At 44.7% G+C, this 532,923-nt stretch overlaps 5 protein-coding genes and 6 pseudogenes across 40 annotated transcripts; 5 read left to right on the top strand and 6 right to left on the bottom strand.

Moving 5' to 3' along the window:
• Positions 1–5,454: 5,454 nt before the first annotated feature.
• On the bottom strand, positions 5,455–10,028 carry NPPC (natriuretic peptide C). The gene is made up of 3 exons (XM_050751199.1): positions 9,791–10,028; positions 9,032–9,342; positions 5,455–5,962 (listed from the first exon to the last, which is right to left on the bottom strand). Exons 1-2 carry the CDS (start codon positions 9,878–9,880, stop codon positions 9,052–9,054), a joined length of 381 nt encoding a protein of 126 aa, XP_050607156.1. The 5' UTR covers positions 9,881–10,028; the 3' UTR covers positions 5,455–5,962; positions 9,032–9,051.
• Positions 10,029–46,046: 36,018 nt separating this feature from the next.
• Positions 46,047–426,171, top strand: DIS3L2 (DIS3 like 3'-5' exoribonuclease 2). Of its 3 annotated transcripts, XM_050751080.1 has the most exons (24): positions 46,164–46,224; positions 98,273–98,365; positions 104,906–105,050; positions 105,585–105,742; positions 116,782–116,835; positions 122,464–122,565; positions 180,011–180,245; positions 223,325–223,425; positions 229,301–229,548; positions 249,725–249,898; positions 292,746–292,825; positions 325,894–326,006; positions 337,032–337,139; positions 351,507–351,740; positions 388,904–388,983; positions 418,027–418,210; positions 418,912–418,998; positions 419,029–419,058; positions 419,119–419,148; positions 423,003–423,150; positions 423,557–423,687; positions 423,819–423,923; positions 424,952–425,053; positions 425,658–426,171. In XM_050751080.1, exons 3-24 carry the CDS (start codon positions 104,999–105,001, stop codon positions 425,826–425,828), a joined length of 2,727 nt encoding a protein of 908 aa, XP_050607037.1. In that variant the 5' UTR covers positions 46,164–46,224; positions 98,273–98,365; positions 104,906–104,998; the 3' UTR covers positions 425,829–426,171. The 3 variants fall into 3 exon arrangements, with proteins under 3 accessions (XP_050607036.1, XP_050607038.1, XP_050607037.1); XM_050751079.1 differs by lacking the exon at positions 98,273–98,365 and having other exon boundaries at positions 46,047–46,224; XM_050751081.1 differs by lacking the exons at positions 98,273–98,365; positions 419,119–419,148 and having other exon boundaries at positions 46,047–46,224.
• Positions 107,803–109,296, bottom strand: LOC126932380 (protein GPR108-like; annotated as a pseudogene). Its single transcript, XR_007718166.1, has one exon. The product of XR_007718166.1 is annotated as a protein GPR108-like (transcript).
• On the top strand, positions 141,576–152,219 carry LOC126932379 (protein N-terminal asparagine amidohydrolase-like; annotated as a pseudogene). Its single transcript, XR_007718165.1, has one exon. The product of XR_007718165.1 is annotated as a protein N-terminal asparagine amidohydrolase-like (transcript).
• LOC126932393 (glutamic acid-rich protein-like) lies at positions 420,919–422,250 on the bottom strand. 31 transcript variants are annotated; one of them, XM_050751185.1, is made up of 5 exons: positions 422,188–422,231; positions 421,972–421,989; positions 421,765–421,899; positions 421,622–421,666; positions 420,919–421,570 (listed from the first exon to the last, which is right to left on the bottom strand). In XM_050751185.1, the coding sequence occupies exons 1-5, from the start codon at positions 422,212–422,214 to the stop codon at positions 421,301–421,303; spliced, it is 495 nt and encodes a 164-aa protein (XP_050607142.1). In that variant the 5' UTR covers positions 422,215–422,231; the 3' UTR covers positions 420,919–421,300. The 31 variants fall into 31 exon arrangements, with proteins under 31 accessions (XP_050607142.1, XP_050607148.1, XP_050607134.1 ...); XM_050751191.1 differs by having other exon boundaries at positions 420,919–421,522; XM_050751177.1 differs by having other exon boundaries at positions 420,919–421,666; positions 421,765–421,779; positions 421,825–421,899.
• A 1,508-nt stretch (positions 426,172–427,679) lies between the features above and the next one.
• On the top strand, positions 427,680–433,681 carry LOC126932387 (nuclear receptor-binding factor 2-like; annotated as a pseudogene). Its single transcript, XR_007718167.1, has one exon. The product of XR_007718167.1 is annotated as a nuclear receptor-binding factor 2-like (transcript).
• Positions 433,682–470,148: 36,467 nt separating this feature from the next.
• LOC126932369 (alkaline phosphatase, germ cell type) lies at positions 470,149–474,458 on the top strand. Its single transcript, XM_050751127.1, has 11 exons — positions 470,149–470,487; positions 470,577–470,693; positions 470,807–470,922; positions 471,113–471,287; positions 471,361–471,533; positions 471,777–471,911; positions 472,011–472,083; positions 472,214–472,348; positions 472,430–472,621; positions 472,841–472,957; positions 473,083–474,458. Exons 1-11 carry the CDS (start codon positions 470,418–470,420, stop codon positions 473,379–473,381), a joined length of 1,602 nt encoding a protein of 533 aa, XP_050607084.1. The 5' UTR covers positions 470,149–470,417; the 3' UTR covers positions 473,382–474,458.
• A 15-nt stretch (positions 474,459–474,473) lies between these two features.
• Positions 474,474–478,828, bottom strand: LOC126932286 (endothelin-converting enzyme-like 1; annotated as a pseudogene).
• A 17,919-nt stretch (positions 478,829–496,747) lies between these two features.
• On the bottom strand, positions 496,748–498,648 carry LOC126932284 (endothelin-converting enzyme-like 1; annotated as a pseudogene).
• An 11,535-nt stretch (positions 498,649–510,183) lies between these two features.
• LOC126932368 (alkaline phosphatase, germ cell type-like) lies at positions 510,184–513,741 on the top strand. Its single transcript, XM_050751126.1, has 10 exons — positions 510,184–510,253; positions 510,336–510,452; positions 510,566–510,681; positions 510,871–511,275; positions 511,520–511,654; positions 511,754–511,826; positions 511,957–512,091; positions 512,173–512,364; positions 512,584–512,700; positions 512,826–513,741. The coding sequence occupies exons 1-10, from the start codon at positions 510,184–510,186 to the stop codon at positions 513,119–513,121; spliced, it is 1,656 nt and encodes a 551-aa protein (XP_050607083.1). The 3' UTR covers positions 513,122–513,741.
• A 3,945-nt stretch (positions 513,742–517,686) lies between these two features.
• On the bottom strand, positions 517,687–523,990 carry LOC126932283 (endothelin-converting enzyme-like 1; annotated as a pseudogene).
• Positions 523,991–532,923: the final 8,933 nt, after the last annotated feature.

Here is a 532,923-nt window from a genome sequence, read left to right as displayed (position 1 = left end):
CAATTGCGGCTCACTGTAGCCTCAGGTTCCCAGGTTCAAGCAATTTTCCTGCCTCAGCCTCCTGAGTAGCTGAGCCACCCAGCTAATTTTTGTATTTTTAGTAGAGATGGGTTTGCACCATGTTGGCCAGGTTGGTCTCGAACTCCCGACCTCAAGTGATCCGCCTGCCTTGGCCTCCTGGAGTGCTGGCATTATAGGTGTGAGCCACTGCGCCCAGCCTCAAAGCTGTTTTTGGAGGAGGCTCCGTGCAGGGAGGCATCGATGTGGACCCAAACTCAAAACACTGCAAAGTGAGACCAACAGACAATGCCAAGTCAGGAAGAGGAGGGACTGAGACTAGAAGGAGCCAGAGAGGAACAGCTAACCCTGCCTTGGGTTTTGGTTCATGGACCAAATGCCGCAATGAGGAGTGAGTAAAAGCATTCACTTCTCCATTCTCGGGGTCTCCACTCAGAGCCCCAGGACTGGTGGGCTGCCAGCCGTTCCTCTGGTGCTCCCTGAGATGGGCAGGCTCTTTTCCTGCCATCTGATATTCTGCCATTTTCCCAACATCTTTCTCCAACTAAGCACAGATTGCAAATCACAAAAATGGCCAGGTGAGATGGGGTGCTCACACATGCCTTCAGGATACACAGAGAACAGATGTCTGAAATGTATCTGCAAAAGGATCTAGAAGAAAGTCTCACTAAACTGTGTTACATTCGATGTTGGATGCGGGAGGACGTGGTCTCTGTGAATCAGGAGCTAAAATGAAAAGGCAACAGAGTGAGATCAAAAGGGAACCAGCTAAGACAAAAGGCAAAAAGGATCAGATACAGAAAACTTACAAAGAGATAGAAAATGTAGTGGAAGATTGACTCAGAGGTGTGAAAAACAAACTGAAATTTTCGAACAGGACAGAGTAGACCGTGGGGATGGTGGGGATGAGGCGGGCTGCTCTATGGCTGGTCTGTCCCGGAGAGGAACTGACTGGAGCTTGCCAGGAAACATTTCTGCTACTGTCCCTTCACTGGACAACAAATGGCATCTGTCCAGGGCCTGGGCCAGGATCGTGTAGAGAACATCAGACACTCTGCCATCAGGGAGGGGACACTGTCAACTGGCACTCTCTGGGACAGGGAGGGAGGACCCACCAGGCAAGCCCATTACAGCTATATATGTGAGGTCACTCCCAGGGTCAGACCTAATAGTTACGCTGTGCCCACGCTTCTGATGCGGTCACTCCTGTCTTCTGCAACCAAGATAAGAAATTGCCTCTAGAGAGGTGGTATCCGCCCCTGCCCTGCTGTCTGGCCTCATCCCTGTGAGAGGGAGTGCTGGCTGACACCTCAACCAAGGCCCTCCTTTGCTGGTGGTTCACAGCCCTGCCCTGGCCCCTCCTGCTTGCTGCTTGGTTTCTAGCCAATTGGACACACCAGCAGGAGGCTGGAGGGGAGGGGAGAAAGAAGCTGAAGTCTTTCTCATTCCACATCCCTGCAGGAGCTCCTGCCCCGTGGCACAGCTCCTGCCGGACGACCCCGCACCCAGCTCAGCGCTGAGGATGGCTCCCTCCCTTCGGCCCCAGGGAAGAAACTGGCTTCCCATTAGGCACCTCCCTCTCAGCTGCCCCCTACTCTGGAAATTGTCACTTCCTTAAAGCTCTTCATGTGAACCATTGGAGTCAAATCTCGGTTGGTTTTTTTTTTTTTTTTTTTTGAGACAAGGTTTCACTGTCACTCAGGCTGGAGTGCAGTGGTGCAATCTGGGCTCAGGTGATCTTCCCACCTCAGCCTCCCAAGTAGCTGAGACTACAGATGGGGACCACCATGTCCAACTAATTTTTGTATTTTTTATAGAGACGGGCTTTTGCCCTGCTGCCCAGGCTAGTCTTGAACTCCTGGCCTCAAGTGATCCGCCCACCTCGGCCTCCCAAAGTGCTGGGATTACAGGCATGAGCCACTGTGCCGGGCCTCAAATTCCATTTCTGATGGGCTCCCCGACTGATAATTCCTCCCCACTTACCCTCCACAACTGAGGGTTGGGGCCGCTCAGCATTCCCCACTCCCCCTCCTCCTGACTGGGCTAAGGGCTCTTCCTAAGGCACTAAGAGGGTCTGGATATTGAGGCCTCTCTGATCACCCCCAGGGCGTCCCACTCGTGCAGAACCCTATCACCCACCACCCTTGCGGGGTGGTGACTGTCAGGGGAGACCCTCTTGCTTGTTTGGTGGGGAAGACAGGCTTCCAGACCACTTGCTGTAGGCCTAGTGGTACTGCCCCACCTGGCCAGGGCCCACACCGCCTCCATGGCAGGTGCACCACCTCTGCGTCACGGGTGCTGCCTCTCCACGTGATGTCCTCAGATGGGCTTCATAGACTGGGCCTTTCCTCCAGGCGAGTGTGGGGGCCCAAGGTGGGCTTCCTGGGCCTAGGGCTGTTGGGCCAGGGTTTCCACATGTCAACAGCTGCGGCACCAGGGACCAAGCAGGCGGGGCGACTCCTCCCCGTGGGCTCCCTGACTCCCCCAATGGCTGCGCTGCTGGAAAGGGAACAAGGTCCTCCAGCCCCCGAAACTCTTTTTGCCTCTGTTGCGCTCTGGCCTGCCCAGGCTCATGGCGTTTCCCAGGGACTCGCCTACAATTGATCTTTGCTAAAGGCCAAGAGGCAATCAAGGTGAGTCTTCCTGTACTGCAGAGGTGCCCGTTTTGAGAGGACCGGGACTCCAGGGAGCCCCGCCTGGGCGCTGTTTCTCCAAGCTGGCCCTGGCTGTTGTCACCTCAGGTGGGAGAGAAGCCACAGGTGCTCCAGGCAGCTTGGAGATTAGAGGCTCCCAAGAGGAAGGAGGCCAGGACAGAGGCCCAAGTCTGGCAGCTCTCAGGTAACAGCACCTGGGCCATCCCTGCAGGTGTCAAAACACTTCCTGTTAGTTACTGAATATTCGTCAATCCTTCCGGGCTTTCCCACAGAAATCTCTGGCTGGGACAACATATTCCAGTCGCTGCTGAGGAAGCAGTTGCAGGACTTCAGGTCTGGATGTAAAAGAGGAGGACTGGCTGTATGGCTGTATCCTAAAGCAACAGGCAGAGGGGCTGGCCTTGACAGCGGAGGGCTGTACTTTTTGTTTGCAGGCAAATACGCAGGACAAGAGCATTTAGGAGGACAGTGTGTGTAGCTTGGGCCCTAGAGGCCGTATTGACCCAGATTACTGGCAGCCCAGGCACTGTCCACAGGGAAAACCCTTTAGCTTCTAGTGGGGGATCCCTAGATCCCAGAATTCGCCATCCCTTCTGCCTCTGGGCCTTGGGAAGACGTGCCTGCCTCACCACCAGCAAAGCTGGCAGTGTCACCTCCTGACACCCCCTGCTCCCTCCCTGCTGTGTAAGGGGTCTGCAGACAGCACAGAGAGCTGGGGCACTCACTGGTGAGGCTCGGGTGCTGGAGCCCACAGCGTCAGTGATGCGGGCCCCTGATCTTCCAGCCACGGAGATGGGAGTGGGACAGAGGAAGGTAGCCATGCCCTGGGTGGCTTCCACAGGTGTCCCCAAGGAAGGAGGACTGGAAATGTCCTCTGGGGCTCCTGTGGAAGTTGAGAGAACTTGTGAGGGAAGTTGTAGAAGCTGGAACATGTCTTGTCTTTCGTGTGTGTGTGTGTGTGTGTGTGTGTGTGTGTGTATGTGACAGTCTTACTCTGTTGCCTAGGTTGGAGTGTAGAGGGGTGATCACAGTTCACTGCAGCCTTGGCCTCTGGGGCACAAGCAATCCTCCTACCTCAGCCTCCCCCTGAGTAGCTTGGACTACAAGTGGGCACTATCATGCCCAGCTAATTTTTTATTTTTTGTAAAGATGGGGGTCTTGATAAGTTGCCTTGGCTGGTCTCGAACTCCTGGGCTCAAGTGATCTGCCCACCTCGGCTTCCCAAACTGTTGGGATTACAGGTGTGGCCACCGTGCCCAGCCAGGAACATGTCTAAAAGGGGATTTCTCACCTGGGCAATGTCACTGTGTTGGCTACTCACACACTCGAGAGATTGCTGCTGGAGGCCTACCTGGAACAAAGGTCCCAGGGCTCAAACACCCACAGAAAGACCAGGTGCCACTGGCTACCTCCCCAGTGGGTTTTCCTCTGGTGTCTGCGGACCCATGTGCACAGGGCATCCCTGCTCCCAATTCCCCTGAGCAGGGTGCCCCCAGTCCACTGATGTTACTGGCCCAAGAGGGTATGTCCCCACCTTCCCCTAACAGGGGCAGATGACAGGGAAAGCTGCACAGGGCTGTCATCCAACCAAGCGTGTGGTGAGAGTACCTCGGAATTATTTCACAGTTTCCTGCTGGTTTTAGGAGAAGAGATTCTAATCTAAATTATGTTCATAAATTCTAAATTATATTCATAATTCCACACTTATCGCTCCATGGGGCATAAGAAATGTAATTGTTAGTGGCTTCAGGTGAAAAGAAAACCCACAACCCTCCCACAAAGCACAGCACACCACAGATGTGAAATTTGATAACGCTCTTTCCTTCTCTCCGAGGTCTTGGCTCCCAGCTGACCATGGCATTCATTACGAGGCAGAAACTACCTGTCCTTCTAGCAGGCAGAAACTACCATCCATTCCAGACTTTGTGAGCAAGTCTAGAAAACAGAGTTGCTGAGATTCGTAAGGTGATCTGGCCAATTCTGCAAGATATGCAGAAACCTTCTAAATCTCCCCTAAACAGAGAGGGAGTTAGCAGCTATTTCTTCCACTAATAGCAGAAGATGGAGTAGAATTTATAGGACCCTAAGTCAGCTGAATTCAAAATTAATTTTTTTTTGAGACAGAGTCTTGCTCTGTTGCCCAGGATTGGGGTACAGTCTGTGATCTTGGCTCACTGCCACCTCCGCCTCCCAGGTTCAAGCGATCCTCCTGCCTCAGCCTCCCGAGTAGCTGGGGTTATAGGCACCTGCCACCACACCCGGCAATTTTTGTATTTTTAGTAGAGATGGGGTTTCACCATATTGGCCAAGCTGGTCTTGAACTCCTGACCTCAGATGATCCACCCACCTCAGCCTCCCAAAGTGCTGGGATTATAGGTGTGAGCCCCCGCACCCGGCCGTTATTAATTTAATTCATAACATCTGACTTCCTAGCAGTCAGGTGTTTGAGCAGAGCTTCCTGACCTGGCTGAACTGGTCAGAATCACTTGGACAAAACTTACACAGCTAGTCCTGTCAGATTCGGTAGATCAGAGGGTGGAGGGAGCAGGAATCTGTATTTTTAGCAAGGCCTCCAGGGGATTCTGACACAGAGAAATCCAGAATTGGGTATCTGGCTGTCACATCTATCTGGAGGCAAACGCCTTTTCTTCACATTCTCCCTCTGCCTCAGCCTAAGTCCTAAAAAATAAAGGCAACAAGTAAATAAAGACAGTTTTCAAGATATTCATGGAATGACTTTTTTTTTTTTTTTACATTTTTTCAACTAGTTAGGACAAAAACATTACAACGATTGACTTCTTTCATTTAGTTACATAAATAAAATTTTTATAAATATCTCTTTATAAACAATATAAATAGCTTTACAACATAAATACATTTATGCATGACATGAATTTACAAACAGCAATGTTTTACAGCTGGTTCTGTCAGTCTCTTAAAAACTGTCCCTTGTCATCAAGTCGGTGTAGGTGTGTGTGTTTCATGTATATAATATATATATAATATATAACTTTTTATTTTTCATTAAAAAAAACAAATAATAAAATCACAACCCCCTCCCCAAATAATAATAAAACAGCTGGTGTTGTGTATTCCCAGTACCAGGAAAGAAAGAAAGAAAGAAAGAAAGAAAGAAAGAAAGAAAGAAAGAAAGAAAGAAAGAAAGAAAGAAAGAAAGAAAGAAAGAAAGAAAGAAAGAAATGTAAAAGCCACATTGCATTGGAGGTGTTTCCAGATGTTGGAGCTGATGACCAAAGGTGACCTCAGCACAACGGAGCCAGTTCCCAATCCTGAAACACAGAGTGAACACAGACACTCAGTTCTGGCCCCTTAGCTGAGAAATCCTAGCAGGCAGGGTGGTTCTAGAACCTTTCCTCCCCTTCCCCTAGCAGCTTGAGGGATGTCCCCTGACCTCCGCAACCCCCAACCCACCAGGCCTTCCTGCAGAGGGGAGGGGCCTCTCCCTACACACTCCCCAGGCCCCTTCTGCTTTGCTGCCCCAGCACAGGTGGAACCAGAGTGTCTGCAGCCCTCCTTTTTCTCCCAGTCTAACCACAGGCCTTGCCCTTGGCACTCAGGGAGGCGCAGTGAGAGAAAGAGAATGGAAAATCCCCCATCCTTTTTGCTACAACACAAACCCTCAGTCAGTGCTCGCCCTGGGTTCGTGTGTCTGAGTGACTGTGGATGGAAGGAGAAGGGAGACATCTCAGGATCAGGAATCCTGGGCTCAAATCTCTACTCTGACATTGACTCCCTGGATGACCCTGGATAGCTGGGAGTGTTCACCCATAAAATCGGATAATAGCCACCTCCCAGGGCTGGCTTTTGGATTCAACAGGGAGCCTCGGATTGGGCATCGGCAGTGTCTAGGTCTCAGCCACCACCCAGTAAAAAGCACCTCCTTCCTTAGCTGCTTGTGCAGAGGAAAGGGTGTGGGTCCAGGTCCCCTTCAGAAGCAGAGGAAATGGTGTCTCACACCAGCCTTGGGGAAATGCATAGTCATGGGCTCTGGGTTGAGCGTTGTCAGGGAAAACTCCCTGCTAATGGGTGTGTGGGTGCCCCGGGGCCCAAGGAAGGTGGCCTTCTGGGGCATTCAGTGCTCTCCCAAAGGACAGCATGCACAGAGGAGACCTGGGCCAGAATGGCTTGATGAACCCTCCCCCACTCCCTTCTCTGGCTCTGCCATGAGTTTACACAGATGACAGCTGTCTGTGATGTTGCTGGGCCCCAGGGGCAAAGTATTCATTCAGGTTTCACCCACAGCTGGTCTCTGTCATTAGCATTTTACAATCAACACCTAGAACCATCAGCGACCATCATTATGGTGGCTTAGAGCCCGAGTCACCCCCTGCGTGGAGAAACGGCCACAACCTCAAAGAGTTTTCATTAATGTGACAAATACAAGCTGTCTTTCCCTTTAACCCCAGTGATATATCCTGGGCATCACCACCAGGAGCCTGCTCTCTCACTGGGAGTGGGGGGCAGTGAGGGTAGGGTTTTTATTTTTCATTTAAAAAACCCAAATAATAAATCCACACCCCCCTTCCCAAATAATAATAAAACAGCTGGTGTTGGGCATAAGCCGGTGTTGAGGATGTTGATGATAAGTGTTCATCTATGCTAAGAGAGCTAGTAGGAGATTAATGAACCCCCCTGATCAAAGGGGTTGAGAATTCTTAGCAATGTGGATTCCTCCTACACAGCATCTTTCACTACCCGTCTGGTCATCACTTGGTGACCACAGACAGCCAGGCCCAAGACCAAGGCCCCTATGGGAATGCGCATTCCAGGTACGAACCCATGGAAGAGTCGCTAACATTTGTTCCGGTTCTAAAGTTTGAACTTGATGCTTAAATCAAACTGAAAATTTGAGGCCTCAGACTCCGTCTCTTTGTTGTTTAGACAGGAGAGAAGAGAGGAAAGGCATTCCAAGGGTAACTACTGAAGGCTGGTCCCCAAGTGTCAGAATCATTTTTCTCCCTGTGCAGGGGAGAGTCAAGATCACAGACAACTGCAGCCTTTGCAGAACTGGGGAGCAGCCCACAGCCGAGGGAGGTCTGGCTGCAAAGAGAGGAAGGGCACTGGTTAAAACCTAGGGCAGGTGGGAGTGGCCATGGGCTAGGGTGTGCTGGTTTCTCTGGTCATTGACAAATATTTCTGAGTCTGTACGGGGTGCAGTGGGTCCTAGAGTGCCTTAGGCCAGCACTTGGCCCTTAAGCTGTTCAATACGGGGAGGTGAATGGGTTCACAAACTGTGAAAAAGTGTTCTGTACTGTGAAAAAGAGACAGTGTGCTGGAGAGGCGCTCTTGTTTCCCTCCGGGGGAAGACCCAACACTGACAAGGGTTTCTGGGGTGGAGACAGCAGCTTTCCCATGGCCTGGGATGGGACAGTCAAAGTGTGGGACAGGCAGTGGCAGCTGCTGAGCTGGAGGCAAGAAAGGGAGAAAGCCGAGTGAGCCTGATCCTAATGCACATGACTGTCAATGTCAGAGGCTGGGATGCTGTTATTCAGTGGGCACAGGCAGGCGGCAGGAATAGGAAAGAGGAGAGGTGAGGCTCTCTGCAGCAGTAAATTACCACCATGCGGCACCCGGCAGGGGGTGACGGTAGGGCAGAGGTTTCCAGCCCTAGTGCGGGGTGAGATCCCACACCAGAAACGGAGCCCAGAGCACCGGTTGGGCGGGGGACAGGGTTGGTGAGGGACTCTGGGACATGTCGAGTTTGAGGGTGGGGCAAAAAATATTTACTTTAGTATCTTTCCTATTCCCTGAAATAGTGCCACAAGCACTGAGATTCACCCCTGAAGCCACCGGGCTGCAGCTCCCCGGACAGACCAGTTTGCCCACTGCCTGGGTTTAGAGAAGGGACAGGACCCTGGATAGACCAGTTTGCCCACTGCCTGGGTTTAGAGAAGGGACAGGAATCGGAGTGCTCCAGGCAGAAGGGCGCCCTGACGGTGCCAACAGAGGGCTACTCTCGCTACAGGGGACATGGTGGCCGGCAGATGATCAATGTCCCTTGGACTTGTGGGTGTAACCTTCCTTCTCTGCTCGCACAAACCCATGATCTCCCCTCAATTCCCCCACCAGCTGGCCAGCTGGGGCCAATGCTGCTAGTTCAGCTAAGGTGCAGGGGTGGGTGAGACGCCACCAAGCCTGTTTCTGCTTCTCTAGAAGAAGCCTGGTGGGTTCAACCAGGCTGAGCCATTTCTGACCTTGCCAAAGTTCCCCGATCACTTTATCCTTCGCTTTCTTTGTCTGTAAAGGGGGATAATAAAGGGGGTGGCCGGCAAACGCCTGGCACAACTTGAGCAAAGCCGGGCCGGGCTGGGGCTGGGCGCGGGGTCGGCGGTACTCACCGCCGCAAGGGGGCGCCGCACTAACATCCCAGGCCGCTCATGGAGCCGATTCGGTCCAGCTTGAGGCCGAAGCAGCCCTTGGACAAGCCCTTCTTGTTGGCTCCTTTGTATTTGCGCGCGTTGGGGTGCTCGTGCAGAAGGCGGGCCCACGCTGCCCGTGACTTGGTGTCCACGCGCAGGTCCCGGAGCAGTCGCGATCGGTCGCCCTTGAGGTTGGCGCCCCCGCCCCCGGGAGCCTTGTCGCCCTTCTTCTGACCGCCGCCCGCAGCCTGCGGCTCGGCCAGCTCCTCTCCCGGCGGGGTTCGCGGGACCTGTCCGAAGAAAGAGCGGGCAGGTGAAGGGACGCGCGGCTGCAGCACAGGGGACTTTGATGCTCCAGCCCCACGCGCCCGCCGGCGCGGGGTGTCCCTCCTAAGCCCAGAGCCGCCCCCACCGATGCCGGCCAGCTTGGCCCCGCATCCACCTGCCACGCGGCCGCCTTCTCCGCTCCCTCCGGAAGCCCCCTGCCCTCCCCTCCTTTGCTGCTCGCCCGGCAGGCCACGCTGGGGCAGGGGGCTGCGCATGGGCCGGCGTTCTCCGGAGGCTGGGGGAGTTGACCCCCGAGTCCGCGCTTCGAGGGCTCCCCGGGTCTCGCCCACGCGCATCTCGGAGGAGAGAGCCGCCTGCCTTCCCTCTCTCCTGGGTCCTGCGCGCCGCATTCTCCAAGCCCCCAGCCTCCCACGACTCTCTCAGGCTCGGCGTCCCCACGACAGCACCCACCTTCGGCGGCGCTCCGGGCTTGGCTTCGGAGGGCCGGAGTGAGAGCAGTGTGAGCAGCAGGGCGCAGGCCAGCAGCTGGGAGAGATGCATGGTGCCGCTGGGGTCTAGGGGCGCAGACGGGCGGCAGCGAGGGCGCGCGGGTCGGCGGGCAGACCAGCAGGCTGGTGCGGAGCAAGCTGGCTGGGCTGCAGGGCGAGCAGGCTCCCAGTGCTGCGCGGCGCCGGCTGGGTGCGCTCTGAGCCCGTGACTCCCCTCGCGCCTTTATAATCCAACCTGCCGCTGATGTCATCCTCCCGCCCACCGGGCTGCCCGGGCCAATGACACCACGCACGCGGCCGCGCCGAGGGCCGGGAGGGGGCCGCGGGGGCTCCCCTCCCTTATCCCACCCCGGAGGGATCCCGCGGTTCTGCCGGCTCGCTCCAGGCTGCACTTGGAGCTGCAGAGCGGCGCGCACAGGGGAACTCCATTTGCAGCGAGCGCGCGCCCTGGCCTGATGAGCATCCGTGCGCCTGGTGCCCTGTGCACCCACTGGGTCCTCAGCACACTCACTCTACCTAGAAGGGATCTATAGCTCTCTTTGCAGGTGCAAAGACAGGCTCAGAGGAATGAAATTACTTGCCCAAAGTCATACAGGCAGAAAGTTGGCGCTGCCCGAAATCCACGCAGCCCTGCTGGTCGCCAAACTCTTCCCTGGCACCTGACAGCCGCGGGATGGGCATTGCAGCTCCGCCTCTCACCTGCTCGCCAGGGCGGGAGCGCAGACCACAGAGATGTCGTTAGGTTGGGGAGGTAGAGGATGGGGTTGGAGGACTGGGGTGGGAGGCACAGGGAGAGCGGGGTTCGCCTGGGCCGCGGCGGGGAGCGCAAGTCTTCCGCACTGGAGAGTGCAAGCATGTCGCCAACCTGAGTGTTTGAGCGGGAGGCGGGAACGAGGGGACTGCGAGCGCGGAACCAAGATATTCATGTTCATGCGTGTGCTCGGCGGCATCGTGTGCTCGCCAGTTATGGCTCTAGGTTCACGTTCAGCCGGTTTCGGCTACACAGAACGTCCCCGGGTCCGACTCCGCTGGTGAACTCGGTCTGTGGGAACAATGCGCACCTGACCTTGCCTGCACCCACGCGAGGATCCGCTGCTGGGAGAAGCCCGCTCCAGTATCCTGTGCACTTTCACAGGCTGGGGAGGGAGCTTCCTAACCAGCGGCCCGGTCCAGCCTCTGCCAGCCGTGACAGGTGGTCAACTTCCCACTGTTGACTGTAGAAAGGTCCTCGTGGCTCTCGGGACACGGCCACATATCCCTACCACTCACAAACTTGCTCTCCTTGCACTGGGCTTCTTGGTCCCTTGGGCACTAAGGAGTGTGGTGGGCACTTGGGCACTGCTGTGTGGGCCGCAGAGGCGGAGAGCCCAGATCCCCCAAATTGAGTGAGGTGCACGAATCTATGACTGGCTGCTGCCGAGCAGGACGCAGGCTGGAGAGAGAACAAATGTTGCCGCAGGAGTGCAGTGGCTGTCCCCAGGCGTGAAGAGGATTCTGCGGAGACAGTAGCCCAGACGAGCTTTTCCAGGGAGAGGAAGCTGTGCCTGAGGCAGGAAGGCGGCTGGAGTGAAGAGGGGTTTTGAGCACCAGGTTCCTCCAAACCTCCCTCTTTCCTCCGTGGTAGTGAGCCTGGTCCCAGAGCTGCTAAGGCAGCGGCATCGTGGTCTGCTCTGTAGGCCCTTTGCTCAGGCTACCCCTTCCCACTCTCATACCCTGAGGCACAACATTGGAGCAACCACTCCACAGGTCCTTTTGCTTAGGAAACAGCTAACACCTGAGGTCTGAGTTTGGGGCAGCAAAGTTTCCTGATGTCCAGGAAGATCCAGACATCAACAGGGCACCTTTTGTGGGTTCTGGTGAGTTGACTCACCACCTCCACGCAGCCCCCCAATTCCTCTCTGGGCTAACACCCCCAGAGTGGCACCACTCTTTCATTTGAGGAGAAAGGAAGAGAGGAACGAGAAGGCGGAAAAGGGAGGGGTATCAGGTGGGCTGTGAAAGTTCCCTCTGCTTTTTGCCTGCTGTGAAAAGAAGGATGTTACTATTTGGAACTTCTCTGACACTTACTTTCTTTATACCTGTTTAAAGAGCCAGGCAGAGCCACACAGATTGACTCCAGAGTCAAGCACTGGGCTGGTTTCCAGGGGCCAGCAGTACATCCTCTAAGGCCTTATTAAGGGCATGTTGGAAGCTTCTGCTGTTCATGGCTGCTTCCTTCTGCCTGAACGTCCTTAGGCTGGTCCTTCCTGTCTTCTATGTACCTGGATACATTCTCATCCAGATGATTGCGCAGTGACTATCTAGGTCTCCTCTCTGTTTGAGCTTTGAGGCTAAATTAGTAAAACTGACACCCCCAACCTACTGTGGCAGAGCCGATTCCCTGGACTCACCTTCCCCTCTTTGGAAGGGAAATCTGGTGAGCTGCCACTCCTGACCACTGGGCGGTGGTCATCTGCAGAGGGAGGCTTCCCCAGTGCAGGCTGTGGATCAGCTTCTACTTAGCTGGGGCCTGGGAGGTGGGGTGGGTAAGAGTCAGAGGCCCGGGCTGGAGGGACTGCCGGGAGGTGCGTCATCAGCACATAACTGTCTTGGAGATGAAGATTTCCCCTCTCCTTTCGCTTTCCTTGCCTGGGGAACTGCAGAGGAGGCCTTCTCTTCCTCCCGAGCCTAGAGTTGGAACTCAGGCCCCTTCTTGCTGCTTTTCCCTCATGAAGTCTGCTGCTTCTGCCTCCAGGCCCCAGGGGCATGGCCTGGGAAAGTCGAGCTCACTGAGCAGCTGAATATGAGCTATTCAAATCATTTTATTGACTGCTCAATTTTAAATTTCCTCCTAATGGCAAAAGAGGGAGATAAGGTCCCAAGGCCCTGGTAATTCTGTAAGGAATCCTGTCATTTTCACTGATCTCGCTGATCTCCCGGTATCTCCTGAGCATCCCTGAAGCCTGCAGGGTTCCATCCCAGCCAGGAAGAACCCCCCAGGAGAGAGACATGAGCTTTGTAGGCTGAAAAGGACAGTGACAGGGAAGGGGACAGCTCAGGCTGAGGCCACCCAAGGAGGGCTCCTCCTCCAGGCTGGACTAGCAGGGTGGGCGTCCTGGAGAAGGAAAAGTCTGTGCTGAGCCCGGAAACACAGGAAGAGAAGGGAAGAGAAGAGGAAAACCTCGATAGAAAACCAGGCTAACAGTGGAATGTACTAGAGTCAGGCCTAGAGGGGTTCTGTTTGAGAAAAACAAAATGAGACACCTCACTAAAGGCAACGCAAAGGGCAGGGGAGGCCGGGGAGACTGCAGAACCCCACGTGCCCAGACCTCGGGAGGGTGGAGCGCTTCAGGCAGGGGTGCCCAGAGGCAGGCTGGGGAGAGGCAATTCTGAGGTCGGTGGTGTTCTGGAGGCAGGGGGTGTGATGGAGAGAGGGGAACCTGCTGAGCTCTTGGGGGTGGGAAGGGCAAGTGAGCTTATTGGGGGTGCCTGAAGATGAGGCAAGGGAAAGGGGGTCAGCTAGGTGTGGGGGGAGTGGGAGGGCGCAGGAAGTGGGAGACAGAGCCAGCCTGAAACATGCAGAACCTTCAGTGTCAGAGGGTTGCATGGGTGAGTCCAGGGTGTCGGCTCTGCCACAGTAGGCTGGGGGTATGCAAGGCCTTCAGCATCGGAGAGATGCATGGATGGGACCGTTTTCTCCCTTCTGGTCCTCTGAAGGGCGCGACCTCATTCTGTGGGTCCCTCTTCACTCTTTCTCTCCTCCCAGAAGGACAAGGTGCAACTCTCACACCTACTGGAGAGGGGCCCTTCCTTGGGACAGGTGATGTCTGGCCCGGAATCAGGACGTGATGGAAAATGAGAGTGGGCCCTGGTCAGGATGCCTGGTGGGAGAAAGGTGTGTGGAAGGGCTGCTGGGAGGCTGGGGAAGGAGCAGCTAAGACAGGACTGTCCAGCCTAGGTCCCCAGGAGGGAGGAACAGGAGCCCTGTGAAGCAGCGCTCCCTCCTGGCCCCAGGGCTGCAGGGGAGGGCGCTCAGTCACACTGGAGAGGAGGATTGCAGAGCCGCCCATCTGTTTCTCTGCAATTATTTATCCCAGGGCCTCCTTCCAGCTGCATAATTTCTCAGAGAAGACACTAAACAGGCAGTGAGCGGGTCTTGAGGCCAGGCAGGGAAATTGCTGCGGGACCCTGGCCAAGTCCTGTCTCTGCGTGGGGCCCTTAGTTTCATCACCTGTAATTAGAAAAACACCGTCTTTGCCTTCTAGACAGGGCAGAGTGAATCTGGGGCCTGATAAGAGGCTTCCAACCTCTCCCTGGCCAAACACAGCAGGAAGCAGCTGAGGCGGAAGAGAGATCTGAATGTCACTGCATGTATACTTGTACTTCTGGGTGGGAGGACCCCTGCAGTCTCCGAAATTCCCCAGGACTGTTTAGTGGTGCAGCCCCTCAGAGGACACAGAGGCTGGGCCATGGCCAGGTCTCCTTGAGCTTGGTACCTTCCTCCAGGAGTCCTGCACCCATGGGGCTGGACTGGAGTACCAGAGGAGCCAGAGGCCAAGGAAGCGTCATTCATCTTTCACGGGCCAGAGATTCCAGGAAAGCTTAACCTCGTTGTACCATGAGTCTTTGACCCCAAGACACCCCCATCTGATGAGCCAGCTGCCCTCCTTCCCTTTCCCAGGGGCCCTGCCAGCACCTGCTCCAGATGGCCTCCAACCCCACTGTCCTACGCAGTCCATGACGTCAGAGTTCATTCCTCCTTTCCCCTGCTTGCCAAAAAGAAAAGACAGGTCCTCCACAAATAGGCTCAGTTCCCTGGGGGAATCAACAGCTCTCCATCTGGCTGTCAACGGGCAGGTTGAGTGGGGCAGGGACTGAGGCCTCAGCCCTGAGAAAGTGAGCAGGGTAGTGAGCAAGAGGGCCTCCCCAGCAGAAAAGAGCTCAGCACCCCAACCTCAGCTCAGAGCCTGCACCAGATGTTTGCAGAGCAAACGGATCTGCTGCCAAATTCTTGCCCTGGGGACAAGAGATTGTCTTGGCTAGACTCTGGTAAAATGTTGGTCCTATGGAGCTTTTCCAAGCAGTGAGCCACTCTTTTCCTGCTCCGGGGGTCCCTGCAGTGAGCCCACCTTCTTGGTCTGTACCTGGAGGAGAATGTCTATTGTCTGGTCTTGAAGACCTTGTTTCAGATTTGAAAGTGGCCACAGTCTCCAAGGAGAAGGAGGCTTCTCCCTATGGATAGAAGGGACCCCTATGTATCTTACAGAAGCCCCCTAACTTGGCACCTTTCCAGAAGGGATCATAGAATGGACTTGCTAGGATCCAGGACCACCAGTCACCTCAAGGGAGCCATGTCTCTGGATTTTTCCAAGCCAGAAACTTCTCTGCAGACTTCTGCCCCATGAGTGTGTCATCACCCACTGCCTTCTGGTGAGCGGTCAATTTCTAAGATGTGAATGACCAGAAAACACTTGTAAGAAGTGGACCTGACCAAGCCAGATGCTGATGAGGGATGGAGGGAACAAACTTTTTGCAATCTGGGCTCCACAGGGATTGGAAAACACTTTTAAGCCCAAAGCCATAAATTGTTCAAAAAACCACCATTATGCTGGTGTGAATTGCCTCTGGGCCCAGTGTGTAACCTTACACAGCAGACGTTTCCCGAGGATTGCCCAAGAAGGTCCCTGATGTCCAGTGTACACTTGGCAAGGAGAAGAAAGGTCGTTCTCCTGAAATGATGGCCTGTTTTGCCTTGTGGGAGAAATAATTTACGAGATAAAGTCCCAGCTTAGAATTGTGGAGGGTTCAGAACTTCCCAGGAAGCAGCTGATTAAGGATGTTGATGTCCACAGAGGTGGTAAGGGGTAGAGGCGAGTGTCCATGTGACGTGGGCACGTGTCCATCCATGGTTGCTGCTGCCCAGCATCACAGCCCATTGGAGAAGCCGAACCATCATGTGCTTGCTTTCTTGGGCACCCTTGCAACCGGTGCCTGGGTATGTGACCTGGATTGCCCCAATTCCGTTGCACCAGCCCTGAGTTTTGAATTGGGTGCCATCATCTCAGAGAAGCCAGGTCTTCAGGGAATGCTCTGAATCATACTACAAGAGGATTTCCTGGGCAGGGTGATGGTGGCAGTAGCACCCACTGTTCTGTGACAGAGTTGTCATTGATAAAGGCTGGCACATAAAGGCTGGCCCCAATGGCTGCACTGAGGTCCTCCCTCCACCTGTTCTGCGGTTGATAGAGGAAACTGACCCTGGGTGAGTTATTCCCAAGCCTTCCTGACTGCCCAACGTAATGGTGCAATCTTCACTCATTGCAACCTCTGCTTCCCAGCTTCAGGCGATTCTCCTGCCTCAGCCTCCCGAGTAGCTGGGATTACAGGCTTGTGCCATCATGCACAGCTAATTTTTGTATTTTTAGTAAAGATGGGGTTTTGCCATGTTGGCTAGGCTGGTCTCGAATTCCTGACCTCAGGTGATCCACCCACCCACTTTGATCCCAAAGTGCTGGGATTACAGGAGTGTGCCACCACTGTGCTGGGCCTCCAGGGCTCTTTTAATGCGTTCCTTTTCACTTCCCTCAGCCAGAGTCGGCTTCTGTTGCTTACACATCAGCCGTAGGCATCTTCATGCCCTCGGTGCCCACTGCTTGGCCTCCCCCACACTCCGTTCTTGGAATAACCATTCTGCCAGAGCCCTACTGCCCTCACAGACAGCCCCTAATGTGAGAGTGAGGACATCTGGGGGTGTTCTTGCCTTCCTCCCTCAGGGATGGATAGAAGGGCAAAGGGGATAACATGTGGAGAGGCAAAATTAGGAGTCCCTGATTGTTCCCCTATGGAAATAGCAAAGCAAATCCTCAGGGCAGTGTTCAAGGACTGGGCCCAGGTTGACTGCTAGCACGGCTGTCTTTAAAAACCATATTCGCCGGGCGCGGTGGCTCAAGCCTGTAATCCCAGCACTTTGGGAGGCCGAGACGGGCGGGTCACGAGGTCAGGAGATCGAGACCATCCTGGCTAACACAGTGAAACCCCGTCTCTACTAAAAAATACAAAAAACTAGCCGGGCGAGGTGGTGGGCGCCTGTAGTCCCAGCTACTCGGGAGGCTGAGGCAGGAGAATGGTGTAAACCCGGGAGGCGGAGCTTGCAGTGAGCTGAGATCCGGCCACTGCACTCCAGCCTGGGCGACAGAGTAAGACTCCGTCTCAAAAAAAACAAAACAAAACAAAACAAAACAAAACAAAACAAAAAAAACCATATTCAAAATCATTTGATGGAGATGATTCTAATGATCACACTGCCTCTAAAGAATGAGTTGCTGACCACAGCTTGCAGCCTGAAGGGGGAGCGTTCATGTAGATAAAATGAATGAGACATAAGCTCATATGCATTACTAAATCAAGAAAATATTTCTAACTTCAGCACCTTCTTACCCATTAGATCTAAATGTGTTCCTCAAGCAGAACAGGCATCACTGAGCTCGCAGACACGGGGTGGCGAGTGAGGTGTTACAAGAAAATCCGGAAAGCTGGGGGGTGGCTGAGCCAGGGAGGGCGGGGGAAGGCCTGGAGTCTCCAGGGTGGGAGACAGGGCATCTGGCTTCAGAGGACAGAGCCCAGACGGTGGAGCCCTGTTCTTTCCTGTGACCCGAGGAAACTTTGCAGGGTCGGAGAAGTTGTGTCAGACTCTGGGCAGCCTGTCCCCAGACTCCAGATGCTAGACCCTGCCTGGACCCCAGGCATGCCACCTTCTCTCTGTCCCCTTGAGTTCCCTGGGCAGCAGAGCAGCTGGCAGATGGGGGGCCTGGGTTGCTCCCCGAGAACCTCCCAAAAGGTGAGGTTGCTGGAGGAGTGTGTGACCCTCAGGAGTGCTTCTGGCAGAAGGGCCTGGCCAGGACCTGAAGGGAAGTGAGAGAGCCCGGGAATCTTTTCCAGGGTGCGCCCACTCTGCTGAGCCCTGAGGCTTGCCCTCCCTGGGACTGGGCCCGTCGCTCCCACAGGCTGCTCCCCTGGCTCAGCACAGGCAGCCAGGATCCAGCCGCGGAGTCCCTCAGCTCCTGAGCATGTTGTTGTCACAGCCCCAGTGGTATCAAAGCTTCCTTCTCTCCCTCCACCAGCTTTTCCAGGGAACCCCTGTGTCCACCTCAGTAGCCCCAGCTCCCAGCCTACTGCCTGCTAAATTGGTAGGTGCCCAGTAAATGCACAGTGACTGACTCCCAGCACTGCACCGGGCCTCAGGCACAGCAGGGACAGGCTGCCTCTGCCGTCAGACAGAAGGTGCTGGCGAAGTGACCAGCCACCCCATTTTGCAGACGGGGCTGTGGAGGAGGCCCCCGCTGGCTTCATGGTCTGCCCTCAGCCACACGGGCTCAGCAGGCTGCTGCAGCCACATGAGTGAGTGGGCTGAAATCCAGCGAGCCACGGGGACCGGGCTGGGCAGCGAGCAACCCTGCTTCCCTGAGAGCACGTGTGCCGAGAGGAGCGGCTGTCTCCACCCCGCGCGCAGTGGGCTCCCACGCAGGAATGTGGTGTGTGGCTTGGCAGACAAACGGACACAGCTCCTCCACCACCTGTGGCCTTTTTCAGGGTCGGGGGCGGTTTAGAGCCCCGGGGCCTCTGTCATATCTGTTAGTGGCCATTTCTCTGGGTCCTCACTGTCCCTTTTCCCATTCTTTCCCTTTAAGTTCTGGGAAGTCTGGAAAGGACGAGGCCAGATCAATTGGGAATGTTGTGGCTGGAAGGTTTAGGAAGGCAAGAGCCCTAGTTTCAGAACACCAGCACTCTCTGTGGCCAATGTGCAGTGGTCTGAGGCCAGAGCATAGGAAGTGGGAGGGGTAGGGTTTGGAGGCCTAGACGAGGACCACCGCCCCCAGGAACAGAGCAGGGCCAGGCGGACATTCTCTCTCCAGTTGCCTGTGAGATCAGGACTGCTGGGACTCACCTGGGACTCCATTGCTGCAGGACCTGGCACACAATGGAGGCCCTCTTTTGTGAGACTGAATGAATGAACCAGCTCCGACCTTCTGGGAGAAACCTCACCCCATACCAGCCACCCAGGGTCCCTGAGGGCAGGGCCTCTATTTCTCCCCCCTCTCCCGTGCTCAATGACTCCTCTGGTTGACACCCACCTGGGAGATGGCCTCTGGGCTCAGGGTTGCTGCAGATTCTGGGACTGACACAGGAGAGACAGAAACAAGACAGCGGTTCAGCCTGGGCAGGGCCTGGAGGCCAGGCAGGGTCCACCTGGTCACAGACTAAGGCCAGGCCATCACTAGGGGGCAGGGCTGGAGTGAGAGAACTGGCTCAGCCCCCCAGGACGGAGGCTAAGCTCACACAAAGCTCTCTGTTCTGCCTGCAACCGCAGAGTGGGAATCAGGGCAGCCCTGTGTCTCCTGGGGGCACAGAGCAGGGGCTGGGGGTTGGGAAAGGAGCTGCCCCTGGCGGTTATCTGACCCCAGGAGGACTTGCCCAGCAGCAGTGAGCTCATAGGCACTGGAGCAGAGCTGGGCATTGACAGGAAAGGAACCGCATATGTTTGCTGGAGATCTGGAGGTGTGGGCCTTTCACATGAGCTCATGTGATAAGATGCTCCCAGGCCTCACCAGGCCAGGGGGCCACGGGCAGCTGCTTCTGTAGGAGGAGCCCCATCTGCTGGCCCCCCTGCTGGCCTCTGCCCTGCACACACCTTCTCTTGCTTTCTTGGAAACTGCAGGCTGAGCCCAAGGAAGATGACCTGGTGATGCTGAACTTATTCGGGTGGAATGATGAATGGCCCCTTAAAAATCAATGCTTCTTAGAAATTTGGTATAGAATATTTATACAGTGTTACAGTGCAACATAAACAGAAAAGTCAAACTAACCGCAAAATACGCACAGCTCCACCGATATCACATGGCTTGCCTACTACTTTCCTGGTTTTCAGATCCTCCAGGCAACTTTTGTGTCTAGTTGGATTGGAAGTACACGTAATATCTTGTGATCAACTTTTTCATGTAATATGATATGATTCCATGAACCTGCATAGTCTTCAGTATAATGGTTCACAGTCAGGATTTGGGCCGTTTTTAGTGTCATGTGCTTACAAATATCGCAGGTAAAAACATCTCTATATAAACAGAATTTTTCTCTTTTCTTTCTTTCTCTTTCTTTCTTTCTTTCTCTTTCTTTCTTTCTTTCCTTCCTTCCTTCCTTCCTTCCTTCCTTCCTTCCTTCCTTCTTTCTTTCTTTCTTTCTTTCTTTCTTTCTTTCTTTCTTTCTTTCTTTCTTTCTTTCTTTCTTTCTTTCTCCCTCCCTCCCTCCCTCCCTCCCTCCCTCCCTTCCTCTTTCCTTCTCTCCCCTTTTCCTTTCTACCTTTCTTTCTCTCTCCTCCTTCCCTCCCTCCCTCCCTTCCTTCCTTCCTTTTTTCCTTCCTTCCTTCCCTCCCTCCCTTCCTTCCTTCCTTCCTTCCTTCCTTCCTTCCTTCCTTCCATCCCTTCCTTCCTTTTTTCCTTCCTTCCTTCCTTCCTTCCTTCCTTCCTTCCTTCCTTCCTTCCTTCCTTCCTTCCTTCCTTCCTTCCTTCCTTCCTTTGTCTCTTTCTTTCTAATTGCTGGTTGAAAGGGTTTGATAGCATGAGCACTCTTTGTGGTTTGGTTGAATTTTGTCAGCCCTGTGCCAATGGACATGACCTGGTATATGGGCTTTCTTAAGTATTTTTATCAGAGTGTTAGATATATTGATATTATTATTTTCTTGTTTACTATGAAATGGCCTTTCACTGTATTGCTTTTCTATGCTCATGTACAGATGTTTACACATTTTTGAGATGTTTTGAGTGCTCATAGCCTCCTGCACTTTTCTTTGACTACATGCTTGTGTGGTCGCCTGGCTCAGGCCATTTCTCCCAGGGGCCATTTGTTCCTGGAGAGCAGGGATCTTGTTTGTTTTGCTCTCTGCTGCCCCAGCACCCAGCCTGGATGAGTCCACTATAGAGGCTGAAAGTGGGGACCACATAGTGGCTTTGATTCTTGCGAACTGGCTATTTTCACCTACATTGCATAGACAGGAGACTAAGTTCAGAAATGTTAAGTACTTGAGTAAGCACCATGGCTGGGACTGAAACTCGGAAGTCTGTCTGCCCTGAAACCCACACTTTGTCCTGACACAAATGTCTCCGTAGATAGGGGCAGCATATGCTTTTATATTCTTCTGTTGTGGTTTTAAAAAATGGTTGTGTGAGTGTGTATGTGTGTGTGTATTTAACTTTAACCTGTCTGGAATGTTCTGTGGTAAATGGTGAGTAAAGACCTGTTACTCACATGTCACTATCATCCATTTCCCATATGATGTAGTGATAATTGTTTCTTTCATCATTTTCTTTTCACTCGATTCATGATAAATATTCAACTCAGATAAATATGTTCTGTTCTTCCGTAAAGTTTTGAGAGCTACTGCATATGTTCTGTAGACTGGTAGGCATTTCCCCTGGTTTTGCCTTAAAATAAGAAAATTTCCCAAGCAGCTGATTTCTTATATAAATGTTATTTTTACTTTATAAACTTTTATAAAAGTAATTTTAACTTTAATTAGTTGCATTTCATTTTCATTAAACTTTCTTTCTTTTCTTTTTCTTTTTTTTTTTGAGATGGGGTCTCGTTCTGTTGCCCATGCTGGAGTGCAGTGGCTCGATCTTGGCTGACTGCAACCTCCACCTCCCAGTGATCAGCTCGCCTCGGCATCCCAAAATGCTGGGATTACAGGTATGAGCCAACGCGCCCGGCCTCATTAAACTCTAATTATGGGTTTTTAACTTTATTGTATTGTGATCAGATAATATAACTTCTTTTTTTTTTTTTTTTTTTTTTTTTGAGACGGAGTCTCGCTCTGTCGCCCAGGCTGGAGTGCAGTGGCGCTATCTCGGCTCACTGAAAGCTCCGCCTCCCGGGTTTACGCCATTCTCCTGCCTCAGCCTCCCGAGTAGCTGGGACTACAGGCGCCCGCCACCTCGCCCGGCTAATTTTTTTGTATTTTTAGTAGAGACGGGGTTTCATTGTGTTAGCCAGGATGGTCTCGATCTCCTGACCTCGTGATCCGCCCGTCTCGGCCTCCCAAAGTGCTGGGATTACAGGCTTGAGCCACCGCGCCTGGCCCAGATAATATAACTTCTACAGGTTGAATATCCCTTATCCCAAATGTTTTGGGCCAGAAATGTTTTAACTTTGGATTTTTTTGGATTTTGGAATATTTGCATTATACACTTACTAGCTGAGCATTCCTAATCCAAAACTCTGAAATTCAGCATGCTCCAATAAGCATTTCCTTTGAGCGTCATGTTGGTGCTCAGAAAGTTCTGGATTTTATGCATTTTGGATTTCCAAGTTTGGGATTAGGCATATTCAAACTGTAATATGTATAAGATTTGAACTTTCTTGAGATTTTCTTTTTCTTTTTTTTTAAGACAGGGTCTTACTCTGTCACCCAGGCTGAAATGCAGTGGTATGATCACGGCTCACCATAGCCTCGATCTCCAGGGCTCAAGTCCTCCCAGCTCAGCCTCCCAAGTAGTTGGGACTATACATGTGCACCTTTACACCCAGTTAATTTTTTTAAAAATTTACTTTTTGTTTTTGTTTTTGTTTTTGAGATGGAGTCTTGCTCTGTGGCCCAGGCTGCAGTGCAGTGGCGTGATCTCGACTCATTGCAATCTCCACCTCCCGGGTTCAAGTGATTCTCCTGCCTCAGCCTCCTGAATAGCTGGGACTACAGGCGCGTGCCAATACACCGGGCTAATTTTTTGTATTTTTAGTAGAGACAGGGTTTTGCCATGTTAGCCAGGATGGTCTCGATCTCCTGACTTCATGATCTGCCCGACTTGGCCTCCCAAAGTGCTGGAATTACAGGCGTGAGCCACCACGCCTGGCCTTAATTTAATTTTTTGTAGAGACAAGGATCTCACTCTGTTGCCCAAGCTGGTTTTGAACTCCTGGGCTCAAGCAATCCTTCTGTCTCGGCTTCCTGAAGTGTTAGGATTACAGGCTAACCATGAGCCACCATGCCTGGCCAGATTTTCTTCTGTGCCTGAATATTTGTTGTTTTTATAAATATCTCATGTGCATTAAAAATATGACTATTATGTGTAGGGCACAAAATTTAATATATACAACTTTCTTAACTATTTTCTGTATACTTATTTTTCAGCAATTAATTTGTAAAGGCTAATAGAACTGGATAAAACCCCCATATATTTGGAAACTGACTATTTCAATACTTGTCTGGACGTTATTGTTGCTTTCTCCTGTGCAGCACCAACTTCATTTGGGAACTCTCCCTCCACTCTAACCCTATTTTACTGTGGCCTACCAATCTCAATAACCCATCTCTTTTATTATAGACGCAAGCACATGACCCAGATCCAGCCAGACCCAAGCCCCCAATAGGTCAATGACAGAAACGTAACTCCAGCTATAAGGAACTTTATTGGTTGCATAACCAGGAAGCCCAGGGCAGGGGGCTATTCGCTGGCTCAGAGGCCACCAGATTCAGTGACTCAAGTGATGTTGAGCCTCTCCCTTTCTCCTGGTAACTTCTCTGTCTCCATGTGATGGCCTTACTGTCTCCTACGACACAGGTTCTTCCTCTGTGTGGTAGGGGATGCAGGCAGGGAGAGTGATGCCCTCAGATGTCTTCCTCTGATGTCTAGACAGAATCGTATGGAAGGACCAACTGGTGTTGTTGGCATTGTTTGACTTGTTTGACTTGGCCAGTCACTGTGGCCAGGGAGATGGTTTTTCATAGATTGGCTAGATTTAGCTCAAGCACCCATCTCTGGCGCCCCAGAGGTGAAATATGGAGATTGCCTGCCCCAGCAGAACCCTGGAGAATGAAGAAGGGATGAGTCTCTAAAGGAAAATGGATTACTGTTAACGAAAGGATCAGAGAAAAGGGTGTTAGGAAGGGAAGAACAGGTGTCTACAATGGGCTGCACCCCCTGGCTATACGATTGGTTCAGGGATGGGCATGTGACCCAAGCCAGCCAATTAAAGAACTTCTAGGGATTTGTTTTCTCTCCGTGGAGCTGGCAAGGTTGAAATCTCTTTCGTGTAATGCTAGGTGGTTGGCCTGGAGCTGCCTATGGGCATATTCAGTCTCTGAGTTCAGTCACACTCCTGTTGTGTGAATTTTTTGAGCCAAGGACCACTCTGTTCCCTTTGTGCTTAAGCAGATTGGAATTGGGTTTCTGTTGCTTGCAACCAGAGACCTGCCCAATGCAGTACTATTATGCTTTCCTTCCACAGTTTATACTTAATAATATAAAGTGACTTTCTGTGTCCTGTGTAACCTGCCCTAGATCGTAATTTATTAAGGGGCTGAGTCAGATGAAACCCAGGTGGGCTGAACCTAGGGCAGCACTTTGGGATAGCTGATCATTTCACAGAAAGCAATTTGGTCTCCTCACCAGGGGATGGTGGGGGATGACTTCTGAGGTTCCAGTCTACCATGCAGGCCTCAAGCATTGTAACTAGAGTTTTTAAAATATGAAAGGTTTTACTTTATTTTATTCTAATTAAAAAAATAAAAATCACTTTTTTTCCTATTATGTAACTTGGGCTGCGTTACCAAGTTCATGTGAAGATTTCTCATGTTAAGATAAGGTTGAGCAGAAAATTCTTAAAAATCTGTTTTCTTGACCATTTCCTGAATTATTTTTAAAAAGGTATCACATAGTCATTAGAATACAGATAATACAGGGCTGGGCATGGTGGCTCCCACCTGTAATCCCAGCACTTTGGGAGGCCAAGGTGAGCAGACTGCTGGAGCCTAGGAGTTTGAGACCAGGTTGGCCAACATGACGAAACCCTGTCTCTACCAAAAAAAAAAAAAAAAAATTACAAAAATTAGATTAGCTGGGCATGGTGGCGTGAAACTGTAGTCTCAGTTACTCAGGAGGCTGAGGTGGGAGGCTCTCTTGAGATTGGGAGGCAGAGGTTGTGATGAGTTGAGATTGTGCCATTGCACTCCAGCCTGGGCAACAGTGAGACCCTGTCTCAAAAAAAAAAAAAAAAAAAATACAGATAATGTAAATGATACAACTGAATGTGAAGGAGAATACCTCCAGGCCCCTCACCATGAAACAGTTGTTCATATTTTGGTCAATATCCTTCCAGAAATTTTTCTAGGTATATAAATACATAAAGGTGCATTTATTTTAATAATACTATTCAATTGCATTCTAATATGGTTTTGTAGCCTTTTTTTCTACTTACCCTCACTTCTGGAGCATTTCTTTGTGGCCCACACAATTGTAAGCACTTTACCTGAATTATTCATGGAATCCTCCCATCCGCTCCATTCCACATGACTATATCTAGGGTTCTGTCATCATTTTCCATGGCATTCTGTTGAATGGAGGTCTCGTAATTTAGTCACTTCCCTATTGATGAACTTGTAGGTTGTTTCCACATTTTTACTAAAATATAACAAACTGACCACAGATGGATGTGAATACCTTAGATCTTGTGCTATACTGTGATTACTTTAATGGGATCAGACAAGCCAACCCCATCCTGGTCCCGCATGACCCGGTTTTTCCACTGTCAGATAATGTCCTGGGGCAGGAAGAATAGGGTGGATGGGGCCTTTGATGAGGATGGCAGAAAAGGATCCTCTCTCTGGAGCTGAGGGTTGGGTCAATTGGGCCTGGCTTTGCCATAACAGGGGCACTGGGGCAGTTCCAGAGGCAGCAGTGAGCTGTCCCTGGCCACCAGGAAGCAGGTGCTTCCCTGTGAGCCGGCTGAGCTGGGTCTGGGCATGCGCAGTGACGTTGCTGCTTGTGCTGTGCTTCCCTGTGGTCTCAGACACCCATGAGAGCCTGGCCTTTGCTCTGCTGGTGGATTGAGAGGAGGGGCCAGTGCCAGGCTCTGAATGGAGTAGCCAAGGGAGCTTTAATCAAGGTGACAAATGGTCGTATGCATCTAAACTCTCTTCACGAAATGATGACGAATACACAAGGACTTCCAGTGGACAGGTGATAGGGAGCCCTATGGCACACAGGGGTCCATACTTGCATCACGGTATGGGTTTGCTCAGCAACACTAAGGCAAAAGAAATGTCAGCTTTAAAACTTTTTCCAAACCAGATTAAATATGGCTCAGCCTTCAGCTGTCCTAATGATAGAATAGTCAATTTCATCATTTTGGGGAGCTATTCTCTATCCTAGGATTCTCCAAGAGTCTTGGTGGGGAGAGGCGTTGGAGTCAGCATTGTGGCAAGTCAGAGGGTTTTACTTGGGGAGTTTCTTGACAGGACTATTCACATGATATGAAAACTAATAGGGGACTGTGGCAGAGAGCTGAGAGTATGATCGCGGAGCCTCCCCACCGGACCTTTATCCGCTGAAAGTAACCCCTCATGGAACCACGACCATGCAGCACAGAGAATAAAGAGAGAGAATGTGGGGGCTGAAGAGAGGTGTGGATAACAACCAGCACTGGTGTTTCTCTTTACCCTGGTCTAGGGAATCCGCTTCTCATGGGGAGGAGCCTATTCCCGTCTTGTGATCGCGGCTCCATGGGCAAGCCCTGGGTGCTGGGCCAAGTGTGAATGAGGAAGGCTGTGCTGCCCTGAGTTCCTGATGCTTTCCCAGGACACCTGGAAATGGCGGGAGGCTGCCTCTCTTCCCCTGTCACCTAAGGGACCACCAAGGGAGGGACTGGTCTCCAGGGCGGCAGCAGAGGCAGCGGAGAGCAGCACCAGAGCCGTAGGGACTGTTTCTGAGCCTCCCTGGGAGGTTTCACTGTGATTGGACCAGTAGCAGCACTGCAGCCAGCAGAGCTATGGGCTGGGGCCACCTCAGACATTGGGGCTGCAGGGCTGGAGGTACCAAAGCCAGCCATGAGTGCATGGAGGCTCACAGCGAAAATTCACTTTATCTGGTTGTGTGCTTGAGTTTCACAAGAAACTTTCTTCATAAGAAAATTCGGGTTTCCCTCAAGATTTTTATTGCAAGTCAGTGCCTTAGACAAGTTTATATCTCTGGAAAAGATAAAGTCACTTGAAAGATGGAAATATTTAGTCAACAAAGAACCAACTCTTCCAAATTTGTTGACTCTAGTTCAATAAATTGTTTCAGATCCCATATTAAAGGTCAGCATGAAAATAAACTTCAGTGTCATGATTTTGTAAGGATCAGTAAACACAATGGATTGAGGGTTAAAATAAATTAACTTAAATACACACACACACATTTCACCTGTTTTGAAACAAAGTAAATTTATTTTGTGATGGCTTTTTGAGGTATAATTCACATACTACACGATTCACCCACTTAAAATGCAGAATTCAAAGGTGTTTAGTTTAGCCACAGAGTTGGGCTACCATCACCATAATCAATTTTAGAACATTTTCATCACCCTGAAAAGGAACCCTGTACCCCTTAACCATCAACCTCCAATCCCCTCCTACCAGGCCTTGGTAACACCAATCTACTTTCTGTGTCAATAGATTTGCTTTTTCTGGGCCTTTTAGATACATGGAATCATACAGTAGATGTGGCCTTATGTGTCTGGCTTCTTTCAAGAGTTCTCCATGTTGTAGCATGGATCAGTCATTTGTTTCTTTTTATGGCCAGATAATATTCCACTGTATGAATAACACCACGTTTTGTTTATCTTTTCAGTAGTTGATGGACATTTGGGTTGTTTCTCCTTTTTGACTGTTATGAATAATGCTGCTATGAGCAGGTATGTCCTTTTTTTTTTTTTTTTTTTTTTTTTTTTTTTTTGAGACGGAGTCTCGCTCTGTACCCCAGGCTGGAGTGCGGTGGCGTGATCTTGTCTCACTGCAAGCTCTGCCTCCCAAGTTCATGCCATTCTCCTGCCTCAGCCTCCCGAGTAGCTGGGACTACAGGCACCCACCACCACGCCCGGCTAATTTTTGTATTTTTAGTAGAGACGGGGTTTCACCATGTTGGCCAGGATGGTCTCAATCTCCTGACCTCGTGATCCACCTATCTCGGCCTCCCAAAGTGCTGGAATTACAGACGTGAGCCACTGCCCCCGGCTGGTATGTACACATTTTTGTATGGGTGGATATATGTTTTTATTTTATTTTATTTTATTATTTTTTGAGACATATCACTTTGATGCCAGGCTGGAGTGCAGTGTCATGATTTCAGCTCACTGCAACCTTTGCTTCCTGGGTTCAAGCAATTCTTGTGCCTCAGCCTTCCGAGTAGCTGGGATTACAGCTGTGTGCCATGACCCCTGGGTAATTCTTTTTGTATTTTTAGTAGAGATGGGGTTTTGCCATGTTGGCCAGGCTGGTCTTGAACTCCTGACCTCAAGTGATCCACCCGCCTTGGCCTCCCAAAGTGCTGGGATTACAGGCATGAGCCATGTAATAAAAAACCCGCCTATATGTTTTTATTTTCTTGAGTATATATTTATGATTAAATTTGACAAATTATTCCTTCCCTTACTAGTGAAGAATAAAGTGTAGGGGAAAATCAGAAGGAACAATTTATCAAACCGGATGTGGAAAAAAAATACCCGTAGAGTGCTTACTGTATACTGGGTGCTATTCTAAGTGCTTGCTTAGCCACTAGCTATTAACTTATTTAATCCTAATGGCTATTTTCATTCCCATTTTATAGATGGGGAAACTGAGGCACATTGAAGTTGAATAACTTGCCCAACGTCACATAGCTGGGAATGGCAGAACCAGAATTCAAACCCGGGCAGTCCAGTTCTAGACTTTGTACTCAATAAAATGTCTGTGTCATACACACTGGGGAGGTTAACAAAGGCAAACCAAATGTGTCTGCTGTGCTGATTGAAACCACCTGGCCTACCAAACCCTTACATAAAGATGTGACAAGCGAGCCTCCAAGGATCACTGAAAACTGCTGAAATGCACACTGTGGATACCCAGGGGCCCAAATGGAGGTTTTCTCCCAGGACGGAGAAAGTAGTAATGAGTTTAGAGCAAGAGCCAGACAGCTTCCGAATTGTTTCATGTGCTCTTTCGTCTCTCACTAGAGTTTCTCACCTGGGCTGCCTAATAGCGTTTTCATGGGCAGATCTCATATTCAGAGCAAAGCGTGTTCAATTTACCGACCATCTGTTGACAAGAGGTGAGAGGAGAAAATACTTCCCTTGAGGTGTGTCTAGAAAGAGTTTTAAGAAATCTTTGTAGGCAAACACTTCCTAACAATTTAAATGTAGCTTGTCCATCTCGGTCTCCTCAAAACAGTCATCTCACTAGTTCTACCAAGCAAAGGGTGGTTTGTAGCCAGAATGGCTTTGCCATAGGTGAACACAGAGCTGTGTGTTTGGGGGAGGGGGCAAAGAACACGTGGGGAAGGAGAAGGATCCACCTAAAGATGGTGGGAAGCAGGCGCACCTGTGCATCAGAAATCCAAGGGCTCACCCTGGACTCGTACTACCACTTCATCATCAATTCTAGAACATTGTCATTACCACGAAATAGAAGGGAAATCTGCATTCCACCATAGCCTCATCTTATCCCCAGGTTTGTCTAACCATTACCCTTTAGCAATATCAGGTTATGTTTAAACAAAATGGTTTGCAAAATACTGTTAATTAAGTAGTCCGTCTCCTTTTTCTTTATTTCTGTTGAGACAGACTCTTGCTCTGCCATCCAGGCTGGAGTGCAGTGGTGTGATCTCCACCTCCTGGGTTCAAGCAATTCTCCTGCTTCAGCCTCCCTAGTAGCTGGCATTACAGGTGCCAGCCACCACGCCCAGCTAAGTTTCGTATTTTTAGTAGAGACGGGGTTTCACTATGTTGGCCAGGCTGGTCTTGAACTCCTGATCTCAAGTGATCTGCCTGCCTCAGCCTCCCAAAGTGCTGGGATTACAGGCATGAGCCACTGTGCCTGGCCTGTTGGGGGGCCTTTTTTTGATGCACAGTCAAATCATTGACTAATTAATAATGGTGATATGGCTTCCTATTTTCCAATTCTATAATTGGGTTTAATGAAATAGTCTTTTACAGAACATATACAAGTGGACCTATTTAAAAAACACTTATTTATTTATTTATTGAGACAGCGTCTCGCTCTGTTGGCTGGAGTGCAGTGAGGCGATCTTGGCTCACTGCAATCTCTGCCTGCCAGGTTCAAGTGACTCTCCTGTCTCAGCCTCTGAAGTGGCTGGGATTACAGGTGCACACCACTACACCCGGCTAATTTTTGTGTTTTTAGTAGAGACGACGTTTCGCCATGTTGGCCAAGCTGGTCTCAAGCTCCTGACCTCAAGTGATCACCTGCCTCAGCCTCCCAAAGTACTGGGATTAAGGGCGTGAGCCACTGCGCCCAACCTATTTTTAATTTTAAATAAAAATAAAAACATTTCCTACCTGACAACAATTACCCATTAGCAAATACATCTTTAAAATTCCATTACCAATAGCAATGTCAGAAATTAAACACCAAAGGGACAAAAAAGAACACTTAACTAAGTAGAGAACTGGAGCACGTGCCTGCATGGGAAGATGTACTATTATCAAGAAGTAATTCTCCCCAAAGTACTGCATAAATTTTACAGGATTCCAGACAAAATCTCAATGGCTTTGTGAATGCGGAAAATCTGATTCTAAATTTTCTCAGGAATAATAAATACATGCAAATAACCGAGAAGGTTTTTTAAAGTCTTAAGACATATTTATCCTCTTAGATTGAAAAAATGTTATAATACTAATTTAGGATGTGTTTCTGGTGAAGGAATAGATAAGGGGAAAGAAATAGGAGTTTCTGACAAAGGCCAGGTTGATAGAGTCAGTTCTCAGTGAACTGGACCTGATGACTAGATTTAAAATAATAATACCAGTGAGGGCTGGGCACAGAGGCTCACACCTGTAATCCTAGCACTTTGGGAGGCCGAGGCGGGGGTGGGGGTTGCCTGAGGTCAGGAGTTTGAGACCAGCCTGGGCAACGTGGCGAAACTCTGTCTCTACTAAAAATACAAAAAGCAAAATTAGTCAGGCATAGTGGCGTGGACCTGTAATCCCAGCTACTGGAGAGGCTGAAGCAGGAGAATCTCTTGAACCTGGGAGGTGGAGGTTGAGAATCTCTTGAACCTGGGAGCCGAGATTGCACCACTGCACTTCAGCCTGGGCAACAGAGGGAGACTCGGTCTCAAATAAATAAATAAATAAATAATACCAGTGCATTGTTAAAAAGTCCCATGCATGAATCAGAGCTAACATACACATACTCACAAGGCATCTTGTGAACAGAACAAGCAGGTCGCTGGTGGGTGCCTTGTGCTGCTGCACTGAGGACTCCCTGCTTACTGGCCAGAGTCAGATGGGTCACAGGCCAGGCTGTGAAGATGAAGAAGCTTCCCCTCTAGGAAGCACCCTCACAGCCAGTCCCAGAGAAAAACCTCAGGCTCAGGGAACCACTCTGGCGATGTCCTGGCGGTATACACAGGGTGATGGGCTTTGCAGCTGGGTTTCCACTAAGCTCCCAGTTCTTGGCATAGTTGTTCCCGAAGATCCTGCTGGTCCAATTCCTGTGACCTGGAGAAAGCTCGACTCTCCTGTGCCTGCAGAGGTTGAAGGTGGTCCCCTCCTTGGCCGGGCTGCCTGCGCTTCAGATATTGAATATGTGGGTAGAACAGACTTGGGGTTGAGGTGGGGAAAGCCCTCAGCCTCTTCTTGAGGCTGGGAAGTTTGGGGACAGCTTTGTCATCTCATACGTGGTAGCTCCCTGGTAGCAGAAGAAACCGAAGTCAGGAATAGAGGGAGAGACTGGCCTCCAGACTGCCCCTAAGTCAGGTGCACTAGCATCCCTTCCTCAGCCTCTTCCAAGAACCCTTCCAGCCTCAGAAGTCTCCCCTCCCTCAAGTTTCCTCACTGTATTCAGGAACACAATGAGAACATTTTGTTAAACAGTAAATGAGTGTTTGGATACAGGTATTTTCAGGCTGAAGATGCACTCTTGTCTGCAGAGAGAGGCACAGTTGGTGGGGAAGATGTCAGCCAGTTTTTTAAGAAGAGTTCAAGGAGAACACAAGCAGCACCTGAATAAGGCAAATGAGTTTGTTATTTATCTTATTTTCCCCCTGGCTGATCACTTGTCATCCATAAAGTTGAGACAAGAGTATAACTGTTTTTGTTGCATCTGACAAGATAAATCTGGTGAATATGAAGTCTGAGAAGTTGGTTTAAAACGTTCACGGCTAGGGCCGGGCACGGTGGCTCGTGCCTGTAATCTCAGCACTTTGGGAGGCTGAGGAGGGTGGATCACCTGAGGTCAGGGGTTCGAGACAAGCCTGGCCAACAGGGTGAAACCTCATCCCTACTAAAACTAACAAAAATTAGCCAGGTTTGGTGGTGCACGCGTGTGATCCCAGCTACTTGGGAGGCTGAGGAAGGAGAATTGCTTGAACCTGGGAGGCAGAGGTTGCAGTGAGCTGAGATCTTGCCACTGCACTCCAACCTGGGCGACAGAGCGAGACTCCGTCTCAAAAACAAAACAAAACAAATTTCACGGCCAGTATGAGGCAGCGGAAAGCTCCAGTCTTCTATCTCATAGGGGCCTGAGGGGCCTGGTCCTACCGCAGGAGGCAGTGACGTGGAGGATTCTAGGTCAGCAGCAAGAGAAGTAGCCTGATCCATAGTTGGGGACAAAAGAAGGGGCAACCAAGATGTAGACCTGAAAGCGACGCTTGAGCAGAGCTCTTGATGACAGGCCATGCCCAGTTTGTTCACAGAGGTACCATAGGACCTGGGTCTCTGCCAAGCACCTTATATACATCTTCTCAATCATTATGAGGTAACGATCACTGTCCCCATTTTGCAGATCAGAAAACCCAGGCTTGACCCAAGGACAAGCCTGTCAGGTGCTAGAGGTGGGTTTTCAACCTTTTTGAACCACAGGACCTATTACCTCTATAGAGTGGAAACCAAGAAAATGCCAGTTGGACAGATGGACGGACAGTGGATGCCAGGATGGGTGCTGCTGAATGGGAACGGGGACAGGTCTTTTTGCTGGATATCCTTTGGTGCCTTTTGAGTTCTGCACTGAGTGCTTCTTTCTAAAATAAATACAGAAAATGACAAAGAGGACTATTATCCTACAAGCAGAATAAAAGACAGCTTTTGAAGGATCTAAAATCAGCTTAGCTCCTGCTTTCATTTTTCCAAAAATAAACATTCTAAGCCTAGCACGATGCTCTGACTGCTGCTGCCCCATTCTTGTACATTACAAAGAAATGAGGCAAAAATTGGGCAGGAAATTGTTTGCAGTAAGAATGATAGGACGGGGCCGGGCGCGGTGGCTCAAGCCTGTAATCCCAGCACTTTGGGAGGCCGAGGCGGGTGGATCACGAGGTCAGGAGATCGAGACTATCCTGGCTAACATGGTGAAACCCCGTCTCTACTAAAAATACAAAAAAACTAGCCGGGCGTGGTGGCGGGCGCCTGTAGTCTCAGCTACTTGGGAGGCTGAGGCGGGAGAATGGCGTGAACCCGGGAGGCAGAGCTTGCAGTGAGCCGAGTTCACGCCACTGCACTCCAGCCTGGGAGACACAGCGAGACTCCGTCTCAAAAAAAAAAAAAAAAAAAAAGAATGATAGGACGTAGTATTACATGTTATTTCATTTTATTTTTATAATTTATTTAAATTTTAAATTTAAATTGACAAATAAAAATTATATGTATTTATGGTGTACAACATGATGTTTGATATATGTACACATTGTGGAATGACAAAATCAAGTTAATTAACATACTCATTACCTCACATACTTATTTTATTGTGAAGAGAACATGTTTAAAATCTACTCTTACAGCAATTTTCAAGTATACAATACATAGTAACTGTAGTTACCATGCTGTTCAATAGATCTCTAGAACTTATTCCTATCTGCAATTTTGTATTATTTAACTGACATCTCCCCAAGTCCCTCTCCAACCCCTACCTCAGGTAACCACCATTCTGCTCTCTACAACTATGAGTTCAATTTTTTTTAGATTACACATATAGGTAAGATCATGAAGTATTTGTCTTTTTGTGCCTGCTGTTTAAAACTCTATTATGTATTTATTTATTTTTTGAGACAGGGTCTCACTCTGTCACCCAGGCTGGGTACAGTGACACAAACATGGCTCACCACAGCCTCCACCTCCCAGGGTCAAGAGATCTTCCCGCTTCAGCCTCCTGAGTAGCTAGGACTACAGGCGTCCAACACCACACCTGGCTAATTTTTGAATTTTTTGTAGAGATGGGGTTTCACCATGTTGCCCAGGTTGGTCTCGAACTCCTGGGCTCAAGTGCTCCACCCGCCTTGGCCCCCCAAAGTATTGGGATTACAGGCATGAGCCACCGTGCCTGGCCCTTGCTTTATTTCACTCAGTATGACATCCTTTAGGCGCATTCATGTCGCAAATGACATGACTTCTTTCTTTTTTAAGGCGGAATAGTACTCTATTGGATATATATACCATTTTATTTATTTATTTATTTTTTAATTTTTTGAGATAGAGTTTCACTCTTGTCACCCAGGCTGGAGTGCAGTGGCATGATTCGGCTCACTGCAACCTCTGCTTCCCAGGTTCAAGTAATCCTCCTGCCTCAGCTGAGATTACAGGCATGTACTACCATGCCTGGCTAGTTTTGTATTTTTAGTAGAGATGGGGTTTCACCATATTGGCCAGGCTGATCTTGAACTCCTGACTTGAAGTGATCCGCCAGGCTTGGCCTCCCAAAGTGCTGGGATTACAGGTGTGAGCCACCACGCCAGGCCTCATTGTGGTTTTAATTTGCAACACTGCACTTTAATAAGAGACTTTACAAATTAGTTGAATTGAAGGCCTTAATAGAGAATTGGGTAAAAATCATGAAAAAACAATATACTCAGAAGAAAATATTTTTACAGCACCCAAGAGAAGTCAAACATCTGTAGAAATCATAGAAATGTAATTAAAATGTAAATGAGGCACTATTTTTAATCACTAGTTTTAAAAAAAAACTATACCCAATTCTGACAAAAGTGTGGTGTTTTGAGGCAGCATTAAATTGATACAATATGTATTTGAAATAGGTACTGATATATATCAATTGTCATTGATACCTTCATATCCTTTGATTGAGGAATCTCAAGCTTGTATAATATGTCTAAGGAAATTGTCCAAAAGAACCTGAACCAAATATACAAAAACCATTATTGCTCCATTATTTATAATGTTAAAAAATTGAATGTAACTACTGTAAGTAAACTTAATAGAATATAATAGTCTTTGAAAACAAAAATCATTTTTCTGAAGAAAATAATTTAATGCATGTGCAAAGATTTATCTGCATGAATATTCACTAAGCATTGTTTATGATTATAAAAGATTGGAAATAACCTATGTGTCCAACAATATAGTGTAATTTTTTCAAATAACTAATATAAATAATAAATAATGGAAATTCATAATGTGGGATACTATGTGTTTATTTAAATTGGTGCTATAGAATTACATTTGTTGATATGTAGATGCGACTAATTCTACATTTTTGGAGTGAAAAAGTTATAAAGGAGTATTAAAGTATATTCCATTGGAAGACTCACACTTCTCAATTTCAAAACTTAGTACAAAGCTATAGTAACCACAACAGTGTGATACTGTCATAAGGATAGATACATAGATCACTGTAATAGAATGAAGAGACAGAAATAAACCCATACATTGATTTCAAAAAGGATCTCAAGACCATTCAATGGGAAAGGAAGAGTCTTTTCAATAATTGGTACTGGGACAACTGGATATCCATATGCAAAAGAGTGAAGTTGAACTCTTATCTCACACCATACAAAAAAATGAACTCAAAATGGATCAAAGATCTAAATGTATGAGCTAAAATGATAAAACGCTTAGAAAGAAACAATTGTAAATCTTCATGACCTTGAATTAGGCAACAGTTTCTTAGATATAATACTTAAAGCAAAAGCAACCAAAAAAAAAATGAATAATTTGGACTTCATCAAAAGTAAAATGTTTGTTTGTTTCATCAAAGGACAGCATCAAGATAGATAATGAAAATGGAATGTAATTACTGTACATAACTGACAGAATGGGAGAAAAAATTCACAAATCTGATAAGGGTCTAGTATCCAGAATATATAAGCAACTCTTATAACTCAATAATAAAAAAGACAAATAACTCAACTGAAATATGAGAATATGAGGGAGAGACTTGAAGAGACATTTCTCCAAAAAAGTTATACAAATGGTCAATAAGTATATGAAACAACAGATGCTCCCTATCACTAGCCATTAGGGAGTCCAAATTAAAACTACAATGAAATACTACTTTACTAGATGATTTACATTTCACCAGAATGTCTGTAATAAAAAAATGAAACATAACAATTGTTGCCATTGTGGAGAAATTGGAACCCTTATACATTGCTGATGGGAATGTCAAATGGTGTGGTTACCATATGATCCAGTTATATGACCCAGCAATTCCACTCTTAGGTATGGAATGCATAAGAACTGAAAAAAACGCTCATGCAAAAACATGTATATGAATGTTCATAGCAGCATTATTTATAATAGCCAAAAAGTACAGAAAAATCCAAATGTCCATCAATTAATGAATGAATGAGCTAAATGTGGTATATCCATATAAAGGAATATTATTCAGCCATGAAAAGGAATAAAGCACTGATTCATGCTATAACATGATGAACTTTGAAAACATTATGCTAAGTGAAAAAAACAAGTCCAAGGGACCACATATTATATGATTCTATTTATATAAAACGTACAGGCTAAGGAAATTCACAGAAACAGAAAGTAGATTGGTGGTTGTCTAGGGCTGGGAGGACAGGAGGGAACTGAGGAGTGACTGGTGACTGCTAATAAGTGCAGGGTTTCTTTATGATGTGATTGAAAGTATTCTAAAATTGTGGTGATGATTGTATAACACTGTGACTATACTAAAAGGCACTGAATTGTGTACTTTAAAATGGTGAATTTTGGCCAGGCGCAGTGGTTTATGCCTGTAATCCCAGCACTTTGAGAGGCTGAGGTGGGTAGATCACTTGAGCTCAGGAGTTTGAGATCAGCCTGGGCAACATGATGAAACCTGTCTTTACCAAAAAAATACAAAAACTATTAGCCAGATGTAGTGGTACGCGTCTGTGATCCCAGCTACTCAGGAGGCTGAGGTGGGAGGATCGCTTGAGCCTGGGAGGCAGAGGTTGCAGGGAGCCGAGATCACACCACTTCACTCCAACCTGGATGACAGAGTGAGACCCTGCTTCTACCAAAATATAAAATAAAATAAAATAAAATAAAATAAAATAAAATGGTGAATTTTATGTTGTGTGAATTATATCTCAATTAAAAAATTTCAAGAAAGAATATTCCAATCCAAACGTATGTATGTGTATGTATGCATATCTGTCTATCTGCCTACTTATTTATCTGTCCACCTATCTCTGGGTGGTAAAATTACACATACATTTTTAGTTGCTTCTTCATAATTAAATGTATCATCTAAGTTATTTCGAATGAGTATTTATAATTTATAAAATAAAAAAGTTTTAAAAAGTCTAAAATTAACATGGAAGATACTGATTCATTTTCTAAAAGAAGGGATATAAAATAGCAGCGCATCCTGCAACTATGTAACATAAATATGTGGTACTAGTACTGGAAAATAGAATAAAATGAAAATAAGTATGCAAAAGTGGTGACTTTATGTATGAATTTAAAAATTAAAAAAATTTTTACTGTAATCTTTATGTTTACAAGTAGATAGAAAATGACCACATTTGCCTCAAAAATGAAATGGATCTTTGTTTATTTATTTAATATTGAAAATGTTAATGATAACATTATCATGTCTAGGCATCTTTTTCTGAAAAGCCACTCATTCATTCTATAAATATTCATAGCATAAATTTTCCGTTTCTTCCTTGAACTTTCCCTTTTACCAATTTTTCTGTTGTTCTACCTGAGTTTTCTTATTCTTCTTGGGTTACTTTTCATGGAAAATTGTTCACTTCCTTTAACATTTCAAACTCATTAAAGTTTAACTTTGAATAGAATTTCCCAATAATTATAATGATTATGTAGTTTTCAAATTTTGTTTCCCTTATATTCTTTTGGGCATGTAGTTGGTTTTACCTCAGTATTAGTGGTTTGTAAATATTATATTAATTAATTTTTATCTTAGTTTTGCATATTTGGCATATTTTCTAATTTCTATGATTTCATATTTATTACTGCCTTTTACAATTTGTTATATATATTTTAAAAATTTAGATGTAGATCTAGTTATTTTTCTCTCTCTTTCTTATTCTTATAGGAAGAAAAGATACAAAAGTTCCTCTGATACAGCTTTGACCATGTACCTGTTATCTTTTTCGGTTTTAATGTCTCTATATTTTGCACTGCCTTTTCAACTCAGTCGTTCTATCACGGAGTATTTCTTCTATTCTTATCTGGCCATGTGCAAAATGGTGGTATACTGCCTTTCTCTATAATTTATTGAATTGCAGTCTGAATCAATGTGTGAAATCTTTTCTAATAATACCTTTGTCTTCAAAATTGCAATTAATTTTTGTAAAAGCTTCAGGTACACTTGAGAAAGCTGTTTGTTTCCCAGTTTTTCCTCTTTGGAGCAGTTCGTCCAATCACATCCCTTTGTAGAAGAAAAAAATGGAGGCCTCTGAAGTGCAAGGACTTGCTGGTGATTCCTCAGTAGAGCTGGGGCAGAGCCTGTGGTTGGGGCCATTGAATGGAGTATTATTGAGAGTTTATGCCAACACGCTCCAACAGTACTCTCCCCTGCTAATGCTCCTTTCTGTTGAAAAGCTACAGAGCAGGGCTGCCTTAAGCCAAATATCCTGTTTTGGGGGCTCTCCCTCTCTGCAGCCTCCCTGCTTCACAAAGCATCATGCTGACCTGTTAACCTTGGTCTTCTGTTTGGCTTTGTCTGAAGAAGGAATTCTTTCCTAGTGGCCTGGCTCCTCATGCAAATAGACCTCCAGTGGGTCTTCCCACTGGTGTTTTGGGCTTGCCTAGGTATGCCGGACTCCTGGGATGAACATAATAACTTAATCAGTCAAGCTGAGACTCACCACACTTGCTTTGTGCAAACATGACTTATCTATGCTAGGCTTTTAAATTATTCTCTTTTTTCTGTAAGTGTTTGTGTGTTTTAAAATAAGATGCATGTGTGGATGTTGTCTTTTTAATCTAGTTTGTAATTCTATTTTTTAAATAGGAGAATTCAGTCCATTTACATGTAATCTTATAATTGTTGTAATTGTGTTTTCTGGTATTTTTCTCAGGTAATAAAATTATTTGTTTACTCTTTAACTTAACATAGGATTTCCATTTTAAAAATTCATTTAAGTGTTTTAAAAATTCATTTAAGTGAGATCGAATTTAACTTTTTTTTTCTTTTTCTTTTTTTTTCAGACAGAGTCTTTCTCTGTCGCCCAGGCTGGAGTAAGATGGTGAGGTCTTGGCTCACTGCAACCTCTACCTCCAGGGAGAATCAAATGATTCTCCTGCCTCAGCCTCCCGAGTAGCTGGGACTACAGGCACATGTCACCACACCCGACTAATTTTTGTATTTTTAGTAGAGAGGGGGTTTCACCATGTTGGCCAGGCTGGTCTTGAACTCCTGACCTTGTGATCCACCCGCCTCGACCTCCCAAAGTGCCGGGATTACAGGTGTGAGCCACCATGCCCAGCCGAATGTAACATTTTTTGAACAACTCAATTTCCTCATGTTTTTCTGTCTTCAATTACCTACCCCCAAACAGCCTGTGCTTCTTTCTTTCTCTCTTTCTCTCTCTTTCTCTCTCTCTCTCTCTCTCTCTCTCTCTGAGATAGAGTTTTGCTCTGTCACCCAGGATGGAATGCAATGACGCCATCTCAGCTCACTGCAACATCTGCCTCCCAGGTTGAAGTGATTCTCCTGCCTCAGCTGCCTGAGTAGCTGGGACTACAGGTGCCCCTCACCATGCCTGCCTAATTTTTGTATTTTTAGTAAAGATGGGATTTCACCATGTTGGCCAGGCTGGTCTTGAACTCCTGACCTCAGGTGATCTGGCCACCTTGGCCTCCCAAAGTGCTGGAATTATAGGCGTGAGTCACTGCACCCGCCCATTTTTCATATCTGCTCTAACTCAACACCATTTTCCTTTCTTATATAGAAATGCAGAATTTTGGGAGTAATTTACTCATCCTCTCTCTTCTTAACCAGGTCCTCTTGGTTTCATTTGGTTTTGTTTGGGTATTCCGAAAACTTTTCTCTCCAGTTAAATATTTTATTATTTTTCCTTTTTTTGTACACTAGCAAATTCAGCTTTAAATCCTGTTAAATATTTTAAAATATGATTGTTACATTTTATTACAACTATATATCCCTGCTTTCAGACTGGACTATGCATGTTTGTGGAGATATCAAGCTATGCTACATACAACTATTATTTCTCCCTGCCTACATGCCCTTCATTGAAATTGCTAACTCCCTCCAGATAAGTATACATACACACTCCCTAGTCCCTACAACCTGGGCAGTCATAATTCCCCTAAGTGAATCAGTTTCCTTGGCTCAACTGATTGGCTCCAGTGGACCCCTAATTCATATCAATAGGTCAATCGCTATGGATGGTCAATTCATAGTCCTGTTTTTTCTGAGACAGAGTCTCGCTTTGTCACCCAGGCTGGAGTGCAGTGGCGTGATCTTGGCTCACCACAACCTCTGCCTCCCAGGCTCAAGTGATCCACCCACTTCGGCCTCCCAAGTAGCTGGGACTACAGGTGTGCACCACCACGCCCAGTTAATTTTTGTATTTTTTTGGTAGTGACAGGGTTTTGCCATGTTGTCCAGGATGGTCTCGAACTCCTGGGCTTAAGCAATCCACCCACCTTGGCCTCCCAAAGTGCTGGCATTATAGGAGTGAGCCACTGTGCCTGGCCACACAGTCATTTTTCACTCCCAAGAGTGACCACTTCTTATTAAATGTCAATGTTAGCAAATATATATTCACAATGTGCTCAGGCATTGTTCTAAGTACTTTACATGCATTGACTCATTTAAATCTCATATCAACCTCATGAGGTGATATGACTATCATTATCTACATTCCACAGGCAAGGAAAACGGGCAGAGAGGTCGAGTAACTTGTCCAAGGTCACACACAGTGAGTAACTGGTTCAGTTAGATTTGAACCCAGCAGTTTGGCTCCCTCTGTCCTAACTGTTATGCCGAATTGCTGCTATATTGAATTTGCAACACAAGTAACCCCTTTTTGTTATACCAGCTACATATGAGGCTGGTCTCTGGCAGGCAGTAAGGTACAGAAGAAAGTAAAATCTTGTACCTCCCATTTCAGTGAATTCCCCAACAAAACAAAGGTACAAGCGTTCTGGGTTTTGTGAATTGAATGCCATTTTTTTTTCTCTTTTAAAGTGTAAAAGTTATTAGATGCCACTTGTAGCTGGTGAGATGTATCTGTGATTAAAAGAGAAAGTTTAAAACCAGAAAAAATATGCAAGATGGAAGACATGAGAAAGAAAAGATAAAATAGAATGATGACAGAGTATAAAAATTAAGACAGATTTAAAGCTAAAAACGTGTGAATAAAAACGTAGAAAGGACAACACTGTAAATCAGGGAATTTTCTAAAATCCACTTTAATTTATTATTTTTTTTTAGACAGAGCCTTGCTCTGTCTCCCAGGCTGAAGTGCAATGGCACAATCTCAGCTCACTGCAATCTCTGCCTCCTGGGTTCAAGCATAAAATCCACTTTTAAAGTAGTGTATATGAAATTAAAAAGAAAATAAAGAGGAAAGCACTAGAAAACAAACAAAAAATTAAACCTAAAAAGTTAAGCAAAATATGTTGATAACATCCACATAAAATAAAATTAATAGGTTAAAATATTTAAAAAGACGACATTTTAAATAGGAGCTAGAAGGTAAAAGAGAAATTAAGCTAAGATCTCAGAGGCCAAAGAAAAATAAATATTCTCATAGGATTTAGATTTTAAAAGTTAAGGCTGGGCACGGTGGCTCATGCCTGTAGTCCCAGTACTTTGGGAGGCTGGGGCAGGCGGATCACAAGATCAAGAGATCCAGACCATCCTGGCCAACATGGTGAAACCCTGTCTCTACTAAAAATACAAAAATTAGCTGGGCATGGTGGTACACATCTGTAGTCCCAGCTACTTGGGAGGCTGATGCAGGAGAATTGCTTGAACCCGGAAGGCAGAGGTTGCAGTGAGCCGAGATCACGCCACTGCACTCCAGCCTGGTGACAGGGCAAGACTCCGTCTCAAAAAAAAAAAAAAAAAAAGAAAAAATATTTTAAGAGAAAAAAAGAACACTATATAGAGAAAAAAGACAATGAATTTTTTAAAAAACATTACGTTTAAATTGAGAGAAGAGCAAAAATAGACTTTAATCAGACCAAAATTGTATGTTGGAATTAGTGGTCTGGGTGGGTGTAGTTGTTGTAATTGAGGACGCCAAAAACAAGTGGATATGGGAATGATGAGACACTTTTTCTATTCGCCATGGCACTCTCAGCCATGGTGAAGGCCAGGCTCCTGGCATTTTAACATATCCCTCAATAGAACTGGGGACTTGAAAAGGCCAGCATATCCTGCTTCACTTTGGTTCTTGGAATGTGTTTGATTCTTAGTTTTTCTTTAGCTTTTTTAATAGTCCTTTCATTATCTTTTGCTGCCTTTATGATAAAATTATCATGTGAAAGGCAACTAAAATATGTTGAATGAATGTATTCTATCTTATCTCCTTGGAGTTTTGGTGTTTGATTTGGTTATTACACTTTCACACACACACCCCCCCACCTTTATCACCTTGACTCATCTCTGACGTTGCAATACTTGTTATTGACCCTGAGTTACTTGGTTATTTGCTTCTTTCACCGTCCTTGGTGGCAGTGGAATTGGGTGGGGAGGAGACAATCCTCAGAACCTGCTCAGGGACTGGATTGTTAGGGTGTGGGCATGATGATGAGTGAAAGTGGAGTCAGGGGTGACCCCATGGTGTCTGCTTTTGTGACTGGGTAGATGTTAGTCCAGAAGGCTGGATTAGGGGTGGTGGTGGTTAGGAATTCAGGTCAGACTGGGACTGAGAGGTTCTGGGGCAACCATAACTGTGTATAAGCCCTAAACTTCCAGAAGCCTTGGACTTCATAACAGACTGTTATGGACTGTTATGGACTGAATGTCTGTGTTCTTTCAAAGTTCGTATGTTGAAACCCTAATCCCAGTGTGATGCTATTTGGAGGTGGGGACTTTGGGAAGTACTTGGGTCATGAGAGTGGAGCTTTTACTAATGGGATTAGTGCTCTTCTAAGAAGAGGCCTGTGAGAGACTAGCTAGCTAGCTAGCCTGTCATGTCACAACAGGCCAAGAAGGCCATCTATGAACCAGGAAATGGTTCACCAGAGATGGAATCAGCTAGTGTCTTGATCTTGGACTTCACAGCCTTCAGAACCACGATAAACAAATTTCTGTTGTTCATAAGCCACTCAATCCATGATATTGTGATATAGCACTCCCAAAGGACCAATATTTGGGTGTTTCTAAATTCTTCAGACATACATTTTGAATTTATCGGTTTGCTGCAAAAATTGGCTGGGTGTGGTGGCACGCGCCTGTAGTCCCAGCTGCTTGAGAGGCTGAGGCAGGAGAATCGCTTGAACCTGGGAGGCAAATGTTGCAGTGAGCCGAGATTGCACCACTGCACTCCAGCCTGGCGACAGAGTGAGACTTCGTACCCCCCAAAAAAAATGAGGGCACGGTGATATGTCCACCCTAGCCCTGTAGCCTATACACAGGCAGGCATCACACTTTGACAAACGACCAATCAAAATGAGATTTGTCCGTTGAACTTAAGTAAAATAATGGTCTCAGCCCTACTTCCTCTGCTCTTGTCCTTGCTCCTCTATTCCTACTTTTAATTATTTTTGGTTTCCTTGGCTTTACCTCCTATTTCTAGTCCTGAAATCTCAGATTTTCTTTTCATTTATTTTTTGAGACGGAGTCTTGCTCTGTCACCCAGGCTGGAGTGCAGTGGCCCAATCTAGGCTCACTGCAGTCTCCACCTCTCAGGTTCAAGCAATTCTCCTGCCTCAGCCTCCCGAGTAGCTGAGACTACAGGCATCCACCACCGTGCCTGGCTAATTTTTTGTATTTTTAGTAGAGACAGGGTTTCACCATGTTGGCCAGGCTGGTCTCGAACTCCTGATCTCAAGTGATCAGCCCACCTTGGCCTCCCAAAGTGCTGGGATTATAGGCGTGAGCCACTTTGTCCAGCCAGAGATTTTATTTCAATCCTTTGTTCTTTTCCTCTTCTGGGTCTTACCCTTCCTGTCCCCACTGGCCCCTCTCCTATCCACTGAATTCCTGGACCCCTGACACTCTCTGCCTCCTGTCCTTGCTGGGCTTCCTCTACCCTCTGCATTTCAAAGACAAGTTTTGCTGAAATCACAGTTTTCCTGAGGGCTCTAGAAAGATCTGTGTGAACATTAAAAAGCAAAGGTTCCTTGGGTTCATTTAGGCGTTAAGCAAACATTGATTGAGGCCTATGCGTGTGGCAGGTACTGCAGATGCAAAGTTTTCCACGTTCATGGAGCTCACAATTATTAAGGGGAACCCTGAATTTGCTTAGACTACGGCAACACATTGGCCGGGCACGGTGATTCACACCTGTAAATCCCAGCACTTTGGGACAACAAAGTGGGCGGGAGATTGAGACCATCCTGGCTAACTCAGTGAAACCCCTTCTCTACTAAAAATACAAAAATTAGCTGGGCGTGGTGGCAGGTGCCTGTAGTCCCAGCTACTCGGTGGGGCTGAGGCAGGATAATTGCTTGAACCCAGGAGGTGGAGGTTGCAGTGAGCTGAGATCGCACCATTGCACTCCAGCCTGGGCGACAGAGCAAGAGTCTGTCTCAAAAAAAAAAAAAAAAAAAAAAAAGGCAAGAAAAAGAAAAAAGAAATACAGGAACAATTTAATCTCTTTTCCTTGTTTCAATATGGAGCATATGGTGGTGGACTCCATACAGACTCAAGCATCTGTCCACATTCTATTTTCGAAGTTTGGTCTCTGCCCTGTCTGCCTTGCCCTCTCGTATCTCCTCCCCCAGCCAACCTTTTTTTTCTGTAGTGCAATTGTTCGCCAGACTGGTCTCGGAAGTTTGATTTTTCTTTTTTCTTTTTTTTTTTTTGAGACGGAGATTTCACTCTTGTTGCCCCGGTTGGAGTGCAATGGCGCGATCTCGGCTCACCGCAACCTCCGTCTCCCAGGTTCAAGCGATTCACCTGCCTCAGCTTCCCGAGTAGCTGGGATTGCAGGCTTGTGCCACCACGCCCGGCTAATTTTGCAATACAGACGGGGTTTCTCCATGTCAGGCTGGTCTTGAACTCCCGACCTCAGGTGATCCGCCCACCTCGGCCTCCCAAAGGGAAGTTTGATTTTTCTATGGTCACCAATGGACACTGGATCTCCATAGCTTGAGAATGGCGGCCATCCCCTCACTGGCATGCTTTCCTCTTGAGCTCTCCCGAACGTTCTGGCTGCTCTTTGGATTTCCCTTTCCTTTGCTCACATCTACAATATTGGTGTTTCCTAGGTCCCGTGCTTAGCGATTGTCTCCTCTCCACACTTCCCTGGGCGGGCCACACTGAACTGTCAGGGGCTTTCTCAACTGCGCTTCTTCTCTCACCTGAAACCCTCTTCCCTACCCTTTCTACTAGGTCGACGTCTCCATCATCAACTGCTCCCCACCCATGTCGGGGTGGGCCCCTTGGGCAGGCTCCCCTAGTCTCCTTTCCTCCGATCATCCCGGGGACGGCATCTGCTTGCTCTGCCATCAGCCTCGCATCCTGAGGGCAGGGACCACGCGGGGGTTGCCCATCTCTGTATCCACAGTGCCAGCACTGCACCTCGCCCCAAGCAGTTGTCCAATAAATAAGCAGTAAGTAAACGAAAGAATGAGCAAAGCCTTGTCACAGGAAAGGGGCCGGCGGCGTCTGCCGTGCAAGACCTGGCCCAGTGGAGCAGAGCCTGGAGGTTCAGGAGCCGGGTCTGGAAGGCTCCTGCCTGTGAGACAGGGGCGCGGAGCCAGCCCGCGCCTGGCACAAGGCGTCTCAGAGGCCGCCCACTGGGAGCCAACCGTTGCAGCCAGTTGTCCCCACGAGCGAGGCCGGAGAAGGCGCAGCGGCCCCTGGCCTGGCCATTTCGCTCTTGCGGCAGCTGAACCGCCGACTACCAGCTCCTCCACCGAGCACACGCCCCGCGCACTTCGCTCTCGGCCTCGCCCGGCCACCGTCGCTCTCTAGAACTCCGCGCCCGTGACCCGGAAGAGCATTCTCCTTAGCAATTGCGGGACTGCGGCGGCGCCGGCCTCCGGGGAGAAACGGTGAGGCCCTCACTCGCCTGCCCCCTACACCGCCTACTGCTGCACGACCCCTTCGGGACCGACCCGCGGTCTGGCCTCTGGGGGGCTCCGCGGCGCTTCGCCAGGCACCTGCGGTGGCGGCCCGAGAGGAGCGTCTTCCGCCTCTGGCGTTGCTCCCCGGCCCACGCGTCTTCCCTGTCCGGCATCTCCCTCAGTGTCCCCAGCTCCCCACTCTCCGCTCCTGACCGACCCGGCCTCCCAGGCCGCGCTTATAGCGCCGGGGCCTTTGTAGCCTAGGATGGGATGAGGGGAGCGAGACCAGAATTAGAGCCTGTTGCTGTAGAGAGGACGCTTCCCCAGTCTCGGGTCACCTGTGGATGCGTTCTCAAGGGTCTTGATCGAGATGTTTCAGGACTGGCAGGGATGGGGAGCCTTGGGAATCTTGAATGGCAGCCGCTTAATTATAACATGTTCTTGACGTTTGCGCTTTCCACAGTGATACACTTTATCTGCTTTATTGATCGTAGAGACTCTTTTAAAAAAATAATTTAAACTTTTATTTTAGATATGGGGGATACGCATGCAGGTTACTCACTTGGGTGTATTGCACCCAGGTATTGAGCATAGAACCCAGTAGGCAGTTTTTCAGCCCACATCCCCCATCTCTCCCCTCCTTCCAGTAGTCTACACTGTGTACCGTTACCATGTTTATGTCCATGGGCGCTCAATGTTTCTACTCCCACTTGTAAGTGCGCTCAATGTTTAGCTCCCACTTATAAGTAAGAACATATGGTATTTAGTTTTCTGTTCTTGTGCTAATTCGTTTAGGATTATGGCCTCCAGCTCCACCTGTGTTGCTGCAAAGGACGTGATTTTCTCCTTTTTTTTGTGGCTGCATAGTATTCCATAGGGTACATCCACATTTTTTTGTCCGGTCCACCATTGATGGTCACCTAGGTTGATTCCTTGTCTTTGCTGTTGTGAATAGCTCAGCCGTGAACATACAAGTGCATATGTCTTTTTGGTATAATGGTCTGTTTTCCTTTGGTTATATACTCAGCAATGGGATTGCTGGGTGAAATGGTGGCTCTTTAAGTTCTTTGAGAAATCTCTAAACTGCTTTCCACAGTGGCTGAACTAATTTACATTCCCACCAACAGTGTGTAAGTGTTCCCTTCTCAACGGAGCCTAACAGGGCTTGTTTTCTGACTTTTTGATAATAGCCATTCTGACTGGTATGAGATGGTGTTTCACTGTGGTTTTGATTGGCATTTCTCTGATAATTAGTCATGATCATGTTTTCCATATATTTGTTGGCTGCTTATATGTCGTGGTCTTTTTTTTTTTGTATTTCTTCTGAGAAGTGTTTGTTCATGTCCTTTGGCCATTTTTAAAAATGGGCTTGTTTTTTGCTTGTTGATTTAAGTTTCATAGGGATTCTGGATATTGGACCTTTGTCAGATGCATAGTTTGGGAATATTTTCTCCCATTTTGTATGTTGACTGTTTACTCTGTTGATAATTTCTTTTGCTGTGCGGATGCTCTAGTTTAATTAGTTCCAACTTGTCAATTTTTGTTTTTGCTGCAGTTGCTTATGGGGACTTAGCCAAAAATTTGCCAAGGTCAATGTCAAGAAGTGTATTTCCTGGGGTTTCTTCTAGGATTTTTATAGTTTGAGGTCTTTTATTTTATTTTGAGACAGGGCCTCACTGGCACCCAGGCTGGAGTGCAGTGGAGTGACTGCAGCTCACTGCAGCCTCGACTTCCCAGGCTCAAGTGATCCTCCCACCTCAGCCTTCGGAGTAGCTGAGACTACAGGTGTGCACTACCACGTTCGCCTAATTTTTGTATTTTTTGTGGAGATGTGGTTTTACCATGTTGTCCAGGCTGGTCTCTGGCTCCTAGGCTCAAGAGATCTGCCTTGAGTCACCCAAAGTGCTGGAATTACAGGCATGAGCTACTGTGCCTGACTGAGGTCTTTGCATTTAAATCTTTAACCCATTATGTATATTGTGAAATACAAGGATCCAGTTTTATTCTTCTGCGTATGGCCAGTGAGTTATCCCAGCACCATTTGTTGGAGAGGGAGTCCTTTCCCCATTGCTTGCTTTTTGCCAGCTTGTTGAAGATCAGATGGTTGTAGGTGTGTGGCATTATTTCTGAGTTTTCTATTCTGTTCCATGGTTCTATAGGTGTGAGACTCATTTAACTGTACATCTTGAACTGATCCTTTTCTGGGGAATTTGCTTCCCAGTTGTGAGTGAGGTATGGTTAGTATATTCTAGAGCTTAGACTTTGTGTCTTACAAGTTTTCTGCAGAAGGAAATCTTCCTAAGACTGACTAGGTTTGAGAAATATTTCAAGTGAAATTTGCTGCATTGAAGAAAGTAGGGGCAGGTGTTGTTAGTAGCCTGGACTTAGACTTCAAAAGACACTATGGCACTGGAAAACCTCCCCTGATTTGAGTTTGAATGAGTGATACTAAGAAAACTGTAAGCCTTATTTGATCGTGGTTGGATAACGACTTTATTTTTAATCTGATGATGATGGAGCTAAAACTGAGGCATGTGAACCGTTTTTGGAAATGATGTTATTTGGGAATAAAATGTGTGAGTATACCAAAATTCATTCAAAACTATAATTTCATTCCAATTTAATAAATATTTATTAAGCATCTACAGCATTATACACTTTAAAGGATATAAAAGAAATAAAAGACTGCACACATGAAATTATTAGGAAAGCAATAAAATGAACATTTGTTTAAATGCAAAATATGTGGTACAGATTTTAAGTGCTGTAGTAGGTCAGGGTGGAGAAGTCATTTATGGTTGAAATGGGACTTGATTTGTCTCTAAAGTACAGATATAATTTGTATTTGTATTGGAGGGGACAGGAAGTCCTAATTCCTTTCTTTATATTCTTAAGAGTTTGGGAAATAGTTCCATGTGGCATTTTGAAGTTCTTATTTAATGCTCTCAGGTCACTTGATTTGTGATCTATTTCTTTCAAATAGTCTTAGTACAAATCTATATGGCATTTTTCCTGTGTGAGATCTAAAATAGTGAAGCTACTAACTGAGGGCTTTGCCACTTAGAGATTCTTTGCTTCTGCATTTGGTGTTAGGTTTATATGAAACACCACAGTGTAAGTATAGTTACTGTTTCATTCATACTCAAGAGTCTTGTGAAGTGTTGCTCTTTTTTATTTGACTGGGGTATTTCCGAAGTGCTTCCTATGTAGCAGCAACAGTATCAGGAATACCAAAAACAACTGTTACTTAGCAACCAGTAGGTATGCTTTATATACAGAGGGTGTGTGTGTTTAGCCTATCAGCCTTTGATGCTCAGCATTTGCCTTGAGACATTGAAGGCCAGAGCAATTTATGTAGACATCTGAATTGACTTTTTTTTTTTTTTTTTTTTTTTTTAGTTTAATAAGGGGGCTCAGCTGCTTTGGGCATCCACCAAAGATACATTTGTGAAGATGATGCAACTCTTAAGTCCTCTTAAAAGATGTTTTGTTGCTTTCTTATAGACTAGTGTTCATTTATTCACTTAATCAACAAATATAATATTTGAGTACTTACTTGGTACTAGGCACTATGCTTGGCATTGGAGATGGGGGAGAGTGAGTGCACATATGATCCCTGTCCTCTGCAGATGATACTCAAATAATCACACAAATGCAAAACTGTGGCTGTGACAAGTGTTTTAGAGAAATCACCGAAATGACATTTTAACTGATATCTACAAGAAGCACAGGAAGAGAACAGTGCTCTAGTCAAAGCAGACCCTCTGATGCCATGTCCATGTTGCCCTGGCTGGAGTGCAGTGGTGAGATCATGGCTCACTGCGGCCTCGACCTTCTGGGCTCAAGCGATCCTCCTGCCTCAGCCTCCCAAAGTTCTGGGATTATAGATGTGAGCCACCATGCCCAGCCTGTCCTTTTATTTTATCCTTCAAAAAGTTTTTGTTTTACAGGAGGAGTTTCATGAAACAAAATACTATTGAGCATGAGTACAAGTAAAACTGGGCCTGGAATGAATGAATACATCCCTCTGAGGTCTGGCCATCTATGCCATTTTTGGTGATGTCAGGGAGGTGGAGACTTGACCAGAAGTCGTCTTCTTTATTTTTTTTTGAGACGGAGACTTACTCTGTTGCCCAGGCTGGAGTGCAGTGGCACAATCTCAGCTCAGTGCAACCTCTGCCTCCTGGGCTCGAGCAATCCTCCAGCCTCAACCTCCCGAGTAGCTGGGACTACAAGCTCACACCACCACGCCTGGCTAATTTTTTGTATTTTTAGTAGAGGTGGGGTTTCACCATGTTGGCCAGGCTGGTCTCAAACTCCTGACCTCAAGCAATCCACCCGCCTTGGCCTCCCCAAGTGCTGGGATTACAGACGTGAGCCACCGCACCTGGCTTTTTTGAGACAGATTCTCACTCTGCTGCCCAGGCTGGAGTGCAGTGGTGTGATCATAGCTCACTGTAACCTTGAACTCCCGGGCTTGAGTGATCTTCCCACCTGAGCCTCTTGAGTGGCTGGGTCTATAGGCATAAGCCACCATGCCCAGCTAGTTAAAAAACTTTTTTTTTTTTTTTTTTTGTGGAGACAGGGTCTTGCTGTGTTGCTCAGGCTTGTCTGAAACTCTTGGCCTCAAGTGATCCTCCTGCCTCAGCCTCTCAAATGTTGGAGTTACAGGCATGAACCACTGTGCCTGTCCTGGAATTCTTGTTGTCTTTATTAAACTGAGAGTGGTGGTAGAACAGCACAAGATGCTCCTTTTTGTCATGTAACATGAAGTAGAAGGATTTGATGGGTTTTTCATATAGAAGGTATTTTGTTTGAAACCATAGCAAGAACTTGATGCCTTAGAGTAGTTATTAAGTGACCAGTTATGTTGAGGCAAGACTTGATCAGGTTTAGTCAACTGTTAGTCCACCTACTTTTGATTCCTTTCTTGCCCCAATAACAGGCAGCCTTTGGGATGTACTGATAATGACAGATGAGACACTGGTCATACTGGTAGGATGTCACTTCATGTGGTGCAGAGTACCTTGAAATTATCTCTGATGAAATCAGGAGGGGAGAAGGGCTGATGAAGTACCCTACCCTCAGTAAAGTATTGGTGGAGTGTCTGGTAGACACTGAGAGGTTGTGTGACCCAAACCAGGAGGAGGCAGGGTTGTATAATGCTAATTGAAGAATCCTGCTTATACTTCCTTTTTGGTCCTCCTCTAATGAAATTGGATTGTTTCTATTTCTCATTAGGCTTTGATGAGGAAAAGTTTGTGGTGATTATCTAGGTGCTGACGGATTCAGAGAGAAGGCCCAAACATTTCTGTTTAACTTCATTTTTCTAGAGACCAGCTTTCCACATGGGAAGTAGTTGCCTCTTTCTCTGATGTCTGCCATGGTTATTTTTAATCACTTTTAAAAGGTTGAATGCAAAACTCTGGCAACAGTTATACCAAGAAGGAGCTATTATTATTTTTGTTTAATCCTTTTACTTATGGCACAGGATTAAACAAGGTCAGAAATTTACTTGTTTCTTTTTAATTTTAGTTAATTTTTGTAAATGAAAAAAATGAATTGTTCTGAGACTTTTTTGTTGAAATAATGCATTTATTTTCTTTATGTTTTATTGAATTTTTGCCAGTTCAAATCAGTCTTTCATAATAGTTTACAAGTAAGAATGCCTTATAAGTTTTATGACTGAAATATGTCTGATTTTTAATAAATGAATTAGGGCTCAATTTGTGTTGTTTAGGATTATTAATTATTGGTTAAGACCATATTTTTAAAGGTGATTTATTGAGATATAGTTGACAGGTTATAAACTCTAAAGTGTACAATTGGTTAAGTTTTGACATATGTGTGTACTTGTAAGACTATCATCACAAACAAGACAGTGACCATATCTATTATACCCAAAGCTGTTTTCATACCCCTGGCTTCCTGATCCCTATCCCAGATAACTGATTTTTTTTTTTTTTTTAGACAGACTCTCGCTCTGTCCCCCAGGCTGGAGTGCAGTGGCGTGATCTCAGCTCACTGCAAGCTCCGCCTCCCAGGTTCACTCTATTCTCCTGCCTCAGCCTCCCGAATAGCTGGGACTACAGGTGCCCGCCACCACGCCCGGCTAACTTTTTGTATTTTTAGTAGAAACGGGGTTTCATCGTATTAGCCAGGATGGTCTCGATCTCCTGACCTCATGATCCACCCACCTCAGCCTCCCAAAGTGTTGGGATTACAGGCGTGAGTCACTGCACCTGGCCTAACTGATGTTTTTATCATTGTACATTAACTTTCATTTCCTAAAATTTCCTCTTATTTTATATAAACGGAACCACACAATATGTGGTTATCCTTCTTTCACTCAGCATAATTGAGAGTCATCCTTGTTGTTAAGTGTATCAGTAGCTGATTCCTCTTTATTGCTGTGTAATAATGCATTGCATGGATATACCTCAGTTTATTAATACATTTACCTACCAATGGACATGTTGGTTGTTTCCAGTTTTAGTTATTAACAAGTAAGTCTTCTATAAAAATTTGTTTACAAGGCTTTGTATGGACCTATATTTTTATTCCTTTTGGTTAAATACCTAGGAGTAGAATGGCTAGATCATATAATAGGCATATGCTTAACCTTTAAGGAAACCGTCAATGTTTAGTTATCCCTAAGTATTTAATAGTTTTTGATGCTATTTGATATGGTTTGGTTTTAGGTCCTCACCCAAATTTCATGTTAGATTGTAATCCCCATGTGTCGAGGGAGGGAAGTGATTGGATTATGGGGCTGGTTTCCCCCATGCTGTTCTGGTAATAGTGAATTCTCACAAGATCTGATGGTTGTATAAACGTTAGTTTTTCCTGTGTTCTCACATGCTCTCTTACTTGCCTGCCGCTGCCGTATAAGACATGCCTGTTTCCTCTTTCATCGTGATTATAAGTTTCCTGAGTCTTTCCCAGCCATGTGGAACTGAGTCAACCCTCTTTCCTTTATAAATTACCCAGTCTTGGGTATTTCTTTGTATCAGTGTGAGAATGGACTAATACACTATTAAAATTATATTTTTAAAATTTATATTTCTGATTGCCACTAGTATATAGAAATATGATTGATCTTTTACATTAATCTTCTCTGTCAGTCTGGCTAAGCTCACTTAGTTCTTATTAGTCCTAGACCTTTTTTTTTTTTGAGATGGAGTCTTGCTCTGTTGCCCAGGTAGGAGTGCAGTGGCACAATCTTGGCTCACTGCAACCTCTACCTCTCAGGTTCAAGAAACTCTTATGCCTCAGCCTCCTGAGTAGCTGGGATTACAGGTGTGCGCCACCATGCCTGGCTAATTTTTGTATTTTCAGTAGAGACGGGGTTTCACCATGTTGGCCAGGCCAGCCTCAAACTCCTGATCTCAAGTGATCTGTCCGCCTCGGCCTCCCAAAGTGCTGGGATTACAGGCGTAAACCACTGTGCCTGGCGTCCTAGAGCTTTTTAGTAGATTCCATTAGATTTTCTATGTAAAGATTATGTCATCTGTGAATACAGTTTTAATTCTTCCCTTCCAGGCTTTACAGCACTGGCTACAATCCCCAAGTACAATGTTAAATGGAGATGGTGAGAGCAGATTACTTGTCTTGTTTCTTCTCTTAGGGAGAAAGCATTTAGTCTTCCATCATTTGTATATGCATTTTATCACTGGAGAAGTTTTCTTCTATTTCTAGTTTACTGAGTTTTTTTTTTTTTTTTTTCAAGAATGAACATTGAATTTTGGTAAGTGCTTTTTCTGAATCTACTGAGATGATCATATTTTTTTTTTTTCTGAGACAGGATATTGCTCTATCTTCTAGGCTGGAATGCAGTGGCATGACTGTGGTTCACAGCAGCATTGACCTTTGGAGCTCAAGTAGTCCTCCCACCTTAGCCTCCCAAGTAGCTGGGACCACAGACATACTACACTGGCTGATTTTTGTTTGTTTGTTTTTTTAGTAGAGATGAGGTCTCCTTATGTGGTCCAGGCTGGCCTTGAACTCCTGAGCACAAGCAATCCTCCCACCTTCATGTCTTAAAGTGTTGGGATTACAGGTGCGAGCCACTGCACCCAGCCTCTTTTCATTTGTTAATATGGTGAATTATTACATTGATTTACATGTTAGCCATTTGTTGCCTAACAATGGGGATGCATTCTGAGAAATGCATTGTTAGGTAATTTTGTTGTGCAAACCTCATAGAGTGTACTTTCACAAACCTAGATGTTGTAGTCTACTACACACCTAGGCTATATGGTATAGCCTATTGCGCCTAGGCTACAAACCTGTACAGCATGTAACTGTATTTAATACCATAGGCAATTGTAATATAATGCTAAGTATTTATGTATCTAGATGTATCTATACATCGAAAAGGTACAGTAAAAATGCAGTATAAAAGATAAAAAATGGTACACTGTGTAGGGCATTTACCATGAATGGAACTTGCAGGCTTGGAAGTTGCTCTGGGTGAGTCAGTGAGTGGTGAATGAGTGTGAAGGCCTAGGACATTACTGTGCACTACTGTCGACTTTATAAACACAGTATACTTAAGCTATGCTGAATTTATAGAAAACATTTTTCTTTCTTCAATAATAAATTAACCTTAGCTTACTGTGACGTTTTTTACTTTGTAAACTTTAATTTTTTATAATATTTTGATTCTTATAATAATATTTAGCTTAAAACACAAGCACACTGTGCAGCTGTACAAAAATACTCTTATGTCCTTATTCGGTAACGTTTTTTCTATTTTTTTCTTACTTTTTAAATTTTTTTTGTTAAAAACTAAGACACAAACACACACATTAGCCTAGGCCTACATAGAGTCAGGATCATCAGTATCACTCTCTTCCACCTCAACATCTTGTCCCACTGGAAGGTCTTCAGGGGCAATAACATGCGTGGAGCTGTCATCTCCAGTAACAATGCCTTCTTCTGGATACCTCCTGAGGGACATGCTTGAGGCTGTTTTGCAGTTAACATTTTCCAGTTAAATTATTTCCAAATTTTACTTTAGGTTTGGAGGTATGTGTACAAGTTTGTTACATGGGTAAATTGTGTGTTGTCGGGGTTTGGTGTACAGATTATTTTGTCCTTTTTTTTGTTTTTTTGAGATGGAGTCTCACTCTGTTGCCAGGCTGGAGTGCAGTGGTGCGATCTGGGCTCACTGCAGCCTCCACCTCCTGGGTTCAAGTGATTCTCCTGCCTCAGCCTCCCGAGTAGCTGGGACTACAGGCACATGCCACCATGCTCGGCTCATTTTTTGTATTTTTAGTAGAGACGGGGTTTCACCATGTTGGCCAGGGTGGTCTCAAACTCCAGACCTCGTTATCTGCCTGCCTCAGCCTCCCAAAGTGCTGGGATTACAGGTGTGAGCCACTGTGCCCAGCCCATCTTTTTAAAACAAGTAGGAGTGGCCAGACACGGTGGCTCACACCTGTAATCCCAGCACTTTGGGAGGCTGAGGCGGATGGATCACAAAGTCAAGAGATTGAGACCATCCTGGCCAACACGGTGAAACCCTGTCTCTACTAAAAATACAAAAATTAGCTGGGCATGGTGGTGCGCACCTGTAATCCCAGCTACTTGGGAGCCTGAGGCAGGAGAATTACTTGAACCTGGGAAGTGGAGGCTGCAGTGAGCCGAGATGTGCCACTGAACTCCAACTTGGCTACAGAGTGAGACTCAGTCTCAAAAAAAAAAAAAAAATAAATAAATTAAAAAAAAAAAAGTAGGGGTATACTCTAAAATAATGATGAAAGTATGGTGAGGCCGGGCGCGGTGGCTCACGCCTGTAATCCCAGCACTTTGGGAGGCCGAGGCGGGCGGATCACAAGGTCAGGAGATCGAGACCACGGGGAAACCCCGTCTCAACTAAAAATTACAAAAAATTAGCTGGGCGCGGTTGTGGGCGCCTGTAGTCCCAGCTACTCGGGAGGCTGAGGCAGGAGAATGGTGTGAACCCGGGAGGCGGAGCTTGCAGTGAGCCGAGATCGCGCCACTGCACTCCAGCCTGGGCTGGGCGACAGAGCGAGACTCCGTCTCAAAAAAAAAAAAAAAAAAAAAAAAAAAAAAAAAAAAAAAAAAAAAAAAAAGAAAGTATGGTGAATACATAAAGCAGTAACATAGTCACTTATTATCAAGTATTGTGTACTATATATAATTGTATGTGCTATACTTTTATATGACTGGCAGCACAGTAGACTTGTTTACATCAGCATCAACACAAACACATGAGTAGTGGGTTGTGCTACAATGTTGGGATGGCTGTACTGTCACTAGGTGATAGGAATTTTTCAGCTTCCCTATATTCTTATGGGACCACCATAGCATATATGTCTGTCATTGACTGAAATGTCATTATGGAATGCATGACTGTATTAAAAGTAACCTTTTTCCTTTTTGAGATGGAGTCTTGCTCTGTCACCCAGGCTGGAGTGCAGAGGCGCAATCTCAGCTCACTGCAACCTTTGCCTCCCGGGTTCAAGCGATTCTCCTACCTCAGCCTCCCGAGTAGCTGGAACTACAGGTGTGTGCCATCATGCCTGGCTAATTTTTCTATTTTTAGTAGAGACAAGGTTTTTACCATGTTGCCCAGGCTGGTCTCAAACTCCTGACCTCAGGAGTGATCCTTACCTTGGCCTCCCAAAGTGCTGGAATTACAGGTGTGCGCCACCATGCCTGCTCCTAAAAGTAACCTTTCATTCCTGAGATAAACCCCACTTGATTCTGCCATATTCTTATTCTATTTATATATTGTTGCAATTGATTTCCTAAAATCTTGTTTAAAAAATTTGCATTTCTGTTTATGAATGATACTGGTTTGAACTGAGTTTCGTAATATCTTTGTTTTTGATATCAGAGTAACACTGGAAACCTTGAATGAGTTGGAGAATGTTCCTTTTCTTCAGTTTTCTGGAACAGTTTGCATAGAACTGGTATAGTTTCCTTAAATGTTCAATGGAATTTACCAGTGAATCCATCTAGTCTCAAGTTTTCTTTGTCGAAAAGTTTTTAACTGCAAATTCAATTTCTTTATGCCATACAAGGCTATTAAAGTTATCTGTTACTTGAACGAGCTTCACACACTTTTCAGAAGATCCGTATATATATATTTACATGTTTATACACACACACATATATATTTTTGTAAAAGCTTTTAAAGAAAGAATCAAACAAAATACATAGAAACAAATGATCTGGACATACAGACAAAGCTGTGATTCACCCGGAACTTAAACAAATCACAAATTTCATAGTTTAACATTGGGGGGGGGAGCAAAACAACAAACAAATAATACATTTTCCACCTCACTAATAAAATATGGGAAGACCTGACTATGAGGGTAGAGATCAAGGCTAAATAAAGCTTTATTTACATTAAAATTTAATTTTTATAGAGACAGGGTCTCACTGTGTTGCCGAGGCTGGTTTCGAACTCCTAGAGTTCAAGGGATCCTCCTGCCTAGACCTCCCAAAGTGTTGGGATTACAGGCGTGAGCCACCATGCCCAGCCTAAAGCTTTAAATCATTGGTAATTATTACAACGTGCAGCCCGGGCTATACATGTTGCTGGGAGCTGATTACTCCTATATCTCACTGCAGCATAGAGTTTAGTTATGGCTTCTCCCCACAATATTGTGAGTTTAGTGTGGAGAACTGTAAAGAAAAACAAAAGAAACCCCAAATAATAATTACAACAAATATAACAACCACCACAATAATAATTATAATAATAAACCCCTAAGGGATGTGTGAGCTGGTTTTAATTAAGTAGACCAAGAGATATTGGTTCTGATTTGCATTCATCTCTACAGTAAATAAAACCTTGTTTTTAAAAAGGTTCACATGTTCCTAATGTTAAAACACATATATATACACTTTAACCTTTTTCCTTTCATATGCAAAGATGTTACTTTTCATTATCTCAAGAATATCTTCTTTGAAGTCTGTGAGGGTGAATTTCAGCCACCAGAAATTGGTGAAGTGGGGGACAAGGGGGTGTGCTTGTCTCTGTGGGTACAAGTCTAAGTAAAGGAGGAGCATATAGGGGCCAAAAAGGGACAGGGAAGGGAAGTTGGAGCAGAAGGATACCTCCCTAGGGGAAGGCAAGAGGCTCTAAGTGGTAGAGCAAAAACATGGGTCCCTGGCAGCAGGCTGGCTGGCATAGCCTTAAGGTCTCAGCTGTCAATTTTTTTTTTCAGTCTTTTTTCCTTCTTTGTTTCATTTTGGATAATTTCTCTTGCTACATCTGGAAGTTCACTAATTTTCTTTTCTGTAGTGTCTAATCTGCTGTTTGTCCCATCCAGTATATTTTTCATCTCAGTCGACATGGTTTTTATCTCTAGAAGTTTAATTTGGATCTTTTTTCTTTAATATCCCAGGTCTCTTAGCCAGTCTTTAGCTTCTTGGACATATGGAATACAATTCTTTAAAAAAAATTTTTTTTTACATAGCTATCTCCTCAAACATATAATACTCAAACATATGTATTTATTTACTTAGAAATGCTGGGGTTTGGAGATGTTAGAATCAATAATGCTTATTATTTCTTGATCCTAAATATTATCAGAACATAAAATAATTCAAATTATAAGTGATAAAAGGATGTATTATAATCTTCTGATCTCTTAGGCTAATAGAATAAACAAATCATCTCTTAAAATACAATCAAGTGATATAGTATTCAGAGAAGTAATTACTAATGTTATTTATTTAGAAAACATATATGCCTTTCAGACTATTGTATCCGTTTGGTTGCTTTCCTTTTATAAAGGAAAGTCTTCAATACACTACAATAATTATTGAAGAATGAGTAGTTTTATCATTTATCTCACCATAATTTAACAAATACTTGGGTATAGAGTTGAACTGGTTTATCTACTGTTTACACTTTTGAAAGGCATTCAATTAAGGTTAGTTTTAGTAAGGATTTTAGAATCTCAAATGGTACTTTTCAGCTTTAGGAAATTGGAATGTGTCACTGGGCTATGCCTCTGCCAGAGTGCCAAGCTGAAAGAATGTAGGAAACCTCTAACCAGGCCCTTCAGGGGACTCTGCAAAATAATGAGGTCACTAGCATGGAGAGCTCTGGACTGTGAGGCAGTCGGAACAGGATTCTATAACTTCTTTCCAATATTATTATTATATATTGTATCTCTTTGAGGCTGAGAATCCAGGGAAGGGAAAGCAGAAATGGGGTTGCTCAACTGAGAGGTTAAAAAAAAGATGAGGGGTGGGCTGGGCATGGTGGCTAACGCCTGTAATCCCAGCACTTTGGGAGGCTGAGGCGGGCAGATCACGAGGTCAGGAGATTGAGACCATCCTGGCTAATATGGTGAAACTCCATCTCTACGAAAAAAATGCAAAAAAATGAGTAGGGCGTGGTGGCGAGCGCCTGTAGTCCCAGCTACTCTGGAGACTGAGGCAGGAGAATGGTGGGAACCCAGGAGGTGGAGCTTGCAGCGAGCCAAGATTGTGCCACTGCACTCCAGCCTGGGCAACAGAGCGAGATGCTGTCAAAAAAAAAAAAAAAAAAAAAAAAAAATATATATATATATATATATATATATATGAGGGATGAAGGACCAGAAGTTAGAAGAAGGAAGAGCAGTCTTGCAAACTTGAGGGAGTGAGGAGAGGAGAGGGATGTGATTAGAGAAAGAAAGCTCCCTTAGAGGCCCTGGAGGTAATGCAGTTCTGGAATACAATTCTAATAACTACTACTTTCCCGTTCTTTATTCTCACATATTTCTGTGTTCTCATTCCCTGTCCTCCTTCCTCTCTCTCTCTTACTCTCTTTTTCTCTCTTCTTCTTCTCTTCTAGACACACACACACACACACACACACCCCCACACACCCACACCCACACCCACCCACACCCCTGTTTAAGAAGTGAATGTTAATATGGAAAGCAGATGACAAGGGAGGTTAGATTGAATTGTGGAGTATTTATTTTAGTTTTTATTTCTATAGTTTTAGGGGTAGCCAGGATGGTCTTAATCTCCTGACCTCGTGATCTGCCCGCCATGTAAAGAGACTTTCTTTACATGGATGAATTGTATAGTGGCGAAGTGTTGGCTTTTAGTGTACCCGTCACCCCAATAGTGTACATTACAACTCTTTTCTATTTAACTACTGTATGCTTCTGATCCAGGGAAGTTATCTTTTAAAATTTCCTTTAATTCCCTGGTACAGATCCTTCTTGCCTTCTGATGGCATTGTATTCCAATAAACCCATCATAAGTTGAAAATATCATACATTGGGCCAGGTGCGGTGGCTCACACCTGTAATCCTAACACTTTGGGAGGCTGAGGCAGGCAGATTGCTTGAGCTCAGGAGTTTGAGACCAACCTGGGTAACGTGAAACCTGTTTTCTGCCAAAAATACAAAAAATTAGCTGGGTATGGTGGTGCGTGCCTATGGTCCCAGCTACTTGGGGGGCTGAGGTGTGAGGATCGATAGAGCCTGGGAGGCGGGGGTTGTAGTGAGCTGAAATCGCACCCCTGTACTCCAGCCTGGGCGACAAAGCGAGACCCTCTCAAAAAAAAAAAAAAAATTACAAATTGAAAATGAATGTAATACACCTAACCTACTGAACGTCGTAGCTTAGCTTAGCCTACCTTAAATGTGTTCAGAACACTTATGTTAGCCTAAAGTTTGGCAAAATCATTTAACACAGAACGTTTTTTTTGAGATGGAGTCTTGCTCTGTCGCCCAGGCTGGAGGGCAGTGGTGCTATCTCAGCTCACTGCAAGCTCCGCCTCCCGGGTTCACGCCATTCTCCTGCCTCAGCCTTCCCAGTATTTGGGACTACAGGCGCCCACCACCACGCCTGGCTAAGTTTTTGTATTTTTAGTAGAGGCGGGGTTTCATCGTGTTAACCAGGATAATCTCGATCTCCTGACCTCATGATCCACCTGCCTCGGCCTCCCAAAGTGCTGGGATTACAGGTGTGAGCCACCGCACCCAGCCACGCAAAGCCTTTTATATAATAAAGTATTGAATACCTCATGTAACTTATTAAATACTGTACTGAAAGTGAAAAACAGAGGGGTCATATGGGTCCTTTAAGTACAATTTTACTGAGTGAGTATAGCTTTTGCACCATTGTAAAGTGGAAAAATTATAAGTTGAACCATCATAAGTTGGGGACCATCTGTCTGTACAATCTTATATATAATTAATTCAGAGGTTTATTGATTGATTGATAACATTTTCATGCTGTAGCACCCTTAGTTCTACTTTATTAGCACTTGTGATTGTATTGTTTATTGTATAAGAAGTCTTAAATCCTGTGTTCATAAAATTCCTTCCAAAGAAGTCAGCATACTTCATGCTAATTAATTTATTGATTGTCTCAGCCTTTGGCTTTTACCATACCCAAAGAGTATCCCACTTCCTCAGGCATCCAGGATCCTGCTTCAGCTTAAGGGTCATTGTGTGATCTTGTACTGTGCTAATGAAAGGAACGCTCAGATGATAGTGTTGTGGGCAGAGCCCAGGCCTGATTCTCGGGGACTTCGAAACTTCTGGCCAGTAGGAAGGAATACATGTGACACTGTCCTTGAACTCAAAACTACCCACCACATGTAGAATTTGCTCTGACACTGCAAATACTCAATTGGACTCAGTGTAATATTTGTATCTCAAAGGAATTGAAAGCTGAGATTTCAAATGGGTTTCATGGAATTTTGATCACTTAGAAAATAATTAATGGAAAAATATCTAGCTGTTAAAATTGCATCATTCTTCTTGCAATGCTTTTAATTTTGTTACACATGTTTTTTGTTTTTATTCTTGAGTTCTGGTCTGAAGGGATTGTCAGTGTTTTGTGTTTGATCAGAAGATCCATTGCCCTTTCTTGTATCCCTGCCCTACCTCCTTGTAATACAATTTCAGAAGAAAAGATGAAAATTGAGGTCTTTGTTAACTCCTAACAGGTGATAGAAGGACATGATAGAACCTGGCAGATTTTCAGTGGAAAAGATTGAGGCTAGAATTAAGAGACTATGTATGTGTTTGCATGCATTCTATAGTCTTATCTGTTGGTAATTGAAAAGTTACAAAGTAATGTATGCAAAATACATGTAAGGTATATAGAATAACAGGACAATGAATACCCAATGTACACAACCCTCAGATTAAGAAAAAAATTATCGTTGCCATTGAAGATCTCCGTGCCTTTCCCCTTTCTGAGGTAATCTGAATTTTGTGTTTTCTTTATACTTGAACCACATAGTTTGTATCCCTAAACTGTGGTTTAATTTTACATGTTTTTGACACTAATCAAATGGAATCACGGTGCAGATATTTTTCTGTGATTTGCTGTTTTCCCATAACGTCCTGTGTGTTTGCTTTGGTTAGATTTTGCACGTAATCATGGGCTGCTTGCACACAGATGTATAAGTTTATTTTGTAGTAATTTTCCTTATTCATCTCAGAGAATATGATTTTTATATTTCGGTCTTGTGAAAGTAAAAGAGAATGATTTACGACTGGATAAAAAAAAAAAAACCAGTCTTCTTTAAGGCATTCTGTCTCCATGCACTCCACCATCCTCACTCTGGAACCCATTGCAGAGGAGCTCTTCAAGGGGGTGTTAGATTTTTCCTCTTTTACCTCGCCTTGGGCGGGCTGAGACACCTGCTCTTCAAATAGTTGTGGCCTAGTGCTTCTTTACCCTGTATATAAGAATCACCAGGGGAGGGGAGCTTTAAGAATATTCACACCTGTGTGCAAACACTGACCAATTAAATTAGAATATCTCCTTTACCTACAATTAAGTTAGATTATTTCTTTTACCTGTTTTTAAATGAAAATTTCAATTTTGTTTTAATTGAGTTGCTTCTTTCATATTGATTGTAGGTCTTTACATATTCTGTATATTGATCCTTGGACTCTTACGTGTTATAAATATTTTCTCCTAGTCGATTGATTTGTCTTTATGATTCCTTGTGGCTTACAGAAGTTTTTGATTTTTAAAATTTGAGACTTCAGCATTATGACATCTGTATTTTGTGTCTTAACTAAGAAGACTTTCTTTACTCCTAAGTTTTAAGCAATTTTTCCTATATCTTACTGTATTTATAATATTACTTCCAACATTTAGCACTTTAAGCCACCTACAGTTTATTTTATTTATTTATTTTTTTATTTTGAAACAGGGTCTCACTCTGTCACCCAGTCTGGAGTGTAGTAGCATGATCTCAGCTCACTGCAGCCTTGACCTCCTGGGCTCAGGTGATCCTCCCACCTCAGCCTCCTAAGTAGCTAGGTCTACAGGCATTCACCACCATGCCCGGCTAATTTTTGTATTTTTTTGTAGAGATGGGGTTTCACCATCTTGCCCAGGCTGGTCTTGAATTCTTGGGCCCAAGCAGTCCACCTGCTTTGGCCTCCCAAGGCCACTGTGCCCAGCCTGCAGGTTATTTATTTATTTACTTAGGGATGGATTCTGTTTGTTTGTTTGTTCATTTACGGACAGAGTCTCGCCCTATTGCCAGGCTGGAGTGCAGTGGCGCGATCTCGGCTCACTGCAACCTCTGCCTCCCGGGTTCAAGTGATTCTCCTGCCTCAGCCTCCTGAGTAGCTGGGATTACAGGCACCTGCTACCATACCTGGCTAATTTTTGTATTTTTAGAAGAGACAGAGTTTCACCATGTTGGCCAGGATGGTCTCAATCTCCTGATCTCGTGATCCACCCACCTTGGCCTCCCACAGTGCTGGGATTACAGTCGTGAGCCACCGTGCCTGGCCTATTTTTTAATGTGTGGTAAGAATCTAACTTCTTCAAACAGATAGCCAGCTGTCCTATTATCATTTGAGTGGTTCTCCCTCCTAGTGATCTGAAATACTTTTTTTTTTTGAGACCTAGTCTCGCTCTGTCATCCAGGCTGGTGTGCAGTGGCGCGATCTTGGCTCACTGCAAGCTCCACCTCCTGGGTTCATGCCATTCTCCTGCCTCAGCCTCCCGAGTAGCTGGGACTACAGGCGCCCGCCACCACGCCCAGCTCATTTTTTGTATTTTTAGTAGAGATGGGGTTTCACCGTGTTAGCCAGGATGGTCTGGATCTCCTGACCTCGTGGTGATGTGAAATACTTTTAAAATAATTTCCCTAATGTCTGTTTCTAGACTGTTTCCTTCTAATGATATCTTTGCCAATTTCTAGTTGAATATCATCATCTTTTAATTACTAATGTGTCATAGGATTTTTTCAATTTGATAGAGCAAGTCTTTTCTCGTTACTCTTTTGCAAACATTTCTCATCTATTTTGGGCATTCTTAAAAATTACTTTTTATCAATGTGAAATTCATATCACAGAATGTTAGCCATTTTAAAGGGAACAGTTGTAGTGAGTATGACTAGTAGTACTTCTTGTGGTTTTGATTTACATTTTCCTAATGTCTGATGATGTTGAGCATCTTTCCATAAGCTTGTCGGCTGTAATTGTATCTTCTTTGGAGAAATGCCTATTCAAATCCTTAGCCCATTTTTTTTTTTCATTTGATTTTTAAGATAAGCTTGTTAGGCCGGGTGCAGTGGCTCATGCCTGTAATCCCAGTGCTTTGGGAGGCCGAGGTGGGTGGATAATGAGGTCCGGAGTTTGAGACCAGCCTGGCCAATATGATGAAACCCCGTCTCTACTAAAAATATGAAAAATTAGCTGGGCATGGTGGCGTGCATCTGTAATCCCAGCTACTTGGGAGGCTGAGGCAGGAGAATCACTTGAACCCAGGAGGCAGAGGTTGCACTAAGCTGAGATTGCGCCATTGCACTCCAACCTGTGTGACAGAGCAGGACTCCGTCTCGAGAGAAAAAAAAAAAAGATGAACTGGTTAATTTCTATTAAAAGGTCATGATTGTAATTTGTGATCGCATTGACTTTTTCAACTCATTTTTAATTGACATCTTTATATTATTGAGTCTTTTTTGATCAAAAGCAGGGTTTATTTGTTTAGGTCTCTTTTATGTTTTCAAGTGATCCTCATACTTCAGCCTCCTGAATAGCTGGGACCACAGGCATGTGCCACTATGCCTGGCTAATTTTTACATTTTATTTTTTGAACAAAGTCTCACTCTGTTGCTCAGGCTAGAGTGCAGTGGTGCGATCTCGGCTCACTGCAACCTCCGCCTCTCAAGTTCAAGTGATTCTTGTGTCTCAGCCTCCCCAGTAGCTGGAATTACAGGCATTCACCACCATGCCTGGCTAATTTTTGTATTTTTAATAGAGATGGGGTTTCACCATGTTGGGCAGGCTAGTCTTGAACTCCTGACCTCAAGTGATCCACCCACCTTGGCCTCCCAAAGAGCTGAGATTATAGGCATGAACCACCGTGGCCGGCCTTCCTTCATGTTTTTAAAAATAATTTTAAAATTCAAATTAGATTTCACACCCTACTAGCTTGTGCTTTTGGTTGCTACTTAGAATTGATCTTTTTTTCTCCTTGCATTTTCAAATTTATTATTGTTGGCATATAGGCATGTTATCAATAATATAATTTGTGAGTATGTCCTTTTAGATGTTCTAGATAGTCATTTTATTTGTAAATAATAAACACATAGTCTCTTTTCCAATATTTATTCCTCTTCCTTTTCTGATTTTGTTGGCTAGGGCTGCTCCAGCTTAGGGTTGAGTTGTAGGTGGTATCTCCTAACTGTAATGGGAATGCCAGTAATGTTATAGTGTTAAGTATGATATATATATAGACATATATTTACATATTATATATCATATATATAAATAAATTAACATATTATTTTAATTAAGTGCTTATTAAGTGTCCTTTTTTTTAGATGTTTAATACTAATTGGTGGCCAGGCGTGGTGGCTCACGTCTGTAATCCCAGCATTTTGGGAGGCTGAGGTGCATGGATCGCTTGAGTCCAGGAGTTCAAGACCAGCTTGGGCAACATGGAGAAACTCCGTCTCTATTAAAAACACAAAAATTAGCTGGGCATCATGGTGCAGGCCCGTAATCCCAGCTACTCGGGAGACTGAACCATGAGAATTGCTTGAACCTGGGAGGCTGAGGTTGTGGAGGTGAGATTGTACCACTTCACTCCAGTGTGGGTGATAGAAGTGAGGCTGTGTCTCAAAAAAAAAAAAAAAAAAAAGAAATACTAGTTGGTGGTACATTTTGTCATATTCTTTTTTGGACATTTGTTAAGTTCACCTCCCCCATTGCTATATAGTGAGTTATACTTAATAGACTCTCATAGGATATACTTGCTTGAATGTATAATCTTCAATATATTGTGGAGATTCATGTTAATATTTTATTTAGGATTTTTGCATCTATGTTCATTATTGAGATTGGCCTGTATTCTTTGCTTTCCTTACTTGGCTTTGCAGTCTAGAATACACTTACTTATAGCATGGTAGGGGGTTTTTCATCTTATTCTGTGCTTTGGAATAGTTTACCTAACATGGGAAGCAAGATATTACATTTGTCTTTACATTTGTTTATGATGTAGTATATATTCAGTACTTATGTATTTCATCTTTTTGCAGTTAAATCTATCAATCCTTTTTATGGTTTTGTATTTTATGATAACTTCTTTAATCTGTCAAGTTTAGTGTGAAGTAGATAAAGAATAATGTTTTAATTCATTTCTTTTCCCTGTATAGCTCCACTACTATATTACCATTTAGTGAGAAATCTTTTTTCTATTGATCTGAAATGCCTCCTTTATCATATATTAAATAATTTATACATTTGGATTTGTTTCTTAGTGTTTTATTCAAGCATCTTTTGTTTTTTTTTTGAAACAGTCTCACCCTGTTGCCCAGGCTGGAGGGTAGTGGTGGTATCACGTCTGACTGCAACCTCTGCCTCCTGGGTTCAAGCGATTCTCCTGCCTCAGCCTCCCAAGTAGCTGGGATTATAGGTGCCCACCACCACACCTGGCTAATTTTTGTATTTTTGGTAGAGACCAGGTTTCTCCATGTTGGCCAGGCTGGTCTCGAACTCTTGACCTCAGATGATCCACCCATCTTGGCCTCCCAAAGTGCTGGGATTACAGGTGTGAGCCACTGCACCCGGCCTCAAGCATCTTTTAAAGATAATTTTGGTAAACTCTTTTGAAAACTAGATTGAAAGACAAGTATATTTTTAAGCTGACTTTAATACATTTTAATTAATCAGACTTTGCTCTAGTTTCACTCTATGTATTTTACATTCCTCTGCCTTTTTTGGAACAGTTGTTTGAGATCAGTGGAGAGGAGTTTTCAGTGAATCTCCTAAGCTTGGTTTTTCTGGTGTATTGATTTACTGAGGCTGCCATAGGAAAGTATCACAAACTGAATGGCTTAAACAATAGAAATTTGTTATCTCACAGCTATGAAGGATAGAAGTGTGAGATCAAGGTGTTGGCAGGGCTGGTTCCTCCTAAAGGCTTTGAAGGAGAATCTGTTGCATGTCTCTCTTACCCTGTGTTGGTGGCTGGTAATCTTTGGCTTGTTAAACAGGGATCCCAATCCCCTGGTCTGTGGACTGGTACCATTCTGTGGCCTGTTAGGAACTGGGCCACAGCAGCAGGGGGTGAGTGGTGAACAAGCATTACTGTTTGAGCTCCGCCTCTGTCAGATCAGTGATGGCATTAGATTCTCATAGGAGTGCGAGCCCTGTTGTGAACTGCATGTGAGGGATGTAGGTTATGTGCTCTTTATTAGAATCTAATGCCTGATGATCGAGGGCCGGGCACATTGGCTCACGCCTGTAATCCCGGCACTTTGGGAGTCCAAGGTGGGCGGATCACGAGGTCAGGAGATCAAGACCATCCTGCCTAACATGGTGAAACACCGTCTCTGCTAAAAATACAAAAAATTAGCCGGGCGTGGTGGCACGCGCCTGTAGTCCCAGCTACTTGGGAGGCTGAGGCAGGAGAATCGCTTGAACCCAGGAGGTGGAGGTTGCAGTGAGTCGAGATCGCGCCACTGCACTGCAGCCTGGGTGAGGGAGTGAACCTCTATCTCAAAAAAAAAAGCAAAAAAACCCCAAAAAAACCAAGTATACAAATAAATGACCAAGATCGTTTCAAGGAGTGGCAAGTACTGTGAAGGAAATAGAACAGCGTGCTGGGCTAGAAAGAGACTGTAGGAGATTTAGATCTGGGTTTTTCCACCTCAGTACTGTTGACATTTTGGACTGGATAATTCTTTGTGGAAAAAGGACGGCTGTCCTGTGTACGGTAGGATGTTTAGCAGCATCCCTGGCCTTTACACTTTAGAGGCCAATGGTACTTTCCCCAGTGGTGACAGCCAAAGATGTCTCCAGACATGGCCAGATGTCCTGGGGTGGGAATGGGAAGGCAAAATACCCCAGTTAAGAACTGCATTGGTTTTTAGATTGAGTGGTCAGGGAAGGCTTTGTTTTAGTGTCTTTGCAGAAGAGAAACATTTCTTCTCAGTTCAGATAAGAATTTCATAGAACAATGTAATTCTGTGTTCTGTGAAACAGCCAGTTGGATCTTTTACCTGACAGGCTGAGATTACAAAATGAAGTAGATGTGTTTAGACATTAAAACAGTCCCTCCTTGTTTCATAATTTTCTGAGGTCACTTGCCAAAGTGACCCATACCAGTGTCTTTGTCAGTGAGGTTGTGGGTATTTGGAAAGCTGTCTCCTGGAAGTGTACATCTAAGGAATATTAAGAAGAAGTGGTCTGTTCAGTCCACTCCTGGAAGCTTAGTGCAGTGCTTCTCAGTCTTTAATGAACATCAGAGCTGCTGCTGGGAGAGCCTGTTAAAACACAGATTCCAGGACCCCTCTCTTAGAGACTCTGATTCAGTGGGTCTGTGGGGAGGCCTGGGAGTTTGCAGTTTGAACCATGCTCCAGAGTGCTGCTGATGCTGCTGTTCTCTGCGTTGAATAGCACTAACCGTAGAGCTCCATTTGGTTACGTTCAGGGAAGCCCTGACTTGGGCTGGTCATTGGGAGTATGGTTTTCGAGCTGCGTCTCTTCTCTGTTCTTTTCTTCTGTCCTTTTTACTTCATTTTAGTCAAACTCGGTAGCTTTCCCTACGTCATCTGTCATAGGAAAAGCCTTTTTTTTTTTTTTTTTTTTTTTTTGAGACGGAGTCTCGCTGTGTCACCCAGGCTGGAGTGCAGTGGCCAGATCTCAGCTCACTGCAAGCTCTGCCTCCTGGGTTCACGCCATTCTCCTGCCTCAGCCTCCCGAGTAGCTGGGACTACAGGCGCCCGCCACCTCGCCCGGCTAGTTTTTTGTATTTTTTAGTAGAGACGGGGTTTCACCGTGTTAGGCAGGATGGTCTCGATCTCCTGACGTTGTGATCCACCCGTCTCGGCCTCCCAAAGTGCTGGGATTACAGGCTTGAGCCACCGTGCCCGGCCGAAAAGCCTTTCAAGTGTTGATTGGGCGGGCTGTGATACAACTGAGGTGTCCTAAATTGCAATCATGTAAGTAATTTGAGATGTTTTCACCTATTATACTAAGAAATTCCATGAAGTGACACTTTTAATATGCTCAGCTTATTTTACACAGAGAAAAGAAATGAGCCATTGGCAGAATTTGTCATAACGGGAAGTCCTCTGGTATAGTTTTACCTGTTTATAGGGAGATAGTCACATTCAATTGTTGGGCCAGTAATTATTATGCAAAATGTGTATAACCCTGCAGGGGTAGGTTCTGGAGAAGGAGAATGGATGTTCGTAGGCCATACTGAAATCTTTTGCTCCTCTTAACCCATTGAACTAAATTTGTTTAAGAAGAAGTATAATTATTTTTATCAGTAAATCTAAATAGACCCTGCATTATTATTGCTGAATGGGGTTTAACAATGTATGTATATGTGTATATGTATATATTTTGTTGTTTGATTACAAAAATAATTCGAACACTTTTCAGAAACAAAAAATCAAACTTTACTTAATTGTATGTCTTAAAGTGAGAGTCCCCACTAATCCTATTTCTAGAGAATTAAAGTTGTGAATGTGGCATGTCTGGAGGTTTCATTTGTCCCACTTTGAGAGGCAGTGATTAAAGAGATGGTTCATTGTTATATCATTGCACTTTTTATTCTAAGACATTTTGTTACAGCAGATCATTCCATTTTTAAGATGGTGCATTATCCTCATCTATAGGCTAGTGCCATGATATTTCACTTGGGAATATAATCCTGTGCTGTGTTTGGAGTAAAGTGTTGTAAGAAGGTTGAACTTTTTGTTTGTTTGTTTGTTTTTTTTTTGAAATAGAGTTTCGCTTGTTTTCTTTTTTTGAGATGGAGTTTTACTCCTGTTGCCTAGGCTGGAGTGCAAGGGCACGATCTCAGCTCACTGCAACCTCTGCCTCCTGGGTTCAAGCGATTCTTGTGCCTCAGCCTCCTGAGTAGCTGTGATTACAGGCACGTGCCATCACGCCTGGCTAATTTTTGTATTTTTAGTAGAGGCGGGGTTTCACCACGTTGGCCAGGCTGGTCTCAAATTCCTGACCTCAGGTGATCCACCTGCCTCGACCTCCCAAAGCACTGGGATTACAAGCATGAGCCACTGTGCCCGGCCAAATTTTTTTTCTTTTTTCTTTTTTTAACATAGAAAATATAGATGAAATTCTTTCTTTAAAAATGTATATCCTTTCTTTCTCTAATATAATAGATTCTGTATTCTGTAAGCATTATGAAAATAATTTACTTTTTCTATCTTTGCTTCTTTACTGAGCATGTTTCTCATGTATGGAAGACCGGGGACATAGCAGACCTACTTCCGTGTAAGGAGTGCCAACTGTCCTGACTCTTCTGTAGGATGTGCTCTAAGCACATAGCACATCCACCTGGAGGAAATGGATTGGGCTGATAGTGGCTTAGAAGCAGCTCTAGTTTGAAACTAAAGTTAATGTGAGAGATTTGACTAGAAGTGGATGAATTGAATGTGATTCTGCTCTAGGGTGACTTTCACTGACTGAGAACTTGGAATTCATGGGAGAGAAAAGGCTTGTGAAGCTAGATGATCCCAAGGCCTGTAGAAGAACACACACTTACAGTCTCTCAGACCTGATTAAAGGGATGCTAGCTCCTGGCAAGATAGAGATTCTGAGCTGGAAGAAACTTTAGATTGTCATCTCATACAACTGATTTAGACTTTGTCAAAGTATTGAAGGGTTTGAGGGATTGGAAAACATTTTTTAATCTGCTTGCTGGAACCTTTGGCTTCTAAAGTGAAGGATGAACTAGAGGCTGAGAAACAGCAAATTTAAGAAGAACAAACGTGCTGCTCTGTCAGGGAGAACTGGAGGATATGTTGTTATGTAAAAGCTGCTTAAAGATAGTCATTGTATTCTGGGGAAATTAGAAAAAAAACACTGAAAAATAATCGTATATGGTTTATGTAAATAATTAAAAAGTAGGCCAGGCATGGTGGCTCACACCTGTAATCCTAGCTTTGGGAGGCTGAGGTGGGTGGATCACCTGAGGTCAGGAGTTCGAGACCAGCCTGGCCAACATGGTAAAACCCTGTCTCTATTATAAAAAAAAAAAAAAATACAAAAATTAGCTGAATGTGGTGGTACATGCCTGTAATCCCAGCTACTTGGGAGGCTGAGGCAGGAGAATTGCTTGAACCCAGGAGGCAGAGGTTGCAGTGAGCCGAGATCACGCCACTCCCCTCCAGCCTTGGCAACAGAGTGATACTCATCTCCAAAAAAAAAAAAAAAAGAATTAAAAAGTAATATAAGTGGAACAAAGTTCTTTATTGTAACAGAGTTTTTAAATTATTACTGGCATATAATAAGACTATTTTTATGTATTGTTTTTGGGCATTATTGAACTTCTAATCCTTTTTGAGTATCGGATTTTCTAGATAGTGATTTCCTTTATAACTGATAATTTTGTCTCATTTCTAATATTTTTAGCACCTTTTTTGTTATGTAGCAGACTATCTCTTTTAGAACTTTATTAAATAACAAATAGCAGGCTTTTCCTATTGTTAAGTTAATAGGAATGCCTCTGGTGCTTTATCATTATTCATGTTATTTTATGTTGCTAATTTTTGTTTAAACATTTTCCTTTTAGCTTTTATTTTTAAATTAAACTTTTAATTTTTATTTTATTTTTTGAGATGGAATCTCACTCTGTCACCCAGACTGGAGCAAGTAGTGTGATTTGGGCTCACTGCAACTTGCACCTCCCAGGTTCAAGCAAATCTCCTGGCTCAGCCTCTTGAGTAACTGGGATTACATGTGCATGCCTCCGCACCCAGCTAATTTTTTGTATTTTCAGTAGAGACAACGTTTCACCGTGTTGGCCAGGCTGGTCTTGAATTCCTGACCTCAAGTGATCTGGCTGCCTCAACCTCTTAAAGTGCTGGGATTACAGGCATGAGCCACTGTGCCCGGCACAAATATAAACTTTTTATTTTGAGCTACTTGTAGAATCACATGCAATTGTAAGAAATAATGTAGAGAAATCCCGTGTACCCTTCACCTAGTTTTTTCTTGTGTAAATAAGGTACAGTTATCACAATCAGGTAACTACACACACCTTGTTCACAGTCTACCATTTTCACTTGTACTCTGTATTCAGATTTTGCCAGTTTTACTTTTACTCATTTGTGTGTGTGTTCTGTCACATCTGTAGATTTGTGTGACCACCACCACAGTCAAGATAGAGTTCCATCACAAAGATCTCTTGTGCTGCATTTTCATAGCCACAGCTGTTGCCCTCCGTCTCTGCCTCCCTAACCCCATCCAACCACTAAACTCTATAATTTTGTCATTTCCAGAATGCTATATAAGCAGAATCATATAGTATGTAACCTTTGAGATCGACTTTTCTTTATTCAGTATAATTCTTTGAGATTCATTCAGATTGGTGCATGTATCAATAGTTTGTTTTTCTTCATTGCTGAGTAGTATTCCATGGCATGCATGCACCACAGCTTGCTTAACCATTCATCTGTTGAATGACAGTTGGTTGTTTTCAGGATTTGGCTATTATGAATCAAGCTGCCATCAACCATGTGCGGTGTTCATTTCTCTGGAATAAATGCTCATGAATGCATACACCCTTTACTTAGACTCATCTGTTGGTAACATTTTGTCCCATTTGCTTATTGTTTGCTTCCTTTCTTTCTCTCCACTTTTCCATACACACACAAATATAAACTAAAATTTTTCCTTAACTGCTTAAAATAAATTTGACTACATCATTACTCCCACATACTTCTGTATTTCCAAGAATTAAGATTATTTTCTTACATACTATGATGATTAATATTAGGTGTCAGCTTGATTGGATTGAGGCCTAGGTAGCTGGTAAAGTATTGTTTCTGGGTGTGTCTGTGAGAGTGTTGCCAGAGGAGATTGACATTTCAGTCAGTAGACTGGGAGAGGAAGACCCACCCTCAGTGTGGGCGGACACCATCCAATTGGCTGCCAGTGCGTCTAGAACAAGTGGGTTAAGCTGGCTTGCTGAATCATCTGACTTTTATTTTTCTCCCATGCTGGATGCTTCAGTCCACTGCTGCTGCCCTTGGACATCGACTCTGGGTTCTTCCGCCTTTGGACTCTTGGACTTACACCAGTGGTTTGCCCGGGGCTCTTGGGCTTTCAGCCACGGACTGAAGGCAGCACTTTTGGCTTCCCTACTTTTGAGGCTTTTGGACATGGACTGAGCCACTAATGGCTTCTTTCTTCCTCAGCTTGCACATGGCTTGTAGTGGGACTTTGCCTTGTGATTGTATGAGCCAATTTTCCTTAATAAACTCCCTTTCATATATGCATATAAACTATTAGTTCTGCCCCTCTGGAGAACCCTGACTAGCACACATACCCACAGGAAAGTTATCAACTTAATTTAACATAACTTTTGATATAGCTTTTATCAGACCTATCATGTATAACGATTTTGTCAATTCACCTAGCAACGTCCCGTTTAGCATCTTTTCCCCTTTCTAGTACAGGGACTGGTCTAGGTCCACATATTGTGTTTCATTTTTACGGTTCCTTTACCTCCTTTAATCTGGGAACAGCTCTTTACTTTGTCTTCTGTGACACTGGCATATTTGAAGAAGCAAAAATGAGAACTTTGCATGTATTATCTCCTTTAGTACTTAAGACAGCTCTACAAAGAAGCTTTTATTATTATTGCCTCTTTTAGATGATGAAACTGAGGGACAGAGAGATGAAATAATTTGCTCAAGTCACAAGTCTTAAATGGTAGAACCTGGATTCAAACCTGGGTGTTTTGACTTCAGAAGCCTGTTTAACCACTGAGCTCTACTGTCTTCTATTAATCTTTTAGCCTGTTTGTAGTAGCACTTGACCTTTCAGAAACTGAGAACCAGGGAAACTATTTTCTGTGTTAGCTGTCATCAACAGATATCTTATTTGTTTTACAGTAGATGATCCATTTTGTGATGACTTCAGATATTTCATCTGTTGCTTCGAGTTGGAATTAAAGTTAGGTCTGCATCTGATTAACATTTATGGTACTTTATGGAAGTACTAGTTTAGGCTGGGTGCGGTGGCTCACACCTGTAATCCCAGCACTGTGGGAGGCCGAGGCGGGCGGATCACGAGGTCAGGAGATCGAGACCATCCTGGCTAACACGGTGAAACCCCATCTCTACTAAAAATACAAAAAATTAGCCAGACGTGGTGGCGGGCGCCTGTAGTCCCAGCTACTTGGGAGGCTGAGGCAGGAGAATGGCGTGAGCCCAGGAGGCGGAGGTTGCAGTGAGCCGAGACCGTGCCACTGCACTCCAGCCGAGGCAACAGAGCGAGACTCTATTTCAAAAAAAAAAAAAAGTTTAAATGAAGTTTTAAGCATCAAGCAGCTGATTGTCTTGCATATTAGAAATGAGAGTTTATAGGAAACCCTAAGTTGTCTGGGCTGTGTCTTTCAGGCCAGGTAAGGGTAGTTCCTTCCAGGACATTCTTCAGGGCTTGGTCTAGTCTTTGTTAATTGTCTCAAAGAAAGAGCTCCACTATCTGTGGAGGAAGGCAGTTTTCTAATCTCTCATCTGTCCGGAAGTTTTTCTTTGTAATAAGATGTGGCAATTAAAATATGTGTTACTCTTTCTAAGTTTCTTTTGAGGTTACTACCATCTGAAGTAATACGAAATACATGTGTATGGGTTTGCCAAGATTGCAGTTTCTGTGGGAATCATAACATTGGATTTAATCAAATCTGCGTTAATGAAGTGTGCACAAAGGCTCTGCATGAATATAGGTTTTATATTTAATGTGCATCTGGAGGCAAGATCTTAGTGATGTAGTTTCCCTATAAGTGACAAGTTGAATACTTGCAAGTTGAAGGTTTAAGGTAATCCCCAAGATTAGGAACTTTGCCACGGAACTGAGGTCCTGCACCCTGACCCTCGGTTCAGAAGGGGTGCATAAACACTGGGAATCTGGAGCTCTGTAGTGGAACTGGAGGCCCAGCTTATTTCCCTGGGGTCTGTAGACTTTGGACTTGTTTTGTCTCCATGAGAAGCAGGGATTCCAGTGCTGCTGTTTTGACTTCTCTTTTTGAAGCAGTAGGTAGAAGAAATACACCAGGTCTGTCATAGTTGTACTTTGGTACTTTGGAAATGATTTTGGTCGTTTTTCTTTTTCTTTTTCTTCCTTTTTTTTTTTGTTTTTTTGAGACAGGGTTTTGCTCTGTTGCCCAGGCTGGAGAGCAGTGGAGCAGTCTCTGCTCACCACAACCTCTGCCTCCCGGGTTCAAGCGATTCTCCTGCCTTAGCCTCCCAAGTAGCTGGGATTAAAACATGTGCCACCATGCCCAGCTAGTTTTGTACTTTTAGTAGAGACAGGGTTTGTCCATTTTGGCCAGGCTGGTCTCGCACTCCCGACCTCGGATGATCCACCTGCCTCGGCCTGCCAAAGTGCTGGGATTACAGACGTGAGCCACCATGCCTGGCCTATTTTTCTTAGATCATTTTCTCTGCCGTCTACCTGAAGCTGTATAACTATTACGTTCATGGTGATGGTCCTTGAGAGTGGTAGTGGTTTTTACGTGGGAAATCTAGGATTTTGGAATACTCCAAACCCTAGAATCCCCATCTTTCACACTCACTCATATTGAAGGGCGTGAATGTGGAACATAATTTCTCCGCAGAAAGTGGAGCTCGAGTCAGGGGTGTCTTTGCAGGGCCTCTCCCAGGTCCACCAGCGCCAGGTCCTCAGCTGACAGACCAAAATCAGAAGGTTGACTTAGAGGTCATCAGGCTTTCCCTATCTATCTGTGGTCTGTTTTAGTATCTTAGTCATTTTGCTGTTTAGAATTTTGTGTCCTGCATTCCTCCGGATTCCTTGAATAACACTAGACTTCTCCGTGACTTTGAGGGTACATTACAACTGGTTGTGACTTTGTATGTCTTCTTACAGGAGTGTTCTCCAAGACATGACGTGGATCTTGTGTGTAGGCAGGAAGATGGTTCTTAGCAAGGCCTTACCATGCTTGGGGCTGAAAGTCTGTTGGTAGTAACTTCCAGATGTTTGCAGCCGCAGTCCTGAGAGTAGTAGGCATTGTTACAGCAATACTTTCCCAAGAATAAGGCCATGATATAACTGACATTTTTTTAAAAAATAAAGAACTAACACAGAAGCTAGATTGATATTAATCTCTTGTGTAAAATAAAAACAAGTTTTTATGAACACTGACATTTTATTTGAACTGATATGAACCTAGGGAAAATTACTTTCAATTCTTGTATGTTTTAGTCATTTTGTTCAGTTGATTATAGGTTCTGAAAGTCACATATTTTTCCAAATTGCCATGGTAAAATTGACCATGTGGATGAGCTTTGCAACTCTTTTTCCTTTGTCTTATTACTTTTGAGAATAGTATATGGAGATGTGATGGCTCGGATTACCATTGAAATTATGCACATAGATAGAGGATGAGTTATTTTTCAGCTTTATTTTTAAATAACTGCTTCTGTATCACAGCATGAAATTTGGATTGCGCTTGTGGTAACCTTGCTCCCTAAAATTTATGCCTTCTGCAAGTAAAGGCCCTAAGTGATAGTAGTTGTTGCTGAATTGTTTGCTAAATAGAATATTTTGCCAGTATGACCTGTAAAGGGGAGTTTTTAAAACATATGTGTCAGTATAATTTTGTGTGTGTTTGTGTGTGTGTTTGTATGGAGGGGTAGATGAAAAATCTTTGGCTATTAATTGAAAATTAATTAATTTGATGATGAATATATGGTAGTTTCTTACATTTTTTCTACTTCATAGATGTTTTAAAATTTCCAAAATAAAGAGTAAAAGAGTCTCCCCAAAAGGTAATTAAGAAAAATGACAAAGGACTGGGCACAGTGGCTCACACCTGTAATCTCTGCACTGAGGGAGGCTGAGGCAGGATTGCTTGAGCCCAGGAGTTTGAGGCCAGCCTGGGCAACATAGTGAGACCTTGTCTCTACAAAAAAGTAGAAAAAATTAGCGGGGTGTGGTGGTGTATGCCTATAGTCCCAGCTATGTGGGAGGCTGAAGTGGGAGGATTACTTGAGCCCGGGAGGTTGAGGCTACAGTGAGCTGTGATCGTGCCACTGCACTCCAGCCTGGGTGACAGAGTGACATAGTGAGATCTTGTCTCAAACAACAACAAAAAGACAAGATCTAGGTTTTATTTGATAGTAGGGACAAGGGTTAATGAAATAGATGTCATGATTTCTAAAACCTTCCGGGGTGGCTTTTTCAGTGGTGCTGAAGTACTGCTCTGAATTACTTCAGGAGAGAGAACAGAATTTTACCGTTATTGTCTAGGTTTACTGATCGTGGCAGAGGTATTCCAGTGTGCTGCCCATACATTATAAAAAGAAACTCTTTTTTTTTTTTCCAGAAGATCCTTTTATTTGATGTTTGGAGCCAAGCATGAATTCTGACACCAATGCCTTCATATGCTTCTTTAGGTTTTGATTTTTTTTTTTTTTTTTTTTTTTTTTTAAGATGAGGTTTTAAGATGAGGCTTTTAATTAGTCTCTATTGTTTTCAATTTTACAAGTGTTTCTCTCTGTTCCCTCCTCCACTGGATGGATGGAGAGCGGTTTCTTATTGTTTCTAAAGTACTTGTGTTTGACTTGCACTTTTTGCCACTCTGTCTAGAATTTGTCTCCAAAGTCTGCACATTTTTCCCATAAAGAAAGGTTAGAATAAATTTCAGGGGGTTGAAAATGCCAGGTTGGTACGAAAGTCTTTAAAGCATAGGAGGTACTCTTACTCATTTCAGTGTAATAATTCTGTAGATGACTTTAATCGTAGTAATAAAATGTGGGAGAGAAACATGAGGTTGAATTTATAATGTTATACTGTACAGAGTACATATGAGAAATGAAGCTATTTGTTGAAACAGTTTCCACCTTATAACATTTTTGGGCCTTATTTGGTAGCAAAGCTTGTATTTGAGATCTCTTTCAATTTTGGTTTTGTATGTTTTGTCATGGCAAATCTTAGATTTGTTATTGTGTGATTTATGACCAAAACTCTGGTACTTCAGTGGCATTAAGATGATTCTGTCTTTATTAGGCAAGTAGTGACACTATAGATCCACTCAAGCAATATCCTTCATGAACTTCCTGCCATTACCAGTGTCCTGTGTGTTACCAAGATGTGAATATACTAAACTCCAGCACTCCAATAAATCTTAAACAGATTCTGAGGTTTTAGAGTGCTATATGAATTTATAAGAGAATTTCAGAAGCGAGAGAAAGTTTAGTTGTCTTTAAGAGTTTTCTTTTTTTTTTTTTTTTTTTTTTTTTTTGAGCTCTGCCTCCCGGGCTCAAGCGATCCTCCTACCTCAGCCTCCCAAGAAACTGGGACCATAGACATGAGCCATTGTGCCCGGCTAATTTTTGTATTTTTTTGTAGAGATGGGGTTTTGCCATGTCGCCCAGGCTGGTATTGAACTCCTGGCCTCAAGTGATCCACCTGCCTTGGTCTCCCAAAGTGCTAGGATTACAGGCGTCAGCCCACCGTGCCCAGCCTAAGAGTTTTCTTAAATTCCGTAATACGGGAAATGTTTAATATTTTGATGGCAACTATTGTCTTTAAATTATTTTTATTTTTTTAGAGACAGGGTCTAGCCCATCTCCTAGGCTGGAGTGCAATGGCACTATCATAGCTTCCTGCAGTCTTGAACTCCTGGGTTCAAATGATCCTCCTCCTTCAGTTTTCTGAGTTGCTGGGAGTACAGCATGTGCCACCACCTGGCTGATATTTAGATTTTTGGTAGAGATGAATTCAGACTATGTTGCCCAGGCTGGTCTTAAACTCCTGGGCTCAAAGGATCCTTCCACCTCAGCCTCCGAAAGTGCTGGGATTACAAGCATGAGCCACCACGCCTGACCTTAATTGTCTTTTAAATTTAGAGTTGAAAAACATTACAGAGGCTTTTCATTATTTTCCATCAGGGTATATCATATTATTTGCATCAGGGTATATTGCCAAACTGTGCCTGTAATTCCTAATGTGACATTAGGCCCTAATAAATTATCCTGTCATCAAGAACATTTATTAGGTGTGTACTCTGTGGGCATAGTGTAGAAGTAGTCACAACACATGGTCCCTGCTCCTCAGTAATTTACAGGTTTTGAGGAGTACACAGGGCATCTCTTTTAATGACTTCATTCAGTAAACATTTCCTGGGTACCCACTGTGTGCCAGCGCTTCCAGGAACTGGGGATACAGTGATGAATGGGACATACAAGGCTCTGCACTCCTGGAATTTACATGCTGGAACCCTCAACATTTCATGTGCTAAATGACAAAATTGTTAAGGACCTTATGAGGGAAGGTATTACTTTGCTGTGGTATGGTTGGGAAGGCTGTATTGAGGGATGAGGACTGGAGCTGGACAGGCGTGAGAGTGTTCATTTCCCGGTGTGTATTCTGTGGAACCTGCTATCAGAGGTTTCATGGTCAAATAGATGGAAAACATGACCCACTTGGGATTGTGGAGAAGGCATCCCAAGAGCTGGAGAAATCAGGGGAGACAGTGAGGGAGAGGATATGGAATTTGAGCTGTTCTTTAATGGGTAAAATTTTAAGAGTGAGGTTGGAGTAGAGGGTGAGTGAACTGTGTGAGAATGTGGAGGGAGCTTGAAGAGTATCGGCCATGTTGGGGGACGCTACCCAAAATGCGCCTGTCCCCAGCCTCCCCTCCTACCCTCACAGAAGCTACCCATTGTCCTTGGCCCCACCGCATCACCTCTTCCATCCTTTCTGTGTTTTAACATGCTCAAGTTTCTCCTTTCATAAAAACACCAACAAAAAGGCAAACTGTCTTTTGCTTCCACCTCTCCTGCTTCCTGGCTAAATTTCACGAACAATCAACAGCTCACCAACTCCACATCCCCCCAGCCCATTCATGTCTCAGCTGATTTCTCTTTTGTGTTATCCCCGTTGCTTCCCCCTTGCAACTCTCACTGAGCCCCCTGTGATATCCATGCTGCTAAGTATAATGCCTTATTTCACTTCTCTTAGTGACATAGGACTTCATTGCCTCTGCCTTCTCGAAATCTTGATTTTCTTTCTCTTTTCCCCCGTGCCAAGCCTCCAGGAAGTACAGAAAAAACATTTTCTTGACATCACACTCTTCCAAGTTTTCTCTTATATCTCCCTCTGAGGAGGCCATTTTTCCTCAGTCTTTGCAATTTCTGTTCCCTTCTCCCTGGCTATTGAACTTTGAGGCTCCTCAGAGTCTTAATCCTAGGTCCCTTCCCTTTTTTCTCCATATTCTTCCTAGGCCAGTCGCATCTGTGTTCAACTTCAGTTGCTTTGGTTATGATTTGTTCTCTGGTGACTCCCAAATTTGCTCTCAGCCCGGATGTTCTTCAGAGCTCCTGACTTTTCTGTCCAACTGCCTGGTGTTGCAGTCACCTCAAACTCAATACGTCCAGTTCTGGGTTGATGCTCTCTACCCATCTATCCTCATTCAATAACCCTGTCCTGGTGCATGTAACTCCCATCCATCCAATCATGTAAGCTCGAAAATGTGAAGTTATTTTTATTTTTATTTTTTTTTTTGAGACAGAGTCTTGGAGTGCAGTGATATGATCTTGGCTTACTGCAACCCCTGCATCCGAGGTTCAAGCAAGTCTCCTGCCTCAGCCTCCCGAGTAGCTGGGATTGCAGGTGTGTGCCACCACATCTGGCTGATTTTTGTATTTTTAGTAGAGACAGGGTTTCACCATGTTGGCCTGGCTGACCTCAAACTCCTGATCTCAGGTGATCCACTTGCCTTGGCCTCCCAAATTGCTGGGATTACAGGCATGAGCCACTGCGCCTGGCTGAGATGGCTTTTTTTCTTTATCAGTAATCCTTGACTGAGGTCAGCAGTCCCCCAATTACCTCTGAGGGTCTGCATCACTTAAGTTTAATTACCTGGAGATTTCACACCGATCCTAAAATGATATATTGTAGGTAAATGGTGTCCAGCTGATGTCTTTCATTAAAATGAAATGATTATACACATTTAAGTCCCTCCCTCTCATCCACTTTAATACTTAAGGATAAAACAGGAGCTCATATTCTAACTGCATTTTTTTTTTTTTTGGTCTTCTTAGAAGAGCTCTAATGGTTAACATTGTTGAATAAGAATGTCATTGTTGAATAAGTTGTCATTCAGCTATGTCAATGACGGGTTCTACAAATGAAAAAAATAACAATTTACCTTTTTTTTTTTCTTTTGTGATCATGCTTTTCATGTTGTGACTAAGAACTTTTCACCTAATCCTAGGTCCTCCTGCTTTTCTCTTATGGTCTCCTCTAAGAGTTTTATAGTTTTTGTATTAGATCTGGCATCCATTTTGAGTTAATTTTTATATATGGTCTGAGGCAAAGGTCAAGATTTTTTGATAGTTTTTTTTTTTTTTTGGTCTATTGATGTCCAGTTGTTCCAGCACTGTTTGTTGAAAAGGCTGTCTTTCCTCCCTTGAATTGCATTTGCACTTCTGTCTGAAATCAGTTGGGCATATTTGCAAGGGGCTGTTTCTGGGATCTCTCTGTTGTTCCATTGGTCTAGGTGGCTGTCCCTCTGAAAATATCACAGTCTTAATTGCTATAGCTATATAGCTTAAAATCAGGTAGTATGATTCCTCCAACTTTATTTTTTTTTGGTTGTTCATTATTTTAGTTATTCTAGTTCCTTTTCATTTCTATATAAAATTTAAGATAAGCTTGTCTATATCTACAAAAGATCTTGGGACTTTGCTAAGAATTATGTTGAATGTATAAATCAGTTTGGGGAGAATTGATGTCTTTACTATGTCGTAGTCTACTAGTGTCAACAGCTTACCACTTCAGGTAGAACATAGGAAACTTACTGCGATTTAGGTCCCTTTACCCTCCCTGCTTTATAGTTAGTTGTCTTAAATATCTCCTTTACATACATTGAAAACCACATCAGACAATATTATACTTTTGCTTTTAATTACCTAATGTAATTTTAAAAACTTAAGAGGAGAAAGTCTAGTACTAGTACACTTAACTATAAAGTTACTCTCCAGCATTAGTTACTTTTTACTTATAAAAGTTCTATTTAATTCTTTCAAAATTTACATTTTAGTAAGTTTCTTTCACTTGTGTTTATTTTTTCTTTTCTTTTTTTCTTTTATTCATTTTTTTTGAGATAGGTTCTCACTCTGTCACCCAGGCTGGAGTGCAGTGGTGTGATCATGGCTCACTGTAACCTCGACCTTCTGGGCTCAGGTGATCCTCTCACCTCAGCCTTTCAAGTAACTGGGACTACAGGCACATGCCAACACATCTGGCTAACTTTTTGTAGAGAAGGGGTCTCACTATTTTGCCCAGGCTGGTCTCAAACTCCTGGGCTCAAGTGTTTTGCCCTCCTCAGTCTCCCAGGTGTGAGCCACTGGGCCCTTTTATTACTTTATGTACATAGTTTAAAAATATTCTGTATTTGTCTTTTTTTAAGACCAGAAGTTATTTTGTACTACATTTTGCTATTTTTTTTTGTTTTCTGACTGTCAGTCATGATGGCTCTTTCCTTATGTGTTTTGTAAGCATTTAGCAGGCTTTGGACTGTAGGCATATTCTGAAGCAAATAGTTCTGAGAGGACTTTTTGGTTCAGCAGTGGGTACTACCAATCTAGGATCACTTTAAGTTTGTTTCTATGCTTGGGGTTTGTTAGCTGGACCCTATTGTATGAATGCAATCTTGGGTTCTGAATGTTCAGAGGAGACTCTCCTGTGGAGCCTAGATCAAAACAGACACCTGTGATTTTTTTCCTTCACCAGCAGGTGTATTTTTTCTAGCCTATTTTCTCACTGAGATTGTTCGCCTTCAAGGGTCTGAGTTTTTTCCAAGGGGCTCACTTCAACCTCTCTACATTTTGTATCATCAAGGCCTGAGAATCTTCTGTCCCTCTGCAGCTTTAAACCACTCTTGATACTAACACCAGAAAGTGCTCCCAGGGTCTCTGTAGCCTCAGTTTTTACTTTTTCTGGTTTCTAGCTCCCACCTGATTTTTAGCTCCTGGTGATTTTCTTTTCTTTCTTGAGAACTCAACTGTGCATTTTAAAAGAAACTGGTAATATTTTGTTTAGCAGTTATAGTAATTCAGTATCAGAAGGTTTTTCAGATATTGACTCCACTGTGTTCCTAGAAATAGAAGAGTCTGACACACAGCTTCCAAACCATTCAATAAAGTATAGATTATTGGGTCCCATGAGGGACTCACTCTGGTTTCTTCAAAATTGGTCATTTGGGACAAAAGTTTCTTCCTGTCTCTCAGGAGGGGCTGTGGTAGAGACACTTGTCCTTAAAAGGAAGAAGCACGGGCATCTTCAGTACTGCCCTCACATCTGCCAGACAGAGAGGTTCAAGAAGGAAGGGAATGCTCAACTGTGTTGAGTGCGACAGCAAGGTCAAGTAAGATCAAGACTGAAAATTGACAGTGGGATTTCACAATTAGAATGTCTTTGCCAGAGTAATCCCCATGGAATTGGGAGGATGGTCTTTGGTCCAGGCAATTCCTGTTTTTCTCAGGAAGAATGACTTCTTGTTTATCAGTATGTGGTTTGTTTTATGCTCTCTTATTTTAATACTGTCTAGCTTCCAACCTTGCCTTAGATAGAGTAGCTATATCTGTCATAGAAACTGGATTCAGCTGTAGAGTGTAGGACCTATCTTGTATATACCTAGGTCCTTAAAGCTTTTGTTTATGTCTCAGGTGAGGTCATCAGAAGGAAGAACTGAAGAGGTAAGAGCCGAGCTGGGGTATTAAAGTAAAAGAAAGAATATAATGAAGTATCGTCAATTTTAACATGAAGCCTCTGTTTTGTGGAATTTCTAAAATTTATGAAAAATTTGAAACATACAAAAGTAGAGAATAGTGCATTGAGAGACTAGTGCATAACCCAAATTTAGTACTTTTTGTACATTTGCCATGTTTATCTTTCTTTTGCTGAAATATTTTAAAGAAATCCTGACATCATTTATGTACATATCTTAACTATGCAATATGAACATTTTCACATGTAGTCAAAGTACTGTTACCACACCTAATATAAAATTGATTATTCTTTACTACTATACATAGACTATGGAGGCTTTCTATTTTAAAGTTCTTTGAACATGCTGAGATTGTTCCTCCTTTTCTGTCTTTATACTTGTCATACTGTCTGTCTAGAAGGCTCTAGTCTGTGACCTCCACATGGTGGCCTTCGTGACAGTATTATTTCTCAATAAAGGCTTTCCTGATGACTGAACTAAAGTAGTGTCCATTTTCCCCACCCTGTTGGCCACTGCCTCCCCACTCTGTGTCATTGCCTGTGTACTTGTTTATTGTCCATCTCGTCCCCTAGATTGTAAGCGCCGTGAGAGTAGGGACCTGGTCTGTCATGGCTATTGTTCTATGGCCAGGGCCTGAAGCAAGCCTAGCATATTGTAAGGAAGCAAAGGTTTAGAAACAAGTCAGCTATTAGATTAATAAAGATTCCAAAATTTGCTTAATATTTTATAACCATTATCTCTTCCTACAACTGATTTCTATTCCAGAGCTTTTCTTTTCTCAAGAGCTTTAACCAACAGCTGTGTTTGCAAAAAGTGCTGGGCTGTTGTCCCTTTCAGGACATTTAATCTTTTAAATCCTCAAAATATTTTGTAAAATATAAGTGAGTAAAGTCACTGCTGACCTGTTAAGAGGCAGTGTTTTTACTGACATAACTCTCATTTGAGATCACTTTATTTGAGCTTGCAGCTAATAAATCTGTTTTGGCTCATATGAAACAGGATGGAATGATCCTGTAGTCCACATAGCCTTTAATTGATTATTTGAACTTCATTTATTTAGTGCGTCATTTGTATTCCATGTTGGGGTATGTTAAAATTGTTACATTGTCAGTTGTTGGGAATATTCTTTGGCATGAGAAAAAATGTAATTCAGTAAAACAGGTATGATTCTATGATTAGATTTGGGTTCTTTTGAAAAACATAATTTCAGACCTATAAAAGAGATGAGAGAATGGTACAAATAATTACTTTGTATTCTTTACAAGATTCCCCAGTGTTAATATTTTACCACATTTGCTTTAGTATCCCTCCCGACTTACCCTCTTTTTTTTTTTTTTTGTGAGTGGAGACACTCAAAACAAAGCCATCCTCTTATAACATTATGCAGTTATCAGAATCAGGGAATTAACACTGGTGTACCATTAACCAATAGATTTTATTCAAATTTCCCAGTCATGCCCTTTTCCTTTCTTATATGAAAAGAAAATTCTGGATCATGAGTGGCGTAGAGTTGCTATGTGTCTTTAGTCTCGTTTAATTTGGAACAGTTTTTCCTTTCATGATTTTAACGTTTTTGAAGATTATAGGCCAGTTATACAACAGGGTCAATTTTTAGCAGGTCCCTCAATTTGGGTTGAACTGACTGTCTTAATTTGATTTCTGTTGCTATAACAGAGTGCCACAAACTGGATAATTTATAAGAAAAGGAAATTTATTTTTCTCACAGTTCTGGAGTCTGGAAAGTCCAATAGTAAGGTGTTGACATCTGTTGAGAGCCTTCTGGCTGCATCATCCTGTGGTGGAGGGCATAAGGGCAAGAGAGCAAGAGCAGTGAGGGCCAAACTCACTTTTATCAGAAACTCATTTCTGTGATAATAGCATTAATTCATTCATGATGGTTGAGCCCTCATGGCCAAATTCCTTCTTAATGATCCCACCTGTTAATACCATCACACTGACAATTAAATTTCAACGTAAATTTTGGAGGGGACATTCAAACCATAGAACCGATGTTTCAAAACTGACATGTTTTTCTTAGTGCTTCATATCAGGAGAATATGATGTTGATTTGGCGCATTACACGTGTTTACTTTGATCACCTGGTTAAGGTGGGTCTGCCAGATATTTCCACTGTCAAGATAGATTTTCCTCTTTGTGTTTACATAATATCTTCGAGGATACTTTGAAACCATTTAAAATTCTGTTACTTCTTAAACTCTTAACCACTAGTTTTAGATTTCATTGATGATTACATATTAATTAGTATGGTGATGATTGCCAATGGTAATTTTCTAATTCCGTTGTTTTTTCTAAATTTATCAGTTGCGATACTGCTGTAAGGAATGGCTTCTCCCTTTCACTTATTTATTTATTTTTGTCTTTTTATCAGTAGGAACTTATGGATTCTTATTTTATTTAGTCAGTTATAAAATTTTGATATTTAAATGATCATATATTTGGCCAGTAGCAGACTTTTCAGAAGGTTCCTGTGAACTTTTGACATGTCCTCATCATTTTTTGAGTATTTTCTTACTTTCTGGAACAGCAAGATATTCTAGGCCAGGGCTTGGCAAACCTTTTCTGTAAGTGGCCAGATAGTAAATATTTTCAATTTTGTAGACCATACAGTCCCTCTTGCAACTGTTAAACTCTGCCCTTGCAGCATGAAAGCAGCTGTAGATAATTTGTAAACTAATGAGCTTGGCTATGTTTCAGTAAAAGTTTATTTACATAAACAGGTGGATGAACTATGCATAGTTTGCCAGCCCCTCTTCTGGGGTAGAAATGTACAAATATCTCAGAGTTGGGCATTTTTCCATTGGTTGCTTTTAGTGATGAATGGTGTTTAGAAACTGAGATCTAGACACTAAATATTCCCATTGCTACTGGAATGTGATTGATTCTAGGCCCTTTAAGTAGACAAAGCTAGGGAATATAAGAATATATCTTTACATGCTATGTACATCTGTGTGTGTATATAGATGCATCTGTATTTCTCTATTTATTGTAAACCATTGAGTTATACTGATATCTCCAGTTCCATTTCAATTCTAGCCTTTCCACTTTTCCATATTTGTAATTTTTTTTCTCCAACATTGACAAACTTGGCTCCTTATCCACAAGTATTTACTTATTTGTTCCATCTAGGATATATGGAAAACAGTTTTAGAATTGCTAACTCAGACTTCTATAAAAAACAACCTAATAACCAGAGTTTAATCTTTATTTACGCTTGTTTTTTGTTTTTAGCCACAGGATTTGGTTAAATACTGTACCCCACAGTTACTTGGGTTAGTGTGCCATTCCTTTTATACCCATTTCCTGCTGCCCTCTAATATATTGTGATTTATTTATTTTTAATTGACAAGCAAAAAAATTACATATTTTTATGGTGTGCAACATGATGTTTTGCTATATGTATACATTGTGGAATCACTAGATCAAGCTACTTAACATATCCATTACCTCATTTACTTATCATTTTTTTGGTGATGAGAACACTTAAAATACACTCTCTTAGCAATTTTCAAGTATACTTGGCTCCTGGATATCCACAGGGGATTGGTTCCAGGACCCCTACAGCTACCAAAAAATGTGGATCCTCAGGTCCCTCATATAAAATGGTAAGATATTTGCATATAACCTATGCTTATCTTTCTATAGACTTTAAATCCTCTCTAGGTTACTTGTAATACCTAATACAATATAAATGGTATGAAAATTGTTATACTGTATTTTAAAATTTAGATTCTTTTAAAAAAATTATTGTATTTTTATTTTTATTGTTGTTTCCCCAAATATTTTTGATCTGAAGTCACAGACACAGAACTCATGGATACAGAGGGATGACTGTATACAATATATTGTTATTAACTGTAGTTGCTGTGATGTACAATAGATCTCTTGAACTTATTCCTCCAGTCTTATTGAAATATTATGTCTTTTGGCACAGACATCTCTCCTCTCCCCTCAACCCCCAGCCTCTGGTAACCACCATTTTATTCTCTGTTCCCATCAGTTCAACTTTTTTACACAGCACATATAAATGAGATCATCTGGTATTTGTCTTTCTGAATGCCTGGCTTATTTCATTTAGCCTAATGTCCTCTAGGTTCATCCATGTTGTTGCAAATGAGAGGATTTCCTCTCCTCTCCTCTCCTTTCCTTTCTCTCTTTCTCTCTTTCCTTCTTTCTTTCTTCTTCTTCTTCTTCTTCTTTTTTTTTTTTTAAGAGACTGGTTTCACCATGTTGTTGCCCAGGCTGGTCTCAAACTTCTGAACTCAGGCAATTCTCCCACCTTGGCCTCCCAAAGTGCTGGGACTACAGGCATGAGCCACTGCACCTGGCTTCCTTTTTTTTTATTAAACCAAATGGTATTCCATTGTGTATATATACCACATTTTGAAAATCCATTCACCCTTGCTGAGCATTTAGGTTGATTCCGTATCTTGGCTATTGAGACTAATACTGTAATGAACGTGGGAGTGCAAATGTCTTTTTGATGTACTGATTTCATTTCCTTTGAATACATACCCAGAAGTGGAATTCCTGGATCATAGGGTAGTTCTGTTTTTAAATTTTTGAGAAACCTCCAAACTGTTTTCCCTAATGACTATAGTAATTTACATTTCCACCAACAGTGTACAAGGGTTCTCTTTCTCCACATCCTTGCTAACACTTGTTATCTTTTGTGTTTTCCATAGTAGCCATTCTAGCGGGTATTAGGTAGTATCTCACTGTGGTTTTAATTTGCATTCCCCTAATGATTAGTGACATTGAGCATTTTTTTCATATACCTGTTGGCCATTTATAGGTCTTTTGAGAATTGTCTACCTAGGTCCTTTTCCCATATTTAAATTAGGTTATTTGTTTTCTTACAATTGATCGTTCGAGTTCCTTGCATTTTGGATATTAACTCTTTATTAAATGTATGATTTGCAAATATATTCTCTCATTCATTAAGTTGTCTCTTTGCTCTGTTGATTTTTTGCCTAACAGAGTCTTCTTAGCTTAGTCGAATGCCATTTGTCTTTTTTTTTTTTTTTTTTGCTTTTGTTGCCTGTGCTTTTGTATTCTTAAAGAAAAAAATCTTTGCCCTGATCAATGTCATGGAACTTTATTTACCTCCATGTTTTTTCCCAGTAGTTTTCAGTGTCAGGCCTTACATTTAAATCTTTAATTTTTTTTTTTTTTTTTGAGATGGAGTTTTATTCTTGTCACCCAGACTGGAGTGCAGTGGCCCAATCTTGGGTCACTGCAACCTCCACCTCCCGGGTTCAAGCATTCTCCTGGCTCAGCCTCCTGAGTAGCTGGGATTACAGGCATGTGCTACTATGCCCAGCAAATTTTTGTATTTTTAGTAGACACAGGGTTTCACCATATTGGTCAGGCTGGTCCCGAACTCCTGACCTCAGGTGATCTACCCTCCTTGGCCTCCCAAAGTGCTGGGATTACAGGCTGAGCCACCGCTGCTGACTTCCTTTAATCTATTTTGACTTGGTTTTTGTGTATGTTGTGAGATGAGTGTCTAATTTCATTCTTCTGGACATAGAAATCCAGTTCTCTCAGTACCATTTATTGAAGAGATTGTCCTTTCCCCACTATGTATTCTTGGCATCTTTTTGAGGGCCAATTGATAGTAAATGTGTGTTTTCATTTCTGGGCTTTCTATTCTGTTCCATTGCTCTGTGTGTCTGCTTTGATGCCAGCCAGTACTGTGCTGTTTTGATTACTGTAGGCTATATTTTGAGATCAGGTAGTGTGATACCTTAGGCGTTATTTGTTTTGCTCAAGATTGCTTTGCCTATTTGGGGTCTTTTGTGATTCTATATGAATTTTAGGATTGCTTTTTCTATTTTTGTGAAAAATGTCCTGGAATTTTGGTAGAGATTATATTGAATCTGTAGAATGCTTTGGGTAGTAAGGACACTGTTACAATATTCTGCAATCCATGAACATGGGATATCTTTCCATTTTTTGGTGTCTTCTTCAGTTTATTTCATTAACATTTGTTGTGTTTTTCATTTTAAGTATAGTTAGCATAATTTCTTTCTATTTGAATTGCATTTTTAGGCCATTTCTCCCATTCTCTTTTATTTTATGTTGCTTTTTTTTTGAGATATGAAGCATCAATGTGGTTCCAAAAGTCAGAACATATAAAAAGGCATATTAAGTGAAGTGTTATTCCACATCTATTTCTTTTACCTAGTTATCACCTGCCTCCCTTTCACTGTTTCCATCTACTCACTGTAGGTAGCCAATCTCATTAGTTTCTAATTTACTGTGTTGTGTGTCTTTTTGCACAAATGAGCATATGTGTGTGTGTAACTCTTATTTTTTCTTTCTTTGTCATATAAAAGGAAGCATACTATAGATTATCTTTTAGTTAATTCAGAAGCTCAGGAGTTGGTCAAAGTAGAACACTTCTGTGTGGTGAAATGAGTGGCCTCAGCTAAATCAAGTTATTCAAGGGGAGAGTAGGAACTTCATCAGGTTATGGTCAAGTTAAGCCTAGAACAGGAAGCAAGCCAGGCTCACCCAGGTATTCTGCCTTGGATTAAAGAGACACTAAATTATTTGGTAGCAGGGATCTTGATGATAACAATTTCTCTTTCTTGACTCTGCTCTAATCTAGACCTTTGTCCTCCAATCTAGAGGACCCTCTATGCTTACTGCACATTGGCTATCCTGGGGTCTCTTTTTTCTCTGTTGCCTTAGAAAATTCCTGTGTACTTTTTTTGTGCTGAGTCTTCTCCTCATCGTACTCCGTATCATCCTCTGTCTCAGTTTATTCTGTCATTTTGGTAGAGCACATCCTTTAGTAGCTTCATGAGAAAAAATACAGGACATTTTTTTAGGCCTGCTATTTTGAAAATGTCTTTATTCTACCCCCATACTTGATTGTTAGTTTGACCGCTTATAGAATTGCAGATTAGAAATAATTTTCCTTAAAAGTTTTTACAACTTTACTCATGTGTAATTTACATACATTAAATATTTCCGATGCTTAACATTTATTCCTGAAAATCCAGTTTTGCTCTGGTATCATATCCCTTTAGCCTGAAGAACTCAATATGGTGTTTCTTGTAGTACAATCCTGCTGGTGATGGGTTTTCTCTTTTATCTGAAAAATGTCTTTGTTTTGCCTTCATTTACAGAAGGATATTTTTGCTGGAAATAGGATTCAGGGCTGACAGTTTTTTTCTTTTAGCCCTTTAAAGATAAATTATTCCATTGTCTTTGGATGGCAGGAAAGATGACGATAAAAAATAAGGAATCTGCTGCCGTTCAAAATGTTGTTCTGTTTGAGGTATTTCTTTTTATGTTGACTACTTTGGATTTTCCCTATATTTGTCTTCAGCAGTTTGATTATGATGATATAGATATAATTTAAAAACAAATTTTCCTTTTTGGGGTTCATTCAGCTTATGGAATCTATATATTTATGTTTTTCAGCAAATCTGGGATGTTTTTAGCCAATGTTTCTTCATTTTTTGGGGACCCATTCTCTTCTTCTGGGAAATCAATTCCATTTATTTATTTATTTATTTATTTATTTATTTATGGAGACAAGAGTCTTGCTCTGTTTCCTAGACTGGAGTGCGGTGGCATGATCTTGGCTCACTGCAGCCTCTGCCTCCCAGGTTCAAGCAATTCTCATGCCTCACCCTCCCAAGTAGCTGGGATTACAGGCTTGCACCACCACACCCAGCTAATTTTTGTATTTTTAGTAAAGACGGGGTTTCACCATGTCGTCCAAGCTAGTCTCGAATGGATGACTTCAGGTCATCCACCTGCCTTGGCCTCCCAAAGTGCTGGGATTACAGGCGTGACCCACCAGGCCAATTACCCTTATGTTTAACCTTTTGATATTGTCCTGTAAGTCCATAATACATTATCTTTTTGTTCAATCTTCTTTCTGTTTTTCAGGTTGTATAATTTCTGTTGATAAAGTTTAAGCTCCTTGAGTGTTTATTCTTTTACCTCTATTTTGCTATTGAGGTTATCCACTGAATTTTTTATTTCAGATATTGTATTTATTAGCTTAAAAATTTTTTTTTTTTCTTTTTGAGACTGGTTGTCACTCTGTTGCCTTTGCAGGAGTGCAGTGGTGTGATCTTGGCTCAGTGCAACCTCCACCTCCTGGGCTCTAGTGATCTGTACACCTCAGCCTCCCGAGTAGCTGGCATGTCCTTCCACACCCAGCTAATTTTTGTGTTTTTAGTAGAGACGGCGTTTCACCATGTTGGCCAGGCTGCTCTTGAATTCCTGGGCTCAAGTGATCTGCCTGTCTTAGTCTCCCAAAGTGGGAGGATTACAGGCATGAGCCACTGTACCTGGTCTAAAATTCTCATTTTTAAGTACGTTTTTATTTCTCTGTTGAGAGTTTCAATCTCTTCAGTCATTTCAAGTGTCTTTACATCAATGAGCATAGTTACCAGAGCTGATGTAAAGTTCTTGTCTGATGATTCTAACATCTGAGTCATTTTGAGGTTGAGATTTGTAGTTTTCCCTTTAGAATGGACTATGTTTTCTGGGTTCTTAGTCAAATACTTTTGGATTGTTTCTTGAATACTATTTTGTGTAGACTCTGAATTCTGTTAAATTCCTTTGAAGAATCTTGATTTTTTATTTTTATTTTTATTTCACTAGCACTTAGCTTCAGACCCTGTTAGGCTCAGATTGTGTCTTGTCTCCTGTAGGAGTTGGCTTAAATCTCATTTGAAATTTTTAGGCCTTTATGATGTTACATTGAGTCTGTCCTGCACGTCTACACGGCTAAGGGGTCAGCCTTAGACTTGAAGAGTCATAAGAATTAGGGGATTCCCTTCTTCAGCTCGCTCCTCTTTTAGATTGCTACTAACCTCCACCTGTGGTCACCCTCCACCTGTGGTCCTGTCTTCTAGCCAGGCGCAGCCTGTGGAATTTCTGTTGAAGATTTAGCTGCCTGCATTGCACCACCCCTGTGATGGTGGCCTGCCCTTGGGCCAAAACTTCTATTTCCCTCCCCACAAATTTTATAAAAACACATGAAATTCCCCCTACTATCAGTTACTTGTCCAGATTCCTACTCCTTCCAACAGCCTGCCTCCATTTGTTTACCCTTCAGAATCTATAGGTAGTTGTTTCTGATTTTTTTCCAGAGTTTATAATTGTTAACATGTTTGTTTTTAAGTCATTTTTCTGGCTTTGATGGCAATCATAGTCTTTCCCAACTTACTGTTTTCATCAGGGATTCACCTGGTGTGATATTGTAAAACTTCTAGTAAGAGATGTGCCTGGATGGGTGGGTAAGATTATAGAGCTGCAGTGAGCAACCCTGAAGGGTTTTGAAAAGGCACTTTATGTCTGGGTGCACTGGCTCACGCCTGTTATCCCAGCACTTTGGGGGGCCGAGGCGGTGGCTCACCTGAGGTCAGGAGTTCGAGACCAGCCTGGCCAACATGGCAAAACCCTGTCTCTACTAAAAATACAAAAATTAGCCGGGCTTGGTGGCACACACCTTTAGTTCCAGCTACTTGGAGGCTGAGGTGGAAGAATCGCTTGAACCTGGGAGGCAGAGGTTGCAGTGAGCCAAGATCATGCCACTACACTCCAGCTTGGGCGACAGAGCGAGACTCTGCCTTGAAAAAAAAAAAAAAAAAGAAAAAAGAAAAGGCATTTTATAAAATATCTTCTATGTTGTAGGTGAAACATGGAGTGAAGAAAAGAGATTTGTAGGTGAGAGACCTGCTAAGAAACTATTGCCATCTTTATGGTACATATACAGTTGTAACAACCTGAATTCAGACAGTGCTAATTAAGTTGGAAAGGAAGGAATCTACTTATGACTCATTTTGAAGGTAGAATAGACAGAATTTGGTAATAGAATACTGATGGAGAAAAAGAGAGTAGATGTCTACTGTTGCTGCCCAGGGATGATAATGATGTCATTAATCTGGATGTAGTATGCAGGTGGAAAATTTAGTTTGAGGAGAATAAATTGAATTAGAAACATGTGGCATTCAAAGTGCTTGCCAGTATTATTCAGCAGGATGTGGGAAAGTTAAAGAAGAGCTTTGAAGAGCAGAGCTGGAGATGAAAATTTAAAACTCTTTAAAAGAGAAGTGAGATGGGGTATAAGAGTAGAATCTTATAAATGGTAGAAACTGAAGAGGTTAGTGAATAAAAGAGGAGTCTGTAAGGAAATCTGTGAATTGTAGAGAGAGGAGGAGAAGAACCACGAGACTGTTGTGTTCTGGAGGCCAAGGGTGAAGAATTTGTATTACAAAGATATAGCTGGTCAGTGGCATCGTGCACAAAAAATAAGCAAACTGAGAGAATGCCATTATTTAAGTAGTGAGGATTTTTCTTCCTAGGAATACAGAAAGCTTTACTTCATTATAGAGAAGAGGATAGAAGTCATATTGCAAAAGAGATTAAAGAGTATGTAATGGGGGAAATAGAGGTTGTGAGTCTAGACCACATTTTTAAACTTTGGTAGGGATGGGAATGAGAGAAATGGAATGATAGCTGGTAGCTTGAGGTGGGCAGAAGGGGAGCAGGGCCAGGTTCTTACATTGGTTGTGTGCTGCTGGGAATACCCCAGTGGTGAGAATAATGGGTGTGTTAAAAGTTCTAGAGTAGATTAAAATAGGATGAAGAACACACATTAAGAGGGTTAGGTTATAAATATGTAGGGGCATTTTCCCCTCTAAAATAGAAAGCGAGGATAGGTGTAGGTATGGAGAAGTTTTGTTTGGGAGAAGAGTGAGTCCATATAGGAGAGAGTTGGGAATGAGAGAGTTAAGAGTGAGGTTGATACTTCGAGTCTCAGTTATGGCATAGAAAATGATTGGAAACCTGACTGGGCACAGTGATTCACGCCTGTAATCCTAGCACTTTGGGAGGCCGAGGTGGGTGGATCACTTGAGGCCAGGAGTTAAAGACCAGCCTAGTTACCATGGTAAAACCCTGTCTCTACTAAAAATACAAAGATTAGCCAAGCGAAGTGGCAGGCACACATAATCCCAGCTACTTGGGAGGCTGAGATAGGAGAATCACTTGAACCCAGAAAGCGGAGGTTGCAGTGAGCCAAGATTACGCCATTGCACTCCAGCCTGGGAGACAGAGCAAGACTCCATTTCAAACAAACAAACAAAGAAAATAATTGGAAGCCAATCTTCCATGAGACAACAACTAGAAACACCAACCAAATACAGCCCTTCCCCTCAAAGTATTGAGAAATACTTTGAAAGTATTTGAGAGGTAATAAGAGTATGTTTAGGAGAGAATAAAGGCTTAGAGACATAAGGTTAGTATTTGGGACTGTTTTTCTCCAGTGAATATTTGCTGAGTTTTTTTGAGGGATCAGCTGAAAAACTGAGCAGTACTTTTTTTTTTTTTTTTTTTTGAGATAGGGTTTCACTTCTGCCACCCAGACTGGAGCACAGTGACCCAATCTTGGCTCACTGCAACCTTTACCTCTCAGGCTCAAGTGATTGTCCTGTCTCAGCCTCCTGAGGAGCTAGGATTACAGGTGTGCACCACCGTGTCTGGCTAATTTTTGTATTTTTTGTAGAGACAAGATCTCGCTACATTGCCCGGGCTGGTCTCAAACTCCTGGCTTCAAGTGATCCACCCACCTTGGCCTCCCAAAGTGCTGGGATTACAGGTGTGAGCCACTGTGCCCAGCCTGAGTAGTAACTTTGATAGCCTTTTAAGGTTAGAGGGATAGGAATTGGAATTTAGGCCCTGCTAATGTGGGTTGTGAGTGATCTTGGTGAATCACTCTTATTTGGTGTTGGTACCCTGAAGGGCCACAGCCTAGAAGTAGGGGTGAATTGGATGTAGATAGGCCCTCAGAGGGACTGTTGCTCCACTTTGAATACCTTTAAACCCTGAAAATAGATTGAGGTAATTTATTGTCTCAGGTGCTTGGCAGAAGCAAATGTTGTAAATTCTGTTTGGAAGGTAATATTACTTGTGAATGTTACTGTAAACATTCTGTAAATATAATGTCCAGCTCATAATTTTAAAAAATCAAGCATGGCATGATCGAATAACATGAACAAAATTAAGTACAAGGAATAGAAGATAGTATTGATCCATAGGGGCTTCTCATATTGGAATTTTTAGGAGCAGATTTAAATATACCATGCTTACCTTGTTCAAATATAAAAGACAAGATTCAGCGTTCTTAGCAGAGAACTAGAAACTTGAAAAGATGAAAATTTTAGACTTGAAAACTAACTGAAATTGGGAACTTGATGGGCTTAAGAGAATTTGACAGAGCTGAAGGGAGAATTAGTGAAGTGGAAAAATTCAGAGAAAAAAAGATGGAAACTACTGAAGACATTGAGGGAGACATAGAGACATTGAGGAGATCAAAAGTGTGTAATTGGAATCCTGGCAAAGAGTTGAGAGAGAATGGGCAGAAACAATATTTGAATAGAGAATGGCTGAAAACCTTCATGAAAAACTTTCTAAAACTTATTAAAGTTATTAAGCAACAGATTCAAGAAACCTTACTAACACTAAGCAGGATAAAAAAGAAATCCGTACCTTGGTCTAGGGTAGTAAATCTGTAGAAAGCCAAAGCTAACGAGGAAAATTTCAAAATCTGCCAGGTTGGTGAGAAGAAATGTTATTCTTTCAAAGAATTGAAAATTAGATTAATGGCTGACTTCTCAATGAAACAATGGAGTCTGTAAGACAATGGAATGATACCTTCAGAGTATGAGAGTAAATAACAGTCTAGAATTTTACAACCTGAAAAAGGCTGGGTGTGGTGTCTCACATCTATCCCAGCACTTTAGAAGGCTGAGGTGGAAGGATTGCTTGAGCCTAGGAGTTCAAGATCAGCCTGGGCAACATAGTGAGACAACATCTCTTCAAAAAATAAAAAAATAAAAAATTAGTTGGATGTGGTGACATATGCCTATAATCCTAGCTACTCAGGAGGCTAAGGCAGGAGGATTGCTTGAACCTAGGAGTTTGAGGTTACAGCGCTGTGATCGTGCCACTGCAGTTCGGTCTGGGTGACGGAGCTCTCTCCAAAAGGAAACCCAACCTCTTCCCCAACAAACCTGAGAGAATATCCATTATGAATAAAGATGAAATACAAATGTTTCAAACTTGACAGTTTTTCAGTTGTGCTAGTCACTCTAAAATTGCTCCAAAGACATAGCTAGTGACTACCACATTGGCCAACAGAGATAAAGAACACTTTCACCATATTAGAAAGGACAGGTATTAAGAAAATACAAGAGGATATTTGGAACAACATTCTACTCCCACCATGAAATGTTAGATGAAATTGATAAATTCCTATAGAAATACAAATTAATAAAATTGATTCAAGAAGAAATTTTTAAGATATGAATTATCTTATCTGTTTACAAGTTTTAGTTTTTTTCTTCTGATGCCTTTCTTTGGCTATGGTATCAAGGGAATACTGTCATAACAGAATGAGTTCTCTGTTTTCTGGAAGAATTGTAAAGGATTTGATAATATTTTTTTCTTTCGATGTTTGGTAGAATACACCAGTGAAGACATTTGAGCCTGAAGTTTTCTTTATTGGAAGATTTTAATGTAATAATTCAATTTATTTACTTGTTATATGTCTATTCAGATTTTCTACTTTTTTTTTTTTTTTTGAGACAGGGTCTCACTCTGTCACTTGGGCTGGAGTTCAGTGGTGTAATCACAGCTCACCACAGCTTTGATCTCCCAGGCTTAGGTCATCCTCCCACCTCAGCCACCAGAGTAGCTGGGACTACAGGTGCATACCACCATACCCATCTAATTTTTTGTACTTTTTTTTTTTTAATAGGGTTGGAGTTTTGCCATATTGCTGCGGCTGTTCTCAAACTCCTGGGTTCAAGCAATCTGCCTGTCTGGGCCTCTGAAAGTGCTGGGATCACAGGTGTGAGCCACTGCACCTGGCCAAATTTTCCATTTCTTTTTGACTAAGTTTTAGTAATTTTTGTTTCTGGGAATTTGTCCATTTTTTCTAAGTTTATTGTATTCCTTTATAATCCTTTTAATTTCTGTAAGGTTTATAGAGATGTCCTCTCTTTCATTCCTATTCTGTGGTCACCCTGTGGAGGTAGAAAGTAACCCTCCCAATTAACAGGTAGGATGTCTATGCTGGAAGCACTTCACAAGCCAACAAAATTTGAGAGAAATTTTATTATTCACCCAAGAGACTTCTGGGGATGGTAGAGTTAGTACAAGTGGGTCTGGCCTGCCTTGGGTTAGACAGAGGGAGTGGGTTATGCCTTTATAATGCCTAGGGTGTTGGGGAGATCCCATGTGCAGGCTGAGGATCAGCAAAACTTGAATTTTCCATGGGGGCCAAAGGCAAGGCACATGTGGACTTTCTTATTAGCCTGCTCAGTTGTGGGTTCAAAAGGGGAAAAGTGAGGTGAGGCCTAACATAAGTCAGTGGTCAGACATCAAAAATTTAAAAAGTGGAGTGAGACTCCTTATTACAGTTCTTGACTTTGGAAGTAAAAGAAAATTTCCTTGTTCTTTCTTTTCTTCAGATTGTATAACCTTAATTGATCTACCTTCAAATTTATTGCTTATTTCTTCTGCCAGCTTAATTCTCCTCTTGAGCTTCTCTAGTGAATTTTTCATTTCAGTTGTTGTCTTTCCACTTGAAATTTCCATTTGGCTCTTTTTTATAATTTCTTAGTTAATATTCTCTGTTTGCTGAGTCATTGTCAACATAGTTTCCTTTATTTTAAAAGTATTTTCTTTTAGTTCTTTGAACATATTTATAATAGCTGCTTTGAAGTCTTTATTGGCTGACTTCAAAATCTAGGCTCCCCTGGAGAGAGTTTTTGTTGAAACTGTCCCCCTTCCATGTATGGGTCACGCTTTTCTGTTTCTTTGCATATCTTATGAAAACTGGGTATTTTTGATAATATATTCTGTATTTTGATTCCCTTCTCCCCAGAGTTAGAGGTGGTTGCTCTTTTTGTTTATTTAGTGACTTGGCTGAACTAATTAATTCCATGGAGTCTGTTTCTCCATGGAGTGCGTGTGTGACTGCTGACGTCTCTGCTTAGCTCATCCTTTCTTGTTTTTGTTTTTCAGTATGGCTGTCAAGTATTGGCCCCCTGGGTCAGCGTATCTTAGTGGCCAACCTATGATTGGTCAGAGGTCGTGTTTAAATTCCTTGAAACAATGAGCTTCCCTTTGTCATTGGTTTTTATGAGGCTTGGGGAATGCGTTCAAAGTTCAGAAAGTCTGCCTGGGTTTTACTTTCTCCATTTGCAAGGCCTCATCTTTTTCTAGGAATGAGCAGCTTGCTGTGGCCCTGTCATTTCTTTCTTCATGTTTGCAGTCTTGTGCATGTGCACAGTCTTCCAGACCAGCAGGAAAAAAGATTTTTATCAAGGCCCAGTTTGGCTGTCTCATTCCTTAGTTCTCCATGTTAAATTTCTGGTTGGTCTGCTGATCTGTTGCTTGCGCTAACTGGTATTGCAAACTCAAATTAGCTGTAATATTGGCTTTCCCTCCTTTTTTGCTGTTGAAATCACTTTTTGAGAATACCTATGGGCATGGAATTCTTCTCCAAATTAATTTAGCTCCCTCTGGCAGTGGAGCCTCCTGTCATCACAGCTTGTCCTACCCTGGTAGCTTCTGTACCAAGGAATTGGGAGCGAGTGTGGGATGATAGGAGCCCCAGGCTAAAACACCACACTCTTCACTGTTCTTACCAAGATTCAGTAGATTTTCTTGGACCAGCACTTCTCAAATTTGTTGTAATGTTTTTGATCAATATCAAGACTTTAAATAGTTTTAACAATGTTGTTAGTTTTATTGTTGCTTTAGGGGGTTAATATTTGTCAAACTCCTCATTCAGTAGTTCTGGATGTCCTTTCCCCTGCCCCCTCCCTTTCTCTCTGTCTTTCCTCTCTGGGTGTGTCTCCCTGTCTCTGTCTCTCATTTTTGAACATTTAAATTTCATTCAAACTGAAATCTATTTTGGAATATTTTATGAAGTAGGGATTTGTTGGTTATTTTTTAAAAATGGTGTTAAGTAGTGTCTTAATACTACTTGTTGATTAATCCATGTACTTCTTATTGATTTGTAATGTAAATGGTTTATTTTTCTAATCTCATTGAGATTTAATTTTGTCCTTTATTTTTTCTTAATCAATAGTCATCTTTTGCTTGCTTTTCCCATCTTTTGCTTTCCGTTGGCTCATCTTTTTCTGCCTTTAAACCTGTCTTTGGACTTTATATCTTTGAGTTTCCTTCGCTACTCAGCTTCATACATTCCATTTGCTCTGATACTCATAAGTACTAAGGCTGGGCTAAGACAAGTGAGATGCATAAGGCACAAAAGTTCTAGGAAGCTCTCACTCCTGGGTCCTGCAAGTGTGGGACTGGTACTCATAGAACTTTGCATTTTCAAATTTTGCACCCTAAGTGCCTGGCTTGCCCCATTGTAGTCCTGGCTCTGCTACTCATACTTCTCACTAGTATATAGTTGTTGTAACCTGATTTCTGTCCCAAATAGGCTTCATTTATTCAAATTGTTGCGCTTTTGCTATGTACTGTGCATTGTGCTAGGTTTTGGGGAATACAAAGGATCTCGAGACACCATTTATTTCACCCAGAAGCTTTCTTCAGATTTGCCCTTATGAGGTCTAGTGCCTTTTCCCCATTCCTCATCCTTCCTGCCTTCTTTTACTATGTGACATTATTGACCACTATTGCCTGTTCATGCTAATGCCAGCCCAGCTCTTAAGAATGTATGGCTATTTCCATGGTAGGACACCTTTTCTAGGGTCCAGTGGGCAGTTGGGCAGTGTATCAGTGGCCCTCATTCTGGAAGTTAGTAAGGGTTGGAAACTGGCCTGTGCTTTCAATGTGTCAGGGTAGGAGTGCCCAGGGACTTCTTCAGGCTTAATGGGCCTTCATAACTATGTCACAGGGAATAGAAGATTGCTTGTTTGTTCATTTTCTTTTCTTTCTTTCTTTTCTTTCTTTCTTTTTTTTTTTTGAGAAGGAATTTTGTTCTTGTTGCCCAGGCTGGAGTGCAATGGCGTGATCTTGGCTCACTGCAACCTCTGCCTCCCAAGTTCAAGCAATTCTCCTGCCTTAGCCTCCTGAGTAGCTAGGATTACAGACATGCGCCACCACGCACGCTAATTTTGTATTTTTTTTTTTAGTAGAGAGAGGTTTTCTCCATGTTGGTCAGGCTGGTCTCAAACTCCCTACCTCAGGTGATCTCCCCTCCGTGGCCTCCCCAAGTGCTAGGATTACAGGCGTGAGCCACTGCTCCTGGCCTGTTTGTTCATTTTTCTTTTTTGAGACAGAGTCTCACTCTGTCGCCCAGGCTGAAGTGCACACTCTCGGCTCACTGCAATCTCTGCCTCCTGGGTTCAAGCAATTCTTGTGCCTCAGCCTCGAGTAGCTGGGATTACAGGCGCATGCCACCTTGCCCAACTAATTTTTTGTATTTTTAGTAGACACGGGGTTTCGCCATGTTGCCCAGGCTGGTCTTGAACTGCTGAGCTCAGACAGTCTGCCCGCCTTGGCCTCCCAAAGTGTTAGGACTACAGGCGTCAGCCACCGCACCCAGCCATTGTTTGTTCATTTTCTACTTGGCATTTTATATACTCAGAATCTTTCCATCTGCTTCTAGTGCTTTGGTACCGAAATGTGGGCTTTGACTGCCTGCCTAGCTGTCTGGCTTATTCTTGCCAATTTTGTTTTCTGAGTCCTGCGTTCTTCCCCCATTCTTTGCTGACTTGTTTTTAATGTACTTTCCCGGTATGACCCTGCTCTGTTTGGTGTTCTCACTGCTTGTTCATGAAAACAAACTCATCCATTCATTTATGGAGTGGCTTTTGAGCACCTATTCTATCCTAGGTGCTGTGGGAGCCACCAGAGTTACAATGACAAACCCAACCAAACATTCCTTGTCTCCCTAAGCTAGAGAGACAAGTTAGGTATTAATCACACAAACTGGGATAGCTGCTGTGAAGGAAAGACACAGATGTAGCTGACCTAGGAACACTGGAATTGAAATCTGTCACCTCATCTCACTTACCTAGCAGTAGCTCCCCTTCATTTTGAACTTTTGCCTGAATCGGGATTGACATGTAGTGCCCCATTTTCAATTCCGGCTCTTGTTTTTGGGTTGTTGGCAGTTTGCTCCCGACCCCTTGCCCCAACCAAGGCTGCCATCTTTTGTATTCTTAGTCACTAGTGGGAGCATACCCTGATCATGGATCTGTCCTCATTTGGGAGCTCTTTTCTCTTTGTTTTCTGCCTCTGTTGGTTCTTTTCCTACATCTTCGTTAGCTTCTTTGTTATATTTTCTATTCTTTACATTTCCTAAAAGTTGCCCTAACCCAGATTTTGTCAGGGTAAGAGTGCCCAGAACTTCTATAGGGTTAATAGGCCTTCAAAATGATGTCACAGGGAAGGGAATGTTGCTTGTTCATTCCTTATCCTGTGCCCTCCTCTGTATCTGCGTACCCTTTCTTGGCAATCTCATCTATTCTTGAACTCTCTGTGTTACCATCTTTATGCAAATGACTGGCCGATTTCTCTCTTTTGCTCCCGTTTTCAAGTATTTGGTGGATCGCTCCTTGTGGAGGTATATAATACTCCAAGTAGAATTCATCATCTTCTCTAACTTTACCAACTCCCAGTCTCCTACCTAGAAATCTCACACAGCCACTCCCACCTTGCTGACTTCCAGACCTGCCTGGTTGCTAGGTGGTGCTGCTTTGTCCTGTGTAATACCATGGTAAGGGCCTCTTCTTTTCAGTGTCCTGAACTCAAGTTTGGGTCTTCCTTTCCTTTCACCTGTCTGTTCTGATTTTCTCCTAAGATACATCTGCTACTAGTATCTGTCCACTCCAGATGACTTTGAGTCCTGTACCAGGTTTCCTGAAACAATTCTAATACGTTGTTTTTCTCTTCTGCTCATTCATGCTTTGAAAACTCCCTAGTGCTTTTGAAAAACTGGCCTAGTTTTTTAGGCCTTCCAACTTGTTTTAATTTCCTTGCCACTGCCTCCCTTCATATAGGCTGGACTCTATCCAAATGGAATTAATTTTGTGAGAACTTGCTTGTATTTTCTGTTTGCGCCTCTATTTTTATTTCCTTTTGCCAACAGTATGCTTTCCTCACACTCTTAGTTCTTTAAAATCTTTCCTAAAGTACTCTCAGGTTTCCTGACTTGGAGACACTCTTTCTTTCCTATCATCTGTACATTTATCCACACTTTAAAAAACACAGTGCTTACCCCTTATCCTTCATTCTGTCTAGTGTAGTGCCTTGAAGAAATACGTGTGAAATTACTGAGTGCATAAATGCATTTCTGTATTAAACCCTCAGACAGTCTTGACTCCTCCATCTGCCTTTCCCATTCCCTTGCTGTTTATATAAGGCCATCTCTTTCTCTCCCTTCTTGCAACGGGATTGGCTTTATCTGTGAATCTCTTTATCTTGCCCTAAGTGGCCTGTTATCCTTTGTCTCCATTGCTTTTCTGCTGCTGAGTTAGTATTAATTTCAATTTAAAGAGAAATTACATCATTTTGGTGAAGGATGTGTGTGGGAAGTATAGAGGAAATAGAAGCTAGTGTTCAGAATGACATCTTGATTCGTTTTGTGGGAACTCAGGCTGCCCACAAAAATTTCAAATATAGACTTGACTCCTGGGCTGGTGGCCATCAGAGTCTAGAAAGTAGAAGTTGTGATGACATGTTCAGCATCCAGGTGGAAGGCTAGGGGCCAGCTGCGGGGACCCACATTCCAGCCTGCTGATCCTGGCAGCTGCTCTTATATTCCTTAGACACAGCTGTTTGAGCTTCTCATCAGACAACTGGTTTGAGGTGATGGCAGGTAAGAGTAGGGGAAGAAACGTCTAATTACAGTATTGCCATGTTTTGAAAGTGTGTGAATCATCTGGGGTTCCCTGCATAGTTTTGGACATCAAGTTGTGATAATGAATTAGGTTTTGCTGGTGGATTCTAAGGAATTAACTTGGTTTCATAGAGGTATATCATTTGTCCAGAGTTGGACTTAGTAAATGCCACATATTGAACCCCAGTTTAGTACCATTTCATTACAACTTTTAGATTCTAGATCTTTATATCACTTTTCAAAACTATATTTCTTTATATTTTTGTTCATTTCACAAGCTGAATAGAACTGCAGGATTCCTTATTTTTCACATCATTGCCCCATTTGTGGAGATGTTTAGTTGAAGTGGCCCAAAGAAGCAGTCTAGTGGTACTTGTGAGGGCGAAGGCCTTGAAAAGAAACTTGAGACAGATGGTGTGTTTGACTAACTGCCCTGGAGAATGTTATGCCAGAACCCAGGAGGGGCACCACGTTGCCTTTGCCATTGAAATACTAAATTTCTGAGAGGACAGAGGAGCCTACAACTTAATCGCTCTCCAATTACCAATCTCTTCTTGGTTTCAGTGAATGACAACAGAGCTGCTCAAGGCGGGAACTCTGAGCTGAGCAGTGGAGGTTTCTTTGGATCTGGAGAGAAGAGTGACCTTGGAGCCAATAATGAGCCATCCTGACTACAGAATGAACCTCCGGCCCCTGGGGACCCCCAGAGGTATAAAAGGAAAATGGAGTCTGTCTAAATAACTGGAGAACTGAAATAAAAGTGAAATGGGTGTGAAGTGGAGGGTGTCTTTTAGGACTAAGGGCTACTATAATTCTTTTAGTGACCTGTTAAGTATTCTCCTGTGTGATTTTTTCTAGAATTAGATGTGGTTTCTTGCTATCTTAATTTATTGTTGTATTAAGTACAACTGTTTAATTTCCTCTAGTAAAGTGGCAATCTTTTAGTAATTTCTATTTTCAAAAAGTTTGTGTATATAAATAGCAAAGAACACTGGACTCATCATTCACATTATGTTCCATCCATGTTGTTGTGCTGATTTAAAACTCAAGTCTCATCTGTGTATATTTTATTCATGTTTTCTTAGCCACTCTTTCCTTTTTGTTATTGTTCAAAATCACCATCAGGGAGTTTCAGTCTCTTGTTGGTCTCTTTAAATAATAATTGTAAAAAGGTATGATATCTCCAGTTTTAAAAATACACAGATGTTTGAGGAAAGAGTTGATTGCTGCCTCATGTTTCTAGGTGTGTCCACTGTGGCTGGCCCACATGACATTGGTGCTTCGCCAGGTGACAAAAAGTCAAAGAACAAGTCCACACGAGGGAAGAAAAAGAGCATATTTGAAACTTACATGTTCAAGGAGGATGTTTCGGAAGGCTTGAAGAGAGGAACACTCATCCAGGTGCTTAAAATCTACTGGAAGGCTATTGCCTGAATATGGAATCCAAAACAATCTATTAAACTATTTCCTGTTCTGTGCTATGTGCTTTCAGAGAGGTGATGATGTAACAGGTGCAGGGCTGTTATGATGGCATAACAGAGATGATGAAGTAACAGGTTCTTCTTAGAACTACAGTACATTTAGAGGTAATAAGCACCATAAGACAGGAACAGGCAAAGTGCTCTGAGATTTGAGAGGAGGGAGCTGCTATTTCGCATTAGGCTTGCCTAGAGATGCTTTATTGGAAGTGACATATTTGAGCCAGGCCATGGATTGGTGCAATTTGAATAAGTGAAGATAAAAGAGAGCTTTACAAATGGAGGGACCAGTGTGACCTACTACAATAGAAGTGAGAAATTGGGTTTGGATATACGAAACATTGAATATCAGTTTTTCTGGAGCCTGTGGATGCTGAATGATGGAGAAAAATGGATGAGGTTGGAAAGGAAGCAGTAAACAACAATAGACAGTATTTGTTGAGTGCTTTATAGTTTACAAACTGTGTTTACAAGCTAGTTCAGTGGTTTGGCTGAACAAATGTTTATTGAGCATCCATTGTGAGCCAGGAACAGTTATGGTTAGGAGTGTGCAGCATGGGTGCCTTTGAGATGGAGGTAGACAAGATTGCCTTGCCGTACTTCAGCTTGCAGCCCAGTGGTGGGAGGCAGTCATGTGAACAGATGATTTGGGGATAAAGTGGCAAGTGCTCAGATAAAAGGGTGACCAGGGTATATGGCAAAATATTGGGGGGAAAGCAGGAAACTGTGTAGGCTGAGGTTCTGGAGAGGCTTCCTGTAGTTGGTGACCCTTGTGGTAGGTATTGAGGGATGACTAGTTTGGGCCTATCAGGTGAGTGATATGTGTGTGGGAGGTATGGAGAGGCAGTGGTGCTAACAAAAATGTGAACTTGTGAAACAACATGGAGTATGGCAGCTTAGGCCTCCTTGGGCATAATCCGTCAGGCAGTTAGTAGGCTGGGGAGGGAGGCAGGGCCACATATTCTGTGAATTAAGTCTATTTCATAATACTTTCATTAGTATAGAAATATTGCCATGTGCTACCTGGCTCACTTGAAAATGCTGTGTTCCACTTTCTCTTATTCTGAGAGCACAGCTTCTGTATTTGTGTTTTTGGCTGAAGATCTAACCAATTTACGGATGCTATCATCTTCTCTTCCTTTTTGTCATTCATTTTCTCTCTCTCTCTCTCTCTTTCTTTCTTTTTTCTCTCTCTCTCTCTTTTCTCTCTCTCTTCCTCCCTCCCTCCCTCCCTCCCCCTCCCTCCCTCCCTCCCTCCCTCCCTCCTCCTTCCTTCCTTCCTTCCTTCCTTCCTTCCTTCCTTCCTTCCTTCCTTCCTTCCTTCCTTCCTTCCTTCCTTCCTTCCTTCCTTCTTTCCTTTACCTTTCTTTCTTTACCTTTCTTTACCTTTCTCTATTTATCTATGGTCAAGTGCACACATGATCGATGGAAAAAAGAAAAAAAATTGTCTTTTAACAAATGAGTTGGTTTATCTGATTCTTGGAGTACTCTTGGTGGTTATTTATTTATTTATTTATTTAGAAGGTCTCACTCTGTTGCCCAGGCTAGAGTGCAGTGGTGCAGTCTTGGCTCACTGCAGCCTCTGCATCCTGGGTTCAAGTGATTCTTGTACCTCAGCCTCCCAAGTAGCTAGGATTACAGAAGGTAAAAAATTAGTCATGCCATCATACCTGGCTAATTTTTGTGTGTGTATATATATATATATATATATATATATATATAATTTTAGCCAAACAGATTGGTCATTATTGTACATATAGCTGGAAGGGAGGGGTGGTCCTGGAGTGAGGACAGGGCTGCCCAATATTTGGGGGGAGGAAGGGACTCTTCTTCCAAATGGGCTTGTCCGGGAACCGGGGTCCCGGGGAGCTGGGCGCCTGGTCCACATGGACCCCCTCCACCTCCCCACATACGCTGTGGAAGAAGGGCAGGAGTGAGAAATGCTGGGGGAGAAGGATCCTTTGGTCTGAGATGTGGAGGTGATCATAACAGTTCCCGCCCGCTGGCTGTTTTGTTGACTTTGGAGAGGCCTTCCCCGAACCCAGAGTCGGTCATTACTTGTTCCATCTGAACAAACTCCTCGTCCTCCTGGGGCAGCTGCAGGTATGGGTTGTCCCTGTGGGCTGGAACTTGTAGCCCGTGAGCATGAAGAAGGCCAGGGTGGAGCCCTCCACCAAGAGCTGGTACAGCCACTGCCACTGAAGGGACAGCCACCTGCTACAGGATGGCGATGATGCGGGTGAAGTAGATGTAGCAGATGACCGTGACACAGTAATGCTGGAACAGCTTCAGCTTGGCCAGGTTCACCGCCACCTTCCCGTCTGTGCCAGACGTGTCCTGGAGATGCCAGATGGACCAGACTACGGGAAACAGGATGGCGCTGCAGCAGATGAGATCCATCAGGAACAAAATCTCCTTCCACAGCACATAGTCACTGGCGCCCTCCTCACGGGACTCGATGCCGATGTAGGCCACGTTGGCCAGGACCTGCATGGGGATCATGATCCTAAAGACCTTCTTCTCCTTATCCGACAGGACGTACTTGATGAAGGCCCAACCTGAGCCGATCAGGGCGACGGTGATGAAGAGAAGGGCACCCTTCAGCAGGTGTGTGATGTAGTACATGACGGCGAGGCCTTCGATGGGGTGGCTCTGGCTGTTGATGAAGTAGTAGTTGATACTATGGAAGAGGAGAGAGATGCTCTTGGTGAAGGCCAAGGCCGCCATGAGCCAGTGGATCTTGAAGACGCTGTACATGTTCCTGCAGAGGATGGACACCCAGAAGATGCCAGCGGCCAGGAAGCAGACGGACATGACTATGTAGAGCTTGAAAAGGGGCATCTCCGCCGCCGACAGGAAGCCATCGGGGTTCTTCTCCTGGATCATCACCGTGATGTCAAATGGATGCTCCTTTCCTGGCACTGAATTGTTGCAGTTGTGGAAGTTCAGGCTGTACTGGCCTTCTTCCGCCTGAGAGCCAATCACCACGTGGAAACTGAAGTTGTAGGAGTTGTTGAGGTGGCTCAGGCCCAACACCAGCTCTCGTCCTTCCCGCTAGGACCCTGAGGCACTGCGGGTGTTGACTTGGGCTTGCTGGCTGCAGAGGTCCCTCCGCCATCCACCTTGCAGGGGACTGTGGCCTGTGGCTTTGGGAGCCCTGGTTCGGAGGGCACTTCGGGGAGGAGCCTGGGAAAGATAAACAACTTCTGCTCTCCATACTTCGCACCTGGACCTTCAGATCCTTGGTGTTGATGAGGAACAGGACCAGGAAGCTGCTACTGTTTTTCTGGAGAGGGCAGTCCTGGAAATCCCGGGTTGAATAGGAGCGAACTCTGCCAGATTGAACCCGGCTGAGACTGAACCCCACCAGCAGGGACTTCTGCTTCCTGGAGGCCCAGCCGCAGGAGGCTCAACTCCACCACCAGGGAGCCGTTGGTGTAGAAACTGAAGCTGTTCAGCTGGATGTCTGCTCGCTTCTCCCCCTTGGAGGGCCTGGCCTTCACCTTCTGAAGGAACTTTTAGATTCCAGTTGAGCTCTCAGCAACATTTCAGTGGAACCCCCCAAATCCCATTAAGTGCCCGAGGACCCCACTCTATAGCTCCCCCAGGACCCCACTGTGTGGCTCCAGGGTCTTTAGCGCCCCAAAAGTGATTCCAAGAATTAAAAGGACTAAGACCCAACCGGGGGGGATGGGGTGTAGTCCCCCAATTTTTGTATTTTTAGTAGAGATGGGGTTTCACCGTGTTGGCTAGGCTGACCTGACCTCAAGTGATCCTCCTGCCTTAGCCTCCCAAAGTGCTGAGATTACAGTCATGAGCCACCACACCCAGCCCTATTGGAGTTTCTTTTTTTTAAAGCTTTCCCTGGATTTATTTGACATGGCCTCTCTTAGGAGAGATGAAGCTGCATTTGGATGTTAGTCCATTCATTAATCCATCATTTGCTCTTCATCGTTCAGCCCATATCCCGAACACCATTTTATCTGTAAGCTTCTTGGCCCTCCTCCTATTTCATGTAGGAGGACCCATTGTACCTCTCCATTCTCATCCTCTTGCACTCTCCTCCAGGAGCACTGTCCTCCATTCACCCTGAGCTTCCAGTCTTTTCCTCTAAAAACTGTGCTCCTTGATGTCTCTGTGACTTTGTGCGTGCTGGTCCTGGTGCTCGGAATGCTTTCTCCCGCTGTCTTGATGTAATGGTGCTTAGCTTTTAAGTCCCTGCCTAAATGTTACCCACTTTGAGAAGCCTCATTTTAATTCTCCAAGTAGAGTTGGCTGTTAGTGCTTTCCTGTAGTTGACTTTTTTGTTTTCCCTTTATTCTAAACTTACCACCATTTTTTTTCTTTTATGTTTCCCCCAAATAGACTGTTCATGTCCTTGATGGCAAGGTCATGTCTTATTCCAGAAGTTAGCTCAGTGCCTGACATTTGACTGATGCTTAATACATTTATATTGAGTAAATATTTACTTATTGACTGAATAAAGGATCCAGATACTGTCTTTTGAAGAAGAGTCGGGGGAACGTCAGTCATTAGAACTTGAAAGAAACTAGTCGCCTAGAATTTTGGCTACAGATTTATACCTATCTAGAGACAGCGTTCTGCAATGGTATTAGCTTCAGCTCCCTTTTAGTTTTCACTTTTGAAACCACTCGTTGCTGATACTCAAATAAAACAAAACAAAAATCTGATCAATATAACAACTCTAATTCCCAGTAGTTTGTAAGTGATTCCTTCTGGCCTGTGACATCATGGGACTCTGCAGCCAGGACCTCCCCCCCACATATGAGAACAGTTGTTCTTTGCAGATGGGGAAAGAAATGGGTTCCAGATATGAGGTCACCGTGTGAAATATACAACACTGTAAATAAGATTTTCATAGGCAGAGAAACAGAGTCCATCTGCTGCTTGATATAAACTTTATGTGTGCAGGCCTTGCTGGGTAAGGTAAAAGGCCAGACAAGAAAGGATGTTTTAATGCTGATGGAGAAAAATTAAGTGTATTAGAGATACTTGGAAACTTTTGTTAACTTTTGTATTCAAATTCATCTCTTTTGACCTCTTTTTTTTCCTCACCATCCAGAGAAGAAACTTTTATCGAGAGATAGTAGGGGGATTTAAAAAAAATAGGAGTAGAGTATTTTTATTTTGTTTTCAATACCTTAACCAATACTTTGATATTTCATTCGTATTTTTTCCTATGTGAGTTTCCAGTGTTTGAAGCGACAATAACAGTAACACATGATCATGTATGTGTAGTTTTGAAGTTGAAAAAAAATTCTCACATCAAAAAATGTATTTCATTTCTCTCTTCATAGGGGGGAGTACTGAGAGGTTTTTATAGGAGATGTTGGGAGAGATTAGAGTAGGGGATAGACAAGCCTGGAAGGGGCTCCAGTTTAGGGTGATGATCAAGGTGACATGGGTATGAAGATGGTAGAATTGGCTGTTTCAGATCCCAAAAGATGCTTTGGCTAAAGGAAGTTCAGGCTAAGCCCCCAGAGCTGCCTTAGTTATGATGTCGGAGTTCCTTTTAGAATAGAATATTGGTGTGAAGTTGTTATTGGCTCTCTAAAAAAATCCTAGTCCAAGAAGATAGAGGACAGGATGAACTAGTTTCTAGGACAAACAAACAAACATTTGTTTGTTTGTTAGTTTGGTTGTTAGTTTCTTAACAAACAAACAACCATTTGTTAAGAGTGAAATCAGGCAGGGTGTGGTGGCTCACGCCTGTAATCCCAGCACTTTGGAAGGCTGAGGTGGGAAGATTGCTTGAGGCCAAAAGTTTAAGACCAGCCTGGGCAACATAGTGAGCCTTCATCTGTACAAAATAAAAATCAGCCAGGCATGGTGATGTGCACCTGTATTCCTAGCTACTGGGGAGGCTGAGGCAGGAGGATCACTTGAGCCCTGGAGTTGGAGGCTGTGGTAAGTCATGATCATGCCATTGTGCTCCAGCCTGGGCAACAGAGTGAGACCCTGTCTCTCTCTCTCTCTCTCTTTTTTTTTAAGAAGAGTAAAGTCAGCTGGAGAATACTTGGGGATGAATTAAAGATGAGGGGGAATAGATGTGATGTTATAGCGGAATGCCCAGTCACTCAGAAGGGAGAGATGATATTCATAACATTAATACTTGGGGTGATGAAAGAACTTCAGCTCTGCAGGCATTAATTAATTAGTGCAACAAATGTTTCTTGACTTCTTACTCAGTGCCAAGCATATACCAGTGAGCAAGTTAGGCAAGTCACTGGGGAGGTAAGGAAAAACAACTAAAGAAAAAGAGAAGAAATTATAGACTGATCACTGCTAATAAGGAAATGGGAAAGGTGAGAGAGATTATAGAGAGAACCTCTTTAGTAGAGTTGTTAGGGAAAGCCTCTGTGAGATGATCTGTGGGTTGTCTGAGATGAGAATGAAACAGCCAATTGAAGAATTAGGAGAAGAACGTAGGTGGAGAGCTCAGCTAGTAGAACAGCAGCAAGCAGAGGAAGGCTTGGTGGTTCTGAGAAATGAGAAGGAAGCCTGTTGGAACATTGTGAGCAAAGGGAGTTATATGATGGGACAAGTGGAGAGTTAGGCATCAGCCAAGTCATGTAGGGTCTCTAGGCTATGCTGGAGAATTGGATTTTGTTTAAAGAGCAGCAGGAAGTCACTGAAGGCTGTTAAGCAGGAGAAGAAAATAATCTGTTTCATGCTTTGAACATATCTCTCTGGGAATTGTGAGATGAATAGACTAGAGTGGAAGCTGAGAGGCCACTCAGGAAGCTATCAAAGTAAACCAGGTCAGAAAACATGGAGATGGGAACAAGAAGGTGGCAGTGAAGATGGATGTGGGGCTAGAACTGATATGACATGCTGGTGGGTGAGATATGGAAGGTGAGGCAGAGGGAGGCATCCCTGACGCTTGCTGAGTTTTCGAATTGAGCGGCTGGCTGGTGTTGCCATTAACCAAGACGGAGAAAAGCAAGGGTTGGAATGAGTTTTTGGGTAAGAGGGACAGCTGGCATACATGAGTGAAGAGGCCCTGGTGGTGAGTGTGGCAAACAGAGAGAGAGGCTGTTCACAGTAGTGGAGAGCATGGACTCTGGAGCCAGACTGTCTGACCTTGAATGTGATGTGAAAGCGGGCAATTTTTTTAACCTCTCAGTGCCTCAGTTTCCTCCTCTGTAAAAACAAGGATAATAGTATCTACCTCATAGGGTTGTTGTGAGGGTTAAATTAGCTGATCGATATAAAGCTCTTCCAAGAGTGTGTGGCACGTCATATACCTGCATAAGTGGCACTTGAGTTTTGTTTTGATTACTATAAGAGGAGCGTCTGTTATTCAGGTTAGGTGGTTGCTGTCATTTGGAGAACCCTGTCCAAAGCTGTTAGATCTTACGATTTTTCAAGAATATCTGGAACTATGTATTTTATATGTGTGAAATTCCTCAGTTTTAAGGACTCTCAAGCCAAATACAGTATGTTTGTGATTGCCAGTTAGACTGATTTAGCCCAGTTGTGTGGTGTTTTTCTATGGTACTGTTTAGCTCCTTGGGTACAGGAAGTGAGAAAGCAGATAGCTGGGGTTAGTTGAGAGTAGAGAATCAAGGGTAAAATCTTCAAGGTCTTTTGCTGGTTGAATATCAGAGTAAGAGGTTTGTTTAGGATTTGCAAGGTTAAGTGATAATGACAGGCCATGGCAATTAGGTTGCTAGAGAAGGGAGTAAACAGTGGGAGGACAATGAATGGTGACACGTGGTCACAGCTTTGGGTTGGAGATCTTAGTGAAATTGAAGAGTTGTTGAAATGGGGTTTTTACCATAAGTAGACAAAAGACTGCCATCGGAAAGTGTGATATTTGAATTTTTTTTTTTTTAAGTGGTGTCATTAGTAGTGCTGACGGGATCCAGGCAGTGAACATGGGAGAGAGTAGGTGGGGTAGAAGAGCAAATGGTAGTTAGAGTGACAGGCTGGGGTTGCTTGATCTTCAACATGGATGTGAAGTCCCAAAAATATATATGGGAGTAAGGATAGAGAGGAAGGCAGTGAGCTGCTAGTCAAAATGTTAGTGAATTGGAGCTTTGACCCACCTGTAAGCTTGAGGATGACAGCACCAAGGAGGTGCTAATGATATGAACTGCAAAGGATCTGGGATTTTTGAAAGAGATTGGAGGAAAAAATACTTTTAAAGCCATGATGGGAAAGCAAAGGGCCCTTCCTCACCTGGTCCCTGAGATATATGCGTTATGAGAGATAAAATAGACACCCTTTGAGAGCACTCAGGGAAGCAATAACATCAGGGAACAGCCAGGTTTCGATTAAGGGGAAGAATCAGGAGCATCCGGAGAAGAGATGGAGGCTATGGGATTCTCACTGATCAAGTTCCAGGCCTAGGGAAGTGCTTTAGGAAGAAGATGGGAGATGGGCAATTGGGTCAGATTAGGGGATGGCTATAGACATGAAAGCCAGCCGGGCACGGTGGCTCACACCTGTAATCCCAGCACTTTGGGAGGCCAAGGTGGGCGGATCATGAGGTCAGGAGATTGAGACCATCCTGACTAACATGGTGAAACCCCGTCTCTACTAAAAATACAAAAAATTAGCCGGGCGAGGTGGCGGGCGCCTGTAGTCCCAGCTACTCGGGAGGCTGAGGCAGGAGAATGGCGTGAACCCAGGAGGCGGAGCTTGCAGTGAGCTGAGATCCGGCCACTGCACTCCAGCCTGGGAGACAGCGAGACTCCGTCTCAAAAAAAAAGAAATGAAAGCCTTGGACTTTTGTAGGTGAGTAAGACAAGACATCTGTGGGAAGTATCCTTTGGTTAAAAGACCATTGTTTTTGACAGACTTTACTGTCAGCTGCTTCTCTCAGGCTATAGGAACAACTCTGGTCTGCTGCGGAGCTCTGGGGAGTTTCTGCTTTCTTAGTGTGATCTGCATTCTCTCAAGGGCTGTGTTTCTGAGGTCCAGTTCTTCAGAGTTATGCTTCAGTCAAATTTACAAATGCTATGGTGGAACAAGGTTTCTCTTCTTCCTTGTGTCCTTTTGTATATATTGGGAAGTTTGGGATAGAGAATCAAGGGTAAAATCTTCAAGGCCTTTTTAATACCTTTTCTTTTGAATAGAGCCTGGATGCAGCCTTGAGCAACCTGTCTCTTTTCCCTGGGCCCAGCCTAACCTGTCTGAGTGCCGTGCAATTAAAGACATTTTCAAAGCTAGAGGCATTCTCATCTCCGTACTTCTTCATTTGCTAACCATTCACTGAGCTACAAGGGATGATAGAAGAATAGGAATTGAAAAAAAAACTTAGGCCAGAGAAAAGCATCTGGAATCAGCAAATGAAATTGTTAAACATTTAATTTCAATGAACTGACTTTCGTTTGTTTGGAGTCTCTTCCCCTCATGAGACTGTCAGCTGTGTGACGGTAGAGACTGTCTGTTGTTAGTCTCCCTTTTACCCCATCACTTGACATGGTGCCTGCCATGCTATTTGTTAGGAAATATTTGTTGAGTGAGTGGATGAATATTTAGGATAAATGTAAGTTTTTTCCCTCCTTCCCTCAACAAGAAACAGCTGTCTAGAACTGTGACACTCTTAACAAGGGACTGGCCTTGGGAAGCTTTGCCAACCTTATCTCCTGGTCCCTCCCTCTTCTGTGCTAGGCAGAGTTATTGCACAATGGAGAAGAGTTAGTGAGTGCCCTCTTAACCACTTTTGCTAACACAGTGTCCTCTACTATACTTCTCATCTGATTTATTTGCAAATTTTGCTCTTCTGTAAAGGACTAGGTCAGACACCATCTCTGAAGCCTCTTCTGGTGCCCTCGCTATGAAAGTAAGCTGTACCTCTGGTTTATGTTTTCATTTAAAATAGGGACTGAGCTTAATCATTATCTTCCCCATCAGTGTGTCTCAGGGTCTTGAATATAGTCAGTACTCAATAATTAATTGTTGAATTAAGGACTGAATGATCATTTGTAGTAGTCTATTTGAGTGTCTATTTGAGTAGTCTATTTGAATTACATTTGTAATTTAAACATGGTACAGCACAGAAGGAAATTATTTTCTGCTTTATTTTATGCCCTTGCCTGTTTTGTTAATTATGTATCTTTGAGTCTTTAAACGTTTTAGGGGGAAATGTTATTTAAAACACTTTCTCGAGATATCCTTTGAGTTTGGCTGTTAGAAAAATAACTGCTTCCATCCATGTGTTCCAGTGTCCTGAGACTACAGCTGGAACCTGGGGAGCATTACAGCTTCCTGCAAGAGCCTGAAATACTGAACTGCTATTGAAGAGGCCCCCACCTGCACCCCTGTGTGTAAATAGAAGCAGACCCTGATTTGGTGCTGGAATAACATGAAGTTGAAGGCAGACTGGGTGGCCTGGCTGTTGGAGCCAGGATTCCAGTTTGCATTAAGAGCTGGTTATGGCCATTTTGAATTATTGACTCATTCAGCTCTGCGGAGGGGCCACAGTAAAAAATATTGCATCCAGTTTCTTAAGGCTCAGTATCTAGGTTGGAAATCAACCTGTATCACTTTGAAAATTGTCACAGAAACAAGCAATTGTGGAAAGGTCTTGGAACTGGGAGGAAAAAAAAAAAGGCCTTTATATAGTGAGACACAATCCCCAGGTAATCTGGTTTGTAAAGTCAAGGTTTAAATTTGAAGACTAGCATATAGGGGCACCTAAAAGTCTAATAGTTGCCACTTTCCCACTCTATGCCAGGCTCTCTTGTTCCTTACCTTTGCTTGTTCACACCAAGGTGCCAGTCTAAGCTTTCTGTTTTTGATGGAACCCTCTATTTCAGATATCAACATAAATTGTGTTTCCTGCATTTAATGAACAGTTCTTATACATCTAACTTGTTTTCTCAATTGAACTGTTTAATTTTAAAACTTTTTATTGGAGAATAACATACATATGGAAAAATCATAAATATATAGCTAGATTTTCACAAGCTTTATTTTTTTGTTTTAAAGGGTGTATTGAGAATTAATCCAAAGAAGTTTCATGAAGCCTTCATTCCTTCCCCGGTAAGTTCAATAAATTTATAATAAACTTAATGTCACATTTCATTTTTTAGATGTGCTCTGAAACTGAAATCATATATTCTAACTAAAAAGCAGAGTAGTGAAGCAAAATTGAGGATGGGCAAAGATTTGTTTCAAATTTAAATAAACAAAATTTTCTTTTGGTTAAAAACCCCTTCTGCCAGTCTTAAAATCGCATGCCAAATGAAACGGATGGCATTTGTTACAAGGCTGCAAAGAGCAGCTGGACCCAGGCAGACTACCCACCAGTTTGTGTAATTGAACGCCCTTGGTTTATGGCTTAAAAGGATTTATGATTTTTTCCACTGATTTAAGTTAATCTTTCCTAAACAAATATGCTATCTACTATGGATCTATTGCATGAGCTAATCTGAACATTTGTCCAAAAATAATGTGTAATGCTTTTTTTTGCGGGGGGTCAGAGTTTCTCACTTCACTTTCGTGCAGGTGATAGAGCTTCATACAAGGCTCTTTACCGTTGGGTCCTTTAGATCCTTTCTTACATTTATGACTCATTTTAAGAGGCTCTTTCCACTTAAATCAAGTTCACACTGACATATAGTTAGCAGCAGTTCTCTAGAGAAGGTTTGATTGAGCAAAACTAGGAGAGCAATATTCTTAAATTCCTGACCTAACTTTTCCAGGATACCATAAATAGAATAGCTATAGAATCGTAGATTTTTCACAGTGAAAGAGACCAAACTTATGCTTATAGATGATGAAATGGAATACATATATTTTAATTAACATATTTTATTAGTTTAAATGACAGTAAGTTTAGTGAGAATATAGGTTCAGTCATGTACTTTATAAATGTTGTTATTACAGATTGAGCACCCCTTATTTGAAACACTTGGGACCAGAAGTATTTTGGATTTGGAATTTTTTTTTTTTTTTTTTGGAATATTTACATTACATACTTACACTGAAATCCAAAATGCTCCAGTGAGCATTTTCTTTGAGTGTCAGGTCAGTGCCCAAAAGTTTTATATTTTGGAACATTTCAGATTTTACATGCTCAAGTGATATTACTGTTTTTGTTACAATAACCTTATGACCTACTGTCAAGCTCAGTTTAGTCCTTTTCCCCTGCCTTTGAAATCCAGGGACTCGCATTGCATCCAAGTTCAAGTCTTACCCATTGAATCAGATAAAAGGTATCACTGGCATTCACATTACTCTTTCTCAGTCATATTCTGTTCCCGTGAGAGAAAATGGCATATGTCTTGACCCTGGAACTTGAGTTGTAAAATTGGGTTGTAGAATTGAGGGTCAGCTTTGAGGTGGTAACTTGGCTGCAAGAGCAGTTCTCGCATATACTAGAAGTGCAGTTTACATATGTATTAGTTTCCAGAGTTTGCTCATAAGGTTAAATTTACATCCAGGAATCATAAAAACTACCCATGAAAATCTCTTAGGAAGGTGCTATGTTGGAGACGGATAAACCGTCTCTCAGTATGCCCTGCATAACCAATGTTTTTTTCCCATAAAGAAAGCATAACTGTTTCTTCAAGAATATACCAGTTGAAGGAACTTGATTGTATTAGGAGCGCTCATGTATGAGAGACACAGATTTTTAAGCATGAAAATATCACTCGATGTAGTTAGTTCATCTTAAGAGGCAGCTGGGAACTGGTAGACTCAGACCTCTTGTCTCTTGTGCATGCTTAAGTTTGCTCTTGTTGATGGCAATGATAAGGGGAACTACAGCATTCTGAAAATTTTGCTGCTCCCTCTCTTGCCTGAATACACGGTATAGGATTTCCCTAAGTTAAATCCCTATTGGGCTGGCTCCTACCAAGTGTGGGACCTAGGACAGAAGTAGAAAAGAAGGCACACATACCTTAAATCAAATATTGATAAGTTAGACCTCACACCCACCATCAAGTAAAATATATTATTCTATATATTCCTTGCCAAATACACCTTCATATACCTGAGTTCAAATGTAGAATTCTCAGATTTCTTGCAGCTCCATGCTGAAGAATGTCTCCACCTCTAGCTTGCCCCTCTTCCCTTCTCGGTGCTAGCTGCCTGTCCCCTTGTGACTCCCTTGCATTCAGTGAGGGCCCTTTCATGCACAAACGTGGGCATCCTGTCCCACATATCTAAGCTATGTCCATACCCATTAGAAATACCTGTTCTTTAGCCAGCCGCCATGTTGAGGGGGTGCCTCCGGTGATGGGGGAGTGCCTGTATATGTCCTGGAGGTAGGCTTGGGGCTGCTTATTTTAGGGAAGCACATCCATTTGGCCCTGTGAACTCCTTGTCTGATGGGGAGGGGTGTGGCTGGAGCAGAGCCAGAGCAGAGTTGCTATGGTTCCTGCAAGCTAAATTCATGTAATTTACATCTGCAAATGATGTATCTCCATGGTTTAACCTGGCTTGTTAAAGAAAGCTAAGAAGCAAAAGCAAAAGGTGGTGATGTTTTAAAAGCTCATAGTTGCTCTCCTACTTAAAATTGTATTCTTGCTATGTCGTATTTAGAAATTTTTAGACAGTTGCGATATTAGGATTGGCTTATTTCTATGCTTCTTTTATTCTTTTACTTGGCTCCCGCTTGAGTAGTGATAGTGTCTCAGAGAGAGAAAAACAATTCACCTCTCGGTAATTAAGAATAGATCATAAGAGCTGCCAATCAAGGCCCGTTGCAAGTGATTGTAGACACTCTGGTTTTGGACACGGGAACAGTCCTACAGTCTTGCTTTGTGGGTTTCAGTTTTCAGGAGCATTATAGAAAGCAATTGAAAAGGGCAATAATAGAGGCAACAGATTACTCATATATAAAGCCCACAACCAACTGTGGTCTAGATTTCTGAGTATACATAGCTCATATCCATGTCAAATATGAACTTGTATTAACTGGAAACTTGACTTAGGTTCATTATAACTTCTACTGATAGAAAGTTGATTTTCGTTTTATGACAAATATAAAATATATGGGATGAAAAATGCCCACAGATAGACTGGGAAGTAGAATGTCAGAACCAGGGCCTAACTGTTACTGGCTTAAGCTAGGAGCATAAAGGCAGGAATGAATATGACAGAAGATGAGGCTTTTGCTCTGACAGTAGGACATACAGTGGCTTCCTCATTTGTAAAATGAGGGGATGGACTAAATGTTGTCGAATGTTCCTCACATTCTAAAGTTTTTAGAGAGACAAAAATAGAGATTTGATTAAATTATTTAGGTTTGCTCTTATTGACTCTAAAAGTGGTTGTGAATTTACACAATGTCATTTGCTATACTAAAATATCTCTCTGGGTCAACAGGTGAAGAACAGTGAATTAATCATCAGGTATAAAATAATACTTTGTTCTGGGGGAACTTGACTTAGGTTCATTATAATTTCTACTGACAGAAAGTTGGTTTTCAATTCATGACACATCTAAACTATACGAGATGAATAACTTACGTGTACTTGCTAGTTTTGTGAGGTTCTCAATAAAAATGAAATACAGAATGTGAGTAAAGTCGTGACTTTCAAGCAAACCAAGATAAAATGATATTATTGACAGGCCTTTTATCCTATTTGGGGATAGGATAAAGAGGAGAAAATTGATCAGATGGAAAAACCTGTCATTTTTAAAAAGCACAGTTTCTATTCTGAATTATGTAAATCTAAGAAGCTCTCTAACTTTTTAATGCATCTTGTCATAGAAGGCACCCTTTGTACAGCGATGGAATTTATTTTTGGTCCAAAGGGGACTGTTTCATCAATGAAGGATGCTATGACCATCGTGGCATACTTGTGTTGTCTTCCTTCCTACAGTCCCCTAAGTCTTTAGTCTGACTACCCATGCCCTTCTCCCAGTTCCTTTATTTTTCCTCCAGGGATGTTCATTATCTATTTTTCTTTCTTTTTTTTTCTATTACCTATTATTCTTTCTGATGGGTAGAACAAGACTTCTGGCGTTCAAACAAAGAGCTGAAATATTTGGCCTTAAAAAGTGGTTAAAAGAGATGACTCGAACTTTTACTATTGAGCAGTTCCCAAGCTTAGTATCTTTAAAATAAGAGATTCAGCGACAGATCAGTCTTCTGAATGAATCAAGGAAGAGCTGAGTAGTGATGCAGTAGCTATAGATTTTTGTGTTGTCTGAGGTTCAACTGAGCCCTGCTTTCCTTAGTTTCCTGGGATTGTAAGGTGATGGTACTGTCATCCCATCAATCTGAAATCTCTGCGCTGCCAAAGGGTGGTTGTAGCTGCTTATAATAGAGGCATTTCATTGCATATGTTTGACACATGAGTATGGGTTAGGGTGACCTCCAAACAGCCCACTTTTCATTCCAAGGAGGTCTGAGAGATCCTATTGCTTTTGGAATTGCAAAAGGCAGCAATAGATGGTGATGTGCCATATTTCAGTTGTTCACTCTCTGTTTACTGGCTGTCTCTTCCAGATCTCTCTGAGAAGCTTGTCAAGAGGTCAACTACAGTCATGTTTTGTGGCTAACACAGTAGCTTTTCCTCGGGGACTAGGGTGGGGTCGGTTTTGGCAGAGTGTGCAGGCCACAGCTGTCAGCCCATAGCTAAACTGGAAATTGAGCAGAAAAACTGTTCTAGAAGATCTCTAATGGTTTGTAAGTGGAAACTGTAAAAAATGCTGAGTGACTAAAATCTACCCCCCCCCCCGCCTTTTTGATTTGGTGATTTTGGGATATTAATTTTAACTTTAACTAAAGTTTCATAGTAATCACCTTCAGTCCATTGAGTGTTATGTTAAATCTTATCTATGTCAGGTGTCCCTATTAGAAAAATTTGAGTGATGGTTTTCCAGACCCTTTTGCTGTCATCTCCTGTAAGAAAAAGTATTTTACTTCTTTCTTATTCTCTGAAAAAGAGCACATCATATAAACTTGTAGAGAAAAGAAGGATAAGAGTACATGTTTGTTGGTGAAACATTTTGAAAATATTTCATTTTCTCAGGAACCCTGACTGCTGCAGAAGGCCTGCATTTCCTTAGCTATTTTGTTTATTTAAAATTACAAAGTAATTTGGATTACTAAGAAGACTCTGGCACCTATTTAAGCCAAGAAGTTGACACTTGGGGAGTTCACTGGGGAGCCACATTATTTAAAGTGGTTTGTTTCTGAGTGAGTGAGGATGAAAGTGTCTGTACCTTGTGTTCATTGTCTGGAGTTCACAGTGGTCCTAAGTTGGCACAGTCGGTAGAGTGTGAAGATCATGTGATGAACCTCATATTACATCTCTTTCTTTCTCTTCTTTGCCCTCTGCTTAGGTCTCCATAAAAACAACCACAACTTACACTCTCTGCCACTTTCTTGGGGGGCATTATGAATTTGCTGGTTTCCTCCTAGAGAGCCCAAATCTTAGAACCATTGCTGCTCCTGCCCTCAGTTTGTTTTCTTGCGGGAGATTCTATGTTGTTCCTCTTCTGTTCTCTTGCATACCTTCTATTTTTATACTTCCTTGATATGTTAAAAATTCATTTAGTATTAAAAAGGTATCAACATGCTTTATTTAATACAAAAAAGGATAGCCTAAGAATAACTTGCTGTTTTCTATTTCAGTTATGAAAGCATGCAATCTGTTTTTTGCTTTATGTGTTTTTAAGCTCACTATTGTCTTATTTCTTTTTCCAACCTAGGATGGTGATCGAGACATTTTTATTGATGGGGTTGTTGCTCGTAATAGAGCCTTAAATGGGGATCTGGTGGTCGTGAAACTACTTCCCGAGGAGCAGTGGAAGGTGAGTTAAATTTTCCCTTCCTAATTATAGATTTCTTAGGACCTTTCACATTCCATGGTGCACCAACAAGGCATCATAAACTGGAGGAGTCACAGACCCCTCAGGCGCTGTGGTAAGATTGGGTGTGATCTTGGAAGCATGCTACTGAATGCTTGGAACTTAGAAGCATCTGCTGGGCAGATTGTGAATCATCTGAGTTGTTCGCCCTGCTCCCTCTCTAGTGATCCATCCTCCCTGTCACATGCCTTGCACTGGTTTTTGGTATTCTTTTGAATAAATACTGAGGGCCCATTCAAACTTGGTATGTATTATTTTCCTACATCCTATGCAGGGAGAACTAGAAAGACAAAGCCATGGAGACAGTGGCAGTCCCCACGCATTTCTGCTGCCTCCAGTGGAAAACCCAGGCAATACATATGGAGTTCTGTTGGCCCAGTTTGATGACTGGGTGATTGGCAGATAAAAATAGTTTGTCTGTGTTTTTATGAATCAGGGATTTAGTGGCAGAAGAAAATGTTTTTAATATGAGAATATTTTGGGTTTCAGTCTCCATCTATGTCTGTTAATTCGAAAGGAAGATATGGTTTTAGTGTTGATGGCTGTTTTAAATAAAAGTAAGGATCAGACATTGGAATGATTTGTGGTGACTGTCTTTGAATTGTCATGTAGGATTGGAGACTTGTATATCTAAGTCTGAATTTGTCTTCATATCATTTGTTTTATTTGGCTACATTCGTTGGTACTCGAGAATTTGGTGTTCTTCAATAAGATGTGTTATAGAGTAGTGATTAAAAGTATGGGCTTTTAGGCTAGGCTACTTAGATTTGAATCTCATCTCTGCCATTCATCTCTATAACTTTGAGCGAATTGTACAACCTTTCTGCTTCAAAGGTCTCATCTGTAAAATGGGAATAATCATGGTACCTACTTCATAGGTTTGTCATGAGAATTAAATGAGAATACATGTAAAAATTTTAGAATAGTACCTAAAAATCTTAGAATGGCAGGAACTCAAGAAATGTTCTTATTAGCTTTTCCAGAAAAGATGTGATGTGCACCACTGCACTCCAGCCTGGGCGATGGAGCTAGACTCTGTCTCCAAAAAAAAAAAAAAAAAAAAAAAAAAAAATGTGATGTGAGGAGCACCATTTTATCTCAGAGCTTTGTTGAGGAATACATTATTTTTAATCTGATACAACTGAAGTAATTGAATTATAGCTGTATGCCAGGTATTCATAGGGTATAGGGAATTCAGTCATGATTAGGACTGACATAGTTCTTGCCCTCATGGAGCTTATAGTTTAATGGGGACTGCAGGTAGGAAAAGACAGATACTGATCACATTTATACAAATTTAAGTGTAATTTTAATTAATGCTGTGAAGTGCAGGGTTTTTTTTTTCTTTCTTTTTTTAAAATTATACTCAAGTTCTGAGATACATGTGCAGAATGAGCAGGTTTGTTACATGTGCCATGATGGTTTGATGCACCCATTAACCCATCATCTACATTAGGTATTTCTCCTAATGCTATCCCTCCCCTTGCCCCCACCCCCCGAAAGGCCCCCTTGTGTGTGATGTTCCCCTCACTGTGCCCATATGTTCTCATTGTTCAACTCCCACTTATGAGTGAGAACATGTGGTGTTTGGTTTTCTGTTCCTGTGTTAGTTTGCTGAGAATGATGGTTTCCAGCTTCATCCATGTCCCTGCAAAGGACATGAGCTCATTCTTTTTTATGGCTGCATAGTATTCCATGTGTATATGTGCCACATTTTCTTTATCCAGCCTAACATTGATAGGCATTTGGGTTGGTTCCAAGTCTTTGCTATTATGAATAGTGCTGCAATAAACATATGTGCACATGTATCTTTATAGTGCAATGATTTATAATCCTTTGGGTATATACCCCATAGTGGGATTGCTGGGTCAAATGGTATTTCTAGTTCTAGATCCTTGAGGAATCACCACACTGTCTTCCACAATGGTTGAACTAATTTATACTCCCACCAACAGTGTAAAAGCATTTCTATTTCTCCGTATCCTCTCCAGCATCAGTCGTTTCCTGACTTTTTAGTGATTGCCATTCTTTTTTTTTTGTTGAGACGGAGTCTGGCTCTGCCTCCCAGGCTGGAGTGCAGTGGCCGGATCTCAGCTCACTGCAAGCTCCGCCTCCCGGGTTCACGCCATTCTCCTGCCTCAGCCTCCCGAGTAGCTGGGACTACAGGCGCCCGCCACCGCGCCTGGCTAGTTTTTTGTATACTAACTGGTGTGAGATGGTTGCATTTCTCTAATGACCAGTGATGATGAGCTTTTTTTATATGTCTGTTGGCCACATAAATGTCTTCTTTTGAAAAGTATCTGTTCATATCCTTCGCCCACTTTTTGATGTTTTTTTTTTTTTTTTTTCTTGTAAATTTAAATTCCTTGTAGATTCTGGATATTAGCCCTTTGTCAGATGGATAGATTGCAAAAATTTTCTCCCATTCTGTAGGTTGCCTGTTCACTTTGATGATAGTTTCTTTTGCTGTGCAGAAGCTCTTTAGTTTAATTAAATCCCATTTGTCAATTTTAGCTTTTGTTGCAATTGCTTTTCGTGTTTTAGTCATAAAGTCTTTGCCCATACCTATGTCCTGAATGGTATTGCCTAGGTTTTCTTCTAGGATTTTTATGGGTTTAGGTCTTATATATAAACCTTTATGTCATCTTGAGTTAATTTTTGTATAAGGTGTAAGGAAGGGGTCCAGTTTTAGTTTTCTACATATGGCTAGCCAGTTTTCCCAGCACCACTTATTAAATAGGGAATCCTTTCCCCATTGCTTGTTTTTGTCAGGTTTGTCAAAGACCAGATGGTTGTAGATGTGTGATGTTATTTCTGAGACATGTATTCTGTCCCATTGGTCTATATATCTGTTTTGGTACCAGTAGCATGCTGTTTTCATTACTGTAGGCTTGTAGTATGGCTTGAAGTCAGGTAGCATGATGCCTCCAGCTTTGTTCTTTTTTCTTAGGATCATCTTGGCTATACAGGCTCTTTTTTGGTTCCATATGAAATTTAAAATAGTTTTTTTCTAATTCTGTGGAGAAGGTCATTGGTAGCTTGATGGGAATAGCATTGAATCTGTAAATTACTTTGGGCAGTATGACCATTTTCATGATATTGATTCTTCCTATCCATGAGCATGGAATATTTTTCCATTTGTGTCCTCTCTTTCCTTGAGCAGTCATTTGTAGTTCTCCTTGAAGAGGTCCTTCAGATCCCTTGTAAGTTGTATTCCTAGCTACTTTATTCTCTTTGTAGCAGTTGTGAACGGGAGTTTGCTCATGATTTGGTGCTCTATTATTGGTGTATAAGAATGCTTGTGATTTTTGCACATTAATTTTGTATCCTGAGACTTTGCTGAAGTTGCTTATCAACTTAAGGAGATTTTGGGCTGAGACGATGGGGTTTTCTAAATATACAATCCTGTCATCTGCAAACAGAGATATTTTGACTTCCTCTCTTCCTGTTTGGATACCCTTTATTTCTTTCACTTGCCTGATTGCCCTGGCCAGAACTTCCAATACTGTGTTGAATAGGAGTGGTGAGAGAGGGCATCCTTGTCTTGTGCCGGTTTTCAAAGTAAATGCTTCCAGTTTTTGCCCATTCAGTATGATATTGGATGTGGGTTTGTCATAAATAGCTCTTACTATTTTGAGATATGTTCCAATACCTAGTTTATTGAGTGTTTTTAGCATGAAGCGGTGTTGAATTTTGTTGAAGGCCTTTTCTGCATCTATTGAGATAATCATGTGGTTTTTGTCATTAGTTCTGTTTATGTGATGGATTACGTTTATTGATTTGTGTATATTGAACCAGCCTGGCATCCCAGGGATGAAGCCAACTTATCGTGGTGGATAAGCTTTTTGATGTGCTGCTGGATTCGGTTTGCTAGTGTTTTATTGAGGATTTTTGCATTGATGTTCATCAGGGATGTTGGCCTGAAATTTTCTTTTTTTGTTGTGTCTCTGCCAGGTTTTGGTATCAGGATGATGCTGGCCTCATAAAATGAGTTAGGGAGGAGTCTCTCTTTTTCTATTGTTTAGAATACTTTCAGAAGGAATGGTACCGCTCCTCTTTGTACCTCTGGTAGAATTCGGCTGTGAATCCATCTGGTCCTGGACTTTTTTTGGTTGATAGGCTATTAATTACTGGCTCAATTTCAGAACTTGTTATTGGTCTATTCAGGGATTTGACTTCTTCCTGGTTTAGTCTTGGGAGGGTGTATGTGTTCAGGAATTTATCCATTTCTTCTAGATTTTCTAGTTTATTTGTGTAGAGGTGTTTATAGTATTCTCTGATGTTAGTTTGTATTTCAGTGGGATCAGTGGTGATCTCCCCTTTATCATTTGTTTATTGTGTTTATTTGATTCTTCTCTCTTTTCTTCTTTATTATTCTGTCTTGTGGTCTATTTTGTTAATGTTTTCAAAAAACCAGCTCCTGGACTCATCGATTTTTTCGAATGGTTTTTCATGTCTCTATCTCCTTCAGTTCTGCTCTGATCTTAGTTATTTCTTGTCTTCTGCTAACTTTTGAATTAGTCTGCGCTTGCTTCTCTAGTTCGTTTAATTGTGATGTTAGGGTGTCGATTTTAAATCTTTCCCGCTTTCTCCTGTGGGCATTTAGTGCTATAAATTTCCTTCTGAAGACTGCTTTAGTTGTATGCCAGAGATTCTGGTACATTGTGTCTTTGTTCTCATTGGTTTCAAAGAACTTATTTATTTTTGCCTTTATTTCATTATTTACCCAGTAGTCATTCAGGAGCAGGTTGTTCAGTTTCCATGTAGTTGTGTGGTTTTGAGTGAATTTTTTTTTTTTGAGATGGAGTCTTGCTCTGTCACCCAGGCTGGAGTGCAGTGGTGCGATCTCAGCTCACTGCAAGCTCCGCCTCCCGGGTTCACGCCATTCTCCTGCCTCAGCCTCCCAAGTAGCTGGGACTACAGGCGCCTGCCTCCACGCCCGGCTAATTTTTTGTATTTTTAGTAGAGATGGGGTTTCACCGTGTTAGCCAAGATGGTCTCAATCTCCTGACCTCATGATCCGCCCACCTTGGACTCCCAAAGTGCTGGGATTACAGGCATGAGCCACCACACCCAGCCTCGAGTGAGTTTCTTAATGCTGAATTCTAATTTGATTGCACTGTGGTCTGAGAGACTGCTTGTTAAGATTTCTGTTGTTTTGCGTTTGCTGAGGAGTGTTTTACTTCCAATTATGTGGTCAGTTTTAGAATAAGTGTGATGTGGTACTGAGAAGAATGTATATTCTTTTGATTTGGGGTGAAGAGTTCTGTAAATGTCTATTAGGTCCTCTTGATCCCGAGCTGAGTTCAAGTCCTGAATATCCTTGTTAATTTTTTGTCTCATTGATCTATTATTGACAGTGGGGTGTTAAAGTCTCCCACTATTATTGTGTGGGAGTCTAAGTCTCTTTGTGGGTCTCTAAGAACTTGCTTTATGAATCTGGGTGCTCCTGTATTGGGTGCATATATATTTAGGATAGTTAGCTCTTCTTGTTGCATTGATCCCTTTACCATTATGTAATGCCCTTCTTTGTCTTTTTGATCTTTGTTTGTTTAAAGTCTGTTTTATCAGAGACTAGGATTGCAACCCCTGCTTTTTTTTGCTTTCCATTTGCTTGGTAAATATTCCTCCATCTCTTTATTTTGAGTCTATGTGTGTCTCTGCATGTGAGATGGGTCTCCTGAATACAGCACACCGATGGGTCTTGACTCTTTATCCAGTTTACCAGTCTATGCCTTTTAATTGGGGGATTTAGCCTGTTTACATTTAAGTTTAATATTGTTTTGTGTGAATTTGATTCTGTCATTATGATGCTAGCTGTTTATTTTTCCCATTAGTTGATGCAGTTTCTTCATAGTGTCAATGATCTTTATGTTTTGGTTTGGTTTTTTTGCAGTGGCTGGTACCAGTTTTTACTTTGTATATTTAGTGCTTCTTTCAGGAGCTCTTGTAAGGCAAGCCTCGTGGTGACAAAATCCCTCCGGATTTGCTTGTCTGTAAAGGATTTTATTTCTCCTTCACTTATGAAGCTTAGTTTGGCTGGATACGAATTCTGGGTTGAAAATTCTTTTCTTTAAGAATGTTGAGTATTGGCCCCCATTCTCTTCTGGCTTGTAGGGTTTCTGCAGAGAGATCCACTGTTAGTCTGACAGGCTTCCCTTTGTGGGACCTTTCTCTCTGGCTGCCCTTAATATTTTTTCCTTCATTTCAACATTTTTCCTTCATTTCAACTTTTCCTTCATTTGTGACAATTATGTGTCTTGGGGTTGCCCTTCTCGAGAAGTATCTTTGTGGTGTTCTCTGTATTTCCCAAATTTGAATGTTGGCCTGTCTTGCTAGGTTGGGGAAGTTCTTCTGGATGGTATCCTGAAGTATGTTTTCCAACTTGGTTCCATTCTCCCGGTAACTTTAAGGTACACCAATCAAACGTAGGTTTGGTCTTTTCATATAGTTCCATATTTCTTGGAGGCTTTGTTATTTCCTTTTCATTCTTTTTTCTCTAATCTTGTCGTCATGCTTTATTTTATTATGTTGATCTTCAGTCTTTGATACCCTTTCTTCTACTTGATCAATTCATCTCTTGATACTTGTATATGCTTCACGAAGTTCTCGTGCTGTGTTTTTTAGCTCCAACAAGTCATTTATGTTCTTCTCTAAACTGGTTATTCTAGTGAGCAATTCCTCTAACCTTTTATCAAGGTTCTTAGCTTTCTTGCATTGAGTTAGTACATGCTCATTTAGCTCGGAGGAGTTTGTTATTACCCACTTTCTGAAGCCTACTTCTATCAGTTCGTCAAACTCATTCTCCATCCAGTTTTGTTCTTTTGCTGGCAAGGAGTTGTGATCCTTTGGAGAGAAGAGGCATTCTGGTTTTTGGAATTTTCAGCCTTTTTGTGCTGGTTTTTCCTCATCTTTGTGGATTTATTTACCTTTGGTTTTTCCTGTTGGTGACCTTCGGATGGAGTTTTTGCATGGTGATCCTTTTTGTTGATGTTGATGCTATTGCTTTCTGTTTGTTAGTTCTCCTTCTAACAGTCAGGCCCCTCTTCTGCAGGTCTACTGGAGTTTGCTGGAGGTCCACTCCAGACCCTGTTTGCTTGGGTATTACCAGTGGAGGCTGCAGAACAACAAAGTTTGCTGTCTCCTCCTTCCTCTGGAAGCTTCATCCCAGAGGGGCACCCACCAGATGCCAGCTGGAGCTCTCCTGTGTGAGGTGTCTGTTGACCCCTGCTGGGAGGTGTCTCCGTATCAGGAGGCACAGGGGTCAGGGACCCACTTGAATAGGCTGTCTGTCCCTTATCAGAGCTTGAGTGCTGTGCTGGGAGATCTGCTGCTCTCTTCAGAGCTGGCAAGCAGGAACGTTTGTCTGCTGAAGCTGCACCCACAGCCGACCTTTCCCCCAGGTGTTCTGTCCCACGGAGGTGGGAGTTTTATCTATAAGCCCCTGACTGGGGCTGCTGCCTTTCTTTCAGAGATGCCCTGCCCAGAGAGGAGGACTCTAGAGAGGTAGTCTGGCTACAGGGGCTTTGCAGTGCTGCAGTGGGCTCTGCCTAGCTCGAACTTACTGGTGGCTTTGTTTACACTGCAAGGGGAAAACTGCCTACTCAAGCCTCAGTAATGGTGGACGCGCCTCCCCAACCAAGCTTAAGTGTCCCAGGTCGACTTCAGCCTGCTGTGCTGGCAGTGAGAATTTCAAGCCAGTGGATCTTAGCTTGCTGGGCTCCATGAGGGTGGAGTCTGCTGAGCTAGATCACTTTGCTCCCTGGCTTCAGCCCCCTTTCCAGGGGAGTGAACGGTTCTCTCTTACTGATGTTCCAGGTGTCACTGGGATATGAAAAAAAAAAAAAAAAACTGCAGCTAGCTTGCTGTCTGCCCCAACAACTGCCCAGTTTTGTGCTTGAAACCCAGGGCCCTTGTGGTATAGGCACCCAAGGGAATCTCCTGGTCTGAGGGTTGCAAAGACCGTGGGAAAAGCATAATATCTGGACCAGAGTACACTGTTCCTCACAGCACGGTCCCTCATGGCTTCCTTTGGCTAGCGGGGGGAGTTCCCTGACTCCTTGTGCTTCCTGGGTGAGGTAACACCTCGCCCTGCTTTGGCTTGCCCTCTGTGGGCTGCACCCACTGGCTAACCAGTCCCAGTGAGATGAACCAGGTGCCTCAGTTGGAAATGCAGAAATCACCCACCTTCTGCGTTGGTTTCACTGGGAGCTGCAGACAGGAACTGTTCCTATTTGGCCATCTTGTCTGGGAATCCTCTTTTTTCCTTTTGAATTACAGTGAACTTTCCTAGTTCAGATCCACCTCCCAGCTTCATCCCCAGTTGCTGCCAATTGTTGATATGGTATCCTCCCTGGATTCCTTGAAAGCATAGCTAAGGGCTGGCTTCAGAAGTTCTGGGTATATAGGTTGATTTAGGTCGCTTCGTGTTTTCTTGAATCTAGCCTAGTGATGACCAGGTCCAAGAAGACAAGAGAAGTGTGTTAGGGCCAGGTCAAACCAAAGGAAACATTCCTAGAGGTCATTTCAGGGAGTAAAGAGGCAGCATGGTAATGAAGAAGAGCCAAAGAAAGAACAGAGAGATGGTGGCATCTTTTGACCTAAGACATGAGAATGGTAGAATAGGGAGAAGCAGAAGAATGGTTAGCAAGCTGGGTGGGTCTAGACCAGACCAGAGCAGGTATAGGTGCTGACTGGTTGAACATTAGGCATGGAAAGCATACAGTAGAGCACTAGTAGAGCTCTACAAAAGTGGATGAGGTTGCTTAAAAGTTCTAGGCCAAGTTACCTGGCATCCTTTCTGCCTTTGGACCCAGGCAACAGATGGCCAAAATAAGGAAACATATGAATAAGTAAGTCTGTTGCATTGTTTTCCTTGGTTCTCACCCTCTTTATTGGTAAGACAGTCAGCACAGCCTTTCCTGTGCTGTTAGAAGTGCTCTTGCTTCAGGCAGGAAGTCTAAGAAGATGGGGTAGGTTGTTGACCAAAGCTTGGGGGTAGGTTGAGGATTAAAGCATTTGCTGTTGCTGAGGTCTGGAAGGAAAGGTTTGGGACTTGAGCATTCTTGTTTCTGCCTTGGTGCCTTTTTTTCTTGGACAAAAATCTGTACCTCTTTTAAAACCCAATACAATAAAGTTGTGTTTTTCCCTAGAGGCCTAATTTTATGAATTTCTAGGTCATAAAATTAGTTTAGTGTTATGTATTTCTATAAACTCTTATCTGTTTAACTAGCTCCTACAGAGGGGCTGCTGGCTGCCTCTGAAGCTTTCAGAAGATTTGAAATGTAGAGGGTAGCCCCGGGTTCCTTATTATTTTGTTTCTGTGGAGCTCCTGAGAGTCTTCACAGGGGCTGCCTGACAATTGCTTTTTGTATTAAAGTCAGCCCCATTAGGTATGTCTCTCAGGCCTCATTAGTTAGAACATTTCACAGCTTCTCATTCTGAAGTGGGGGAGTTCTGCTGGCCTTAGCCCACCTGTGATAGTTGTTGGTGACAGGGTCAAAGTAGGGAGAAGAGAATATTCAGACTGTCATCAAGAATCCCTGACGTCTAGAATATAAACATCTCCAAACATACTGGCCAATTGTCTTATAGGTTTGTTAGTACAAAAGCATATTGTTATCAAAGGAATCTGTAGTCACTAGCGTGAGCCAATGTGGATTAATTGGATTATTCATCTTTGCTTCTTTCTGCTTGTTATGCTCACTCCTCTTGGGTATGTAAACTACAGGGCTTTTGGGGTTTTAGAAAAAACAACAGTTCTTTTCGTTGTAGTAGTAAATAGTCAATTTATTTCACAGCATGATTTTTGGCAAAATAGATAGCTGTATGAGTATCAAGCTGTGAGGCAATAATGAAAAATAATTTACTCTTATATAACTCTTTGAAGTTCAGATTCTTCGACATTTTTACTGTTTCCTTATACTTTTTATTGCAGACATTTGATGAAAGATAGTTGAGGGGCAAATGATAGTTTCTTCCTTTGTCAGTTGGGATATTAAGGTACTGTGAGAGTAAGTGGCTGGTTTGAGGACTGAGAGTTTTTGGCAGAACCAGGGACAGAATCCAGATCTCTTGACTTTCGGCTTAATGTCCTTTTCCCCAGATTTTCGAAGTGGAGATCATGTCCCCAAATGGTTAGGAAGCATTGATCCTGACAATTCTGCCTGGAGCAGTTCAAGGTACCCAGTGGCTTCTCATCTGCCATTCATCCTGCCCTGTGCTAGATCCTAGAAATACAAAGTAGAATAGGTCAAAGGCTTTGCCCTTCAGGAGTTCATAGGCTGGTTGGGAAGAGAATGGAAACAATTATGGTAAGGTTTGCAGGATGGAAACAGAAATACCACATTGTTATGGGAGAAACAAACTCTATTTGAAAGAATTGGGGAAGATTTCATAGAGATTACATTAGAGTTAAGGTTTAAAGGATGGGAATAGAGAAAGAGAGAGGATTTATTTTATTTCAAGATGAGAATGATTTGGCAAGAGAGGATTGTGAAAATTTCAGGTTTCAGGGAGGCATGTATGGATCAAAGCTTTCTCTTCCTGCTATACTATTGGCTGAGTACGGCAGCCTCTCTACTAACTCTCCCAGACACTGGAAGAAGCAGGGGGCTCCTAACTCCTCTCAGGATCCTGCCCTCAAGGGAGACTGAAAGGGGGACCATGGCACCCTTTTACAGAGACTCTTGGAACATTGCTGCCTGCTCGGTAAACTCTTGTTTGCCATTTATTTGATCTTCGCCCTGCTTCTTCCATTCTCTTTCCTTTTCTTCATCAAGTTCACCTCCCATAACCATAGCCCATACTTGTCTTTCATCTTTTGGTTAACCGTAATGAGTTTATTCTATTATTTTCCTTCTTTTAATACCCCAATACAGTAAATTACAAATATGCATGTATAAACCCTGTGGGTGCTAATAACAACTGCTAACTTATTGGTGCTTACTGTGTACCAGGTGCTATATTTAGTGCCTTGTACTATTCTTTTGTATGTTGTTACCTCTATCCCAATTTTGTGAATGAGAAAACTGGGGCTTAGTTTAAACATCTTATTTAGGGAACATATAACTAAGGAGTAACAGAGTGGAATTCAGATTTATATCTCCTGGCTTCATGATCACATTGTTATTTGTTATTCCAGAGATATCAAGGAGAGAGTTATTTGATCTGTAGACAGATATTGTCAGGTGTCATAAAAATTAACACACATTTAGAAAATAACAATATATGCTTTAGCATTAGGTAATAGGTAATATCTTAAGTTGCCATCAAGAAGATGACTGTATCAGTTGATATAACTAAAAGTTTAGTGTTAGTCTCAGAAAATAAACAATTCAGAAAATATTAATTAGAATTCTAGTGGTTGTATCTTAGGACTGGAGAGGTATGATAGGACATTATGGAGACAGGTGTTGAGAATGAGGGAGAACCTTAACGGATACCTGCCCTAGACAGTGGAGCTGACCCAACAATAAAAGTCAAATCAGAGTTGCAGCTTGCTGTTCAAGGCGAAGAGTCAAAGGGGTTACAGACCCAGATGCCATTCCTGCAGATCCCAAATTCATAGTACTTGGATGCACAGGTATTCAAAAGGCAAGTAGGCAGTTGTCATTTAGGAGGAAGTGGGTCCTACTGGGGCTTTGGGACAGGGTGCTAAGTTCAGAAATGTGGGACTGTTTTCTTATAAGCAGAGTGGTAGAAGCAGCCACTGGGCTAGGAGTCAAGGATAGGATTTGATCCTTAAGCTAGGAGAATTGACTAGAGTCATATTGGGAGCAAGAACCAAAGCAGAGGACCAGCCTTGAGAGCCAGAATTCTGAGTCTTTCTTTGGTTGTACCAAAGGAGTCCTGGGAGCGCAGAATTCAGCTATGGTGTCTTAGTTGATGCAGCCGTAGTGATTGGCTCAGAGAAAATAAGAGTAAAAGAGGCTGACAGAGCATATCAAAATTACACTCAATCGGCAAAACAACGTGATACGGAACATAACTAGCAAAAGAGGTGGATTTCAAATGAATCTTTTACTCATTGGAACTTTGTTAAAAATATAGTAAGACAGGCAGGAATCTACTTGATACATTGATACCTGTTGGAAACCTAATAATGCTAGGGACTCATTTCTCCCACATGTATTTGTGCAGCACCTGCAGGGTACTGAGAGGATAGAGTGGGAATAAATCAGTCAAGTACTTTGTTAGCAAATCTAAATTTCTCTCAAGATGGGATTATTTCACTTAACTTACAGCAGAGCAAAGTCTATATATGATTTAAGGAGGTAGGGTTCAGCAAGGGAATAATAGATGTATAGTTATTTCGGAAGAGATTGGCACTGAAAGAAAGAAATAACTCGAGTTTGAAAGAATAAAGGAAGTGTTGATAGGAGTGACTACTGTTGTTCTAAATTAAACAAACGTAGAAATCAAAGTGCACATTTAATCCCTAATTTTCAATGGTTGTTTCAAACCTCCTTATGGTCACATGAAATTGGTCTAGTACAGTAAATTGTTTCCTTTGACAACTAAGTTTTCCTTCAAGTGATTGTTTTAAAGTTTTGTGTTCTAAGTTCTTTAAATATGCACCCATCATACTAGATTATATTTAATCCATTCTCTTACATAACCACTATCATTTTGGATTGCTCTCAATTCCAGTGGAATTAGAATTTCTTAGAACTGTTTGGTTTCTTGGCCTGCATGGCAGGCCTAAAAGAGGCTTGGAAGGTACTCAATGATGGGAGGGCAAGGTCTTTGGAGCCTCCATCAAGAGTAGTATGGTAGGTGAGGTATATCCACTAACATGATCAGATTTTCCCAAGATTGCTATATACAGACTATTTTTAACAGTCATCTTTTTTTCTTCATTACTGCCAGCTCTGGATCAAATACTTCAGGTTCTTGCCTGCTTTAAACATGCCCTCAGATCTCTGTAATTCAAGTTGAAATGTCTGAAATAAGGAAAGTATTGTTTAAGGATAGAGTAGCTTATTTATGCTGGGAAACTCCCAGTTAATATTTCAGGGTTATTTTCTAGAAAACTTATTTATCTCTCCTTAACCCCATGGAGATGTTTTGGTGAAAACCACATTTATTGTAACGCATGAGTTAATGTAGATAAAATACTTAAGGCAGTGATGGCACATTCTAAGTGCTCGAGAGATGTCAGGTATTACTACTATTAGTCTTAGAAATGAGGACCAAGAACATGGTTTAGCCACAACACATGATAACTCAGGTTTACTTTTTCTAGCTCTTGAATGTACCACATTTACTGAAAGAAGACAAAATATTCACGTAAAATGTTGGTGTCTTAGTACGTGTTTCTTTGAGTCATCTGCCTTGCTGAACAACTGTATGATAGGCAAGGTTATACTCTGGAATTATGTGGTTTATTTCTTACTCATGCTCACTGCCCATCAAGATCATCTAGGGGCTTTCCTTTGCATTATCTTTACTCCAGACCCCAGGATGGATGGAACATAGACCATCAGAAGTGCTCCCTTTCTCTGTGGCAGAAGGAAACAGAGCCAAGGAGGGCCACATTTAAAATGCCCCTGTCCAGAAGTGATGGAGTCACTTCTGCCAGTAGCTCATTGGCAAGAATGAGGCACGTGACACCACCCAACCACAAGAGGACCAAGAAGTGCAGTCCTACCAAATGTCTGCAAGTAGGGATATAACAGGACGTATCTGGTAAACTGTGCTAATGACTCTCACACTGGACTAATTAGATGCATTATGTATTGCATTCCTGGCTAGCTCATTGGCAAGAATGAGGCACGTGACACCACCCAACCACAAGAGGACCAAGAAGTGCAGTCCTACCAAATGTCTGCAAGTAGGGATATAACAGGACGTATCTGGTAAACTGTGCTAATGACTCTCACACTGGACTAATTAGATGCATTATGTATTGCATTCCTGGCTAGCCATCTGAAAAGCATATGACACTGGTCATGGCAAAAGCTTCAGTATTGCTTACTACAAATATATCCCCACTCTTGAAAGTAGAATTCAGAAGGAACCTGAAAATGTTCTGGTTGGTCTGTCTACAAGATCACCCTCAGTCATGTAATTATTGCTTTAAAGTACAGGGTATGATAACAAGTAAATTTGTTGATTTTGTAATTAAGTTAATGGTGTAGTGGTACAGTTTTTGTAAGTGAAAGGCAAGGAAGTTATACTTTAAGGAAACGTACTGACATTTACTTGGTAATATTTATAAACCATAAAGAGTTTATCATTAATAGTAGTATTGTGATATTGCTGCTTGCTACTGCTATTGTTCAAATTCTCATTTTTTATTAAAATTTTAGTAGACTTTTGTCTTATAGAAACTAGTAATGATTTAGGGCATATACATAACTGTCTTGTGAATTTAGGCAGTATTATGTACTGCATTGGAGACTTCTGAAAATATGGTAGATTTGGAAAACTACAGATACTATTTTATTTTTGAGCTTAAAATGCAAGCTAGGGATATAAAGTGGCAAGAGATGAGGCCAGGCTGGCAGATGGAGAGGCAGGGGTGGTGGTGGTGGTGTCATATTGTGAAAGGTCTAACTGTGTAAGAGAGTTCAGTTGTTATGTAGTCACTGGGGAGTCACTGAATGATTTTGAGGAAGGTGACATAGTCACATTGTATATTAAATATCATTGTGGTGGTAGGGTGTGAAGGACTTAAAGGAAAGGGGCGAAATTGGTGGGAGACTGAAAAGAAAATTATGTATTGAGAGTCCCAGTGAGAGATGAAGTCACAGTGCCCATGTGAAATACAAGGAGGAGATGAATTTAAGACTGTTTAATAAGCTAGAACATGGTGATGGATTATAGGAAGAAGCTGCGATGACTTCTACGTTAGGCTCAGGTAATTGAGGGAATGGTGACACCCTTTGCCAAGATAGAATTTAGGAAGGGGAACAAGGACAGAAGTTAGAGTAGGATGATAAACTTGTTTAGACATGTTGAGTTTGAGATGCCTGGGGACATACAAGTATATAAAGCTAGAAGGCATTTAGATATTAGGATTTAGAGTTCAGAAGTCAGAACTTGGCTAGAGGTAGAGATTTGGGTGTCGTCAATTGCACTTGAATAAATGGACATTTTATAGAGAAATAAAAGAAGACCTCTGAGGATAGAGCCTGAGGAATACCAAAACTTAGTGGGTATGCAGAAGAAGAGGATCTAGGAAAGAATGCTGAGGAGTGGTGGCCAGCAAGGAAGGAGGAACAGCAGCAGGGAATGATGTGCCAGAAACCAAGCTGATGAGCCTTGGAAGGAGGAGAAAGTGCCCTGTTGCTTATATGCCCAGTGAGAAGATCTCCTGAGAAGTTAGCTTTGACTAATGTGGAGCCATCTGTGACATTGATCAGAACATTTTTAATGGGAGTAGAGAAGGCAGAACCCAAACCACAGTGAGTGAAGGAGTGCATGAAGGAGACAGAGAAAGGGTAGTGATTTAAGAATAAGAGGCACAGAGATGCTGTTTTTTGTTCTGGTATGAGAGAAACTTGACTTAAATATGATATCCTAAGCCAGATTTCTTAAAGGCAGGGCTTCAGATGGAGATTTTCACTTAAGTAGTGTATATTTGTGAAAAATTTCTGATCTATACCAAATTACTTAACATTTAATTAGGAAAATCATGGCCCAGATCAAAAGTTAGAATTTGAGAACAGCACTGAGAATGAACTAGTTATAAAGCTAAAAGAAGTTGGGAATGGCTAGTAAGACAGTGAACTGACCATGCAGCACACAGCTGAGGGAGAAACATTTCAAAATAGGCCCCAGAGGAAGCCAGATCAGGTTTTAGGAGCAAATGTACTGGGGACGATTGGCCATAAGAAGGGATCTCCCTGTGGTGATTTTTGAGAGCATAGGAACCTTTCTAAAACAGGAGTTGGCAAACTTCCTCTGTAAAGGGCCAGATAGTAAATGTTTTAAGCTCTGTAGGCCATACAGTTCTGTCACAACTACTCAACTCTGCCATTGTAACAGGAAAGCAGCCACAGACTTTATGTAAATGAATAACCACAGCTAAGTTTCAATAAAACTTTGTTGACAAAAACAAATGGATTTGGCCTGTGAGTTATAGTTTACCAACCCCTGATCTAGAGGCATTATCACACTTCATGAAGGACTTCGTTCCTGCCCCAGTAAGGAACCCGGTGAGGCTAGACACAGACGCCTTATTCTCACCCCTAAAGGGCTTGCAAACTCTGCTGGGAAATGTCTCACTATTTAGGCTCCATCTCATAATTCAAGCTTGTAGTTCTTGAGTCTTTTGATTTTAAATCAGAAAATGTTAAGGAGTCTCTATCTCTGTGGGTGTTTGGGTAGTTGACTGGATTCTATATTTTGTTTTTTAGAGTTTTTTCTTTAATAATGTGTATGAATATTGAGCTTACAGCTTATTAATTCTATATGTATTTGCTTTAGATCCTTTTCAATCAGATTAGAAATGGATCCTGAAGATTAAGGTGTAAGTAATATTTGTGGAAATAGGAAATTGAATAGGGAGTACATTGTCCATCTTAACTTTCTGGCATGGCTCTCTCTCTTTACTGCTGCTTGTGCCTGCTTCTCATGTACTTCGTCATCCAGTGTCCTGGGGCCTCTACCCTTATGCTTCAGGCGTTTTTGCCATTCTCTTGAGCAGTGAGTAGCATGAATTCGTGTTTGCGGTGATCAGAGAAAAGATAAGTAGTTTTCCACATAGTCCTTTTTAGATGCCAAACTGGCACGATTTGTGTCACCAGAAAAATTTTCAGAGGTACAGGATATAGTAGTACAGACTAGTACCAAGTTAGCTAAAGGTCAGTGCTCTTAGGCAAGTGACAAAGGTTATTTCAAGAGTATAATGCTACAAGTAGGAAGTGAATTCAGAGTCAGGAACCTAAGAGGTTTCTAACAGATTGGAGCATAGAAAATGAGAGTGATTGAGATAAATGGTTTAGAATAGGGGTCCCTAACCACCAGACCATGGACTAGTATTTCGTCTGTTTACAGTCACTCCCCATTGCTCACATCACTCCCTGAGCTCCGCCTCCTGTTAGATCAGCAGCGGCATTAGATTCTCACAGGAACGCTAACCCTATTGTGAACTTCGCATATGAGGGATCTAGGTTGTGTGTTCCTTTTGAGAATCAAATGCTTGATGACCTGTCACTGTCTCCTGTCACCCCCAGATGGAACTGTCTAGTTGCAGGAAAACAAGCTCAGGGCTCCCACTGATTCTACATTATGGGCGAGTTGTATAATTATTTCATTATGTATTACAATGTAATAATAATAGAAATAAAGTGTACAATAAATGTAATGTGTGTGAATCATCCCAAAACCATGCCCCTGGTTTGTGGAAAAATTGTCTTCCATGAAACTGGTCCCTGGTGCCAAAAAGTTGCGGACCGCTGGTTTAGAATGTAGGCTGTCAGCAAGGAAGGGGCCTCATCCACTTATGCAGTGCCTCCTTCAGACTTAGACTGAGTGCCTATTATGAGTCAGGTATAGTCCTATATCTCAGGAATACAGTAAGGCATAAAATAGGGTCCTGATTGTATCTAAACCATGGAACATAGGAAATGACTGCTTGCTCAGTTCTCCCAATGATGGTACTTAAGTAGTGCCATTCCAGATGGAAAGTAGAGCCATAATTTATTATTTATTATTATTTTTTTGAGACAGTCTCACTCTGTCACCCAGGCTGGAGTGCAGTGGCGCGATCTCAGCTCACTGCAACCTCCGCCTCCTGGCTTCAAGCGATTCTCCTGCCTCAGCCTCCTGAGTAGCTGGGATTATAGGCATGTGCCACCACACCCGACTAATTTTTGTTTTTTTTTTTTGTTGTTGTTGTTAGTAGAGACAGGGTTTCACCATGCTGTTCAGGCTGGTCTTGACTCCTGACCTCGTGATCCACCTGCCTTGGCCTCTCAAGGTGCTGGGATTACAGGTGTGAGCCACTGCGCCCGGCCATGTAGTCGTTATTTATTACATGTAGTGGATGCCTTGGTGTATGGGGGCTTAATTCTCCTGGGAACTCAGGTTGAGAAAATCAGTCTAGTGGAGCAATAATAGAGTGGTAAGTGCAGTGATAGAGAAAAAGTCCTGGGTGTCATGGGAGTGTGCAATAGGGATACCCAGCTAGCTTACAGAGGGCCAGGGAATGCTTTCTGGAAAGGAATTTTGGGAAGAAATGAAGTCTGAATGGAAAACTGTAAACCATGTGGAGAATAGAGAAGGCTTGATGGAAAAGAGAGACTAACCTTCTCTAAGTCCAAAAAGTTTTAAAAATATAGCTAGAGGGGAGATTTTGAGAAGATTGGTGACCAGAGATAAGGTCTTATCAGCTTCTTACTGGGCACTGACAAAGCCAGATCGCAGACAGTCAGACCCAGTGTCTTACTGGTCTCAGTTTTGTGCTGCTGTAACAAAATACCTGAAACTGGGTGATTTATAAAGAATAGAATAGACATTTATTTTCTCATAGTTCTGGAGACTGGAAAGTCAAAGATGAAGGCACTGGCAGGTTCAACTACCTGGTGAAGGCAGCATCCTCCAGAGGGAAGGAAGGCTGTGTCCTCACATGGCAGAAAGCGGAACAGCAAGTGGGCCTACCACTCTGTGAAGCCTCTTTTATAAGGGCCTAACTCCCATTCATAAGGGAGGAGCCCTCATGATATCATCACCTTTTAAAGGCCTCATTTTTTTTTTTTTTTTTAAACAGAGTCTCGCTCTGTTGCCCAGGCTGGAGTACAGTGGTGCGATTTTGGCTCACTGCAACCTCCACTTCCTGGGTTCAAGCAATTCTCCTGCCTCAGCCTCCCGAGTAGCTGGGATTAGAAGCGCCCACCACCATGCCCAGCTAATTTTTGGAATTTTTTTTTTTTTTGGAGATGGAGTCTCGCTTTGTCACCCAGGCTGGAGTGCAGTGGCGCGATCTCGGCTCACTGCAAGCTCCGCCTCCCGGGTTCACGCCATTCTCCTGCCTCAGCCTCCGAGTAGCTGGGACTACAGGCACGCACCACCATGCCTGGCTAATTTTTTGTATTTTTAGTAGAGACGGGGTTTCACCATGTTAGCCAGGATGGTCTCGATCTCCTGACCTCGTGATCCGCCCGCCTCGGCCTCCCAAAGTGCTGGGATTACAGGCGTGAGCCACCGCGCATGGCCATTCACTTCTTAATACCATAACATTGGCGACACCTGAATTTTGGAGGGGACACATTCAAATCATGTTACTCAGTCTCACTGGATGAATGCTATCTAAGATGAGCTGGATACTGTCACGGCACTTGGTGCATGGTCATTTCTTTTCCTTGAAATTATGATGCGCTATCTTTAGTCTAAAAGCACTGCAGTCTCAGGTCCTTTGGGATAAGATATGGTGTCTTTTGAAAGTGAGGAGGTTGACCCTGGATATATTGGCTTTGGGCTTTCTGCCTGTCCTCTCTAATACATACTTGGTGTTGGGCGTGGTTTTCCTTTTGTGGTAATTTGGATTATTGCCACTCAAAGTGTGGTCCATGTACTAACAGGATGGAAGAATCTCAGGCCCAAGACCCACTGAATGAGAATCTGCATTTTAACAAGATCCCCAAGTGATTTGTATGAGCATTACATTTTGAGAAGCACTGATGTGGATGAGTAGGTCTTTTTTGCTCTTATGATAAAAATTAGTTTGTCACTATAGAGAAAGGAGAACTTGTATATGACATTATTATAGCTGGTCCTGGAGGAGAGTCATGGGTGCAGTGTAACTTGTTGGGGCTTCAGAGGTTTCAAGTAATGATAACGATTTCCTTGTTTTAGACTCGAGATCCCTCACTCTAACCCTTCACCCCCTTCTCCAGTTAGCTCTAGCAGTTGAAGGATATATTGTTCTTGTAGTTGGAAAAACCCACTGATTAGTTTATTAAAAAGAGATAGATTTTAGAATATCTTGAGTTATTTTTATCCCACTAAGTGTTCTGTAACCTACCTCCTTCCCATTTTGGGGAGATCATTTTATTTATTATTATTATTTTTAAGATGGGGTCTTGCTGTATTACCCAGGCTGGTCTCAAACCCCTAGGTTCAAGCTGTCCTCCTGCCTCGGCTTCCCAAAATGCTGGGATTACAGGCATGAGCCACCATGCTCAGCCTTGGAGTTCATCTTAATATTAAGTTCAGACAATCATGTCATTTCTGTCTTACTGGACTCCAGCTTCACTCTCTTTTTTCTGGAAGGGGATTACCTGTTACATTATGTTTAATACATGTTTGTCACAAACTTTCTATTTGAGACCCACTTTTAGTAGCTTTCAGCATAGTTTGAAGTCTTTTTGACAAGTACATTTACAGATTATGGTAGTTATTTCAATATACAGAATTTTTGTATCTTGAAACACTTGAAAGTGTAAAGCACCTCCTCATAACTTGAGTATTACTATTTTTCCATTTGGCCTGTGCTACTGCAAAATGATATGCTAGTGCATCAAGTGGGATTAGAAAGAAAAAGAAGATAGCTGCTCTTTCTATAGTTGATAGTGTAAAGAACTAGAAGAGGAAAATGTAAAGAAAAACAGTCTGAAACTTTAAATGACTATATTTGAGGTTTATCAAAAAGATAAACTGTTTTTTAATAAATGAGGCACCTGCATTATCAAAATGATTTATTATTTGTAATTGGAATTATCTTTTCATCCAGACTTTGGTAAGAGGTGGTTAGATTATGCCAAAAAATGATTAACATTTTAAAAAATTGAGATAAAATTCATATAACATAAAATTCACCATTTTAATAATTTTAAAGTATACGGTTTTGTGGTTTTAGTATATTTACAATGTTGTGCAAACCTCACCACCATCTAATTCCAGAACATTATTCACCCCCAAAAGAATCCCTGTGCCCATTAAGCAGTAGTCACTCTCTGTTCGCCTTCTTCCTAGATGCTGGTAACCACTAATCTGTTTTCTGTCTCTATGGATTTTCTTATTCTAGACATTTCATATAAATAGAATTGTACAATATTTGTCGTTTTGTGTTTGTGTTCCTTCACTTAGCATAATGTTTTCAGGGTTCTTCCGTGTTGTAGCATATATCAGTACTTCATTTCTTTTTGTGGCAGAATAACATTCCATGTGTGGGCATGCCACGTTTTGTTATCCTTTCATCAGTTGATGAACATTTGGGTTGTTTCTACTTTCTGGCTATTATGCTGTTGCGAACATTCATGCACAAGGTTTTATATAAGCACATGTTTTCACTTTTTTTGAGTATTTGCGTAGGAGTGGAGTTATTGGGTCACGTGGTGACTCCATGTTTAACAAAAATGATTTTTAAAATAAAGATGACTGAAAGATACTGTCCCCAAACTTTTCTGACCCCAAAGAAATTAGTCTTATGAATATATAAACAAGTTAAGCCCTAAAATTACTTGTTTTCTTTGGCATTTTGTCTACTATATGAGCTGCAGTTGTGTTGCTCCTGTTTCTTTTCACATGCAAGTCACCATTTTGGACATTTCAGAATGGAACCCCTCTATCTCCTAGACTGTGAATTTGATGGTCCTTTGCTGTATTATTTTATGAGTTACTTCTGGAGCATCAACAGTTCTCTCTTAAAAAAAAATCTTGTGGGCACTTAATAAGAGTTGTATATGCCCAAAATGTGTTTGCTCCTGTTGTTGAAGGAGGTTGTTTATTATCGTTGTTGTTATAGTGTGTTATTGAATATAGTTTAGGAACTCAACTAGCTTAGTTACCTAATATAAATACTATTGGTGGGGGCGGCGGGCGGCCCGGGGCTGCGCGGGGGCGGGGTGCCGCCTCCCTGGGCCTGCCTGGGCAACCGCCTCCGCGATGCCGCTGCTTGTCGAGGGGAGGCGAGCGCGGCTGTCGCAGTCCTCGCCCACGCTGCTGCGTCTGAGGCCACTCTCCTTTGGAGGAAAGAGCCAGACCTCTCAGAGGTCAGTCTGTTCAAGAAGTGGGACCCCAGGGCCTTCTGTGTGTTCAGCAAAGAGAGCTTGCAGTGACCTCCCCGAAGAATGGCTCCATCTCCATTCTGGGTTCTGATGATGCCACTACTTGTCACATTGTGGTCCTGAGGCAAACAGGTAATGGGGCCACGTGCTTGACACATTGTGACGGAACCGACACCAAAGCTGAATTCCCCTTGATCATGAACTCCATAAAATCCTTTTCCGACCACGTTCAATGTGGAAGGCTGAAAGTGCACTTCGTTGGAGGCTTCAGTGACGACAGGCAGTTGTCACAAAAACTCACTCATCAACTTCTTAGTGAATTTGACAGGCAAGAAGATGACATTCACTTAGTGACATTATGTGTGACAATTAAATGACCGGGAAGAAAACGAAAACCACTTTCCAATAATATATGGCATTGCGGTCAACATTAAGACTGCAGAGATTTACAGAGCCTCCTTTCAAGATCCAGGTCCGGAGGAGCAGCTGCGTGCGCGCGAACCTTAGCAGGAGGACCAATGATTAGCATTTACGATGCAGAGACAGAACAACTTCGCATAGGACCGTACTCCTGGACGCCATTTCCACATGTGGATTTCTGGTTGCAGCAAGATGACAAACAAATACTAGAGAATCTTTCTACTTCGCCTCTGGCTGAGCCGCCCCACTTTGTTGAATTTATTAGATCTACCTTGATGTTTTTTAAAAAAAAATACCCATCTCCAACGAACACACTGTTTCCTGGAAATAAAGCCCTACTCTACAAAAAAAAAAAAAAAAAAAAAAAAAAAAAAAAAAAAAAAAAGAATTACTAGGTCAAAAGATAAGAAATTATTCAAATGGATTCTGTGTGCTACCAGGTTGCTGTGGTCTGAATGTATCCCCAGAATTCATATGTTAGAAACATCATCTCAAACGCACCAGCGTTGGCAGATGTGGAGTCTTTTGGGAGGTGTTTAGGTCATGAGGGTAGAGCCCTATTGAATGGATTATAAATAAAAGGGCTTGCAGAATTGGATTTTCTTACTCTTGCCCTTCTGCCTTCCGGCTTCTGCCTTCTGTCCACATGATGACTCAGCAAGAAAGCCCTCACCAGATGCTGATGCCTTAATCTTGGACTTCCCAGCCTCCAGAACTGGGGAGACAGTCTGGACACAGGGAAAACCTGAGACCAGGTTTTTATCCATTCTTTAATTAAATAATTAAAAGAGATAAACAAATTTGCTTTTATTTCTTTAACTTTTACTTTTTGGCTTTCCATTCATCCTGTGACCTTGTTGATATTTTAAATGTTGGTTTTATCATCTTCAGTATTGTCTGTTTCTCATATGTGTTATTTCTGTGTTTGGCACTTTGCTTTGGGCACAGTGCCACTTGTGTGTGCCTAAGGCTGGATTTGTGTCCTCATGGTATTAACTCTCAAGTTAGGGACATAGACATATTTCTGTAAGCGTACACATCCTTGTTTTGTGCAGACTTTTCTTTCATGCTCATGTTTCTTTTCCTTTTGTTTGTAGCCAGACATTTTGGACCCAATTTCTCACTAGTGATGTGGATTCTGCAGTTTGTTTTCTACCCCAGCTTTCTACCAAAGTTGTTCTTTTCATGGTTGTCACTGATTTCCTACCTGTTTTCATTGGTGGTTTTCTTAGTTTTCATTTTCCTTGAGCTTTCTACAGTGATTTAAGACAATTGATTTCCATTTTCTTTGTAATAACCTCTCATTAGTTCCATGGCCTGGTTCTGTTTCTTCTATTCAGTGTGTTTGTTTTTTTTATTGATTTCTCTCTTTTCTCCACTTAGTTGTAGACACTTCTTTTTTCTTTTTTTGAGATGGAGTCTTGCTCTGTTGCCCAGGCTGTAGTACAATGGCATGATCTCGGCTCACTGCAACCTTTGCCTTCTGGGTTCAAGCAATTCTCCTGCCTCAGCCTCCTGAGTAGCTGGGATTACAGGTGCACCACCACGTCCAGCTAATCTTTTTTTTTCTTTTTCTTTTTTACTTTTTTTTTTTTTTAAGGAGAGATGGGGTTTTGCCACGTTGGCCAGGCTCTCAAAATCCTGACCTCAGGTTTTCCACCCACCTTGGCCTCCCAAAGTGTTGGGATTACAGGCATGAGTCACTGTGCCCAGCCAGTTGTAGACATTTCTTAAGCTTCTAGCCTATGTCTTCTTTTCTTTCTTTACATTCTTTTCCAGATAGGTCTTTATGTACTTTCCTAGTTTAAACTGACACTTCTATTTGAAGGATTTCCACCATCCATTTGTTTATTCGACATTTTTTGATTGGCAGCTTTGTACGTGGCACTGGCCTGGGTCCTGGAGATACAAAGATGAACACACTTTGACTACCCTCGATGAACTTGGAGACCATTGCAGAAATCAGATGTGTAGACAGAGAGCCACATTGCTGTGTGATACGTTTCTTAACCCTGATGTGAACACAGAGATGAAGGAAGTATATGGAGTGGGAGACAATGGCTCTAAGGAAACTTAAATTTCTTGTAAGAGTGACATTTGAATTGCAGTTGGAAAGGAGAGTTTGCAAAATGAAAACTAAGGGGAGAAGAGAATATTTTAGGAAAGGGAACTGTATGTTTAAAGGAAGAGAAGCATGCATGCCTCCCAAGTCTCAACTGGTGAGGGCAGGGGTTTTGTCTTATTTTATTTGTATTCATGGTATTAAGGTAACAACTGGCACCTTTCAAGTTAGATTGGGGTCTCCATTCTAGATCCTTTATTTACTGGCTCTGGGCTTTAGGGGCCTTACCTATAAATGGTGTAAGTTTTTGATAAGGGTGAATGAGCTGTAATCAACTAAAATAGTGTCTGACAAGTAGTAGGTGCTTTTAAAATGTGAGTTTTATTCTTTCATTTTCCTTCTCTATCTAGCCACCTGTTAACTGGCATACAGTAGGCAGGGAGTAGATACTTGTTGAACAATTTCAGTGTTTCCAAACACCAGAAAAAGATACAGGATTGTTTCTTGTGATGTAAACTTTTACGACTAGGAAGACCAAAAGCACAGGATGAATTCACTAAATTTAGTAATCTTACAAAGCAGAAACTTGTTTTCTTAAGAACTAGCTTTAACTGGAAGAGAAAACACAGCAATGAATCAAGTCAGGTCTGCTGGATGTTTGCACATGGGAGCTGGATAATTTTCCCCCCAAATATAAAAGATTGGATATGTTGTTTATAAATATCTTCTATAATATTTCTTCATTAATGTTTATAGTTGATTTTGGGTTTGTTTTCATCTTAGTTTCTTTTTTTTTTTTGAGATGGAGTCTTTTTCCGTCGCCCAGACTGGAGTGCAGTGGTGCGATCTTGGCTCACCACAACCTCCGTCTCCTGGTTCAAGCGATTCTCCTGCCTCAGCCTCCCAAGTAGCTGGGATTACAGGTGCCTGCCAGCATGCCTGGCTAATTTTTTGTATTTTTAGTAGAGACGGGGTTTTGCCACGTTGGTCAGGCTGGTCTTGAACTCCTGACCTCAGGTGATGCACCCGCCTCAGCCTCCCAAAGTTTTGGGATTACAGGCGTGAGCCATTGCACCCAGCCTCCATCTTAATTTCTTTTTGTTTACAGAGTTAAATAAGCTTGTTTGTAGATTTCAGTTGATCCGGGCTGGTCTGTTTTCTCCTTGGGGTCTCAAATACAGTAGTTTAACTATTTCTCAGTTAGTACCAGCTCAGACTAGAGTCTTTTAGGTTTTTATTACCAATGACATTCTTATTCCTTTGTATGACATAAAGGCCTTCCATGACCTGCCCTCTTCCTTCTTGGGCAACTGTATTTCCTTTAGCATACCTGTAATCTTGGGCACCACATACAGAAGGTCTTTGAACGCACCATGCAGCTGCATGCTTACATTTTCTTTTTATACACAGTTTCCTTTGCTTGCAGTTCTCTGCATGTGTCTCTTTCTCTTTCCCCTACTCATCTTTCTAGACTGGTTTCATAGGTTGTTGCCTCTGGGAAGCCTTTCCTTCATATCTTTACAATTGTTATCCAATGCTGCCGTTTTTTTGAATTGAAAAATCTTTAGATGTTTTTCACATATTATAGGGCCCTTTATATTGTCTCTGTTCACATTCCAGTGGCTTTTGATGTTTTCTTCTGGGTGGTATTTGCATCACTTACTATGAATGACTCCCACTATGTGATGATGTTAGAAATGGCAAGTGCCATGTGTTGTTGAGTACCTGTTCTGTGTTAGGCACTCTTCTAGGGCTTTGGTAACATTGCATATTGCAGACATAGATTTCTTTGTGAGATGGACTGAACTATAGTATTTCTTTTTCATTATTCATGTGCTCATTTCTAAATAGACCAGAGCATATTGATTTAATTCATGAGGAGACAATGTTCGGCAACAGATAAAAAGTCAGTTCCTAAATCCAAAGAAAATGAGTAAATTCTTGAATTTGGGTTTTTGTTTATACAACATCCCAACTTCATCTTCAAGGTACTTCTGTTAAGGCTATACAGAATTTAGAAAATATGTTGGTGTCAGTTTTATTATTATGTTAAAAGTAGTTTAAAAGTATACTTTTAAAAATAAAAGCAAGGAGGGTACTTACATGTCTAAAAGGAAACACTGTTTTTCTATACTACTCTCAACGCTTCTGACATAAACTGTGTGGATTTTCCACACCAACCAGTTCTCCTCAGACTCTAATTGGGTGTCCTACATTTTAACTCAGTCCTGACACTATGCAGAGTTAGCACAGACCCCACAGGTTAAGCGCTCATACCACAAGACTGCCCTCCACCCAGGTGCCAGTCACAGTCTGGGCTGCCTGTACTTCTGACTGGCTATTATTTGGGGATTCCCATAGCCCCCTCAGGTTCAGTAATTTGCTATAATGGTTTATAAAACTCAGGGAAACATTGACTTATGTTTACCAGTTTATTATAAAGGATATTGCAGGGAATATAGATGAATAGCCAGATGAAGAGGTACATAGTGCCTCTATGGAGGGGCATGGAGCTGCCACACCCTCTTAAAGTCCTCCACCCTACCAGCATCTCTCTGTGTTTACCAACCCCGAAGCTTTCTGAACTCATTTATGGTTTTTATGGAGGCCACATTACACAGGGGTGATAGATTAAATCATTGGTCATTGAACTCAATCTCCAGCCCCTTGTCCCTTTCTGGAGGTCAGGGGGTTGGGCTGAAAGTTCCAACCCTCTAATCACATGGTTCATTCTCTGGCAGCTGGCCCCATCCTCTAGGAGTCCCTCGTTAGCCTAATCTGAGGTATGTTCGAAAGGGACTTACTACCAATAACAAAAGATGCTCCTCTCACCCCATCACTAAGAAAATTCGTGCGGTTTTTAGGAGCTCTGTATTAGGAACTGGGGATGAAGAACAAGTTTATATTTTTTAATTATTTCATAACATCATAGTATCAGTTAGTGTTTCTTTTCTTCTTCAATGATGCAACAATTCATTCAACAAATATTATTTTGGACCTCTACTGTGTACCAGACAAGAGAACGTATCATTGAATATAACACAGTGTGCTGTCCTCATGGAACATGCAGAAAGTTTATATTGTCTGTTAGGCTAGAATGGATCCATGGAGGCTTATTTTCAAAACCTATTCTGTCTTTATTTAAGAACCATAGAAGATTTAAGTAATACTTTAACATTTGGAAACTATTTTAACAAATGGAAAAGCCAGAAGTGATTTTTACTTTTTTCTGATTTGAAAGGAAAATTCTTTTCTTTTAGCAGAGACCTCTAAATTCATTAGGGAAACAACAACCAACCAGTCATAGTATTATATGCTTAAAGTATGATTTTTGTCATAGAACCAGTAAGTTAAATGGCTTTCCTCAACTCATTCATTTTAGGCTTATTTGACACCTTTTGAGGTATGAAAACTCCAGTGTCAAATGGCTTTACCAGTGAATGCTTCCAAATGTTTAAAACAGGTAAATAACAAAATCTTACAAAACTATTCTGGAGAACAGAAAAATGTTTTATGAGGCCAGCATGCCCTTGATACCAAAACCTGACAAAGATAATACAATATAAGAAAATTGTAGGGAAAGCCCTCTTCTAAACACAGATACAAATGCCCTAAATAAAGTAACAGAAAATTGAATCCATAGATATGTAGTAGGTATAATACATTATGACCAGGTAAGGTTTATTCCACTAATGTAAGATTGGAGGATTACTGTTAAAAACTCAAATAATGTAATTCATCACGTTACCAGAAGAAAGGAAAAATCTTATGGTTACTCTAGTTTCTGTAGAAAGTGTTTGATGAAATTAAAGATCCATTCGTGATAAGTACTAGTAATAGAAGAAGACTCTTTCATCTGAAAAAGGCTCCTTACAAACGCCTGCAGTAAACATCATAGCTAGTGCTGAAACGGTGAAAGCTTTCCCCCTGATGATGGGAATGAAGCGAGGATGCTCACTATCATTACTTTTATTCCATGTTATATCATAGACTATAGTTAATGTAATAAAGCGAGAAAAAAGATAGGAGGATTGGGAAAGTAAGACAGTACTCATCATTTTCAGACTAGTTGATTGTATACATGGAGAATTAAAAGGGCTGCTACATACAAAGTCAGCCTACAAAAATTATTTGTATTTCTGTATATCAACAACAAAGAAAAAATGTTACCCTTTTGTTAGCATGTAAAAAAGAGTTTTCAAGACCTCAACATTGAAAACGACCCAATGTTTTTATCAAAAGATGCTAAAGATGCTCTAACTAAATGGTCATGGACTATAAAATTTATTATGGTAAAAATATTAATTCTTCCCAAATTGATCGCTGCATTTAACAGAGTCCAAGCCAGCATTCCAGCACTCATTGTTGTGTGTGTGTAGAAAGTAACAAGCTGATTTTAAAAATAGATGACAATGTAAAGGACTGAAATAACCGAGACAATTTTGAAGTACAAAGCTGGAGTTCTTAAACTGCCCAACATCAAGACTTATCATAAGTGAGCACAGTTAAAATGGTATGGTATTTAGTATAAGGAGAGATACATAAGCTGATGAATGGAATAGAAAGTCCAGTAATAGACTCATATATGGTCACTTGATTATGACAAAGGTGACAGTGCAATGCAGTGGAGGAAAGAATGCTCTTTTCAACAAGTGGTGCAAGGCTGATTGGTTATCCACTTGGAGAAAAAAGATGTTGACCTTTATTTTATACCATGCACAAAAATCAATTCTAGGTAGATTAAAAAACCTAAATGTGAAAGGTAGAACAGTAAAGCTTTTCAAGGAAAACATGGTACCATATTTTCATGACTTTAGGGGCACCAAAAATTTCTTATAAAAACAGGACACAAAAAATAGGACTGGCGTGGTGCCTCATACCTGTAATCCCAGCACTTTGGGAGGCTGAGGCGGGCAGATTACCTGAGGTCAGGAGTTGGAGACCAGCGTGGGCAACATGGTGAAACCCCGTTTCTACTAAAAATACAAAAATTAGCTTGGCCTGGTGGTGTGTGGCTGTAGGCACAGCTACTCAGGAGGCTGAGGCAGGACAGTCACTTGAACTCAGAAGGCAGAGGTGAGCTGAGATCGTGCCCCTGCACTCCGGACTGGGTGACAGAGCAAGACTCCATCTCAAAACAACAACAACAACAACAACAACAACAACAACAAACAAAAAACACCAACCATGAAGGAGAAAAATTAATAGATTGGAGTACATTAAAGAACTCTTCAAAAATACCACAAGGAAAGTAAATATTAATCTGCACAATGGGAAAAGATATATGCAACCAGATATATATTCAACAAAGGACTCCTAACTAGAATTTATAAATAATTCCCTGTTATAATTGAGAAAAAAAACAGACAACAGATAGAAAAATGGGCAAACAAGTGATGCAGGCCCTTCACAAAAAGCTATCCAAATGGCCAATGCACTTAGGAAAAGATGCTCAGCTTTATCAGTTATCAGGGAAACGCAAGTCAAAAGCAGTACTACTTCACTTCTGCCTGAAGGGCCAAAATAAATAGGTAAACAATACTAACAGTTGGTGAGGTGTAGAGTAACTGGAATTTTCATATACTGCTAGCGGGAATGTCAATAGCTTTGGAAAACTGCTTGGCATCATTTGCTAAAGTTGCTGATATCTTGTGGCCCAGAATTTTCATTCCCAGGTATACGGCCAACAGAAATGGGTACATTTGTACACAAAAAAATATGTCTAGGGATCTTCCTAGCAATATTATATAAAATAGCCCCAAACTGGAAACCACCCAAATCTCAATAGTAAAATGGATATATTGTATGTATATATAATAGAATACGGTCTAGCAGAGAGAATGGATGAACTACAGCAATGTGCAGCAGTTAAGTATGAATCTAATGGCCAAACGCAAAACTACTGATGATTCTACTTATAAGCATAAAACTATAGTTTTATCAGGATATTATTTGTCTTTGAAGGGGCAATAATTGAAAGGGGCAAGAGAAGAGCTTCTTGAGTATTGGTTCTGGCAGGCAGAATTATAAGGTGGCCCTCAAGATTCTCCTCCTTAAATATACACACCATGTATAATTCCCTCACCTTGAGTGTGGGTGGCACCTGTGAATATGATGGAATATCCTTCCTATGAGCAAGTCACAATTTTGGGCAGAGGCAAAGGGCTTTTGCAGATGTTATTGGAGTCCCTAATCAGCTGACTTTAAGTTAACTGTAAGAGAGATTATCCTTGTGGACCTGACCTCATCAGGTGAACCCTTTAAAATAGCAGCCAGGAGTTAGAGATTCTTTGCTGCCCTTGAAGAAACAAACTGCCAGGAGTTTTATAGCTTCAAGAAAACGAATTTTGCTGACAGCCACCCAGGCTTCTGTTAGGACCCTAATTGTTAAACCATAGATGAGACGGCAGCCCCAGCTGACCGACACCTTGATTACAGCCTTGAGATCTCCACTAGAGAGCCCAGCTAAGCCATACCGAGATACTCGACCCACAGAAGTCGTAGATAATAAATGTGTCTTGTTTTAAACTGCTAAGTTTGTGGTAAGTTTCTGTGTCGCATAGAAAACTAACATACTAGGTTAGTGTTGTATGTGGGCGTTGTTTATTTGTAAAAAGTCATCATATTATGCATTTATGATTTGTGTATTTTTCTATATGTAATTAAAAATGAGTTATATTACCCAAAAGTGTTTACTTTAAAACAAGAGAAAAATTAATGGCATTCCTCTGTATTCCCTTTAACCAGTACACAAATATAATCAAATAGTTATGTTGTAATTGCAATGGTCAGTTTGAACACAAGCAGATTTGGTCACAAAAAGTTAAATATTTCTTCCCATAAGTGAACTCACCCTCTGTCCTTGCTGTCATTGACATGTCACTTATATTTTACATCCCCCGCACCATGGTGTCACTATGAGAGTGGTAGAGTCTTGAAGCTGGAGATGTAATGATTTTTCACTTTTCTATTTCAAAGTTGATGAAACTGGGACGTGCCTCAAGTTAAGTATTGAGTAGCAAAGCTAGTACCTCGGTTCTTGAAAGCTCTAATTCTGTGGCCATTTCCTTGTATCATAGAGCTTCTGGAATCCAAAGGAAATACATGCATTTTGGTAGTGGTTTTGTCATAGATGCAGTTTGATCTGGGTAGAGGGTATTGAGTGGGGGAGTAACATTCTCTGTTTCTAATTAGAACTAGTAAACCAATTTTGCAGGTTGTGGAAGGTGTATGGGAAAGATTCATTTAGCCACAAATGTCTACTATGCCTAACCTTTATGCTATGCACTGGGATGTCATTGTCACCAATTATCTGTTTTGAGTTTCTGTTTACCACACATGGCTTCTAGCTCTTCCAAATTTTCCCAGACTCATACTGCTTTACAGCCTTCCTCCTTCTTGAGTCAATAAGAAGTTAGATAATGCCCCTACTTTTCCCAGTGTGGACACAGAACTGGACTCTGTATATGTGTGAGTGGATGTAAATCCAGATTTAAGTCAGTCACTGATCATGAAGAATCCTTGGGTTAAGGCTTCTAGCTGAAATCCTGACTCAGTGATTTAAGAAAGCATTGCAGAATTAAATGTAACAGTTATGGCATGTAGATGCATCTAAACATGTTTCATCCATAAAGCATGTTTTTATTTGTGCCCATTTTCTTAAATGGTTTTATAACTTATGACCTTTTTGTTTTTCCTTTTTTACATGCTGATCCTGAGTTCATAGTATTGTATTTTGGAAAAGCTAGAAATATTAAAATAGTGCTTCTGGGGTAAAGCATCTGTCAGTATTTCCATTATGAAATGCAATTTTAAAGGGTTTAGAAGTCAGCTGTAAAAATTTGTTCTTGGCTGATATTTTGTATACAAAAATCTCTGCCCAGGATAATTTTCAGAAGAATTCTTGCAACAGCATAAACTGTAAGGTTATATGGCAGAACCAGCTTACATTGAACTCATTTTTTATGCTTCTATCAAAGTAGGGAAAAGATGAAAGCCTTTAAAATGATTAAAATAAAAACAATATGAAATCTGTATTCTAGACCTACATGCTCGGAAAATTGTTCGTTTTAAAAGATAGTTATTCTACCACTCTACTATCACAAGGCTCGCCGTTGGCTTAACTATCAAAAATAATAGCACCACCAAACCCAGCATAAGCCCTGAATCTTAGGTGACTTCAGAACAACTCTTTTTACACATTTAAAAAAAAAATAATTTCAACTTTTATTTTAGATTCCAGGGGTACATGTGCAGGTTTGTTACCTGACTATATTGCGTGATGCTGAGGTATGGGGTATGATTGATCCTGTCACCCAGGTACTGAACATAGTACCCAATAGTTAGTTTTTCAACTCTTGCCCCATCCCTTCCTTCTCCCTCTGGAAGTCCCCACTGTCTATTGTTGCTGTCTTTATTTCCCTGAGTACCCATTGTTTAGCCTCCACTTTTAAGTGAGAACATGTGGTATTTGGTTTTTTGTTCTTGAGCTAATTCACTTAGGACAGTGGCCTCCAGCTTCATCCATGGTGCTGGAAAGGACATGATTTCATTCTTTTTTAATGGCTACATGGTATTCCATGGTGTATGTGTACCACATTTTCTTTATCCAGTCCAACATTGGACTGGGCACCTAGGTTGATTCGATGTCTTTCCTATTGTGTATAGTGCTGCAATGAACATATGAGTACACGTATCTTTTTGGTAGAACAATTTATTTTCTTTTGGATGTATACCCAGTAGTGGCATTGCTGAGATTTTTTTCTATAGAGTTGTTTGAACTCCTTATACATTCTGGTGGTTAATCCCTTGTCAGCCATCTGTAAAGGGATATGCAGATATTTTCTTCACTTTGTGGGTTGTCTCTTCACTTTCTCCATTTTGTGGGTTTTTTCCATTCTGTGGGTTGCCTCTTCATTTTGTTGATTGTTTCCTTTGCTGTGCAGACGCTTTTTAACTTGATGTGATCCCATTTGTCCATTTTTGCTTTGGTCGCCTGTGGTTGTAGGGTATCGCTCAAGAAGTCTTTTGACTTCTTGCCCACTCCAATGTCCTGGAGAGTTTCCTCAGTGTTTTCTTTTAGTAGTTTAATAGTTTGAGGTCTTAGACTTAAGTTTTTAATCTATTTTGATGTGATTTTTGTATATGGCGAAAGATCAGGCTCTAATTTTATTCTTCTGCATTTAGATAACCAGTTTTCCCAGCACCATTTATTGAAGAAACTAGGTTCTCTATTCTCTTCCATTGGTCTATGTGTCTTTTTTAATGCCAGTATCATACTGTTTTGGTTGCTATAGCTCTGTAGTGTAATTTGAAGTCTGGTAATGTGACTTTTCCAATTTCGTTCCTTTTACTTAGGATAGCTTTGGCTATTCTGGGTCTTTTATGGCTTCATATAAATTTGAAGATTTTTTTCTATTTATATGAAGAATATCATTGGTATTTTGTTAGGTATTGCATTGAATCTGTAGATTGCTTTGGGTAGTATGCACATTTTAACATTATTTATTCTTCCAACCAATGAACATGGAATATCTTCCCATATTTTGTGTGTCGTCTTCAATTTCTATCATCAGTGTTTTATAGTATTTATTGTAGTTGTCTTTTATTTCTTTGGTTAAGTTAATTTCAAGGTATTTAATTTTATGTGTATCTATTATAAATGCAATTACTTTCTTGATTTATTTTTCAGATTATTCTCTGTTGGCATAGAGAAATGCTGCTTATTTTTATATGTTGATTTGTATCTTGCAACTTTACTGAAATTGTTTATTAGCTCTAATAGTTTTTTGGTGGTCTTTAGGTTTTTCCAAATATAAGATCAGGTTATCTGCAAACAAGAATACTTTGACTTCTTCCTTTCCAATTTGGTGGGTACCCTTTCTTTCTTTCTCTTGTCTGATTGCTCTAGCTAGAACTTCCCAGAGCAACTTATTTAAGAACAGATTTTAGCAGCTCATTTTGAAAGCAGTATTTGGGGCTGCTCAGGGACTGTGTAACTCTAAAGAGACTCTTTTGTCTCTTTTTCCTAGTTGATGAAAAATAGCTTTCTGTTTGTTACCAGGCTTAGGTGTCCTCAAAGAAAGTAAGAAGGGAAAGCAAAGACATGTTTCTTGCATGATTGGAGACTTAGTCCATGAAGCTGGAGAGCTTCTTGTTAATGTAACTTTCTTCCCAAATCTTTGGGCAGGTCTTAGCTTGAAAAGATCAACTATAATGAAGATAAGCTCCTTGCTTTTGTGTTATTGTGAGCACACATACACATATAGTTCTGCTGCATTTTACAGCTCATGGCCAGGTTTTTTTTCTTATTCTTGTCTACTTTTTCTTCAACATTCAATCTCATAAGCAGATTGCCTCCAGGATAATTTTATATGTGGCAGCCAGTTTAGCCTCAGAATTGGCAATAGCTTCCTTTGTTGTATTACTTCTGAACCATAGAAGTGCAGTTCATGTGCAGAGAGCCTACAGGGAACATTTGAAGTCTTCTTGGTCTGAAATGAAACATGACTTTGTGTGAAATGTGAATTGGAAATGATGTTGGGTTATATACAGTTACTCAGAAATAAAGTCTGCATGGTGGAGAAGGAACTACCTCATTAAAGACATGCTTCTTTCCCTCACCACTCCTATTCTTCAAGGTACTGATGCTGTACCACACTTGGGCCCAAACAAGGTTAAAACAACAACAAGCCTTTGATTTATAAAGCTAAACAACTTTTCTTACTTTGTAAAAGAAAACAACTTCTTTAGACAAATAGGAAATTTGCTTCCAGAGTCATCCTGTTCAGCTATGGGGCGGGCTGGGTTGGGGGGCCGCTATGCTGAGGTGAAGGAAAGTCAGCCTTGGCTTCAGAGGTTACTTTCAGCATGTTACTTTCTCTGGAGTCATCTCAGCTGAGAGGCAACTTCTCCATCCTGCCTGGTCTGGTTTTAGTTGGCTTATTCTAGAGAGAGACAGGCATTCATGTTGTCATGATCCACTAGAAGCTCAAGGCTGGAATCTTAGGTGTGGAAGTGATAGTGGGCCTCTTGAAAGGAGAGAAGGCACTACCACACCACTGAGCGAATGTTTGAATTCACAGTTCCTGAAAAGTGGGTATGTTTAGTATAGAGATGCTCTTTGGGAAAGGGCAGATTATTTTGCTTCTCAGAGGGGTAATCTATCACTATAATTATTTATTGAAGAGTAATGTACTGCTATCATTATTGTTCAAACTGCCCCTGATTTGACCAGTGGTAGCCCCCCAAGTTGATCCCTGTGCCATTTGGACATGTCCTCATCATTCTTTGAACACTTGTTTCCTAGTGATGTTCTCTCCTCATCCTGTAACTTTCTCTTTGCTATCTCTCGAATCAGCCAGTTTTTCTAAGACTCCCTAGTTCCTTTTAATGGAGATATCCAGACTCTCCCAAGCCCTCTTAATGAACAGAAACTAGGAAAGACATGTATGTGTATATCTTCCCTCCTTCCCTCCTTTCTTCCTTCCTGCCTTCCTACCAGCCTGCCTGTGTGCCGGCCTTACCTACTTACCTATCTTACCTACCCTGTCTTCATCTCTCTCTCTCTCTCTCTCCTTTCCTTCCCTCCCTCCCTCCCTCCCTCCCTCCCTCCCTCCCTCCCTCCCTCCCTCCCTCCCCCTCCCTTCCTTCCTTCCTTCCTTCCTTCCTTCCTTCCTTCCTTCCTTCCTTCCTTCCTTCCTTCCTTCCTTCCTTTTCTTTCTTTTCTTTCTTTTCTTTCTTTACTATAGCTTTGTAGTGAGCCTTAATATCTAGTGGTATCTGTTTTTCAAAATTATTTTGGCTCTTTGGGCTCCTGTGTATATTGATGGCAAATTTAGAATTGGCTTATCTACTTCTGTGAGTAAAGCCTATTCGGATTGCATTGAGTCTGTAGATCAATTTGGGGTCCAAATGGCATAGATTGGAGTTGCCTAATCCATGAACAGATATTTATCTCCATTTATTTAGGTCTTCTTTAATTTCTTTTGACAGTATTTTGTAGTTTTTAGTGTATAAGTTTTGCATGTATTTTGTTAGATTTCTTACTAAATCATTCATGTTTTTGATACTATGATAACAAATTATCCCTTTAATTTTATTTTCCGGTTGTTCATAGCTAGTATACAGAAATTGACTTTTGTATATTTATAATGTCCTGCAACATAGTTATTAGTTTTAGTACATCTTTAAAGATTCTATAGGATTTTCTACATATATTGTCTGTGAATAAAGGGTGTTTTTTGTTTTCTGTTCCAATCTATATGCCTTTTAGTTTTTTCATGCTTTACAAGAAACCTTCACTATAATGTTGAACACAAGTAGTGAGATATTCTTGCCTTGTTCTTGATCTTATGAGGAAAGCCCTCCATCTTTCCCATTAATTATTATGTTAGTTTGAGGTTATTCATAGATGCCCTTTATCAAGCTGAGGAAATAACCTTATAGTCTTAGTGAAATTTTCATCGTGAATAGAAGTTGAATTGTGTCAGATGTGTGTATTGAGATGATTATCCAGATTCTTTTCTTTTTCCCGTTAACATGTTGAATTACAGGGATTGATTTTAAAATGTTAAATTAAGTTTTTATTCCTTCGTTTGGTTTGCAGTAATTTGTTGACAGATCTAACATGTGTCCTCATCAAGATATTAACATGTGACTTACTGGTATTATTATGTCTTTGGTTTTGGTATCAGGATAATACTGGTCTCATAAAGTGAGTTGGGAGATGTTTCCTCTTCCCCTATATTTTGAGAAAGTATGATAGGGTTGGTATTATTTCCTTTTTAAGAATTCGATAAAATTTACTAGTGAAGGCAGTGGGCTTGGAATATTCTTTTCTAGTAGGTTTTTAATTACAGTTTAAATTTCTTTATTGATGTAGAGTGTGATGGTTTTAAACATGACCCTACATTTTTTTTGACACTTCTATTATTGATAACAGATACTAAAGGCCTTTAAAATTTTCTGTTTTTTCTTGTGTCTGTCTTGGTAATTTGTTTCATTCAGGGGACTTATTCATTTCATCTGATTTGTAGACTGTATTGGCATAAAGCTGTTCATAATATTCCTTTACTGTCCTTTTAATGTCTGTAAGATTTTTAATGATTGCCCCTCTTTAGTTTCTGAAATATTATTGGTAATCGTGTGCCTTATTTTTCTTTTTTCTGTATCATTCTAGTGGAAGACTTTATCAGTCTTTTCATGTAATAACTTTTGGTTGCATTCATTTTATCTATTTTTTAGTCTGATTTTCTGTTTCATTGATTTTCTCTCTTAAATTTACTGTGTCTTTCCTTCCGCTTATTTTGGGTGAAATTAGCTTCTTATACTCCCCACCTCCAGACTTCTGAGGGTGAAGCTTGGCTAACTGATTTTAGTCCTTTTTTCCCATTATAAGCACTTAGAGCTATATCATTTTCTCTAGACGCTACTTTAGATGCATTGCACACATTTTAGCATGTTGTATTTTTATTATTCAGTTCAAAATAATTTAAAGTTTTCTTTGTATTTTTTTCTTTGACCCATTCTTTATTTTCAGGTATATGGGTGAATATTCAAATACTTAGGAACTTTTCTAGAATATCATACTACTATTCATTTCTAATTTAATTGTGTTATGGTCAGAGGGCATACTCTGCAAGATATCATGCTCTTGAAACCTATAGAAATTCATGTGGCTCAGCATATGGTCTATCGTGGTAAACGTTCTCTGTGCACTTGAACTTATATTCTGCAGTTGTTCAGTGTTAACGTTTTGTAAAGGCCACTTAGGTTATGGCTGCTTGTGTTGTTCAGGGCTTCTGTTTCCTTACTGGTTTTTGTCTTGTTTAATTGTGAAAATATGTATGATTGGGGATTTGTTTACATCTCCTTTTACTTTTGTCAGTTTTTTTTTTATGTGGTTTAAAGCTTTTTTATTAGGTGCATGTACATTTGTAATCATTATATTTTACTAATGCATTGGCGCTTATCAACATAAAGTATTCCTCTTTTTCCCTGGTAACGCCTTTTTTTCTTGAATCACTGTGTCTAATATTACTATGGGAATGTTTTCAAAGATGGGAGGTAATAGAGAACATTTGTGTGCTGATATGAGAAAGGTTTACTATAGAAAGGGAGAGGCAATGAGATCAGGAGAGAAGGTATTACCTAAGGAGCAAAACCCCCAGGGCAAGAAGTAGTATTCAGAGCAAGTGTTGGGATGGGTCCTTTGTGAAAGAAATGAATCACTTCATCTGTATTTGCACTGCAGAAGAAGGCAAGGATGATTATAGACATAAATAGATTTTTAGAGTTGGCTATACATGAAATCTATTTTTAAAATCTACCAATATGTACTTTACAGTGTGCCAGAAGCCACTGATCAAAGAAATGTGGTTTCAGTTTTTATCATCAATATAAGAGGGTGGGCCAAGTGCAGTGGCTCACACCTGTAACCCCAGCACTTTGGGAGGCCAAGGCGGGAGGATAGCTTGAGCCCGGGAGTTCCAGACCAGCCTGGGCAGCAAAGTTGAGACCCTACTGCTACTAAAAACAAAAACAAAAACAAAACAAAAATTAACTGGGCATGATGGCATGCAAGAGTCCCAGCTACTTGGGAAGCTGAGGCGGGAGGATCACTTGTACCTGGGAGGTTGAGGGTGCAATGAGCCATGATTGTATCACTGCACTCCATCCTGGGTGACAGAGTGAGACCCTGCCTCCAAACAAACAAAAAAAAGTTTTATATATATATATATATTTATATGAGGGTGGTAATTCAAGTGTTGGCTGATCTTTCAGATAATTGTGGTTAATTGATTAATACTAAATTGATCATATGGAATATCCTCAGGCTCTGGAATTATGGCTCTTGTATCACTGTCCTGAATCTCCTTTGTCCTGAAAATTTTTTATTATATACTGTTTGATTTTCTGAAATGGTCTGCAAATTGAGCTTATTTTTTATTTTTCATTTTTATTATTTTTTTTGAGACAGAGTCTCACTCTGTCACCCAGGCTGGAGTGCAGTGACACAATCTCGGCTCACTGCAACCTCTGCCTCCTGGGTTCAGGTGATTATCATGCCTCAGCCACTATGATTACAGGCATGGACCACCATGCCCAGCTAATTTTTGATTTTTATTAGGGACGGGGTTTCACCATATTGGCCAGGCTGGTCTCAATCTCCTGGCCTCAAGTGATCTGCCCGCCTTGGCCTCCCAAAGTGCTGGGATTACATGTGTGAGCCACTGAGTCTGGCCTGAGCTTATTTTTTAGTGAGGTCCAGGATATTTAAGTGTGTTTCTAAGATGAAATCTGAGGTAAGGGACTGCAGCTAAGTCTCTCCACACATAAAATCTTTAAATACAGATGATCTTTATTTGGCAAGTTGTTTAACCTTTACAGGTTATTTTCTTTCCTGAATGAGGTTATATCCCTGCTTTGATTCTCTATCAAAAATTGTTGTGATTCTAAAAGGGGAATAATCTTTCATTCTGGCAAGCAGTTGGAAATTGTATCCTTAGAAGTAGACTTCTATGTATTATTTTATCAGTGTAGTATTCTATGAATAAAAATACAGAGACTTGTCTTTTAAAATGATCCTACTTGAGCATTTCTAAGGAAACTTCAACTTTGTTCTTTACTTTTAACTTTGTTGAAAAATTGGCCACATTCCTCAGATACAGGGGATTATCAGTCTAGTTCACTTCCTTGCTATGGTGATAGATGCAGGAATGGGCATGTGACCCACATCAACCCCAGCAGACCCAGCCTTGGGACTTATTTGCAGAGTCTCTCATTAAGAGCTTATTGGTTTTTGTTTTTGTTTTAATTTTTTACTGGGATCTCTAAGAGGATGGAATGTAATTCTGGAGCTACTGGTATCCTTGCATCCTTCATCCTTCTCTATGAGGAGAGAAGCTGTCCTGATAATGGAGCTAATATTGAGGAAAGATGAGTTGAGACACAGGCACATACACACATGTGTGCACACACAGTCCCGCAGATATCATCTCAGCCTATTTGATCAGATTGTCTCAATTACATAAGCTAATAAGTTACTTTAAAAAAGACAGCCAGTTCAAGTTGTTTTTTCTGTCTCTAGTAGCTAATAGAGGCAGTACTAATACACTGACTATGTTTTAGAGACTTAAGTCAAAATACAGTAAAGAGTCAAAAGCAACCACCCATGTACAAGGTTTATCTAAATACATGTATATATGTTCATCCACTAAATTTCAATCATTATTCCTCCTGTGAACTCTGTTCAAGTAGAAATCCAGTCCTTCTATCTGTGTTAGAAATTCTTTCATGGGGCGGAGGTTGCAGTGAGCCAAGATGGTGCCACTGCACTCCAGCCTGGGCAACAGAGTGAGACTCCATTTCAAAAAAAGAAAAAAGAAAAATTCTTTCCTAGGGCTTGCTTTTCTAGTTTACCCAGATTTACTTCCTGCCTTTTTTTGTTGTTGTTGTTTGTTTTTTCCTGTTTCTGAGCTTTAGAACTTGGTGTGATATTCTGTCAAATTGCTTAATGCTCTCTGTTCATTTCCGGCATCAAAAATATTTATCACCTTGCTACTGAGAGAACTCTAGTTGGATCCTGCTGTGTTCTGTGAACTGGGTCTCCTCTGGGAAGTATGCCTGCTTCTCACTCTTGTTAGTGACTCAGTATGGAGGCTTGCTTGTACTGGAGTTAGGTTATAGTTTTTTTTTTTTTTTTTTTTTTTTTTTTTGAGATGGAGTCTCACTCTGTCACCCAGGCTGGAGTGCAGTGGCGTGATCTCCACTCACTGCAACCTTCGCCTCCCAGGTTCAAGTGATTCTCCTGCCTCAGCCTCCCGAGTAGCTGGGACTACAGGCGTGCACCACCACGCCCAGCTAACACTTGTATTTTTAGTAGAGATGGGGTTTCACCCTGTTGGCCAGGATGGTCTCTATCTCTTGACCTCATGATCTGCCCGCCTCGGCCTCTGAGAGTGCTGGGATTACAGGCGTGAGCCACCGCGCCCGGCCAGGTAATGGTTCTTTAGTTGATTGTGGTGGCCATGCAGGAGAGGAGAGAGGGCACATGTTACAGAACGCTTGTAATTCTGATATAAACATGGGAACAGTGTCCAGAGGCCCTATAGCCTGACCCTTAGACCTCTGAACTCTTCTTATCCTGCATTCCAAGCCAGGTCTGCATAGAGGAGGGCTCCTTGATGGGTGCTGATTATTTCTCCAAGATCTCTTTTTCTTTTTTTCTTAAAATAGTTAAAACAGAATTCAGCCATTTTTTAAGGGAGTTAATATAGTTTTCTATACTGCGTCACAAAGAACCAGAAAGAGAGAGACACATCCTGCTGGTCTGAGTTGTTAGAGACCTATTCTTGGCTGGGTGTGGTGGCTCTTGCCTATAATCCCAACACTTTGGGAGGCTGAGGCAGGAGGATCTTGAGAACCCAGAAGTTCTAGAGCAGCCTGGGCAACATAGTGACCCTGTCTCTACAAAAAATAAAGAAAAGTTAGCCAGGCATGTTGGCATACGCTGGTAGCCCCAGCTGTTCGGGAGGCTGAGGTGAGAGGATAGCTTAAGCCTGGGAGGTCGAGGCTGCAGTGAGCTGTGCTCACACTAGTGCGCTGTACCCTGGGCAACAGAGTGAGACCTTGTCTCAAAAAAAAGAAGAAAAAAGAAAGAAACCTGTTATTGAGCTGGTGGGATTTAACCCAAGACAGAGTTTGCAGTGGTCTGTGAATGGTGTATAATGGAAGGAAACGGCAGATAAGATTAAAATCACTGAAAGAGGTCAGTGGACGTTGAGAAAGTCAAGGTCTGGTAAGCCAAAGAATAGAGAAGTAGTTTATCTCTCTTTTTAAAATAGAGACGAGGTCTCACTATGTTGCACAGGTTGGTCTCAAACTCCTGGGCTCAAGCAGTCCTCCACCTTGGCCTCCCAAAATGCTGGGATTATAGACATGAGCCACTGTACCTGGCTGATAAGTAGTTTCTCTAGGAAAGAGAAACCCATGGGAATGTTTTTTAATAAGAGGATAATGTAATCAGAATTTTTATTTCTGGAGATTTGTAGGGTGGTGTCACTTAGAAGACCAGGGAATTTGTGGAGCTCTAAGATTGCTTATAAAAAGGTAAGTGAGGGATTTGGTGACTGGTATGTTAAGCAGTGGGAAGAGTCAAATGTGGTTGCAAGATTTTCAGCTTGAGTGGCCTGGAAGAAGAAGTAGTGGTGTTTGAAGACAGAGAACAGGAAAGGGAAATGCTTTGAGGGGAAGGACCAGAGTGCTTTTGATATTTTGAGTTGCAGGCGGCAGTGGCCTTCATGAAGTTTGTGTTGCACTGGGGAAGATATAATAGTATTAAATAAAATACTATATGTAGCACACTCAATGGTGATATGTGCTGAAGAGGGAAAAAATAAGGAAGGGAAATATGATTTTGGGGGATAAGGATTGAGATTTTAAATAGGGTAATGAAAGAAGACCTCATTGAGAGCATGACTTTGTGAAGAAACAAAGGAAGAGAGGAAGCTGTCTTTATGGAGATCTTGGGGAATGGCAGTACATTCCTGGTGTGCTCAAGGAATAGCAAAGGGGCTGAGGTAGAGATTGTCAGACATGAGGTCAGAGGGATCAGGGGTAGCGGTGTAGTCAGGTAGAGCCTGTGCATCATAGGTAGGATTTTGCTTCTGGCTCTCATTAAAGTGGTAAGGCTTAGAGGGTAGGAGTAGAGAACTGACATATCACTTATGTTTCATAGGCTCAGTCTATTGTGTTGGGAATAGACTGAAAGGAGGCAAGGGTAGAAGCAGGGAGACCCCTTACACGGCTATTGCTTACGTCCAGGATGGATATGATGGAGACTAAACCAGGGTGGTGGCAATGAAGGTAGAGGTGACAAGATTAGCTGACAGTTGGGATGTGGGGTGGGTGTGTATGTGTGCGTGTGTGTGTTGCTATGTGTTTGAGAGAGGGGGAGGTTGAGTTGGGGTGGGGAAGGGTATCGAATGATTGATTGATAAGGACTGCGCAGGGATTTTGGCCTGAGTAATTGGAAGAATGGAGAGAGATTGTTCATTCTTTGGCTGTTAACTAGATAAAAGGTACGTTTGGATTACCTACCCTAAGCAAACAAAGTTCCCAACAAATATGCCCTTGAAAATGTCTGTAAATATGTCTTTAAATGATAGCGCCCATAGTTAAATTTTATAATGAAAAGCTTATTGGCAAGCCTTGTCAAGAGCTCCCTGTGGAAATATCAATTGCTTTTCTTGGCTTCAAGGTGTTTCCTGAACAGTGTATTATCCTTTGTCCCGAGTGTGCCATTAAGGGATTTGAAAGTTTGTTAAAACATGTGTGGCAAGTGAGTGCTGTCATTTAAGCCTAGCCAGGGAAGCCAAGAAATGAAAAGCAGCTCTTTGCTGGACTTCCTGACATGCTTTAGCTCTGAATCTGAGACTCAGGTAGTGGGATGGACAGGGCATTATTTCCTGTGCACAAAGCGTCAGTGGACACAGTTCTCAAGCCATTTTAGCAGAAAGTGTCTATGGACATAGGTATATGTGAATCTTTTGGAAAAACTCTGTTATAATAAGATGATAGCAACCCCATGTGTAAGGAGAAGGTAATAGGGTTTATTTGCTGCAACAGAATTTTCCAGTGCTAATATAGACTTGCTCTTTTTATAAGATTTAAAACAGCACTCTTCAATGATGGTCTTTGTGCTCGAGGAAAGGTTTTTTCTGTATCAGTAAACAGGGAAGCTATGAAGTGGTTCATGTTTGGAGTTCGGGTGAGCCAGCATAATGGAAAGGTTACCTGGCATTTTTATTTAGGATTCCATTTGAATTTTTTGGTTACAGGGACTTTTTTTGTTTGCTCTTCAATTTTGAAATACAGTATATTGATTTTAAAAGGAAAGGAAGAAAAACCTAATGCACATCAAACAGTTTTGAAGTGACCAGTTTCTTCTCTAGATCCTGGTAGGTTTGAATTTCTGTTTGCAGTTGGTCTAACTTACTACACAGTATAAATGAGATTTCCTGCTTTCTGAGTGACAGATTGCTACTTCACAACTCTGGAAAGATCAGGAAATGTCCCTCTGAGGTGTTGCCAGATCTAGGCATTCTTTCCTTCGTCTGGACATTTGTGACTTTTCTTGCTAAGACACTTGTTTTCCAGTTGGGGAGCATATAACTTTATGGTTATATTTGCATTTATATGGAAAATTTGAGTTATAATTTAGATATGAAGGCATAGAATTATTCTGAAAAATGAATTTATTTCAGTGTCTCCCAATTTTATTCATTTGCGTTTATTTATCTTGTATCTCTTACGGTGATAAGTGTCAATTTTGATGAAATAATTGTTGTCTATTTCCTGGTTTCCAGACACATTGTGTTAATGGAGGACATTGCAGTATCATGAAGTATCTTATGGACATGCATTTTAATTTAGCTGGCTCTTGCCACTTAGTATTTATTTCTTGTTATTTTTTGCAAATGCTTCTTTTACAGCTGATTCGTCTTTCTCATTCTCTTCAGAAGAAGAGAAAAGAGAATCAGTATTTACTGAGCACATTCTATGTGCCAAGGATTGTGGGAGACTCTCAGAAATATAAAAATAAATGTAATGTGGTTTACTGTCTAGTGGAAGAAAAAATATGCAAACAAATAAATGGAATATAGCCCCATCAAGGAACATTTTTTTTTTTTTTTTTTTTTGCTTTTGAGAAAGGATCTTGCTCTGTCACCCAGGCTTACCCCGTGAGCAATGACGCAATCACAGCTCATTGCAGCCTTGACTTCCTGGGTCCCAGTGATCCTTCCTCCTCCGCCTCCCGAGTAGCTGGGACCATAGGTGCATGCCACCATGCCTGGCAATTTTTTTATTTTTGGTAGAGACGGAGTTTTGCCATGTTGCCCAGGCTGGTCTTGAATTCTTGAACTCAAGCGATCTCCCTGCCTGGGACTCCCAAAGTGCTGAGATTACAGCTTGAGCCACCACAACTGGCGGAGGAACCTTATAGTGAAAGAATGGCTAAGGATTAGCAGTGCTGCAGAGGAAGGCAACAACATTTATGCAGAGAGAGAGAAGTTAGCAGAGAAACATTCACAAAAGAGCTAGGTCTTGAATTTTGATTATTTGCTAGGCCAACAAAAGGTTCAGAGGCATTTCATGCAATGTGTGTCAGGGATGGGAGCTGTATGGGGGAGGTTCACTCTGAATCTATTTGTTTTCAGCTCCTGTGGGTGGTTTCCTCCAGTGTCCAGGACTAAGAGAATTGGATTTAGAGTCCTAGACCTGTATGCATGTTAAAACTCTGCCATTTAGTAGCTGTGAGATTGTGACATGTCTGAACTCATTTCCTTCTCTGTGAGATGGAGACCCTCATTCTCCTGTGCATCACCCAGCGTCATTGGGTGGAGCAAATCAGTTACTGTGTATAAAAGCACAGGGACGATTGTGCAATAGGATGTCAATATTCATAATAAAAACTTCAGTGTTTGTTGTGATTCCTGTGCCCATAGTTATGTTTAAATTCTCTCTACTTGGCTCACTCCTGTTCCTTGTTGAAACCTCTTTATTTGAGTCTTCCCCAAGGGCTTTATCCTCAGGTTCTCTTTTCAGTAGACACTTGGCCCTGAGTCACCTTTGCTTAACTGCCAACCCATATTATGGGTAACTCTCTAATCTGATTTCTGTCCTCCAAGACACTTCTAGTCTCCAGACCTACATTTCCAGCTGCCACCTTTGGATGTTCCTCATCATCTTGCGCTTCTCGAGTCATCTGAAGGCTGTATTTGTTTCCTTGTATGTAACTGCTCCTAACTTTTCTGTTTCTATTGTCTGAGTTCAGGGCCTTGCAATTATTTTTGACCCTTCCTTCCCCTTCCCCTTCCCCTTGCTTCAGGTTGCTCTTCAGGATTTAAAGGCTCCCAACTGAGTGTTTTGTTATTATTAAATCCTTCACTTTACTTAAGCTCCTACCATGTTCCAGGCACCTGTGCTAAGAGTTTTTCATTTATTATCTTGGTTCCCACAATAGTTGTATGATATTAGACACTCTCGTTCCCATTTTAAAGATAATGAAATTGAGATTCAAAGAAACTAAATAACTTTTCCAAGGTGACGTTGCGGGTAAGTGCAGAGCCATGACTCAAGCCAGTTGTATTGTCCTTAGAGATTGTGCTCTGAACCACTGCACTCTGCTTTCCCACTTCACTGACTTGACAGTAAAGGCCCAACTCATTAAGTTGGCACTTAGGGCTCTTGACATCTTGATCTTCCTTTCTCACTCTTATTGTATATTTTCATGATTATTTGCCATTCCTAAAGGAGAATTTGCATTTTCTGTTCTCTTTGCTTTTCCATATGTTCTTTCTCAGCTTAGATACCTCTTTTTCGTGTGCGCCTGTCAGAATCCTGAAGGAGACAGGGCAGTGTAGTGGAATAAGCCAGGGCTCCAGAATCCAGTAGATCTGCTTTCTACTTTCCCTCATAGTCCTGATCTCTTTTGCAAAGGGCTGGACCAGTTTACATTCACACTAGATATGTACTGCTATGTGTTCTTGCTAGCGTTTGGTATTATCAGGATTTTTGGGTTTTGCCCATCTGTGGGTTTGCAGTGATATCTCATTGTGGCTTTAATTTGCATTTCTCTGACTAATAAGGCAGAGCACCTTTTCATCTTTATTGCTTGACATCTCTATTTTGTGAAGTATTTTAAGCCTTTTCTTCCATTTTTCTATTGGATTATTTCTCTTTTATTGATCTATAGGAGTTCTTTATATATTCTGGGTATGAGCCCCTCTGTGGCTTGCCTTTTAAAATGTCTTTTATTATATCTTAGAATAAAAAGAAATTTTAATACAGTTGAGTTTATCATTATTTTTCTTTCATGGCAGTGTTTTTTATATATGTTTAAAACGTATTTCCCAACATATTTTCTCACATTTTCTAAAATTCTGCCAGCTTTTTAGGTTACATCTTCCTTAGCTATTTCCCACTCCCAGTATTGCATAGTGTCTCTGACCCGGCAAATGTTCTTCTCTTTGAAATAGGATGCTACAAGGCATTTTGCCATTCCTCTGCCAACACAAGGCCTGTGTTCCTTTTAAAGTGCTGACGTCATGCTACACCCAGGCTACTTTTCCAGAAGGATACCTCTTCTTCTCCTGTGTCTCTGAAATTAGGATTCTGGGCTTAGGTCTGTTCCTTTAAGTGGTGAGCCTCTCATAGCTGCCCCTCAGTTTCACCCATCCCTCATGGTATTTCTGGGTGCCCTCCACCCCTTCCCACTGCCCCACCATGGGTCCTGCTGTAGAGGCCAGGTTGCTGTTCTCTGTCTTCCAGAGCGTAGGGAATCCCGCCTGATGGAGACAGGCTTACTTTTTCCTTTCAGCACACTGCCATACCACTCTTAGCGCCCAATTTTACCTTCCAAAAGAAAACAGGAGGTAGATCACAGATCTGTCCTTGGTAAAACTAACTTCAGGGTGTATCTGACACAAGTTTCTCTGTGTGTGTTTGGGAGTTGGGGGTGGGGTCAAATAAAATAAGTATTGTATTGTACTATTTCTAGAGCATTTTTAGTGGCTGCAAATGCCATTTATTTCCTATCAATACTCCTCAGTTGATCTCTGTCTGTATTTTCACTGCTTATTTTTATCAGCAGGGTTTTATGTGATGCCCATCCCACCCTGTTCATGGAAAAAGACTGAGAGTGAAAAAGTTCTTTAGGATCTAGTGATTTGATTCTCTCACTCATCTGTTTCTGTCCTGTCCTCCAGAGATTAGACTAAATCTCCAAGGGAGAAATAATCCCATTTGTAGCATTCTCTCAGGTAATAAGTGCAGTCCGCTGCCCCACCGTCACAGGTCTATGGAGAAACCAGAGGAATTTAAAAAGTCCTCAGTTAACGATGTCAGTAATATATCCGCTATCCTCAGGGCCCCTTCTTTCACTCTGAGCCCAGAGTTCTCCAAAATATTGGTCAGCCTGAACTGGTATCCTTTAGCACCAGGCCCTTTACTGTACTTTCTTATAGAGCATCTCCTTCCTTCCTTCCTTCCTTCCTTCCTTCCTTCCTTCCTTCCTTCCTTCCTTCCTTCCTTCCTTCCTTCCTTCCTTCCTTCCTTCCTCCCTCCCTCCCTCCCTCCCTCCCTCCCTCCCTCCCTCCCTCCCTCCTCCCTCCCTTCCTCTCTCTCTCTTTCTTTCTCTCTCTCTCTCTCTCTCATTATTTTTTTGAGATGGAGTCTCGCTCTGTCACCCAGGCTGGAGTTCAGTGGTGTAATCTTGGCTCACTGGACCCTCCACCTCCTCGGTTCAAGTGATTCTCCTGCCTCAGCCTCCCGAGTAGCTGGGACTACAGGTGTGTGCCACCACGTCTGGCTAATTTTTTTATTTTTAATAGAGACGGGGTTTTGCTGTGTTGGCCAGGCTGGTCTCAAACTCCTGACCTCAGGTCATCCACCAGCTTTGGCCTTCCAAAGTGCTGGGATTATAGGTGTGAGCCACCGTGCCCAGCCTAGAGTATTTTCTGTCTGCTTGTAAATATGCCCTTTTTTTGTTTCCCCGCTGTGGAGGAAGGGTTTACTGCTTTCATCTGATTCTCAGAGGGATCTGCTAACTTTCAAAGTTGAGAACCACTGATTTAGACTTCTTAACTCTTTCAAAGACAACCCCATGGAAGAAAGCCTCTTACTTTACAGAGTCAAGGAAAATTAGGCTGCTAATTTCTAACCCACATACATTTGTGCTCGAGAACTTTTCTGAAAGCTCTTGCATCTTGATAATCTCCTATGTTCATTTTATTGTTCTTCTACCTGTTCATCCATTTATTCATCAAACATTGAGTACTTAGATTAATTATGTAACTTTCTGTAGAATACGCAAAAATGTGTAGTATATAATTAGTGACCAGATAGTCTGAGATAAATCGTATGCTTAGATAACACTAATATAGTAAAGAAATTGAGAAGTGGTGAAGAGGCACAGATAAATTGCTTTGGGACTATAAAGAAAGAGAAATTATTCTTGCCTGGGCAGGCAGGAGGATGGAGAGGAACTGGGAAGATTATATGGTGGATTTTGGATTATAGAAAATTCATGCTTTTTGGAGTAGGTCTTAAAAGATGGATAGATTTTAGATATGTGGAGATATTAGATACAGTGTACCATATCTGGCTCTTTATTTGAAAGACAATTGGGTCCAACTATGTGCCAGGCCTAGCCATGGGCACTTCATGGAGTTTATTAGGGAAGATAGACTCCGAACAAATCATTTTCTAATGAATTGTCATGTTTGTTGACTCTGTTAGCATATATTTGAGAGGCTATTAAATGCTGCTCTCAACTCAGAATACAGCAGTGCATAGAATAGATACCTCTATGTTCATGAAACCTATATTCTAGTTGGGGAAACAGAAAGTAAATAAGGAGATATATACTTTCTGATAGTGGTAAGTGCAAATGAAAATAAAGCTGGATAAGGGGATACACTCCAGCCTAGGTGACAGAGCAAGACTCTGTCTCAAAAAAAAAAAAAAATTATTGTTGAATATCACCTACTTATAAATGAGGGGTGTTTATTTCTGGACTCTTTTATTCTTTTTATCTGTATGTCTTTGACTCTTAAAAAGGTGATGGATGTTAGCAATACTGTTCAGTTGTTGTTTATTCAATGAGCAGTGTTAAGTTGGAAGTGACTGAAGAATTAGCTTCAAAGAGTAGTCTCTATGGAATGAGTACATGCGAGAATATTTTCAAAGAAGTTGAAATTCAGTACAACCTGAAGTGGAATCCACTAAGATGTGTTATAATTTATGGGGTTACCAATAGCAGAAATGATAGCAAGGTGGGGCTGTTTCAGTTACTGTGATCAGGGAAGCTTCTTTGACAGGCAGATATTTGAGCAGAGACTTGAACAAAATGAAAGGGCAGGCCCTATGAATAGCCAGGCAGAGAGCTTTCCAGATAGAAGGATAGCAAGTGAAAAAGCCCTACGATGGAAGGTTGTAGTATTCTAGGAATAGCAAGAAAGTCTCTGGAGTTGGAGTGTCATTTGCAAAAGAAGAAATTGTAGAACATGAGGATAGAAAAATGTCTTGATAAGGTCTTGTAGCATGGCAACAGAAGGAGGTTAGAAAGCTGTCAGGAGAATGACATGATCTGATTTGTGTTTTAAAAGAATCACTCTAACTTTATTGGTCCAAAATGGAAATCAAGAGACCAATTATTGCAGTAATTCAGCATGGCAATAAAGGTTGTTTGGGTTTATGTGGTAACAGTGGAAATAGCAAGAAGATCCATTTAAAGGAAGGGCCACTGGGTTCTTCTGATGGAGTGAATGTGGGGAATGAGAGGGAGAGAGTCAAGGGGTAGTGCTATGGTTTAGGGCTGGAGGAACTGGATGGAAGGTGATGTCATCTGCTGAGAGAGCTGTGCTGGGTGAGGAGCAGGTTCTAGTGGGGATCAAGGGTTCTCTAGTTTGAGATGTCTTCTAGGCAATTGAATATAAGTCTGAAGATGAGGGGAAAGATTGAGCTAGGCACTTAACTTTGGGAGTTAATAGCATGTAGAGAGAGATTTAAAGCCAAAAGACTGCATGAAATCACTTAAGAAGTGAGTATGGATGGATCTATCATTTCATCCCTAAATATTTCAGGTGTCTCCAAAAGGTAGAGATTTTTGAAAAACAGTCAGAATGAATTAATGATATTCATTGTCTAATCACTATTTATATTTCTCTGATTTTCTCTCTCCTCCTTTTTTTACCTTTCTTTTCTTTTTTAAAAATACAGGACTGGGCATGGTGGCTCACACCTGTAATTTCAGCACTTTGGGAGGCTAAGGTGGGTGGATTGCTCGAGCTCGGGAGTTCAAGACCAGCCTGGGCAACATGATGAAACCCCATCTCTACAGAAAATACGAAAATTAGCCGGGCATGGTGGCGTGTGCCTGTAGTCCCAACTACTTGGGAGGCTGAAGTGGGAGGATCTCTTGAGCTTGGGAGGCAGAGGTTGTAGTGAGCTGAGATAGTGCTGCTATACTTAAGTGTAGGTAATAAAGTGCAGCTCTGTCTCAAAAAAAAAAATATATATATATATATATATAAATAGCTGGTTGGTTAGAATCAGGATTCAAATAAAGCCTACACAATTGCCTTTTGTTGACATGTAACAAATATTTTAATCTATAGGCTTACCCTTTTTTCTTGCAATTTATTTGTTGACAAAACTGAGTTATTTGTCCTATAGATTTTCTCACATTCTGAATGTGATTGAGTGTGCATGGTAGTGTTGTTTAACATGTTCCTCTGTTCCATGTCCTATATTGGATCAGGTTTAATTTTGGGGAAAAGAAAATACTTTGTAGGTGGAGATGTGTACTTCCTGATATAGTGAATCAGGAAGCACTTTGGTTCTTTCTCTTTTTATAATATGCATATTTATCAGTAGGTTCAGGTATTGCCTCTGTGGTCCATCAATTATAAAACTCTGATCCACCCATTATAAAACATCCATCCGTTATTATTACCTCTCTGGTCCATCCATTATAAAACGTTCATCCGTTATAAAACTCCTTCTCCATCAGCTTATGACTTACTGGTTTTAGCAACCATTGATGAGCATTACCTGAATCTGTTATTCAGTAGGGATGGCAAAATGGCAGTACCGAAAAGCCTTTTTTTTCCTTCTTAATTTAATTAGCTGAAACACTTGTATAAAGAAAACCTTTACCTCATCAATTACTTGGTTACCTTGAGGTACAGTTTGTACAGGCCAGGGAGAATAAATGCGTAGAATTCTCCATAGTTAACCAGAGAAAGCCCCTTTATTATACTTCCTGTGTCTTTTAGACAAGACACTAGTAGCCATTGATTGCTGTCTTGTTTTCCCAGTATGACAGGAGGTTCCAGGGTTGTCTTGTCCATTTCCTGCTCCAGATTTGAATTAGCCATTTCTCTAAGGGGTCCCACACCCTTTTTTTTTTTTTTGAGATGGAGTCTTGCTTGCTCTGTTGCCCAGGCTGGAGTGCAGTGGCGCAGTCTTGGCTCACTGCAACCTTTGCCTCTGGATTCAAGTTATTCTCCTGCCTTAGCCTTCCCAAGTAGCTGGGACTACAGGCACATGCCACTATGCCTGGCTAATTTTTGTATTTTTAGTAGAGATAGGGTTTTGCCACATTGGCCAGGCTGGTCTCGAACTCTTGACCTCAGGTGATCCGCCCTCCTGATCCTCCCAAAATTCTGGGATTGCAAGCATGAGCCACCGCGCCTGGCCTCACACCCTTACTTTTAACCAGTATGCAATATGGAACGATTAGAGAGTACACAGGTTTTGAGTCCTGTGATCTCATGATGATCTTTTTCCCCCATACTTTTTGTTCTTTTCTTATGTGTCTTAGGATAATAACATAGAATAAAATGCTTTAAAGAAGTAACACATTAATTTATATTTTAATTGCACAGTTTTGAATGACTTAATTTATTAAGTCCTATTACCTCAGGGGTCTCCAACACCTGGGCCATGGACTGGTACTGATCTGTGGCCTATTAGGAACTGGACCACACAGCAGGAGGTGAGCAGTGGGCAAGCAAGCATTACTGCCTGAGCTCCGCTTCCTGTCAGATCAGCAGGGGCATTAGATTCTCATAGGAGCATGAACTCTATTGTGAACTGTGCATGTGAGAGATTTAGGTTGCATGCTACTTATGAGAATCTAATGCTTGCTGGTCTGAGATGGAGCAATTTCATCCTGTAACACCCCCCTACCTCTGGTCTGTGGAAAAATTGTCTTCCACAAAACCAGTCCCTGGCACTGAAAAGGTTGGGGACTGCTGCCTTATAGCATTTTTTGGTTTAGTAACTCATAAGTGAATTTAGTCCCTACAACACTAATTCTTCAGTATAAACCGTGAAGATTATCACAAAGTTGGATGTAGATTAGTTTTTGAATATGCTCTACAGTTAAGCTTGCTGTACTCTGGTTATTGCTTTCCACTGATCTTCTGTATTAGTCCATTTTCATGCTGTTGATAAAGACATACCCAAGACTGTACAATTTACAAAAGAAAGAGGTTAATTCCATGTGGCTGGGGAGGCCTTCCAGTCATGGCAGAAGGTAAAAGGCACGTTTCATATGGCGGTCTACAAGGGAAGAGAACTTGTTCAAGGAAACTCCCCTTTATAAAACCATCAGATCACGTGAGACTTATTCACTGTCATGAGAACAGCACAGGAAAGACCCACCCTCCATGATTCAATTACCTCCCATCTGGTGCCTCCCATGACATGTGGGAATTGTGGGAGCTACAATTCAAGATGAGATTTGGGTGGGGGCACAGCAAAACCCCTTCTCTTCCCATTCTCTTCTTTAACTTTGTATGCATGAGCCAAAACATAATTATTAAGTAGGCAGGCAGAATCATGCTGATTACAATTTATACCCTCCCACACATAATACATGCATGCAGAGAAAGACCTTTCACTGTGAGAAGCCTGCAGATTGTATAACAAAGTCAGTATTTTGGTACCTATGATATTTTCTCCATGGTTGATAGGAACCAAATCCTTTGTGGAACCATTAGTGGCAGAAATAAATACGTAATAGAAACTAAAGGCCTGAGCTCTTTGCATAATGTCTTCCTTTTTTTCTTTTTCTTGAGACAGAGTCTCACTCTGTTGCCCAGGCTGGAGTGCAGTGGTGTGATCTCAGCTCACTGCAACCTCTGCCCCCTGAGCTCAAGTGATACTCTTGCCTCAGACTCCTGAGTAGCTGGGATTACAGGTGTGTGCCACCACACACCCAGCTAATTTTTGTATTTTTAGTAGAGACAGGGTTTCACCATGTTGGCCAGGCTGATCTTGAACTCCTGACTTCAAGTGATCTGCCTGCCTTGTCCTCCCAAAGTGCTGGGACTACAGATATGAGCCACTGTGCCAGGCCCATAATGTCTTTCCAGGAGACTACCTTTTACCTGCTAGTCCAACTGTAGTATGACAGTTGTTTTCTTGCCCAGAACTCCTCTCTCTGAGGTGAAGTATGTATGGGGATGATACAGGAAAAACCATGAGACCCTAGATTGTTCTGTAGCCACCATGCTTTAGACGTAGGGTGTACACCTGTGCCTTCTGCCTGTGCTTGGGCTGCTGTGACAGTACCCAAGGTTGTATTACTTCTTTGAGGATGATCAGGGCAGATGTTCCTAAATATTTCTGAATTTGCCAGGCACTTATAAGGAAATTGAATGAATTTGTTGATTTGAGTGATATCAAATTCTTTTTCTGCCATAACTTGTCAGTAAATTTTCTTATTTTTGAATGATCTTCTTTGGGTCAGTTATGAAAACAAGGCTTATGTGGTAAAGCAGAGTGCAGATGGGAGAGCTGGTTTTTTAATTGTACAGGCTGTGTATTCCTTTTCCAGAATAAGAAATTCTTATCCAAAATAAGGTCCTTCTTGGGACCAGAAGTGTTTTTTTGTGTTTTGGATGTTTTTCAGATTTTGGAATATTTACATTATACCAGTTGAGCATCCTAAATCCTAAAATCTGAAATCTGAAATGCTCCACTGAGCATATCTTTTGAGTGTCATATTGATGCTCAAAAAGTTTCATATTTCGGACCATTTTGGATTTTCATATTAGGGATGTTCAACCTGTGTATCGGTGCCCTAGCTGTAGCTTCACTCACTTGAGCTCTTGCAGGAAGGGGCCTGAGGGAATCTTTTTGGAGATTGCTGGCCAGTAGAACTTTTTTGTAGTATTAAAGAGAGGGAGATGTGTCTGTTTCTAACTTCCCATGGACAGGTGAATGGACAAATGAATGTATGAATCCGACAAGAGTCAAAACACAGCAAAAAAGAAAATTTCATTAAATGTACTCAGGGATTGGGAAACAAGTTTTTTAAAAAGTTCATTAAACTTTTGCTCAAAAGTTTTGAGTGCAATTTTGCTCAAAAAATAAAGCGTTGTTTACAAGTTTTTCTATTACTATATTTTTATGGAGTCAATTTTTACAAACTGAGGATATATTCTTACCTTTAATTGTTAGTATATTTGTAATATTTTACTTTGGTTTTCTGAGTCGATATTATAATATTAATTGTCTAGGGATGGTTATGTTAATTGAACCTACTGGATTAAAATGTTTTAGGAAAGATTTAACAACTTGTTCTGCCTTATATAAGGTGAAGATCTTTTACTAAGCATAATCTTTGTGTTACTTTTAATTAGAACATCAGACCTATCAAATATAAACATGGTGAAACCGCTAGAGCTCTTTCACTTCATTCAGGTCTCTGCTCAAATGTTGCTTCCTCTAAGCAGTATTTCCTAATCACCCTACTGATAAACTAGCCACACCCTCTCCATTATTCTCTCATTTACTTAACCAGCTTTCTCATTCTTTCAATATATTTAATTGCGCTTCTCACTAGTCGACTTTTGATTGTGTTCACTGTTCTGCCCTTGACACCTAGAACAGTTTCTGGCACCATGAAAGGGACTCCATAATGATTTGTTGAATGAGTAAATTGTTCATCATTTGTCACCCCGCTAGGATGTAGGACTCATGATGGTGCCTGGCACGAGATGGGCATTCCAACATTTGTTTGAAAGAATAAAAGGAATGTTTACAAGTAGTGATCAAATTCATTTTTTTATTTGTATATATGTACATGTGAGCATTTAAGTTTTAATTATATGTTTAAATTGAACATAGATATTTCTCATCTAGAAATAGATTCTTAAAAAGGATGTGGTATTCAAGTAACATCCAGAACCTACAAAATCTGCTGCTTTTTTGCTAATGTGGATGGGCAGATTTGCCTGTAGGGTCACAGTTTTTTTCAGTGACTCAATAACACCTGGTGTATTTTAATATAGTGCCCATAGACATCAGAGTGCTGTATGTGACAAACTCATAAAATAGATTAGTATCTGGATTGGTTTTCTATTTTATTTTTTATTTTTTAAGAGCTAGAATATCCCTTTGTCGTCCAGGCTGGAGTGCTGTGGTGTGATCATAGCTTACTGTAACTCCTAGGCTCAAGTAATCTTCCCACTTCAGCCTCCCAAGTAGCTAGGACTACAGGCGCCCCCCCCGCCCCTCCCCCACCCCTTCCTCCACTATGCCTTGTTGATTTTTAAATTTTTAGTAGAGACATGGTCTCAATATGTTGCCCGGGCTGGTCTTAAAGTCCTCCTGCCTTGGCCTCCCATAGTTCTGAGATTACAGGTGTAAGTCACTGTGCCTGGCCTGGGGTTTTTTCCTCTACTTGCTTCATTAGTATTGTAATGTAAATGTCCATCAGTGTGTGTGCTTTATATATTGATTTCAGGCCACAAAATGGGGAATTAAAGCTTTATTTTTGGAGACAGGGTCTTGCTTTGTTGCCTGGGCAGTGGGCGCAATCTTGACTCACTGCAACCTGTGCCTCTCAGGCTCAAGTGATCCTCCCACCTTAGCCTCCCAAGTAAAGCTTTATGTTTTTATAAGAACATTTTATAAACTCTTGTTCACACTTAATTTTGTTTTTTTCCACTTCATCTTGTATTCTTGTGGTTTCCTTTGGGAACACTGTGGCATACTTTGTTGAGTTCTTTTATCATTCCCTAACTTACTGATTGTTGCTATATGGTGAGCCTTTATGAAGCAGCATGGTTACTTCTAGTATTCAGGGCCTTTGGGGAGAGATGATGAAAATGTAGATCAGAAACATGAGAAGTGGATAAGGCCTTAATTTGGGGCATCCTGAAGAACTGATTGTCAACCTGGCTTTGCTGGATTGATTATGTGCTTTAGGTGGTCTGTGCTTCTGGAAAGTAAAGATCCTTTTTCGAACTACGTGATTAGTGTCCAATATCATTAGCTTCTGTATATGCAGTTTCTTCCTTAGAAAAGAAAAATCTGCTCTTTTTTTTCTTCTCCCAGTGATTTAGCAGAATTTTTAAATTTTCTTCAGGTAGTTAAACCAGAGAACAATGACAAAGAAACAGAAGCTGCATATGAATCAGATATCCCCGAGGAGCTCTGTGGACGCCATCTCCCGCAACAGTCCCTGAAAAGCTATAATGACAGTCCTGATGTCATTATAGAGGCTCAGTTTGATGGCAGTGACTCAGAAGATGGACATGGCATCACACAAAATGTGCTGGTTGATGATGTTAAGAAACTCTCAGTTTGTGTTTCTGAAAAAGGTGAGTACTAGACTATTGTCTGACTTTTTTTTTTTTTTTTTAAATACACTGATTAAGTATTGGAATTCCCTCTCGGTTACAGAGTAGATAACACAATGCAATTGATATAGTCCTAATTTTTGACCTGTGGCAGCTTTTAGAAAAGGGGGAATCTTTGACAGATTTAGCTACTGGTTATGAAAGAGGGGATGAAAGTGCTACCAACGGTTTGTGTGGGCAGTAGTTGCAGTTGCCACATTCCTAATAGGCTTGAGCTGTGTTGCTGGGTAACGTTGACATCTCTTGTGAGAGGCCCAATCCTGTGGCTGATGTGAACACAATTAAACTGGTATGTAAAATTCTTATGAAAAATCACTTTATTTTACTCTCAATTTTACTTTAAATATCTTTTAAAAGTATTTTTGTCGGCCAGGTGCGGTGGCTCACGCCTGTAATCCCAGCACTTTGGGAGGCTGAGGAGGGCGGATCACGAGGTCAGGAGATCAAGACCATCCTGGCTAACACGGTGAAACCCCATCTCTACTAAAAATACAAAAAAAAAAAAAAAAAAAAATTAGCCAGGTGTTGTGGTGGGCGCCTGTAGTCCCAGCTACTCAGGAGGCTGAGGCAGGAGAATGGCATGAACTGGAGAGGCGGAGCTTGTAGTGAGCCGAGATCGCACCACTGCACTCCAGCCTGGGCAACAGAGCAAGACTCCGTCTCAAAAAAAAAAAAAAAGGTATTTTTGTCACTTCTGGTGGGCATGGATCACTCAAAATTTTATAAATAGATAACCTTAGAAAGTATTTTGATTCTAAGCCTTTAAAAAAGCCAGTCTTGTTTACTCTGATTGAAATCTAAGCCATGGGTCCTCTGGATGCAGAGAAAAAGCAGTTGTAAACACGAGAGCTGTGACCACGGACCCTACCCGACCACAAGCTAGGAGACTTAAGGAAAGTATTATGTACAATTTGAATATTTCAAGGTAGAGATTTTGAAGAGATTCTACATAGAAGGAGTATATTTTCTAGCCAAATTGAATTTTATGTATACTATTAATGGAAACCGACCAACTCTGACCTGGCCAGGCTGACTAGATAATGAGCTTTGTTATCAAGAAGTTTCTGGCACAGTTCCCACAAAAGGCTAGGAGGAATGCCAGAAGATTACTAAAGGAGGATGTTCAGCAGACAACTTGTTTAGGGACTGCTGAGCATATGTCCCCACAGCATAAAGAAAGCAGAATGTGTTTTCAGGACATGACTGCAGAAGGATGACTGCTTTTCTCCATTGCTGATGAGGTAGTGATCTGTGAAAGAAAGCATTTTTGGAAAGCATGTGGTCTTTATGGTGCCAAGTACTCCTCATTCAGAATGACTTTCCAATTCTGAAATTCTTCTTGACTGAAGAGGCTCCTACTTCCTGTGTCAGGTACTGCTATGGGCCCCGCCAGGTATCACTCACTTCAGGGTACCCAGGTTCCTTTTCTTTGGGGACATGTTTAGATAACTAGTGGGTTCCATGTTAAGAGCTCAGCCAGTTCCTTTTGGATGCTATTCCTTGACATTTCATTCTCGCGATTTTTCTACTTTCTTTTCTTTTAAAATAGTTGAATACTGTGACATTCTTCTTAAAGTAAATGTGCATTATCATAATCACATCAGTACTATGAGTCATGTATTTTCAGTGAGAAGAGTGGCAAATAACCAGGACTCTAAGTAGCGAAATCCTTCATTAACAAGATCAGCATGGAAGAGAGAGATTCACAGGATAAAGTCAGGCAAAGGAACACTTTAAAGCCTATTGTTGGCTTAAAACTACTTCGTGGAAACCCAGCTCTGGTGATAGGCTTGTCAGATCTCAGCAGCCTCTTTTCCTCTGGGCTCCAAGTGAAGGGATAGGACACATTGATCTCTCATTAGTGGTTGGTACAAATACAAGGACAAGGAAATACTGATGGATGGAAGTGACAGCAGAATTGATGCCTGGGTTGGATGCTAATAGTTCATTTTGTTAGCATCCAACCCAGAGTTTTGGGAAACTCTGATGCTATACCTCCTCTTGATTCACCCTCTATTATAATTCTCCCCCTACACTCCTTTTGAGACAAGGTCTCACTTTTTCACCCAGGCTAGAGTACAGTGGTGTGACCATAGCTCACTGCAGCCTTGACCTCCTGGACTCAGGCGATCTTCCTGCCTCAGCCTCCTGAGTAGCTGGGACTAAAGTGTGCACCACCACACCCAGGAATTTTTTTTTGTTGTTGTTTTTTAATAGAGACAGGGTCTTGCTGTGTTGCCAGGGCTAGTCTTGAACTCCTGGCCTCAAGCGATCCTCCTGCTTTGGCCTGCCAAAGCACTGGGATTACAGGTGTGAGCCATCGTACCTGGCCCCTCCCTCTTTCTTACATGTAAATATCACTGAGTACATTACAAGCCCACTGTATGCATGTTTCTTTCCTTATTCTTTTTGCATCTTTTCTAGCCTGTTGTTACTTATATTACTTCCTTAGTAGCCCTGACTGAGGGAACAACCTTAATCCTTCCCTCAGTATCTGGTACAGATTTCTCTTTTCTGCTAGCCTCTAAATAGAGAGTTTGTGAAACCACATGGCTGTTTCTCATTTCTTGCCCTCTTGATATTTAGGAAAATTGCAATTTGCTCTTTTAAAAATCACAGCATTTTTAAGGATATTTCAACCAACTTCTCTTACTTGGGATAATAAAAAAAATCTGGTTACCATTAGGATGTTAGTACTTTTTGCACTATTTAGGGTTTTGAAGTTTGTTATTGAAACAAACCATAACCTTAAGAATATCAAACTTTTCCTAAGACTTCTAGAAAGATTCTTTGCTTTGTGTTGTACTTACAAGTGGATTATTAATCCTGGTTCATGCTTGTGTTTAAAAGTGTTTTTTTTGGTTGTTTTTGCTGTAGTATTATGTTTCTTTGCCCAAAGCAAATGCTCCATATTGCATATGTATTTATTGCATATACCTATTTGCTGAGGAAATATTTATATCTTTGTGATAACTAACAGTTTCTCTGGTAAGAGAGCACATTGCTCCTGTTGTCTGTAGCAAGTGCCTATCATTGCATTAAGAGAAACATCTCAGCATCTCAGACATTCATACAGTAGTTTCTTTGAGGATGACAGCACAGGTCTGCATTATCGCCAGCCCCTGAGAGAGAGGGGGCCAAAGACCTGGGCCCCTTTTAGAGGTCCAGTCCCCAATCCCCACTCGAGATTGAACTTTTACCACTTTACAAGCAGTAGCTTTGTTGTTAGCATAGAAACCTGCCATCCGTATGGAGCTTAGGGACAACCAATTAAAATTTTCTTGGTATCAAATGCATAAATGACTTAAAAAAATGTTTGACTGTTGTGCTAAAATAAAATAGTAGGTCTTATTCATTCTTTGTAACTATCTTATTTTACCCATTAACCATTGCCACTTCTCCCCACTTACTACCCTTCACAGCCCCGGTAATCATCCTTCTACTCTCTATCTCCATGAGTTCAATTGTTTTAGTTTTTTAGTTCTCACAGATAAGTGAGAACATATGAAGTTTGTCTTTCTATGCCTGACTACTTCACTTAACATAATGACCTCCAATTCCATTCATGTTGTTGCAAATGACAGGATCACATTCTTTTATTTATTTTTTAAATGGCTGAATAGCACTGCATTGTGTATATCTGCCACATTTTCTTTATCCACTTGTCTGTTGATGGACATGTAGGTTGTTTCCAAATCTTGGCTATTACGATTAGTGCTGCGAAAAACATGGGAGTGCAGATATCTCTTTGATATACTGTTTTCCTTTCTTTTGGATATATACATAGGAGTCGGATTGCTGGTATGGTAGCTATTTTTAGTTTTTTTGAGGAACTTCCAAACTGTTATACTGGTTATACTAATTTACATTCTCACCAACAGTGTATGAGGGTTCCCTTTTCTCAATATCCTCACCAACATTCGTTATTGCCTATCTTTTAGATAAAAGCCATTTTAACCAGGGTGAGATGATACCTCATTGCAGTTTTGACTTGAATTTCTCTGATGATCAATGACGTTGAGCACTTTTCTGTAAGCCTCTTTGCCATTTGTCTGTCTTCTTCACTCAAGAAGTCTTTGCCCAGTCCAATGTACTGGAGAGTTTCTCCAGTGTTTTCTTTTTGCAGTTTAATAGCTTGAGGTCTTAGATTTAAGTCTTTAATCCATTTTGATTTGATTTTTTATGTGAGAAGAGATAGGAGTCTAGTTTCATTCTTTTGCATATGGATATCCAGTTTTCTCAGCACCATTTATTGAAGAGACTGTCCAGTACATGTTATTGGCACCTTTGTTGAAAATGAGTTCACTGTGGATGTATGGATGTATGTATGGACGTATGTATTCTGGGTTCTGTACTCTGTTCCACTGGTCTGTGTATCTGTTTTTATGCCAGTACCATGCCATTTTGGTTACTATAGCTCTGTAGTGTAATTTAAAGTCTGGTAATGTAATGTGAATTCTCCAGTTTTGTTCCTTTTTCTCGAGATAGCTTTGACTATTTTGGATCTTTATGGTTCTGTATAAATTTTAGGATTTTTTTTTTCTATGAAGAATGTCATTGGTATTTTGTTAGGGACTGCATCGAATCTGTAGATTGCTTTGGTATTGACATTTTAACAATATTGATTCTTCCCATCCATGAACGTGAAATATCTTTGAACATTTTTGTGTCCTCTTTAATGTAATTCATCAATATTTTATAGTTTGCATTGTATAGATATTTTACTTCTTTGGTTAATTCTGAGATACTTAATTTTATTTGTAACTACTGTAAATGGGATTACTTTCTTGCTTTCTTTTTCAGATTGTTTACTGTTAGCATATAGAAATGTTATGATTTTTGTATGTTGATTTTATATCCTACAAATTTACTGAATTTTCAGTTCTAATAGTTTTTTGGTGAAGTCTTTAGGCTTTTCCAAATATAAGATCATATCATCTGCGAGCAAGAATTATTTGACTTCTTCCTTTTCCAATTTGGGTGTCTTTTATTTCTTTCTGTTGTCTGATTGCTCTAGCTAGGACTTCCAGTACTAGGTTGAATAACAGTAGTGACAATGGGTATTCTTGTTGTGTTCCAGACCTTAGAAGAAAGGCTTTTAGTTTTTCCCCATTCAGTTTTATCTTAGCTGTGCATCTGTCATATACGGCTTTTATTAGGCTGAGATATGTTCCTTCTGTACCCAGTTTTTCAAGGATTTTTATCATGAATGGATGTTGAATTTTATCAAGTGCTTTTTCAGCATCAATTGAAATGATCATATAGTTTTCTTCCTTCATTCTGTTGATATGATGTATCACATTGATTGATTTGTATATGTTGGACCATGTTTGCATCCCTGGAATAAATCTCAGTTGGTTATGATGAATGATCCTTTTAATATGTTGTTGAATTTTATTTGCTAGTATTTTGTTGAGGATTTTTGCGTTAATATTCATCAGTGATATTGGCCTGTAGTTTTTTTTTTAAAAAATATATGTCTTTGTCTGGTTTTGGTATCAGGGTAATTTGGCCCTGTAGAATGAGTTTGGAAGTATTCCCTTCTCCTCTGTTTTTCAGAATAGTTTGAGTAGGATTGGTATTAATTCTTCTTTAAATGTTTGGTAGAATTCCAATAGTGAAGCCGTCAGGTCCTGAATTTTCTTTGTAGGAAGACTTTTTATTACAGCTTCAATCTTGTTACTTGTTATTGGTCTGTTCAGGTTTTGCATTTCTTCATGGTTCAATCTTGGTAGGTTGTATGTGTCTAGGAATTTATCAATTTCCTGCATTTTCCAATTTATTGGTATGTAGTTTCTCATAGTATCCACTAATGATCTTTTGAGTTTCTGCAGTATCAGTTGTAGTGTCTCCTTTTTCGTCTCTGATTTTATTTATTTGGGTCTTCTCTTTTCTTAGTCTGGCTAAAGATTTGTCAATTTTGTGTAACTTTTCAGAAAACTATCTTTTTATTTCATTGATCTGTTGGATTGTTTTCTTCATTTCAATTTCATTTATTTCTGCTCTGACCTTATTATTTCTTCTACTAATTTTGGGTTTGGTTTGCCATTGCTTTTCTAGTTCTTTAAGATGCATCATTAGGTGGTTAATTTGAATTTTTTCTTCTTTCTTTTTCTTTTTTTTAATTGATGTAAGCACAGTTTTCCCTGTATCCCATAGGTTTTGATATGCTGTGATTCCATTATCATTTGTTTCAAGAAATTTTAAATTTGTTAACCTACTGGTCATTCAGCATGTTTTAAAATTTTCATGTATTTGTATAGTTTCCAAAATTCCTGTTGTTATTGATTTCTAGTTTTGTTCCATTGTGGTCAGAGAAGATACTTGATACTATTTCAGTTTTTTTTGAGTGTTTTAAGACTTGTTTTGTGATCTAACATATGGTCTGTCCTTGAGAATGATCCATATGCTAAGGAAAAGAATGTGTATTCTGCAGCCATTGGATGAAGTATTCTGTAAATATTTATTAGGGCTATTTTGATCTATAATGCAGATTAAGTCAGCTGTTTCTTTGTTGATTTTCTGTCTGGGAGATCTGTCAAATGCTGAAAATGGGTTGTTGAAATCTCTAGCTGTTGGCCAGGTGTGGTGGCTCATGCCTGTAATCCCAGCACTTTGGGAGGCCAAGGCAGGTAGATCACTTGAGGACAGGACTTTGAGACCACCCTGGCCAACATAGCAAAACCCCGTTTCTACTAAAAATACAAAAATTAGCCAGTTGTGGTGTGCACCTATAACCCCAGCTACTGGGGAGGTGGAGGTGGGAGGATTGCTTGAACCTGAGAGGCAGAAGCTGCAGGAAGCCAAGATTGTGCCACTGCACTCCAGCCTGGGTGACAGAGCGAGATTCCGTCTCAGAAAAAAAAAAAAAAAAAAAGGAAAGAAAGCTCTAGCTATTATTATATTGGGGTCTCTCTCTCTCTCTCTCTCTCTCTCTCTTTAGCTCTAATAATATTTGCTTTATATATCTGGGCCCTCCAGTGTTGGGTGCATATATACTTAAGATTGTTATACCTTCTTGCTAAATTGACCCCTTTATCATTATATAGTGACCTTCTTTTTCTCTTCTTACAGTTTTTGCCTTGAAATCTATTTTATCTGATATTAATACAGATATTTCTCCCCTTTTTTGGTTTCTATTGGCTTGGTATATCTTTTTCCATCCCTTTATTTTCAGTTGATGTATGTCTTTATAGGTGAAGTGTGTTCCTTTAGGCAGCAGATCATTGCGTCTTGTTTTTTCATCCATTCAGCCACTCTGTGTCTTTTTATTGGAAAGTTCAGTCCAGTTACATTCAGTGTTATCATTGATGAGTAAGGACTTACTCCTGCCATTTTGTTATTTGTTTTTTGGTGGTTTTGTGGTCTTCTCTTCTTTCCACATTCCTGTCTTCCTTTTAGTGAAAGTGATTTTTCCCTGGTAATATGATATAATTCTTGCTTTTTAATTTTTGTGTATTTGTTGTATGTTTTTTGATTTGAGGTTAAAATCAGTATTACAAATGCTATCCTATAACCCATTATTTGAAGCTGATAGCAGCTTACTACTGTTTTCATAAATAAATAAGCAAAAAGAAAACTAATAAAAACTCTACACCGTAACTTCATCCCCTCACTTTTTAAGTTTTTGTTGCTTTTATTCACATCTTACAATATTGTCTGTGTCTTGAAAAGTTGTTGTAGTTATTATTTTTAATTGGTTTATATTTTAATCTTTCTATTTAAGGTAAGAGTAGTTTACACACCAAAGTTACAGTGTTATAATATTTCTGTGTTTTTCTGTGTACTTATTATTATCAGTGAGTTTTGTACCTTCAGATGATTTTTTATTGCTCATTAATATTCTTTTCTTTCTAAATGAAGTACTCCCTTTAGCGTTTCTTGTAGGATAAGTCTGGTGTTGATGAAGTCCTTCAGCTTTTGTTTGTTTGGGAAAGTCTTTATTTCTCCTTGATGTTTGAAGGATATTTTCACTGGATATACTATTCTATGGTAAAAGTTTTTTTTTTTTTTTCCTCCAGCGCTTTAAACATATTATGCCACTGTAAGGTTTCCACTGGAAAGTCTGCTGCCACATGTGTTGGAGCTTTTTTCTTGGGGTTCTTTCTCTCTCTCTCTCTCTCCCCCTCCCTCTCTCTCTCCCATTTCTTTCCTTCCCCTTCCCTTCCCTTCCCCTGCCTTGCCCTTCTCCTGCCCTTCTCCTGCCCTCTCCTGCCTTCCCCTGCCCTCTCCTGCCTTCCCCTGCCCTCTCCTCCCCTGCCCTCTCCTCCCCTCCCCCCTTCCCTTCCCTTCCCTTCCCTTCCCTTCCCTTCCCTTCCCTTCCCTTCCCTTCCCTTCCCTTCCCTTCCATTGCCCTGCCCTTTTCCTGCCCTCCCCTGCCCTCTCCTTCCCTCCCCTCCTATCCCCTCCCTCCTCTCCCCTCCCCTTCTCTTTCTTCTCTTCTTTTTTTTGGGTCCTTTCTTTATCCTTGACCTTTAGGAGTTTGATTATTAAATGCTTGGGGTAGTTTTCTTTTAGTTAAATCTGCTTGGTGTTCTATAACCTTCTTGTACTTGAATATTAATATCTTTCTCTAGGTTTGGGGAATTGTCTGTTATTATTTCTTGGATTAAATTTTCTATCCATATGTCTTTCTCTACCTCCTCTTTAAAGCCAATAGCTCGTAGGTTTGCCCTTTTGAGGCTGTTTTCTAGATCTTGTAGGCACGTGTCATTATTTTATTCTTTCTTCTCTTGTCTCCTATGTGTATTTTCAAGTAACCTGTCTTCAACCTCACTAATTCTTTGTTCTCCGTGATCAGTTTTGCTATTAAAAGACTCTGATGTGTTCTTCAGTATGTCAGTTTCATTTTTCAGCTACAGATTTTTCTGTTTGATTCTTTTTAATCATTTCAATCTCTTTGGTAATTTATCTGATATAATTCTGAATTTCTTTTCTATTATCTTGAATTTCTTTGAGTTTTCTCAAAACAACTGTTTTGAATTTTCTGTCTGAAAGGTTACATATTTCTGTTTCTTGAGGATTGGTCCTTGGTGCCTTATTTAGTTTGTTTGGTGAGGTCATGTTTTCCCAGATGGTGTTGATGCTTGTAGATGTTCATCAGTGTCTGGACATTGAAGAGTTAGGTATTTATTGTAGTGTTCGTGGTTTAGGCCTATTTGTATCTGTCCTTCTTGGGAAGGATTTCCAGGTATTCAAAAGGATATGGGTGTTCTAATCTAAGCCGTATGTGCATTGGGGTTACCTTAAGCCCAGTAACACTGTGCTTTTTGCAGACTTGTAGAGGTTCCTTCTTGGTGGTCTTGGATAAGATCTGGAAGAATTCTCTGGATTACCAGGCAGAGACTCTTGTTCTCTTCTCTTACTTTCTCCCAAACAAACCAAGTTTCTCTGTCTGTGCTAAACCACCTGGAGCAGGAAGTGGGCTGACCTAAGTACCCCTGTGGCCATTATCACTGGGACTGTGTTGGATCAGACCTGAAGCCATCACAGCACTGGGTCTCACACAAGGCCCACTCTAACCACAACCCAACAACCTGTATTGCTGCTGAACTGGCTTTCACACCACAAGATGCAGTCCTTCTCACCCTTCCCTCCCCTTTCCACAGGCAGAGGAGCCTCACCCTGTGGCTGCCACCACTACACACCCATGGGGAGTACTGCTAGGCTTCCACCAATGTTCACTTAAGGCCCAAGGACTCCTCAGTCAACTTGTGGTGATGAATGTTGCTAGGCCTGGGACTTACCCTTCAAAGTGGTGGGCTCTCCTCTGGCCCAGGGCAGGTCCAGAAGTGATGCCGTGTAAGAGCCAAGGCCTAGAATCAGGGACCCCAAGAGCCCACCTGGTACTCTACTCCCCTGAGGCCAAGCCAAAAAGTCCTCCTTTCTTTTTTCTCTGCTTTTCTCAAGCAGATGGAGTCTCTCACAATAGCCACCACAGCTGAGAATATGCTGTGTCTAATCTTAAGCCGGCATGTCTCAGAGTCTCACCCAAGGCCCATGCTGTGCTACCTGGGTATCACAGCTGGTTATTCAGGGCCGAATGGCTCTTTAATTTAGCAGGTGATGAGTCCACCATGACTGGGTCATTCCTCCCTTCAAGGCAACAGGTTATCTTCTGGCCTAGGGTGTGCCTAGAAATGGCATCAGTGGAAATTTTTGCTTCCCTGTCTTTTAGGCTGGGTGAACAATGTAGTCATACTAGGTAGGATAGATGGTCAGGACCCACGGTGTTCTGAGACCCAAATCCTATGCTAGACCAGACATTCCTCCCTATGAAGTTTACAAAAGAAATATACACAAGAGGACAAAGCAAGGCAGAGGAACAGTTCTTTCTTTATTAACGGAAGCTTCCATCTAAGCCAGAATGATTGTAGTGTACACTCCTACTTGCAATGTATGAGGCTCCTTTTATCTTCTCATCTCTGCCAACAGTTAGGATTATCGAGCTTTCTAATTTTTTTATTTTAGACAGAGTCTACTCTGTCACCCAGGCTGGAATGCGGTGACACCATCTCGGCTTACTTTAACCTCCACCTCCTGGGTTCAAACAATTATCCTGCCTCAGCTTCCTGCGTAGCTGGGACTATAGGCACACGCCACCACGCCCAGATAATTTTTGTATTTTTAGTGCAGATGGGGTTTCACCATGTTGGCCAAGCTGGTCTGGAACTCCTGTCCTCAGGTGATCCGCCTGCCTTGGCCTCCCAAAGTGCTGGGATTACAGGTGTGAGCCACCACACCCGGCCCAGCTTTCTAATTTTTGTAATATAGATTAAGTTCTATAAATTGCTTTTTTATATCATTTGCCGATTTTTCCATCAGGGTGACTATTCTCTTGTTGATTTACAGGAATTTCTTATCTTCTATCTAATAATCCCTTTTCTAATGTCAGTTTTACAAACATCTTCTCTCATTTTGTCATTTAGTCATTTTCCTATTAACTTTGTGTGGTATCTTCCATAGAACAAACGTTTTTAATTTTAATGCAGTAAAAGTTAACATACACTTTATGGGTTTTTAAGTTTTTCCCTGTCACTAGGTCACAAAGATATTCTCCCTTGTAATATTTTATTAAGTCTAGAGTTTTGCCTTTTGCTAAACTTCATGATGCGCATTCTTCATTGATTGAGATTATCACCTGGTTTCTCTCTTCTAAGTCTATTTCTGAAGTTGAACCATCCTTTTATTCGTAATATAAATTCTTCTTAATCCTGATGTGTTATTATTTCAAAAATACATGATTGGATTCACTTAGGTAATATTAGTGTAGTATTTATTTTTTGTGTGCGTGTGTGTGTGTGTGTGTGTGTGTGTTTTTTTTTTTTCTTGGGACAGAGTCTAGCTCTGTTGCCCAGGCTGGAGTGTAGTCATGCCATCGTGGCTTACTGTATCCTCTGCCTCCTAGGTTCAATAGGTTCTCCTGCCTCAGCCTCCCAAATAGCTGGGATTACAGATGTACACCATCACACTCAGATAATTTTTGCATTTTTAGTACAGATGGGGTTTTGCCATGTTGTCCAGGCTGGTCTTGAACTCCTGGCCTCAAGTGATCTGCACACCTCAGCCTCCCAAAGTGCTGGGATTATAGGCATGAGCCAGTGTGCCTGGCCAAGTGAAGTATTTTTTGTATCATGTTAAAATGGATCTTTGATTTTTTTGTTATTCAGTTTTTAGAATCAAGATTATAATAAATTAATGAAATGTCTTGGTCAGTTTCTGAGAATTTACTATTTTTCTAGAATAGCTTATGTAAAACAGGAATGAACCTTTGAAATTTGGTAGAATTCATTGTAAAATTGTCTGTACCTGCTGTTTTTCAGGAGGCAAGATCTTTGCTGTTTTAATCCCTTTTATACTAATTGTTCTGTTCAGATTCTGTATCAGTTCTTGTGCCAATTTTGGCATAATTTAATGGGACTTTATCCATTCAAATTTATTAGCATGTAGATACTCCTAATTCTCGTTGTATTCTGTTATCATTTCAAAAATCTCCTTCGTGTCTGTACTTTTGTATTCCTTTTTATTCTATATTTTAATTATTTGAATCTTCTTTTTTCTTTGATAACTCTTGCTCATCAAGGGTCTATCTTATTAATCTTTTCAAGGAACAGTTTTGGTTATGTTATTTTTCTCTTTTCTCTAATTTTTATTTTTTTTGAGACAGAGTCTTGCTGTGTTGCCCAGGCTGGAGTGCAGTGTCGTGATCTCGGCTCACTGCAACCTCTGCCTCCTGGGCCCTGCCTCAGCCTCCTGACTAGCTGGGATTACAGGTGCCTGCCACCATGCCCCGCTAATATGCGTTTTTTTTTTTTTTTTTTTTTTTTTTTTTTTGTGGTAGAACCAGGTTTCACCATGTTGGCCAGGCTGGTCTTGAACTCCTGACCTGAAGTGATCTGCCCACCTTGGCCTTCCAAAGTGCTGGGATTACAGGCGTGAGCGACCGCTCCTGGTCTTTTTTTTCTCTATTGTTGATAATGATGTTTTGTGTATCTTTGATATTTGCCCTTAACTTTTTAATTTAATTTCTTATTTTCCAGGGATGTTGCTTTTTTGCCCTTTCCCCAACTTCTTGAGTTGAATACTTAGCTTATTAATTTTAACCTTTCTTGTTTTCTTTGAAATGTTTTTAAAGCTACATATGTACCTCTAAATACTTCTTTAGCTCTATTCTACAGATTTTTATGTCCAGTGTTTTTATTATTCAGTTTTAAGTATTTTATTTTCTTTATGATTTCTTCTATAACTAGGTTATTAAGGCTGTTTAATTTATGTATTTTGCTATTTTTTGTTAATGTTTAATTTTATTATATTGTCAGTATAGGATGTCTGTATGTTTAATTCTTTATAGTTTATGGATACTTCCATTGTAGTCTATTATATTGCCTATGTTTTTAAATATTACATGTATGCTTTGAAAGAAAGATGTGTGTGTGTGTGTGTGTGTGTGTGTGTATATATCCACAAACTTGATTTATAATTATATTGTTCTTTCCTTCATAATAAACTATTTATTATTGTGTGTATTTTATCTATCAGTTTCTGAGAAGGATCTTTAAAAATTTATGTCTGGGGGCCAGGTGTGGTGGTTCAAGCCTGTAATGCCAGCACTTTGGGAGGTTGAGGTGGGCAGATCACTTGAGGTCAGGAGTTCGAGACTAGCCTGGACAACATGGTGAAACCCCGTCTCTACTAAAAATACAAAAATTAGCCAGGCTTGATGGCAGGTACCTGTAATCCCAGCTACTCAGGAGGCTGAGGCAGGAAAGTTGCTTGAACCTGGGAGGTGGAGGTTGCAGTGAGCTGAGATCGCACCATTGCACACCAGCCTGGGTGACAAGAGTGAGACTCCGTCTCAAAAAAAGAGCAAAAACAGATATACCTTCCATTTAAAAATCTGTGTCTGTAAATTTTGATGTATTTATTTCTTATATTTTGATTTATTTGTATTTCCTACAGTCTTGTCAATTGTAGCTTGATATATTTTGAGGTTGTGTCATTATATACATATGTGTATGGTAGAATATACCTAGTTGTATTTTTGTATACATGCATATCCATATATGTGGGTAACTATTTGTACACATATTTATCATCAGTATTTAGTGAGCATTTACAACGTGCTAGGCCGTTTCTAAGCACTTTGTAATTAATTCTCATTACATTAATTAATTGATCCTTAGAACATATCTAGTATAATGTCTATTTTAGGAATATAAATAGTATCGATCTCAGGAATTCCAGTAGTCTTTGTTCCTAAGATGCAGAAAAGTTATGCAGTTGGTAAGTATACTTTAAGATCATTCTAATAGATCTGAAATGGGGCTAAGGATTGGTATTTCAAAAGAGCTCTTTAGAGATTCAAGAATTCTACTACATACTCAGCATTGCTGCTGTAGAATCAGCCCTAGGCTTGTCCTCCTAACTATTATATTCTTTCTCCCCTAATAAATAGCAGTATACACAGTACAGGTTAAACTCTCATGGTTCTCTAACCCTGAGTTTAATAATTAAATCAAGAATCATCACTGGATACTAAAACTATTGAGATAAAGGTTTTGGGGACCAGGATATTCACATGGACTCAAAGTGTCATGCCACAGTTGACTTACTAATTAATTATAGTGGGCAGAATGTTCTTTATAGTAGACATATTTGGTAGTCACCAGTCTAACCAACTGATGAAGCTTAGCATCATTAATTGGGATAGTGTGACATTTTGTACCTTCTGATGGGTTGCATTATTGTATATCATTATCTGTGAAGCATTCATGCTAAAAATGTTTCAACTGAATTAAGCCTCTAGCCCTAACCTCCAGTCTACTGGAAATACAGGGGATATTGGAATAAGTTAAATGACACCAAGGGAGAAGTAATAAGATTAAATCCAATGCCATGAAAAGCAAGGGGAGCTGTTCTAGTGGAAGAAAAAGCGAGAGAGACATAACTAAAAATGTTGTGTGAAGCTTGGTTAGAACCTGAGTTGGGGAAAAAATATAGTAGCAACAATTGGGGAGATTTAAATTTAGAGTGGATATTAGGTGACATTTTGGAATTACCATTAATTTTCTTAGGTGCGATAATGATATTGCAGAGATATAGGAGAATGTCCTTATTTTTTAGGAGACACTGGCTAACATGGTTGGGGTGAAGTATCCTGATGTCTTTAATTTATTTTGAATGGTTCAGAAAAAAGAATAAACAAAACTGTGGTTGTGTGTGTGTGCAAACACACATGCATATACGAATCAAGACAGAATGGGTGCAAATGTAGCAACATGTTAATTGGTGAATCAATAGGTATTCATAATATCAGTCTTTCAGCTTTTTAGTAAATTTAAAAATCTTTAAAATAAAACATTGTGTGAAAAAATACTCCATGCATTACTGAAAGAGAAAAATTGCCATGTTCTGCAGTTTGGTGTGGATTTCAAGAGCTAGCATTGCTCATTCCATCTTTGGTCCCGAAGTTACTCTAAAGCATAAAATAATTATTGTTTATTGTTCAATACAAATATAGTCAGGACTGCTGTTTTCAGCTGGATATTTTTTCTAAAAATTAATTTTATTCAGTCAGTCACAATTTTATTTCCCATTAAAAATGCCAATGTATCACACAAGGTATTAGTGAAATAAAAATCTTGAGTAAAGATTTTTTAACTTATTTGAGTTAACAGTGGATTAAGAGAAATTCTTGGGAAAATTAATGAAACCTTCAAGTAATTTTATAAACATGATTGTTTTTGTGAACCTCCTGTAAAAGTCAAACAGAATGACTTTTGCAAAAGTCAGCATTCCTCCTGCAAAAGTCAAACATTCATTTTCTTGAATGTTCTGATTATTTCTAATAATTTTGCAGTTGGTTGTTTTGATTTTTAGGTGTAAAATAATTTTGTCTTTTCCTTTCTAATTTTGTACCTTTTATTTATTACCTTGTTTCATTGGCCATTACTTTAAGAACTGTGTTGCATAATAGTGGTGATTGCCTTGTTCCGGACTTTAATGGGAATGCTTCCAATATTAAACCCTCAAGCACAATGCTGGTTATTGGCTTGAGACCAAGTTAACCAAATGTCCTCTTTTATATTAAAAGTTTCTGTTGGGAATAGATACTGAATTCTCTTCAAGTGCCTTTTGAGCCTCTTTCAAGATGCTGTTTTTCCCTTTGGCTTGTTAACATGATGACATATAATATTGAATAATACTTGCATTCCACATCTGACCATGACCCTCATTTAGTCATGGTATGTAGCATGCATTAACATGTAACTCAGTTGTGTTTGCTAATAATTTATTCATGATTTTTGGATTTACAGTAAAAAGTGACATCGGTCTGCAGTTTCTTCTTATTGTCTTTGTAACTTTGTAGGAAGAATTGGGGAGCTTTTCTCGTTGCCTTGGAATAGTTACAATAGCATTGAGAGTGATCACATATTCTCAATGATTGAAGCAATTAAAGAACTCATACTTGAAACATGGGCTAGAGTGTTCTATAGTTGGTAACTTTCTCAATCTTTAGTGATTATTAATTTCTTTAAATTTTCTTTGCATGTATTCATTTTGATAATTATATTTTCCAGGAAAATAATATATTTTAAGTACATATTGTAATGTATTAGAATAGAGCTGTACAAAGTATTTTCAGTTGTTTAGTTTCCTCTGTATCTGTGATCATAACCCCTTTCAGGTCCCCTCACCACCACCTTTTTTAACACTAGCTAGTGACTTAATCTGTTTCATTTCTAATGGAAATAGATTTCTGCCATTTTTATTTATTGTAAATAATTTCTACTGTTTTTATTACCAAAGAATTTCTTTTAGATATGGTAAATCTGAGATGGTCATATTTAATTAGAAATACAGACTGAAGTTCATGATAGAGGTTTGTGAACTGGAAATGCAGTTTAATGAGTCATTAGTGTCAAATTAGTTCCTTGAGTCACTCCTGGATTCTGAGAGTTCTTTTAAGAGACTGTCAGAGGACGAGGGCCTGCCTGTTCTCTTTTCCTGCCACCTGACTTTCCCTCCTTGAATGCAGTAGGTATTGTTTATCAAACTGTCCCCTGCCCTGGAGTCTCTATAGCACACAGAAACTTTTGTGGGTTAAATTTTTTATTGTGGTAAAAAAAATTTGCCATTTTAACAATTTTTAAGTGTACAATTCAGTGTCATTCATTGCATTTTCTGTGTTGTGCAACCACTACCACTATTTCCCAAACCTTTTCATCATCCCAAACAGAAGCTCTATAACCAGTAGCCAGCCACTCCTCATTTCTCCCCCAACTCCTGATAACCACAAATCTACTTCCTCTCTATAAATTTTCCTATTCTAGAGATTTCATATAAGTGGAATCATGCAATGTTCTTTTGTGTCTGGCTTTTTTCACTTAGCACAATGTTTTCAAGGTACATGTATGTTGTAGCGTGTATCAGAACATCCTATTCTGTGGCTGAATAATATTCCATTATATTGTATATACTGAATTCTGGTATTTTTGTTTGTTTGTTTTTTGCTTTTGAGACAAAGACTCAGCAGATCTGGCTCTGTTCCCCAGGCTGGAGTGCAGTGGTGTGATCTCAGCTCACTGCAACCTCTGCCTCCTAGGCTCAAGCCATCCTCTCACCTCAGCCTCCTGGAGTAGCTGGGACTACAGGTGGCGCCACCACACCCAGCTAACTTTTGTGTTTTTTGTAGAGATGGCATTTCACCATGTTGCCCAGCTTGGTCTCAAACTCTTGAGATCAAGTGGTCTGCCTGCCCTGGTCCCCCAAAGTGCTGGGATTACAGATGTGAGCCACCATGCCCAGCCATACATTTTGTTTATCCATCCATGTTGATGAACACTTGAATTATTTCTACCTTTGGCTATTGAATAGTGAATAATGCTGAAATGAACATCGGTATACAAGTATCCGTTTGAGTCACTGTTTTCAATTCTTTTTATACCTAAGTCATATAGGAGTAGAATTGCTGGGTCATAGGGTAATTCTGTGTTTAGCTTTTTGAAGATTGTGAGGTTTTTTAAAAAGGGATTTTTGTTGGCTATTAAATACATGGTTATTAGGTGGGTTAACAGAAACTGAAGATTTTGATGTATTATAGAAAATTTTGAAATAATAATGATTACATCTGTTCTTTATTCACATATAACTGGAGCTTGCCCAGCTCTTTTTCAGGCTTTTCCTTTTCACTTCTTTCTCTTCCCATTTTTTTAAAATCCTGGAGTCATTCCTACCTACTTGCCTAGTTTCTCTTTGATACAAACAGACCTAGGCAGCGTGGGTTTCAGAACATTTTTCTAACATTACAAAGAACTTATTTTATAGAATATACTCTGCCCCATGCTGCCTCTTCCAGCTAGCAAGAAGCATCAGCCTTGCTAGCACTTTCAGCACAAAATTATTCGATAGAAACCTAAATAAAAGGAAATAATGTCTCACAAATGTTGTTCATCCTGTTATCAGGAAACAGGGATTCCCAGGCCTTTAGCATGTCAGTCACTATGTGTGCTTATCCTTTTCCTTTGTTGAAGGTGAGTGAAGACTTGAAGGCCCCTGTGCCTGTCATCCCCATGGCTTTTCCGGCACCTTTTCCAATATGGTGTTCCTGACTCTCTTGCTTGCTCTGCACTTTGAGCATTATACTAGGCTCCCTGGGCTTTTTTATAATTCATTTTCTTTGGGATTACTGGTAATGAAAAGGGAAGAACAACTTCTCTGAGTAATGGTATTGTTTTCTCCTTACTTCCTTTTCCATGTTCTCTAGATTCTAGCCACTTTTGGAATCTTTCTTCCCAGTCCATCTGCTGATCCCCCTCTCTGGTACTTTCCAGGTCAGTCCAGTCCATGCTAGTGACAAGGTATTGACTCAAGGGCCATATCTATTTACAATTACATTACATTGCCATAGAAATAAAATTTTGGCCCTGGATGGGTCCTACAAGATCAGGTACTCGGCTGGGCGTAGTGGCTCACGCCTGTAATCCCAACACTTTGGGAGGCCGAGGTGGGTAGATCATGAGGTCAGGAGATCGAGACCATCCTGGCTAACACAATGAAACCCCATCTCTACAAAAAATACAAAAAAATTAGCCGGGCGTGGTGGCGGGCGCTTGTAGTCCCAGCTACTCAGGAGGCTGAGGCAGGAGAATGGCGTGAACCTGGGAGGCGGAGCTTACAGTGAGCTGAGATTCTGCCACTGCACTCCAGCCTGGGCGACAGAGCAAGACTCTGTATCAAAAAAAAAAAAAAAAAAAAAAAATCATGTACTCTTGTTGACATGTGATACTCTACCCCTAATGGCTCTTAGTGGGACACTTTATGTTATTTACAAGTCCAGTTTTATAATACTGAATGAAAATAGTAAATTTTAAAGGGATGGGGAAAATTTACCAAGCAAATGGAAAACAGAAAAAAGCAGGATTGTAATCTTAGTTTCTGACAAAACAGACTTTAAACCACCAAAGATCAAAAAAAGACAAAGAAGGGCATTACATAATGGTAAAGGGTTCAGTTCAACAAGGAGAGTTAACTGTCCTAAATATATATGCACCCAATACAGGAGCACCCACATTTATAAAGCAACCTCTTAGAGACCTAGATTCCCACTCAATAATAGCAAGAGACTTTAACACCCCACTGACAATATTAGATCATGGAGACAGAAAATTAACAAAGATATTCAGGACCTGAACTCAGCTCTGGATCAAGTGGACCTGATAGATATCTACAGAACTCTCCACCCCAAAACAACAGAATATACATTATTCTTATTGCCACATGGCACTTATTTTAAGATTGATCACATAATCAGAAGTAAAACACTCCTCAGCAAATGCAAAAGAACTGAAATCATAACAAACAGTCTGTTGGACCACAGTGCAGTCCAATAGAACTCAAGATTAAGAAATTGAATTAAAATTATGCAACCACATGGAAATTAAACAATCTGCTCCTGAATGACTTTTGGGTAAATAATGAAATTAAGGCAGAAATCAGGAAGTTCTTTGAAACTAATGATAAAAGAGACACAATGTTCCAGTATCTCTGGGACACAACTAACGCAGTGTTAAGAGGAAATTTATAGCAATAAATGCCCACATCAAAAAGCTAGAAAGATCTCAGGTTAACAACCTATCATCACAACTAAAATAACTACAGAATGAAGAGCAAACAAACCGCAAAGCTAGCAGAAGACAAGAAATAACCAAGATTGGAGCTGAACTGAAGGAGATAGAGGCATGAAAAACCCTTCAAAAAATTAACAAGTCCAGGAGCTGGTTTTTTGAAAAAATTAATAAAATAGATAGACCACCAGCTAGACTAATAGAAGGAGAGAAGATTCAAATAAACACAATCAGAAATGATAAGGGGTAGGCACAGTGGCTCACGCCTGTAATCCCAGCGCTTTGGGAGGCTGAGGTGGGTAGATCACTTGATGTCATAAGTTCAAGACCATCCTGGCCAACATGGTAAAACCCCGTCTCTGCTAAAAATACAAAAATTAGCTGAGTGTGGTGGTGCATGCCTGTAATCCCAGCTACTCAGGAGGCTGAGTCAGGACAATCACTTGAGTCCAGAAGGTGGAGGATGCAGTTAGCCGAGGTCATGCCACTGCACTCCAACCTGGGCAGGCGACAGAGCAAGACTCCATCTCAAAAAAAAAAAAAAAAAAAAAAAGAAATGATAAGGGGGATATTACCACTGACCCCACAGAAATACAAATAACTATCAGAGAATACTATAAACACCTCTATACACATAAACTAGAAAATCTAGAAAAAAATGGATAAATTCCTGGACACATACACCCTCCCAGGACTGAACCAGGAAAACCTTGACTCCCTGAATAGACTGAGTTCTGAAATTGAGGCAGTAGTAATTAGCCTATCAACAGAAGAAAGCCCAGGACCAGATGGATTTATAGCTGAATTCTACCAGAAGTACAAAGAAGAGCTGGTATCATTCCTACTGAAACTTCCAAAAAATTGAAAAAGAGGACCCCTCCCTAACTTATTGTGTGAGTCCAGCATCATCCTGATACCAAAACCTGGCAGAGTTAAATCAAAAAAAGAAAACTTCAGGCCAATATCCTTGATGAACATCAATATAAAAATACTCAAAATAATATTGGCAAACCGAGTTCAGCAGCTCATCAAAAAGCTGATCAAGTAGACTTCATCCCTGGGATGCAAGGCTGGTTCAACATATGCAAATCAATAAATGTGATTCATCACATAAACAGAACTAAAGACAAAAAGCACATGATTATCTCAATAGATGCAGAAAAGACCCTCAATAAAATTCAGCATCTCTTCATGTTAAAATCTCTCAGTAAACTAGTTATTGAAGGAACATACCTCAAAATAATGGGAGCTATTTATGACATACTCACAGCTAATATCATACAGAATGGGCAAAAGCTGGAAGCATTCTTCTTGAAAATCCTCATAAGACAAGGTTGCTTGAAAACCCTTATAAGACAAGGTTGCTCTCTCTCACCACTTCTAGTCAACGTAGTATTGGAAGTTCTGCCCAGGGCAATCAGGCAAGGGAAAGAAATAAAGGTTTATAAATAGGAAGAGAGGAAGTCAAACTATTTTTGTTTGCATTGCAGATGACATGATCCTATATCTAGAAAACCTCATTGTCTCAGCCCAAAAGCTTCTTAAGCTGATAAGCAACTTAAGCAAAGTCTCAGGATACAAAATCAGTGTGCAAAAATCTCTAGCATTCCTATACACCAACAACAGGCAAGCCGAGAGCCAAATCACAAATGAACTCTCATTCACAATTGCTACAAGAAGAATAAAATACCTAGGAATACAGCTAACTAGGGAATTGAAGGACCTATTCAAGGAGGACTATAAAGCACTGCTCAAAGAAATCAGAGATGACACCAACAAATGGAAAAACATTTCATGCTCATGGATAAGAAGAATCAATATTGTGAAAATGACCATACTGCCCAAAACAATTTTTAGATTAAATGCTAGTCCCATTAAACTACCATTGACATTCTTCACATAAGTAGAAAAACTGTTTTATAATTCATATGGACCCACAAAAGAGCCTGAATAGCCAAGGCAATCCCAAGCAAAAAGAGCAAAGCTGGAGGCATCACACTACCCAACTTTCAACTACACTGCAGGGGCTAGGCAGTGGCTCATGCCTGTAATCCCAGCACTTTGGGAGGCCAAGGCAGGCGGATCACTTGAGTTCAGGATTTTGAGACTGCCTGGGCAACATGGTGAAAACCTGTCTCTATTAAAAATACAAAAATTAGCTGGGTGGCACATGCCTGTAATCTCAGCTACTCAGGAGGCTGAGGCAGGAGAATTGCTTGAACCAGGGAGGCAGAGATTGCAGTGAGCCGAGATTGCACCACTATACTCCAGCCTGGGTGACAGAGTGAGACTCAGTCTCAAAAAAAAAAAAAAATAAATAAATAAATAAAAATAAATAAAATAAATAAAAATAAAAATAAACTATGCTACAGTGATTCAGTAACCAAAGCAGCGTGGTTTCGGTATAAGACACAGACCAATGGACCAGAGTAGGGAACCCAGAAATAAGATTGTATATCTACAACCATCTGATCTTTGACAAACCTGACAAAACAAGCAATGGGGAAAGGATTCCCTGGTAAATAAATGGTGCTGGGAGAACTGGCTAGCCATATGCAGAAAATTGAAATTGGGCCCCTTTCTTACACTGTATACAAAAATCATCTCAGGATGGATTAAAGGCTTAAATATAAAACTCTAAACTATAAAAACCCTAGAAGAAATCCTAGGCAATACCATTCAGGACATAGGTACCGGCAATGATTTCATGAAGATGCCAAAAGCAATTGCAACAAAAGCAAAAATTGACAAAATATCTATCTTACTAAATTAAAGAGCTTCTGCACAGAAAAAAAAAATAACAAAAAAACAAAAAAACCATCTCAGCCGAGTAAACAGACAACCTATAGAATGGGAGAAATGTTTGCAAACTATGCGTCTGACAAAAGTCCAATATTTAGCATCTATAAGGAATTTAAACAAATTTACAAGAAAGCACAACCCCATTAAAAAGTGGGCAAAGGACGTGAACAGACCCTTCTCAAAAGAAGACATGCCTGTGGTCAACATTTGTGAAAAAACCTCAATATCACTGATCATTAGAGAAATGCAAATCAGAACCACAATGAGATACCATGTCAAACGAGTCAGAATGGTTATTATTAAAAAGTCAAAAAACAACAGATGCTGACAAGGCTGTGGAGAAAAAAGGAACACTTTTACACTGTTGGTGGGAGTGTAAATTAGTTCAATCATTGTGGAAGACAGTGTGGCGATTCCTCAAAGACCTAGAGCCAGAAATACCATTTGACCCAGCAATCCCATTACTTGATATATACCCAAAGGAATATAAATCATTCTGTTATAAAGACACATACATGCGTATGTTCATTGGAGCACTATTCACAATAGCAAAGATACGGAATCAACCTAAATGCCCATCAATGATAGTCTGGATAAAGAAAATATGGTACATACACATATTTTCTATGAATACTTTGCAGCGTAAAAAGGAACAAGATCATGTCCTTTGCAGGGACATGGATGGAGCTGGAGGCCATTATCCTTTAGCAAACTAATGCAGGAATAGAAAAGCAAATACCATGTGGTCTCACTTATAAGTGGGAGCTAAATGATGAGGATGCATGGACACAGGGAGGGGAACAACACACACTGGGGCCTGTCAGAGGTTGTGGTGTAGGAGGAGGGAGAGGATCAGGAAGAACAGCTAATGGATGCTGGGCTTAACACCTGGGTGATAGGATGATCTGTGCAGCGGATCACCATGGTCACCATGTGACCAAACATGGCACATGTTTACCTATGTAACAAATCTGCACATACTGCACATGTACCCTTGAACTTAAAGGTTGGAAATTAAAAAAAAAAAAGAAAGAAAATGGTAAATGTGCTTTTAATAAGACTACAAGATCAACTTAGATTACTTTCTATCTGATTGGTACCAGTCCACTGTAGTTGCATTGACTTTGCCTGCTGGCCAGAAGCGCTAATTAACAGTTACATGTTTTTGATATTTAAAAAGGATAGGAAATTAATTATAGATGCAGTTGTTACTAAAAATACTTCAAAATGTGAGATCCTGGGCAAATTTAAAAAAATCTTACTAAAAAACTGCTGTGCTTAAAAGTTTAGAAACAACTGATCTAGTTCATCCCTTCTGTTTTACAGATAAGGAAATTGAGGCTCAGAGAAGTTTCTGGGCTTATCCGGTGTCCCACAGGAAGTTAGTGAGTTCATTAAAGAAAAATACTTGTACCTATAGTAGTAGCAGCCAATTTCTATAATCATATTTTTTAAAGAGCACATCATGGACATTGTTCATCTAATGTCTGCTTCCCTTTCCCTTTCCCGTGTATACCAATTTCCATCTAGATATCTGCTTGTTCTCCAGATTCCTTGTACTTTGGTCAAAGTTGATCCCAGTTGCCAAGCTGGGTCTTGGTTACCTTGTACAAGTTGCTTGGTATACTTGTTGCCTAAACCAGTAGAACTTTCTGTAGCAATGGTAAAGTTCTAATCTATACTGTTCAGTACTGTAGCTACTAGCCACATGTGGCTCTTGAGCACTTGAGTAAGGCTGGTGTGACTAATAAACTTAATTTTTAAATCATATTTAATTTTAAATAGCTACATGTGGTTAGTGGTCACTTTATGAGATGTCATAACTTAGGACTATTGCCTCTTCCTATAAGCCTATGACCTAAGCAGTCCAGTCAGGCTGAATCCTGCTTGGAATTCTGTGGTGTAAGTAGTTTCCTGATGGATATGAACAAGGCAACATTTATTCCTTACTGCTATTAGCAGCTATCTTATGACTTGCTAAGTATTGTACATAGAAGAGTAAAGAACCAGAAGCAAATCTGTGCTCCTACATTAGATCTAAGGCCATTAGTGAACCTTGGATTGACTAACTCTGAAGCCTTGCATACCTTTGGACTTCCAATTACATGAGCTAATTTGTCACCTTTGATGTATAAGCCAGTTGGAGTTGGATTTTCTGTCATTTCAACCAAGAGCAACGAAGCAGATACAAAGGTACTGATAGGCTTCATGTTTTATATAAGGGTTTTGAGTTTCTGATGGGCATTGTCATGAACAAATTTTGTAATTGAGGGAGAGGGCTTTGTGGTAAAAGGTGATGTGAACGACCTCTAGTTCCACGCTGCTGCTTGCTTGCCAGGTAACTTGGACAAAATCACTTTTCTTCTTAGATCCCAAGGTTTTCATGGAGCTGGAGGCCATTATCCTTTAGCAAACTACATTTAAGTGAGGATTATGCTATTTTACAACTTTAAGAATAGGGCCCAAGTGGGTTTATTCACACACCAGGCTTTGTGTTACTTGCTGGGGAAAGGTGAATACAAAGTAAAATCTGGATACTAGTCTTTGGGTGCACTTAGTCCTTAAGAGGAGAGACTAACAGACGTGCTCTGGATTTTGCCTGCTGTAGCTCCTTCAGTGGGAAGTGCCCCTACTAAACTGGTAAATACAGTCTGCTCTTGTCACCAGGGCCTTGCTTGGACCATGAGTGAACTCCTGTCCCAAGTAAAACCAACACATTGACTGGCCAGTGATCCACTAGATATTTTTCTTCATGGTTTGAGAGCTCTGGAGCTGAGATGTCACATGGAGTCAGGGCTGGAAACAAAGTTGTTCAGGAGCAGAGGCTCTAGTAACTATAGACAGTGGCATGTAGACAAGAGGAACAGATTTGCAGGAAGAAGGAGGGACCATTGAGAGCGGAAGGGGGACAAGGTAAAAGGAGGTGTGGTAGAAAGAGGGAGAGAAAAAAGGAGGACAATGTATTTCTTGGGCTTTGAAGGGTAAGTAGGGCTTGCCAAGTGAAAGAGGATGAAGAATATTCTTGGTATGAACAGAGTCACAAAGCTGGATGGTAGGTAGAGTAATACCTATAGTGGGATTAGTAGAAGATGCACAGTGGGGAGTCTGGAAAGGAGGCTAGAAAAAAAAATAGGCTGTGGTGAGGTTTTGCAGAATTATCTATGGCTGCTGAGAACTCTGGATTGTGAAGAGTCATCCAAGGTTGTTACAAAAAGGAGACTTGTCATTAGTCATTAGAAAGGGGAGAAACTGGGGCATGGCCGGGAACCATTAAGACTAGAGATTCTGGAGAGAAAAATTATGCTTCAAAAGAAAAACTGTAGTACACCTGTTCTTAGCTGTCCTTGAGTTTTTTCTACAGTTTGGACTATATCCTAAATTCTTTGTGGGCTATGAGTCTCCAAATCAAAGCTTTCAAGTCTTTACTTTTAAAACTGGGAATTGCAGTGCTTATTCTAGTGTTTTATAGTACTTATAGTACTTATAGTATAGTACCTTATAGTATACTGTTCCCTTATGCGGTGCTAAAACTGTAGAAGACAGTACTAACACCTTTGCCATGCAAGTCTTGGAACCCCAGCCGGGCCTGCATGAATATGCTTAGACAGTTGCAAAGCAGTTTCACTCCTCTTACCTTAGGGTCTACACCTATTCCCATTATGCCCCTGATAGCAGGAAGAAGTTAGAATGGTCTTCACCATTTTTCCATCTTCATTAGCCAACACCTTAAGATTAAGATATTATAAAACCCAAAGGGAGGGATTGAAACCACTATTGCAAAATTGTAACTGAGACAGTGAAAGAGAGCTGACCTAACCAACTCCATCTTGCCTCTAATCTCCAAGCTATCCTTGTTCATTCCTGGGAGTGGGCTGAACTAGCTTTGGGAGGAACTTAGTTTACAGTTTAAAACAAAGGTGATAATAGCCCTTTCTCAAAACAAACCTCCTTCTTGCCTGAAGACTAGATTGCCTTTGTAGGACTAACAAGTTAGGCACAAGATTAAAAATTATGGTTTAGGAGTCATGTAACTGGAGCTACAGGATTCTGACCCTCCCTAAACTGCTCATAAGATCAGTGCTTGAGATATTTTGCAGACACTGCACTTGATGGATCAGCTGGCACCACACAGATTGATAAACTGGCTTATCTGGTCATGTGGCCTCCACCCAGGAACTGACTCGGCAAGAGGACAGCTTCATTTCCCTATGGTTTCATCTCAGACCCAACCAATCAGCACTCTTGACTCACTAGTCCCTTACCCACCAAATTATCCTTAAAATCTCTGATCCCTGAATGCTCAGGGAGACTGATTTGAGTAATAATAAGACTCAGGTCCCTCCCATTCCCATCCCCTTACCCCAAAGACTAGAGATGCTGGAAGACCTAAGAGCAACAGCAGCTGGAATAAAGAGGAAATAATAGATGAACAATACATTTCAGAACTAGAATTGACATGGTTCCATGGCAGATCTGATATGGGACTTAGGCAGAGAATGATTAATTAATGAGAGTAACTTGGTTTCTAGCTTAGCAACTGTGTGGTGCTGATGTTCTTGAGTGAAAAAAAAAAAAAAAAAAAAGTCCAACGGTGAGAAGGACTATTAATTCCGGTTGTGATTATGTGTTGATTTGAGTTTCATAGGGGACATTCAGGTTATGACATCCAGTGGGCAATTGGAAATAGAAGTATAGACCCATAGGAGGGGTGGTGAGAGTTATACATCTGAATCTTGTCAAGCTATGGGAAATCAATGAGATTATTGAGTAGGTGGACGATGATTGAATTACCTGAAGTAATCATTGTCCTAGAATACCAGAGCATAAGCTGGAAGATACAGAAAACCTAGGCATAGGGGAGGGTGTTTGAGAAGTAAATCTGATAAAGATTTTGAAAGCCTTGAACAAGACCTAGAAGAAAAGTATCTGGAAGTGTCTTAGTCTGTTTTCTGTTGGTTATAACTGAATACCTGAAACTGATTAATTTATTATGAAAAGGAATTTATTTCTTACAGTTATGGAGTATAAGAAGTCCAAGGTCAAGGGGCTGCATCTAGTGAGGGCCTTCTTGCCAGTGGGGACTCTCTGCAGAGTCCCTAAGCTGCACAGGGCATCACATGCAGAGGGAGCTGAGTGTATTAGCTCAGGTCTCTCTTCCTCTTCTTATAAAGCCACCAGTCCCAATCCCATGATAACCCATTAATCCATTAATGGATTAATCCATTCATGAGGGCAGAGCCCTCCTGATCCAATCACCTCTTAAAGGCTTCACCTCTCAATACTGCCACATTGGGAATTAAGTTTCACCATGTGTTTTGGAAAGGGATAAATATTCAAACCATAGCAGGAAGTAAGAAGAAAGGGATGATTACTTTCAAGGAACAAAGGAATGCGCCTGTTTCCCTTAGCAGGTCTGTTTCCCTTTTCTTTATTAAAAAAAAAGAAAAACAAACCTAATTCTGACAATTATTTGGAATCAGTCTGTCAGCCCCTTTTGCATTTAATCTTTATATCGTAAGAATGTATTGAAAGAGAGAAGTTCAATTTGGTATTTACTGAATTAATGTACAGTATACTCAGGAACCTGAGAATCAGCTCCACGTGGGATGTTTTATGTCTTCATTCCCACTTCTCTCTTCCTGAGATTCTGAGGCTGTTGTCTGTGAATGATATGGTTTGGCTTTGTGTTCCCACCCAAATCTCATTTTGAATTGTAATTGCCATGTGTCGAGGGAGGGAGGTGATTGGATCATGGGGGCAGTTACTCCCATTCTGTTCTTGTGATAGCGAGTGAGTTTTCACAAGATCTGATGATTCTATAAGTGGAAATTCCTCTGTCGCTCTTCTCTCTCCTGCCGCCTTGTGAAGAAGGTGCCTGCTTCCCCTTTGCCTTCCACTATGATTATAAGTTTCCTGAGGCCTCCCCAGCCTACAGAACTCTGAGTCAATTAAACTTCTTTCCTTTATAGATTACCCCATGTCAGGGAAGTTCTTTATAGCAGTGTGAAAATGGACCAATACAAGGCTGGCACAGTGGCTCACGCACAAGATTACAGATCCCAGCACTTTGGGAGACTGAGGTGGGCAGATGGCTTGAGGATAGGAGCTCAAGACCAGCCTGGCCAACATGACAAAACCCTGTCTCTACTAAAAATACAAAAATTAGCCTGGCATGGTGCCGGGCACTTGTAATCCCAGCTACTCAGGAGGCTGAGGCACAGGAATCACTTGAACTCCGGAGGCGGAGGTTGCAGTGAGCTGAGATTGCACCATTGCACTCTAGCCTGGGTAACAGCGTGAGACTTGGTTTCAAAACTAACTAACTAACTAACTAACTAACTAACTAACTAACTAAAAATAAACAGATGAATACAGTGAAGTTAAGCTTCAGGTCTTCAGAGCCCAGGAAGGGAAGGCTCCCAGGAAGGGAGGGCTCGAGCCAGTCAAGTAGCTCTTCCCTTTTCATCCCTCTGGTTAGCATATGCCGGGTTTATTTAGTTGAGTAATGAAGCATTTTGGGTAACTTGGTGTTTTACCCATGTCTTTAAGGTTTATGTAGTTTTTCCTTTATTAGAGACCCTTTCATGGTCACCATGTGGAATTGTCCATGCCTACAAGTTCATCCTACTGTCATTGATTCCTCTTTGGATCACTCTAAATAATTCCCGTTCTCCTTAGAGAATCCTCAACTAGGTTTTTTAAGTCATACAGCAACATGCCAAGGGAAATCTTTGCCTGACTAATAGACTTGAAGTAATGATGGCTATAACCTGTTGAGATTTTTAAAAAGCTATTGAAGAGTCTAGCCGAGCCTATTGGCTAAAAACTGGGTCGTGTGGCTCTGAATGGGGAGAGCGAACTGACAGCTCCCCTACTTTGACTATAGAATATCTGCCATTAAGGACAGATCTTATTTAACATTTTACAACTGAAAACTGTCCCTGGTTTTCAGATAATGCTTAAAACAAACAAAAACAAAACAAAAGAACAATAACAACAAAAACCCCACCCAGCTCAAAACATTAAGAAATGAATATGCCACCCCATTTCTGTAAGTGGAACCAGCCATCCACACTTCATACCTTTTGTCTAGTCCCTTGAACGAAAGCTCAGCTGCACTGTGAAGTCCCACATCTCTGCTCCTCAGCTAGCTGACCCCCATGTGGCCACTCCCCTTGGCTCTGACAAGGCCTGTTTCAGAGCAACTTTGGTACCTGCTTCTGCACTTTAGACTACTGCACCCATAACTCTGCAGTTCACCCAGGCCTCATTGCACCTTTTCTTCCAGGTATGAATGTGCTCTTTGGGCCCACCCTGGTGCAGTGGGGCCAGGAGCCAAACCTGTCTGACTAGCTCTGTTCACTTCTCCATCAGGGAAGAGGGGTCCAACAAAATGTGGCAGCACTCTTTAGTAGGACAAAAAAAGTACTAAACAAGAGCTTTTGCCAGTCATTCTTACCACTTAGTGCTTCATTTTCCTTATTTGTATGAAACCTTCATAATAAATACTTGTCTTGGTTACTTCACAGGTTGTTACATAAATCAAATGATTCTTGCATAGATCAAGTGAGGTAATGGAAGGGAAAACATCTTAAAAAGAAAAAAGCATAGCATTTCATTATGGGCATTTTCCAAACCATTTTTTGAAGCCTATTACCTCTTGAACTAGCAAGTGTCAAATGAATCTTCCTGCAGAGGTTCTTAGACCACATGGTGTCAGTGATGAGCTTTAATGACTCTCTGGCTCCCCTTGCCCACCAGGGGCCTCTTCCCTGCCTCTCCAACCTTTGCTCTTGCATCTGCCCATTCAGACCTCGGGGCCAGCCTAACCAGGCTCCTCCGTATTGTGCCTGAGCACTCTCTTTTCTCTTCTGCCGTTGTGTGTCTGTGCTTTTTGAATGCCACCTAGTTCCCCATCGCCTGTGAAAAGGCTTCCCATTCTTCAAATGTCAACTGTCATTTTAGATGTGTATTAGATATCTCTCACTGTGTAACAAAGAGCCACAAACTTAGTGGCTTCAAACAACACAGTTATTATCTCACAGTTTCTATAGGTCAGGAATCTGGATAGGGCCCTTCTGGATCCTCTGCTTCAGGGTTCCTCACAAGACTGTAGTCAAGGTGTTGATTTTCTGAAGGTAGACTGGGGAAAGATCTGCTTCTAGGCTTTTGTGATTATTGGCCGGATTCAGTTCCTTGTGGGCTCTTGGACTGACGACCTCAGCTCCTTGCTGCCTCAGCTGCTTGCTCCATGGGCCTCTCTATGTGGCCACGTGCTTTATCAGATCCAGAGAGTCAGCTGGCAAGATGAAAGTCACAGTCTTATGGAAGCTAATCATGGAAGTGACAGGCCATCATCTCTGCAATATTCTGTTGGTTAGAAGCAAGTCCCAGGTCCCACCCACACTCAGGTGGGGGTGATCATACAGGGCATGAAGACCAGGAGGGTGGGGGATTATTGGGGACCATAGTAGAGTCTACTTGTCACGGATGGTTCCTCTATCAGCCTTTACTTATTTCTTTCAACCAAGTGTGTGATCTTTTCCTTTTGTGAGTCTTCTTTATAACAACGTATTTTTTCCAGTTTATAATTCATGGCTGGTGTTTTTATAGTTGACTCAAAATTTTTGTTCTCATGTAACTGTTTTTGCTCATCTTTAATCATCCACTTGCAACCCCACAGCAGTCCTGTATTTAGCAACTGTTGTACAGAAGGAGCTCCTTCCTTCCATCCTTTGAAACTAAAGAGGAACCAAACCAGTCGCTTTCTTGTTTAATTCCTGAGTATTTTGCTCCACAATAGCCATATAGCATCCATTATAAAACCTTCAGATTTGCCAATTTGACATCAAAAGCAGTGACTCATTCATGTCTATATAACCTGGCTGGAGTGGTCCATGTTAGCCTGATATGCACTTAGAGCTGAAGCTTGTTACCTTATAAAAGAGAAGCAATTTTCCATCAAAGATGTGTCAAACATTAGCTGTTTCTGAGTGGTGCATTGTTGTGTTTCCTAGGGGCCTTCATGGATCTCAGAAATGACGCTATCTGTAAAATGAATTTATTCTCCTTTAAACTATCTAGTTTCTTTTCCCTTGTAATATTCACTTGATAGTCCTACAATTTTCAGGTCACACCAAATGATTTGAAAAAGAGGACTGTCTCTTGGGGAAGTCGCATTTTAATTATTTCCCTTTTGCCAAACAGTGGGCTGGATATCATTATTTCTGCTTTAAGAGACTTGGAACATAAGAGAGATATGATATGTATTTCATATATGTGGGCTTGCAGACCCAACTTGACTCATCTAGTTTAGCTTCCTATGCTTTGAGGCCAGTCTCTACTTAACTTGCTCAGATGGCTTAATACCTTTTTTTATTTTTTGTAGTTTTAATGGATAGCTGGCTATTCCTTAGAAGACAGGTAAAGAAACACCCATTGGACTTTAGTAAACACCATATTTCTAGTGTTGACATGATCACATCACAGTAAGATGTGAAGCTTGGCCTCTTTAAGAAAAATTCAGATGGAAGTCAACTTAAACTTTGAGGAATCATTCATCTGTTGAGTAAGATGCAGAATTAGTAAGTTAAAGCCAGCTAGAGATGGAAGCACATAAGTATATGTACCTACATTTTGGGTCTTTGGGGAGCCATGAGACTAAAAGTCAATTAAAACTTCAGTAGAGAAATTTAAAAGTGGTTTCTCCTGGGCAAGAGAAAGATTTGGAGCAGAGAGTGCTCAGGGAAAAGCCGGAGAGTGTTGAAGATGTAATTAATACAGTTAATAGCTGGGAATGGGAATCAGTGCAAAACCTCATTTGAGAAGACCCTGTGAGGGACTCCAGTTTGGGCCTGAAAGCCACAATATCCAAGGCTCAGGTCCAACTCAGGAATCTGAAGCCACTGCATGGCCAGCTTAAAGAGGAGAGTGACCAAATCCTGCCAAAATGTGTACCATCTTTCTCAATCTCTTACCAATCTGTAAATTAGAACAGTGAAGGGAAATTGGGTAGTGAAAGGATGTTTTTCCCCTCTTACTCTTTGGGTATCAGCTTCCTTTTCATTCCTTTATTCATCTTATTGCTCTAATATGTTAAGGCTTTTTTCCCCCAAGTCTCTGCCCAGTTATCTACTCTCAGATGATGTTATCATAGAATTAATATACCCAACCTCTACCCTAAGATGTAGAACCATATCCCCAGCTTGGGCACAGGACCTCATTATGCTTACGTTGCATTTGAAATGTGTTCAAAATAGAGTTGATTGACTCTTGCGGTATCTGTCACTCAGGCATATCTCTTAGGAATTATGTTTTCTTTTCCATTTTCACTCCCATCAATGCTGTTTGGATTCTGAAGGTAGTATGGCAGCGTGGAAAGGGGATGAGGTGCTGGCATCCATGAGATTTAGGTTCAAATCCTGCCCCAGCCACTTCCGAGCTGGTTACCATGGGCAAGCATGTTATTTGAGATGTGTGAGCCTTTAGAGATACGATCCCTTATCTCTAAAACCAGCATGATAATCCCTGCCTACCACATGGGACTGTTGGAGAATATTAAATGTGGCATGTATGTAAACCACCTAACACAGCGCCAAGTGCAGGCGACAGGCTCAATGACAAGCTACCAATGGTTAGTTTGAATGCATTGAGCACAGTGCCTGGCATGTTCAAGGCCATTGTTTTGGGATGTCATTCGCTTTCAAGCCTCCCATGGCATTGTGTGGAACATAGAGCTCTGTACATAGTGGGTTTTCTCTACCTTCCCTAGCACTTTCAGCAGATGTGTTTGGCTTTGATGTTTCAGAGGAAACAAAAACTGACCCTTTGTGATCCCCTGCGGCTTACAGCCACCAGATTTACAAATGGCTTATGTCTAATCTCCTCCCCTCCTGCATTTATTTTGATACAATGAAGTCGGTGTTTCTCTGTCCTTCTGCTGGAGTTAACCCTTCCTCTGGGTTCTGGATCACATCCCTTCCTGTCCAGGGACCCCTCCCTTTCCTAATTGTGCCCACTTCAGCCACGCCTTCTTTACTGGTTCCTTCCCATCAGCAATTAACCATGTCCAGGCCTCCCTTATCTTAAAAAAATAAAATATTAAAAGCCATGTCGTGATTTCTGTCCTCCCCCTACAGCTTCCACCCTGTATTATTCCAATCCTCCACAGTCAGACTTCCTGAGCTTCTTCCACACCCTCATTCCCACAGTCTGCCTCCCACTCAGTTTCCCAGGCACAGCATTCTGACTTCACTTTTCCTTCATTCAAATTATTCTCACTAGGGCCACCTGTGACCTTGTCACTAAGGCCACACTGCTGACTACACTTTCCCTATTGAAATGCTTTCTTTCTTTGTCTTCTCTGATTCCATGTTAGCCTGATTTTTCTCCTACCTCTGACCACACCTGAGTTTCCTTTGCAAACTTTTCTACTTTTGCTTTTCCTAAATGTTGGTATTCTCCACTATTCTGTCCTAGGTTCTCTTCCCCTCTAATTCTGAACAATCTCCCAGGGAAAGAGTCTACTCATTCATTTGCTGTCTGTACACAGGTGACTCCCTCATTTCTATTTCCAACCCAGACCTTTCTTTGAAGTGCCAGATCTAATATCTGACACCTTAAACTAAAAACTGACTGAATTTATATCCTCTCTTGGTTGCACTGAGATACTCTTCCTGTGATGGCTCCTCATCAATTTATAGTGGTGGCTCACACACCTTAGCGTGCACTGGAATCACCTGGAAGGCTTGTGAAACTACAGAGTGCTGGCCCCCACCCCCAGAGGCTCCAAGTCTCTAGGTCATGGATGGTGCCTTTTATTTTGCATTTCGAAGAGCTCACAGGTCATGGCTATGCTGCTGGTAAGGAAGCTCTGTTATAAGGAAATCAGGCAGTCTTTCCCACACCCTACTCTACCTCATATACCTCCCCACTTCCCCACTAGCATCTAAATATTATAATTTTGCCAGTTTTGACTTCTAAATACCTCTGTAGCCAGGACTTTCCATTCCCTTGGCCACTAGTCTGATTTAGTGCTGTAACCTCCTAACTGATTTCCTGCCTCCAGTCTCACTTTTCATAAATCTGTTCCCTGTTCAGAAACCTGTCTAAGCTTCTCAGTACTTTAATCATGTCAGCCTTTTGCCACCATTCTCCTATAGCTCCCCATTGCCTTTGTGATAATCCAAACTCCGTAATGTTTACCTGGCCTCTGCCTATCTACATAGTACCTTCTCTTGTTCCTCCTTATTCTGCATAGCATATACCAGGCACACAGAAAAATATCAGCAATTTATATATATAACAGTTACTGAGTGCTTACTGTGTTTTAGCCCCTGTGGCACTTTAACAGACGTTAATTTCATTTAATCCTCCCATTAACTCCGTAGGGTAAATTACATTTTACAGACAAGGAAATGTGACCTATTTTATAATGCTGCCATTGTCCTGTATACCAGTCCTGTCCTGTCAGTTGTGTCCAAAATAACAGGGTTGGATTCACTCATAACTCGCTACAGGCCAGGTATGGTGGCTCATGCCTGTAATCCCAGCACTTTGGAAGGTCGAGGCAGGTGGATCACCTAAGGTCAGGAGTTCAAGACCAGCCTGACCAACATGGTGAAACCCTGTCTTTACTAAAAAATACAAAAATTAACCAGGCGTGGTGGCAGGTGCCTGTAATCCCAGCTACTCGGGAGGCTGAGGCAGGAGAATCACTTGAACCTGGGAGGCAGAATTTGCAGTCAGCCAAGATTGCACCCTTGCACTCCCGCCTGGGTGACAGAGTGAGACTCCGTCTCAAAAACAAAAAACAAAAACAAAACTCACTCCAAGAGACAACAACAACAAAAAAACATTAATAGTATTTAACAGTTTTTAAAAAATGTACTTGTGCCAGGGCACTACATGTAAATATAACTCATATAAACTATTTCTGGTGTGCAAAGGAGGAAATTCAGAGACAAAGAGTAATTTGTTCAGAGCCACATAGCTCAAGCTCATAGGATCTAGGTTTGAATTTAGATCTTGTGACTCCGGAGCTCATGCTATCTGTCATGCCTGTGGATGGAAGCAGTGAAATTATATAAGGAGAGCTGTTTATCATTAGACAGCTTCTAAAATTTAAAACCCCTCACTGTCTATAACTGAATTACAAAATTTTCCACAACCCTCCCACCCTGGTTGGAACCCCACGCACATGCACCCATCTTTCTTCCAGATCCCATCATACCTTGGTGGGAAGAGCTTGGACTTGGAGTCAAACTGAGTTCTGATGCCCCTCTACTAACCATCTCCTTGGATGAACCCTGGGATAAGTTACTTTACTTCTTTGAATTGCTGGTTGCTTTTCATTAAAACTCAGGATATTAACAAGCAATGGGTTTCTGAAAGAAAAAAAAAACAAAACCCTAGGATAATAATACTTTCCTCATGGGGTTGCTGAGACAAATGAATGTGAGTGCCCACTTCTCTCCATCCTTGTACCTTAATGAGATAGTACCTTATCCGACAGTACCCATTGTAATGGCTTCCTTACCATCTCCCTGCTTGTGTTTACACTGTCCCCCTCCCCTGTTCTTACCGCATCACTGCTCCCCATCTGTGCTCTACACTGCCACCTGAAAAAGATTTGTAAGATACAAATCCTAGGGACTTTCCCTTAATAGTTATGGTGAGCTATTATTCAGATACACCCTCCCACTGAAACAACTAAAAATATTTGGATTAAAAAAAAATCTCAAAGCATTAAAGAACTGATGGGCACTACCAGGTTAAAATTGGAATTGATAAGACATTGTAGATTTGACCACCAGTTGTCAGGGACAGAAATAAGGTCCAGACTCCTTGTAAGAAGCTGGAACCCCAAAGGCCTACACCATCAGGGTAGACCTGAAACAGCAGCTCTCACATGGAAATGCAGCCCAGTTTCAAGCTGACTGGGTCAATCAAAGAATCTGAAGTCTTGAATTGGTTTAAGGACTGGTAGTGCCTCTGGGTATCTGGCAAAATCAAGTGGAAATTCTTTCAAAAGAAAGGTTTCTTCAACCTAGGTCTCAGATTATTCAGTGACTAGCACATAAATATAACCAGGCATCCAAGGAAATCATACTTCAAAGACAAGAACCATAAGAAACCACAAACAACAGAAGCAGCCCTTCAAAAACATCATCAGGTACTAGAATCATCACAGTCTAAAAAATGTCTGTTTGAAATCAGACTTCAAAGACAAGAACCATAAGAAACCACAAACAACAGAAGTAGCCCTTCAAAAATATCATCAGATACTAGAATCACCACAGTCTAAAAAATATCTATTTCCTCTATTTAAAGAAATAAAAGATAACTTTGAAGGTAACTCTGAATTGTGACATAGCAAATTGGAAAAGAAACCAAAAAAACCTTCTAGAAATAAACATTAAATGAATGAAATTAAAAACTTAGCGAATGAGGAAAAGTATACGTTTGATTAAATATTTTGAAGAGAAAAAGTCAGTGGGTAGATTTAGCAGCAGATTGGATAAAGTGGAAGAGAAAGTTAGCAAACTGGAAGACAGTAAGAAAAAAATTATCCAGACTATTGCATGGAGAGACAAATAGAAAATGCAGAGGAGAGAGCAAGAGACCTAGAGAACAGAGTGAGAAGGTTTAAATAAGTTGAATTAGAGTTCTAGAAGGAGATGAGACAGAAAATGGGCAAAGGTGAAATTTGAAGACAGTGGCTGAGATTTTCCATAGCAGGTGAGATACCATTAAGCAGACCAGTGATTGCAAGTATAATTTTTTTAAAAAAATCCAAATTTAGATACACCAGGAGGAAATTACTGAAAATCAAAGGCAAAAAGAAAAAAGCAGCTGGAGAAAAGAAAAGATTGTCTTCAAAGGAGCACTGGACTGACCAGGATAACCTTTTCTCATTAAATATAATTTAACCATTTCTCATTAAATATACTTCTGATCATATTATTCTCAGAATTTTCAGTGGTTTTCCATTGCTAAAATATAAAATAGATACTCTTCAGAATGTCATATGAGGCCTTTCATAGTCTGGTCCCTGCACCTCGTTTATACACACAAGGCTTTCCTCCTACTCAGTTTACTCTTGCTTGTGTGCCTTTGCACACTCTCTTCTCCCTTTCTAGAATGCTCCCTAGTCTCATCCACCTAGCCATTTCCTACTGAGCCCTTCCATTCTCAACTCAGGGTTTAACTGCTCTGTCAAACTGCGTGGCTCCCATCTCATTGCCCTTAGCACAGTGCTTGCCAGCAGTCACGAACATTATGTGCTTTCAAAATTTGTTTGCATTTTTGCCTCCCTTCCAACATAGGAGCTCCCTGAGGACAGAGCTTGATAGTCCGTCGATATTCAGGATACTCACTGGGTTGACTCCAGCATTTCAGGAAGTCCCATGCCATTTAAATAATATCTTGATACGTTTTCATAGTGCCCCAGTTCTTGCTAATGTGGAGAACAGGTCACCACTGTCAGCACCAGCGTCCTGCATGCTGTCATTGACTGGTTCCCTCTCTTCACTACCCCTCTTTCCTCAGTGAAGCTGGAATAACAATACCTACTTTACCCATAGTATAAGTTGTAAGTTGAAAGAGGTAATATAGGTGAGCATGCTGTGAAAATTCTTTGGCATCATACATTTTCACTAGCTCTATATCAGAGTGAAATTTGCTTAGGCCTAGGGATTTTGTGAAGAAAGGAGCTTATTGGTGCTCCTGAAGACTGTCCCTCCCAAGTCTTTGCCTTAACAGGAGCTAGATGTGGGGTCCTAGAATGATCCTAAGCACTCGGTATGCCCAGCAAGCGTGCAGCATCACAAATGATTATTCACAGTGTATGTTGCCTTGCCCCTGTGAGGACTTGTGTTTTCATTTCTACATTTCACTGGAGAGAGGGGGGCCCGTAAGATAAGTTTTCCATGTTGGTTTTGAGAGATCCAGAAGGGACATATTTTCATTTACAAATACATATTGCATTCTTTTCATTGAATTCTCTTTGGAAATTGTAAATTTCTGTGGCCCTTCATTCAGAGATTGAACAAGCTTGGATTTGTCAGCTTTGGACTTAAATCACTGCCACTATCTTAATTTGGGTTCTGATTGTGTCTCACCTAGATTCTAACCTTAGCTTTCTAAGATCTCTGCTACCATTGTCTCTTCATTCCAGAGTGCTACCAAATTCATAGCCCTAAAATACATGTGTGATATATAACTCTCAAGAGAAGAATTGCCCTGGCTTTTATAATGCTTTATAGGATAGTGTCCTAGCTTGTCAGTTTCATTGTCTGGGCCTGTATGTTAGAAAGTATATTCTGTAGAAAATAGCATTAAATCCTGAAATATCAATGACTTAAACAAGAAAGAAGTTAATTTCTATCTCACGTAGAAGAAGATCAGAGACAGGCAGGCCAGGGCTTGTAGGATAGCTCCACAGTCTTCAGCTCATTCTGTTGTGCTGCTCTGCAGAGTAGAAAACACCCTTGACCTGTGGCCTCTGGGACCAGGATGAGTGTTCAAGGCCCAGCTATCAAATCCATATTCCAGGCCGCAGGATTGAGAAGAGAGTGAAGGAATACCCTTCCTCTGCCCTGTAAGGGTATTCCTGGAAGTCACTAACAACACACTTTCCGCAGGATCTTGTTGCCTAAAATGTAGACATGCGGGGAAGTGGCTGAGGGATGTGGCCTTTTAACTAGGTGGCAGTATGCCCAGCTAAAAATTGGAATTCTTTTTGCTAGGAAAGAAGAGGCTGGATAATTGGGCAGTAACTAGTCCCTCCCATGGGGCCATTCTACCAGCCTTATTTCCCCGCTATTCTAGTCCCTCCCAATGCAGCATTGTGTCCCCCAACCTGTTGGTAGCTACCATAAATCTTTTACTGGGCCTTTACCATGGCAGGCCTGCTCATAGATCTAGGCCTTTCACAAGTTCTGGCCTTTGTCTGGAGTGGCCTTCAACTTCCTTATTTCTCTTTGAAACATCTATATCTATATATCCTTCAAGCCTCAACTCACTTCCTCAGTGAGTTTTCTTCATTAACAGCGATAGAACATTATCCCTTACTTTTGCGTATAGCAGTGTGGTGCACTGGAAGAGTTTCATGGATTTAGTGGCTGCACAGATCTGCATTTGAATATCCTCTCTCCAGCTTGGGCTGGAAAGTTTCTCAGCATATAAATTGTATGTAAAGCAACAGCCCAGGTCTATCTTCTGAGTTCCAGACCTTCATTTTGAATTGCTTACTCAGTTTCTTCACTTAAAAGTCTCATATGTGACCTCTCAAACAGAACCACCTCCGAAACAGAATTATTGATCTTTACCCCTTCTTCTTGTCTTTCCTGTGCCATAAGTGATGCCACTATCAACCAAGTTGCTGGTGTCAGAAAGCTGGAAATAATCCTTGACTTCTTGATAATCCCTAAGCTCTCATATGTAATTATCACCAAGACTATTCAATTCCAAAATATATCCTAATTCCATCTCCAGTGCCTGCATCACAGCTCCATCCACTCATGTCTTGACTATTGCAGTAGCTTTTAACTGGTCTCCCTACACCCACTGTTAGCCTGCTCTTATCTTGCCCTGGGCAGTGTTGCTCTCTTGCACAGAATCCTTAACCATCTTGCTGTTGTACTTAAATTCTGGCTTTTTGTATTCTGCAAGGCCCACACCTGACTTGGCACCCATCTGCCTCTCATTCTCATCTCTAGCCATGCCCATTCTTGCTGACTGGGCTCCAGCCATGCCTCATGGTCTTTGTTCTGGTCCTTGATTGTGTGAAGAACTTCCTGCCTTTGCCCTTTCCTGTGTGCCATTCCTATCCTGGGTCTCTCATTCTCTTCTTCACTCCTGTATACACTGTCCTCATGTCTCAATTTAAATTCTTTCCCTGATCTCTAATCTAAATCATATGTCCTTTCCCCCTTCTTTTTGGGATTATTCTTTCACATTTTTTTTTTTTTTTTGAGACAGGGTTTCACTGTGTCGCCAGGACTGTAGTGTAGTGGCACGATCCTGACTTACTGCAGCCTCTACTTCCTGGGCTCAAGTGATTGTCCCACCTCAACCTCCCAGGTAGCTGGGACCACAGGTGTACACCGTCACACCTGGCGAATTTTTTTTGTATTTTTTGCAGAGATAGGGTTTTGCCATGTTGCCCAGGCTGGTCTTGAACTCCTGGGTTGAAGTGATCCTCCCACTTCAGCCTCCAAAAGTGCTGGGATTACAGGTGTGAGCCAACATGCCCACCCTATAATTTTATATTTATTGAGTGATTATTTATATAATATTCCCACATTAGTCTATAGGGCTGGGATCATATTTCTTTTAACACTGGATCTTCAATGCCCAGTGTTCAATAAATACACATGGAATAAATGAATAATAAGTGATCTTATGATTAAACAATGTAGTAGAGTCTCATTAAATTGACGACTTTGCTATTTTTTTTTTTTTGAGACAGGTTATTGCTTTTTTGCCCAGGCTGGAGTGCAGTGATGCAATCTCGTCTCACTGCAGCCTTGAATTCCCAGGCTAAGGTGATCTTCCCACCTCAGCCTCCTGAGTAGCTGGGATATATAGGCAAGCGCTGCCATGCCCAACTAAATTTTATATTTTTAGTAGAGATAGGGTTTCGCCATATTGCCCAGGCTGGTCTTGAACTCCAAGGCTCTAGTCATCCTTCTGCCTTGGCCTCCCAAAGCATTGGGATTACAGGCATGAGCCACCCTAGACCAGCCGACAACTTTACTATTCAGTGTGGCAAGACATGGTTGTTGGAAATGTATTAAGGTGATTCACCTTTTCATCCTGACATTGTGTTTCTTTATATCCATTGACCATTATCTATGATTCTCACCTGTAAGGCTTTAAAGCTTGGTTTAGTTTATTAGAATGTAACTTTGTCTGAACAAAGCCTCATTTCTGCGAGGATACCCTTCTGAATATAGAACCTGAAAAGGTCATGTTCAGTCTGATAGAAAATCATGATTGGGCCCACTTCTATAGCTTACCTTCTCTCTTTAGATGTAATTTGGTATAACATTTTGAATAGTCGACTTGCTGTTGTTGGGATGGAATTTGAGGTAACGATCATTTGAAGATGGAGCCATGAGTGATCATCACAGAAAGCTGTTTGCCCAGGATTTAGGCTGCCTTGGAAACACAGTCCTCTCACTGCAATGTCTTGATTGCTAGCATTTGAGACCAAACTAGTGTCAAATATCTAAGTAGAGGATATTTATTCATGGTAATTCCATGCTTTGATGTTTTTCCTCAATTACCTTGTTCTGCAGAGCATGTTGGTGAGATATGTTACGGAACAAACAGATCAACAACCTGTGTGGTTTTTTTTCTCTCTACAATTATAAAAAATGTTCTAAAAGCATCTGACGATTTTGGAATCCTGAATTATGGGTTTAAAAGAAAAGATGAACCTTGCTGATGTCCTCTTTCACTGTTAGACAGGGCAATTTACAATAGGAAAGTTTGTGTTTGCTTTTACTTTTTGGAAAACAATGAGGATTCTGCATTCAGAGGGCACTTCAGTAGGTAGATTTCAGCATAGATGGAAAAGCAAACAGTTGATCATTCTTAAACCCCGGTAGGTCAGATCATGTCAGTGTTTCCAGAGTACGCCCAGAATGGTAAAAGTTGGCTTTAAGTTGAGTTTTTGCTAAAAGGCAGCCAGTCCTGAAAAGGATTGATTTATTTATTTTGGCCTTGGCAACATCTAAATGATGATAAGTGCAAGTTTCTCTTAGCTCTCTGGAGAGGCTCCCATGTAAATTGGTTGTGACCCCTAGAATCCAGAATCCCTAACATAGTTGGATAAGAATATTTTGTGGGGAAATCTAATTAACAAGTAAAGATTCAAAATTTTAAATGTTTAGAAGTGTGTAATTTGCTACTTTTGTTCATGAGTGTTTTTAATACTTCTGGTAGAGAGCCTAACTGCCTCTTTCCTCGGGAGATGTGGTTTCAGTTTCTTGGGTGAATGTGCATTTTATAAGTTTTTTAAGAAAGGAAATTAAACATTAAAAGACTTTAAGTACTTTACTCTTTACATAATGTCACTAAGAAAAAGCCAGGAAAATCAGGGTTGGGTTTTAAAATTTATTTATTTAATAAATATAATCTATTTTCCACCATTTTGTTTGTTATGGCTGGTACCAAAGTACTTTTAAAAGTTAACATTTATTATGATTTTGTTTTATTTCAGCAGATGTGCATAATAAATTAACCTATCTCTATTCTTCATTTTGGGCTGGGGCAGCATTTAACATCTAGGTTTTTGGCATTCTGACACACAGGCTATTTAGTTTAATTCAGCATAGTTTGATGTTCTTCACTTGTATGATATTTATGATAGTATGTGAATAATGTTAAGTAGATAAAATGTGGTCTGCTGAGGCTGCATGCTCAGTATGAGTATAATACAGGTATGTGACAGGTCCACTGGGGGCCTGGGGTTCTTCTGTAAAGTGAGTAGTTTGGGGTAACTGGTATCCAAGCATCCTTCTAGATTGAATTTTAAAATCCCACTAATTGATATGCATCTAGTTGATGCCTCCTCTTCTCTCTTTCTTTGTCTTTTTAATGTAGGAAGAGAGGATGGTGATGCACCAGTTACAAAAGATGAGACCACCTGCATTTCACAAGACACAAGAGCTTTACCGGAGAAATCCCTGCAAAGATCAGCAAAGGTCATTGCCTACAGATTTTCTTCACATGTCCAAATGGCTCTCACCTGAGCTCCTTGTTGAAGATCTTGTGTGATTCAGTCAGGACTGTATTTGTTCATTTAATCAGAAAAGTTAGAGCAGAGAATCATAAAAAGTGAATTTAAAAAAAAACTTTAAACATATAAATATGAATCCATCTGCCTGCCTTTGGATAAGGGGTCAAGGCCTTTTCTTTGAGTGTGGGTGTGTTGATTGGAGTTCTATGTTATCTTTGTTGCTTAAACCACACTTGTAATGCCTTTGGATAAGGGGTCAAGGCCTTTTCTTTGAGTGTGGGTGTGTTGATTGGAGTTCTATGTTATCTTTGTTGCTTAAACCACACTTGTAATGCAGCATTTATCACTTCCAGTTTTGGTGGAGTGAGTGGAGTGAGAATTAGACACTGGAGAAGAAGTATGAATATAGACTCTCTTCAGATTTGTACAGTTTTTGCTCCAGTTTTTTTTTATTGTTACCATGCCCATACCTAATTTAAAAATAATTTTTAATGTCTTTTTTAGTTTTTCCAAAGTATTCAATTTAGTTATGAAACAATTGTTTTTATATTCCTATTTCACCATTTTGCACAATTCACTTGTATTCTTTAATTATATAAGCTAGTGTCATTTTCAGATGTGGGATGAAACACAGCTGACTTCTTCTTTTGTTTGTTTGAGACGGAGTTTCACTGTTTTTGCCCAGGCTGGAGTGCTTGGCGAGATCTTGGCTCACTGCAACCTCTGCCTCCCTGGTTCAAGCGATTCTTCTGCGTCCCGAGTAGCTGGGATTACAGGCGTGCACCACCAGGCCTGGCTAATTTTTTGTATTTTTAGTAGAAACGGGGTTTTGCCAGGCTGGTCTCGAACTCCTGACCTCATGATCTGCCCGCCTCGGCCTCCCAAAGTACTGGGATTACAGGTGTGAGCCCACACGCTTGACCAAACACAGCTGACTTCTAACTGTGCAGATAGCTCAAAGTGGTAGAAATGGTGAAGGGCAAAGTATAAAGTGGCATAATGGCATGAGACTTTATGTTTCAGAAGCATCCATCAGTGTGTTTCATCTGGGAATGCAGTGTGCTTACTCTACCCAGCAGGTTGGTTAGTAGAGTATTGCTCTTGCATACTGACATGAGGAATTTCTAAATTATACTCTGTATATTTCAGTACTAACTGTGCTCCAGGCAACATGCTAGGTGTGGGAGATTAGAATGAATGGAAAGCCTGGGGATGGATCTGGCTCACAGACCTATTTTGTTTGACCTTGCAGTATTTAAAAATTTTGACTTCATTGCTTTCAGAAAAAAAAAAAAAAAAAAAAAAAAAAGAGTCATCGGTGGGCGGGGGTGGGGGTGTTCACATTAAAAATTAGACTTTTGGCTTCTCTTGTCAAAACAAAACATTTGGTAACACTAGGCCAAATTCCTAAATGACTGCAGTCAGAGCTGAGTAGAGGCAGCCCTGGAACCTGTGTTCTGTGATTTGCTACTGTCCTCCAAACATGTTTTCCCTCTCCCTTCTCCCTTGTCCCTATCTCCCTTTCTTTTGGATAATGTTTTTAGTGGATTCAACCAAAAATCACAAGGCAAAACAGCACTTGCCTGTGAAACTTATGCTATGGTAGAGTCATTTCCATGACAATCAACATTATATGAATTGCAACTAATGTAGTAATGTCAACCTACTTTATACACTTCCGTGCTGTCAGACATTAAAACAAGAAACAAGAATCTCCAGTTCAGACAAGATGGCATAGACCTATTTTTTCTTGCTCCTTCCACTGAGGATAACTGTAAACCCTGGAAAAAACAAGGGACAACCAAAGGAGAATTCTAAAAGGTGAAAAGAGGAAGGCAAACTAGTTTCGCCAGTACTAGAGAAACATCATAACAGCAGGGACCTCACAACCCCCCACCAACAACAGCAACAACAGAAGGTGGCCCAAGCCCAGTGTTTCTGAATGCCAACCTGGCAATAGAGGGTGGTCCAGCTAGACTCATTCTCTCCCAGATCTAACAGAAATCTCTCCAGCAATACCAGGCAATCCACAGCACCTGTAAAGAGCTCTAATGACAATAAGTGGTTAAGAGAAGGGCTTTCCTTCCTCCCTGAACCTGCAGCTTCTCTTTCCCACCAAGAGACATCAGGTATCTGAGTGGCTCCAACAAGAAGGATTCTACAAGTGGCCCAGCCCAGAAAGCCTCTTTGTTTCTGTGGGGCTGAGACTGTCTTCTGCCCAGAGGCACTGAACATCCAGAGACGCTGGGCATCTACCCAGAAAACACCAGGAAAGGTGATCTGGCCACAGCATGCAGTCAGGTATGGGAAGCCCCCATGTTCTCACAGGCAAGAGAACTTCCCTCCTTCACCCAGAGATACCACGCAGCTGGGTGGCACTAGCAAAGGAGATCTGGTCATAATGTGTGTGTGGTCCAGGAAACCTCTTTATCCTTGTGGACCAGAGACTTCCCTCTTCTACTCAGAAACACTGGGCAGCCAGGTAGCACCAGTAAAGGAGATCCTGCCACAACAAGAAACCCAAAATGGGAAGCTTCTTTGTCCTTGCAGGCTGGAGATCCCCATTTCACACTTAGACCAGGTGGCCTGGCTTGGGGAATTTCTTTCCGCCCACAAAGGCAGTACCAGTAGAGACCAGCGGGAGCCCCAGTGATACCATATAAACCAAACATACCAAGATAGCACTGCAAAGGCTGTTTTCCAAGGAAATTGTCATTGAAACTACAGCCCACAAAAGTAGGTCAGGACCTGCATGCTAAACCTCAACAGGGTATGTGACTGCCTTCTAAAATAAAAGATTTAAATGAGACCCAGAGTGTCTTAACATGATAACCGAAAGGTCCAGGATACAATTGGAAACCACCCGTCATACCAAGAACAGGAAGATCACAACGTGAATAAGAAGACAATCACTTGATGCCAGCACTGAGCTCTTGCAGTTACCCAACAATGATTTCAAAATAGCCATCATAAAAGTGCTTCAATAAGCAATTAAAAACTTTCTTGAAACCTGTGAGAAAATAGAAAATCTCAGCAAAAATTTAGAAATTATAAAAAGGCCGGGCATGGTGGCTCACGCCTGTAATCCCAGCACTTTAGGAGGACAAGGTGGGCGGATCACCTGAGGTCAGGAGTTCAAGACCAGCCTGGCCAACATGGCAAAACCCTGTTTCTACTAAAAACATACAAAAATTAGCTGGGTGCAGTGGCACGTGCCTGTAATCCCAGCTACTAGGGAGGCTGAGACAGGAGAATCACTTGAACCCAGAAGACGGATGTTGCAGTGAGCCGAGATCATGCCACTATATTCTAGCCTGGGTAACAGAGCAAGATTCTGTCTCAAAAGAAAAAAAAAAAATTATAAAAAGGACCAAATGGGAATTATAGTCCTGCAAAGTACAATAACAGAAGTAAAAACACTATTGGATAGGCTCAGTAGTAGAGACGACACAACAGAGAATCATTGAACTTGAGGACAGATCAGTAGAATTTACCCAATCTGAACAGAGAAAGTATAGACTGAAAAAAATTGAACAGAGCCTCAGGGAGTTGTGGGACAACAAAAAGATTGAACATTGAGAAAACTGGAGCCCTGGGAGAGGATCAAGAGAGTGAAGATGAAAGGAGAGATTGTGCAGAATGGGGACAGGTGAAAATATATCTTCAGAGAATTTAAGGTTCTAGCAAAAGGTGTATAACAATGTATAATGCTATCCATCTGTACAATTGTAATTTCTTTGCTGATCAACTCTATACCTTGCGTTTAAGGTTAGAGAATACTGGTGCCTGAAATGTTCCAGGACTGAGGGTTTTTAGGGTGAGGTGGTAGAAGGATCAGAAGAGAAGGCATTTGACAGCTTGAGTAAGAGGACTTGAGGTGATAGAATATGGTGGTTCAAGGCCGGATGCAGTGACTCATGCCCATAATCCTAGCATTTTCAGAGGCCGAGGCGGGCAGATCTCTTGAGGTCAGGAGTTTGACACCAGCCTGGACAACATAGTAAAACCCTGTCTCTACTAAATAAACAAATTATCCAGGCGTGGTGACTGGTGACACATGTCTGTGGTCCCAGAAACTCAGGAGACTGAGGCAGGATTGCTTGAACCTGGGAGGCGGAGGTTGCAGTGAGCCAAGATCACACCACTGCACTTCTGTCTGGGTGACAGAGCAAGGCTGTCTCCAAAGGAGAAAAAAAAAGTGTGCATGTGGTATTGGTATTGTGCGTGCACGCGCACACACACACGCACACACACACGGTGGCTCTGGGAAGGGAGGAAAGGATTTGAGGCTTAGACGTAGCTAACAGACTTGGAGAACAGGCAAGGGTTAAAGGTGCTAGAAGTCTTGATGTGGTGAAAAAGCCTGTGGAGTGCAGCACTGGAGAGCAAGTGAGCTGTGTGATGGATTCGTCAAAGAGCGGGTGTTGGAACTGGACTAGTTCCAGATGATGCTGAGGTGTGGCCATGAGGACGAGTTTTTGAAGTCAAATAGAAGTGAAGGTTACTGGCATTGAAGAGATAGGGGAACGGTGAGGACAGGATGTTGACTAAGTTACTCACCTAGGTAGACGTGGGAGGGCCAGACTGTAAGCCAGATTTCACAGAGTAACCAGGAGGCCAGGAGAGGATAATAGCAAGAAGGGGACCACCTGAACCAGAAGAGGGTGCACATACATGCATGAGGCTGGAAGAGTAAAGGTCTGGGCGTGGCGGTGCAGCATGGGAAAACGCGGACACCAATTTCAGGGGCCGTATGTGGGAAAAGGAGCATCCTCTTCCCAAATGGGCTGGGGAAGACAGTCCTTAGGACAGATAGTTACATGCAAGGGGGAGGGGGGCGTCCCACAGCCTTCTTGAAAGAGGGTACAGCAGTTTGTTTAAAATAGATGTTTTTCAGGGAAGAAGGAAGAGTTAAGAGGGAAAAAGTAGAGCATGTTTTGGGAGTGAGCTTGCATGAGAAGACGGTTGCCCTAAGGTGCTCTCCTGTGGGGTAGTAGCTGGGAGTGACTGGGGGAGAGGTGTGGTGCACTCAACTGGTTTGGAGGTTTCCTGCAAATGGGCTGAGATTCCATATGGAGTCAGGGACATAGAGAAGAACAGCAGCCAGCTCAACTGCAGGCTGAATCTTTGTTCAGGGGTCTGGTGGGATGTCGGCAAGCAGCTCTGAGGAAGGGATGAACCTGCAGACGGGCTACAGTGGGGAAAGGAAGCACTGCAGGAGGAATGCGTTCGGGGGGTGGGGAGTGGGTGAGGGAGAAGACTCGTTTTCTCGGAGAATACTTCTCTCTCAATGGAAGTCGCATGTGTATGTGGTGGAGCGGTGACCTCAATCTTCATTTAGTCAAATTAGAGCTTGGGTTTAATCTTGGAATGGAGGAAGATCAAATATTTCTCCTTTCAGCTGTTGAAGACATAATTAAGAGAAGTAATTTATGTCTAATAACCCTTTTTCTTTTACAAAAAGCACCTACCGTGTTGTTTCTGTGAGATACTGGTATTGCTCATGGGAGAAAAGTATAATGTGGAACAAATACCTGGAGCTATACTTCCCTGCTGGAGTCCCACATGTCTTTATAAGACACAGGTCATGGTAATAAAAGCTCTTTGATTTAATTCATCCATGTATTGCATAATTTTTCTTGGATATATATGCTTACTAGATACTTGTTGCTACTTAAATATAGATTACTTAGTCACAGATCATCACTGAGAGGCACTTATTTTAACCTAGAAAAACTGCTGTTTCCTGCTAGTTGATCAAATTATAACCTGCTGACCTCTCCCAAGTGTAATTCAGTACTGCAGATAAACAACATTGACTATATCTTTGGTGTTTTCAGGTGGTTTACATCTTGGAGAAAAAACATTCTCGAGCAGCAACCGGCTTCCTCAAACTCTTGGCTGATAAGAACAGCGAACTGTTTAGGAAATACGCCCTGTTTTCTCCCTCAGACCACCGAGTGCCTAGAATTTATGTGCCTCTCAAGGACTGTCCCCAGGACTTTGTGGCACGGCCTAAAGATTATGCCAACACACTGTTCATCTGCCGCATTGTGGACTGGAAGGAGGACTGCAATTTTGCCCTGGGGTAGGTGATCTCTGGTAGGAAAAACCACAGGTGACAGGCAGAACTCAGTTTAGGTGGTATTTAGGTAAACTTTTTGTGTATTTTAATTATTATTTCTTTATTGAAGCATAGTTTCTGGTGTATTTTGGTCCTGATTCTTCAGAAGTCACTCTTAGCTGCCACCTCAACTGGTTGCCTGTATGTTCCTTGAATTACCAGGCAGTCACATTTTTGTTTTTGTTTTTTGGTGTAAAACATGAGCATATTCTGAGCCTCTACTTATTTAATGTCATGTGTCCTATTTGTACTTGTGTACCACAGATAATTCATTGCATCAAACAACCAGTCCTCTCCTTGCAGATGCTAGTGTTAAACCATGCAAAGTCTAGACATATTCAGGAGACCCCAGTTTCTTTTGCTTTAAAATATGAACATGAAGGTATATTTGAATGGCATTCTTTTTCGGTATTGATTTCGCCTATGGCATTAAAAACTACCCTATTGTAAGAAGGAAAGGGGTACCATGTTTTTGTGGAAGCTGTCAGAAATCAATCTAACTTAAATATACGTGACATAGTCCCAGAGCATCATGGATGGCCACTTCATTTTGATCTGAAGAAACTGCTGGACCTAGTTGCTTGACCAAATGCTATGCCTGTTTTCTTCTTAGAACTGGTATTCATGTTGAAAGAAAAGCAGTAAGTTTTAGCTATGTCATTAAGTGTTTATTATAGATGATGTCTGGTTTATGCTTCACAGGAAATGACTATAAAGGTATACAATCTAGAAAAGAGCCTGTTGATTTACTTTTATTCTAGTTTAATGTCTTGCTTGTTGGTCATCTCACTTGTACAGGATGTATCCTCCTGGGAATGTCCTATGATTAGGAGAGTCAGCACTGAATGGATGGCTACAATGTACTGCTTGTATTAGGTTTATTCCATACTTAGCTTCTTATGCCTAGCAAAATAAGCCAAATCAAATGTGTGTGTTATATATAAGAGTGTTTCATATATAAGAAACACTACCCTGTGCCACTTTTTCAGTTATATGAAGACTGGTGTGATTTAAATGATCTCATAGCTACTTAGGAACAGTTGTACTTTCTTTTTTTCCTCTCAAGTGGTGTGATTGCAATGTCATCATTTTAAAGCCTAACTCATTATCCAAAAGTGATGTCAACCCCTTGAGCCCTAAATAGTCCTTCTTACAAGCTTGCCAGTTTCTCACCATCAAATCAAAAGGCCCAGTAACGGTTGTGCCACCTGGTCCTGTTGATTGTGCAGCCACACTCTGTTTGGCAGTAAAAGAGGAAGACTTTCACATCAAACCAGGAAATCCAGCCTTGTTTTTTATCTGCCTTTCTGTCATATCCCATTGTGTGTACTTGATTGGACTGCTTCCTTAGTTTTCAAGTTGTAAGGGTGTAGTCAGGAAATCTTCATAGTATGAGTTTCTCTTATTACTTTCATGGCCTTCTAGGTCTTTTTTAATTTTTATTTTTTTATAGCTGAGCCATTACTTCATCAGGAACCCTTTTCTTGAAGGTAAAATACAACAAAAAGGGAGTCAAGGCTTTGAAGCCTCAAGCACATTTGCTGGATCTAAAGAAATAATATTTAAAAATGATAGTTGTTTATTATATAATTTTCAAAATAAAAAATGAAGATAATCATATCTAGATGGAAACATCATGTTTTTTCTCTACCTTCTTAATATAAGGATATAAAAATTATCATTTATGAAAATATGCCTTTTAAAATCTTTGTGAAAAAGAGAAAATTTATTTTAAGAACTAAAATATGGTAGGTTTTCCTGATGAATTTCTCAGATGACGTCTGTTGTATGAGGGATGAGGGCTGCAGCTGTTGAGTATGTTGGTGGTCGCCTTGCCATTTTGTTCTGGTTATCCGTTACTGATCTTTAAGAACTGAGGTCACTGTTTCTTAATCAGAACATGCTGTGCTATGACTGCCTAGGTTTCCTCCTTTATCTTTGCCAGGCTTTGACCAGGAGTGTGATGGTAATACCTGCTGTGGGTACGAAAGTGTGTGGTTAGCTTCCACAAAAACTATCCCTAAAAGTCAAGTTTAGCTAAGGTGGCTTCCTTCTGAATTTCTTCCCTACTCCTATATCTCTATCCTTGAAAGTATTGGACTTCCTTTGCCTATGTAATTGCTTCTAATTATTCAAGTTCAAAGTCATTTACCTCTTCTGTAGTTATGTTTAGTTCACCAGACAGGTTTTGATTCAACTATGTGTAAAGTACTGTGCTATATTATCTGAGAAATACAATGGTAAACAAACTATGGATTCGTTATTTAAGGAACTTATAGTCTAATGCAAAAGGATTTTTGCATATACATATATCATAGGGATAATTTGATTCTAAGGAGTGGAATCCCACTTGAGCTAATTTAAATAAAAGTAGAGATTAATATAAGAAGCTGGTGAGCAGGAAATTGAGGAAGTCTCATGAGAAAATCAGAACTAACAAGGCAACAAAGGAACCACAGTTTCTCTTTCACCCCTGTGACTAGCCCAGCCACCACACAGTATCTTTTCTTTACCCCTTTTTGCATATGAGCTGTGTTATTCTGCTTCTCTCTGCACAGTAGTTTTCTACCTGCACAGCAGCACACATGGCCCCAAAATGGTACTGCCAGTCCTATGGCAGTTACATACTAAAGTCTAGATCACAATACAGAATTTCTGTGGTGGAAAATCTTACTGGTCTAGCTTGAGGCAGGTATTTTCCCTCATCAGTAGTTTCAAGCAGAGGTGGGGGTCCAGAGTCCCATCCATGATTCACACCCAATTAGCAGCGCTGTGGGACTCTCTGGGAATGAGCGTGGATAAAACAGATGGCTTGAATGGCTTATCTCTTTGAGTTCTACCTATAGTACAAAACAGAAGTTGTAAGTTCTTCCATAGGAATAAAATAATTTGGGGGAATTTAGAGGAGGTCGGTGAAGGGGGAAATCCAGGATCACTTCTTACAGGACAGAGGCCTCTTTGCTGAAAGATCACTCTGAGAGTAAAGAATAGATGAGGAGGGACATGCCTAGCAGCAGGAGGTCATAATACACTATTGCAGTAAGACAGATGAGATGGGAGAACCTGAAATAAAGAGTTGCAATGGAGGAAACAAAAGAAATGAAAATATTCAGGGGAGATTAAGAAGGTAAATTTTCCCAGATGTGATGACTAATTAGAAATGGGGCATGAGGGAGAAGGATGGAATCTTGGATGAACTTTCAGGGCTCTGACTAGGGGGAGTGGGTGGATGCTGATGGCACTTAACCACAATTCACTGGGAGCCATCTCAGTTCCTTCCATGGTCTTCACTATCAGAAATCCAACTTGCCATTTCCCAAGCTGACTGTGTATATTCATAGTTCCAAACTTTTGCACGTTACACTTCCTTTCCTAACAGTGGCTTTCTCCTTTCTCTAGTGTTTGCTTGGTGAAATACTCAACTTTTAAACTCAACTCAGTTGTCCACTCAAAAAATGTTCCTTGACTCACAGGCCTCCGTTTTGGTGCTCCCATAGCTTCTATTAGTACTATTATTAGAGCTCTCATCTGTTTGGATTGCAATTGCTTATTTGTTTTACTTGGCCATGAGCTCCTTCAGGACAAGGACACTTAGTGAACATTTGCTGACTGGTCAGATGAGTAGATGGAAATGAATTGATGACCCCAATGTCTTGAGCCAGGTTGACTAGGAAGATGTTGCGCCATGACTCAAGCTAGAAAACACACAAGGAGTAATTTGGAACAGAAAATGATGAGAACTAAGGTTCTATGACTTCAAAGTCCATGCTTGACAATAGCATACAATAAGTATAAAAACTCAGATGGAGAATGCCAAATTGAGAAGGCACAGATATTTAACAAAAAAATTGAATAGAATGCACACATTAATGGAATATATGATGTTAGTAGCTTTGGAAGGATCCTTAGGGAGGACATGGAACTCGGCCTCCTCTTTGCTGTAAGCATTGCTTCTCTGACACCCTAGTGCTGCCTTGGGGCCACCATTTAGGGGCAGCTCAAAGAGTATTACAACATTGGAGACTTCCAGTTGTTATTATTTTCTATCTTGTTCTTAGAATTGTCATGAGAGATCTCATTTGAACCTTGTTCACCTCTGTATACATCACATCTACCACATTTTTATGAATCTTAGTTCTGTAATGCTATCAAAACCCAAGTGAGCCCTTGCTAGCTTTTAGGGGTCACTTTTTTGTTATACATCACAACATATTTAGTACCTTTAATATTTAGTACTAGACTCTGGTCCAGGATAATTAAAAAGCCACATTGGCTTCCTCGCTGGAATGATCTGCAATTATATAATCAGATTTACAGTTTTAAGAGCTTCCCAACCCTCTTAAATCATCTTTCCCTTTAGAAACTCTTACAGTGGAATTCATGCCTATATTTTCTCAGACCTCTGGGAAATCTGGTATCCTAAAGTCTGGAGTTTACAGTTCCAGCTTCTCTTTCCAGGATGTCATGAGCATAGAGATATCATTGTCACTTTCTCCCAGATTTGTCGTGGTTTCTTCTTGAATATTTAAGGGTAAATCTTGAATAAAATGGGAAAATTTTACAGCAGCTACTGTGAGGAACTTAATAGTGTTTCTTGGCAACACTGAAGGCTAACTGAAGATATATGGCATGAACCGACCTAGAGCAAATTGACATATTTATATTATCAAGCAAAGTCTGGTGGCTTTGAGGGTGGAGGAGGAGGAGGAAAAATGAATAGGTCAGTATAGACTGAGAAGTTCTTGGTTGAACATGGAATTGCCTAGGCTTAATGGGAGGCTGTGGAAATGAGAAACAGAATGGGTTACAGTGCTGCTGGCTTTAATGAGTGTGAAGGACAGCAGGTTCCACTGGAGCGGATGATGGAGTGAGGTGAAAGCAGAGGAAGGGAAATTCTGACCTTGGAGGACTGTGGTAGAGATGAGAAGTAGGGGGTGGGGGTCTGTTCTGGTATTGCCTTTGTCTCCTAGCTTTGCACCTTATGGTTGTTGTTAGTCAGTCAGCAATATTTATTGACTGATGGAAGCAAATACTTTGACATTCCATTCCGTTTTGGTAGATATTCAGTTTCTTATAGGGTAGACAGGAATTGAAGAGGTGGTCATTAAATTACATTAAATACATTGAATTGTAATTAGTAGGAAAATCAAACCATGACTAGATTGATAGAAAAAACAAACAGAAGAAATTAGTTTGTTTCATTGAAACATAGGCTCCAAGATTAGCAAACTGAAAAATAACCGTATCCAATCTTTCCCTTTGCAAAAGGAATATTTCATCTTTTTGAGAGCATATTCTTTAAAGACAGCTCTGAGGGAGAAACCAAGTTATGTAATGCTATGGACTCGCATTACCAAATCTATAAGTTTGTACGTTCTTTTCAGGGGGTACGGACCTGGCTGGCTAGAAGGCAAAAAGCAAATCAGGCTGAGGAGGGGGCTCTTTTTTTTGTGACTGTTGGGCTCCACCTGGTGGCCTGTAAGTATCAGCTTTGGAAAAAACTCTGTCTTCAACACTGAGAAAATCCTGGTCAAGGCAGATCAAAAGTTAAAGGAATGGAGGAGAATGATCCAGATCCAGGCTTAGGTTACCAAATCGTTCCTTTCCTTGATGAGCACTGTATGCAGTTTTGGCAGTTCTTCCAAAGTTGCCATCTTCAACTGCAATTTCTAGTGCACCTTCTTGAAAATATTACAATGTAGAGGACCTTAGATAACCATCAGCCTCCTCTTATACTCATTAAATCCTTTCAGCTTCCTCTTTGCTCTCTTCATATCAATACCAACTCATTCTTAAATTTCAAGACCTTTTCTTAAATAATTCAGTATTGTTGACTCTTACTTCTTTTCTCCATGCTTTTATCTATTTTCACTGACAAAAACACCTTTCCTGAGGTCCCATTCCTTAAGTGCTACTTTCTGCTATGTCGTAGTACTGAGCCATAAGAAGCGAAAATAACTTTTTCTCTCTCCTGATTACAGAAAGTAATAGATAAAATATACAGCCAAAGACAAGTGTATTTGCCACACTTCGTTTTTACTTTGTATTGTTAGAAGTTTGGGCCCTCGGTGTAGTTGATGTTTGATTGTTCCCCACTGGTACATTCTCAGGGCTATGATGCCATTATATCTGTTTGCATGGAGTTTCCAACATTGGACCAACATGTATGAGAGCATGTATTTAAGAGTCATAATACGATAGTGGTAATCACTGCAAGAGTGCATGACTGTCTTCTATACATTGTCTAGTTGTAAGAGTAGGAGTTTATAAGAATATTTAGTAGAGAAAAGATGATGAATGGCTGAGAACACTAATCTTGACTATTAAGTGTTCCTGATTTCTTTAAGGCAAGGGGGCCAATTTGAAGGACTTTCTTGTTATATTTTTTTCTGTCTGTAGCTGGTCCCTTCCCTCAATAAGTTTTTAATGGACACATCACCCAGGATAGTAGATCTGATGCTTATTTATAAAGAATGTTTATATGTCTCCCAAGGCCCCCACCTATCATATGTAGGAAGTTGAGAATATTGTTTCAGTGCCATTCAGATTAATTTTACGGTAGGACTCAGTTGGAACGTCATTCATTGTGAATGGGAGCAGTATTCATGGAGGAGCTCTAGTGCTGAAAAATTGAAGTGATGATCATTATAAATAACTAAGGAGGAAAGCTTTCTCTCTTACAACTATTATTGAAACATCAAATTAAACATTTTTAAATTTTATTTTTCCCAAATACATATATATTAAATATTACTGTTAAATTTATTCAAATGTGTACTATAGAAAATGAAAATTTCCCAGAGTTTCATCCCTGGAAATGATCACTATTGAGGTTTTGGTATACATTTGACTAAAATATTGTTTTTAAAATATTTATCAACTTTAATTATAAAGCATATTTCACCGGAAAAAGAATATATGTAACACTTACATAATTTTTGAAACCTAATACTAAAACCAACCCATGAATTCATGAACCAGATTAAGAAATATAACATCACCAATGCTGTTCAAGTCCCCTGTCTGTTCTCCTGTATCCTAAATGATAATTTTTTCCCCAGAGGTAACCACTATCTCAAATATACTAATGAAAATGTACTTGAAAAAATAATTTACCCATATTTATAACCCTAAAGTTATTTTGTTTTGCTTGTTTTTGAACCTTATTCAAAATACCATGTTTTATATATTCTATCACTTGCCTTTTTTCATTTAACATGTTTCTAAAATATACTCATATATTTAACTCATTTTAATCCATAATATTTCCATTTCCTGAAAATATACCATAATTTAGCAATGTACATTTGGGTTGAACAGAGAATTGTGCTCCTGCAAACATTCCAGTGCTCATTAACTGAAGTTTTTCTAGATTCTACTTAAGAATGAAATTACTGGATGATACATAGGTACATGTTTAACTTTACAACTTTCTAGCCAAGCCATTCCCAAAGTGATTGTACCCCTTTTTAGTCGTACCAGCAGTGTGTACGTGGTTCCATTGCTCCACGTTCTTATTAACACTTGTTAGACTCATTTTTTTGCCAGCCAGGTGGGTAAAAATAGTGATAATCATTATGATTTTCATTATTTTTTCCCTAATTACTGATGAAGTTGAACATATTTTTACATACTCATGGTCATGTTTCCTTTTCTAGACAGTGTCTTCATGTTTTTACCCATTTTTTAACAGTTAATTTTTTATTTAGATAATTTTTATTACAGAAATTGCAAAAATGGAGCAGAGAGTTCCTGTGTATGTTTTATCTATCTTCTCATTATGTTAACATCTTACATGACCATGGAATACTTACCAAAAGTAAGCAATTAATCTTGATATGATACCATTAAAATATAGGTCTTACTCAGATTTTATCATTATTTCCACTAACATTCTTTTTCGGTTCTAGAATCTGGGTCCAGAATCCCGTATGACAGTTAGCTGTGTCTCTGTAGTCTCTCCAATTTGTGACATTTCTTACTCTTTACTTGTCCTTCATGAACTTGAAACTTTTGAAGAGTACTGGCCAGTGATTTTGTAGAATGTTTCTCAGTTTGTGTTTGTCTAATGTTCTCTCGTGATTAGATCGAGATTAGGCATCATTGGGAAAGATACCGCAGAGGTGATACACATCTTATCAGGGACACATAATGTCAGTAAATGATACTGGTGATGTTCACCTTGATCACCCGGTTAAGGAGGCATCTGCCATGATTCCTAACTTACTACTTTTTTCCCTTGTAATTATTATATAATATTTTTAGAAAGATTTTTGAGTCTGTGTAGTATTCTGTTTCTGCTTAATTTCACCCATTCATTTTAGCATACGTTGGTGCTTTTACGCATTTTTAATTGGGCTGTTTGTCATTTGATTTTTTTGGAGTTAAAAATATATATTCCAGAAAGTAATCTTTTTAGCAGTCACTGATATGGAAATTATCTTCTCTCCAGTTTATGAGTTGTCTTTTCATGTTATTAATGGTGTCCTCTGAAGAACAGATGTTTGAAGTTGTCTTTTCTTTTTGCTGCTGGCATGTAGAATTACAGTTAAATTTTGTACATTATCCAATCCAGCCATCTTGCTGTATCCCCTTATTCATTTCAGTACTTGGGATGTAATTTACTTTGGCTCTTCTATGTAGATAATCATATCATTGGTAAGTAATGAGAGATTTATTTCTTCCATTCTAATCCGTATGACTTTTATTTATTTTTCTTATCTTGAATTGGCAACTCACAATTGGAGAGGAGGTATTTTCTACACAGTAACTGATAAAAGTTCAGTTTTGAATAAAAGCAGTAGTAGCAGGCATTTTTTTTTAATCCTGATTTTTTGATGTGTTAGTAAGTTTGCTAATGTGGCAGCTAATTGTGGTAGGACTGGATAATTTACTGAAGTATTTATCTTTGGGTTTTATTTGTTTTTGCCATCCTCAGTTTTCTTAGCTTTGGCATTTCAAGGAAGAATAGTATGCCTCTCTAATAGGTTCAAAGCATTAGTTTGTTTATTTACATATTCAGTCACCAACATGTGTTGGACACCAAAGGCATATAAGTCTCAGTGATATACAGAAATAAAGAAATGTTTATTGTTTTTATGGATGATCCCCCTCATCTATTGATAAGGGAGAGACATACCTAAAGCACCATGACACAGCTAGAAAGTGGCACATGCAAGAAAGAGGATATAACCAAAGGATAGGGACAGTGCTGATGAGATAGATCCACTCTAGGAGACAGGGATGGCTTCCTGGCCTTGCTGCCATATTCCATGAAGATGAAATGATCTGGGTGTATGCTTTGTGGGCCTAGTTCAACATGGAAATTATAAAGGGAGCACCTTTAGGATAGAATTATGTTGCTTAAGGAAGGGCCATTTATAGTATTCTTATGCTCTAGAACCCAGCAGTTCCATGTCAGTGTGTAGTGAATACCTCTACAAGATCTGTGATGCTAACAGTACTAAGATTTTATTTTTGGTAGTAAGAGCTTTACATTTTCTGTTGCAGAGTGAATGGAGGGAGAGGGAAGTTTGCTTCTCATGGATGATCTTTTTAAATATTTTGTAGTAGGATGCTTTTAGCAGCAAATTATAAAAATGCCTGACCCAGAGTGACTTAATAAGAGAAAATATTATCTCACATAAGTGGGAGTTCAAAGGTTGTGCAACTGCAGACCCACTAAAGTCAGTGACTGGATGATGTTACCAGATTGCCTTTTGCTGTCCTCAGCAATCCAGTAGTGGTTTCTCTATGGTTGTGAAGATGGCTGCCAGTACGATTAGGCTACCTGCTTTCTTGATGACATATGACACAAAAAGGGAGACCCTGTCTGCCACCAATGCTGTTGACTACAGTCACCAGCGGAGGCCATACACTGAATTTATTAGAATACTTAGTATCTGTCTGTGGAGTTGAAGGTGAGCTGTATTTCTTGTATGAAAAAGACTAGATTTCTGTGAGGAAGGAGGAGACAGAAGTGAATGCTAGGTAGCAGACCAATAGTGGGCACTATAGTTTTTGTTATAATTATTTTTTCTATAATTTTTAAACTAAAGAACCTCCAACTTTGTGATATTAAAGGAAGCTTAGAAAATAGATTAAAAAATCACTCAGAATTCTCTCTTAAATAATTAACACCATTTGTCCCTTTCAGCATTTTCATAAATGTTTTTACATAGTTAAATTATACTCTACATATATCTTCAAAATTCTTTTTCTGAAATACATAAAAAATTGAAAAATATGACATGGTTTAGTTTATCATTTGTTTGTTGCTCAACATCTAAATTACTTTTACTCCTTTTCTGCTCCACGGTTTTAAAAATAAACTTAATTTTAATTAATTAATTAATTAATAGGAATAGGGTCTTGCTGTGTTGCCCAAACAGGTCTCGAACTCCTGGGCTCAAGCTATCTTCCCACCTCAGCCCCCCAAAGTTCTGGGATTACAGGCGTGAGCTGCCGTGTCTGGCTATAAAAAGAAACTTTATTTTTCAGAACAGATTTAGATTTACAGAAAATTGTCAAGATAGTACAGTTCTCATCTGCCCCTTCTCTCCCACCTCCAAAACTAGTTTTTTCTCTTAACCAATATTGATACATTATTAATGGAAGTCCATACTTTCTTCAAACTTTGTTGTTTTTAAAAATCTAAAGTCCTTTATCTGTTCCAGGATCTCATATTACATTTAGTTGTCTTGTCTCTTTAGATTCCTCTTGGCTATGAGAGCTTCTAAGTTATTTTTGAAGGACATATCTTAATGCAGAATAGGATGAAATGTGGTTTTTAAGAGAATCACCAGATATTTTGACATAGCATTGAATCATAGTTGTCCTAAAGCAGCTGTTAGCTTTTCAGACAGTAAGAAGACAGAAACTACTTAGAAAGTTGTAACATTTGAACTACGTTACATAAAAGGGAAAGTTACTTTCATGATTCATTTTAAATAGAATTTACAATGAAATTAAATTTAAAATATAAAAATAAACCCTTCTGCAAGACAAATACACAATGTAAAAGTCAGTTCCCTAGTAGAATTTGACTTTATTTACATACCAAAGAATTCTGGTTTTCAAGGTGACAGAAGAGTTCATGAGTAAGCAGACAGGATAGGATTCTTTTCTTTCCTTCCCCTTCCCCTTCCCCTTCCCCTTCCCCTTCCCCTTCCCCTTCCCCTTCCCCTTCCCCTTCCTCTTCCTCTTCCTCTCCCCTCTCTTCTTTTCTTTTGACAGAGTCTCACTCTGTCGCCAGGCTGGATTGCAGTGGTTTGATCTCGGCTCACCGCAACCTCTGCTTCCTGGGTTCAAGTGATTCTCTTGCTTCAGCCTCCCAAGTAGCTGGGATTACAGGCACGCATCACCACACCCAGCAATTTTTGTATTTTTAGTAGAGACGGGGTTTCACCGTGTTGGCCAGGATAGTCTCGATCTCTTGACTTCGTGATCCGCCCAGTTGGCCTCCCAAAGTGCTGGGATTATAGGCATGAGCCACTGTTTCCGGCCAAGATAGGATTCTTTCTAGGGCATCTAAGGCCCCTAAAGCATGAGCTCTTTCAGCATGCTGATCTGTTAGATTTTTATCTGCCATAAGCTGTCCAGTCTATGCTGCTGTAAAATAGATCTCCAATGAAAATCCATAATAAATTTATTTAAATAAGGAACTTGAGAAATGTTCTCTGGAACTTGTAAAATAAATGTTAATTACTACTAATAGGAACTGGGAGTCATTAATCACATTTGGAAACCACAACTAAAATATAATTTTGTCTTTATGAGCCATGTTGTAATTTGAGTAAACAAATTGAGACTCTTTGGACTCAGAGTATAACCTGGTAAAAAATTTTGTCAGAACACAAAGCTCCAAAAAGGACAAAAAAAATTTTTTTTTCTCCTTAATTTTCTAAAGGTCCAGTAACTGGTATGACAGGACCGTTTTAACAACTAATATCAGGTCCATCACTTCACTTTCTTCCTTTTATCCTCCCTCCTCCTCACCCTCCCACCACTCCATTCGTGGATCTAGTGCTCAGTGCCAGTCTTTGTGGAGGAATTTCTCCATCTCTTGGTACACCTCAGTTCATCACCTTGCAGTTTTTCAGAAAGGGCTTATGAGAACTATATTCCCTGAGTTCTTGTATTTAGAAATCTTTATCTTTGAAATCTAGTAACTCCACTAGAATATATTTCATTGATGATTTTCGGTAATTTTCTTTCCTAGGACTTACCCTTTCTGTAAACCTAAACCTAAATTTTCTTTATTTCTGAAAGGTTTTCTTAATGACCTAGGAAAATGTTTTCTTTTCCTCATCTCTAGCTCCTTCCTTCAGAAGGAGGAGCTAGAGTTGAAGAACAGAAAATGTTTTCTGGCTGGGCGTGGTGGCTCACGCCTGTAATCCCAGCACTTTGGGAGGCCGAGGTGGGCGGATCACGAGGTCAGGAGATCAAGACCATCTTGTCTAACATGGTGAAACCCCATCTCTACTAAAAATACAAAAAATTAGCCGGGCGTTGTGGCAGGCGCCTGTAGTCCCAGCTACTCAGGAGGCTGGAGCAGGAGAATGGTGTGAACCTGGGAGACGGAGCTTGCAATGAGCCGAGATCGCGCCACTGCACTCCAGCCTGAGCAACAGTGTGAGACTGTCTCAAAAAAAAAAAAAAAAAAAAGAAAAAAGAAAATGTTTTCTGTTACAAAGAATCTTAGAAAATGTTTTCTATTCCTCCTCTGTAGCTCTGTATTTCAAGGATGCCTGGAACTCCTTGGTCTGCCTTTCACATCTGTCTGTTTTCTTTGTTATCTTTTTAAACTCTACTTGCCCAGTTTCATTTTCCTCAGTTTTCTCAAGATTTTACTCTATGATCCTTGTTGCTTTCAAATAGTGTCAGTTCTTCATTAGGTACTTCCAGTGTGACTTTCATTTTCTGTGATGGTTTTATTGTTCTTTTCTACTTATTTCCTGAGATCTAGAAACCTAGTTTTTGTTTCCTTTCATGACTTATTTATTCCTTATGCACTTGCATCTTTGCTTCAAGCTCTTGTTTTATAAAGCTTATATTTTTGGGAGTTCTTGAGAATATTTTTGGGAGTTCTTAAGAATATCTTTGGTCATTTCTGTGGTTATATGCTTATAGAGATTGTTTTGTCCTTCTGCCATTTCTTTTTCTTGCTCCCTTTTTTCTTTTTTAAATGTGGGTTTTTTTTTTTTTTTTAAATAGAATGTTTGAATGGTTCCTTCTACCTCCCCTCCCTGAAATCTTTAAATAATGCGTTCTTCCTGGACTTTAGTATTATGTTTCAGAAACTGGACATTATAAAATGCTTTTTGTCTAAGTTTTTAGCCCCTTTTCTATTTTAGGCGTAAGATAATCGTTTTGGGCCATATTGTGTCCTGGAGGATAGCATTCCAACTTCACCCACTCTTAATTTCAACACAAGAATAGTATGGTCACTGTGTTCTAGGTCTGCCTTGCAAACACTGAGACTCCCACCACACAGAAGAATTTGTTTCTTTTTTTATTAGTGTAGTTCTCTAATAAACTGTATGTGATATATCTCATTGTTTATACTTCTCCCAGAAGCCATGTATGCTATCTAATTAATGGATGGTTAGTTATTTTATGTAACTTTTAATACTATTAGGTAGAATCAGAAGAAATTGTGTTTTATATGTTAATAAATAGTCAAATATTGGCAATTTCATATGCCTCAAAATAATGTATGATTAACTTCTTTATATTATTATTGCCATTCTTGAATTATTAATTCTGAGTAACCTCTCAGTTGGCTTGAGTTAAACATAAATTTTTTTTTAGAAGGAAAGTACATAGCATATTTTATGCCTTTTAATATCAGTCAGGGTTCTTGTAGTCTCGGATTCCAGTTCAGAGGAATCATAATTGTGTCCCCAGAGGTACTAAAACCTTTCAACTACAGAGATGAGCATTATGAAGGCAGAACTAAATATTTTGTGTGTGGGTCTTAAGTGTGATGTTGAAAGGCCTGACTCCTCCCTTGCATTCTTTCTTCTCAAACCGTGTACACTGCCTGTAGGATGCTAAGTCAGAGCACCAATGCATCCTGGAGGATGGTACTCCCCCTCACAACTGATGCCTCCTGGTTAGTCCAACAGCTTAGTAGTCAGATCATTACATTATTCCAGTCAGTGAAATGTGTGCGCTTTGCTTCTTCCAAAAGGTGAAATCCTGAATTACAAGCAATGTTGAGTGAGATAATAGCTTAAAAGATATTTCATAAATCTGAGGATTGTGGTGTTTACATAGCAATATAGGTAGAAGAAATGCAGATAGCAAACCTACAGTAAGCGTCTCTTTTAGTGGAGGAATTACTGCCTTTCCCATCCTGGAAGAGCTCAGTGGATGCGATCTGATGTGAAGTAGTTGGGGGTCCTACTGGCATGGTTCCGTGTCAGGCGCTCAGAGTTGGTTGCTGCTGCTGGCAAGCTAGCGTCCTGCAAGGATGGTATCCAGGTCAGCATTAGTGAGAAGTGAATGTTGTGGAGTGCATTTCCTGCTGCCTTATGCTTTGTTCCTATGTCCCTTGAACAAGCACTGCAGTGATGGGGACATGCATGGGCAGGCCATCTTGCCTCTACAGTGGAAGCCTTTCACTGTGCGCTCTCATGGAGCACAAATAGTTATACCCTGTCTGGACTCATTTCAGTGGGCCCATTTCATCCACATGTCTTTTCCCTAGATGTCCTTGTCACCAGTACTCCAATCTTTCTTCTTTCAGGTTTCTATCCATCTGGCTAAACTTGTAGTCACTGCCTGTCAGCCTATCAGGTTGTCCTTCCTCAGCTAAAGTGGACCACGGACATATGGCTTGAAGTTCTGCCCATTGGGAGAAAGTTTCTGCTATACTGTCTTTTCAGAGACCATCCCTTACAATGGATTTAATGCTATCATGTCTATTTATGACTCATGACAATGGAGGGTCAGTTGGAACTAGGCATTCAAGGTACTCAAACCTTTCTGCATCCTCCTTTATATCGTGTGTGTTTGGGTTCTCTGAATCTTACTCTCTCTGATTAGTGTCCCACGTTTCACCTAAGTGACTTAATGAGACCTTAAATTCAGTGGTGTAATGATTCATCACTCTTTCAATAAGCTTTTTCCGTCTTGGGCTAGCAGCTACAAGAGATTCAAGATACTTTTTTGATGGACATACTAAGTCCCTGAGTTTCAATCTTAGAAATGAATTTAGAATGAAGAATTTAGAGATGAAGCACGTAATTCTTTGTTTCTCCCCCTTTTTCTGGCTCTTCAAGCCTCTCACTGTTTCTGTGAGCCCTTTGATATCCTTTCAATAAATTTCTTTTTTTCTTTTCCAGCCAGCATTGGTCTTCTGTGCTTACAAACAAGGACCTAGACAGACTGTTAAAGATGTTGATATTAGGAGACGAATGTAGGAAACAGAACCTCAGGGACCTGTGAGAACAGTAAATGAGTTAGATGGGTTGGAACTAACTCAGATTCCATTAATTTTCAGAATACAAAATAATTTTTAAAATGACTAATTATTACCTATTATCACCAGAATAAAGTTGTTTTTAAGGTAAACAACATTGTTATAAGTATTCATCTTGTACTCACAGTGTTGAATTCCTGTGTCCTTCAGATTTCAAAGGTTGTGATAATAGGTCCCCCATATCTTCAGTTGGAACTTCATTCTAGTGAACACAGGTAATAATTTTGTCATTTTTGAAAATTAATGGGACCTGAGTCTTTAATTGTCTGGGTTGCTGGTTACAAGCAAGAAAAACCATCTCTGGTTGGGAAAGGAATTTATTGAGAGGATGTTGAAGAACTCACTGAGCACAAGACTTGAATGACCTGAAAAGGGATGTGAACTAAGGCAACTCTGGAAAGCCAAGAATAAGAAGCCCAGCCATCATCTTTTATCAGGATTAGTTTGGTTATAATGCCAGTTATTCTCTTACCACCACTCTTGCAGGACATCGTTTTCACTGGATGCTGCCGCCACCGCTGCTATCACGAGAAACCATGCTAGCTGTCGTGAGTGAATCCTAAGCAGCCTTTTGCCTGTGTGTTTCTGTCTTCACATTCAAAGTCTTGAGTTGAGGCAGAGTTTAAGTCACATACAATGTACTGGATTTCGGTTGTCACAGAGTGAGAGGGGTCTTGTATAAAGAGAGGCCAGGCATTGTGTAGTAGGAATCTGGTCACTTCTATGATGGGAATTGTAGGCTTTTGTCCTGCTTATAGGCAGCGTGCAATTCTTCCCTTCCAATTTGTATGCGTCTTCTTTTTCTTGCTTTATGGCATTCACTAGTACCTCCAGTACAATGTTAAATAGTATTGGTGAAAATGAACACCCTTGTCTTCTTTCTGCTCCAAGGGAAAGCATTTTGCTTTTCACCACTAAGTTTTACATTAGTGCTAGGATTCTCATAGAGGCTTTTAACCAAGTTGAAGAAGTTCCTGTTACTCATGCCCTGAAGGCTTTTGTCTTAAGTGAATGTTGAAATTTTGTCAAATGCTTTTTCTTCATTTACTGAGATGGTTATATGTGTTTGTTTTTTGTTTGTTAATATGATATATTGATTGATGTTTCAGTCAATCAATCCCTGGGAAGTTGGACAAATCTTACATTATTTGGTCATGATGTATCCTCTTTCTTATATATTACTGATTTCTGTTTGTTAATAACCTTGTAAGAATTTTTAAATTTTCTTTTTCAATAACTTTGATATACCTTTGTAAGAATTTTAAGTCTGTTTATGAGAGGTATTGATCTCATTAATCCTTTGGTTTTGATATCAAGGTAATGCTGTCTTCATTAAACTAGTTGGAAACTATTCCATCCACCTCTATATTCTAGAAGAGTTTATGTAGAATTGGCAATAATTCTTTCTTAAATACTTGGTAGAATTCACCAGTGAAGCCATCTGGGTCTGGAGTTTTCTATGTGGGAAGGTTTCAAACTGTGAATTCAGTTTCTTTAATAGTACATTAGATATAATAAATAATAGATATGTTAAATAGGAATATTCAGGTATCAATTTATTTTAATTATCCTACGCAGTTTGCATCTTTCAAGGAATTTGCTCACTTCATCCAAGATGTTGAATTTATTGTCTTAAAGTCATTCATTATTCCCTTATCTTTTTAATGCTTGTGGGATGTAAAATGGTGTTTCCTCTCTCATTCTTGATATTGGTAATTTGTGTTTTTCTCTCCCTGTTTTTCTTGATCAGTCAGGCTAGAAGTTTATCTTTTTCTCTTTTCAAAAAATTAGCTTTTGAGCCAGGTGTGGTGGCTCACACCTGTAATCCCAGCACTTTGGGAGACCGAGGTGGACAGATGACTTGAGCTCAGGAGTTTGAGACTAGCCTGGGCGATGTGGCAAAATCCTATCTCTACAAAAGATACGAAAATTAGATGGGCCTCAGCTACTCAGGAGGCTGAGGTGGGAGTATCACTTGAGCCTGGGAAGTTGAGACTGCAGTGAGCCATGATCATGCCACTGCACTTCTTCCTGGGTGACAGAGTGAGACCCTGTATGAAAAATAGAATTAGTTTTTGGTTTTATTGATTTGTTTTCATTATTCATTCATTTTCTTTTCTTTCTTTCTTTCTTTTTTTTGAGACAGACTCTCATTCTTTTGCCCAGGCTGGAGTGCAGTGGTGTGATCTTGGCTCACTGCAACCTCTGCCTCCCGGGTTCAAGTGGTTCTCCCAGCCTCCAGAGTAGCTGGGACTACAGGCATGCACCACCATGCTCAGCTAATTTTTGTAATTTTAGTAGAGATGGGGTTTCATCATGTTGACCAGGATGGTCTCAATCTCTTGACCTCGTGATCTGCCCGCCTTGGCCTCCCAAAGTGCTGGAATTACAGGCATGAGCCACCGTGCCCAGCCTATTTGTTCATTTTCTATTCATTGATTCTTGTTTCTTCATTATTTCTTTTCTTCTCCTTACCTAGAATCTAATTTGCTCTTCAGTTTTCTAAGGTAGAAGCTTAGATCACTGATTTGACACTTTTCTTCCTTTCCTATGTGAGCATTTAATGCTATAAATTACCCTCCACACAGTGTTTTAGCTATGTCTCACAAATGTTGACATGTTTTGTTTTCATTCAGTTCAAAATTCCCTTCCTCCCTCCCTCCATTCCTTCCTTTCCTTTCTTTTTTGATATAGCATCCAGCTCCATTGCCCAGCCTGCGGTGTAGTGCTGCCATCTCGGCTCGCTGCAGCCTCCGTTTCCTGGGTTTAAGTGATTCTTATGCCTCAGCCACCTGAGTGTCTGGAATTACAGGTGTGTGCCACCACACCCAGCTACTTTTTTGTACTTTTAGTAGAAACGGGTCTCAGACTCCTAGCCAGGCTAGTCTCAAACTCCTAGCCTCAAGTGATCCACCCACCTTGGCCTCCCAAAGTGATAGGATTACAGGTGTGAGCCACCATACCTGACCCCAGTTCAAAAAATATATATATATTTTTTGAGACAGAGTCTCACTCTTTCACCAGGCTGGAGTGCACTGGCATGATCTCGGCTCACCTCAACCTCCGACTCTCTGGTTCAAGGGATTCTCCTGCCTCAGCTTCCCAAGTAGCTGGAATTACAGGCAGGCATCACCACGCCCAGCTAATTTTTGTATTTTTCATAGAGACAAGGTTTCACCATGTTGGCCAGGATGGTCTCGATCTTCTGACCTTGTGATCTGCCTGCCTCGGCTTCCCAAAGTGCTAGGATTACAGGCGTGAGCTACTGCGCTTGGTCCAAAATATTTTTTAATTCTTTTTTTATTTCTTCTTTAACCTATAGGTTGTTAGATTTCCACATATTTGGGGATTTTCCAGATCGCTTTCTGTTAATTTTTCTCTCATATTTTTGCTGTCTGGCTTTTTGATGTATTTTATGGGAGAGACCACCAATTTGTGGAAAAAGTACTCTTCTGAGCCCACATTATATGGTAGGAGCCCACAGGTCAGTCTGCAGGCTGCCGAGATCATAGGCTGGTGGGCAGGTGCACAGGTAGACTGGGCTGGTCTCTCTTGACTAGTGTGAGAAATGGGGCCAGCCCTGCTGCCATCACTGCTGCATTCCAGTAGCAAGCCTGAAGATTGGAATTTGTTCTGCTTATGAGGCAGCCACCTCCCCTATTCCTCTTTACCACTGTGCACATAAGAACTCCAGCAGCCAAGCATCTACACTTACTTAGGAAGCAGAACCTTTTTCATAGAAATCGAATAGCCCCGGAGAATGTCCTGATGCCAGAGCTAAATTTCTTGCAGGAAGAGTTGAGGGCGGACTCTTGGATCACCCTGGTAGATAAGTAGACTTATACAACAGAGGAGGTGGCCATTTTTGGTCTCCGCAATACCCTTTACAAAGGCAGCCAAGGCCCATAACACATTTCCTGTTGGCTGCCTGTATTCAACGCACAACTTTAGACTTGTGATGTGGCATGACAATACTTATGAGAATAGAGAGCTGTCAATTTGATAAGGAGTGAGATCTGCCATCTGAAAGGTGGAACCCTGTGCATAATGTGAGCATTGTCCTGTTAAATGCAATTTAATTTTTAATGGGCCAGTGCCCTAAAATGTCAATGGGTGACTGGTTTACAGATAATTTTAATTTTCTTCTCAGTGGATTTTGTGTTTTCTAACTTCTCTGCAATGAACATGTATTACTTTTGTGTTTAGATAAAATATTTTAAAATTTTAAAGATAAAAACTCATGGAGTTGTGAAATAGGAACATCAGAACTAATCTAGTAAGCATGACTTAAGGTACAGGCACTCTGAAACTAATAAATTTAACAGCACCCTGGGTTGATCATAATATCAGTTTTGACTTCTCTGTGAAGAACAGTTGTAGGGGTCCTAAGAAAATCCCTCTGGTTCTGTTTCTCAAGTCAGAATGCCAAATAAAAAAAGGTAAAATTACACTGTAGTTACAGATTTAACAGGACAAGAGCACTACTATCTCTTCTGCTTTCCCCTTATCCCTCATTTGCAGATGATCGTGTTTCTACTGGTGGAAGGGCAGGAGATTTTAAACTTTCCTACTACCTTACTTTTAGAGAGGAGGCAGGTGCCTATATTCCATTTGTTCGCTAACCCAGTTGTTCCCTTTCTGTTCTATCCACAGGCAGCTGGCTAAGAGTCTTGGGCAGGCTGGTGAAATTGAGCCTGAAACAGAAGGAATACTAACAGAGTATGGCGTGGATTTCTCTGATTTCTCTTCAGAAGTTCTAGAATGTCTTCCTCAAGGCCTGCCATGGACAATTCCACCAGAGGAGTTCAGCAAGAGAAGAGATTTAAGGTAAGCACCTGAAACCCTTTAAGAACGTATTTCTCCCTTTTTGCCTTAACTTTCCTAGGGGATAGGCTTAGATGTTTTCATCTTTCCATGAACATTCAAGTTCAGTTCAGTTGGGAATAAGTGCTTCTGTACCACAGTTGGCAAATTATGGCCCACAGGCTAAATCTACCCCACTACCTGTTTATATACAACCCATGAGCTAAGAATGGTTTTTACATTTTTGAATGGTTGGAAAAAATTAAAACAAGAATAATATTTTGTGAAAATTATATGAAATTCAGATTTCTGCGACCATAAAGTTGCATTGGAACATGACCATACTTACTCATTTTATATGTTGCTTATGCTGTTTTTTGCACTACAACAGCCCAGTTGATGAGTTGCAACCAAGACCATATGACCTGCAAAGTCAAAACTAGTTACTGTCAGCCTTTTACAGAAAAAGTTTGCTGACCCCTGTTCTAGACCATTCTAACTTCAAAAGCTACAGCGCCCATCTTCTCATTGCTATACGCCATAGGTCTGGTCAAGTAAAGACTGTTACCTAATTAGAAGTGCCTTCCTTTAAATGGGCCTCTTCAGGCATAGAGCAAAGGATTCAAGACTTCTGTACTTGGAGCCTCATTTTAAAGCCTTACTTTTAGGTCTGGAATTTGTTGGAAAGTACTTTTGTGGTATTTTTATAACAACATCTTCTTTGAAGATGTTTCTTCATTGTGGGATGTTAGTTCTTTTCTGATATTTCTCTTCAGAATTTGGTTTCAGTACTGGCATTCTTTTTGGATGCCACATGGAGATATTTAGAACCAAGAAACTTTTCATACAACCCACTGAGGCTGTGGAAGGTTTTTGCTAAGGTCATCCCATGTCAAAGTCTTTACCACCACACTTGCTTGCTTCATGCAGCTGAACTTATGACACTTTCAGCTCTGGGTGCCCATTACCCACCTAGTTTGTGAATACTCCCTCTCTGTACCCTCTTACTATTGTATCTTTTAGTACTTTACTGCCTTTTTCTTTTCTTATTGAGGTTAGGCAAGGAAAAGGAGATGATCATTAGTGCCCTTTCCTACTTGTTAGTATCTCTCATAGAACACATATTACATTTGAAGTCAGTTAACCCATATTGCATTCCTGGATTTTAATAGTAACCCCTCTATCACTGAACCCCTGCTAGCACATGGGTGTGTTATCTCTTCAGGGGCTCCGAGGTCTTTGGCCCATAACGTTAACCTCTCGGAACCTTTGTTTTCTCATACACAAATTGAGGGGTTTGTTTTCTGAGGTCATTTCCTGAATCTAGGAATCTATCAAATGATTTAATGGGAAAAGAATGTTAGAATAAATGGTGGAACCTTATTGTTTAGTAGAATTTAGTATAGCCATGCTGCAGTATCTATCAGCATTTTAAATGTACCTCCTCCTGCACCCCAAACTCTACTCAAAAAAGTGTACAAGAAGGTTCATTGCTGTCTTGTCATAAAAGTTAAACATTAGAGACACTGCTAATGACCATCAATAAAGGAATGGTTTAGTAACCTGTGTTATGTCAATATGATAGCATTAATTGCAGCTCTGCAAAAAGGAGCTATATCCATGTTGACTTTCCTAAAAGAATGGCTATAATACATTATTAAGTAAAAGAAGCAAGTTTCAGGGCAATATGAATATGAGCCTATATTTTGTAAAGTAATACAAAAACTGCATAAATGTACACATATGCATATATATGTGTATATATATACACATCAAAGTATATCTGCATAGAACAAGACCTGGAAGGAAATAAACTGTTAACAGTGACTACCATGGAGAGTGGATTCAGTGGAGTGGTAAGGCAATAGGGAAGTGAACTTTGAGTTTTCATTTTGCATACTGCCATACTATTCAAATTATTATTATTATTTTTAAGACAGGGTCTCACTGTATTGCCCAGGTGGGAGTGCAGTGGTGCAATCATAGTTCACTGCAGCCTTGAATTCTTGGGCTCAAGCAATCCTCTGCCTTAGTCTCCCAGAGTGCTGGGATTATAACATGCGCCACCACATCTGCCTAATTCTTTTATGTTACTTTTGTAGAGAAGATGGGGTCTTGCTATGTTGAGCAGGCTGGTTTTGAACTCCTGGCCTCAAGAGGTCTTCCTGCCTTGGCCTCCCAAAGTGTTGGGATTACAGGTGTGAGCCACCATACCTGGTCCAAATTTTTTTTAAAGTAATTTGTATAACTTTAAAAAATTATAAATGTGAAAGTCACAAAATAGAAGTATTCCATTTTTTCTAGCCTTTTAGTGTACAGGTAAATAATACACATGTTAGTGGTTATAGGGCCCAATATTGCTATAAATTCCCACTGTCTTCCCACTTCTTTGGCTCTGTCTTCCCACTTCTTTGACCTTTATTGCCTTCTGGTTTAGACCATAGAATAAGAGGTCCTTAGTGAGACCCTGTCTCTACAAAAAATAAATAAATAAATAAAATATTAGCCAGGCACAGTGATGTGTGCCTACTTGGGAGGCTGGGGCGGGAGGATTGTTTGAGCCTAGGAGTTTGAGGCTGCAGTGAGCTATAATCATGCCACTACATTCCAGCCTGGGCAACGGAGCAAGACTGTCTAAGGGGGAAAAAAAAAAAAAGAAAAGAAACCTTGCTTTGCAGAAAGCCTCGTTAAAATATATCTTAAACACACACACACACACACACACACACACCACACATATGTGCCCTGTGAAAGGATCCAAAGACAGAAGGAGTTTATAGGGTTCTCTCTGCTATTAATGAAGTAACAAGGATTTTTAAAAAAAATTACTTTTGGGGGGGGCGTGGTGGCTCACGCCTATAATCCTAGCACTTTGGGAAGCGGAGGTGGGCAAATCATGAGATTGAGACCATCCTGGCTAACATGGTGAAACCTTGTCTTCACTAAAAATACAAAAATTAGCTGGGCATAGTGGTACGGGCCTGTAGTCCCAGCTACTTGGGAGGCTGAGGCAGGAGAATCGCTTGAACCCGGGAGGCGGAGGTTGCAGTGAGCCGAGATCGCTCCACTGCACTCCAGCCTGGCGACAGAGTAAGACTCCATCTCCAAAAAAAATAAATAAATACTTTGGGCATGGTGGCGGGTGCCTGTAATCCCTACCCAGCCTCCCAAGTAGGCACGCTTGGGAGGCCAAGGCAGGGGAACTGCTTGAACCCAGGAGGCGGAGGTTGCAGTGAGCTGAGATTGTGCCACTGCCTAGGCGATAGAGCGATACTCAGTAAAAAAAAAATTACTTCAACCTTAAAATATGTTATCCTTGCCCATTATCCTCAGGATTATGTTTCTAAAATTCAAATCTGATTTATTTTACTCCTTTGCATTTAGAATTTTTCTAATGTTTCTTAATGCCTAAAGTAGTAATCTCTGAAGTTTAGAAATTATTACTTTAGGCATCAAGAAGTAATATAGTAAATTACCACTAATGCTTGTCTTTATTTTAAAATGATAAATGAATTTACTACATTGCTAGTCTATTATGTACATTATAAACATAAGTAAAAATAGAAAAAAAATGTGAGAAATAAATTTTTAAATACTTTCATTTTACTTACAAAAAGTATAGAAAACTGTATATAGTAATTTTACTTTTGGTGAAAGCAGTATGATTGAATAATATTCTTTATTTATTAAAATTTTACTTTAACAACTAGTAATATGGAAATTCAGAGGTCTGATTCTAAGTTCTGTATATTTTGGTACTTGGTTGTAATGATTATCATAATTGGAAAGGATATATGTTTAGAAGATGTGAGTTGTGCTTACAAAATCATAATACTCATTTCTCAGTCCTATTCACCAATTATATTCCAATTCATTTTGAAATTTGGCTAGTAAATTTCCATCTTTTCTGATGTCAGTTCTTGTTAATTCATTGAGAGATGCTGCATTTTTAGATTAAAAAATATATTTATAATCTCCAGTTACTCATTAGTTGTTATCTTTAAAAACTAGTTAGAAAATTCGGCCAGGCACATTGGCTTACACCTGTAATCCCAGCACTTTGGGAGGCCAAGGTGGATGCATCACCTGAGGTCAGGAGTTCGAGACCAGCCTGGCCAACATGGTGAAACGCTATCTCACTAAAAACACAAAAATTAGCTGGGCATGGTGGCAGGCGCCTGTAATCCCAGCTTCTCGGGAGGCTGAGGCAGGAGAATTACTTGAACCCGGGAGGCAGAGGTTACAGTGAGCCGAGATTGTGCCACTGAACTCCAGCCTGGGTGACAGAGCGAGACTCCATCTCAAAAAAATAAATAAATACAAATGATTCTATTAGGAAGTTTAAGTCTATGGATATGAATATTTTTGTAGTTTATACACTTACATCATTTTAGGCCCCAAATAATATAGCAATGGAAGTATTTCAAAACATCCATTTTAAAAAAATGTTATCTTTAAAATTTGAATATGTTATTTTGTTTTCAAAATGCAGTAATTTGTTTTCTTATTGTTAAAATGTCACCTTTACCTTGAAGGGACAGATTAAGCATGTTTAATTTTCCTAAAGTATCTGATATGTTACATATGACTGACAGCCATTGTTTTGAAATCATAATGTGGCTGGAGTTGAATTCATATTAGACACAGAAGAAATGTCAGTGTTGCCATTTTTCTAGTATTAATGATATTACTAGGAATATTAGTGGTTTAGTATTATCTTCAATATATGGACCTTTGCAGTAATCTTTTTTAGCCAGTTACCTTTTTTGCAAGGATTAGTTTAGCTAAAACTAGACAATATCCATAAATCCATGTATCTGGGCATGAGTAAAGACCCATTAGTTGCAGTTGGCAAAAGCATAGGAACTAAGAGTGCTGCTGTCATTGCCTTTGTGTTCTGGAATGCCAACTCTTTCATCTGTACACCTCACCTACCACCTGACCCACACATCTAGTGAGGGTGCCAGGGTTAATTCATGTAGTTATGTAGTGTCAGTTAATTCCTTATTTTTAACACACATAAAGAGAAGCCATAAGTGTGTGGAATGAGCTCCAGTGATGTAGTTGGTTAGCGTGCAGTACCATACAGCAGTAGGTAAGCATGTTTAGGTAGTTGGATCTGATAACCTTTTCCTTTTCTTTGGCTGGTTTTATGATGGATTTATTCAGTTTTTATACCAAAAATATTTATTGAACACGATCCATGGGCACTGAGGATACAACAGTGAACAAAAATAGATGTATTTGCTGCCCTTGTGGAACTCTCAGTTTTGTGGCAGAAGAACATGAATGAAATTATTAAACAGTAGTCAAACGTAGAATTGTAATGAAGGAGGAGGTGCTTGGTTCAAGTGCTTGTGATCATGTGGTTTCTTCTGCTCTGAGTTCCGCTGCCTTCAAAGAGTTTTTAAAAACAGTATTCATTTTCCTAGGAATGTCAAAAGAAGTAGGATTGAGTCCCAGCACATGCTGAAAAATATGTGCTATATTGAATAAATTAATATATATTTTGAAAACTAATAAAATCAAACCTTTTTCAAACATTTATTTGCACATATTGTTTTTTATATATATATATATATATGCCAAGTAGTAAGTTAGCCACTGGAAATGCAAAGACAACCAAGGGCCAGCCCCTGTTCTTCAGGGAGACAGATTCGTACTCAGATTTATTACAGCAGACAATGGCAAGTGCTGTAAAATAGGTATGAACAGACTGCCAGAGTCATTGGTGCATGAGGTGAGATCTGAGAAATGAGCAGGTTTAGAGGGAACTAGAGTGACTAAAGTTGTCTTCATTTTAGTGATAGTCCATGGCTGCAGAAAGGCAGTGTGTTCCCTTCAGACTCCAAGATCCTTCTATAACAGGGCTTGCAAGTCCTATGGTTTGGTCACTTGATCCCCTGTCCTGGGTCACCCTGCCTCAGAGCCTGCAGTGTTACTCTGGCTCTAGCTACGTAAGAACTTCTACATACCCGTTTAGGTTTGGTATTTGAACAATTATATTTGGAACAGAAAAGTTCCATCAATCTTTAAACCTCATAATCCAATTATGTCAGTAAAATTCCAGTTTTTTGGTCCAATGGAATTGGGGTAATATTTTGCAAACTGAAGTTGAAAGAAATAGTGTTTATTTTGAAAAGAAAAAATGGTTGGTTAGCAATTTTCAAGAAGTTAGGCTTGCGTGAACTCCTAGGGGCGATATAGCCCTCCCGATGGGGGTCACCATTTTTCTGGACCTTCAGCTCTAGTCTCTGGAGAGTCCCTGCTTGCATGGCCTAGACCTGTAGCTGTCTTTAGCAGGGCATCTGAGGCTTTAAAAAAGAAAAGCAACGTAAGTGCTGCAGAAATTTGAGGATCAGGAAGATAATATGTCCAAGGAAACTGCTTAAAGGGGGGTTGCACCAGAAGCTGAAGAAACCCAGAAGTTATTTCTGAGACTGGCTCCAGTTATTTCTAATTTCATTCATATTGTTTTGTTTCCTTTGTTGCTAAACTGGAATAGGAAACCAAAGCCTAAAAGCTCAATTAAAGTGGAAAATGAAAACCTAAATATCGGAGGGGGAAAATACCACGCTAAACTGATTTTTATGTTTTTCCTGTAGTTAGTATTATTATGGAAGTTTGAATCATGTCACTTTTCAGTAAAACCATGAGTTTCATTGGAGTGGAGGTGGTTTCTATAGCTTTTTACAAGAGAACTTGTGGGTATCTATTTCTTTACTATTCCCTCAATAAAAAGGAAGCCCAGTGACCTCCACCAGACCATTACAAATGTGAAACTTGGCACTTAAAATTGCTTGCTCTAAATTTTCCAATTGCCTTCTCTCTTTTTTTTCCATTTAATGTCGTCCTGCCAACTAGTGATTTTATTATTATAAACAGGACATTGTATTCACTTTTAAGAAGAAATATGAAGCTGGAGGTAAAATTACAAACTGCAGCTTCTCGGCTGCCAAAATAGAAAACAATGAGCTAAAAATACTAAGCACAGAAAGGGGGTTGTGGTAAGAAATACTGAAAAATCTTCAAGATGGAGCTGTTCCAAATAGACAGAAATTTCCTCTCACTCCAGGTAAAACCAACCTTGAAATAGCAACTTGAAAGGAGAGTCGTATAATACTAACCTCTTTCAGGTCAACCCATTTGTGGGAAAGCTTTCAAACATAACTAACATTAAATGACTAATGATCTTGCTGTTTATCAGGAAGTCCAATATGATTAAATTGCCATTTGGAAAATGTTCCCCTGGTAAGACAGTGTGGCAGCATTGAAGGAGTGCTAGAAGTTAGTCCTAGTTCTCCCCAGGGCCTAGGTAGGTGATTTTAGGCAAATCAGTTAAATCTGGGGAAGTGGAGAGGAGTGAGCAATTTTATCTTTTGTGAAATGGATTTTTGACCAGATTAGGATTTTTCAAAACATGTTGCTAGGTCATGAATAGGTGTCATGCGGAAAAAGGATCTGTGGGTAAGTGTTTTTGAAAAACAGTGGGTTAATAGATTTCTTAGAGTTTCTTCTCATGGATTCTGGTGGAACTAGTATTCCTTAGAATACATTTTGCAACTTTCTGAACTAGGTATTTCAAACCCCTCTACCTGTAACAGTGCATGACTTTGTATTTGAAATGTCTTTTCTGAGTTATTTAGAGCTATCTCATTCTTGGATTTGAAAGAAAATGGTATCCCATCAGTGACTGTCTGCCGCATTTATCTGACAAATAAATATCAACTGTGCCCCACCATGGACCACCCGGGAAAGATAATTACACAGGAAATTCAAGGGTTGTGCTTTAAATCTCAGTTCTTTGATTGCCAAGGGAACCCCTTCTTTCCTTAGCTGGAGGGAAGCAAGATTAAATTGTTTGGCATCAAATGGGGAAGCTGTCATTGTCAGCTGAAACGACTGGCAGTAGTATTCCTTTCATGTAAATCCCAACTCACTGTGAAATTACAAGAAATGCATAGATAGTAACAAGGATTAATGGGCCCTAAAGTAGATACACAACTGGACATTCTTAATTGTAAGTATTTAGTACTTCGTCAGCCCATAAAATTCATGTTGATAAATAGCACTACTCTCAGAAAAGACAAATACTCAAAGATCAATAGATTTTTTTGTCTGAACAGGTGGAAAAATGCTTACTGGCAAAAGACAATGTTTGAATTTATTCCCTAGAAATATTTTTATAGCACGGTCGAAATACAAGTCATGGGCAAGATAATTTCTACATCTTCTAAAAAAAATCTGTTTGGAAATTAACTATAATGATATAGTGATATTTTAAAATTTCATTTTGTGGTATAGATGGCCTAAGATTTGGAATAAACTGGAGTATAGAGATAACTAAATGTCAGGGTGACAAAGTCTGTTTTTTATATTGAGATATTCAAGTACCACAAAATTAATCCTTTTAAATTCAGTGGTTTCTTGTACATTGGTAGACTCGTTCAACCATCACCACTATCTAATTCCAGAACATTTTTATCACCCCCAAAATAAATTCCATTAGCAGTTACTCCTCATTACCTCTCCACCCCCACTTCTCACAACTACTCATCTGTTTTCAATCTCTGTGGATTTCCCTATTCTGAACATTTCATATAAATGGAGTCATACAGTAAGTTGCCTTCGGTAGCTGACTTCTTTTACTTGATGTGATGTTTTGGGTTTTTTTCTTTGTTTGTTTGTTTTTGAGATGGAGTCTCGCTCTGTCACCCAGGCTGGAGTGCAATGGCGCGATCTCGGCTCACTGCAACCTCCTCTCAGGTTCAAGCGATTCTCCCACCTCAGCCTCCCAAGTAGCTGGGACTACAGGCACCCACCACCACGCCTGGCTAATTTTTGTATTTTTAGTAGAGACGAGGTTTCACCATATTGGCCAGGCTGGTCTTAAACTCCTGACCTTGTGATCCGCCTGCCTTGGCCTCCCAAAGTGCTGGGATTACAGGTGTGAGCCACCACACCTGGCCTACATAATGTTTTCAAGATTCATCCATGTCGTTACATATATCAGAAGGTAATTCCGCTTTGTAGCTGAATAATATTCTATTGTATGGATATTTCACATTTTGTTTATTCATTAGTTGATGGACATTTGGGTTGATTCCCCAGCCTTACTATTATGAATAATGCTGCTATTAATATTTATGTACAGGTTTTGGTGTGGACATTCAGTTATCTTGGGTATATATCTGGTTATATACCTAGGAGTGAAATTGCTGGGTCATATGGTCAGTCTACTTTCAGAGTAATTGTGAAAGTATTTTTCAAAGTAGCTGTACCATTTGCATTCCCTGTGGCAATGTATGAGGCTCAGTTGCTCCATATCCTAACACTTGTTATCTGTATTTGTGATTGTAGCCATCATTGTAGGTGTAGGGTAGTGTCTCATAATGGTTTTGATTTGCGTTTCTGTCATGACTAATGAGACTGAACGTATTTTGATGTTCTTATTGGTCATTTGTGTATTTTCTTTGAAGAATTATCTACTCAGATAGTATCTATTCAGATCCTTTGCCTTTTTAAAAATTGGGTTACCTTTCTATTGTTGAGTTAAAGGAGTAGTTTCTATATTCCAAACACTGGTCATTTATCGGATTTATGATTTGCAAATATTTTCTCCTACTTGTGGGCTGCCTATCTTTCACTTTCTTGATGGTGTTCTTAGAAGCACAAAGTTTCAAAATTTGATGAAGGCCAGTTGAGTCTGTTTTTTTCTTTGGTTGCTTGTGTTTTTCGTGTCATATCTAAAAAACCATTGGCAAAGATCACAAAGATTTAGACATATGTTTTCTTTTTGTTTGTTTGTTTTGAGATGGCATCTCACTCTGTCACCCAGGCTGGAGTGCAGTAGCGCGAGCTGGGCTGCAACCCCTGCCTCCTGGGTTCAAGCAGTTCTGCCTCAGCCTCCCAGGTAGCTGGCATTGCAGGCACCCATCACCACGCTCTGCTAATTTTTTTGTGTTTTTATAGAGATGGGTTTTTGCCACGTTGGGCAGGCTAGTCTCCAACTCCTGACCTCAAGTGATCCACCAGCCTCAGCCTCCCAAAGTGCTGGGATTATAGGCGTGAGCCACCGTGCCTGGCCAACATAAGTTTTCTTCTGTGAACTTTATACTGTTAGTTGTTATATTTATGATCTATTTTTAATCTTTGTAAATGGTGTAAGGTATGGGTCACATTTCATTTTTTTTGCTTGTGGATAACCAGTTGTTTCAGCACCATAAGAAAAACTTGTTGACAAGATGATTCTTTCTTCATGAAATTTATTTGACCATAAATGTATTGGTTTATTTCTGGACTCTCATTTCTGTTCCATTGATCTATATATCTGTCTTTATGCAAGTGCCACACTGTGTAAATTATTGTAACTTTGTAGTAAGTTTTGCAATTGAGAAGTGTGATTCTTCCAACTTTGCTTTTTTTTTTTCTTTCAGATTTTTCCACTATTCTGGGTTCCTTGCATTGCTACACAAGTTTTAGGATCAGCTTGTCAGTTTCAGGAGGCACTCGGGATTTTCATAAGAATTGCTCTGAGTCTGTAGATCAGTTTGGGGAGCATTTCCATTTTAACACCATTAAGTCTTCCAACCTATGAACATGGGATGTCTTTCCATTAATTAGATCTTTAATTTCTTTCAATGATGTTTTGTAGTTTTCAGTATAGAAGGCTTCTTTGTTAAATTTAATCCTATGTATTTTTTCTTTTTGATGCTGTTGTAAATGAAATTGTTTTCTTAATTTCATTTCCAAATTATTAATTGCTAATGTTTAGAAATACATTTTATATTTATGTATAGATCTAGTATCCTACAACATTACAAAAATCATTTGTTGGCCGGGCATGGTGGCTCATGCCTGTAATCTCAGCACTCTGGGAAGCCAAGGCTGGTGGATCAGTTGCGATCAGGAGTTTGAGACCAGCCTGGCTAGCATAGTGAAACACTGCCTCTACTAAAAATACACAAATTCGCCAGGCTTGGTGGCGGGCGCCTGTAATCCCAGTTACTTGGGAGGCTGAGGCAGAAGAATTCCTTGAACCTGGGAGGCAGAGGCAGCAGTGAGCAGAGATTGAGCCACTGCACTCCAGTCTGGGTAACAGAGTGAGACTCCGCCTCAAAAAAAAAAAAAAAAATTGTTAGCTCTGTCTTTCATCGATACCATGGAATTTCCTATGTTTAGAAGTTCATGTCATCTGCAAATAGGGAGTTTTACCTCTTCCTTTCTAAGTTAGATGCTTTTTATTTCCTTTTCTTATGCAGTTACTCAAGCTAGGACCTTCCGTACAGTGTTGAATAGAATTAATGGGAGTGTGCCTCTCTTGTTCTGATCTTGAGGAGGGAAAGCATTCAGTCATTCAGTTTTTTTGTTTGTTTGCTTTTTGGTTTTGAGACAGGGTCTTGCTCTCTTGCCCAAGCTGGAGTGCAGTGGTACAATCACAGCTCACTACAATTCCAGGCTCAAGTGATCCTCCCAGCTCAGCCTCCTAAGTAGCTGGGATGACAGGGTGTGCCACCACACCCAACTAATTTTTGTATTTTTTGTGGAGATGGGGTTTCACCACGTTACCCGGGCTGGTCTTGAACTCTTGGGCTCAAGTGATCTGCCTGCCTCAGCCTCCCAAAGTGCTGGGATTACAGGTATGAGCCGAGAACTCAGCCTAGTCTTTCAATATTAATTGTAATGTAAGCTTTGGGGGTTTTGTAGATGCTCTCTATCAGTTGAAAGCTTTTCCTTCTAGTCCTAATTTATTGAGTGGTTTTCTCATGGAAGAGTGTTGGATTTTGTCAAATGGTTTTTCTGTCTGTTGAGATAATCCTGTGATTTTTGTTCTTTATTATTCTATTTCATTGATTGGCTTTATTATTCTATTTTATCTATTTCATGTTGAGCCACCGCATTCCTGGGATAAATTTCACCCTTGTCATGGTGTATAATCCTTTTTATATTGCTAGATTTGGTTTGCCGGATTCCTTTTTAGGATTTTTGCTTCTGTATTTTTAAGAGATTTCAGTCTTTAGTTTTCTTGTGATAGCTTTGGTTTTATATGAGGATAACACTGGCCTCATAGAATGAGTTTTGGAAGAGTTTGTGAAGAATTGGGGAATTTTTTTTTTCTTTTTTTCTTCTAGCTTTTATTTTAGGTTCAGAGCGTAAATGTACAGGTTTATTATATGAGTAAATTGCATGTCTCTATAGTTTGGTGTACAAATGATTTTGTCACCCATGTAGTGAGCATAGTACCCAATAAGAGGTAGTTTTTTGATCCTTATTCTCCTCCCACTCTAGAACTCATCAGTAAAGCCATCTGGCCCTGTGCTTTTGTGGGGGGCGGGGGGGTTGTTTATTCGATATCTTTTTTTCTTATAGATCTGTCGAACTTTTCCATTTTTATTTTAAGTTCTTTGCAGTTTATTTTCCTAGAATTTTTTTTTTTTTTTTTTTTTTTTTGAGAGACAGAGTTTCACTCTTGTTGTCCAAACTGGAATGCAATGGTGTGGTTTTGGCTTACTGCAACCTCTGCCTCCTGGGTTCAAGCAATTCTCCTGCCTCAGCCTCCCAAGTAGCTGGAATTACAGGTGCGCACCACCACACCTGGCTAATTTTTTGTATTCTTCATAGAGACAGTGTTTCATCATGTTGGCCAGGCTAGTCTTGAACTCCTGACCTCAACTGATCCTACCACCTTGGCCTCCCAAAGTGCTGGGATTATAGGTGTGAGCCATCGCACCCAGCTTCTTCCTAGAAATTTGTCTTTTGCATCTTGGTTATCTAATTTCTTGGCGTACCATTGTTATTAGTATTCCCTTATAATCGTTATTGTTTCTGTAAGATTGGTAGTAATATTCGCTGTTTCATTTGTTAGTTTAGTAATTCGAATCACTCTCTCTCTCTGTCTGGTTTTGGTTAGCTTAACTCAGGGTTTGTCAGTTTTGTTGATCTTTTCACATAGCCAACTTTTAGTTTTATTCTTCTCTTATTTTTTTAATTCTCTCGTTCATTTATTTCTACTCTAATCTTTATTATTTTCTTTTTTCTGCTTGCTTAGGTTTAGTTTGTTATTCTTTGGTTAGTTTCTTAAGGTGGAAGTTTATATTACTGAGTTCAGATCTTTCTATGTTTTGGTTTTGTTTTTTTTTTTTTTTGAGATGGGGGTCTCACTCTGTCTTCCACGCCGGAGTGCAGTTGTGCAATCTTTGCTCACTACAACCTTCACCTTCCAGGCTCAAGTAATCCTCTTGCCTCAGCCTGCCAAGTACCTGGGACCACAGGCATGTGCTACCATGCCCAGCTATTTTTTTTTTTTTTTTGAGTCAGAGTCTCACTCTGTCGCTCATGCTGGAGTGCAGTGGTGTGATCTCAGCTCACTGCAGCCTCCACCTCCTGGGTTCAAGTGATTCTTCTGCCTCAACCTCCTGAGTAGCTGGGATACAGGCGTGCATCACCACGCCCAGCTAATTTTTGTTTAGTTGTTTGTTTGTTTTTAGTAACGATGGGGTTTCACCATCTTGGCCAGGCTGATCTCGAGCTCCTGACCTCACGTGATCTGCCTGCCTTGGCCTCCCAAAGTGCTAGGATTACAGGCGTGAGCCATTGTGCCTGGCTGCCTGGCTGCCTGGCTAATTTTTGTATTTTTTTGTAGAGATGAGGTGTCATCATGTCACCTAGGCTGGTCTTGAGCTCCTGGATTACAGGCATGAGCCATCGTACCTGGCTCTATTTTTTTTATAAAGGCATTTACAGCTATAAACCTCCCTCCCTACTTCCCTGATTGCTTTAGCTGCATCCTATAAATTTTGATAGGTTGTATTTTATTTTCATTTATATCTAAGTATTTTAAAATTTCCTTTGAGATTTCTTCTTTGACCTATTTTTTATTTAGGAGTAGGTTGTTTAATTTCTACATACTTGCGAATTTCTCTAATTTCTTTATGCTGTTAATTTCTAATTCCATTCTATTTTGGTTAGAGAATTTATTTTGTATTTTAGTCCTTGTATATTTATTGAAGCTTGTTATATGGTGTGGAGAATGTTCCATATCCACTTTAGAAGAATATGTATTCTGCTATTGTTGGATGGAGTGTTCTGTAGATACCTGTTAGATCTAATTGATTTATAGTTTTGTTCAAGCTTTCTATTTTCTTGTTTATCTTTTGTTTAATTTTTCTCTCTGTTACTGGATATTGTGTATTGATGTATAAAAGTTGAATTCTGCATTTTTCCCTGAAGTTCTGCCATTTTTTGCTTTGCATATTTTGTGGCTTTGTTGTTAGGTGCATATATGTTTATAATTATTTCATTTTCTAGATGAACTGACCCTATTATTGTTATAAAATATTATCTTTTGTCTTTAGTAACACTATTTGCCTTGAATTCTATTTTGTCTGCTATTAGTTTGACTACTCCTGCTCTCTTTTGTTACTGTTTGCATGACACATGCACAAGCATACACACACATTCACACACACACATGCAATTAAATACTATTAAATAATAATATAATGTGGCAGCTCTGGAAATCATCTTACCTCCCTTCATCTCCAAGGTTTGCTGTTATTGCTGTTTGTTCTTTCTGCTGTTCATTTTCTGACTTTTTTGAACTGTTACTAAACTAAAAAGATAAACAAGAAAATAGAAAGCTTGAACAAAGTAGTCCCAGCTACTCAGGAGGCTAAAGCAGGAGAATTGCTTGAACCTGGGAGGCAGAGGTTGCAATGAGCCAAGATCACGCCACTGCGCTCCAGTCTGGGCAACAGAGCGAGTCTATGCTGTGATCTGAATGTTTGTGTTCCCTCTAGGCTCATAGGTTGAAACTCTAACCCCCAAATTATAGTTTAGGAAGGCAATTAAGTCCAGGGTAGAGCCCTCATGAATGGGATTAGTGCCTTTATAAAAAGAAGCACAAGAAAGAAACCTCACCCCTTTCACCATGTGAGGACACAGTAAAAAGGTGCCATTCATGAGGAAGTGGGCCTTCATCAGATATTGAGTCTGCTAGTATCTTGATCTTCGACTTTCCACTTTCCAAAACTGTGAGAAATAAATGTTATAAGCTACCCAATTTATGGTATTTTGTTATAGCGATTCAAACAAAGACAGTTTGTATTCTTTGTTATTTGAAGCTACTGAAATCTCTGCTTGGCTAGCTTAGTGGTCAGCTAATGAATAAACAGAGATTTCCTTAAATATTTGAAAACAGTAAGTCTCTTAGCGTTTGTTGAGAGGCTCTGTGTAGACTCATACCTTTAATGCTTAGGCATGCACTTTACAACTCTGCCATAGCCTTCACTTCCTGCCATTGTAGAGCTTCAGGGTCAGCCAGAAGTAGGAGCCTAAGACCCTTCTTAACTCTTTCTTGGGCGTGTGTACAGCCCTATGTGTGAGTGTGACCATCTTGATCCCCAGGAATGTGTCAGACCTTTTCACAGCCCTTTATAGATGCCTCATTCTCCAGCTTTTCCTTTTAATGTTTTTGGTCAGCTCTTGTTGACCAGTACTTTAGCTCACTGTTATCACCATCTCAGACAGCTGCCGTGTTAAATAAATACTGCTGAATGTTTTTGATGAACACCCCTGGGGCTATAGGCTGTTTGCAGTGAACAAGGTTTAATGAAGGTCAAATTAAGCAAACCCTGTAAATGGCGGTTTTCAGGGAACTGCTGGATAGGTCAAATAATGACATTTCTTCTGTGATGCTGTTTTTAGGGTGCTCTAAACCATTCTGGCCACTCCAGTGACTGTTCAGCCTCTGGTTTTCACCACGATTACAGTTCTGTTGATTTTAAGGCTACTGTAGAGCTGGAGAGAGGGATGTGGGAATACGGAAAGTAAAACTTTACAAAGTTCACTGTCCTTGTGGATATTTATCCATTTTTCTTGAGTAATTGCACCTCAGATTGTTAAAAGCCTGTGGTTAATTTCCAGAGTTACGCAAAATTTGATTTTGACAATTTTGCCCAGTGTTGTTGCTACTTATATGAAGTAGTAGCTTTTCAGAGGAGGTCTCTACTTTGCCAGTCCCACTGATGCGACTCTCAAGTCTTTTCACTTTTATTGCCTGAGTTGGAGATGAAAGAAGACAGTGTCCTGCAGAAAAAGCTACAAGCTTTCCTGGGAAAATAACAGAGTGAAAGGAAGATAGAATTTGAAAATAAGGTCGGGTGTGTGGCTCACGCCTGTAATCCCAATACTTTGGGAGGTCCAGTACTTTGGTTGGATTGATTGAGTCCAGGAGTTCCAGACTAGCCTGGACAACACAGCAAAACCCTATCTCTACAAAAAGTACAAAAATTAGCTGGGCGTGGTGGCACGTACCTGTAGTCTCACTACTAGGGAGGCTGAGGTGAGATGATCACTTGAGCCCAGGAGGTTGAGGGCACAGTGAGTTGTGATCGTGCTACTGCACCTCAGCCTGGGAAACAGAGCAAGGTACTATCTCAAAAAAAGAAAGAAAAAGAAAAGAAGCGTAGAGTAGTCAGTAATTGTGTGGGCAAATTATTCCTAAGATTAATAATGTTGGGTAGCCTGACATTCATATTAGGGCAGGTCAAAAATGAAATGGTCAACTCTGTTGATAATAGGAAAAGAGGAAAATAAATTTCTTAGCTTCCTATGCAATATCCTGTTGTGCTTTCAGCCTTTCATCTTTCCCCAGTCTTAACTCTGTCATAGTTCTCTGTCTTACCTATGCCTTGCATTGTACTTCATCCATTTTCCAGGGCCCATCTTAAACACTGTGAATCTTTTGTCTTCTCACTCTAGAAGAATTAGCCTTGCCCTTCTCTCTTCTCCCTTGGCAGTCTGCTCACTTGCCCTAATGTCCCTAATTTACTTACTTATGACTCTGTCTCTCTGATGGGTAGCAAAGTTCTCATCAAGAGCAAGGACTGGGTGTTACGTCTCGTTTTCTAGGTGCTAACTCAGTACATGGATCCAGACCCAAATAAAGTGATCATGGAATATTCACCAAGATAGACCATATCTTGAGTCATAAAACAAACTTCAGCTCATGTGAAAATGAAGTCATATAGGTTATGTTTTCTGACCATATGGAACTACAAACTAGAAATCCATAACAGGACAATAGTAAAATATCTAGACACTTAGAAATTAAACAACACACTTATAAATAATTCACTGGTCAAAGAAGAAATCTCAAAGGAAATTTTTTTTAAAAAGTGTAGAACTGAATGAAAATGAAAGCACAACATATTAAAATATGTGAGATGTAGCTAAAGCAGTACCGAGGAAAATTTATAGCTCCAAGTGCTTACATTCAAAAGAAAAAAGATCTCAGCAGTGAGCTATGTTTTTACCTTAGGAAGAAAGAAGAGCAAGGCTGAGCATGGTGGCTTATGCTTGTAATCCCAGCACTTTGGGAGGCCTAAGCGGGTGGATCACTTGAGGCCAGGAGTTAGAGACCAGCCTGACCAACATGGTGAAACCCTGTCTCTACTGAAAAATAAATCCAAAATTAACCGAGTATGGGTGGCTCGTGCCATTAGTCCTAGCTACTTAGGAGGCTAAAGCAGGAGAATTGCTTGAACCTGGGAGGCGGAGGTTGCAGTGAGCCAAGATCACGCCACTGCACTCCAGTCTGGGCAACAGAGTGAGACTTCGTCTCATCAAAAAAAAAAAAAAAAAAAAAAAAAAAAAAAAAGGCAAGATAAGCCCAAAGTAAGCAGGAAGGAAGAAAATATAAAGATAAGCACTTAAGTCAATAAAATTGGAAATTGGAAAACAGTAGAGAAAAATCAGTGAAACAAAAAGCTGGTTCTTTTTTAAAAAACTTTAACTTAATTTTTAAAAGAGACAGGCTCTCACTATGTTGCCCAGGCTGGTCTTGAACTCCTGAGCTCAAGCAGTCCACCTGCCTCAGCCTCCCAAAGTGCTGGAATTACAGCCGTGAGCCACCATTCCAGCCAAAAGCTTGTTCTTGAAAAAAAATTAATAAAACTGATAAGCCTTTAGCAAGATAGATGGATAAACGGAAGACACACATCACATTAGAAGTGATACAGGACATCACTTACAGATACTGCAGCCATTGAAAGGATAGTGAGGAATATACAAATGGTTTTTCAAGAAGTTAATAATTCAACATCTTAGAAGAGATGCGTCAAAGACTATAAACTTTCGTAATTCAACCATGTCATATAGACAATCTGAATAGTCACAAAACTGTTTAAAATATTGAATTCATAATTTAAAAGCTCACAGAAAGGAAGTCTTCAAGCCCAGATGGTTTCACTGGAGAATTCTAGAAAACGTTTAAAGAATTAACAATTTTACACAATCTTTTCTTGAAAATACAATAGGAGAGAACATTTCCTATCTCATTTTATGAAGCCTGACACCAGAACCAGACAGAGGTCATGTTATAAAGAAAACTGTGGACCAATATCCCTCCTGAGCTCAGATGCAGAAGTACTCAGCAAAATGTTAGCTAATCAAATCCAGCAATGTATAAAAAGAATTCTATTGCTATTATAGAAGTGTCTAAAAAAAAAGTATTCTAAACCATGACCTAGTGTGATTTATTCCAGGCATACAAGACTGGTTCAACATTCAAAACCGATTAATGTGTCATGGTACAAATTAATTTAAAGTGGATCATAGACCTGAATGTAAGAGCTAAAACTAGAAATCTCTTAGGAGAAAACAAGAGTAAATCTTAGTGACCTTGGATTGGGCAAGGAAGAAGTGACAAAATAAAAAAATAGATAAATTGGACTTCATCAAAATTAAAAATTTTGTGCTTTGAAGGACACCATCAAGAAAGTGAAAGCATAACCCTCATGGGAAAAATTGTTTTGCAAATTATGTAGGTTAATATATCTAGAATACATAAAGAACTCCTACAACTTAACAATGAAAAAGACAAACAATTTTTAAATGGGCAAGAATTTTAAGACATACTAGTGGTCACTACACATATAGAAAAAAAGCTCGGCATCACCGATCATTACAAAAATGCAAAACCAAACCACAATGAAATACCACTGTACATTCACTAGGATGGCTGTAATTAAAAAACATACAGATAACAAGTGTTGGTGAGGATGTAGTGAAAATGGAACCCTCTTATACTGCTGGTGAGAATGTAAAATCGTGCAGCCATTTTGGAAAATAGTTTGGCAGCTCCTCAAAGGGTTAAACATAGAGTTACCACCAGGCTGGAGTGCAGTGGCGCCATCTTGGCTCAGTGCAACCTCTGCCTCCCAGGTTCGAGCGATTCTCCTGCCTCAGCCTCCCGAGTAGCTGGGACTACAGGCGCACACCACCATGCCCAGCTAATTTTTGTATTTTTAGTAGAGACAGGGTTTCACCATGTTGGCCAGGATGGTCTCAATTTCCTGACCTCGTGATCTGCCCACCTTGGCCTTCCAAAGTGCTAGGATTACAGGCGTGAGCCACTGCGCCTGAATGTTTATAGGAGCATTATTTTAAAAAATGGAAACAGGCCAGGCTTAGTGGCTAAAGTGAGGCAGAGTGAGGAGGATTGCTTGAGGCCAGCCTGGGCAACATAATAAGATCCTGTCTTTATTTTTAAAAAGGGGAGGAGGCCAAGCGTGGTGACTCATGCCTGTAATCCCAGCACTTTGGAAGGCCAAGGCAGGCGGATCACTTCTGGTCAGGAGTTCATGACCAGCCTGGCCAAGATGGTAAAACTCCATCTCTACCAAAAATACAAAAGCAATTACCTGGGCCTGATGGTGTGCGCCTGTAATCGCAGCTACTGTGGAGGCTGAGGTGGGAGAATCACTTGAACCTGGGAGGCGGAGGTTGCAGTGAGCTGAGATTGCACAGCACTCCAGCCTGGGCAACAGAGCAAGACTCTGTCTCAAAAAAAAAAGTAGAGAGAGAGGAAGGGAAACAACCCAATCAACTGTTGAATGTATAAAGTGTTTCCTTTCTCTGCGGAGAAGGGAAAACATGGAGTGATTGCCATGGGTATGGAGTTGCTTTTCTTGGGTAATGAAAATATTCTAAAATTAGGTAATGATAATGATTATACAACTCTGTACATCTTCTAAAAACTTGTAAATTTTATGCTATAAAATGGTAAATTTTATGCTATAAAATGGTAAATTTAATGGTATGTGACTTTTTTCTCAATAATGGAACAGAATAGAGAACCCAGAATTAGATCCACACAAATATGCCTGACTGATTTTTAACAGAGGAGCAAACGCAGTTCAATGTAGGAAGGATAGCCTTTCATCAAATGGTATTAGAGGAATTTGCCATACATAGGCAAATAAATGAACTTCGATCTAAACCTCATGCCTTATGCAAAAGTTAACTCAAAATGTGTCATGGGCTTAAGTATAAAATGTAAAAGTAGGCTGGGCGCAGTGGCTTAAGCCTGTAATCCCAGCACTTTGGGACGCCGAGACGGGCGGATCACGAGGTCAGGAGATCGAGACCATCCTGGCTAACACGGTGAAACCCCATCTCTACTAAAAAATACAAAAAAACTAGCCAGGCGAGGTGGCGGGCATCTGTAGTCCCAGCTACTCGGGAGGCTGAGGCAGGAGAATGGTGTAAACCCGGGAGGCGAAGCTTGCAGTGAGCTGAGATCTGGCCACTGCACTCCAGCCTGGGCGACAGAGCCAGACTCCGTCTCAAAAAAGAAAAAAAAAGTGAAAGTATAAAACTTACAGAAATGAGCATAGAAGAGTACTTACAGGATGTAGGACTAGGGAAAGAGTTCTTAGACTTTGACATAGTACAGTCCACAAAAGAAGAGGTTGGTAAATTGGATCTCATCAAAATTAAAAACTTTCTGTCTATGAAAGATGCTGTTAAGAAAAGAAAAAGATGAGCTGCAGAAAGAATTTTCTGCAGCTGGAAGAAAATATTTGCAAACCACATATCCAACAAGAGACTAGTATCTAGAGTACATAAAGAACCTTTAAAACTCAACAGTATAAAAGCAATCCAATTAGAAAATGGACAGAAGACATACACTGAAGAGGATATACAAATGGCAAATAAGCAAATTAAAAAATGTTTAACTTCACGACCCATTCGAGAATGCAAATTAAATTCACAATATCAGTACACATCAATCAGAACGTCTAAAGTAAAATAATGAAAAGGCCAAATTGGCAAGAAGTTCTAAGCAATACCAAGTGCTGACGAGGATGCAGAGAAAGTGGATCACTCAAACGTTGCCAGTGGAAATGTAAAATGGCACAACCACTCTGGAAACACTTTGGCAGTTTCTTAAAAAACGAAACACAACCCGGTAATTGCACTCCTGGGCATTTATCCCAGAAAAATGAAAACCTACATTCTCAAAAAAACCTGTACATGAATTTCTATAGCAGTTTTACATAGAATAGCCCAAATACTAGCAACAGCCCAGATGTCCTTCAGTGGATGAATGGTTAAGCAAATTGTGGTATATCCATATTACAGAATGGTACTCGGCAACAAAAAAGAGTGAACTGTTGATATGCGCAAAAGCTTGGATGGATCTTCGGTCTCAAAGGTTACATACATACTGTATGATTCTATTTAATCTTTTTGAAAGTACAATTTTGGAAAGTCAGCTGAGTTTAAGATTCAGAAAAGGCAGGTTTTAGAACTGTAGAACAGATTTGTAGTTGCCAAGATTGAGGGAGGCCAGACAGGTGGGAATTGGGTGCAATTAAGGGATCCTTGAGACAATAGTAGTGTTCATTGTCTTGACTGAGTGGTGTTTACATGAACCTACATATGTAATAAAATTGTATAGCACTTACACACTCAAATGAGTGTAAGTGAGAAATCTAAAGATTGGTGCATAGTATCAATGTCAATATCCTGGTTTTGATATTGTACTATAGTTTCATAAGATTCTACCATTGGTAACTGGGTAAAGGGCACACAACATCTTTATTATTTCTTATACTTGCATTTTAATCTACAATTATCGCAACATAAAAGGTTCTGAGAAATTTAAAAGGAACCAGATTTAAAAAGATGGGAAAGTAATATAGTGTGAGGCACTTGGAAACTTTAGAGCAGATTATATTTGAACTTGGCTTTGAAGGAGGAATAGGATTTTAGTATGCTTTTGTCTTATGTTTTTAAAAAGGGCTGGGCATGGTGGCTCACGCCTATAATCTCAAAACTTTGGGAGGCTGAGACAGGAAGACTGCTTGAATGCAGGAGTTTAAGACCAGCCTGGGCAACATGATGAGACCCTCATCTTTACAAAAAATTTTTAAAAAAATTATCCGGATGTGGTGGCACATGCCTGTGGTTCCAGCTACTCAGGAAGCTGAGATGGGAGGATCACCTGAGCCCGGAAGGCCAAGGCTGCAGTGAGCTTTGATCGTGCCACTGCATTCCAGCCTGGGCAACAGAGTGAGACCCTGTCTCAAAATGGGAAAAGAGAAAACCATGGTTACCTCATGCTCTGAGAAAACCTCTCAGTGGGGGGATATGCCTACATGGTCCTTGAATTGCATCAGTAACTATAGGCCAACGTGAAATTCAGAAGACTGAGATGTTGCTTTAAAGAGCATGAACAACACAATTTTTGGATTGGGAAAGATGAGTAAAATTTGGATACTTTGTGCCTAGGTTCACAAAAGAAGATGAGAGAGAGACATTTTGTGCCTAGGTTCTCAAAAGGAGATGAGAGAGAGAGACAGACAGAGAGAGACATAAGAGAGAGGAGAGAAAGAAAGAAAGAAAATAGGCCTGGCACTTGGGGAAGAAGTCTAGACTACGTATACCTGTTTAGGTGCCTAAAGATAGTAGTTACGGGCACCAAAGTGAATGAGTATACATAGGGTGAGCATATAATCTGATGAGGGAAGAGGACCAAGGATAGACTGTGAAGAGCTCCAAAATTTAAAGGGTGGAAGGAAATTTCTTAGGAAAAGGTGGTGTTGGGGGCACAGAAAGGCAGATATTAGAAGAGCTAAAGAAAAGGCAAAGGCAAAGTTGGTGACAAGTTCCAAACAAGGGTGATCTACCCTGTGCTCTGCTGCAGTGAGGTCAGCTGGGACAAAGCTAGAACAGAAGTCACTGTGTTTAGCCATGAAGCCCTTTTCTTTGTCCTTTGGATATCTCAAGGTCGTGGTGTCAGTGCAGTGATTAGAGCCGAAGCCAGATTATAGTCAACTGAGGAGGTGAAAAAGTGGGGATCCTAGACGTAAACATCTCTTTTAAGGAGGTTTGCTTTGCAGAGGAGGTGGGAGGGAGCTTGAAAGAAGCAGGGTCTTGAAGATATTTGTGCAAATTGGAGAGATTTGAGCTTGCTGGCAAGTGGTGGTTGAGGAACCAGTGGGCGACATACACATTTTTGGACTCCTTTTTGGAAATTGCCTTCAGAGCCTGAGGCACATTTTCAACAATGGCAAATCTTCATCTTTCGAGGGTGGATTTAATTTTTGGAAACAGCCAAGTTTATTCAGAGCCAAGGGTGGTAAATCAGATGGGTGATCAAGTTGGATAACCCAACTTCAAAAAAAAAAAAGTATAATTATAAAGTAGTCAAACTGATATTCTTGTGAAGCTCATGAATTGGCTTAGAAAGTCATCCTTAAAAAATCCCAAGAACCATTTGAGCAGTTGCAGCATTCTCTGAATAGTAGGTGTATGGATTTGTAACTTTGAGGACACTCATTTGTGTGGAAGTTCTATTATATATGTGAAGAAATTGGCCTAGTTACGTTGTGTTTACTCCTAGTGCTCAAATGTAAAGTTGCCATGTAGTCTTTTTGCCTGAGAGGTGACTTAGTGGAGTTATAAATTTGTATATGGGAGAATCAAGAGTTTCAAATTGTGATTATTTAAACAGTTCTGTGGTCTTACAGATGTAATTAGAATTCCTAGGATAGGAGTGTTCCCACAAGCATAACAGTACTTTAAATGTGTGTTCAGTTATCCCTTTCTATAGTCATATTTCAGTTTCTTTTTGAAATAGAGTTATTTTGAAAATACTAAATCGCTACTCTAATCTTGAATATCTGTCAGACCTAAGACAGAGCTGGGCACATAGTAGGCACTCACCGAACATCCCTCTCCTGTCTTCTCTACGCTGGTGTTTGTTATATACCAGGGGTCATGCTAAGAAAAAAAATCAGTTCTTAGGTAGTAGATCATCTCCTGTGGTGTTTGGCCAAAAATATCCAGCATAAAGAAAACAAATGTGTACAGAAGTTTGAAGTTTTTACTTACGTTTGTTGTTAATGGGGTATATATTTATATACCAAAAGATATTTTTGAAGGCTTATGTTATATCTTTATGTACATATTTATCATCTCCTTTAATCATTGAAATAATAACCCTGTGAAACTTGTCCTTATTTTACAGATAAAGAAACTGTGGCTCTGAGTAGTAATATCTTGCCTGAGGTCACATGACTGAGGGGGAGGAACTGGGACTTGATTTCAGATCTGCAGTTTTGGAATCTCTAATTCACTGTCCTCATGTCTCCACTTTCTTAAACCTATGCCCTTAATTTAAAAAAAAAAAAGTTGAATAAAAAAATAAATCAGAAGCGCTTCATACTTCCCCCTTCCTCATACTGAGAAAATAGAAGTTAGAGCTTGCCTTCTTTAAGCTCCTACTGGCTAAAATACTTGATGGCATTGTACTTTATGTCATTCTAATTACAAAAGCAACAGTTTTTAAACTCCTAGAAAGTCGCAGTGCCCTCCCTCTGCCTTCCCACACCTGGAGCTCTCTGCGCTCCCCCAGGGGGCAGTGTGGAAGTGGCGGCTGTAATGTCCTGTCATAGCTTTCGATAATGATAAAGCGTTAGAGAAAGCCAGGACAAGTTAGCCATTCTAGGAAACTTTCCACAGCTGTTGCATTAATTAAGACTTTTTTGGTCCCAAATAACAGAAACCACTGGAACTCACTTAAGCAGAAAGGGGAATTTGTTTTAAGGATCCTGTGATGTCTCCCAGAATCCAAGGGCAGAGAACCAGGGACTGCAGTGAGGCAAGAAACCCAGAAAGACTTCTTTCTTCCTCTCTCCCTCTCCTACTCCACACACTGGCTTCCTTCCTCCCCTTCACTCGACTAGCTCCTTTGCTTCCTCCTCCTTAGTGGGATGGCTGCTATCTACAGCTACCAAGGTGCTCTCCGGGCCCATCCAACCAAAGGGAAACTGATTTCTCTCTTTCCTCCCTGCACACTCCTTCTTCCTTGTTTCCCATCCTCTGTCCCAATTTCCAAATTCTAGGCAAGGATCAGATTATTCCGTTTTGACTTTACATGCTAGTTTGGATGAGTGAGTGTAAGGACAGACAACCTAATGTGACTAGCACAGCTGCGTTCACTCCTACCTTTGGGAATTTTAAATGCTGCTATCACAGGAGTGAAATACAAGAACATAGGTTTTAGAGGCATATTCTGCCACTTACTAGATATATAATCTTGGGCAAGTTTTAGCTCCTGTGAGCCCTACTTTCTTTAAAGTTAAAAGGGATATACAGATAATGTCTGTCTCATGAGGTTGTGGCAGAGTTTAATGTAATAACAGGCATAGTGCTTAGCACAGGGTCTAGCATACATTATTCTTGATAAAATATTGCCCCTTTATTTCTGATGATTATTAAGGCACCTTGCCTTAACAAAAAGATGTTTAAGTCATATGAGGAGTAAAAATTTTAAACTACCTTCTGGTTCAAATTTCTGCTTCCTCTTGCCTATTTTATTCCCCATTTCATCTATCATTGGGTATTAGTATATTTATAATCCAAAGGACTTTGGTTCTAAGAAACCCCCAAAATTCTCTAGGAAATAGTTGGAGGTCTCAAGGTATCACTCAAAGTAGTTTCTACTCTCACAGATATGTTGGTACATAGACTATTAGGTGGAAAGCATTCATAGCTCTACTAGCCTTTTTTTCTAGTGACTGGAGTTGGAAGACCCCAATTAAAGATTCAATTCAGGGCGAGGCCCAGCACTTTGGGAGGCCGAGGCAGGCGGATCACTTGAGACCAGGAGTTCGGGACCAGCCCGGCCAACACGGCAAAACCCCGTCTCTACTAAAAATACAAAAATTAGCTGGGCGTGGTGATGCTTGCCTGTAGTCCCAGCTACTTGGGAGGCTGAGGCATGAGAATTGCTTGAACCCGGGAAGCGGAGGTTGCAGTGAGCCAGGATTGTACCAGTGAACTCCAGCCTGGATGACAGAGTAAGACTGTGTCTCAAAAGAAAAAGAAAAAAAAAAAAAGATTCAATTTAGTAAATATTTATTATCTCTACTATATATATATCTTAGTATATATTAATGGGAATATGTCTTACAAATATTAGTGTATATAGATATATATGCTACTTCTATGTGTGTATGTATACAAACTAATAATTGCAAGATACTGAAATAGGTATTGTTGGAATTAAAAATATGTATAATATATATTTATATAAATAACTGAGAGAAATAGTCCTTTAAAAAGAATAAAGTCTAGAAGAAAAGATTGTGAATCTGCAAAAATCATGAATTCAGGGTGTTTTGGCAGAACTGGTTTACCAGGGTCCCATGTTAATGAAGCTAAGTCACATTAAGTAAGAATGGAGAAGTAGTTTGAAGCCAGATCATGGAGGATACTGGATGCCAAGCTGAGGATTATAGTTCAAAGATAGCTAGAAGCCAGTGAAGGTTTTTGAGAAGGAGAGTATAATGTAATTGTATGTTGTAAGCATTGACTTCGTCCTAATAGCTAAGTGGTAAAGGACTTGAAAGGCAGGAAAGGAGACTGGAGTCCATTTGAAGAGAGCTGCTTTAGTAGGAATGGAAAGGGAGCATTATGAATTCAGGGCCAGTCTAGGGCTTGGTAAGGACTGGGCTATGGGAGTTGGGCTGAGGTAGAGAGTGTGTGCTGGGTGACCCCCAACCTGGAAGCGCAGGAAGAGGTGTAGGTTGCATGAGGGGTCACTTGGGACTCCTCCTCTCCTGAAGTTATTGGGAGTAGAGAAGTAGCACTCCATGCTTCACTATGTTCCAATTCCTGATTTGGAAACTCTCTGAAACAAACAGTTACTATGAGCATATTTTTGACCTAGAATCTAAGTATTTAATATTAAAATCAACCTGGAAGTCATTTTTAGCCTGCTTTTAAAAAACAAAACAAAAAACTATAGAACAAGCTCTGAATGATACAACAGAGTTTGGGCCCAAAATGAATACTTGAAATACATATAATTCTAAGCTTGGCTTTCTCCATTAATGAAAAGAAGGAAATTCATACTTTCTTCTGTTAAAAATTACAAAGTCATACTCAATTTAATAATAGAATCCGTGATTATCCTGAAATACAGCTGAAATTTATTTTGTTTTGTTTTATTTTTGAGACACTGTAACTGCCCAATGGGTTCTTCTTGCCCACTGCCCAGATAGAGCCAATTAGTCAAGACAGGGGAATTACAATAGAGAAAGAGTTTAATACCTGTGGAGCTGGCTAAAACAGGTGGAGTTTTATTACTTCTCAAATCAGCCTCCCTGAAAATTCAGAGGCTAGGGTTTTTAAAAGATAGTTTGGTGGGCAGGGGCTAGGGAATGGGGAATGCTGATTGGTTGGGTTGGGGATGAAATCATAGGGAGTTGAAGCTGTCCTCTTGTCTTGAGTCAGTTCCTGGGGTGGGGTTGGGTGGGGTGGGGATGGTGGGCGGGGGTGCCACAAGACCAGATGAGCCAGTTTACAATTCTTTTTATTTTAAATAGAGATGGTGTCTTGCTGTGTTGCCCAGGCTGGTCTTGAACTCTTGGGCTCAAGCTATTCTCCTGCGTCAGCCTCCCAAAGTGCTGGGATTACAGGCATGAACTCCCATGCCCTTGCCTTGAACAACAGCCTTAGGTTTGATAATAATAATGTTATCCATAGGAGAAATTGGGAGGTGGAGAATCTTGTGGCCTTTGGCTGCATATGTCCTAAACCATTATTTTAAATCTTGCTAATTTGTTAGTTTTATGAAGGCAGTCTAGTCCCCAGGGAAGGGGGCAGTTTGTTTTGGGGAGAGGCTTTTATCATCTTTGTTTTAAAGTTGAAGTATGAATTAAATTCCTCCCAAAGTTAGTTCGACCTATGCCCAGGAATGAGCAAGGGCAACTTGGAGGTTAAAGGCAAGGTGGAATCAGTTAGGTCAGATTTCTTTCATTGTCAAAATTTTCTCACTGTTAGAATTTTTATAAATTTTATACTGTTATACAGAGTCCTGCTCTGTCACCCAGGTTGGAGTGCAGTGGTGCCATCATAGCTCACTACAACCTTGAATTCCTGTGCTCAAGTGATCCTCCCTTCTTGGCCTCCCAAAGCACTGGGATTACAGGCGTGAACCACTGTGCCTGGCCTGGTATTTTAAAAATATATTCATGTTGTTATTCTATATTTTCAGCAGCAAATTTATTACAATGTTTGTATGATTGTCTTACAAAAGTATCTTATCTCACTAAACTGAGACTCTAGTAAATACTCTCAATATTTTATAAAACAGTGTCAGGCCTGTTAAGCATCATTTATGATGCTTCAGCAAAAATATCTTTCCACATCATCATCTGAATAAAAAACACTCATTTTGAGAATACATTTTCCAGGCAGTTCCTTTGCCTCCAGGGGGAATATTTTGAGGCCTCCCAGTGACCATAGGATTAAAAGACTTGACAGGAAAGCCCTAGAATTCTTGAAGAGCAAGGCTTTTGAAAGATTCATTGTTGTGGACTCTCCCTTTGAAAGAGACCACTTTATCTTGCTCCTAAACATCTACAGGACAGACATAGCATTTTCTGAAAAGAAATTCTGGGTAATGTAGAAGAACAAATGTAGGTAGGTAATCTAGTATGGGTAGTGTGTAATGTGAAGAATGATAGTTCCATTTTTATGGTTGCCATAACAATCATACAGTTGTGCAAAAAATGTGTATAGCTTTTATAGAAGGGAGCTGGCACCATTGTAATGCTTCTTCTCATATCAGAACAACTGTTTTCAGATCTGAAAAATAGGGGTGGCTTAACCCTTCCCCAGTTAGCTCAGCATGTTCCCTGAGAAGTCTCTTTGGAGCTCCAGGGCTGTTGAAATGCATTCACCACTTGCATTTGCATTTTAGCCTGATAAATGGATTGAGAATTAAGGATGATGATCCTTTCAACAGCAGGTTCTGAATTCCTAACTTGGGAATTCAAAGGATGAGAAAAGAAATACATTGTTCCTCAAATAGAAATCTAGGAGAGATGTCTAGACATAGTAAATTCCTTCACTTTGTGACTATTCTTAATTCTGTCCACTAGAATTTAAATCCATTAAATGCTGTCCTTTACCCCACTGTGATTAGTCTCAGATAAAGTCATATTAAAATTTGGTTACAATTTCTGTTTTATTTTTACATATTAACTATGTCACTTCTGGAAATTGAGAAGCAAATTTTAAGTATAGTATACTTAAGTCAAAATGTATTCATACATACTCTTTCTTTTACTACCATTTTCCTATTTTTATATCTCCTTTCCTAAGGAAAGTACTTAGGACTTGACTTTCTCAGTCATACTAAGGAGTATTCACTATGAAGAAACTTTATATCAGAACTCTGGATGGAGGTTTTCAGGTTGAGGGTGGGAAATTTTCAGGTTTGGATGGGATATCTAAAATGAAGTAATTGTCAACCTAGTCAGAGAAACTTTTTCTCGTAGAGATTTGGGATAAATTATTACTTTTGCCAAAATGCATCCAGAGTGTTTAAATCTTAAGATAAAGTCTGGAATTCTAGCTGGGCACAGTGGCTCACACCTATAATTCCAGCACTATGGGAGGCCGAGGCAGGTGGATTACGAGGTCAGGAGATTGAGACCAGCCTGGCCAACATGGTGAAACCCCGTCTCTACTAAAAATACAAAAATTAGCTAGGCGTGATGGCGCATGCTCCTAGCTACTTGGAATGCTGAGGCAGGAGAATCGCTTGAACCTGGGAGGCCGAGGTTGCAGTGAACGGAGATTGCGCCACTGCACTCCAGCCTGGGTGACAGAGACTCCATCTCATTAAAAAAAAAAAAAGTCTGGAATTAAGGGTAAAAGTAGGGGAGATTTTCAGCTCTCATTGAAATAGAACTTGGTCTAATTGAGTTATTTTAATAACTTCCCTTTTGGTGAATTCCTGTCCCTTTGAGTCATAGCTCTGTAATTCTGTGACCTTGGGCTTGTCACTTAATCCTTCTGGGCCTCAGTTTCCCCACCCACAAAATGAGAGTAAAAATAATACCCACCATTGTTATAATTCTATCCCCTTAAGGGCCATCTCTAGGAAATAGAGAAAAAAAGTGTTTTTAATGAGAATAAGATTTCTTGTATATTGAAGACCTCTACTATGTTTATAAAATCTGAGAAGATTTTATAGATTATATAGAACTTTTTATGCTTTAACTCTTAACACTTTATATTTAGGGGCTTAGGTATTTGATCCTTCTGTGGTATTATTTCCTGGAAGCTTACAGTCCCTTTGTTTTGTCTGATTTTAAAACTTAATTTGTATTAATTAGTGTTCTCATAGGCTGTTTTAAAGTAACTGCAATCTGATATTTTAAATCTGGATTATAGGTAAACTACTACCAGAGATAAAAGAAGAAAGAGATGTTCAGAGAGAGCTTCGGATAGAGAGACTTTCTGGCCCGGTGGGACTCGGCTGCCCTCATTGCACCCTTAGGCATGGAAAGCTGCATTCTGAACACCAGCAAGCCTAGATATAAATCTTCTTGGACAGGAAATAAAAGAGTCAGAGACCAAGCCATCTCTGCCCTGCGTACAAACTCTCTTGGTTGAGTTGTGCCCAGTAGTTCAGTGCTTTCAGGTAAACTAACTTGGTGGATTCCGGGCCTTTGCCCAAGTTCTTCTTCCCCAGATAGCCTAGGCCTTGCTTCTGCACCTCCTTTGAGTCATCTTCACGAGCCATCTTCTCAGTGAAGCCTATCCTGTCTATCCTATTCATAATTGTAATCAGTACTCTCAGTGCCCCTTACTGTATTCTAATGTTTCTTTTTTTCCTCCATAGCAATTAATTTCAGTACTATTTATTTTTTATCTCCTCCCCTGTAGAAATCTTTGTCTGTTCTCAAATGTGTCCCAAACCCCTAGAGCAGTAGATAGCCACTAAATATTTGTTGGATGCAGCATTTCTTGTCTTTCTCTTGATCTCTGATATCTCCTTCACATTGATGTTCCACTGGTTCCTACAACTCAGACTTGTTCTTGACACTAAATAAGTGAAAATTTAAGAAAAAGGCTACAGTTATTCACAGTTATAAACAGTTTAGAAAAGAAAGGAATGGGCATATTTCTTGAAAAAAGTCACGTTTGAAGAGCTGTATGGTATCAGAGGGAGTCAGCTAATTCTTTGTGGCCATAAAGGGCCTGAATTTTGAAGTTTCTCAGAGTCAGATTTCAATTCAGTGTATAAAGGTGCTTGCTAACAGGTAGAGCTGTCTAATTATTGCCTAATGATGCAGTGAACTCTTCCTCTCACCTCTCCATCCCAGCTTTCAAGATGTGGATTTATCTGTGTGCTTGGTTTTTGTTTGGGGGCATTCAGAGGATAAGATTTGGAGTAGGGTAACCTTCCAATTTGATTATTCTATGATTCTGGTCCCTGAACTGATACAGAGTGATTTCTAGGATTTATTATTAAGTGCAAAAAGCAAAATGAAAAGAGAATTAATAGTATTTGATTATTTGTGTAAGAAAGAAGAGAAAACGAGAAAAATGTATCTATCCGTCTATCTATCTGTCTGTCTATCTATCTATCAATCAATCAATCAAAAAGGAAAACAAACACTGAAAGGGTAATCCAGAAAATGATGAAAATAATTATTTATAGGGGAGAGGTAAGAGCTGGGGGAAGGATAGAGATGGGAATGAGACTTCTCTGAGTATACTAACTTTTGAACCACTTAAAGTTTTGAATATTCAGTAATATAATCCAAAAGGTGGTAAAAGCAAAATTTCTAAAATTGAAATCAAACAAAAGCAAATGGGCCTAATGTTTTTTGAATGTATAGCATCAGCATCTACAGAAAAAAGAATTCAAGTAACTTTTAAGCACTCGAACCATATACCCATAGTGAGTATATTCTAAGGATAAACCACCAAAGAAATCAAACTGAATAGATTTGTTGTGAGTGGTGTTGGCGTTGTAATTCTGAAATAGTTTTGAATATCAAGGCCATTGGGAACTGGAAAAAGAAAGATATAAATATGGAATAGGGGAGATAAGAACTTAATGGTATTAGATTTCAGTTGGGGTTGTCAATATGAACTCATGATTTTTAAACAGCATTTAGGTTGAACCACATGACATTGCCCGTTTTTAGGCCACACATAGTCAAATATTAGCAATTTCATGTGATTCAACCCAATATTTTCTAACTCTGCTTGCTTAAAGGGCCTGGAGGCAATGGTAGCTCAGTAGTAATGAGCATATCTTATGCCCCAGCCTGGTTTCTAAATGCCGTTCCCACCAGAAGGAATTTGGGCTACGTAGGGAAGTCAGTGATTATAAGCCTGGGGCAGGGATTGTACAGCTTGAGAGACTTGCCACAGAGATATGGAGGCTCACTTGAAAGGGCTCCCACCAGCCTAATTTGGGAAAATTTATGTATCAAAAGGAATAGTAGTGGCAGTAGTGGTAATGGATTATAACACAGTGAATTTTTTTAAAAAATCAATGAATTTGTAATGACACTGAAAAAACAAACAAACAAAAAACACTGGGACAGGAAAAAACTTCTTTTAATAGAAGATAGCCAGCAAATGTAGGAGATATAGGATTAGCAAACATTTTACAATTTACAAGGCTATAATTCATTCAGGCAAAAGTCAAGTCATCTAAATGCTGAAACCATTGACCAAAAGGTTGTTTTTTCTTTTTGAAAAGGAAAGAGATGGAGTCTTCTTCTGTTGACCAGGCTGGAGTGCAGTGGCATGATCTCGACTCGCTGCAAACTCTGCCTCCTGGGTTCAAGCAGTTCTCCTGCCTCAGCTGGGATTATAGGTGCCGACCACCATGCCCAGCTAATCTTTTTTATTTTTAGTAGAGATGGAGTTTCACCATGTTGGCCAGGCTGGCCTTGAACTTCTGACCTCAGGTGATCTGCCCGCCTCGGCCTCCCAAAGTGCTGGGATTACAGGCATGAGCCACTGTGCCCAGCCCCAAAAGGGTTTTTGAGAGCAGGATATTCACATGATCTCTAAGTCTCATTCTATATGTTACTTATTATTTACATAGGGTAAAAGGTAGCCTTAACATACACAGTTCTAGCTATTAGCACCTTAACCAAGTAATCCAACCTGACAGCCTAACAGTTTGTGCCTTCTGAAGGTATGCACACCATCACCTGTGAAAATTTGAGGCCAAAATGCTCACCATGAATCTAGTCAAGCCTTTTTACCCAACTTTCCATTTATGGGAAATACAGAGGAGATGAATTTTGACACAATTGGTTTATTTCTCTCTATCCCTTTCTTCCTCCTCCTGTGAGGAAACAATCTAATAAATCCAGAACATGAGACGCTTTACAAGACAACTGACCTGGACTCTTCAAAATAAAAAAGCAACATTATATTTGAAAAACAAAAGATAGGCCAGGCGCAGTGGCTCATGCCTGTAATCCAGCACTTTGGGAGACTGAGGCGGGTGGATCACGAGGTCAGGAGATCGAGACCAGCCTGGCTAACACGGTGAAACCCCGTCTCTACTAAAAATACCAAAAATTAGCCGGGCGTGGTGGCAGGCGCCTGTAGTCCCAGCTGCTCGGGAGGCTGAGGCAGGAGAATGGCGTGAACCCGGGAGGCAGAGCTTGCAGTGAGCTGAGATCGCCACTGCACTCCAGCCTGGGCGACAGAGCGAGACTCCATCTCAAAAAAAAAAAAGGAAAAAGAAAAACAAAAGATAGTTGAACAAGAAACAGGCTAAAGAGACATAACTGCCAAATACAGTGTGGAAACTTTGATTAGATCCTGGATCAGGAGGAAAATGAAAAGCAAAAGAGACTTTTTGGAAACAATCAAAGACATTTAAACACGGTCTATGAATTGGGTGATATGAAAGTATTAATCGTGGCTGTGGTGTTAGTGTTGTGGTTCTATAGAAGAATGCCCTTAGTTTTGGACAATGCATGTTAAAGTATGGAGAGGGAAAGTATCACCATCTCTGTACATTCTTCTTAGTAATTCGGATGTCAAAAATAAACACACAAAACAACCGGCTAGACATAGGAAGGGAGGGATGGAAGGAGGAAAAAGATAAAGCCAATATGGCAAATGTTGAAATTTAATGAATCTTGATGAAGGGTATATGGATGTTCATTTTACTATTCTTTCAACTTTCCTGAAAGTTTAACATTCTTCAAATGAAAATTGAGGGGAAGAAAATTAATTTGAATGTTTTTTCTGGGCTTAAACCATGGCTTTCCTGGCCCATCCCTTGATCTCTGGCTCCCATAGTCCCAGACCCGTCCTGTCCTTTGTCCTCTGCTTCAGGATGTTGTTTTTTTAAAGTATAAAAAGAGGCACGATGGCTCACGCCTGTAATCCCAGCACTTTGAGAGGCCGAGGCAGGTGGATCACGAGGTCAAGAGATTGAGACCTTTCTGGCCAACATAGTGAAACCCCGTTTCTACTAAAAATACAAAAATTAGCTGAGTGTGATGGCACATACCTGTAGTCCCAGCTACTCAGGAGCTGAGGCAGGAGAATCGCTTGAACCTGGGAGGCAGAGGTCGCAGTGAGCTGAGATCACACCACTGCACTCCAGCCTGGTGGTGACAGAGCGCGACTCCATCTCAAAAACAAACACACAGAAAAAAAACAGACTGATGAGAAGTTCATTGAACCGGTGAGTAGAACCGATGAGTAAAGGGATGTAACAGGGCGACCATTTCAGTTTGTTTGGATTAAGTTTCATTACTATCCTTTAAAAAATAAAAGAACTTAATAATCACATTCACTTGGTGTAGAATTTTGCTAAAGCTTGAGTTGACCTTTCTGAGGACCCGAGGTTAGAAACCCCTGGTCAGGTGAAAAGGGCCTGCCCACAGTGCTGCATCATTTCTTTCTGCTAGCCATGTGGCCTCATTAAGTGTCACTTTACCACTGAGTGTTGTGAGGCTGGGGAGGTGGAGGCAAATGGACCAAGGTCACTTTCTGCTCTAAATAGACCATAGAGTTTTCCTGTTCTAAAAAATTTGTGATTTGTGTCTGCTTCTTAGCATCTTTTGTGTGAGTAGAAGTGAGTGAAAGAGTATTATGATATTGGCAACTACCATCAAAAAAAAAAAAAAAAAAAAAAAAAAAGGCACAGCCCCACTGAACAAGGGGACAGACCTAGGTTTGAATGATGATCCCAGCTCTGTGAAATGGAGGCTCAGATGAATTCAGCATCAGATTGTACTGGAATGCTACAGCACCCATCTGGCTGGACTCTCTGCCATGGTACACTTGGGAACACATCCCTGTGAGTGAATGATCCAGCTCTTCCGTTGTTTTTCCTTCTACAGTTTACATAAAATGTGCTGATTTCTATATAAACTGTGATGCCATCTAATCTAAGAAAGTGTTGGATTGAAAGTTTTATTCTTTATCCACTTAAGGTTATTTCTTAATTTTTTTTCCATTGCTTTTTACCCATTCTTCATCATTGACCCAGATCCTCCTCCCCAGAATTACTTGCTAGCACGGAGACAGACCCAGAGTCACGGACAGAGGAGGGCCTCTATAAATTTTGTTAATCTGGAAATGGTCCCTGAACCACAGTTTGTAAAACACTGGTTTATGAGAAAAGAAGATGGGATGAAGACAGAAAAGGACACCTTTGGAAACAATAACACTGTGGTGTGACCACAGGATTGAATGCCAGGAAGTCATGAGTTCTAATCCTAAATGTATTTCCCAAGACACAGTGGCAAAACTGAATGGAAAAGTGCTCCACAAAAGCCCTTTGGTCATTTTTTCATTCATCTCTCCATCAGCTATTCATTACATATGTGCCTTCAACGTGCTGGAAGGGATTGTATCCCTTCAGCCAATCTCATTACCAGACCTGATACTGGCTCCCAGCCTGTCACAGCGATAAGACATATCCATAAGTGGCCACCAACATGCCAGAGACAGTGGCTGTTGCCATCAGAGAGGGGGCAGATTGCAGGCATGGGTAGGGCAGATGGGGGAGAGGTAGCTTCCATTCTGTGGGGCTGTGAGGGTTTACTGGAAAAAAAGCTGGCATTGCAGCCAGGCCTTTAACTGCAATCTATCTTAGACATTGGAGATTGGTGGAATAAGTAGCCCAGTATAGGAACAGCACAAACAACACTTCAGAAAGCAGAGGGTATAGAGAAGAATGTAGCACACGAGGGACATGGGGGAGCATGCAGTCTAACTGGAAAAGTACAGATTGGGGCTGGGTCATGAAGGGCTTTAAATACTAAACTGACTTTCTATTTCTCTTGGTAAGGAGTTGATGAAGGTTTTTGACCAATGCATGCTTTAAGATGCTTAATCTGGCAGCATCTGCAACCTTAGGGAGAACAGTTTCTGTGATGTGGTAGGGGCCATGGCCAAAATCCAGTGAGGTGAATAATGACAAAGTGGTGAGTAAATGTTGCTGTGGTGACTAGACAGCTTCTTCCAGCTTAAAGGAGGTAGAGGTGTGAATACCTTGAGGAACCTGAGGGTACAGGGTCAGAGGAAGAGTGTAAATGACAAAGGAACAGAAATTATTTCTAAGCTTTTGTTATTTCCTAGGGTTCTTGGCGAGGTCTTAAGGGATTATAGAAGACTTTTACTTACTCTTCACGTGTTAATTCCCAGACCAATGGCTTTGGGTAAAACACAGTCTTAGAAGTTTTCTGTCTCTTTAAAAAGTTCTCCTAAGCCCTTCAGTCACGTGCCTTCAGAAATTTTGGTTACATAACGTTGCTCTGAATTGGAATTCTGCAGCCTCATGAACTGGAGTCTCATTCTTTCCCTCCCCCACCTGGCACTTTATTTTCTGCGGGTCAGGGTTAGCTTCTTTCTAACCATTGTTGCGGAACTCTTTAAATATTTGGTCTCACAGGTTCTAAAAGCTGGCAGGCCAGGCTGCTCCCTGCAGGTTGTGAGACCAAAGTCTTCCAGAAAAGGAGCCAGTAAAATCCCAAGCATGTTAACCGAGTGTAACAGCTGCATGGTGCACCACCCCCATCACCCTCAACCCCACCGCACGGGGCTGGGCTCCCAAGTGCTGAGGCCAGCAGCTCCTAGCCACTGTGGCTTGTAAGCAGAAGGAGCCCTCATGCAACACATCGTGGTAGGCTCGTAATTGCGGTGATGACAACAGATTAAATCACTGGCTCTCAGCACTGAGGACTGGGGTTTGTCAGGGTCACTCACCGTTCCTTTGCTTCTCCCAATTTTCCATAGTGAGAGAGCAAGCTTGGAGTCTGCTGCTACAGTACAAATGCTTTCTGAGAGCCCTCTGAGTTTTACTGTCGAGAGGTTCATTCTCTTAGTAGTCTAGGCTGCATCTTTCTTTCTTCCAGCATCCTCTCAACACATGATTCTGGAATGTTGTAATCCCTCAATATACATATGTATTTAGTTATACCCTGCTTTTATCCAAAAATATTTGAAGGCAGTTTACAGATATATATATATATCTGTGTGTATATATATACACACACCCGCACACACACACACACACACATATATATACGCACACACACATATATGTGTAAAATGCAGTGAATTTTGTTGTTGTTTTTGGAGACAGAGTCTTGCTCTATCACCCAGGTTAGAGTGCAGTGGCGTGATCTCAGCTTATTGCAACTTCTGTCTCCCAGACTCAAGCGATTCTCCTACTTCTACTACAAACTGGAAGTAATAGTAGACTACTCCTACTGCTCAGGAGCACTCACCTACTTCTCCTGAGTCGCTGGGTCTATATGCTCATGCCACCACAACGGCTAATTTTTGTATTTGTTTTAGAAACAGGGTTTCACCATGTTGCCCAGGCTGGTCTTGAACTCTTGGGCTCAAGCAGTCTGCCCACCACGGCCTCCCAAAGTGCTGGAATACAGCCATGAGCCACTGTGCCCAGCAAGTGTTTTTTAAAAATTAGGAAATGAGGCAAAAGGAGCACGTGAGTAGGAAAATTAGGCACAGCCAGGATAAGGGTTAGTTCACAAAGTGCAAACTATAAATAAAATCTCCTAGAGGCAAGTTAGGAAGGTTTTCTGAGTTTCCTAGCAGCCAAAGCAAAAAGGAAAGCTTTTTAAAGTTTATTTATTTTATTTTGTACAGCAGACAGTTCATATAGCATAAAAAGGGAAACCATCAAGGATAAAATTTGTGTGTCTGTAAGATACAGATTGTCACGAGAAGAGTGTTTCCTTATACTGCATCAACTTTCCCCATAAGTGCACTCTATAAAAGGATACTGCATGGTCAAATGGGCCCTTGTTCTCCCTGCTTCCCTGCAGTGATAGCATAGTCATTTGGTTGACTTCTTGCAGTGTCCCTTGGGGTAGCCTTGGTGGCAAAGCCCCAAGTAGGACGAGGGCACCATGGGAGGCCTGTGCAGGGTGTTTCAGTGCAGTTCTTCGCATCTCCAAAGGTGCTCCCTTGAGGAATCTTGGTTCTGGGAGATGCTGTCCCACAGAGAAGTGCCAGGAGCAAATGGGTTGGGCAAGAACTATTGATACTGGCATATTAAAGGCTCCTTGAAGCCCTACAATTAAGAAATCAGCCCGGTATTTCCCAAACTGATTTAATCACAAGACCTTTCTTTAAAAAAAATAAAACACTTAATTGGCACATTCAGAAACATTGATCTAAAACAGGGGTCAGCAAACTTCCTGCGAAGGGTCACATAGCAAATATTCTAGGCACAACTAAAACAGCTGTCTGTCACAGCTAGTCAGCACTGCCATTGTATAGAAAAAGTGTGGCTATGTACGATAAAGCTTTATTTGTGAGTAGTGCAATTTGAATTTCCACTATCATTTTTGCGTCACAGAATAGTATTCTCCTTTTGATTTTTTATTTTTTAGTCATTTAAACATATTAAAACTGTTCTCATCTTGTAGGTCATTCACAAACAAGTGGCAGGCCAGATTTGACCAGTGTAATATGGTTTGCCAATTCCTGATCAGGAATAATGTTTGGATGGCTTACCTTTCCAGCAAGCAAGCCTTCCTGAGTACTGTTTGTCAGGTTCCATTTTAATTTAGACTTTTATGTTTCTGGTTTAAGAGCAGATTAAAAAGTGTTAAAGGTAATAGAGAGTTGGTTTGAGTCCTTACAGGCTAGTCTAGGATTTTCCTTAGAAAGCAGTTGTGGGTGCTCCCAAAGAAGACATTTACAAACTGATAAACAGTCTTACACTGTTTATCTTACACGGTCACATATGGTTGAATCAACTTCAGGCTGGAAATGTCTTAATGGGCATTATCATTAATGCACCGGATCGATAGAAATGAAAGTCTCAAAGCACCCAGAGACATTTAATTTTAAGAAAATAAAACTTCCTAGTCAACCCTCCAAGTAATCTAGTAAACTATGGTTTCCCACCTGCAACCAAGCTAATGGAGTTCTTTTTGATTTTGACTAGGGGAACATTTTTTTGGCTTTTATGATGTCATTATGATGAAAGAAGAAGAACCAAACATTCCTACTACCATGTCTGACTTTTTAGTTTCAGTTATACAAGTCCTTTTTATTGAGTACTCAGTGTATATAAAACACTTGGTTAGGTTTTATGGGAGATACCAAAAGGAGACAGAAGTGGATACTTCCTTCTTTACCTTGTGAGCCAAGTTTAAGATCCTCATCAATTACAGCCCATTGCTGTGGTGCCAGGTCTGATTTCACCTCCTGGGCACTTCCTATTGCCATCCATCTGTTCATTCAGCAAACATGTCTGAGGTGCGGCCTCTGTTCAAGGCTCTGGGAACACAGCCCTTGGAGCACACGTTCCAGGAGATCAGTGTTTCTCTTCTCCTCTGGCACTCTTGCTTACAACCTCTTTTATATAGTGGAACCAGAATTACTTCTGTATATCTTGAGGCTTGAACCTTCATGTTCCCTACACTGTGTGTGACTCTCCTCAAAATATTTAGTGGGAGAGTGGGTCTCCTGATTAACCACCCTTTCTGGGATCTGCACTCTAAATGCTCTTGTTCCCTCCACCTGAATGGCACCCAGCTTTCCCTGCCCTATTGTCTTAGCATCCAGTGGGGACACAGTTTTTACCAGATCTGTAATCTTGAAGCCATTAACTATATTAAGCCAAATGCATCTTGTAACAAATGTTACAAGGTAGCTAAATCTATGTACAAACAATAATACATATCTGATCAATTGTTTTTTGATTGAGGAAGATTTTCTACAGTTTTTATTTTTTCCATTTACAAAAGTAATATTCAATTGCATTGAAAAATTTTAAAAATATGAAAAAGTACACATTAAAGGGAAAAAAAAATTAATCCATAAATCTAGCACCTGTCGATCAACCCTATGAATATTTAACATATATGTTTTACTTTTCTTGATTTGAAAGTCACATTAATTTTTTAAAAAAATAGTAAACAATAAAATTGACCTCCTTTTGCTGTATGTAAAATTCTGTGAATTTTAAGACATGTATAGATTTAGTTCCAGTCCCTCTGCTGCCCCCATACAAGCATCCCTTTCCTAGCTCTGGCAATCACTGATCTGCTCTCTGTCTTTTCTCTGTTTTCCTTCCATTCCGTTCTGTTCTCCTCTTCTCCTCTCCTCTTCTTCTCCCCTCCCCTCTTCCCACCCCCCCCCCTTTTTTTTTTGTTTTTGAGACTGAGTCTCTCTCTCTTGCCCAGGCTGGAATGTAGTGGCACAATCTTGGCTTACTGCAACCTCCGCCTCCCGGGTTCAAACAATTTTTCTGCCTTAGTCTCCTGAGTAGCTGGGACTACAGGCGTATGCCACCATGCCCAGCTAATTTTTGTATTTTTAATAGAAACGGGGTTTCATCATGTTGGCCAGACTGGTTTTGAACCCCCGACCTCAGGTGATCTGCCCACGTTGGCCTCCCAAAGTGCTTTGTTTTCTTTTTGAGAGTGGCTCTTTTCACTCAGTTCAATACCTTTGAGATTCATCCAGGCTGTTAGATTTATGAATAATTTGTTAATTTTTGTTGCTAATTACTGTTCCATTTTGGGAGTGTACCATAGTCTGGTTGTCCATTTACCATTTAAGATTACTTTTTGGGTTGGGCATGGTAGCTCACACCTATAATCCCAGCACTTTGGGAGGCCAAATTGAGAGGATCCCTTGAAGCCAGGAGTTTGAGACCAGCCTGGGGAACAGAGTGAGATCCTGTTTCTACAAAAAGTTTTAAAACTACTCCAGTATGGTGGCATGCACCTATACTGTCAGTTGCTTGAGAGTCTGAGGTGGGAGGATCATTTGAGCTCAAGAGGTTGAGGCTGCAGTGAGCCATCCAAACAAGATTATTATTTTTTAAACATTTGACATTTTTGAAATTCTAAAATGTCTTAAAATTAATGTATATATTTAATGTGGTGGGGTTTTTATTTCTTCAAAAGCTATTACAGAATTGATGGTGTATCTTATAATTAATACTCTCTTAGGATCAAAGTATTGTGGTTAGGATTAGAGAGGGCTGTTGGGAGTAATTAGGAGTAGGGTAAGTGGACAGTTAAGACTGAGACAGAGAAAGGCCCCGAGAGCTTGTGGCAGGCCAGCACGAGAGCAGCTTGGCAGCCTCTGAAGACAGGGTCTCGCTCTGTTGTCCAGGCTGGAGTGCAGTGGCCCAATCATAGCTCACTCCTGCCAAGGAAGTTTTGAACAGAGGAGCAACACCAGGAAAGAAGTCTTTAAGAACAAAGCCTGTCTTATCATGGTTGGTACAAGTATGGACAACATCATCAGTGTTGATGAATCAGCAAAAGACAGAGAAATGGTGGCAGTGCACTGCTAGTACTGGTTGGAGTGGAGGAAGAACCTAGGAAGCAGTGAGCACTGACTAGAGAGTGTGGCATGGAGGCAGAAGGGCAGTTGCTGCAGAATACCCCAATCTCCAGGCAGTGCCCAGGCAGGAAAGGCCAGAGGTATGGAGAGCCAAGGACAGCTGCTGCCAAAATCTTTAGGTGTTTACATGGTGGAAATGGGTGGGTTGAGTCAGGCATGCTATATGGGAAACTATAAACAGAATGAGAGTTTCACAGGTTAAGAGTGCAGTGTTCGTAAGGATACCGTGCAAGGATAAAATGGTGAACTTAGTATAAGCTTGGTTGTAGTATATAATTATTCTGTGGAAACAGACTGTGATTTGTGCTACTTCCAGGTAGGCTTATTTTATGGTTAACTGTACGGCCCAGTTTTTTTGCAAAGCTTATTGTTGGGTCTCATCCCCCTGTATCGCATGTCAGATGACTTATTCTTTGGCATACCCCCATTTTTTTCACTATAGGAGAATGAACAGTAAATTATCTTCATAGAGGTCCTTAAAGGACAGCTTCCCATCAGACACTGGAGAAGGATATTTTACCAAAGTTGTAAATTGAAGAATAGTTTACCAAAGTAACTTGCCGCTCTTGTCGGCCAACTCTTCTTGAGAAGCCTCGTTCATGGAAGCAGCCTCATTTTCACCCACTCACATCTCTTCTGGCTTGGGGTGAAGGAGAAGTAGGTGCCAGTTCACACAGAGGAAGAGAAAATCACTCACCCATTTGTCTCTTCCCAGTCTCACATTTAACTAAAGATCTCATTCTCATAGAAGTTATTTTTCACTTTCCCTAACAGAGCACATATACAAAATTCACTGTTCTTTAAAGCTGTACTATGATGGGGCAAAGTTGCTATTATTTGTGGCATTGCTAATTGTTTCTTCAATCTTTCCTAGAAAAGACTGTATCTTCACCATTGACCCATCAACCGCCCGAGACCTCGATGATGCCCTCTCCTGCAAGCCACTCGCTGATGGTAGGATGGAAATTTCTATAGCATCCTGGGCAGCAGGCAGTCTGCATGCCTGTGTGGTTTGCCTGGCTGCCCTGCGCTCCCTAAGCAGCATACTATGCAAGGCTAGGTTTGCTTTGTGCCTGAACTTGCCACAGGCCTCTGAGCCTTTACAACTATGTGACCTTAAGGTTGTGTTCCTGGGCTGGGCGCGGTGGCTCATGCCTGTAATTCCAGCACTTTGGGAGGCCGAGGCGGGCGGATCACAAGGTCAGGAGATCGAGACCATCCTGGCTAATACGGTGAAACCATCTCTACTAAAAATACAAAAAAATTAGCCAGGCGTGGTGGTGGGTGCCTGTAGTCCCAGCTGCTGGGAAGGCTGAGGCAGGAGAATGGCGTGAACCCGGGAGGTGGAGCTTGCGGTGAGCTGAGATCGCGCCACTGCACTCCAGCCTGGGCGACAGAGTGAGACTCGTCTCAAAAAAAGAAAGAAAGAAAAAAAAAAGATTGTGTTCCTGTGGTGACGTTGGTGAGGGTGAGAATGAGAAATATTCTCTCACTAGACTCTTCTTGGGCCTCAGAAGGGGCAACAGTGAGTGCAAAAGAATGAATTGCAAGCCTTGGCCCTTCAGATAGTTCCAGTGTTGGCGTAAGGTATCACAGAAAGAAAGTTCCTAAGGGCTCTGCTTGGGAGAGACATAGGGTTCTTTACCTGAATCTAACACCAAATAACGTGATTGAAAGGGTACTCTTCAAAGTCATGCTTCCAGTTGGGTAGCAGGAACCCTGAGAACTGCCTCTCTAGGGCTGAGCTGGAGAAGCCTGGGCTACTCCCAGTAGGTTTTCATCTGTCCAGCAAGCTGAGAAAGGCAAACTGATAGGGGCTCTTTAAACATTCTTCTGGGATGTTACTGAGCAGGTAAAAGTAGGATTGAGGCTAGTTGTCTTTGGAAATTATAGCTGGAGGAAGGGAATGCAGCAATTGACTCTCAAAGGAAAAATGTAGGATGTGAGAAAAGTGAACCCTACCAATCCTCCCCTCCCCCCTCCCCTCCATTGCCCTCCCCTCCTCTTCTCGACAGAGTCTCACTCTTTTGCCCAGGCTGGAGTGTAGTAGCATGATCATGGCTCACTGCAGCCTCAATCTCCCAAGCTCAGGTGATCATCCCACCTCAGCCTCTCAAGTAGCTGAGACTACAGATGTGCGCCACCAAGCCTGGCTAATATTTTGTATTTATGGTAGAGATGGGGTTTCACCATGTTGCCCAGGCTGGTCTTGAACTCCTGGGCTCAAGTGATCCATCCACCTCAGCTTCCCAAAGTTCTGGAATCACAGGCATCAACCACCATGCCCAGCACCCGCAATCCCTTTTCTAATACCGCAGATGTGCTGCTTCTAGTTTTTACCTATTTCTTGCCCCTCTCTAGGGTGGCTTCTGGGTGACTGCTTTGGCTTTGGTCATCCTCACAGATGATCTTGGCACTAACATGGCCTTTGACATTTGCCCAATGTGGATATCCACCATTGCAGTTTCAGTCTGCTACCAAGCACTGATGGCCTAGTGGCCTAGTCTTTTAAAACATTGCAAAGATGTTCATATCTCCTGTTTTTATCTTCCTTGAAACTATGGGCAAGATTGCTCAGTATTTTCTTTTTTAAAAATTAATTAATTAATCGATTTTTAGAGACAGGGTCTCACTCTGTCGCCCAGGCTGGAATTCAGTGGCTCATTGCAGCCTTGAACTCCCAAGCTCAAGCAGTCTTCCTGCCTTGGCCTCCCAAAGCACGAGCCACCATGGGATTACAAGCACAAGCCACTGTGCCCAGCCTCAATAAAGAAAGATAAAGCATAACAAGAGAAAAGGTCCCCTGGAAATTTTAGAGAAATTATATCTTTTTAAAATCCAAAATTCAAGCAGCCTACTTCAAAAGGCAAGTACTGGCTTGATTTCTTATATTCTTAGCAATCTCTGTTGCATGCAGAGGCTTAGGCATACCTGCTCAGTATGTAGATGCCACTTCCCTAAGCCACAGTGTGAAAAATGCCCCTAGGCTGAAAGCCAGGTGACCATGGACCTCATTCCTCATATTTTCCTTCCCTCTAGGTTCACACCTCTACTGTTTGTGTAATGCTTGGACAGAATTGCTTCCTTTGTTTTGTCCAGTTTCATAGTTGATAATAGCAGAAGGATACATCTACTACCTGTTCCTCTGTCTCAGCTGGCCTGGAACGCTGCACCTTGCAGGGATTCCAGGGAGCTGGCACATGTCCTACCCTACTCACTGCATACACTGCAATTTTATGTCTAGGGTACAAGTGTGTCAGCAGAGGTTTCTTAGAGGAAGTGGTCAAAGATATGGTAGGAAATATAGACTGGGGACAGATTTGGGGACAAATTTTCAGACCAAATAGTGTTTTTTGTTTGTTAGACAATGGAAAGGCAAGCAGATGTTGTTCAGCAAGAGAGCATTCAAAAAGAGGAAAATAATTTAGCACTTCAAGGAAAAGGAGAGAAACTAGAGGCTGGAAAATGAGTCAGAGAAACATTGCAATAGTTACGGACTTGGACTAGATGGTAGCAAAATCAATAGGGGGGTTGGAGTGGGAAGGACAGATGTGAGAAAGGGATAATGACAGAAGAATCTATGGAAATGAATACTGGGGTTGAGGGAGAAGAGTCCAAGATGGTGCCAAGGTTTCAACCTGGATGACTGGGAGATGGAACCCATAAGTTAGAAATGGGAATCAGGAGTACAAGCTGGTTTGGGAGAGAGTATGTTGGCGTGGAGTTGTCCGTCTGATGATATTTATGTTAGTTGCTGCAAATTCTTTGTAGAAGAGCTGAGGTATGTATAAATAAGCTAATTAGACGCAGCCCATGGAACTATATACAAAGAGCCCTGGAGGAGAGGATGCAATGCACCAAAATGCAGTGATTTTATTTGAATAATGGGATCATAAGAGATTTTTTTTCCTTTCTTTAGTTTCCAAATTTTTATAATGTGGCAATAATAGTTTTATAATGAAAAAAATTGTGTAATACAAAAATATTATGAGGTGCCAGAAATCACAGGCCGCTCAGTAGCCTGCTGCACTAGGTGACCAGACACCTTCCATCCACTTAGTTTCTCTGTCGTTCCAGAGGAGCAGTTTGGCAGAGCAGCAGAGAAACGACATGGAAAAGGAGTCAGGGAAGACTCCGAAAAGGCCTGAGTTGGTCAGCAAACAGTTTTACGGTGGCACTTCTACAGTTGGCCTTTGTGACAACAGTTTCTGCCAGGGCCATTTATCCAAGGAGTTGAAAAGGGAAAGTCATTTCCAGTTTGGATTGGGGTGAGATTGGCTAAGTTCAAGTTGAGGTAGTTACCAGTTCATGTCAATTCTTGCTTAGGGGGAAAAATGTTAAAGTTTCAAAAAACAAATAGTGTTTTCTTGGCCTACTTATATCATCTGTAGTTTTGTTTTGTTTGTTTGTTTGTTTTAAAGAAACTGTAAAGTTTAACTTTCCTTTGGTTTCATTAAAATTATCTGAATGACCACTCTGTGAAAAGCAGACAGATGTAACATACCTGGTCCTCACTTTCCCTTTTGGTAGAGTTCAGATGTACTCTGACCAGGACATACCTGGTCCTCACTTTCCTTTTTGGTAGAGTTCAGATGTACTCCAGGACTTGTTAGCAGTGTCTATCAGGTGAGGCACTCCAGTGATCAATTCAACAAATCGCAGTGACCACCTATCTACCAGTAGATCATAATTAGGTTGCAGGCGGAGGAGAGGGTGCCACCTATCTTCGTGAAATCTCAGCTTGGAAGGGATTCTACTAGTCATCCAACCTGGTAATTCTCCACTTTTCTTAGCCTGAAAACACACTTCAGGAGAACACTCCCATGAGCATTACCCAGCAATGTAGAGTTTTTTCACCTTTGTTCAAGAAAATGTTTAGTGATATAAGTGAATAGGAGTGGCATTATAGTGATAATCCAGAATCTGGAGACAGTAATCGTGCGCCTCAGTGTTTTATTATCGTGCCAGGTCACTTGCAGCCTACCTCACAGCTGACCTCAACGCTCAAGTGTGGGAATGCCACAGTTGTCAGATCACCCTCTGGTTTTTGAATTACCTCCACCGCATCCACTTATGGAATGTCTAGATTGCATTTGAACTTTCTACCTTAGAGGCAATTCATTCTGCCTTAAGATGGCTTGACTGTTAGGAAATCCTTCCCTGTAATGATCTGAAACACTGCTCTCTTCCTGTAATTTTCCACTCATTAGTCCCATTTATGCCTCTTGGGGCCCTATAGAACAAATCTAATGTCTCGTTTGACAACCTGTCAGTTACTAGATAACAGTTATCATGTGTCTTCTGAGTCAAAAATTCTCAACTTAGCATCCTAAATATTCTTTGGGGTCCAGTGGATGATGAGGTGTGAGCCCATCTCCCATGTCATGGAGTCATTTCTGCTTTTATGAAGTCTGAAGTTCATGGCTGCCTGTATCCAGACTTCGCCTCCCTGGCTATTAGGGCCTGCGCTCTTCTTGCCAGTTCCTCCTTATTGGGCAGGACTGGGTTCAGAGTAACAGCTACCCATTCTCTTCAATTAATCAAGCATTGTGGCTTTGCCTTAGTCTCTGAGGGAAAATTGTCAGCCTGACCAGCTAGGACCTTTATTCAGCTTTTCATTGATTCAGGCTCCCAGCAGATCCTGCAGGAAATTGAACTTCACTTCTCCAGCATCTTGTTTCTCTGAAGTTGTATTCTCTAATGTGCGCTCTGCTGTTGAACTTACAGGGTTACCCTAGCCAGGCCTTAGAAATGAATGAATGGGAAGGGGGAATGATGGTTAATGGGTTTCAGTTTCTTTTTGGGTGACGAAAATGTTCTGGAATTAGATAGTTGATAGTTGCACAACTTTGTGGACATACCAAAAACCACTGGGGGAAAAGGAGTGAGGGAATAAGTGAATGAGAAGAAATAAACATATCCACTTATCCTTGAGGCTTTCTGGAAATTGGAGTTTATACACCTTAACCACAATTTAGCAGAGGTCTTTATGGAATGCCTAGCTGGATATCATAGTCACATCCCTCATGTCCATCTCTCCTCCTTGCTGCTCTCCTCTCTGAACCATGAAACTACAGCCCCAGGTGCACAGCCCTCTGCTCCGCTGCCCGCTCACATTTCCCATCCCCACAGAGTGCAGCCATCTGACTCAAAAAAAGAAGGGTCTGTCCCACTATCTGCATAGAAAATACTTGGTTAAGTTAGAACAGCATCCAGCCTAAGGGGCCTCTGGGATGCATATTACCTACTGTGCTCAAGGAAGCACCAGTCTGCCTGCCTGGATTGTCTCTGCGGCCTGCCTGGTTGCATGGCTTTTTTGGGGGAGGATGGAGCAGACAGCTCTGTTCCTGGGAGCCCATAGCAATAAGGGAATAGAGTGAGAGTCTAGGAGCAGTGCCTGTAAGGATTTCAGAGACTTCCTAATAAACTCTCTGGCTCCCCAAATGGTTATGTTTGTCACCTGCTGAGAATTTCCTGTATTGACTGATCACCTTTGGAGGCAGTGAGGAAGTAGGAGCTAGAAATTCTTGTGTCCCCCTGTGTGCCCAGGCTTTAGCTAGAAAGCCTGAGGGATAGGATGGGGTGGTAGTTGTTTTAAAGAGCAAAGGGCTGAGATGAAGTCACTGGACCTGCTACTGGGAAGAAACAGGAAACCTGAGAGTCCTGGAGCTTCTGAGTGAAAAGGTTCATGCATGTCTCTAGCAGCCAGGCCAGGCCTCTTCCTGGGCTCTTTTCTCACCTCTGGGAAGACTTCTCCCCAGCAGTCATTCACCCCAGCCCCTTTACATTTCCCTTTGCCCTGCTTCCTCCTCTTGCTGTACCAACTGAAGTCTCCCTCATCCTATAAAACCTTCCTGTACTCTGCTCCAGCTCCAGAACTTTCACTTGTGTCTGTCAGGACACCTTGGAAGAGTTGTCTTTACTTGCTATTGCTTTCTCACTTCCCGTGTATTCCTTATCCCATTTGCAGCGTGGCTTCAGAATGCTGGCTGCAACAGGTTGCCCCAGCCTCAGTTCACTAAGCATCTCTACAGCACTTGGCTCTTTAGTCTGCTCTTCCTCCTTGAAATTCACTCACTCTTCCTTGGACTCAAAGGACCCTCCCTGCTCTTGGTTCTAAATGTGGGCTTTTCTTCTCCAGTCACCTGTTTAACTCACCTTTCACTGCCCAGCCCTTCAGGCATCAGTGCCCCTCCTTTCATGCTCTGCAGTCTTTGCACTTGGTGTCCCCTGTGCCTGGTTTCCCCTTTCCCTGCAAAGCCACGTGGCTGATTTCTCACTTCCTTTCAGGTTTGATTGGTCGCCTTCTCAGTGAAGCCTTCCCTAGCCATTCTGCCTCTGATTCCACCCCTCTCACCTAGCCACCTTTCCATTTTTTTTTTTCTCACCACTCATCACTTGCTAACTAACATAGGTCAAAGGTGGCTTTTTTCTTTGCTTTGAAGATGGAAGATATTTGATATGTTTATGTTGAGAGCTAGGAGATGACAGAGAAGGAAAAGTTGAAAACACAGGCATGAGGAGAGTTGATTGTTTTGCAGGATCTTGAAGAAGAAGGTGGGAGATGAATCAGAGCGTAAGTGGAAGGCAAGGCCAAGGCAGAGGAAGAATGCCCCTCCCCTCCCCTCTCCTCCCGTTCCTCCATCCCCTCCCCTCTCCTCCCGTTCCTCCATCCCCTCCCCTCTCCTCCCGTTCCTCCATCCCCTCCCCTCTCCTCCCATCCCTCCTCTCCCCTCCCCTCTCCGCCCCTCCCCTCTCCTCTCTTTTTGGATGGAATCTCGCTCTGTTGCCCAGGCTGGAGTACAGTGGCACAATCTTGGCTCACTGTAACCTCCACCTCCTGGGTTAAAGTGATTCTCTTTCCTCAGCCTCCCGAGTAGCTGGGACTACAGGTGCACGCCACCATGCCCAATTAATTTTTGTATTTTTAGTAGAGACAGGGTTTCACCGTATTGGCCAGGCTGATCTCAAACTCCTGACTTTGTGATCTGCCTCCCTCAGCCTCCCAAAGTGCTGGGATTAAAGGCGTGAGCCGCCATGCCCAGCCAGAACACCTCTTTCTATGAGACAGAGAGGCAAGACATAGTTGATGGGCCCCTGCTAATGAGGGATCACACCTGGCCATACCCGCTTCCACTGTGAAGTAGAAAGCCGAACGCTGCTGAGAGGGCTGACGGAGTGGTGAAGGAGATAGTCTGAGTGGAAAAAAACAACGCAAACTGCCTTTCCCCTGCTGCCACCCTGCAACAATCAACACAGAAGACTGCTATGACCAAATACTTGGGTGCTTTTTTGCCATACACAAAGCAAGCAATTAGTTCTGCAGCATATGCCAGAGGGTGTCCTCCAATTCAGTTCTGGTATTCTCTGCCTGGAGATAGCATCAGATCCCAAAGATTGAGCTCCTGATCCCACAAGACTGCCTCATGCTTCTGATGCCAGTCGCAGGCTCCAGGTTGGTTTACTTGTGATTCTGTCTGACCAGCTCTAAGTTTGGGATCCTGCAACCCCCTCCTTGAGTTTCATTAATTTGCTAGAGTGGCTCACAGAAAACTCAGGGAAACCCTTAGGTTTAGTGGTTTATTATAAAAGATATTGCAAAGGATACAGATAAACGGTTGCCTAGGGTGAGGTATGGGGGAAGGGATGTGGAGCTTCCATGCCCTCCCCAGGCATGCCACCTCCATGTGTTCAGCTCTCCAGAACCTCTCTGAACCCCTGTCCTATTGGGCCTTTTATGGAGGCTTCATTCGATAGGCATGATTGAAGCGTGGACACCCATGTAGAAATGTGATTGGGCAAAAAGTGTTTGATCTCAGTGACAGACTGAGTGGAGAAACTCAGCAAGGCCTGTCCAGATGCTTCTTGGCCTCTCTGTGCAGCATTCCCTCTTCCAGGTTATCGGGCAGGACCCCTTTTGAAATGGAAGTCTTCCAACCCACAATCAGACAAGGTAGGTCAGAGAACATTTTAATAGGAAGAGGGGAAGATTAGAATCCTGCCTTGGGGAGAAAAAGAAGCTGGTGAAAGGAGGGCAGGAGAAAGTCAGAGAGATTCAGTGGCCTAAAGCTCCCCAACGTTTTAACAAAAGACTGTAATAAGGGCTATAGGAGTCATAAGCGAGGAACCGTGGATGAACACACACACGCGCACACACACACATGTCCATGTCACGCACACATCACAGATAGGATCGGGAACTGACCAGGAATCCATCAGACAAAGCATAGGCAAACACTGCTTAGGTATGTCTGGGTTTGAATCCTACAAAGTCTGGAGAATAATAAGATTTTCTTCAGTAATTCTTAGCCTCCCAGGTGTGGGAGCAGAGGTTGCAGAGATCCAAACTTGGAGGTTTCAGGCCGGGCACAGTGGCTCACACCTGTAATCCTAGCACTTTGGGAGGCCGAGGTGAGAGGCTCATTTGAGGTCAGGAGTTCAAGACCAAACTTGGGAGTTTCCTGGCAGGGAGAGCTGGAGGGGCAGCAGGACAAGGGTCTCACTGAGCCTGTTTCTTCTCCGCCCCTTGCTTTTATGATAGAATCGGCTGGCGTCTAATCAAAGTTTTACAAAGTAATCCTGGAACCACATTTGATTCCTTTTCCTCTCCAGACTGTTGTCATGGTTTTTTCAGTAATTTCCCTCCCTCCTCACTGTCTCCCATCCACCTTGCTGTCCAGTTATCTTTCCTATGTGGCATGCACAAGGACTAGATCATGTAGCTTTTCTTCTTGAAAACCTGCTTGTACCTATGGGTTAGGTCTGCAGTTCTTTAGCAGAGCTTTGTTACCAAAGCCCTTTAAGATTAGCCCTCAGTCTCCTCTCCTGCCACCCCACTTCCCGGTGCACAGTGGGGGCTGGTCACTGCAGGCTCTGCTGATCTTCTGTGCCCTTTCCTGCCTCCAGGCCTCTGCCTGCTCCTTTCCCTCTGCTTACAAGGCCTTGCCTCCCTGCCTCCTTCTGTCAGATGAAATCTGCTTCTAAGAACAACATAAACCTCTGCAGAGCTTTCCTTTCCTCCTAGCAGAATGCATTGTTTCTGTTTATCCTACCAGCAAGTATTCTTCATGTCTTGGATATAGCAATAAACATCATTACTTCTGGATTTAATTCTCTTTTTTGCTTATTTCCTAAGAGCAGGGTGTTCCTTGGATATCTCTACTTCCTGAGTACCTTGGATATCTCTACTTCCTGGTTGCTGCCCTGCATTTTAAAAATGTTTGGTCTAGTCAGATCTAGCCAGGCAACTTATTGCATACCTTCAGTGTTTCACTCCTTTTTCTGGTTCTTGCCTTGCCCCTTTATTTCTGTGTACTTCTGTCCTTAGTTTTGTGGGTTGCCTGTGGGTTCATATCCTGACATATAAACCTGATCCACTTTCTCTCCTAAAAAATTTCTTTGGAACTGGGCATACTTTTCCCTTATTCCATTCAAGTGTTTCAATCCATCTGTCATGTCTCAGTGGTACCTGTAAGATCATTGGATTTATCTTATGTTCATGCTGCTGTTACTCCAGCTCTGTGAATTGGCCCATGTGAGGCTCACTTCCTTCTTCTTATTTCCTTGCCAAGTGTCTTGCGTGGCCTGCACTGCTCTTCTCTTTTCATCCCTACAGGCTTCTGCAGCAACTCATGTCTTCATTTTATCTTGTCATTTCCTCCACTTCCCTCCTGCCTGTATCCTTGCTATTTTCAAATTCAATAAGTGCTAATTTTCTGATAAAATTAACTTCCTGAATGAACCCTAACGTGGTAGTAAAACAAAATTTGTGATCTAAATGCCAATTTTTTTCCCTTTAGTTATATTGGCAAATAGTCTTGCTAGTTAAGAAATGCCTTTTAAACACCAAGTACAGTGCTAGGTGCAGTAGCTTACACCTATAATCCTAGCATTTTGGGAGACCAAGGTAGGAGGATCACTTAAGGTCAAGAGTTCAAGACCAGCCTGAGCAACATAGCAAAACCCAGTCTCTACAGAAAAATTAATTAATCAATTAATTAATAGCTGGGCATAGTGATGCACATCTGTAGTCCTAGCCACGTGGGAGGCTGAGGTGGGAAGACCACTTGAGCCTGGGGGTTCAAGCCTGCAGTGAGCCAAGATGGTGCCACTGCACTCCAGGCTGGGCAATACAGTGAGACTGTGTCTCTAACATAAATAAATAAATCAACACCAAGTATCTCTTCAGTCGCAGTGCTCACCTATAAGTTGGGAGAAGTAGAAATAGGAATTTGAGGGCTGGGCATGGTGGATCACACCTGTAATCCCAGGACTTTGGGAGGCCGAGGTGGGCAGATCACCAGGTCAGGAGTTCAAGACCAGCCTGACCAACATGGTGAAACCCTGTGTCTACTAAAAATATGAAAATTAGCTGGGTGTGGTGGCACGTGCCTGTAATCCCAGCTCCTCAGGAGGCTGAGGCAGGAGAATCACTTGAACCCGGGAGGCGTAGGTTGCAGTGAGCCAAGATCGCACCACTGCGCTCTAGCATGGGCGACAGAGCGAGACTCCATCTACAAAAAAAAAGGAAAATAAATAGAAATTTGATAGTGTAAAAATCCAGGTATTCCTTTGGTAGCAGATAGATCTTAATGCCATGTTGATAAGACATTGGAAATTAGAAAGTTTGTTTTTAGACTGGGCACGGTGGCTCATTCCTGTAATCCCAGCACTTTGGGAGGCTGAGGCAGGTGGATCACCTGATGTCAGGAGTTTGAGACCAGCCAGGCCAACATGGTGAAACCCTGTCTCTACTAAAAAATACAAAATTAGCCGGGTGTGCTGGCACATACCTGTATCCCAGCTACTTGGGAGGCTGAGGCAGGAGAATCGCTTGAACCCAGGAGGCGGAGGCTACAGTGAGCCAAGATTGCGCCACTGCACTCCAGCCTGGGTGACAGAACAAGACTTCATCTCAAAAAAAAAAAAAAAAAAAAGTTTGTTTTTATTTTTTATCTCTTGGGAATGTAGTTGGGTGGTTAAGCTGGTATATGGAGATAACGCCAAGGTACTGGAATTCAGGAATCAGGTGACAGTTCAGAAATCAGGTGACAGTTTAAAAATGAAAGTCAGCTTTATATGTAGGGTTTCCTCTTGCCTGGAGATCTGTGAAACTTCAGAGTAAATCTGTTATTTTAGTTTGCCTATGGCTGAAACAGAATGTTGGCAGTAGTTTTATTCTCTTGAGGGTCACAAAGCCCTTTGAGGATTTCATGATAGCTATGGACTTTCTATATATAGTAGCTATATAAAATTTTGCATAGAACTTACATTTCCAGTAATACCGTGGAATGGATATCCTGAAAAAAATCTTTCTTCACTAAAACTCTGTAAAATGATGCACTTTTAAAAAATGTATGGCAGAACTGGTAAGAAAGTATGGAAAATATATAGAGGCCAGGAATAAAACAAGAACAGGTATACTTCGTATATACCAAAGAAGTGTACATGTGTTAAAGAAAGCAGCTTACCTAATGGCGTCGTCCAATTCTTAGTAGGCCAGAGATTTTGCTCAGGACCTGAATTAATACTACCTGCATAGTGTATAACATTTCTTTTCTTTTTTTTTTTTTTTTTTTTTTGAGACGGAGTCTTGCTCTGTCGCCCAGGCTGGAGTGCAGTGGCGCGATCTCGGCTCACTGCAACCTCTTCCCCTCCAGGTTTAAGCAATTCTCTGCCTCAGCCTCCGGAGTAGCTGGGATTACAGGCGCATGCCACCACGCCCGGCTAATTTTTTTTGTATTTTTAGTAGAGACGGGGTTTCACGATCTTGGCCAGGCTGGTCTTGAACTCCTGACCTCGTGATCCACCCGCCTTGGCCTCCCAAAGTGCTGGGATTACAGGCATGAGCCACTGCGCCTGGCCAGTCTGTAACATTTCAAACCAAATATTTATTTTAAAGTGGCACCAGGTGGATAATACTTCCAGAAGCTGGAAAAATCAAAAGCATATTTCTTCTGGAAGAATTAACTCTCAATCAAACCTTTAAAGATTTGCCACCGATACAGTTCTAGTAAATATTATCTCACTTAAAAAATCATGAAACCCACAGGAAATAAGGTACCATGAGTGAGAGCAGAAAAAAAACAAATGTTGGAATCACATTCACAAAGACTTTAGATATTAGAATAATTGACAATAAAATAAGTATTTTAATATATTGAAAGAAACTAAAGAGTGAATTGAAAGTATGAGTTAGAAAAAAGATATTAAATGACTAAAAGATTTGAAAAAAGAACTAAATAAAACTAGAAGTGATAAACTAAAGTAAGTAAAATTTAAAACTCAACAAATTGGTTTAAAAATTAGACTCAGTAAATAGAGAATTAGAGAATTGGAAGGTAAATCTTAAAAAGTCAAAGTATAACACAAAGGGACAAGCAGGATTATGAAACAGTGGTTAGAAGACATGGAGGATAGAATGAGAAAGTCTAATTTTAAGAGTTCTAGGCCAGGCATGGTAGCTCACGCCTGTAATCCCAAGCACTTTGGAAGGCCCAGGCGGGAGGATTGCTTGAGGCCAGGAGTTCAAGACCAGCCCGGGCAACATACTGAGACCTTGTCTGTATAAAAAATAAAAATTAGCTGGGCATGGTGGTACAAGCCTGCAGTCCTAGCTTCTTGAGACGCTGAGGCAGGAAGATCACTTGAACCTAGTAGTTTGAGGTTACAGTGAGCTATGATTGTGCCACTGCATACTGCAGCCTGAGAGACAGAGTGAGACCCTATCTCAAAAAAATAAAATATAGTGGAGCTTCAGCAGGATAAATAAATGGAGTTCACACCTAGATACATTATATTTAAAGAAGATCTGGAAATCAACCAGAAAGATAGACTGTAGCTGACTTCTCAAGAATATCAATGGAACTCAGAAAGCAATGGAAAAATACCTGCTGAGAGAAAAAAAAGAAAAAAAGCATTCAACTTAAGAATTATTTGCACAAGCTGAGATCTGGCCACTGCACTCCAGCCTGGGCGACAGAGCGAGACTCCGTCTCAAAAAAAAAAAAAAAAAAAAAAAAAAAAAAAGAATTATTTGCACAGCAAAACTATATTTCAAGAAAGAAGGCTGATGAGTAAAGACATATTACTTTTTTATTGTGATAAACTATATGTAACACAAAATTGGCTATTTAAATTATTTTAAAGTTTACAAATCGTTGGCGTTATTTACATGCGCAATGTTGTGCAGACACCTCTTTTTTTAAAAAACGTTCTCATCATCCCAAACGGAAACCCTGTAACCATTAAGGAGTAATTATTCATTCCTCCTCCCCACAGGCCCTGGTAACCTTTAATCTACTTTTTTGTTTTGTTTTGTTTCTTTTTTTGTTTTCAAGAGGGTCCTACTCTGTCACCCAGGCTAGAGTGCAATGGTGGGATGATGGCTCACTGCAGCCTCGACCTCCCAGGCTCAAGCTGTCCCCCAACCTCAGCCTCTCGAATAGCTGGGACTATAGATCTGTGCCAACATGCCTGGTTAATTTTTATTTTTTGTAGAGACAGGGTCTCACTGTGTTGCCCAGGCTGGTCTCAAACTCCTGGGTTCAAGTGATCCTCCCACCTCAGCCTCCCAAAGTGTTGGGATTACAAGCATGAGCCACTGTACTCAGCACAAATAGATTTTAAGGTGGAGGGCATTACTAAATGTAAAGAGAGTCACTAAATTATGATTAGAAGGGTCAATTTGTTGGGAAAATATAATAATTCTAAACATATATTAACAAATAATATGGCTTCAAAATATGTAAGACAATACTTGACGGAAACACAAGGACAAATTGATAAATTCATCATCGTGGTGGGTTAGTTTAATATACCTTTCTCAGGAAATGATAGTTCAAACACACCAGAAATTCAGTGTAACTGTAGAAAATTTGAATAGCACAGCTGATGTTTGCTGTAATAGCCATATCTAGAATATAGTACTTGCAATTAGAGAATACACATTGTTCTTAGAGCACACAGAAAACTTTTGTAAGTACTGATTCTCTATTAAACTGTTAAGCCTATTTCAAAAAATCGTTGGTATTATTCAGATCATGTTCTTAGATTGTAATGCAACTAGATTAGAAATAATTATAGAAAATTTTTCCATTTTAATTTGGAAATTTTAAATAAACTTCTTATTACACATACACAGATTAACAAAAATTAAAGTTTGGCAATATCAAGTTGCCTTTTTTCACCCTCTACTCGAAGATCAGTGGCCAGATGCATGGTATAAATCAGCATGTCCTTGATGCTGTGTCCCCTATTAATGCCTTAAAGATAAGTTACCTACCTTCTCATAGTGACTCTACCTTTGTTGTTGCCTTTCACATGGAATTCAGAGTGTCTTCTTCTTTAGGACCTAGGGTTTCTACTCCTACTACTTTCCTCAGACCATCCAAGAACTACTTAGCTCTTTGAAATATGCTACATGCTGACCTGCTGGCTACCAGTGAGCTAAGGATTGCTGGAAAGCCTGCACTACAGGAGACCATCAAAACAGAAACTGCCTTGTCTGATCAAAGAAACCGAGATACCTGAAGGTTAGCAGTAGAGAAAGGGTTCCCAGCTGGGACTGACAGCTGCCCCATGTGGGCATTCTCTCCTTGGACGTCTGCTCACCCACTTTTGGAGCGGGCGGCACTTGTTGCCACCTTGGTCTATGTGTGATCTCATAATCTGTTGCTTCGCACCTCATACACAATTGAATCTAGACTGTAACTTTTAAACAGGAGTTTGCTAAAGATTGGAAGATAGCAAAAGGAAAATAAACAGAGAAGAACATAAAGCACCACAAAGTGGCTTGCTTTCCACTGCTCCCAAATCTAGGCCCACCTGGACCCTGACCTGTGCCCACACTGAGCATCACCCTGGCAACCCACACCTCAGCATCTGCCCTTTGAAAGCCTAAAACTAAGAGGTCTAGAAAGAGGTCCAAGGGCCTACTTCTTGCATTTTGCATTTCCCCTCTGAAGACTTGCCCCTTCTTCCTAGGAAGAGTAATGTTAGGGGGCGTTCATCCCTTTTAGGGGAGAGTACAGCATTCCCATGCCTTATTCTGCAAGCCACATCAGGACCCTCGCCAGTGCACTACATTGGCAGTGGAAGACCTGCATACTTCAGAAGCAGAGGTCATCTGGTTATACCATTTAGTAGGAGATCTAGTTTGCAGCTTCCCTGCTACATACTCAGCATCCAATCCTGAGCTAATTGAAAGAAACCATTCCTTTATATTGTGCTGTCCACCACCCCCAACTTTGCACAGTGTGCTTTACCTCGGACCTTTCTGTCCTTACACCCCATGCCGTCACAGACCCCCCGTTGACAAGGTATAGAAAGATGGAATCCAAGGCCTGTGTCAGATAGGCCATTGGTTGGAGAAATAGCTTTAAGGTCAGTCAGTCTTCAAGCACAACTTTCACCACAGCCTTCCACTGTGTGAACTTACGAAAGCTCCACTTATGTCCTGCCTCAAAGGAGGGCCCGAGCGGACAGATATGTGTGTATCCACATATATCCTTTATGTTCTCCTCTGCCTGGCGCATGCCTACCCCTCAGGACTGGACCATTCTTTTCAACCATTCTTCTCACCTTGAGTTGTCCTATTCTGAACTTTCCGGCAGGTGGTCTTGCTGTTGTTCCCCTATTTCATTCCTTCTTTAGTTTTCTGGAATTTAATTTACCTCAGACAGAATACCTAGGTTTAAACCCCTGGAGTTAGCCCCACATATACTCTTAGCACATAGGTTATGTGTCTCCCTGTTTCATCCACTTCAGTGAGCTGAATCCTGAAATGCTGCATTTCAAAAGGATGCCCTTGCTGAAAATTGAAGACTGTACCATGGGAGGCACCTCACATTTAATTAGGAAAGTTTAATCTGCTAGCTGTTGGAAACATAAACATTCATAGCTTAAAAATAAGATCTACATGCGCCATTTAATTTAACAAAAAAACTGTGCGTAAAATCTGTGCTTTGTATTTTAGAGGGGAACCCTGATCACTCGTCAGTAGATCTCGGAAGAAAAAAATTCCAGCTGGGCACGATGGCTCACGCCTGTAATCCCAGCACTTTGGGAGACCGAGGCGGGTGGATCACCTGAGGTCAGGAGTTTGAGACCAGCCTGGCCAACATAGTGAAACCCCGTCTCTACTAAAAATACAAAAATTAGCTGGGCATGGCGGGCACCTGTAATCCCAGCTACTCAGGAGGGAGGCTGAGGTGGGAGAATCGGTTGAACCTGGGAGGTGGAGGTTACAGTGAGCTGAATTCATGCCACTGTACTCCAGCCTGGGTGACAAGAGTGAAACTCCGTCTCAAAAAAAAAGAAAAGAAAAGTTCTACTTCAGGGCAGTTTTCTGCTTGGATACATTTCTGGGTTTTGTCTCTGACTTCTTCTTGATGCCCAGTGCTTCGAATGCTGTTCCTCCTACATTCCTCTTCCATGGGAAGTCATTGCTTTTTTTTTTTTTGAGATGGAGTCTTGCTCTGTCACTCAAGCTAAAGTGTGGTGGTGTGATCTTGGCTCACTGCAACCTCTGCCTCCTGGGTTCAAGCAATTCTCCCGCCTTAGCCTCCTGATTATCTGGGATTACAGGCACATGCCACTGTGCCCAACTAATTTTTGTATTTTTAGCAGAAACGGGGTTTCACCATGTTGGCCAGGTGGTTCTGGAACTCCTGACCTCAGGTTTTCCGCCCACCTTGGCTTCCCAAAGTGCTGGGATTACAGGCGTGAGCCACCGCACCCAGCTTTGTGAAGTCATTTCTAATCCCATTTTGAAACACTGAATTTTTTCCTCTTGCAGTATTTTATGTCAGAGGGCTTTCTGACCTCAAGCAGATCCCAGGCAACTCAAGTACTTGATCTCAGTCAAATCTTATTTTTGTAGTAGGGCCCTTGATAATGAACCTGGGAAGAGAAATGGGAAATTCTGTAGATCTGTCAGCTCATAAGGAAATGCATGTCTTCTTCATTCATCTGGGGCACTGGCAAGTGAACAATTTTTTTTTTTTTTTTTTTTTTTTTTTTTTTAAGAGCTAGTCTTGCTCTGTCACCCAGGCTGGAGTGCAATGGCGCAATCTTGGCTCACTGCAACCTCCACCTCCCAGGTTCAAGTGATTCTGCTGCCTCAACCTCCCTAGTAGCTGGGACTACAGGCACCTGCCACCACACCCAGCTAATTTTTGTATTTTTAGTAGAGATGGAGTTTCACCATGTTGGCCAGGATGGTCTTGAACTTCTGACCTCAGGTGATCCACCTGCCTTGGTTTCCCAAAGTGCTGGGAATATAGGCGTGAACCACGGCACCCAGCTGGTGAGTGAACAATTTTAACTGTCCTTGTTGTATGATCATTTTTTACTGAATTGTACCTTGACTCAAAAAATCCAAATAACTGAATAGTCATGCGAGGGCTCTGGCATGGAAGTGGGCTTCTGGGATGCTTGCCAATGAGTTCCTTTTTGAGGACACAGAATCTAAGTGGAAAGATTAAGTGGAGAGGCAGCTCCACCCTCTAAGTCTTATTCCTATGTTCCATTCAAATCTTGCTAGCCCGATTTCTGTGGGGTCTGGGCTTTGGAAATTCTCTTTTTTCATGGATGTCTCAGTGCACCTTGTTAAACCGAATTTGGACTGTTTTGTGTTCATCAGCTTCCAGCTCTGCTGATTGGTTCCAGTTTCCTTGCTCATGAAAGCCAAGATAATCTGGCACCCACCAGTCAGGCATCCTTAAGTATCTGGCACCAAGGTAAACCTGGAAGCCAGTTAAGAAGTCCCAGTGATCCAGCATACTCACTGCGTGATGAGAGACAGTTGTGGTATTCCAGAAAGAGCACTGGAATAGGAGCAGGAGAACTGGGTTCTTGTCTCATCTTTGCCTCTACTGCATCATGGAAATTTGGGCATTTCTTTGATTTCTCTGAAATTCTCTTTCCTCAGCTATAAAATGGTGGTTTGAACTAGATAGTTTCTCAAGTGTCTTCCAGTTCCAAATTACTGAGTATATGAAAAACTAAAAGAGCTAAGCTTCATTTATGCCTGTTGTTGCAGAAACACAACTTAGCTTTAAAGATATTTACAGTAACTGCCTAAAGTTGCATATACTTCTGATCCTTTTCCACAAAAGTAGTTTGTATAACAACAAAATGAGAAGGGACACGGTCCATATTCCAGAGGAGAGAATTAACCTCTTCTTACCTCAATGTTCCCTGACATTAAGGGGGATAATAATATCTAACTCAGAATTATGGGGAAGACTAAATGAGATAATCCCTGGCACTTAGAATGGTGCTGGAGAAAAAGGAAGTGTTAAGTGAAAGTTATTATTAATATAAAATTAGAAAGATTAAAATTTGCATGGGCCACAGTGACTCACGTCTGTAATCTCAGCACTTTGGGAGGCTGAGATGGGAGGATTGCTTGAGCCCAGGAATTTGAGACCAGCCTTGGCAACATGGCGAAACTCCATCACTACAAAAATTACAACAATTAGCTGGGTGTGGTGGTGCAGTCTATGGTCCTAGTTACTCAAGAAGCTGAGAGGTGGGAGGATTGTTTGAGCCCAGGAGGTCAAGGCTGCGGTGAGCCATGATCGCACCACTGCCCTCCAGCCTGGGCGACAGAGTGAGACCAAAAAAGTCGCCATGGAATTGTAGTAAGGGTTATGCTGAAATAATAAATGTTCAGCGGTTGCTCAGAAGTCAAGGTGAGACTAGAATAGAGAATACAGAAACAGACCCATTTATATATACAACCACCTGGTTTTTAGCAAAGATGTTACTGCTGTGTAGTGAGAAAAAGATGGCTTTAGTCAATAAATAGTACTAGACCGGTTGGATATCCATATGGGGAAAAAATTGGTTTTGACCCCTGCTTTGTACCACACATAAAAATGAATTCCATGTGGCTCATAGATCTGAGTATGAAAGTAACACATTAGCACCTTTAAAGATAACATAAGAAGAATAACCTTATGACCTTGGTGTAGGCAAAGATTTTTTAAGTGGAGCACAAAAAGTGTAAACTTTAAAAGAAAAGACTGATAAATTAGATTTTATTAAAATGAAGAACATCCATTCATCAAAAGATGTCATTAAGATTGTTGAAAAGGGTGCGGTGGTTCATGCCTGTAATCCCACCACTTTGGAAGGTGCAGGCGGGTGGATCCCTTGAAGTAGGAGTTCGAGACCAGCCTGGCCAACATGGTAAAAACCTCTTTCTACTAAAAATACAAAAATTAGCCGAGCATGGTCATACACATCTGTAATCCCAGCTACTAGAGAGGCTGAGGCACGGGAATCACTTGACCCGGGACGTAGAGGTTGCAGTGAGCCAAGATTGCACCCCTGCACTCTAGCCTGGGCAACTGAGTGAGACTCTGTCTTTAAAAAAAATAATTGTTGAAAAGGCAAGCCACGGAGTGGGAGAAGATATTAGTAATATATGTATCCAGCACATAACTCTTACCAATATATCATATAAAGACTTGAACAGGCACTTCATAAAAGAAGATAACCAATGGTCAAAAACATGAAAATATCGTAAGTCCAGTGGGAGAATGGAGATGAAAACCACCATAAGATACTAATTATGTTCCCACCACATTAGCTAAAAGTTTTTAAAGGTGAAAATGTTAGTGAGGGTGTAGAGCAATTAGAACTCTCATATACTGCTAGTAGGAGTGTAAGTTGCCACACCTACTTTGGGAAACCATTGTACAATATGTAATAAAGTTGAGTGGATTCATAACTCATGGCCCAGCAGTTTTAGTCTTAAGTATATACCCCATAGAAAGGTGTATATATGTACAGAAACGTTCATAGCACCATCACTCAAAATAGCGAAAAACCAAAAACAATCTAAGTGCCTGATAACAATAAAATTAATAAATTGGGGTATACTCTTACAATGGAATATTATATAGCAACAGAGTGAAGCAAATTCAAAACACACATGATGAATATCAAAAACGCTATGTTGAGCAAAAGAAGCCAGACCAAAAATAGATATATACCATATGCATATGAATCTAGTTATGTAAAATACAAAGAAAGGTGAAACTGATCAATGATTATAGATTATAGAGGTCAGAAATGTAATTATCTTTGGTGAGTGTAAAGACTGGGAGGAGGCATGAGAAAAGCTTCTGGAATTCTGCATACGTTCTATTTCTTGGAACTGAGTGGTGGTTACATAAGTATATTTACTTTGTAAAAATTCACTGAACTGTATGCTTAATGTTTGTATGCTTTATGTATTTCATGCCTTAATAAAAAGTTTTATTTAAAAAAAAAATGAAGGAGTACACAAAAAATGGAAACAACCCAAATGTGTCTGCAGCCAATGAATGGATAATTTAATATGGTGTATCCATATAATGGAATATTATTCATTCATAAAAAGAAATGAAGTACATGGTACAACAGGGGTGAACCTTGAAAATAAACTAGGTGAAAGAAGACAAGCATAAAAGGGCACTCATATTCCATTAATATGGGATGTCAGAACAGGAACATCTGTAGAGACCAGAAATAGATTAGTGGTTGCCTGCGGCTGGGAAGGTTGGGAGGAAATAGGGAGTGACTGTAAACACGTCATTACGTATGGGCTTTCTTTTTGGGGTGATGAAAACTTTTAAAATGTATTGTAGTTGTGGTTGCACAACTTTGTGCCTATACTAAAAACCATTCAGTTGCATACTTTGAGTGAACTGTGTGGTATGTTAATGAAATCTCAATAAAGCTTTCATGAAACAAAAAGTTAAGAGATACTGGTAATTGTAATAATGATTAAAACATTGTTAATCATAATCAGCCTTAGGAAAAGGCTGCACCACCATATGGTCCTTTGGTATGATAGGTGAGCACATTGTTACTAGAGTCAGACAATGTTCTAATCCTAGCTGTGCTATTTACGGACTGTGTGACTTTGGGCAAATCATTTAACCTCTCTGAGTCTGAATGTTCATTGGTAAAATGTAAATATTAACAGTACCTAACTCATAGAACTTTTGTGAAGATTATTCATTTAATCAAGAAATAGTTGAGTGTATTTATATGCCAGCCACAATAAATAAAACTATTGTTATCATCCAGGAGATACTGCATCTGAAGAGTCTTAACTCCATTTTAGTGAGAGAGGCTACAAGTGAACTTGAGCGTATGTCATGAGGACAGGACATCTTTCCCCAACTATACCACATCCATATCTATTACAAAATACAAAAGTCATGTTCAAGGCCAGGTGGGGTGGCTCACGCCTGTAACCCCAACATTTTGGGAGGCCGAGGTGGGAGGATTGCTTGAGCCCAGGAATTCGAGCCCAGCCTGGGCGACATAGTGAGACCCCATCTCTACAAAGAATTTAAAAATTAACTGAGCATGATGGTGCATGCCTGAAGTCCCAGCTGCTCAGGAGGCTGAAGTGGAAGGATAACTTGAGCCCAGGGAGGTGGAAGCTGCAGTGGGCCATGATCGTGCTACTGCACTCCAACTTGGGTGACAGAGCAAGACCCTGTCTCACAAAAAACTCAGGAAATTGAGTTATAACTAACTGATATATGGACAGCTCAGAAATAGAAAGTCACCAGTAGTAAAAAGACTGCTTGACAAGGTTTTCATTTCAACAAATATTTATTGTCTCCGTAAAGGAATTACTTTCAGTCATGTTGAAAATCATACTATGTCTACTTACTTGTTCTACTTATTAAAATGTTTGTTCTGCAAAATGAATGTATAATCTTTTAAAATTAAATTGAGAGTGCTTGTAGTCTACAGGTGTTGAAAAAGAAGCAAGTATGAGTTTGTTAGGTACCTGATGCTAAGGGGCAAATCTCCATAATGCAGTGGTTAGGAACTCTGGTTTTGGAGTCAGACCTTGATGCAAGGTGTCTGACCTCCCTGGGTCTCAGTTTCTTTATCTGTAGAAAGAGATTAGTCTCACAGCATTGGAAGATTAAATGAATTAATATAATGAAGTGCTTTAAAAAGTAAGCAGTCAATATGCCATTGTTATGAGACCACCAGTACGGTGGATTCTTATACCATAAGCATGCATAAATTATGTATATAATTTCTGGTTAACTTTTGTGAAGTCTTGGGGGGTCAGAAATGGTTTCCCTTTCATGCAAAGAAATTAATAAGTGAAACTGAATGATTGGATCCAAAAGAGCTAATTGGGCATGGTAAGAAAATAATCCAAATGATATCTCCAGTGTCAGAGAAAAGCCACTAAGGGTTTTTGTCACCGGCATATAAAGCAATGAACTTTTGCCTTTCAGAATTCTAGGTAAATATGAAAGTTGTTTCAATTTCTGATGTAAGGAATGCTGGGATTGGATTAAGCAGTTAACAGTTAACATTTAGTTTGTAGGCATTTTAATACACATAGTTGTTTTATATTTCTTTAAAACATTGAAAATTATATATCTCTGATATATTTGGCTGTTAGAGACTAGTACTTATGTCCTGGGACTATTTTTTTTTTTTTTTTTTTTTTTTTTTTTTGAGACGGAGTTTTGCTCTTTTTGCCCAGGCTGGAGTGCAATGGTGCTATCTCGGCTCACCGCAACCTCCACCTCCCGGGTTCAAGTGATTCTCCTGCCTCAGCCTCCTGAGTAGCTGGGATTACAGGCATACACCACCATGCCCAGTTAATTTTGTGTTTTTAGTAGAGATGGGGTTTCTCTATGTGGGTCAGGCTGGTCTCCAACTCCTGACCTCAGGTGATCCACTCGCCTCAGCTTCCCAAAGTGCTGGGATTACAGGCGTGAGCCATCGCGCCCAGCCGGGACTTTTTAAAAATAGAAAAATCCACAAATGAATGAAAATATGCTACAGTTCTGTTTTCAGACCTAGACCTGGGGGAAACCATTCTACTGGGATTCTACACGTACATTCCCTGCACAGCCTCAGATATAAGAAAGACTGGGTCCCCATGCTGGCCATACATGTCGAAGCCCATAAAAGAGATGACACCACATGCCATGACCTACTATGTACTGCAGTCACATTTCTGGCATGAAAATAGTTGTTTCCTGTTCAGAAAGAGTATGCCCAGTTCTCTGCTACTTCATTTACTAAGTTCACCTTTATGGAGCTTGCCTGCAAAGTGCTTTAGTCACCAAAATCCACCAGGAGAATTGACCAATAAGCTGGCATCAATTTACTGCCTCCTGCTCAGGCTGGCCAGTAGTGCTGTTTCTTGGTGTGTGCTGGGAAGTCAAGAGGTACACAGGTGGCTAGGGTGGACATAGTGTTTTGTTGGTGTACTTTATTTTAAAAATCCAAGACTCTTTACCAAGTAAAACACTTATGATTCAAAAATTAAAGTTTACATCTAAGCAAAAAGAAAAATTCAAAATCCTGTCACTCGAAACCATTGTTACCTTCTTCTTATATTTTTCTCCAGATATTTTAAAGCAGGGTTTGCATTTTTTATTTTATACTTTTTATCCTTGTTGCTTTTCTCAGCCTTTGAAAACTGAAAACATTACAAATGTGTGTAACGGATAAAGGAACAATCCTGGTATCTGCTGCCTCTTAAGATCATCACTGAGGACATTTTTATTCTGCTCCTTCTTAGCAGTAACCTTCAACTTCTGCCTCTATTGACTTGTTGTTGTTTTCAAACTTTGAGCTAGTTTTACTTAACTGGATTTGTCCTTTTCAAACTTTTTTCTTTTCTTGCCTTCAGCCCTGCCTCTTCTTTTTTTTTTTAATAAAGAATTTTGAACATGCACAAAAGCAGAAGGAAGAGTATAATGAAACCCGTTGTTCCCATCACCTAGCCCCTGCATCCCTCATTCCACAGCCAGTCCTGCTCCATTCCCAACCCACCTGTACCCCAGCCCTTATTACTTTGACCTGTTCACTTTGTAATGACCTTCTAGGGTCCTTTGCAGTCCCTAGGACTTCACTGTCTTTTGGCTTTGAGGAAGAACCAAGTGCCTGCCCTGCTGCTCTCAAAGCTTCTCTGGAGCTTGCGCTCTGTCCCAGGCTTGACCGGCTGACCTGGGCTTTCCCCACTCATTGCTGAAATGCCTGGAAGTTCCCAGACGTTGAGTGCGCCAGCCTCGCAAGTTCAGCTCCTCATTCTCTTTCCTGTTAATGAAGAAGGCCATTGCTCAAGTCATTTGGAAGAGGAAAAGTGGAATTTACTACCTGGGTGTTCCTCGTCTGTGCTGTTCATATAAATTTAAACTTAGATTCCTGACAATTACATTGAACATGACAAAAATTGCTGTGTGGGCAGTTTAGTTGAGTACTTGCAGATTGATAGAGCCCTTAGTAATAATGAAGGGAAAAGGCTCTTGAAGCTGCTTAGTTCCAGAAGATGAGCTCACCAGTTAAGGAGTTTGCAACTAAAGGTCCTCATTAACCTCTTGCTGGATGGCAAAGAGGAAAAAGAAGAAGAAAATCCAGGCTCTTCAAATCCTGACCTTTGGAGAGATCTAAGAAGAAGTCATCCTATGCTACCCCCTCCTCATGGTGGGTTCCTGTATTTCATTCAGATTTACTTACCCCAGATGTTTTTTTTCACTTCAACTTCTCTTAAGTTTATAAAATATCCTCAAACCATTACCACGTCATGGCCATGGAGTGCTGCCATGGCTTGCTATACTGGTGGTCAGCTTTTGTGTGAGATTACATAACGAATACCACATGGAGCTGGAAGATGCCAGCGTTTGAGTTGTCCCTCTTACCTAGCAACCCAATCAGTGTTTCTCAGAGGGAATGTGCTTATCCCAAGTAAAAGGTGGAGTTTATTGTGTGGCCACAAGGTGATCCAAGCCCAATTGAGTCTGTCTCCAATATTCAGTAGGATCACGCTGAGGCCAGGGCCCACGTCCTAGCTGCGTCAAGCTGCCCTGAGTCAGGCCCCTCATCGCTGGTGCCGTTTGGACAGCGGAACGTCCCTTTCTCTCAGTCCTCTTGGTTGGATTACCCTTTCTGAGCTTCCAGAATACTGTTTTGTATCTCTGTTGAGGCTCCTGTGTTGGGAAAACTGGCCACAGGATCAAGCCAGAGCATTGTGTTCCCATCATAGACTGGGTGGAAACCAACCTGAGGTACAGGAAATCCAACATCTGTTCTATCTGTCAGGGTGTCCAGCAGGTTGTACTTCTGATTGTGGTCTTCAGGCTCTTTGTTTTTGTTCAGTATGACTGCAGATGGCATTAATAGAGCCATGGTCTGCAGAGTGGATGAGGTGGCAAAGTGAGAAAGTGAGTATGGTACATTCAAGTTACCTTTCCACTTAGCACTCCCTGGTGGCTTCCCATTGCACTAGGAGTAAAGAATGCCTCATCCTGACCCAGCAGGACGGCTCTCCTCAGGGCCCATCCGCCTCACTAGCCTCCCTGCTTCGAGTTCTTCTCTGCTTTCCAGCCATCTTTCTATTCCTTAGACACAGCAAGCTTGCCCCCACCCCTCTTCTTTCGCTCTGGCTCTCCTGCCTGGGATACTCTCCCCCATGTCATCATGTGACGTGGTCTTTCTTAGACCCACAGGTCTCAATCTGTTTCCTCAGAGAGACCTTTTCATTACTAATGAACTCTAAAATAAGCTCCAGGCATTCACTGTTTTATTTTTTCCAAAGTCCTTTTTACTATCTAAGTAATCTTGTCATTTTTTTTGTTTGCTTGTTGCCTTTCTCTCCCAACTTGACTGGAAGCTTGGCATGAGAAGGGAGCTTGTCAGTTTTCTTGTATGTCTCCAGTGCCTAGAAAAGGACCAGTACATAGTAGGAGCTTAATAAGTATTTGTTGCATGACTGATTGAATGAATGAACATGGTTATTAGGAAGATTATGAGGTAACTAAAAGCCAAACCATGTGGTTGTTTAGCCTGAAGGAGAAAAGTCCCAGGGGGCCATATGCTGGCTGTCTCAGTAATTAAAGCTGGTACTACCCTAAAAGCACCTCGCCCTGTTTCACTCCTTTCTCTTAGCCAGATTGCTGTCGTCCGAGGAGATAGGCTTATTCTGGGGACCCTTATGAGCCAGAACTGGAGCCAATAAATGGAAACTCTAGGGAGACATATTTTGGCTTTAAAAGAGAGAAAAAAACAATAAGAATTGCCACTTTACCTGAGGACGTAGTGAGCTTCACCAGAACAGCAGTGAGTTTTAAGTCACCTGAGGTAGGCAGGCACAGCCTGTGTGCTCTCTTGCAGACCTGGTATGGAAAGGGCTCAGCACCTGCATGGGCAGTTAGGCAGGGTTTACAGTCCTTTCAGCCCAGAGCAGCAGGGGGCCTGCCTTATATTTTTTGTTACTTTCTTTTTCTTTCAGTAAATGTCAATCACTGTGGGCCCAGCCCTTTCCCTACCCATCATGCTGATTACAGAGAGTCAGGAGCTAGTTCATGATCTACATGTAGTAAATGGGGGTAGAAGAGTTGAGAAGCTGTAGGAAGACACAGAAGGGGATTGAGCCTGGTCTAGGTCATCAGGGCAGGCCTGCTGGAGGAAGTGACTTTAGGTGGTAGTTTGAAGGACCAGTGGGAGTTGCCAGGAAGAGAAATAGAGATAACCAGGGGGAACCCCATGGGTGTGAGCATGGGAACCCCATCACAGTGTCTTGGGGGTATAACTGTCATTTAAGGGATAAGGACCAGGAAAGTCAAAACATGCACAGAGCAGACCCACATGATGAGCACAGCTCTTTGTGAAGTGGTGATAAGAGGATGGTGTGCAGGGGAGGAGTGGAAGACACAAGACCATGGGATGAGAGGGGTGGGCAAAAACCAGGCCAGGCAGACTATGGAAGCCAGGTCTGGGCTGTGTGCTCAGGGAAGCAGAGGCTCTGGAGGGTGTAGATGGTGAAATGACAGGCAGATTTGTGTTTGGAAAGGGCACTGTTTTCACTATGGAAAATGAGTTTGAGAAATGGCAGGGAGAGCAATAGGAGGTTGTTAGATACTTCTTAGGAGAAGCCATGGTGGTCTTGGCCAAGGTGACAGTGGCGGGAAGGAAGACATATGGGCAGATGTGAGAGATGTATGGAAGGTAGAATCAGAATGATTAATCGACACAGGCCTGAGAAAGTCCCAGGTTTCTTTTTGGTTTAGGCAAGCCTGGGTATCACTTTTGGTTTAGTGGAGGTGATCCCACTTCCTGGGACAGGAAACACAGGGAGAGAAATAGTTTTGCTGACAGTAGGGGCTTACGGAGGTATGAATGTGATGTGACTGTGGGACAGCTGAGTGACAATTCTCAGTAGACTTTTTATACATCAATTTGGAGCTCAGAGAAGTCTAGTCTGGTGATATACAATTAGAAGACCAAAGCACAGAAATGAGGTTTGAATCCCTGGAAGTAGGTGAGACAATCCAGAGAGAAGAGGTGGAATTAGGAGAGAAGGCAGCCTGGGGCAGAGCACAGAGGCTGGGCACACCACACGCAAAGGACATGGAGAGGCAAAGAAACTTGAAGAGGAGCAAACATGGAGCTTAGACACCCAGAGTAGGGCCCAGAGCTAAGGAGAAGTGTCCCAAGGTGTGGGGGTGGGGAGGGCGCAGAATCACCAGGTTTCAGATGCTGCTATAAGGTCAGGCCTACAAAGGTTTGGATTTAGTGCACAGAGGTTACAAGTGACCTGGACAAAGTTATTTTTTACTGATGAAGTATATTAAAAGGCTTTCCAGGTGTCACATGTGCCTTAGTCCATTCAGGCTGCTGTAACAAAATACTGTAGACCAGGTGGCATAAAGAACTAAAACAACGGATTTATTCCTCATAGTCCTTGAGGCTGAGAAGTCCAAGATCAAGATGCTGGCAGATCCAGGGTCTGGTGAGGGCCCACTTCCTGGTTCGTAGAGCAGCACCTTCTCATTGCGTCCTTCCATGGTAGAAAGAATGAGAGAGCTCTCTGGGGTCCCTTTTATAAGGCACTAATCCTATTTGTGAGGGATCTACCTCTGTGGCCAAATCACCTCCCAGAGGTCCACCTCCTGATGCCATCACATTGGGGATTAAATTTCAACATGTGAATTGGCAGCGAGCGGATGGGGAGACTGGGGGGAACAAATATCTATCACAACACATAATATTATTTTATGCGAGGAGTGTCCTGCTGATGTCAAGAAGAGCCTCTGTCACCACTGTAACCACTGTCGAGTCTCAGCAGTGGGTAAAAGTGAATGAAGTGACCCAAGTCTGGAAGGCCCTTATCTCACTTCTGGTAAGGGAAGGCCCCACCTATAGTAGGTGGCCACCCTGGTCCTGCTCATTCCTGGTGCAGGCCTCTTGAGTCGTTCAGACAGTCTCTGCACTACCAGCTAAACATGACTGTAACCTAGAAATGTAGAAGGGAGTGGTTTAGATTTTAAAGAGCTTGTTCATCTAATTAAATAGAACTGGAGTTAGTGGCTTAGTGGTTGTTCTATAATCAGGCCCTGCTACAAGTGGTTAAGGAGACTGACAGTGGGAACCAAAAGAGCCTGCAGGGACAGGAGTGTGGCTGTGAACATGGCTGGGAAGAGTCTCTGCCAGGACTTTTGAATCCAAAGCTGAGAATGTGGCTTCCATGGAGTTATGAGAGATAGGGAGGGATTTTGAGCTGTGGCCCACTGAGATGAAAAATTGGGTTGTATCATCTTGTCTTGGAGTTGCAGTGATAGTGTATGGCGAGGGGTAATAAAAGGAGCAAAGGATCTGGACCCAACCTGGTTTTGAATCTGGAATTTCTCACTTTTTAGCTAGGTAATTAGAAAAGTGACTGAGAAGCTCTCTGCATCTCAGATAATTCATCTGTGCAAAACGATTTGCATAGCTGTAGTCAAAGTTAGCTTGTGTGTGGAGCCCCTAGCACAGAGGAGACATTTAATAAATGATCACTCCTGCTGTCTTTATTATTATTATTATTATTATTATTATTATTTTCTTGAGACAGAGTCTCACTCTGTTGCTCAGGGTGGAGTGCAGTGGCGCGATCCTGGCTCACTGCAACCTCCCCCTCCCGGGTTTGAGTGATTCTCCTGCCTCAGCCTCTCAAGTAGCTGGGACTACAGGCATGTGCCACCATGCTTGGCTAATTTTTGTATTTTTTTAGTAGAGATGGGGTTTCACCATGTTGGCCAGGCTGGTCTTGAACTCCTGACTTCAGGTGATTCACCCACCTCAGCCTCCCAAAGTGCTGGGATTACAGGTCTTTATTATTTTCATGATCATCATTGTCCATGTTACGTTTATGTAGTTGTTATGGATCACAAAACACTTTCAGATGTTCTCACTGATTGCAGTTCAGCTTACTCCCGTACACTTGAGTCATGACACGGGTGTATCTGCGAGCCTCATTAGACCGGGAGCTCCTTAAATGGAGGGGTCCCCACTCACGGATGTCTAGTGCAGGCATAAACTAGAGGATCCATGTGAGGAAGCACTTCCCCTACCAGAGCTCTTCAGAAAGAGAGCAGGTGGCTTCAAGAGGATGTCAGCTTCCCACCCTTGAGGATATAGCAGGGGCCACCTGGCAGGGACACTGTGGGGAAGTGGCTGCACTGGTTGGAAGGCTGGCTTCAAAGAAATGGTTTCTCAATCCCACTTTATAATCTATTAGTGTTTTAATTGGATGAAGCAGTTCTGATGTCCTGTCAAGTTCATTCAAAGGAGTGTTTGTACTCATCTAAGTTTGTGGACCCTGGGCAAAGTGAGCCAGACATGGCTGTCCCGGGGATCCTTCCTCTCCCTGCTCTAACTGCTCTTTAAACACACAGACTCAGCCCTGGCAGATGAAAGTTTTAAATTTAAAAATATTTTAAAAGAATGCTTTTATATGAAAGACAGTATCTTTTAAAATATCAAATTTGTCTTAAACATTTTGGCAGCATATGCCATGTAACTTTTGGATTTATGTTTTCTCTTTCATAGAATAAAAAGTTCAGTGCAACCACCTCAAGAGTTCTGCAAGTTCACATTATGTAAACATATATAATAAAATATTTACTTAGGGTTTCCATAAAAAAGATCCAAAGCAGAGAATAAGAGGGCTTCTCTTTGCTGGTTTCAGAGGCTCTGCTGGGAATTCTGAGTGAAATTTAAGCCTCTTGAATATGTTTTGATTGGCCTTCTTTGTATTTTATCTCCTGTAATGAACTCTTTGTCAGTTTGTCAATTTTGACTAAGGACAGAAAGTTCATGTGTAGTAACAGAGACTGAATTTAAAATTATGGTTTATATCATGATGTAATAATCCTCTCTCTTGTCCTTTAGTCAATATTTACCTGGTAGGCCGATATATTATAATGCTGACTTCAAAAGAAGACTCTTTATTTTACCTTCTCTAAGTGTTGGTTTTAGATACTTGAAATATCAAAACTGGAAGTTGAGCCGTCTGAGACTCTTGGCTGAATTCATGTAAAGTTCAGTTCCTCGATCGCAGGGCAGGTTTCACTGCTCCCAGTGACCCAGCGACACAGCTGCGTGCCTGTCAGAATGAGGCAGCTAAGCTTGGAGTCATGCTGGTTCCTCTCAGCTTTCCAGACAGCCCTCTCCTCTGTGGGAAACAGATCTGTTATGTTACCCCATAGCAGCCAGGATCTCTTAAGTGTACTTAAGTATTCCTTTATGTATTACAGCTACAGGATTGGGCGGAAAAACCTGAAGAATGCCCTGTAGGAAGGTGGTCTCTGAGTGTCACACCAGATGAAGAATAAGGAATCTTAAATTCTTTTCTTTGCTTGAACCCCTTTTTTCAAGCACCCCATGTGTAAGCATTTTTCCATTTTAAAAACTGAGGGAAGAATTATCCCCCGGTGAAGGATTAGGAGGATGATAAGTAGCTACACAGTTTGCAGATAAAATGTGTGATACCTTAGTACTGATCGTTCAGGTCACCAAAGAAGCAAATGGTACTGTGTTAATAAGTTCTTCTGAGCCAACCTGGGTGTGAGTCAGGACTCTGTCAGTGAGTCATAATGGAAAGGGAATTGATTCACTCATTAACTGCCAAGTCCGCAGGTAGACTAGTTTCAGGCTCAGCTGGATCCTGAAGTTCAAATGAGGTCATGATTCTTCTTTTCTTTCTTAGACTATTATTTTCTATATTGGCATGATTATGTAGCATAGATGTTTCCTGGCAGCTCCAGGTTTATGTGGTCCTTAGTGCCTGGGATCCCAGGAGAGAGACCCTCTTGCCTGGAGTTCATATCATTTATCAAGTGTATTGTTCAACTTAAGCAAATTCAACACTATGCTTGTATCTTCCATGTGTTTATCTCTGCCCATTGTGTATCAATATTTATTTTATTTTATTATTTTATTTTTTCAAGACAGAGCCTTGCTCTCTTGCCCAGGTTGGAGTGCAGTGGCACGATCTCAGCTCATTGCAACCTCAGCCTCTGAAGTTCAAGCAATTCTCCTGCCTCAGCCCCCTGAGTAGCTGGGACTACAGGTGTGTGCCACCACACCTGGCTAATTTTTGTATTTTTAGTAGAGGCAGGGTTTTGCCATGTTGGCCAGGCTGGTCTCAAATTTCCTGGCCTTAAGTGATCCGCCAGCCTTGACCTCCCAAAGTGCTGGGATTACAGGCATGAACCACCGTGCCCAGCCTATATACTTATTTTACATGTATACTCTTTTTTGTAATCTGTTCATTTTGTACATTTTCATACACACATACATGTATATGTAAGTATATACATATGTATATACTCTTGTATGTATATGTATATTTTTATTTTCACATATACATTTGATAGATGATTTACAGTATGTTCAAGAATAAATCTTAAGTTTATAACCTAACGACCCTCCCTCATTTAAGGTACAGTTCTAACAGCCTTGGTCATCTGACCAACTCTCTGGTAAACCTGGTAGGGAGGGCAGGGCCTGTTAAAAGACAGCTCCACCAGGAAGGGAAGGAGCAGTTCTAAAAGGAAAAAGAAAGTGGGTCCTTTACCAGAGGGAAAAGATAAACCGACTATTGATTCATTCATTCAGCAAGTACTTCCTGAGAACCTATTATGTGCCAGGCACTCTTCCAGGCCCTGGGCGTACAACAGTAAACATTACACAAAAGGCCTTACTTACCGGGAGCTTACGTAGTAGGGAGAGAGATAACAAACACACAAGCCGATAGAGATATGCTGTGATATCTGGTAGTGCTGAGAGCTCTGAAGAAAGACCGCGGTAAGCAGCAACAGGTGTGGAGTAGTTGCTTTACAGTGCAGGTGGAGGAAATGGGGTTGGGGGGTGGTGGGGAGTTGGAAGAGGCAGATAGGTGGAGGAAGCAGGGGGAGGGGGGTAGAGGAATCTCTTCTTGTTTTGGGATTCTCTTTCAGTTGACCCAAATAAAGTAAGGAAGATTTTGATAGGCAGATACTATTAAGACTATCCCAAGCATAGGGAAAAGTATGAGTCAAGCCAACGTCTAAATGTCTTGAGGGAAGATCTGTTCAGGGAGTGGAAAGAAGTTTCCCATGACAGCTGCATACAGAGCATATGAAGGATGGGGCTGAGGTTGCTTGGGGTGTGACCCTGCAAGGACATAAATAACAGGCTAAGAGTACCTTTCCCAGACCCACATTTAGAAAGATCACAGCAAAGTGTGGAGAGCCAGGTGAGGGGTCACAGAGGCAAGATAGGGCAGCCAGGTGTGCACTGAATAGGGCAATGGCCAGAGGGAATGGGAAGGAAGGGCAGAGCTTTCAGAGGTTGCATCTGCAAGATTTGGGGATTAATTCACTTCTAGTGACCTAAAAGGATTTGTTCATCGCCCAGAATGAGCCATATCTTCTTATGTTTACTCAAAGATAAGAAGTCTTTAGAAATGGGAAACATCTTGGGAAAGTGGTTAATCTTGTTTATTCACAAGACAATTTCATCATCTTTTGCTATACAATGAGGAAGGCAACAGTAGTGCAGGTCACAGGGGGAGGTGGCCAAGGAAGGAGGAAAGCAAGACTGGATGTGGCACCTACATTGCAGGTCCTGTGGCCTCTGGGAGTGACATACATTCAAGGAAAGGACTTCTGGGAGGGAATGCTGTGGCCTTCCATGCCAGCCTGATAGTCTTTCTCGTGCATTTACAGGCAACTTCGAAGTGGGAGTTCACATTGCCGACGTGAGTTACTTTGTTCCAGAGGGATCCGACCTGGATAAAGTGGCTGCTGAGAGGGCCACAAGTGTCTACTTGGTTCAAAAGGTAAAAATCCATCTCCAGTTTCTTTTTTCTTGCTTTGTTTATTTGTTTGTTTCCCTGGAAAAGTGTGTGCTCGCTGTTATGACATGTTCTCCGGAAAGAGAAGCCAAAGAAAGACACAGGTGTTCATCCGAGGCCTCACCCCAGAGTGGCCCTGCTATTTAAGTAACTGACAGATACTCAGCTTCAGAAAGAAAGGAGGCAAAATACCTGCTTTCAAACAATTCTTCTAAAGCAGGGCTTGGCAAACTCAGCCGACACCAGCCACTAGTTTTTGTAAGGTTTTATTGGAACTCAGGCACATGCGTTTGTTCATGTATTGTGGCTGCTTTCATATTACTTCAGCAGAGTGGCATGACGATTTCCTGTTACTATAGGCCCTTTAAGGAAATGTTTTCAACCCCTGTTCTAAAAGGTGGGAGCCAATCTGGTCCTGACCTGCCCATTACAAGATAGCCATGGGAGTCTCTGAGATGGAAAAGCGAAGGAAGATGAGGAGGAGTCTGAGCTTTTCCCTCTCATCCTGACTACACCACTCTTGGTTAGTTGCTAAGTGTCTACAGAACTCCCTAGACTCATCTGTGAAATGCAGGGATTGGACAGATGGATCTCAAAACATCCCTTCCATTCTATGTACCTGTACCTGGCACATTCAATGGTAACCATGAGAATCCATTCCTTTAACAAGTATATATTGAGCACCAATTATCTGGTGGACACTGCAGTAGGCCTCAGAGACAGGGGTTAATAAGAGACCAAGCATGAGTAAGTTCTGCCTTCCACACTGTGGTTTGTGAATTCTGCCAGGTTTCTTTCTCTTCTTTCCCTCCTCTGATCCTCTGTTCATTTGCTCATCTTCCTTCTTTGGCCATATCTGGACTTCCACTTCCTTTCTAGCTTTTTAAAATTTGGCAGTCCAATTTGGGATTCTACCTATACTAGCTTGAGGCTTCCTGCCTCGCAAACCCATGCACTAGGACATGATTCTGGTATTTGCTCATTGACTGCCCTAAGGTCAGAGGAATATCCCCACCATCCACCCTAGAATGCACCACCATAGGTGCATTCTGGAATTTCTGGGCTTTACTTCTAGCAAAGTGCCTACTTAATGTCCACAAAGGTATTGGCACTTCTGGAGCAAAAGCTATCCAGGAACACCCAAAAGTTTCTAAGATTTCTGGTATTTACCAAGTGTTACTGAGAGTTCCTCTCATGTTTTCAACTTGTCCACCCTGAAAACTAACCTCTCAAAAGGGAAGAGACTAGTCTAGGCTTTGAATGCAGCCATATCTTCTAGGGGCTGAAGATCCTGTTGCCTGTGGCCCAAGCTTAGTTCCCCCAATGTAGCTGAGCTTATCTTTTGACAGTGATGTCTTCCACCCCATGGTAGAAGTCACCCTGTCTGAGACCCTTTGTTTCTGCTACAAAGGGAGCTAGCCTAGATGGGCTGTCTTGTCCCAAAGGAAAGCCAGAGCTGTCATCTGCCATAGCCGCCTTCAGTAAGTGGAGGTCGTACCTAGGAAAACCTGGTACCTCCTCTCCCCTGCCCCAGGACAGTACTCTCTGTATCACTGAAACCTAGAATGTTTGAGCAAAACCCTAGCTCCACCTGCTCCAGGAGAATTGGACAGCCAGTTTCTTCAGAAGTACAGCTTTGCCTGCCATTCACATTAGGTGATCAGAACCACCATGTACATGTTTTCTGCCATCCCATAAATGAGAATAGTGAATGGAGAGGAAGACAGAGTTGATCAGAGCCAGGAAATTCTGAGTCAGAAGCTGTGTGATCATCAAAACCCCGTTCCAGGAAACCGTGTCATGGGCAATAGGTAATCTCTATGCACAGTGATGCCTGAAAGACCCAGCACCTTCAGTGACCAATTAGTGAGGATAGCTAGCTGTGTCCTCATCTGAGCAGGAGGAATTCCGTACGAGGCTTTGCTTGTGTCAAACATACTGTGTCCCTACCTGACCTCTGTGGCTGGCCTAAGCCTCAATGCAATATTTAAGAACTTCTCTTTGACCCCCGGCCCCTCATAATGTCTGTGACACCTGTGTCCAAGCTCTGGGCAGGTATAGGCAGCTTAAGAGAATGCAGCACAAACTTCTGACCCGCAAGTATCTCTTGAGCACACAGGGCTTCCTCCCTGACCCCCAAGCCCCAGCTGCTGCGCTCTGCTTTTATAACCAGGAATTACTTTTCAAAATCAGAAAATGAAAAAATCAAATTGGGTTAAGTAATTAAGCGTGTTTCCTTTTCTGTTTCCTTTGGTTTTGTGTTTGTCACAGTTCTAGAATTTCTCTGTGGGACTACAGAGTTGGGGCTCTGTTGCTGAGTTGTGAAAGCGGGGAGCTGGGTGGAGGAAGGGCCCGCATGCGTCTGCTGCCCAGCACTGCCTCCAGCTTGGCAGGCACAAGTGGCGCCGGCCCGCAACCTTGGACAGCAGCAGCTGCGCGCTCTGATTCCTTTGAACCGCTGCTCTGACCTTTCTTCCTACTCGGTTTTGTTTCTTAAAGGACTGTGTCCAGGAACTTTTCTGCTGTTTTCACTTTACTTTGCCTATAAAGGTCTTCTGAAAAGCTGGATGAGCTGCGTTTCCGCTCTCCAGATTCTCTGCTTTCTCACTTGGCACAATCATTTCTCCCAGCTTCATCACACAGGGAAGAGGGGCTGGGGTTCCAGTTGGTTTCCCATCTATAGGCAATGTGGCACTGATTTCATTCAGATCTGTAAGTGACTGATGCCAGAATTGCAATCTTAGCTCATTATCTAAACTGTAATTGGGGGATTAACCTGTGGAATAGGACAGTATACAGCGTAACAGGTCTTGGGTCCAAATACCATCTCACTGACTTTTTAAATGAAATTCTTTTTGTTGCGATTTTGCTCACAGTAATAAGTATTTGGTTATTCTTGTTAACAATAGGGTATACTCAATAGGATAAAAGATAAATTTAAATAGTGTCCATTTAAATATCAGGAAAAAACTTTTTGACAGAAGATGGTTCCATTAGGACAGGGGACAGCTGCCCACCTGAACTTTGGCCTGTCCTTCTCAGAAGGACACAACATTTGCTCAGTTAATGCCTCTCAACTGTCTTCTCTGGGAGATAAATATAATGTAATCGCAAAGTTTAAGGTAATTTTAGAAAATAAGCGAATTAAGCTTTAAAAGTAAAAGAAAACCTAAACAGTTGAAACCTAAACCTGAATTTTCTGCCTACTGGCCCAAGCATTCATGTTATTTTAGGTGTGAAACAGCTCAAGTGAAAGTTCGCCCATAAATCTCTACGATATTTTATTGGTACTGCTTTATAATAGAGATCAAAGATTGGGATTGGAAGCCTGTCTTAATGTAGAGTCCAAAGAGTTTTAAGATGTTTCTTTCTGACACCAGCAGGTTGTCAGATTGTTGATGTTTTGTTAATGTCAAACTGTGTAGCAAAGAGTTGATCAAATTCTGAATTCATGGAAGTGTTGATATGGAAAAGAAAACTCTTTAAACAGAGATGTTGGCTGGCAAGTGAATTAATCTATTTCCTTTAAGTTATTTCAGTGTGTAAGTGGGGAGCTAGCTGAGAGTACCTTGTTGTTAAAACCTCGAAGTCCTCAGAGAAAAGGGGTAAAAGTCACCAATTCTTAGACTGCAGATATGGGCTGCGATGGCCAATGGGTTATCGCACTGAGGCCTGAGGGAATGTGGTGGGAGCCGGCAAAGGCCTGGGCTGAAAGGGGCAGAAGAGGCCCTGCAGCCCCTCCAGGTGGTGGAGAAGCCCCTATGACTTGGCTTGTGGGCATCTGGCTCCCACGTCACTGCTAGTCCTTCCTGCTCCTCCTTGCCTGAATGATTGATTCTTCCCTTCTGTGGCCCTTTGTTTTGGTCACAGGGCTGTCCTGGCTAACCTGCTGCTGAACTTGGCCAGCCTGCCCGCTGTGGCTTTAGCAGATGTTTCTGCTCTCTGAGACTAATATAAGATTTTATAGTCTTGTTGGTACCCCCACCCAGCTGCCTTGGGCAGTGGTGTATTTACCCAAATGATCAATTTCTCTCTACTCTCTCAAGACCTGGTCCAGAATACTTAGAAAGTCAGTGTCCTATCATCACTGTCCCTTTTCTCCACGGTCAGCTCTTAAGCTCTGCCCTGACTCAATTTTGGTCCTGGCCCCAAAGCATGCTTAAGAGGGCTTAGCATCCTTCAAGCCCCGTTTCCTTTTCTGCTGCCTGAAGTCCTTATCAGTCTTCATCCACTTGGTATTTGTTGAGTACCAGCTGTGTGTCATGTTGCAGGGATGTAAAGATGAGACAGATTCTGGTCTTGCCCTGGGGAAGCAGAGGAGGTAGACAGGTAGCAAACACTTGCAATGCATCAGGCTACCTTCAGGTACAGAAGTGCCCCAAAGGTGAGGAGAGAAAGGTGAGTTAGAGAAGAAAGAGAGGTTGTATCTGCCTGGGCTGGTGGTGGGAGAGGAGCTTCTGCAAGGGCCAAGAAGACTTCACAAAGCAATTGTGTTTTGAACAGTGTTTCACATTTTGAGTAGAAAATTTCTAGATAAAAAGTGGGCAGAGAGGGCATTCCAGGCAGAGGCTAGAAAAAGCATAGAATGTTCAAGGAGCAGAATGCAGTTTGAAATTGTTGGGGTGTGCGTTGTAGAGAGAGCCATGGATGAGGTTACAAAGAGAGGCCTGGAGTGGTAGGTGAAGGAGCTCGGATTCTGAGGGCATGTAGGGAAGCGATACGATCTCCTTCGACCAAAATAGAAAATCACCTTAGCAACTGTGTGGTTGAAGGATAGCAAGGCCAGAGACAGGAAAATTGTCATCGGTACCAGGGCCCTTCCCCCCAGTCACATCCTCTTGAGACTCTGAGTAACTACCCCAACACAGAGATCTTTGCTCACAAAATCTTATGAGAGTTTACCGATGTGGTGATGTCCAACTGGACCCCAGGAGAACTAGAACAATAGATGTCTTTAGCCTAGTGCCAAATGGACATTCTGAACAAGCAGCATTTCATTTACTCCATATTACAATGTCTTCCCAATTCTGGCAATGCATATCACACAAGAAGAAGTAGGGAGAAGCAAAGGGCAGGGAAAATGGAGAAGTTAGCTTCCCACTGTTATCTTTGCTGTCCCCTTGGAGATAGGGTTCTTCTCCTGCTTCCCCGTGGGGAACTCTTGGCCACCTGTGACCTTAGCCACTGAACATTGAGGGTCCAGGCTTTTCCAAAAAACCCTTGGCCCCATCGAACCCTCTAGGCCCTCCTTCATCCACAGGACATGCAAAAGTCCATTTACTAAATTCAGCTCCTTAACTATTGGGAAGGTAAAGCAGTGTGTCCTAATATAAATGGAATTGCAGATTATCATTGAGTGGAGATTAGTAAGAGGATGCAAAAGTCTGGAGAATAAGCAAGTCTTATCTAGAATAATTTCTGCTCCAGAATTGTCACTGATTTTTATCCTGAGAGAGGAAGAGAGACATATCCACACTTGAACAGTGAAAGGAGGAGAGGAAAAGACTCATTTGAGAGAGTTAGAATTCAGATCTAGGCTTGGGAAGTGATTGGATATAGAAGGCAGAGAGAGGAGAGTGAAGAATCACAGGCTAATCCTCAGCTGTGTTCTGGGGGCAGGGGTGAGGAGTGTGGTGAGGCATGGGTGCGGTGTTTTTTGGTGGTTTTGATTTTTGGTGGTTTTGAGGGAGTGGTGGTCGTTTGCTTCCTTGCTTATTTAACTTGGGATGGAGTGCTGCTCTTAACAGAGGTAGGAAATGTAGACAGTGGAACAGGTGAAGAAGGGAGGAAAATGCTGAACTTTGTCTTCTCCATGTGGAGTTTGAAATGTTCATGGGACATCCAGTTCATGGTGTCCAGAGGGCATTGTAGAGGTATGTGGAGTCACAAGGCCAGAGGGCCAGGCCTTGGACATGGAAGACACTCATTGTGAGATGGCAGGAGACCAGGGCACACATGTAAAGTGAGTGGGCCTGGGAGAGACTGGCCAAAGGGAAGAGCTGGTAGGTTGCTTGCAACAGATTGAGTCTGATGATCTCAGTTTTCTTTGTGAAGAAGAGTTGAGGTTTTCTATTGAGAAAGATTGAGAAGGCAGTCAGGTAAGAGGTCTGAGGAGAGTAGTAATATTTTGGGACCTTATCTGAGGGGTGTGGGGAAGGAACTAACAAAGACAGGTGAAAGGCCTGCCAACCCTCATGGAGGTAAGAACTAAGACAGCTTAGCAACTCACCTCCATATGGCCCAGCAATTTTCTCTGTCACTGCTCAGTGAGGACTTGCAGAAGTAGGAAAGGCCGATTTATAAGATGGATCATGGGGTTTGTGGAGCTGGGATAGTAGAAGTGAGGTAAATAAAGAACCTTGAAGGAATTATCCTTGTGGTTCACACTGCATAGCGAAGTTAATGAAGACAAGATAGGATAAGACTGGGGAAAAGGATCAAGGGGTCAGGGAATGTGTGAACATTTGCACAGTTTTAATGATAGCCAGGAATTTCCCAACTCCTGGAGAGACCTTTCTTTTCCAGTCAGACATGGTGTTCCACACTTATCACCCTGGCCCCGAGGCTCTCAGGAACCATGGCAGGCCTCATGTAGCTGACCTGTGTGCATGGACTCTTACGCCATGGTCCAGGTGAGTCTCCCTCTGACATACGGGACTTGGATTGGAGAAAGCAGCTGATCAGAAGGGGCTGCCTGCCTCTCCTTTCCAGCCCTCCTCCACAGGGATCCTGCTGTGCCTGGGGTTGTGGGAGAGCACATTCACAGTGACGCTGGCAGGAATTAGGCCCCATTTATGAGAGACTGATGTGCCAAACCACAAATGTGATTGTAACCTCTTAATTCCTTTTCCTTTGAAACACAGAGGAATAACCATCTATTTACAAAACTATATAAACATAAAGAGTGTTTTCTATGAGAATTTCAACTCAATTCTGCTTTAAGACCTGGTAAATGTCTTTTATAAGGAATGCTTCTTAAAAATTAAATATAATAGGGACCAGGCGTAGTGGCTCACGCCTATAATCCCAGCACTTTGGGAGGCTGAGGCGGGTGGATCATGAGGTCTAGAGATCGAGACCACGGTGAAACCCCGTATCTACTAAAAATACAAAAAATTAACCGGGCATGGTAGTGGGCGCCTGTAGTCCCAGCTACTCGGGAGGTTGAAGCCGGAGAATAGCATGAACCTGGGAGGTGGAGCTTGCAGTGAACCGAGAGCACGCCACTGCACTCCAGCCTGGGCGACAGAGCAAGACTGTCTCAAAAAAAAAAAAAAAAAAAAAAAAAAAAAAAAAAAAAAAAAAATTAAATATAATTATACTAACCAAAAAGTTTTAAAGTTCAGCTTTTTCATGAGCACTTAGATTGGTAACTGACCATTGCAGTGTGATTAATAAAATGTATTTTGTGTAAGATATAGGACACCACACAATTTTTATAGCCTGCACAATCACTGCATGTGCTGATAAGTTTTAGGAGGTAGTAGCCCAAACAGTGTAGCTTATACTTAAAATACTAGTTGTTTATGAAGTTTTTTTTGTCGAGATGCTTAAATATAAGTCTCGTGTATTTCATAAAATGTTTTATGTGATGCAGTAAACATAGAAAAAAGAGGTGATCCATCTCCTGGGCAGAAGCCAGTCAGTTGTCTACACACTGGAAGTGCCTACCATGCATCAGGTGTAGAGAGAGACAGGAGTGAGGCCTGGCCCTTGCTCCTGAGGTTTCAGTGTCCGTGGCACTCGAGGCACCTGAAGAAGCAATTAGGACAGTGTGGTAAATGCAGCTGAAGAGCAGGGAGGATGGAGTAAGTGGCTGACTGTGTAGGATGGCCCCAAATCATCTTTGAAAGAACAGGGGAGGTATATAAAATACAGCACACACTATGCCTGGGGGATTTTGGATAAACCTTTTAGTGGCAATGAACTGAATCTGAAAGGATGTACAAGAGTTTGCCAGATGTAAAATATCTAGAAAGGTGTTTCAGAAAGAGGGACTGGCACAAGCAAGAGCTGGGGCAGCACACAGACAGGTGAAGGGGGTGCAGCGGGAAGGCCCATGTGACTGCTGTTGCCAGTGCCCCAGGAGAGGGCCAGGGCACAAGGCGGAAGGGAATGCTGAGCCCGGTGACAGCACACCTTGGACACCACGGACTGGCCAGTGAGCTTTCACTGAGCGTCTTCAGTATTGTTCTACCAATAAGAAGACCAAGACTCAAAATTTTACTAACTTGACCAAAGTGTACAAGAAGCAATCAGCCCAGGATTAGCCCCCAAGCCCGCAGGAAAGGTGGCAAAGCCTTTGTTCTATTTCCTGCACCATGCTGCTGCTGAGCCTATACTTCTTCAGTCATTGGTAAAAAGGTCTTTAGACCTTGTTGTATTTTTTTAAGTGGTGAGGCCCTTTTTGCAAATTATATCTGAACCCCAAATTCCAACATATAGAAACAGATCAGGTTTTCACTAGATAATTAGCATACATTTATTTCATATTTAAATGTGTAACACAACACCAATTAATGAAAACAGTGACTTTCTTTTTAATAAGCTCATTTATTTTGGAATGCTTGCAGTTGACAGAGAACTTGCAAGGGTAGTACAGAGTGGTCCCATACCCAGTTCCTCCATGTTAATGTCTTATGTGACTACGCTTCATGTGTCCTAACTCAGAAACTGACATTGGAATATTACTGTTAGCTAAACTCCTTACTTTATTTGAATTTCACTAGTTTTTCCATCAGTGTTTTCCTTCTGTTCCACGGTCTAGTTCTGGCCCAAGTTATAATGACTTTCTTTTGACAAACACTAAAATATGAAGTTAGGAACTATAATGCATTATCAGATGCTCAGTTTTGTGACTTAAAGTAAGATACTGCCTTGAACACTTAGAAGACACACTATCTGTACAAAAGGCATTACGCCCTGGACTAATGTCATTGCAACAAGCATGCTGGGTGGCTAAGCAGCCAGTTACCAAAATACAGTTGATAGAACAAACTGTCTGTTAATGCAGCCCAGAGGAGAATACAAGAATGCACACCCAGCAAACTTGATGTATTCTGTCTTAGCTCAGGCTCCTATAGTGACATGCCATAGTTTAAACAACAGAGATTTATTTTCTCCCAGTTTTGGAGGCCAGAGTCCCATATCAAGGTGCTAGCCAATTCAGTTCCTGGTGATGGTCTCTTCTTCATTTGTATATGGCTGTGGCCTCACATGGCCTTTTCTCTGTGCCTACTCATGCAGAAAGAGACTTGTGTCTCTTTCTCGTCTTACAAAGTCACCAGTCTATTAGACCAGGGCACCACCCCATGTCCTTATTTAACCTTACTTACCTCTGAAAGACCCTATCTCTATATACGGTCACACTGGGGGTTAGGGCTTTAACATATAACTGCGGGGTGGGTGGGGGGGTGGCAGGGAGGGTGCCAATTTAGTCCCTAGGATAGCCCAAAGGCTGAGTATGTGAAATCTTTATCATTCAACCATGATGGTATCATATTGAAGCTTTCTCCATTTTGTGCACTATTTTTAAACAGGTGAAGATGTACCATTTTATAAAACACTTGATATATACAAGAAAATGTTAAATATTTGGATTACATTGTAATGCATCACAAAATAAGTTAGCAAAGAAAATATAGTATTGTCTGAACTGATGGTGCAAAAGTAATGCAAGAAAAAAATTTCAAAAGTAGTTGTCTGTAAAAGCTTTTACCAAAGGCTGTTAGGAAAAGCTATTACCAAAGATATCAGGTAGTCATTAGGTTTCATATAGATGTTAAAAGAGATGGCATTTTTTAGAAATACCAAACAATTGCCAAAATTATTTGTTATTGGTTTGGGCCATGAGTTCTAGAATTTACTGTTCCATACCAAAGATATTTACTGTACTAAAGTAGAGTACAGTTGCAGATACTTCATGCAGAATAAGAAGCTGCTGGGGTTTGTTCTGTTTCTGCCCATAAAGAAACATAATTTGCTAAATGTACCTCAACTACAGCATGGCCGCCCTTTGTGTATCACTTCTCAGTTACCTAGCATGGGGTTTCAGTGTTATCCATGCTCAACACTGCAAGCCAAAGTGGGCCATAGTAAGTGTGTTGAGTAAATGGCTAGTACTGCTGATGTTTTTAGTTAGAGAGATAGGGTGGATGGTCCCAAGAAAAATATGGGAAAAGGAACAGATAGGCGTAGATAGGAGAGAGTTTTTGAAGTATCTTCAGGAGATACAGGTAGAGATATTCATTTCATCTTTGGAATACTAGAAAAAAACAAGTAATATTTTGGGACCACTTCTAGTCATCATTTGAAAGTAAGCTGAAAAACAATTTTTAATTAAAGGGTATATACTGTTGACTCCGTTTATTATGGAACAGAAAGAACAATAAGGAGAATAAATGATTTAGGCTTAAAAAATGGGAAAATAGATAACTACTTGATCACAATGTTTATCTGGGAAACCTGGATGTATGACCCTTTCAGTTTTATCACTCCAGTGATATTTTAGTGAAGTATTCTCTTAATGTTCCAAAATGTAATTTGGTAAATTGCGGTATATTCAGTTACTAAAACATTGATTCAGCAATAACAATAGCTTATTTTACTTTTAACGAAATCCTGTCCAGAGTTTACACTCAGTTCTTGGGCCCTTAAGTATATGTATAATTCAACTGGAGTACTTATATCCAAAAGCACAAGTACTTCTTGAGTCTAGAGCTTCAGGTTTAGTAGATAATACAATGTAGCTATTTTCCATTGCTTGCAATGTGCTTTTTGTCTTCTTTTACCAGTTCTCCTCACTTTCCCAGCTCACATTCCCATCTGACTCTAGAGGCACATGGAAAAGTATACAATAGTGTGGTCTTTCTGCAGAGTCTTTGGGAACAGAGCCACCTCCATCTTCAGCTTGCTCTGGAAAAGCTGAAGCTGTTCACCAAAACTCTGCCCGCTGGGCTTCTCCTAAGCAGGTTGGAGAAAGGTGCTCATGGGCCTGTGCTCTGTTTACAGGTGGTCCCCATGCTTCCCAGGCTGCTGTGTGAGGAGCTGTGCAGCCTCAACCCCATGTCTGACAAGCTGACCTTCTCTGTGATCTGGACACTGACTCCAGAGGGCAAGGTAACAACTTACACGTTTTCTTTCTCCACTTACCTCTGTTCCATTCCATGAGTCATGAAGTACTCACCATGTGCCTGGCACTGGCTTGGGTGCCATGGTAGCCAGGACAAGGGAGATATGGAGCAGCCGTCATAGAGAAATGTCAGAGTCCCTGCCTCAGAAGAGCCGTCGGCCCCACTTAGAAGGCAAGACTGACCCTAAGCACTTTGAACAGGTTTCATGTCTGTTATCAGGTGAAGGAAGAAATTGAGTAAGCAGAGTGATGCCCGGGAGGCTAATGCAGGAGACAGGGTGTAAGTGGGATTGAATGAGGATTGGCAAAGGCAGGAGGGGCAGCCCAGCCTGCAGTTAGGAGAGCAGAGCCTGTTTGGAGGTGGATGTTAGGTAAAGTGGGAAGTTTACATAGGTGGTGTGAAATCAAACTGGAGAATCACAAATGAATTGTAGGTGTTAGGGCTCCTCTGAAGTGTCATGAGAAAGCTGATTGTAGAAAGGTCAGTGGTGCATCGTCATGCAGGATGATTGGAGCTGTGAAGATGAATTAGCAAGGTAGTGCTATAATCAAGGCACAAGGTGGTGAAACCACAGACCAAGAACAGAGAGAAGGATGTCAGCAGGGATTCCTAAGCATAGGGAAAAAGATGTCTGTGCCTGTTATTGGGATGTGCCTATGCATATCATAGGGAACGACAGGAGAGAGATACATGAAAGAGAAACTAGTCCCCTCCTGCAACCGAAACAACTCCAAACATTCAGAAGTAGGGTCCTGATTAAGTAAGCTCTGGTGCCTTCTCAATGGAATATATGCAGTTATTAAAGTTGTTGACAGAGACCATGGAAGAACATGGGAAGTGTTTATACTGTAATATTAAATGGAAGTAAAAAAAGATACTTAATTATAAAGAGGTTCCAAATAAAGATAGAGGATCAAATACCCACATTTACTTTCATTCCCTCCCAAAACCTCACTAAAACAACAGTAAAGGGATTTTTTTTTAAGACATAAACCCACAAGGACAAAGAGAGTGGGAGAGGAGACAACAGCAACAAAATTTTGGAATCTGGGTAGCAGATGGATGAGTGTAACTGACTTAGCAGTCCTGAGAAAGCTGAATCCTGAGCCAGCAATAGAGAAAGCCAAGAAACAACCCAGTTTACGCAGAAGAACCCTAAACAATTCAGAAATTGACAGTACCAGATAATTCTAGAAGGTGGGGGAGGGGTGGGGGAGAATGAGGCTAACAACAGTATTGAAAGTTTATTTTTAAAAATTGCCCCTCCAGCCGGGCGCGGTGGCTCAAGCCTGTAATCCCAGCACTTTGGGAGGCCGAGGTGGGCGGATCACAAGGTCAGGAGATCGAGACCACAGTGAAACCCCGTCTCTACTAAAAATACAAAAAATTAGCCGGGCGCGGTGGCGGGCGCCTGTAGTCCCAGCTACTCAGGAGGCTGAGGCAGGAGAATGGCGGGAACCCGGGAGGCGGAGCTTGCAGTGAGCCGAGATCGCGCCACTGCACTCCAGCCTGGGCAACAGCATGAGACTCCGTCTCAAAAAAAAAAAAAAAAAAAAAAAAAAAAAAAAAAATTGCCCCTCCTGTAACTTAGCAGAAGATCAGAAATGTGTTCTCTGGACGGGGTAAAGTAAGAGGTGTCGGAACTAGAGAACATCAAACATGCTTGATGGTAGTGATACCTTGGGGGAGATTGAGTGACTGTTGGCATATTGAATGTTAAGAGTATCAGCTTTCTTTTTGCTGCCAGCCCCAGAATTCTGGTCGCCAGGCCTATATCCATGAGTCGGGACATGGGAAAATCTCTGAGGAATCTGAATAGCGAGGAATAAAAACATAAAGATACTAACCTTTAGAGTTTCCCAATCAACAGCCCAGCTGTCTCTCCCTACAGTAAAGTTTACAGACTATTAATAAGCTTCACCCACACAGTCAGAGCTTTTTAGGATTTCATTTCCATGTATGAAGAGACAACCCGAAAGAAGCTTCTAATATGAAATAGGGAAGCTATTACTAATGCATTGATTCAACAATAGCTTTATTTTACTTTGATGAAGCCCTGTCCAGAGTTTACACTTAGCCCTTGGGCTCTTAAGTATATGTATAATTCAACTGGAGTACAAACAAACAGGAAAAAAGTAAACAAACAGGAAATGAAGAAAACACACAGGAAAAAGCAACTAGAACGAAATACACTAGCAGGGAAAAGAAATTAGCACTTATGTCTTTAGGGAATTTTTTAAAAAAAGAAATAGCTGTATCACAAAATCTTGATACTTTAAAAAAGAAACATTTGGAGGGAAAAAAAGAGCTCTTGGGAATTAAACATAGGTTAGAAGAATTAGAGATTCAGGATATCTATTGAAAGGTAAAGTTGGGAGTTGTCCCAGAAAGATATAGAAAAGACAAAAAATTGGAGGACTAGTCCAAGATATACAATATCTGTTCAATGACCATTCCAGAAATAGAGAACAAAGTAAACAGAGGAAAAGAAATGATCAACAATATAATTTTAGGAAATGCCCCATTCCTGGAAGATATAATTTTCCATATTGAAAGGGCATACTGCCTAGCACAGGTATAGAGACACATCATCAAGACACATCATTATAAAATTTCAGAACACTGTGGACAAAGAAAAGACATACAATAAAATCAGAAATCAGAATAACTTCAGACTTTTCTACCACAACCCTAGAAATTAGATGACAGTGAAGCAAAGCTTTCTAATTTCTGAAGGACCGTGATCTCCATGCCAAAATTCTGTACCCAACAAAGCTATCAATAAAAAGGGTAGGAAAGGGCTTTTCCAGACATACAAGGCTTCAACAAAAATGTCCATCTCATACACCCTTTCTCAGGAAGCCACCAGAGGATGTGCTTCACCAAAATGAAGGAGAAGTAAATGAAGAAAGAGGAAGACATGGGACCCAGGAAACAAATAATCCAATACAGGAAAGAAGTGAAGGAATCACTTAGATCAGGGCTGACAGACTTTTCCTGTAAAGGGCCAGATAGTCAGTATCCCTGTCGAAGCTACTACACTATCCTTCAGGTCTGTCTTAAAGAAGATGCTAAGCGCCGGGCGCCGTAGCTTACACCTGTTATCCTAGCACTTTCACAGGCCGAGGCAGGTGGATCACTTGAGGTCAGGAGTTCAAGACCAGCCTGGCCAACATGGTGAAACCCCACCTCTACTAAAAATACAAAAATTAGCTGGACCTCGTGGCGGGCACCTATAATCTCAGCCACTTGGGAGGCTGAGGCAGAACAATCACTTGAACCCAGGAGGCGGAGGTTGCGGTCATCTGAGATCGTACCATTGCACTCCAGCCTGGGCAATAAGAGCGAAACTCCATCTGAAAAAGAAAAAAGAAGACGCTAAGTTGGATCCTCTCATGGGCTTCTACATTCTGTCTGTTGGAATCAGTTGTTTTGGTTGATATGTAGATATGTAGCTGGAAAAGAAAGGAGCATTTTAATAACTTTTTCAGATAATTGTGGCTATTCATTTTTGTACTACACCAGACTTTAATAGTTTCTCAGAAGTTGGTTGCACCAGGCACGGTGGCTAACACCTGTAGTCCCAACACTTTGGGAGGCTGAAGTGGGCAGATTGCTTGACCCCAGGAGTTCGAGATCAGCTTGGGCAACATATTGAAACCCTGTCTCTACTAAAAATACAAAAATTAACCAGGTGTGGTGGCATGCGCCTGTAGTCCCAGCTACTCAGGAGGTTCAGGTGGGAGGATCACCTAAGCCTGGGAAATCGAGCCTGCAGTGAGCCATGATCACGCCACTGCACTCCAGCCTGGGCAATTGGAGTAAGATTCTACCTCAAAAAAAAGGGGGGGGGGCGGGGCTGAGCACTGTGGCTCATGCCCGTAATCCCAGCATTTTGGGAGGCTGAGGCAAGAGAATCGCACAGCCTGGGCAACATAGTGAGACCTCGTGTGGACAAAAAAAAACCAAACAAACAAAAACAAAACAGACACCAGAGTGTGTGCTCACTCTCCCCAAAATACCCGAGTCTAAATAACTATAGTTTGTGTGTCAGTTGTTCCTTCAGGTGAAAATGGTGTTCCATAAAATGAGCAATCAGTTCACAACTCAGTTATGTAAATGCTTTTCCTCAAGACCACCAGCGTGCTTCTACATGCAGCAAAAGTGAAAAAGACTAGCAATCAAGGGTTGAGACATCATAAAATTAATAATCTTTACTCCTCTGTTGAGAGCATTCAGTTGTTCGATACAAGTATGAGGTATTGGAGTGCAGTAGCCACAGATGCGCTGGGTGCCATTGTCGGATTTGCACCAAGGCAGCCGCTTTACCCACGAGGGCTTTTGTGCCACCAGTGTAAATGTCAGCATGTGGAAAGGACAAACACTGCCTTAGTATTATTATGAAAATAGTTTTGACCTCCTGGACTCCTGGAAGGGTCTCAGGGATTCCTAGGGGTACATGGTCCATACCTTGAGAACCAAATGAATAGTTGGTGGAAGGTTTGGAGTAGATTAATATATATAGCACACAGAGAAATCAAGCTGATAAAAAGACAGTTATTAATTCCAGTGAGAATAAAAAGTCGTATAGAAAAGTAACACTTAGTATTTATGTAACCATAATAGTAGATTGATAAAATGAATTCTGATCATTGTCATGTATTAGGAGGATTAAGGACTTGAATAGTTATGTGGGCATGGTGGGGGAGGGAGTGTGTATGGAAGGAAAAATAAATTATCTTCTGTAGTGAAAAGTTTGCAAATAACACCAAAAAAAAAAAAAAAAAAAAAAAAATCAGGAAGTAGCAGACAGGTTATATAGAAAGTTAACACCCAAATACTCTTTTAGAAGAGGTTAAAGTAGTTACTCTTGGGAAGTAACAGAGAGGGACAGGGGGCTGCTTTTTTTCATAACAAGACTTTAAAACTATTTGAACTACGTATACTTTAATATTTTTATTGTGAAAAATTTCAAACATACATGAAAGTAAAGGGCACTATAAACCCATCCTCCCCACCTCCCAGATTCAACTACTATCAAGACTTTTTTTCATTGTCAAAGTATTTTGAAACAAACCACAGACATGTCATTTTGCTCAGACATATTTCAGTATGAAGCTGTAAAAATTTTGGACATTTTCTTATGTAGCACAATGCCATCAGCACACCTAACAGTGACTACTAATGCCTTGGTGTCATTCTAAACCCAGTCCATAATAGATTTCCTTGCTTTCTCCCATAGATTTGCCTGAATTGGGATCAAAACGAGTTCTACACATTATATTTGGTTTTTATGGCTCTTAAATATTGGTTCATTAAAAAAAAGGACCCTTTTAAAGATTTTTTTAAGATTTAAGAGGCAAACGCTATCCGAAAACAAGGAATTATGAGGACAGTATGCCAGCAATCATATTTTGGTGGGGGTGGGAGCATGCATAGGGGAAAAAAATGAATGGAAAAAGACAGTAGGAAATAAAATAGAATGCCAATAGTGGTTATGTTTGGATAGTAAAACTATGAGTAATTTTTTCTACTTTTTTGTATTTTCTAATGTTTTTTGAAAACATGTGTAGCTTTTATATTTTTATAAATGCTTATTTTTGTGAAAGTTTAACTAAACAGAAAATAAAAGCCCATAGAAGAAAGCTAACTTGAGTCAACAGAAAAGAACCTTGAGTCTGAATTATGCCTGCCAAGGTCAGACCCAAGAAATAAAAAGCTGCCCAATCTAATGAGCTTCTAAAATATGAGGGTCATAAAAGAAGCACTAGAAAGTGGCAAACTGTAACTCAGTTGGCCTCTGGGGTTTCTGTTGGAGTTAATGTCTGGTGCCCAGGCCGCTGGCATTAGGGACTAGAGAGCAGGTGTGAAGTAGGCACAGGATCCAGGAGGGGCTGTGGGCCTCAGTGCAAACCAAGCCAGATTGGAAGTAATGAGAGTTTGGACTAGACTCAGGGTTGTAGGGCAAAGCCCACTAACCACACTCCTTGCACTATGGTTATCCAAACACCCTACCCGGACCAAGCAACCACATGAGAGGTAGACCTGGTTGGTTAGTCCTGGGATGAGTATCTCTTACCCACAGTCAAGATGCATGAAATGAGAAGTCAGATTCCAGACTTACATCCAAGGGATGGTGCTTCTTCAAGACACTGGCAAGGAAAGCTTGAGGTTAGCAAGGGCCAGGGGAGCAAAGTTCGGAACCAGATGGGAGGTTCAGGGAGCCAGAGAAGGCCAACGGGCAAGGGGTAGCCCTGCATCAGGAACCCAGTGATGAAGAGGAGGGTCTCTGAAGCCTGTGTGGCCAAAGTCTGAGGCTGGTTTTGCAAGCAGTGGTGACTTGTCTTGGCTTGGACTCAGAAGGAGCCAGAGCAGGGCCAACAGCATCATGCCATAGCTGCTGCGTAGCCACCAGTCTCACCTGGAGTTGAAGTGGAGAAAGCTGTGTATTTTTCCTTAGTCTATTGGAATGGCTTACTTTCTGGAGCAGGCGTGGTCAGCTATAGAAAGACTGTTCCAAAGTTTTCTTAACGCCCACTAAATTTTTTTTAAAACACTCACAAGAAAATCTTGGACATGTATGCATTCATTAAGCTAGTGCTCAGGCTTTTAGGTCAATAAACGCTGAATAATTTATTTTTAGCATATTTCTCACATGTTGGTTGTGAGCGCCTTATTCTCTGACTTAGTAACTAAGTCCTTAGACCTTAGAACCTTAGAATCTTAGGGCCAAAGATCAGAAAAATAAAAGAAGGGTTTCACAATTGATTAGCTCTCCTCAGTTTGTATCTCCTGTGACATCCCTGCTGTGTGCTGTATAGGATTAGTCAGGACCCAGAGTGTACTATGGAAGTCACCTGTTTCAGCCATTTACTTAGGTCAAAAACCACGGGGTGATTCTTGACTTTGGTCTTTCTCTCGTGCTGCATCTGCCAGTGCAGCACACAGTCTGCCAGTGTGTCATCGCTGCTTTGCTTTCTGAATGCCTCCAGAATCAGCCCCCTTCCTTAACTACTGGCACTAATACCTGGGTCCAAGCTATGCTCTCTCACCTTGACAAATACAGTGGCCTCTTGACTGTCCTTGCAGCCTCTGCCCTTGCCCCACGTCATCTCCTCTGCATACAGCTGTCAGAGTGATCCTTCTGAATCTTAAGCCTTGTCTCTCCATTAAAACTTTCCAATCTGTCATTCAGAATAAAAGATAAAACGTCCTGACAATGGTAACTTTTTCCTCATTCTTTTCTGCCTGTCTTCTGTGCTAGAAATGCATGGACTCCAGAGTCTTCTTGCAACCAGACTCTCCTCTCATGTCCTGGAGCGTTGCTGCTCACAGGAGAGAAGCTGCCTTTGATGTATAACCGAGCTCTCTGCTGTGCTGCAGGCCCTCTCCCCAGCTCCAGGGACTTGACATCAGTCAAGGTTGAATTTCCCCACCTGCCATCTTCTCATATCCTTCAAGCCTCTGCCTCTTCCTTGTAGCTGAGCAGATCTTTTCCTCCCTGCTTAACTCATTCCATTCTGAGAATTGGACATTGTAGAACTAAGGTGTGTACCAGTTCGGGCTTTCTCAGCTGAACCTTTAGTGCTACTTGGGAATCCTTTTGTCACTAGGTTCCAAGCCTTTTTTCTTGGGTTCCTCAACCTCAGCCTTGCTATCTACTCCTCTTTCCTTTAAGACCCATCATTTTCCCAAGTACTTTTCATTTCTTCTTCTTGGAAACCAGAGAGGCTAGCCAACTTCAACTGCTGAAGTCCCCCTTGCCACATCAAAATTCCTCTCTGCCTTGCCACTACATGGGAGGCTGAGGCAGGAGGATCACTTGATCAGATGGAGAACAGATCGAGACCCTGTTTCTAAAACATAAATGAATGAATACATAAATAAACAAATATTTGGCTGGGCGTGGTAGCTCATACCTGTAATCCCAGTACTTTGGGAGGCTGAAGTGGGCAGATTACCTGAGGTGAGGAGTTCAAGACCAGCTTGGCCAACATGGTGAAACCCCATCTTTACTAAAAATACAAAAATTAGCCAGGCATGGTGGTGGGCGCCTGTAGTCCCAGCTACTTGGGAGACTGAGGCAGGAGAATTGCTTGAACCTAGGAGGCGGAAGTTGCAGTGAGCCACCTGTGAAGAGAAAGCGAGCATTCCTCTGGGTGTAAGTGGATTGTGTGCAATGGTGCTTCAGTCTAGATATTCACGCCTTAATCTTACTGTGTTCATCTCTTCCTATTTCAGGGGAAGCCTGAGCTTTGCTCGGTGATAGTGGCACTAGTGCGAGGGCTGGGGCTTGTGGAGGAGCCTCTTGTTTGCTGTAGCTACCCCACTGTCTCTGTCGTCTACAGTTGCTAGGACTTTCCCTAGCAAGTTGGCGTCCTTTCCACCACAGGCATGACCTGCCTCTCTCTGCTCTCTTCCAGCCCGTCCTCTCTCAGCCCAGTCCTTTTCAGACACTTGCTGCTTGGCACCTTTGACTTCTTTCACTGCAGGGCTGCCCCTACTAAGGATGATTGCCCTGTGTTCGTAGCTCTAAGAAGCAGCCAAAATCCACTCTGCCTCCCACCCACCATCACTCCAAACAGCCTGGTTTTGTTCCAGTCAGGAAAAGGTTTCTTTCTTCCTCGTATGTTTTTTGAACAAAATATTTTGCATACAGAAGCCCGGAGCTGCTGCAGAAGTGATTTTGTACCTAATTATTTAAGATTATAAATTAACCCCACTTGCAGTTTTTTCAACCAGAGATATATCTTAATGAGGTGCTGACATTTTTCAGAGGATAAATTTAAAAATACCTTTGAATGGAACTGAATAATTTTCAAAGGAGGTGGTCATACTTTTGTATCAATATAGGAAGTTGATATGTGTTTGAGACATACTTGGTTTATTTTACTTCATCATCTGCCTCTGTCTAATTTATGACCTTCACCTGAAATGTAATAAAAGTAACACTAGATTTTGGGTCTGTCTTTAACTGGATCTGGTCTTGGCTGCCACTTAGGAGTTTGTATGACTTTTGACAAGTTCCTGGCCTGTTTTCTCAACTGTAAAATGGGCTGAACAATGCACTCCTCCCAGATGTGCTGGGAGATTTTAGAAGTAGTAGGTATAAGAATACTCCTAGTGTTAGACTACTTCCAGTCTTACTTAGTACAGTAGGTAGGCCTTGAATTACGATGCTTCGGTAGATAATCATTTACTCCTTTTTCAGTAGGTTTTTCCCAGTAATACGCCTTCAGTCGGTGTCGGCACTGTATTTAACTTGACATTCTGAACAGTGATATTGCAGAGTATGTGCAGTAAACTCACCTGCCTACAGAAGATGACCCAAATCCTGTGATTAAGAAAGAAAAGAGGGGCCAGGTATGGTGGCTCACGCCTGTAATCCCAGCACTTTGGGAGGCGAAAGCGGGCAGATCACAAGGTCTGGGGTTCAAGACCATCCTGGCCAACATGGTGAAACCCCATCTCTACTAAAAATACAAAAAATGAGCCGGGCATGGTGGCACATGCCTGTAGTCCCAGCTACTTGGGAGGCTAAGGCAGGAGAATCACTTGAACCCGGGAGGCGGAGGTTGCAGTGAGCCCAGATCGTGCTACTGCACTCTGGCCTGGCAACAGAGCTAGACTCTGTCTCAAACAAAAAAAAAAAAAAAAAGAAAGGAAAGAGGAAAGACATGATCTTTGGTATGAAGGGTTTTGTTTCTGAAGCTCCCCCTGCTATTTCTACTTTTTCCATGAAAAACTCTGTCCTTTTGTCTTCTGCCACTGGCTGTGGTTATGCACTGGGCATTGATGTGAATCCAGTTTCCAAATTGGAAAGTAATGAGGTGTTCCATCCAGAGAGGCCTGCCTTCCATACTGTGAGCTTGGCTGTTCTGAGGACCCCCTCTATTTGGATCTTTGCTTTCTTGCTGCCTTTCTCTGTGTCAGGCGACAACAGGCTCCTTTCTTTTCTGCTTGGCTTCTGCAGAGGATGGTTTCAGGCCTTCTTTCCCTGGCCTAATCATTTTTCAGTACATGTCAGCTATGACTCCCAGAAGCGCTGGATTGTGTTAAGGCAGAGTAGATTCGGCTGCCAGAGGTCCCTGTCCCTGAGCAGGAAGTTCCTGATGGCTCTTCAAGCTTCTACCTCAGCCCTTCGTGTATTTAAAGAGAAGGTTGGGATGGATTTTCAGGGTTGCAGGCATTAAGGAAGAGGACTGAAGTGAAGCAAAAGAGCTATGGGAAAGTGATCATCAGCACTGCAGTCTCCAATTTGGTAGTGTTCCTATGTGCTGTTAGGAAGGGATATCTGTCTTGACTGATAAGGAAACAAAGTAGAGGTGCCCATTAAGGAAAAAAAAGGGAGCTCAAATGAACTGATAGCCAGTGCCACCGTGGGCAGTGAGCAGGCTTTGGTAAAGAGTGACAAGCTGCTGCTTTGGGCAAGTCTCAGGTAATCAATTTTAGGAATACCTCAAGATTCCAAGGGGCTCCTCATCAGGGCCAGCAATCAGAGGGGTGAGAGGGAGCTACAGAGATGTGCTTAGAGCCAGGAGACAGGGGCATGCAGGGCACAGGGGTGTCTGGGAACCTCATGGAACTTGCTGCTAAGTTTTATGCATAAATATTTCAGGGAAGAGGGCCTGGAGCATTCACTAAGTTTTTTTCTGTTTGTTTTGTTTTTTTGAGACAGAGTCTCACTCTGTTGCTCAAGCTGGAGTGCAGTGGCACAATCTCCGCTCACTGCAACCAACACCTCCCAGACTCAAGCAATTATCGTGCCTCACCTTTCTGAGTAGTTGGGATTACAGGCGTGCACCACACCATGCCTGGCTAATTTTTTTTTTTTTCTTTGTGGAGATGGGGTTTCATTGTGTTGGCCAGGCTGGTCTCAAACTCCTGACATCAAGCAGTCCACCTGCCTTGACTTAAAGTGCTGGGATTACAGGCATGAGCCACCATGCTTGACCAAAATTCACTAGATTTTGAAAGCAGTTCTTGACCCATGGTTTATGTGAAAACAGATGCCCAATCAGGGTGCAGTGGTTGCCCTATGCTGGAGCATTCACTTGGGAAAAAGACCACAGACCCTGGGAGGCTGCAGACCCTGTGACCTGAATCCTGGATGCTGGAGGGAACCTCCAGACCACTTGTGAAATGTGAAAGAGAACGGTGGAATAGAATTGAAGCTGACATTTCCTGAACATGCTGAAGGCAGACTGTACAGCACGATGTAGACGCACAGAAGGAGTGACTGGGTTTGGAACGAAATGTAGAAAAGGAAGCAAGCTAAATCACCAGGGGAAACCCTTGAGACCACAAGAATGAAGAGGTCATGGCCCTGTCATTCCAGAGGAGGCTGGAGCAGCTCTTCAGGAAATGTGGATGTGCGAGGAGGACAAGCCTGGCTGAGCCTAAAAGGGGCTCTTCAGACTCTTCTGGAGACCTGCACGTAGCCCTCCCCACTGGGACTGTCAGGTGGTACCTGGAATTGACTCTACAGTTGCTTTTGCCCACAGCACACACATGCTTCCTGAGAGTCAAATTCAGACCTGCTTGCCACAGTGGAAGACTTGTGAGATTATTTGAATCCCTTATGTCTTTGGATAGTGGTAGTTCTTGGAATAATATGGAAAGAATAATTTCAGGATTGTTTTTAAAGAAAAGTTAAAGTCAGTGATTACAGATTCAAGACTCTTATAAGGCTTTGCTCTGGACAAAAATGTGAGTAGTTGCCACCATTCTCTTCCTCTACCCCATGGCTGCCATTTTTCGAGAGTATTGATGCTTCCTTTAAGGGAGGGTGAGGGTACCAAAGTGGTCTCTCCAGCCTTCCAGGGCAGAAGCTGTATTCTCTGGAGGCTTTGTAGTGTGAACAACTCCTGGGCAGGGCTCAGGCCTTCCCCATGGGGGATGCCTACAGACTCTTCAGTTGGCTTTTTGGAAAGTATTGTCTCAGAGGTTGTGAACAGAAGGGTTGGCTGCTAAAGAGCAAGGCAAGGGGGATGTCTGCAAGCTCAGGTTAAAAGGTAAAAGGTTCTACTCTTGACTGGCACTCCCTCCCTTTTCTTGCACAGGAAATACACTTCCACGCATTTATCTCAGAGCTTTTCCATTCTCCTCAGGCCCTCGAACTCCACCTAGCCTCCTTTGTTCTTTGCCTCATGCTCGACTACATAGATTGGGGTTCTGTGATAGTCATGCTCTCCACTTCCCTCTTCTTCCCCTTAAGGTCTCCTCCCCTTTCCTTCCTTCCCTCCTCCCCACCAGGCCACGCTTCCTCTGTCCAGGATGGATGGCCTCCACTTGGCCCAAAATCCCTTTTGTTCTCTTGTGTCTTCAATCTTCCTTCAATGCTGGTTTCTCTTCTTGACCCTACAACCGCCACACAGCCCTCTGTTCTACTCATTCCAAAGCGCTCCTTCCCTCCCATCCTTTTGGAAGTGTTCATCCACACTGGTTGCATTGCCTCCACTTCCAATGCCTCCACCTATCCTTAACCCGGTGCTTCCCAGGCTTTTTCACATGTCACACACAGAAGATGTAGCTGTTTGAGTGGCATAGGGGATGTGTGCAGGAGGCTGATGGGAGGCCGAAGCTCTGGCTGCCCTGGGAGTGAGAAGAGCTAAAGCCCTCCTCACAGCATCTCCAGAATCCATTTGCAGTACATGCCTTAAACCTTTGCAGTGTGACTCTGCCTCTGTCCTATATTTTCCTAAAACAGCCTTCCTAAATACCACCAACCAGCAAATGCTCAATGCCAGGAGCTTGTCTTTGTTTTCTCCTCCTTGATATCCAAGTGGCATTGGACATACACTTGTGGTTTAGAGAGAGTCTAGGGCTGGACTGCTTGGGTTCAGTTCCCAGTTTTGCCAGTCTCTAGCAGTGTAACCTTGGGCAAATTCCTTAATTTCTCTATGCCTTAGCTTCCTCAGCTGAAGAAGAGGATAGTATAATTCCTACCTCATCACGTTGTTATGAGAATTAAATAGTTGCCATATGGAGAGTGTGAACAATGCCTGTCTAATAGCAATGGCTCTCTGAGTGTCCCGTGTTGCCTTTGAGTCCCCTTTCTTAAAGCTCTTTTCTCCTGCTTTTCCTAACGGGGGACATTCCTGGGTTTTGTCCTGTCTCTCTCAGCTCTCTTGTTTTTCTACTGTTTTCATTCCCTGGCTTCTCGTCTCTCCTTAACATGAAGGAGGTGTTAGGCCAAGCAGCCCCGCCTCTCCCGACCGCCCTTTCTTCCATAGATCCTTCCACCTCCAGACGGGCCAGGCCCACATCCGAATGCCTGCCAGATCCCCTCGCCTACATCTCTCCCTGAACCTCAGACCCAGGAGTCCCCAAAATGTTTTAATGCCCTTTTTAAAAAAGTAATACATATTTGTTATACAAAATACAGAGAAGTAAAAATAATAATAAAGTGCACCTCAGTAGTAATCCCACCGTTCAGCTGGCACCACCACTAAACTTGGATATATCTCCTTCAAGCCCAGGGGTTCTCAGCCTGGGCCAGCTTTCCCCCAGAAGATATTTGGCCATGTCTGGAGACATTTTTGATTATCAACTTGGTGTAGGGAGAGGTGCTCCTGACATCCAATGGATAGAGGCCAGGGATACTGCTGAACATTTTATAATACACAGTTCAGCCCCCTGCCCTACAAGGAATTAGTCAGCCCAACAGTGCCGAGATTGAGAAGCCTGTTCTAGACTTCTGTCTCAACATATGTGCCCCAAATGGAACAGTCAGAATGGGTTTTCTCTTTCTAGCCCCATCCTGCTTCTCCACCTGTGTTCCCTCTTTCTGTCAGTGGCCCTGCCTTCCCCTTCTCCCTCACCCCACATCCGAGCTGTTCCCAAGTCCGCAGAGTCCCTGTCTGCCACATTATTGGCAGCTCTCTCCTCTACTCCCCTCAGTGTCGACATCCTCTTTCTGTCAGTGGCCCCGCCTTCCCCTTCTCCCTCACCCCACATCTGAGCTGTTCCCAAGCCTGCAGAGTCCCTGTCTGCCACATTGTTGGCAGCTCTCTCCTCTATTCCCCTCAGTGTCAACATTGATGCCCACTCACCGAAACTAATGAAAAAGCCTCCAGCATGCCTTATCTGTGCCACTGGTGTCCTTGGGGACCGTTCATAGGCATCCATTGCCCATTGGATTAATTCCACGCCGGGTGGAGACTAAGCTCCCTGAGGGCAGCAGTTTCCATGCTGATTCATCTGGGTACCTAGCCCGAACCTGCCACCATTCCAAGCACACAGTCAGTGCTCAGTAAATCTTTGTTGAATGTGTATGGATGAATGGTTGAAGGAAGAAAAACCTGAAAAAATTGGTCCTCACAATTCCCTCACAATATGTCCATCTTTGCAGATCCTTGATGAATGGTTTGGCCGGACCATCATCTGCTCCTGTACCAAACTTAGCTACGAGCATGCACAGAGCATGATTGAAAGCCCAACTGAGAAAATCCCTGCGAAAGAGCTGCCCCCCATTTCCCCAGAGCATAGCAGCGAGGAGGTACACCAGGCCGTCTTGAATCTCCACCAAATTGCCAAGCAATTACGCCAGCAGCGCTTTGCGGATGGCGCACTTCGTTTGGATCAGGTCAGTACATGTTTTTTTAGTGCAGCCAACAGATTTGACTCGTGCCTGAACCCAGCATGGATGAGGGCAGCTTGGCAGGCTTAGACTCTTCCTTCCTTCTCCTTGCCCAGTCACCACACTAAAATCTTGTTCTCTGAGGCCGGCAGGAACTAACTTCCATTCACTCTCCAAATACAGGATATTATGCAGAATATTCTGTATTTTGTATGATTCCACAGGTACACGAGGCCTAATGACATGAGCCAAGGCAAAGAGTGGGTCTGTGTGGGTGGCTCTGACCAAAACCCCCAGCTGGTCTTCCCTGGTAAGGCTGTGTCCAGTCTGTGATCCTCACCTCAGGTCTCTACTCAAATCTGTTCTTTAATGGAGGCAAGAATAGGAGGCATGGAAATTTAGGAGGCAGCTGACCAGTATCTGATACGAAGGCTTGGAAAAAAAGTATTTCTTCTTATACCTCATCTCCCAAAAGAGTTATTTGTTAACAAATTCCAGATTAATATCTGAAGAAGCAGAGAACTGAGGAGACTGTAGAACAGCGGTCCCGTTGTTTTGGGCACCAGGAACCGGTTTCGTGGAAGACAGTTTTTCCATAGACCGGGGTGGGGGATGGTTTCAGGATGAAACGTCCACTTCAGATCATCAGGCATTAGATTCTCATAAGGAGTGTGCAGCCTAGATCCCTTGCATGCACAGTTCACAGTCGAGTTTGAGCTCCTATGAGAATCTAATGCCGCCACTGATCTGACAGGAGGCGGAGCTCAGGTGGTCATACTCACCCACCGCTCACCTCTTGCTGTGCGGCCCAGTTCCTAACAGGTCGTGGACCAGTATGGCCTGTGGCCTGGCAGTTGGGGACCCCTGCTGTAGAACATTGGCTACTGAAGAACACATTGGCCTGGATTGTTATTGATAACTCTGAAATCTCACAGCCATGCTGGCAGCCCTCTGGGACTTAGGCAGCTGTCACTTAAACCTGCTTGAATTTCCATGTCTGAGAGTCAGTAACTATTAGGACCCAGGATTTCTTTCTTCATTGTTTGTCAGTATATTACAGAGCAGAGACTGTGTTTTGTATTATGGACTTTTTTTCTCCTTCATTTATATTTCTTACCCAAACTCTCCTTCCTTGCTTGTTGTGTGTGCTCTGGGAAGTTTCCATGTGTCTGAAATGAGGTGGGTAGGAATGTGGAATTGTTCACCAGACTGCCTAATGCAGACTTCTTTCCCTAAGCCTGTCAGCTGGGAGAAATCTGAAAGGCCTTGTAAAGCCCTCTGATTGAAGTTCTGATTTTATCCTACCTTTTGCAATAGCCTTGCACAAATGCTTCTTAGCAGGCATTGCAAAGAGGTTCTCCCCTGGGCCTAGGAAGAAGTGGCTGCCCTCGGGACCAGTGGATGACCTGTCCTGCCTGTGCGTGGCAGAGTCAGGGTAGCCTCTGGAGTTCTCCTGCTCCTCCTTCCCCAACCTGGGCTCAGGCAGCCTGAGCAGCCCTGTCTATGTGAGAATACTGACAGGGAGACAGGAGGCAGAGCGGACGCTGAAGAAGACAGCAGACATGTTGGAAGAGAAACTAAAGGCATAGGGGATTACAGAAAACCTACTTTCCTTCCTTTAAGAAATCGTTCATGGGAGTGTAAACACATTCCAGTTCTCATTTACAGGTGGCTGGCTGATTGTCAAGTCCAAGGACACTTTACAGTTCTTGCTTCTTAGACTTCTGACCTACACCAGGCCCTTTGAAACCCACCTCCTGGTTCTCTGTTTCTCTTTGTACATCTCCAGTAATGTCCTGCTGGCCCCCTTTGCAAGATGCCTCTTGTGCTTACCACTTTAGGGTTGGCATTCATTCCCTGGGATCTACCCCCGCTTTATTCTTTCTCCATCCATACTCCCACCCTGAGTGACCTCTTGTGAATCTAACTACTAACTGGATGCTAACGAGCCAAAATCTGTCTCTCTATCCATGACCTCCCTCCCCCAGCTCTAGTCCGTCCCCACAATATCTCAGCCAGTCTCCTTCCCTCTGTAAAACACAGTGATCAGTGATGCAGCAGGTGGCACCGGCTGTCTAGTACTGCCTTCTCCCTTGGCCTCTACCAGGGGAGTGGTATGTGTATTCTCAAACCTGGCTAGGCCAGTTGTAGTGTTGTAATTATGCAGTTTAACTAAATATCAGGGAAACTGATCAAATACTAACATAAAAAAGAAGCTGTTGTTTTTATAAAAAACTAAGTTAAATGTTTTGGAAAGACCTGGATAAGGATAAGTCTTTAAAAATTCAGTTGTAAAACAGGGGATAATTATAAAATCCAGTAAGCATTCTGTATTCAGATTGCTTCATAAATGTCTAAATTCTCATTATTTTTAAAGAAACCAAATGATAGGCCGGGCGCGGTGGCTCAAGCCTGTAATCCCAGCACTTTGGGAGGCCAAGACAGGCGGATCACGAGGTCAGGAGATCAAGACCATCCTGGCTAACACGGTGAAACCCCGTCTCTACTAAAATATACAAAAAACTAGCCGGGCGAGGTGGCGGGCGCCTGTGGTCCCAGCTACTCGGGAAGCTGAGGCAGGAGAATGGCGTAAACCCGGGAGGCGGAGCTTGCAGTGAGCTGAGATCCGGCCACTGCACTCCAGCCTGGGTGAGAGAGCGAGACTCCGTCTCAAAAAAAAAAAAAGAAACCAAATGATAAAGTATGAACAGTGAATTGCAAGTGTAGTTTATTCAGAAAAGACTAGTAGAAATCTGGTTAGCATTCCCTTTTTGAAAGCCTTACATTTTAAAAAAATTAATGAATGCATATACATCTATATAAATTAAAACATCTGGTGATGGGTTTGTCGCCTCTGTTTGATTCCCTTCTTTTTCTAACTTCTAGAATAACCAGCCAATGGCTACTGAAGCACATCACAGGAAAGTTTCTGTCGTAACGTTTTAGAGACCTCACCCCACCAGTTTGTTGCAAAGTTCAGTTGAATTAAATGTATGAAATACTCTAAAAACTGTAGAAGACCGTCAGGTGATCCCAGCTCATATGAAGATGGGGTATAATTGTCAAAATAGAAGAATGATCTCAGATTATTGTTAAAGATCTGTTGGCATGTCTCAGAATCAGAGTTTTATTGCTGAAAATGGCTTTGGATATCTGTCTCATTGGCCCTCTCAATTTATCAGTTAGAGAGCTGAAGCTCCTAAAGGTTAAGTGAGTTGCTTATATGCAAGAAATCCAAATCACCCTGTGTTCCCTTTGCCTTCATTTACACCACGCTGACTTGAGAGAGAAAAACATTTTCCTTTTAAGTGGAAAGAAAATCCTCCAAAGTCCTAATTAGGTTCCAGTTAATTAAGGTTTGAAAATAAGGGCTTTGCACCCTTGGAGTTGATTCCTTGGTTCCCCCGAAAACAAGGTGATGGACCCCAGCTTTGGAAGGAGGAGCACATCAATCTCCCACAGCAAAGGACTCTGGTGAGGTCATTTATAAATCAGCTAAATGGCCCTATTCAGAAGTCACTGCATTTGTTCTCCTGCCCCTACTGCCTGCCTTGCCCTCACAAAAATCCATTTTTCCTTGGTGCTTTTTTGAGTAGCCTACTGTTCAGAATTGTTCTCTGATGCTTTGTTTGCCTCAGACCACTATGTCCGTGCTTTTGGTGGCAGTCCTTTAAAAAAAAAAAAATCCATTTAAACTAGCCTCAAGTAGAGATGAGTCTGTGCGAGGGGGTACGATTTATTTACACATCATGCCCTTAGGTTCAGAATAAATGTGTAAACCACAAGTTTCACCTTTCCAAGAAGTCAGTTTACCATGATGACCTTCAGAATGAATGGGAGCTGAGTATACGGCACTAGTATGGTGATTGTTTGTTGAGTTAGGGACCTACTAGTTCCAAAGTCATAGCCTCAGAACTGTCAAGCATCTTGACCACTGTGTATTTGCAGTTGGCAGCTTAGACCGGAGCTGCTTAGCCCATGTCTGAGATAGTAAGCCTCAGCCCTCAGGGCCACCTAGTCTGGCTCCAGTTCCGTGAGGGCCACCTACTAGCAGTCTTGTCTACCCTAGTGTGCTGTCATATATTAGCGTATGTATATACTAGTTCATATCCTAGAGCTGTGATGGGAAACAGATAGGGAAGCACTGCCTTCTGGGTAGGATTACCTGCTCCAAATGTCTCCCTTACCTACAGTTCAACCTAGTTCTAAAGAGGTTCTAGGTACATGAAATGACTCATTTGTTTCACTGCTTGGAAAGCAAATGCAGATGCCACATGCATTCTTGTGCTTTTTGGTTGGATGGGTTGAGTAATACCCCTTCCAGGTGTTTTTTTCTGTCTCTGTGTTTTCTGCTGCTAAATTAATTCTTGGACTTAACATAGATGTTTGTTTTATTTTGTTTATTTATAACATATGTCTCTCGTTTCTGAAAAGGGAGCTCCCATAACAGGGGCCCAGACTTTTTTATGTTGGCAGTAAAAGGAATCATAATGGTTTATAATCATATCCAAATCTTGAGCTTTGGGAGAGGGGGAACTGTTGGAAGTTTGCTGTCTGCCTGGGTCTTGCTCAGTGATTCAGGCCAAACTAACAGACTTTGCAGGTGGGGGTCACAGAGTCCCCTGGCACTTCTGTTTATTGGGACACAAAGCCTGTTCTCAGGCACCTTCCCACTTAGGCCTGACTATAATGTGAAGACAAGGCCTCAGGCTTCTCAGCCATGGCATTCAGAAAAGATACCAAGGGAGGGTGGCAGGGGCCAGAAGAATCCCATTATGAAAGTGTCTTGGGAATATTGATTGATTTTAGGAAGCTACACCTACTGCCTGCTGGGGCTCTCTCTCTAGCCTCTTCCTCATCAGTCAGGTGGCAGGACCCAGAAGCCACTCTGTTTGAGGGCTTCCATGTAAAATAAGCATGAGGTTTGCAGGAAGCTGTGCTCCATCATGGATCCTCTGACAGGTGATTAGGGGATGTGAGCAGTTCCTTCTGGGTCACTAACTTTGGGAATTCAGAGGAAGTTGAAGTAGTGGTGGAGAAAACCTGATGTTACCATCTTCCTAGGCAAATTAAACTCCAGGAGCTTCACAACTGCATCTTATATGAATCCTACTTGGCACAATTTTGAAACCCAAACTGCAGGACGTTTCTTTGAGTGGACTTCATTATAAAGATAGCTTTGTTAATGGAAATTATTTTTAAATACCCTGGGACCCAAGCTTCAGTAGAATGCTGTTATGTATGACCTTGACCTGGCCCAGCCTTTAAGGCAGGGATTGGCAGATATTTTCTGTAAAGGACCAGATAGTAAATAGTTTAGGCTTTGTGGGCCATGCAGTCTCTGTCTCTGCTACTCAACTCTGCTGTTGTAATGTGAAAACACCAGTGTTGCTTTAAATGGATAAATGTGGCTGTGTTGTAACAAAACTTTAAGAACACCGAGATTTGAATTTTGGATAGTTTTCACACATCACAAAATATTGTTCTTCCTTTGATTATTTTTCAGCCGTTTAAAAATGCATAAACCAGGCCGGGTGCGGTGACTCATGCCTGTAATTCCAGCACTTTGGGAGGCCGAGGTGGGTGGATCACGAGGTCAGGAGATGGAAACCATCCTGGCTAACACAGTGAAACCCCGTCTCTACTAAAAATACAAAAAATTAGCCAGGCGTGATGGTGGGTGCCTGTAGTCCCTGTTACTCGGGAGACTGAGGCAGGAGAATGGCGTGAACCGGGAGGCGGAGCTTGCAGTGAGCCGAGATCGCGCCACTGCACTCCACCCTGGGCGACAGAGCGAGACTCCGTCTCAAAAAAAAAAGCATAAACCAGTCTTAGCGCATGGGTCACACAAAAGCAGGTTTGGCCTGTGGTCCATACTTTGCTGACCTCTTCTTAAACAGCCAGCTAGCAATTCAGCCCTGCTATCCAATGAGCTTTTAGCAGCTCATAATCACTTCACAGTGATGGGTAATGGAGAGCAGTTGTGCTAAGTTAACTCTCAGGATGGCTTCATGCAATTAGGTAAATTATTCCTTTGATTAGTACCATGCCTATCCAGTCCAATTGGAGGCGGGGAGTAGAGGAATGAATCAGTTTAGCATCAGTTCCCTTATTCCATTTACAGGCAGGTCGCTTTAATTAGCCTGAAGCAAAAGGAGCAGGGGTTCTCATTTCCCACTTCTGCAAGCTCAGCAGCTCTTCACAGTCAGGTCTCCATCCCACCCAAGCACACTTTCAGGGATGCTGGCTCTGCCTCTTGTAGGTGTGCTGAAGGTGGGGACTGCTCATGGCAAAATGGAGCTCTAAGGAAACTGTATAGCATTTCTCCCCCACACTGCCCCCATTGCCAAATGTAGCAGTATGTTTTGTTGAATCTGTTTCTGTTCCTTCTCTCCAATACAGTCTCTTTCAAGAAATGAGCATTCCAGCTCTGCTGTTTAATTTGTACAGTATATTTGATCCAAGGTAAGAAGGATGGGTACATTTATCCTGTCTGGCTCTTCCTTGGTCTTATTATTTATGTTGTCACCTAAACACACAAGGAAGCTATTGATCATAGGGTTGAGTATATTTGTAGAATCATTCTGTTTTCTTAGTCGTAGAGCTTTTCTATAAATAATATAGGAAAATAATGAGAGAGCCAGCAGGCCACACAGAAAATGTAAAGTGATGTTACAGAACTCTGCCGAGAGTACAGTGAGCTCTCTTGGAGAGGACCAGCTCAGTCTCAGGGGTTCAGGGAAGATTTTCCAGCAGAGGTAATGGGGCACTAGGCCTTCTAAAAGACTTGAGGGTCTAGCCAGGCTGCAAAGGCAAGCAAACTGCTGGTGCAAGCATTGGAGGGATGAGAAATAGCAGATTGTTCCAGGGTGTGTGGTGTAGAGTGCAGAGAGAGAGAGGAGCTAGAGGAGACACAGGCTAGGCCTTGGAGCCTGTAGGAATGAGCCAGGGCAGCTATGGAATGATTTTAAATATGTAAGTGACATGACCAGAACTGGGTTTTAGAAAGAGCATCCTGAAAATGAATAGAATAGAGGAAGTTTATAATCCAAGAGAGAAATGATGAGGGCCTGACTTGAGGTAGGGACTGTGGGGTGAGAGAAAATGATAGACCCAAGAGAGGAAGGAAAATCGATAAGCCTGTGGCAAACTGACTCTCTTGATTAGATGGGGAAGGGAGAGGCAGGATCAAAGGCCTAGGGATCAGGGAATCAGGTTTCCAGTTTAGGCACGTGGTAGTACTGTGTACCACCAGGGAACAGCAGCAGGGTGGAGGTCGAGAAGAGAGAGAATCATTTCTATAACTAGGCCTCTCTGATCCCCAATTCTTTCTTTGGGAAGGAAGCTTTATCATAAAAGTAATATGTTCTCGTGTTAGAAATTTTAGAAAATACAAGAATATAAAGAAGAAATCATAATCACCTATAGTTCCATCACCCAGAAATAACCATGGTTAATATTTTGATATAATTCCTTGTGCATTTGCTCCTTACTGCTTCATAGCAGGAGGGAAGGGTGGCTAGCATAACATATGTATAGTTTTTATTTATATTCTGCTCTTTAATATTATGTAATGAGTTTTTCCTATGTCATTAAAAAATCTTCTAAAACATTATAATGCCTACATAATATTCTGTCATATGAATATACTCTTAAAACATTCAGCTACTCCCCAATTTTGAATATTTTGATTAGATTCTGATTTTTTTGGTACTACAAGTAATAGTACCATGGCCATCTGTGTTCATAAATCTTTGACCTGATCTCTGATTATTTTCTTAGGACAGTCTTAGAACTGGGATGACAGCGTCAAGGATATGGATATATTTAAGAAACCTGAAACATATTGGCACATTCCCTTCCCGAGAGGTTTTACCAATTTTATACTCTTTCAGTAGCATTGAATCAGGGTATCTTACATGGAAACATCTGTCAGGAGTTCTCTGCCTGCATGGAGCGCTCTCTCTCGGTCTCGCGCTCTCTCTCGGTCTCGCGCTCTCTCTCGCTCTCGTGCTCTCTCTCGCTCTCGCGCTCTCTGTCTCTCTCTCTCTCTGTCTCTCTCTCTCAGGTGTCTAGGTCTCTGAGATATCCCAGTGGTTGTGGTTCCTTCATCTTTCATATTTTGTTTATTTTCATGAGCTGTTCTCTACGAAGAGCTCAGTGTGTCACAGACACTTCTCATTGTGTTACTTATTTTAAAAAGTACTTACAAGGGTCCTAAAATTTAAAACAACCGAAAGAGGTGGTTGAAAGTATCTTGCTAAACTCTTGATAATGTTGAGACTGGGGAATGACCCCTGCCCCAAACGAAGGTCCTTTCCTCTCATTGGAATCCTTAAAGAAACCCATTGTGTTTGAAATGGTGCTGAGAACTGTTGTTGCATTCTCAGATCCTCAGAGAACATTTGTAACTTCGCTAGTCTTTTCTCTTACCTCCTGTGTGTATTACCTCTCGGGCATTGTTTGAGTTGATCTGACGTGAATAATTATAAGGAAATCCAATTGAAAACAGAATCGCTCTATATAATCTATGCTCCCCTAAGAATTGCTACACTTCTCTTGAGAGCAGTAACAAACATTACAGGAAGGCTTCTGCCAGAAGTTCAAGGCTTCCATTTAAACATTGATGGCTTATTACTTCAACCGTGGAGATAGTTCTAGAATCAGCGAGGCTTGAAGAATATTAGCTTCGTACGTTTTCCCAGTTACCAGTTTTATAATAATAATATTAGCAAATTTTTCACTTAAATTTATTTATCTCATTTATAAAGTAAATCCACAGCCAAGAATGTGTGTTCTCGTAGCTGTTCAGCACCCAGGCTATCTAGGACAGCCTCCGTGGAAGAGAGTGGGAGGAGGAAGCAGCGAAGGGTGGAACAAGCTGCATCCCTGAGCTTCAGGGAGAACCTGGGAGCGTGAATTTCAGCCATCGCGGGTATTGGAATCTCCCCTTTGAGAAAGGGGAAGAGACAGAGATTGATTTAGTTAATACACTTTATGGAATCAAGGAAAACAATCCATGGTTATGTATCCCAAGGCATGAACAATAGACAAACTTGAAAACTTGACCTAATTATATATAAGCAACACTAATTACAACCACTTACGTGTGCTGGCCACTATTTCTGGCTTGTTCACGAATGCATAAAAACTAATATGTGTCTTTAAGTGTCAGATTAATTCTGTTGAGTGGCTCGTTATTATAACCCTGACCTCTTCATGTGCTCCCTCTCCCTGTAGGCAAGTCACCTGGTCATTTACTCATAATTTTCAAAAATTAGAAGGAATACAGGTTGCATTATTCTGGAAGTTGTTAAAAAAAAAACAGACTCAGAGGTGATATCCGACCAGCACAGGAGGGATGCTTCCTGTGTGTTACAAATACTGCTCGCAGTTCTGTGAAGGAGCCTTAGGCAGCAGAAGACAACTTTCTACCCTCAAGCTGCTTCAGCAATTTGTGAAGAACTGTATGTACCTTAAAAAACACCAATAAGATAAAAGCAAGGGCACAGTCTCTTGAAACAGGGCTGACAGAATTGCAAACCTTATGGTTATTCCGTGGGATGGAATTAGGGAAAGAAGGCCAGTTTGGAGGGTGAAGCCATGAGCCACACTGTGATGAAAGGGAAAAGGAGCTGAAAGGTATGGAGTACCCACGCTGTGAGAGGTAAGGGATTTATCCCCTCACTTCTCTCTCCTCTGAGTTCTGAATCCACTGAGAAATAGTCACACCTATCAGACTGAGATTATTCCATCTTTTACTGATGATATGGGTTTGAAGGCAGTCTAACAGAACAGCCCAGAAGTAGTTAATGTAAAAAGAAACTGGAGTGATTAGTGAGAGGAGAAAGTAGCCAGAGACAGAGAGAACCATGCCCTCTATCAGACTGGGACTGGGGATGGCCCTTGTGTGACCTTCACTGCTAGGTGCCCTTCCAGTGCAGGGTCTACTGGTGAGGACCAGTGGCTAATGCTTCTGTTCTTGGTCAGAACAGCCAGTGCAGATGCTCAGAACTCTGAAAGCAAAATTGACTCCCACCCCACTTCTAGAAGCATTTCACTTGCCTTCTGGTTCTTTCTGCTTGCCTATATTCAGGCTCATTTCTTATAGATAAGGAAAGTCCTACCCCCACCCTACTCTTCCACCTTCACCCTGTGACCTTCTCGGTTCACCTTTTGAAGCTGAAGATTGAAACTCCAAATCCTGCTGCAGAGAAGTTCGCATTTGTTTTTTCCTAGGCAGGGCCAGCCCATCCACCCCTCCTTCCTAGGGTTCCCGTGATACTTCTTTATACCTGTTACCTGTCTTTGCCACACTGTCATATCATCTTGCCATTTTCCATTTGCTTCCCTGTCTCCTTTTCTAAGATTGTGAGTTTCTTAAGAGTAAAGACAACATCTTGTCCACTTTTGTATCGCCAGCCCCTGCCCAGTGCTCATTTTTAACCAGGCATTTCAAGGTCTTCAGACGTCACTATACATACTGATCTTTTTAAAAGATGATGGTAGCTGTGTTCAGGAGAGTGGCTTGTAGCTCTAGAAGAGAGGCATGTTTATATAAGAGGATTAGATACATATTATGAGCCAGGGTGGTTCTCCTTCCTTGTGAATGAAAGGGCCGGGTGTTTGATTTTTTGCCGGGGCATCCAGGGTTTAGAACAAGGTATAATGAGGACTTTCTCAAGGTGGAGTTGCCTGAACAGGTGTGAGGAACCAGGAAGCTTTGGCACCCCCAGGGCCTGGCAGTGCTTCTAAGGCATCCTCAGCACTTCGGTGCTCACTTCTCAGACCAACTGTGTCCCCTTCAGGGGAGCATGGTGGAAGGGGCACTCCAGGGGAAGGGAAAGAGACCCCAATGTGCCACCCTGGGAAGGGAGATGCTGGCCTGCTGGCATGGAAAGGTAGAGAGGCACCGAACTTCCAGAAGTTACTCTAGGGTCAGGTACCATAGCTGCTACTCCCTCTCCTCATGATGGGGATGAAAGCGATTTGTGTATCAAGGTGGCTGTGCAGTCTAATGCTCATTCTGCGAAATTCTGACCAGAGCCTATTTTTGCTTTTAATGGAGATAATTCCCATAAGACAGAGGTTCTCTGTTAGCTGCTGCTGGGCTAAGAAAGGAAGATAACTTATATCCTAGTTGAAGTTGAAAGTGTGCCCAGATGACTTAGACCTAAGTGCCTGGCATGTCCAGGGGACATGAGGTGAGACACAGAGTTCCTGCACTGACCAGGTGATAGATAAGAAACTTCCAGGGGTGAGCAGAGCCCCAGCCAGCACCCCTTGTTCCTCTCAGAGATGTGAACCTTTCAAGTTAGGGACCTTGACAAATGGAACAGAATTTGGCTCCTCTGGGACCCTAGCTTTTGGGTCATTATACTCATAATTAGGCAGCATTTGGACTCTCTTCTTTCTGTTCACGGGACACACTGCACGTCCTTGCCCTGCCTCCATGTCACACTCCACGTCACTCAAATGTGAGCCAAACAGCTACATCAGAGACGTGGAATTCTTTGACGTTAGTAAAACCTGCATTAGGGAAGGGGAACCCTTGCAGCTGACCCTTAGATTTCAACCATGACTGCTTCTTGGGACAGGCCCAGTTTATTTCAGTTTTCATTGTTCAGTGAACTGGGGCTCTGCTGCTAAAGCTGGAATCCTTTTGTTCTGTTTGCTGTCTGTCCTAAACTCTGCTGCCAGACATGCTGCTTTCACCTTGCCACTCAAGAGCCTGCAGTCTTATTAAGTAAATATCATGGATCAGTAAGATTTCAAAAAATATTTTGAAGACAAGATATAATAAGATTGTTGCCTTTTTATTTTACCAAGCAAGGACATTTTCTTTAAAAAGCCAGTTACCATCTATCTTCATTATTTTATAAATGAAAACATTTTAGCATCAAAACAAAGACGATATAATTTCACAATATAGAGCAGTCTTTTACGTTGACTTGGTTGGGCTTGGTGGAAACCTATTTAATTGTCTCATCTTTTTCTCATTTTGTTTGATCTCAAACCAGCCAGTGAGAATGACTGGATTTCTACATCAGATCTAAGTGCCCCTGCCTTTGGGGGCCTCTGTCAGGTACCCTGGTGTCCCCACTTCCCACTAAACCCTATCCTTCCTCCTCCCTCCTGCCTTGCCTCTGTAGAGTCTGGGCCTCCATTTATATAGACTTCTTCTTCCTCCAATATCTCTGGCCCCATTCCCCATCTATCCCCTAGGTGCCTGGTGCGGAACACCATCAGCTCTCACTCATTTTGTTTTGCAGTTTTCTTTCTTTACTCCTTTTTATTTTCCTCCCTGCCTGCATTCTTGACTGTAACTGTTGAGAAGGCAGGTGTCTTACTGTTGCTTCTTTCAGATTTGTAAATCTAGCATGGTGCTGGACACAGAAGAGGTATGCAGGCCTTTAGTGGGGCATCACTAGGCTAGCTCAGAGCTGTTTACAGTGATCTGGATGTCACCTCTGAGGTCCATGGGTGCCCAGGGACACTGTGCCCATTGTATTGTCTACAAGGTGAAAATGTGGTACTGCTCTTCCTCAAGAAACTCCCACATTTTTGAAAGAATGGTAATATTGTAGCATGGTTTGTTTTGCTTTATAATACTTCTTGATTGCCTTGTTAAGTGACATGGCAGACATTTTTAAACTAAAGACAATTTAAGAGCTTTAAATTATTTTATAACTTTAAAATATTCCTTTTGATTTACCTTTTTAATTGCCCACTTTTTTTAGTATCTACCAGGTACAAGGTACTCTGCTAGGTATCGGGGATATAGACAAGGTTAGAACATGGTCACAGCCCTCAGAGTAGCTTACTGTCTCCTGGAGGACGTAGAGGCAGATGGGACAGGGGTGCACAGGAAGAGCCGGACAGCAGGCTGCACCTGCGCCGGGCGTGCACGTGACTGCTTTCGTGTAACACCAGCTGTGGTTTGAAGGGGCCACTTTCAAAGTCGATTAGAAATGTGGGAACTCTGTTTAAAAGTTTTCTCCTAGCCACTTGCTCTTATACTAGAAATGTTGAAAACAAATTATAGAAATTATTTAATTGCTCCTTGAATTGTGACCTCCTTGGGTAAAAGAAATCTGCCAGAGTGGAAGGAGATGAGGGCAACACCCAGGGAGGGGATCCCAACAGGTTTCTTACCTGCTTGTCAGCATGAGGCTGGTAGCTTCCTAAGTAAGATGTGCTCATGAATAACAGAGTCTACTGGTTCGAAGCACATTTGAACAGAGAGCTGTGACTGAGCTCTGAGAATGCTGGCAGTTTGGCAGTTTGAAACTAATTTGCTACTATCAGTTTCAACCTGTAAATTACAGGGAGCTCTCCCCTTTCATTCTTCTGCCTGCTACCTGCCAACCAGGCTCTCAGACTTACCCACCTCACTGGTGGCTGTGCCAGAGCACAGCTGAGCTCACCTCGAGGGGAGCAGAGCTCCTGTCTTTCCTGGACCCTCCTGGCTGCCTAGTTTCCTGGCTGGGATTCCTGACCCCTGGTTGCCAAGACTACCTTGTTGGTCCCTGGGGAGTTCTGTCCTGTTTGCCCAGAGGCCTTGCTCAGACTTGTTCCTTTTTGGTACATATTTCCTCTCCAGACTGCCCCAGGCCCCAACTCTCAGCTCTCCTGTTGCTTCCAGCTTCCAGTCAATGACTGTTTATTTAAGCATCTCCTGTGCAACAAGAGAATGTAGTGATCAAGAGCATGGACCCTGGATCAGACTGCTTAGGTTCTGATCCTGACTCCCTCACTTAGCTGTGTGGCTATAACTCTTCCGTGCCTCAGTTTTATTGTCAGTGAAATGGAGAGTATAACGGTACCTGCGTTACGGGAATATTAGGTTAGATGAGTTGTACCCGTAAAACACTTGGAACAGTGCCTGACACGTAGCAAGCACCCAACAGGGATTAGCTGTGTGGCCAGATGCTGAGAAGGGGCCCATTTCTATCTTCACAGAAGAACTACTTTAACACAGAGGTGAACATAGAAGGACTACAGTCAATGGTGGTGGCCATCAGCAGCCTTGGCATGGAGACTTCGCCTCCTTTATGTACCTTCCAGTCGATTTGGGGGGGCGGGGGAGGATTTGAAATGTAAATGCAAGGCAGGGTGAGCCTCATTGACCCCTGCAGGGAAGCAGAACAGTCTGGTTTGGCTAGGTCCCTGAAGGGAGCTCCATGGTGAGGGATCAGCCTAGGCATGGTGGTACTGAGTTCCTTAATGAGGGTAAGATTTGGGAGCAAGGAAGGCAAGGGGATGCAGTTTTGTACATCACACCGCAAGTCACACAAATGTGAGCTGCGAAATATTTCATCCTGTATTGATAACTAGACCACAGTGTGCATCACACCTGCTAACCTTGCAGCTAGAATGTTTCCAGTTTTTGCTGTTATAAATAACACTGCAATTAATAATCTTATGCATAAAATTCAGAAATCACTTTGGATTATTTCCTTAGGAGTACATTCTTAAAATTACTAGGTTGAAGGAAATTAACCTTTTTTTTTCTGTGCTACTTTTCTCTTTCTTACTTTTATTATTTTATTATAAAAGTAATACATATTTATTTTATAAAAATTTAGAAATTGACCAAAAGTAGCCATTGGTCACCTGTCACTGAGTAATAACATTTTTCTATATATCCTAAGGCATGTACATTTTTAGAGCTTTTGACTTTGAGATTACAGTCACACATTGCTTAATGACAGGGACACGTTCAGAGAAATATGTCGTTAAGTGATTTTGTCATTGTGCAGCATCATAGAGTGTACTTAGACTAACCTAGATGGGATAGCCTATGACCCATCTAGGCTTTGTGGTTTACACAGTTGCTCCTAGTCTACAGACCTGTACAGCATGTGCCTGTGCTGAATACTACAGGCAGTTGGAGCACAATGCTGTGTATTTGTATACCTAAACATAGAAAAATACAATAAAAATATGATATTCTTATCTTATGGGACCACTGGCAGATATGGGGCCCATCGTTGGCCAAAACTTTGTTAATTCTGCACATGACTGAATTTTACAGAAAGTTGAGACTAATTTAGGTTTTCCTCAGCAGGAAACAATAGTGCATTGTTACTGCTTCTCACCAAATTGAGAGTTTGTGGGTTTTGTTTAATCTTTGTTAGTATGATAGATTGGAAATTGTATTTTATTATTGTTTTGACTTGCATTTGTTTTCCTGCTTGTGGGCTCAATCAACTCTTCAATCCTGTTTTTGCCATTTCTGTGAAAGGGCACATTTTACTATTTTATATGCTATCACTAGAATCTTATAATACCTTAAGCACTAGACCTACCAGCCACATTTAGCTAAAATCACTTTTTTTCCCTACTAAGGTATACTTACATACAGTAAAATCCACCCTTTTTAGTGTACAGTTCTGCAAGCTACACATATAGTCGTGTAATCGCCACCACAATCAAGATATAGAACAGTTCCATCACCCCAGAAAATTCCCATGTGCCCCTCTGTAGTCAGTTCTTCTTCCCTAGCCTCAGCCCCTGGCAACCAACAACCTGTTTTGTCTCTTTCTAGTTTTGGCTTTCCAGAATGTCATACAAATGGAATCATTCCGTTGATAGCATTTTAAGTCTGGCCTCTTTCATGTAGCATGAAAGTGCCTTTGAGGGTCGTCCATGTTGTGTGTATCGGTGGTCATTCCCTTTTGTTACAGAGTAGTATTCTGTTGTATAGATATACAACACTTTATCCACTTACCAGTTGAAGAATATTTGGCTTGTTTCCAGTTTTTTACAATATGAATAATGCTATATTTGCCTACAGGCTTTTGTATGACCATTTTTTCCCATTTCACTTGGGTAGACGTTTGCAGTAAGATTTCTGGGTCATATGGTAAGTGTATATTTAACTTCATAAAGAACTGCCAGTTTTCCAAAGTGACTGTACCACTTTGCATTCTCACCAGCAAGGTATGAGAATTCTATTTCTTTTTTTTTGAGACGGAGTTTCACTCTTGTTGTTGCCCAGGCTGGAGTGCAATGGTGCAATCTTGGCTCACTGCAACTTCCGCCTCCTGGTTTCAAGTGATTCTCCTGCCTCAGCCTCCCAAGTAGCTGGGATTATAGGCATGCGCCACCATGCCCAGCTTATTTTTTTATTTAATAAAGACGAAGTTTCACCATGTTGGTCAGGCTGGTCTCAAACTCCTGACATCAGGTGATCTACCCGCCTCGGCCTCCAAAAGTGCTGGGATTACAGGCGTGAGCCTCCATGCCCGGCCAAGAATTCTATTTCTTATGTGCTTGCCAGCACTTGGTATTGTTAGTTTTTTATTTGTTTTGTTTTTCGGGTATGCTAATAGGTGCACAGTGATATTTCATTGTGGTTGTAATTTGAATTTCCCTAATGACAAATTCTGTTGAGCATCTTTTCATATGTATACTTGCTGTCTGCGTATCTTCTTTGGTGAAGTGTCTGTTCATATCTTTTGCCCAGTTTTAACTGGATTGTTTGGCTTATTACTGAGTTTGGAGAATTGGTTTTGTTTTTTGTTTGTTTGTTTTTTGAGACAGAGTCTTGCACTCTCGCCCAGACTGGAGTTCAGTGGTGCAATCTCAGCTCACTGCATCCTCCACCTCCTGGGTTCAAGCGATTCTCCTGCCTCAGTCTCCCGAGTAGCTGGGATTACAGGCACCCACCACCACACCTGGCTAATTTTTTTATATTTTTAGTAGAGAGGGGGTTTCACTATGTTGGCCAGGCTTGTCTCAAACTCCTGACCTCGTGATTTGTCCTCCTTGGCCTCCCAAAGTGCTGGGATTACAGGCATGAGCCACCACGCCCGGCCTGGAGAGGTTTTTTTGTTTTGTTTTGTTTTGTTTTGTTTGTTTTTAAATATTTTAGATACAAATCCTCAACCAGGTTTGTGATTTGCAAATACTTTCTCCCAGTCTTTGGCTTGTCATTTCATTTCTTCTCTCTCCATTCTCTCTGGCTTGTCTTCTCCTCTCTTTTGAAAAGCAGAAGTTTTTCATTGTTATGAAGTCCAATTTATCAATTTATTTTATGGATTGTGCTTTTGGTGTCGTATCTAAGAAACCTTTGACTAATCCAAGGTCAGAAAGATTTTCATCTGTTTTCTTCTGAAGGTTTTTAGGATTTACATTTTAGTTTCTCACTTTTTAAAAATATATTTCCCAGGCCTAGAAGTTTCTTTTGGAAAACAGTTGCACCTGAGAAGATTTGGGATGGAGTTGGTCCTAGGAGCCTTGCCAGGCATGGTGCTCTCTGTGAGCCATCTGAAAAGGAGGTGTGTGCCTTAGAAGTTGCCACAGGGGTGACTTTTAGACAGATACCAGGCTTCTCTGGCTTAAGATTTGGCATCAAACTGAAGATTGTATCATTTGAAAAGAGGGTATGGGATGATGAGAGAAGAACCTCCAAACTTTCTAGATAAATCCTTCTAACTGTTGCACAAAGTCGAAACGATGAATGGTGCCAAATACAGGACTTTGCCGATTACATGCGAATACCCATGTCAGTGACTCACCCAATCATGCTTTAATCTCATAACTGAGAGGCTTTTAAAAATTATAGTCAACAAGGCAGCTTGCTAGTTATGACTGCCGTTGGAAAGGAGTTTTCCTCAGAACAGCTGGAGTGTAATGTGGTGAGAAGAAAGCCTGGTGTAGGTGAGAGGCCAAGGATTGCCTGCCTGGGAAGGATGTGCAGCTAATGTTTGATAGAAATCTGTGAGATGACCAACCTCAGCCAAGCTAAGTAGAGGCCCTCCATACACTGCAGCCAAAGTGCTCAGAAAACAACATTGATAATCAGCACTGTGTCACTCATGGCAAGACAGATAAAACACAGCTCTGTCTTCAAGAAATGCATGGTCCACTGTGTGATCCATGCTAGGTTGTAGAAGCTGGCAGAAGATTCCAGTTCCAATAAGGCAAGGCAGTTGAGAGCAGCCTGGAAATGGCTTCTCTAAGAATGTCCCAGGCAGAGCATTGCCATGGGTTGGTTTGTTCTGGGTTGTACGGGCCATTGGGTGGCTGTGTCAGAGGAAGGGTCGCAGTGGTAGTGGGAACTGTTGGGGATGTAACCAGGGATGTTCTGGAGGAACTTGTTTGCTCTGCCTTGAAATATGAGTGTTTTAGGCCATGTGCGATGGCTTATGCCTGTAATCCCAGCACTTTGGGAGGCTGAGGTGGGCGAATCACAAGGTCGGGAGATCGAGACCATCCTGGCTAACACGGTGAAACCCCGTCTCTACTAAAAATACAAAAAATTAGCTGGGCATGGTGGCGGGCATCTGTGGTCCCAGCTACTTGGGAGGCTGAGGCAGGAGAATGGTGTGAACCTGGGAGGTGGAGCTTGCAGTGAGCCAAGATCACGCCACTCCACTCCAGCCTGGATGACAGAGTGAGACTCCGTCTCAAAAAAAAAAAAGAAAAGAAAAAGCAATATGAGTGTTTTCTCGAATTCAACTTGGTGCTGTTGAAACATTTTACATACAGGGGTTGTGGGATGGCACCTCTTTTTGAGAAAGATCTCCTTGGCAGCTCTGTAGAGAATGAGTTGGAAGGGGTCAAGGTATATACATCAAGGAAGCCAGTTAGATGGCTGTGGCTGTGTGCAGGTGAGGCCACATAGCTGACAGGAAGGAACAGATGAGAGAAGTGGAATCAGAACCACAAAAGGGAGGGGGGACACCTGGATACACCCAGGTTTCTGACAGCCAGGAAGATGTGCCACCCAGGAGCATCATCAGCACCACCCAGGGGAGGAAGAGAAGGCATCGGATGGAGACCCTCCAAGCTTGAGGTGCATGAGCTGCCAGGTTAAAGACACTTGCCAGGTGGCTGCACTGGAATTCTGTTCCTCCTCTCCTACCTTGTCACAGGCTGCTGCCTCTGAGTTAAGGCGACATGGGAAGCATCAGGATTGCTCATACCTCCCAAAGTACAGCAGGAATGACTAAAAGCAATATGAAATCTAGTTGGCGAGACCATGGTGAGCCACACAGGCCCTTAGGAGCAGCGCGTGGCACCCATGAAAACCTCCATCCCCTGACGGTGAGCCCAGAGGCTACTGTGGAGCAGGACGAAACCAGCCATCCTTCCTTCTTGCTCGCACCCTCCCTCATCACCTCCTACTCTCTGTCTTTCCAGCTGAGCCCTTCTCAGTTATTTAAAAAAAAAAAAGTGAATTCACTCCCAGTCCTTTTGAAACCCAACATGTCAGTGATAGATGAGGGCGTATTCTATAACTTCAAAGGAGAAAAGTTGAGTGAGTGAATGTGGGCCAGAGGAGTTGAAAAGTCCAAGGGAACAGGAGACCCATGGGGTGACCCCACCATCAGGAGGAGTGCCCTCCATCCCACCCCTGCTGGTGCCATGCAAAGGCACAGACAATGCCACTTTCAATAAATCATGAAGGATTCTGAATGCCTGGTTTTGTCCCATTTTCAATGGGCCTTGGGCATATTGCTTAGATATAGCCAGCCATTTGTGCGTGGTTCCCAGCTACTCAAAGGCTCAAAGTCGAGTGCTCTTTCCACTATATAATGGAGTCTTCGCATATGTGATTTTGGGGGAGATGTTTTCAGATTTCCATAGCTAGTCATAGTAAAGATGACCTCGTGGGCAGTTCAGGCCATTGTCCCCTTCTCACATCCAGCCTTTGAGTGAGGCTGTGCTTTCAGGAGTATCCATGCAGCACCTAATTCAATCACACATCTGACCCCTGCCTCTCTTTGGCACTGGCCCCTTCTCTGTGCTCAGTGTGCTGCTGGGGGCCTCTGCACAAACCCGGCTGTTCTGGAGGCATCCTGTGCTAAGCAGAGAGCACTTGGCCATTTTCCCCACTTTCTGAATTCAGGGCCCCCTGGTGAATCTGGCATGGCGATGGCTGCCTGTTCTCATGAGGTTGCGCACATGAAGACGCCTGTTGGAAGCGCCTTTTAAGAATCCCCAGGTTGTTTCCATCCTGGAGTCTTGGAAAGAAAGAGGAAGAATAACCTGGGGTCATTTAAGGGCTGGCATGGTCATTTCCTTAATCATCTGTGACCATTGAGAGCCTTATTTTCTATAAAGAAGCACAGAGGCTTCTTTGGCTTTTCTTTAATAATAACAAACAGCTAGAATTTATTGAGAGCCTGCAGTTTGCCAAGTGCTTTCACACATTCAATCATTTAATCCTCAAGCCTTTTACCCTTTTTTAGAGATGAGGAAACTGAGATTTGAGCTTCAATACTTGTCAAAACTCACATAGCTAGAGGTGGCAGAACTAGGATAGAATCATTTCTCTTTTTATTTGAGACAGGGTCTCGCTCTGTTGCCCAGGCTGGAGTGCTATGGCATGAACATGGCTCACTGCAGTCCTCCTAGGCTCAAGTGATCCTCCCACCTCAGCCTCCTGAGTAACTGGGATTATAGGCATGTGTCACCATGCTCAGCTAAGTTTTTTGAGTTTGGTAGAGATGAAGTCTTACCATGTTGCCCAGGCTGGTCTCCAACTCCTGGCCTCAGGCAGTTCTTCTGCCTCTGCCTTCCAAAGTGTTGGAATTACAGGCATTGTGAACAACTGGGCCAGGACTAGGCCCAGTCTATTTCTTATTCTGCTTAATTTTTCATTTCTCTTGATGGATGTTGATGTTGTTGTTTTATATTCTTCTAAAAATCTAAAAAATGGATCAAGTCCTGACCTTAGGATGGTTTGAAGAGCTGTTTAAAATAGTGTGTGATTCCATGTGGGTAACATCCTCAAAATGACAGATTAATAGAGAAGGAGAACAGATAGGTAGTTGCCAGAAGCTAGGGATGGTGGGGACCAGAGGGTGGCCCAAGGGAGACCTATGTAGGGAGGGAACAGTCTGTATGTAGATTGCTGTAGCAGTTACACAAATGTACGTGTGTCACCAAAATGGCATAAAACTGGACACACATATTGTGCCAGTGTCAGTTTCCTGGGTTTGATATTGTACTATAATTATGTAAGATGGAACCTTGGGTGGAAATTGGAGATCGGCACGTGGAACCTTTCTGTACTATCTCTGCAATTTCCTGAATCTATAATTATCTCAGAATAAAAAGTGGGTTGTTTTTTTTTTTAATTCCTCTGTGTGCAGCACTAGCATTGCCCCCAGGAAATAGCCAGATCTCAGTTCAGGGGCTGGTTGCCATCAGAAAGCAAGTCACATCACACAGTCACAGGTGGCCTAGGAGCGGGGCACAAACTAGAAGAGGGTCCAGGTTTTATCGCCTGTCATATATATGTGAGCTGAGGCGCTCTCGTCTTATGGGAAAGCACTAAACTGAGAGTCAGGGCCCCCGGACTCAAGTATCAGGCCTGCAGGTGTGTGACCCAGAGTACGCTTCTCAACTTCTGTGAGCCTCCAGGCACTTCCCAGCTGCAAAGTAGGCATGGTAACTACATCCACCCTATGAGGCTGTTAAGAGAATCCAGCAGAATGTGTTGATGTGCTTAGTATCTTTGATACCACAATCAATGTTGTTATTTTATCTTTTCCCAATTGTACCCCCTACTTTGTAGTCAAACCAATCTCTTGTGTATTCATGGAACATTGAATATTCATTCTTATTTTTTCTGCTTTTGATCATTTATTCCTTCAACAATTATTATTGAGCACCTGTTTTGTTGAAAATTCTGGAAGGCACTAGGGATACATTGATGGACATAACTCATGTGGTCTTTGCCCAGGGAGAGCTAAAGGTTTTGTTTTTTCCCCATCACCTCCGGAATCTCTCCAGAGTGCATCGTTCAGATCCTTGCTGTCCTGCCAGACTCACCTCAGGTCTCATCTATGCCATGCAGGCCACTGTACCAGATCATTCTCTGAGCTCCCTCAGTGTTAGAGACAGTGCAGCTCAGTCATCTCTGCCGGCCTTTATCCTGAACCTCCCATGGGACCTGGCACAGAGCTGCGCACCACAGAGAGAATGCCCAGCAGGTGCTCGCCCACAGAACTGTGAAAGGAGAGCCAGAAGGAGCCTTAGATAGGAGCCTTTTGATTCTTTCATTTTGCAGATGAAGTCCTGAATAGGGGCCCCGGACTAAATAATAAAAAGTGGCTATATGAGTCCCCAACCCATTTTTTAATAGCATAATAATAGTTCTTATATTGATCTTAATTTTTGTTGTTGTTTTTGGGTTTTTTTTTCTTTATTTCTGTTCTGCAGTATTTTGACTAGTTGACTGACATTTCGTCTTTTAACCTTTTACAGACCCTGAAAGAAGCTCTAGTTCTGGTCTTATTATTACTTAGCTGTGTGACTGGGCCCCAACTGGGGGCAGGTTCATTGAATTGAAAAGGTGAAACCAACCTGTCTCTCACCTGCCCTCCCTGAGTGGGCTCACCTAGCACCTGCAGGCTCCAAGCTGGACATTGCCTGGAGGGAGCCCACCCAGGCATCCCCTTCTTCCAGTCCAGCCTCTCCACCTGCAACTGGTGGGTCAGTCTGCTCAGCTCCCACCTGATTCTTCAGCTCCCACCTTAATTGCCAGTGAGCCTTAAGGAGGCTAACATTCTGAATGCCACTTGCATTCAGTTCTCTGTTAGAATCTAGAGAAGGGGAAAGGTAAATTGTTGCAACTTCCAGCCTCCAACGCAGTGTCCCTGTTTGTGGGAGAAGAAGCAGCAAGTGTGGCCCAGTAGGAAATACCAAGATTTTAGAGCCACATGGGTTTGAGTTCCATTTCCAGGTTGGCCGGGTGTTGATTTATATATTGCCAGACCTTGGGCAGGTCAGTTACTTAACCTCCCTGAGCTTCAGTTTCCTCACCTTCAAGATAGAAGCAGTAGTACCTGGACACTTGTTCCTGGCACAGAGTCTGGTTGCATGTGGAACCTGTGATTCCTACTGCTTATCACGAGGCCCTGCGTTGCCTTAACTTAAAGCCTTTGTGGGGATCACAAAGAGTAAACTTACACTGGGGTTTCTCTATAGGGACTTAAAATCTAGTTGGGACAATATGATTGTTAAACAAGTACACAGCTAGAGACATGTTTCAACTTGAGAATAACTGAGAAGAATCAGGCCACGATAGAAGCAATTTTCATATATCCAGACTGTCAGAAGCCAGCCCTCTGCTATGCTCCGACAGGCTGGAGTGGCCTCTTCCTTCCCCAAGCAGAGATTAATGGACAAGTTGTTACTGGTGCTGAGGTTCTGGGCAGCTTCCTTGTGGAGGCACATCTGTTGACCCAGCAGGGCCTTGGAAGCTTTCTTTTTGAGTAGTGAGTTTCATCTAGAGGCACAGGGCCTCCCTGATGCTGGTGCTGTCTGAAGCAGCCCTGGAGCTAGCGTCACTGGGGCATAAAATCAGGGCTGCCTTGTAGTAGAAGACCCCATGTCAGCACGGCCTCAGGAGAGCAGTGTAGTGGTCGTGGGGCTGCTGAGGCAGACAGCAAGGCTTTGAAGCATTGAATCTTCCTGCTGTGGCCCCAGGAGTCCTACACAGAGAGAGTGTTTCCCAGATATTGCTCAGGTAAAGAAATTGGACCTTATTGTTGTAGAAATTACTCAGGTTTTAGAGTGATCACATTTGGAAATACTGAGTCCCAATCAGCTTGTTCCAGCATGTCATGTTTTGAATTCTGATCTCAACTCATTATCAGGAATAACCTCTGGTCTTACTATATAATACATCAAGAACATCATTAAGTATTTGCTATAGGTAGGCACTGTTATTATCTCTTTTTTACAAAGGAGGCAACTAAGGTAAAAGAGGTTACATACTAACAGGAAGTAAAGCCCAGATTCAAAACCCAGCAGCCTAAAGAGGCTGTACCCTTTACTTCTCTACTAAGCAGCCCCTGTTGTTGGGGTTTGATTTTTGAGACAGAGTCTCACTCTTGCCTAGGCTGGAGTGCAGTGGCACAGTCTTGGCTCACTGCAACCTCTGCCTTCCAGGTTCAAGAGATTTCCTGCCTCAGCCTCCTGAGTAGCTGGGATTACAGGCGTGTGCCACCACGCCTCGCTTTTTATATTTTTAGTAGAGACAGGGTTTCACTATGTTGGTCAGGCTGGTGTCAAACTCCTGGCTGCAAGTGATCCACCTGCCCTGGCCTCCCAAAGTGCTGGGATTACAGGTGTGAGCCACCGTGCCTGGCCTGTCATTGGTTGTTTTCATAGGTAGAAGTGTTCACAAGCAGAAGTTCTTCCTCTTGCCAAAGTCCTGTTTCCCTGGCAGAAAGGTGGACGCAAGAGCATAAACTCTGTCTAACAGGCAGAAAGGTAGACTAGAAGATCTAAACTAGAGTCAAAAGTTAGACTTTGAGATCCTCTGTCTGTCCCCTGAGTTCTAGTCCTAGAGCCCCTAGAGAGATTACCTGGCGACTAGAGGGAAAACAAGTTTCTGCTTAATGAAAACATTCCCCTAAGATTATTGTGAAACTTATTTTTTTAACATTTAACATTATGTCTTGTTTCTTAAATGATTTTCAACTGTGTGAGATTATCCAAGGAGTTTTTTATTACCAAAGCTAATTTTTCGTAGTTAACATTACAAATAGAAAGTTTGTTCATTTTCCTTCTTTTTTTTTTTTTTTTTTTTTTTTTCATTTTATTACATAGAGACAGGGCCTCACTCTTGCCAGGCTAGAGTGCAATGGCATGATCATAGCTCACTGCAGCCTCAAATTTCTGGGCTTAAGTGACCCTCCCACCTCAGCCTCCTGAGTACCTGGGACCACAGGTGCACGCCTATGCTAATTTTTAAATGTTTTGTAGAGACAGAGGTCTCGCTATATTGCCCAGGCTTCTCTCAAACTCATAGCCTCTGGCAATCCTTCCATCTCAGACTCCCAAAGTGCTGGAATTACAAACATTGAGCCACCTCACCTAGCCCCATTTTCCTTCTTAATGGATCCTGGCCTTTCCAGATACCCTCCATTTGGTCTTTGTATTTCATGTTAACTGTAAACTTTTGTCTATACCGTCTTTAAACTTCACAATACCCATGTTTTCCTTGGCGTTACCACAGTTAGAACAGCATCTCTTAGATTGATATGTCATTCTGTAAAGAAACAGACTATCTAAGACACAACTAATTATCTTAGAATAGGAACTTCAGGTAACCCCAGGTATGAGCCCTATAGGTGTCCCTTCCAGTTTGTTCTGAGCAACCTTAGGGATGTCAGATCAATGACCATTTTGTGGCTGGATGGTAGTGAAAAGTGATTCTTCTACCAGGAGGTGCTGCTAAGCCCCCTTGTTGCAGGTAGAAGCCAGGGTGTAGGAGCAGGGAAGCAGGCAGTTGGGGAAGGAGTTAGATTGGCTGCCCCAGGTCCAGAAGGGACCTGAGATGGCAGTGTAGTTCTGGAATATGTTATCCAGATATTTGGCCTTGTCTGGGAGGAAGGAAACAGAATTAGCGTAGAAGCAAGTCATGAACTTTGATGGGAGCTCTTAGCTACATAAGACAGCCTTATGCAGGAGAACTCTTCATTGCCACTTGGTTCTCATTAAAACATCTGAAGATGTGAGCACTGGTTCTTCTGAAATCATAGAGCTTCTCTTCTAACCGATATAGCAGGGGTTTATCATGAGTGCTTTCTTCCAGCAAACCTAGAAAGTATCTCACATTGACCTGTAAAACACACCATGAGGACAACCATAGAGGAACTCAGCTCTATTTCACAGGTAGAAAGTCTAGGACCATCAGAACTCTACCACCAACCCCAGAATCTGGGAGAGAACAGAGACAAGGTCAGAGCTGCTGGCTTCCCGCTTGGGCTTATATAACTCCCCAACTCCTCAAGTCCCTGGAAACTGAGGCCAATTCCCTGGAACATCATTCTGTTCTCTGTTTTTTCAAGAATACAGCCAGCTTGATCACTGGCTCTGAGTATTGTATGGGAATGTCCCGTTTTCTTTTTTTCCATGCACTGAATGCCTACCATTATGGTCATTGTTTCATCAGTTTGTGTTCAAACTTGCCTGGATCTCCTATTTTTATGTATGTTTGGCTTATATTTTGAAGAACTTTGCTTTGTTTGTATATACCCTCATCTGTTTCCAAAAAGATTTTGAGAGGGCTTACAATAAAGGAAATGAACAGTGAGCTGCATTTAAATAATAGAAAGACAGAAAATCAGAATGAAGGAGAGGAGCGTCAGAAAGAATGTGACATCGCTAGGGGTGGGCACAGCTCCTGTGACTGGGCTTCATGTTTTCTGATTTCAGTATCACAGATGCAGTCATCCTGCTTGGTGGGGTGGGGGAGGGAGAGTTTATAAGGTTATCTCTTATAACAAACTCCATTGAACATTGAGAATTATTTTTCCTAGCACCTAAAAGCAGCTTCTCACATGAGGCTTGATATTGGAAATATTCAGTGTTACAACAGTGGAAAGCGTTTGCGTTTTGGGCAAATGAGGAAAGAGATTTTTTTTTTTTTTTTTTTTTTTTTTTTGGAGACTATTTCCCAGGCCTTGTCTAGTTACTGGGCCATGTTCTTGCCTCTCTCATGCCTAAGATCGCAGTGGTGTGATCTTGGCTCACTGCAACCTCTGCCTCCTGGGTTCAAGCGATTCTCCTGCCTCAGCCTCCCAAGTAGCTGAGATTACAAGCACCCACCACCACGCCTGGCTAATTTTTGTATTTTTAGTAGAGATGAGGTTTCACCATGTTGGCCAGGCTGGTCTTGAAGTCCTGACCTCAGGTGATCCACCTGCCCTGGCCTCCCAAAATGCTGGGATTATAAGCATAAGCCACCACACCTGGCCCGGAAAGAGATTTTATAAGGCTATTTCTTAAGACAAAATCTGGTGAAGGGATATATTAACCCAGCCTTGAGGAAGGCAGGTGCTAGAGAGCCAAGCTCATATGATCTACACACATAACTTTCTACCCTAATCTGATGCCAAGATAAAGTGTAGAACATCTCTGAGTGAGTGGAGAGCCTGTCACTTGGGCTACTTCTGTCCCCTTCTCTTTGCTGAGTGTTTGATCGAGGCTGTGTAGCAGTCACTGTAAAGTGGGAGGCTTCCACAAGGCCTGCAGCTTGGGTAGGACCACTGCTGAGGGCAGGACCACAAGCTTTAGAAAGCAGATAGATAGGTAACAGAATTAGTATATTCTATATGCAAGGAAATCTAGATAACATCCTTCTCAGATGTACAACCATCTCTGTGCATTGGAAGGGGTTATAGGCAGTTCCTGCAGTCAGCACTGACACTTTCCTGTGGAAGCAGCTTTGGGTAACTCCATTACTTCAACAGTAGTTGGCCTGAAGCCCCTGAGCTCTGAGCAAAAATGGTTTGATATGGTGATGTTCCAACACAGTCACCTTCTTTGGCCATTAAAATCCTCAAAAATGCTCCAACTTTGATTAGGATGAGGAGATTGACTGCACTCTCTCTCCAGCTGGCTGCATGTGACACACGCAGACTGGCTTATAATGCTGTGTATTCACTGTTGCATATTGCTCAGGCATGTGAGGGGCAAGAACATGGCCCAGTAACTGGGCAAGTCCTGACTGGGAAGCTGCTGAAGTAAAGGTGCTCCTGTTCTGCTAAAAGAGACCCTGGGATCAGGGATGAGCTCTTCCCTGCTGGGCTCACCCAGTAATACAGGTCGTGTGGGACAGTGGTGAGCAGAACTCTCCTGCCATAGATGAGCTGGTGAGCAATGGAGTCACCTTCAGAAGAGGAGGTAGCTTGACCTGGGGGCATGAATGCTACCACCAGGCCCTTTTCTCTTGGGACTGGCTCCTTCCTACAGAGCAGCCCTCCCTGTGGGTTGAGCATAGCTCCAGAGACAGACTTTTTTTCTTCTCAGAAAGTAAAACCTCAGCATTGAAGAATCCTTGTCCTGTCATTTTTAACCTTAATGAGAACAGAACAAGCCTCTGGAATAAGGTGCAGCGCAGTCAGGAGAAGTGGCTTTAAGTGAAAACACAGCTGTGGGGTTTACAGACGGCGCTGCAGGGAGGCGTCATCCAATGGGAGCAGCCAGCCTCACTATAGACTTTCCAACACTAATGAATCGGGAACTCCATGCTGAACAGGGTTTAGTTTGATGGGTCCCTGTGCCAGCAGAAGGATGTATTTTTCTTGAAAGACCAAGGTGCCAGAAATCTCCATGATTACGTTACTGGAGCAAGGTTCTTTTTTGTGGTTTGTGAAGTTGAGCGTCAGGACTGCAGGATTCTCTTGCTCTTTCTCACTCTTATTTTTTCCAGGTCAGAACCAGAGCTTGGGGTGGGGAGGAAAATCCTGCTGAATGAGCAAGTTCTTTCTTAAAAAGCTCTCTCCAAGTCCAAAAAGACTTCAGTGGACTTAGGAGAAAGAAATTTAATACATTGCCATAGAATCGTTGTTAACCAAGTTAAAGCAAAGTCCACAGCATCTTTGTCTTATAAAAGAAAGCAAAAAGGAGATGGAAAAACGAATTGATACTTAGGAAATCCAAACCAAACAGTGAACACTAAAGAAGAAAAACTCAAGATCATCTCAGAATGTGGAGATTTTCTTCTAATCAGATTTTTCTATTAAAAACCAAGGCTGCAGGTAGAAGTAACTTTGATCTTTTAAAGTTTGCCATAAATGGCATAGCTGAAATGTTTGAACTGTGCTAGGATTTACCACTTTCAGCTTAAGGAAGAGTTGGACACCCTGCAAAACCCAGTGGACTATGAGGGGAAGAGTCAACCATGGAGAGGCTGGAGGCTTCCCAGGCCAGCCTTGACCTATGTTTGAACCTTAGTCCTAATAACTAGCAGATTGAAGCAAATTCACAGGCCTTCTGGAGAACCCATGTTGGTTTGAACTGGAGCAGTCCTGGCCAAATAACTCACACTGTACTCTTACCAGTGACCTCCCTCATTACACCCCTGTGAGGGGAGCTCTGAGCTAGCATCCTAGGTTCCCCTGCTCATTCATGGAGTAGCCTGCAGAGGAAGCTGAATGGCTGTGTCCTGCTGGGACTGTAAGTACCTTCCAGGAGGTGGGCAGAGAGAGACCTGGTTGCCCGTGAGAGGTCATCTTGGAGGTATTGTGAACAAAACAGGGAATTCCTAAACTTTTAAACTCATTTTTTGCCCTTCCAAGGTCAGGCCAGGAGTTTTCCAAAGCCTCAAAACCTCTAATGTGGTATCTTCCCTAACTGATGAGTGCCTAGTGGCCCTTTGATGACGTTCTCCAAGTGTGGCTGTTTGACAAAGCTGCCCGTGTGCCTGGGCCAGCTGAAGATCTACCTGCTCAGTAGCCCGGAGGGACCCCTGGCATGCTTGCCTAGCCACACTTTCGTGTCTTGTCCTGTCACTCTTCTGGTTATTCTTATCAATGTAGCCTGGCCCACTGTCCTCACCAGGCTGGGATCCAAAGTAAGGTCACATGTCTTTTAGTAGCTACATTAAAAGACTCAGTGGACACCCCTTCTCCTGCTTACCTAGGACATTCTTTCTGCCCCTAAGTTCTCCCTGAAGTGCCATCCCCAAGCAGCAATAATCTGAGCAGCCTGAGGAAGCTGTACATAGTCCTTAGTCACTCATTCTTGTTACCCACCTGTTACCACCTGCTGGGAGGATGGCCTTGCTGTCTCCATTGTCATCCCACCCAGAGAGGTCAGAGGGGCTAAAGGAGGGCCTCTCAGAGGCCCAACAACCCCAGCGGGGCCTGCATCCCATGTTTCCACAGATTCTGGGGAAGATTCTCCTCTCCCAAGGGTCCTACTCCCTTCAACTCATCCAGGCTTCTAGAGCCCACCCACACGATTCTCTGGGGCCAGTTTCCCGGGGGCCCCACCCTAGAGCAGGAGGCCTAGGTCCAAAGGGGTCCCAGTGGTAGTCTCATGCTCTGGCTGCCTGGAGCCTGCCCTCCTGTGTGACCTCAGCCTGAGCCCCTGGAAAGAGAAGGCTCTTCCATTTTCTGCCCTAGGAGGAGACTGACCTTTCCTTGTTGGGATGAAAGCCTTGCCTCTAACTGAACCCATTTGAAGGCTTCCGCCCTCTGCTGGTGGAAGCTGACAGAGCAGCCTTGTTACTGCCTCTTGGGTCCTTCCCTTCCTTCCCTCTTCACTCAATACCCAGGACCGTTGTGCTGTTGGAAACTGTCCACCCAGAGAAGCCTATTCCGGGGGAAAGGATTGGGTAGTGGTGAGCTCTCCTGCTTGACGTGACGCTGCCTCTGGAGAGAGAAAGGACTTGTGAAGTCTGAGTGGCTGCCATTCTTGCAGGCTGACTTCCCAAGGTGAGCTGCTCTGTGGGTGGGTCCCTGCAGGTGGTGATTAGGGCCAGAGCGCTGCTGCTGCCTGGTTCCTTGCCGTGCCTGAGAGGTAGGAAGCATCTAGTGAGCATTGCTGAGGGAAGGAGCTCGTGCCTCTTCAGGGTGCTGACAAGATGGCAACACCTGAACACTGAGTGTCTGAGCCACAGCTTGTCATTTACTGAGCAGGAGGCAGATGTGAGGCTGAATTTATTTCCTGAAGAGAAAGGAGAAATTCTTTTGAAGGGATGACACTGGACACCTGCTGTGACAGTGATAAGGACACCGAGTGCCCAGGACACCTGGTGAAGCCACCCTCGGACTCTCTGGGGGAAATGCCTCCAGCATCCCAGCGAAGGGGAAAACAAAAGATCAGGGCCACTTGGACAGAGGAGGGACAGGCAGGAAGGGCTCCCCTGGAAGCAGGTGGAGCATGAGGAAGGGCGCAGAGGCCTGAGAGAGCCTGGCCTGCTCTGAACCCCTCAGGGAAGTGGACTGCGTAGCGGGAGTGCACGGAGCTCTGCAGGAGCGGGAGAGCGGACCTTCCCTGTCCTGTAAGACTCCTGCTGTCTGCCCTGAGTGCCTCCCTGGCTGGCACACCCTCCCGAGCACAGGCCTACCTCTTTCCATTGCTCTGTTGCTGTCCATATTTGTTCATATGAACAACCAACCTCCAGAGACCCTGGTCTGTGTTTAATTCACTTTTATATCTCCAATAGCAGGAAGCCATCAAAGGTACTAAAGAGGGAAGTGTTACCAGGCTTATGTTTCAGGAAGATAACAGCTGTGTTCTAGAAAGCGAATTAGGAGAACAGAGCCAAGGGAGTGGGAAGACACATTGTGTGTCAGTGTCCTTAGGAGAAGCATGAGCACAAATTACACAAGGGCAGTAGAGGGCCCGAAGGTGGCAGGGACCAGGCCTGCCTCCACCAAGGCGCTGGCTGCCCACGTTGTCACTTTGGAGTCTGTGTCCTCCATGACTTGGCTCCCTTCTCAGGCTGGTGACAAGCTGGTTGAAGCAGTTCTGGCCCACGTACCCAGAAGTACTCTATAAGCATCCCCCTTGTACCTCATCGGCCTTGGTTGGGTCACACATCCATTCCTAGGGCCAGTTTCTAGGGCCAGGAAATGCCATGCCCTGATTGGCTTAGGTTTCTTATCTCAGAGCTGTCAGGTTCAGCCCTATAGCTAGAGGTTGGGTCTGCTTCCCCCTGAACCCCCTAAACTGGGAAGCAGGACAGGGGAGTCAATAACTGAGTGAAAGTAGGGCATCCTTAGCAAGGAGGAAATGCCTGCTAGCTATGCATCCATGTCTGCTGCAGGAACCAGATGGACCCATTCATTCATGCATTGAACCTTGCACGTGGTAAGCACCTACACACCAGTAGGGACATACTTTGTGGAAACAGCATACCATCATCCTGGGTGAATTACAGTCCTCATGACAGATCTCCCACCCTCATCCCTACCCAGACCCTTGGCTCTCCATTCCTTGACTTCTTTTTGGATCTTGTTTTTGACCAGCCATCTCCAAGGTCAGACACACAGCCTGCTCTCTGACCATGGCCTCGGCCCCTTCAACTCCCTTACCCAGTGACCCCCCACACTCCTTTCCTTGACCCCTCAGACACTACACCCAGAGATTAGCAACATGGACCGCACTTCAGCTCTGCCACTTACTTGGTAATTTGGGCCAAATACCTAATACACTCTCTTGTAACATAGAGGTAGGAACTAGCCTTGCAGGGCTGTTGCGAGGATTAAATAAGATCAGCATGAGAGATGCTTAGGACAGAGGATGTGCTTAATAAATACTAGCTCCATTCCAGACATCGGTCACCCAGCCACTTCTGTTTTCTTCCCGTCAGCCTCCTTCCCATTTATTTCCTTCCTGTTCCCCTGTAGGTCTCCTGGTCCATATGCTGCTGTATTGTATCTCCACTCCCTTACCCCCTTATTCTTTCCTCAAACCTTCCTGGCAGATAGTCAGCTTGGACCAACCTAACTTTCTTCTCGCTAATGTCTAGGTTGCTAGAAAAAAGTTAACAGTGGGACAGATGCTTACTACACAGTAACTTCAGATCCTGTGGCCTCAGGGGGATCCGAATACTCCCTGGCAATCCTTATGCTCTGCCCAGGTCAACTGTTTTTCCTATTCTCCAAAGGAGCAATTTCAAACCTTCATCACTTTCTTCAAACTCCTTCCCCCATAACACTCCCCATTCTTTGCATATAATTTGTCTCCTAAGTTTCAGGAAGGAACCCAAAAAATCACACTAGGACTTTCTAAATCCCCCCTGCCCAATCCACAGATCTCACTGTTATCCCTGCCCATCTTCATTCCTCCTGTGGCTGAGAAAGGGGTTCCACTTTTGTGTTGGATCCAATCCCTTGTTATCTCAGAGACTTCGAATCTGCATTTCTTGCTGTCTCTCTTAATGTCTTCTACCCCACCATCCATAGTGCCTTCTTCCTGTCAGCATTGAAACAAGTCTCTGTCATCTTTAAATACACTCCCTTCAAACACCTTCAGTATACTTCCACATCCTCTCATCCTTTCCCATTCCATTTCATGAATCTTGTCTCTTCCCTAGCACTGTCTAATTTGCTAAAAGAGTTGTATTCACTCATGATCGCCATTTCCTGGCTTTCTACTAGTTTTTCAACCTGTCACCCCTGATCTCTGCTCCCAGCACTCCCTGCAAGAGTCTTTTCTGATAGAGCCAAAGGATTCCTTGTTTGGGAACGTTCTGTGTTACTTGACCTCTTAGAAGGATTTAATGCTGCTGACTACGCCTTCCTTGAGGCATGTTCTCCCCTTGGCTTCTATAATGTCAGAACTCAGAACTCCATAGCCACTCCCTAGTTTCTGTTGTCCAGCTCTTAAATGCAGGTGTTTCTCAGGATTCTATCCAGGGCCCTGTTATCCCTCCAGGTTACAATCTTGCTTGTAAACTTCAGAACTGTATATTCAGCAGCCTACTGGCCATCTCCACTAGATGCCTCTCAGGTATATTAGAATCAGCAATCTCAAACTGAACTCAAACTCTCCTCCCAAACCTGTTGTTCTTCCTTGTCAGGGTGAGTAGCAATAGCATCTGCCCTGCAGCCTGAGCCAGACAATCCTGAACACTATTGTTGACGCTTCTGTCTGTCACTGACTTTATCTCCAGACCATCACCAAGTCCTGTAATGCTGGTGAGGTGAAAGGAATGTGGATTTTGGTTAAAATTCCAGTTCTAATTGTGGTTTGCACAAACTACTTAACCTTTCTCAGCCTCAAGTTCCTCATTTGTTTAAAGGAAGTAGCAATACCTAATTTAAGTGGTTGTTGTCAGGATAAAGGAAAGCCTTTACTTGGTAGGTGATATGGTTTGGCTCTGTGTCCCCACCCAAATCTCATCTTGAATTTTAGTAATCCCCACATGTTGTGGGAGGGACCCAGTGGGAAGTAATTCAGTCATGGGGGTGGGCTTTTCCTGTGCTGTTCTCGTGATAGTAAATAAGTCTCACAAGATCTGATGGTTTTATAAATGGGAGTTTCCCTGCACAAGACCTCTTGCCTCTCGCCACGTAAGACTTGCCTTTGCTTCTCCTTTGCCTTCCACCATGATTGTGAGGCCTCCCCAGCCATGCGGAACTGTGAGTCCATTAAACCTCTTTCCTTTATAAATTACCCAGTCTCAGGTATGTATTTATTAGCAGTGTGAGAACAGACTAATACAGTAGGCATTCAATAAATGTGAGTCCTCCATTCAGTAAACATGACTGCTCTTCTGTTCCAGTCCTCTCTCTCCCCAACCCCATCACCACTTCTGCTGACTTGCCTTATTGTTGAATTGGTGTGTACATAGTTTCCTGACTTTGAGAATCCCCCTGCAATTAGATTTCCCATTGTTCCTTCATGACTAAGGACTAAGTGCTGGTCACCACAGCATTGAGTGCAGTCTGGGAGGCAGATTCCAGCTATCACTGGCACATAGTTAGATGTGTATGTACTTCCAAGTCTTGTCTCTTAGCTGTCTCCTATGCCACCGCACCTCCGTAAGCTAAATCCTCATCATCTCATTTGGGTACTGCAGCAGCCCCTCTAAGGCCTTTCTCCACGCCCTCTCTCACTTCAGTCCTTCTCTGCCTGACCATCATAGCTGGTCTTTCTGCCCTGAAACCTGCCATGGCTTCTCTCTTCTGGCGAAGTGAAGTCCACACACTGCTATGTGCAGCCTGCCTTGCCAGCTCATCTCCCTTGCGTGCCTGTGCCAGCTCAGTGGCTAAGTCCTCTCTGACCCAGTGTCAGTTTTCATGATGAGGGAGCAAGAAGGATGCTTAGATACTGGTTGAGAAGCTGAATACTGTACTTCTTGGGTCTAGTGGCCAGTAGGACAGGCATAAGACACTTAGCTAAGACCAGCTGTCCAGAAAACAGGGACCAAAAGACACAGGAAACCCAGGAGGACTTAGAATTCTGTAAGAATCACCAGTCATAAAATAAGGAGGAAAACCTGTTAGTCTTCTGTCATAGCGATGTATGCTTATGAAGAATTTGGAAAATGCAAAGAAAGTAATCACCTGGAACCTCTTACCTAGTGATGGGCACTGCTGCTGTTTCAGCATGTTCCTTCCAAGTCTTTCCCCCTACCCCCCCGAGGCAGACTCTCACTATGTCACCCAGGCTGGAGTGCAGTGGCACAATCTTGGCTCACTGCAACCTCCACCCCCCAGGTTCAAATGATTCTTGTGTCTCAGCCTCCCAAGTATCTGGGACTACAGGTGCTTGCCACCACACCCAGCTAATTTTTTGTATTTTAATAGAGATGGGGTTTTACCATGTTGCCCAGGCTGGTCTCCTGAGCTCAGGCAGTCCACCCGCCTCGGCCTCCCAAAGTGCTAGGATTAGAGGCATGAGCCACCGCATCTGGCCTCAGTCTGTCTTCTAGGAAGTCTTTGTCCTTTTTTACACAGTCTTCATGGTACACTGTATAATCAAGGGTACATCCTGCTTTATCTCGTCTGTCCAACGTATTTTTCCTGGGTTAGTAAAATTTCTGCCTAAGCCACGTAACGACTGCTTGCTATTCCACATGTGACTATAGGATAGTTTCTTTAACCTTTTGCTATTGCTGGACTTTTTAGTCTTTCCAATAAATAACACTGGGGGGGAGGGACAGTTTTGCGAATAAAACTTTTCTTCCTACATTTCTGATAATTTTTCTAAGCTATAAATTTATAACTTAAATCACTGAGTCAAATGATATGAAAATTTCTAAGCAGTGCAGACTCAAAAGGGACAGAATGAATATAGACCGGACCTCAGCTGCAAAGAGAGAGGTAAAGAGAAAAGGGTTGTAACTAATAGATTCTTTTAAAATTATTTTTTACTTCACAAAGGAGAGGGCTGGGAAGATTCAAGTGGTGCTCTGTAGGGAAAACATGCCTTTGACTTGAGTTCCTGGCTTCATGATGCTCGAGAAGGGCTTGTTTCTGCTTTTGTGTTTTCATCTGGGTCAGTTAGAGGACAAACCATTCCTATGAGTTCCTTTCCCACTAAGGAAGAGAAAAATCATCCAGTATATAATGATGCAGATCATTAGCTGTGTTCGCAGCCTTGTAGTTTAAAAAAAAAAAAAAAATTATAATAATGTATCCTCCTAATGTGCAGTTAATTTTAGTTAAAATTTCCCTTGTGCTTTAAAAACCCGGTGAATTTATAAACATAGTAACTGGCTTGCATTTGGAACGTTCAAGCTGTCATAACCAGCTGGCTGTAGCAGGGCATGCTGCACCTCCTTGCGCTCTGTTGGGAGTTCAGCACTCACCTGAGCACTGCCCTCTCAAATCCAGAAAGAAACCAAGACCTTCCCAGAGTTCCTGTTCCTAATTTTCTGTAACTGAAGAAAGCTAATGAGTGTCTCTCAAACCTTTGACTCCCTGTCAGTCCCCAAATTCAGTCTTTCTCTCAGCAGTGGATCAGCCACCTGACTGGTGATTCAGATTCAAAAGTTTGAACTGTCCTTGATTTCTTCCTTTCTTTCCTTGCCACTGCCAACATCACATCCACCAGCATATCCTGTTGATTCAGCTTCTAACATATACCTCAAATTGTCCATTTCTCTTACTCTATCCCAGCTCCCCTGGCCACTCCCCTAACTCTGGAGTGGCTGCCTCCTGCAGGATGTTGCTTCTACTCTGTAGTCTGTGGTCTGCAGACTGCACTGTAGCCAGAGGGATCTGGCCGAAATAGATTTCTGATTACGTCATCTACTCTTTCTTTGTCTCTTCTTCGCTGTTAAGGTAAAGGCCAGAAATTCCAGTGTGGCCAAGAAGGTCCTCCCCAGAGCCACCCACCGTGTCCCTGGATCTATCAGGGCCCAACTTCACCAGCCATCCTGCAGCTCCTGCCCCAGGGCTTCTGCACTCAACTGTGCTATCTCCCCAGGAGAACCCTCTGCACTCCCCTCCCTCCTCCTCCTGATTCAGAGGAGCCTTCCCTTCTACCCATTCTATCCAGGTCAGGCTCTTTACTTTCATAGAAACATGGGGATTTTTTCTTGCTTCAGAGAGCCTATTTTAATTTGAAGTTCTACACATGTATACACATTCATTGGTGTGATCCTTTGATTGCTATCTGTCTTCTCTGCTAGACAGTAAGACCCATGAAAAGGGTCTGCTGTCACTGTTCTTTCCCTCTCAGCTAGCTCATGTCTAGCACAAGGTAGGTGCTTAATAAATGTATTGGTTGCATGCTGAATGAACGAGTAGAGTCCTGCTGACAGTTGTCATTGATGGATGGGGTCCTTGTAAGGTGTGGGCTCTTCCCAGAGCGGGCAGGCCCAAGTTCTCCACAACACATTGACTTGAGGGAGTGTGACTTTGTTTGATTTTATTTTTTTCATTTCAGCTATTGGAGCGAATAGAGCATGCTGCCTAAAACTTATTTTTTCTTCTCTCTCTGTTCAGCTAAAGCTTGCTTTCACTCTGGACCACGAGACCGGATTGCCTCAAGGATGTCATATCTATGAGTACCGTGACAGCAACAAGTAAGCCACTCAGTGGGAAAGAGTGTCACTTCACATGTGTGCAGCAGTGGTGCCTGTGGGCTTTCTGACACTGAGCTTCCATTGCTAAGTGGTCATCAGGAAGGGAATACACCTTTTACTACTATACTAGAAAATAGCGGGCAGAGAAATATTCCTCTTGTAAGATCTCTTTGCCCCTAAGTATAGAACTTGGGGCACTTGTAGAGGAGCAGTTGTGGTGTGTTAGAAGTAGATGTTGAAGCAGACCTTCTTTCAAGGCTCCAGATGTACCCCAGACACTCTCTACTCTTGGTCTCCAATCATGTGCCTGCTTGTTTGGTTCACTGTGTGACTTTGGCTTTGTTGCAGTCCTCAGTCACTGTCTGTCTATACTTAGGTTTATGGGTTTTGTGATTATCTTCCTTGTGTATTTTATATTAATAGTTGGGAGATTTCTGAGTACTTACAGAGATTTAAATTGGTGGCCTTGTTGGAAAGGTGGCACCTTGCATAATTTCATAGCACCTCCTTTCAACATCATAGACTGCCTCCTTTTTTTTTGGACAGGGTCTTGCTCTGTCACCCAGGCTAGAGTGCAGTGATAGAATCATGGCTCACTGCAGCCCGAAACTCCTGGGCTCAAGTGATCCTCCCACCTCAGTTTCCCGAGTACCTGGGACTACAGGTGCATGCCACCATGCCCAGCTAATTTTCTGAAGTTTTAGTAGATACAGGTCTCCCTGTGTTGCCCAGGTTGGTCTTGAACTCCTAAGCTCAAGCGCTCCTCCCACCTCGGCCTCCCAAAGTGCTGGGATTACAGGTATGAGCCACTGCACCCAGCCACAGACTGCCTCCTTGACTGTGTATTTTTGTTTGTGAGACAGTGAAAGTGGTGGTGAGTGAGGCACAGGGAATGTGCCCCAATGATGACAATAATGGTAATGACGGCAGCTACCATTGAGCACCTCCTATGTGTTAGGCACAGTACTGGGGACTTCACATTTGTTATCTCATTTAATCTTCGTAACAACCCCGGGTGTGTTATTTTATTATTGTCATATTTGCAGAAGCTAAGATCTAGGGAACTAAAGTAATTCACTCAGGGTAACTTGCCACAGCTGTGAGAAGCAGAGTCAACGTTATCATGTTTACTCTGGGGAGAGAATAGATGGAAAACAATTGACCCATATTGCCACTTAGAAACTCCAGTCAGTGACAAGAGCAGTCCCAACCTGGATTTAAGGAGAATGTACTCTGGTCTCATCATCTAAATATCCAGGCTGTTTAATTTCATCCAGTAGAAGGAAACAAATAGGCACATGCCAGTAGAACCATCTATGACCTTCCAAAAGAGAAATCGGTGCCTTCCTCGAGACCTCTGGCGCTGTTTTGGGTGGAAGAGAGGCTACTGGGTGCCCTCATTACCACATCTCCACTGGGATTACCTTCAAGACGTGATGACTCTTTGTAATTTATCTTTAGGAGAATGCCATAGTAACTGGTGTGTACCCCTAATTAATCATAGGAAGGATTGACCAGACATCCTTTAACAATTCTGGCTGGACTGTCTGCTCTTTGGGAAAAGGTTGCAGAGTTTTTATTCAATGGGAGAAGGGCACCAGCTCTCTGTCCTTTAAGTTTATGTCTTAGCTGTTCACATATCCAGTGGCAACAACTTATATTGTCTTTGACTGTGAGAAGAGAAAATAGCCTAGCTCCTTTTTTTTTTAATAGAAACAGTGTGTCATGATGTTTCCTAGGCTAGTCTTGAACTCCTAAACTCAAGCCATCCTCTTCCCTCAGCCTTCCGAAGTGCTGAGATTATAGGTGTGAGTCATCATGCCCAGCCTAGCTCTGTGTCTTGGTCTATCCATAGCTCCTAGCATATTACCAGATCAAGCAATGTAAGAAGATAACTTAGGGTTTATAAATATGAATAAGTTTTGGCCCCCAAAGACCTATAAAAGAAAGTATTTGTGTAGGAAATTGGATACGAGCCATGATCTAGAAAAGTATGGTGATCAAATGCTTTGGTGACTGCTCTCTCTGGTTCTCTCTTGCTTGTATTAGAGTCAGTCTTAGGGTTCATTCTCAATCCTTAGACAACTTTCCTAACCTCTCTGAGTCTCTAGTTTCTTTTTCTTTTCTTTTCTTTTTTTTTTTCTGTTTTTTTGAGACAGAGTCTTGCTTTTGTCGCCCAGCCTGGAGTGCAATTGCATGATCTCGGCTTACTGCAACCTCCACCTCCAGGGTTCAAGTGATTCTCCTGCCTCAGCCTCCCGAATAGCCAGGATTACAGGTGCCCGCCACCACACCTAGCTAATTTTTGTATTTTTAGTAGAGACGGGGTTTCACCATGTTGGTGAGGCTGGTCTTGAACTCCTGACCTAGGTGATCCACCTGCCTTGGCCCCCCAAAGTGCTAGGATTATAGTCATGAGCCACCGTGCCCGGCCTGAGCCTCCAGTTTCTTCATCTGTTCAAAATAGTAGGATTAATAATACCTCTCTGGCGGGGTTGCATGAGGCTCTCTGGCCGGGATGTCATGTTGAAGTGTGTCATCACCAATCTCACATATAGAATGCCCATAGGAAGTGTTGGTTGCCTCTTCTTCCCAAAGAGAAAAACCAGCTCATGACTTCCATTTTCCCAGAAAGTCTTCTGCTAACAGTGTGCTTATGAGGGAAGAGGCTGGTGTGCCTGCCATTCACAGCCTTCAGTTGTGTACGACGCTCTGTCAAAGGCAGACTCTTCTCCTCACTCATGAGTTGTGAAGCACGGAGGACCCCAAAATCCTGACTATGACTTCTCGTCTCCCCCAGACCCTTCCCTGTCTGTATTCCTCTGTTTCCATTTAGGGTCATTTTCCCTACAATGCCTGAATCCAAATATTGGCATAATAGTGGCATTTAGAAAATGAAGATACTCAGCCCAGTCCCTTGAGGGTTCCATGTTGTCTCAGGCCAAGTAACGTGAAGACAACACCAGCAGAGAGAGGAAATTCTACAGATGAAAAAGCTTGCTTGAATATTAGTTTGGTACAACTGATTATTGAAACGATTGCTTTTCCCTTTTGGGTATTCCCTGCAGTACAATTTGTAATCATTTTAACATTCATCTCTGTCTGCCAAATTCAATCCATCAGCAAAAAAAGTTGTTCTGAATAAGTGCTGAGGCTGTTGGATGGTTCTCCCAAATAGTCTTTCCTTTCAAATGGAATGGCCCAGAAAATGGGCACTCCATTTTTATATTTTCTGGATTCTCTTATCAGCCCTCGATTAACGGGATTCAGTATCAAAAGCAGGTCAAGTTTTCTGCAACAGAGAAGAAGAAGGTGGCCCTCAGGTCCATGGGTGGTGCCTGATAGTTTTGATCCTTGGCTCTATGTCATCCTGTTCTCCTTTCACATAAAGGGGCTAATCTCTGCATCTGGGGTCCAGGCAGAACAGTCCCTAGGACTTCTCCATCTTGGATGGGACTTGGATCCTGCCTTCTCTAAGGCTAGGGGCACAGCTCTCGGGTTAACATTCTTAAAGCTCTGAGGTCATTAGAAGAAAGAGAGAAGCTGTCCTATTGTGCCTTGGGTTCAACTAGTAAAGCTCTCCACCTTGAATTATTCTGTCAGCCTCCCAAAAGCTATTCCAATCTGCATCTAAGAGGTGTGAGGCCTCACGCCCCCTGGCAGACGCCACCAGTCACCACCCGTGGACCCAAGGGCCACCTTTTTTTTTCTCTGTTGCAGAAAACTTTACCTGTCTTTAACACTGAATCCAGTTAATCAAGGAGTGATTGACAGTCATTTTTGTCAAATTGAAGTTTGGAGATCTCTTGATGTAGGGCAAGGAACAAGGCCTTCAAGAGTAAAGAAGTGATTTGTGAGAATTCAGTTACACATTTATGAAGCCCCTGCTTTGTACAGTGTGTTCCATGGAGGAGGCAAAGATACGTTAGACCCAGTGCATGCCCTCAGGGTTTGTATAAGTAGCAAAGCACACTCGAGCACCCTGTAGGGATGATGTGCACTTTGGCAGTGGTAGGAATCGAGTGCTGTGGCAACAACGATGAGGAAAGTGAACGCTTCTGACTTTGTGTTTACTGTGTGGATGGTGGTGACCTTCACAGACAAGGAGCTTTGTCAGAAGGCTTCTTTCTCTCCATCCCCACTGCCACCCTCCTTCTCACTGCCAGGACTGTAGAGCTGCTTTGCAAGCTGTTCTTCCTGCTGTTAACTGGTCGGCCTCCGGGCTGTCCTCTGCAGCCTGAGTGAGTGTGCGTGTCTTTTCCTTCTGGTTGCTTTTTAGGCCTTATTTTTGTCTTTTTGTTCTACAGTTTTACTACATTATGTCTGAGTGGATTCACTTTTATTTATATTGTTTAGGACTCAATATAGTTCTCATTTAGACATTTTTATCTATTATCTTTGATTCTCTCTAATCTCTCCTTCTGGAACTTGTTAGAAACCCACCATCTTATTTCATCTTTCCTCTCTTTTCTATTTCCGTATCTGTTAGTGCTGCATTTTAGGAAACTTCCGCAGAAGTGTCTGTCACTTTATTCTCCTTGTAGCAGTTTACTATCTGCTGTTTAATAACCCTTCCCAATATGAATGTTTTTATTTTATTTTATTTTATTTTATTTATTTTTTGAGATGAAGTCTCACTCTGTCACGCAGGTTGGAGTGCAGTGTCTCAAACTCATCTCACTGCAACCTACACCTCCTGGGTTCAAGTGATTCTCCTGCCTCAGCCTCCTAAGTAGCTGGGATTACAGGCATGCGCCACCACGCGGGGCTAATTTTTTTGTATTTTTAGTAGAGACGGGATTTCGCCACATTGGCCAGGCTGGTCTCGAACTCCTGACCTCAGGTGATCTGCCCAACTCAGCCTCCCAAAGTGCTGGGGTTACAGGCGTGAGCTACCACACCTGGCCTAATGTTTGGTTTTTATATTTAATTTTCAGAAGTTCCGTTTCGTGCTTTTGAAAATCAGCCTATTATTATTAATTAATTTTTTTGTGTCCTAGTCTTCTGTTATGATTTCTATTCTTTCTTTTATCTCCCTAATTATTTTGATTGTATTTATTTTATAGCCTCTTCCCAGTTGTTTGAAGATTTTTAGTTCTAGTTCCAAGAGTACCAGTTCTCTTATTTCTTGTGTCTATTGACTCACTCTTCTGTGGTTCATTTTCTCTTGCAATTTGTTTTTTATCATAAGATCGTCTTAGGCTGTACGTGGTAGCTCACGCCTGTAATCCCAGCACTTTGGGAGGCCAAGGCGGAAGGATCACCTGAAGTCAGGAGTTCGAGATCAGCCTGGCCAACATGGTGAAACCCTGTATCTACTAAAAATATGCAAATTAGCTGAGCGTGATGGCACACGCCTGTAAGACCAGCTACCCGGGAGGCTGAGGCAGGAGAGTCACTTGAGCCCAGGAGGCAGAGGTTGCAGTGAGCTGAGATGGTGCCATTGCACTCCAGCCTGGGTGACAGAACAAGACTCCATCTCAAAAAAAAGAAAAAAAAAAGAAAAAAAAAAAAAAAGAATCTCTTAAGTAGGGATTGTGTTTAGTGGGAGTTCCACATACTATGGGTTATGGATGTGTTATCTCATCACTTTTGCATGTGTTCTGCCAAGACCCAGGGAGGTTCATAGGCCTGCTAGTTTGGATGTTAACTCCTTGTCTTAGGAGTCTCACCTCCTGGGTAGCTGGACTCCTCACCCACGTGCCGTGTGGGCTTGGCCTATTTCTCATAGGAGATGCCTCTGTTCTGTGCCACATAAAGACATTCCTCTGCTCTGTGAGAAAGGTCTTCCTGGTTCTTTGTTCAAAGACTAACAGCCCCCAGGATCCTGGCTTTATGTGGGGATCTCAGTTCCAGTTCCATGGCCAGGTCTTCTGCCTCCTGCATGCATTAAAATCTTAGCTCCTGTAACTGTATCAGTGTCTGATACTCCCAGCCCCCAGTTGCCATGGTAAAAATTACAGCTCTGACTTAATTTTTTTTCACTTCAAACATCTGAGAATTTTCCCATTATTCTTCTATACTCAATAATATATTTAAATTATTCTTTTGGTATATTTTATCTATAATTTCTCTGTGTTTGTGTTGGGAAGGAGGTCCACATCAATTCAGTCTCCCATCTTGTCAGAACCGAATATCTGAATAAACTTAAAAATGGTCACTCATTTAGCAAGTGTATAGAGAGTATCTGCTGCATACCTGTATAGTTCTAGGCCTTGGGGCCATGGAGCTGAATAAACGGTGATGCTGTCAACAGAGGCCCATGCGCCAGTGGAAGGGACTGGGCACTCCTCAGCAGCAAGGCAGCCCTGTGTTCCCACCCCACCTGCCTGCCATACAGACCCATTCTGTCTTCCTGCCCTGGCACCCTACATGCTGTCTGTACCAGATTACCTCACGCTCCTGCGTACAACTTGTCCCTGTATGCTCATGCCATTTCCTGCTTCTTAGAACATCTGTCTTTCCCAGAACCTCCTGTCCACCCATCGAGGTAACCTCTGCTTCTCCTTCCACTCTCAGCCAGGTATTTCTTCTCTGGGAAGACACTCCACACCCCTCACAGGCACCACCAAAGCTGGGTCAGGTGTGCCTTCCCTGTGGCCCTGTGCCGTGCCCGTCTGCTCTGTGTCAGCTCTTAGCACTGTGCCTTTCAGCCGTGGGTTTACTTGTTGACTTCCTCCACTGGGCTGATGCTTTTGAAGTCAAGGTCTTGTTGTTTTCATTTCAGTACCCACAGTGCCTAGTCCACTACCTGGCAAATAATGCTTGATGAAGGGAAGGCGGGGGACCTGATTTAGTCCTTTAGGAAGGGAGGAGCATGGCTACAGGGAAGTCAAACTTCTTTCCAGCTTTGTCTTTTCATTTGCTGTAGGATTACGATGATTAAATTACACGTGACATCAGGGAAACTGTCTCCATGGATAGCTCTGAATTCTGAAGAGCTAACATGGAGAAAAGAGAAGCTGTAAAAATGTGGCTTAACTCTAAATGTAGTGGTAATTACAGTCACTTATATCAGTTTCTTACCATTTTCTGCTGGGTACTGAAGCACAGTGATAGCTATGAAGAGCATTAAACTTGTCAGGTGAACTTGTGGAAGCTGCATTCGATCGCAAGGCTATACTCTTGCTCATGATGTCTAGACTTTATGATCCATATACCATAATCATGATGGGAGCTACCATCTTCTGAGTGCCCGCAGACACCAGGCAAGGGGCTTACCCAGGTTATTTCTAGTCTAAAACCATTCAAGAAGAATATTCACAATAAAAAATAGAAATAAAACCAGTGAGAGTCTGAGAGGTTTTATTATTTTCACAATTTTACAGAATAAAAAATAAAAACAAACCAAGACTGAAGAGTCTGAAGAGGCTCACCTGCCAAGGCCACAGAGGTCAAGGGCAGAACCTGGCTTCTGCCTCAGTTGTGGCAAATTCTAAAGCCTGTGCTGTGCCTTCATGACACCTGCCTTTTCTCCACACCAGGAAGCTGCAGGGATGCTGATTCCAGCCTTGTCTAAGCAGGCCTGCTTGGGAAGGCTGGCTGGGAAATCCTGGGATTTCCAGTCCCTGTGAATCCCAGGTTAGGTGGGCAGCTTCTGACTTGTCATCAGAGTTCTGGATTAGGCCAGTCACACTGCTTGGCAGGTCACCATCCACTCGGTGGTGTGTGGTGTGGCTGTGTCAGTTATAAAGACCTCATAGTTTTGGGGGTGCAGTTGCCCTGAGTACCTGCCTGAGTGGCCCTTGTAGTAGACCCTGGCAGGCCCAGGCCCTGGCTTTGGGGTGCCTGCTCCTCTGCCTTGCTGGCAGTTGTGCCTCACTTTGTCCAGGCAGTGAGGCCAGCAGCTGCTGTCCCTGCGGACCTCTCAGAGCCTCCTTGACACTCACAGCCGGGTCCTCCGCCTTACTCCAGTCTTACTGTTAGAACAGGTTAGTTTGCTAAACTAAACAAGAGAAAATCTTTCATTTTTCCTGCCCAGCTACCTGACTCATTTTGGGGCCTTGAAATACCTGTCATTAAACTGACTAGCTGGCCTCTAGACATGTGAGAGAGCTACACTGTGGGATTGATTTCCCTCTGCTGAAGGGTCTGCTGCATTCATGAGCCTGCCTTGAAGGACAGTACTCCTTGCACCTTCCAGAGGATAGGGCAGTTCTGGGCTGCACATCTTCTCCCCAGCCCACGGGCACCTGGTAGCTCAGGTCACTGTAAGGACACCTGGATTCTCTTCCCCAGCGCCCGAGCACATAGTTCTTTCTGCATGCCAACATGCCCCCTGCCCATGGGGGGGCCTGCTCGGCATCCCCCGGGGTCTCAGAACACACTCTCTAGACACAATAGAGTTAGAGAACCAACCCTAAAACCACACTGCGGTTCTCTGTCTCTTGTTTTGTGTTTATCATGGAGGATGTGATGGCTTCGTTCAGGTGCTCTGACAAGTGGACACCAAGCAGGATTAATGTATGAGAGATGTGTTGGGGCAAGGCCTGTGAAGGATGAGGGGAGGGAACAGGGGCAGACCCAGGGCTTCCTTCACCTTACAGCAATCAGCCCTTGTGGACAGTGTGCATCCCAGGGCTTTCCCGTGCTGGCATTATCACAGTGACTCAGGACCTTCTTCCCAGGTCACTGCTGGTGAGTCTTTGAGCAGCTAAGCCACCACTTTGTACAGGGCCTGTCCCTGCCCACACACCACTCAGAAGAGCGTCCCCTTTGCCCCCTAGGTATTGAGCGAGCCACTCCCCAGACTCCATCTTTCTGCCTGTTTCCTCAGAACCACTCCTGTCCCACTTGTGTCAGTTCAGATCTGCAGAGAAGCAGATGCTGAGATGGGATTAGATGTCGAGAAACACATGGAGGAAGATGCCTGTGAAGGATGAAAGGGGAGAGAGCAGCAGAAGGCAGAGGGAACCTTCAGACCTCGACACAAGTCTGGCCCTTGTGAAGGAATTTGGGAAGGAAGGAGGGCTGGGTAGGGAGAGTCTCAGGCTATGGCCCAGGTTTTTTTGTTCAGTTTTGTTTTTTTGAGATAGGATCTCATGTTGCCCGAGCTGGTCTCAATCTCATGGGCTTAGGTAGATCCTCCCACCTCAGCACCCCACCGGCTAGGATTACAGGCCCGCACAATGGCTGTCACCTGCAGCCCAGTTTCAAGGTTCACTGACGGAAAGTCCTCAAACCAAAGCCGAAGTTGCCTGCTGGAGGATCCTGACATCTTGCAGGACCTGGCCTGCCTTAGGACCCTGGAGGCATGCTCACAGGAAGTGTGGCTTCAGGGCAGATGCAGTGGTGGATCAGAGCCCTTGCAGCTGGGGACATTGTCAGTAGTAGATCTCAGTGATGCCTCTTCCTGGCTGCTGCCCTTGAGGAGGGGACAGAGTAGGGTGTTCCTGGATGATGTTTAATTAGTTTCCCCTCTGCTTGGTTCTTTGCCTTTTCCTTCATCCTGAATAAGCAGAGGAAATATTTCCCAGCAGCCCTGACAACTTCAAACCAGCACCAACACTTCTCAGTACTTTGGAAATGACACTTTCTGTCTGCACCTTGGAACTGATGCCAGCTCCTGAGGCTAGGCAGCAGTGTTACCTAACAGCCATTCATTGCAGAGGGCGAGAGCCTCCAGGCCTCCCAGCCACTGCCAGGTTAGCTTGAAGAAGGCCTTTCTTGTTCCTGATGAAGCCTTAGTTTAGGAGAAAAAGGAGCTTGAAATCAAGAGAGAGGAGGGGTTTGGGGGAAGTTGGAAGTGACGCAGCCAGAGAGGTGCCAGGAGTGAGCTCATGGGCGCAAGCCTGCAGCTGTATTGTGCACGTGGGAGTCAGCCACTCACAGTGCAGGTGTGAGCTCACTGTTCCACCACAGCCGTTAGTGTTTGGCACCAGCACGATGCAGGCACAACTCCTGTTTCCACTGCTGGATTCGGGTAGTGTTCAGCGAAGGGAGTGTCTCTCCACTGTCCACCTACGCAGAGGGATGGCCGTGGCTCTTTATGCTCTGCTCTCTTCTCACCTCACTCCATGTAGCAGCAATCAGGATATTTTGTCTGCCAACATGCAGTGCTTCATTTAACCTCAGTTTTGTCTACAGGAAGAGGAGAAGAGGGTATGAACACTCCCATTCTAGAGAGAGAGAAACGGATGCCCTGATAGGTGCCCTGTGCAAGGTCAAGCTGTACATGAGAGGACCTGGATACTACCCCAGCTATCTGATGCAAGCAGGTGTGGGGCCCTAGAACAACTACACATAAGTGGCACTGAGTTGCCCATGGGTCCAGGAGCGGGGAGGGCAGCAAGGCCTGGGGTAGCACAGCTGCCTCCTGTATTTCTGCCCACACCTCTGGAGTGACAGTCTCCTGCACATGGAATCTGAACCACAAGGGGCCAGGACAAGGAGGAGCTCTTTTTCAGCTGTGTTGAGTCAGTGCCTATTCCCCACTTGCTGGGAGAACCAGGGAGGGACAGAGTCTGAAGTCACATTTTATAGCACTCAGTTGCCTCAGCAGAGGTTTCCCATGCTGCTGAGCTATGGTGCTCAGGGCCCTTTGTAGAAATCACTAGATCTTCGACTCTTGCTGGCTTTCTGAGGCCAGAACTGATGCAAGCAAAGAAATGTGGGAGCCGCAAAAATCGGCAGATTGTGCTGGCCACAGACCAGTCGCATACATCAGTGTACACACGCAGGAACACCGGTCCATGTCTAGCATATAGTGTGACTTATGCATTCTGCTATTTTTTCCTATAGTGCACAGACTGGAAAGTAGGTTTTTATAATAAGCTTACTTTGTAAAACTTATTTCTGAATTATGACATGCGTAGAGAAAAGTACACAAATTATGAGCATCTAGTTCAAGGAAATTGTTAGAAAATGAACACATCCGTGTCAAGAAATAGAACATGGCCAAGTGCAGTGGCTCACACCTATAATCCCAGCACTTTGGGAGGCCAAGGCAGGAGGACTGCTTGGAGCCCAGGGGTATGACATCAGCCCAGGCAGTGTAATGACAATTAACGAACAAATTTTTATTAAAAAATAAATAACAAATAGAATATTTCAGCCTCCAGGAGCCTCCCATGTGCCCCTCACTCCTCCCAAAAGGATACCACCATTGTAACTTCTAACAATATAGGTTGGTTTTGCCTGGCTTTGAACTTCATATAAATGAAATTATTTACTATATTCTCTTTTGTGCCCAGCTTTTCTCTTTCAGCATTATGTTTGTGAGAATTCATCTTTGCTGTTGCATCTATAGTCCATTCATCAATTTATCAAATCTGCATTTGTTCAGTCAGCATTTGTATTGTTTCCATTTTGGGGTTATTATAAATCTGCTTGTACATGTCTTTTGGTGCACATACGCATGTGTTGCTTTTGAGTATATAGTAGGAATGAAATTGTGAATCATACGTAATTTAACAAGCAATGTGTGAGAGCTCATCTGTTTATTGGCCATTCAGTAGAGTGCCTTTTCAAATTTCTTGCCTATTTTTCTACTGGGTTTTCTGTTTTTCTTCTTGATTTATAGTCCTGTGTATTCTGGATATCAGTTCTTTGTTGCTTATACATGTTGCAAATATCTTCCACTGTGTAGTTTGCTCTTTTACTGTCTCTGGTGTTATTTTAATGAACAGAAGTGCTTAATTTAAATGAAGTTCAATATGTCGATCTTTTTTATTATGCTTAAATGCTTTTTGTATCCCACTTAAGAAATCTTTGTTTATATTCTAAAAGAATCTACTTAGAATTGATTTTTGAAAATGGTACAGCAAGTTTATTTTTTCCTATGGGTATCTGTTGACCTCGCATCATTTTTTGAAAATACTTTCCCATACCTTAGCACTGCCACCTTTGTCAAAAACAAAGTACCCATATGCACAGGTTTGTTTCTGCTCTCCATTCTGTGTCACTGGTTTATATATCTATTCTTGTACCAATACCACACTGTCTTAATGTTTGTATAAAAATCTTGATATCCAGTAGAGCTAGACTTTCCAACTTGGACTTTTTCTATAAAGAGCACCTATGCTATTCTTGGCCCATTCCATTTCCATATAGATTTTAGAATCAGATTGTCAGTTGCCACATACATGCACACAAACTTACTAGGATTTATATTGAGATTGCTTTAAATCCATACGTCAATTTGGGAAAAATCAACACTTTTATGATAATGAGTCTTCACAAGCATGGTACCTCCCTCTATTTAGAGCTTCTTTAATTTTTCTCAATATAATTTTCTGTTAGAGATCTTGTTCATGTTTCATTAGATTTACTCCTAGGTATTTGATTTGTGGTACTATTTTAAATGGTATTTGTAAATTTAATTTTCTCTTTGTTGCTAATACAAGGAAACAGTTTATTTTTGTTGACCTTGTTGTCATCAATGACTTTCCTAAATATATTTATCAGGTTCAAATAATTTGTAGATTTTTTTCATAACAGTATTTCAGTTCAGTGTAGATGCTTTTTTATTTCCAACATACCTCATCATGTCGTCTGCAAATAATGACAGTTTTACTTTTTCCTTTCCAATTCTCATGCCATGTATTTCTTTTTCTTGCCTTATTGCACTGTACAGTATTTCCTGGACATAATAATAACAGGCATTTATGTCTTGTTCCTGATCTCAAAGAGAAGAGTTTTTACCACAAACTCACTCTTCAGATTATGAAATTTTTTACTGGCATTCTCTTTAGTATACACTTTATTTTTCCCCAAGATGAGTTTTCAATTTGGGAACTTTTTTTAAGTTTTAAGTGGTAATTTATGAACTAGGAGCTAGGAAAATGGTATCTGAATTTTTTTTTTATTTAAATGAAAAGGAACTAATGTTTATCACAAGACTGCTACTCCTCATTTTATCCTTGTGAGGAGATTTTGCCTTGGCCATTTTACGGAAGGATATCATGACTGTACATTTGAACAAGGATTCAAACAGATCTGTCTGACTCCAAAACCCATGCTCTCCTTACTTCTCCCTGATTCCTTGGTAGAATATTGAATGTGAACCCCCAAGGTCATAAAAATACCACTTTTGTCATACATGACTGAGAGGGAAAAGTTGCTAAACTATTAATACCTCACAGGTATATTCAGCATCTTTTCCTTTCCCCAGTAATCTCCTACCCCAAATCTCCTTATATCCCTGTGTTTTAGTCCATTTTCATGCTACTGATAAAGACATACCTGAGACCGGGCAGTTTACAAAAGAAAGAGGTTTATTGGACTTACAGTTCCACATGACTGGGGAGTCCTCACAATCCTGACAGAAGGCAAGGAGGAGCAGGTCACATCTTACAAGGATGGCAGCAGGCCAAGAGAGGGCTTGTGCAGAGAAACTCCCATTTTTAAAACCATCAAATCTCATGAGACCCATTCTCTATCATGAGAACAGCATGAGAAAGACTGGCCCCTGTGATTCAGTTATCTCCACAAGGTCCCTCCCACAACACATAGGAATTATGGGAGTTACAAGATGAGATTTGGGTGGGGACACAGAGCCAAACCTTATGACCCTGTCACCTGCCCCATCCCTCCTTTCCCTGATTTCCATTGCCATGGAAAGGAGCCCTGTGGGGCTGCCTGTGGCCCTAAAGGGCTGCAGCCCTCCTGAGCACCAGCTCAGCACCCACTGGGCCCAGTACAGGGCCTTCCCCAGCCTCTGCTGTCATTCTGTCACCTGTTGTCTGGTGCTGGGAGGTAGGATTGAAGGCTTTCCTCCTGGGCAGGCTGCTCAGGTTGCAAGGTAGATCCTATTTTTAAGCCCTGTAGAGTCTCAGCTGTCCCATTTTGAGGGTTATGAGTCCTACATGGGTTCACAGAATCCCTCTCGCTGAGACTCGGAGGAATGAAGAGGACAGAGAGGGTGGAGACCCAAACCAAGCAGGCCCCGGAGGCCTCAGGGCCCTGGGGCTGAAAGGAGCTCCCTAGACTAAGAGCGCGCCCCACTATTCTCACACCCCACCTTTTGCAGCCCAAATAACTACCCATGGGTGTCCTAAGAGATTTCGCTATGAGACAGAAAAGTCTAGGACACCAGGAACTCTCAAAACTAGATATTTCAGAACTCTCAAAGACCTTGAAGAATAAATGTTTTCATTGTCAATTTAACACAGAGCTACATTAAGCAGCTAACACTTTCCCTTTCTTGAATGTCACTTTGCCATTCCCTTTCCTTATCTTTTTGTGAGGGACTGCAGCTTCTTCCACTCTGGAGAGCCTCCTGGGGCTGCAACAATCCAGCATGACTTGGAGCTCTTTGGGTTTCTTTCCTAGATACTTAATAGCACATGAAGATGTGTTCTTACCAGTGACAGAGGGTGGTGAGAATGACCATTTTTGTTTTCCCTATATCTGTATCTGCCACATCCATACCTTTCTCAGAAGGTACTGGAATGACTCGTTTCTCTCTCAGCCTCTCTGGGTATTTCTCCAACCACAGGTTTGCATCCCCAGGGGGAAGCTGGCTCTCTGATCCCTCATGCTAACCTTTTTAAGCAGATGGCACAGCCAGGCAGTCTTTAAACCCAAGGAGGCTTGCCCCTTCCCTAGACTTCACGGAGTTCTAGAAGAGACTGTGATATTCAGGCCAGGTTCCTGTTTGATGAACAGGGACACTCAATTCCCGGCAAGTGGGGTGAGCGCTTCCAGCCCTCCCCACCCCCATATCGGTGTGCTGGCCCAGACCCAGGGCATGTTCAGGTACTTAAAGTAGCAAATGCCTCTGCTGTAAAAACCCTCACTGGAGTACTGAAAGCCCAGAGCCCAGACTCAGGCCACAGAGGTCTGAGATATACTCTCAAGTAGGTTAGCCCATAAAAGAAACCGGTCATAGGATTACATGTTGGGTCTGAGCCTGAAGAAAGGTGCCCATGGCTGTTACCTTCTGCGGCTGCCTGGCAGGTAATCAGAATGTGCTTGGCTTTCTTAGCTTTTGGCTGTGTGATCTGTGGGGAAGTGTTTCTGATCTATCTTCACTGCCACTCCCAGCTCTCTGGGGCGTTGTGGCTTTTTCTTGGTGGTTGGGCAGGAAGCCTCTAGAGCCTGAAGGAATTGCTGTGCTTGATGACAGGCAGAGGCTATCAATGGCTATAAATCGCCTAGTGGCTGTTTCACGTACTGAAGAAGAATTGAACATGTTTGCTGTCTGTTCTGCGGAGGCTCCTCTGATGGCCGGAACACAGCTGGGAAAAGATTTCATAGAGTGAGTCAGAGCAAGTGCCCAGCTCATGCCCACTGAATTAAGCAAGAGGAAGTGGCTGACTTCCGCAGCTGCTCTGAAAGCCCAACACAGCAAGGCCTGGCTGAGATGAACAACATAGATCATTCCACTGACTTTGGGCTACCCTCAGGCCGACCCCGTGTGACCCCACACCTGCCCCAAAGCTAGGTGAGACCCAGGATCCACCCTCTAAGCCCGGGTTACCAGTAGGGGGTAGGTGCCAAACTGGAGAGTGGACTGTGATGAATGGGTGGCAGAGTTGGCAGAGGAAATGGCTCATCTCCTGCAGTCAGGGACCCCGCTCTCAGCAGCTCCCTTCCCTGAGTGCCCTGGCACTGGTGTGTCTGTGTGTCCAGGAGCCCTGGCACACCACTGTGGCTCTACAGTAGCCTCCTGGGCAGCAGCTCATCAGCTTCCAGCACAGCCTTTGTTGCTCTGTAAATCTGTTAATGTTTGTGCTACCTAGAATAAGAAGGAAGGAGTCATTCTACAGAGAGGATTTATTCTTGCAGGCGCCAAAACCTTGTTCCTTACAATTATGTCCCGTTCTTTAATGGGGTCCCCTGCACTCCACAGTGTCATTCGCCTCCACACTAGCTGTCCCCACAATGCTATGTATTTTCACTGATTTCGCTTGGGGCCCTGCCCTGTCTTTGTCTCTGCCTTTACAGTCAGGCCAGTTGTCACTTCTCCATAGCTGTCCAAGAAGCCTGTAGCACCCTCTCCAGCCACTCCAAGCATGAGGCTTTGTGGGGAGCGTGGAATCTGTGAGCAAGCCGAGGCAAGCTGTTAGGATTCTGTTCAATGGGAGGAAAGGCTCTGAGTGAGGCGCGAAGGAGGGACTTCCCGGGAGGCACACTTACGTGCCCGACCCCGTGTCTACGCTGGCTGCCCACAGACCCTGCTTCTGCCTATTTCCTGGTTCTGCTTCATGTTTCAAAGACTAAGATCAAATGTCATTAAGTTTTAGGTAAGCAAGATATTGTGCTTATTATTGAATTGTTCTTCTTTGGTTTAACAGCCCTCCAGTTTAATCTAAATCTATTTCCTCTCATTAGTCTTTGGTGTAGATAAAAGAGCAGTTAGCTGGTCGCTATCTTTTGTGTCATAAATCTTGTAGGAAACCATTGTTGTGATTTTTCATTGTACCGTTCCTGAAGAGGAAGGAACTTTTCATTCCTTTGGGCTTTTTTTCTAGTAAATCCCCCAGCTGTTAGTGTCATCGAGCTTAACTCTCACATCCTTAAGGCAGCATTAACCTCAGAACCACCAGTACCTTGCTGTGTGCCCTGGGAGGCAAGTTATTACCCTTGGCTTCATGACCCATGGACAGTCCTTGCAATGGAAGGCAAACACATTTGTGGGTAGAGTGTGGAGAATGTGTGTAAAAGGCTTTCCTTGCCCAGGCAGTAAGTGCTGAGGAAACAAGCCACTTTTTATGCTGATAAAATTTGGGCAGGGGTTATGGGGTAGGGGAGTGAGTATGTGTTGATCTGATTCCCTGTGCCCAAGAGCAAGGACAGTCACTTCATCCCAGCCCCCACACGGTGTCGGGAACACAGAAGTGTTCAGCAGATGCTGGACAGATGTCTCCTGGGGGCATGCATGCAGTATTTGCTCTTTTTCCCTCGCATGTTCTGTGTTCCTAACATTCTTCTATTTTGGCGGAGTGGGGAGGTAGAAGGTAGGCAGAGTCTCACTCTGTCGCCCAGGCTGGAGTACAGTAGCCCGATCTCTGCTCATTGCAACCTCTGCTTCCCGGGTTCAAGCGATTCATGTGCCTCAGCCTCCCGAGTAGCTGGGATTACAGGTGCCTTCCACCATGCCCGGCTAATTTTTGTATTTTTAGTAGAGATGGGGTTTCACTATGTTGGCCAGCCTGGTCTTGAATTCCTGACCTCAAGGGATCTGCTCACCTCAGCCTCCCAAAGTGCTGGGATTACAGGTGTGAGCCACCACTGCTGGCCTCTTCTATTTTTTAATTACACCTCTTGTATTTTTTGTCTCCTTAATTCAGTGCAGAGGTTTTCATAATAACACTAATAATATTTATGGAATAGTTAACAGCATGTCAGAGCTTATAATGTTAAATAAGATAACAAAGTTTATCTCATTTAATCCTCACTAGAATAACCCTGTGAGGTAGGTAGAAGAAGTTAGAGAGGTTAAGTAGCCACCTAAGGTTATCCAGGTTGTGTGTGGTTGACGGCGCCCTACCTTTCCCCACTGACTTTAGCAAGACAAGAATACTGGCAAGTTGCTGCTGCCCTCTGGGCTCTGTTTTAAAGTGAAGCTGCTGATCCACAATGGAGAACCCACTCCTGCAAGGCCAGCCTCCACAGAGGCCAGAGGCCAGTGCTGGTCAGAGCGTCCAAGAAGCTGGACTCAAACAAGGGTAACTTGCGGGAATCTTCAGGAAGCCCTTATATTCAGAATTGTATTCTGTGCCACATGGGTCCTTTCCCACCATCAAACTTAGAAAATGACCCCTAGGGAAGCCCTTGGAGTTCAAGGGCGGGCACTGAGAAGTCTACGCACGTCCTCATGGGTTGGAGGACCGGTTTCGCCACGTGTTCTCTGGCCCAGTCGTAAACATCATTCGTTTGCTTGTCCAGCAAACATTATTGGACACCTGCTAGTGCCAGGTACTGCACTGAGCACAAGAGAAGGGCGCAGTTCCTTCCTTTGAAGCCCACAGCCCATTGAGGAAGACAGGTATATAAAACAGCATTTGCAAGGGGGCGACAAGGGCCAGGGGGGAGGTGAGCAAAGGATGCAAGGAGTGGCTCTCAGTGTCGTGCGCACCTCACATGGGAAGGCCAGTGCGGCAGGTGCTGGGTGCTGTCGCCCTCTGCTTCTCCCGGCTGGAGTGTCAGTGTGGGACCCTGTAGGCCCCAGCCCACCCAAGGGGAGGCAAGTGAGAAGGTGCCAGGGTGGTCATGGGACAAGAGCCAGAGGGAAAAGGGCTGGCCAAGCCCTGGAGAACTGAGCAGAGCAGAGAGCCGCCTCGCCAAGCCTCTGTGTTCCGTCTTGTCATGCTTGTTGGAATGAGGAGGAATCCCTAAAGACCATGGATTGAAGGAGAATGGCTCTCCTTCCTACCACTTCCCCACCATCTCTCCCTGAAACCACGGGAGCATTCCACATACAACACAGGGCAGGGGTCTTCCCTTCATGTTCCTTGAGTGCAGTGACCATGGCCACTCCTTTCTCAGAACTCCTACTGCCAGAGTCTTAGCACTGCTGGCCTCCATACCCAGCAGGGAGGTGTGGTCTGCTCCCACATGGCTGGCTGGGCCATTCCTGGGCAGATGGTATCGAATGAGGAACACCCAGTGTCTGTGTGGTTGGCACACAAGACACTGTGGTGGTTGAGAGAAGCAGAGGGCGACAGCACCCCGCACCCTGCCGCACTGGCCTTCCCATGTGGGATGCGCACGACACTGTGTGGTTGGCATGCAGTGGACACACCCTGTACTGCATGCTACCTGTAAGCATGTCTTGCTGAAACTAGCAGCCAGTTCTTTGTTTTGTTGCAAATGACCATTTGACAGTACATCCACAACAGCCAAACATGGCACACGAGGAACTGGGCTTGAGTATCACGAAGATTTACTGATAAATGGACAGCCATAAGCACCATTAACCAGACAACACAGTTACTCTCCATCTTGGTGGCTGCACAGCCCAGTGGACCACACAGGGCCCTCCTGGGGTGTTGGGCAAGGCCCTCCTCCCAGGCAGAGGCAGTTGGACTGAGGCCAGAGAGTTCTAGGTACTGCAGCCTCTGCCAGGAAGAACATTTCTCACCCAGGGGAGGCCCGCAGGAAATGGGCTGGCCCTCCCAGTCATACATGGCTGCCTGGGCTTCGCCTGACCTACCTGTGAAGAAGCTCCCAGAAGACCATTGCTGGTCAGCATCCCGGGTACCAGGAGAGCTTTCTTAATGCATCTGAAAATCCTGGATAAACAGGACTGCCCTCTGCACCCCAGGCTGCCCTATAGGACGGGCTTGGCCTGCAGAGTGGTAGCTCCGGGAAGCAGAGCCCTCAGGTCCAGTCAGGCTTTGGCATGGCCTGGCCTCTCCATCCGACTTACCATTGACCCAGCTTGCCTGGAAGGACTCAGGGCCTAATCCAGATTGTTCTGGTCTTGGTTCTCAGGTAGAATGAGAGTGGCATGGGGAAAAGGGCTGAAGTCTTCACACAGGCTGTGTGAGAGCTCTCAGCAGTCTTTGGTTGACTTTGGGTAGGGGTAGAGATGAAACCCAGCAGTCTTATTGTTCTCCCCCCCTCCCCACCCCACCCTACCCCACGCTACGCCACCTACTCTACCCCTTCCTGTGGACAAAGCAGAGAGGGCAGAGCTGGGGCCTCAGTGCCACATGGGGCAGGCAAATGAAGATGTCAGGGAAGCCCAGAATGTTCTGGGGGCCAGGGGACACATTCATTGAAACCACTCTGAACCTGGGTCATAAAACTGTGTGTCAATATTTTAAAAGTCACAGGATGAATGCAGAGCTCTGCCAAATTCAACATGCTGTGTTCCAGGGGTTGATAAGACGAGCATTAGTTCAGTGGAAAAAAACCGAGACAAGAGAGGTTCTCTTTTAACCTTCTGTGTTTCATGTTTATACTGAGGCAGGCTGCCCTTCCTTGCAGGAGAGGATTCATTCATCATGTAACCAACAAATGAGTCCCAGTCACATTGTCACCTGTCACCTGTGTTGGATTTAAGTGATAACCATCTACAGGCAGTAAGAATGTATCGAGGCGAATGCAGCGTGTCCCATTAGGCCAGCAGAAGCCGTCTTGGGTTTCCTCTGCCAAGTTCATACACCTCTGGTTCAACAGTGATAAGCTGAAGGGAATTTGCTGGAACCATAACTGCCACTCCTAGTCCTTTATTACTGGGGGGCTATGCTTCCATCCCTGAAAATAAGTCTTGTTTGGCACTCAGCATTTTCTATGGAGCAAATAAGCAAATCATTATCGCTGAAATGCCTCATTTGTTCCCCCAAACATTTCACCAGCTCCTCCATGTGCTGCTCAGCTCTGGGATACATAGACGGGCATGGCCAGGTGTTTCCCACCCTCCCCACCCCACGGCCTATGGTCTGCAGAGGAAAACTAGCCTCCAGAAAAGGACAGTCTGGATTCACTGATGAGATTTGGTTTAGATTCAGCCCACAGGACCATGGAGCCAGGGAGGGAGATGCCTGAACTGAACCTGTACAGCCCCACAGGGAACTGAGTGGACAAGGTGGGCTTGGGTATGGGGAGCAGAGTGGGCAGAGTGAAAATCCAGGGTGGCGTAAGAGTCTGGGTGCCTGTCACCCATGAGGAGGCCCCACGGGTTCCCTGGGGAACAGAGGCACTGATCTCCTTGTGTCCGGTAAGGGAGCAGGGCTGAGGCCAGAAACAGGCCAGCGAGAGCCTGTGGGGAGCCAGGGAGTGTGACAGCCAAGGACCCCCAGAGCACTAGCAGCTAAGGACCCTGGGCGGCACTCAGGCCTGGGCGAGGGACTGACCTGGGGAATTCTTGAGATTTTTCTGACTGTACGGAGCTCATCAGGGAAAACGTGGGAGATGCCTGGATTCATTGCCCAGCTCCGAGCTCAGCACGAAAACTGCCTCTTGGAACAGTCTAGAAAGAGGCTCACCTGAGGCCCAGTACCCAGGGGCCATGCTGTCATGTGGGCCAAGGCATCTGAGGGGCAGGGGCCTTCCCCATCCCACTGCTGCCATGGCCCGTGGCCCACTCTGCCCTGCCCTCCTGACCCGGGGACCCAGTGCATCTCTGTGGGGGCTGGGAGGAGCGTTAGCAAAGGAGAGGCTGCACAGGGCACATTCAGTGATGACGGGAAACCAAGAGCAGGAAAAGCAACCGTGCTCTGCCCTGGGCGACTCAGACGGGAAAGGGCCTGAGCCTGAGGCAGCCAGGAGGAGGCAGCCTTACCAGGGAGGCCGTGGCGTGGGCCTCCGTGCTGCTTCTGCCCTCCTCATCCAACTGCAGCGGGACAGAGGCAGAGGCCAAGTGGGGGCCTGGAAACAAGCAGTGTGCTCTCAGGGTGGGCTCTGCATTGAGTTCCCACTGTCAGCAGAGCCTTTGGCAGGTGCCAGAAAGAAATCCTGCTGCTCCCTCCTCCTCAGAGGGTTCAGAGCAAACAAAGCAGGGTCACCTGAGGACAAAGCAGTGGACAGGGTGTCAGGGACCCTGGGTCTGGGAGCTTGGGGAAGTCCTTCCAGCTTACTGAGTTCCCCGTTCTCCTGCCAGACATGAGAACTCTTGACTTCTGAGACTTGACGGACCGAGAGTAGCAAAGTGCCTGGCAGTCTCCACATCCAGCCCTGCCACACCGTGGCATGGGACCTCTGTGGTCACTTCTGTGGCCTCCCAAAGACACCATCTCCCTCGTCACCTTAGGGCCAACAATCTCCTCCCCGTGCACTGGGTGTGGGGGTCAGTGAGGAGTGATGAGGAAGTGCAGAGACCACGCTGCGCTTGTTTTCCTGCAGACTTTAGTGGCTATGTGGTTGGGGTGGTGGCCCTGCTGAAGGGGGTCTGCCCTAGCAGCCGTTTGGGCAGGAGCAGTTTTCAGATGTGAGCACACTCGTTCCAACTTGCAGCAAAGCCGCTCAAGGTCCCAGGAAGCCCAGGCTTCTCTCTTGTTTTTGTGGCTACCTTGGTAGCGTGTGTGTGTAAGAGCATGTGTATGTGCAGGAGAGAAAGACCTGTGCGTTCCAGAACACCCTTCTTCCTTGAACATCCAAGTGCCCAAAGCCTAATTTTAAAACCAAAGTCGATGCCTCCTTAAGTCTGCGATGGCCCAGTTCTGTTCTTGATCCAAGTCTACGGAGCCAGCTTCCCCTGCCAGGGCTTGAAAGGGACCCCTGGCCAGGAGTCAGCAGGGCAGCAAACAAAGCTGTTGGGGGCACTGTGGGGACTCCCCTAGGTGGCCAGGCTTCTGTATGCCTGTGCCACCCTCCTCAGGAGCTTGTTTCCAGTTCCGGTTGGGCAGGGGCTGGCACTGGAGAGAGGCTTATGTGTCAACACCGTAAAGCAGCCAGCAAGCCCTAATGACCACACTCTGCAAGGCCACACAGCACAGACTGGCACCTGGTTCTGCTTGGGGGAAGGGCTGCTGCCAGTCTGCAGGCCTGCCCCTACCTCTGGGAGCAGAGCCCGAACTTGGGGAGTGAATGAGGCTTCTGGGCTGTCTTTACGCTGACAAGGGCCTTCTACACTGTCAGCCTGGCCCCAGCTACCAGCAAGCCCCCTCTTACTCCCCATTACAGCCACTGGGCCTCCCTTTGGCAAGGCATAGGAGCCCAAATGTGGCCCACCTGGCCTCTGGGGACTTCCTTCCTTTAGAGCTAGAAAAACAGCTGCAGAATGTGCCTGGCTGCATCAGGGCCCCGCCCACTCACCTATAGAAAAGCCCTGCTGTGGACTGAGCCTCCCAGCCTAGGAAACCTGGCTCTGGCCTCCCCTGCAGGCCTGTGATGTCTGGCTCCAGAGGCCTTCTCCTCTGGGCTTTTCCATGCCTGTGAACTGGGCCCCATTCATTTCCCTGTGGTTTCATGGGAATGTCCAATGTATTCAGGAGGTTGCAGCGCACCCAGGAGGAGAGGGGTCAGTGAGAGGCCCAAGCTGTGACTGGTGGGCCACCCAGTGGCCACGGCACCCTCTGCTGGAGGCTGGCAGCAGGGTGCATGGCCAGCTGTGGGTGGGGGTCCATCAGTCAAGCAGCTGTACTTCCTCCCCATCCCCCTCCCACACCTAGGCCAGGGGCTCTGCCTGCAGCTCCCTCATGCCAGGCCTCCACTTTCCAGCTCCCGGGCCCCCAGCCCCACCTGGCCTGGCCCGGGACAGAGCTGCCACCAAGATCTCTTCCACTTTCTCTCCCCAGCAGCCTGCAATTCAGTGCCCCACAGACCCCTGCCTCCTGGGCCCTGTGGTTTCCACAATACTACACTCAATTTCTGGCCGCTAAGAACACAGCAGGTTCTACTTAAAGGTGGCCATCACCTGCACCCCATGGGTCGCCCAGCCATGGAGAAGGGGCCATGGTTGGGTGCACAGCTTCTGAGACAGGCCCAGCAGCTGCCTTCATGGCCTCGGCAGAGCCCAGGGCTCTGGAGCTTACAGGGAGCATATGCCCAAGTGTGGAAAATTTGGTCTGCAGAAGAAATGAGGCTGAAATTGGCTGGAAGCAATTCTTATCAAAGCCACATTAGCAGTTTTCAGCAAGAGCTAATTGAACAAGCTCTGTGAGTGGCCTCATTCCATTAGCAGGAGCGTCCCACAGAGTGTGACAAGGGCCCTGGTGGCTGAGGGCAGAAGAGGCTGTTTCTGTCCCACATTTGCCTTAGGCCTTTGAAAATGGACACATTTTCAGCTTTGGGGACTGGCCCTGCCCCTGCCCTGGCTCCCGCTCATTTCCAAAGCCACTCTCTGAGTGTCCTGTGTGAGGAAGGGGTGAGGTGAGTTTCTCAGCACTTTAGCAGGTGCATGGATCTGAAATGGGACACCTCTGGCTCCTTGCCAGAGGGAGGCTTTGTGGTGAGCGTAGGGGAGGCAGAAGAAACTTACAGAAATATTGCCTTTGCTGTGTTTTTTGCCCAAGTCCCAGAGTTGGGGCACCCAAGCCAGTCACATCATAGGATATATAATAATAATGTCTTATTTATTCAAGGCCAGGAACTTGAACATTGCTTCCCTGTTTTATAGGAAACAAATTGAGATTCCATGAGCTTAAGAAGCAAGTGAGTGGTAGGGCTGGCATTCTATGCATGCCACTGAGGAAAAGGCCCTCGTCTCTTTTCCTCTACTGATGGCAGGGCCAGGAGAGGTGAAGGACACCCCCGAACCCCTACAATCTGCCAGTGAGGACCTTCCTGGCCACAGATGCCTCGGATCCCTGACTATCAAAACCCAGCCCCAGCCTTTCAGCTGAGCAGAGAAATACTCAGATCCGGTTCCTCGGTGGTCAGGGAAGGCAGGCTTCCTCTGAAGCGCAGATGGCTTCATCCCTTTCTCATCTCCTTACCTTTGAGCCCATTACAGCCACTGGGCCTCCCTTTGGCAAGGTCTGAGGGCCCAAATGTGGCCACCTGGCCTCTGGGGACTTCCTTCCTTTGGAGCTAGAAAAACAGCTGCAGAATGTGCCTGCAGGGCCCCGCCAGGGCGAGAGCAGCCTTTCCCAGCATCGTCCTTTAAGATGCGACAGAAACAGGTCCCACCCGAGCCAGCAGGAATGGGGCACCCAGTGTCTGCCTCTGCACAATCTTGATGCTTGCGGGTACCTTCAGGGTGAAGGACGCCCTGTCGTAAATGCATGAAGAGCCCCGCGTTTTGTGTATTGATGTTGATGCTCTTTCTTTAGAGGAACACTTGTGCGCTGTGGGAACCTGTGTGTCTACCACTGTCACCCTTGCTGTGGGGAGTGTGTACTGTGTGGGGGGGCTGGTGACCTTTCCCTGCTGTCTGCCATAGCATGTGAGGGACTCGCCAAGCCTCATCCCTGCCCTCCCTTTCCCGTCCCCTCCTGCCCCAGGGAGGCCCAGACCCAGGGAGGAGGGGTGCTGGGAGGGAGTGACGAGGAGCTGGGGTCCTGGCCCTGCAGCCGCTGTCACAGCACAGCCCACCCCAGACCTCCAGAGTGGTGGGGCCCTGGTGGTGCGGGCTCCAGACACTCGGCCGATGCCAGGTCTGGGACCGAGGCCCCGTCTCCGAGGCCTTGGCTGGCTGTTCTGGAAGGTGGCGCTGGCTGGCAGCCATTCCCAGCCCCTCGGAGAGCAGTTGTCAGGCAGTCCCTGAGCTCCAGTGCCCCATCCCCAGCAGGCCCAGTGATCTCATGCTTGTGCCCCTGGCGCTGGGAGGAGCGGGGTGACACTAGGGCCGGTGCCCACCTCAGAGGAGGAAGGTCTGAGGCCGGGGCGGGGGACAGGGTACGCTCCCATCCAGCAGCCCCAGTGCCCTCTCCGCCCCCTTCAGGGCTCCCCTGGCCCAGAGTGTGGAGCGGCGCAGCCTGACCAACCAGGATCGCTTGGGGCGTTTCAGAGGTTTGGCTGCCCAAGCTGTGCACCTAGCACTGCTCCCCAGGAGAGGGAGGGAGGAGGTCAGGGCAGAGGGCCTTGCTGACCGGGTCATTGTCACAGCCTCCATCTCTGGCCCTGGGTTCCTACAGGAGTGCCTGGGCTCTAAGCTGGAGCTACCCCATCCCAGGACCTTGGGGAGGAGGAGGCTGGGCGCCACCTGCTGGCCCACCGGGGAATTGACAGGGTGGGCGACTGTGGTCCATATGTTGACCCCAGATGAGAACCCTGACCCGCACTTACCCTACCCCACCCACCCTGCACTGTCCAGCTCAGTTCTCTGAGCCATGGTGCGGAGTCCCATTTACAATGGTGAATACTGAACTCGGTGCAACTCTGGCTGCTGGCAGCTGGGCTTGGCCTGCACCTTTCTGTCCCCAAACTCCACTGGGGACCCACCTTCCAGCCACCGCAGGGTGCCACCACCAGAACCAGGGGTCAGCCCCACCTTCGTTCACTCCTACCCAGAGCCCACCTGTTCACTCTGCCCCCATCTGCTACCTGCAGCATCAGAAGGACATGAGGGCAACAAACAGCCCCTGCAGCTGTCCGTAAACATCATGGCCAAGGCTGCGCCTGGGAAGCGGACTCTCTGTGGTGCCAGCTCCCTCCTCAGTGCCCTTGATCTTTGTCTGGGTCCCTGCTTGATGTGGCCCAACTGGCTGTGCCAGAGCTCCACAGGCACTGTCCCGACTCCCAGCCCCAGGAGGGAGGGAGAGGCTGAGACCACAAGAGAAGCAGACTCAGCCACACCAAGGGCCCCGGCACGGTGGGCCTCTCCTCCAAAACCTCGCCAGGCTTCACGTTCAAGTCACCAAGAGTGCACTTGTTCACTGTCGAGGGCAGGGGTGACTCCTGGGACTGTGCTGGGGTCCAGGGAGGACAGGTAGCAGAGTTGCCAGGGAAGCAGCTTGCCTGAGGTCTGTGGTCATGGCAGGGGTTTCCGCAGTGGCCCCGCCCTCTCCGGGTCCCCTCCCTCCTGTCCTTGTCCTCGTGTTTACTGAAGACCATGAGAAGGGATGTGGAGAGCCCCTGCAGGAACTAAGAGCAGGAGCCTGGCTCAGCCCCGAGAGGCCCCCAGATATTCAGTTCCTAAACCCATAGTGGGTGGGGCATGGGCACAGGAGAGTAACCAGGACTGTCTCGCACAACCCTACTCCTTCACCCTCTCTGCCTGGTGGCCTTCTTAGCCTGCAGCCTCAGTGCAACCCGCTATGGGGTCATGCTGCCCCCTGCTGGCCACACTGCAAAACGCAGCCCAGGGTTGGCCCTAAGGCTACACTTGTCCCTCTTCCTGCAGCTGGGCTGGAGGGGAAAGCAGGCACCACACAATAGCCTGGATGCCCTGCCCAGGAGGATTGTCTGACTGCATGGGGAGAAAAGTCCAGAACCATGCCTGGCACATGGTAGTCTTTGTGGAGTGAGAGAGCAAAAGTATGCATGATTGTGTGCATCTGAAGCATCTTGGTGCTGATGGCCTGACCAGTATTAGATATTTTTCAAGCAGGGATTTTGACTCCTCTTGGATTCACAATATCTTATTATGAAATCCAAGTAAGAACAGTCTAATGGCACCAGACAGTGATACAGGTGAGCCTAGAACAGTCAGTGTTCATGTCGGGGACTGCAGCCTACTTTTCAGGGGAGGCTTCAAAAAGAATTGAGGAACAGAGTTGATGGTAGGGATGAAAATCACAGGGCATGTTGAGGAGACCCCCTGCTGGCCATGTGGAGGGCAGGTGGGGCAACAGGAGAGCAGCGCCTGCATCCTGAGGGCTTTCCATGCATCCAGCAGAGGGCTTGCCAGCGCAGAACCTGTCTTCTCTGCGTCTGTGACAGCCCTGAGCAGGTGCCATTGTGACCCCTGTCCTGCATTTGAGACAGAGGATGGATGGGGAGGGCTCTGTGGTTTGTTCAGGATCCCACGGCAAGGATGTTGTGGAGCTGAGAGTCAGACCTGGGCTTGGGAGACTTGTAGTGGGTTAAGGGCTTGAACACAGGGTTTTTGGCAGGAAGTGGTGGGCACAAGCACAGATTAGGGGCTGGGAGGTGGGGTGGCACATTACAGGCAGTTACTGCCACCCAGAGGGCAACATGGACGCTCCTGCTTTTACCTGCTGGGTGTCCTATGTGATAGAAGGGTAGGCTGAAGTTTGATCCTTGTGGTCACACATCCCAGCTGTCACCTGCCTTACTATGTGCCATGAGCCAGCCCAAAAAAGTCCCCATAGAGGAGGAATTAGGGGTGCTGGACTGGCTTCCCTCCTCCCCAGGTGGTGCCTGCCCTCCTGGGGCATTTCCCAGCACTTCTTCCTCTGCAGCTTGGGCTCCCTGGGGAGGCAGATGTGCTCTCAGGACATCCTGGTGGAGCACAGGCACACGTCTGCTCTGGCAGGCCCACCCTGGGTGGAGGAGGGGCTCTGCATGCCAGGGTGCTCTCTCTCTCTGGCTGGCTTTCTTTGCACAAGCGTGGCCAGATGACGAGGCTCACCCGCAGCACCACCCACACCTCCAGGAAGGGAAGTTGATGGCAGGGCTCCGGCTGTGGCCAGGCCTGCAGGAGCTTCCTCCCTGACCTGTCTCACTCAAGGGGAAAGCTCGGGGCTGGGCATGAAGCCTGGGGAAAGGCAGGGAGGGCAGAGTCCCCCCAGCCTAGTCAAGACCCTGATCACCCCATGTCTCCCCGAGGAAGCGGCTTTCCCCATGAAGGGGATCCTGGTCACCAAGGCATGAGGACATGCCCAAGCGCCCATCACAACAGGCTCCAGATGTTGTGCACATTTGTGATCTTCTTGTCCCACCAAAGGAGGGGCCTCATGCCCCAGATTTGATGATAGGGACAGTGGTACTGACCTCAGTGCTGTGTGATACCAACCCCCCAGCCTTTGCCTGGTTCACATCCCGCATCGCCCATCAGTCCCTGCTCCTTCAGTCTGGGACCTTGACCTGCTCAGTCCTTCCATCAGGAGCCACGTCCATTCACAGTGACTGTTGAATCTAATGACACCCAGGTGCTGCAAAGCCAGAGCAGCAGCCCCTGAAAGGGTGACTCTGGGGTCTCAGCCCATCCCCACTCCTGCCCTGTCCCCTGGTGAGGGCTTCCCTCCTGCTGCCTTAGACTATCCTGTCCACCCTCAGAGACCCTGTCGGGAGGCTTCCCTCCAACAGGGCACCATCCCCAGAGGAGAAGGGAGCCAGCACTCCTGGGACTGAGGGGTCCTCGGTCCACTCACCACTGCCACATGCCCCAGGGAGCCCTCTGAGCAGGGGCTGGGCCAGGGCCCCTGGGTTCCCATGGCCTGGACAGGCATGGTGCCCTCTTATAGCCGGGGCTGCCCGAGTTTTCCAGGCACCCTGTCATTCAGCAGAGATCTTTCCTTGGTGCCTTCTCTGGATTGGGTGGGCTGCTGAGTTCTGGGGCTGCTGCGGTGAATTATTTAATAGATAGGTGCTTCCCTGCTCTCCAGGGTCCCCCTCTGGGAGAGCCAGCACAGGAGCTAACCAGTCAGAGGAAAAGGTGGTGTAGACCCACTGGTGCAGGGGAGACCATGGGAGTGCTGGGCAAGACAGGGACTTGGCGGAACACATGAGATGAGGCAGCTGGGAGGTCCTCTTTAAGCTGAGACCTGAAGGGTGATAGAGAGCCAGGTAGGCTGCAGCGTGGGAAAGCCTGAGCAGCTGTCCCCCAACCCCAGCGGTCCCTCCCATCCCACCCACCCTCTGCAGGCTCGTGGAGGAGTTCATGCTCTTGGCCAACATGGCAGTGGCCCACAAGATCCACCGCGCCTTCCCCGAGCAGGCCCTGCTGCGCCGGCACCCCCCACCCCAGACAAGGATGCTCAATGACCTGGTGGAATTCTGCGACCAGATGGGGCTGCCCGTGGACTTCAGCTCCGCAGGAGCCCTCAATGTGAGTGGTGGGAAGGGTTCAGGGGAGGCTCTGCTTGGGGGAAAGAAGAGAAAGACCTGGAAGGTGGGGGGTCCAAGGGCCTCTGCTTCCCCCCAGAGTCCCTCCCCTTCAGCCAGGTCTCTCCTATAGAGGAGGAAGGAGGCCCTGGGAGGAAGGGCCCCTCTGAGTCACAGGGGTCCTGACAATGGGACTTGCCCCCTCACCAGGACTGTGCCAAGCGGGGACCCTGGAGGCCTAGCAGAGGGCAGGGGTCCTGTGGCCAGAAAGGGCTGGTCTTGGGCCCAGAGGCTTTCAGAGTGTGGGGGCTGGAATTGTAGGAATCCTGGGAATGTTCCTGGTGGGTACTTTCAGGTGCTTCATGCCCGGGACGAAGCTAAGAAACCCAGGGCCTTGGCTCTGGTCCTAGAGGAGGGAGAAATCTCACCCAGGCCTGACCGTGGGAGGGGAAGGCAGGTGCCCTAGGCCCGAGAGCTGGAGCCCAGTGAGTCCAGGCCAGTCAGCAAGACATGGAAGGGACTAACCTCAGGCCAGTGTGGGCCACAGGCTGTGGGCAGCTGCCCCCTCTCCCCACCCATCCCCTCTGAGCAGGGCTGAGCCCCCAGGCAGCTCTTCCCCGCAAGAGCAGAGCATGAGGTACTTAGCGGATGACAGGGCCCCGAGCTGGACCACATGTCACACAGGTTACTGGGATTTGCTTCTAGAAAAGCCTGACCCAAACATTTGGAGATGACAAGTACTCACTGGCCCGGAAGGAGGTGCTCACCAACATGTGCTCCCGGCCCATGCAGGTAAGGAGGGCCCAGCCCCAGCCCATGCAGGTAAGGAGGGCCCAGCCCCGGCCCATGCAGGTAAGGAGGGCCCAGCCCTGTCCCATGCAGGTAAGGAGGGCCCAGCCCTGTCCCATGCAGGTAAGGAGGGCCCAGCCCCGGCCCATGCAGGTAAGGAGGGCCCAGCCCCGGCCCATGCAGGTAAGGAGGGTCCAGCCCCGTCCTCGCCGGCTCCCGGGAGCACACTGGCCCCAGACCTGTGACCTCCACATGCAAGCACAGCCCACCACCGTTCCTGCCCTGCTCTGGACATGGCTGGGTGGACGGGGCTGCTCCTCCTCTGCCGGAGGGTAGGAGAGGAGGCCGACCCCAGGCAGCACCTAAGAGGGGGCACCCTGAGCCTCTTGAGTTTGAACCACTGCCTCCTGCTCAGACTTGCTCAAGGACAACATGCCTTGGAGCTGAGGGGCTACCGAGACCTCCTATCAGGCTGGGGTCCTGGAGGAGAGACAGAGTCCCGTGTGGCTTCCTGTCCCGGGGAACACTCCACAGCCTCCACCCCCGCATGTGGAGTCCAGAACCAGCTGTCAGCCTCTGGCCAGTGTGGGAAAGAAGCAGACTTGGCCGTGGGCCTAGGCCTGGGCCTGCAGGGAGGTGGCAGCCTGTGGGGTGGACAGCTGGGCTTGTTCTGGGACGCCTGTCACAGCCCCCAAGGCTGAGCTTCACCCGTGCAGGGCCTGAGCATCCTGGGACCAGGACCCCAGAGGACCCTCGGGCCAGCGGGAGCAGTGGGTGCTGATGAGTCAGCTCTGGGCCCCAGCCCAGCCCAGGGGCAGGGACAGGCTGTATTTCAGGAGCTTGGTCACACAGCAGATTCAGTCTGTTCTCAAGAACTGGATGGCTTCAGCTGACCCCAGTGGATTTATTTTCTGACACTTCAAGCTCTGCTGGGTTTGAAGCCATCAGGATCTGCTTGGGCTTGGCCGCCCTGACTTGCCCCCAGTCACAAGTGTCTGCCCAGCCAAGCACCTACGGCACCCACAGCTGAGAGGGGCTGGGCCGTGCCTGTGGGGCTGTTTCTGTTCTACACGCCAGTGGCTCTAGGCCTGGCAGAGATGGCACAGCAACCCCTGAGTCCCAGAACTGCCTCTGGCTCTGCCCTGCTAGGGCCCCTCCCATGCCCCTGCCTCTAATGCCATCACCTTCAAGGAGGTACAAGCTAAGCTGGAGTTCCAGGGATCAGAGCTGCTCCGGAGTCAGCCAGAGCCTGAAAAGGCTGCATTCTCCTGGCTCGCCTGCCAGGGAGCTCGGAGGCGCCCTTGCCTGGGAATCCGATGGTAGCGAGTCACCAGAAGGTCTGCGGTGCTCCTGTTCCTCGGCCCCGGGAACTGCGGTGGGGACAGGGCAAGGCAGCAGCAGAGAGCACAGAAAGGTGTGAGGGGGCACGCAGTCCCCAGTGAGCTTCTGCATCAGGACTCCAGGGCTGTCCCAGGGACGGCTGGGCCTTTGGGAAAGCCATGGTCCCCACCCCCCGTCCCACCCCACCCTGAGCCACCTCCACCAGCCAGGAGGGGCCAGGGCCCTTCTTCAACCTCACCCAGGTCATCTGGGGAACTGGGCCACCACTGAGAACAAAGCCCAGATGTGTCTGGGAGTGGAGGCTGCGCCCACCTCCCCCGGAGACTTGCCCCCAACTTAACCCAGGGCCCAGCAGGGGCTGGAAGGGAAGTGGAGTTAGGGAGCTGAGTAGGTCACCACCAGCTGCGCCCTGGATTCCAGGGCCCGTGTGCACAGAGTAACGGGAGCTGTCTGTCTGTCTGTCTGGCCAAGGGCACAGGAGGGTGAGTGTGTACAGCAGCCAGGGAGCAAGGGAGCCAGCGAGACACACAGGAGTGACCTTGGACCTCTGCAGGGAACCCGTTCACTCGCTCCCAGGCAGCAGCACTGGCCTTGACACCCAGCCCTGAAAACTGGGGGACTGCAGGGCAAGCAGCTTCAGTGACTGTGGCCCCAGCTGGGCCGGGCTGTGTGCTGGTCCCTAGAGACTCTGGGTATCTCCCCGTCCCAGCCCTGCCTCCTGCCCAGCACAAGGGCCTCTGGAACTCCGCCCTCTGTGTCTCAGACCCTGGGAGGATCAGATGGTTGGAGATGAGAAGGGCCAAGTCTGGCAGGCTGGAAACTGCCTCCCATGGCTGCTGTGGGGTGGAGTACTGGCGAGCACAGAGGTGCCCAGGTGAAGTGTGGCTTCAGCTGGGCAGGATCAGTGCCAGAGGGGATGAGGACGGCCCCGACCAAAGGTGGGCCTGGGCCAGAGAGGAAGCACCTAGGAGCCTGAGGCCCGTATTGCACAAGGCAGGGGGTCCTGGGCTTTCTCTCCCTCCTCCCACTCTGGCCACATGGGAGGATGGACGTTGCCTCCTTGAACAAAGACCCACAGGCTCCTTGGCTTCTGCTTGTGTCTCCAGCAGACACTGTCTGCAGCCCCTGGTGCAACAAAACTGCAGGCTGCCTCCTCCTCCTCCTCATCCACCTCCACCACCACGTCCTCCTCTTCCTCCTCCTCCTCATCATGATCCACCTCCACCACCACTTCCTCCTCTTCCTCCTCCTCCTCCTCATCATCATCATCCACCTCCACCACCACTTCCTCCTCCTCCTCCTCCTCCTCCTCATCATCATCATCATCCACCTCCACCACCACTTCCTCCTCCCTCCTCCTCCTCCTCATCATCATCCACCTCCACCACCACTTCCTCCTCCCTCCTCCTCCTCCTCATCATCATCCACCTCCACCACCACTTCCTCCTCTTCCTCCTCCTCCTCCTCATCATCATCATCCACCTCCACCGCCACTTCCTCCTCCTCCTCCTCCTCATCATCATCATCCACCTCCACCACCACTTCCTCCTCTTCCTCCTCCTCCTCCTCATCATCATCATCCACCTCCACCGCCACTTCCTCCTCCTCCTCCTCCGCCTCCTCCTCCTCATCCACCTCCACCACCACTTCCTCCTCTTCCTCCTCCACCGTCACCTCCTCATCATCATCATCCACCTCCACCGCCACTTCCTCCTCTTCCTCCTCCTCCTCATCATCCACCTCCACCACCACTTCCTCCTGCTCTTCCTCCTCCTCATCCACCTCCACCACCACTTCCTCCTCTTCCTCCTCCACCGTCGCCTCCTCCTCCTCCTCATCCACCTCCACCACCACTTCCTCCTCTTCCTCCTCCACCATCGCCACCGCCGCCTCCTCCTCCTCATCCACCTCCACCACCACTTCCTCCTCTTCGTCCTCCACCATCGCCTCCTCCTCCTCCTCCTTATCATCCACCTCCACCCTTCGTCCTCTTCCTCCTCCACCGTCGCTGCCTCCTCCACCTCCTCCTCCGCCACCACCACCTCCTCCTCTTCCTCTGCCACCACCACGTCCTCCTCCTTCTCTTCCTCCTCCTCCTCCACCATCGCCTCCTCCTTGTACTCCGCTGCCACCACCTCCTCCTCCTCCCTTACCTTTCTTTGTTCTTCTTCCTTCTTCCTGGCGATGGTAGCCGCCCCAGCCCCATGCTGGGGAAGGGTAGGCCAGAGACTCTTCCCTCCTGGTGGTGCTCAGCAGTAACTCAGCAGGGACTGGACTTGGGAGGCTCAGCTCGTGCCCCCTACCCTGACAGCATCCTGGGGGTTCCTGGCTCTCTGGTCCTCAGCGGGGTGGACCTGTCCAGGCCATTCTCAGTGCTGCCACCTTAAGGGCATCTGGGAGGCCCAGGTAGGCCAGATTTGTCTCCTGAAAAGGACTTGGGCACCCATGGGCTCTGCCCAGCCTCCTGGTCTCCCCTTGGGTCCCCTTGTGCAGCAAGGGCCCTGGTCTCAGTCCTCCCTGGCTTCACTCAGCAGCCAGCAGCCCATCAGGTCTGTGCACACACCGCTGCCAACAGTGAGGCTGTGGCTGGTGCCGGCCCTCTGGGCCTGGCCGGGCAGCTGGCCTGGCCAGGCTCTGACCCGGCTCTGACCCATCCTGTCCCACAGATGGCACTGTACTTCTGCTCGGGGCTGCTGCAGGACCCGGCGCAGTTCCGGCACTACGCGCTCAACGTGCCCCTGTACACACACTTCACCTCGCCCATCCGCCGCTTTGCCGATGTCCTGGTGCACCGCCTCCTGGCTGCTGCTCTAGGTGAGGGGTGTGATTGGGGCCAGGGCAGACCTGGGCCAGCTCAGGGCTGCCCATCCCCACAGCGGGTGCTCGGTGGCCCAAGACCACTCTGCCGTGACCGCGGAGGTCCAAGGGTCGGGCGACCCAAGCACAGGGGAGCCTGATCTGGAAACTCCCTACAGGCCGGTGCCGCAGAAGCTGCAGGGGGCCCACAGCCAGCCCTGGACACGGCCAGGAGGAGGGCGCTGACCTCAGAGGGCTGCTTTCTGCTGCCCTGGGAGCTGGGTGCTGGGGTCCTAATCTGTTGCCGGGGGTGCATGCAGCCCATCCCCCAACCATAGCTCTTCCCAGCCCCCCAGGCTCCCACCCTCATGCCTTGCCTACTCCCCCATACAGCACCGCCCACCACCCTGCCCCCTCTTCCCAGGCTATAGGAAGCAACTAGACATGGCGCCCGATACCCTGCAGAAGCAGGCGGACCACTGCAACGACCGCCGCATGGCGTCCAAGCGCGTGCAGGAGCTCAGCACCGGTCTCTTCTTTGCCGTTCTGGTCAAGGTGAGCCCTCCAGCCTGGTGCCCCTCACCTCCCTCTGGCTCCCGACCCTCCTGGGCACCTACTCACCAGGAGGCCTCGAGGAGCCCAGGGCAGTGCCAGGAGGTGCCATGGCTGCAGCACTGTCCCTGCAGGAGAGTGGCCCCCTGGAGTCAGAAGCCATGGTGATGGGCGTCCTGAACCAAGCCTTCGACGTGCTGGTGCTGCGCTACGGCGTGCAGAAGCGCATCTACTGCAACGTGAGTGCCCTGGGAGAGCCCAGGGGTGGGCGGGGCAGCCCAAGCCATCCCACACTGGAGGGGTGTAGGCTGTGATGGGTCACACTCCACCCCTTGCTCCCCCAGTCCTAGCACAAAGCCCACCTGATGGGCCTTGCAGAGACGCCCAGCTCTCCCGCCTGGAATGGTGGCTCCAGGCCCAGGGTCAGGCCTGGCCCCCTTCCCCAAGGACCCAGGAACCAGAGAGCAGGCCCCTCCATGGCCAGTACAGCTCGGCAGGGTGTGCAGGCTTCGGGAACTGTGTTTATAGGAATGTGAAGGAATGAGAGGCCAGAGAATGGTCCTTGGCCGCTCTGGAAACTGTCCCCTGAAGACAAGGAAGAGAGCTGTCCCTGGCTTGGCTCCTGCCCTGAGTGACTGTTGACTCACAGTTCTCTCCAAGGGGACGTGGGCCTGTCCTAACGCCGCCTTAGGGGCTTGGCTCCAGCTGGCCCTGGGGTCTGCAGGTCACCACCTGGGCCCTGTGCCTGGCTTTGAATTTCCTAACATCCAGAGTGCCCTGGGAGTACAGTGTCCAGCCCGTTGTGTGCAGTAAACGTGGTGTTCCTAACCTGGAGCTGGGCAGAAGAGGAAGGACAGAGTCCCCCTGCTGACCCTCGGGACTCTGTGTCCTGAAGTTCAAGTCTGAGTCACCCTGCTGTGGGCCCAGCCCTGCCTGCACTGACAGATGGCACCAGCAGGGGGCGCAGTGCTCTGCCGCCACAGTTCTCTGTCCCCACCTCAGTGCAGTCAGCCCTGGACGCCCCCACCACTTGCCCACAATAGCACACAGAGCTACGGGCCTTCCCAGTCCCCACCCCTGGCCCTTGGTCACTCTCACCTGCTGCCTCAGCCACAGGTGGCCTGGCAGGGCCTCCCTGAAGCTCCCTCCAGCCAGCCAGGGCCCAGGACCGAGGGCGGAGGGCTGCCTCCAATTGAAGCCCTCTAGGGTGGAAGGCCAGGCAGCAGCACCCAGAGCTGAAGCCTGAGGCGTGGTGTTTGCACTCCAGGCACTGGCCCTGCGGTCCCACCACTTCCAGAAGGTGGGAAAGAAGCCGGAGCTCACGCTGGTCTGGGAGCCTGAGGACATGGAGCAGGAGCCAGCACAGCAGGTCAGAACCCCTCTGTGTCCCAGCTCCTCAAGTCCTGATGACCCCTCTCCTGCCTCCTGCGGTGCCCCTCATTCCCTCATCTGTGTCCCCTGGGCTCCCCCAGCACTGCAGCCTCCCGGTGGGGTTCAGGGCCTGCAGGCCCTCCTGGCTTACCCAGACCCCTCTTGAAGGTCCTGCTTTCTGGCACCACCTTCCCTTCCTTGGGGGCAACCACAGTGGAGAGAGAGGCGGGGCTCTGCCTGTCCCTCTAATACAGCAGGGCTGCTGGCCTTCTGGGGTCCTTTTAAGAACCTGATAAAAGCTATGAATTTACAAGCAAGAAATTGTCTGGAACCGTTTTCACCAACAATGTGCCCTGAAGGTGGATCCGGGCCCCCAGGTTGTGTTTCATAAGCCTTGGGAGTGCTCAGGATGTATCTGACTCCCCAGCTCTGCCCTGACCCAGAGCGTTCTTCCTGGAGGGGACCCCCATTACAGACAGGCAAGCAGAGGCTTCCAGAGGCCAAAGGAGGGGCCTAGGGTCCTGCTGCAGGGATGGAGGCGGAGCTGAGCCTCAACATCAGGCCCTGCCGTCCTTGTCCCCTCATGGCCGGGCTCTGCACAGGTCATCACCATCTTCAGCCTGGTGGAGGTCGTCCTGCAGGCAGAGTCCACAGCCCTCAAGTACAGCGCCATCCTGAAGCGGCCAGACACCCACGGCCACCTGGGCCCTGAGAAGGAGGAGGAGGAGGAGGAGGAGTCTGATGGTGAGCCCGAGGACTCAAGCACCAGCTGAGCTCTGCCAGCCGCCTGCCCCACCTGCCTGTCCTGCCACACTGGCTTTAGGAACAGGACCTATTGACACAGAGGGGGATTTTTAATTTGGTTTTTAACAACTCAGGGGTTTGTTTTTACTTTTATTTAATTTTTACAGCTCAACTTTTAAACAAACTGCAGGGGAGAGGGTGGGGCTGGAAGGAAGGCTGAGGCCTGGTCAGCAGTGACCCCAGCAGAGCGGGCCCCAGTCCTCCTGGGAGGCCGGTCCCCCTTTTTTCTGGGCCCTACTGCCCTCCTCTGCCCAGGAAATGGGGGGTTTCTGCAAATCAGTGTCACAGAATAAAATCAAGTGTGGAGTGCCATCTGGTGTGTGGGGCACCTCTGGGAAGCCTGGGCAGTGGAATGCCCCTTGCACCCAGGGCAAGGGACCCAGCTCAGGCTCCACCCCTCGCTGCTGAGCCGATGTCACCGCCCGGAACCTTCCCATCAGTTCCAGCACGATTCAGAGTCGGCTACGTGGCAGATTGATGCCGGAGTCTCATTCTGCCTGATTAAAAATGTAATTAGTATGCAGGACTGAGAGCGCCCCCGTCACCCTGCCCCCGCTTCCTCCTGCACCAGCTCTGCAGGGCCTGGTGGGGGTCATGGGTCCTGCAACACCGTCTCCCCACAGTTCCTCAAGCAGCACTCTGTGAGGCCCTGTGCCCGGCTCTGGTGTGAGTTGGTGCCCTGGCAGCGCTAAGGGAGACTGGACAGAGAAGCTGGCCTGGGCCCGGTGGAGGGGAGGAGGGCCCTCAAGTGGGTTCCCAACCAGGAGGGGAAACCGGCTCCTGGTGACACAGCCTGGCCCCATTGCCCACCCAGTGTCCCGAGTACCCACGGATCCCACCTGCCTCGGGTCCCGGACAGAGCCGGCCGGCCACTGGGCAGTCCCTTCCCCAGCCAGCTCGACCCCAGCCTGCACTCCTTCCCCCTCCGTGGGGGAAGCTCCGTGGCTTGGCTTCCCCGAGAGCTGCCAGAAACTAGGATGAAAGCCGTGGTGAGCACGGCCTCTGCTCCCCCGCACCATGTCCTGGGGTGTCTGGATTAACAAGCTCATTTGATCTGGTTACAGTGAATTTTCTTCAAAGAAACACTCAATCGGGTCCCTTGTCAGAGTGCCTCGTAGCGCCTGAACGACAGTGACTGGGTACGGCTGCCTTTGTTCTGCCACTGTCAGATGGGGCTGGCTGTGGGAGGCGACCAAAGACGTCCCCGCCCCTGCCCTCGGAGCCTTTCCCTCCTCCAGGGCTCAGCCACCTCAGGCGGCCTTCAGTCTGTGCGTCCTGCCACCCCCGAGATGTCCCAGAGGCCACGGTCACCCCATCTGTTCCTGCCCCCAGAACCTTCTCCTGGAGCCAAGTATCTGCAGGGACAGACAAGCGAGCGTCTGGGGGTTTGGTGCTGGGGTGTAGAAGGCTGTGGGGTGCTGCCCTGCCCCAGGCAGCCTGACTGTGACAGCCCCAAATAGGAGACATCCCAGCCCCTTCCCCTCCCCTCTACACTGCCCACCCTCTGAGGAGCAGTGGCCAAGTTCCTCTCTGAACCTCTCAGGCCAGGCTGGCCCTGTCCCCCAGGGCCTCCCATGAAGCCTGGGAGCTATTCCCTCACAGGCAGCACAGACCTGGACGGACACCTGTCCCTGTGACCCAGCGCCCCCAGGCCCCAGTGAGGAGTAGCCGGGGGGTGAACAAGGGGGTTCCTGCTGCCTGGACTTGTTTGGGAAGCAGATGCTGGGCTCAAAGGTTCTTCAGACAACCTCACCTTCCCTGCTGGCCCCAGAGCATGGCAGGTCCCTGGAGCCATGGCATGGGTCCCTGGCCCCAGGCCATGGCAGCCCCAGCCCAGCCCACCCCACCCCATCTGGGGAAGTGGAAACCGTATCCACGAGGGTCAGTTCAGGTCTCTGCCTACAGTGACCTGGCAGTTTTGTGCCCAACTAGGGCCTGGGTCAGGCCCAGGCTGCCCCCACACCCTACCCAGAGCTCAGAGAAGACGGCCCAGCCTTCTCCCCACGTCAGTCATGCTGAGCCCCGCGTCTGCGTTCACTCCTTTAAGGAACGTGGTTGACTCAATTCAGTGCTGCATATTCACAGGATGGCTCTCCATGGGTCCACTAGGGGCCCAACCTCTTATGTGGCCCCTCGCTAAAAGGACTCAACAGAAAGAGTGACCAGGCACTGACCCTCGTTTGCAGGAGGACTTGGCCATTCCCTGAGCTGTCCCACAGCACCTGCCGGCCAGGGCCCAGGGCACAGAGCGAGACTCTGTCTTTTCCTCAAGGAGACACCATGGGGGAGGGAAGGAGAGGTAGACACCACCAACCTCATCCCATGACCAGGGGCTGGCGACGCTCAGAGGCCTGTGAGTGTGTTCTCCACCCTGAAGGGTCAATGCCGGCTCCCTGGACCCAGGGGAAGATGACGCAGGCGGTGGCCCCGCCTGGGGAAGGAACTGAAGCCACCCTCCTGGAGAGAAACTGACGCCTCCCCAGTTCCTGTTAGGAAGGACCTCAGGAAAGAACTGGGATCAGGCATCCTGGGGTGGCGGCCTTTTGGCCCCTGAGGAGGATGTCAGGCCGCAGAAGGGAGGGGATGGGCATGAAGCTTGGGAAGGGGGCGCCAGAGGAGGCAAGGCCTGTGCAGAGGCAGCACCGGAGGCCACTGCAGTGACTCCACCACCCAGCAGTGCCGCCACGAGTCAGGAAGTGGGAGGCCAGGCAGGAGGGGCTGTGATGGCCCAGGTGCCAGGAGAAAGGGCTGAGGGGACAGTGCAGGCGTCCAGAGAGGCCTCGCGGGGACAGGCTGAGAAAGTCACAGGTGGGGATGGGCTTTCTCTAGAGTTGTGTGTGGCCTGAGGACAGTGCAGCAAGGAGGGCCCGTGGTGAGCGCATGCAGCCGAAGCGACAGCTTGGACTCCTTTGTGGGACAAGAGCCTCTCAAGGCCACTGCGGGGTGTTCAGAGAACAAGGCCTGTGAGGATCTGCTGTGCCTGCAGCTGGTCAGTAGAACACTGGGTGTGCAGGGCCAGGGTGGGAAGGAGGAGAGCCGCATGGACGAAGGAGCCGGGCCTGCCCAGCAGTGCCTTTTGGGAGGGCAGGCAGGATGGGATGTGCAGCTGTGACCTGCCCGGCATAGAACTCCTTCCGGCCGGGGAGAGGAGGTCCCTTTTAGCCAGAATGGACCAGGAGGTCCCAGAAAGACCTGGGAGTAAGTGGATTGAGTTGGGCCTTAGAAGGAGAGCCGGGAACAGGCCAGGGGAGTTGGAGCCTGGCCAGGTATGGAGAGAGCAGGGTACACTTGCTGCACCTGTGAGAGGAGCCAGGGGTGGCCCTGGTGGCCTGGGCCCACTTAGCTGGCTGCAAGTCATTACTACAGGCTCTGGATGGAGAGTGCAGAGTAGCATGCTCCTGCTGTCACTCCCTTCTCCAAGTCCACAAAGAGGCAAGAAAGGGAGGATTTTAAACCCAATCCATACTGCATGGCGGGTGAGAGCAGAGGAGCAAACAGCACTTTTGGATCCTGGAAAGCAGAGGATGAGTGAGTGTCCCAGGCATCACTGACCTGAGAAAGGCGACTCCAAAGCCAGCAGCAGCAACAGCTGGAACTGCCCTAGCCTACACCACAGGACCCCCAGCTCTGGGACTGAGCAGCACCGGGGACCTCTGGGCTGGGGTGGAGAGGGATGGCTGGAATCACGTTGCAAACAATATATTCAGTAGGCAGGCAGCTCCCTAGATTCCACCATGGTCTGCAGAGGCCAACACCTGTCCTGACATCTTACTGGCGGGCCCTGGAGAGCCATCTCCTACAGAGGCAAAACGAAGGGTCTCTGGGCCAGGACCAGGCCTGTTCAGGGGGATGTGTGGCTAAGTGCATAAGGGGTGCTGAGACTAGCCCTCGTGTCCAGGCAGTCCCCAGGGCATGGGTAGCCAGGCCCTCCCCTTCCAGACCAGAAATGAGAAGACTCCATCTAATCTCATTGCATGACCAGCGACTGGTGAAGCTGTCAGTTCTCTCTCCATCCCAGCAGGAGACAACCCGACCTCAGAGATCCCTCAACCCAGGGACCCAGCCAGGCCACCCTCCAGAGCATCTCAGTCTGCGAGCCCCTTGGTATACTTGGAGCTTCCAGTCACCCCGCTCATGCCTATCCATGCACAGCCAGGGATTGCCCTTCATGGAGGAAAACTTCCTGAAACAAACGAAACAAGCTCCGTGGGGAACACAGACCGTGGAGGAAAAAGAAAGCTGTAGAAAAAGATAGTGGACACCTTCATGGAGGTGCGAGAGCCATCGTGAAAGGAGAGGAGGTTCTAAAAAGTTCCTAGAGAGCAAAATAAGGGCCCTTGGGGGCACAATGATTGCCACCATGGAGACACATTTCGGTGCCACTGGAGTAAAAACACTGCAGACGGGTGAGCTCTCAACAGATAAATGTCCCTCACCTTCTTTCTCAGGAAAGATGGGCAGAAATGAGGGCAGAAGCCACAGAGAGGAAACCGTGGTGACAGGACCCAGGGTCCTCCAAGCTGCAGTGGAGCAAGTGCTCGGGACAGTGGCGAGGGAGCAGTTCAGCCCCAGGGTGGTGCCTGGCAGCCCGTCTCGGGACGTCCCGCCCAGGGCAGCAGTACAGCAACATGGATAGAAAGCCGAATTCCCCAGAAGAGCCTGAGAGAACACTGAAGTACTTGGCATAGAGCCTCGGGTTGGATTCGTAGTACGTACAGAATGATCCGCATGTGAAGATAAGACGATTATTGGCTTCAGAGAAAACAGCAGTGCAAGCAAGAAAAGGTAGCTAGTCCCAGTTTACGATCTGGCAATAGCGTTTACACAGTCGTCACGATAGAAATGCCGAGTCAGGATCTAGTTTACTGTAGAACTCTATCAGGAGGACTGGAAGATAGGGAATGCAGTTGGTGAAATGGAAGCTAAATGCTCTTTTTCCTCAGTGGGAAGGTGTGGCTTGAAGATGATTATAAACTCTCTGCCTCTTGAATCTTGCCAGGCTCCGGGGCTGCTAAGCTAATAATGTGGCAGAAGGGACACTGCTAGTTGCAGGCCCAGGCCTTCGAGACTAGCAGCTTCCCCGTCTCTGGAAACCCACCTGCCCTTCTGTGAGGAAGCCCAAGCAGCTCTGGAGAAGCCCTTGTGGAGGGGCTGCTCTCAGCCCACAGCCGGCACCAGATGGGCAGCCATGCAGACCCCCAGCCTGCAAGCCAGGCCCGCTGAGGCCTCAGAGTACACACAGGCAGTCCCATCAGCCCTGCCCAGATGGCAGTTTTGTGATCAAAATATAAGACAACAGACTATCATTGTTTAAGGTTGTTTGGGGGTAGTTTGTCACACAACAATAGATAGTAGAACATTAGTAGACTCTGTGTGTGTGTGTGTGTGTGTGTGTGTGTGTGGCATATATATATAGCATATATATATAGCTTAAAATTCAGACATGAAGAAGTATCTTATTTAGCAACAGTGGTAAATATTAAAATAAAAAACCAAGAGAGGGGAAAGTGGTTGCCTCGGAGATGGGAAAATGTGAGGAGGGAGACAGGGAACTGCTGTTTGTTTTGTTTTAACCTCGTAGATCGGTTTGATACTTTAAACTACATTCACTTATAATTTGGACAAAAGTAAAAACTGAAGTTGAAAAAAAATGTATTCATGCTTGGCACAGGAATGATCCATAATTGGATTCCAAGGCTTTTACATTCAGCATAAGGTGTATGAAACAGTCCACTATTCTAGCAACAGATAAAATTCCTACTGACACGCAACCTCAGGTTCCCACTCGGTTAGAAGGCTGCGTATGGTCTTCTACTTAAAGCCTCAAGTAACAGTCATGGCAGTGACAAATCCTCATTGCCTCCACGGAACCTCTAGGCTCATGTGTGAGCCCAGGCTGGGCTGGGGTCCCTGGGAGCCCAGGGTGAGTGGCCAGTCCCTGGGCAACTCCGTGAGCCAGGAGCAGCTGTGTCACCTGCACGGTCGATGGGTCTCCTGCAGAAGAGTGTGCCCCAGTCCTTGCTGGGCACAGATGTAAGAGGTGTTCATGGGTCGAAATCACAGATGTCAAGGGCTGATAGGAGTCAGAGTGGGGACTGGGAGGGCTGAGGCAGGTTAAAGATTTGAGAGGGGCTGCTGTCTCCGCAGCTGCATCACACTGCTCTGCTGTCCCCTCCATGTTCCCCCACTGCGGCCTCCCCTGGGGTCTTGTGGAAGTAACTGAAGGCCCCTCAACCTGGCTCATCATCAGAGCAGACTGTTGATTAGCTGCGGGCAAATATGAAGAGGCGATTTCCTGTCACAGAAAGGCTGTGGTGTCTTTCTGAAGCTACGGAGCTGACGCAGGCTGAGCAGGCTGACCTTCCGCTGGAACTGCACAGGCATAGCCACGCGAAACTGCGCCGGTTTGCCCAGGAGACGCGGACAAGGGCCCAGTAGAACGCAGACAAGGATGGGGCTGCCCATCTTCAGGCCTCTCACAGCCCCTCTGCTGAAGATGCAGAAGCACAGCCCTCCACAGAGGAACGCCCACCCGAGACTCAGGGCGTCTGTGACAGGGATCCAGACACACGACTGTTTTTACTTCAGCAAAAGACTGAGCCAGCAGAGCTGTGTATTGGAAGCAAAGCCTCAAAGCACGATGAACACCTGTAGAGGAGCAGGCAACCCAGTTGCAGATTTGAAGAGGCATGTGGAATTCCTTGTGGCAGAGAAAGAAAGGTTAAGGAAAGAAAGTGTAAACAGGTAAAGGCTGAAAAGGCCAGACTTCTAAAAGGTCCAGTAGAAAAGGAGCTGAATGTGGGTGCTGATTTTGTAGAAAAGTCAGTTACAGAGCGTGCCTCTGCATTCGGAAACCGCTACACCCTCTTCAGCCTTGCAGAGGTTTGCAGCAGATGCCAGGAAAGTCAAGTACGTTCCAGTACCCGATCTTCTCCCTCGGATTTTCCATCTCCAGAGCGTCCCCTTACAGAGCTCTCTCAGGATATTCTGAAAGGATTTATGAGTAATTAAAATGGAAGGCCATAGAAGAAGGGAGAAGAGGAAATAGTACTAAATAATACAATTAATGCAGCAACAAACAATGAAAAGGGAAAGCCACAGGCAAGGGTAATGCTGGAAATGCCTCGTCATCTGGCGTACTGTGGGAGAAGAGGCATTGCCAGGACATGGGGAACAGTCACTGTGAAGCGTGTCGCATATCGGATTCACTGACTTGAGCTAATGATGCCGACGTGGCAGACACTAAACTCATGGAGGGTCAGTTTCTCCTGATACCAACCAAATGGCTTCCTGGAAGATTTTTTTCAAGCAGCAATTATTTTTCTTATCGTCAGGGTTAAAATGTTTAAAAGTATCTTATGTGTAATTAATCTATAATGCCATAAATGATCATGCAAAACCTAAATATTAAAATGACGGCCTGAGGGGCTGCTTCGTATTTGAAACATACTTTGTCTCAGGCATTGATGTATGCATTTTGTTAATGATGTTGTGTTTAAGGTGTGTAAGACACTCCTTTCTAGATGAAACCGTATGTGCCACACTGTGCACTACTCGTAACAATGATAACCTCAAGACTATCAGGAGAAATGTTTAAATTTCCGTGTTATGAAGAAACCAAATTATTAGTTATGCTTCTTAACACCAGTTACCAGTTTACATAATTAATAAGGGTGCATTTTAAGTTCTAACTCTGTTTATTGCATAATGCATCATTTGAAAATACCAAGGAAGTCTGTTCTTTGTTTTTAATGATCCGCGAGTGGAAGGAATGCTAGTTGGCAGTATTTGATTGTAAGAAATCAATAAAGTAATTGTATTTTTTTAAAAAAGATCTGAGCCCTGGTGGAGGCAACAGGACGCGATGACTTTCACATTCAAGAAGGTTCTGGAGAGCGATGCCTTTCACATTCAAGAAGGTTCTGGAGATGAGAGGTGATTCTTAGAATGATGAGCTTCAATTTGCACATGCCTGAGTTTAGGTTCTGAATTTAAAACCTTATTGTAAGATCATCTCTTTGTACCTTCTCTCTTTTTAAGGGTTTTTATAGTTTGGTGGCAGTTTGTTGTTTTGTTTTGTTTTTAATATTTAGAAAGTCACTTTAGGAGAAACATCCATTTAAATAATTTATTTTACTTCAGAACGTTGTTTTTCTCAACCAGGCTCATGAACTGTGTTGTGTTCTTTAACCTTCACAAATTGTGTATTGCTTGGTTCTGGAAACCAGTTAGCCAAATAATTGAGACCCCACCAGAAACTGAAGTGCAAAATAGAACAGGAAAGCAAAACTCTCCATTAGTGTATTCAGCTTAACAGGTTTTCAACCTACCAGTCGTCCTCCTGGTTCTTATGATACAAGATCAAGGTTAAACCACTGAATACAGTTACAGTGTCCTTGACTTCATAAGCGTTCCTTTCCACGCATCCATATAGATGCCCGAAGCACCGTTCAGGGCAGAATTTAGTCTTGTCCCACACTCTCAAAGGACAACCATGATCTAGGACTTGGCTGAACCACACACCTACCAGGTGCCCCTGCCTGTGCTGCCATCCTTGGGCCAAGGGGAGGCCTGGCCCTTGCCACTTCAGCAGGGGTGAAGGGTCAGTCCACTTGGGGCTCAGGGTGCCTGTCTGAGCGCCCCCTCCCTGAACCCACTCCTGTGCCTGCAGCTTCCCGCAGGCTGAGGCCCCAGTGCCCTGCTTGTGCTGCTGAGGGAGGCTCCATGGCCTGTTGAGAGGCCTCCCCAGGAAGCCCGTGGGGAGGAGGTTGGGGTGTCTCCTGCCTTGGGGGTGGGACAGTCCCTTCTTGTTCCCACCCCAGGTACCTGACCCAAGTTCTTCTGTGTGTGAGGAATGCCTGGATGTCCCTCCCTGGTAGGTGGGATGGGACAGAGGGAGGTCCTGCCTACACAGCCCTTAATTAGGAATTTAAGAGATTTGTGCTCTAGGAAGGAACTGCTTCCGCTACCATTTGGCCCACTGTGTGGTGTGCAGACCCTCAGATCGGAAACAGGTTTCAAAGATGTTCAGGACTTGTCTCGTGTTCATGAAGGTCAGGGTTCACCTCTTCCCCCCTGCTCCCCATGCTAACTCTGCAGCAGACCCTGCACTAATTAAGTCCCCACAACAGCCCTGAGCCCCAGGCTCTGTGAAAGTTGTCAGAATCAAAATGGAGCCACTTTTGTCCAACCCTAAGAGCAACAACAAAATAATGTAGCCGGGAGGTTATGAAGGAGGCCCCACCCGCACACCTGCCTGTGATCAGAGCCCTTCCGAAGCCTCTGGGAAGGGCTCTGAGGCACAGACGCCTGAAACGAGACCTTTTTCCAGAACTTCTCAGGACTTTGCAGCTCGCTACATGAGTCAAAAGGACGGCTAGCCGGATGCACAAGAACACTTGCTTGATACGCTGTGTCCACTTGTAAATTGATGTCCGCTCCTGGGATAAGCCCCTGGAACCAGTGTTCTCTTCCTTTCAAAACAACCATGTAGCCAAATGTGGTGGCAAGTGCCTGTAATCCCAGCTACTCAGGAGGCTGAGGCATGAGAATCGCCTGAACCCAGGAGGTGGAGGTTGCAGTGAGCCAAGATCGCACCACTACACTCTAACCTGGGCAATAGAGCAACTAAAAAAAAAAAAAAAAAAAAAAAAAGAGCATGCACTGCTCCTTTGGCCTTTCAAAGCCCTCCTTGCTTCCCCTCTGATGCGCCCCTAGTTTACTAAGGCTGGGGCTCCACATGCAGTGCTGCTGCTTGTTCCCAATTATACTCCACAGTTTTGGGGAGCCTCCCTCTGTTTCTTGAGGTTGGCAGGACTATCCTTCTTGTTCGTAGATGAGGGAATTAAGGCTTGGAGAGGTTCCGTTTTGAAGGACACTCAGTAAGTGGTGGAGAGAGAATTTCAGCTCAGACCCAAAGGCTATTTAATTTACTTCTTTTAAATCCGTGCTTCTTAGCGCTCAGCTAATCACCTATCACCTTGACAGCTTTTTGCCACAGCCACATTACTGCCTGTGGTATTACTGAATATTTTTCTCTACATAAGCTCAGATTTTCCTTAAATCTATTAGAAAAGAAAACTTGTAACTGAAAAATGGAGGACCACCATCTCTTACCGTAAACAGAAGCCACTGTGTATTCCACACACACCAAAAGCAATGTCCTTACAGCCTCCTTAGGTGCTTTGAGTCTAAAGCATGCTTTGTCTTGTTAAAGGGGAGATGGCAAAGTTAGGGTGGCAGTGAAGACATTATAGAACCAACTGAGATTCTCTCCTTGACATTATCAGAAGGGTTGGAAGAGAATCAAAAAATAACCAGCTGGGCACAGTGGCTCATGCCGTAATCCCAGCAGTTTGGGAAGCCAAGGTGGGCAGATCGCTTGAGCCCAAAAGTTTGAAACTAGCCTAAGCAACATAGCAAGATCTCGTCTCTACAAAAAATACCAGCTCCACAGGAGGCTGAGGCAGGAGGATGACTTGAGCCCGGGAGGCCGAGGTTGCAGTGAACTGAGATCACACCACTGCACTCCAGTCTGGATGACAAAGCTAGATCCTGTCTAAAAAATAACTTTCTCATTGTGAAGTTTAATGCTATTTAATGTCTTGTCTGATGGCAGCTAAAACATGCCCCATACCACCTAATCTGGAGTATCACACTTTGGAAATAAGTGTGTGTCACATTTTGGAAAATGCTGATTGCAGTGAAAGTGGGAAATGTGGCTGGAACCCATGCATCTAATCTGGATCACATTGCATAGTGTTCATTCCTTTTTCCTTCTTTGTTTTTAAGATATGTCAAACATGATGAATAGTGCATAAAACAGAAAGGTATGGCCTGAAGAATAATTACAGAATTGAACACCAAAGTAACTGCCACCCAGATCAAGAAATTGTGGCCAGGGTTCCCCCACACCGCCCCATACCTTTCCCATTGAAAACACTATTCTTTCTTACCACTGAATGTTTTTTCTTTTTAAAGATAGGATCTCACTGTGTTGCCCAAGCTGGTCTTAAACTCCTGGGCTCAAGCGATCCTCCGGCCTCTTAAAGTGCTGGGATTACAGGTGTGAGCCACTACACCCACCCACCACTGAATTTTTGGATACTCATTTTATTTTCATAGTTTTTTTTTTTTTTTTTTTTTTTTTTTTGAGACAGAGTCTTGCTCTGTCACCCAGACTGGAGTGCAGTGGCACGATCTTGGCTTACTGCAGCCTCCACCTCCCAGGTTCAAGTGATTCTTCTGCCTCAGCCTCCAGAATAGCTAGGATTACAGGCACATGCCATCACACCCAGCTAATTTTTGTAGTTTTAGTAGAGATGGGCCATGTTGGCCAGGCTGGTCTCAAACTCCTGACCTCAGGTGATCTGCCCGCCTCAGCCTAGTTGCTGGGATTACAGGCATGAGCTACTGCACCCGGCCTCTTTTCATAGTTTTATCCCCCATATAGTTTAGTTTCGCCCCATTTGAACTTCATGTATGTGTAAGATATGTTCTATTCTATGTGTTCCTTTGTGATTTGCATCTTTTGTTCAACTTTGTGTTTTTGAGATTTATTTAATCTGTTGTGTTACAAAATCCTGGTCATTTCCATTGCTATATAATATTCCAGTTATGAAACTCTTGACACTTTTTCTGCTGTTGATGAGCCTTTGGGTTTTTCAATATCTGGCTATTTCAACAATGCCACTTTGCACACGCTGGTGCTTACATCCTGGGACACGTGTGCCAAGTTTCTACAGGACACTTTCCCAGGATGGAATTGTTGCAGCCTGGTGTGTGCACATCTTGACGTCCTGAATGATGCTCTTGAGTCTGGTGTTTGGGGTGCCTATTCCTCCACCTCCCTATGGGTGGATTTTTAGGTCTTTGCCAATCTGGAGTCTGTGATACCTCCCCCACCCCACCCCTGTGGTTTATTCCACATTGATTGGACGCCTTTTCGCATATTTACTTCTGAACTCAGCCTGAGGTTACCAGATCCTCTGGTTGAGGCTCCACCTCTGGGTGTGCCCCGGGCTGCTGGAGAACAGACTCCCTGGAGCTCCATCTATCTGTGCAAGGGAACGGGTCAAACTCAAGTGTACAAGCCGCTCTGGAAGATGCAGCCCAGGCCTGGCTGGCCCAGGGCACTGGTCCCTCCCCCGGCTTCCTCCTCCAGGAAGAGGTGTGCACACACACAGGCACGTACACGTGGGCAAGGCTGGCCCAGCCCAGGCTGCAATCATGACAAAGACCAGGCTCCACTTAATGTTGTCACCACCTGCCCCACCCTTTCCCACAGCACTAGAACTCTGGGCCCCGGCTCCTGCCAGCCCTACCTGTCTGGGCTATGGTTGGTGAGAAACAAGGAGGTGCCAGGGCCGCCAGACCACCCTACCTGCCTACTTTCTGCTGTGTCCAGGACTCATGGCAGCAGGAGGCCAAACCCACACTGTGGCCTGGGCTGTGTGCTTTGAGCTTCACCTCCCTTCAGCACCAGAACAGGGTCTGGCTATAGATGGCTCCCAGGAAATACAGAAAAAATGGGTGAATGAACGAGTGACAGGGTGTCTCATTCCACACAAGACACAGTGAGTGGGAGCGGGGGTGGCTCCTGGCTGCAGGATGCACACTGCCCTCACCCAGATGGCATCTGCCCCCAACACCCCACTCTTCCCTGGGGGACACTGGGGCCCACCCTGAGCTGCCTTTCTCAGGACCCCAGGTCAGGCAAGCCACACCCTACCACTCCCTTCAGCCAGTGTGGCTTCAGGTCACCAAGCGGGGGCAGGGCCAAGGTGGCAACGAGGGGAGAGGCCGGGACACAGTCCTCCCCGATTTCAACTCTGATCTCAGTGTCCATCCAGTCCAGCTCCTCCAGGTGCTGACCCAGGACATGCCTGATGTCTTCACCAGCTGCTGCACCTGCAGAGTTGGGTCGGGGAGCCAGGGTCAGCCCAGCAGCCTTTCACTCTGGTGCATCACTCCTGGCACGAAGAGTGCCCCATCTTTAGGCACCACTTACAAAGCCCAGAGCTTGGTTCTGAGCACCAAGAGGAAACCCTGGAGATAGGGATCCAGGCCCTGCACCCCCGACAATAAGCTCATAGGCTAGAAGAGGAAACTGCCACAGTAACCACCCTGGACATCCCTTAAGGCCACGCCTCCCGAGCAAGGCTGAGAAGGCTGGTCAGGGGCTTCGTGGGGTGGGTCACCTTCCGCTGACAGACCAGGTAGGCTTCCTGGAGGAGGAGGCCTGCGGAGGAGCAACCTGGAGCCACAGAATGGGCTGAGCCCTTAGCAAGGCCTGGTGCTACTGGCTGCAGGGGCATGTGTGGGGCTCCCTATGCTAGGACCATGGCCTCGGGAGGAATCCACCCTCTCAGCTCAGCACCAGCCTCCCAACCCTAAACCAGGCCAGCCCACCTTGGCAGCTGAGAAGTGTTCGTGTACAAAGAGGGCACCAAGTGCCACGCCAAAGTGGTGGTTGGCCCGGCACGGGCAGACCTCGGCCAGCTCCTGCGGCTTGTGGCTTCCCTCTATCTCCCCTGCCAGCTCGCGCAGCGCTTCACGGAATGGCGGGGACAGGTGCTTACTCAGGACCACCACCACGCGCCACACTAGGTAGTTGTGCAGGATCCTGGGGCCAGGTGAAGCCGGTGGATGTCCAGACAGATGTGCATATGGGCCACCAAGAACACTACCCCCACGTGTGCCCCCCAGCCTGTGGCTGGACCCAGGACCCAGACAACCCCACAAAGAAGGGACAAGGGGTCATCCCAGACAATGCAGAGCAGCGGGGAGAGCCAGGATGTCAACCTAGAGCTTGGATTCCTATTCCAGTGCTCAACAGCTGCCTCCCTCAGTGTGGCTACCGGACACAGGTGGAGGTGGAAATCAAAGCCCACCCAGCAGACAGGTCCTGGAGGCTGGTGGACAGGGGCTGGCCGATCTGCAGCCATCCCTATGGGGTGCGGAGTGGATGAGCTGGGTCACCTGCTACACTTAGTCTGTCGCCAGCACTAGCACCTCCTCTTCCTCCGAGAACCAGTAAAACTCCTGGCACGGGTCGATGCTGGCATCCACGTTGGCCGCCAGGAAGCGAGCGGCGCGCGAAGGCCTTGCGCTAGGGGCAGCCCTTGGGACAGGTGCCGCCGCCCGCCGCGATCGACCCAGGTACTTGAGCGCCAGCAAAGCCCCCAGGATGGCGCAGAGGCCGGCGGCGAACACCAGCCCCGACAGCTGGCTCACTTCGCGCAGGTTCCAGCGCGGCAGCCCGGCCCGGGCCCCGGTGGCGCTGCTTCCTGAGAGAAGCCTGAGAGGCAGAGAGGCTCCGCGCACGCCCCCAGTGCCTCAGTGACTCAAGTACTTGACCTCCTGGAACTCGTCGTAGTGCGCCCTCAGGGAATACCGGGACTCCAAGGCGCCGAGGCCGCCGCGGTGCAGCCCTGGGCCACCTGGGCTACGGGATGCGCGCGGCCGCCGGCCTCCTCGTGGGCCTCCGCATGGCCCCGGGACGCAGCTGCGAGAGAAACAGAGTCAAGCTCAGGAGGCGCAGCAGCCCGACGGAGCTCCCGGGCACCACGAGGAGGGACGCAGGTCTGGGTGCAGAGGCCTCAGCTGCGGACCTCATTCACTGCAGAAACCAGGGACGAGGAGGGCTCAGCGGGGCCACGACCCCCGCAAGCACAGTGGAGTCTTCTCCCCTGTCCCCTCCTGCACACATGTGTCAGTCCCTAGGTCGGGAGGGAAGCGGGAAGGGCCGGGCACGGGGCCTGGCACGTAGTGGGCCTTCATTGAAAGGCCGTCCCTCTTCCCTTCGCCTTTCTAGTCCACGACCTACTCCAGCCAAGGCCGGGTGGGGTGAGAGGGAAGGAGTGGAGGCTGGAGTGAGGAGGTGTGGTCAGGGGCGCGTCTATGCGGCACTCTCAGCTCTCGGCGCTGGACCCAGACAGACGTTCCACAAAGTGGCCAAAGAACCAAACTTTGTCCTCGCAGAAATCCGCAGGATCCACCACTCCAACACCGCTCGCTGGCTCCTTCTACTCGGTGGTCCGACGGCCCACCCACCCTTCCTCACCGGCGCGCACCAACACCCCAGGGTCGCGGATACACAGTCCATCCTCTGGACTGCCCTGATGGAGAACCCGAAACCGGCTCAGTCTCCCCGACCCTCGTCTCTGTCTCCGCCCGGGGCCAATCCCGGCTTCAACAGGTTTTCCCCAGAACCCAAACTTGGGTGAAGTTTCACCCCCTCGCGGGGCGCGGGCTGGCCGGGCGCGCCCGGAGTCCTGGAGCCGCGCAGCTCAGTCAGTGGAGACCGAGAGCCGAGCCTGGGAGCCGCAGCTTCAGCCGCGAGGACGTAGATGAAGCCAGGAGGCTCCGCGCAGCGGCCGCGAGGGCGGCGGAGGTGGCCGCTACTGTGGCCACTTACCCGGCAGGTGCGCGCCCAAGGCAGGGCCTGGAGCGGCGCAGTTGCCTGAGTCTCCCAGCGCCCGCTGCCTCTTCTGCCGCACCCCCGCCCGCCCGCCGGCCCGAAGGAGGGGTCGCTATAGCAGCTCCACCCTCCTCCGCCCGCCTCGCGCCCACCTCCTTCCTCCTGCGACCCTCGGGCCACCTGGCAGCTCGGCGGCAGCGCGGACGTAGGTCGGCGGCCCCGGAGACAGGCTCCGTGCGCGGGTTGCGGTCGATGACTCGGGGTCCAGCCGCGTCCCGGGACAAGTGAAGGCAGCGGGTACTCCCGGGAGGAGTCTCCTCCGGTCCCAGGTCCCCACTCGGAGCTGCCCACCAGCCGGCTACAAGGGGGCTGGAGCTACGCAGCTGGGGGCCGTCATGCCTCAGCCTACAGCCCTGGAGCACCGCCCAGAGAGAACTCCTCCTAAAGGATAAGGGGGCCCTGATGGAGTGCCTGGGCTGCCGGCACAGCGCCTGCGCGGAGCGCACCTTCACCAGGGAGCTTCCTTGTCCTCCTGGGAAACCTTGTCCAGGATCAACTCTCCCCGGCGGGTCTAGGCTTCAGGTTGGCCTCGCCCCCTTCCCCCAGCTCCTGATCCAGGAGAGCAACAGAGAGCCTCTGCCAGAAAAAGGCCTGGCGCTGCGAGTGCGGCCCCCATGGCACCAACGTGTAGTTGACCCAGAGCACACCAATCGCGGCCTACGGAAGGTAACTTGGGTTTAGCCTCTGAACACACAGTCCTGGTCACCCTGCACAGACTGTCTTTACTGGGGGCTCCGAGCTCAGCTCCTTGGCTCTCCTGCAGTTTCGCCAAAAGGGAAACAGCCACAGCCCTCCGTCTCCCTCACTCTTTTGGGGTCCCCACCCCTCATTGCTAAACTGACCCCTTGACTCACAAGCAAGAGAATGACAGGCCACAGCAGTGCCCAGCTAAACCCAGCCAAGCCCTGAGTGAGGCAGCTGGATGCCCAGCGTGGATGGGGGTGGGGGCTGCGGGCAGTGGGGGCGGAGGCTGCGGCCAGAGCTGCCTTGGAGAGAGAAGGCCCAAGAGGGTGCAAAGGGCACAGGTGACAGGTTCCGAATCCCAACCTGCGCCTCCTCCCTGAGGAAGGCGGATCCCAGCCAGTCTTGCCTGTGAACGTTGTCAGAAACCAAATGAAGTCACTTTTTCTAAAAACTCTGACAAATACAGGCAGGAAAGGCCATGAGTGGAGAGTCCTCAGGCACAAAATCTGATAAAAACTATCACAAAAGACTGCAAACAACCACTTGCACAAAGGCCATGGCACTTTTGCAAGGACATCTGCCCAGCCACCGCCTGTCCAACCTCAGACTGGTGCCACCCATGTCAATGATTCTTGTAGCCAAAATAATTATCACAAAACAATCCTGTGATTCTCCTTTTTCCTTTAAAAACACATGCAGACACATACTTGAACACACATGCACACACATGCACACGCACATGCTCACACACGCACATATACACTCATACGTACATGCACACATACATGCATATACACACGTGCACACCCATACACACACACACAGGGTGGCTCCCCCAAGGGGCCTCGTCATACCTCAGTTTGCCCACCTGTAAAGGGGGTGATTACAGCCCCTACTGCATGACGCTGCCGTGGGGCTCCATGAGTCAGTACCTGGAGGATGCCTAGGACGGGGCCTGAACTAAACCTGTATAGTCCCATGGGGAGCCGAGTGGAGAAGCTGGACTTCGGCATGGGGAGCAGAGCGGGCAGTGTGGAAACCCGGGGAGCCTAAGGGTCTGGGTGCCTGTCACCCAATAGGAAGCCCCGAGGGGCCCCTGGGAAGAGGCACCGATCTCCTCATGGCTGGTAAGGGAATAGGGCTGAGGCCAGGAACAGGCCAGCAAGAGCCTGCGGGGCCAGGGAGTGTGACAGCCAAGGACCCTCAGAGCACTAGCCTGCTGAGGACCGCAGGCCACACTCAGGCCTGGGCAAGGGACTGACCTGGGGACTCCTTGAGGTTTCTGACTCTATGGAGCTCACCAGGGAGGGAGGTGGTGGTTCCTGGATTCATTGCCCAGCTCAGAGCTCAGTGAGAAAACTCCCTCTTGGAACAGACTAGAAAGAGGCTTGCATGAGGCCCAGCACCCAGGGGCTATGCTGTCGCGCCAAGGTGTCTGAGGGGTGGGGACTTCCCCATCCTACTCCTGTGGCCCACTCTGCCCTGCCCTCTTCGTAACTGCGTCAGATCAATCTGGTTCCACTTGTATGTAACAAAGTTGTGAGTTGTTTTTCAGTTGCCGTGGACCCTGAGGTTGAAGTTTACATACCCTGAGCATGTCCAGATAACAAAGCATGCAACCACTGGGGGGCCAAGGAGAGGGGGACTGAGTTAAGAAGTGGACGCCCAGGATCCAGTGCGACAGAGCTGTGGTGCCATCCCCTGGCAGGATCCAATCAGATCATGTGCCTTGACATTACCTCATTGGAAGATCCAATCAGATCGCACCTCATTTCCCTCTGCTTATAACAGCTGAGCCAGCCCCCAGCTTGGTGAGACACTGCCTTGAGAGCTGTCCTGCTGTTCTAATTGTTCCAAGTCACAAAATCCCCTTGCTAAATCCTCCTTGTTGTGGTCATTGGGTTGGTACCTGCCAGGCAATGGAACCCACCCCTTGTGTGGGTAACAAAATTCTGGTGACTCTGATGGGACTGGGACTTGGGTCCTGTATTAGTAATTTTGACTTGTTATAAAGAAACTCTCGAGGCTGGGTAGTTAATAAAGAAAAGAGGTTTATTTGGCTCAGTGTTCTGAAGCCTGTACAAACATGGCTTCCTGATGACCCAAACACCTCCCACCAGACCCCACCTCCAACGCTGGGGATCACATTTTAACACGGGTTTTGGAGGCCACAGATGTCCAAACCATGTCAGGTCCTGACCCCAAACTGCTCAAAGGCTCCCTATGGGTGAAGCAGTGGGTAACACCAGCTCGCCCCTGCTGACTCGCTCACATTGCCTGAGAGGGGTTGGGTGCAGTTCCCAAGGACCTCTCTCTTGGCGTCCAGGCTGCCAGGCTGCCATTTGGACTGTAAACCAAAAATAAAATTCTAAACCCCCCAGCCATCTGAATGGACCCCTCCTCTTTGCCAAGGGCGTTCCAAAGTTAACCTGAAAAACTAGCTCTGGCCATAATGGAAGGTGAGGTTGGACATGCCTCATTACACTCGCCTCCATTTTGGAATTCAGGAAAAGCCAACCAGCATTAACATCAACACAGACCTTAAGTCTGATGAGAAACACTTATAGTCTATTCTCTCTCAAGCCTACTACGTGAAAGTTTCATCTGTGTGACAAAAACCTGTTATTGTAACCCAGACATTCCTATCTACTGATAATAACTCTTGCAACCAGCTGCCAATCAGAAAACTGTAAACCTGTGTATGACCTGGAGGCCCCCTGCTTTGAGGCGTCTGCCGTCTCAGATGGAACCAATGTCAATCTTACGTGTATTGATGAATGTCTCATGTCTCCCTAAGTGTATAAAACCAAGCTTTGCCCTGACCACCGTGGGCACATATGGTCAGGACTGCCTGAGGCTGTGTCATGGGAGCATCCTGAACCCTGGCAAACTAAACTTTCTAAACTGATTGAGAGCAGTAGCAGATACTTTTGGGTTTACAGAACCTGCCTCAACGGAGCAGAAGTGGCCACCGGCACCTTCTATCTGTGCTCCTCTGGGCCAGTAAGTGGACTTCGCCCTGTGGCTGACTCTCGGCAGCACCCTGGGCCTAACAGTGGGGCCTCTGCAGTAAGTGCAGCACACCTCTGTTTTCTGTTTCTTCTCGGTGCTTCGTGCTCTGCGGGATTGAGAGACATCCATGGGCTGCCACACGGCAGTCTGGATCTGGCTAGCTGACAGTGGGATTGCTTTCAGGAATTAGAATTTTTTTAGAGACATGGGTTTTTCACAGGAAGCCAGTGGCTCTGTCCCCCAGATCCCCATGCTTGCCACAGCTGGGGTCACCAGAAGCAGAAACTGGCATTTGATGCACAAAAAGAGTTGAATCAGATGTGGGCAAGAATCGTGGGATCTGTGGCACCACCAATCCCACTTCTAAGTCCTGGGCAGCTGCCACCAGGCCCCATATAAGGACCCTAAGCTGTGGGGAGTATTAATCATGGCAGGACACCAGAAGCTCCAACGGTACGGAAAAACTACAAAAAGAAGAAGGGGACGGGGGAAAGGGGAGAGGCCGATGCCCCAGTTGGCTGAGATTGCCCTTAAGGTGTTTAACAGCTGTGACCACGTCCAGGAAGGACAAAAGCAACCAACACAAGACAACGATCTACACTACTTACCACGGGTCCTCGCTACAACCAGCCAGGCCTCCCAAAGTGCTGGGATTGCAGGCGGGAGCCACCATGCCCAGCCTGAGGTTTATCTTTAAAGGAATAGAGAGCAATGTTTTAGTCAAGCATAACTTGCTTCTATATTCTTGGTTTTTCTTTTCTGTTTTTTTTTTTTTTTTTTTTTTTTTTTTTATGATGGGGCCTTGCTCTGTTGTTCCTCCCAGGCTGGAGTACATATTGTGATCAGAGCTCTCACTGCAGTCTCAAACTCAAGCAATCCTCCTGCCTCAACCTCCCAAGTAGCTGAGACTACAAGTGTGCACCACCATGCCTGACTAATTTTTAATTTTTTTTGTGAAGGTGGGGTCTCTCTGTGTCGGCCAGGCTGGTCTTGACCTCCTGGCCTCAAGCAATCCTCCTACCTCAGCCTACCAAGATGTTGGGATTACAGGTGTGAGCCACTGTGCCTGGCCTAGTTTTTCTTAATGTGTCTAAATTGTTTCATGTAACCAGGATTTCCCATGCTGTCATTAAATGTATTTGCCTGCTCAAGGTAATCAGCCTAGGAAATGAAGATTGGTTAGGAACACTGAGGGCTAAGGGTTTTGCATGTATGTAACTTTCTGTATTCCTTTTGAAGTCTTTTGACTGTCATTCTGGTTAAATGAGTAACTATTATTTAGCAGTGACCTATGATTTTTTTTTTTTTTTTTTAGACAGGGTCTTGCTCTGTCACTTAGGCTGGAGTGCAATGGTGCAATCACCCAGCTTACTGCAGCTTCAACTTCCTGGGCTCAATCAGTCCTCCACTTCAGCCCTCTGAGTATGTGGGACTACAGGTGTGCGCCACCATGCCCAGCTAATTTTTGTATTTTTTGTAGAGTTTCACTATGTTGCCCAGGCTGATCTTAAACTCCTGGGCTCAAATGATCTGCCCGCCTCAGCCTTCCAAAGTGCCGGGATTACAGGCTTGAGCCACTGTACCCGGCCTAGCAGTGACCTATGATTCTGTTGAAGGAAATACTTTGAACTTTTTGACAACTTTGGCAGATTTCTCTGGAATCCAAATCCTATATTAAGCCTTTTGTCCTAAAATTAACTTGGAGATTTTTTCAGGTGGGTCCCCTGGAGAGTCTCAAAGGATGTCTCTCTCTTCTTGGGAAGATATTAAATGATTAGGCTTATTTCATTAATAATATAAGAAGCTTTGTCAAATAAGAAATGGTCGTTAACTTTCAGTGTGTTATCAAAACACGTGCAACTGCATAAGATTCCTAAAATACTGACATGTGTCATACTGCAATTATTCTGTGTGCCACAGAAATACTAAAATGTTCTCGCCAGTTGTAAACTCTCATCAGATCTTTCACTATGGCTATTCTGGGGTTTTATCATCCACAGGTTATTTATTTATTTTTTAGTTTTTAGTTTTTAGAGACAGAGTCTCCCTCTAGACCCCAGGCTGGAGTGCAGTGGTGCAATCTTGGCTCATTGCAACCTCCGCCTCGTGGGTTCAAGCGATTCTCCTGCCTCAGCCACCCTAGTTGCTGGGATTATGGGTGCATGCCACCATGCCCGGCTGATTTTTATATTTTCAGTAGAGACGGGGTTTCACCATGTTGGCCAGGCTGGTCTCGAACTCCTGACCTCAGGTTTTTGCCCATCTCGGCCTCCCAAAGTGTTGGGATTACAGACGTGAGCCACTGCGCCTGGCCCATAGTTATTTTAAATTCTTCTCTGGAAGTATCTGCAATCACCTATAATCCAAAATTGCTAACCAAATTAAGCAAAACATGATAAGGATGATGTTTATATTACTTAAATGTTTTATTTTCCAGATTCAAGTACCTTTTCTGTCATAAACTATTTATAGTTTGCAATCATTTGGTAATGCATCCTTCGTGACTATGGGTGAAAGCATTTGCTTTTTCTCCCTACTTGATTCCTCCAAAATTCAGAAACTATTTGTGAATATTCTTATTTTTATTTATATAATTTCAGTAAAAATTTGCTTTCTTTTGTTGCAGTTGAGACAGGGTCTCACTCTGTCACCGAGGCTGGAGTGCAGTGATGCGATTATTCATCCTGGGCTCAAGTGACCCTTCTGCCTCAGTCTCCCGAGTAGCTGGGACCACAGGTGTGCACCACCATGCCCTGCTAAGCTTTTAAAAATATTTTTGTAGAGATGGGGGTCTCACTACACTGCCCAGGCTGGTCTCGAACTCCTGGGCTCAAGCAATCCACCCATCTCAGCCTCCCGAAGTGCTGGGATTATAGGCATGGGCCACTGAGCCCAGCTTCTCTCTCTTTAAGAGAGATACAATTGGAAGCATCGGTTATATCACCAAGGTTTGGACTGGATGTCATATTTAACTATGTGTCATATTTAAAATGTCTGACTTAAAGAGTTCCCAGCCTTACAGTGAGTGAATGAAAATCGTCACTTCCAGGCAGGCCCAAGAACCTTAAGACTGTAAGATGAAATCTAAAGTCGGCCTTGGAGCCGGCCATGGTGGCTCACACCTGTAATCCCAGCACTTTGGGAGGCTGAGGTGGGTGGATCACATGAGGCCAGAAGTTTGAGACCAGCCTGGCCAACATGACAAAACCACGTCTCTAATAGAAACACAGAAATTACAGCCGGCAGCAGTGGTTCACGCCTGTAATCACAGCACATTGGGAGGTCGAGGCAGGTAGATCACCTAAGGTCAGAAGTTCAAGACTAGACTGGCCAATGTGGTGAAACTCCATCTCTACTAAGAATACAAAAATTAGCTGGGTGTGGTGGTGGGTGCCTGTAATCTGAGCTACTCAGGAGGCTGAGGCAGGAGAATCGCTTGAACCCAGGAGGCAGAGGTTGCAGTGAGCTGAGATTGTGGCACTGCACTCCAGTCTGGGCAACAGAGCCAGAGTTGGTCACACACACACAAAAATAATAAAATAAATAAATACCTACATACATAAAGTTGGCCTGTTTGGCTTCCTAGCTGCTAGAGGCTCTAACCCTGAGCTTTTCTATATAATTGATGTGGAGAGAAAATGTTAAGCTTCTAAGGAAAGCAGAGTCCAGCGGCGATTAGACCATAACCCTGTGCATTAGCTTCACGTCCTTGTTACCCGCCTGTAAACTGGATTAGATCCTAAGTTCCTCCAATATCTGGTCATAACTAAATCCCGATGGAGTCTGTGGCCCTCTTCCCGTCGAGACTACGGATGCTTCAGAATGTTCAGGGGATTTTCCCTTCTTAAATCTGACCAACTAGGGGACCTCAGTATCAGAACTGGGGACAAACTAGACCTGTAGGACACTGCGGTCCCCTTGTCTTAAAGCAATTGAGGTTATCTCTTCATTTGTAAGAGCCACAGAGAAGCAGCTGTGTGGTCCCCTCTCATTGTCCGTGTTCCACTCTGTCGGGCTCTCAAATCACATCACAAGCTGCCTGGCAAACCACAAAGTTCTGTCTGTATCCCACCTCACCTCACCATCACTCCATGGGCTTGCTTCTTCCTGCCACTTTTTCTTTTTTTTTTTTTTTTTTTTTTTTTTGAGACAGAGTCTCTCTCTGTCGCCCAGGCCGGAGTGCAGTGGCGTGATCTCGGCTCACTGCAAGCTCCGCTTCCCAGGTTCACGCCATTCTCCTGCCTCAGCCTCCCGAGGAGCTGGGACTACAGGTGCCTGCCACCTCGCCCGGCTAATTTTTTGTATTTTTAAGTAGAGACGGGGTTTCACCGTGTTAGCCAGGATGGTCTCGATCTCCTGACCTCGTGATCCACCCGCCTCGACCTCCCAAAGTCCTGGGATTACAGGTGTGAGCCACCGCGCCTGGCCTTTCCTGCCACTTTCAATGCTCCCTCCTGGAGTGCTGAACCCATCCAGATGGTTGGGGTGGTCCCCATCCACCTCCTGGGAAAGGACTTCTTAGAAACCTGCCAGGCCCACATTTCCTTCTCCTCAAAAGAAGGAAATAATACTTGAGTTATCCTTGCCAGATTTGGCCACAGAAATGGCTTTTACTGAGATTCCCATCGACACAGCCTTGCCATTGTGTCCGGAGTTGGTTCCTTCCTGCAGGTTTATGGTCTTGCTGATCAAGAATGGAACTGCGGACCTTCACGGTGAGTGTTACAGCTCTTTAAGATGGCAGGGCCCAAAGAGTGAGCGGTAGCAAGGTTTGTTGTGAAGAGTGAAAGAACAAAGCTCCCACTGCATTGAAGGGGACCCAAGCAGGTTGCCACTGGTGGCTGGGGGGATGGCCAGCTTTTATTCCCTTATTTGTCCCTGCCCATGTCCTGCTGATTGGTCCATTTTACAGAGTGCTGATTGGTCCATTTTACAAACCTCTAGCTAGCTACAGAGCACTGATTGGTGCATTTTTACAGAGCACTGATTGGTGCATTTTACAAACCTCTTGAAAGACAGAAAAGTTCTCCAAGTCCCCACGCAACCCAGGAAGTCCAGCTGGCCTCTCCTCTCACCATCACTACCCACTCTCCTGTCCAAAAGCAACCTGAGTCCTGGGGCACCATTCAGCACCAGTGACAACCCCCTGGGATATAGCTAGGGACACTCACAAGGATGCTGTTTGCTCAGAGGGATTAGCTCTAGTGAAAGAGCTGGATCAGGAAGGTTTCTGGGGTCCTGGTTTGGACTAGGTTCTGTTCAGAATGGATATATGGGCCGGGAACAGTGACTCATGCCTGTAATCCCAGCACTTTGGGAGGCTGAGGCAAGCAGATCATTTGAGTTCAGGAGTTTGAGACCAGCCTGGCAAACATGGTGAAACCCTATCTCTACTAAAAATACAAAAATTAGCCAGGTGTGGTGGTGCATGCCTGTAGTCCCAGCTACTCAGGAGGCTGAGGCAGGAGAATTGCTTGAACCCGGGGGGTGGAGGTTGCAGTGAGCCGATATTGTGCCACTACACTTCAGCCTGGGTGACAAGAGTGAAAACTCTATCTCAAAAAACCCCCCCAAAACCCGTAATGGTATGTGGTCAGAGCCCGTTCCTGCACTGTTATTAGAGTTGCTTCACCGCCCAAGCCATGAGGGCACAACAGAGGTCCCTCCTTAGACTCCTTTACTTGTGTGGTCTCAGACAACCACAGTGCTGTAGACTGACATGTCACTGCACAGGGTGGTGTTTGTGCCGTCGCTAGCACCTGCTGCTATACCTGGATAAATACTTCCGTTCAGGTTGAATTGGGAACATCCAAGCTTTTAAAGCTAGCCAGATCTCTCAAAGGGCCACCTATAGAAAGTCTCCCGGCTGGACTTACTGCGTTACATTTCCAATGTCCAGATTATGTTCAGCTGGCTTCCTCCAGTATACGATTTCTTCTGTGCTCTGCCCTATAGTTTTTAATGATCTCCCTCATATTTGGGCTAAGCACTGGGCTTCTCTTTAGCCTATTTTAACAAACGTCTGCAAGTGACTCCCACCAAGATCATGTCAACCCAATCCCTTACACTGTTAAACTCAGTCCAGCTGGAAACTGGAACCAACATAACCCAGAGACTTTGGTTCAAATTTAACATGCACCTGAGTAAATGGCTTCAGTTGCTGGATTGGCCACCGCACTGCCTCTGAGATCCCTGCCGAGATGAGCAAGTGGCTGCCACTCCAGCGCCATGGTAGAACACAACACTCTCTGCCAACAGGTTTGTGCCAGTCCTTTAAGAAGGATCGTGAGTGACTGATGAGCCTAAATTTTAAAGAGAGCCACATGGCCATTTGCTGACTAGGGGTTACAAAGGTACCCTGAGTTCCTGGAAAACCCAAAGCTTTTTGTCTATGGCACTTTCAGGGCTTACCTGAACCAGTCAATCGCAGCTCACTTGTACTGACCAATCAGAACTAAGCTGTTTCAATCCTTCATTTGCATAAAGAGATATGATTGGGAACCTGGACAGGGACTTTCGCTATGAAACCCAAGCTTTCTCTTGTTCTCTGGAACAAATAATGTTTAGAGTTCTAACACTCTATGCCTTCTTCCTAGAACTGGGTCAAAACCACTGTTTCTGAAACGTAATCCTGAGTGCTAAACAATTTCATTCCTCTAACCGAGGCCTACATCCCTAATCAGTAGGAAGTAACTAGAGTGGCATCTCCCCTTTTCCTCAAGATTGAGAAAAGGACATAAAAAGGGGGAAAGGGGATTTGGGCCGGGCACAGTGGTTCACGCCTGTAATCCCAGCACTTTGGGAGGCCAAGGCAGGCGGATCACCTGAGGTCAGGATTCAAAACCAGCCTGGTCAACATGGTGAAACCCCATCTCTACTAAAAATACAAAAATTAGCTGGGCGTGGTGGTGCACACCTGTGATCCCAGCTACTCAGGAGACTGATGCCGGAGAATTGCTTGAACCCAGGAGGTGGAGGTTGCAGTGAGCTGAGATTGTGCCACTGCCTCCAGCCTGGATGACAGAGTGAGACTCCGTCTCAAACAAAAAAACAAACAAAACAAAACAAAACAAAACAAAAAAAACTTGGTGGGGGGGGATTTGTAACTGCATCAGAATAATCTGGTTCAACTTTGGTTTTTTGTTTTTTTGTTTTATTTTTTTGAGACAGAGTTTCACTTTGTCACCCAGGCTGGAGAGCAGTGGCATGATCTCAGCTCACTGCAACCTCTACTTCCCAGGTTCAAGCGATTCCCATGCCTCAGCCTCCTGAATAGCTGTGACTACAGGTGCACACCACCATGCAAAACTAGTTTTTGTATTTTTACAGAGACGGGGTTTCACATGTTAGTCAGGTTGGTGTTGAACTCCTGACCTCAAGTGATCCACTAACCTCAGCCTCCCAAAGTGCTGGGATTACAGCCAGGAGCCACTGTGCCCAGCTTGGTTTAATTTTTATGTAACAAGTTGTGAGTTGTTTTTCAGCGGCCGTGGACCCTCAGGTTAAAGTTCGCATACCCTGAGCATGCCCGGTGAACAAAGCATGCCACCATGGGGAGGACCTAAGTGCTCCAACCAAGGTGCAAGGACTGAATGAAGAAGCAGACACTGTAGACAGGATCCGGGGACCACTCAGATGGAGCTCTGGTGTCACCCCCACAGCAGGATTCGGTAATATCACACCTCGTTACCCTATGCTTCTAAAATTTGACCCAGTGCCCAGCTCAGAGACACACTGCCTTGGGAACTGTCCCTGCTGGTTTCCTGTTACAAGTAATAAAATGCCACTGCTAAATCCTCCTTGGTCATGATCACTGGGTGATCATTGCATGACACTGATACTGAGGCAGGAGAATAGGGTCTGGAGACAGGGAACCTAAGGCTGTTTCACGCCAACATCCTAGAACTAAATTGAAGGGAGAACCCTAACTTTCCACACCTGAGTAACAAAAAGACCAGAGGCTACTCCCTTTGCAAACCCCCAACCTTTTCTGCTAGGCAGATGGGAAATTGGCTGTCCACAACCAATCAGATTGATTGAAGGTCCAGTCTTCGTTGGCAACTTTGTAACTTCACTCCAGCCTCTGAATGGCTGCTGTCCACAACCAATCAGACTGATTGCTGGCCGGGTCTTCATTTCCATAGAAGTATAACTTTGTAACTTCACCCTAGTCTCTGATTGGTTGAACAGGAATGTGACCTTTGTAACTTCACTTCAGCCTTTGGTTCGCTGCTTTCTGCAACCAATCAGACTGATTGCAGGCCACCACTTCATTTACATGAGGTGAGCATGACATGGCCATTGGGAAACTTCTAGAGGATATTTGGACCCAAGAAGATTCTGTATCTGGGCCCTTGAGTCGCTGCTTGGTCTGCTCCCAAACCATGGAGTGTACTTTCCTTTTCAATAAATCCCCATTTTCATTCTTTTGTCACTTCATTCTTTCTTTGCCTTGCTGGGCATTTTGTCCAATTCTTTGTTCAATATGCCAGGAACCTGGAAAACTTGCAGTCACAACCCTCTACCAGTGACAATACAGTTTAGATTTGTGTCCTCACCCAAATCTCATGTTGAATTGTAATCCTCAGCGTTGGAGGAGCTCCCTGGTGGGAGGTGATTGGATCATAGGGGAGGACTTTCCCCTTGCTGTTCTCGTGATAGCGAGTGAGATCTCACAAGATCTGGTCATTTAAATGTGTGCAGTACCTCCCCCTCCTCTCTCTTCCTCACTCTCCGGCCATGGAAGACGTGCCTGCCTCCCCTTTGCCTTCTGCCATGATTGAAAGTTTCCTGAGGCCTCCCTAGCCATGCTTCTTGTACAGCCTGTGGAACTGTTAGCCAATTGAACCTCTTTTACCCAGTTTCCGGTGGTTTCTTAATAGCACTGCAGAATGGATGAATAAACTCACGGAGAGACAGAATCCACCTGCTGTGTGGTAACATCCTGACCCAGCACATCTGGGGCCCAGCACGTCTCCATGGGGCGGTGGGAGGAGCATTAACAACAGAGGCAGCACCTGGCACCTTCTGCAGGTGATGGGAAGACCGAGGGCAGGAAAAGCAAACATGCTCAGCACTGTGCTTAGCCCAGGGCAACTCTGAGTCAAGAGAGGGGCCAGACCCGGATGCAGCTGGGAGGAGGTGGCCTCACCAGAGTTTTGAGGAGTGCACGGGAAAGTGCACAGAGCCCAGCCCAGTATGGCAGCTGTGCTCTCATTTCCTTGCAGCCTTTAGGGGCTACCTGGCTGGGGTGGTGGCCCTGCTGAAGAGAACCTGCCCCTAGAGGCCATGAGGGCAACAGCACCTTTCAAAGGTGAACAAATGTGCTCCAATTTGCAGCAGCAAAGCTGCCAGAGGTCCCAGGAAGCCCAGGCTCGTCTCACTTACCTAGCCATCTCTGGTAGCATCGGTGTGTAGGAGTGTGTATGCAGGCAGAAGAGAGGAAAAAGACCTGCACCAGAACACCTTTCCAGAACACCCTTCTCCCTTGAATACCTGAGTGCCCAGAGCCCGGCTCCAGCTCCCAGCAAGCCCCTCCCCAAAACCACCATAGCCACTGGGCCTCCCTTTGGCAATGCCTGAGGGCCCAAATGTAGCCACCTGGCCTCTGGGGACTTCCTTCCTTTGGAGCTAGAAAAACAGCAGCTGAATGTGCCTGGCTGCATCAGGGCCCCGCCCACTCACCTAGAGAAAGGCCCTGCCGTGGACTGAGCCTCCCAGCCTAGGAAACCTGGCTCTGGCCTCCCCTGCAGGCCTGTGATGTCTGGCTCCAGAGGCCTTCTCCTCTGGGCTTTTCCATGCCTGTGAACTGGGCCCCATTCATTTCCCTGTGGTTTCATGGGAATGTCCAATGGGTTCAGGATGTTGCAGCATGCCCAGGAGGAGAGGGGTCAGTGAGAGGCCCAAGCTGTGACTGCTGGGCCACCCAGCGGCCGTGGCACCCTCTGCTGGAGGCTGGCAGCAGGGTGCACGGCCAGCTGTGGGTTGGGGTCCATCACTCAGGCAGCTACACTTCCTCCCGACCCCGCCTCCCCGACCCAGGCCAGGGGCTCTGCCTGCGGCTCCCTCTCTCTAGGCCTCCACTTTCCAGCTCCCAGACCCCCAGCCCCACCCAGCCTGGCCCGGGACAGAGCTGCCACCAAGATCTTTTCCACTTTCCCTCCCAGCAGCCTGCAATTCAGTGCCCCACAGACCTCTGTCTCCTGGGGCCCTGCAGTTTCTACCACACTACCCTCCATTTCCAGCCGCTAAAAACACAGCAGGTCCCACATAAAGGTGGCCGCCACCAGCACCCTGTGGGCTGCCCAGCCATGGAGAAGGGGCTGTGCTCGGGCACTCTGCTTCTGAGACAGGCCCAGCAGCTGCCTTCATGCCTCAGCAGAGCCCACAGGCTCCAAGCCTGCAACAAGGACCTGCCTAAGTCCTTGAAAATGTGGTGTTCAGAAGAAATGAAGGTGAAACTGGCTGGGAGCAATTCTTCTGATTTTGTTTCAAGACAGGGTCTCACTCTGTTGCTCAGGCTGGAGTGCAGTGGTGCAGTCATGGGTCACGGCAGCCTCAACCTCTTGGGCTCAAAGGATCCCTCCTGCCTCAGCCTCCTACGTAGCTGGGACAACAGGCACATGCCACCACAACAGGATGACTTTTTTTTTTTTTTTGTAGAGACAAGATCTCACTTTGTTGCCAATGCTGGTCTCAAGCTCCTGGACTCAAGCGATCCTCCCGCCTTGAACTCCCAAAGTGCTGGGATTATGGGGTGATCCACCGCTCCCTGCATGCAATACTTATCAAAGTTCCACGTTAGCAGTTTTCAGCAAGAGCTAATTGAACAAGCTCTGTGAGTGGCCTCATTCCATTAGCAGGAGCCTCCCACAGAGTGTGACAAGGGCCCTGGTGGCTGAGGGCAGAAGGGGCTGCTTCTCTTGCTTAAGTCTTTGAAGCTGAATGCATTTCATCTTTGGCCAACAGCCATGCCCTTGTGCCCAGGCCCAGACCAACTCTTAATCATTTCCAAAGCCACTCTGAGTGTCCTGGGAAAGGAAGGGTTGGCGTGTATTTCTCATCAATTTGGCAGGTCCTTTGGATCCTGTGAGGAGAGTATGAGACTGCACGAGGGGTCCCTGTGCTGGTTCCAGATGAGAGCCCTGACTCAACTTACCCCACCCCACCCACCCCGCACTGCTCAGCTCAGTTCTCCGTCCTGGGTTGCGGGGCCCTATTTGCGACAGTGAATCCTCAACTCACTGCAACTCTGGTTGCTGGCAGCTGGGCTTGGCCTGAAACTTTCTGTCCCCAAACTCCACTGGGGACCCACCTTCCAGCCACCCCAGGGTGCCACCACCAGAGCCAGGGGCCAGTCCCACCTTTGTTCACTCCTGCTCAGAACCCACCTGTTCTCTCCGCCCCCATCTGCTACCTGCAGCATCAGAAGGACATGAGGGCAGCAAACAGCCCCTGCAGCTGTCCACAAGCATCATGGCCAAGACTGTGCCTGGGAAGCGGACTCTCTGTGGTGCCAGCTCCCTCCTCAGTGCCCTTGACCTTTGTCTGGGTCCCTACTTGATGTGGCCCAACTGGCTGTGCCAGAGCTCCACAGGCGCTGTCCCAACTCCCAGCCCCAGGAGGGAGGGAGAGGCTGAGACCACACGGGAAGCAGAGACTCAGTCACACCAAGGGCCCCGGCACGGTGGGCCTCTCCTCCAAAACCTCAGCAGGCTTCACGTTCAAGTCACCAAGAGTGCACATGTTCACTGTCGAGGGCAGGGGTGACTCCTGGGACTGTGCTGGGGTCCAGGGAGGACAGGTAGCAGAGTTGCCAGGGAAGCAGCTTGCCTGAGGTCTGTGGTCATGGCAGAGGCTTCCACAGCAGCCCCGCCCTCTCCGGGTCCCCTCCCTCCTGTCCTCGTCCTCGTGTTTACTGAAGACCATGAGAAGGGATGTGGAGAGCCCCTGCAGGAACTAAGAGCAGGAGCCTGGCTCAGCACCAGGGGCCCGCAGACATTCAGTTCCTAAACCCATAGGGTGGGGCATGGGCATAGGAGAGTAACCAGACCTGCCTCGCACAGCCCTGCTCCTTCACCCTGTCTGCCTGGTGGCCTCCTTAGCCTGCAGCCTCAGTGCAACCCGCTATGGGGTCATGCTGCCCCCTGCTGGCCACACTGCAAAATGCAACCCAGGGTCGACCTGGAGGCTACAGGTGTCCCTCTTCCCCCAGGCCGGCAGCGGAGCTAGAGGGGGAAGAGGGCACCAGGGAACAGCCCAGGTGCTCCTGCCCAGGAGGATTGTCCGACTGCATGGGGAGAAAGTCCAGAACCGTGCCTGGCACATGGTAGTCTTTGTGGAGTGAGAGGGCAAAAGTATGCATGATTGTGTGCATCTGAAGCATCTTGGTGCTGATGGCCTGACCGAGGGCAGATGACAGATCATGTCATTTCTCCAGCAGGAATGGCTGCATTCTCCTGGCTCGCCTGCCAGGGAGCTCAGAGGTGCCCTGGCCCGGGAATCCGACGGCAGGGAGTCACCAGAAGGTCTGCAGTGCTCCTGTTCCTCAGCCCTGAGAATGCGGTGGGGACAGGACAGGGCAGTAGCAGAGAGCACAGAAAGGTGTGAGGGGGCACGCAGTCCCCAGTGAGCTTCTGCATCAGGACTCCAGGGCTGTCCCAGGGACGGCTGGGCCTGTGGGAAAGCCATGGTCCCCACCCCCCGTCCCACCCCACCCTGAGCCACCTCCACCAGCCAGGAGGGGCCAGGGCCCTTCTTCAACCTCACCCAGGTCATCTGGGGAACTGGGCCACCGCTGAGAACAAAGCCCAGATGTGTCTGGAGTGGAGGCTGTGCCCACCTCCCCCGGAGACTTGCCCCCAACTTAACCCAGGGCCCAGCAGGGGCTGGAAGGGAAGTGGAGTTAGGGAGTCTAGCAGGTCACCACCAGCTGCGCCCTGGATTCCAGGGCCCGTGTGCACAGAGTAATGGGAGCTGGCTGTCTGGCCAAGGGCACAGGAGGGTGAGTGTGTACAGCAGCCAGGGAGCAAGGGAGCCAGCGAGACACACAGGAGTGACCTTGGACCTCTGCAGGGAACCCGTTCACTCGCTCCCAGGCAGCAGCACTGGCCTTGACACCCAGCCCTGAAAACTGGGGGACTGCAGGGCAAACAGCTTCAGTGACTGTGGCCCCAGCTGGCCGGGCTGTGTGCTGGTCCCTAGAGACTCTAGGGTATCCTCCCCGTCCCAGTCCTGCCTCCTGCCCAGCACAAGGGCCTCTGGAACTCCGCCCTCTGTGTCTCAGCCCCTGGGAAGATCAGATGGTTGGAGATGAGAAGGGCCGAGGCTGGCAGGCCGGAAACTGCCTCCCTTGGCGGCTGTGGGGTGGAGTACTGGGGGGCACAGAGGTGCTGGGCTGAAGTGTGGCTTCAGCTGGGTGGGATCAGTGCCAGAGGGCATGAGGACAGCCCTGACCAAAAGTGGGCCTGGGCCCAAGAGGAAGTGCCAGGAGCCTGAGGCCCATGTTGCTAAGGGCAAGGGATGCCATCCTGGGCTTTCTTGCCTGCCACCCCCTCTGGCCAGATCAGCCAATGGACTTGGCCTCCTTGAGCAAAGACCCATAGGCTCCTAGGTTTCCACTTGTGTCTCCAGCATATAGCGTCTGCAGCCCCGGTCCCACACGGCCACAGGCCACCTCCTCTTTCTCCTCCTTCCTGGGCCAGAGCGGCAGCCCAGCCTCATGCTGGGGAGAGGTAGACCAGAGATCACGTGCCTGGTGGTGCCCAGCAGTGACTCAGCAGCAACGGGACATGGGAGGCTCGGCTCCTGCCCGCTGTCCTGACAGTCAGCACGGGGTCCGCCTCAGCCTCCTGGAGGATCCCAGTTACCCAATCCTCAGCGGGGTGGGCCTGTCCAGGCCATTCTCAGTCTCGCTGTCTTGAGGGCATCTGGGAGGCCCAGGCAGGCCAGATTTGTCTCCTGGAGAGAGGCATGGGCACCTCTGGCCCCCCAGCCTCCTGGCCTCCCCTTGAGTCCCCTTATGCAGAAAGGGCCCTGGCTCCAGGCTTGCCTGGCTTTGGGAACTGTTTTAAAAGGGACATGAAGAAAGAAGAGGCCAGAGAATGGTCCTTGGCCACTCTGGATGGAGTGTCCCCTGAGGAGTAGGAAGAGAGCTGTCCCTGCCTCAACTCCTACACCGAGTGACTGTTGATTCACCATTCTGTCCAAGGGGGCTTGGGCCTGTCCTAACACTGGCTGAGGAGCCTGGCTCCAGCTGGCCCTCTGGTCCGCAGGTCACCACCTGGGCCCTGTGTCTGGCTTTGAATTTCCTAACATCCAAAATGCCCTGGGAGTACAGTGTCCAGCCCGTTGTGTGCAGTAAACGTGGTGTTCCTAACCTGGAGCTGGGCAGAAGAGGAAGGACAGAGTCCCCCTGCTGACCCTCGGGGCTCTGTGTCCTGAAGTTCAAGCCTAGGTCACCCTGCAGTGGGCCCAGCCCTGCCTGCACTGACAGATGGCACCAGCAGGGGGCGCAGTGCTCCACTGCCACCGTTCTCTGTCCCCACCTCAGTGCAGTCAGCCCTGGACCCCCTACCGCCTGCTCACCTTAGCACACACAGCCACAGGCCCTCCCAGCTCCAGCCCCTGGCCCCCGGTCACTCTCACCTGCTGCTTTAGCCGGAGATGGCCTGGCAGGGCCTCCCTGAAGCTCCCTCCAGCCAGACAGGGGTGGGCCAGGGATGAGGGCCAAGGGCCACCTCCAAGCATTGAAGCCCTCCAGGGTGGGAGGGCAGGCGGCCCCCTCTGTGTCCCATCCCCCTTAGTCCTGGCGAGCCCTCCCCTGCCTCCTGCGGTGCCCCCTGCCCTCATCTGTGTCCCCTGGGCTCCCCCAGCACTGCAGCCTCCTGGGTGGGGTTTCAGGACCCCCAGGCCCTCCCAGCTCACCCAGACCCCCTCCTGTGGCTCTGCTTTCTGGCACCACCTTCCCTCCCTTGGGGACAACCACAGTGGGGAGAGGTGGGGCTCTGCCGTCCCTCTAATGCAGGGGTGCTGGCCTTCTGGGGTCCTTTTGAGAACTTGATGAAAGCTATGAGTTTACACCCAAGAAATTCTCTGGCACCGTTTTCACCAACATCGTTCCCCGAAGGTGGAGCCAGGCTCCCGGGTTGCATTTTGTAAGCCTTGGGAGCTCTCAGGATACGTCAGGGACATGTGGCCTCGGACTCCCTCAGCTCTGCCCTGACCCAGAGCATTCATCCTGGAGCAGGCCACCGTTGCTGGCGGGCAAGCAGAGGCTTCCAGAGGCTGAGGGAGGGGCCTGGGGTCCTGCTGCAGGGACCAAGACGGAGCTGCGCCTCAGCATCAGCCCCTGCCATCCTTGTCTCCTCCCAGCCGGGCTCTGCACAGGTCATCACTGTCTTCAGCCTGGTGGAGGGAGTCTTGCGGGCAGCCATGGCCCTTTAGTATAGTGCTGTCCTGAAGTGGCCGGGCACCCAGGGCCACCTGGGCCCTGAGGAGGAGGAGGGGGAGGACTGAGGTTACCGGGCCCTGCTGGCTTTTAGAAATAGGAACTGTTGACACAAAGGGGAATTTTTAATTCTGTTTTTAAAATGTTTAAATTTTTCAAATTTAAATTTAATGTTCTAAATTATTAAATTTAATTTAAATGTTTTTAGAAACAGGGTCTCGCTCTGTCACCCAGGCTCAGGGTATGGTGGTACCATCGCAGCTCAAGTAGTTTCAAAATTCTGACCTCATACCGTCCTCTTGCCTCAGCCTCCCGAGTAACTGGGGCTGCAGGCCTGTGCCACCATACCCAGCTGTTTTTGGGCTTTTGTTTTGGAAAAATGGGATTTTGCTTTGTTGCCCAGGCTGGTCTCAAACTCCTCAGCTCAAGCAATCCTCTTGCCTTGGCCTCTCAAAGTGTCGGGATGATAGGTGTGAGCCTCTGTGCCTGGCCTGTTTTTATTTTTATTTCTGGATTTTATTTTATGTTTGCCTCTCAGTTTTTAAGCAAACTGCAAGGAAGATGGTGGGGCTAGAAGGAAGGCTGAGGCCTGGCCAGCAACGGCCCAGCACCCCTCTGAGTGGCCAACCCCCCTTTTCCCCACACTGCCCTCCTCTGCTGAAGGAATGAGGGCTTTTCAGCAAATCCATGTCAGGGAACAAAATCAAGTATGGAGTGCCATCTGGTGTGTGGGGTGCCTCTGGGAAGCCTGGGCAGTGGAATGCCCCTTGCACCCAGGGCGAGGGACACAGCTCAGGCTCCACACCTCACTGCTGAGCCGATGTCACCGCCCGGAACCTTCCTGTCAGTTCCAGCACGATCCAGAGCTGGCTGCCTGGCAGATTGATGCCGGAGTCTCGTTCTGCCTGATTAAAAATGTAATTAGTATGCAGGAATTAGTGCTGAGAGCACCCCGTCACCCTGCCCCCACTTCCTCCTGCACCAGCTCTGCAGGGCCTGGTGGTGGTCATGGGTCCTGCAACACCGTCTCCCCGCAGTTCCTCAAGCAGCACTCTGTGAGGCCCTGTGCCCGGCTCTGGTGTGAGTTGGTGCCCTGGCAGCGCTAAGGGAGACTGGACAGAGAAGCTGGCCTGGACCTGGTAGAGGGGAGGAGGAACCCTCAAGTGCGTTCCCAACCAGGAGGGGAAACCGGCTCCTGGTGACACAGCCTGGCCCCATTGCCCACCCAGTGTCCCGAGTGCCCACGGATCCCACCTGCCTCAGGTCCCGGGCAGAGCCAGCCGGCCACTGGGCAGTCCCCTCCCCAGCCAGCTCGACCCCAGCCTGCACTCCTTCCCCCTCCGTGGGGGAAGCTCCGTGGCTTGGCTTCCCAGAGAGCTGCCAAAAACTAGGATGAAAGCCGCGGTGAGCACAGCCTCTGCTCCCCCGCACCATTTCCTGGGGTGTCTAGATTAACAAGCTCATTTGATCTGGTTACAGTGAATTTTCTTCAAAGAAACACTCAATCGGGTCCCTTGTCAGAGTGCCTCGTAGCGCCTGAACGACGGTGACTGGGCACGGCTGCCTTTGTTCTGCCACCGTCAGATGGGGCTGGCTGTGGGAGGCGACCAAAGACGTCCCCGCCCCTGCCCTCGGAGCCTTTCCCTCCTCCAGGGCTCAGCCACCTCAGGCGGCCTTCAGTCTGTGCGTCCTGCCACCCCCGAGATGTCCCAGAGGCCACGGTCACCCCATCTGTTCCTGCCCCCAGAACCTTCTCCTGGAGCCAAGTATCTGCAGGGACAGACAAGTGAGCGTCTGGGGGTTTGGTGCTGGGGTGTAGAAGGCTGTGGGGTGCTGCCCTGCCCCAGGCAGCCTGACTGTGAGAGCCCCAAACAGGAGACATCCCAGCCTCTTCCCCTCCCCTCCATGCTGTGGCAGTGGGTACTGTTGATGTGTGGCACGTTCTTGGATTGTGCATTTCTCTGATGAACTGCATCTGTTGCCAGTAGAAAGATGCTAACATGTCTTTGGCTCAAGATCAACACTGCTCTTGGCTCCGGTTGGGACGTCAACTATTGCTACAGAGCAGTAATGGTTAAAAATAATATTTTGGAATTTATTAAAATGTTTTTGGCTGGGCGTGATGGCTCACACCTGTAATCCCAACACTGGGGGACCGAGGCGGGTGGATCACCTGAGGTCAGGAGTTTGAGACCAGCCTGACCAACACAGTGAAACCCCATCTCTACTAAAAATAAAAAATTAGCCGAGTGTGGTGGTGGGCGCCTGTAATCCCAGTTACTCAGGAGGCTGAGGCAGGAGAATCACTTGACCGGGAGGCAGAGGTTGCAGTGAGCAGAGATTGCGCCACTGCACTCCAACCTGAGCGACAAAGCAAGACTCTATCTCTAATAAATAAATAAATAAATAAATAAATAAATAAATAAAATTGAAAACTTACCAATAAGGGAGTGAAACTCTTACCTTGAACAGGGTCCCTAAAGCTAGCCCAGTTTTGGCCATGTCTGCAGTGATTAATTTGCGATTCATTCCAAAAGAGTCCTCGGGCTCCACAATCTGGGGATGGTCAGTGTGTTTCCATTACACGTGAGCAAAGGACAGAAGCATGTGCATCCTGGGTAGCATGAACCATTTCTCCCATCCCCGGATGTCCTGTCACTTGAGGGATTTTCTTCCCCAGAAACAGAAGCTGGATCATACAAAAAACAATGAGGAGATGCAGTACCTGGTCTCCCTGAGCGTTTCCCACAGGCTCTAGTTCTCTGAAGACGTGCCTCTCGGCTCTTTGAAACTGTGGAACTAAGTTGGACATGGTGGCATGAGCCTGTAATCCCAGCACTTTGGGAGGCCAAATGAGGCAGGGGGATCGCTTGAGGCCAGGAATTGGAGGCTGCAGTGAACTTTGATCCCGCCACTGCACTCCAGCCTGGGCAAAAGAGCAAGACCCTGTCTTCATATACACACACACACGTATATATGTGTGTGTATATATATACGTATATATGTGTGTATATATACATATATATATATATACATACACACATATGCGCACACACACACACACATTTTGCTGTAAGCCAAAATCGTGCCATTGCATTCCAGCCTGGGCAACAAGAGTGAAACTCCATCTAAAATATATATATATATATATATATATATATACACACACACAATATTTTTACAATTAAATTTTGACGCCGGGCGTGTTGGCTCACACCTGTAATCCCAGCACTTTGGGAGGCCGAGGCGGCCGTATCATTTGAGCTCAGGAGTTTGAGACCATCCTGGCCAACATGGTGAAACCCCGTCTCTACTAAAAATACAAAAATTAGCCGGGCGTGGTGGTACATGCCTGTAATCCCAGCTACTCGGGAGGCTGAGGCAGGACAATCGCTTGAACCTGAGGTGGAGGCTGCGGTGAGCCAACATTGAGCCACTGGACTCCAGCCTGGGTGACAGAGCGAGACTCTTATCTCAAATTAAAAAAAAAAAAAAGAATAAATAAATAAATTTTGAAACCAGGGGACCAAGTTCTGTTGAAGACCTGGAAATTCCAGCAGGCTGAGTATCAGAGCAGTCACCGTGGTCGGCCCTTTTGAGGTGTTGCTGAGAACCCACTCATCTGTGGGTGTTGCAGATTTACTACACTCAGATAAAGCCAGTGTTTCTGGAGTTCCTCCAGGAGAAACTGGCAGAGTTCAAAGCCCAGCCAAAGACCCTAAGAAATCACAAAGGGAACATGCGCTTTTCTGGCTGTTATTGTTCTCCAGCACCTTCCTGCCTCTGGATGGAAGGACAGCTCACTGCTTAGTATTTCACAAGCTCTTGCTTCATCCACCAGCTCATCCACTGTTGGAGGTGTTCTGAAGTCAATCTGTCCTGGATCATAGCGACCTCTTAACCCAACAGTTCACAGCTTTTTACATGTCCCTACCTGAACATCCAAAGACCCCTAAAAGAATTGTGGACTGAGTACTCCTTACGCGTACCCTTTTAGGGACCACGAAGCCCCCGTTTCTATTGGGCATCCCAGATGGGCTACTCCCTTACCCTTCCCAAAAGAAGGCAAGCTCCTCTTTTCCCTTGCTGGTGAGCCAGATAGCACTCCATCTGACTGGCAGGTAATGAGTCAGGAAGTCTTTCAGGCAGGCGTGGCTTTGCCTGGGTGTAGTAATAACCTGACCGATCCCTGGTTAGAAAAGACAGCCGTAGTGACTGCTGCTACCCGAGACACAGACCTGTGCTCCTGAGGGCTGCCCTGTGGATCAAAGCAAGCCAAATGGCAGCTACTATGGCTGCCCAGCAAGTCCCTAGACTCCTTAGCTGGAGTAGTTTTATTATTATTATTATTATTATTATTATTATTGAGACAGAGTCTCGCTTAGTCACCCAGGCTGGAGTACAGTGGTGCACTCTCGGCTCACTGCCACCTCCGCCTCCTGGGTTCGAGCAATTCTGCTGCCTCAGCCTCCCATGTAGCTGGGATTACCGGCGTGTACCACCATAAATACCCTGCTAATTTTCGTATTTTTAGTAGAGATGGGGTTTCACCATACTGGAGAGGCTGGTCTCAAACTCCTGGCCTCGTGATCCGCTCACCTCAGCTTCCCAAAGTGCTGGGATTACAGGTGTGAGCCACCATGCCCAGCCTGGAGCAGTTTTAGATAACCGCATAGCTGTGCACCATTTGCGTGCTGAACAAGGGGAGTATGTGGAATCGCCAGCTCGTCTTGCTGTTCCCACAGTAATGCATCAACTGAAGTAGACAAGCATGTTGAAATGACAAGGCAGCAAGCTTCCAGGTGGCAGAGACTGCTTTTCAGGGGTCTCTGGGTTTTTTTGTTGTTTTGTTTTGTTTTGGCAGCTGCCCAGGCTGCAGTAGACTGACACAGTCTCAGCTCACTGCAGCCTCGACCTCCTGGGTTCAAGCAATCCTCCCACCTCAGCCTCCCAAGTAGCTGGGACTACAGGCATATGCCATCATGCCCAGCTGATTTCTACATTTTTTGGTAGAGACAGGGTCTTGCCATATTGCCCAGGCTGGTCTCAAAGTCCTGGGTTCCAGCAATCAACCCACCTCGGACTCCTATAAAGGCGTGAGCCACTGCAGGAGGCCGAGGCAGGAGAATTGCTGACATATCCAGTTTCTTAGAAAAAAACATTTAATAGAGACGAACAGAAGCTATGTCTGAGTCTCAGGTGGCGGTGAGGCAAGATGGTAGCTTTACCCCCCAAGACCGAGGGCCACAGGGGAGGGGCGACCTCAAAGGGATGTGTAGGACAATTGAAATATGATAACATCAAAGTTGTTTTGTCCTAAGGGCAGGATTTACAGGAAGTAGGTGCTCCTGCAAAAGAAACACGACATGAACGGGAAATCTCAGAGGCCCTCCGAGAACTGGCATTCATCAACGTGGTGAATTAGCCCCCAAGATGGAATTGCTTTGACACCCACACCACCTAAAATAATCTGGAGTGCTGTTGACAGCTGATGTGAGACTTCAGTTCGTGTCTTCTTAGCTTAAAATAATTTAAACAAGAGATGCAATAGCAAAGGAGATGCGGCATGCAATAATTTATTGCAAAAGAAAAAGACTATCTTGAAAGTGAAGTGCAGAATAGGCAGAGAGAAGAATTCAGGGTGGGCTACTCATAAAGACGAGACAGCAAAGGTTGGCACTAGGGAGACTCCCTTTATGGAAATTTTACATGATTATTCCTGAGGGGGTGGGAAGAGGCGCTGCTAGTAAGCATGTTCTGGGTGGTCCTCTGAGTGCACATGTGAGTAGCTGTACATGCTCGTTCATGCGTCGCATGTCTCATTAGCTTCTTAAATCTCCACCCAGGTGTGCTTTTTACTATTATGAGCAAAGGGTCAGTTTGAGGATAGGTAAAATCAAAACGCGCATGTTCTCTAGAAAGAAAAATCCCCACTGAAGATAGCTTTGCTTGAATGAGCTGAATTACAATTCGAATGCGGAGGCTTATTGTGTTGACTGTGTGGTCACCACGCTTGCTGCATCCCAAGAACATGGTCACTTCCTTGATTACCTATCCTGTTTCAGTACCACCCTTTGGAAACATGCGCATGTCACATTTTGAAAAATACTGTCTGAGATGGAAATGGAAAATGCAGCGGGAACAGTTGCATCTAATCTGGATCAAATGACCAACTTGTTCCTTCCTTTCCTTCTTTCCTTCTGAGATGTGCCAAACATTAAAACTGCATACAACAGAAAGATACTGCCTGAAGAAGAGTTACAGAATTGAACACCAAAGCAATACCACTCAGATCAAGAAACTGACTACGGCTAGGATCTCCCCATATGTACCCCGCCCCCCTATTCAGACCCCACTTCTTCCTTCCTCACCAAAGAGACCCATTGACTTTGTGTTGTGTGTGTGTTTGTTTTGTTTTGTTTTGTTTTTGAGACAGAGTCTTGCTCTGTAGCCCAGGATGGAGTGCAGTGGGGGAATCACAGCTCACTGCCTGCAGCCTTAACCTCCTGTGCCCAAGCAATTCTCCCACCTCAGCCTCCCGAGTAGCAGGGACTACAGGTGTGTGCCACCTTGCCCATTTAATTTTTGCATTTTTGGTAGAGATGGGGTTTCACCATGTTGCCCAGGCCGGTCTGGAGGTCCCGGGCTTATGCCTCACCTCCCAAAGTGCTGTGATTACAGGTGTGAGCCTCCACCCCCAGCGCGGCCTAAATTTTTTGACACTCCTTTTCTTTTAATAGTTTTTGGCCAGGTGCAGTGGCTCACACCTATAATCCCAGCACTTTGGTGAAAGTCTCTACTAAAAATACTGCCTGGGCAGTGGCAGTAATCCCACAATTTGAGGTCAGTAGTAGAATCGAGGTCAGTAGTTCGAGACCAGCTTGGTCAACATGGTGAAACCCCATCTCCACTAAAAATGCAAAATGAGTCAGGTTTGGTAGCGGGTGCCTGTAATCCCAGCTACTCGGGAGGCTGAGGCAGGAGAATCCCTTGAACCTGGGAGGCAGAGGTTGCAGTGAGCAGAGATCTCACCATTACACTCCAACCTGGGTGACAGAGCGAGACTCCATCTCCAAAGCAAGTAAATCAACAAAAACAAAAAAGATAAAAATACAAAAATTAGCTGGGCATGGTGGCAGGCGCCTGTAATCCCAACTACTCAAGAGGCTGAGGCAGGAGAATCGCTTGAACCTGGGAGGTGGAGGTTGCAGTGAGCTGAGATGGCATCACTGCACTCCAGCCTGTGGGACAGAATGGGACTCCATCTCAAAAAAACATAAATAAATAAATAAATAAATAAATAAATAAATAAATAAAATAGAAACAGGGTCTCGCTATGTTGCTCACTATGTGGTGAATTTTGTCAGGCGCCTGAGCAAGATTGGAGACCAGACACACGCCAATGTCACTCGCAGAAAACAAAGGATACTCGCCCACATTCAAAGTCTATGATGACACCCTGGCCACATGGGAATGCTTGGCCACCCTGCCTCCTACCTTCATGCCAGAGTCGCCTGTCATAATGTCTGGTTACAGCCCTTCCTCTGAGACCCAGGGATTTCAAAGCAGAAGCAGCAGGGCCTCCCGGGCTGGAGGAAGATATAAAGCCTCCATTCCTGGGATTCTTGGTTGCTGTTACCTGGGGCAAGGGGAGGCCCAGGCTGTGGCGTGTATTCTCTGAGGATCGGTCGTCTTGGTCCTTCTGCTCTCTGGGAAGGAAGGGCTGGTCCTGTAGGGCCCCATCTGGATCCCTTAGCACCCTCTACCACCTGGTGCCCTTGGGGATACCAAGCTCTGTGCAGTCCAGACCATGTTCCAGCTCAGTGCCCACTTTACAGGTATGTGCCACCACGCCTGGCTAATTTTGTAGTTTTTAGTAGAGATGGGATTTATCCATGTTGGTCAGGCTGGTCTTGAACTCCCAACCTCAGGTGATCCACCTGCCTCAGCCTCCCAAAGTGGCCGGACAGGGCTGAATTCGCCCCCTCACCAGCTACCGCCAACCACGGATGAATGGCTTCTGCCTGCCTCCTGCCCTCCAGATCTTACCAGGGCATCTCACTGGGAAATATGGTGACAGCCCTTGCCACTCAGGGGACAGGATGGCAGGGGCTGGGAATGAATGTTGTTGCCAAACGACAACACCCAGCTGGGCCCAGTGGCTCACACTTGTGATCCCAGTGGTCTGAGAGGCTGAGGCGGGAGGATCACTTGAAGCCAGGAGTTTGAGAGCAGCCTGGGCAACATAGTGAGACTCTACAAAAAAAATTTAGCTAGGCATGGTGGTTGGTGCCAATAAGCCCAGCTACTGGGGAGGCTGAAGCTAAGGCTTCGGCAGTGAGCCATGATCACGCCACTGCAGTCCAGCCTGGTGACAGAATGAGACCGTGTCTCAAAAAAAAAAAAAAAAAAAAAAAAAGAAGAAGAAGAAGAAGGAGAGTGCAGTGGCTCATGTCTGTAATCCAGACACTTTGGGAGGCTGAGATGTGAGGATCCCTTGGGCCCAAGGGGCTCGAGACCAGCCTGGGCAACATAACAAAACCATGTCTTTACACAAAATAAAAAATGAGTCAGGTGTGGTGGCACATGCCATTGGTCCCAGCGACGTGAGAGGCAGAGGTGGGAAGATAGCTTGAGCCTGGGACGTCACAAGCTGCAGGGAGCCGCAACCCAGCCATCGCACTCCAACCTGGCTAACAGAACCGGGCCCTGTCTCCAAAACCGAAATAATCCCGCTTGAAAAATAATCGTGGGGATGGCTGCAAAAGCTCCTGACTGGCCTTGAGCTTGGAGTGAATCAATGAATTAATTAAGGACCTGCCTGTTAGTGAGTCTCCTCTGAAATTTAGCCCAGAAATGTCGTAACTCAGCAAGATGAAGCAGGACGTAGAGGGAACTAAGGGGGCAACAAGCAGGAGGCAGGAAGGCCCCATGAGGGCGACGTCTTCCCTGAGAGCCCCAGGACGACCAGCGGGAAGCCAGGCGGGGTGCAGGCAGGAGGACCCGGGAAAGCTTGGCATGAGGGGAAGTCTGTCAGGGTGGTGTGGAGTAGGGCAGGGAAGGCAGAGGCTGGGCAGCAGGTAAGGTCCCCTGGGTTCTGGGGGCCAAGCCTGGGGCTCAGGGCGAGCAGGCCTGAGTTCGGAAGGGGCTGCTGTGGTTGGGCTGGGGTGGACTCTCCCCAACCTGCGTCATCCAAACATTAGTGCGAGTGCATCTACACAAACACCTACACAATCACACACAGAATGTGAGCAATGGGCAGGACTGGCTCAGTGTTGTCACCATTGGACCCACAGCTGCCCACAGCCCTAGAGCTCTGGGCCCGGATTCCTGCCAGCCCCACCTGTCCACGCCAAGGCCAGATGATGGAAAAGGGGGTACCAGGGCAGCAAAGCCTCCCACGTGCCCCTTTCCCACCGGGCCCAGGCTCCTGGCATCAGTAGGCTGAACCCAGGCCCTGGCCCAGGCTGTGTGCTTCCAGCCTCCCCTCCTCTCGACACCAGAACAGAGCCTGGCCCCAGCTTCTGGGAAATATAGAAACAAATGAGTGAATTAATGAGTGACAGGGCGTCTTGTTCCACACAAGACACAGTGAGCAGGGGTTGGGGGAGGGGCTCCTGGCTGCAGGTTGCACACAACACTCACCCAGATGGCATCTGTACCCAAAACCCCACCCTTCCCTGAGCGACACCTGGTCCCACCCTGAGCTGCCTTTCTCAGGACCCCAACCCCAGCCTGGCCCAGCCCAGCCGCACCCTGCCACTCCCTTCAGCCAGTGTGGCTTCATGTCAAGAGGCTGGGCGGGGTCAAGGTGGCAACAAGGGGAGAAGCCGGGACACAGTGCTCCCTGATTTAAACCCAGGCAGCCTGGAGTGCAGCTCATGCTCCACACCCGGAATTCCTGCCACCCCACTCTCCTGCTGCCCTCCAGACATGCGGGGGCCCTGGGTGCTTCTGCTGCTGCTGGGCCTGAGGCTACAGCTCTCCCTGGGCATCATCCCAGGTAATGAGGCTCCCCTAGCTGCTCCTACACACACACACAGGGCACCCCTCAGCCTAGGCTGACCTGATCTTTGCTCTCCCTCTGGCCAGTTGAGGAGGAGAACCCAGACTTCTGGAACCGCCAGGCAGCCGAGGCCCTGGGTGCTGCCAAGAAGCTGCAGCCCATACAGACAGCTGCCAAGAACCTTATCATCTTCCTGGGCGATGGTGAGTGAGCAAGGCCTGTCCATCCCTGCAGCCCTCACAGCCCCGGCGCCCAGACCCTCGGTGGTTCCAGGACAGCCCTGGGGCCCAAGCCTCACACATTTCTGTTCCTTCAGGGATGGGGGTGTCTACGGTGACAGCTGCCAGGATCCTAAAGGGGCAGAAGGAGGACAAACTGGGGCCTGAGACCCCCCTGGCCATGGACCACTTCCCATATGTGGCTCTGTCCAAGGTAAGGGCTGGGCCACCTTAGAGTCTTCCAAACAGAGAAGGGTATCCTGGCTATGGAGTGCGGTAGGACGGAGGGACCCTAAACAGCTGGGCCTCCAGTAAGGAGCTGGAGGCAGTTGGAATCCCAGAGGACAGAGATCAGGGTCTGTGTGTCTGCCCCAGAGAAGAGCTCAGAGTGTCTCTGTCCCCAGACATACAGTGTAGACAAGCATGTGCCAGACAGTGCAGCCACAGCCACCGCCTACCTGTGCGGAGTCAAGGGCAACTTCCAGACCATTGGCTTGAGTGCAGCTGCTCGCTATAACCAGTGCAACACGACACGCGGCAACGAGGTGGTCTCCGTGATGAATCGGGCCAAGAAAGCAGGTGAGCTGGGGCCTGCGGGATCAGGGCCAGGTCACAGACCTTGGTCACATATCCTGACCTCTGTCACCCTTAGGGAAGTCAGTGGGAGTAGTGACCACCACACGGGTGCAGCACGCCTCACCAGCCGGTGCCTACGCCCACACAGTGAACCGCAACTGGTACTCGGACGCCAACATGCCTGGCTCGGCCCGCCGGGAGGGCTGCAAGGACATCGCCACACAGCTCATCTCCAACATGGACATTGACGTGCGACCCCAAGGCCAAGGGTTGGGGCTGGGCAGAGAGTAGCAGGGGGCACCAGCTCAGACCCAGGCAACCAACAACCTGATCTGGGCCAGCAGGGTCTGGAGGTGGGGTTGGGGGCATAGAAGGTGCAGCCCAGGCCGGCCACTCACACAGCCTTGGGGAAGGGAGCCAGGGGCTGTGCAGGAGGAAGTGGCACAGGGCCAGCCAGGCCCCAAACCCATGTGCCCTATCCTCTGTTCCCAGGTGATCCTAGGTGGAGGCCGAAAGTACATGTTTCGCATGGGGGCCCCAGACCCTGAGTACCCTCATGACTACAGCCAGGATGGGACCAGGATGGATGGGAAGAACCTGGTGCAGGAATGGCTGGCGAAGCAGCAGGTGATGGGGGCTGGCGGGTGCAGGAGGCACAGCAGGGGAAGGGCAGAGGTGTGGGGCTCAGGGCTGTGGGCTGAGGCCTGGCTCTCTCTCTCCCTGCAGGGTGCCCGGTACGTGTGGAACCGCACTGAGCTCATGCAGGCTTCCCTGGACCCATCCGTGACCCACCTCATGGGTAATGACCCCCTTCCTGCCCTGGCATCCCTCAGACAGCCTCAGATGGCACCTTCTGAACCCATGTGCACATCTGCCAGCACCCTCCCACCCCCAGCCTGCCAGTCACCATGGGACCCCTTGTCCCACAGGTCTCTTTGAGCCCGGAGACATGAAATACGAAATCCACCGAGACCCCACACTGGACCCCTCCCTGATGGAGATGACAGAGGCTGCCCTGCGCCTGCTAAGCAGGAACCCCCGCGGCTTCTTCCTCTTTGTGGAGGGTGCGTGGTGGCCCCTGGGGAGTGGGGGTTGGGGTTTGGAGCAGGGCAGGTTCAGCACCACCCTCTCTGGCCTTCCTGCAGGCGGTCGCATCGACCATGGTCATCATGAAAGCAGGGCCTACCGGGCACTGACTGAGGCGGTCATGTTCGACGACGCCATTGAGAGGGCGGGCCAGCTCACCAGCGAGGAGGACACGCTGACCCTCGTCACCGCTGACCACTCCCACGTCTTCTCCTTTGGTGCCTACCCCCTGCGAGGGAGCTCTATCTTCGGTAGGCCCGGGGAGAGTGGCAGGTGCTGCTGCATCAATTACGTGGGTGAAATCTGAGCCTCAGTCTCCTCCTCTGTCAAATGGGAGTAATGCTGGCACCAGCCCTGTAGGGTCTCCTGAGGACTAAGCCCCTGACCAGGCAAAAAGTGGCGGTTCCTAGCACGTGGGAGGCACTCCACAGCTGTGTTCAGCTCAACCACAGGGACCCCTCTCTCTGCAGGGCTGGCACCCGGCAAGGCCCAGGACAGGAAGGCCTACACGGCCCTCCTATATGGCAACGGTCCGGGCTATGTGCTCAAGGACGGCGCCCGGCCAGATGTTACCGAGAGCGAGAGCGGTGAGTGGCGCGGGGTCGCCCCCTGAGGGGGACCAGGGTGCCAAGGATGGGGGACTGGCGGGAAGGGGTCACCTTCTGTCTGCCTGGAACTGAACCTTCCTACCGGAACTGAACCCTCCTACCAGGGAGCCCCGAGTACCGGCAGCAGGCAGCGGTGCCCCTGGACGAAGAGACACACGCAGGCGAGGACGTGGCGGTGTTCGCGCGCGGCCCGCAGGCGCACCTGGTTCATGGCGTGCAGGAGCAGAGCTTCGTAGCGCACGTCATGGCCTTTGCCGCCTGTCTGGAGCCCTACACGGCGTGCGACCTGTCGCCCCCCGCCGGCACCACTGACACCGCACACCCTGGGTGCTCCGCGGTCCCCGAGTCCCTGCCTCTTCTAGCCGCGGCCCTGCTGCTGCTAGGGACGGTCACTGCTCCCTGAGTGTCCCGTCCCTGGGGCTCCTGCTTCCCCATCTCGGAGTTCTCCTGCTTCCCACCTCCTGTTGTCCTGCCCGGCCTCCACCCCGAATCGTCACCCCTGAAGTCACCACGCAGATGTCCTGCCATGGAACCTTCACCTCCTCGTGCACCCTGGGGACTGAGCCCATGACACCAAAGCTGCCCCTTGGCTATTCCTGGACTCCCTACCCAACCCCAGGGACTGCAGGTTGTGCCCTGTGGCTGCCTGCACCCCAGGAAAGAAGGGATCTCAGGCCATCCAGCCCCCACCTACAGTCCTTGGTACCAGGCAGGCTCCCTTCCCGGAGAAGAGAAGCACCCAGACCCCGCGCCCGGCTGACCTTTGCTTCAGTCCTTGAATCACTTGTGGGACTTGACTCGGGAGCTTCAGGATGACTGGAGAAGCGTGGCTTCCTGCCACCCGCCAGCCAAGGAGGCTGCTGGGGTGGGGAAACCCAGGGGGATTTTGACACAGCCTTTGGCTGCCCCTCACTGAGCTAATTCCACACTCCTGTACCCCTCCAAGGGGCCCTCTGCCTCATGGCAGAGGCTTGCCCCAAATCACAACTACTCAGATGTTCCATACCTCCAAATGCCAATTTCAGCACCCAACTGAGATCCAAGGAGCTCCTGGGTGCAAGGCAGCAGTCGAGAGCCAAAGGTCCCTCCCCAGACATCTGGACACTGGGCATAGATTTCTCAACAAGGTAGACTCCCCTGCCTCCCCAGGGCCTCCGCTCTCCTGGAAGACAAAGCAATAATAAAAGTGTTTATAATCCCAGCACTTTGGGAGGCCAAGGTGGGCAGATCACGAGGTCAGGAGATGGAGACCATCCTGGTTAACACGGTGAAATCCCTTATCTATGCGCCTGTAGTCCCAGCTACCCAGGAGGCTGGAGCAGGAGAATCGCTTGAACCTGGGCAGCAGAGGTCGCAGTGAGCCAAGGTCATGCCACTGCACTCCAGCCTGGGCGACAGAGCGAGATTCCGCCTCAAAAGTAAATTAATTAATTTAAAAAAAAAATAAACAAGTAAGAAAAGGAAATGTTAGACAGTGTAATGCCAGTACGACTTCCTAGGAGAAAAATCGTGAGTGCCTGTGGGCACAGTGGCTGGAGGGGTGGGTAACGCAGGCCAGGAGGGGCTGCTGAGGAGCAGACGATTGAGCAGGAGACCTGAACAGCGTGGGGCACAGCAGCACAGAGGCCCTGGGGCAGCGCCGGCAGGTGCTCTCGGAGGCCAAGGGCTGGATTAGAGGGTGGGTGGGTAGAGGGGTAAATCTGAGGGGTCAAGAGGGTGGGGAGCATGGGGGAGTGTGAAGTCTGAGTAAAGGGATGTGGTTGGAGGTCTTTGAGGAGGGCTGTGACCCGCCCTAGGTGGAAAATGAGTACTCTGGCTGCTGCCAGAAGAAGGATCTTGTCTTTTGGGTGGACAGTGGGGTGGTAGATGGTAGTAGGTAGAGGTGAGAGCTGGGAAAGGAGCTGACTCCAGGTGTTTCTGACCTTCCGAAAGCATTCGGGAGCACCTATCCCAATACAGCCATGCTTGGTGAGTACCACACCTGCCCCAAGAGAACCCTGAAAACAATTTTTTTTTTTTTTTTTTTTTTGAGGCAGTCTCACTCTGTTGCCCAGGCTGGAGTGCAATGATCTTGTCTTGGCTCACTGCAACCTCCTCCTCCCGGGTTCAAGTCATTCCCCTGCCTCACCTTCCCAAGTACCTAGGGGTTAACAAGTGTGCACCACCACGCCTGGCTAGTTTTTGTATTTTTAGTAGAGACGGGGTTTCACCATGTTGGCCAGGCAGGTCTCCAACTCCTGACCTAAGGTGATCCGCCCACCTCGGTCTCCCAAAGTTTGGGATTACAGGCATGAGCCACGCATCTGGCTGAAAAGAATTAAAGGTGAAATCAACCACATTTTCCAGCAAATTTTACACTATTACAAAAAATACAAAAATTAGCCAAGCCTTGTGGCCCATGCCTGTGGACCCAGCTACTCAGGAGGTTGTGGTGAGAGGATCACCTGAGGTGAGGAGTTTGAGACCAGCCCAACCAACATGGTGAAACTAAAACTAAAACTGGTCTAAAAACACGGTCTCTACTAAAACTACAAAATTTAGCCAGGTGTGGTGGTCAGCACCCAGCTACTTGGGAGGCTGAGGCAGGAGAATCGATTGAACCTGGGAGGTTGCAGTGAATTGAGATCACACCACTGCACTCCAGCCTGTGCAACAGACCCAGACTCCGTCTTACGAGAAAAAAAAAAAAAGGCAAGCATTTTGTGCTCACTAGAAATATTAGCATGATTGAATGCGACCTTGCACATGAAAATTAATTTAACATTGTAAAATATCTATTTGGCAGGTGTGGCGGCTCAACACCTGCAATCCCAGCACTTTGGCAAGAAGAGGGGGTAGGATCACTTGACTTCAGGAGTTCGAGAATAGCCTGGACATCATAGTGAGACCCCGTCTCTACAAAAACAACAACTGAGCCCAGGGAGGTTGAGGCTGCAGTGAAAGAAGATTGCTCCACTGCACTCTAGCCTGGGTAACAGAGCAAGACCTTGTCTGGAAAAATATATACATCTATTTGAGGACCTGGCTCTCTCAGGACAGTTTTTTGTTTTTTTTTTTTTTTTTTTTTCAATTCCAGGTTTTAGTGGCTGTCATAAAAACATGGGAGGTGAACAGAAGGTAGACACCAGTAGCTGGCCTTACTAAAGCATCACACTCATTGTTACATTCCATTCACCAAATATGCAAAGGTTTGGGTAAAATCCAGCTAGTATATTTCTATCTTCCCAGTTGTCAGTGGGTTAGGAAGTTCCTCTTTCTAACCAATGCGGAGGTGTTGCATGTTTAGGTTTTACATGAGTGCTCACACCCAAGGACTTCTATATTTTAAAAGTGAAGACGTTTTAAAAACAGATTATTCTAGCTAGGCATTGTGGCTCATGCCTGTAATCCCATCCTTTTGGGAGGCCGAGGCAGGTGGATCACTTGAGGTCAGAAGTTTGAGACCAGCCTGGCCATCATGGTGAAACTCCGTCTCTACTAAAAATACAAAAATTAGCCAGGTGTGGTGGCAGGCGCTTGTAATCCTAGCTACTCGGGAAACTCAGACAAGAGAATTGCTTGAATCCAGGAGGCAGAGGTTGCAGTGAGCCGAGATGGCACCATTGCACTCCAGCCTGGGTGACGAGAGTGAAACTCCATCTCAAGAAGAAGAGGAAGAAGGAAGAAGAGGAAGAGGAAGAGGAATAGGAAGAAGAAGAAGAAGAGGAGGAGGAGGAGGGGGAGGAAAAAGATTATTCTGAAATTAGATCATTCTGTTCTCAAGCTTCCTTTTCCTGTGTAGGTATGAGTGTTTATGAGTCCAATACATTGTTTACCCCAAAATCAAGTGTCAAAGAAAATATTTTCAAACTTCTGCTCAAAAATATGCTCTTTCCTTAGCATGAGTTTTGTTTTGTTTGAGACGGAGTTTCGCTTGTATCGCCCAGGCTGGAGTGCAGTGGCCCGATCTCGGCTCACTGCAACATCTGCCTCCCGGGTTCAAGCAATTCTTCTGCCTCAGCCTCCTGAGTAGCTGGGATTACAGGCAACCACCACCACGCCCGGCTAATTTTTGGTATTTTTAGTTCCAAAAGTTGATGAGTCGACCTGCTCCACGCATAATTTCAAGGTGGTCACGTTGGGGTCACCACTTGCAGCTTGTAGCTGCTGTGAACACTGAGAGTGAAGTACTCAGACGACTCCAGCTGAGCGGGGCAGGGAGCAGCTCCTCTGAGAGAGTGCTGCCCCCAAATCTGTCCGCCAAGTATTTATTAGAGGGCCTGTTAAACTACAAACATCCACCAGATAGGTTTTTGCCGTGGGGTCATGAGGCACATATGGCCTTGTAAAAGCACTCAGACCACATTCTTAGGAGGCTGTTTTCAGCGCTCCTTATCACACATTCCACTCCTTGTCCTGTTTTCAAGGTCAAGGAGTTACATTCTCACGCACAAACAACGTACACACAGTGCCTGAGTATTTTTCCATGCCTCAAGCTCAAATGCACCCCCCACATCTCCCCCTTCTTTAATTCTTAGAGCTTGCTGGTTATCTAATGCAAGGTAAGCGTCTATCCTTCTTCTCTGGTCATAAATGCTTTGGGCGGCAGCACAGAGCCATTTACAGAAGCCTAGCAATCAGATACAAAAAATAATATAGCGGCCATCACCCAAATGTGTATATTTAACTCAGGCAACCAAGTATTCGGGTTCAGTCATTGAAAGCCTTCTTGTAATTGCCGAAGGGTATTTGTTTGTAATTGCTGTGAGACCATTCTTCAAGTTGTTTCTTCAACTCAACCTCAGATGCTTTGTACATAAGCTTGAATATATTGCCGTGCACTCCCTCCACCCCCCCACCCCCGCCCTGACTGCCTGCCAGAGAGCTGGGAATGGCTGCTCCCGCTGCTCCGCTAAACACCGAAGTTATCCCAGGTAAATTACTTACGACTTCCTCCCGCGCGTGGCCGCTGTGCCCTCCCTCACCTCCTCCCCTGCTTTCCCTTCCTCTCCTCTCGCGCACCCTCCTCCCACGCGCAGGAACCCCTGGGCAAGGCCACTGCGCCCTGGGTCCGCGGCCCCTGACGGGGCGCTCCGGGCGCGCACTCACACGGATGACTTAGCGCAAAGAGTTGCTGCAGTCCAGGCTGACCATGAGTGAGAAGAGCGCGACGGTGCTGTACACGCCCTGCACTTTTTACAGCAGCTGGTTGAAGTCCCATCCCGCAGCGACCCCCGGGCGCTCCGCCACGCCACACTGCGCAGGTCCCAGCCCCCGCAGTCGTCGATGATCTCCAGCCTGGGCGGCGGGTTCAGTCGTTCGATCTCGCGCATCTCGAGGCACAAGCAGAAGAAGGCGTGCACCTAGTGCTGGGCAGCCCCGCTGGGTCCACCCTTGGGCCGAGCCAGCAGGTGCCGCAGGCGCTCCTCGTTCTGCTCGCCAATGGCCGCAATGGTGCCATAGGTGAGCTTGTCGTCAGGGATGGCGTGGCGCCTCAGCCACCGCCGCAGGCGAACGAGTAGAAGTCCTGGCATGGGTCGATGCTGGCGTCCAGGTTGGCTGCCAGGAAGCGAGCGGCGCACGCAAAGGCCTTGCGCTCAGGACAGCCTTCAGGACAGGCGCCGCCGCCGGCCGCGACCGAGCCCAGGTACCTGAGCGCCAGCATAGCCGCCAGGACGGAGCAGAGGCCGGCTGCAAACACCAACCCGACAGCAGGCTCACCGCAAGCTGCTTCCAGCGCTGCAGCCCGGCCTGGGCCCGGTGGCCTGGGGGCAGAAAGGCCCCGCAAGCGCCCCCAGCGCCGCAGTGACTCACATACTTGACCTCCTAGAACTCATCGTAGTGCGCCATCAGCGAATACCAGGACTGCATGGCGCCGAGGCCGCTGGGGTGCAGCCCTGGGCCACCTGGGCTACGCCATGCGCGTGACCGCCGGCCTCCTCGTGGGCCTCAGCGTGGCTCCTGGGGCCTCAGCTGCCAGAAGGACAGAGGCAAGCTCATGAGGCGCCGCAGCCCGACGGGGTTCCCGGGCACTGCGAGGAGAGGAATAGGCCTGGGTGCAGAGGCCCCAGCCGCAGGCCTCATTCACTGGGGAAACCAGGGACCAGGAGGGCTCAGCGGGGCCACCACCTCCGCGTGCACAGTGGAGTCTTCTCCCCTGTCCCCCTCTCTGCACACACGTGCGGGTCCCTGGGTTGGGAGGGCCCTGATGGGAAGGGGGAGGCGCTGGGCACGGGGCCTGGCACGTAGTGGGCCTTCACTGAAAGGCCCGTACCTCTTCCCTTCGCCTTTCTGGTCCAGGACCTGCCCTAGCCAAGGCCGGCCGGAATGTGGGGGAAGGAGCGGAGGCTGGAGTGAGGAGGTGCGGTCAGGAGCGCGCCTATGCTGCACTTTCAGTTTTCCACGCTGAACACAGAGGCTCCACAAAGTGGCCAAAGAACCAAACTTTGTACTCGCGGAAGTCCGCGGGATCGACCACTCCAACCCCGCTCGCTGGCTTCCTCTGCTCAGTGGCCCGACGGCCCACTTGCCCCTTCCCCAGGGGGGAGCGCCAACGCCCCAGGGTCGTGGATACACAGCCCACCCCCTGGGCGGCCCTGATGGAGACCGGCTCCGTCCCTCACCCACCCCCGCTCCCCGTCTGTGACCCCGACCCGAGCCACTCCTGACTTCAATAGGTTCTCCCCAGAATCCAAACTTGGGCGAAGTTTCACCTCCCGCGGGGCGCGAGCAGACGAAGCCGGGAGGCTCTGCGCAGTGGCCGAGATGGTGGTGACTGCTGCAGGGATTCGGCGCCATTTACCTGGCAAGTGCGCACCTGAGCAGGACCTGGCCTAGCGGGCCCGCTACGAACCAGAGCCTGAGCCTGAACAGAGCTGCACGGGCAGTTGCTGTCTCCCAGCGCCCCCTGCCTTTTCTGCCGCCGAGCCGCCAGCCCGCGGGGTCCAGCCCTGTCCCAGGACCAGTAAAGGCAGCGGGTACTCCTGGGTGGGGTCCCTTCGGATCCTGCGTCCCCAAGCTGAGCTGCCCACCAGCCGGCTAGAAAGGTGCTGGAGCTACGCAGCTGGGGGCCACCATGCCCCAGCCCACAGCCCTAGAGCACCGCTCGGGGAGGACTCCTCCTAAAGGATAAGGGAACCGTAATGAAGTGCCTGGGCTGCCCGCACAGCGCCGGCGCGGAGCGCACCTTCACCAGGAACCTTCCTTGTCCTCCTGGGAACCCCTGTACAGGATCTCCACGGGGCGTCTGGGCTTCTGGTTGGCCTCGCTCTCTTCCCCCAGTTCCTGACCCAGGGAGAGCAACGGAGCACCCTGCCAGAAGGCGGCCTGGGGCTGCGAGTGCGGCCCCCATGATAGCAACGCACAGTTGAACCAGAGCACAGCAGTCGCAGCCTATCGGAGATGACGTGGGTTTAGCCTCTGACCACATAGTCCTGGTCACCCTGCACAGACTGCCAATAAAGAGGGGTCCGAGGCCCAGCTCCTTGGCTCCCCTGCAGTGTCTCCAAAAGGGAAGCTGAGGCTGTGGGTCAGTGGGTAATGCCAGTGGTCCAGGCTCCAGTTCCACCTTGCACAAAGACCTTCCTAATCTTTCACCACAAAATACTCCTGTCCAACCTCAGACTGGTGCCACTCTTTTCCTTGATCCTTGTAGCCAAGGATAAGTATCTCAAAACAATCCTGTGATCCTCCTCCCTTTTCCTTTTAAAACCTTTGTCTTCCTTCACCTCCCTAAATTCACACGTACTTTCCTATGGCCTGCTTATTCCCGTTGCAATACCTATTTCCAAAGAAAGTTCATTTTATTTTAGAGTCTTTCTGTATTTGTTATGCAGTGTCACATAGTGGAGCCAGAAGTGGGACCGCAGTGAATTCAGCTTGGGCGAATCAGAGTCTCCTGGAATCTAACGCAGCATTGACTGAGCCCTCTGCAGACTGCCCTTGCCAGGAGTTGATTTTCTGTTCTGGTGAATCTCCTCAAATACCCAGACTCCCTGCCTTTGGTCAGTTCCTTTTTACTTTATCCTGGATGTGATTTGGTTATAAGGCTCCCTTAAACAAAGGACCTTTCATCCCTCCTGGGAGTATAAAATTTGGGTTTCTTTCTTTTTTTCTTTTTGCTTGTTTACTTTTGGCAAGCACTTTCTGGTGTAAAGAGAAGTACCCTTCTGGTTTGAGGACTCTGATTTCTACAGAATTAACGTTCTGTCTGCGAGGCAAGTCTTTTCTGGTGAACTCACTTTTGGTTCTGCATGCCTGACTGAATATTTTGTTTGATGTGCACACCTTGGTTGAAGTTTTGTGAGCACTCTGATTTTGGTTTGGTTTCCCACATCTTTAAATGATTTGGCTCTTTTTTTTTTCTTGCTTGTTCCTGAACATCTTCTGATCATCCCACAGCAAAAATAAACATAAATAGTTTAGCACCATAGGAATTCTTAAAACACACATACACATGGTGAGGGTCGACCCCTCCAGGTGGCTCCTGCCTGTAATCTCTGCACTTTGGGAAGCTGAGGTGAGAGGATGGCTTGAGCTAAGGAGTTGGAGACCAGCCTGGGCAACACGATGAAAACCCCCCTCTAAAACAAACATGAAAATGAGCTGGGTGTGGTGGTACTCACCTGTCACAGCAATCTGGGCCCACATTCAGGAGAAATGGACTTGGAGAGCAACCAGAGTGCTCAAGGGTGTGTGATGTGTGCCACAATGGTGGACTGTGATGGTTACTACGGGACTGAATGAAGGGGGAAGAACTCAGAAATGAAAACAAAGGCAAAAGATACTGCTCTAAAGAAGGGGCCAGGGAGCTCCTTGCTTCTAGTGAGCAAGGGCCTTGAGCTTCCACAGCCCTTCGTATTTACTGGGTAGCAAGAGCAGGGAGGAGCAGCTAATGATTGCTCACCTGCTTGATTGATCACAGGTTTACATTATTGTTATCAGGCTTCAGATGTGCCCAATCACAAGAAACACTGCGCCTGGGGCGTGACTGCTGTCAGCATTCCTTCTGGGCAGCAGAAGCAGTTTGTCAGTTTGTCAACAACCTGTTTCATGAGAACAGTTTGCTCTTTACTCACATAGCCTCCAGTGGTATACTGAGTTGATCATGACCATCATTTTTTTAGCCTCCAACAGTGGGCAAAACAGACTTCTCCCCTTGTGGAGGGCACAGTCCAGTGGAAGAGGAATGTTTTTCATGCTGGCCTTCAAACTGTGGGGAGTTGTTGGAATAGGACAACAGGCTTAGGAAGGCCTTTCCTAGAAAGTGTGGTTTGAGCTGAGAATTAGGGATAACTAGGAGTTAGGCTGATAAGGGAGGGGAGTTGGTGATTGGAGGAGAAATCATCTGTCTTTGTCCGAGATTACCCTGCATTAGGGCAGTAGCTGACCCTTTTCTGGGATCACCCAAGGTGGGATAGCGGGTGGAGGAGACATGTGGACTGTTGAAACTAGTAGATTCTGAATCCTGTCTCTGCCATGAATCCTGTCTCTGCCATGTCCTACTGTTTGGCCTTGGGCAATTTACTTGTCTCTCTGTTGCTTCTGATAGAAAAGGAGGGTGGTGAGAGAGATTCAAGTTGAAGAGAGACAAAGTTAATCATGTTTTAAAGTATTGGCTTTGGCTGCTGTGGGGAGATTGGATTAGAGTAGGGGTGTTAAGGAAAAGGGAGAGACTTGGATTTCTGGTGAGAATCAAGGTAGCTGAGGCCAGGGTTTGGTGCTGTGGGTGGGGAAGAATAGAAAGTGATCCTTTTTTTTTTTTTTTGAGATGGAGTCTCTGTCTGTCACCCAGGCTGGAGTGCAGTAGTGTGAACTTGGCTCACAGCAACCTCTAGGTTCAAGCAGTTCTCCTGCCTGAGCCTCTTGAGTAGCTGGGATTACAGGCATGAGCCTCTACACCTTGAGGCTCTTGCCACCACGCCCAGCTAATTTTTGTATTTTTAGTAGAGATGGGGTTTCACCATCATGGCCAGGCTGGTCTTGAACTCCTGGCCTCAAGTGATATGCCCACCTTGGCCTTTCAAAGTGCTGGCATTATAGGCGTAATCAGAAGTGAAAATTAGGCCAGGTGTGGTGGCTCACGCCTGTAATCCCAGCACTTTGGGAGGCTGAGGTGGGCGGATCAAGAGATCAGGAAATCAAGACCATTCTCGCCAACATGGTGAAACTCCATCTCTACTAAAAATACAAAAATTAGCTGGGCGTGGTGGCAAGAGCCTGTACTCACAGCTACTAGGGAGGCTAAGGTGGGAGAATTGCTTGAACCCAGGAGGCGGAAGTTGCAAGGAGCCGAGACCATGCCACCGCACTCTAGCCTGGCGACAGAGCCAGACTCTGTCTCAAAAAACAAAAAATAAAAAAAGGAAGTGATAATTAATTGGATTTGGTCGGTGAGGGAGTGGTCAAGGGTAACTTTCAGGTTTCTCTCTTCTGTTATTATAAGTAAAAAAGAAGAATGGCTGAACTTCATTAATATATTTTCCATTTTTGTGGTCATGCAAAAAATATTTTCCATCTATTCCATTTAAAGACTAATAACAGGCCAGGTGCGGTGGCTCACACCAGTAATCCCAGCACTTTAGGAGGCTGAGGTGGGCAGATCACCTGAGGTCAGGAGTTCAAGACCAGGCTAATCAACATGGTAAAACCCCATTTCTACTAAAAATACAAACATTAGCTGGGCATGGTGGCAGGCACCTGTAGTCCTAGCTACTTGGGAGGCTGAGGCAGGAGAATCATTTGAACCCACCTGCGGAGATTGCAGTGAGCCAATTGCACCATCGCACTCCAGCCTGAGTGACAGGGCAAGACTCCATTTCAAAAAAAAAAGGTCAAAGAAAGCCAAGCATCCATCAACAGACAATGGAAAAACTGAATGGGGTCATCCACTCAATGAAATATCATGCAGCCTTGAAAAGGAAGGAGGCCCTGAAGAAGATTCTGTTACAACGTGGATGAACGGTTAGGACATTACACCCCGTGAAATATGAAAGCCACAAAAGGACAAATACTGTCTCCTGTAAAATAAGATTCTTAAAAACAATAACAAAGAGCACAAATACACATGAACACACTTCTCTGAGGTCCCTAGAGGAATCAAATTCATAGAGACAGAAGTGGAATGGAGGTTACCTGGGACTGGAGGAGGAGCAGTGGGTTAGGGTTCGAGTTGGGTTTAAGGTTGGGGTTGGGGTTAAGGTTGAGTTGGGGTTTAATAGGGACAGAGCTTCAGCGTTTCAGGATGAGAACGTTCTGGAGATCAGCTGCACAACACTGTGCGTGTACTCAACACTGCCGCCCTGTATACCTGAAAATGGTGAAGGAGATAAATTTCATGTACCATGTTATGTAGCACAATTCAAAAATTGGTTCAAGAAGAAAAGACTCCTCCAGCTCCACCCACCCCAGCCCAACCACAGCAGCCCCTTCTCCACTCAGGCCTGTTTACCTCAAACCCCAGGCTTGGCCCTCAGAACCCAGGGGACCTCACCTGCTGCCCAGCCTCTGCCTGCCCTGCCCCACTCCACACCACGCCCAGGGCCTCCCCTCATGCCGAGCTTTCCCGGGTCCTCCCGTCTGCATCCTGCCTGGCTTCCCACTGGTCATCCTGGGGCTCTCAGGGAAGATGTCACCCTCCATGGACCATTCCTACCTCCTGCTTGTTGCCCCCTTAGTTCCCTCTACCTCCTGCTTCATCTTGCTTAGAAATATTCTTGCCTAAAGGTCAGAGGAGACTCACTAACAGGCAGGCCCTTAATTAATTCATTGATTCACTCCAAAGTCAGAGCCAGTCAGGAGCCATCCTGAGTTTTTTTTTTTTTTTAAGATGGTGTTTCACTTTGTCACCCAAGTTGGAGTGCTGTGGCACCATCTCGGCTCCCTGCAACCTCTGCCTCCCAGGTTCAAATGATTCTCCTGCCTCAGCCTCCCATGTAGGTGGGATTACATGTGTGTACCACCATGCCAGCTTTTTTTCATTTTTATTTTATTTATTTTTTTTGAGAGAGTCTTGCTCTGTCACCCAGGCTGGAGTACAGTGGCGCAATCTCGGCTCACTGCTACCTCCGCGTGCCAGGTTCATGTGATTCTCCCACCTCAGTCTCTCGAGTATAAGGGATTACAGGAGCCGGCCACCATACTGGGCTAATTTTTGTATTTTTAGTAGAGACAGGGCTTCAACATCATCGCCAGACTGGTCTCAGACTTCTGAAGTCAGGCGATACGCTCGCCTCAGCCTCACAAAATGCTGGGATTACAGGAAATAGCTACTGCACCCAGCAGAGTTTCGTGTTTAAGTTGGAATTTTTGACAAACTATAGATTCGCATGTAGTAGTAAGAAATAATACAAGAAGGCTGGGCGTGGTGGCTCAAGCCTGTAACCCCAGCACTTTGGGAGGCCGAAGTGGGTGGATCGCCTGAGCTCAGGAGTTCAAGATCAGCCTGGCAACATGGCAAAATCCCAACTATATAAAAATAATACAAAAAATTAGCCAGGTATTGTGATGTGCACCTGTGGTACCGGCTACTCCTGAGGCTGAGGTGCAACGATGGCTTAAGCCTGGGGGGCAGAGGTTGCAGTGAGCTGAGATGGCACACTGCACTCCAACCTGGGTGACTGAGAAAACATCTCAAAAAAAGAAAAAGAAAGAAAATAATAATAATAATAATAACATAAGAAATACCGGGCTGGGCACGGTGGCTCACACTTGTAATCCCGGCACTTTGGGAGGCCAAGGTGGCTGGATCACGAGGTCAGAAGATCGAGACCATCCTGGCTAACATGGTGAAACCCCGTCTCTACTAAAAATACAAAAAAATTAAAATTAGCTGGGCATGGTGGCAGACGCCAATAGTCCCAGCTACTCGGGAGGCTGAGGCAGGAGAATGGCATGAACCCGGGAGGCGGAGCTTGCAGTGAGCCAAGATAGCACCACTGCACTCCAGCCTGGCTGCAGAGCAGAACTCCGTCTCAAAAAAAAAAAAAAAAAAATACCAGCTGGGCGCAGTGGCTTATGCTTGTAATCTCAGTACTTTGGGAGGTCGAGGCAGGCGGATCACCTGAGGTCAGGAGTTTGAGACCAGCCTGACCAACATGGAGAAATCCCATCTCTACTAAAAATACAAAATTAGCTGGGTGTGGTAGCGCATGCCTGTAATCCCAGCTACTCCATACGTTGAGGAAGGAGAATCACTTGAACCTGGGAGGCGGAGGTTGCAGTGAGCCAAGATTGTGCCACTGCACTCCAGCCTGGGTAACAAGAGTGAAACTCTGTCTCACAAAAAAAAAAAAAAAAAAAAAAAAAAGCCTTGTGCACTTTGCTTAGCCTCCCTCAATGGCATAATCTACAGTGATTATTCAGATTTCCCCAGTGTTCGCTGTATTCATGTGCATATGTGTGGGAGTGTGTATACAATTTTATCACCCAAGTAAGTTTGTGTAACAGCACCATAGTTGAGATACTGAAGTGCTCCAACCCCACGGGGTCGCTTTTATAACCAGGCCACCTCTTTCCTCCACCTCTTCCCCTGTCCCTAATCCCTGGCAATCTGCTCTGCATCCTGTATGTCTAAAATTTTGTCATTTCAACTAAGTTACATAAATGCAAACAAACAACGTGTGATCTCTTGGGAAGGGTGTTTTTTCATTCGACATAACTTCTTGGAACTTCATCCAAGCGTGTGCCATAGCTGGCTCCTGCGTAGTGCTGAGCACTATTTCACAGGGTGGAACCAACCACCTGCTGAAGGAAGTTTGGGAAGCTTTCAGTTTTGGCTTTTATAAATAAAGCTGCGATGAGCATTCGTGGGTAGGTTTTTTAGTGAACATATGTTTTCATTCCTCTTGGATAAATGGCCAGGGCTGTATGGCGGTTGCATGTGTAGTTTTTGGAGAAACTGCCAGCTTGTTTTGCAGATTGGCTGTACCATTACGTGTCCACCAGCAAGCTGAGGGATTGAATTTTTCAGCATACTTGCCAGCATCTGGTGTTGTCATATGTTTTATTTTAGCCGTTCTGATAGCTGTGTAGTGGGAAGTTTCTTTCAACGCTCTTCTTATGATGACCTTAAGCGATCCTCAGCTACAGTTTGCCCTGGTTTCCTAACTCAGGCCTGTAATCCTAGCACTTTGGGAGGTTGAGGCAGGAGGATCCCTTGAGGCCAGGCTGGGCAACATGGAGAGACCCTGTCTTTACAAAAAATTAAAAAATTACTCAGGTGTGGTGGTGCCTGGGACGCCTTTCGTCCCAGCTACTCCAGAGGGTGAGGCGGGAGAATCACCTGAGCCCAGGAGTTCGATGCTGCAGTGAGCCATGTTTGAGCCACTGTATTGCAGCCCAGGTGACATAGGGATACCCTGTCTCACAAAAGAAGAAAAAAAAGAAGAAGAAATATCAATAAACGTGTGTGAAAAAGTGTCCACCAATGTAGAAGAGACCACACTGGGTGGGGTGGTATCCCAGATCCCACGTTGGCATAGATTTAAAAGTCCACCCCTAGGGAGCTGGAGGGAACTGGAGGAACCAATAGGAGCATCGTTCTGAATGTTCAGCTGTGCACATCCCACGAGACAGCAATTCTGTCCTGGGTAAGTGTCCTGGAGAAACTTGGCACACGTTTCAGGAGGAAAGCACCAACGTGTACAAAGTGGCATCGTCTAAATAGTCAGACATTGAAACAGCCCCAAATGTTGCTTGACAACAGAAAAGATAAAAGGTCAGTAGTTTCACAATTAGAATAGTATACAGCAATGGATATAATCAGGCTTTTGTAACAGGCAACAGATTAAATGAATCTCACAGACATAAAGCTGGACAAAAGATGCAAATCACAAAAGAATACATAGGGTGGAACATATCTTTTATGTATATAAAGTTTAACTGGGAAAAACTAAACTATATGAGGGATAAAACTATGAAGAGGAAATGAGTATCAAAAAATTCAGGGAGACCAGGTGCAGTGACTCATACTTGTAATCTCAGCACTTTGGGAGGCCAAGGTAAGAAAGAAGATTGCTTGAGCCCAGGGGTTTGAAACCAGTCTGATCAACACAGGGAGATTCTATCTCTAGAAAAAATTTAAACATTAGCTTTGTGTGGTGGCACATGCCTGTACTCCCAGCTACTTTCAAGGCCGAGTTGGGAGGCTCACTTGAGCCAGAGTGTGAGGCTGCAGTGAATTACGATCCTGCCACTGCACTCCAGCCTGGGTGGGAGAACAAGACTCTGTCTCTAAACAAACAAACAAAACAAAAACCAACCAACAAACAAACCCAACAATTCAGTTTCCTTTGGTGACAAAGGAAGAGATAGGGTTATGAATGGGGAAGGTATGGGGTGGGCTGGGGAGATCCTGGTCATAGTCCATTTCTTCCTTTTTTTTAGATGGAGTCTCGCTCTCACTCAGGCTAGAGTGCAGTGGTGCAATCTTGGCTCACTTCAACCTCCACCTCCCGGGTTCAAGCAATTCTCCTGCCTCAGACTCCCGAGTAGCTGGGACTATAGGCACATGCCACCATGCCCAGCTAATTTTTTGTATTTTTGGTAGAGACAGGGTACTGTGTTGCCCAGGCTGGTCTCGAACTCCTGAGCTCAGGCAATCTACCCACCTCGGCCTCCCAAAGTGCTGGGATTACAGGCGTGAGCCACCACACTCACTGTCACAGTCCATTTCTTGATCCGGGTGGTGGTTTCTTCAGTGTTCAATTCTGTAATTATTCTTTAGGTCATAGCTTTCTGTTTTAAGCACTATGCTTAAATGTTTGATACATCTCAAAAAGAAGGAAAGAAGAAGGAACACGCTCGCAGTTTCATTTAGATTAGATGTGTCTGTTCCAGCTACATTTCCCATTTTCATCTCAACCAGCATTTTCTAAAATGTGTCATATACATATTGCCAATCTGTGCCACTCCCGATGATGTTAGGTGCTGTGGGGGATGTTTTAGCTGCTATCTAGGCATGACATTAAATAGCATTGGACTTCACAATAGCATTGGACTTCACAATGAGAAAGTTATTAGTTTTTTAATCTTTTCCATCCCTTCTGATAATGTCAAGGAGAGAATCTCAGTTGGTTCTATGATGTCTTCACTACCACCCTAACTTTGCCATCTCCCTTTTAACAAAATAAAGCATGCTGTAGACTCAAAGCATCTAAGGAAATTGTAATAATATTGCTTTTTAGTCAGTTTGCTGGCAGGAGATGGCAGTCTTCTATTTTTAGTAGCTACAAGTTTCTAATAAACTTAAGGAAAAACTGAGCTTATATAAAGAAAAATATTCATTGCCAGGCACGGTGGCTCACACCTGTAATATCAGCCCTTTGGGAGGCTGAGGCTAGAGGATTGCTTGAGGTAGGCAGTTTGAGACCAACCTGGCCAACATGTTGAAACCGTGTCTCTACTAAAAATACAGAAATCAGCCAGGCGTGGTGGCACGTGCCTGTGATCTCAGCTCCTTGGGAGGTTGAGACAGAAGAATTGCTTGAACCTGGGAGGCAGAGGGTGCAGTGACCTGAGATCATTCCACTGCACTCCAACCTGGGCAACAGAGCAATATTCCATTAAAAAAGACATATCTTGGCCAGTGTGGTGGCTCACGCCTGTAATCCCTATAATCAGTATTTTACAGATGGGAACCATTTATAATTTTATGTATATCAGTACAACCCCAATATATTTGGTACTTCTATAAAATTTTAAGAAGCCAAAAACACACTTATATTTATGTTTGGCAATTTATGTTTTTGTGTTTTACCTTATTTGGAAATGCCCCATATATTTAATGAGTATCTGTCACTTAATGTAATATAACATGACTTTAAGATTTCAAATTCTGACCGGGCAGTGGCTCACTCCTGTAGTCCCAGCACTTTGGAAGGCCAAGAGGGGAGGATTGCTCGAGACCAGGAGCTGGAGATCAGCCTGGCCAACATGGTGAAATCCTGTCTCTACTAAAAATACAAAATTTAGCTGGGCATGGTGGCACATGCCTGTAATCCCAACTACTCGAGAGGCTGAGGCACAAGAATCACTTGAACCTGAGAGGCAGAGGTTGCAGTGAGTCAAGAAGGTGCTATTACACTCCAGCCTAAGCAACAGTGTGAGAATCTGCCTAAAAAAACACAAAAGCAAAACACACACAGCAATAACAACCAATTCTATGAAAAGCTTATTTATAGACATGTATGCCATGTACATTTACCTAACTTATATTTTTAAGAACTATATCCCCATTAGTTTTGAATACTGCGATATTACACAAAGCTAATCCTAATTTTAGGTTATTCTCCTGTTTACGATTTTTGTAGCCTGTGACTCTCAGATGTTCACCTAAGAACCTTAAAGTTAAATAAATAGGTATTTTGCCAGTAACTTGTAAGACAAGAGTTGTTTTCATTAAAGCAGAAATGCTAAATTAGTTTTATTGATCAAAGAACTCCACAAGCAAAGATCACTCTGTTTTTAGGTTGGGTTTAAAGTTTTATGACCTGGAAGCATCTAGCAGAGACATGTATAATCCTACCTGACCCGCAAACCCAGGGGAAAATGTACGCTGCAAATGCTAAAGATGGATGTGCGCAGTGGCTCACGCCTGTAATCCCAGCACTCTGGGAGGCCGAGGTGGGTGGATCACTTGAGGCCAGGAGTTCGAGATCAGCCTGGCCTACATGGCAAGACCCATTCTCTATTACAAATACACAACAATTAGCCAGGGGTGGTGAGGCGTGCCTGTAGTACCATTTATTCAGGAGGCTGAGGCATGAAAATTACTTGAATCTGGGAGGCGGAGGTTGCAGTGAGCCAAGATTGCACCCCTTCACTCCAGCCTGGGTGACAGAGCAAGACTCTGTCCTAAAAAAAAAAAAAAAAGAAGGCTGGGCGCGGTGGCTCACGCTTGTAATCCCAGCACTTTGGGAGGCCGAGGCGGGCGGATCACAAGGTCAGGAGATCGAGACCATCATGGCTAACATGGTGAAACCCCGTCTCTACTAAAAATACAAAAAACTAGCCGGGCGTAGTGGCGGGTGCCTGTAGTCCCAGCTACTCGGGAGGCTGAGGCAGGAGAATGGCATGATCCCGGGAGGCAGAGCTTGCAGTGAGCCGAGATAGTGCCACTGCACTCCAGCCAGGGGGACAGAGCAAGACTCCGTCTCAAAAAAAAAAAAAGAAAAGAAAAAAAGAAACAAAAGAACATACTAAATATATTTGTATTTTTATCAACAAATTTAAAATCAGCTTATTTATCAAAGATGTAGTTAAATCACATGAACTAAAAGGTATCTGGGTTCATTACTATGCTATATTTGTATATGTGTATACATGTATTTACATATGTATACATGTATTTATGTGTCTACACATGTGTACATATACATACATAGATATGTGTGTGCGTGTATATATGTATATTTGTGTGTATGTATATATATCTATATTTGAGAAAGGGTCTCACTCCATCACACAGGCTGGAGTGCAGTGGTGCAATCACAGCTCACTACAGCCTCTACTTCTGGAGTTAAAGTGATTCTCCCGCCTCAGCCTCCCAGGTAGCTGGGACTACAGGCACATGCCACCAAGGCCCGGCTAAGTTTTGTTGTTGTTGTTTTTTTGTAGAGATGCAGTTTTGCCACGTGGCTTAGGCTGGTCTTGAATTCCTGAGCTCAAGCAATCCACACACCTCGGCCTCGCAAAGTGATAGGACTAAAGATGTCTGACACCACATCCAGCCTATATACATATTTTTTTAGAGATGGGGACCTACTGTGTTGCTCAGACTGGCCTCAAATTGCTGGTCTCAAGTAATCCTCATGCCTCATTCCTCTGAGTAGCTGGGAATACAGGCATGCTTCACATGCCCTGCTCACTGTATATTTTAACAAGTTTAATTTATTTATTTATTTTTTTTTGAGACACAGTCTCGCTCTGTCACCCAGGCTGGAGTGATCTCGGCTCACAGCTGCCTCTGCACCCACGGGTTCAAGCGATTCTCCTGCCTCAGCCTCCTGAGTAGCTAGGATTACAGGCACATGCCACCAGTCCCTGCTACTTTTTTTTATTTTTAGTAAAAATAGGGTTTTGCCATGTGGCCCAGGCTGGTCTTGACCTCCTGACCTCAGCTGATCCACCTGCATTGGCCTCTCAGGTGCTGGGATGACAGGCATGAGCTACCGTGTCCAGCCACCCTGAATGGAATTCCTTAAGGGATTTCTGGCTGACTATGCCAGATTTCAACTTAGAGACACAACATACAACATGCAAAAACATACATACATAGACAGAAATATAAATAAGACCTTATAGCTTTCATTTTAGAATTTTAGTCATGAGACAGCAAAACACTGTAATACGGACTCACAGATGTATAAAACACAGTTGGATCCAAATCAGATTTCTGAGAAAATGGGAGAGTCCCAAAGCTAAACTTTAAGATTGTTCAGGGCCAGGCACTGTGGCTCACACCTGTAATCCCAGCACTTTGGGAGGCCAAGGTGGGCGTATAACCTGAGTTCAGAAGTTCAAGACCAGCCTGGCCATGATGTTGAAACTCAGTCTCTACTAAATATTCAAAAATTAGTCAGGTGTGATGGCAGGCATCTGTAATCTCAGCTACTCTGGAGGCAGAAGAATCACTTGAACCCAGGAGGCAGAAGTTGCAGTGAGGTGAGATAGTTCCATGGCATTCCAGCCTGGACAATAGTGAAACTCAGTCTCAAAAAATTGTCATTAGTCCAATCAGCGATCGTATGAGGGCAGTGAACCAAAATTTTGGGTAAAACAGTTTCGTTCTATTTTCTTTTTTTTTTTTTTTTTTTGAGAAGGAGATTTGATCTTGTTGACCAGGCTGGAGTGCAATGGCTCGATCTCAGCACACTGCAACCTCCACCTCCAGATTCAAGGGGTTCTCCTGCCTCAGCCTCCCAAATAGCTGGGGTTACAGGCCTGTGCCACCAAGACCGGTTAATTTGTATTTTCAGTAGAGACGGGTTTCCCTATATTGGTCAGGTTGGTCTCCAACTCCTGACCTCAGGTGATCCGACTGCCTCAGCCTCCCAAAGTGCTGGGATTACAGGCATGAGCCACCACCCTCGGCCCATTTTATATTTTCAGTCTTTTCCCAATGCACCTAAAATAGACAGCTCTATTCAGCCCCAACAATGTTAGCACACTGGACTTCAAGAAAGAGGGAGTGAGAATTAGGAAGAAAGAGAGGAAGAACTCAGGACAAGTGATTTCAGTACTTTGTGACTCATTCTAGGTGGCTGAAAAGTTTCCATGGTCGTACCCAATCCCCTTACCACGCATCTCAAAGTTTCTACTCTTATGTGGCCACCTAAGCTTTACAAAATCAACTCCGCTGCCTTCTACAACATTCCAGGTACGCTCCAGGCTTCTTCTTTCCTGCGCTGATTTAGACTGGGAATGAGCCAATGAGTGGGGGGTAAGGATGATTTGTATCCAGAATCCTTTTTTTATAAAAGCCCTTTCGGAGTAGCTGTTCCATCTGTGGTTGCATTTCCGCCATTCCCTCATGGCATTGTTTTTATTTAAAAAGGCATTTGCTGTTGGCAATATATCTTGTCTGCTATATCTACCTTTTAGTGGGACATGAGAAAAAATGAAAGAAGTGGTTTGTGTATTACCCTATTGGAACAGCACCTGGCAAATACCTTCAGCTGAGCCATGTTGGGAACATGTGTGCTTTCAGCCCACTGTGAAGCAAACCTCCCCCGCTGGGTAAATTTGCTGTAACACAAGTTTCTTCCAATCTTGGTCAGTGTTTTCTCTACATCTCCCAAAGGTGTTTGCTGACAAAGAAATGCCTTTCGGTTTGTCGACAGATCATTTACTGTTCACTGTTTCTGTTACGTTTCCTGCAGGAGAAAGAATAAGTGTCTGCTGAGTGGTAGGTGTATTTTGTCTCACGCTATCATGCAAGAAACTTTAGACCAGCTTTCCAAACATGTATCGTTGCTTAGGAAAATAGCAAAAAATACTGGGTTGAACTGCATATAACTTTAAACATTGATGAGGTCTGGTGCGGCGGATCACGCCTGTAATCTCAGCACTTCGGAAGGTGGAGGCAGGCAGATCACCTGAGGTCGGGAGTTCGAGATCAGCCTGGCCAACATGGAGAAACCCAGTCTCTATTAAAAATACAAAAATTAGCCAAGCGTGGTGGCGGGTGCCTGTAATCTCAGGCACTTGGGAGGCTGAGGCAGGAGAATCCCTTGAACCTGGGAGGCAGAGATTGCAGCAAGCCGAGAACCCACCACTGCACTCCAGCCTGGGCAATAGAGCAAGACTCCATCTAAAAAAAAAAAAAAAAAAAAAAAAAAAAAAAGATGGAAACAAATTGTGTGACTTTTTCTTCAGCTCTGGAAGCTTAGTTTTAGAGGCCTTGACAACCATGAGGATTTCACAGTACTGATCAATATATTCTTCAAGCACAAGGCACCCGAGGCAAGCTTCAGCAGTAACCACAGAATGGGGGGACTCAGAGAGTTTTGTTTGCTGATTTTTTATATCAGGGGCTAACGTCTGGTCACGTCTGTACCCCAGGTGACCTGAGCTTTGCCAGGAGTGGTAAGGAATTCTCAGCTCGCCCTTCTGCTGTGGGTCACCCGCTCTGGATTCTTGGTGTTAGTTGCAGATTATTTGCAGGAATCTTCCGGGAGCCTCTTGGTCATTTTGGAGGTTGAGTTTGGTGAAAACTAAATCATACGATTGTAAAGCAAAAATAAACTTCTAAGGCCCTCCAGCCATCTGAAAGGCCTTCCTCCTTGGCCAGGGCACTCTAAAATTTAACCTCAAAGACTGGTTCAGGCCCTGAGGAGAAGGGGGGTTCCAACATGCCTCATCATCCCCTCCAGCATTACAGCAGCACAGACCTTAAGTGTGATGAGAAACATTGACAGTCTATTCTCTCTGAAGCCTGCTACCTAGAGGCTTCATCTGCATGAGAAAACTTTGCTCAACACAACATCTTACCATAACCCCGATATTCCTTTCCATTGATAATAACTCTCTCAACCAGTTGCCAATCAGAAAAAGTTTAAATCTACCTATAACCTGGAAGCCATTCTGGACCAAACCAATGTATCTCTCAAATGTATTTGATTGATGTCTCATGTCTCTAAAATGTGTAAAACCAAGCTCGCCCCAACCACCTTGGGTATATGTTCTCAGGATGTCCTGAGAGCTGTGTCAGGGGTTATGGTCCCTCATATTTGGCTCAGAATACATCTCTTCAAATATTTTAGAGTTTGTCTCTTTTCGTCGACATAATCCATCAATCCACTTAGGCAGCTGCATTGAACTCTAATGCTCCCCAGTCCACTGAAAGATGTATGTGGGAGGGGGTACTGTGTCAACCCCTGGCCTGGGGCACCCCATTTTCTTCCCCCAGGACACCCGAGAACCACCTAGGGTGGGTGCCTGCATGAAGGGTGAAGGAACCAGCATGGAACTCACTATTAAACAGGAGAGGTACACATTCCTGTCTTGGGGCGCCCCCTGCCCAGGGCTATGGCAAGGCATGTGGTGAGCCCAGCACACAGTAGGGACTCAGGAGGGCCTAAAGTCCTTTTAACCAAACCCCAAGGTTGAGGTTGGTCCCAAACTACTTGGACCAAGGCAGGCCACTCAGGCTGCACAACTCCCTGTGAGCAGGGGCGTCTCACTCCCTGCAGAGCACAGACCCCAGAGGGCACCACAGGTTCAGTCCCCACAAGACCTGGAGCCTCCTTAAGGCCCTGCCCCTGCACAGATCCAGTGATTGGCACAGGAAGCCTCGTGAGCAGGAGAGAGGTGCACGCTTCCTGTAGCTTCTTGGGAGGACTCAAGGAGGTTCCCTGCTGGGCCCCTCTCCTAGCTTGGGTGCTGACGATGCATGTGATGGTGCCCTAGGCCCTCCTGGGTCCAGAACAGGTATCCCTACCTGGTTAGCATCTGCATGACTATACTCCAGCCTGGGCAACAGTGCAAAACTCCATCTAAAAAAAATAGATGGAAACAAATTGTGTAACTTTTTCTTTGGCTCTGAAAGGGGCTTCACCCCTAGAGGAAGCCCCCCTAAATCCCAGCCTCCCAAAGGGGCCTTCAGATGCCTAGTGTGGGATTTACTATGTGGGACTTTCAATTGCACCCTCTGACCTAAGGCAGGCCCCAGGCCTACTGACTCCATCCAACCAGAGCTTCCTGCTTCGCTACCAGGGCACACACCAGACCCCCAACACCAAGAAGCAGCTGAAGTTCTTCTTGATAGAAACTTGCCATCCGGGATGCCACTGGGCATGCATTGGCCAGGGTATGTTATGACTTGACTGCTGAAGCCAGGTTTGGAGCCTGGGCTGCAGTGTCATGGCAGTACAGGGAGGGTGTAGTCAGTGGGAAACCCACCCACATTCAGATCCAAGGGGTGTAGAGACACACTCCATTCCCATCTGGTTCTTGTTGGGTAGATGGAAGGCAATGAGAACCTGTGGAGGGAGCATCTCTGTAGGAAGGTGGAGTGAGCTGGGAGGCACACACCTCCTCCACCACTACTCTCACATCCTAGCCTCCTCATCCTTGAAGGCTGTCCTGGTGGCCCAGCCACAACCATTTCCTGACAGTGCATCTTCTGTGCCATCCCTGGGCTGGGCCACCAACCTGTCCGCCCACACCCAGTGAGCCTCCTCTGACCCTAAGGTCTGGGTCAGGCACCCCCGTGGACTTGTCCACTTCCTGCCCAGTCTTCTTGACTAAGCACTGGATGCTGAAGCGGATGCTGTTCAAGTTGTTCTTGTATTAGGTCTTGCTGTGGACTTCAAACTGCGGGAGCACGGGCAACACTCAGCCGCACACCAGGAGGGGGCTGCCAGCAGACAGCGCCACAACCTGGCCATGCAGGCCACCTGCCCTCCCAGGTGCCATTAGCAGAGGGGCTGTGGTCAGGTTGGACAAGCAGGGACACAGTCCCACCTCATAGTCCTTGTCCAGGGACCCAGTTTGAGCAGGAAGTCCAGGTAGCCGCCATCATCACCATGTACTGAAGCTGCGGGCTGAAGGTCAGGTGAGTGAGGGTGAGGCCCTCACTGGTTGCCAGAGGGCTGAGAAATTGCGGCTGGGCTAAACACCAAAGTTACCCCAGGGAAATTACTTACGCCCTCCTCCCTACCTCTGCCGCTGTGCGCTTCCCTCCTCTCCCCTCCCCTGCTTTCCCTTCCTCTCCTCTGGCGCTCAGGGACCCCTGGGCAAGGCCACTGCGCCCTGGGTCCGCGGCGGGTGGCGGGGTGCTCAGGCGGCGCACTCACACGGATGACGTAGCGCGGAGAGTTCTGTTATCCAGGCTGACGGTGAGCGAGAAGAGCGCGACGGCGCTGTACACGCCCTGCACTTTTTTTTTTTTTTTTTGAGACGGAGTCTCTTTCTGTCGCCTAGGCTGGAGTGCAGTGCCGCGGTCTGGGCTCACTTCAAGGTCCGCCCTCCAGGTTCACGTCATTCTTCTGCCTCAGCCTCCCGAGTAGCTGGGACTACAGGCGCCAGCTACCATACCCGGCTAATTTTTTGTATTTTTAGTACAGACGGAGTTTCACCGTGGCCGGGTACGGTGGCTCACGCCTGTAATCCCAGCACTTTGGGAGGCCGAGGCGGGGAGATCACGAGGTCAGGATATTGAGACCATCATGGCTAACACAGTAAAACGCCCTGCACTTTTTACAGCAGCCGGTTGAGGTCCCATCGCGCCGCGACTCCCAGACGCTCCGCCGCGCCGCCCAGGTCCCAGCCCCCGCAGTCCTCAATGACCTCCAGCGTGGGGCGCGGGCCCAGTCGCTCGATCTCGCGCATCTCAAAGCACGAGCAGAAGGCGGCGCGCACCTAGTGCTGGGCAGCGCCGGCAGGCGCCGCAGGCGCTCCTGATTTTGCTAGCCGATGGCCGCGATGGTGCCATGGATGAGGTTGTCGTCGGGGATGGCGTGGCGCCACAGCCAGCAGCCGCCAGCTAAAGAGTAGAAGTCCTGGCATGGGTCGATGCTGGCGTCCAGGTTGGCGGCCAAGAAGTGAGCGGCGCGCGCGGGACAGGCGCCTTCGGGACAGGCGCCGCCGCCCGCCGCGACCGTCCCAGGTACTTGAGCGCCAGCACAGCCGCCAGGATGGCGCAGAGGCCGGCCGCGAACACCAACCAGACAGCAGGCTCACCTCGCGCCACCTCCAGCGCTTCAGCCTGGGCCCTGTGGCGCTACGCCCGAGGGAAGCCTGAGCGCAGGGAGGCCCCGCGTGCGCCCCCACGCGCCGCAACTGTTCACTTACTTGACCTCATCGTAGTGCGCCATCAGCGAATACGGTGGCTCTATGGCGCCCAGGCCGCCGCGGTGCAGTCCTGGGCCACCTGGGCTACGGGATGCGCGTGGCCGCTGGCCTCGTCGTGGGCCTCCGCGTGGCCCCCGGAGCCGCAGCTGCGGGAAGGGTAGAGGCGGGTTCAGGAGGCGCAGCAGACAGACGGGGCTCCCGGGCACCACGAGGTGCAGAGGCCCTAGCTGCGGACCTCATGCACTGCGGAAACCAGGGATCAGGAGGGCTCGGCGGGGCCACCACCCCCACGTGCAGTGAATTCTTCTCCCCTGTCCCCTCCCTACACACACCTGCGAGCCGCAGGGTTGGGATGGCCCTGATGGGAAGCAGGAGGCGCCGGGCACGAGGCCTGGCATGTAGTGAGCCTTCATTAAAAGGCCGTCGCTCTTCCCTTCGCCTTTCTTGTCCACGACCTGCCCCAGCCAAGGCCGGGTAGGGTGATGGGGAAGGAGCGGAGGCTGGAGTGAGGAGGTGCGGTCGGGGTGCCTCTCTGCGGCACTTTCAGCTCTCCCAGCTGGGTCCAGACAGACGCTCCACAAAGCAGCCAAGGAAACAAACTCTGTCCTAGCGGAAGTCCGCGGGATCGACCGCTCCAACCCCGCTCGCTGGCTCCTGTTAGGTGGCCCGACGGCCCACCCGCCCCTTCCCCAGAGGGGAGCGCCAACGCCCCACGGTTGCGGATCCACAACGCACCTCCTGGAGGGCCCTGATGGAGAACCCGAGACCGGCTCCGTCCGTCCCCCACTCCCACTTCCCGTGTGGGTCCCCGACCTGAGCCACTCCTGACTTCAATAGGTTCTCCCCAGAACCCAAACTTGGGTGAAGTTTTACCTCCCACGGGGCATGAGCTCTTCGGATGCGCCCCACTCACTCCTGGAGCCGCGCGGTGCAGTTCCCGGAGCCCGAGAGCCGAGCTCGGGAGCCGCAGACACAACCGCAGCCAGAGCTGCAGCCCAGAGTACTTAGACGAAGCTGGGAGGCTCCGCGCAGCGGCGGCGATGGTGGCGAAGGCTGCCTGGATTCGGCGCCATTTACCGGGCAGGTGCGCACCTGAGCAGGACCCGGCCCAGCGGGCCCCCTTGGAGCCAGAGCGTGAGCCTGAACAGAGCTGCGTGGGCAGCCGCTGTCTCCCAGCACCCTTCTCTGCAGCCTAGCCGCCCGCCCGCCCTCCCGCCAGTCCAGCCGTGTCCCGGACCAGTGAGGGCAGCGGATACTCCCGGGAGGGGTCCCTTCGGATCCCGCGTCCCCACGCCGAGCTGCCCACCAGCCGGCTAGAAAGGGGCTGGAGCTACGCAGTTCGCGGCCGTCCTGCCCCAGCCCACAGCCCGGGAGCACCGGGCTGGAGCCCGGAGAGGACCCCTCCTAAAGGATAAGGGGGCGCTAATGGAGTGCCTGGGCTGCCCGCACAGCGCCTGCGCACCTTCACCAGGGAGCTTCCTTGTCCTCCTGGGAACCTCTGTCCAGATCAGCTCTCCCCGGGGCGTCTGGGCTTCTGGTTGGCCTCGCTCTCTTCCAACAGCTCCTGACCCAGGGAGAGCAACGGAGCACCCTGCCAGAAGAAGGCCTGGGGCCGCGAGTGCGGCCCCCATGGTACCAATGCACAGTTGACCCAGAGCACAGCAATCGCAGCCTATCAGAGGTGACATGGGTTTAGCCTCTGACGGTCACCCTGCACAGACTGCCAGTAAAGAGGGGTCCGAGGCTCAGCTCCTTGGCTCCCCTGCAGTGTCTCCAAAAGGGAAGCTGAGGCTGTGGGTGAGTGGGTGATGCCAGTGGTCCAGGCTCCAGTTCCACCTTGCGCAAAGGCCTTCCTAACCTTTCACCAAAAAATACTTCTGCAAGGACATCTGCCCAGCAACTGCCTGTCCAACCTCAGACTGGTGCCACTCATGTCCTTGATCCTTGTAGCCGAGGATAAGTATCTCAAAACAATCCTGTGATCCTCCTCCCTTTTCCTTTTAAAACCTTTGTCTTCCTTCACCTCCCTAAATTCACACGTACTTTCCTATGGCCTGCTTATTCCCGTTGCAATACCTATTTCCAAAGAAAGTTCATTTTATTTTAGAGTCTTTCTGTATTTGTTATGCAGTGTCACATAGTGGAGCCAGAAGTGGGACCGCAGTGAATTCAGCTTGGGCGAATCAGAGTCTCCTGGAATCTAACGCAGCATTGACTGAGCCCTCTGCAGACTGCCCTTGCCAGGAGTTGATTTTCTGTTCTGGTGAATCTCCTCAAGTACCCAGACTCCCTCCCTTTGGTCAGTTCCTTTTTACTTTATTCTGGATGTGATTTGGTTATAATCTTAAACAAAATACCTTGCATCCCTCCTGAGAGTATAAAGGTTGGGTTCCTTTTTCTTTCTCTCTCTCTCTCTCTCTCTCTCCCCCTCTCTCTCTCTCTCTCTCTCCCTCCCTCCCTCCCCCTCCCTCCCTCCTCCCTTCCTTCTTTCTTTCTTTTTCTTCTTCTGCTTCTTTACTTTTGGCAAGCACTTTCTGGTGTAAAGAGAAGTGCCCTTCTGGTTTGAGGACTTTGAGTTCTAAATAATTTATGTTCTGTCCATGAGGCAAGTCTTGCCTGGCTGAATATTATGTTTGATGTGCACACCTTGATTGAAATTTTGTGAGCGTTCTGATTTTGGTGTGGTTTCCCATGTCTTTAAGTGATTTGGCTCTTTTTTTTTCCTTGCTTGTTCCTGAACATCTTCTGATCATCCCACAGCAAAAATAAACATAAATAGTTTAGCACCATAGTAAATGTAAAAACACACATAACACATGGTGAAGGTCGGCCCCTCGAGGTGGCTCCTGCCTGTAATCCCTGTACTTTGGGAGACTGAGGTGAGAGGATGGCTTGAGCTAAGGAGCTGGAGACCAGCCTGGGCAACACGATGAAACCCCGCCTCTACAAATAATACAAAAATTAGCTGGGTGTGGCAGCACCCACCTGTAGTCCCAGCTATCAGGAGGCTGATGTGGGAGGATTGCTTGAGCTCAGGAGGTTGAGGCTCCAACTCCTGGCCTCAAATGATCCACCCACCTCAGCCTCCCAGAGTGCTGGGATTACAGCCGTGAGCACCTTTAGCATTTGCAGTGTACATTTTCCCCTGGGTTTGCAGGTCAGGTAGGATTATACGTGTCTCTGCTAGATGCTTCCAGGTCATAAAACTTTAAACCCAACCTAAAAACAGAATGATCTTTGTTTGTGGAGTTCTTTAATAAATAAAACTAATTTAGTATTGCTGCTTTAATGAAAACAGCTATCTTACAAGTTACTGGCAAAATACCTATTTATTTACCTTTAAGGTTCTTAGGTGAACATCTGAGAGTCACAGGCTACAAAAATCGTAAACAGGAAAATAACCTAAAATGAGAACTAGCTTTGTGTAATATCTCAGTATTCAGAACTAATGGGGATATAGTTGTTAAAAATATAAATTAGGTTAATGTAAATGGCATAAATGTCTATAAATAAGCTTTTCATAGAATTTGAGATTTTTTTGTTTGTTTGGTTGGTTGTTTTTTGGCAGATTCTCTCACTGTGGCCCAAGTTGGAGTGCAGTAGTGAGATCTTGGCTCACCGCAACCTCAGTCTCTGGGTTCAAGGAATTCTCCTGACTCAGCCTCCCAAGTAGCTGGGCCTACAGGTATGTGCCACCATGCACAGCTAATTTTTGCATTTTTAGTTGAGACAGGGTTTCACCATGTTGGCCAGGGTGGTCTCAAACTCCTGGTCTCAAGCAATCCTCCCCTCTTGGCCACCTAAAGTGCTGGGATTACAGGTGTGAGCCACCGCGCCCAGTCAGAATTTGAAATCTGTTTTTTTTTGAGATGGAGTTTCGCTCTTGTTGCCCAGGCTAGAGTGCAATGGCATGATCTTGGCTCACCGGAACCTCGTTCTCCTGGGGTCAAGGGATTCTCCTGCCTCAGCCTCCTGAGTTGGGATTACAGGCATGCACCACCACGCCCAGCTAATTTTTGTATTTTTAGTAGAGATGGGGTTTCTCCATGTTGGTCAGGCTGATCTTGAACTCCCGACCTCAGTTGATCTTCACGCCTCGGCCTCCCAAAGTGTTGGAATTACAGGCAAGAGCCACTGCGTCCAGCCAGAATTTGAACTCTTAAAGTCATGTTATGTTACATTAAGTGACAGATACTCATTAAATATAGGGATCATTTCCAAATAAGATAAAACACAAAAACGTAAATTGCCAAACATAAATATAAGTATGTTTGTGGCTTCTTAAAATTTTATAGAACTACCAAATATATTGCGGTTGTACTGATACACATAAAACAGTGATGTTTCTAAAATTATAAATGGTTCTCATCTGTAAAACGGTGATACGTGATGGTCAGTTGGCCACCATGATGAAACCCTGTCTCTACCAAAAATACAAAAGTTAGCTGGGTGTTGTGGCGGGTACCCATAATCCCAGCTACTGCAGAGGCTTAGGCAGGAGAATAACTAGAACCCGAGAGGTGGAGGTTGCAGCGAGCTGAGAGTGCGCCATTGCCCTCCAGCCTGGGTGACAAGAGTGAAACTCCGACTCAAAAAAAAAAAAAAAAGAAAAAAATGTTTTTTTCTTTTGCTTCCTAGTTTTTCACTAGAAATTAAGGTTGCTAAGAGTTAAAATTTCTAATTAATCTATACAATTCGGTGGACCAAGTGTACCAAAAAAAGATGCATTTTTGATAAGAAAAATTATTTAAAATGTGTAAAAACATGTTTTTGCTTTATTTGGTATTGTTGTATATTTAAAACTTATTTGAACTTTTTATAAATTAAGAAAAATAGAGAGAGGATTCTGCTATGCTGCCCAGCCTGGTCTCAAATTCCTAGGTTCTAGTGATCCTTGTGCCACAGCCTCCCAAGGTGTTGAGATTGCAGGTGTGGGCCACTGCACCTGGCCAAAATGTGTTCTTTATGGAAATAAAGGAATAATTTTGTCAAATTTGAAGATTATATAATGTTGTCTCAAAATATGGATTTATGAACAAAATAAAAACAAGATTGAAAGGAACCAGTAAGTAGGAGAGAGATGTGAAGAATGTTACAGGTATGAAGATATAGTTTTGGTAAAAACAGTTAAAAGAAAAAAAAAGAATTTGGAATGACAAAGGATCTTGTATGGTAAATTTTCTGTCCTAAATAAAATGACTTATTACTTAAGAAAGGAGAAGTTTAGGTCAAAGCAGAGGTCTAAGCATGTCATGGAATTGCTAAGTCATGAAAGGTTTGTGAAGGATGAATTTGTGAAAGAAATTTTTGTACATGATCAAGTTGGCTAAAATTAGAAGGAAATTATTTATGAGTCTTTCTAAGGATTGAGCTTTCATATTAAAACTACACTGAGGATGGGCATGGTGGCTCATGCCTGTAATCCCAGGAGTTTGGGAGGCCAAGGCGAGTGGATCACTTGAGGTCAGGAGTTGGAGACCAGCCTGACCAACATGGTGAAACCCCATCTCTACTAAAAATACAAAAATTAGCCAGGCATGATGGCACATGCCTGAAATCCCAGCTGCTCCAGAGGCTGAGGCAGGAGAATCACTTGAATTTGAATATGGGAGGCAGAGGTTGCAGTGAGCCAAGATTGTGCCACTGTACTTCAGCCTGGGTGACAGAGTGAGACTCCATCTCAAACAAACAAACAAACAAACAAACAACAGCAACAAAAAAAACCTACACTGATATTGTCCTTTTATGGCTCTAGAAGAAAAAAAGAAAAAGGAAAAAAGAAAAAAGAAAGAAAGAAAGAAAGAGAAAGAAAAAGAAAAAAAACTACACTGATTAAAAAACCAAAAATCTGCTGCCGCGTGTGGTGGTTCATGCCTATAATCATAGCATTTTGGGAGGCTGAGGCAGGCAGATATCTTGAGGTCAGGAGTTCGAGACCAGCCTGCTCAACATGGGGAAGCCCCATCTCCACTAAAAATACAAAAATTAGCTGGGTGTGTTGGCAGGTGCCTGTAACCCTAGCTAGTTGGGAGGCTGAGGCAGGAGAATTGCTTGAATGTGGGAGGCGGAAGTTGCAGTGAGCAGAGATGATGCCACCGCGCTCCAGCCTGGGCGACAGAGTGAGACTCTTTCTCAGAAAAGAAAAAAAGAAAGAAAAAAAAAAAAGCACACCTAATAATTTGGTCCCCTGTGTTAGTACAACAAAGTTTTTTCTTGAAGTATAGATCTGCTCTTAGAAAATCTAGAAGAGTTATTAATTTTTACTCCTGAAATATATTTCATGTCAAAACTGAAGCTTTTTTTTTTTTTTTTTTTTTCCTGAGACAGGGTCTCGCTCTGTCATCCAGGTTAGAGTACAGTGGCATAGTCTTGGCTCATTGCCACCTTGACCTACCGGGCTCAAGGGATTCTCCTGCCTCTGCCTGCTAAGTAGTTAGGACTACCAACTACTGTGCTAACTTTTTTGTATGCAACACCACACCTGGCTAACTTCTTTATTTTTGTATGGACAAGGTATAAGAAAATTCCAACATTGGATAAAACTATTAGAAACCTAATATTTCACCAGGCATGTCACTCCATGATTACGTGGTATGTTGCAGACATAACCAAACTTCCTTGTCAATTGCTAATTACAATAAACTATCATCAGATTTTTTTTTTTTTAATATAAGTAGAGGCTCTCTGTCACCCAGGCTGGGTTGCAGTGGCATAATCATAGCTCATGGCAGTCTTGAATTCCTGGGTTCAACTGATGCTCCCACCTCAGCCTGCCAATTAACTGGGACTATAAGTGCATGTCACCATGCCCAGCTAATGTTTTTATTTATTTTATTTTATTATTATTGTTATTTATTTATTTATTTATTTATTTATTTTGAGACGGAGTCATGCTCTGTCACCCAGGCTAGAGTGCAGTGGCACATCTCGGCTCACTGCAAGCTCTGCCTCCCTGGATCACGCCATTCTCCTGCCTCAGACTCCCGAGTAGCTGGGACTACAGGTGCCCGCCACCACGCCTGGCTAAGTTTTTGTATTTTTTTAGTAGAGTCGGGGTTTCACCGTGTTAGCCAGGATGGTCTCGATCTCCTGACCTCATGATCTGCCCGCCTCGGCCTCCCAAAGTGCTGGGATTACAGGCATGAGCCACTGTGCCCTGCCATGTTTTTATTTTTTATGTAGACGGGATCTTGCTATGTTGCCCAGGCTGGTCTGCATTTCCTGGTCTGAAGCTGTCCTCCCAAAGTTCCTTCCAAAGTTCTAGGATTGCAGGTGTGAACCTCCATGGCAGGTCTGAATTTCAATCCTATTTTTAAGAAAGGCTATTCAAAGTCTCTGTCATCCACAGTATTGTCCTTCTCTGAAAGCATCTCCAATCAGATGCATGGTAAAGATGTTACCAAGTACTCTTAGGACAAGTTTCTGATAACTTTAAGATCAAAGGACTAGGCTGGGCTCGGTGGCTCATGCCTGTAATCCCAACACTTTGGGAGGCCGAGGCGTGTGGATCCCTTGAGGTCAGGAGTTCAAGACCAGCCTGGCCAGTATGGTGAAACCCCGTCTCTACAAAAAAAACAAAACAAAAAAAGACTTAGCTGCGCATGGTGGCAGGTGCCTGTAATCCCAGCTACTCGGGAGGCTGAGGCAGGAGAATCGCTTGAACCCGGGAGCTGGAGGTTGCAGTGAGCTGAGATCATGCCACTGCACTCCAGCCTGGGCAACTAAGCAAGACTCGGTGTCAAAAACCAAACCAAACCAAACAAACAAACAAAAAGAAACTTGGCTGGTGCAGTGGCTATTGTCTGTAATCCCATCAATTTGGGAGGCCGAGGCGGGCAGATCATGAGGACCCCAGAAAGCTCAGCCTGAGGGGAAGCCCGTGGGGGTGGTGGGGAGTGGGGCAGGGCAGGCAGCAGGTGCGATCCTGGATTCTGGATTCTGGGGGACAAGCCTGGGGTTTGAGGTAAACAGGCCTGAGTGGAGAAGGGGCTGCTGTGGTTGGGCCGGGGTGGGTGGAGCTGGAGGAGCCTTTTCTTCTTGGACCAATTTTTGAATTGTGCTACATAACATGGTACGTCAGATTTACCTTCTTTATCATTTTCAAGTGTACTGGGCGGCAGTGTTGAATACACACACAGTATTGTGCAGCTGATCTCCAGAACGTTCTCATCCTGCAACCCTGAAGCTCTGTCCCCACTAAATCCCAACTCTAACCCTAACCCCAACCCTAACCCATTACCCCCTCCCCCAGTCCCAGGTAACCGCCATGCCATTTCTGTCTCTAGAAATTTGACTCCTATAGGGACCTCAGAGAAGTGTGTTCATGTGCATTTGCCCTTTTGTTGTTGTTTTTAAGAATCTTATTTTACAGGAGACAGTATTTGTCCTTTCGTGGCTTTCATATTTCACAGGGTGTAATGTCCTAACCGTTCATCCACGTTGTAACAGAATCTTCTTCAGGGCCTCCTTGCTTTTCAAGGCTGCATGGTATTTCATTGGGTGGATGATCCCATTTGGTTTCTTCTACCTTTTGGGCATATATATATTTGAATGTGTGTGTATATATATATATTTGGGGGGTGTGTGTGTATATATATATATTTGGGGGTGTGTATGTATGTGTATATATATATTTGAGAGTGTATGTGTGTATATATATGTATTTGGGGGTGTGTGTGTGTATATATATATTTGTGTGTGTGTGTGTGTGTGTGTGTGTGTGTGTGTGTATATATTCATTCCAGGCTGGCCTGGAACTCATGAGCTCAAACAATTCTCTGACCTTGGCCTCCCAAAGGCTGGGATTACAGGTGTGAACCACCACGCCCCGCCGTCCTTTTGGTTATCCTTTTTTTCAAAATTTTTCCAAATTTTATTAAGACTGTGATAACTGGCTGGGAGCAGTGGCTCATGCCTGTAATCCCAGCACTTTGGGAGGACAAGGTGGGCAGATGCCTTAAGGCCAGGAGTTCAAGACCAGCCTGGCCAACATGATGAAACCCTGTCTCTACTAAATATACAAAAAATTATCCGGGTGTGGTGGCATGCATCTATAGTCCCAGCTACTTGGGAGGCTGAGGCAGGAGAATCACTTGAACCCGGGAGGCAGAGGTTGCAGTGAGCCAAGATCATGCCACTATACTCCAGCCTGGGTGACAGAGTGAAACGCTGAGAAAAAGTTTTTTGAAAATGAAAAAACAAAAACAAAAAAACACTGTAATAAACCCTTGGATTGAAAAAGTTTATAATGATAACTTCTACAATGTAAAAAATTAAAAAGTAAAAAGAGTTTAAAAATAAATAAATAAAATTATCAATGAATCCCAATCAGAATAAATATAAAGTTGAAAACCACACTAAACCAATCACTATATTATTTAGGAAAACATGCATATGTGGTAAAAAACAATCAACAGCAAAGTCAAGATTAACCAAAATACAGGATAGTTGTTACCTCTGGGGAGAAAGGTGGGAGACTCAAAGGCTTTAAATGTCTTAGTAAATCGTTTTCTCAAAAAAGATTTATCCCTAAGAGTAAATAAGGGTTTATTTTTGTTATTCATCTTAAAATGGAACAGATGGAAAATATTTTTTTGCATGACCACAACAAATGGAAAATATATTAATGAAGTTCAGTCATTCTTCTTCTGTTTTACTCATAATAACAGAAGCCAGAAACCTGGGAGTTACCCTTGACCACTCCCTCACCAACCAAGTCCAATTAATTTTCACTTCTAATCACACCTATAATCCCAGCACTTTGAGTGGCCAAGGCGGGCAGATCACTTGAGACTAGGAGTTCGAGACCAGCCTGGCCATGATGGTGAAACCCCATCTCTACTAAAAATACAAAAGTTAACCAGGCGTAGTGGCTCATGCCTGTAATCCCAGCTACTCAGGAGGCTCAGGCAGGAGAATTGCTTGAACCAGGGAAGTGGAGGTTGCTGTGATCCGAGAGCACAACATTGCAGTCCAGCCAGGGTAACAGACCAAGACTCTGTCTCAAAAAAAAAAAAAAAAAAAAAAGATTACTTTCTATTCTTCCCTACCCACAGCACCAAATCCTGGCCCCAGCCACTGTGATTCTCACCAAGAACCCAAATCCCTCCCTCTTCCTTAACATCCCCGCTCTAATGCAATCTCCATACAGCAGACAAAGCCAACACTTGAAAACATGATTAACTTTGTCTTCAACTTGAATCTCCCTCACCACCCTCCTTTTCTATCAGAAGCAGCAGAGAGACAAGTACATTGCCCAAGGCCACACAGCAGGACATGGCAGAGACAGGATTCAGAATCTACTAGTCCTGACAGTTCACACGTCTCCTCCACCCACTATCCCACCTTGGGTGATCCCAGAAAAGGGATTGCCCTAACACAGGGTAATCTCGGACAAGAACAGACGATTTCCTGCAATCACCACTTCCCTTCCTTTATCAGCCTAACTCCTAGTTATCCCTAATTCTGAGCTCAAACCACACTTTCTAGGAAAGGCCTTCCTAGGCCCCTTGTCCTGTTCCAGCAACTCCCCACAATTTGACGGCCAGCACTTTGTACATCTCTAAAAACATTCCTCTTCAACTAGATTGTGCCCTCCACAAGGGCAGAGGTCTGTTTTGCCCACGATTGTGGCACGTGTCACATACCCTTGAGCACTCTGGTTCCTCTCCAAATCCATTTCTCCCAAATGTGGGCCCAGATTGGTGGCTCAAGTCTGGAACCCTAGCAGTGTTGAAGGATCGCTTGAGCCCAGGAGTTCAAGACCAGCATGGGTAACATAGGGAGATCCTGCCTCTATACAATTTTTTAAAAATTAGCTGCACGTAATAGAAGATAATGGGAGGTTGATGTGGGAGGATTGCTTGAGCCTGGAGGTGTGGTGTGATTGCACCACTGCACCCCAACCTAGGTGACAGAGCCAGGCCCTGTCTCAAAATAATAATAATAATAATAAAACAGAAAAAAAAATGATGACAGGATATTTGAACTGGAGAAATACTTTTTAACTCAGCCTGAGGCTATCAAAACATCTGATCCTCATGTGAGAGGCTACAGTTCTGGGCGTGCTCAGGGCCCATGGAAAACAGAGTCGGCCCAGGCACCTTCTACCTGTGCAAGGGAACAGATGTCAAATTCAAGTGCACAAGCTGCTCTGGAAGACCCAGCCCAGGCCTGGCTGGCCGAGGGCACTGGACTTTCCCCATCTGCATCGTCCAAACATTAGTGCAGATGCACCTGCACAAACACATACACAATCACACACAACACGTGAGCAGTGGGCAAGACTGGCCCGGCCCCACTCAGTGTTGTCACCACTGGCCCCATAGCCGCCCACAGCCCTAGAGCTCTGGGCCCGGATTCCTGCCAGCCCCCGCTGTCCAGGCCAAGGCCAGATGATGGAACAAGGGGGTGCCAGGGCAGCAAATCCCCCACATGCCCCTTTCCCACAGGGCACAGGCTCCTGGAATCAGAAGGCTGAACCTAGTCCCTGGCCCGGGCTGTGTGCTTCCAGCCTCTTCTCCTCTCGACACCAGAACAGAGCCTGGCTCCAGCTCCCAGGAAATACAGAAAAAAAAATGGGTAAATGAACGAGTGACAGGGTGTCTTGTTCCACATAAGACACAGTGAGCAGGGGGAGGGGGAGGGGCTCCTGGCTGCAGGATGCACCCCACACCGTACCCAAAACCCCACCCTTCCCTGGGGGACACATGGTCCCACCCCGAGCTGCCTTTCTTAGGACCCCAGCCCCAGCTGAGCCCAGCCACACCCTTCCACTCCCTTCAGCCAGTCAAGAGGCTGGGCGGGGTCAAGTTGGCAACAAGGGGAGGGGCCAGGACACAGTTCTCCTTGATTTAAACCCAGGGAGCCTGGAGTGCAGCTCATGCTCCATACCCCGGATTCCCACCTTGCCACTCTCCTGCTGCCCTCCAGACATGCGGGGGCCCTGGGTGCTGCTGCTGCTGTTGGCTCTGAGGCTACAGCTCTCCCTGGGTGTCATCCCAGGTAATGAGGCTCCCCTAGCTGCCCCTACACACAGGGCACCCCCCAGCCCAGGCTGACCTGATCTTTGCTCTCCCCTGGCCAGTTGAGGAGGAGAACCTGGACTTCTGGAACTACCAAGCAGCCGAGGCCCTGGGTGCCGCCAAAAAGCTGCAGCCTGCACAGACAGCCGCCAAGAACCTCATCATCTTCCTGGGTGACGGTGAGTGAGCAAGGCCTGTCCAGCCCCGCAGCCCTCACAGCCGTGGTGCCCAGACTATCGGTGGTTCTAGGACAGCCCTGGGGCCCAAGCTTCACACACTTCTGCTCCTTCAGGGATGGGGGTGTCTACGGTGACAGCTGCCAGGATCCTAAAGAGGCAGAAGAAGGGCAAACTGGGGCCTGAGACCCCCCTGGCCATGGACCACTTCCCATATGTGGCTCTGTCCAAGGTAAGGGCTGGGCCACCTTAGAGTCTTCAAGCAGAGAAGGGTATCCTGGCTATGGAGTGTCGTAGGATGGAGGGACCCTAAACAGCTGGGCCTCCAGTAAGGAGCTGGAGGCAGTTGGAATCCCAGAGGACAGAGATCAGGGTCTGTGTGTCTGCCCCAGAGAAGAGCTCAGAGTGTCTCTGTCCCCAGACATACAGTGTAGACAAGCATGTGCCAGACAGTGCAGCCACAGCCACGGCCTACCTGTGCGGGGTCAAGGGCAACTTCCAGACCATTGGCTTGAGTGCAGCTGGCCGCTATAACCAGTGCAACACGACACGCGGCAACGAGGTGGTCTCCGTGATGAATCGGGCCAAGAAAGCAGGTGAGCTGGGGCCCACTGCGGGATCAGGGCCAGGTCACAGACCTCTGTCACCCTTAAGGAAGTCAGTGGGAGTAGTGACCACCACACGGGTGCAGCACGCCTCACCAGCCGGAACCTACGCCCACACGGTGAACCGCAACTGGTACTCGGACACCAACGTGCCTGCCTCGGCCCGCCGGGAGGGCTGCAAGGACATCGCCACACAGCTCATCTCCAACATGGACATTGACGTGCGACCCCAAGGCCAAGGGTTGGGGCTGGGCAGAGAGTAGCAGGGGGCATCAGCTCAGACCCAGGCAACCAACAGCCTGATCTGGGTCAGCAGGGTCTGGAGGTGGGGTTGGGGGCATAGAAGGTGCAGCCCAGGCCGGGCCACTCCCACAGCCTTGGGGAAGGGAGCCAGGGGCTGTGCAGGAGGAAGTGGCACAGGGCCAGCCAGGCCCCAAACCCACGTGCCCTATCCTCTGTTCCCAGGTGATCCTGGGTGGAGGCCAAAAGTACATGTTTCCCATGGGGACCCCAGACCCTGAGTACCCTCATGACTACAGCCAGGATGGGACCAGGATGGATGGGAAGAACCTGGTGCAGGAATGGCTGGTGAAGCAGCAGGTGATGGGGGCTGGCGGGTGCAGGAGGCACAGCAGGGGGAGGGCAGAGGTGTGGGGCTCAGGGCTGTGGGCTGAGGCCTGGCTCTCTCCCTCCCTGCAGGGTGCCCGGTACGTGTGGAACCGCACTGAGCTCATGCAGGCTTCCCTGGACCCATCCGTGACCCACCTCATGGGTAATGACTCCCTTCCTGCCCTGGCATCCCTCAGACAGCCTCAGATGGCACCTTCTGAACCTGTGTACACGTCTGCCAGCACCCTTCCACCCCCAGCCTGCCAGTCACCATGGGACCCCTTGTCCCACAGGTCTCTTTGAGCCTGGAGACATGAAATACGAGATCCACCGAGACCCCACACTGGACCCCTCCCTGATGGAGATGACAGAGGCTGCCCTGCGCCTGCTAAGCAGGAACCCCCGCGGCTTCTTCCTCTTTGTGGAGGGTGCGTGGTGGCCCCTGGGGAGTGGGGGTTGGGGTTTGGAGCAGGGCAGGTTCAGCACCACCCTCGCTGGCCTTCCTGCAGGCGGTCACATCCACCATGGTCATCACGAAAGCAGGGCCTACCGGGCACTGACTGAGGCGGTCATGTTCGACGACGCCATTGAGAGGGTGGGCCAGCTCACCAGCGAGGAGGACACGCTGACCCTCGTCACCGCTGACCACTCCCACGTCTTCTCCTTTGGTGCCTACCCCCTGCGAGGGAGCTCTATCTTCCGTAGGCCCGGGGAGAGTGGCAGGTGCTGCTGCATCAATTACGTGGGTGAAATCTGAGCCTCAGTCTCCCCCTCTGTCAAATGGGAGTAATGCTGGCACCAGCCCTGTAGGGTCTCCTGAGGACTAAGCCCCTGACCAGGCAAAAAGTGGCGGTGCCTAGCACGTGGGAGGCACTCCACAGCTGTGTTCAGCTCAACCACAGGGACCCCTCTCTCTGCAGGGCTGGCACCCAGCAAGGCCCAGGACAGGAAGGCCTACACGGCCCTCCTATATGGCAACGGTCCGGGCTATGTGCTCAAGGATGGCGCCCGGCCGGATGTTACCGAGAGCCAGAGCGGTGAGTGCTGCGGGGTCGCCCCCTGAGGGGGACCAGGGTGCCAAGGATGGGGGACTGGCGGGAAGGGGTCACCTTCTGTCTGCCTGGAACTGAACCTTCCTACCGGAACTGAACCCTCCTACCAGGGAGCCCCGAGTACCGGCAGCAGTCAGGAGTGCCCCTGGACGAAGAGACACACGCAGGCGAAGACGTGGCGGTGTTCGCGCGCGGCCCGCAGGCGCACCTGGTTCATGGCGTGCAGGAGCAGAGCTTCGTAGCGCACATCATGGCCTTTGCCGCCTGCCTGGAGCCCTACACGGCGTGCGACCTGGCGCCCCCCGCCGGCACCACTGACGCCGCACACCCGGAGCGGTCCGTGGTCCCCGCGTTGCTTCCTCTGCTGGCCGGGACCTTGCTGCTGGGGACGGCCACTGCTCCCTGAGTGCTCTGTCCCTAGGGCTCCTACTTCCCCATCCTGGTGTTCTCCTGCTCCTCACCTCCAGTCGTCCTGCCCAGCCTCCACCTGGAGCTGTCACCCCCGGAGTCACCACACAGATGTCCTGCCATGGAACCTTCCCCTCCCAGTGCACCCTGGGGACTGAGCCGTTGACACCATGCCCTTTGCTGTATCTTGCTCTTCAAATTTTGGCCCCAACTCCAGGGACTGGGGATTTGTGCCTGGCAGCTGCCTGCATTTCAGGAAAAGAGAAGGCTTAGACCACCCAGCCCCAGCCCATATCCTGAGGTGGATCAGGCAGGCTCTCTCCCCGGGACATGAGGCACCCAGACCTAGGGCCCCCTGCGCCTTTCTTAGCTTCTGTCATGGCAGCACCTGAGGGACACAAGGATTGGGTGCATCAGGATGCCTGGAGAAGCGTGGCTTCCTGCCACCCTGCAACCCACCCTGCAGGCCAAGGAGGCTGCTGTGGTGGGGATCCCCAGGGGGGCTTTGACACAGTCCTCTGCTGTCCCTCCACTGGGCTAATGCTACACCCCTGCACCCCTCCTAGGGTGCAGAGAGGCTTGCCCCAAGTCATAGCCACTCAGATGCTCGAAGCCCTCCAAGGTCCATTCCAGCACCCAACTGAGTTCCCAGGAGCACCTGGGTGCAGGATAGCAGCCCAGAGTCCATGGCCCCTCCCAGGCCATCTGGGCACTGGGCATGGATTTCTCAACAAGGAAGACTATTACCTCCCTTCCCCGGGCCTCCATTCTTCTAGGAAACACAAAGCAATAATATAAGGAAGTGTTAGACAGTGTAATGCCAGTACTGCTTCCTAGGAGAAAAATCGTGAGTGCCTGTGGGCACAGTGGCTGGAGGGGTGGATAATGCAGGCCGGGAGGGGCTGCTGAGGAGCAGACGATTGAGCAGGAGACCTGAACAGAGAGGGGCTTGAGCAAGGTGGCACAGCAGTGCAAAGGCCCTGGGGCAGCGCCAGCAGGCTGTCTGGGAGGCCAGGGGCTGGATCAGAGGATGGGTAGATGGGGGAAAGCCTGAGGGGTCAGGAGGGTGGGGGACATGGGGGACTGTGAAGTCTTGGTAGAGGGGTGTGGTTGGAGGTCTTTGAGGAGGGCTGTGACCTGCCCTGGCTGGGAAATGAGCATTCTGGCTGCTGCTAGGAGGAGGGTCTGGTCTTTTGGGTAGAGGGTGGGGGTGGTAGAGGGTAGAAGGTAGAGTTGAGAGCTGGGGAAGGAGCTGACTCCAGGTGTTTCTGACCTCCCTCCGAAAGCATTCTGCAGCACCCATCCCAATATAGCCATACTTAGTGAGTATCACACTTGCCCCAAGAGAACATTGAAAAGAATTAAATAAAGGTGAAATCAACCACATTTTCCAGCGAACTTTACACTATTACAAATTTATTTGTACATTTACAATGGTACAAGAAGCACTTTGTCAACATGGTGAAATTCTGTCTTTACAAAAAGTACAAAAATTAGCCAAACTTGTTGCCCGTGTCTGTGGTCCCAGCTACTCAGGAGGCTGAGGTGGGAGGACTGTTGGGCCCTGGGAGAGTGGAGGCTGCAGTGAGGTGTGATCATGTCACTACACTCCAGCCTGGGTGACAGAGCAAGACCCAGTCTCAAGGAAAAAAAAAAAAAAAGGACTTTGTGCTCACTAGAAATACTAGAATGATTGAATACTTCGTTTATGAAAATTGAATTAACATTGTAAGACATCTATTTGCCAGGCGTGGTGGTTCAATGCCTGCAATCCCAGCACTTTGGGAGGAAAAGAGGTTAGGATTGCTTGAGTTCAGGAGTCCCAGACCATCCTGGGCAAAATGGTGAGACCTCACCTCTACACATTTTTGTTTAGTTTTGAGGCAGAGTCTCCCTCTGTCTCCCAGGCTGAAGTGCAGTGGCAGGATGTAGGCTCAGTGCAAACTCCACCTCTTGGATTCAAGTGAATCTCCTGCCCCAGCCTCCAATGTAGCTGGGATTACAGGCGACTGCCACCAAGACAGACTAATTTTTGAATTTTTAGTAGAGATGGGGTTTCACCACGGTGGCCAGGCTGGTCTGGAACTCCTGACTTTACGTGATCCACCTACCTTGGCCTCAGAAAGTGCTGGGATTACAGGCATGACCACCATGCCCAGCCCCAAATTTTTTAAAAAATTAGCCAGGCCAGGTGGTACGTGCCTGTCGTCCTGGCTACTTGGGAGGCTGAGGTGGGAGGTCACCTGAGCCCAGGGTAGTCGAGGCTGCAATGAGCTGAGATTTCGCCACTGCACTCCAGCCTGGGCGACAGACCAAGACCATCTTAAAACAAAACATGTATTTGAGAACCTGGGTTTCAGGACAGTTTTTTCAATTCTGGGTTTCAGTGGCTGTCACAAAAATATGGGAAGTGAACAGAAGATGGACTCCATTAGCTGGCCTTACTAAATTATCATACTCCTTGTTAAATTCCATCCATCAAATATGCAAAGGTTTCTGGTAAAATCCAGCTAGTATATTTCTGTCTTCCCAGTTGTCAGTTAGTTTCTCTTTCTAACCAATGCGGAGGTGCTGCATGATTATATTTTACATGAGTGCTCACACCCAAGGACTTCTATTATTTAAAACTAGACAAGTTTAAAAATAGATTGTTCTGGAATTAGATTATTCTGTTCTCTAGGTTTTTGTTTTTTGTTTTTGTTTTTCATGTGTAGGTATAAGGGCTTATCAGTCAGCTACATTATTGACCACAAAATCAAGTGTCATGAAAATATTTTCAAACTTCTATTCAAAAATATGCCCTTTCCTTAGCATGAGTTTTCACGGAAAGATAATTACCTTATCTTTTTGTCATTGAAATGACATCTTTACCTGAAGGACACACAGGAAGTATATTTATATTTTCCATCTTTTCACGGTACGCCTAAAATGGAGAGCTTTTCAGTTCAAAGTCAGCAAACTGGATTGTAAGAAGGAGGGAGGGAGAGTTAGGAAGAGAGGGAGAACTCAGGACAAGTGGGTTCGGTACTTTGTCATTTTGCAACTCATTCTATGTGGCCAGAAAGTTTCCATGGTTGCACCCACTCCCCTTACCAAGTATCTTAAAGTTTTTACTTATGTTTAAGTTTAAGTTTCTATTATGCGGCAATCTAAGCTTTACAAAATTAACCACCTTCTGCAACATCCCATGTAGGCTCCAGGCTTCTTCTTTCCTGTGCTGATTAGACTGGGTGTGAGCCAATGAGTGAGGGGTAAGGGTGAACCTACCTCTGCATGCTGATTCGTATCCAGAATGCTTTTTCTGAAAAAACGCTTTCTGAGTAGCTGTTCCATCTGTGGTTGCATTTCCACCATTTCCTCATAATGTTGTTTTTATTTTATTTTTTAATTTTATTTTATTTATTATTTATTTATTTTGAGACGGAGTCTCGCTCTGTCGCCCAGGCTGGAGTGCAGTGGCCGGATCTCAGCTCACTGCAAGCTCCGCCTCCCGGGTTTACGCCATTCTCCTGCCTCAGCCTCCTGAGTAGCTGGGACTACAGATGCCCGCAACCTCGCCCAGCTAGGTTTTTTTTTTTTTTTTTTTTTTTTGGTATCTTTTTGTAGAGATGGGGTTTCACCGTGTTAGCCAGGATGGTCTCGATCTCCTGACCTCGTGATCCGCCTGTCTCAGCCTCCCAAAGTGCTGTGATTACAGGCTTGAGCCACCGCACCCAGCCAATACTGTTTTTATTTAAAAAGGCATTTACTGTTGGCAATACATCTTGTCTGCTATATCTTCTTTTTAGTGGCTCACACACACCGACAGAAAAAGCGGTTTGTTTATTTCCTTATTGGAACAACACCTGGCAAATACCTTCAGCTGAGCCATGTTGGGAACATCTGTGCCTTCAGCCCACTGCAAAGCAAACCGCCCACACTGGGTACTTGGCTCCAACGCGAGTTTCTTCCAATCTTCGGCAGTGTTTTCTCTATATCTTCCGACGGTGTTTGCTGACAAAGAAATGCCTTTCGGTTTGTCAACAGATCATTTACTGCTCATTGTTTCTGCCATTTTTCCTGCAACAGAAAGAATTAAGTTTCTCCCTGGTGGTAGGTGTTTCTCACGCTATCATGCAAGAAACTTTAAAAGAGCTTTCCAAATATTAGTCATTGCGTATGGAAATATCAAGAAGTACTGGATTGAACTGCACTTAAATTTAAACATTGATGGGAAAAAATTACACTCTTTCTTCGGTTCTGAAAGCTTCGTTTGGCCGGGCACAGTGGCTCACGCCTGTAATCCCAGCACTTTGGGAGGCAGAGGTGGGCGGATCACCTGAGGTCAGGAGTTCAAGACCAGCCTGGCCAACATGGTAAAATCTTGTCTCTACTAAAAAATACCAAAGTTAGCCGGGCACGGTTGTGCATGCCTGTAGTCCCAGCTACTTGGGAGGCTGAGGAGGGAGAATCACTTGAACCCAGGAGGCGGAGGTTGCAGTGAGCTAAGATCTTGCCACTGCACTCAAGCCTGGGCGACAGAGCGACACTCCATCTCAAAAAAAAAAAAAAAAAAAGCTTAGTTTTAGACACCTTGCCAACCATGAGGATTTCACACTGCTCACAAGTAATTAGTAATACCTCCAGGAACAAAGGCCCAGGGCAAACTTCAGCAGTAATCACAGAGTGCAGGAAATTCAGAGTTTTGTTTGCTGATTTTTTCTTAATACTTTATGTTTGCTGATATTTTATTATTAGGAGCTAACGTCTGGTCAGGTCTGTACCCCTGGTGACATGCGCTCTGCCAGGAGTAATAAGGAATTCTCAGCTCTCCCTTCTGCTGTGGTTCATCTGCTCTGGATTTCTGGTGTTAGTTGCAGATTCTTTATAGGAATCTTGTGTGAGCCTCTTGGCCCTTTTGGAGGATGAGGTCGGTTAAAACTAGATCATATAATCCGTCAGTCCACTTAAGCAGACACACTAAACTCTAATATTCAAAAACTCTAAAACTCTAATACTCTAATACTCCGCAATTTGCTGAAAGCTTGCCATCTGGAGGGCGTACTGTGTCAACCCCTGGCCTGAGGGCCTGAGTCCCTTACTCCGGGACACCCAGGAACCACACGGGGTGGGTGCCTGCATGAACGGTGAAGGCACCAGCATGCAGCTCGATATGAAACATGAGCTCTTGGGGCGCTCACTGCCCAGGGCTGTGCTGAGGCATGTGGTGAGCCCAGCAAACAGTAAGCACTCAGGACGGCCTGATGTCCCTTTAACCAAACCCCAAGGTCCAGGTTAGTCTTGAGGTGCTTGCAGCCTAGGCAGGCCTGAGCAACTCCTTGTGAGCAGGGGCGTCTCACTCTCTGCAAGATTCAGACCCCAGATGGCACCACAAGTTCAGTCTCCACCAGATCCGAGGCTGCCTGCCCGTTGAGTGCCTGTGAGCCCCTGCACAGTTCCAGTGATGGGCACAGGAAGCCTCATGATAGGGGAAGAGGAGGATGCTCCCTGCAGCCTCTCGGGAGGACTCAAGGGGGATCCCAGCTGTGCCCTTCTGGCCTGGGTGCTGACATTGCATCTGATGATACCCTGGTCCCACTGGTTCTAGGAATAGGCCTCCCCACTGGGTTAGCATCTGTGTAACTGGCCTTTGCCCTCCTCCCAAGGGGTCCCCAGATGTCTACAGTGTGTGGGATTTACTATGTGGGACTTGCAATTGTACCCTCTGAACTAAGGGGGCCCCAGGGCCTACTGACTCCATCCGACCAGAGCTTCCTCCTTTGCTACCAGGGCATACACTGGACCCCAACACCAAGAAGCAGCTGAAGTTCCTCTTTATAGAAGCTTGCCACCCGGGATGCCACCAGGCATGCGGGTATGTTATGTCTTGGTCACTGAAGTCAGGTCATAGAGCCTGGACTGCAGGACATTCTGTGGTTACACTACAGGGAAGGTGTAGTCAGTGGGAGACCTGCCCACATTTGGACACAATAGGTGTAGAGACATACCCTGTACCCATCTGGTTCTTGTTGGGTAGATAGAAGGCAATGAGCACTGTGGGGGGAACAGCCACCTCTGTAGGAAGGTCACAGAGCCTGGACTGCAGGACATTCTTGGCAGCCCAGCCACACCCATCTCCTGACAATATACTTTCTGTGCCACCTCTGAGCTAGGCCACCACCCTCCCGGCTACTACCTCATGACCCTCCTCTGACCCCCCAGCTCTGGGCCAGGCACCCATGTGGACTTGTCCACCTCCTGCCCAATCTTCTTGACTGAAAGCTGGATGTTGAAGCGGATGCTATTCAAGATGTTCTTGTAGTAGGTCTTCTCGTGGACCTTAAACTATGCAGGGCACGGGCAGCACTCAGCCACAGACCAGGGCAAGGCTGCAGACAGCGCCACAACCTGGCCATGCAGGCCCTCCCAGGTGCCATTAGCAGAGGGGCTGTGGTCAGGCTGGGCAGGCAGGGACACAGTCCCATCTCATACTCCTTGTCCACAGACCCAGTTTGAGCAGGAAGTCTGAGTAGCCGACCATCGCCACCATGTACTGAAGCTGCAGGCCAGAGGGCAGGTGAAGGTGGCATGGGGCCTCAGGACACAGCGTCCCTGCCCACCCCCGCCCACCAAGGAAAGGAGTACTAGGCCAGCCTGGGAGTGGGCTTCATGGTGGGGGAGGCAGGCCTGGTCAACTCCACGAAGGCCTCTTTGTCCCTTTTATTCTCTTTCACTGGCACACAGGAGGTGCTCAGTCAATGTTCATGGGACCAACCGGTGGCACTGGGGGCCCCTCGCCACGGCCCCAGCAGCTGTTCTGGTCTCCATGCAGTCCAGCTCCTCCAGGCACTGGCCCTGGAGGTACTTGATGTCTTCCACCAGCTGCCACACCTGCAGGGTCAGGGGTCAGGGAACAAGGGTCAACCCAGCAGCCTTTCACTCTGGTCCATCATTCCTGGCACGAAGGAGTCTTTAAGCACCACTTGCTAAGCCCAGAGCTCGGTGCTAGGTGCCAAGAGGACACGTTGGAGGTGGGAGTCTAGACCCTTCCCCTCCAACAATAAGCTCACAGGCTAGAAGAGGCAACAGCTGCAGCAACCACCATGGGCATCCCTAAGGAGATGCCTCCTGAGCACGGCTGAGAAGGTGGGCAGGGGCCTGGCGGGGAAGGCCACCTGCTACTGACAGACCAGGAGGAGGAGTCCTGCGGAGGAGCATCCTGGAGCCTCAGAATGGGCTGAGGCCTAAGCAGGGCCTGGTACCCCTGCTTGCAGTGGGATGTGTGGGGCTCCCCACGCTAGGACCATGGCCTCGGGAGGGCTCCACCCTCAGTTCAGCACCAGCCTCCCCACCCTAAACCAGAGCAGCCCACCTTGGCTGAGGCGGGCTGAGAAGTGTTCATGTACAAAGAGGGCATGAAGCGCCATGCCAAAGTGGTGGTTGGCCTGGCTCAGGCTGACCCGGGCCAGTTCCTGTGGCTTGTTACTGCCCTCTATCTCCCGTGCCAGCTTGTGCAATGCCTCATGGAATGACACGAACAGGTGCTCACTCAGGACCACCACCACGCCCCACACAAGGTAGTTGTGCAGGATGCTGGGGGCCAGATGAAGCCAGTGGGGTGTCCAGAAAGACATTCATATGGGCCACCAAGGGCACCACCCCGACCTGTACTCCCCAGCCCGCGACTGGACCCAGCACCCAGATAGTCCCTCAAAGAAGGGGCAGGAGGTCATCCCAAGTATGTGGAGGCTGGAATTGGAGTGTGCTGAGCTCAATGACACAGCAAGACACTCTTGCTACTGATGCCAGCCCCTGATGTGATGGGTCAGGGCTTGAATCATTTCCTGACTTGCCATGGGGAGACACCGTCTGACCTTGAGGGTGACTGTCTGACTCAGAACTGGCCTGCAAAGGCCTCTGTTCCTCCCCATGGTGGATAGACACCACGAGGCTCTCCCAAGGGTGGTGCAGGAACAGCAGAGCTGTAGCCACACTTTCTCTTTCCAACCATCCCTAGGTGAGGAAACTGCAGCTCAGGAAGCTCCCAGCCCTGCCCAGGGGCTTGGAAAGCAGAGGGGAGAGCTAGGATCGGATCTTCGGGCTCTGGGTCCTTTTTGAGTGCTGCCTCCTTTAATGTGACTACTGGACAGAAGAGGAGGCGGAAATTCATGGCACACCCAGCAGGCAAGTCCAGGGGGCAGGGGAGGGGCCTGGGCCATATGGGGAGGTGATATTCTGCAGCTGCCCCAGCGTCACCTTTTTGTACATGGAGCTGATATCTGGCTGGAAATGATCATACTCTGACACAGTGATCTGGGTGGGGGTAGAGATCAGGGCTGAGCCAGTCTTGTCCCATGGTCCCCTGTCATCAGCTGTCCCCACTACAGCCACAGGGTCTCCTTGGCCTTCTGCTCTACAGCATCAGCACCCAGGAGGCTGAGCACTCGCTCTATGAACACACTGTATGCTGCCAGTATCTGCACCACGGGAAGGGGCTCCTCCAGGGACACGGACAGGCCTAGTCTGGGCCCACCCCTCCTGGGGCCCCAGGCCTTCTCTGCCTCCCCATCCCATGTCCCAGCACCTTTTCACTCGCCTTATCCTGAGCGAGGTACAGGGTCCTCTCTGGCAGGTTGAGCCCATCCTGGTCAATCTGGGGAGGGAGACAGGGGCCAGAGGTCAGAGGTCCACATGCCAGACTCCCCAAACAGATGGAATTCTCACCCCAATGCCCAGAGAGCGACCAGACATCCATGAGGACAGCTCCAGAAGCACGCAGATCCCAGCCCCTCTTTCCACCAGATGAGATGACCAAAGCCCCATCCCCGACTGTCTCAGCCTACCCCTGAACGCCTGCACTTTCCCTACCTGTCGGGGGCACTTGCTGCAGTGCCGCACTGACAGTTGGGGTTCCTGGCTTTGGCGCCAGCCCCAACCCTCACGGAGATGTCAGCCCAGCCCGCCGGCGCATCCTCCTTCCCCACCCTCACTGCCTTCCAGAGGGCTGGGAAATTGCGGCTCCCACAGCTCCGCTAAACACCTCAGTTAACCCAGAGAAATTACTTGCGCCCTCCTCCCGCGCTCTGCCGCCAAGCGCTCCTCTCCCCTGCTTTCCCTTTCTTTCCTCTCGCGCGCCCTCCTCCCACGCGCAGGGACCCCTGGACAGGGACGCCCCCGGGTCCACGGCCGCTGGAGGGGCGCTCGGGGGGCCTTCTCACGCGGATGATGTAGCGCGAGGAATTCCTGTAACCTAGGCTGACCCAGAGGGAGAAGAGTGCTGCGGCGCTGTACACGCCCTGCCCCTTGTACAGCAGCAGGCTGAGGTCCCAGGGCGTCACGACCCCCGGATGCTCCGCCGCGCCGCCCAGGTCCCAGCCCCCGCAGTCCTCCACGACCTCTAGCATGGGCCGAGGACTCAGTAGCTCGATCTCGCGCATGCCGAGGCACGAACGGAAAAAGGCGCGCACCTTGCGCTGGGCCGCGCCGCCGGGCCCACCCCTGGGCCGTGCCAGCAGGCGCCGCAGGCGCTCCTCTTTCTGCTCGCTGATGGCCGTGATGGTGCCATAGGTGAGCTTTTCGTTGGGAATGGCGCGGTGCCTCAGTCAGCCGCTGCGGGCGAAAGAGTAGAAGTGCTGGCATGGGTCCATACTGGCGTCCAGGTTGGCTGCCAGGAAGCCGGCGGCGCGCGCGCTAAGGCCTTGCCCTCGGGGCAGCCCTCGGGACAGGCGCCGCCGCCCGCGACGACCGGGTCCAGGTACTTGAGCGCCAGCATAGCCGCCAGTATGGCGCAGAGACCAGCGGCGAACACCAGCCCTGACAGCAGGCTCATCTCGTGCAGGGTTCCAGCGCGGCAGCCCAGACCCGTCCCCGGTGGCGCTGCTCCTCCAGAGAAGCCTGGGGGGCAGAAAGGCCTCTTGCACGATCCCCGCGCCGCAGCAGCTCAGGTACTTGACCTACTGGGACGCGTCTTAGTGCGCAGTCAGCGAATACCGCTCTCCATGGCACCGAGGCCGCCGCGGTGCAGCCCTGGGCCACCTGGGCTATGAGATGCGCACGGCCGCTGGCCTCCTCGTGGGCCTCTGCATGGCCCCAGGGCCAAGGCTGCGGGAAGAGCAGTCAGGCTTAGGAGGCGCAGCAGCCCGACGGGGCTCCCAGGCACAGCGAGGAGAGACGCAGGCCTGGGTGCAGAGGACCCAGCTGCCGGCCTCATTCACTGAGGAAACCAGGAATGAGGAGAGTCTGGCGGGGCCACTACCCCGGCGTGCACAGTGGAGTCTTCTCCCCTGTCCTCCTCCCTGCACACACGTGTTGGACGCTGAATTGGGAGGCCTCTTATGGGAAGAGGGATGCTCCAGGCACGGGGTCTGGCATGTAGTGGGTCTTCATTGAAAGGCCATACCTCTTCCTTTCGCCTTTCTTGTCCACGACCTGGCCTAGCCAAGGTCAAGTGGGGTGGGGGAAAGACCGGAAGCTGAAGTGAGGAGGTGAAGTCAGGGGCACGTCTATGAGGCACTTTCAGCTCTCCGAACTGGACCCAGACAGACGCTCCGCAAAACGGCCAAAGAACCAAACTTTGTTCTTCCTCGCGGAAGTCCGCCGGATCGACCACTTCAACCCTGCTCGCTGGCTCCTTCTGCTCGGTGGCCCGACGGCCCACCCGCCCCTTCCCAAGGGGCACGCGCCAACGCCCCAGGGTCGCGGATGCACAACCCACTCCCAGCACGGCCGTGATGGAAAACCCGAGACCTGTCGGTCGCTATCCCCTTTCCGCTCCACTCCTGGCTTCAACAGGTTCTCCCTAGAATCCACACTTGGGCGAAGTTTCACCCACGTCGGGGCGCGAGCTGTCCGGGCGAGCCGAGTCCTGCAGACGCGGCGCGCAGTCCATGGAGCCGGAGAGCCGAGCCTGGGAGTCGCAGCTACAGCGGCGAGGACGCAGACAAAGCCGGGAAGCTCCGCGCAGCGGCTACGAAGGTGACGGAAGTGGGCGCCACGGTGACCGCGGCTGCAGGGACTCAGGCGCCACTTACCCGGCAGGTGCGCGCCGGAGCCTGGCAGAAGCGGAGCGGGTCGGGCCGGAGCCGCTGCCTGAGCAGGAGCGAAGCGACGCGGGCGGCCGGTGTCTCCTGGAGCCCGCTGCCTTCTTTGCTGCCGCCCCAGCCCGCCGCCCGCCTGCCTGCCGGAGGGAGGGGACGCGCCGGCGGCTCCACCCTCCTCCGCCAGTTCCGCGCTCCCTTCCTTCCTCCTGCGACCCTCGGGCCACCTGGCAGCGCGGCGGCAGCTGGGACCTGGGTCGGGGGCCGCGGAGACAGGCTTTCGAGGGTCGTGCGCGGGCTACGGTGGGGACTCCGGGTCTAGCCGCGTCCCGGGACGAGTGGGAGGAGTCCCCTCCGATCCCGTGTCCCCACTCGGAACCTCCCACCAGCCGGCTGGAAAGGAGCTGGAGCTACGCAGCTGGGGGCCGTCATGGCCCAGCCCACAGCCCTGGAGCACCGCCCAGGGAGGACTCCTCCTGAGGATTGAGGGGCGCTAATAGAGTGCCTGGGCTGCCCGAACAGCGCCTGCGCAGAGCGCACCTTCACCAGGGAGCTTCCTTTACCTCCTGGGAACCCCTGTCCCAGATCAGCTCTCCCCGGGGTGTCTGGGCTTCTGGTTGTCTCGCCCCCTTCCCCCAGCCCCTCATCCACGGAGAGCAACGCAGAGCCCTCCCAGAAGCAGGCCGGGGGCTGTGAGTGCGGCCCGCATGGTCCCAATGGGCGGTGGTCCCAGAGCACAGCAATCACTGCCTATAGGAGGTGACTTGGGTTTAGCCTCTGACCACACAGTCCTGGTCACCCTGCACAGACTGCCAATAAAGAGGGGTCCGAGGCCCAGCTCCTTGGCTCCCCTGCAGTTCCCCCAAAAGAGAAGCTGAGGCTGTGGGTGAGTGGGTGATGCCAGTGGTCCACCTCCAGTTCCCTCACTGTAGGGGGCTTCCCCTACCCCTGTGATATGGTTTGGCTCTGTGTTTCCACCCAAATCTCACCTTGAATTGTAATCCCCATGATCCCCACATGTCAAGGGTGAGACCAGGTAGAGGAAATTGAATCATGGGGCTGGTTCCCCACATGCTGTTCTTGTGATAATGAGTGAGTCTCGCGAGATCTGATGGTTTTATAAGCATCTGACATTTCCTCTGCTTGCTCTCATTCTGCTCCTGCGGCCCTGTGAGAAGGTGCTTTCCACCATGACTGTCAGTTTCCTGAGGCCTCCCCAGCTATGAGGAAATGTGAGTCAATTAAACCTCTTTTCTTTATAATCTACCCAGTCTCAGGTATTTCTTCATAGGAGGGTGAGAACGGACTAATACACCCTGATTGTCCAGGTGACCCCATGACTCATATGCAAGAGCATGACAGACCACAGCAGTGCCCAGTGACACCCAGTGAAGCCCTGAGTGACACAACTGGATACCTGATGTGAGGGTTGGGGGCGGGTGTTGGGAGGGGGTAGAGTAGCCAGAGCTGCCTTGGAGAGAGAAGGCCCGAGGGGATGCCAGGCACAGACCGTGAGGGCTTTAGAATCTGACTCACTGCCTCCTCCCTGACTAAGGACAGATCCCAGTCACCCAGCCTATGAACCTTGTCAGAATCAAAATGGAGTTCCTTTTGTTAAAAACCCTGAGCAGTAAAGCCAGGAACATGAAGGGGATTTATCATGCACAAAACCTGACAACAAGAACTATCACAGAAGACTGCAAACAACCAGCTTGCATAATGACTTTCACAACCTTTCAACAAAGAATACTTCTGCAAGGACATCTGCCCAGCAATTGCCTGTCCAGCCTCAAACTGGTGCCACTCATATCCTTGATCCTTGTAGCCAAGGATAAATATCTCAAAACAATCCTGTGATCCTCCTCCTTTTTCCTCTAAAAACCTTTATCTTCCTTCACCTCTCTAAATTCACACATAGTTTCCTATGGCCTGCTTATTCCCATTGCAGTACCTATTTCCAAAAAATTTCATTTTATTTTAGAGTCTCCCTGTATCTGTTATGCAATGTCACATAGTGGAGCCAGAAGTGGGACTGAAGTGAACTCTGAAGTGAACTCATCTTGGACGAATCAGAGTTTCCTGAAATCTAATGCAGCGTTGACTGAGCCCTCTGCAGACTGCCTTTCCAGGAGTTGATTTTCTGTTCTGGTGAATCTCCTTGAATACTCAGACTCCCTCCCTTTGGTCAGTTCCTTTTTACTTTATCGTGGATGTAATTTAGTTATAAGGCTTCCTTAAACAAAGGACCTTGCATCCTTCTTGGGAGTATAAAGGTTGGAGTTTTGTTGGGGCGTGTGTGTGTGTGTGTTTGAGACAGTCTTGCTCTGTCACCCAAAAGAGTCCTGCCCTGCTGCTCAGGCTGGAGTGCTTGGCAGGATCACGGCTCACGGAAACCTCCTCCTCCCAGGTTCAAGCGATTCTTGTACCTCAGCCTCCCCAGTAGCTGAGACTACAAGCGCGCACCACAACGTCTGGCTAATTTTTGTATTTCTGGTAGAGACTGGATTGCACTATGTTGGCCAGGCTGATCTTGAACTCTTGACCTCAAGTGATCTGCCCACCTCGGCCTCCCAAAGTGGTGGGATTACATGGGTGAGCCACTGTGTCTGGCCAGTTTTGTTTTTTCATTTGCTGATTTGCTTTTCACAAGCACTTTCTGGTATAAACAGAAGTGCCCTTCTGGTTTGAGGGCTCTGGTTTCTACAGAATTTATTTTCTGTCTAGACAGCAAGTCTTTTCTGGTGAACTCACTTTTGGTTCTGGATGCCTGGCTGAATATTTTGTTTGATGTGCAGCACCTTGGTTGAAATTTTGTGAGCACTCTGATTTTGGTTTGGTTTCCCACGTCTGTAAATGATGTGGCCTTTTTTTTTTTTTTTTTTTTTTTTTTTTTTTTTTTGTGCTTGTGAACATCTTCTAATCATCCGATAGCAAAAATAAACATAAATGGTTTGGTACCGTAGGAAACATTTAAAAACAAATAAATAAATAAATGTTGAGTGCAGGCCTGGCACAATGGCTCGCGCCTATAATCCCAGCACTTTGGGAGGCCAAGGTGGGAGGATGGCTTGAGCTCAGGAGTTCAAGACCAGCCTGGACAACATTACAAAACTCTGTCTCTACAAAATACAAAGATTAGCCAGGCGTGTTGGTCCATGCCTGTAGGCCCAGCTACGAGGGAGGCCGAGGTGGGGGGGATTGCTTGAGCTCAGGAGGCTGAGGCATAAGAATTGCTTGAATCTGGGAGGTAGAGGCCACGTTGAGCTGTGATCGCACCACTGCACTCCAGCCTGGTTGACAGAATGACCCTGTCTCAATAACAACAACAAAACAATTTCAAAAGGTGGGTATGAGATGGCCAGTTAAAAGAAACTAGGGCATCACCACCATTGAAATACTTGTGCAAACTCCAGGATTTATAGGATTTTCTTTGCTTTTGAGATTCATAAGAAAGGGAATGACATTCTCAAACATTAACAGCCAGCTACATGGCTTTTCCTCATGCACATTTTAAAATCAATGGCATGATGGGAATCATTTGAACTCCCCAAGTTTGCTTTTTCCTTATACTGAATTTTAAAACTGCCAACTACAGAGTTAAGTGCTCTCTCTTTTTTCTGCCTACTTGAAATCTGCTGACATTTCTGCTGGTATTAAGATAAACTCACGATATCACTTTCCAGCCAAGATAAAAACCAATAAGGAAGAGGTTTTAAAAGGTTTTCAAATTAATGGCTCTACAAATTACAACAGCTCCATGGCAACCCACAACCTAGACACCTTTTGGAAATGTAAATTTAGGTTTGCCTGTCTAACAGTTGCTTTGGGTGATGGACCAGTCCATGGAAGGGCTGCTATTAGAAAGAACAGAACGAGAGAAATGTTTATAAAAATTAGGCTCTCAGATCAAAGAGGTCAAAATTGTGAACTCAGTGCAATAACAAAAAGGATCTCCGCTCAGAATAAAAATTGCTTTGTCTGCTACACAGGGCCAGAAAAAAGCTGAAAAACCCTCCTAAAATGCTTCCCTACCTGCATGGAGCTGTCAAGCAAATAAGAGTATGTTTTTTCATGTCGTGCGTTGTGTCTCCAATTTGAAATCTGACACAATAGTCCAGAAATTCCTTAAGGCATTCTATTCAGGTTAACTTAGATTAATTAAACTTGTTCAAATTTATAGTGAGCAGGGCATGGTGGAGCATGCCTGTTTTCCCAGCTACTCGGGGCTAAGGCAGGAGGATTACTTGAGCCCAGGAGTTCAAGGACAGTTTGAGCAACATAGCAAGACCCCATCTCTAAAAAAATATGTATATAGGTTGGGTACGGTGTCAAACGTCTTTAATCCCACCACTTTGGGAGGCTGAGGTAGGTGGATTGCTTGAGCCCAGTAGCTGGAGTTCCAGATAAGCCTAGGCAACATGGCAAAACCCCATCTGTACAAAAAAAATACAAAAATTAGCCAGGCATGGTGGCGTGTGCCTGTAGTCCCAGCTACTGGGGAGGCTGAGGCAGAAGAATCACTTTAACTTGCGAAGTAGAAGGTTCCATGGGCTGTGATTGTACCACTGCACTCCAGCCTGGGTGACAGAGTGAGATCCTGTCTCAAAAAAAAAAAATGTACATATATATATACACACACATACACACACACACACCTGTGTAGATACATACATATATAAATACATGTATACATATTACATATACCTACATATATAACATAGTAATGAACCCAAATACCTTTTAGTTCATGTGATTTAACCACATCTTTGATAAATAAGCTTGTTTTAAATTTGTTGATAAAATAAAAATAGAAATATCTTTAGCATTTTCTTTTCTTTTTTCCTTCCTTCCCTCCCTTCCTTCCTCCCTCCTTTTTTTTTTTTTTTTTTTTTTTTTTTTTTTGAGGCAGAGTCTCGCTCTGTCGCCCAGGCTGGAGTACAGTGGCCGGATCTCAGCTCACTGCAAGCTCCGCCTCCCGGGTTCATGCCATTCTCCTGCCTCAGCCTCCCGAGTAGCTGGGACTACAGGCGTCCGCCACAACGCCCGGCTAGTTTTTTGTATTTTTTAGTAGAGACGGGGTTTCACCGTGTTAGCCAGGATGGTCTCGATCTCCTGACCTCGTGATCCACCCGTCTGGGCCTCCCAAAGTGCTGGTATTACAGGCTTGAGCCACCGCGCCCGGCTCCCTCCCTCCTTTCCTTTCCTTCCTTCCTTCCTTCCTTCCTTCCTTCCTTCCCTCCCTCCCTCCCTCCGTCCCTCCCTCCCTCCCTCCTTCCTTCCTTCCTTCTTTTTTTCTCAGAGTCTCTGTCTGTCACCCAGGTGCAATCTCAGCTCGCTGCAACCTCCACCTCCCAGGTTCAAGTGGTTCTCATGCTTCAACCTCCTAAGTAGATGGTACTATATAGGTGCTCATCACCACCCCTGGCTAATTTTTTTTTTTTTTTTTTGTATTTTTAGTAAAGAATGGGTTTTGCCATATTGGCCAGACTGGTCTCAAACTTCTGGCCTCAAGACAAAAACGTTAAAATTAAAATTAAAAATCAAATGCCTGGCCTCAAGTGATCCACCCGCCTCGGCCTCCCAGAGTGCTGGGATTATAGGCGTGAGCCACCATGCACGTTCATCTTTAGTATTTGCAGCGTACGTCTTCCCCTGGGTTTGCGAGTCAGATAAGATTATATGTGTCTCTGCTAGATGCTTCAAGGTCATAAAACTTTATTTTATTTTATTTTTTTTATGAGATGGAGTCTCACTCTGTCACCCAGGCTGGAGTGCAGTGGTGTAATCTCAGCTCACTGCAACCTCCGCCTCCAGGGTTCGAGTGATTCTCCTGCCTCAGCCTCCTGAGTAGCTGGGATAACAGACATGTGCCACCACACCCTGCTAATTTTTGCATTTTTATTAGAGACATGGTTTCACCATATTAGCCAGGCTGGTCTCGAACTCCTGACCTCAGGTGATCTGCCCACCTGGGCCTCCCAAAGTGTTCAGATTATAGGCGTGAGCCACCTTGCCTGGCTTAAGGTCATAAAACTTTAAACCCAACCTAAAAACAGAGTGATCTTTGTGTAGTTCTTTGATAAATAAAACTAATTTAGTATTGCTGGTTTAATGTAAACAGCTCTGTCTTAGGAGTTACTGGCAAAATATCCATGTATTTAACTTTAAGCTTCTTAAGTGAACGCCTGAGAGTCACAGGCTATGAAAATAGTGAACAAGAAAATACCTGGAAATGAGTACTAGCTTTGTGTAATATCTCAGTGTTCATAATTAATGGAGGTATAATTGTTAAAAATATAAATTACGTAAATGTAAATAGGATGAATCTCTATAAATGAGCTTTTCATAGAATTTGAAATCTTTTTTTTTTTTTTTTGAGACAGAGTCTCCTCTGTTACTCAGGCTGGAGTACAGTGGTGTGATCCTGGCTCACTGCAACCTGGCGCCTCCCAGGTTCAAGTGATTCTCATGCCTCAGCCTCTTGAGTAGCTGGGATTACAGGTGTGCGCCACCACACCCAGCTACTTTTTGTATTATTGGTAGAGATGGGGTTTCACCATGTTGGCCAGGCTGCTGTCGAACTCCAGGTCTCAAGCAGTCCTCCGCCTCAGCCTCCCAAAGTGCTGGGATTATAGGCGTGAGCCACTGTGCCTGGCCGGACTTCGAAATCTTAAAGTCATGTTATGCTACCTTAACTGACAGATACTCATTAAATATATTGGTCATTTCCAAGTAAGATAAAACACAAATACATAAATTGCTGAACATAAATATAAGTTTGTTTTTGGTTTCTTAAATTTTATGGAACTACCAAATTTATAGGGGTTAATACATATAAAAATTACGCGATGGGGAAACATGTTTCTAAAATTATAAATGGTTCCCATCTGTAAAATACTAATATGTGACTGTCATTTAAATGTTTTTTGCTTCCTAGGTTTTCACTAGAAATTAAGGTTGCTAAGAATTAAAAATTCTAATTAATCTATACAATTCTGTAGACAAAGTGTACCAAAAAATAATATGTATGTTTGATGAGAAAAACTATTTAAAATGTGTAAAAACATGTTTTTGCTTTATTTGAGTTTTTTATATACTTAAAAATTGTTTTAACTTTTTTTAAATTAAAAAAAAAATAGAAATAGGATCCTGCCACGCTGCCCAGACTGGTCTCGAATTTCTAGGCTCAAGCGGCCACCTCCCAAAGTGTTGAGATTGAAGGTGTGAGCCACTGCACCTGGCGAACATGTGTTTTCATATATCCAAAATATGGATTTATGAAAGAAAGAAAAACAGGATAGAAAGGAACCCGTAAGTAGGAGAGAGATGTGAAGAAAGGTATGAAGATATATTTTTGATAAGTACGGTTAAAAGAAAATAGAATAATTTGGAATGAGAAAGGATCTTGTATGGTAACTTTTTGTGTCCTAAAGTAAAATAACTTGTTACCTAACAAAGGGGAACTTTAGGTCAAAGCAGAGGCCTAAGCATGTCATAGAAGTGCTAAGTCGTGAAAGGTGTGTGCAGATTGTGCCACTGCACTCCAGCCTGGGCAACAAAGAGAGACTCTGTTTCCAAAAAAAAAAAAAAGAGAGAGAAAGAAAAGCTTGAGGTATTTCTATTTTATCAACCAATTTAAAACCAGCTTGTTTATCAAAGATATAGTTAAATCACGTGAACTAAAAGGTATTTGGCTCATTACAATGTATATATGTATGTATATGTATAAAACAGAGCTGTTTTCAATAAACCAGCAATACTAAATTAGTTTTATTTATCAAAGAACTACAGGAACAAAGATCACTCTGTTTTTAGGTTGGGTTTATAGTTTTATGACCTTGAAACATCGAGCAGAGACACATATAATTCATCCTTCCCATCTTTTGGGGAAGGATGAATTTGTGAAAGAAATTTTTGTATGTGATCACGTTGGCTAAAATTAGAAGGAAATTATTCACGAGTCTTTCTAAAGATTTAACTTTCATATTAAAACTACACTGATATTCTCATCTGAAAGCTCTAGGAGAAGTAAAAAACAAACAAAACAAACCTACACTGATTTAAAAACTAAAAATCTGGTCCCCTATGTTAGTACAACAAGATTTCCTTGAAATATAAATCTGCTTTTATTTTGACTTATTTATTTTTGAGATAGAGTCTCGCTCTGTCGCCTAGGCTGGAGTGCAGTGGCGCGATCTCAGCTCACTGCAACCTCCACTTCCCAGTTCCAGTGATTCTCCTGCCTCAGCCTCAGGTAGCTGGGATTACAGGCACATGCCACCACACACAGCTAATTTTTGTGTTTTTGGTGGAGTTGCGGTTTCACCATGTTGGCCAGGCTGGTCTCGAACTCCTGACCTCAGGTGATCTGCCTGCCTCAGTCTCCCACAGTGCTGGGATTACAGGTGTGAGCCACCATGCCCGGCCTAAATCTGCTTTTGGTAAATCCACAAGAAGCATTAATTTTTAATTCTGTGTTTAACAGCCATCTAAACTGAAGCTTTAATTTTTTTTTTTTTTTTTCTGAGACAGGGTCTTGCTGTGTCATCCAGGCAAGAGTGGATCCCTCTAAAATTCAGACACTATTCATGAGTATTCTTATGACAATATGGTTATTTGAAGTTTAAGAATTTGCTCTCTTTTTACGTAGGATACAATTGGAGACATTGACTATATTACCAAAGCTTTGATTGCAATATATTTGTGAATGTGCATAGAATGCCTAGCTTCCGGGGTTCCCAGCCTCACAGCGAACAAGTAAAAATCGTCACTTCCTGGCAGGCCC

This window comes from Macaca thibetana, chromosome 12 (assembly GCF_024542745.1).
Source record: "Macaca thibetana thibetana isolate TM-01 chromosome 12, ASM2454274v1, whole genome shotgun sequence".
In the NCBI taxonomy this organism is placed as follows: domain Eukaryota; kingdom Metazoa; phylum Chordata; class Mammalia; order Primates; family Cercopithecidae; genus Macaca; species Macaca thibetana.
The sequence above is the reverse complement of the archived record's forward strand: the minus strand, read 5'-3'. Positions and strand labels throughout refer to the sequence as shown.

Excerpts from the sequence above, each read along its gene's own strand:
- NPPC (XM_050751199.1), bottom strand. The coding sequence starts at position 9,880 with ATGCATCTCTCCCAGCTGCTGGCCTGCGCCCTGCTGCTCACACTGCTC. Across the intron at positions 9,343-9,790 it reads AGCCCGGAGCGCCGCCGAAG|GTCCCGCGAACCCCGCCGGG; the intron begins GTGGGTGCTGTC and ends TTCTTCGGACAG.
- DIS3L2 (XM_050751079.1), top strand. The coding sequence starts at position 104,999 with ATGAGCCATCCTGACTACAGAATGAACCTCCGGCCCCTGGGGACCCCC. Across the intron at positions 249,899-292,745 it reads AGCAAGAGAAGAGATTTAAG|AAAAGACTGTATCTTCACCA; the intron begins GTAAGCACCTGA and ends AATCTTTCCTAG. Across the intron at positions 419,149-423,002 it reads CCCAGCCCCGGCCCATGCAG|ATGGCACTGTACTTCTGCTC; the intron begins GTAAGGAGGGCC and ends CCTGTCCCACAG.
- LOC126932393 (XM_050751162.1), bottom strand. The coding sequence starts at position 422,072 with ATGATGAGGAGGAGGAGGAAGAGGAGGAAGTGGCGGTGGAGGTGGATG. Across the intron at positions 421,903-422,010 it reads TGGATGATGATGATGAGGAG|GAGGAGGAGGAGGAAGAGGA; the intron begins GTGACGGTGGAG and ends GATGATGATGAG. Across the intron at positions 421,731-421,830 it reads AGGAGGAGGAGGAGGAGGAA|GAAGTGGTGGTGGAGGTGGA; the intron begins GTGGCGGTGGAG and ends AGGAGGGAGGAG.
- LOC126932369 (XM_050751127.1), top strand. The coding sequence starts at position 470,418 with ATGCGGGGGCCCTGGGTGCTTCTGCTGCTGCTGGGCCTGAGGCTACAG. Across the intron at positions 470,694-470,806 it reads TATCATCTTCCTGGGCGATG|GGATGGGGGTGTCTACGGTG; the intron begins GTGAGTGAGCAA and ends CTGTTCCTTCAG. Across the intron at positions 472,622-472,840 it reads GCGAGGGAGCTCTATCTTCG|GGCTGGCACCCGGCAAGGCC; the intron begins GTAGGCCCGGGG and ends CTCTCTCTGCAG.
- LOC126932368 (XM_050751126.1), top strand. The coding sequence starts at position 510,184 with ATGCGGGGGCCCTGGGTGCTGCTGCTGCTGTTGGCTCTGAGGCTACAG. Across the intron at positions 510,453-510,565 it reads CATCATCTTCCTGGGTGACG|GGATGGGGGTGTCTACGGTG; the intron begins GTGAGTGAGCAA and ends CTGCTCCTTCAG. Across the intron at positions 511,827-511,956 it reads ATCCGTGACCCACCTCATGG|GTCTCTTTGAGCCTGGAGAC; the intron begins GTAATGACTCCC and ends CTTGTCCCACAG.